The sequence below is a fragment of the Mustela putorius genome, unplaced genomic scaffold (assembly GCF_011764305.1).
Source record: "Mustela putorius furo isolate JIRA1106 unplaced genomic scaffold, ASM1176430v1.1 tig00000430_pilon_pilon_pilon, whole genome shotgun sequence".
Lineage (NCBI taxonomy): Eukaryota > Metazoa > Chordata > Mammalia > Carnivora > Mustelidae > Mustela > Mustela putorius.
Genome location: NW_025421377.1, coordinates 4,052,272 through 4,628,987, shown reverse-complemented (window position 1 = coordinate 4,628,987; position 576,716 = coordinate 4,052,272). Strand labels below are relative to the sequence as shown.

Sequence of the window (576,716 nt, the reverse complement as noted above, 5' to 3'; positions counted from 1 at the left end):
TTTTGAAAGGAAATTCAGATAAAAAATTAGTAGAATATGAAACAAAGGTGGTTACTACGAAGAACGAAATCAATAGAAATTAGTCTAACATGGAGAAGCCGCCTGTGATAAAAATTTTGGATCATACCAAAAGCAGGAATTCATCAAGAGGAAGACATACATTTCCGATAGAAGTAATAAATAGGTTTTTGGATTGTTTGATAATCTCGATAAAGAAGAGCAAAAATATATATAATTTTAAAATATTTAAATTTCTTGCTCTCTTGATGTGAAATAGTGCCATATAAAATAATAAGGGGGGGGTGCCTGGGTGGCTCAGTGGGTTAAGCCTCTACCTTCAGCTCAGGTCATGATCTCAGGGTCTTGGGATCGAGCCCCGCATGGGACTCTCTGCTCAGCAGGGAGCCTGCTTCCCCCCCCCTCTGCCTACCTCTCTGCCTACTTGTGATCTCTCTCTCTCTCTCTGTCAAATAAATAAATAAATAAAATCTTTTAAAAAAAAACTTTAAAAAATTAAATAAAATGATAACGGAAATCATAGTATATTCCTACGAGAGCCAAAATGGTTAATAATTGTTGTCCCTTCAAACCGTACTCCAGATTAGACACTGTACTGTACAAGGAAGCTAGAAAATGTCCTGAAATCTTACCACTGGTACATGAACGCTAGACTCGTCCCCAGATTTGACCACAGGCCTCAGTACCATACATGACATTACAAATGAATTGTGAGGCTGAGGAAAATTCTTCTCCCCTATTAAGACTAAACAACTCCGACGAGCCATGATCAAGGAAAAATGGGATTATCTTTCTATTCTCACTGAGAAAGTATTACAGAATCATTTTTAACGATTTTATTTATTTGACAGAGAGAGGGAGACCGAGCGCACAATCAAGGGGAAGGGCAGGTAGAGGGAGGAGGAGAAGCAGGCTCCCCGCTGAGCAGGGAGCCCAACACGGGGCTCGATCCCAGGACTCTGGGATCATGACCTGAGTCGAAGGCAGACGCTTAACCGACTGAGCCACCCAGATGCCCCCAAAATCATTTTTCATGAAGTGACCACTAATGTTTGAAACATCAGGGAAAAGAGTATTAAAGAGTGTTATTCATATTGAATAAGCTGTCTACAGGTCTCATGAAATCAGGACCTGGCCCTGGATATCAATTAAAATGTGTTTTCTTATAGGAGGACATGAGGGCATCTTTTCACAACTTTGGGGCGTGCTCAGAAGGCAACCAGTGCGGTCACGGTCACAGGACTGTAAGTCATCTGGAGATTGACCAGCAGGTGGCAGTGACGGCAAACAATGCCAATCATCACCCCCGCTGCCTTTAGGAATCGCTGCCAGATAGAAGGCTAGTTTTTGCATTCTGCCGGGTACCAGATGTTTTTACTTTGGTGCTTCGGAGTGTTGTAGAGGAAGAACGTTTTAAGAAAAATATGAAGCATAAATATCGCTTCCCTAAACAGCAATATATTTAATAGCATGCAGAATCCCCCATATTCTATTTACTTCATTTTACCGTTATGAGTACCATGCTTCAGAGTTTTACTATACTAAAACCAGTTTCTCCTAAAAGGTGTCTTTTTCCTTATTACCCTGCAGGAGAGGCCATTGTTTTTCCACTTAAGAACAGCCTCTTTTGGGGCACCTGGGTGGCTCAGTCGGTTAAGCGTCTGCCTTTGGCTTGGGTCATGATCCCCGGGTCCTGGGATCCAGCCCTGCTCAGCGGGGACTCTGCTTCTCCCTCTCCCTCTGCTCCTCCCCGCTGCTAGTGCTCTCCTTCATGCTCTGTCTGCCTTTGTCAAATTAATAAATCAAAAAAAAATTTTTTTTAAAAGAACAGCCTCTTTTCATCTGGAAGAGCAAAGATTAATTTACAGGGTCTGTTACGCGTGAAATTAAAAGAATTTCATGTTGAGCGAGAACAGCTAAAGCAACGGTAGCTGCAACATAGGCTGGTGGCAGATGGAAAACTCGTGGTCAGTGAAAAAGAACTGGGCTCTTTCAGGGCTGATGCCCAAGATCCTTGGCATAACAATTAGGAGTAGCAGCTAGAGACTTCCGTGGGTCCGGCTCCGCACCAGCATTGTTCCAAGTCACTTGGATTGTTTCATCCGTTTCAACAACGCTCGTAGCAATCCTGTCAGGTGGTGCTGTCATACTCTTGTTTTCAGATGAGGAAACTGGGCCACGGAGAAGTAAAATAATTTACCTTATGCCACACAGTAAGCGGTAGAGCTGGGTTTTGAGCCTAGGCAGCCTGGTTCACGAATGGAGGTACTAAAGCCACCTGCTACCGCCTTTGCTATAAACCCATCCTATGTTTGTCCCGTCCAAGGAGGGCCATCCCCCCAGAACAGTAATACTGCAATAGTCCCGTCTTTTAACAATGATAAAAAGGATGCTACCACTCAGTCGGATTCCCTCCTCCACGTTCAAAAAGCTGCATTGCCCAGGAATGGAGCAGAGAGAACACGGTTTCACTCGCTTTTCTTCTGCCGCGACCGCCCACGACGTCCGCCAGCTGCACCACGCACACAGCATCTCACGAAGTTTCTCCCTCCGCGGCATCCTCTCCCGAGTCTCCCCTTGCCTAGCGGTGGACCTCTGGTGCGACAGGCCGTGCGGACCTTCCGTACTGCCTCATCGCCTTCTCCGCCCTCAGTCCCCGACCCAGCTCCTGGCCCCACCAGCTCCTGGGAAGCTGAGATCACCAAGGTCATCAAGAACCTTCAGTCCCCCCAAAGCAGGACCTGTCTCTTCCCCTGGCTGATGTACCCCTTCTTCCTCCGGGCCGCCTCCTGCGGCCCAGCCCTACACTCCTTAGCTGTGGTGGCGTCTCCTCCCCTCCTCTGCTTTTTCTTCTCTTGGCTTTTCTTTTTTTTCTTTTTTCTTTTTCTTTTTTTTTTTGTTTTTTGTTTTGTTTTGTTTTTTAAAGATTTTATTTATTCGACAGACAGAGATCACAAGTAGGCAGAGAGGCAGGCAGAGAGAGAGGAGGAAGCAGGCTCCCTGCTGAGCAGAGAGCCCGATGTGGGGCTCGATGCCAGGACGCTGGGATCATGACCTGAGCCGAAGGCAGAAGCTTTAACCCACTGAGCCACCCAGGCGCCCCTTCTCTTTGCTTTTCTGACACCCGCCCCGCCCTCCAGTCCCCTGACCCTGTCCCCCTTCTCACCTCATGTTTTGTATGGACTGGAGGTTTCTTTCTTTCTTTTTTTTTTCTTTTTAAAGATTTTATTTATTTATTTGACAGAGGGAGAGAGAACACAAGTGGGCAGAGCAGTGGGCAGAGAGAGAGAGAGGGAGAAGCAGACTCCCCACTGAGCAGGGAGCCCCATGTGGGACCCAATCCCAGGATCCCGAGACCAGGACCTGAATCGAAGGCAGATGCTTAACTGACTGAGCCCCCCAGGCGCCCTCAGACTGGAAGTTGGAAACCCTTTCTGGTTCCGCAGCTCTCCTTGGCTCCTTCTGTCCATCATACATCTCTCTTTGGACATGTCCACTAGAAGGGCCCAAACGTTATCTTCTGCCCACCAGCTGCATTCCTTTTCTTACATCCCCTGTTTCAGCTCACGGCATCATCCTTTACCCAAGCTAGACATCCCAGCCACATCCTAGATCCCTTCCTCTCCCTCAGATCCGCCTGTCAAGGAGCTCTGGTGACTCCCCCACCCCCCTACCCCGTCATGCATTTTGTGTCTCATCCAGCGTGGACTCCGGTCTCCACTGCTGGAAGACCTGCTCTGGCCCCTCTTTCTCCTCATCAGTCCTGGGCAAATGTGCTTCCTCACTTTCCTGTGAGTGGCAAGTGACACTTTACCTTTATCTTCTTGGCCTCTGCCCTATTCTCCCCCAAGCTCCCACCACCTCCCTGCCCGACCCACCACCGGCCACCCAGTCCTACCCGTCTCCCTGAACAAAGACTGCCGGCATCCCTCTCCTACCTGAAGATCTCCCATGGCTTGTTACGAAGACTATGTATGTCCCTTAAGATGTCCGTTTGGGACTGCTGCCATCTGGTCCCCCTCTGGCTCTAATGGGCACCTTCCAGGTGAGTCGCACATGAGCACCCTAGTCACACAGCTGGCAAAGAAGATAAGCCTGCTGCGCAGAAAAGCCTGGGGTCTGCATCTAACTCCACCACTTCTAGTTACATGACTTTTGAAATGTAATTTAATCTCTCCGTGACTCAGTTTCTTTACCTACGAGATGGCTGTAACGATTTTTCTAACAAGGATGCTTATTCACTGAACAAATACTTACAGCGTATCTACTACGTGCCACATGTTACATTAAGAATTCTGTAAACATTAGCTCCTTCCCTAGGTAACTACTTCCTCTACACCTTTGTGGATGTGCGTTCTATGTGAGCAGGACCGCCCCGCCCAGTTCTTCAAGGAAGGTCAGTAGTTCCTTGTGACATGGACTGAGTGCCAAGCCTTAGCAGGAGGGCTGGGGGATCCCTGGGACGAGAGGTATACAGGGGGTTTTGTTGGTTTTCTGCTGGCTTCTTCCTCTAGCCCCAGAGCTCTTTTGAAAGTAGGAATGATGTCCTAGGTATCTGCATCTGTTGCATTTAAAAACACATATAAATACATGCAAAGGAAAAAAATTACAGGGTTATCTACTGTTGTCAAGACTTCATGACCCTTAGCATGAGTCTCTGGAAATTAATTATAAGCAGACTCATGTTGAAGCATCCCCAACATTTTCAGATTGCCTTTCATGTTGTGGTCAATAATTTCCTGCCTCCCTACCACAAAACCTTATTAATCTGATGTATGAAGCACTGATTGGACTGTTTGCATTTCCTAATATTTGTATTAGATGACAGTTATTGATTAGTTAGTTAGAAAATGGGCCATTGTTGATGTGTATTATTTTGAATAAATAGTTTTGAATTAGTGATGTTTACCTACACTTGTTTCTGCTAATATTGAGCACATTTCTGTTACTTGGGTTTTTTCTTGTTGTTTTTGTCTGTCTCTCCTACTAGAAGGTAAATGTTCAAAAAGGAACGTTTGTCTGCCTTGCTCACTGTTATGTCCCCAGTGCTTAGTAATATTTGTGGACTAGATGATGAGTAAGGAATGTATACGACTTTGTGATTTTTAAGAGAATATGAATTATAAAATGCAAAATATGTGCACCAACATGTTTAAGAAATTAGTTGAATCTCTTAGTTCAACTAATTTTTATAGATCTAATATTTGTAGATTTGTGGTCCAATATTCGTAGACCTCCACTCATGTGACCCTCCAGCAGTCCAAGATCTCATGTTTGTGTTGTTAACCCATATCCTATAGCCAAACCTTTACCACACTCTTCTGGAACCAATCCTACCGCCATTTCTTTCCTCTTTGAATATACTCCTGCTTCTTTCCTTATTTGTAAGTTGAGGTCATCTGCTGTGATCTGCTCCACTTCTTCCATTTCTACTTCAAAGTTAACTCAGAGTCGACTTTACTCATGGTTTCCTCTCCGTCTCCCACTGTTTCACCCCTGTACACTTCCCCATTTCCCAGAATTCTCTTTCCAAGCCCACATGCTGGAACCCTGTTCATTCTTCGCTGCTCACTGCAGAAACCTGTTTGCCCCATGAAGCCTTCTGGACCTCGCCAGCCAGAAGTAACCCCTCCCCCATCTGACTTTTCTCAGCACTTTATCTAACAATTTTTTTTTAGGGTTTCCTAGCGAAAATAAGACTGACTTTGTGCAAAGCATGGGAGGTGTTGGGAAGGTTACCAGAAGATGGTTCTAGCCCTTGAGGAATTTACTGTCTAGGAGTGTAGCCCAATGAACAACTATGAAGCATTATCCCTAGGAATGTTCTTGTTCTCTTTGTAGAATATGAACTGATCTAGAGCAGGTCTTTGGTTTTCTCATCTTCATACTCCATGAAACATCTTATATGCTGTTGTGCATTCAGTAGATGCACGTTTCTAGGTTATTTAAGAAAATTCCGGCTTTCTGCCCAAAAAGCGGGTTGCCTGCCCTTCTGACAACATTGTCCAGACCGGAGGTCCTCCACCATCACTCTCAGAATAAGGTAAGTTTTCCTATGATCAGTCAGCAGATACAGATGAGAAAGCCGTGTGCTTAAAAAAAAAAAAAAAGATTGTTCTTTTTTGTTTGTTTTTAATTATCCTGCGCTGGGGCTAATAATACATTATACATTTATTAAAAATATTTTTTTTAATTAAATTATAAAAAAAAAGAAAAGAAAAAAATAATTTAAACTAGTAATAAACAAGGAATTGTACAAACAAAAGTGTAACTCCCATTAGAATTGAAAAATAAATAAATAAATAAATAAATAAGCCTGGACGGAATGGGGACTGGAACAGAAAAGGGGAAGGAGATGAAGGATGTGATCATTAAGATAAGCTAAGAAGAGCTGAAGAGCTCTGAGCTGGCAGATCGTTATTTTCCATAAGAAAAGAGGGAGAGAGGAAAGGGGGTGGGGCACGAGAGAAAGAGAGGAAGGGCAGGCTAAGGCCAGGCAGGGCAAAGGAGAAGAGCTTCTGGGAAGAAAGCCGTGCTATACCGGTCAGAGGCTAATTGGAAGAATTTTTTCTTTTTTAAATAAGAAAGATGTGGGGGGGTTTTAAAGTGCTTTCGTAATATATGCTTTAGCATGAACGAACCTTGGAAGCATTGTATTAAGTATTAAGTGAAAGAAGCCAGTCACAAAAGGCTACATATTATCGATTCTGTGGATATGAAATGTCCAGTTTAGGCAAATCCACAAAGATAGAAAGTAGATTAGCAGCTGGGAGGAGGGGGAGGAAGTAGGGAGTAAGAGCTAATGGGTCTGGGATTTCTTTCTGGAGCGGTGGAAATGTTCTGGAATGAGTATGATTGGTTGTATCATTTTGTGACTATAGCAGGAAAAAGAAAACAGCAATGACAAAAAAAAAAAAAACCTCACTGAATTGTGCATTTTAAGAGGATGGATGTTGGGACACCTGGGTGGCTCAGGTCATGATCTCAAGGACCTGGGATCAAGCCCTGCATCAGGGAGCCTGCTTCACCCGCCCTCCCCCACCCCCCTCTGGCTACTTGTGATCTTTGTCTGTCAAATAAATAAGTAAAATCTTAAAAAAAAAAAAAAAAAAGAGGATGGATTTTATGTCATGGAAATTACTTCTCGATAAAGCTGTACTTTTTAAATAACTATCCTTGACAATAAGAAATTTAACATCCAGGCAAAGAGATCTCTCCACCCTGCTAAGGTCTTCACCACCCTCCCCTTTACCAAAGCCCTAAGCAGCAGGAATTATTTAGCCAATCGTAATGGTAATAATTCAATCTAAAATTAGGGAGACTTCCTTCCTCCTGGAGAAACCATTCTTTATTTTTTTAATAAATTAATTTATTTATTTTCAGAAAAACAATATTCATTATTTTTTCACCACACCCAGTGCTCCATGCAACCATTCTTAAAAGTCTGTAGAGATTCATTCATGTGTCTGTTTTTAACTGAACTACTTTGTGATCTGTTAAGTGGTCTTTAAGAATACAGAAATTTGGGGGTGCCTGGGTGGCTCAGTGGGTTAAAGTCTCTGCCTTCAGCTCAGGTCATGATCTCAGGGTCCTGGGATGGAGCCCCACATCGGGCTCTCTGCTCGCCAGGGAGCCTGCTTCCCCACCCCTCACCGCCCCCCACCTCAGTCTGCCTCTGCCTGCTTGTAATCTCTGCCTGTCAAATAAATAAAATCATTTTTAAAAAAATACAAAAATTTGTATAGGTACAACTTCTTTTCTCACTTTTACACTCTAGTCAGATAATGAAGAGCTCCTTTATATTTATTTATATATTTTATTTTTAGTGGTGAGTTGTACAAGAGCCAACCAGCAGAGGTTAGCAAAAGAACTTCTATGAATAAGGAGGCTATTTCGACAACATCCAAAATATTGGGTACAAGTCAAAAGTTTAACATTAAGAAATGATTAAATTATTATATACCACCCAAAGGAAAAAATATTTTTGAGGGGCTATAGAGTAATATGGGAAAATGCTCATGAAGTTATCATAAATATCAAAGAAGATACAGTGTACAGCCTATAACCCCAACTTCACCAAATACGTGCATGCGTAAGTAAAGACTAGAGGGAAATGCTCAAAATAGTATCAGAAGTAGAATTACAGGCTTTGCGAACTTTTGAATAGAGCCTGCAGTTCTTTAATTTTTAATATGTGCTACTTCAAACAAAATACAAGCATATCATAATGAATGCAAAAGATAACAAAAGGATAGTGTATAGAATGGTGTGTGTAGTGTGGTAGAATGGTAGTGTGTAGAATCATCCTACTGGACATCTGAAATGAATATAACATTGTATGTTCATTAGACTTCTATAAAAAATTTTTTTTGAAGATGCAAAAGGGTATACAATGAAGGGTAAATCTCTTTCCCTTGCCTGTCCTTCATTGCCCTGCCCCAGAGGAAACCACGGTGATGTCTGGGCTTCTTGCGTGGGCTTGGAGAGAGAGCTGGTGTGTACACAGGCAAGCATGATGTCCAGCTGTAGCTTGGATGGAACGGTCCCCCGGGTGAGCAGCTACCCCTGGAGAAAAGAGACTAAGGACAATTCCTTCCAGCTACTTCCCCTCCCTACAAATTCTCTCTAAAAGGATCATAACATTTGCTTCTCCACAGCAATAAACCTAGCCTGATATTTTGGGATTCCTCTGGCCCCACAAGTTTTCCCCATGCTGCTCCCTGATGTCTAACATCCCTTTAACTGGAATAGAGCTTCTAGCACCCTTCCCATCTCTTACTCTTCCAGTCCTCCCTTAGTACCATGCCCTGCTACCACCAGCTGTCTCCATCCATCAAAATAATACACAGCTTCAGGGCTCAGCTCAAAAGCTTTCTCATCCATGAAGCCATCCCATGTCCTTCTGAAATAGTCACTTCCTCCTCTTCTTTCCCATGGCCTTTGGCCATCTACAGGGTGTTAAAGTGTATCATAGTTACTTTCAAGCTTGACTTCACTCCCTTACAGAATGTGAATATTCCTGGCAGCCATCTTGCCTGGTTGAGCGTCCCCGCTCCTCCCCGACATCTAGTCCAATCCCCGACATCCATCGTTTAATACTCTTTCTTGGACTCAACCTAACATGCAAACTGTCCCCTAGCGATACCCCTACCTATTCCACAATATCTCGAGTTTAAAAATGCAAAATAGCCCTAGGACCTATACTGGTTGAGTTGTCATTTGTCCAGAGATATCTGTATTAAAAGGTTTCCCAAAACTTTGTACCTGCTTGGCACGCCGCTCCATTGTGTTCCTTTGGCTTGTATTTCGGGGTCTGGCCAGAATGCTTCAAAGGACAAGGAAAAGAAACTGGGGGGGGGGGATTGAAAGATCCATAAATCTTACCTGTGCCAACAAGTTGCAACTAACACTCCATGTAAAAGGTGCCAAGAGGGAGAGTCCCTTGTGAGTCAGCCTTGGTGCCCATGAAAACAAGGGAAAAACATTTCCAGATGCTTGGCCTTCGGGAAACAGCACTGTCATTCCCTCTTAATTTCTCATAGAGTTGGAAAGGCCGTAAAGTGCTTTGCAAATTTATTTCTTGGGCTTTCAGCCATGTTAAAATTTTGTGCTTTCTATTTCCCTTCTCGGTTAAAAACTATAAAACTCAGCTCTAATTAGGCCTTAAGAAAGTGGCATGACGTTAATTCAGAACTTCCTAAATGTGCACCTGCCTCACAGAGGGAGAAGAGATCCAAAAATCCATAGGAAGAAAGATATAAGCAAAACCACCATCGCTTCTGAAGGCATTGAACATTTGAAGTCTGAATCTTTGAATCTCCAGGTAGGACACCACAGAGTTCCATTTCCCCTTACAATTCTGTTGCTTCAATTTCTAGTGCCGCCTTCAATCCCAGTAGCTTCCAAGGTCTGCTCGCTCCTTGGAAGAACCTGTGCTGTGCATATCCAAGAAACATTTTCTTACCCCTTAGCACAGCTAAGACAGGACAGGATTTTCAAGAGGACTTTACAAAATGCCAAAGGGGCAAACAAGGGAAGTTAAGTACAAAAAAACATAAAGAGTCTAGCTCAGTGGTTCTCAAACAGGCTTCCCCAGGGGACACTTGGCAATGTCTGGAGACATTTTTTTGTTGTCACATCTGGGGAGATGCTATTGACAACCAGTGAGTAGAGCATTCAATTTCTCCCTGCTTTCAGTAACTACAGTATGATATTGCTAACTCTCCCACAATGCCCATAATATCCCCCTACAACAAAGAATTATCCAGTCCCAAAAGCCAATAGTGATGAAACTGAGAATCCCCATCACAGGTTAAGAACCAAGAGAAAGAAGAGGTCCCAGCTCTTTGAGGGAGCCAGAGGATAGCTATCTCAGATGGCAGATAGAATCAGAGGGGTAGGACTCAGAACGTGGCCACATGGAGGATATTGTGTAGATATCATTCTCGTAGTCTCTCCTTAATCATCTTGACATCTCAGAGGGCACGACCGAGAGGAAGAAAGATCCCCATTCTGCTACTCCCCTACAATTCTCCCACCCAATTCTGGGATCTAGGCCTCTTGCCCCGTGGACCACACAATGAATTATCTTACCCTTCAGATATGACCTCACTCCTTAGTACATGAGAGTGTCTTAAACCTTATGACAATAGCATAAACATACATTATGAAAAACAATTATCACTGCATTGACATAACACTAGTGCTCCATGGACGGTCTTCAAGCAAATCATTTGGGCACAGGTGACATCCACATCGACAGCTCTAGCTGCTGAGGAACAGTATCCCAACTATTACCACGGGTTGAAAGTCATTCAACAAGTCTTGGTGCCCAGCCCTGTGCTAGGTGCCAGATAAAGCCCACTGAGCAAGATAGGTATGGATGATAAAAATAAATCAAGAAGTTGGTGATTCTCATTAACTGTGTGCCAGGCACAGTGTTGTCTGCTTTATATACATAATTTCAACTAATTATGACAATAATCCCATATGTTGGGTCTTCAAAGTTGAGAAAATAGGATCAGAGAGGTTGGAGAACTTTCCTGATAGTCATGCTTTTTTTAAGGCACAGAGGCAAGATTCAAACCCAAATCTGTGTGAGGCCATACCCTAAACTCATCACGCCCAGTGGGATGGGGACATCAAGAGGCATTTTTAGAGCACCAGCCTCCTGTCTGGGGAGCACAAATGTTACATCTCTTCCATGGCAACAACAGGAGGGGAGATGAAAGGGGGTGAGGGCTGATGACTCATGCTTCTCCTTGCTCCTCTGGAACATACAATGGTTCATTTGCACTAAGCACCTGTTTTCTGCCCCTGAGGTTGTATCCAAAGGGAGTGATCAAGGCCTTCTCCCACCTGTACCTACATCAGCTGGCCTGCTACTAGCAAGAGCTAGAAGCTTCTGGAAGAGCCAGAAGATAAATGAAAATGTCTCCAAGTGGTGACCAGGGTCAGGCAAGAAAAGGTGCTAATATATCAGACAGGAGGAGCAGAAGAAAGAATAGAGAAATAAAGCACTAGGAAATAACTATGTTAAATGTAATCCAAAAGGGGAATGCAAAACTCCTTCTTCACAAATGGAATGGGAAGAGTCCGACATGATCATCTGTGACATGGAGCATGGAATCCTCAGGTCTGTACCCTACTTTAAATGCCAGCGCTGTGGCCAGGAATGGCTGGTCCAGAATAATCTAGATAACACAAGAGGGTACAATTGCTCCTGCTAATTGAGTAAATGCTTTTTCAACCCTGGAAAAGACTGGAATGGAAAAGAGATGAAGAAGCAAGGCAAATCCAGAGACAACAACTTTCTAGTCCCTTTGGGAATCAGCTTTGTAATCCCTGGGACCATCTCTAAGTGTTCTGGAAAGGGGTAGAAAATATGGTGGATGAGAAAATCCAACAGATTAGATTTGTGACTTCTGGGTGAAAGTTGTAATTTTAAGTTGAAAAGCAAAAGGAATCTTGAAGAAATGTTTAGCCAGTTCTGAAATATTTAAGAGAACAAAAAGGTAACTACATTTACAAATTTATTGAATCTACAAGACTTATCTAAGGCTCAGAAAAGTTTTGTTTGTGAGGTCATAAATTTGTCTTGTCAGACATTTGAAAAGCACTTAAGAAAATTAAATATATTATACATACATATAGGCTTTGAAAAGTTTAAGGGAATTTAAGTTTGTAAACGAGACGGATGTTTGGGGGAAATTAATCTGTTCAAATTGATTTATTCTAATGTTACCTTGATCTTGTTTTATTAGGTTTATAAAAAGTCTAACAAGATTTCTAAATTTAGGGGCACCTGGGTGGCTCAGTAGGTTGGGCGACTGCCTTCGGCTCAGGTCATGATCCTGGAGTCCTGGGATCGAGTCCCACATCAAACTCCCTGCTTGGCAGGGAGTCTGTTTCTCCCACTGATCTCTCTCCTCTCATGCTTGCTCTCTCTCTCTCTCTCTCTCTCAAATAAATAAATAAAATCACTAAAAAAATTTTTTTTTTCTAAATTTAACATAAAGGCTTAAAAAATGAAATTTTAATATTTATGACTTTAAAATAGTTGGAATTTTGAATACAAAAAAAAAAAAAAAAAAGTAAATAGTCCTCTCCAGACAAAAAGACCACTCCTTGAGTGTGAAGAGGAGGAATGCTTCCCAAACTTTTTCAAGAACCCCAGAAGGATGGGTGGCAGTAGACGAGACCACTTCTACTTCCACCATCTTTAAGGTTTTTTTTAATCCAAGAAGTAGATTTTGCATCCCATTCTGTCATATAATTTTTTCCATATGAACATTATTTCCCCCTAAAAACCCTCCAACAAAATTGACATTCCACTAAAAGGCCCCATGCTTAACATGCAGGTTCATGCACTTTCTGGCATTCTTCTGTGTCCCTCTGGGGAACAAGCACTCTTGGTGGAGAAGCAGGAGCTTAGCCCATCCACTCAGCTCTGCTGGAGAACATCCTTCACAAGGACACATGAACAGGTAGTCTCTCACCCCAGCAACCATGCCTCTACCACCATTCCAAGGTTTCTCTTGCAAGAGAAGTCTGTCCTTTTCAGATGACCTTGGTTCAGAGATCTCTGCTGAGGACAAAATGCGAGTTGATAATAAGCCAGCCATCTCGCGTCTGCATGCCCAGCTACGATCTTCAAGTCCTTCAAATGACCTTGGGCTTCCCTGGCCTACAGTGGAAACCACCTGTGCTGGTTATTAAGACCTGGCTTCTCCGATCCAACCCCACCTTTTCCAAAGCAGAGACGAGGTGACTGGACTCAACAAACAAGATTTTTCTTTTGCCTGTTTGCTTGCCTATTAGGTTCTACCACTAGAGAGACCATAGTGCTACCAGTGGCCTTTCGCCCGAGCTGGAATGTTCCAGGCTCCCGCTTTTTCCAACATGCCCAGAACCAGACTCATTGTACCCCCTTAGTGGTGCCAGAACCACGGAGACAGAGCTTCTTTCTCAATTATCTACATCTCAGCTCCAAGAGGCCCATTCTCTTAAGGTCTGGTTTCTGAACCTCCCAACTTCTTTGTTTTGTCCCAGCAGCCCTGGGGGGTGGTGCTACTTCCCGGAGTGGTTGTCTGTTTGAGTCAGTGTGCCTTTTCTGCTCCGTCAGCCCTCCCGCATCTATCTCTATATTAAATTCTCTCTGTTGGAATAGACAATATAGCTTCTGTTTTCCTGGCTTAATCCCACCTGGTACATTAACTCCATTCCCTGTTGCCCAGACCCCCCTTCAGAGGCCCTTGAACTACTAGCTGTGCGAGAAGCGATAAAGAGCAGTCCCAGGCTGGGAGCTCGTGGGAATCAGAGTCGCATGGTCTGTTGGCACTTGGCAGGCAAGCCCCTGTGGGTAGCTTGGTGCTTCAGAATGTGCTTCAGTCTCAGGGGAAGTGTCCTCTATATAACTTTGAGGCATGAAAAAAAATTTTTTTTTCATTCAAAACGCTATATACTCGATTTAGGAAAATTCCTATGAAGAATCTTGTAAGTCCTGAAGCTCATATTGTTATAGTGTTTCTTGGGTTTATACCCAACTTGGAGTCCTCAAAAATCCCATGAGGGGGCGCCTGGATGGGTCAGTTGGTTAGGCATCTGCCTTTGGCTCAGGTCATGATTGCGGAGTCTTGGGATCAAGCCCCGCATCAGCCTCCCCACTCTTCAGGGAGTCTACTTCTCCCTCTGCCCTTCACTCACTCATTCATATGCTCTCTCTCTCTCTCTCCCTCTCAAATAATATATATAATCTTTAAAAAAAAAAAAAATCCCATGAGGGAGGGAGAGTGGAGCATACCTTCTCCATTTTACCAGGAAGAACCTTAGGGGAGCTTCCCTCTCTTGCCATGCTCTCACCTAGCCCAACCAGGGGCAGAACCCTGTCTCTTTAACCTTTTTCTGTTCTGTCTCCAGGACGTGCTTAATGCCACAGCTTTGCTTTACTTTTCTATTACTGCACAACAAATACCATAAGTTCAGTAGCTTAAAACAACGCCCATTTGTGAGCTCATTGTTCTGTAAGTCACATGCCCAGCAAGACCTGGCTGGGCTCTCTGCTCTGGGCATCATGAGACTGTAATCAAGGTGTCAGGCAGCCTGACACAAGGGAAATTTGTTTCCAAGTTCATTCTTGTCATTGGTGGAAGTCAGGCCCTTGCCACTGTGGGACTGAGGTCCTTTTTCACTGCTGTCAGCTGGGGTCGCTCTCAGCTGCTGGACGCAGTCCATGTTCTCTGCCACTCTTTTATCCTCAAGCAGCCCCTCCCCTTCTATCTCTCTCCTGCTTCTAATCTCTGACTTCCTCTTCTGCCACCACCCTGAGAAAACTCTCCACTTTTAAAGGGTTGTGTCATTAGGTCCACACACCCACCAGATAAACGACTGTGTGGTATGATCTAGTCTAATCACAGGAGTAAAATCCCAGTAATCCTGGGATCCTGCAGGATGTGTGTACCAAGGACAGGACATCTTGGCAACTTCTCAGAATTCTCCTGTCACAGTGTTATCTGTGGACTCCTGCGTCAGAATAACCTAAGATACTTGTTATTGTTAACAATGGAGATTCTCATCACAACGCAGACCCCTGAACCAACCTCTGGGGGCATGGGGTCTAGGACGCTGCCCTTTACTTCTCAGATGATTCTGATGCTCACTCAAATTTGAGAATCTAGGGGTGCCTGCCCGGCTAAATTGGAGGAGTATGCGACTCTTGATCTCGGGGTTGTAAGTTTGAGCCCCATGTTCGGTATAAAGATTACTTAAAAATAAAATCTTCAAAAAAAAGTTTTGAGAATCTAAAATCAGAGTTTAGCATTTCGTCAGCTTGGGATAAAATGCAACATGTTAGCCACTTTGATGGAAGTAAGGGTTAGGGGAACCCTAATGGATGCTGTGATGTACCATCCATATGCTTGAGTTGCGATCTAGGCACTCACTTCTCAGACACTGAGAGCGCCGGGTCCGGACAACCCCCACTTGAGTCCCTCTCCAGGAATTGCCCTCCTGTTAAGGTAGTGGCAATGCCCAAGATTATGTACCCCCCCCTCCAGAGGCAGCCCCCTTCCAGTGATGAGTCCACCAGGGAAAGAAAGACCTACCCCTTCCTTGCTTCAACTGGGGACATATCCCAAGAGCCATTGCAGCTTCAGATCTCCCTCTGCGATTGTCTGAGGCCATTGTTTTAAGTGTGGATCCACATCTCTGTCTGCCCCACCCTGTGCTCCTCACTTTTTCAATGGCATTCGAGAATGTTCCTCAAAAAACTCCTGCTTTCAAATCTCCATCTCAGAGTCTGTTTCTAGAGTCTAACCTAGATAGCCTGACATCATCTGTCCGAGATCTACCGCTCTACTTCACATTAGATCCCAAATCTGCCTATTTCTCTCCATCTCCACTGCTGTTGTTCTCATTCAAGCCACCACCTCTCTGTCTTGGTCATCTCTGTCTGCTATCTTGGCCACTACCCTTCCCTCCTCCCTTCCCCATCACATTCCACCCTCCACATGGCAACCCCAGACAATTATAACAGCCCTTGTTACTTTGTCTCTTTACGGTCTAATTCCTCCATTGCAATGCAAGCTGGTAGAGGGCAGGGACTTTTTTGTGGTTGAACTTCTTCACACTGTATCCCTGGCATAGAGTAAATGTCAATGAAAGCTTGTTGAATCAATTAACAGATTAAAGCACCAACATCCCACTGATAACCAGAAGACACCATCAGATATTCAAGTACAACAAATTAAGATTAGAAAACACCCTTCGAGCTTTGTTCCCCGGAATTAGTGATATGAAGTCCACAAAGTTGTTTTCATACCAGGATTTTCTTCTGGACACTTCCCTTTAATATCTAGGATTTGTGGTTACCCTTGGAGAATGTCAGAGAAAGGAAGACACCTGAGCCTCTACGTCACGTTGCGTTCTAGTATCTGATTGTCATATCTTTTCTTTTTTATAATAGTTACATTCCAATAAAATATGTTATAATAGTAACATCGGAAAAGGAAATCTTATTCTCTCAATGACTAGCAAGACCAGTGGTATTTCTTGGGTGGGATGGGAAAAACCATTCATGGATAGAGCCAATAGAAGACTCTTCAGGAAGATGTGTGAGCCTTCTCTTGCAAATTCTAGAAATTTAAACCTAGCTACAGTGGGTTTATTTAAAATGGACTATCACCGGGTTATGTCTGGGTGACTTGGTCATTTAAGAGTCTGAAGACTCTTGATCTCAGCTCAGGTCTTGATCTCAGGGTGGTGGGTTTGGGCCCCGTGTTAGGTTCCACACTGGGCATGGAATCTGCTACACAAACAAACAAACAAATAAAATGGAGCATATCTGTATAATGTAACTTGCCAAGTGAACTTGAGAAATGAAAAAGTTAACTCATTTTTACTGATAACTTCCTTTTTAGAAACATTCTAATATTAACTTCTATGATTAGTCAGGAATGGGGCACCCAGTCACTGAAATCGTCATCCCTGAATCAGGATTTAGAAAAGGACAGCTTTGTGATACAAGTGCAATTTTGGAATGACTATTATTAAGGGGAAAAAAAAAATGTTCTCTGGGTAGTCAGAATGATTCAGACTCCAAACGTATCACATGATTTATAACAGTAATTTGCCAGCCTTGGCTTTCTCAGGAGGAAAACAATCCTTGAGAATAAATAAATTTTAAAAATATATAGGTGTATATATATTTTTTCTATGCTATATATATATATGTGTTATATATGGCAATTATATATAGTATGTAATATATATTATAATATATAGTATTATATATAATACGTAAAAGCTAAAGCCAAAAAGTGCATGATACCACCATTAATTTAAAAGCCAAAAATAAAATAAAGAGAAATAAAAGTAAAAATTTGAGAACAAGAAAAGAACAACAACCACAAGATTGACCACAGCAATCTTGTGAGACACATAGAGAATGAAATCCTAGTCTGTGTTTTGGAGCCACCCCTGGCGCACAGAGCATCTTCAGCAGCTGCTATGGCGAGTTACAAAGTAACAGATAATAGAACCACACATCCTGGTGTCCCATGAACCTAGTTATTCCTGCCTAGGTGTCAACAGCAGACAAAAATCCATTGAAACTGGTTCGACCCAATACCCAAGGAAGAAATTGGAAACATTGTCAGAGAATTGGCTTTAAAAATGGACTTTAACACCAAGCAGTCATACTGCCCATATTCCCGTACTTTCAAAGAACAAGTCATTTCTGTGCAATGCAAGTTGCTCCAACATATAAAATAGAACTACCTAATGTATTCTAGAAAATAACTGGTAGCAAACCCTGACATGACTAGCCTCCAAAATGAAAAGTAGGAACACAGCATTTCTTCCGGAGAGGCCTTTTGGTTTTTATTAGCCAAATGAAGTATGTGTGTGCCCTCTGACTCAGAAGTTAACTGCTGAGCATATATCCTGGGGCAATTCCCACCCAGGTCCATGGAAAGACGTGGCAGGTCCTGTGTCATGGTAGTGGAAGGAGCTAAAGGCTTGGGCGTGCATCAATGGGAGGGTGAATGGTAAAACATGTAAGCCTACCAGATTATTTTGCAGCAAGGAGAAGCAATGAGTTGGACATACTTATAAAAGCATGGATTGAATTTTTTTTAAGATTTTGTTTATTTATTTGAGAGAGAATGAGAGAGAAAGAGAGCATCAGAGGGTGGAGGGCCAGAGGGAGAAGAAGACTCCCTACCAAGCAGGGAGCCGGATGTGGGACTCAATCCCAGGACTCCAGGATCATGACCTGAGCCGAAGGCAGTCGCTTAACCAATGGAGCCACCGAGGTTCCCAGCATAGACTGATCTTAAAACCATGGTGCTTAGTGAAAAATTCCAGAAACAGAATAATACAACACCACTTCAATGAAAAATATATTGTGCAAAAAATAATGCACATTTTCAAAAACACAAAATAGAAATAAATATACACATTAAAAGCGTTGCTTACTGGGGACAATAGGACAGAGACAGACATATGATAAAGGGCGTGCATACATGCAGGACTACATTCTGACTTCCACAGTCCCTGGGTCCTTCTGCATTTGTCTGCCAAAAAAAAAAAAAAAATTAAAAATCGTACTTTTACTAATGAGCCCTAAAACAGCATGCTTGCTATGCCTGATGATAAATTGGGTCCAGATAAATGAATGAATGAATGAATGAATGAGAGAGGGTCCTTGCAGGACCCAGGAATAATTATGTATTATAAAATGAGGAGTAGGCTTCCTTCTGTCCTCTGCCCCTGTGGTCCAAAAGCCCTTCCCTAGTGTCGGGGCAGAAACTGGAATTAGAGTCCTGCCGCACTATCCTAAGACTGCCCTGTAGAGTCCTAAAACTCAGGGGGCCTGTGGGGAAAATTCTGTATCAAATTCACCACAGAGTCATTAAAAAAAAAAAAAAAATTTAGAGTTGAATAACTGTGGCTGGATGGGCTTACCGCAGGGGACACACTGTAAACCTTGAACTTCTGATTATAAAGTCTAAGGTTCAGTGGTACTTTCCCTGGATTAATGAGTGAACAATCTGTTACAAGTCATCCGAGGGGAGACTGGAGGGAAAGGTATCAGTAAAATCTACATTCCTTTCAAAGGTTAAGGACTAGTATTGAGTGGGAATGCACCAAACCTAATAGTACTGCTACACATTTGCCTAAATGCGGGAAGAGGGGGAAATGGGTGAAGTCCAAGCTCAATTAAGTAATTAATTAATCAATTAATTAAAATAAACTTCCAAAGAAGTAGTTCCTTAGGTGAGAACATGATGCTCTGGGTTATCACTGAGGAAGAAGGAGGAGGAGGAGGGGGAGGAAGAGGAGGAAGGGGAGGAGGGAGAAGAAGAAAAAGAAGCAGTAGTTTCCCCAAAAAAGTGCTCCACCTGGGCAATGCCGAGTTAAACAGTGTCGAGCAGATTTTCTTATCCTACATCTGTCATAAGCGTGACTCTACACTATAATATAAATTGTGACTCTCCAGAGGAGTGGGCACAGAAATAGGGTGTACCATTTCCCAATGCACTTTGACAATGGAACCCTCCTGCTGGGATGGTGGAGGCCTTGAGAGCTGGAACTCCCCAGGAAAATGTGGTCCAGGCCAGTACCTGGTCCTGGTCCAGGCAGGTGAATTCACCCGCGAGAGCCTGAGCCCAGAGCCTCGGCTGCCAGGGGAGCTGGGTTCCCACTTGCAGGTAGTGGGGACGGCGTGACTCCTTCAGCCTCCAACTTGCGAGGACGATCCCTGCGGAGTGCTGTGACCACGTCGGACACCAGGGCGAAGTGGTAACATGGCTGGATTTATGCTTTGCGAATAGTTAGAGATACGGTATACATGCTTTCATTTATACTAATGCATGAGCCCCTCAAATATTCGGGCCAGTGCTGGCCTGATGGTTCCCCTAAGCAGGATGGTCCTCCAGTACCACACCAAAACTGTCCTTGCATAACCCAAATCACAGCCATTCAGGCCCCCAAGATCCCTCTCCCAGGTGCCAGTTAGCCCTGAGTTGCCCAAGGAAGGCCAGCTTTGGGTATCCACACCTCAGGGGCTCAGAAGCACCACAGTGTGTGAGTTCTGGGTCTTCCATCTCAGAAGTGCCTCTTTTCTGTGGGGCCCAAGCCCCTGATTTCAGGGAAACACACACACATCGCCATACACTTACAGACACACAGACACACACAATACCTCCAGAGACATGCATACACACAGACATACACACACATACACACACAGACATACACACACGGATACACACAGAGATACACATGCGCGTGCACACACACACACACACACACACACACACACACAGAGCCAGGCTACAGTTATGAAATCCTATCTTCAAGAAAAATCCTTGGGCGCCTGGGTGGCTCAGTGGGTGAAAGCCTCCGCCTTCAGTTCAGGTCATGATACCAGGGTCCTGGGATCCAGCCCCGAATTGGGCTCGCTGCTCAGCAGGGAGCCTGCTTCCCTTCCTCTCTCTCGGCCTACCTCTCTGCCTACTTGTGATCTCTGTCTGTCAAATAAATAAAATCTTAAAAAAAGAAAAAGAAAGAAAGAAAAAGAAAAGAAAACCCAAGGTCTTGATGGAGTGATAATATTCTAGAGTTCCCAATGGGGATCAGAATCTCCCTAAACACTCTCACCTCAAGCATTGGGCTGATTCCTCTCCATAAATCCATTTACCCCCCCCCCCGCCATCAAATCCATCCACTGCCCTTTTCTGCCACGTTCGGACCCCCAAGGACCTCCCCACTGACCTCACTTGTCCATCCAGGCCTTCAGCTTTCGAGAGGAATGTGCAAAGGGGTAGGGGGGCGGGAAGAAGACACTCAGATACCAGCCGGGCAGCGCAGGAATCCCGAAGTGAGGCTTTCACTCCGGGCAGCGCAGGAATCCCGAAGTGAGGCTTTCACGGTGAAGGCACATTTATGTCTACACTCTGCAAAGTGCTACATGGAGAAACGTTTCTTTGCGTCACAAGACAACTTCAGGGCAGGCTAGCCCTCTAGCCCTACCCATTTACAACCCCTTGATGAACTGAGATGGAATTATCCGGACTGAGCTTGGAACTAACAACTCAACCTGGATTGGGTTTTTGATAGCTCACGCACGTGTTTTTGCATTTGAATAACCTTGCTTTGGGGAAATGTGCTAATATCGAGCCATGATGTGATTATCTTAGCGAGGCCATAGGGCTCGACCATTTTCTCCCATACAGTTGCCCCAGTAAGAAATGAGCATCTCCGACTCTTAATCATCCATGCAATAGAATAATTGTCTGCAGTACGGGGGCCAAAGACAGAAGTGAGGAAGAAACTCCCCTTTCTCTCTAGGGATGGGAGACGGTTGGCACAAACCCTACGGAATTTAGAACCTTCAGTACAGAGTGAGCTGCCCCAGCCTAGGGAAGGGATGCTGGGGACCAGGCAGGGAGCTGGAGTATTATTAGAGAAACTGAGTCCTTCTGGTCTTTCTCTGTCCTGTTGTACATCCCTTTCGTTATCATTAAATCTTCAGGAAACTACCCTTAAACCAGAGGCTGAGAGAGTGAAGATATGGGAATGTGAGTAGTGCCTGCCTTACCAACTCACTGGTGAAAATACCACCCGTTCTCAGGAGAAGACCACCTTGGCCAACAGAAAAGACTCCGTGAGGGTCAGCCACACACACAAGGTCATGGCAAGAGGAACCGGTGAGAAAACAGTTGAAGTGCAGCCCAGGGAGGCTCAGAAATCACTCGGGGCAGCCTGTAAAGGACTGATTCCCAGGTAATAATAATTCGAGTTACAAGTAGGACAGATCAGTTCGGATAACTGAAAAAGAGAGCCACACTGCTCATACCTGATCTTGAGATACTCATTCAGTTTGGGGATTAAACTTCAAAAACATCACCCTAAATCCTACATGATGGTTTTTCATCCAGAGCTCGCCTAGGATCATTCCTAAATAGGTGGGTGGGTGTTTAAAAATTCTTTTCCCGTATTTGAAAAATGGGACAACTTTCCACTCCCAAAAGCCAACTCGCCTCAGAGCTATAAAAAGAAGCAACCCTTTCAAAAGCTGGCTACCTAAATCTCTCGTGCTCCCGAGACATTAAAATAATCAAATGAGATTGCACAGTACCTGATCAATGACCTTGCTTGGAAGACTCCTTCCAAAGTGCATTCGGGCTTGCGGCTAATAACAGCCATGAATCACACGAGCCACACAGAAGACTGGGCAAGGGGTAATTATATCAGGTAATAAAAGTGAGAAATAGCCAGCCATTAAAACCGGGAAGCTATTTTTGTACAAAATACAGGATCAGGGTGACATATTTAGGATAGAGTCATCTGTGTATGAGCAGCAAAAAGAGGAAGGTCTGATCCCAGAGTAAATGATTCTACCACATAGAACCAAGGAGGATTTAATGCTTGAAGCCAGCCCTGGTGTGGGACAGGGTCCAGGGACAACCACACCACCCACAGCAACTGACTGGGGTGTCCTTCGTAAGTCACTTAGCCTCTCTGGCCTTCAGCTTCAGCTGCAAAAAATGAACTTGGAATAAATATTCTCTTGGTTCCTTACCAACTCCAAATTTCTCTTTATAGTTGATACAGAATTTATTCAATACTTGGGAGGCAAAAAAAAGAAAAAAACCAAAAAAACAAAAAACAATGAACCCTGAAATTGCTCATGATCAGCAGTTCTTTTCTTCTTCTTTTTTTTTTTTTTAAATTTAAAATAATCTCTGCCTCCAACGTGGGGCTTAAACTCACAACCCCAAGATCAAGAGTCGCAGAAAACTTGCTTTATGCCAACGTTGACTCTGTGTGATTTCATTTCACCTTCGTGACAGTTTTTGGTTTGGGAAGAAAGGCTGTCATTCCTTAGGAAGAGAAACCAACCCCAGTAGAAAGTAAGGCAATAAAGAATCCCGGATGATCCCCATAAATGAATTTCCCTTATGGATTCTTACCCAGTTAAATAAATGATTGAGCTAATTTCATGCATTCTTTGTACACTTTCTTCTTTTGAAGTAGGCTGATAGATAAAAGGAGCAATAAATTTCATACATTCAACATAGTCGCATAAGTATAGCATACTTGCTTTGGAAGTAAGCTAATTGAAACAGCAAAAAAAAAAAAAAATCAACAAGATTTAAGATCTTCCTTGGGTAAGTTAAACTTGTCAAGTCATAATTGAAGTGTATATTTCATCTCGTGTATGCCAACCAACTGGAGCTCCAAAGATACTCTCAGCTGCAACAGAAAATGAAGATCTCTTATACTCCATGCCTGATGCGTAAACTCTCCATTTAATGATGTTTGGGTTTCTCCCTTTGGATATGCCAACTGCAAGGGAAGACTAATAAAAAGTTTTAAACTCCAGGTTGCTAGGATACATTATCCATTGATTTTGAAGTACAAATCTCCATTCTTGCTCAGGCTGGGATAAATTATCATTACTAAGAAATCTTTAGAAATACAGTTAGTTCTCAAAGTACTTTCCCCAGAATATTTATTCAAATAGCACTGTTCTAAAAAGGCTCTGTGTTCTTTATTCTTAGGAACTTGGAGGGTGTACAGACAGACCTATGAGTTACTATTGGGTAAGTCATTTGCACACTAGTGGTAGTTTACCCACTGGAGAAGAGAAATGTAGAGATATTTTGAAACTTCAGAGCGAAAAGGGAATTTGGACTTTGAAAGGGTGGGGTGAAGTGAAGGGAATTTTTTCCAATATTTATTTTTAGTGTCCTTTCAGATCTAAAGTCATTCCATCCGGGAACATGAAGATTGAGTTATGACTGGTTAGTATATTTACCAAATTATCATGTGTGTCTTATATTTTAATGTGTAATTTATTAGATATTTTCAAATGTATTACTTGGGGGTTCTTCTCAACATTCCAAATGGTTCCTACAGGTGGAGCTATATATTCCCAAATTGAAAGAAATCCAGCACCTTTAGGTTTTGTTAAAAGCAAACCAAAATCCACAGAGAAGAGAGAAAAGAAGCATTTTATATTTTTTAAAGAAATATATTTATTTCCTTATTTATTTATTTATTTATTTATTTAAATGATTTTATTTATTTATTTGACAGAGAGACAGAGAGAGAGGGAACACAAGCAGGGGGATGGGGAGAGAAAGGGGCAGGCTTCCCGCTGACCAGGGAGCCTGATTCGGGGCTCAATCCCAGGACTCTGGGATCATGACCTGCGCTGAAACCAGACACTTAACCAACTGAGCTACCCAGGCACCCCGGAAAGAAGCATTTTAGAGCATTTACTGGATGCAGGTGCTACACGTAGGTGATCTCATAGATTATCTCATAGAATCCTTGAGAGGTAGGGTTGCTGGCCCATTTTCTAGGGGAGGAAGGTGGGGCTTAGAGCAGTCTAGCAGGTTACACAGCCAGCAAGTGGTAGAAGTGGGTTGGAACTCAGTCTACTGGACTCCACAGACTGCTTCTTCTCTCCCATCGCCCAATGACTATGGGGGCCCATTAGTCACCGGGGGGCCTTCAGAGAGAGTCTGTTTGTCCACCACCTTCCCACATCCTCTGAGGGTGATTAATCTTTCTGCCTCCACTGTCACAGTGGCACCCGTTAATAAACCTGTGGGCGGCAAGAAAAGAAACACATTCTGAAGTTCACCCTTGACTGCATTCACCCTGTAGAAGGTGAAATCACGGATGCCGCCAATTTTAAAGACCTTTGAGGGTTAAGAATCAAAGTGAATGGAAAAGCTGGAGGTCTTGGTGGAGGGGTTGTGTATGTTGAAAGGAGCAAAAGCAAGATGACCATAACTTCTGACGTGACTTCTTCCCAATAGTACTTGAAGTTTTTCACCAAGAAAGATTTGGAGAACAGTCTGCATGCTTGGTTGCACATAGCTGGTAACAGGAAAGAGAGTCACCAGTTGCATGACTGCTAGATTAGCAAGGATGAAGAAGAGTAGGAAGACAAGATCAAAACTCGTTTATCTGGAATGGTTTTGCAGGAGTTCTTGAATAAAAACTTGGGAACCAAACCGAACAAACCAGAAGTGCCTCTAACCGCTCACTATGTATCAGTGAGCTCCCACCATGGGATTCTGCTTCTGTGAGTCTCTACTACAAAGGGCCTATTCGTGCAGGACAGATGTCCCACATGAAGAGGGTCAGCTTCTTAGCTGGACAGCTCAGCCTGGGGTCTCCAGGGTAGCCCTGCTCAGGCAGGGAGGAAAGCTGTCACAAGACCAGCTCCTGCTAGCCGCTGGGGGCTGGCTGCTGCATTCAAGAAATATGAGCCCTAGAAAAAGCATAGTAACATGGATCCAGGAAAGTGATCCTAATTTCCCACTCCCCTGTTTGAAAATGTCACTTCACTCCTGATGTCGGGATTGGGCCTATGACACACAACTGGCCAATCATAATCCTGTTTCCCTAGACACAATGGGTGATCCAGGAGTGGGCAATGACCCAAGCAGAGCCAGAGATTGTTTTTCTGAGTCTGATACGTGGATAATGGGAAAAAGAATTTCCCCGTGGGGAGCCTGTGACATTTCAGCTGCCTGAAACCATCTTCCCTACCAGGCCCCTGGGGGAGAAAGCATCTCTGCAAAAGGAAATGAGAGATGAGAAATAGAGTGAGGGAGAAGGAAAGTTCTGGTGGTGCCCAGTCCTGAGAACAGGGACTGGTACATGAAAGCTCCTCGTCGAGTCCTAGGAACTAACCCAGAAATCAGCTCCGTCATGTGAACCAATAAGCCCTCTTCCGCTTTTAAACAAACTTGGGTGGTTTTCTGTGCCCTGAACGTGACAGAGCTTTGATTCCTGCACTTGGTTACCTTCCCAGGAACTGAAATTCCCTTGATTTTCCTGATGTCTCTTGCATCTCCTTGGCCTGGGTTAGCTTACATCACCCAAGTGAGCCCCTTGAACGTGAGCCATAGGGCCACACTTACATCGAGCTCTCGAATCATGCAGAAATAAATCACCCTGAAGAAACAAGGGCACTGTATTCCCGTTAAAATATTTGGGGATGTGCAAGATATGCTATGGGGCACGCGATGCCACATAGAGTAATGGTTTATCACCTGTCTGCAGAGGTGGCGGAATCCCAGATAAGGGATGACAGATGAGGGGCCTCTGTGGTGCCAGATGCTTCTACTTCAGTTTGGAATCTGTCCTGATGGCATTCCAGACTTATTATCTGGTTTCACTTTTGGGATGGTGCATTTCGTATGTGCCTCTACAGAACATGTGCTGATTACCTACTTTCCATGTGGGGTTCCACTAGGGTTTCTCACCAGTGGCACTACTGACATTTTGGACCAGATAGAAGACTCTTTGTTTTGGGAACTGTCCTGTTCATTGTAAGACGGTTCACTGGCCTCTACCCACTGGGTGCCAGAAGCGCCTTCTTCCATTTGTCACAATCAAAAAATGTGTTTGGGCATTGCCAAGTATGCCCTGAGGAACAAAACTGCCTCTAGTTGAGAACTTCTGGTTTAGAAAAATCACCAAGTTTGGACATTTGGTCTTTGGAAGATACTTTTTTCTTCCATCATTGTCCTCAAAAAAATACATGCAAGTTCACCATCTATATATCTTTTTTTTTTTTTTTTTTTTAAGAGAGAGAGGGGGTGGAGCAGAGGGAGAAGGAGAAAGAGATGTGGGGCTCGAACTTACAACCCTGAGATCATGACCTGAGCTGAAATCAAGAGTCAGATGCTTAACCGACTGAGCCCCCGAGGTTCCCCACCACCACCTGTCTATCTTTAAACTCCCAAATAATTGAGAATGTTTCTCCGGCAACTGCTAGGCTTAGACGATTATTTCAGGTAAGTTTCTATAACTATTGCTTCTGACCTGTTTGCCTCCCTCTTATGAGGGCTCTTGTGATTACATGGGGCCCACCTGGGTAACCCAAGATAATCGCCCCATCCCAAGAGCTCTAACTTAATCACACCAGCAAAGAGCCCTTTGCCACATGAAGTGACATATTCACAGGCTCTGGATATATTTGGGGACAATCACAGTCCTTGAGAGATTTCAGTCAGCAGAGCCCCACCTGCCAACCAGCCCTAGACATGTAGTATGAGCAAACGATAAATATTTACGGCATCCACTCACTAAGATTTAAGGGATCATCTGTTATGGGTGCACAATTTAGCCCACATTTACACCGAATTTCGTTTCTGTCTCCGTTTATATGTTGCTAGTTTAAAAATAACAGTATTAAATATGGCCATTTTCTACATAAAGCACGCTTTTAAGTAGTATACCCATAAATAATCAATCTATGCACAAACCAAGGAGATTTTTGTTGTTGTTCCTGAACAAAAGTAACGTTGATCTGCAAACTAGACCTAAAAATAAATATTGCACATATTCAAGACCCTAACAAAAGTCTTTTCTGAATCTGAAAAATCTTCACAGATTCCCTTTGGCCCCAAAAAACTAACCAGTTAGCAATGTGGATTTATTTAGATGTTGAATCGGATGAAAGTGAGGGAGAAAACAACTCACTGGAAGATGATTGAACTTAGTTTTTTGTTTCCTTGAAGTTGGGGGAAAGGGACCTGACCATTGAAATGAGAACTCTGAGTTTCCAAATGCAATCCTTTTCTTAATTTCTATAATTATGTCGGAGGTCATGAAAAGTAGAGTAACTAATATCTGACAATGCTGAAATGCAGAGTCCGAGGTGGACCACCCCCCCCACATCTTCTTCACAAGTTGAATGGAATGGAATACAATGCAGCCATCAAAAGAAATGAAATCTTGCCATTTGCGACAACATGGATGGAACTAGAACGTATCATGCTTAGCGAAATAAGTCAAGCAGAGAAAGACAACTATCATATGATCTCCCTGATATGAGGAAGTGGTGATGCAACATGGGGGGTTAAGGGGGCAGGAGAAGAATAAATGAAACAAGATGGGATTGGGAGGGAGACAAACCATAAGTGACACTTAATCTCACAAAACAAACTGAGGGATGCTGGGGGGAGGGGGGTTGGGAAAGGGGGGTGGGGTTATGGACACTGGGGAGGGTATGTGCTTTGGTGAGTGCTGTGAAGTGTGTAAACCTGGTGATTCACAGACCTGTACCCTGGGGCTAATAATACATTATATGTTTATAAAAAATAAAATAATAAAAATAAAACAATAATAAAAAAAAATAAGTCGGGTGGACATGTGGATATGTCAGTCTCTGTCCGAAGCAGTGTTTTGCCCCTCTAATCGGTAAGAAGTCTTCAGCGCATACCTCTAACAGTGTACTCACCGAAGTGCAATGAGCATTACAATACCTACAGACACAAAGAGAACATACAGTGAAATAAATAACACTTCTAAATGCCCTGCTAATCATGATGGTATCCTACTACACTCATTAATATTTTAGGACACAATATGCCTTAAGGAAGAGCTCTTTGTTGGGGCGCCTGGGTGGTTCAGTCGGTTAAATGTCTGCCTTCAGCTCAGGTCATGATCCCAGGGTCCTGGGATCCACATTGGGTTCCCTGCTAAGTGGGGAGTCTGCTTCTTCCTCTTCCTCTGCCCCCCTCCCTGCTTGTGCTCTCTCACGCTCTCTCTCAAATAAATAAATAAACCCTTTAAAAAATAGAAGACAATTTTTTAAAATTTAAAGAAAAGAGAAGAGGCTCCTCGTAAATGATAGCAGGTGTGAATACAATTGTAAACTTGGTGATTTTGAGTATTTTTGCCGAGCTTTTTGGTCAGATCAAATTTGGCTCATGTTATTTTTACCTTTTAATGTGGGTAGCCAAGACTTTGTTTTAGGAGTGAAAGTGTCTGTTTTGTCATTTTTGTTGTTTGTTTGCATTTGTGTTACTGTTTTCACTTCGATCCATGGTTTCCTTGCAGGAACTCTTTTCCGTCATTTGTCTATTTTATGAGAGTTATTTTAATTAAAACCAGTGACTATTATTGAAAAATGTTGTGCTCATAGAACTGGGCAGGCATAAACTGTAATACATCACACTGTACTGCACACTGTACTGAAAGCAAATGCAAGAGTGAGGAAACCAACTTCAACCCTCCTGTGTTCTGGAACTCCCAGAGTCTCCTCAGAATGGCTCCACATGATACAACCAGGACACAAGAGCATCCAACGTTTGGATCAAGTGAAGTTGCCCATGTCAATCCAAGTTCTTAGTATTCTAGCACTTTTGGAATGCACGTGCCATACTCTGTAGAACTCTAATACAATCCCCTCTTACTGATGGGGATATGTCCCAAGACCCCAGTGGATGCCTGAAGCCATAGGTTGGACTGAACCCCATATTTACTATGTCTTTTTCCTATACATACAGTCAAGCTTAACTTATAAATTAGGTGCAATAAGAGGCTAACAATAACTAATAATAAAATAGAACAAATGTTAGCAATATACCATCATCAAAAGTTACGTGAACATGTTCTCTCTTGATCAAAATATCTTGTGTGGTACTTACCCTTCTTCTTGAGGTGAGATGATAAAATGCCTCTGTGATGAGAAGTGAGGCGAATGACGGAGGCATTGGGACATGGCGTTTCGCGGCTACTGACCTTCTGACCATGCGTCAGAAGGAGGCTCGTCGGCTTCCGGTCTGCAGTTGACTGTGGGTAACTGAAACCACAAAAAGCAAAAGCCACAGATAAGGGGGGCATACTGTATAAATAACCGAAATGCAAGTTTTTAAAAAGGTTTTTGCAAGAGCAATGAATTCAGGTCCGTGACAGAAGATCTATAATCTATTCAATTAGCATTGTTCTCATAAAACACATGACAAAAACCTGAAGCCCAGAGAGGCTGGCTGACTTTGCCTTGATCCTACAGATGGTTCTTGGCAATGAGGACCAGACACCAAATCCTATGCGCCTCAGGCCAACATGATTCCCATTATACCACAAGGTTATGAATGAGTACATTTAGCCATTTGGTGACTTGAATTGAATCCTGCTGGTCTCCCTTCAGCATAGGGCTATATGATGAGGTAGAAACACTCAACGCCAAAGCAAGGAGAAGAAGCCAGAAGGTCCAGCTCTGGAGATGGGAGAAGATTTTTAGCTCTTTGCAAGATATGAACGGGGATAGTTTGTCTTTCCACAGTGTCTCTCATCCCCAGTAACTGTTTGTCTCAGTGACACGGTCTTTAGTTTGATTGATTGATTGACTGATTAAGATCCTCCTGAAGGGGCGCCTGGGTGGCTCAGTGGGTTAAAGCCTCTGCCTTCGGCTCAGGTCATGATCTTAGCGTCCTGGGATAGAGCCCCGCATCAGGCTCTCTGCTCAGTGGGGAGCCTGCTTTCCTTCCTCTCTCTCTCTACCTGCCTCTCTGCCTACTGGTGATCTTTGTCAAATAAATAAAATCTTAAAAAAAAAAAAAATCCTCCTGAAAAGAGCTCTTTTGTATCTCCCCTTCCAGATAGCCAAGGATATTATATTCAATGTTACATTGATTATATTGACTATATTGACATATATTGATTATATTCAAGGACAGCCATCCAGAAAAGTGTCTGGTTTAGCAATATATGAGGAATGATGATGTATCAGTAAATTTCAACCAGGGAAGCAAGACTACTAGGAGTTTTGTAGGATAGATTAGTATTATGGTGTTAGACCTTACACAGTTTGGGGAGAAGCTGAGGAAGAAAAGTTTCCAAAAGTACCAGAGGAAAATCCTACCCACCCTTGGTGGACAAGTCAGAGCTTGCTGATGTTGGGTGAAACCAATGGCTGGAGAGGAACTACAAAGAGGCTGGTGTAGAAGCATCTGGAAGGTTGTCGGCTCTTTGTGGCTTCCACTTCTGTGAGTTCACAGCAGAGCACCTCACGGTAGGTCTGGAGTCACCGCTGGTCAGTAGGACGAGGAGTTGGGAAGAAGAGCTGGATTCAGAGTGGGAAAAGCATGAACAAAATGGAACCCACTGGGACCTCTGCGGCCATTCCCGGCTGCTTCTACTGACTTCCAAAATGGCTGCTGCTTCGTTTCCGCCTCTCAAATATCCTACATATGTCTCTTGTGGCAACCATAACTCTGAAGCATCCAGGATATTCCTTTACCCGGGTATCTGGACAGGGCAGTTCCAATATAGCTAAGTCAACACTGTACAAAGCCACCATAACTCCTCTCAGGGACAAACACCGTGTGGCTGAAAGCGACACTTAGATAAGCTGCTTGGAATAGAGGTCAAGACACCCAAGGCTCTGGCCCCAGTTACGATCCATGATAAATATGCTGCCTTCTGAGGATGTGAGGCTATCTGCATGGCTTTGTGTGTGGAATATTCCAGTTTGGAGCCAGACTTGAATCATGGAGAGGAGGAAGCAAGGTGCCCCCTATGGCACTTTTTTGCTGTCTTTGCCTGTGGCAGGGTTCAGCTTCCCTAGGACGAAACCTGGAACTATTTATAGAATATAGGTTTGGAGAGAAACTACAATCACTATTAAAAATTTACATGTAGGGGCGCCTGGGTGGTTCAGTGGGTTAAAGCCTCTGATTTCAGCTCGGGTCATGGTCCTAGGGTCCTGGGATCGAGCCCCGCATCGGGCTCTCTGCTTGGCAGGGAGCCTGCTTCCCTTCCTCTCTCTCTGCCTGTCTCACTGTCTACTTGTGATCTCTGTCTGTCAAATAAATAAATAAATAAAGATTTAAAAAATTTTTGTTTACATGTAAATGCTCTTGCTCTTTGGGCCAGTAATCCCCCTGCTGAGAATTATGCTCTCACCACTTACGAACCATGTGAACTTGTACATACTTACAGATGTGCAAAATTCTGTTACCGGTGAATTCCTTGCAGTCTAAGCAAAAATGAGAAACAACCCTAGCATTTCTCTAGGGGGGCCTAGTTAAATAAAATGTGGCACATCCACAGGACAGAATTCTATGAAGCTAGGAAAAAAAAGAATAAGAAAATTTTCTATGATAGGGGTGCCTGGGTGGCTCAGTCGGTTAAGTGCCTGACTTCAGCTCAAGTGATGATCTCATGGTCCTGGGATGGAGCCCTGGTCAGGCTCTCTGCTCAGTGGGGAATCTGCTTGTCCCTCTGCTCTCTATCCCCTCCCTGGCTCATGCTCTCTCTCTCTCTCTCAAATAAATAAACAAAATGTTAAAAAGAGAGAGAGAGAGAGTGTGTGTGTGTGTGTGTGTGTTTTCTTTGCTAATGTAGAAATACCTCTAGGATAGGTAGGAAAAAAAAATGAAGAAGAGAAAAAAAGAGATAGCTGCCGACTTTTGTGTAAGACAAAAAGGAAAATAACTCTACACATTTGGATTTGCTCCTATGTTCAAGTCATGGAAAGGATCCAAGAAACTAACAAAAGTGGTTGCCTATGGGGTGGGGGTGGGGAAGGGGTGGCAGGAGCATGGTAGACGAGGACAGGGACAGCAACCAGAGTTCTCCGTGTACATCTTTGTCTATAGTTTTGATTTCTAAGCCATCTTAGTGATTCACATATTGAAAAAATAAATTAATGAAAAAATTATATTCAAGTTGCCTTCAAAGAAAGAGGAAAAAAAAGAATTTGAGGAAGCATCAAATGACTGGCCTGCCTGGAAAAGCCAATATCTAGGTCAGACCCTGTCTCCGCTTCGCCCAGCCACTTGTCTCAATGTGGGGGACAAACTCTGTCACATGGGTCACAGTCCAGAACCTCCTGCGGGGCAGCCCATACCAGCTGAAGCCACGCTGTTGCACAGTTCCTTCATTCTCTCTCTTCTGCTTTCCTCTCCTCCTCTTTTCAAATTTATGAACCCCATTTTGCTGATGGGGAAACTGAGGCACAGAGAGGTGAAGGACTTTCCCAAAAGTCACACAGCTTGCAAGGGATGTACCCTTGACTCCAGGCTGTTTGATTCCAAACATTGGGCCACTACATTGCATTTCTGTACTGATTTATTTATTTACATTATTTACTTAACTATTTGGGTTATTGTGTACCTCCTCCCACTGAAATACAAGCTCCTTGAGAAAATGGATTTTTGTTCTCTTCAGTCCACAGCTGTATCCCCCAGGATCTACAGAAGTCCGGGGCTATACTAGGTCCTCAAATATTTATTAAATTATATAGCTCCTGTGACTTCAAGCCCTTCTTTCTGGATCTAAGGTGAAAACAAGAATTTTTTAAGGTTTTATTTATTTATTTGAGACAGAGGGAGTGAGAGAGAGAGAGAACACAAGCCATGAGAAGAGGCAGAGGGAGAAGCATACTCCCCAGGTGAGCAGGGAGCCTGACTTCGGGCTCGACCCCAGGACGCTGAGATCATGACCTGCACCAAAAGCAAGAGTTGGACGTCTAACAGACTGAGCCACCCTGGCACCCCCGGGAAAACAAATTGTAATAAGGGTAGATTGGTTAAGCAGCTTTCACCCAGCAAATAAGAACCTCTTCCTTCCCATCTTGACTGGGAGTGAGAGAGAGAGAAACACAAGCCATGAGAAGAGGCAGAGGGAGAAGCATACTCCCCAGGTGAGCAGGGAGCCTGACTTCGGGCTCGACCCCAGGACCCTGAGATTATGACCTGCACTGAAAGCAAGAGTTGGACGTCTAACAGACTGAGCCACCCTGGCACCCCCGGGAAATAAGAACCTCTTCCTTCCCATCTTGACTCTGTTCTGCAGTAAGCGGGAGGCAATATATTTAAGGCACACGGTGATTGTTTTCAATATTTGGCTTCCGATTTAGAATCGAGAGTGTCACACAGCTGTGTAATTGCTCACTAAGATAATAATCTGGCATTCTGGATGCCGGAATTTGCAGTGATGCTGTCAGGGCCTTCCCAGAGACAATCAAGGCTGGATAGACCTATATGAATCTAGGTGGAAAGTGCATGGCAGTTCATGGCCAGCATCATATGTTATTACAATCTAGTACTGCTTGTTGTGACTTCAGGGGGCCCCCAAAATAGCACCTCTAATCTCTGAAGTGCTTGAGGGGAAATAGATAACAACAACAAAAAAAAACAGAAGGAAACCAAAACATCATGTTTACGGCTAAGAAAGCTGACATTGCAGAACGTGTGGCTTGGATTTAAGAGAGAAATGTTTTCTTAATACTAAACTCCAGAACTAGGCAAACTCACCCATGGATGACTACAGACCTCCCCAGGCAGGACCTTGGCTTTAAACTTATGCCGTGAAGGGGCATATGGGTGGCTCAGTCGGTTAAGCATCTGCCCCGGGATCGAGTCCCACATCAGGTTCCCCATTCAGTTGGGAGTCAGCTTCTCCCACTGTCCCTCCATGACCCGCCCCTCCCCCAAATCAGGAGCTCTCTCTCTCTCTCTGAAACAAATAAAATCTTTAAAAACAAAACAAAACAAAACCTATAGGGTGAAAGAACAGAGCAGGATACACATTCTGTGTAGGTCCACCAGCTCCAAAGAGGACTACAGAGGGAAGGGTTGGCTACTCTATCCAGATGTGGGTACTCTAAACCTAATGTGGGAAACAAAGGCAAATGAAAAATGAAATTTACTTACTACTTACAGCCTACTGACAAGTCCTTGAAACAGGCAGAGTGACATTCCTCTAGGAACTCAGCTGCCTCGATGTTAATAATTTGTTAAGAGTGAAAAGCAATCTTAGCCCAACCCCCCAAGACCCTGAGTCTACTTCTGCATAAAAATTCCCTTGGAAACTTCCTTTATCTCTACCCCTCCCCCACCAAGATATATGTTGGCAATCTTCCCCCAAGCACATGACCCACCAAGATATATCTGAAGGGTCTCATGACCAAGGTTGTACTAGACAGTAATAAACGACCTTTCCCCAACAATAGCTAGCCCCCTCAAGGTACTGGAAACCTTGCTTCCAATATTCCCTAGAGATTTTTGCTATCCTTAACCCCCTCCCAACCTGAGAGTATATAACGGGCCACTCCTCATGACCCAGTGCATCTCCTTCTGCCCATGGGTCCTGTCTTGGTGCTTTCATAAAGCCACCTTTTTGCACCAAAGCTGTCTCAAGAATTTTTTCGTGGTTGTTGGCTCCAAACCCCAACATCTTTCCTACATCAAACCCACTAGCAACCCAAGTCACTGCATCTCCCTAAGGAAGGAGTATGAGTGCAGAGATGGGAAGGTATCACATGGTGGATACCCCCTTCAATGGAAGGAAGCGTTAAGAGTGGGGATGACATTTAACTTCAACAGCAATGTCCCAGGGGCCAGTGGACTGCTCTCAAAAGAACCTCAATTACATTTCCGCCTTATGAATTTGGTGTTACAGAATACGCAGTAATCTCCTACAGCTACCACGTTGTCTTGTAGTTATCACAGCTAAAACTGGATTGAAATCCTAGAATTTTCCAGTCCAAATCGAAACTTCAAAGTTAAGCCAGTCTACTGCTCTCCTTTCTGTAGATCATGAAACTGAGGCTCAGAGACATGGTGGGATATGTTGTCCTATCACAGAAATGCAGGTCACCCAGACCCAGAACTGGAAGCCTTGTTCTTTTTTTTTTTTTAAATCTCAAGCCAGAGCCTTTATCTATCCAATGGCCTATTTTTCTGCTTGTCATCAAATTGTCCCTCATGTCAAAAAAGAGAAGGAAAGGAAAACCTCCCCCAATAATGAGAAACAAAAATATAATATACATGTCTAAGTCACGGCCAAGACTATGCAGTGGGGCTATGAAATGTTCCTGGAGAAGACAGAAGTGGTTTTTCTAAATGATGGAAGATGAGGGCCTCGTCAACTCTCACTGTGCCTTTTGTGATTTGAAACTCCTCACTGAAATCTTTTATCTATCCAAGTCTGTGGTACTATAGTTAGCTAAGTCTCTCTGTTCAGGGAGACTTAGCTTTCTACTGCCATAAAATTCAAGAGAACTAGGCAGATTTTTATGGGAACATAAGCTCAGTATCCTAATGACGTCTGTTTTAAATTATTTATGCACAGCTCAAACCTCCTAGGCATTGTTTTAAAAAAAAATCCTACATTATTATGAATCATATGAGCTCATTCTCAATGAATGGTAAAAGAAATGAGTGTTATCTTCAGAAACCTGAAGGAGAGGGACATCTTATTTCAAGATTCTTTCACTTCCTACAGTGCAATGTATACGTAGGGATGGCTAGAAATAGGGCCCAATATAAAGATCATAAATCATCATATTTGAAAATAGAAATAAAGACTATATTCGACATTATAATAGTATAGTACAATAATAGCAATGATTTTTTTATTCTGTATATCCATAATTACTGCAGAAGTCATCCAGTTTATTTGTTTATTCCCATGCTTACTATAAAAAGCTAATGGTATATTTTAAATTATAGAAAGTTTAGGTGGGTACAGAAACTTTCTATGGGGCTCCTGGGTGGCTCAGTTGGTTACCCTCCAACCCCTGATTTTGGTTCAGGTGATGATCTCAGGCTCATGAGATGAAGCCTGCGTGGAGGCTCTGAACTCAGTGGGAAGTCTGCTGGGAGTCTTCCTCTCCCTCTGCCCCATCCCCTGGACTCACATTCTATCTCTCTCTCAAATAAATAAGTCTTAAAAATAAAATAAAGGGGCGCCTGGGTGGCTCAGTGGGTTAAAGCCTCTGCCTTTGGCTCAGGTAATGATCCCAGGGTCCTGGGATCGAGCCCTGCATCAGGCTCTCTGCTCAGCAGGGAGCCTGCTTCCCTTTCTCTCTCTCTGCCTGCCTCTCTGCCTACTTGTGATCTCTGTCAAACAAACAAATAAAATCTTTTAAAAAAATAAAATAAAAATAAATAACATTCCTGATCAAAAAGGACTTGCCCATGTTACAGCCCAAGCAGCAGCCTTGAACCATGGCTGGTGGGACGGATGTGCATGGGGCTGTGATGTTTGGGGACCCACAATGCTTCTGTGTGCTTGCTTCGGGCTCCTCAAGTAGGTCAGCTCATTACGGGGATGGTTATACACTGCAGCACGAGGGCAATGTGGTTGCTAAGGGAGTGAAACCCTTACCTGACAAAGTACAGGCTCTCCCAGCAAATCCAGGTCACTGTATTGTGGAAATGCACTGTGATGTCTTTTTTTATTGGACTGTATGGCAATTGTCGCAATCAGATATCTGTAACAGAGAGAACTAGTCCACTGGCCTGGCAATCCTGAATTGTAAAGCTATTGCTCATTGCCTAGAAAGAGAAAAAAATGCTTTTAGACCTCGCCAATGTCCAGTGGGATCGGTTGGGATATTTCTCAGTGTAGGGTAAGGAGGACCTCAAGAGAGGGGTCCCCAGGAATATGAATCTCCCATGGCGACTAACAACATATCAGAAAACCCTAGAAGCTGCACTGGTTTATGCAACCCAGCATCTTCTAGGGTCATTCTCCTCAATAACAATAACAATAATAATAGTTATTTATTTAGCAATTACTTTGTGCCAGGGACTGTTTTAATGGGCTTATATATATCTAACTCATTTAACTTCACAATTTACTCTATGCAGTAAGTTTACTAATATCAAATCTAATTTACAATTGGGGAAACGGAGACATAATGAGAAGTGCCTTGGCCAAGATCACAGTCATTAAATGGCAAAACATGCTCCAGATTCCTTGTACTTTCCCTTCCCAGGTAGAGAAACTGTTTTAATGTGTTACCTCTTATTGGTACACACGTATACAGGCCCATATGAACTGACCCCTTATCCGAGTACTTCAGCAAAGCAGACCTTCAAGTTAATTGGTCAAGTAATAAAGATCTAATGTGAAATCTTCCACATCAGTTCAATTCTTCCAGATTTCATCCTTTTACACTCATATTACTATTTTTTTTTAAATTTTCTTTTATAAACATATAATATATTTTTATCCCCAGGGGTACAGGTCTGTGAATCACCAGGTTTACACACTTCACAGCACCCTCTAGTTCCATCCACGTTGTTGCAAATGGCAAGATTTCATTTCTTTTGATGGCTGCATTACACTCATATTACTGTTTTTTAAAGATTGATTTGTTTTTCTGAGAGGAGGAAGTGGGGGAGGGGCAGAGGAAAAGAGAAACTAAGAAACCTATCTAACACAGGGCTCCATCTCCTGACCCTGAGATCGTGACCTGAGCCAAAACTAAAAGTCGGACACTTAACAGAGGGCACCATCCAGGCATCCACACTCATATTTTTTATGTTGATGTATTTTACTTGAAAAAAAAAAGGGTTTTTTTAAAGGAATTTACTTTAAATTGCAGATATCATGATGTTTCACCCCTAAATACTTCAGTATGCAACTCAAAGAAATGAGCACATCCTACAAAACCAAAAGAAATACTCATCATGCTTAACATACCACAATACTAATCATCTTAATGAGTTTTAATATCATTTATGACCCAGGCCATATCCCAATTTCCATAACTGTTGCCCCAATAAATTTCATCATGGTTCATCATGGTTCAAAACTGTTCACATTGGGCTCTAATCCAGGACCACATGTCCCCTTGGCGCTTGGGTCCCTCAATTTCTTTTCCTCTGTAACAACCTCTGTCTTTGTGATTGACAATTTGCTGAGAGTTTAGGATGGTGGACCCATAGAATGTTTCACCTTTGAGATTTGCCTGAAGGCTCTGTCATAGTGTTTAGTTTGTTCCTACTTTTTCCATTTACTATCTGCATGTTAGATACTCTTCTGATACTTAGAAGGGCAAAAAAATTTATCAAGTCCGCAGACATAACAGCCTAGAAAGAAGTTTCTGAAGACTGAGGAGGGGAATGAGCAGAAACAAATGCTAAAGAAACATTTGGGGTTTCTTTCTAGACTTGGTTCATTTGGGTGATACGTGGATAAATGACCACAAGTAATTGAGAGTAGAAAAAAGAACAGCCTCAACAACTTTCGTTCAGAGAAAGGACGAGACACTGTGGGCACAAGGCAACTTTGTGACGTGGACGCCAACAGGCCAAGTAGGATTTGGGGTTTTTGCCTAACAGGCTTTATCATGTTAGGTGGGGTTTGGTGATACAAGTTCTGATTGGGGACTCCAATCTTTCCAGAGTCAAAGTGCCAAAGAGCCAGGCTGAGTTGCTTAGGCAACCGATAATGTGAGACGTGATGAGTCATAAATTCAGCTTGTTGTTAACTTGCAGTCATGAAAGTCTTTTGAAGCTTTGTTCCAAGACAACTCATTTGAATGCACTTTAAATGCTCAGGAAATGGCCCTGAAAAACATTTATTCAAGGCAGGTAAACAAAAGCTGTTTCTATGGTATTATTAAAATAGACTGGACACATTTCCAGATCCTTCCCGCCTCCATCTACTCACCAAATAGTCTATCCGCCCGCTTTTTCCAGGACCATGGACATGTCGCAGGGGTTCACCGGGGTTCAGAAACAAGCCAGGATTCTTTGTGTCTCAGATAAAGTTATATTTGTTCTGAGCCCCCATTCACTCAGGAAATTCAAGTTTGTGAATTGTAGGAAAGTGGGGAGGAGGTAACTCTTCTCCCTAGGGTCAGGAGAAAGACCGTCCCTGCCTTCAGGGATCTTTATATCTTATAATAGAGGCAAAGAAAGAGGTTATTAAAATACAGCAACAGGACGGAGCCCTGCACTAGAAGCCAGGAAGGGTTTTTCTGAAGGAAGTGGTTCTGAACGCTGAAATGACACTTCCTACCTATGTACCAGACACAGTTCCAAGCAAGTATTTTGTAGCTATCGATATGCAGTGAGGCTAAGCTCGGAGCCCAGGCAGTCTGGCTCCAAAATCCACACCCTAAATCCTTAGACTCTACAGAGAGACCTGCAGGGTCTGTGTGGGCTTGCCACAGCAAAGTGTAGGTGCCTGGGGGTGGGGTAAGGTGTGCAGGCACCCTGGGAGGCATCAGGAACAGGCAAGCTAGAGCTCCGCTCCCCGACACGACCCAGCTGAGGCTCCAGCAGCTCTCGAGGGTACTGACCAGGGAAGGGGACTCCCAGGATACTGACCCTTGTTTCCCTAATGCTGTGGAAAGTGATCAGGCGAGGGCGGCTGACTCTGGTAATGAAAGGATTCTAGAAAATTCCTCGCAAAAGTAAATCTTTGCTGACAACGCCAGATGTTGGCAAAGTATAAGACAACAGGAACTCTCATTCATTGCTGGTGGGAATGCAAAATGGTACAGTCACTCTGCACACAGTTTGGACAAAGCTAAACATACTCTTTAAAAAAAAAAAGTGGGGGGGGGGCACCTGGGTAGCTCCGTGGGTTAAAGCCTCTGCCTTTGGCTCAGGTCATGATCTCAGGGTCCTGGGATTGATCCCCGAGCGGGGAGCCTGCCCCCACCCCCCAGCCTACCTCTCTGCCTACTTGTGATCTCTGTCAAATAAATAAATAATTTTTTTTTAATAATTTTTTTTTAAAGATTTTATTTATGGGGCACCTGGGTGGTTCAGGTCATGATCCCAGGGTCCTGGGACCGAGCCCCACCTAGGGCTCTCTGCTCAGCAGAGAGACTTCTCCTTCTGCCTCTGCCCCACTCCACTGCTCATGCACGCTCTCTCTCTCTCAAATAAATAAATGAAATCTTTAATAGATATACCTTCTTAAAAAAGATTTTATTTATTTATTTGAGAGCCAGGATGAGAGAGAGCACAAACAGGGAGCAAAGGCAGAGGGAGAAGGAGAAGCAAGCAGGGAGCCCTTCGCGGGTCTCAATCCCAGACCTCTGGGATCATGACCTGAGCCAAGGAAGACACTTAACCGACTGAGCCACCCAGGTGCCCCAGAGCTAACCATACTCTCACCACATGACCCATCAGTCATGCTCCATGGTATTTCCCCAAAGGAGCTGAAAACTTCATGTGTACACAAAACCTGCCCATAGATGTTTCTAGCAGCTTTATTCCTACTTGCCAAACCTTGGAAGCAACCCAGAGGTCCTTCAGTAGGTGAGTGGTTAAATAAACTGGGGCACGAGCAGACCATGGAATATTATACGGGGCTAAAAAGGGAATGAGTGATCAAGTCATGAAAAAGCAGAGAGGAAACAAACGTGTCTTACTGAGTGAAAGAAACCAATCTGCAAAGGCCACATGCTGAATGGTTTCAGCTGTTGACATTCTAGAAGCAGTAAAAAGGTCCGTGGTGGCCAGGGGTCAGGGGGAGAGAGGGCCGCGTGGGCAGCCCACAGGGGAGTTTTAGGATAGCAAAACTACTCTGAATTATATTGTAATGGTGGAGACATGTCATTATATATTTCTCCAAACCCATGGAGTGTACAACCCAGGGATGAACTGTAAAGTGAACTATGGACTCTGGGTGATCACGACCCACAGTCATTAGTTATAAAAAATGCACCATTCTGATGAGGGATGTTGATAATGGGGAAAGGTGTGCGTGAGTCGGGGGCAAAGGAGATGCGGAAACATCTCTACCTTCTACTCAACTTTGCTATGAATCTAAAACTGCTCGAAAAAAGAAAGCCTTTTTTTTTTAAGATTTTATTTATTTATTTGACAGACAGAGATCATACGCAGGCAGAGAGGCAGCAGAGAGAGAGGAGGAAGCAGGCTTCCCGCTGAGCAGAGAGTCTGATGTGGGGCTGGATCCCAGGACCCTGAGATCATGACCTGAGCCGAAGGCAGCAGCTTAACCCACTGAGCCACCCAGGCGCCCCCTATTTTTTTTTTTTAAATAAGTCTTACCCAACCTTCTGTCAATTAGATTTTGATGCCCACACCTCTCTTCTAGAACAGCGTGATGCCCTGCCAAGAGATAATCCCTGCTCGGATTTGTTGTACCTTCCACGGTAAAATCTGATTGCTTTTCTCCTCCCCTGACTCCAGAGAGGCGGGAGGCCGCCCTAGGGAGAGGCTTGGGGCAGAGCAGGACACAAAGATGACAATGCGCTGTTGGAATGAGATCAGAATCTCCGCTGTAAGGTACCACTGGCCTCCCTTTGACCACATATTCTCTCCGCTCTACTGGGAGCATCCTGGGTTTTTGCACTCAAAGGGCTTTGTGCGTCATGGGCTATGGAAAGCAGTTCTGGAATATCAAAACGCTACACTGACTTCCAAGATGTCAATTACCGGCCTTCTGTGAGTGAAGCTAAGGCTGTCTCAAGGCAGACCGGGGACACCCAGCCAAATCAACATGCTCTCATCTTCATATTCATCTTCAGATTCATCAGATGTTCTCTGTTTGGGCCGAATTACGATCTTTGGGGACTGCTTTTTCTCTTGCTGAGTCTGGCAGTCTCAGCCTCAAATCCAGAGGAAGCTAAAGCCGCCAGGGCTCTGGGTCGATGGCCCAAAGTCTCCAGCCGAGAGCCTGGCACTAAGCCTTGCCCGACAGTAGCGTCCGCTCGTAAAGGAGAGCAGAGCCCGCGGTCAATCCTCGTGTGACACCTCCTTTCAACCCGACTGCTCTGCTTTTGTGTGACTTGACGTTATTTATTCCTCAGAGAGGGAATGAATGACTCACAAGATCTTGTGATTCACAGAGCCTCTCGCAGAACTAGGCAGATGGCAAGTGGAGAGCCGGGACAAGAGAAAGATGACAGGAGGGTGAGGGCCGCTCTGGTCCCTCTGAAGTCATCAGAGATGTCTCCCCCGCCCCCCCCCCCAGAAACCAGGCCACCAGGAAACCAGCCAGACCCCCTTCTATCCAGCAGGGAAGAGGCGGTTGGGAGGGATACTGGAGCTCCCTGTGGTGAGGATCTAGAGTTCATCTCCCTCCGCCCCGTCCGGCCCCCCCCCCCGCCCATTTCCATTTCCCCCCCACACTACCCCTGCCCACCGAAAGCCTGCTTTCCAGTCAACGGCATGGAACTATGTACAATGCTTTCCCCTTCCCCCCCTACTCTGCTTGCCTGTGTCCCTCACCCTCCCTTCTGTGAGCTTCACTCACAGAATCTCTTTCTGTACCTTCATCTTGTCCTGTTCCCTGTTCATGTGTCTCTTCTGCCCAGTGAGGCTATTGATGACATATGTAATGCAGAGGTTAAGGGCATGAGTCTGGGGCCAAGCCACTAAGGTCTGAGTCCTGGCTGTGCCAATTCTCAGCTATGACCTTGGCCACATTGGTTACCTTCTCTGGACACATACATGCATGATACGTACATATGCTCACACACATATGCAAGTACCCATTGCAGAGCACACTGAGAGCCCAGCAAGTGGGAAAGTAACCTTGAATCTGGAAGGGCTGCCAGGAGGAGGTGACCCCCAGGTTCAGTCTTTAGGAACAAGTGAGAAAGGGGAAGCAGAGAAAGGCTGAAATGCTGGCACAGGCAAAAGCAAAAGCATGAGAAGAGAGAACATCGGTCATTCCGTAGGGCCCCAGGGGAGTGTGGGTGTGGCCCAGATAGATGTGTTAGAGACTTAGACAGGAGCTGAATCATACAGGCCCTGCTAATGAATGTGGATATTGCCTAAGGCCAGTGCAGGGAAATGGAAAGAGTTCAAGTTGGAGCCTGCTGTGAACATTTTGGCACTTTCTAGAACACCACATTTTTCATAGCATTAGCCAGCGATAATCTCTGTGGTCATAAGCCTGAAGCCCCATAGGGTGCTGAAGAAAAGCCTGGAAAAGGACTCTGTTTAGTGTCACAGTCTTCTAGGGCCAAAAATATTTTATTGTACTCTAATTCTTTGGGAAATGATAAATTCTTTCTGGGAAGGATCTATGTCTTTTTTTTTTTTTTTAATCGCTAAAAACATCTAGAACAACATGTAGGTATACCAGATTTGTCCAACAAATAATGAAGGGAAATTCATACAATCCCTACACATTATATATTGGTAATCTTGGTTATTTGAGGCAATTAACTGACCATTCTGTTGGAAAGTACAATCGAGGATTGGGACATGGACTTGATTTTAACGAGATGTTAAAGGAAAAATGTCCCCCTAGGGTATTTGTGGGACAGTAGACTTCTGCGTAATGGGGACGCTGTTCATGTTTTTCAATAAAACCAGTTAGAAAGCTTTTCCTTTGGTACCACAAAATGGCAGAGGTTAAACTTCTGACTTGTGGTAACACAAGGTAAAACTAGCAATAGAATGATATCCCCTTTCACTTGGAAAAGGAAAAGGGGGTGAAAAGAAACTGGCAAATTGCAAAAGGTAATGCAGTCTGGGGGATCTACTAGGGAACACTGAGCCTCCAAAACCACAGTATCTTGACACACAGCCTTTGGATCCAGGTTCATTCATCCATCCATTCATTCCACTACTATTTCGGAGCCCCTCCCTTATCTGGCATGCTAGGTATACAACAACGAACAAAACAGGTATCATCTCCTTCTGTAGCTCAAGAACATTACACGGAGGCAGAGCAAACAGGCTTTGAAAAAAATAAGCTCAAAAATAAGTATATAAGAACAACCCATGATACACTGCGTGGAAGAAAATAGGGACTCCTGCTATGGACGAGAAGGGGAACCTACTTTCGGCTGGATGGGGGTCAAGGCAGGCTTCCTGAGGAAGGGTCAGAGAGGGATGAGTAGGAAAAAGCCAGGACAGGACTGATGGGGAGACGACTTCAGGCCGGGGGAGGTTCCATGCTAGACCTTAGGGGGACAGAGCTGAGAGAACTTGAGGAACAGAAGGGAAGAATAGAAAGGAGGCAGGAGTGGGTGGTGGAGGGGCCGGCGAGAGGGTGAGCACCGTGGAGGGGCTGAAGCCAGAGCATAGAGACCAGTTGCGATAGTAGGAAATGGTGAGAAATGCCAGAGACTTCTACTTGGTTTACAACCTGTCTTCCAACTCAACATACTCCCTAAACCCCGGTGCCCTGATCCCAGGGGAGAATCTCAACTAAAGTCAGGGTGAGCGATACAGATGACAAAGGCATCCAGCAGCTTTCCTTGTCAGACGTTGGGAGTGGCAGGAAGCACAAGCACGTGGACAGAGAACAACAGCAAGAGAAGGCTTGGGAACCAAGCCGACCTGGCTTTTACTCCAGGCTCCCGTTGTGGCCTTGCACCACTCGATCTATAAAATGAGGGTAACGGTCCTCATCCTAAAGGTCGTAAAAGGGATTGCATGGGGATGGGTGAAATGGTTGAAAGTGGGCAAATAGTACAGACTTCAGTTATAAAATAAATCACAGGCACTTAGTGTACAGCAATGGTGATGATAGTTAATAATATTGCATTGCACATTTGAAAGTTGCTGAGCGAGGGAAGCCTAAGAAACATGCAACTCTTGATCTCGGGGTGGTGACTTCAAGCCCTACCTTGGGTGTAGAGATCACTTAATTAAATAAGTAAGTAAGTAAATAAATAAATAAATAAAAGCTCTTTAAAAAGTTGCTAGATCTTAAAAGTCTTCATCTTCAGGGGAAAAATTTGGGGGGAGGGTATTACTGTATAGTGAGGGATGTTACCTAGAGTTATTGTGGTGATCGTTTCACAATGTATACAAATATCTCAGCATTGTGTTATACATCTAAAATTAATACAATGATATACATCAATTATACCTCCATAAAAAAACAAACAAGAAAGGCTTGCCTATAAGTGGAAGTAAACACTTGACCAAGGGGCAGCGTTCGGTAGATGGTTGTTGCCCGGTTCTTTCGGATGAAAGGAGATAACGTGAACCCCACCGAGAAGGCAGAACCTACTAGGTGTCGGGACTCCGAGTGAGGCGGGAGTCCCCGAGAGCCGGATCTCAGCCTGAGCAGCTGCGGGGGGGGGGGGCGCTGATGTCACCCCCAGAGAAAGGAACCGCAGCGGGGGTGGGGTGCGCTCGCAGAGGGGCGGAGCCAGAGGAGGAAGACGCGGCCCGGGCAGCTGCGCAGGAGGCGAGGACCGGGCGGCGGGGAGAGAGGAGCGGGGAGCCGGCGGCCGCGGGGCGCGGGAGGCGGGAGCAGTCCGGCTGCGGCGGCGGTCGCGGGAGCAGGCGGGCTCCGCGGGGCTCGGCGGGCGCCCGGGCGCGGCTGGCTCCGGATCCCTACCTGCGCAGGTGAGCCCGCCCCGGGTGACAGCTGGAGGCACGGCGAGGAGCTGGGGGCGGCGGGGGGGTTTAGAGGGGACAGCTGCTCTGCCGCTTTCCTGCGGGGGTCCTCAGGGGCGGGGGGCATCCAGAATCGTCCCTGTCAATCCCTTCTGGCCTGGCTCGAGCTCTGGCCCAGGTCCGGCAAACGTGGGGGGGGGGGGGCTCCAGGTCGTGCAGGCGGCCTGAGGCTGGAGATGAGGCGACGCCTGAGGACTGATGGCCGGCTTCCCTCCCCCGCCACCGGGAAGGGCCGCGCGACCCCCTCCGCTGTCCCTCTGAGCACGCGCCGGTCCTCGCGTCCTGCCGCAGGCCTCCCACCCCCTGCCCTGGTGTCGGCGTTCCTGCCGCCCCAACCACTGAAATAGTGGAGGGACCCCAAACCCGACCAGGGCATGGTGGAGGGAGCTGCACCCGGATGGCAAGACCCTCCCAGGAGGCTTGCTCAGATGTGGACCGGGAATTCGGTGGGTGCGAGGGGGCCTGACCACCAGAGCTGAGACCTGGTACCTTTGCTCCCTGGTTTGAGGCAGCCGCCTAATGCCAAGATGATCTAATTTGGCTTTAGGTCAGCAAAAACTTCCTGAAGCTCGTCAAGAAATAGGGTCGATCTAGTAAAGTTGCCCTTTACTGCTCATCGTGGCCATTGTTGGTAGAGGTGGGGTTGGGAGGGTTCATGATCCACCTGGAAACATGCCCGATATTGCTAAATCACTTTTCTGAGCCATGTGGTACCAATAATTCGTTCTCTCCTTTGGGAACCCGCCCCACGCCTTATCAACTATTCCTTCTCAGTCATTTCCTTAGCCTGTTTTGTTTCCTTTTTTCTTCTCTTGTTGGTATTCCCTTAGCCTCGTCGTTCACATTTTCCAAGACTCTTTATAGACAACTTTATTCGTTTCTTGCTTTACCTCTCATCTTTATGGCAGCTGCTCCCAAATTCCTGTGCCCTGCGTATCCCTATTCTGTAACTCCAGAACCAAATTATCAAATATTCTCATTCCTACTGGCTAATCCCAGTGTATGCCCCCACAAGCACCAAATCCCACATTTCCAAACTCAAATTCAAGACCTTCCTCAAGGTCTTGGTTCGGGTCCCCTCAGTTCTTCGGCTGGACCTTCCAAACTGGTTTTCCTGACTCCGAGTCCATCCATCCCTTGAAAACTCAACAGTCTTAGTCTTTGGTGTCTTCAGAACTAACCCGAGAGAATAGAACTTTCTTCCTCTCCTTTCTTAGTACCCTGTATACCCGTAAAGGAGCCCTTTGCATGTTGGAGAGCTGCTGACTTGTCTGTCTTCCCCTTTAGACCAGGAGCTCCTTCAACACCAATTTTTGTCTTCCCCTAGCCTGGCACATAGTAGACACTCAATAAATATTTCTTATAGTTAGTGACCTTGTAATGAATTGAAACCTTTTGTAGTAAAACTTTTAAGTAGTAAAACTGTGCGTGGTGTGTCATTTCACTCCAACCTAAATCCTAATTGTCCCCCTAGTGAGTTAATTTGTGTGTGTGTTGGTGGGGAAGGAGCATTACAACATGAGTCTGCAGGTGGTTGGAGACTAAGAGTAATGACAAAATGAAAGTAAGTTTTCCAAATTGCTGAGCTGATGCTAAGGGTGTTTTTAAGGTTGATCTCAAATTCAGCCGTAGTGACTGGATGGTGACCTTCTTTCCTTAGACATCGAGTCAACGAGTAAGCTGAGCACATTCAACTAGAAGAGAATCAAAGAGAGAGTCATCATGGCTTCAGTGTCTACTCACGGAAACCAAGATAAAGGCCACCATTTGCCACCACCAAGCAAGCAGGTATATTTTTAATTCAGAAGTCTGCCAACTGAAGAGGACCATCACCTAGGACTTTCCTTAAACCTCATCCTTGAGCAGTCGGTCTTACTGTGTTCAATCTGGCACTTTGCTGGATGGGTTCAGAGACAATGGGATGGGACAGGAAAGTTTTGTTTTGTTTTGTTTTGTTTTTTTAGCTTTCTTGAAAAGGAGCCTTTTAAAATTTTATTTATAAAATCCTTTCTTTTCTCTTTCCTGTTGAGAATCCAGCCTACCTAACTCTTATGCAGGCTGTCAGTGACTGAAGAATTTGCCTTTGGCAGAGCAGCTCTCTTAATTGAATCTAACAGAATGATACATCATGCTTGTTTTTACATTTTGTTGCCCAGGCTAGCCATAGGAAGTATATATGCTGCTGACAGGTGTTCCTTAACTACTCAAGTAGCATTCAGCTTGAGAACCGTGGCTTTAACAGGGGCACAGTCTTGCAAAGGGTGAAGAATGCATATTGTATGTTTCGGGGACACATACATGAAGCAAAAAGAAAGTATTTTGGTGGGTAAATGGAGTTCATGTTCTCTAGCATCAACTTTTCCAGCTAAAAATGGTTTCATGAAGGAGGGGATGTTTAAGGAGCGAAGTTTAGGAGAGGCAAACAGACAAATGGTATCAAGTCACAAGGAAAATGTAGACACCCAAGTTGCCTCTGTGAAATAGAGAGCCATGAAACATGTATGACTATACAAGAAAGGATCACCAGAGCTCCTCTGGGGAGACAGTGCAGAAGCATCAGTCTTGACAGCAGAACTCATAGCGGCTGTAGTGGTCAGGGTTCCTGACCCCAGATGTGGAGATATATGGTGTGTTTGAGGCAGACGAGGAAGGGAAGTGTTCCCTACCTTTGCCGCAGCCACTGGCAGAACCAAGAAGAGATATTGACACAGGGATAAGGAGTGCTTGCTGAGCAACTAAGGTAAGTGGAGAGGGGGAACAGCTCCTCTCACCGCCATGACTCACCCTGACCGCTATCATCTGGCCGCTGTGCTGTGGGGAGTTGTAAAGAAAGAAAATGGAGGTCTACCTACTTGAGCTATTTGTAGAACTCTGAAGGCACAGATGCCACAGGGTCCTTCACCTTATCATCATGCATATAAAGTGCTTGGCACAGTGCATGGCCCATGGGAAAGTGCTCAAGAAATGGTGACCATCATCCTCATTGACATCTACTACAAAGAGTCCAAAAAGGAACATTGGCAAAATCAGCAAGGGAAGACTCAGAAGCCAAAGAGCTGCACTTCAAGAAAAACACTGAATATCCAAGCAGTAAATGGCAGAGGTCCTACATAAATAATTCACAAACAAGGAAATACAAGTGTGACTTGTACAGCAAGGGAAAAATTAAATAGAATTTGTTTAAAAAATGAATGAACCACCCAGAGATGGATAAAATTATTTTCAAATCACATATCTGATAAAGGTCTAGTATTCACAATATACAAAGAGCTCTGACAACTCAACAACAAAAAGACAGCCCAATTTTTTTAAAAAAATGGACAAAGGACTTAAATCAGTATTTCTCCAAGGAAAATATGTGAATGGCCAACAAGCAAATGAATAGATGATCAATGTCATTGGTCATTAGGGAAATGCAAATCAAAACCACAATGAAATACCATTTCACAATCACTAGCATGACCATAATTCAAAACAGAAACAATTTTGTTTATTTACCTTAAATTAACTAAATAAGTTATATTTTAAAAAATTTAATGTGCTAATTTGGAAAGGAACAGAAACAAAAGAGAAAACGAGAAGTGTTGACAAGAATGTGGAAAGACTAGATCTCTCATACTCTGTTGGTGGGATTGTACAACGGTGCAGCTGCTGTGGAAAACAATCTGGCAGTTCCTCAACAAATTAATCATAGAATTACCGTACGGCCCAGCAGAATTGAGAACAGATGTTCAAACAAAACTCACACATCCACGTTCAGAGCAGCTCTACTCACAACAGCCAAAAGATAGAAATGACCCAAATACCCATCAGTAGGTGGCTGGATAAACAAAATGTGGTATATCCATACAATGGAATATTCTAGAGCCACAAAAAGGAAATGAATTACTGACACGTGCTCCAGCATGGATGAACCATGAAAACATCATGCAAAGGGAGAGAAGACAGCCATGAAAGGAAACATAGTGTATGATGGCACTTACGTATCCATAGAGACTAAAAACAAATTCATGATTGCCAGGCACCTAAGGGTTGGGGGGAAGCAGGGAATGAGGAGAGGCTCTTTAATGAGTATACAGTTTCCTTTTGGGATGACAAGAAACTTATGGAACTAGACTGGGGTCGTGGCTGTACAGCATTGTGGGTGTCCTTAGTGCGTGGATTGTGTACTTTAAAATGACAAATACTAGGTTTTGTGTCTTTTACCACAATGAAAAAGTATGGAGCCTCTGTATAACCCAAGATGACAACCGAGGTTTGCTGAGGGATTGCTTCAACATGCGAGGAGAAGGGCATTGGGGCTGAAAAATATGTAGATTCTCAAACACATTAGTTATCAGAGAAATGCAGGTAAGAATAAAATAACTGTGTTGTACTTAGACTATCAACATTTAGAAAAGTGGAGAATGCCAGATGTTCCAAAGTCTGTTCTTTACTCTAACCTGCTTCGAATCCAGCTTAACTAGCTCTCAGGTAAGCTCTGCAGACACAGAGGAACATTCAGGAATTGTTGGTATGAGTCGATACTGATGCAGTCATCGGGGAGAGAACTCCAGTAAGACTCTGCAATTGGGAATACACGTGTCCTCTATTTTTACTTCTAGGTATCTCTCTACAGATGTTCTCACAGGAGACTGTAAGGAGACATGCTGGAGAATTCGTCAGCAGTTAGAACAGTAACAGCGACGAGAACAGTTAGAACAGTGACCTAACAGCAGTTAGATCTTAAGCGCATCGAGCTGAGTTGAAAACATTTTTTGAGTAATATTAAATATATAAAACAATGCCATTGGCATGAAAGAGATGTCCGTACCCGCAACAATGACCATTGTACAACAATGCATATCAACAAATGAGCCCCATTAAACCCCAGAATGGCAGTGATGGGCAGGGGAGAAAAGGAACGGAGAAGGTAGGCAAGCACGAGTGAATAATACATGAGCGCAAAAGGGGGAGGGTCTTAAATGGTGGGAGTTAGTCCAGATTGTAGCGTATTGATAGGATAAAAAGAATACTATGGATCTAGTAAAAAATGATCATGTCAACCACGTCAGTATTTCCACCAGAAATTATGTGCAGACCACTCACAAACGTGTAAAAGAACCTGTTAAGACAGAAAGTAGAGGGGCACCTGGGTGGCTCAGTGGGTTAAGCCTCTGCCTTCAGCTCAGGTCATGATCTCAGGGTCCTGGGATCAAGCCCTGCATTGGGCTCTCTGCTCAGCATGAAGCCTGCTTCATCCTCTCTCTCTCTCTCTGCCTGCCTCTCCGCCTACTTGTGATCTGTCTGTCAAATAAATAAATAAAATCTTAAAAAAAAAAAAAAAAAGACAGAAAATAGATTAGTCAGGGCACCTGGGTGGTCAGTCCTTAAGCGTCTGCCTTCTGTTCCTGGGATGGAGCCCCTCATGGCATCGGGCTCCCTGCTCTGTGGGAAGCCTGCTTTTCCCTCTCCCACTCCCCCTGCTTGTGCTCCCTCTCTTGCTGTGTCTCTCTCTGTCAAATAAATAAATAAAATCTTTAAAAAAGAAAGAAAGAGTAGACAAATAAAAAGCAGTCTGTTGAGGAGTTCATGGCCTTAAAATGCCAACAGAAGTAGAAATAGGTGAATCGGAATGCCCGATCTATAAATAACTATGCAGTCCCCTGCTCTTAGAGGGATCCCGGATACATAAACATCGTGCCCGAGGGGACATCTCTTCTTCACCCAGGAGGCAATACTGAGTTGGGTCCTAAGGATGCCGGGCAGGCAAGGGGGGCGAGAAGCCTTGCAGGGAGAGTGAGCCGCGTGAACAGAGAACTGGAGGTTGGAAAGAAACTCGGGTCTCGGCGGTCATTCATTCTGACCAGATATCCATTCCGTGCTTGAGTCAGTGAATCACTCTGCTTCTCCCGCTAGGATTCTTTCCTTGCCTAAACCCGTCCAGCGTTCAGGGTTGGAAGGTACTGGCTGAGACCGGTCATGACTGCTGGCAGCCACACAGCACACACTCTGGGTGACCCGAGTCCAGAGTCCTCCCTGCGCTCCTCTAGGGAAAACTGCACAGGCTTTGCTCATGATTCCGGTCAACTCACCACACAACTTTCCTTACAGAGTCTGTTGTTTTGTCCGAAATCAAAACTGCACATCCACAGGGGAGAGATTTCGAAGATTATCCGAGAATGTCAAGAAGAAAGCTTCTGGAAGAGAGGTAATTGCTCCCCTCTTAATCTTCGTTAACATGGTATTTGCCACAATAAACGAACCTCGGTGTCCCATTAGAACCATGGTAATGACTCACTTTTGAGCAGGGACTTTGTAGGTCCTCCTGCCAGGCCTGCCTTATGTAAGACGAGGGTGTGAATTCACACTGTGTATTCAAGTCTCTTCCAATTTAAAAAATTCATGATTTGCCATTTGAAAATGTCATGATGGAGCCTATAGATCTAGTCCCAGTGTTTTACAGCATTGGGATAATGTATACTTTAAAATATGCATCTTGATTTCTAAGATCAGCCAAGTTCAGTGTCAAAGGATCGGAAAGAAACACTTTAGAACTTGATATTCATAATACATTGTTATGATTATTGACTGTGCTCCTAGAAATGCATGGGGTGGGTGTGTGTGTGGGTGGGTGTGTGTGTGTGTTTTATAGCCAATGAATCAGTAACTTAAGGGAGCACTAGAAGATTAACATTTCAGTATGACCCATTCATCTACCATCAGGTAGATAGGAATGGAGAAATCGGTAGCTCTTCGATTTTTCTGTATTGCTAGGAAGAGCTAGATGTTTATCTGCGCTCTCTGCTCTTAGAAGTGTTGCATTTTGATAGAACTAGAAACTGCCTTTGCCAGACTAACTTGCCTGTCTCAAAAATCATAGCTCAACATCACCCATGTTTAACACGGTACGATCATCTTGTCATCTTCAGAAAATAGACCTCCCCAAATTGTGCAGCAAAGTATCACTCAAGACAAAAAGCTAGGAAGGGTCCTAGGTGGGGTATGACGGAGTTTATAGGGTTTTTTGAATTTTACATGGGATTAAAAATTTCCAAAGCCACAGCTTAAAGCAAACTCCCCAGTTCAACAGCTAAGCAGGCACACACGCTGGGATGCCTTTGTTCTAGGTCATGCTCCGAATCTGGTGCAGGGGGTGGGGGGGGGGGTGCTCTAAAAGCAGATGGGCAGGGAGGGAGTAGCATGGGGTTAGGTTTTATCCCCTTCTTGCTGGGCTTCAGGTTGAAGGACTGGGGCAGATCTCAAGAAAATTCTGCCTGCGGCATTTAATAAATATTTGTTGAAGAAGTGAAATAACAAATGACTGAAAACTCGCTGCCCAGCGTATTACATGGAACACTGGGTGTGGTACATAAACAATGCATTCTGGTACACTGAAAAGAAATTTAAAAACAAAAACAAAAAGAACTCGTTGCCCAGGTAGATAAGAGAAAAAAAAATCCCAGACTAATTTCCTATGACTTCTGGATCGGGTGCCAAGCTTGGAAATAGCGATAACGAAAGACATTTTGCTTTTACAGCTTTGCCTTTCTCTCTTGTGAGCATGCTTGCCACCCAAGGACTAGTCCACCAAGGTAAGATTCTAGATCTATTGAACAACTAAACTTAAGAAAGCCCAGTTTTCACTGGCCCTTCTGGCAGCTTCTTGGCACTTGGCCTTTGTTTTTTGGTGAGGGATTTATTTAGGCCGGTCTTTGCTAATTTTCAGACTAAGTCCCCCCGTCTCCAGGCTGAGTGTCTATAGTAGGTTACATGGCAAAGGGAAATTAAGGTTGCAAGTGGACTGAAAGGGTGTTCATCAGCTGACCTTAAAATAGAGAGATCATTCTGGATTATCTGGATGGGCCCGGTGTAATCAAGAGGCTCATGAAAAATGCAGGAGTGGATTAGAAGGCAGAGCAGAGGGGTGGCAGCGGGAGAAGGGCTTGGTTCAGCAGCGCTGGCTGTGAAGACAGAGGCGGGGCCCGTGAGCCGGCGGACGTGGCTGCCTCTAGAAGCTGGAAAGGCAAGAAACCCTGGAGCCTCGGAGAAGAAGGCAGCTCTGCCGATACCTTGATGTTAGCCCAAGACCATGGTCTGAATTCACATGGTGAACTCTTTAACACCCCATGCAGTGGTATTGGGGGATGGGGTCTTTAGCAGGGAGATAGAGCCCTCAGGAAGGGGCTTAGTGGCCTTGGAAAAGAGATCCCACAGAGCTCCTAGCTCCTGCCATCCCCTGATGACACAGCAAGAAGTCTGCAACCCCAAAAGTGGACCCTCACCCAACCATGCTGGCACCTGACCTTGGACTTCAGCTTGCAGAACTGAGAAATGAGTTTCCGTTGTTTATAACCCCTCCTCCCAGGGAGGGGAGGCAACAAGAAGACACTCCTGCCATATTTTGGTATGGCCACCCCCATGGACCGAGTCACCTAGGGAGACTCGTTTTGAGCTTCTGACCTCCAGTACTGTAAAGGAACAAATTTGTGTTGCTTTAAACCACTAAGTTTGTGGTAACGTGTCAGAGCCCAGGAAACCAATGCTGTGCCTTTCTGTGCGCGGGAGTCCCTGTGTTTCGCTCAGGCTCTGCTACGGTTAGACAGAGTATCTCCTTCAGCAGCGGGTTCCAGAAAAGGAGATATGTGGCACAGAACTCCACCAGCGTGCTGGCACCCTGTCCAATCTGAACAACAGACCCAGAAACTAGGAGCGCCCAGCATCTCCCCAGAGAGCCTCTCCCTGACTCTTAGAGTTTTCCACATTTCCCATCTAACGCTCTTCTTTCTTCTTATTTCCATCTAACGAGAGCACCTTTAGGCCCTGCTTGGGCCCCAGACAACAAGAAGGCACTTGACTTTGTTGAAGCTGTACTGAACACTATACTGAACACTGCTGATCACCAGGACTTTAAAAAGAGTATTGTACCCAGCAAACAACGTGAGAGAAAATGTTCTGGTTCTTTCTGGGGTCTCAAAGACCATATAGGTCATACGTCTAGGAGAATCCCATCTCACTCAGTGTTACTCTTGTCTTTGAAGTTGATTTATTAAATATGATTTCATTTTTTAAAGATTTATTATTTATTTTAGAGAAAGAGATCACAAGTGGGGAGATAGGGAGAGGGAGAGACATCCTCAAGCAGACTCCCCACTGAGCATTGAGCCTGACATGGAGCTGGATTCCAGGACCTTAAGATCATGATCTGAGCCAAAACCAAGAGTTGGCCACCCAACTGACCAAGCCATCCAGGCACCCCTGATTTCACTTTTATAACTTGAAGATAGCCTTTTTATAGAAATGTGTTCATCAATCGGTAGCATGCATTTGTCAGACCATTTCTTTTCTTTTTTTTTAAGATTTTATTTATTTATTTATTTATTTATTTATTTGAGAGAGAGAGAGAGAGAGAGGGAGAGTAGGCAGAGAGGCAGGCAGAGAGAGAGGGGGAAGCAGGCTCCCTGCTGAGCAGATATCCTGATGTGGGGCTCAATCCCAGGACCCTGCGATCATGACCTGAGCAGAAGGCAGAGGCTTAAACCACTGAGCCACCCAGTCAGCCACCCTGTCAGACCATTTCTAACAACAAAAAAATATGGCCACCATATCTATAGGGATTATGTTTTATTGACACTAAATTGCTTAAAATCTACAGTCTCCCACATGTGTGCAAATATACTTTTCCAGGTTTGGGTATTAGTTTTCTGTGGCTGCTGTAATAAATTACCACAAGCATAGTGGCCTAAAGCAATACAAATTTTTTAATCTCAAGTTTCGGAGGTTGGAAATCTAAAACAAGTCTCGGTGGGCAGAAATCAAAGTGCCAGCAATGCTAGCTTCCTTGGGATTCGGGGGAGGTTGGTCTGGGCCTTCCGTTCCCTTTCCAGCTTCTGGAGACCACCCACAATCCCTGGCTCATGGCCCCTTCCTCTGTCTGCAAAGCCAGCAACACTGAGGCAAATTCTTGTCATTCTGCCGTCTCTCTGGTTTGTCTCTGAATCCCTCTTCCACATTCAGGATGATTATATCTTGATTACATCGGGTCCACCCAAATGATCCAGGATAATCTTCCTATTTTAAAGTTATCTGGGGACACCTGGGTGGCTCAGTCAGTTGGGCGTCTGCCTTCAGCTTGGGTCATGATCCCAGAGTCCTGGGATCAAGTCCTGATCAGCGGGGAGCCTGCTTCTCCCTCTGCCTGCTGCTCCTTCTGCTTGTGCTCTCTCTCTCTCTGACAAATAAATAAAATATTAAAAAAAATAAATAAAAATGAAATGATCTAATTAGCAGCCTTAACTCCATTTTCTTCATAGTTTTCAGGGATTGGGATGTGGACATGTTTAGGAGACCATAACTCTGCCTACCACAGATTTTAATGTTTTCATGTAAAAATTATGATCGACAGGCTATGAATCTCTAAACTGAAACTTTGTGTTCAGTTACTTAAAAGGAGGAGGAGGCGATGCCTAATTGCTTGGAACTATGTTGTTAGTTCTGCCTTTGTCTGGATAGCTTTTTTTTTTTTTTTTTAAAGATTTTATTTTTTAGGAATTTCCACACCCCGCATGGGGCTCAAACTTAAAACCCCGGGATCAAGAGTTGCATGCTCCACGGACTGTGCCAACCTGGAGCCATGCCTTGATATCTCTATTTATTTATTAAAATTTTACTTATTTAGAGAGAGACCACGTGACTGTGAGAGAGCACGAGTGGGGGAGGGGCAGTGGGTGATGGAGAGAATCCCAAGCTGACTCTGCTGACCAGGGGGCCTGACATGGGCCTTGATCTCACGACCCTGAGCTCATGACCTGAACAGAAACCAAAAGGTGGACTGCAGCCAGCCGAGCCACCCAGATGCCCCCCTGCTCGCCCCCTCACCTTGGTATCTTTAAATCACTCTTGAATTTTCTGTTTCATATTCTTTTTCTACACATTTTGGCAATCTGCCAAAAAAGGTGGTTTGAGAGTTAAGTTCCATCAAGGACTGACTTTTAACTCTTTAAAAACCTTCTCTTTAGATTGAGAATCTACGCATATTTTAAACATTGAAGTTTTCTTTATACTTTATAAATCTGAGTAAGTTATAAAATGAAATAATAATGTATTTCTGTATTGTTCCTTAGGTTATTTAGCATCTAACCCAAAATTTGGATCATTGCCCAAAGTTGCACGTAAGTTATAGAAGTTAAAAAAAAACAAATTCTTTTTTTTTTTTTTAAGGATGTTTATAGCAACTGGATATATGGATTTTCAGGCCAATGAAATTGCGTGTGTTGACACTCTGAAAAATCGGTCTCCATGTTTTTGTCTCTTTGCATTTCTTAGTTCCTGCAGCACTTTCTGGTATAAGGCTGGGCAGTAGGGACCCCACCTTCGACAGGCCTCTTTAAAGCCTGGACCAAAGAGAGACCAACAACAGAGCCTCTGAATGATAGAGCCATTAAGGTTTTGAATTTTCTTCTTTTGGCCAGCTTTTTCAAAATATCTTGTATGATGGACCTAGCCAATGAATACTTTTCAAAAAGCAGGGACTTTCTAATACTACATTAACCACAAACGTGGGGGCTTGTCTTATTCCACTCATTATACATAGACCTGTTAGGTAAAAAGAGGATGCAGTCCAGTGTGTGGGCTGAAACCCCATTCCCAGCAAGAAGAGCAGGTTGAGGGTTTCTCCTAGGGAGGTTCCCTCTGCCTTGTGACCGCTCCTCCTGGCTGGCAAGATGGGTCATGGCTCCCCCTTCTCTAACCCATTGAGAGAGTTAAGGGGATTTCCTGCCAAGGAGTTTGGAAGCTACCTATAGCCACAACCCAAACCCCTCCCCTTCCTTCTGTGGTGGCCTCAGACATTCATTCGCCCACTGGGCCTCCCTCTGGCTGCCAGTCTCTGAGACAGCACCTTCTCTCCCTCTATCCCGGCCCTTCTACGACCAGCTCAAAACTGAGGAGATCAGAAAGTCTCCATTTCCCAATCCTGCTCTTTAATGGGAGATTCACTGGCAGAGATTTTGTTTGTTGATTTATCGTGGTACTTTTCACGTAAAAATTACTACGGTTCACGTAGAAAGTTCTAGAAGATCATTAATGGAGGAGATTCTGAACTTTTCAATGATCTGTCCTAACCTGCTTTTACAGTTGCAGGTGTCTTGGGATTTGCCCTTGGAAAGGCGTCATACATACGAGTATGCCAGAGTAAATTCCATTCCTTTGAAGACCAGCTACGTGGGGCTGGTTTTGGTCCAGGGCATAACAGGTTTGTAACTTTTTAAAAAAATGTTATTCAGTTCTTATTTTTAATCCCAGTACAGTTAACATACAGTGTTCTGTTAGTTCTGGGTGTGCAATCTAGTGATGGTCGGTGCTCATCATGACAAGCGTCCTCTTCCTCCCCATCCCCTGTTTCGCCCATCCCCCACCGCCTCCCCTCTGGTGACCATCTGTTTGTTCTCTAGAGCTGAGAGTGTTTCTTGGTTTGTCTCTCTCTCTCTCTCTCTTTTTCCTTTTGTTCATTTGTTTTGTTTCTTAAATTCCACATATGGGTGAAACCCTATGGCCTTTTCTCTGACTGACTTGCTTTGCTCAGCATAATACGCTCTCACTCCATCCATGTTGTTGCAACAGGTTTGTGATCTTTTTGATTGAGGGATTGTAAAGAAAGGACTTACAACAAGTTCAACGAAGGCCTTTTCACCACTTATAATAGTAAACAATTATCTAAGTATCCATATATTGGGGAAAAAAAACCTCTTTAACTCTCCAGTTTTGAGTTGTTGCTATTCAATTTCAATAATAATTATTTATTACTCAACTTACTCAAATAATTACCTATTTCATTTGCTCAACATTTCATGAGCACCTACTGCATTCAAGGCGATGTGTAGTGGAAAGAATGCCATCATCAGCAGACATGGCATCTACCATCACAGGGCCACACACAACGGGAACAGGTTACTCTGCTGCAGGACTTCTCAGAACCCTTTTAGGTTAATGTGTATCATGATTCCTATTCAGAGGTGTGAGCTCCATTAAGGACACATAAGGTGTCCTTAAGTCCAGAGCCCTGGACTTAACGACATTCCCTCTGCATTTCGAGTACCTGTTCGAAACCAGTTCTACCACTTACAAAGCTGGCTAACCTTGGACGAGTTTCTCACACTTTCTCATCTGCACTTTTCTCCTCTATAGAAAATGGTGATCAGAACTGTTTTCATGACATATTGTAAGGAATAGAAATGATTATTTAGGACAGTAAGTGCTCAGTGTATAATAGCTATTTAGAAATACCTATATATTTAGAGCTATATATATATAGCTATATATAGAGAGAATATTTATAGGACTAGTGGTGGGGACACATTTCTCCAAAGACCCTCACTTGTTACAGTGGATTCTATTCTAGAGGCAACATGAAAACAATGGGCATGAAGATCATTATAGGCCCTTTCGGGGGGATGAAATTCTGGGAGTCTCTCACCAAGAAACAGCTCCTGTTTTTCATTTAAAAAAATAAGACTTGTGAACTTTAATGTAGATGATGTCTCTTAGGGGATATCTGGGTGGCTCAGTTGGTTAAGCATCGGACTCTCGATTTCGGCTCAGATCATGATCTCAGGATCGTGGGATCAAGTCCCGCACTGGGCTCATGCACTGCATGGAGTCTGCTTGAGATTCTTTCCCTCCCTCTCCCTCTGCCCTTTCCCCACTGCTCGAGCTCTCTCTGTCTCAAAAGAAAAGAAAGACAAAAAGAAAAGTCTCTCGGCAATGTTGTCTTAAGACTAGACCTTGCAGTGTCAAACCACAAACTTCTGTTTTTGCCTCCATTCTAGGCACTGCCTGCTCACCTGTGAGGAATGCAAAATTAAGCATGGATTACATGAGAAGGGAAGTTCGCAGCCTTCCGCTTCCTAAACTTCTATCTATGGCTTTTGATGTTTCTCAAACCTCTGAATTTGTACACATTTAAAATTTCCAGTGTACTTTAAAATAATATACGTAGAGTGGAACAGAAACATTGTGATTTCTCGCACTCTTTTGAAATGCTTTCTGGGGAAGATTCCCAGTTGACTCGAGCAGTATGTGTTTGTCTGTTTAAGAACATGTCCCGAGCACTCACACACGGAACAAGGAATTATGTGGCATTCCGTAACTTACAGCTAAGTTAAAAGATCTGAGAGTCTTCTCTCATCCATTCCTTCACTCCGCATTTGTTCAGGGTTTTAAGATCTCTGATAGAGGATGAGAATGAGTGTTGAGGAACTTGGGAAGTCATGCCCCACCCAAAACCAATGTCTACAGAGGTAGAAACAAAGGGCATGGAGGAGTGTGTCTTGCAGACTTGGGAAGTGCTTTCTAAAATAGAGGGACCAAAATTTTTAATTTAGTAAAAAAATATCTCCCTTGAAAGAGTCATAATCTGAATCTGCTGTCCTTTCCGTGATCCAGGTCACTTCAGGCCTGGTCAGTGGTGAAGTTTCGGAAAAGCTTTACGTTACTTTACGTTACGTTACGTTATGTTACTTACTTTACGTTACGAAAAATCTTTAGGTCACTTGTTTAGCTAATGGGGTCATGCTCACGGTCAACACTGGAGAACTATGTTCTGTATACTGCTCGTGGCTTGTATATAAATACATACGACTTTCCAACCTGCCTCTCCTCTCCCAAGGAACAGTTTGTTTATGGCAATAATCACTGGAAGAATTAATTCATGGAATGGTAAACTTCAGAGCTTAGAAGCAGCCAGTCCAACCCCAGGAGGTGGATTCCTATCCTCCTACCAGATTTTTTGCATGAAAAAAACGACCAACCACCCAACCTCTTCCAATGGGGACCTTGTGTTTTATGGCAAGTTGTCTGAGCCCTACATAAAAATTTCCCTCGCGTCTTTGCATTTTCTCTGGGAAATGCTTTATGTATGTGATCATTTATATATTGGGCGTGTGTGTGTGTGTGTACATGTTTGTATTTTACTTAATACATCTTAAAACCCATACCGTGGAGGGAAAAAGGGAAATCTCATCAGAAGCTAAGAATTGATATAAAATATTTTATTTTAAATATCAAAAATATTTGTGAGTTCTTATTTTTACATGAACTTAAGGGTCTGAAATGGAGTGATTTTGACTTCGTCTCCTGGCTATTACATAGCATGGTCTTTCAGTAGAGAAAGTGCTGTTTCTGTCCATCCGAGCACAGAGCCAACATCCTGGCTTCAAGGATGCACTTAAACTCCTGGTTTCCGACAACTAGCAATTTGACTCTTTGTTCTCTCAGTGACTGGCAACAATTCAGAATGAGACACATTTATTTCCTGCGTGCCAGAAACTGATTTCCCAGGGATCAGAACATCTTCACATCACTAAGCACAGCGAGTCGATGTTGAAATCAGTCTTGGGGTACTGGGGAAAAAACAAAAACAACGAATTATTGGTGAAAAGGCCCATTGTTTTCACAGCTGACATCTTCATCACTCTTCTGAATCCATTTGGATTTATGATTTGGGCTCTCTGCTTTTCGCAGGCAGGTAACTTACTCACTGAGACAGTTTATCACAGTGATCTTTCCTTTCACAGTGTGAAAGGAAATCAATAGAGAAAAAACTGGAAGGTCACTGAAGAAATCTCCAAATTTTTGCTGCATTCTCTATCGCTTATGTTAGGAAGCGCGTGTCTGAGGCAGAATGTCTGTTTCTTGTAGGAGGATGTGTCCAAGGAGTGGCATTTGTCTTTCAGCATTTAGAAGTTATCAGCACTCCTCAGCACCCTGGTCATTAGCTTGTGAAAGCAGCACTTTCATGATTTAAAAAAAAAAAAAAAAAAATATATATATATATATATATATTTACACACACACACATACACACTGTATATAATACTTATATATTTTTTAAAATTCTCACTTAGCAAAGACATTCTCAGGGTCAACTGTGGGTGGCTCAGTCGGTTAGACATCTGCCTTCGGCTAAGGTCATGGTCTCAGTGTCCTGGGATCCAGCCCCACGTTGGACTCCCTGCTCAGCAGGGAGTCTGCTTCTCCCTCTCCCTCTGCCCCTCTGCCTGCTTCTCTGTCAAATAAGTAACATCTTTTTAAAAATTATATTCTCGAAAAAAATTATGTTCTCTTCCCTTGCTGTCAGAATAGATGACTTATCTATTTTCTGCTAATATTATGAAAGTAATAAGATTTATCTTGAGTGACTTGATTAATGAAAATGTCAGGTAGACAATTTTCTTGATATTCAAATAATGCAATCTGTTAACTGACAAAATTTCTCCACTTTATTTTTTAAGATTTTATTTGTTTGTCAGAGAGAGAGAGAGCACAAGCAGGGGGAGTGGCAGGCAGAGGGAGAAGCAGGCTCCCTGTTGAGCAAGGAACCCGGTAGGCAGGACTCGATCCCAGGACCCTGGTTGGGATCTGAACTGAACCTGAGCTGAACGCAGATGCTTAACCGACTGAGCCACCCAGGCATCCCAGATATTTTCCACCTTAGAACTCAACTGCAGAATTCGATTTCATTGACATTGAAAGTTTGCAGAGATTTCAGTGATTAACCCAGAGGCAGTAAAGCCCAGTCCCAGACAGAGAACAGAACTGGGTGAATCTGGGCGGGGGTGGGGGGCAATGCCAAACACTGGTATAGCATTCACTTCCCACACACACAAATATGTGGGCCCACTGTTGCCAAATCTTCCAGCTTTTGAGAACAAATAAGCACAGGTTTTTATGTGAGACATCCTAGTTTTTGTGTGTTCATCCTTTCATATATTCAATGACTGTGCTCCCAGTCTGCGCCTACACACTCTCCTAGATCCTGGAAATGGAGGAGTGAACACCACCAACAAAGCTGTTCTTATCACGAGTTTGTGGCTTGAAATCCAGTCCAACCTCCAGCCAACAGCAGGAATCCCTTCTGTGGTCTGGGCAGGTGAGATTCTAGGAGCCATGTACCTACCTTCCCTGGGGAGCAGACGTGCCTCTTCCTCTTCCTCCTCCTTCCTTCTTTTTTCTGGTCCCACCCAGCCCTACAAAATAGGATTCTTCTTCTTTCACACAGAAGCCTTTAAATATTGGGGCCCATGTGCCTCTGAGTTCTCCAGCCATTGGAGTGGGTTTCCAGCCCTGTCTCATCTGGCCTGGGACACCTTTTGGTTTTGCTATCCTCTCGAAACCAAGACTGCAAACATGGATTGACCAGTTCAGGAGAGACCCAGATTATGGGGCTTTCCATTTCCGGCACTTGACCTGCTAGCAAGGGGCCATGCGTCACGCCCCACGCTCCTCTCGAGGCTCCACGGCATACTGACACTGGGTCAGCTACACATCTGCTCTGTGCCTCCATTTTCTCATCTGTAAAATGGAAACATTTTAGGCTCTCCTGACAGGTTGTCCATGAGGATTAAATGAGCTAATCCTTACAAAATGCTTACAACAGGGCATGGCTTGAGTAATCACTCAAGGGATGTTAGCTATTACTACCACTACTACTGCTGTCAATGGAGTCCAAAGATAGGTGATTGTGCCACACGCTTGGCCTGTGCTAAGCTTTCACGACCCCCCTTGAGGTGAAGTCATCCCATTTTATGCTACACGGCCGGTCGTTCTGAACTTGTGTAACTCATTACACTCTTAGCTCTTTTTAAATTTCACGATGATCTGTCCCTTTCAATTTAAAATTTGTGATTTAACAGGTGAGTCGTGTCCATTAATCCCTTTGGTTTCTTAATGTACAGCGTTCATAGTAAGTGCCCGAAGAATCTTTATCCACTGAACGTTTGAAGGATTTGTTGTAAAATACAAACCTGGAAGAGTGGTTATGTTTATTAGAGCAATTCTCTCATCTCTAGATGCGGGTGGGGCAGGACCGAGGGTAGGAATGGGAAGGCGACCAGAGAAGGGAGGGAGAAGTTCATGATGGTGGAAAGAAATACCAAAAAGGCACTTCACTGAGTACCTCCCGAATTTTGAAAATTGGGGCTGCCACCCTAGGACTTTTGATTTGAAAGCCCAGAAATGGCTTCACTCATTAACTCGACAATTTTCAGGATCTACTATATGCAAGGTAATGAGCTAGGAGAAATAGGGGTATATTCGTACATAAGACAGTCCCTGCCGTCAAAGGAGAGAAGACAAGATCTGTAAATCAACAGCTCTACTACAATGTGATGTCTGGTCTGGGTGAGGTAGATACAAACTAAAGGCCACTAGAATTCGGATCGTAAGTGGTTACTTTGCTGCCCTTACAGATCATTTTCCTGGCCCAATTCATACTCTTTATATCCACACCTCTTGACATGCAATTTTACATTTCCTTCCCTCTGTGAGCCGGGCAAATTACCTATCTTGACCTGGTTAGTCCACATGACTTGCCTTAGGCAAGCTGTGATGCAGAAATGATGGTGTGCAGGTTCCAAACCCAAGCCTAATGAATCTTGTGTTTCCGCTTGTGTCTCTACTGTGACCATGACACAGGCCCGACCCCTAGATGTGGAGCCAATAGCCTGCACACTGCCTGCACATACCAGCTCCACCACAGCCTGGGATCTAATCCCTGTAAGAAACCCCTTACTCTCTACCATTCAGTACAGCAAGGTCCTGAAACCTAATGGAGGGAGAGAACCCCTGGCTAGACCCCACTGGCTCTGGTTCCCTGATGTCAGCTACATCCAGCACCTGAATGACCGAAGAGACACACAGCCAAATCACTCAGCTGACTCCTTCCTTCCTCAGGACCCAGAGAAAACAGATAATAAACACCCGCTGTCTTAAGTCACTGGGTCTTGGGATTTACAACAGTTAACTGGAACGCTGTTTCTAGTAGAACTGCAATGAGTAAGTGGAATTTAGATGAGACCAGTGTCATTTTCCATTCACCTGAACCAAAAACAAACATTAGGTCGATAATGAGAAAAGTATACCAAATTTTTATTCTTGGGGAATCTGCCGATTTTTCAAATATGACCACTGCTTAAAGGTGCTGAGCTATTTACTGTGTTTATTTATACACGTCACACTCATTATACTATTAAATATTCAGAAACAGATAACTTCATTTCCTGTCCCTATCAACACTGCTTACTTATAATTATACTTAAAAATAAATAGATTACAAACAATAAAACCATGAAACCAACAAAGATGCATGTTCCTTTATGTTTTATTCACCATAAACATTAATAAGTGAATACAGCAAACACTGGAGAAAGGCTTTTTAATAATTTCTGGATGTAAAGCTTAACACTGGAGAAAGGCTTTTTAATAATTTCTGGATGTAAAGCTTAACACTTAAAATTATGCTTGCTCCCCCCACCCACCCCAATTCAACATGCAGGTATGTATTTTCATATATGCTGATCCCAGAGCAGACAATCTCTTTACAGTTTCTTAAGAGAGTATCCTTACCCTGTAACTTAAACAATTTCACAAACTGTATGTGATTCTAGTATAATACCATCATTCAAACAGTTCTTCAAGAATACAGCCACACAACATTCACATTAAAATCTGTGTTTTTAAACATCATTTTAATAAGCCAAACCACAAGAACCCAGGTTCTAGTTTTAAATGTGTTTATGAAGACTGCTGCTGGGCTCAAGGCATGCAGATTTTCATGACCACCTAGATGAAGCTGGATATTGAAACGCCTTCAGTAGGTCCAATGATGCAATTTTTCACTCATCCCAAGTATCTCCATATTTGTTTACTTTGACTAGGAAAAAAGCACAAATAATCGATGATTCCAAATATTAACAAGTGAAAGATACTATTTCAAGGCTGCTACTATGATGCAAATTACGTTTCGGTCTCACTTTCAATAAATGCGCATGAGAGAAAGGGGCTAGGTACACTTTTGTGAACTGAAGGTTGGACATAAATAATGATGCACTCTACCAAGAACTTTACATCAATATTTGATCCTCATAATAACCATCCCCATTCGAAGGGGGAGAAAACAGATTAGTAACTTGCCCAAGGTACAAACCTAATAAAGCAAACAGAGCCAAAATCTGCACAAAGGTCTACTTAGGTCCAAAGCGTGGACACCTTCACAACTTTACCATACTAAGTGTGGTATATACTACAGCACATACAAAAAAATTACCACGAAATAAAAAATAATAACAAACACTTGAATTTTGTTTTCCACAAAAAAACAGAGTAACAAATGATCACGTCTTCACGCTGTGGTTAATTCATTCCTCTCCCCCATGAACTGCAATACTATATACAAGAAGGAAATGGTTTCCAATATTCCTGTATTTTACATGAAACTACATTTTGTAATAAGCTCCTTTGTCTTCTCTACTCTTTTGCTCTCAGCCTCCCTTCTACATAGCCTTCCTCTGTGGACGACGACGCTTCAAAGACTCGAGTATTCATAACCACGTAAAGCAGCCATTCTCAAAGTAGGGACGAGGGACCCCTCCCCCCAAGATTCTTTCAGTCAAACTACTGCGTTATTATTCTCAGATTACATACCTTTTCCCTATTTTGCCCCTTCCCCTGGCCTTCATTCCATCATGAGCACAAGGCAGGCTTCTAGAATTTATGATATATGGTGCTGTCACTGCTTGATGGCTAATTGATAATATGCTTGCCTTTTTGAAATTTCTGTCTTCGTTTCTAATTTAGGTAAATGTCAACAAACATAATCTACACAAACTAAGGTGAAAACTTTAAGTGATACTTTCTGACCAAGGGAAGCTACACTGTACTAACGTCAAATTTCCTGTCTAGATTCTAAAAAAGAACATTCTAAAAAAATCACCCAAACTATTTTGTAACTGTTTTTTTCTTGAAATTATATAGAGCACATGCCAAAAAATCCATTTTCTTCTTACAAAGAAAAGAATTATTCCACATTACTGTGTCATGTAACAGAGCTTCAGGGTTGTTCAGTCAAAACCACAAATGTCAAAATCCAGCAAATCCCAAAGATCTACCTTATTTCCTTTTGTAAACCTTTATTATTGAGGCCCGACCGAAACACTTCATATGCACTGATACATCAGTGCGTCCTATACTGTGCAGACATACAATAGAAAAGATTACAAAAATGAGAGAAATGCTACTGCCTGCCCTCATGGAGCTTACAGTCTAAATCCTCAAATTCAGAAAAAAGTACCAGTAAGTCTTTACATATTACAAAATAATGGCCACTGAATGCAAAATGATTATGCTACAAGTTTTTTTCTAATGATAAACATTAACAGGTATTTTTTATTATAAATCTATTTTAAAGCTGGATTTTTTACAATAATATGACAGCAGTATTAACCATGATTATGAAAACAGAATTCTAAATGAAGCAACCACTAAACAGAAATAAAATTGGTTCTAAAAGAACAATCATAATAAAAAATACTCAGAATTTTACTGTATTTTTGCATTCTTTGTGGCATAGGGCTCTCAAGAAGCTATCAAGGATCTCTTCTTTCCTTCTTTTTTTTTTAAAGTAATAAATAGAAAACCTTAATGACACTCTAAAATTCTTCAAAAATGTCATAAAATTCTACACTGATAAAGGTACAAATCCCTGTTCAAAATGTCTTCTTCCATTAGGAGTAAACTTATTTCAGAAAATTTATTTTGGCTAATGTACAGCTGCTCCAGAAGGAATGAAAACAAGCTATGATTTTTAAATTTAAAATTAATTATAGAGCAAAAGTACTACTGAAAAAAAAGGTCAAACTCTTTCAAAAGTGCCCTAAAAGGTGGTTTATGATGCATATAACTTCTATTTCAATTTCACAAAACATGTAAGAAAATCAATTTCATTATTCGATCATGATTCTGTCATTCTGCTTGAAGTGGCATTACAGCCTGTTATAAATTTCAGGCAACCAGATCTGGTTTTATGCATTCGATGCATCATTTAAAAAACACTTATTAAGGGGCGCCTGGGTGGCTCAGTGGGTTAAAGCCTCTGCCTTCGGCTCAGGTCATGATCCCAGGGTACTGGGATTGAGCCCCACGTCGGGCTCTCTGCTCAGCGGGGAGCCTGCTTCCCCCTCTCTCTCTGCCTGCCTCTCTGCCTACTTGTGATTTCTGTCAAAAAAATAAATAAAATCTTTAAAAAAAAAAAAAAACCACTTATTAAGTCCCAAGGTGATTTCTGATAAGAGAAAACATTCATAAGGATTTAGAATTTCTACAGCATATTAAAACTAGTCTTACTGTCTTAATTCATACCACTATTTGGACCTTATTATTTTTTAACACAAAATGGTCTTTGGAACAACTTAGAAAAGGAAGACTAATAACTGTGACAGAACTATACTTTTTAAAAAAAAAAGTTATTTTTGTTAATTGCGTGCGGAATTAAATCACGTATTAGTATCATTAATATTTTTAACTAATGCTGCAGTTCCCAAGCCTAAAGAGTAAAGTGATTCAGACTAAACTATCATACCTTCTTTTTTTGGCATTCTTTCCTGTATAGGCCTGACTGAGGGGTCAGTCTTATGTGTTAAAGTTACTTCATATGACTCTCTGTTCTTAGTCCTTAATTCCTCATATGTAATATTTTTTTTCTTAGGACTTTCTTCAGGGTAGGGATCAGGTCCTAAAACAACAAACAGTTAATAAATGGTGATAAAAGGATTTGAATAAACCCAAAGCAACTAAATTTTCTAAATGCTTCTTACCTACAATAAAAACAGAATAAAGTAAAATAGTCAAATTATTACCACCATTCCAAAGGTACTATGTTTTCCGCAAGATAATTACAAAACAAAAACCTTCTTACACTTTTAAGCTTTTATTTCTAAAGTTTAAAATCCACATAAAAAAATTAAAAAGTAACCATGGCCAGAAGAATGGATATCATAATATATACCAGTTCAATTTATTCTCACTAAAATACTACTGTTTTAAACTGGAAAATTATTTGCACTGTTTGTACAATTAAAATTATACAAAAAATTTATCCTACTAGTGACAATTAAAATTTGACAATGCATATAATTTACTTAGTAATATTTTACATAGTTGAACATTCCTATAACCATAATCTATACATGAACAGCTATTTTTTTAAAAATGCTATCTTTATATTTAAACAAAAACACTTGGAAATAGCTCTTGAAAAGTATAAAACATAGTCTTTGATCACAATATGTGTCATTTTTACTCAGGTCTAATGAAGCAATACTGTGGCAGAAAAAAGTGGCAATGATCATTTTGGCCAGGGAAACAGCATCTATTCTTTCTCTCTCCCAAAAAAAGTCAAGGTGGCAACGTATATATATCATCAAAGAGTTAAATACTGATGTAAAAATAGGGGAGTGGTTACTCTTACTATTAGATGACAGGAGCAAATATTAAACATAGTTTACAGAATGTATAACCAGCAAAAAAAATCATATAAACATTTTAAAAGAAATGAACTAATGCTAACATAACATCAAGTCAACAGCTAATTAACTTACAAAGTCTTACACACCACTCCAGAAGTAATTTTCAAAAAGGTTCTCACATACAAATTGGACATATCATTTTATTAATATAATCATTAATTAAAATAATTTTTTAAAAAGCAGTTTCTTGTAAGTGGTATTTTGGAACTCTGCAGTAAGGTCCCAGTGAATAATCAGAATTTTCAAATCAACATAACTACACTTTAAATGTTTTCAAGCATAACCTTTTATTTTGCTACAAGTATACTGCACTGATACAAAGCAAAAGGCTTTAAATATTAATCTAGATATTATACCATTCTTGAAAACTAAATTTTTGCTAAAAAAGAATATAAAGAAAAATATTATAACCTTATACTGGGTTTAAAAAGCACCTGTATTTCACCATTAATGAGTAATTATTAAACTCCTTGCCCTTTACCATAATGATATTTTTAAGATTCTGAAGGAGACAGTGTGCACTAGATTACTAGTTAGGAACTACAAGTTCTTATTCTCACATTGCCAGCAATCAGTGAATGTCCTTGGGCAAATCACTAAACTTCTTTGAATCTTGGTTTTCTCAGTTGTGAAATACAGATATTTAACTAGATGATCTATCTCTTAAGTTCCTTCCAGGTCTAAAAGTTTTTCTCACTGAAAAGAAAATACTTGTTTGTTCTAAAATTCTGTGACAAATAATGGAAACATAGATCAGAAGATTAAGGAGAATTTCTTCCACTTACAAAGCCCAATGAAAATATTCTGCCATTGTACAGGGAACATGATTTACTACTTTGGGAAGGTTATGAAGAGCTGGAAGGAATAAAATATAAAACAGCAATGATCTGAATCTGACCGTAATAAACTATCTATGATAAGTCTAACAGCAACGAAAGAGTGCTTTCTACTTTGAAAGATTAGTAACTCTATCAACTCCTAGTACAAGCAAGCAGAATCAAATAGGGCAAAGAGGACTTTAACAAGAGGGGAGAACGTCCTGGCAAGGGAAGACAGCAGCGGGGGCAAAGCAGAGGCGGCTACAACTGGCCCATGTGGAGAGTGGTCAGAGTGGCAAACTCGATTTAGAGAAGGGACTGAGAAAGCAGAGCAATGGATGGATAGACAGCTACTCTCAAGGACATAAAATATATTAAAATATGGGCCTTGCTGCAGTCTGTGGGCAGATACCAAAAGGTTTTTATGTCTGTCTGCTTTTATTTGGAAAAGGAATTGTACAACACAGTATGGAATTTTCTAGTGCCAATGGAAGGAAAGATGGAAGTCATTACAAGGGAAGAAGTGATACATGGCTAGAACACGAGTAGAATGGATTTGAACTTGAGAGACTAGGAAAATGAGAGCTGCAATGAGAAGTAACAGCTGCCTGTGAAGATAAATCCTCACCATTCTCTCCTAACTTGCCCACCTCCTTCTCTCTGACTAAGAGGTCTTTGTTTTCAAGCCCTGGCGGGGGAGAATCAAGGCTCCTCAATACCTTTCATCCACTTAAGAATGTCTTTAATTACTTTAACTTCCATTCTCTCCTGTTTCTTCTCTTCCAAAATGTTAATACTTACTGTCCCCACCCCAACCTGCTCTTAAGCAACGCTGTCCAATACCACTTTCTGTAATGATGAAAATGTTCTGTAGCTACCCATTCCAAGGGAGCAGCCACTAGCACACGTGGCTACTGAACAACTAAAATGCTACAAAGCAACTGAGGAATTGAATTTTCAATCTGATTTAATTTTAATTAAGTTAAATGGCCACATATATTTAGTGGCTACTTTATGTTCTAACCTACCTGGAAGCCCTTCTACAACTTCTGCAACATTACTTGACCTATACTCAACTTCTCCCTTCCCACCGTTTCCCCTCCCTCCCTTTAGCCTACGCAGAGATCCAAATTTCTATCCCAAGCAGCGAAAGTGTTCCTTTAATCTTCTTTGTTCCTCATAGTTACTGGCTTACGGTATTTGCATTAAAGCAAATGTTTTCAAAGAATAATCTATCCGTAATCCCTTATCTAAAACTTGGTAGTCAGAAATGTTTCAGAATTCAGTTTCTCAGATTTTAGAAAGATATCATAGTATATAGCTTGTTAATGTGTCACTTAACCATAGAGTCAGATGTTTGAAAGCAGCAACGCATAATCCCAAACATTAATATTTTATACAACAAAATTCAAGACACATCATATTAAGATAAAGATGATATGGTCAGGGTTTGAAATGACTTAAGTTAGATTTCATCACCAGTTTAATTATAAAAAAAGCTTTGTAGGGGTGGCTGACTGGCTCAGTCGGAAGAGCATGTGACGCTTGATCTTGGGGTCATGAGGTCTAGCCACATATCAGGAAAATAAATAATAAAAAAAATTAAAAATAAAGCTTTGTGGTTTTCAAAGTTTTCTGGATTTTAGGATTTTTAGATAAGGAACTGCAAAACCTGTACTTCCTGATTCTTCACTTTTCACCGCAAATTAGATTGAAACAAAACAAAAGGAAGTGAACATCTGTTAAGAGCCTATGACGTGGCAGTCTCATTTCATCTCATTCCCGAAGTTCTTTAAGAGGGATTATCGCTCCATTCCAGAGATCAAGGAACTGAAGGGATCACAAAGTTACTTGCCTAAAGTCCCACTAGCAAATTTCAATCATTCAAATCCAGGCCTTAATCCAAATTTGATGTTGTTTCACTTACATTCTGCGATCTTCAAAGCTAGCATTTACACAAACTTCACAAAGCATTTTCACATGGATTTTCTCACTTAACAAGAGTTCTGTAAGGCAGGTAATTATTGTTTTTCTCACATTACAGACAAAGAAGATGAAAGCCTTTAAGACCAGCCTAACAACTGTAACCTCTCCGAAGCCTCCCTGTGGCCCAATTTACCACTTCTTTGCAATAATCACTAAACTTTGTTAGTATTTTTGATTAGTGGGACATACTGGTAATTTTTCCTTATATTTCTATATCTTCTAACAGTCTGAGAGTTTCTCAAGAACAAGAACCAGGTCTTACTCATCTATACTTCTTTCATGCCTAGTTGAGTGCCTGATACCTACTGGATATCAAAAAATGTTGAATGAATGAACAATCAGAAGAACAAACATGATGAGTTTAGGCTGATGGTGGAACATACAGGTGATATCCAGCAGAAAAGGTCATCAAATAAAGTTTATACATACGTTGGACCATATAATGCTGAAACTCATTTCAAGAGAAGTTTCTACCTTGGGCAACATGATCAGTAATACCAGTGGGAGTAGATTCATTCATAGAAGCACTGAATGGAATTGGCTCATAATGAGGAAGCATCTCTTTTTCTATGTTGTCTGCTGCTGGAGACGTCACAAAGGATGAATGACCACTCAAATTTGAGTCATATTTTGACTTCTGAGAATAGTGCCTGTAAATCATATTGTATAAGAAATACAAATTATTGCCTATATCCTAAAAAAAAAAAATGTGTTTAAGTATAAAGCTACTTATCTTACTTTCTAAGAAATTATGTAATTTTTACACGGTTATCTATAACAGTAAAATGAAGTCTGTTTCTCTCTGCCACAAAAACCTTACAAATAAGTTTTGACCCATTTATACAATATACAACTTAAAAACACCACTCTTAATACAGAAGAGAAATGTATATCCAATTTTCTAATTCCCAAGCTTCAGAGACCATTCTTAAAAAAAAATATTTGAGAGAGAAAGAATGTGCGTGAGCGGGTGGAAGGAGGGGCAGAGGGCCGAAGAAAATCTCAAGCAGACTCCCCACTAAGATGGGCTCTAACGTAGGGCTCAATTTCATGACCCTAGATCATGACTTGAGCTGAAATCAAGAATCAGGTGCTTATCCAACTCTGTCACCCAGGCACCCCACTTTAGAGATCATTTTAATGTGTTTAAAGTCCTTGGAGGGGTGCCTAAGTGGCTCGTTCAGTTAACCACCTGACTCAGGTCACCATCTCAGTCAAGGTCATGGAATTGAGCCCCATGCTTGAGACTTTTTCCCCCTCCCTCTCCTTCTCCTCTGTACCTAGGCCCGCTCACTGGCACATGCTGCTCGCTCTCTCTCCAAAATAATAAATAAATCTTAAAAAAAAAAAAAGTCCTTGGAAAGAAAAAAGTATTTAAATTTAGAAAATATATCCAGTTCCACATTAAGGGAAGTTACTTCCACAGCTAGCAGGCCATAAACACTATTTTGTTACAGCAGATATATAAGTAATACTAGCTTTCATAGGGTTTACCATTTATAACAATTTAGGTATTACATCTACTTAATTACATTATCCAGATGGACAGATTCATTCATTTATACTTATGTAATTGAAACAAAACTTTGGAGAACATACTTAAAATAATTTCCCTAATTTAAACAGAAGGATTAAGAAGTTGAAAGTTTAAGGGAGCACCTGAGTGGCTCAGTGGGTTAAAACCTCTGCCTTCGGCTCAGGTCATGATCCCAGGGTCCTGGGATTGAGCCCCGCCATCCGGCTCTCTGCTCAGCAGGGAGCCTGCTTCTCCCTCTCTCTCTGCCTGCCTCTCTGCCTACCTGTGATCTATCTCTCTCTGTGTCAAATAAATAAATAAATAAATCTTAAAAAAAAAAAAAAAAAAGAAGTTGAAATTTAAGAAATGGGATGATAAAATCTGGGAAATCAAAAGAAAAGTCCAAAATTTAGTAAACAAAGGTATTTGCCAAATTAAAATCCTTTACTTCGTATAAGCACTCCTAACGGGCTGCAGCTCTATATTTAAAACAAAGACTGGGGGGGGGTGCCTGGATGGCTCAGTCAGTTAAGCATCTGTCTTCAGTTCAGGTCATGATCCCAGGGTCTTGGGATCAAGCCCCATGTCAGGCTCCCTGTTCAGCTGGGAGCCTACTTCTACCTCTCTCCATAGCCAGCCCATGCTCTCTCTCTCTCAAGTAAATAAATAAAATCTTAAAAATGAATACATAAATAAAAATAAAACAAAGGTAAGGGTGTCTGGCTTGCTCAGCTGGATAGAACATGGTGGCTCTTGATCTTGGGATCCTGAGTTCAAGCCCCAAGTTATGTGAAGAATTTATTCAAATAAGTAACTACAAATAAATAAAAATGAAACAAAGGTAGACATGTTTTACTACCCTTTTTAAAACAAAATAGCTTTAGCTTGCTGCAAACAGCAAGTTCCCAATAGTCCTTCAGCTTACAAACTGTTTCATGCCCTGAATTATGGCAGTAACCAGTTACAATTTTTTTAGCTAAAATTAAAAACCTTCAATAAAAATTAGAATTTGGCCTACCCAGATGGTGAAGATCGCCGTGCCTGTCCTGAGCGTAAAGCTTCTCCAAGAGGGGAATTCTCAAGATTTCTGAACTTCTCTTGGCAAGTTTTCACGTAAGAAAGCTTTCCAGCAAAGTATCCCATGATACAAGCAACTTATTTGTAAAAACAAACAAAAAAATGTAACTCAATTTGCCCATTTAAATAAAAATCTTTCCTAAAAAAACACTTTTTAAAGAAATGTGATCTTAAATAGGTCTTGACATGGGAAAACTGAGATCACATTAGATCAGATTCAGAGTACACAGAAAGATTCTGTAGACATAGATCACTTTCACAAAAGGAATAATCCAAAATAAAACTGCTCCAAGATATATAAATTCCACTTTACTCATTATTAATATAATCAGCAAAGATGTGATATAGGAATTAAGAGTTCTAGTCTACTCATAAGGATTTCAGGCCATTTCTTTTCCTGTAAGATGGGAATCATACTATTTGTCCAGCTAATTTTGTAAGACTGTTTTTAAAACTAGGTGCAACAAATTCCTTAAAGTAATAAATTATGAAGTGTACCTAAATGTTACTGTTGCCTTGTGTGTTTATTTACAATATGTAAGTGAGGCTAATCTGGAAAGATTCATAAAAGGTCTCAGGTGCTCTTTTTTAAAGCAATTTAGCTTCTTTCCTATAATCATACTATAACATTAGATAAATTATGCTTATTTACATCTTAAAATGTAAAGAGATTTTTAAAAGTTAGACTTAATTTTAAAAGACAATCTATTTCCGCACAGCTGGACAATTTTCTTTCCTCCAAAGAATTTATTTTAAAATACTATATAGTTTTACAAATTATTTAAAAGTAGCAATTTTATTACATTATAAAAGAAAAAAAATTCTCTTTCAAATAACTTGTAATTCTTAATGCTAACAGTAAAATGCCCAAGTAGTTGACTAGTCCATTTAATGAAAAGCTTAAATAAGCTGGTCAAAACAAATATCAAAACAAATAACCAAATAACAGTTATGAATTAGACAAAATAAAACATTTGGTAAAAACTAATTTTACTCAGGCAAGAAAGCTAAGAAAATGAGTGTTGCCCATACTTACATATAAGTTTAGGGATGGAACCATATTTGGGATGACTTGAAAGGATTCCTAAAGATAAAAGAACAGATATTTCTGAGTCATATTAACTGTTAGAGATAGACACATTTAGATAAGATAATTAAGATGTCTTATCTTTTATTAAAATAAAATAGGCATATATGCCAAGTTTATGCTAAAAGTATGTAAGAAAATGACAGAAATTATGATTTAAAAAATGCAAGAAAACTATTTTCTCTGAGCCATACTCTAATCTCTTCTAATGTGAGCAAGTAGTAAAAAGTTTAGCAATATAAAGATGCATCTATTACTCAGCAGCCTTGGGCAACCCACAAAGATAAAAGGAAAAATCAGGGCAGACTATCTTTAAGTATTATTACCTGACTATATTAGCTCTTTCCATCACCTCAGAGAAGTCTAAAAGCTACAGCTATTTAAAAAAGAGAACCAGGGGCACCTCGGTGGCTCAGTGGGTTAAAGCCTCTGCCTTTTGGCTCAGGTCATGATCCCAGGGTCCTGGGATCGAGCCCCACATCGGTCTCTCTGCTCAGCAGGAGCCTGCATCCCTCCCCCTCTCTGCCTGCCTGTCTGCCTACTTATGATCTCTGTCAAATAAATAAAATCTTTAAAAATAAATAAATAAAAATAAAAAAGAGAACCAAGTAAATTCAACATCAACAGAAATATGAAGACATCAAAGATCCAGGAGCAATCTAATGAATAATGTGAAGGATTTGTGCACTGGAAAGTACGAAACTCACGGAGAGAAATGAAAGCTAAGTAGAGAAATAATACATTCGTGTCCATAAAGGGAAGACTGCAAATACTGCCAGTATGACGACTGTCCATAAAGTCATCTATAAATTCAATCCAGTCCCAATTAAAAATCAAAGTGTTCCTAAAAGTTGAAAAACTTATTCTGAAAATCATGTGGAAATACAAAGAGCTGAGAACCAAGGCAATACTGAAAAACAACAGAAGTGAAAAACTGAGTACCAAATACAGAGATCTACAATAAAGTTACAGTAGCTACGACTGTTGTAAGTGCCAGAACAGATAAACCCATCAAAAACCAGAAGAGTCAAGAAACAGATCCATACATGGTCACTTATGACAAAGGCAACAGTGCAGGCAGTGAACAAAGACAGTTCTTTCAAAATATAGTGAGCAGTCACCTCCATATCCCTAAGGAGGAAAAATGTACCTTTACCCTACACCTCACACAATATAAGTGTACCTCAGAAATACTGCAGGTTCGGTTCAAGAGCACCACAATAAAGGGAGAATCACAATAAAATAAGTTCAATGCATTTTTTTGTTTCCCAGTGCATACAGAAGTTTATGCTGTCCTGTATTAAACATGCAATAATACTGTCTAAAAAAATGTATATAAATATTTTACTGCTAAGAAATTCTGAGCTGTTGTAATCACTGATCACCATTACAAATATATAAGGGGAACATCTCCTGTGAGAATTGCCAAAATGTGACAGAGACACAAAATGAACAAATGCTGTTGAAAAAATGGCACCAATGAGACTTCTTCAAAGCAGAGTCGCCATAAACCTTAGATTTGTAAAAACCACAGTATCTGCGAAGCTCAATAAAACAAAGCACAGTAAAACAAAATGTGCCTATATTCAAAAACAATTCCTGGGGCACCTGGGTGGCTCAGTTATCGTCTGCCTTCAGCTCGGGTCACCATCCCAGTGTTCTGGGATAGAGACCCATAATGGGCTCCATGCTCAGTGCAGAGCCTACTTCTACCTCTCCAGCTCCCCCGAGCTTGTGTTCCCTATCTCTCTCTGACATAAATAAATAAAATCTTCAGAAAACAAAAAAACAAAATGATTCCAAATGACTTGAAAATTTAAGTATGAAAGAAAAAATAAAGCTCATAGAAAAAAGCGTTAGAGATTCCTCATGTCTGTTATTAGGCAAAGGTGTTGAGCGCATAAAGCCTTCATCATAAAAAACATGGTAAATTATTTTACATACTAAGAACTACAGTTAATCAGGGGAAAAAATAATCACAAGACATACATCTGACAAAAAATTCACTTCTAGAATATACAGAAAACCTCACAAAATCAACAGAAAAAGACAATCCAATGAAAAATGAACAGACCTGAACAGACACTTCGCTAAAAAAGAACATATTCAAGTGAGCTATAAACAAAAGAAAAGGTCCCCAACTTCATTAGTCATTAGGAAGATACAACTTAAAACCATAATCAGTCTTAACTATTCACTCACCACAATGGCTAAAATTCAAAGGACACGAAAAGAGGAAGTGACAGCGATAATGTGACACAAACAGAACTCTACTAATAAATTGGTGTGAGTGTACAATGGTCCAAACAATTTAGAAAGTCCGGCAGTATCCACCACAGCTGAAAATATACCTAATCTATGACCCAACAAAACGACTACCAAAAGGTACCGTATTCATAGCAGAACCATTTGTAATAGTCAAAACTGGAAATTACCGGGGCGCCTGGGTGGCTCAGTGGGTTAAGCCGCTGCCTTCGGCTCAGGTCATGATCTCAGCGTCCTGGGATCAAGTCCTGCATGGGGCTCTCTGCTCAGCAGGGAGCCTGCTTGCCTCTCTCTCTCTCTCTGCCTGCCTCTCTGTCTACTTGTAATCTCTGTCAAATAAATAAATAAAATCTTAAAAAAAAAAAAACTGGAAATTACCCAATTGCCAATGTACAACAGAATGGATACACTGCTGTGGTGTATTTACACAGCAGAAAACTATACGGCAACCAGAATATATAATCTACAATTACATGCAACAATGTGGATGAATCTAGTATGTGTTAGAAAAACCAGCTCTCCAAATAAAAAGCTGATTTGGAATGTCGGTTGATTTCCATGGAGAAAATACTTGCACCATGACCAATTTCAAGCTATCAATGATTTCAACACTGGCTTGCCAAGCTGTTGAAAATTTAACAATCAGCTTTCTGGAAGTGGTACAAGCCAGCTCTAGTATACCACTGGATGAATCCAATAACTCTGAAGGAAGATATACAGAGGAATTCTTAATTGTAGGATTTCATGTGTATGAAATACGAACTAAGTTATGCTATTAGCTTCAGGTACACAACCGACATGAGAAAAAGGAAGATAGTATCGATACCTACCTTCATTCAAAACTGTTCCTTCATTCTGTCTCCAAATAGTTAGAGACCACTTACAACACACAGACATTACCTACTAGAAAGTAGGAATAGAACAGTAAACAAGATGTTCTCTCTTGCTCTCAGAGTTTTTACAGTTTTGCCCTCTGATCAGTGCCAGAGATAGCCTGTTTCCTAAGAGGAAGTAGCAAGAATAGAGGCAAATAGACTTGTTGACGGCTAATTCAATACCCTTGGCAACAGATGGCTGCATTAATTATGCTGGCGGGGCAGATGGAGGTAGACAGTTTATGGAGATATTTAAGAGCTGGACTAGAATGAACACTCATTGGGCAAGGCAAATAAGAGGCAGAGGTTAAGGATAACGCCTTAGTTTCCTAGATGAAGAGTCCACCATTCAGACATGGGGACAATAGAGAAACTGGTTTGGAGGCAAATGAACTCAGTTTGGGATTAAATAAGTCACTGTGAAGAGTCTGTAAGAAGGGCCATTCATGTGAACATATGCAAAATACGGTTCTGGAGCAGAGATGTAGGTGAGGGAGAATCACGGGGATTTAGAGCAATAGAGGGTCCTAAAGCCCACATTAGCATTCCTGTAATAGTTTACACAGACTGAAGACTGAAAGGCAAAGCAGAACTCTGAAGAACACAAGTGGAGGATGAAAACCCACATTAAAATATTAAGTACTGGCAGTTCTTGAATTTTTGTCTGTTGGTATTATCTGCCAAAAACAGTGTATAGTTAGTACATATTAGACACTCAGAACACATGAAAACATAGAGGAGTTTCCAGTGGCAGAAGAAAAACCAGAATGTGCTTTCACAGAAGTCAGGTGAAAAGAACCATTCCAGAGATTGGTTAAAGTCGTATAATCATCAGGAACAAAAACTGCCCATCGAATTTAGGCAACAAGGAAGCTGTCCTCGTAATATTCTGAAGTGTTGGTAAATGTCAGAACATATGCATAATCTTTTCACACAGATTGTAATGGGTTAAAAGAAGTAAAAATTGGGGGCACCTAGGTGGCTCAGTTGTTAACTGTCTGCCTTCGGCTTAGGTTATGATCGCAGGGTCCTGGGATGGAGCCCGAGCCCCACATCGGGCTCCCTGCTCAGCAGGAAGCCTGCTTCTCCTACTCTCGATCCCCTGCTTATGTTCCCTCTCTCACTATCTTTCTCTCTGTCAAATAAATCAATAAAATCTTAAAAAAAAAAAAAAAAAAGAAGAAGAAGAAAAAAGTGAAGTGCTCATTTGTGAAGTTTGACTTCAAATGCAAGACAGCTGGGAACAGTTGGAAAGGGATATGAGGGAAGATCTTTCTTTTTTATGTTCTCAAGTTACAACAGACCTGGGCATGTTTAAATGTTCTGGGGGAAAAAAAATTGACAGAGAACAAGTAGTGATAGAGCAGCTAAGACTATGCTGAGTATGACATAACACACTGTGGATGAAAGCACATACAAAATGCTAGGCATTCTGATTAAAGGCAAAATGTCTTGGTGGATTCTGAATTCCTTTTCTAAAGTCTTCCCAATTTCTTTTTTTTTTTTTTTTTTGGAGACTGACTTTATTAGGACACTGCATCCAAAACAAATCCTCAATACAACTTAACAATAACAAAATCCCTTAATCCTGGAAAATAGTTATATGAATAGCACATCAATGTATTTTTTATATTTTTATTCCAAATTATCAAAACCCTAGAAGTAACAACTCTGACAAAGTTATTGTATTATACAATAAACATTAATCCATAAATTAGGTTAATCATTTTCAGCAATTCTTTCCAAAAAATGGAGGGGCACCTGGGTGGCTCAGTTAGTTAAGTGTCCGACTCTTGGTTTCCATTCAGGTCATGATCTCAGGGTCATGAGATCAAAACCCACGTGGAGCTCAATGCTGGGTGTGGAACCTGCTTAAGATTCTCTCTTCCTCCCTCCCTCTGTCCCTCCTCTCCACTCACAGCATGCACAAACTCTCTCTAAAATAAATAAATAAAATCTTTTAAAAATAAAATAAAAATTAAAAATGGATTATTGAATTCTACTGTAAAGGCTCCAGGCTCAGACCTTACAGACAATTACAATCCTCTGGAAAAATGTCGTTGATCATGGTATGACTTTTGCAAATGAAATCACAGAGGCATAAAGTGCCACTGATGACAAGTCAAATCATCACCAAATGGTGACTAAAAATCCAGGAAGATTTTAGCTGTAAGAAAAATCTGCCTCCTCAGTTAGAAGTTCTAACATTTTCAGTGGGATTCACCCTATCCAAGAACAGCTCTATCACGATATATCTGCAACTTATAAAAGAAATTTCTGCTTCAGTTGTGTGTGTAATTAGTTACGTAGGAGGAAGGCACTGTAATATTCACACCAAAAGAATCAGGGACAGAAAGTGGCCCCAACCCCCTTTCTATAAGATAAAACTCTGGTTTTAAAGAGCTAGAGAGCCACTAATCTTTAAACCAGTGCATTAAGAATTACCTGGAGCTTGTTAGAACAGATTCCTAGGCCCTACCTCAGAGATTCTGATTAAGGAGTTTTGGAACAGGGCCCATGAACTTGCATTTCTAATAAGATCCTAGGTAATAGTGATGGTGGCCTTCTTAGACCAGGTTTTTTCCTCTACCTCCCTGCAAACAGTCTGCAGGTTTTTAGTTACTTTCTTGCTCTTGTAGATTGTGAATGTTGCTACAGTGTCAGAGGACATCAAATTCTTAAGTCTATTTATGAGTCAGGGGTCCATGGAGACACAACTCTCCTAATGTTGGAGAAACATACCAATGATCATGTTTAATATGACATTATTATACTTTATCTAAAAATCAGGAAAACATAAAAACATAATGATATCCAAAATGCCAAATAAATCTGAAGTTTAAATATTTACCTTTACTAATTAATCCTTGAGTAATCAACATACTTGTTGCAGCCAAAGGCACAGCTAAAGGAAGAAAAAGAGCTTGTCAACATCAACAAAAAGAAAAGACTTAGATTATCTGAGATCACTAGGATAAATATGCATCAGTACATCTAGGAACATCTTTACAAGAGATTTTTCCAGGGCACAAAAATCTGGCTCAGCTGATTAAGCGTTTGCCTTCAGCTCAGGTCATGATCTCAGGGTCCTGGGATCAAGCCCCACATAGGGATCCTTGCTCAGTGGGAGTCTGCTTCTTCTTCTGTCCCTCCTCGCTGCTCAGGCGTTTTCTCTCTCTCAAATAAATAAAATCTTAAAAAAAAAAAAATAAGATTTTTCCATTTTTAAAAGCTGTATTTTAGGGGCACCTGGGTGGCTCAGATGGTTAATCATCTGCCTTTGGCTCAGGTCATGATCCCAGAGTCCTGGGGCTCCTGGGATAGAGCCCCATGTTGGGCTCCTGGCTCAGCAGGGAGTCTGTTTCTCCTTCTCCCTTGGCCTCAGCCTCTTCCCCTCCCCCTACTCATGCTCTCCCTCTCTCTCTGTATCTCTCGGTCTCAAATGAATAAATAAAATCTTTTAAAAAATAAAATAAAATAAGAGCTGTACTATATACAATCAGAAGAAATAATAAACTAAGAGCTGTATTATATACAATCCATAGAAATATAAGAAAAAATTTAAATTTAAGAAAATATTATAAATATTAAACAATGTAACTCAAGAACCATCTAGATTTGGCTTTAAAAGGGCCATTCATTAATATCACCAATAAAGACAACATTCTAAATAGGGACCAAAAGTCATTTCTGAATTAGAGTAAGAGGGAATTAATAAGAGGCAAGAAGTAGTATTACAATAAGAGCCACTACTGAATAAGTACTAAATTCCATGGCCCCTGCTAAATGCCTTATATACGTTTTCTCATTTACTTTTAACGTATCTCTAGAGTTATTTTTTTTTAATTACTGCCCTTTTAAAGGTAAGAAAATTGAAACTCAGAGATGTTAAGGTTAAGTAATTTGCTCAAAGCCATACAGCTACTTCAATGGCAATTCCAGATTCTAACTGTCTGATATCGTTATCTCAAGCTTTTAAGTTCTGTAGTACACTGTATGAACCAAAACACAAGAAATACTTGTCGACAATTACACGGTGACGGGGGCAAGAATACACAAGAATACATTTTAAATACTATAGTTTTTTCTTCTAAACCAGTGTATTCCTCAAAACTAAGTGAAAATATTACATAATGCAACACTGTGTCAACTACATTTAATTTTTAAAAATCTACATATGTACGCATATTAACCCAGACTGAAAAATCCAAAGCTCTCCATCATAATCTCCAAAAAGCTCATAATTAAATATCACTGTTTTTTCCACCAGCACTGTCCAAAAGAATTTTCTGTGATGATGGCAGTAGTCTGTATCCGTGTTTTCCCATTAGGTAGTAGGCAGAAAAGATTTAAAATAGGAACCCTGAGACTGCCATCCTTAAAAAGACCTCCTTACAATGTCCTTGCCTGATGTGGGAACGTGGCTAGTAAATAGTTCTGTACAAGTGATAAAAAACTTGACCTGAGTAAGTGGCTCACTGTGCCTAAACTGCTTATACAAATATAGCTTATGCTGAACACCTGCTTTCCTTCTGAGAATCTGGAATTTTGGTACTTGCTAGGTTGAGCTCATGGGACCAGCCCTCTGTTATTGTAAAAACCCCGGGCACTGAGTCTTTTTTACTGAGCGTCCTTGGTGGGTAACACTTCACTCACATTATCACAACTCAGCTGGAGAAAATTATCACGCCCACTGGTGTGTGACTCTACTAGCAGAGTCCTAGAAGTCTTGCTTGGTCTACCTGGTCTTCTTTGGACTTGAACCCACACTCCTTTCCTTTTGCTGATTTTACTTCGTATCTTTTCTGCTATAAAGTATTTCAAATTTAACTAGCCACATGTGGCTGCCACACTAGAGAGCATAGTTTCAGACCAGGGGTTGGGAAATGTTCTATAAAGACCCAGATGGTAAATATTATAGGTTTCACAGGCCACAGGTCTGTCTCATCTACTCAACTGCCAATTATAACCAAATGCATTGAGCAATAATAAACAAATGAACATATGGATGCAAAAATATAAATGTAATGTGATTTTCACATGTAACAAGATATTGTAACTCTTGATTTTTGTCAACCATCTAAAAATAAAAATGTAGAAACTATTCTTACCTCATGGCCATACAATAACAGATTTGGCCCTTAGGCTATAGTTTGCTCAACTTTGGTCTATACCCCATGAGCACTCAAAAACTAAGGTAATTTAAGACCTCTGAACTATTAGAGATCTCATGATTGAAATCCATTAATTTTGGACTAGGGCATTAGCTCTGTCCAAACACAATCTGCAGAAATCCTAAGGTTTAAATCCTTTGTCTACTACTTACGAATGGATTTTACTTTTGCTAGAAAAATACGTTCTTTAAGGTTGGTTGGTTAAGATACTTAATGAATTATCGTTTAATGGCTTTTTGGCGGACAGGTCTCTTTCCATTACAGCGTCAGTAAAATTTGTTATCATTTTCCCCCTTCAGCTTGACTCAAGGATGGCAACATGAAGCACTGAAGAATCACACAAGGATAAAACGTACTGAGTCAGCTGGCCATCTCACTTTGTCCTTAGGCCAAGATGGTATAATACAGAGAGTAACAGTTTGGTTAAAATTCTAGTACTAGTTCTGCCATTCACTACTACCTCTTTATATAAATTTCTTAACTTCTTTTCGTGCTATAATGGATAACGGATTAGAACTAACATCTGGTCTCATGTATTTTGTCACCGTAAAAGAGAATGGTAAAACCAAAACAGACTTCAGAGATTATCCAATCTTTATCTTAACCAGAGTAAACTGATAATTGGAAAAAGTAAGTCATGTGCTCAAAAGCAACAAAGACAGGGGCACCTGGGTGGCTCCGCCGGCTAAGTGACTGCCTTTGACTGCTTTGGCTCATGACCCCAGGTGCTGGCATGGAATCCCATGTCAGGCTCCCTGCTCAGCGGGGAGTCTGCTTCTTCCTCTCCCTCTTCCCACAACTTCTGCTCACTCTCTTTTGCTCTGCTCGCTCTCAAATAAAATCTTTTAAAAAAGGAAAAAAGCAACACAGGTGGATAGTTTATGGTAGAGCTGGGTCTAAAACCCAGGTTTCCTGACCGCCAGGTCCACAGCCTTTTCCACTGCAGTATGACTCCTATCTCAAAGTCTGTTTTAAAATGTTTCTTTATGCAAACCAGTACTACTGCTGACCAGAAGCTTTTTTGCACTATGACCCCTGACCCCAGTCCTGACCGTATCCAATATGAGGACCCTAAAATTCCTAAACTCTTCTCCTCTTACAGTAACAAAATGCTAATCTAAATTTGTAACTGTGTTCAACTGAAACATTTATTTTGTAAAATCACGGTAGCACAAATAGCCAAATACAGACAGTTTAACACTTACAAAATAAATTGAGTCAATCCTCATAATAATCCTATGAAATCAGTTATTATCCCCATGTAGATTAGGAAACTGAGGTATACAGGCATCAGGTGCTTGTCCAAAATATGAAAGCTAAATGATGGATGGAGCTGGGATCTGGATCCAGACAGGCACCAAAGTCTACACTCCTCAATCAGTATACTATCTCATTAGGAAACCGACAGTACAGCACGGCACCTGGCTTTCTCAGTTAGTGGAGTATGCAACTCCTGATCTTGAGGTTGTGGGTTTGAGCCTCACACTGGGTGTAGAAATTACTTAAAAATAAAATTTAAAAAAAAAAAAGAGAGAGAGAGAGAGGGAGAAGAAAAGAAAGAGAACCAATAGTACACATGTGTATTATCCACAAAATCTATAAATGATGCATAAAACCGGTATAATTCATATACTTTTTCACTAATTCCCGAAGTTGAGAACTGTTATATGTAATACACATTAAACTACCCTTTATGTAATAGATTCCTTCATTACCTCTACGTATGGGCACAGATATAACCAGTTTGTGGTTAGTGCATAAGACGACAATTTTAAGGGCCCTGGAAATAAGATCCCCTCATAGTTGTATTTTAAAATTAAGTAGATTAAAGTAGAAATAAACAAGTTACCATAAAGAGAATGAACCTAGATCAAACCTAATTTTAAACCAAGAGGACTATATTTAACAGATCTTAAAAAATGTGTAAAAATTACCCTAGGAAGTACTTTTTCTACTCATTCCTACTTCCACCACGCCTTTTTTAAAAATCAATGGACATAAAATGATACTCTCCAAAGTAACATGGATTCCATAAATTCATTGATATAAAGTTAACATCACATACTGCATATTTAACATATATAAACATGCATATCCTTATACAAAGACACAAATATTAATGTATAAAATTTCCTAATACATGACTAATAGTTCTCCTGATAACCTTATGTTGAACTGTCTATTGTCCATGGTTACAGCCAAGGTTCTGTGTTTTCCATGCTTGATGTTACTGCAACATGCAACACCTAGCCTATCTGCTTTAAAAAGTAACCATTACATACTCATGTCGTAGTATAAGCTATTCAGTAATTTCCCCATAATCGATATGGTATGTAACTAACAAGCTGAAATACAACTAATGAGGTATGCTTCCCAACTTGTGATTAATCTGGTTTGTTAAAACATTTTATTTTTAAGTAATCTCTACATACAACGTCAAGCTCGAACTCACAACCCCAAGATCAACAGTCACATGCTCTACCAGATGAACCAGCCAGGCCCCCACGATTCATCTGTTTGATACACAGAATTACTGAGGTTCCCACTGTTCATATACTTCACGTCCTACTTTTAATAGGCATACACGAGTACTCTACCTACTGATCGCTACTCTTCCACACTTCTAGCGTAATGCTGTTACAGCTATTTAGAAAGTTAAACCTATAAAGCAAGTAGCTTAAATTTACCAGCCAGCAATTAATCCGGACACCACAGTATCTACATGGCCATGAGCCCAACATTACAATGATCCCAAATCCCTATCCACCAGACTTGTTTTCTTAATTGTGTCAAAAGTAGACTTGAAAATAGACCATTGTATCTATCTACTCTAGGCAACCCACAAAGACAAAATATCTGTTGCCAGAGTACAACTGACTTCCCTGAGAAATTATTGCCTATGGGCCATGAAAACATTTTACAGGTCCCTGATCCACGACGACTGCGGATCTAAAAGAATTGTTCTCACCCGCAGATGTGATCCTCATCTAATTCTTACTCGGGTTCTTTCTAGCTTGAAAGCTCTGAAAGTCTCTGAATATCTGAACTGAAGATAAAATGCACAAGCTTATATGAAACTCCTATTTTCTTTTCAGTCTCTGTTGATTATTTTACCACCACCTGTTGCCTTACACAGGGGTGCTACCCAAACTTCTGCCTACCATTCCTACATATTAACCACATGAGAGATATTGTGCTTTTATTCCTACACTTACTAATCATTACTTTATAATTTAATGATTACTCATTATTTATTAATTATTCCTACACTTAACTCCTTGAATTCACCAATACAACTATATCTCCAACCCTAATTTCTCACATACACCTTTGCTCTCTAGGTGCTTACAAATCTTCTATAATCATATGCTGCACCAGGAAAGACTGTCCAAACGAGATTCCTCCTTCAAACAGTAACTCCTACGGACTAAATATCTTTTAATCTGTAATGTCATTGTTAGTCTCCTAAGATGGGTATCTTGAAGTTAATACCGTTATAGTCAGTTTATTTTAAAATCCTGTTATCTATCCTTTAAAAGAGATGCCATCCCATCTTCTGTAGTCCAAATGACACTACACTCCATGACACCTCAATGACTGCATGCCTGAGGTACTGCCAAAAGCTCGTAAGACTTCATAAAGTGTTACCTCTTATCCTTCTAAGCCATCCTGCACACTGCTACCTCATCTCCCTTTTAAAAATCTGCAAACCAATCCCTTGGGCACAGAACCGAAAATATGTAATGAATCAAATCTTCAACTTTTTGGTATTGCGTTCATTTACCACCCCCAACAAAAGACCCCATTCCAATCAATTCAGCCTCAAGGCTCCAGTTCAGATGAAGTTACCATAGATTCTGCCTTTGCTCACTTTTCCTTTATCTAAATGTTCTTCTACCCCCATTCTACTTTATTTAATTCAAGTCCTATTAGTTGTTGAGTCTCATTTGTTTGATAAGGACTTTTTTAGTTAAATCAACTCCAATTAATTTATCCCTTTTAAAAATTCCTACTGCCATTATGTATTTAATCTTTCTCCATGTGTTTCATGTGTTAGCTTTGTCTCAATTACAACAAAAAATCTACTTCAGGACAGACTAGGTCTCATAAAACTTATCTACCAAGCACTGAAACCGTAAACACCAGGCCAACTGATAAAAATGTAAATCATTCTTTAATTATTTAAGTCGCCCCTTCCCTTTCTAAAATTCCACTGTTTTTTTATAGAATCACTTTATCTGAGGGGCACCTGGGTGGCTCAGTTGGTTAAGCATCTGCTTCAGCTCAGGTCATGATCCCAGAGTCCTGGGATCAAGCCCCACAGCACCCTACCTCAGGTTCCCCATTCTGGAGTCAATCTGCTTTTCCCTTTCCCTCTCCCCCTGCTCGTTCACACATTCTCTCTCTCTCTCTCTCTCTCAAAAATAAATAAAATCTTAAAAATATATATATAATATGAAAGGACTGCAGTGATCAGATGAAGCAACTTCAGGACTCTGTTCAAAAATAAGATTCTAGGGGCGCCTGGGTGGCTCAGTGGGTTAAGCCGCTGCCTTCGGCTCAGGTCATGATCTCGGGGTCCTGGGATCGAGTCCCGCATCAGGCTCTCTGCCTAGCAGGGAGCCTGCTTCCTCCTCTCTCTCTCTCTGCCTGCCTCTCTGCCTACTTGTAATCTCTCTCTGTCAAATAAATAAAATCTTTAAAAAAAAAAAAAAGATTCTATTTTATGCTGCTTTCAACAATGTCTGTATTTAAAAAATAAAATCTTCATGTATGAAGTCTCTAGTTGTAAATGAGGACCCAGGAGCATAACAGTATTTCACAATATAAAGTGGACACTAACTAGGTTTTATAATAGTCAGAAATCTAAGAGTTAAAATCACACACTTCTGTCTCAGACAGACTTGGCTTCAAGTCCAGACATTATGACTCATAGCTCATTTAACATCTCTAAATTTCAATTTCTTCATTTTTAAGGTGAGAGTAGTAGTTATCAATCTAATTGGGTGGTTTTTATATAATCCACATACACTCAGTAAATGCTAGTTGTTACTGTTACCAACAAAATTAACTCATGGTCTTGAATAAAGTTCTACAAATTATTACTTTAAATATGTACAATTTGTTTCCCTTAATCGATCTTTTTTAGCAGTAACCATACTACACCAAAAGTGTGCCAATTTTTTCTATACGAAGTCACAATAATTTTGGATACTAAAGGTGAAATTTTGTTGATTAGAAAACTTACATCTGAACCAGAAGCTTTCATCGTTGCACTCTGCGAAGACTCTTCTTTCTTCCTCTGTTGGAATGTAATCAGCCCCTATGTCTTTTTACCAAGGAAAATTGGCAAACATTAAAATGCCCATGGAAAAGCTAAGCCTAAAAATTTAATTCAATCTCAACATTAACAAAACACATCCAATTTTTTTAAATGAAACAAATGCCTCATAAACTTTTTTTAAAATTTAAATTCAACTTATTTAGTTTCAGGGGTAGAATTTAGTGATTCATCAGCTGCATGTAACACCCAGTGCTCATTCCATTAAGTGTCCTCCTTAATGTCCATCACCCACATACCCCATCTCTCCACCCACCTCCCCTCCAGCAACCCTCAGATTGCTCCCTACAGTTAAGAGTCTCTAAACAGGGACGCCTGGGTGGTTCAGTTGGTTAAGCAGCTGCCTTCGGCTCAGGTCATGATCCCAGTGTCCTGGGATCGAGTCCCACATCAGGCTCCTTGCTCAGCAGGGAGCCTGCTTCTCCCTCTGCCTCTGCCTGCCATTCTGTCTGCCTGTGCTTGCTCTTTCTCCCTCTCTCTCTCTGACAAATAAAATCTTAAAAAAAAAAAAAAAAAAGAGTCTCTAAACAACGGGCTTATAAACTTGAAGCAAACTGACTTCAAAGAGAAGTCAGTGCTACTATTAGTCAGGACTGACTACATAATGTGCTGGTCCAGTGCAAAATGAAAATTTGGAACCATTTACTCAAATTATTAAGAATTTCAAGATGGGGGTGCCTGCGTGGCAAAGCCAATTAAGTGTCCTGACTCTTGGTTTTGGCTCAGGTCATGAAGTCAGGATCCTGGGATCTAGCCCCATGTCAAGCTCCACACTCAACAGGAAGTCGGCTTGGGCTTCTCACTCCCTTTTCCCCTCCCACCATGCACACCCGCATGCGTGCTCTCTCTCTCTCTCTCTAAAATAAATCCTAAAAAAAAAAAAAAAAGAATTCCAAGATGGCAACAGATCATTAGAGTGAATCCCTGTCCCATTGCACAGGTCACACACCCCCTAAACCAGGCCAGTTGCTGCTACTCAAGGCAGTGAGTTTTTATACATAAAAAGGGCTTCTAATTATAAATATTTAATTGATAGTTACGGGGAATTGGTCTTGGAACTTCTGCATTCGACTCTTGAAAATCAGCTCTCCCATTCATTTTTCCTGCATCAAAAACATTTCAGCATTAGAAATCATTCAACAGACCAAACTCAAGTAAGACACAGCATAGTAAAATCACCAGTCTACAGGCCAAACAAGCAACAAATACTTACTAGACACTACTACATCTGAAGTACCTGACATAATAAAAAGTGACCTAAATAAAAATGTAACCGACCTATTAACTTACTTGGATCTGATTACCCATCTTAGGTCCCTTAACTGAAAAAGAATAGGTCCTTTTTAATTATCAACAGATTATGTCAAATTAAGATATAAAATGGTACCAAAGAAATACACATCTCTCTCCTCCTGAAGCTTGGTGATGTCACACTACCTATCTTGTTGTCCTTTCACAAATATATGCACAAAGATTACGATGATTTCCCAAATTAGAAGAAGAAACACCTCAAAATTCATTTCTGGGCTTCCATCTTTTTTTAAAAAATGAAATAATCATCAGGAAACCCACAACCTCCTCCACAAAGCACTACTCCACAGAAACTGAATAACAAAGACGTCATATTCTTCTCCCTGTCGTTAAAGCTAACAGCAAATTCTGCATCCTCCAAACTTTCCTCGCTCTCTAGAGACTCAGAATGTATGATTTCAAAATGCAAAATTTCAAGAACATACGTTATTTACTTATTTTTTTTTAACCCCGTAACTCAGGATTTAAGAGACCAACAGACTGGATAACTGCGTATTTTACAGAATGTTCACACAGGACCATGATAATTCCCATCTTAAAAGCCATTTACACAAAAACGAGAAATGGCATACACGGTGGGAATAGCAACCGAGGCTATTTCACTCAATAAAGCATCACTGAGGGCCCACTGTAGGCCAATCCCTTGCACAGGAAAAAGAAACAGAAAGGGTAAAATGAACTCCTGGACGGATGGAGCTTGCTAAACAGACTACCTATGAAACGTTATTTTCCGCAACAGCATCCTACTTAGAAACCCTAGCGACAGGGCTGACAACGCCCCTTCAACAACACAATTTTAACCTCTTAATGCTACAAAAAAAAAAGGCTGAATCCCGCACTGCACAGCCACAACCCCCGCGTCTCCCACCTGCAACACCCCGGGACACACATCAGTCACCACGAAATCACCCCCTCGCCTCCCCCAGGCACCCGCACTCGGGAGCCCGAGAGCCAGCGGGCGACCTGCCCACTCTCGCAGGCGGGAAAATGGCGGAAGGTGCAGGGTAGCGGCTGGCCGCTCGGAGGCGGTGAGTGGCCAGGTGGGGGGCGGAATGGAGGCTCATTGCGTCACCTCACCCACCTCCGGACCACAGCGGCGATCGCGCGGCGAGCCGAGGCGATCGGGGGCAGAAGGCCTCGAGGGGACCCGAGAGGGCTCAAGGAGGAAGAAGAGCCCGCGGAAACCCTCAGGCGCGCGGCACCGCAGCAGAGTTGGGGGTGGGGAGCAGCCAGCCACTCTGCCTCCAAGAAGTCACCCAAATACGGGCTCAAAATGACCGCGACCCGGAAGCAATGGCCACCTGTGGGCGGAAATGGCGTCAAGACCTCCCTGCGGAACCCAAACGCTCTCAGCCTCGGACTGGAAGGCAGCGCCCGCGTCTGTCGGCCCCGCCCTCCTCTGCCCGCCCCTCCTCCCTTTTCCCCCGGGCCGCGGCGCTCGCGAGCTGCACTGCGGCTGCGCGTGCCCCTCTGCGGGTGCGGACCCCGCCCCGCCCCCTCCTTGAGGTCCAGGGGTGGCTTGATTTCAGGCTCTAGTGTTGTACCTTTGTGGCCTTCCAGTGACAGGTTGACAGGAAAGTTCAGGAACCCCTTTTTAAACCCGTTATTAAGAGTAGCCGGTTTTCCTTGATTTCTTTGGTTTGGGGCTTTACACGATCTGTTTCATTCTTGGAGCCTCTAAGTTTAAGTAATGGAAAGTGATTATTAAGCCTGCGAACTTGGCTGTGTCATGGTGTCTTGAGTCCAGCTGCGGACTCGTTCTAGAACCTCAGGCATGGCACGTTCTCTCTCTGAGCCTCAAGTTTTTCTCATCCGAAAAAATGGAAATTACACTTGCCTCATAGGGTTATTAGGATTAAAGCAACACGCTGAATAGAGGCCAGCACTCAGTGGTTCTCTATTAATGGAAGTCTATTGGAATGCGGGCCTCGTGACTTGTGTTCATCAGACATCTGCTGCCACAGCCGGCCACCATTGATTCATTTATTCATTTTTTTCAAGTATTTATTGAGTGCCTACTATGTGCCGGATACTCAAAAGTAAATGGTGAGTCAACAGTGAACAATTAGCTCTACTTGGTGGTTTTTGTTTCATCAACTCCTAAAAACCTCTTTGGTTTCTTCCCTTTTTTCTGAGCAGCTCTGCCACTGGCCTCATTTCACCTTTCTCACTGCCTGTAGAGCTGCCCTATATTTATTCTCCCACAGGCATATTTAAGAGAGACAGCCTACTGCGATCCATCGAAAACACAAATCCGGCCCTGTGGTTTCCTTTTGATAGCTCCCATCATGCACAGACTATTAAGGCCCTGCATGGCTCAGCCTCTGTCCTCTTGAGCCTCACTTTCTTCTATTGTACGGTTCAATGAGAAACACAGCCTGCAGCCTTTTGCACTCACAGCCCCTGTATGCTCTTCCCCCCAGCTTAACCCTCTTCCCAGCCTGGTTCACTCTGTTGGTATTTCAAAATCCTACTTTCACATTACTTTCTTTGTCAAGCCTTCGTGGAAATCCAGCCCAGAGAATTTCACTCCTCCCTCTTAGCACATCTTTTCTTTGTGCATACTTCTGTCATTTCAGTGTAGTTCTGCATTATATTGTGATCTTTTTGCTTATGTCTCTCTGTTATGGAACTCTTTTAGGACAAAGAACTTGGCTGATAAATATTTATACTCCCAAAATAATAATACTCATTTTGTTTCTGGGACATGCTAAGCTGAGCCTGGAACCAGGGCCTTTGCACTTGCTGTTCTCTCTTCTAGAATACTGTTCTTCGAGGTGTTCACTTGCCTTCTTGTCTCAGGTTACAGCTGATGTCACCCCATCAAAGGGGCCTTCCTTGATATCCAATTAAAATTAGAACCTCAGGCACTCTCCATGTTACCATGTTTATTTTTTTTAAGATTTTATTAATTTATTTGACGGAGAGAGAGATCACAAGTAGGCAGAGGCAGGCTCCCCGCTGAGCAGAGAAATGAATGTGGGGCTCCATCCCAATACCCTGAGATCATGACCTGAGCTGAAGGCAGAGGCTTAACCCACGGAGCCACCCAGCGCCCCACCATGTTTAGTTTCATAGCACTTATGATCTAGAACAATTACTTGGTTTTTTATTGCTTTTCTCTCTCCACTCACTAAAATAAAAGATCTGTAAGAGTAGAAGTCTGTCTGGCATCAAAATGATTGGCACGTAGTATGAAATCAATACATATTCTTAAATGAATAAAATAAAAGAATGAATTCATTCTTTTTTATGAGAAAAGAAACATAATTAAAAGACATATTCTGTGAGCTTTATGGTAGAGCAAAATCTGATCTTTGCTTTCTAATTAGATAGTAAGATTCTGGAATCCAGTTCTGTCGTATTCTTTACTGAACCAGGCCTAACACATGGCACATGGTATTTTGATGAGTATATTTTCTGTTGCCCATGTATTTCTCAGCAATCAAGTCAATAAGTGAAAGGATGTGGTGCTCTTTCTGTGGGAACAAATAAGATTCTAAACACTCAATCGTGGGCAAGGAGCTCTTTGGGCTGCCAGAGATAATTTATGTTCTCAATACCCAGAGAGCATGGCAGGCGTTCTAAGGTGCAGCTAGCAGGGTGGAAACCCAAGGAGACAGGACAGGGGGTTCTGGTGGGTGTAGTTTCAGGGAGTAGCCCCAGAGAGCAGCCCCAAATCTCAGTCTTCAAATTAATTCAACATATCTGGCCTTTTGTAGTTGATGCATCCTTTTTGTGATGTCCAGGTCAGTTGCCGGTGGACTGCTTAAACAATGCAAATTAGAGCTCATCATTATTTTTGTATACTTAAAATCTAAAAGTTCATTTGGATTCAAAATGCACTGGAATCATCGCAAGACATTTCTGTGTCACATTTGTTAGTGAAAGATAAGAAAATGTAAGAGTCTTTAAATAAAATTTAAGTGGTAAACGTTGAAAGGTTATTATATTCAAAATTTCTCATTAATAACTATTAAGCATTCATTAGTTAAAAATAAATAAGTAAATAGAGGTATCTGGGTGGCTCAGTCAGTTAAGAATCTGCCTTCAGCTCAGGTCATGATCTCTCAGGGTCCTGGGATCCAGCCCTGCATCGGGACCCCTGCTCAGTGGGGAGTCTGCTTCTGCTACTGCCCCTTCCCTCCTTGTGCTCACTTGCTTGCTCTCTCTCTCTCTCCCTCTCTCAAGTAAATAAATAAATAATCTTAAAAATTAAATAAGTAAATAAATAAGATTTAAGGGCGGGGGAGCACCTGGCTGGCTCAGTGGGAAGAGCATGGGACTCTTGATCTCAGGGTCATAAGTTCGAGTCCCATGGTGGTGTAGCTGTCACTTAAAAATAAGTACATAAACTTAAAAAAAAAAAAAAAAACTTGTGTGGCCATTTCAAATTTAAACCTACAATTAAAAGTTACATTTAGAGAAGCAAGTTCAAATTTATAAAATATATTTGGGAGTTTTATACAATTTAATATTTATTCAAATAGAGGCAGTGTTTTGTTTTATTCTCTTCCCTTGTGTTTTGGATTTTATTTTTATCACACTTATGCCATAAATAAACATGTGCCTAAACATATAAATAGATGTGTGTGTGTGTGTGTGTGTGTGTGTCTGTGTGTATTCTATACATATAGAATCCCAGTATAGATGCCTCAATCCCCTCCAGTTTATTTTAGTGACTAGCACAAATACCATCATTTTTCTGTGTTTGCCATGGTGTAAGAAAAAGTTGGGACATGTATAGAACTTCTGAGAAAAGAGAGAGAGGACAGTGAATCAAGAACCATCTTGATCTGTACTGGGATTCTGTAGAATCCCAGAGGAGTATAGAGGACTAAGCATACAGGTCATGTAGCCTAGACTCTGAATTGCTGGTTAACAACCTCAAATACTTTGTCCAGCCTTCTAATTAAAATTTAAAACAAACATTTTATTATCTAGGGAAATATAGGGCTTCCAATGATGAAATATTTCAGTTCTAATCTATGCTGTTTGAGGGCTTATAAATCCCAATAATATTATTTCTTTGTTCTTTCATTAATCTCAATTCTATCTTCAGTATCCTGAGTTTTGCACTCAAACGTATATTTGTCCACTTTGTTATAACAATACAGAGTCAACTCTTTGTCAAAAGTTAGAGGAGGAGAATTTTTTCCACATCTAAGTGACTCCCTTTTGCTGAGAATCTTTTCACTACAATGCATATTTGAAGAGAAAGGCTTTTTTACTTAAATCCCCTGCTTCTCTTTCTTGTATGAAAGTTCCATTTGTAGGCAGAAGCAGGAAGAGGGAGGGGGAAATCCTTCACAGGAGATGACCCTTGCTGGCGGTGCCCCTCATGCTGTCAATCAACCAGAGAACCATCTGTCCCACTTTAGATTTCAGGAGCCATCTTGCACATCTGCTGTGCCTTTTCTAATGTCACTTATAGAACCCACTAAAAGCTGTTAGATGAATTAGAGGAACCAGAATGCAGCTGCACATAGCTGATTTTGAATTTTTGCAGCTGGGTCCTACATGGTACTCTCAGTTTTGAAGTCATTTTTTTATGAGATTGGAAAAACAAAGAAAGTAATTCATTTTATAATAATAACTCCGAGGGTCTTAAAATTTTGTTCTCTGAAAGTTTAACATATATTTTTAAAACTCCCACCAAATGTTTAAAATTTAAGCCAACTGTAAATATTTAAATAATTATTCAAGAGCTCTTCTTAAGAAAAAGTACCACATGGGGAAAAAATATTTTTAAAACTGATTCAGGAGTTTCTGCACTCACGCTTGGGCAGTAGGAGCAGATGTACTCTGGACATGCAGAACAATTCCAATGAGTTGGTAGACCTGTATGTGCTGCCAAGATGCTCCCTCGGTAAGGGCATTAGCTGCACCAAAGACCATATGTCCATCCGGATGAACATGGCCAAGGTCGACAAGGTGACATGCAGGTTCAACAGTCAATTTAAAACCAATGCTATCTGTGGGGCCATTCGCAGGATGATGAGTCAAATGACTCCAAGGCCAACAGCATCGTTTCAAAGAATTTCTGATTGGAGAGGATAATGGAGGTGGAATATTTCTTTAAAAGAAGAAAAAAAGCAAGTACCCAAAGAAAGAGAGAGAAAGATTGATTCAAGAGCCAAGTACTCTCTGAGATGGAAGCAGTTTGGTATCTAGATGCCAGAAGTTTGCATGACTTGAAAGTCATCTGTCCAGTTTATTAAGCTAAAATATTTGGAGGCATCCATAATTCTTCTAGAAATCTGAAGTATTATCACCTTCAGGACAGTTTCCCTATATCAACTTCAAAAGGACCGAAAGACACAGTATTTACTTAATTGTCTACACAGGAAAGAATTTTCACATACTTACAATGTTATATCATAGAACTTAAAAAGCTTGCTGACCCAGAATATTAAACCATAGGAAATTAGTCCTAGCTGCATGCTATATACTCTGAACATTCTGTTCAGAGTTTTTCTCAGTATTAGCTCCTGCAGTATTTTCATATGCTTTTTTGATAACACTACATCAAAATTACTTACCCACTTCACCCACAATATTGTTCCTTGCAAGAAAAGGGGACACTTCCATTTTCAAATCAACAGTGCCATGCATTCTAGGCTCTTTTAAGAAAGCATATTTAACAAAGTGACTTACAGGGGCACCTGTGTGGCTCAGTTGGTTGAACATCTGCCTTCAGCTTTGGTAGTGATCCCAGAGACCTGGGATCGAGTCCCGCATCGGGCTTCCTGCTCAGTGGGGAACCTGCTTCTCCCTCTCCTCCCCCTCGTGCTCTCTCTCGCCATTCTCTGTCTCTTTCAAATAAAATCATTCTTAAAAAGCGATTTATATATGTAATAGAAAAGTGCTCTAATATTTCTTGAAAAGGCCTTTAATACAATTAAAAACCACAAACTCATCACAACATCTACCTGCTTACCTGCATTGGTGCCCATATATTATGTCTTTCCTCCTATTACTACTAGGATCTTCTGCCTGGGCTCCCATCCAAGACCAGCTCTATCCTTGTTTGTTGTTAAGTAGATCCTATCCTCTCTTATTTGCTCAAGGATGTCTCCTTAGCAGTTCTACCCACTCTTTCTTCATTTATTGACTCATTTATGGCAACTGCCCCCCCCGAAAGAACTCTATATTTCTGTCTCCAATTCCTGTTCTCCTAGCCTCTCTCAGACCTGCCTCAAGCATGCTTTTACCATTACCTAACCATGGTAAATGGCCTTATAAACACCCTATGATCTCCGTGTTACTAAACTGATTTTTCATTTCTCAATCCTTGTATTAGTTCACCTAAAGGAATCGACACCGCTGATCACATCTTATTTATTTTCTTCACCTGGTTTCAAAATATCTTTTACATTTTTTTTTTCTATCTTCAAGAACTCTCTTTGTCAGTCTCTTTTGCTGATTCCTCCTCATCTCTGTATCTTCTAAGTTTTGGGATGCCCTTGGATTCAGATCTTGGACATCTCAATGGTCACTTCCTAATCTCATTCAGTTTCAAGGTTTTAAATACCATCCGTACTCAGATAATTTCCAATTTTAGATTTCTAGTACAGACCTCTTCTTCTGGAACTCTAGACTCATTTATCTGTGTACATATATCTACTTGGCATCTCAAAATTGACATCCTCAAACCAAATCCTGGTCTCCAACTCTACAACAGAAAAAAGAACCTCTCATTTTCAGTCTTCTCCATCTCACTTGAAAGTCATCTCTCGGGGCGCCTGGGTAGCTCAGAGGGTTAAGCCTCTGCCTTTGGCTCAGGTCATGATCCCAGGGTGCTGGGATCGAGCCCTGCATCTGGCTCTCTGCTTAGCAGGGAGCCTGCTTTCTCCTCTCTCTCTGCCTGCCTCTCTGCCTACTTGTGATCTTTCTGTCCAATAAATAAATAAAATCTTTAAAAAAAAAAAGGGAAAGTCATCTCTCCAGTTTATTAAGCTAAAGTATTTGGAGGCATCCATAATTCTTCTTTGTTTCACACACTATATACAATCTCTTGCTAAATCCTATTGGTTATATCTTCAAGTCATTTCTATAATCTGATCCCTTCTCCCTAGACCCACCACCACCACCCTTGTCCATGTCACCATCATCTCTTGCCTAAATTCTTGCACGAGTCTTCTAATTGCTCTCCCGACCTTGCTTCATTTTAATCTCAACATCTCAGCCATATTGATCTTCTTAAAGCCCAATGCAGATATTTACTCCTTGGGACCCTCCAATGGCTTCTCATTGCTCTCCAAAAAAACACAAAGTCCTTACAATGGCAAACAAGACCTTGTGGCCTTTTTCAACCTTCCTTACAGAAGTCATATCCTCCTACTCTTTCTCTTACTTATTACACATCAGCAACATGGCTATTGCATTTTCTCAAACATCTTAAGCAGGAGCCCATCTTACGGTCTGTGTAATTGTTCCCTGCTTTGGGCGAGACATCTGAGTTCCCTTGCATATCTACCTAATTCAGTCTCTCATCTACTTCAGATCTTTGCTGAAAGGTCATCCTCTCCATAAGCCTTTCTTTATTATCCTGTTTAAAAATTGCAACCCCTCTGTGCCTTTTTTCTTACCCTCAACACCTGCCTATCAGTAGCATTTCCTATTCCCCCCAACCCCTTGCCCATTTCCCCCCGCCCTTCTATGTCGTTACTACTTACCAATGGTTTTACTTAATCCTTTTTTTTTTTTCCTCTAGGAAAACACTACGAGGGCAAGATTTTAATTTTTCACTGATATATCTCTAGTGCCTAGAAGTACCTGACAGGTGCTCAACTAAAATATGTTAAAAGACCTAATGAGTAAAAGAACTACAGTCATCAATGAGTACCATATGCCAGAGACTGGATAAAGAAGGCAGAGGTTTAACAACAAAACACAAATACAAACGCAGCCTCCATTGCTAAAAAGCTAAGTTCATCAGCAGAGATAGTAATCCTACCTAATGTTTGCCAAGCACTTAACTTTGTGCCAGGCATTGTTCTAAGAATTTTACATTTCATAGCATTTAATCCTCAAAGCAAAATAAGAGGCGAACCTTACTAAAATAATCTTTTCACAAAGAGGAGACCCAAGCATGGAAATTAAGTAGCACACTCAATGTCATGAAGCCAGTAACCATTGATACCAGCATCCAGATCAGTCTGACTCTGGAACCCATATGCTTAACTAAGTAAGTATGCAATTTATAATGCAAGAAAATCACTACCATAATTAAGGGAAACCTAGGACATTATAGGAAAACATAACAAGGCAGGGCTTCTAAGAGAAGTGATTTTGAAAAACAAATGAATTAGTGGAAGGAAATACAAGGGAATCAGTGCATAAGGCAGAAAGTGCAGCCTATTGCACCAACATTTGGAAAGTGGGGTGCTTTGGGCATCCAAAAAATAATATTAGTTATACCTAGAGAGGAGAGTAGTAGACAGAAATGGGTAAATGGGGTATACAGAGGTCATACCATGAAGAGTTTGTATGTCATGGTAACGATTTTGCATTTTTATCTTGAAGGCAGTAGGGAAGGCATAGCTGGATTTTAAACAAAGAAATGGAAATAAGATGAGATTTGAATTTCAGGAAAAAACACTATCAGCTGTCTAGGTAATATTAAATTATAGGCAGGAAGAGCACCTACATTAATTGAAGCTCTTTTGATATTTTAAGGAAGAAAAGATGAAGGCCTGAACTGGGATGGCTGAACTAGGATGGCTGAACTAGGGTGGCTGAATCACTATGATGGTGACAAAGACAGAAAAAAAGATTGTGGAAATCATAAAAATGTATTTTTTATTTCTTTCATTAGTTAGTTATTATTATTTTTATTTATTTTTCTTTTTTCTTCACTTTTTTTTAGTAATTTCTACACCCAGTGTGGGGCATGAGCGCACAACCCAAAGATCAAGAGTTGCATGCTCTACAGAAATACATGATATGCAAACAAACAGCAAACAAACAAAAATCAGAACAGATCAATGAAACTAAGAGGTAGCTCTTCAAAAGGATTGATAAAAGTGATAAAAACCCTAGCCAGACTTTTCAAAAAGAGAAACAACCCAAAAAAAAAAAAAATCATGTCTGAAAGAGGAGAGATCATAACCAACACCACAGAAATACAAATAATTATAAGAGAATACTCTAAAACATTCTATGCCAACAAAGTACAGGACCAGATGGCTTCCCAGGGGAACTCTACCAGGTATTTATTTATTTTAAAGATTTTATTTATTTGAGAGAATGAGAGAAGGGGAGAGAGAGAGAGAGCATGGAGCGGGGAGGGTCAGAGAGAGAAGCAAACTCCATGCTAAGCAGGGAGCCCGACTGGGGACTGGATCCTGGGACTCCAGGATCAGGACCTGAGCTGAAGGCAGTCACTTAACCAACTGAGCCACCCAGGTGCCCCTCTACCAGACATTTAAAGAAGAGTTAATACCTATTCTTCTCAAACTGTTCCAAAAAAATAGAAATGGAAGGAAAACTTCCAAACTTATTCTACAAGGCCAGCATTACCTTGATTCCAAAATCAGACAAAGACACAACTACTGAGGAAAATTACAGGCCAATATCCCTGATGAACATGGATGCAAAAATTCTCAGCAAGATATTAGCAAGTTGAATTCAACAGTAAAAGAATTATTCATCACGATCAAGTGGGATTTATTCCTGGGCTATAGGGTGGTTCAATATTTGCAAATTGTTAACATGATACACCAGATTAATAAAAGGGATAAGAACAATACAATCCTCTCAATAGATGCAGAAAAAGCATTTGACAAATACATTGTCCATTCTTGATAAAAAAAAAAATACCCTAACAAAGTAGAAATAGATAGAACATACCACAACATCATAAAGGCTTTATACAAAAGACCCATAGCTGATATCAGCCTCAATGGGGAAAAACTGAGAGCCTTTCCCTTAAAACAAGGATGTCCACTCTCATCATTACGATTTAACATAGTACTGGAAGCCTTAGCCTCAGCAATCAGATAATAGAAAGAAATTTTAAAAAAAGAATTAATAGGTATCCAAATCAGCAAGGAAGAAGTAAAAATTCCACTATTTGCAGATGACATTATACTCTGTAAAAAACCTGAAAGACTCCACTAAAAAATTGCTAGAATACTTGAATTCAGCAAAGTTGCAGGATATAAAATCAATGTTCAGAAATCTGTTGCATTTCTATATACCAAAAACCAAGCAACAGAAAAAGAAATTAAGGAATCTATCCCGCTTGCAATTGCACCAAAAACAGTAAGATACTTAGGAATAAGCTTAACCAGAGAGGTAAAAGATCTGTGCTCTGAAAATTATAGAATATTTATGAAAAAAACTGAGGAGGACACAAAGAAATTAACAAGCATTCTATGCTCATGGATTGGAAGAATAAACATTATTAAAATGTCTATACTACTTGACTTATTTCACTCAGCATAATCTCTTCCAGTCCCGTCCATGTTGCTGCAAAAGTTGGGTATTCGTCCTTTCTGATGGAGGCATAATACTCCATAGTGTATATGCACCACATCTTCCTTATCCATTCGTCCGCTGAAGGGCATCTGGAGAGAGTCAATTATCATATGGTTTCACTTATTTGTGGAGCATAACAAATAGCATGGAGGATATGGGGAGATAGAGAGGAGAAGGGAGTTTGGGGAAATTGGAAGGGGAGGTGAATCATGAGAGACCATGGACTCTGAAAAACAATCTGAGGGGTTTGAAGGGGCAGGGGGTGGGAGGTCGGGGTACTAGGTGGTGGGTATTATATAGGGCACGGATTGCATGGAGCACGGGGTGTGGTGCAAAAATAATGAATGCTGTTATGCTGAAAATAAATAAAAAATAAATTTAAAAAAATCTATACTACCAAAAGTAATCTATATATTGAACGGAATCCCTATCAAAACTACCAATAGCATTTTTCACAGAGAACAAAAAATCAATTTGTATGGAACCACAAAAGATCCTGAATAGTCAAAGAAATTCTGAAAAAGAAAAAACCTGGAGGCATCATGATTCCCGATTTCAAGCTCTATTACAAAGCTGTAGTCATCAAGATAGTATAGTACTGGTGCAAAAACAGACACATAGACCAATGGAACAGAATAGAAAACCTAGAAATGGACCCACAAGCATATGGTGACCTAAGCTTTGGCAAAGCAGAAAAGAGGGACGCCTGGGTGGCTCAGTTGGTTAAGCGGCTGCCTTCAGCTCAGGTCATGATCCCAGCGTCCTGGGATCGAGTCCCACATCGGGCTCCTTGCTCGGCAGGGAGCCTGCTTCTCCCTCTGCCTCTGCCTGCCATTCTGTCTGCCTGTGCTCGCTCGCTCTCTCTCCCTCTATCACTGACAAATAAATAAATAATCTTAAAAAAAAAAAAAAGCAGAAAAGAATATCCAATGGAAAAAAAGACAGTTTCTTCAACAAATGCTGTTGGGAAACCAGACAACAACATGCAGAAGAATGAAAGTGGACCACTCTCTTACACCATACACAAAAATAAAAATTCAAAATGGATGAAAAACCTAAATGTGAAACAGGAAACCATTAAAATTCTAGAGGAGAACATAGCAGCAACCTCTTTGACCTTGGCCATAAGGACTTCTTACTAGACATGTTGCCAGAGGCAAGGAAAACAAAAACTTAAAGTGAGCAAGATGAAAAGTTTCTGCACAGTGAAGCAAACAATCAACAAAACTAAAAGTCAGCCTACAGAATGGGAGGAGTTATTTGCAAAAAACGTATCTAATAAAGGGTTAGTATCTAAAATCTATAAAGAACGTATTAAACTCAAAACCCAAAAAACGAATAATCCAGCTAAGAAATGGGCAGAAGACATGAATAGACACTTCTCCAAAGAAGACATCCAGATAGCTAACAGACACATGAAAAAATGCTCAACATTACTCATCATCAGGGAAATACAAATCAAAACTATGATGTGATACCACCTCCACCTGTTAGAATGGATAAAATTAACAACATAAGAAACAACAGGTGTTGATGAGCATGCACCGAAAAGGAAACCCTTTTCAACTGTTGGTGGGAATGCAAACTGGTGCAGTCACTCTGTATTTGGAGGTTTCTCAAAAAGTTAAAAATAGAACTACCCTACTATCCAGCAATAGCACCATTATGTATTTACCCAAAGGATACAAAAATACAGATTCATAAGAATACATGCACCCCAATGTTTATAGCAGCATTGTCAACAATAGTCAAACTATGGAGAGAGCCCAAATGTCCATCAACTGATGAATGGACAAAGAAGATGTGGTACACATATACAATACATGATGGAATATTACTCAGCCATCAAAAAAGAATGAAATCTTTTCATTTGCAATGACTCAGATGGAGCTAGAGTGTATTATGCCAAAGGAAATAAGTCAGAAATAGACCAATACCACGTTATTTTACTTATATATTGAATTTAAGAAACAAAATGGATGAACATTAAGAAGGAGGGGGAAAAAGAGAGAGAAACAAACAATAGAGAACAAACTGAGGGTTGATGGAGAGAGGTGGGGAATGGGTTGGTTGGGTGATGGGTATTAAGGAGGGGACATGTTGCAATGAGCACTAGTTATCATATGTAAGTGATGAATCTCTGATTTCTACTCCTGAAGCCAATACTGCACTATATGTCAACTAATTTGAATTTAAATAAAAATTTTAAAAAGTAAAAAATTTTAAAATAATATGAAGCAAAAAAAGAAAAAGAAAAAGTTGCATGCTCTACCTACTGAGCCAGCAAGGCATCCCCTACTTAGATATTATTAACTAAGTAGGAAGGTTCAAGGGCACAAGAGTGACTCCCAGCTTTCCAGGCTTGGTAGCAGTATTAGATAGTGGAAACACTGAGTGACAGAGAAAATAGTGGAGGGGGAGAAATTTGATGAAGGGCTGAGTTTTGGACATGGGGATTTTGCAATGTCCATAGGATACCCAAGGTGGGGGTTTGTAGTGAGCAGTTGGATATATATTGGTGTGGAGCTCAGCAAAAAATCTGGCCTAGAGTCATCAGGCCATTGATGGAATTTGTGTCATAGAATGTGCACATTTAAATGCACCAGTATTTAAAGCAGTGATTCCCAATCCAAAGATTTTGAGCAATAGATAGCCTCAGGATCTAAAAGTTTAAAATCTTTTTAGAATTTAGATTTAAAAATATAGATTCTGTGGAACCCCTCTCTAAATCTACTGAATCAGAATCTCCAGAAGTGAGACTGAGCGAGCCATACATTTTTTAAATTTTCCAGTTGCTTGTGCTGCGGCTAGCCTGCAACATGCTAAAAAGGGAAATTAGAACCATTGATCAAAATGATGGATAGAGAAGTCCAAGAAGTATTACTTAAAAGAAAAGGTAATTAATAATAACTAACATTTGCTGTGTACTTACTGGGAGGCAGGCACTCTTCTAAATATCTTGAGGCAATATCATAGGAAATCCTCTCAACTCTGTTGATGGTAGGCACTATTATTATCCCCACCTTACTATCCTATTATTATTCTTCTCCATTTATTATTCCAAATGAGGAATTGAGCCACAAAGAAGCTGAATGAATTACTCAAGGTCACAATGGTAATTAGTGCTAGAGCCAAGATTTGAATCTAACCCATGCTCTAAATCAATGCCTCTCAAACTTTAAAGTGCTTTGAAACAAATCACTTGTGGATTTGTTTTAAAAAGTATATTTCTGAATGAGTGGGTCTGAGAATCTGCATATGTAACAAACTCCCAGGTAAGGCTAATGCCGCCATTCTTAGGATCACAGTTTGGAGAGCAGCGGTCCACCATTGGTTCTCAACTTGGTTACATATTAGAATCACTTCAATAGATTTTTTTTAAAGTAATGAGGCCCCTACCACAAACTAATTCAAGCAGAATCTTTGGGTGTGGGGTCCTGGCTGGGGAAGAAAATGGGGGTGGGGATGGAGCATTAAAAGTGACGGAAGTTAATTTTTTTTTTTTAAGATTTTATTTATTTATTTGACAGAGCTCACAAGTAGGCAGAGAGGCAGGCAGAGAGAGAAGGAGAGGAGGAAGCAGGCTCTCTGCTGAGCAGAGAGCCCGATGTGGGACTCGATTCCTGGACCCTGAGATCATGACCTGAGCTGAAGGCAGAGGCTTAACCCACTGAGCCACCCAGGTGCCCCTGAAGTTAATTTTTTTAAAAGGGGCAGAGGGATAGTGATCATCCTCGGTCATCAACCAAAGTGCGATTAATCAAATCAATCTAAACTCTGTGGTCTATGTCTGTGGTCTAATTTTTTAAAAGCCACAATTTCAAACAATTTTTTAAATGTATTTCTAAAGAAAAAAGTCTTCCTGAGCAAAGATAAATAAAAGTAATTTAGAAAGGATGAAAACCAGCCAAGTATAAAGTCCAAAGTTGACAATATTCTAATGAAAGCAATAAACATTGATTATTTTCTTTCAAATACTTGCTCCAACTTTAAATGATAAATGCTAAGGCCAAACAATAAACTGTGAATGAATAAAATATGGGTGGTTCTAATTTTAGAAGACAGGTATATTGTCTTTTCTGGAGACCATTAATCCATAAAACCCATATAAAATGTACATACCCACATACCCACATCATAAAAAACTTAAATTGCTCACCACTTAAGTTTAAATGTTGCCATTTTCTTCTAAATAACTGCAAACTAAACAGATATGAATATACAGACAAACCTGGTTAAAAGACACAAGGGAGATTTCTGATAAATCTTTTAATAAATGTTGCTTGTCAGATCTACCCCAAATAAGTCATACTGTTAGCCAGACAAGGATTCGAATTATTGATTGTGCCTATCTGTTGCTATCCAGGCTGAGAAGATAGTGTTTCCTAGTTTTATGCTGTGGAGTGTTTTATGTTGTACAGTGGGTTCTCAACCCTGGCCATACGTAGCAATACTGCACACTTCCTTGAACACCCACTCTTGGACTTCTGTGGAAATTTTTTGGAACTTAAGTACCCAGCAGGAGAATGGGCCTACCTATTCTTTATTGAACTGATCTCTGGCAGATTGCTCTCCAGAATGGCTGTCCCAGTTGTGCTTCCAACACAACGCATGGGGTTTCCTGTATATATCACCCCATCCCCACCAACTCTTGGCATTCCCCAGCTTTCTAATTTTTGTCAATCTTTTAGATACAAAGTCGTTTTTATTCCATTTCATTGACATTTTGAGGTAGAGTGCTCCAGGAAAGGGAAGTATGATAGGTTAATTTCCTAAGGATGCCTTAGGAATCTGGGCTTAAAACCAGAAATTTATTGTCTCTCAGTTCTGGAGGCTAGAAGTCTGAGGTCAAGTTTGGCAGCAATCCTAGGTGTTTCTTGTCGGTGCATCACTCCACTCACACAGCTGTCTTCTTCCTGTGTTTCCACCTTGTCTCCCTCTGTGTGTCTGTCTCTGTGTCCAAATTTCTCCTTTCTATAAGGACACCAGTCCTACTGGATCAGGGTTCACCCTTATGATCCCATTTTATCTTGATTACCACTATAAAGACCCTATTTCAAAAAAAGGGGGGGCCTGGGTGGCTCAGTGGGTAAAAGCCTCTGCCTTCAGCTCAGGTCATGATCCCAGGGTCCTGGATTGAGGCCCACATCGGGCTCTCTGCTCAGCAGGGAGCCTGCTTCCCCCTCTCTCTCTGCCTGCCTCTCTGCCTACTTGTGATCTCTGTCTGTCAAATTAATAAATAAAATCTTTAAAAAAAAAAAAAAAGCCACATTCTGAGGTACTGGGGCCTGGGACTTGTATGTATTTTGGAGGTATGCAAATCAGGTCATAACACACACTGTGTTTATTTCCATGTGAAGCACTCCAAATTACTGAGAAGGTGGTGATACATTATATGCCAAATATGAAACCTGTTGAGTACTAGAGGTACTTAAAACTTAAAAATCAGACAATCTAGGTATAAAGTATATTAGTTTAGACTATTCGATAAGAAATGCTCAATAGTTTAAACTGCTCAATAGAGTAGTTTAAACCAATCATGATCCAATCACCACATTAAAGAATAAGCGATGGCACATTGTGAAACATCTGCTTGTGCCATAGTACACATTTACCATTGCAGCTGCTGGCCTCCCTTATTCCTTCTTTTGAAAATAGGCAGTGCCCTGATTTTCCTTTGTGAAACCAAGTGCTGCTCACTTTCAGTTAGTATGGTGAGGCAGAGGTCGGTACCCCTCAGTTTTAGCCATGGGCCCACAACACAAGCTAGGCTTGGTCTACTCTGGGATTGTGGCTGGAAGTATTGGGGAAGAGGCACATGCCCTTTGCCGGGGTTGTTAAGCTGCTGGTGTCTCCTGGAGAAGAAGCCACCACAGAGGAAGGCAGAAACCAGAGTGGAAGAAAGAAGGATGTTGATACTATCTTTAGACTGCTTGAATCCAGCTGCACAGGAGTAGAGCTCTACCTCTGGACTTTGCAATTTACGTGAGCCAAAAGGAAATCCCCCTTTAATCTAATTTGGTTTGAACTGGTATCTTATTCTTGCCACAGAAAGAGTCCTGATGAACCCTTGGACTGGCAGGGACATGTGCCCATGAGATACTACAAAGACAAAACAAAAACAAACAAACAAACAACAACAACAAAAAAAAAAACCCCTGAAAACCAAGATGCAATTCACATATAGGAATATTCCATTTTTGGATAAAAAATAAATAAGAAAAACAATTCTGAAAAAAAAGAAAAGAAAAACAATCCTGGAAGAATAGAAAAATAGATACAAAACTGTTAGAAGTGATTATCTCAAAAAAAAAAAAAAAAAGAGGGGTGGAGTTTCTCTTTGACGAATGCACACAGGGGATTTTACCTTCTATATGTTTCCTTATTTAACAAAATTTTGGATAATTAGCATATATTTATTTTTAAAAAGAAATATGATAGTGAAAAACTGGGAATAGCGTATCCCACAATAGGAGGTGGGGGATAATTAAATAGATAATGACTCATCCAAACAAAAATGATAATTAAAAAAACATGTTTTTTAAATTCAATTATTTAACATATAGTGTATTATTAGTTTCAGAGTAGAGTTTAATGATTCATGAATTGCGTGTAACAGCCAGGACTCATCGCGTCATGTGCCCTCCTTAATGTCCATCCCCCAGTTACCAGATCCGCCCACCCCTCTCCCCTCCAGCAACCCTCAGTATGTTTCTGAGAGTTGAGTCTCTTATGGTTTGTCTCCGTCTCTTTGTCTTAAAAAATCATGTTTTTAATGAATATGTGGTAATATGGTATGATGGTCCTATTTTACAGTAAATAAAAAAGGTGGCATGGAATTGGAACATGAGGATCCCAGTACTGCAGATAGAATAATGGAGCGCTTCACCGTAAGTTATATGACCTTTGGCAAGATTATCTCTCTGAACTGATTTTTCATCTGGAAAATGTAGAAGATGTTCAAAGGACCTACCTCACAAGGTTGTTCTGAAGAATAAATTAGATAATTAATGTAAAGCATCTGCCCCATAGCAAATACCTCATAAAGGTTAGATGTATGTGTTAGAAAAACACAAGAAAAATACACCGAAATTTTAATAGTTGCTTTTTTTTGGATATGAGCTTACTGATAAATTTTATTTTCTTCTATATACTTTCTGTGTTTTAAAAATTACAATAATGGGGGGGGGGCACCTGGGTGGCTCAGTGGGTTAAGCCTCTGCCTTGGGCTCAGGTCATGATCTCAGGGTCCTGGGATCGAGCCCCGCGTTGGTCTCCCTCCTCGGCCGGGGAGCCTGCTTCCCCTTCTCTCTCTACCTGCCTCCCTGCCTACTTGTGATCTCTGTCTGTCAAATGGATAAATAAAATCTTTTTAAAAATTTTTTAAAAATTACAATAATGGGGACACCTGGGTGGCTCAGTTGGTTAAGCTGCTGCCTTCAGCTCAGGTCATGATCACAGGGTCCTGGGATTGAGTCCCAAATCGGGCTCCTTGCTCAGCGGGAAGCCTGCTTCTCTGCTCTGCCTGCTTGTGTTCTTCCTCTCTCTCTCTCTTACAAATAAATAAATAAAATCTTTTTAAAAAAGTACAGTAATGAGGAACACCTGGGTGGCTCAATCGGCTAAGCTTCTGACTCTTAATTTCAGCTCAGGTCTTGATCTCAGGGTTGTGAGTTTGAGCCCTGTGTTGGGCTCCACAATGGTCATGGAACCTACTTAAAAAATAAAAAAATATAATAATGAAAAAATGTAGGGCACCGGGGTGGCTCAGCCAATTAAGTCTCCGACTCTTGATCTCTCCTTGGGTCTCCATCTCAGGGTCGTGAGTTCAAGTCCCAAGTTGGGCCCCATACTGGGCATGGAGTATACTAAAAAAGAAAAGAAAAATATTATTTGGTTTTCTATAAAATGCAATAATGATAGAAGAAATTATCAGCAACAACATTCAGTGTCTCAGGAAGATTTAGTGCAGTTTCCTGTTCAGAGGGTAGGTCTATACACTATCAGATTTGTCTCTAGATAATAATGGTGGGAAAAGGGAAATCCTGGGTAAGTTCTCAGTCAAAAAGAGAAATTTGAAGGAAGTAATATCTTTATTTGTGTAGCACTTTTTACTTTACAAAGTGTGTTTACAAATGCTATTGAATCATCAATAAAGGTCATATAGATACTGTTATTTCCATTTTATAAACAAGAAGGTGATGTTCAAAAAACTTAAATGACAAGAATAACCAATCTTGCAAATAATCAAGGTGGGGCTTGAGTTTAGGTCTTCTAGGTTAAAAAAGAAAGAAAGAAAGAAGAAAAAAGAGCATAGCATTAGTTTTGTTTCAGAACCTTTTCCTAGAAGTCGCCCATAATAATAACATTAGATATTTTTTCCTGTGATTCATTCCGAATAATGTGTTCACTCCTTGGGGAAATTCCACAATATTATTTTAATCATTTATGAGCATTTTGTTTTTGATGTTGTTTGGTTTTTGCTAGACAAAAATTTTCAGTGCAGATGATTATTTATATAGTTCATGCAAAAATAATCAAATTTCAAGAGAAATTTGAATAAGGTAAATAGCACTAGAGATTTTTAGTGTGTATGTGTTTGTGTTGGGGTGGGGGTTAAGGGGAAGGTAGAGATAAAATGAGGAACTCTTATTAACAAAACTGAATTGAATGTTTATAATTGGAACATTAATGAATATTAAAAAGCTGAGAAGTTGAAAGGTACTCAAGCTACATAGGGAAATGGAATGTGGATTTGTAAAACACACACACACACACACACACACACGGTAGGAGCCTTAAATAATCTGGACAGGAATAATGTGTTTGTCCTAAAGTCAGGGGAAGAAGAAGTCTGCCGCTCACACAAAGACTAGCACATGCCATTAAAGGGTATTTTAGAAAGGGAGTGACATTGTCAGAAGGACAACAAAGGAAGTTGAATTTGGCAGCAGCTTTGGGAAAGGACTTGAGGAGGAAAAAGTCTGAAGAGGAGGCATTTCTCAAAGGGAGTAATGACTGTACAATGGACATAGGGGGAATGGTAAAAACAGAAGTGTCTAAGCATACAAGAGTCATCTGTTTTAAATTTTTATGGAACCTTTCTAACTTCAAGTCCTTTTAATCCATCTTATTTTTCACCTGTCTCTCCACTATAAATTTACATTTAGCTTTCATTCATTTCCTCGCAATCACTGTAACAACAGTGCATTTAAAAGTTGACTGTCTGCTTTGACCACCTGCGTTAACCTTAGTTTGTGTCCCAACAAGACTCAGGCATGTTTAATCAGTGGCTGAGCCCAACCATCTGGGCATTCCAAACTCCAGTAGTAAGATTAACACCTTGGACTTGAAATTTTAGAACAAAACACCCATTGTTTCAAACATCATTCTGTGTCATGAATTTGTGTTAAGAGGTGTTGGGGGGTGGGGGTGAAAAGCTGTTACTCAGGCTCTTTTAATAGCTTTTAGCTTGTTGGAACCCGAATTTCAATTCTTTGAACTCTTGTCTACCTCCTATTTATCCAGAACAGTTCATTGTTGGATAAACACCTAGCTGCCTCAAGGTTTCTCTTGGTTGTTTTTTTTTTTTTTTTTTTCGAAACTGTTGCTAATTTATTTTGCACTAAGCTGCTTTGTATTTTTAAATTATATCCAGACTAATGGTAACGGTAAATAGGTGGTTGAAGTATACAAAGTAAGATAGCAACTGTCAAAGAGAAAATAATATAATTTATACAGTTATTATTTTCATATATACTATTTTTTATCATGAAATTTAAGGAATTTAACCAACATTCATGATAGGATTTTTTTTTTTTTTTTTTTTTTAGCGATTTAAGTGCTTCGGGATAGAGCTGTTCCATCACATCAGTTTTCACTGGTGTAACGAAGGAAAGGCCAGTGCCATTCCTAGAGCTGCTCTTTCTTCTCAATACTGGAGATCTACAAGGTAAACAGACTACAGTAGAACTAATTAAGCTGTTAACGAATGTGCCTGGGAACCATTGCGTGTACTTTTGGACACCAAAGGAAGGAATTTTCCAAGACAATGTTTTCTTGATGGCTTAATGGAATTATCTGTGGAAAGGCCCAGAGGATTTAGGCATAGCCATGAGAACTCATTGGTCTTGGTAAAATCAGCCCTTTCCCAACTGTCAGACCACCTTCAGTAGGACCAAAGGAAGGACCACAAAGCTGCCACTTCTTAGTGATCATGATACCACCTGCCTCTCTCCTGCAAAGTGTTATAAGAGGGGTGCCCATGGGGCTTAGTTGGTTGAGCATCTGACTCCTGATTTTGGCTCAGGTCATGATCTCAGGGTGGTGGGATCAGCCCCGCATCAGAGCTCCATGCTCAATAGGGAGTCTGCTTGAGATTCTCTCTCCTTCTGCCCCTTGTCACCCCCCTCCAACTTGCACTCTCTCTCTCTCGAATAAATAAATAAAACTTTAAAAAACAAACAACAACCAGTTAGGAAGAAATCAGGCACAAAGCAGAGGTTACAATGAAGACTGATACCCACCTTCTCTTAAGCCACCATCAGAATTAATCATATTATGCCAAATGCCTTACATACATTTCCATACAAATAACCCAAGCCGCTGGGCCATTTATTACCATTCATAGAGGTTAATACAACCACTGATCTGAATCTCCCACTCCTCACTGACCAGCCAAACCCTTCCACTCGGTGCTTTGGAATGCATGGTTCCTCTCTCCTTCACTGAAGCTTGTCTAGCCTTTGAAGACACTTCTTCCTCCTCCTGGGCTGTCACATGGCAGTGGTGTTTTCTCTCACACCCCACTCACAAGGATCGAGCGGTGAGGTCTATGTTTCTCATTGCTGCTTTTAGGTACTTTTATCATTCTTCCTCCCAGAACAACAATAACAACTACTACCGTCACAACCAACAACAATAACAACTACCACCACCACAACCGCCTACTCAGTGACTTTGAAGCACATGCTGTCAGACCACCAACCCTCTATGTTGAGTCATCTACTCGCCTCTTGCTGACTTCTTTAGTCAACGAAGACTTTGTCATTCTGGTCTTCTTTCTCTCCACCACTAGTCTGTACTATGTCTGTACTATGCTCCTTTGCTGGGTGACCATCCACAAAATTATCCATGAACCCCTATACATACCCATGTATTCCCTAGCCTCTGTGTTCCTTAATCTTTCCACCTTCAATATTATTATCCTCCACTACATTTCAGCAACACACTGTTGTAATCATATGCCTCAAAGAACTTTCTACCACATCACTTTATCATTTTCAAAAATTCTTGAGTTTTGGTATTCCCTACTCTTCTGATCAATTATCTCTTAACCTTTCTAGCTGTACCATTACCGCCACCAAAATCAACCTCTTTGGAGCAGCCCATCTATTGGTCTATTGCTTCGTCACTGTCCATTTTTCCACTAGTGTCTTTTCTTCTTGCACAGCTCACTGTAAATCAGGTCTATTGCATAGACCCACAATTGCCTTGCCCCTCTCACTCTCTGTCTTATTGGAAAAACCCAACGCTGCCTTAAACATAACTCCTTACTTCCCGTCAACATTGATATTCTGACTATCGCTATAGAATGATATACAACCATGTGAATGGCTCTTCCGACATTCTTCGAGTCAGTCTTACCCTGTGCCATAGTCTTGTTACATTTCTCTGGGTTTTCCCCCCTGTCCTGGATAGTTACTTCAGTGTCTCCGCCATCTTTCAGTCACAAATATCCCCACCCCCACTTCTTGTTCTTAGATAATGACCACTCTTCTAGTTTGACTGAGAAAATAGAAGCAGTTGGAAGAAAATTGCCTCAATTTTTTCTTTATTTAATCTATCCATCTACCAGCATCTGTAGCTATGCACTTCACCTTCCCTTCTATTACCAGACATAACCCTCCGTGTTCCCATCTGAAGACAACACGCGTATCAGATCCTGCCCTTTTGGCCCACCAATGTTTTCAATCAAGTAATATCCTCTCTCCCCTCTGCACTCACCATTTTTCCTTCTCTTCTTAATCATTGCCATCAGCATACAAACAGGATATAAATTCTCTCTAGTGTTCTTGTCCCCTTCAATGAATGTCACATTTTCCTATCTTTTTTTTTTTTTTATTGCAGTAGCCCATTAAAATGGTTGATTATTGCTGTCTCCACTTTGTCACCTTGCATTTTCAATTCCAATCATTCCATTTCTGGCATTTGCACTGACTATTCCTCCAAGAAGGCTCTTGTCAAAAACAAGTAATAGCCTCTATCTTGCCAAATCCAAGTCATATCTCAGTTCTCACCGTGCATGGCTTCTTAATAGCATTTCATTTGCTGATCATTCCTTCCTTAAACATTTCTTCACTGAGCTTCCAGATCACATCTCTTTTCTGCTTCTCCTACTTCACTGGCCAGTCCTTCTTCCAAGACTGTTAATGGTTGGCATATGAGCGCTCAGTCATTGGCCGTTAAAAAAAAATCATCTCTGTTCTTTGTGCTCATTTCTTAGATGCTCTTACTTAATCCCATGGCTTTGAATACCATCTATGCACTGAAGCTTCCCAGTTTATCCTTCCGGCCCTAACAACTCCTCTGACCTCCAGATTTACAGTCCAGCTATAACTTGATAACTCACCTTATATGTCAACTTGGTATCTCCAACTTCAGCTCTTCTTTCCCCAAATCTGCTCCTTTCCACGCATTTCCCTTCTCAATAATCAGCATTTACCTTTCACTTCACCAGCCTGCGAATCATCCTGAACTCCTTTCTTTTCATTGTACTCTGTCCATCATCAAGTCCTATCAGCTGTATCATCATAAAAAATCCAGGATCTAATGAAATCTCACCACCTCCATTGTTATCACTCAAGTCCAGAATAGCATAATCTCTCCTCCAGTCTTTTGCAAGAGTCTTCTAGCAGGTCTCTCTGCTTCAATTCTTACCCTTACGCAATTCATTCATTACACAGAATCCAGAATGATCTCTTTTAATTGGTAAATCAGATCATGTCATTCATCAGAGTCAAGGCCTATATGGTTTTGCATTGCATTTAAGAATACAAACTCAGTCTTTATCCGTGTTTACAAGGTCCTAATGACCTGGCCCACCTCTCTGACCTCATCACTGTACTCTCCCTCTCCTTTACTCTGATTTGGCAACTTGGACTTCCTGCTCTTCTTTGAGCATGCCAAACATGTTCCTGTCACAGGGGGGGAAATAGGGCTTGTAGAGAATCTGAATTTGCTTCTAGGATAGACAAAAACTTAGCAGTGTTGTGGCTGATTAAGCATGCTTTTTGGTCTCAGAGCTAGATCTATCAAGATCTATCAATTGAATCAAATTCCATTTGCAATTTTTACATATTTGTTGATTGATTGTTGATGAGGTAGTGAACTCCATGGACATGTCTGAAAGCTCATAATCATATCATATAATTCCTCAGCTGCTGCGGATGGTAGTTGATCTTCAGCCAAGACTGCCTTGGTTTGGATTATTTGTGTCACAATGTACTTCTCTTTTCCAGTGGAATATGACACAGAAGATGCTGCCCTCATGATTAATATATTAATAAACACTCATGAAATCTGGGTTATTTTTTAATCAACACAGGACCCTTCTTCTTCTCTATTCCCTTCTTCTTCATCTCTCCTGTGGGAAAAGGCCCACAGGTTTCTTTTCCAGTTACTACTTTTTCCCTTCATTCTCATTCTCCTTTCAAAATCTGTTAGCAGACATTTTTTTTAAAAGATTTTATTTTATTTATTTGACAGAGAGAGATTACAAGTAGGCAGAGAGGCAGACAGAGAGAAGGGGAAGCAGGCTCCCTGCTGAGCAGAAAGCCCCATGCGGGACTCGATCCCAGGACCCTGAGATCATGACCTGAGCCGAAGGCAGTGGCTTAACCCACTGAGCCACCCAGGCGCCCCAACAGACATTTTTTTAAAAAGATTTTATTTATTTATTTCACAGACAGAGATCACAAGTAGGCAGAGAGTCAGGCAGAAAGAGAGGGGAGGAAGCAGGCTCCCCACTGAGCAGAGAGCCTAATACGGGGCTCAATCCCAGGACCCTGAGATCATGACCTGAGGCCATGCTTCTGTTGTTCACTGCATTCACAGTACCTAGTACATTGCCTGGCACACAATTGGCATTAATAGTAATTGTGTAAAATGCACAGATGGAAGGGAAACAAAAATTCCCCAGTTTGTAAACAGAAACTTAACAACTTGTTGTTGTTTTTGTTATTGTTAAGGTAATGGAGAAAGAGATTCAATCTTTGTAGAAATCAAAATGTTTCATTCGGTAAGAGGACTGTCAGGACAGAAAGGCCAGCAACTGTCCTTGAAGACACTTCCCAGGAGTGTGCATTACCCAATTGGTGGAATTTCCAATCGTCACAGCCGTCATTGTCAAGGAACTCGGTCCTAGGCTTAATAGGCTCTGAAGTCCCATTTTATCGACATACAAAGAGCAAATCCATTTCTTAAGACTGGACTGACCTTACCCAAATTTATAATAATGACATATGAGCCAGAAAGCCAACTTATTAGTTTATCATGAGAACTATAATCATCATGAGAATTAGAAAATATGCAGTCTGTATAATCACTACATGCCTGTAGTTGTCCTTCATAAGAAGATGTATTAAATAAAATGGTTGCTTGATGAATAAGAATAAGAGATGCATTACAACATAGTGATTAAGACTCAGACAGACTTGACTTCAAATCCCGAGACTGCCACGCACTAGCTCTGTGACCGTGGGCAGGTTGCGTAAGCTCAAATGCCTTAATTTTCTCACCTGTAAATCGGGGATAATCGGGACGCCTGGGTGGCTCAGTCGGTTAAGTATTGGCCTTTATCTCAGGTCATGATGCCAGAGTCCCTCTGTCTGCCGCTCCCCCTGCTTGTGCTCTCTGTCTCTGACAAATAAATAAAAATAAAATCTTTAAGACAAGTGGGGACAATAATGGTCCATACTTGTAGAAGATACTTTTGGGAATGTCTTTTTTTTTTTTTTTAAAGGTTTTTATTCATTGATTTGCGAGAGAGACAGGGAGAGCACAGAAGGAGAGTGAGAAGGAGAAGCAGACTCCCTGCCAAGCCAGGAGCCTAGCCACATGGGATGTAGGATCATGACCCCTACCGAAGGCAGACGCTCACCCACGGAGCCACCCAGGTGTCCCTGGAATGTCTTCACAGGTCACTTCCTTTAAGAATAAGCATTTTTGGGCACCTGGGTGGCTCAGTGTGTTGGGCCTCTGCCTTCGGCTCGGGTCCTGATCCTAGGGTCCCGGGATCGAGTTCCGCATCAGGCTCTCTGCTCAGTGGGGAGTCTGCTTCCTCCTCTCTCTCTCTCTGCCTGCCTCTCTGCCTACTTGTGATCTCTCTCTGTCAAACAAATAAATAAAATCTTTAAAAAAAAAAAAAAAGAGAACAGGCATTTTTCCTTTACCCCTTCCTTCCTTCTTCCAGAAATGTGGGCCTTTACTATCCACATTATGTTGTAACCTGGAACCACTGGGCACAGGAAAATGGGTGGGGGTGGATTCCTTATTTAGGTGGGACTCATCAGTTTCTCTCACCCAGACATTTGCAATTAGACTCCGAGATCCCGTCCGGTCTGATCTGTTTGCTTGAATGAAGTGATACAAACTTTGGATTGGAGGTTGTAACTATAGAGCAAGGACGCCTGTCCATGTGCTGCCAGGACCAGCTTAGGCTGGTCTACGGGGAGAGGGAAAGGGAAATGAAGCAGACTTGCCCAGAGAAGCAGAAATCAGAACCACAGGCACCAGAGAGAAGCTGGAGCAGTGCTACTGGCTCCCTATTCTGGTCCTTCCGAGGCTCAGCATCCTTACCCTTTCTGGAGACATCCCTGTGTTCTCTCAAAAAGCTCCTCTTCTATCTTAAGCTTCTTAGGGTTGGTGTTTGTCATTTTCAACACAGAACCTTGAACAATATAGCACTACATGGTATTTTTTGAAAACTTAAATACTATTAATTAACATATGATGTATTATTGGTTTCAGATAGAGTTCAGTGATTCATCAGTCTTATATAACCCCCAGTGCTGATTATATCATGTGCACTCCTTAATGCCCATCACCCAGTCACCCCCTTCCTCCAACCCCCTTCGCTCCAGCAACCCTCAGTTTGTTTCCTGTGATTAAGAGTCTCATGATTTGTCTCCCTCTCTGATTTTGGTCTGGTTTTACTTTTTTCCTCTCTCCCCCTATGATCCTCTGTTTGTTTCTTAAATTCCATATATGAGTGAGATTGTATAATAATTGTCTTTCTCTGATTGACTTATTTTGCTTAGCATAATACCCACTAGTTCTATGCATGTCAATGTAAATGGCAAGATATTTTTTTTTTTTTAAGATTTCTATTTATTTATTTGACAGAAAGAAACACAGTGAGAGAGGGAACACAAGCAGGGGGTAGTGGAAGAGGGAGAAGCAGGCCTCCTGCCGAGCGGGGAGCCCCAAGTGGGGCTGGATCCCAGCACCATGGGACCATGACCCTAGCCGAAGGCAGATGGCCAGTGACTGAGCAATTCAGGCGTCCCAAGATATCTTCTTCTTTTTTTTTTTTTTTTGATGGCTGAACAGTATTGAACAAAATGGTCCAGTTTCACTCTTTTGCATGTGGCTGTCTAATTTTCCCAACATCATTTGTTGAAGAAACTGTCCTTTTTTCATTGGCTATTCTTTCCTGCTTTGTTGAAGATTAGTTGAACATAGAATTAAGGGTCCATTTCTGGGTTCTCTTTTCTGTTCCGTTGATCTGTGCCTGTTTTTGTGCTAATACTATACTGTCTTGATGATTACAGCTTCATAATAGAGCTTGAAGTCTAGAATTGTGATGCCGCCAACTTTGGTTTTCTTTTTCAACATTCCTTTGGCTACTCAGGGTCTTTTCTGATTCCATATAAATTTTAGGATTATTTGTTCCAGCTCTTTGAAAAAAGTTGATGATATTTTGATAGGAATTGCATCGAATGATAGATTGCTCTAGCTAGCATAGATAGTTTAACAATATTTGTTCTTCCAGTCCGTGAACATGGAATGTTTTCCATGTCTTTGTGTCTTCCTCAATTTCTTTCAAGAGTACTCTATAGTTTTCCGAGTACAGATTCTTTGCCTCTTTGGTTAGGCTTATTCCTAGGTATCTTAAGATTTTGGGTGCAATTGTAAATGAGATTGACTCTTTAATTTCTCTTTCTTCTGTCTCATTGTTAGTGTATAGAAATGCAACTGATTTCTGTGCATTGATTTTATGTCCTGCCATTTTGCTGAATTCCTGTATGAGTTCTAGCAATTTTGGGGTGAGGTCTTTGGATTTTCCTCATGGCGTATCATGTCATCTGCAAAGAGTGAGTTTGACTTCTTTGCTGATTTGGATGCCTTTTATTTATTTTTGTTGTCTGATTGCTGAGGCTAGGTCTTCTAGTACTGTGTTGAATAGCAGTGGTGGCAGTGGACATCCTTGCCATGTTCCTGACCTTAGGGGAAAAGCTCTCAGCTTTTCCCCACTGAGAATGATATTCGCTGTGGGTTTTTTGTTTATGGCTTCTATGATATTAAGATATGTTCCCTCTCTCCCTACACTTTGGGGAGTTTTAATCAAGAAAGAATGCTGCACTTTGTCAAATGCTTTTTCTGCATCTATTGAGAGGATAATATGGTTCTTGTCCATTTTCAAATTCATGTGCATTACATAATATTTTTAAGAAGTCAGTAGTAGGTTAGGGAGCACCTGGGTGGCTCAGTTGGTTAATTAAGCATCTGACTTTGTCCTAGGTCATGATCTCAGGGTCCTGGGATCTAGCCCCAGGGTGGGCCCATGTTGGGCCTCCCTGGGAGGCCTACTTACCCCTCTCTGTCTGCCCCTCCCCCTGTTCATGCTCTCTCTCAAATAAATAAATAAATAAATAAATAAATAAAATCCTTAGAAAAAGTCAGTAAGTTAGCTCATGTAGAACATGGGTATTTCTGCCACCGGGGTTGACAAACTGACTTCTTCACTCATAGTGTTCTCTCTCCATAAGGGCTTGATGAAGGTTGTCAGCAGTTTTCTGGGACTCTTCTACTCCCCAGCCTCAGTGGCAAACCATCCTCATTCTGTTGAACTCTTGTCTTATTGGATATGATGGCACATTTTATCCATTTCAGACAAGTCTTACAGTGTTAGGTGACTTTGGATTTCTCCTCTGTGATTCATTTTGTGCTTGTTGTACAATGAACTCCAAGATGACCTTTAGACACTTCTCATTTCCAGATTCCTTAAAGACACTTCCATGCAGTCTCCAAACGATGAAGGTAATTTATGTTTCACTTGGCTTGTCGGTTCATGGGTATAGAAGAAGCAGCACAGTCTTAATGATTCTGTTGTCTATCTAATTCTCACCCTCTTCAGATTCATTTATAGATTTCTTAGGGCAGTTTATAGGGTCTTAAGCCCGACTTCTGTGTCTCAGCTGCTTTAATGCCACTATGATTAAGGACTACTCTCTTCACTGCTCCTTTAACCTTGGACCCTACTTTTCTGAGAAATTTTTTCAGTGCTATAGGCAAGGGCTATAAAGGAACCTGGAGAACAGCGTATAGACCAATTTGGTCCAAATATTAGGGAACAGTGGAAGTTGGAGCTAGGAGAATGGGTTGGGGTCTGTAATGGCATTGCCATTAAAAATAACACCAACTCAGATCCCCTGAGGTGGGCAGAATCTCCATGTGGGGGGAGATTAACTGGAAGCATAGATGCTTTTTTCCTTCCCCTCACTCAACAATGACAGCTGCCTCCATCATGCGCGGCAGGAAGAGCCACTGCCCTCCCATTAGCAACGCCACTTTAAGACATGCATTGCCACCATTTTTACTGCTTTTGCTGGAAGCTTTTCAGTCACAAGTTCTCCACTGTGAAGGACACTTTTGATGTCAGTACCATTTTGGAGGCTGGAACAAATTGTTTTCTTACTTGCATGAAAATTACCAGGCTGACATCGTACAGGCTAAAAATGTTCACATAGCAGGACTTCTATAAATAGACCTAAAATACTAAATTGTGTTGAGTGGGATTTCACAACAGCAATCAGATATCTACATATGGTTTGTAAAACTTTTTTTTTTATGGAAAAAGTGACCTGCTAAAATACCAAGATGTGGAAGTTCGAGGATTTTCTTGAGGGGTGGGGGACCCTCACAGATAAGGGTTTACACTGTTTTCCTGACCAAGTGAAAGAGCCTAATTCTCTAAAGGTAAGCTATCTCTTTAAAAGATAATTTAACATAGAGTTCAGTTGTTGTGACTTTTTTTCTTTTTCTTTTTTTTTGTGACTTTTTTCTATGTTAAAGAATAGTTTACTGAAAGATGATTTTCTTTTTCAGTTGGTTGATAAAAATATTTACTATGTTGGTATTTTTATTATATGTAGAAGATAATTTATGAGGTGATAACATTCCCCCCAAAAAAGAGAAGTCAATTGCATTTTGTTCTGCTCCTTGAACTTGAGCTTGTGCTTCTCTGTGATTATATGAACTGGCATAGCTACCAGATTACTAATCTGCTTGTCATTTACATAATTAATATATGTGACATACATATATACATATATATTTTTTCAGTTTCTCAATACACTGAAATTCAGGCCAAATTTACACTTGCAGAAAGGCAGGAAAACATTAAGACTTTTGTTTCTACAGTTCAAACAAACAAACAAACAAACAAACTAATCAATAGACAGCTAAATATCAAGAGAATTGTAGCAAAGCTATTTTTAAATGTACCTGTATGATTGACTAAGTACTTCATATCATTTTGCTGTAGATGACCTCATAGGAACATGCACTCATAAATCTTCATTATTATTCTAGTTGGCTGGTGGGATCTCTGTACATACTGAGTGTCTGTACATGGTTTTGCAGTATCTCAGGGCGACCTGGAAAATAGGCAAGTAAAGGCAAAGTTAGAAGACAATCCTTGGAGGGGCACCTGGGTGGCTCAATAGGTTAAAGCCTCTGCTTTCAGCTCAGGTTATGATCTCAGGGTCCTGGGATCGACCTCCGCATTGGACTCTTGGCTCAGCGGAGAGCCTGCTTCCTCCTCTCTCTCTACCTGCCTCTCTGCCTTCTTGTGATCTCTATCTGTCAAATAAATAAATAAAATCTTAAAAAAAAAAAAAAGAAGACAATCCTTGGAAAAGATAATGGGATGGGATGTGAGCCAAGATAATGATTCCACAGAGCCCATTTTTTTTTCATATCTTTTAGCCTCCTGAGGAGTTCATATGATAGCATATTTTATTCTTTTTTTTTCCCTAAAAAGAGCAGGCTGTGTTTCCAGCTATAGCAAATGGTGATGTGTTTCCCCAAACATTCTTTCTTTACCTTGAGAAAAGTAACTGGTTTTAATTTTGAATCAGATTTCAAAGCAGAGAAAAAAGAAGGGTTTATCTGGAATCTGTAATGGCATCCAAAGTTGCTGATTCTTTTTTTCTGAACTTCTGATGTATATTGTCACAGGGCAAAAAGCAGTGAAACTTCTCCCAAGGAAAAGGATCATATAACTAGTAAAAAGAGACCCCATTGGATACAACCAAAAGAGATATCCTTTTTCCTGCATGCCGGCACAAATTATTGCAACAACTTAAGAAAAAGCGATTATTGTCTCATTCGCTAGCATCAGAATTCTTCTTAGGGAGAATTGCAGTCTGTCTCTGTTTTGAAAGAGTATCTCAACAAGTGGCTGAGATCCTGAGGTCTTGGAAATTAGCTGGTGACAGAGCATTAGAAAAGGAATCCAACCTGCTTAGTTTGGGAATTTGCTCTATAGGAGGAGAGAAATTCTTGGCTCCTGCGAGAAAGTTGAGAAGATAGAGGAGGGGAAAAGGCATGTCAAGAGGGTGAGCAGGACCCGGGGCTCATGGCCAAGGGCCATGAGAAAGCATTGGTGCTGGGTGGCAGAAAGGACTCTGAGCAACATCTGAAGATGTGGTGTATATATATACAATGGAATATTATGCATATTGTATTATATGCATGTATGTATATACATATATGCATGTATGTATTATATGTATATTATATATATAAATATATGTAAATATATTTATATAAATATAAATTTATATTTATAAATATAAATTATTATATTTATATTATAATAATAAATATTATTATTTATATAATAAAACACGGCTCGGAGCTGTTTGCAAGGCTGTGTCTGATGGGGCGGCTCCATTCAACTCCACTCCCCCGTGAATTCTTTTGCCCTCATAGTGTTTCCATAGGTTTGCTGGCTTTTGTGATATTGAAAGAGCTCAGAAGACAGTCTTCAGTGAGAAAGAATGAACCAGGAAGCAAAGGTGGAATCAGAACCCCCAATTCCATACCCTTGCCTGGGTAATTCACAAAAATCCTTGGGAAAGCCTCTTGGAGTTTTATAAAGTATTCAGGCTCGTTTTTTTCTGTTTTTGTTTTTGTTGTTGTGTTTTGTTTTTTAAGACTTTGTTGATTTGACAGAGAGAATGAGCGCGAGCTGGGGAAGAGGAAGAGGGAGAAGGACAAGTAGACCCCCTGCTGAGCACGGAGTCTGACGTGGGGTTCCAACCCAGGACCCCAAGATCACCATCAGAGCTGAAGTCAGACACTTAAGCAACTGAGCCACCCAGGCGCTCCATCAGGCTCATTTGCTAAATCTGAAGGTTCCAGGTGTCTCCAGCTGATGCCTAGGTTTTATAGGAGGGAATGTTTTGGTTTCCAGAGCGTAGGTTTGCCAGATAAAACACAGGACGCCCAGTTAGATTTGAGTTTGAGATTAAACAGGCGGGGCCTTTTTAGTGTAAGTATGTCCCAAACATTACACGGAGTACTTTTCTGTAGAGAAAGAATGAATTATTATTTAAGATTTTATTTACTACACTTTTATCTTTGGGGTAAATAGCCAAACTATGGAAAGAGCCTAGATGTCCATCAACAGATGAATGGATAAAGAAGATGTGGTGTATATATATATACAATGGAATATTATGCAGCCATCAAAGAATGAAATCTTGCCATTTGCAATGATGTGGATGGAACTAGAGGGTATTATACTGAGCGAAATAAATCAATCAGAGAAAGACAAGTATCATATGATCTCGCTGATATGTGGAATTTAAGAAACAAAGCAGAGGATCATAGAGGAAATGAGGAAAAAAATGAAGCAAGATGAAACCAGAGAGGGAGAGAAACCATAAAGTCTCTTCATCTCAGGAAGCAAACTGAGGTTTGCTGGAGAGGAGGGGGATGGGAGGGGTGGAATGTCTGGGTGATGGACATGGGGAAGATACGTGCTATGGTGAGTGCTGTGAATTGTATAAGACTGGTGAATCACAGACCTGAACCCCTGAAACAAATAATACTTTATATGTTAAAAAAATAAAATAAGATTTTATTTATTTGAGATAGAGAGAGAGTGAGAGAGAGAGAGAGAGAGAGAGAGAGCATAAGCAGGGGGAGTGTCAGGCAAAGGAGAAAAGTAGGCTCCCCACTGAGCAGGGAGCCCGACTTGGAGCCAGGACCCTGGGATCATGACCTGAGCCGAAGTCAGACACTTAACCAATTGAGCCACTCAGGTACCCCAAGAATGAGTAGTCTTCATGAGGGCTTCCCATAGATACCCAAGGCAGCCACCTCCTTGAAGTAGAGCCTCATCCCCAGTAAACAATCTAATTTCTTGGAAAAGAGACTTGGGTCTGAGCCATGGCTATGGTCCCATAGAACACACCTTCATTTCTTTCTGCCTCTTTTTCCTCACTTTTCTCCTGCAATTACTTCCCCTAATTCTACAAAGTAGAGACAACTGAGGGCATGATAAGGGAAGAATCAAGATGTAGTCTCTCTTCCCTAACAAGAAGTGGTAGTGCCTTCTTATGAGATTGTTGTGAAATTTCCGTGAGTTCATACATGTGAAGTATTAGGAAAAGTGCCTGGCATAGGTGAAATAGTAGTATTTAGCTCTGGGGCATAGAGTCTAGGGCCAAAAAGCCTGTAACTGCCTGTAGTCACTGTCCCCCTCTGCTAATCTATTCTCCATCCTAGAGCCAGCCATCTTTTAAAAATGCGAATCAGGGGGCACCTGGGTGGCCCAGTTGGTTAAGCGACTGCCTTTGGCTCAGGTCATGATCCTGGAGTTTCGCAATCGAGTCCCGCATCAGGATGCCTGCTTGGCTGGGAGTCTGCTTCTCCCAGACTCTGGGAGTCTAGGCGTCTCTCTTCTTATGCTCTCTCTCTCTCAAATAAATAAATAAAATATTTTTTTTAAAAAATGCGAATCAGACCAGGCTATGACTTTCTGTGACTCCGAATAAAAACCTACCATGCCCTGAACGCTTTTGCTTTTACTTTTTTCTCCAATTTAACTGCTTGTCCCATTTCCCTTCACTTTGCATTTCAGGGACAGAGGCCTTTTGTGGCACGGGCTGTGCTTTCTACCCAAAAGATTTTTCTCCTCCTCACCTGTCAGTTCCCCATGTCAATTCATACTCATTTATCAGTCCTTGTCAAAGCCTGCTTTTTTTTTTTTTTTTAAGATTTTGTGTATTTATTTGACAGAGAGATCACAAGTAGGCAGAGAGGCAGGCAGAGAGAGAAAGGGGGAAGCAGGATCCCTGCTGAGCAGAGAGCCCGATGCGGGGCTCGATCCCCGGACCCTGGGATCATGACCTAACCCGAAAGCAGAGGCCCAACCACTGAGCCATGCAGGCAGCCCTAAAGACTGCTTTTTTAGGGAAACCTTCCCTGACCTCCTCATCTGGATTATAAGTCATGATTTAGAGCTCTGGACTCTTCCTTCATTGATATGAATTACACTCTCTAATTATATATTTGTGTGCTCCCTCCATGAGGACAGGGACCGTGTCTATCTTGCCACTTGTCAGCCATTATGGTCCTTAGGCCTAGCCTAGTACCTGTCACTTACTAGGCACCAAACCAAAAAAAAAAAAAAAAAAAAAAAAAAAAAGAATTATGTTAACCAGGAGTCAGTGGTAGAGCTCTTAGAACAAATCTGACCACTACCTCTCAGGCCTGAAGGCTAGGAATGGTTTTTAAATTTTTAAATGATTGAAAAAAAAAAAAAAACAAAAGAAGAGTAATAAATCTTGACACATGAAAATTAAAGTTCCATTTCCATGCCCATGAATAAAGTTTTATTGGAATACAGCCTTGTGTGTTCACTTATATATTTTCCATGGCTACTTTTGTGCTCTGGTGACAGAGTAGTTGTGACGGAGAGCAGATGGCCCGCAAAGCCAAAAATACTCACTATCTGGCCCTTCATAGAAAAAATTGGCTGACCCTAGTGTGAAACAATAGTAATTTTGGTCTCTGGGGTAGCTTGTGTTCAAAAACACCTGCAGGTGGCTTTTCTCAATTGTTAACAGTTTGCTTCTGTTGCTGAAACAAGTGATCTATTTATTTTGCTTGGCTGGGAGGATTAATTAAAGAGACTTTCCTTTGTCCTTTGTTTTTCTGTTTCTCTATCAGCAGACAGAAGTCCCCGAAGGAGATTAGTCATATGGTGTACCCCTTTGCTAGTGGTATGATCATGTAACTGTCCCCCACATCAGGCTTCCCAGTTCTTTGGATAATTCATGAGTTTCTTTCCCAACTGAGATCACGAGTTTGATAGGTGGTAGCAATGCGTTTAAATAGAGTACCTACATTTTCCCACCCCCTTTCCACAAACTGGAAATGGACTAAAACTTGTTTTGCCTTCTTTTAAAGGGACTATATCCCTTTCCAGTTACAAATTCATACTCAACCAGAGCAACACTTTAAAATCTAACAAGGTTTTAAGATAAGTTCAAAGTGATTTCATCAGAGTACTAGATAAACATTTCAACAGACAGATGATGTGTTCATGCCTTTAAATAATTTGATTTAGGGACGCCTGGGTGGCTCAGTTGGTTGGACAACTGCTTTCGGCTTAGGTCATGATCCCAGAGTCCCAGGATTGAGTCCCGCATCAGGCTCCCAGCTCCACGGGGAGTCTGCTTCTCCCTCTGACCTTGTCCTCGCTCATGCTCTCTCTCACTGTCTCTCTCTCAAATAAATAAATAAAATCTTTAAAAAAAAATAATTTGATTTAAAAATCGGATCTGAAAAGTTACCACTATATAGGCTTTGGGCTGCTTAATTCAAAGATATTTGTACTAAGAAACAGACAAGGGGGATTGTACCGAAAATAGGTGTCTTTCTTTAAGTCATGCCTTTTATTTCTGAAAAGGAGTTTGTTGCATGAAAATAGATCTAGTTGAATAGTATTCTAAAAATTCCCTCAGAATAATCCACTTATAAAGTCAGGATTCAATCCTTGATTTATCTCTTCTTTAAATTCACATTTTCACACAATGGCTCTGTTTGGAATGGAAGCTCCTTTGTAATGGAGAAAAAGAAGAAAAATGGCAGAATCCAAACAGACCACCTGTAAGATATTTTGGACAAAGTTAGGATTTTATTGGTAAAGGTTTAATAAAATAATATTAAGATATAAAGCTTCTAAATGATCAAAAATATGTATGGAAAATGAAGTAAGACAAAATAAACATAATATTTTATTAGTGAAAGATAATTTCACATACATTAATCATGTATTCCACTGAATAAGAAATCAATTATTTTTAAAAAAGGAAATCGATTATTTGACCCCATTTAGAAGGTGATATTTCTAGACCTTAATCATAGCACCAGAAGATTTCTTCTATAGGATGCTTAACCATTATGAGCTATCCCATCATAAAGAATTTATGTCTGATTAGGTTGCACTATTTAAAAGAGCACTTTTATATATAATTATGTATACTTGAGTGTATACATATATATATTTGCATTGGTATAACACAAAAATTTCTTCATGTGTTTTAATATGGTTTAAATTATCATTATTACAATTGACACATGATAGACTTCAAGGTATCAGGCACTTACCCTAAATTTTTGGAAGTTCAGAAAATATATGTGCTCTATGGGTAAAAATAATTTTTAAAGCACACAAGTTTTTATTGTTTGATTCATTGAAGAGCAATGGGGGAACTTTCTAAGGATTAAACAATAGTTTTTAAAAAGTGTTAAGCTTTGGGAGCTGGGATGGCTCAGTTGGTTAAGTATCAGCCTTCAGCTCAGGTCATGATGTTAGGGTCCCAGGATGGAGCCCTGCAGGGCAGACTGCCTCTTCAGCAGGAAGGCCGCTTCTCCCTCTGCCCTTGACCCTGCTCTCTCTCTCAAATAAATAAAAATAAAATAAAAAATAAAACTGTTAAAAAATAAATAAAAAATAAAAATAAAAAGTGGTAGTTTAAAAAAAAAAGTGGCAAGTTTCCCAAAAGAAAAGGGACTTCTATATATCATGGTAGATAAAGAAAAGAATTCAAGTAGCATTTTGCAAGCACTTTCATAAATAAGAACTTGTCTACAAATATTCTGGCAGGAAGCTAGCAAGGCAATTAGTGTGATGCTATGACATTTATTCGTGGGTAGAGGGAAAATTAACAAAAAATCAAATAGTTTTTCCCCTGTATGGACACCATAGGGGAAAAGAAAACCTTAGGAATATTTTCATTTCTAAACCATTGTTTAAAAATACATGAAGAGAAGCATCAGATCAAGTAATTTGAAGTGTAAAGAATATTTTAGTCTCAACTGGAGGTTTGTGCAAGTGCTTTATACTGTCAAAGGTATTCAAAAGTCTTTTGTTCTGAAGTTATAACCTTCCCAATTTTTGGTGGGTGTTTGTTTGTTTGTTTTTAAGTAGGCTCCGGGATGGGCACGAGCCCAATATGGGTCCTGAACTCATGACCCTGAGATCAAGACCTAAGCCGAGATTGAGTCAGGTGCCTAACAGAGTGAGCCACCCAGGTGCCCCCAAGTTTTGAATTGTTTTGTTTTGTTTTAAAGATTTTATCTATCTATTTATTTATTTAGAGTGAACAGAGAAAGGGGCAGAGAGAGAGGGAGAGAGAGAATTCCAAGCAGACTCCAAGCGTGGAGCCCTATGTGGGGCTAGATACCGGGACCCGAGACCATGACCCAAACCAAAATCAAGATTTGGATGCCCAACCTACTGAGCCACTCAGCCACCCCTCAAGTATTGGTTTCAAAATATTTTTATTTTATGAAATAATGGGAAGAATAGATATTTATTTATATTTGCTTTTATGCCTTTGCTTTGCAAAATAAAAAGTTATCAAGACGGTGCCAGTTACCAAAAATTCCTTGCAAATTTTACCAGTTCCTGAAACAAAGTCTGGAAATCAGTGATCTAGACTCATTTCCAATCTTTAGACAGATTTACAATAAAATATTAAGAAATTAAAATATTCCTAGAGTAATATTCTGGTTAATTAGATTTTCACGTTGTAAGTTAACCTTTTCATTTCAGCCTTGCTCATTCAACCCAATTTGAAATGCATTTATCGAAAGCATCAGTTATGCCAATGCTGATACAAAGTGCATTAAGTATGGCCCTTGATCTTGGAAAACAATTCAGACTGGTGCAAGAAACAGAAAAAGAAACATTTAAGGCTTGTCTTCAATTTGATACCTAATCAAGTCAGGAAAGGGGGTGCATTCTGAAGTCTTCACAAAGAAGGTAATGCTTCTTTTGGGTTTTGATGGACAGATATATGAGACTCCTCCAGGTAAGCGTGGAGGGAAGGCTATTCTACACAAGGGAACCACGTGACCAAAGGCACTGAGCCTTGAATGAACAGCATCATTGACATAGAGCAGCCATTTTAAGTGTCAACTGAGGGATTGGCCAGAGGAGAAACCAGAGAGGCAGCCTGGAGTCAGATTATAAAGGGAGATATATGTTTTGCTGAGTTGCTTGGACCGCATTCAGTGTGTGCCTTGAGAATCTGAAGGATTTTGAGCAGGAGAGAATTGGAAATCTTTCTGAAAATGTATTAGTATCTCCTTTCTGCCTCAGTAGATAGAATATACAGAACAAAAATGAATCTTTTACTGATGATTAAAGGTCATTCAGTGATATTCTCAATGAGTATCGGTTCTCGTTTTACAAAGGAACACACTGGAAGGTGTGAGGACATGGATCTCCTCTGTAGAGACCCAGGAAATATTTCTTTGAGATTAAAAAAAAATCAAATTACTATGAACTTATTTTCTCTTAATTTGTCTCATTCTTGTTACTATTAATAAAGGGCCGGGGGAAGGAATTTTTGCAGATAACTTCTAGGAATTGGATTTTTCTTATCTTTACTGTAGAAAATCACTAGTTAATAGATACTATTCACTTAAGGGCTAAGTGAGGGGTAAAGTTGTGCCATTTTTGGATGGAATTTGGAGATTCTGTCTCTGAAGAATGGAGACATATTCATTCCCCCCACCTTCTTTACTTAACACATAATAGTTGCTATATAAGTGTACAGTGAACTGAGCAGAATTTGCAATATAAATGGTAACAATTTTTCTAAAGAAAATTACTGGCTTCACTGGTAGTTCTTTGAGGTGGTTTACCTTTATGTATAAATAGGGAGAATAAATGATTATAACATATTTCACACTTTAAAAGGTTTTAAAAAGATATGTATGCAAGGATGTTAAAAAGCTTTAGTCAGGCTGGCACATTGGTAGAAGATTTCTTTTTATTTTTGATTTGTTTAAAATAATCGCTACATCCAAGGCGGGGCTTGAACTCACAACCCCCAAGATCAAGAGTTGTATGCTCTGCTGACTGAGTGAGCCAGCTAGGCACCTCTGGATATTTCTTTTTAAAGAGTGGGGACCTAGCTTAGAGTTGAGAAATAAATGTATGGGATAATATCCCTCTAAGGGGAAAATATAAATTGTATATTTCTGCAGGGACTGGTTCAGTAACATTGAACATGGTTTTGTTTTTTTGTTTTGTTTTGTTTTAAGTTTTTTACATTAAAAAAAATTATATATTTGCCAGAGATCACAAGTAGGCAGAGAAGCAGGCAGAGAGAGAGGAGGAAGCAGGCTCCCTGCTGAGCAGAGAGCCAGATGTGGGGCTCTATTCCAGGACCCTGGGATCATGACCTGAGCCGAAGGCAGAGCCTTTAACCCACTGAGTCAACCAGGCAGCCCAAGTCTTTTACATTAAAAAAAAAAAAAAAAGATTTTGAGGGAGAGAGAGAGTATGAGTAGGGAGAGGAGAAATGAGAGAGAAAGTTGAATCTGAACTGAACACAGAGCCAGCCTCCAGGCTTGATGCTACAACTCTTGAGGTCATGACCAGAACTGAAATCAAAAGTCAGATGCTCAACCGACTGAGCCACCTGGGTGCTCAAATACTGAACATTCTTAAGAATGATTTGCTAATTGGAAGCTCTGGGTTTGCAGATTTTCTAAAATTTTCTTCTATGTAAATACTAATAGTAGTAGTAGGAGGAGGCTGGGTGTATGAGCTAAAAAGTGATAAACAATCCTGTTATGGGCAAGTGTGAAATAGAGAAAAAATAATATAAATTGTGTTTGTGAGGTGGTAATCTCAGCATGATTGGTTAAATGTAGGGAAGAGAACTTAGAGATTACTGAAGACTGCCTTCTGGAGTTGCTGAGCCCAATGTGCTAGTGTAACAGAACAATATGGACATCACAGAACAGGTGCTTTACAAAGAACCTGAAAACATCACCTAGACCTTGAACAAAACCTGTAGCTGTATACACATCTGAAATAGTAGATGTCTTTATTTCCAGCAGATCATACTAGATGTTAGATATTAGAATACAGAATATTCTTATTCTATTTATAGTATAATTTAGAATGTCAGAACCCAGAAGCAGCCTCAAAGCTTGACAGCTGTATATCAGAAGAAAGCCAGTATTACTTTACCTTGACTATAGTTTAAAAAAAAAAAAAAGGGGCTAACAACCAAAAACCAAAATGGAATAGGCTGAAAATGGGGGTTTAGTTACAGACACTTAAGAGATTTATATTAGCATCTCTGAAGGCTATCCAAATATAACCTAGGTATTTCTTTGTCTCTTGCCCCCTGTAGAAACACCTGAATGACCTACAGCCTTTCCCTGTGCTCACCCTTCTTATGGATATGTCCATAAGATTTTTGAGCTGAACTCGCGGAAAAGTCATTTGAGCTACCGATGTTTATTTCCCCCATTCTGCCACTAAACTCCCTTCTAGGGTACCGCTGAGAGCTGTCACTTTCTGGGCACCACTGGGGTCCACTGCGAATGCACTAAGTATCCTGAGGTCCGAAGGCTCTCAAAGCTCATCGGCAAACAGGGCCGGGACACTTATCCTTCCCTGGTGGGAAACCCACCAGGCTGTCGAAGAATTTTTCTTCTCCTAGGGGAGGTTTTGCTGCAAGGTCAAGCTTCCGATGCCAGACTCCCCCCGGCTCCATGACCGACGTCTTCTACTTCTACTTTGAGCTAGTCACGAGAGACATCACCTATTTAGTAATTTCAGAAGAGTAACTTAGCTTTCGTGGGGAACGCCGAGATAACACAAAAGACGTGAATTAAGCGGAACTTTTTAAGGGAAATGGTTTAAATGGTTTTTTTCAATGAACGTTTGCGAGATGACCCCTCCAGGTTTGCAGATGCTTTTACCAAAGCCTTCGGCGCAGCGAGATGCCAGTGGAATCCACGGTGAGGGTAGAGTGGGCAGTGAGTGAAAACTTGAGCGAGTCTCAAGGGGAGTTAGGACCCGAATTTAGGTCTTCTAGCTCACTCTCACCCGTCCATTCACTAGACAGCGTGCTGGGGCTCCGCAGAATCCCAGTTCGCGACGTATTACCCAACTGGAGAAGATTTGGAATTTCTCTCCCCTCCCTTTCCCGCTTTCCCCAATACAGGCTGTGAGTTTGTCCACGACCCCTACCACCATTTAAAGGGACAGGCGCTTAGATGAAGGTAAAGCAGGGAGGACTTTGCAGCTGTATTTCTCAAACCCGTAAAGGCAGAGCGATAATGGGTAAGGGGCGTGCAGACTAACTCCTTTCTTGCCCAATCAGGTACACAGGAAGATGTCCTTTTACCAATAAAAATAAAGTTCGCTTTCCGGAGGCGGGAGGGTGAGCCTTGACTGCCAGGTCTCCAAAGCAACGGTGGAGTAGAGGACAGAGAGTGATTAGAGGGAGGACCAACCCGGGGAAGGGGGCGGGGTGGGAGGGTGGGGCCGCGGTGAGCGGCGGCCGGTTGGACCAGTGGAGTGCGGGGATTGCTGTTCCTGTTGTAGTGCTTGTCGCCAATCAGGAAGGCGAGGGGGTAGGCGGGGCGGGGAAGGGGTGGGAAGAGCTAGCAGCACCGCCGGGCGTCCGTCGGGCTCAGGGGGAGAGAGAGAAATCCGGTTAAAATCAGAGTCGGAGGTTTAACCACACATCGGTTCCGATCGGATTATTCCTTAAAGGGGACGCGCCATTGTCAAGAGAACGGAGCCCGGGGCCCGAGGGCGGGGACCGGCGGCGCCCGAGGAGCGAGGCAGCTGCACTTGGACTGGGGACGGGTAGGTGTTGCCGGGGGAAGGACGCTTCATTTCACTTTCTCTTCCAGCCCCGGGGCAGGCGCCGGGATGCCCGCCGACCGGCGGCCACAGCCCTGGCAGGAGACGAGGTCGCCGGCCCTCGCCCGGCTGCCCTTCCTGATGGGAGCCGAGGGGGAGGCGGGCCAGGATGGCTGGCAGGCTGCGCCGCCAGGGCAAAGACTCCTAACGGACGGTAGACGGCGGCGCAGCCCCCGCCTCAACCGAAAACCCGCCGGAGCGGCCGCGGGTCCTCGGGGAGCGCCGCGCGCCCCGCTCCCCCGCGCGCCGGGCTCCTCTCGCGCGCGCCGCTGGCCCGCGCGCCCCCTGCCCCTCGCGCGCCTCCCCTCGCGCGCCCCCTGCCCCTCGCGCGCCCGGCGCCCCTTCGCGCGCGCGGCTCCCCTCGCGCGCGCCGCCTCCTCGCCGGCTCGCGGGAGCCGCCCCGCGGGGAGGAAGGCGGCTGCGGCCGGGCGGAGGGAGGCCGGCGGCCACGGCTTCGCCGGCCCGGATCGTGAAGGGAGGGCTGAGGAGCAAACTTGGCGCGGCCGCGGGAGGCCCCGGGCGGGAAGAGGCGCCGGGGGGACCCTTGGAACGCGCGGAGTCGCCGGCCGGGCCCAGCATTGTCCCTCTTTTCCTCCGCGCTCGTTTCTCCGCCCACTCTCCGCGGTCGCACCCCCAGACCCGGAGCCTGCGGGAGCCGGAGTCGGCCCCACGGACGCCGCAGCCCGGGCTCGCCGGGCGCCCGGGCCTGATGAGTGTCTTCGCCGACCGCCGTCTCCGCTCCCGCGCGGGCTGCCTGGGCGCTGAGCTCTTCTTGCAACTTTTCTTTGCGGGTTGATGGAAGTTGTGGCGTCCGGGCAGCAGGTTCTTTGGGCCGAGACTCTTCCTCCTTTCCGGAGAGGGTGATTTCTAGGGCGAACTGGTTCTTGATTGCTGTCGATCGTTCTTCCATCCCAGTTTCATTCCTCGGCACCTACAATCGCTTCCCCCATGGATTTGCAATTATACCGGAGCTTTAGCCTCTCTCAGGCCAAGATAATAGGAGAAGAGAGAGAGGGAGAGAGAGAGAGAGGGAGAGAATAGGGAGCTATGTTGACGAGGAGCAGAAACTCTCTACGTAGAGCTGAATTTGCCTTAACCTTTGAACTGCAAAGTTACCTCGACTTTCTGGCGGAGCTTCTTTTGGAATGAAAACAGCAACAACAAAACCAGTCTACTAGGTTGCTAGGGTCTGTAGGATTAGGAAAAAAAAGTATTTTTTTGGGCGGGGATAAACTTAGTTTTTTGTAAAGTGCTGTTCTGCCTAGCAGGTATCCACCACAGAGTTAATTTCTGGTACTGAGCTCATGGGCATCATAATTAGTAACAACAGCTTTTACTATTGATAAAACAAGAGATTTTTTTCTCATCCTGAGCATTATCGCTCTGCTATACCTGCCAATACTTGCTAAAGAAATCATTTAGGAACAGCACAGCCCTTGTTAGAGACCTTATTTAGAAAAGGAATGTTTTCATAAGCATTCATTTTTGACAGTTTCTTCTTGAGCAATGCTTTGTAGAGTACTTGCATGTGCAAGTTACAAGCCTATAAACAAAGTAACAGTGGGTGTGTTACTCTGTAGTCTTTTTTGTTGTTGCTTTTGCTACTCATTATCAAAAATAGCACTCCATCCTGTCTTCCCTTCTGAGTTATTTTGTAAAATTATTTCTTTGGAAGAGTGAATTTTGTTGGAATGCCTGGCCCAGTGGTTTGGTTTTTTTTTTCTTTTTTCTTTTTTCTTTTTTTTTTCTTTTAAAGCAATACTAACAACTTCCAGAAGGGTTCCTTGATTAACTCACTGGTAACTTTCTGAGTGGTGTGGAACCCTATCAGTTCACAGGCTCAGCAATAACAAGAAAGGAGAAACTGGGCAGACTGAAAGCCAATTCTGGATAATAATATTTGAGAAGTACTCTGTTCTTCCCACAGAATTTAGGAAGTGTAGGCAAACATGTTCTTTTGTAGTAATCTTGATGGTATCTGGCATTGTTACACCTATATTCCACTCCTCCCTCCCCTTTGATCGTCTTCTGTGATAAGGATGTCAGGCCAGTTTGCTGGCATAATCTCCCTTTCCATCTCATAATACAGTTGAGTAGAAAATTAAAACAAGTTTCCAAATTTCGATCTTTGTTTACTTCTACAAACAATAGAGGAGAGAATTTCTGAACTTTAAAAAGAGCACATTCAGAAAGAATTATCTTTGAAACAGCTAGGCTATGCTTCCTGGAAAACATTTTTCCTTTGTGCTTTTCATATTGTTTTAAACACATTGTCTTATGTATACACATTGCCAAGACATTTCTTGAGTTTTGAACTGTCCCTTGAGATCCTTGGGAACTAGCACTGTCCTTCATTTCTCTGCAAACCTACCGTGTCACAATAAATGTGTTGTCTTAGGACTTTGTGACAAAGAAAGATAATGTTCTATAAAGGCTGCTTGAGAGATTTAACTTTTCTTTTTTTTTTTTTTTTTAAGATTTTATGTATTTATTTGACAGAGATCACAAGTAGGCAGAGAGGCAGGCAGAGAGAGAGGAGGAGGAAGCAGGCTCCCTGCTGAGCAGAGAGCCTGATGTAGGGCTTGGTTCCAGGACCCTGAGATCATGACCTGAGCCTAAGGCAGAGGCTTTAACCTACTGAGCCACCCAGGTGCCCCAAACTTTTTTTTTTTTTTTTTTTTTTTTATAACAAGCACCCTTTCTGAACAAGTCACACTAAAGCAGAGCAACTAGTTTAGTGTCTATGGGTAGATATTACTAGTCTAGATGCTTTTTGTTCTCTTTGCAAAAATGTGTTTTAATTATTTATAGTATCTGTTCCCAGACACCTTTTGTGTTAGTGATATCTTATTGTCACAGGTATTAGAACTAGGTTTAGCCTGTCAACCGTATCTGTTGAGTATGTATTTATTTAAGAAGTATTACGGAAAGATAAGATAGAAATGGATTACAGTTATTGCTTTCAAAGGTATAACAGTTTAATGGGAAGACACAATATTATCAGCCATAGGAAGAAGAGTGCATATCTCAGCACAGTAACAAGTGCAAAGTGACAGTTACGCAGGATTCATGCCCAAATGGTAAAAGAATAGTGGAATAATAGAAGAAATCTAGGTGAGGTGGGAAAGTTCTCATTGCTTTATATAGCAGGTTTTACATCTTAAAAGAAATTTTGAAAGATAAAGTATGTTTGGGGGTTGGCTTAGTGTATGTTCTCTACTTGAACTATTTTTATTTATAAAATATTTTTTTGGGGCAGAGCATGTGTTCTGAATTTCAACTGTTGTTACCTCACTAGAGAGATCATCCATCTAACCCAGCTCAAATGTCACCTTGCCTGCAAGCTTCTCTTCATCTAACCATAAGTGATTGGTCTTTCTTCTTGCTCTTGTAAAACCCTTTTACAGCACAGACCATGTTCTGACTTACAATATGGTTATGTTTTTGTTTTCTGCATTAGAATGTAGACTTTGCTAAACCATTATCAAAAGTTGGAGGTACTCCCGTATTTATTTATTTGTTTGTTTATTTTTTACTGTTGCCTAAAGTGCTTGAGCACTTTTGTTATCCCACCAGTATTCTAGAAAACCATAAGCTGTAAAGAAGTTCAAATTGTTTTACTTGGGGAAAGTGTGTGTGTGTGTGTGTGTATGTGTGTGTGTGAGTGTGTGTGTGTTTAGTGGTAAACCATTTTTTTCCCTTATCACCAGAGCTTTGCATGCTCTTGAGTACAAGGCTACCACTGTATGTGTTCAAAACATTTCAAAAACTGGTCAAAACCTGTGTCCCTGAACAGTTTTACCTGCCTTTACCCTGACATACTTTTGGAGTACATACTCCTAAGCTTAATCTCTTCTCATTTCTTGATTCTTTTAATCTCTAGAGAGCATTAAAAATTGTTTGGAGCCTGCCAACAGGCACTTCTCATAGTAGCCCAAGGAGGAATGTGGGAAGACATTTCTTCATGATCAAATCACATATGGAGGTTTTTACTCAAACCTCCTGTTGCTCCTGTGAAAAGGGAGCTACAATTTGGGCAGATGATTTAGGTGATAAGATTCTATTGTTCTAGGTGCTTCTGTAAACTAGCCTGGGGGAAAAAGATTTTCTAAAGGTTCCTAAATAGGAATCCCAGCTGTAAGCAGCCAATTGGCTTAATCAGCTGAGAAATCTCCACTCATTTGGCAAATTTTCATTGAGAACTGCACCTACTTTGTGTACCTTGCCTAGTATTGAAGGTCAGATTAAGTCTGCCTCTGCCACAAGTTGTGAGCTTAGACTGGTACATGTGGATTAAAAATAATGTAAAAAGTGCACACCTAGGTGAATTTATTATTCACTTTTGTTTATTGTTCTGCATAGCTTCTTCCAAAGTACACTAGCAAACAAACATGTCTTCCATTTGACGTGGGTAGGAGTTCATGCACACTGTTAAATAAGTCTGTGAGTTCTGGAATTTTTTTTTTTTTTTTTACTTAAAGCCTGTTCTTGTGGGGCAGAATATTTCTGAAATTCTGCAAACATAAATGTGTCTTTCTCACACCCTACAAGCGTTATCTGTTTCAAAGACCAGCATTAAGACTACAGTACCTATATGCTAGCAGATAATTGGTAGATGCCTTTTTCAGGTTTTTTTTTTTTTTTAATATATTATGAAAATAACCATTTTGAAAAGCCACTTACATAAAAATACTGTGTGAATTATTTTTAACTTTTATAAAATATACTGCCCTCCACCTCTCCCCGTGTGTCTGCTGCTTGCTGTTTGTATCTGTGGGGAAGGAACTGGATTGTTAATAAAGGGACTGTGTAGGACTGTCAGTGATGAGGTCGGCCAGGTCAGGAAGAATATCTGACAGAGGGCTGTATCCTGTGGAGTTTGACCATAACGCAGTAATTAGGATTTGTCAGCTTTTGCAAAGAGTTAAAATTTTAAAATAACAGGGTCACCTGGCTGGCTCACTTGGTGGGGCATGTGAGTCTTGATCTCAGGGTTGTGAGTTTGAGCCTTGAATTGGGTGTGGAGCTTGCTTAAAAATGAAATATTAATGGGTTCCTGGGTGGCTCAGACCATAAAGTGTCTGCCGTCTGCTCAGGTCATGATGCCGGAGTCCTGGGATGAGTTCTCCATCAGGCTGCTTGCTGGCATGGCGGGGGGGGGGGGGGTGTCTGCTTCTCCCTCTCCTTTTGCTCCCCTGCTCATGTGCACGTGTGCTCTCTCTCTCAGATAAATCTTAAAAAAAAAAAATAGAAAAAAAGTTTTTTTAATTTTTAATTTTTTTTTTTTTTTTTTTTTTAAGAAGGAAAAATAAGGGAGAGACAGCCAGAGAGGGAACATAAGCTGGGGGAGTAGGAAGGGGAGAAGCAGGCTTCCTGCAGAGCAAGGAGCCTGATCCCAGGACGCTGGGATCATGACCTGAGCTAAAGGCAGATGCTTAATGACTGAGCCACCCATAAGCCCCTTAAAAAAAAAAAATCTTTAAGAAGTTAAAAAAAAAAATGAAGGGCTCTATGGAGATGTAGTAATTTACATATCATACAGTTCACCTGTTTAAAGTATACAATTCAAGGGCACCTGGGTGGCTCAGTCCCTTACATGGCTTGCTCTTGATTTCAGCTCTCATGACACCAGGATTGTGATCTAGACCCATATCTAACCCATATTGAGCTCCTGCTCAGTGGAGTCTGCTTTTTTTTCTCTCCCTCCCTTTCTGCCCCTTTTCCTGCTCCCATACCCACGCACTTCCTCACATAAATAAATCACTATAAATTAATTAAATCTTTAAAAAAGAAGTAAAGTGTTCAGGTCAGAGGTTTTTAGTGTATTCCAGAGTTATAACCACCACTACAAAGAGTTTTTACAACTTTTGCATTCACCTTCCCCATCTCCCTCACCAGCCCCAGCGAACCATTGATTTCCCTTCCATCTCCATGTGTTTGTCCATTCTGGACACTGAATATAAGTGAAAGATAGCATTTTAATAAATGTGCATTTCCATATAAACTGGTCCCTTTCGATGTGTGTAAGTCCTAGGAGGGGAGAGATTCTTTCAATTGTATGTGCAGCTCCCAAGTTTAGAAGGATTTGAAGAGGTGGTTTATCTACAATCCTTATTCTACCGAAGCCTGCAGAGTGATGGGCAAAGAGATTTTTTTTCCCCTATGAAAATCACAACATTCGGGCGCCTGGGTGGCTCAGTGGGTTAAGCCGCTGCCTTCAGCTCAGGTCATGATCTCAGGGTCCTGGGATCGAGTCCCCCATCGGGCTCTCTGCTCAGCAGGGAGCCTGCTTCCCTCTCTCTCTCTCTGCCTGCCTGTCTACTGTGATCTCTCTCTGTCAAATGAATAAATAAAATCTTAAAAAAAAAAAAAAAAGAAAATCACAACATTCATTTTTTTTTTTAAACATTTTATTTATTTATTTGACAGACAGAGATCACAAGCAGGCAGAGAGGCAGGTAGAGAGAGAGGAGGAAGCAGGCTCCCTGCTGAGCAGAGAGCCCGATGCGGGGCTTGATCCCAGAACCCTGGGATCATGACCTGAGCCGAAGGCAGAGGCTTTAACCCACTGAGCCACCCAGGCGCCCCACAACATTCATTTTGGTGACAGTTTTTTATATTCATTTAATCATGTGGTGGCTCTCAACAAGTAAATAATTTATGTCTCAAATTTCTGCCTGCTGGACCTACAGAAAGGATAGTACTTTTTAAAAAAAAGTTGAGCGGTGCCTGGTCGGCTCAGTCAGTTAAGCGGCCAACTCTTGATTTCATCTCAGGTCATGATCTTGGGGTCCTGGGTCGTAGCGCTGTATAAGGCTCCCTGCTTAACAGGGAGCCTGCTTGGATTCTCTCTCTCCCTATTCCTTTAGAGCTCATGCTCTAAAATAAATAAATGAATCTTTAAAAAAAAAAAAGTTGAAAATACTTAGCAAGTTCTTTTTTTTTTTTTTTTTAAGATTTTATTTTTAAGTAATCTCTGTACCTAACGTGGGGCTTGAACTCACAACCCTGAGACTGAGGTACGTGCCCTGCAGATTAAGCCAGACCAGACGCCGCTTTAGTAAGTTCTGATCATTGCTGGTGTAATGTGATGCTTTACCTTATTGGTCCAAAATGTTTTGCTCCTGCTGTGGCACTTACCATTTATTTGATCAAAACTAGTGCTGTGTGGGTTCATGGCAGTGAACTTTTATTGCTCCCGTGTGGCGCTGGTGACCCAACTTGAAAGCACTTAATAAATGCTTAATGATTGCCTGATCACTATGATTATAGATATTTTCATTAGCTCTACTAGTCCTTATTTGTCATTTTGAAATCATAATGTTAGCTAATTTATAATAATTTATAAATAAATAACAATTCATAAATAATAAAATAATAAATATAATTAAATATATAGGTATATAATCTAAATAAAATAAATAATTTCTAAATAATAGCTAAATTGAGTGCTTACCAAGTATTGTGATAAGTACTCAAATGTACTATTTTTTTTAAAAGATTTTATGTATTTATTTGACAGAAAGAGATCACAAGTAGGCAGAGAGGCAGGCAGAGAGAGAGAAGGAAGCAGGCTCTCTGCTTAGCAAGGAGCCTGATGCAGGGCTCGATCCCAGGACCCTGAGACCATGACCTGAGCCAAAGGCAGATGCTTAACCCACTGAGCCACCCAGGTGCCCCTTCAATGTATTGTTTTTTAAGGTTAAAAGGATGCAATTTATTTTTGAGAATTTCCTGAAATTTACTCCACGGATTATAGTTTTACAGGTTTCTGATCATTTCTTTGTCTTTTTAACATTTTTGAATGAGGGGCGTCTGGGTGGTTCAGTCGGTTAAGCATCTGTGTTCAGCTCAGGTCTGATTCCAGGATTCTGGGATCGAGCCCTGCCTAGGCTCCCTGCTCAGTGGGGAGTCTGCTTTCCCCTCTCTCTCTGCCTGCTGCTCCCCCTGCTCATGCTCTCTGTCAAATAAATAAATAAAATCTTAAAAAATGAAAGATTTTTTTGAATGACTGTTTTTGGTTAGACCTAAGACACTTTGATGCTGCTGCTTTCTTGATTTTTCCAGTAGATAAGATTTTCACCGGCTGCTTCCCGCTGTTAGGTGACAGCAATGGTAAGATCTATCTCTAGTTCAGAGCATCTATACCTCAGAGGGGTTGAAGTGTTGTGTTATGTTTTGTTTAGTTTATTCAAGGGCATCTGGGAATTGATGAGGAAAGGATAGTAGTTACACTCACTGCAATGCAGCCTCATGTTTTAATTCATAAAATATTCACATGTGTGCTTTGTTGCCCGAGTAAATTGCAGCATAATAGTTCAACTTCTCAGGATTCCATGTTTTGTTTTGTTCTGTTTGGTGTTTTGGTGTGTCTTTGTTTCATGGTAAAATTCAGATGTGACGGAATTTAGTTCAGTACTAAAGAATGCTGGGAAGATCATTTAATACAATTTTTAGTTTTGTGTGTCTGTTTAAAAATAGAAGATAGATTATGCTGTTTATAATCCTGGTTAAAGAATATCACTGTGGTGGTTCCTTTTGTGTGTCTTGGGCAGCGGTGAACACACGATGATTTATTTGCAGAAAAGCACTGGCCATTAGCTTCCTCAGTTATCAGTCTACAGACCACCACTGGTGGTCAGACCGTGGCTTGTTCACTTGTCGGCGAAACTCTTCCTTTCTAAAGCATGTTGGTTTGGGGATCGGTTTGCGTATTACTTTACTGTTAGCTCTATCTCTCTGCTCTCATTATGCCTGCTTACTGTACCTACCATGCCTTTCTAATAATTTGATAGTTTGGTGTGCCATGAGTAGAGCTCATAAACACACTTGTGGAACGGTGGATAAAAATACTAGAAAGTTCTGAAGAACGAGCCAAAGAAGCATAGGGCTTTAATACTAAGACCTTGTTATATTGATTTTCACTGCTTGGAGGACTCTTGGCTTCTTTCCTGGTTTTGGACTCTGTTTCAGGTAGGCGATGTCTCTGGATAGCAGGTGGTGTAGTAGGGTGGTACATAATTACCTTGTAGATGTTTAGCTTCCACTGAATAATAGACCTTTTAAAATTCTGTCCTACTCAGTCTAACTCAAGTGGATGGCGAATAAATAAGTGGATGGGAAAAAGGAAAAGTTCTTTCTTGGATGTCTTGATATTCTTTTGTTTTAAGATTTTATTTATGTATTTCGGAGAGAGCATGAAGTAGGGGAAGGGTAGAGGGGGAGGGAGAGGCCGACTCCCCACTGAGCAGGGAGCCTGACATGGGGCTCCATCCCAGGACCCTGAGATCATGACCTGAGCTGAAGGCAGAGGCTTGACTGACTGAGCCACCCAGGTGTCCTGGATATCTTGATATTTTACATCTTGAGAGAACTGTCGTGATCCCCAAGCTTGTACACCAGGATATTTGAATGCACTGGTGCCTGCTTGCAATACAGAGCCTCATACAGTTCCATGAGCAGAAGTAGAGGCCTTCAATGACATAGAGGCTGCATGCAAAATAGCCACCTTTGCCTAGTATCTGGATATTTCTATTTCAACTGGATCTTCTGGCAGTCTGTTTTCTTTGAGGCAAAATTGTCTGTGTAGGTGCTGTTTTCTATGTCTGTGTTAATGATAACTTGGACTATGTGTTATATTTAATATTCCTGGCAATCATGAAACTTCGGTATACTTTCAATAAATACTGGTTAGAGTTTAGTCATGCATTTCTTGTAGGTTGCTGCACTTTTCCCTGTTGTAGAACTCACGGAGTTACAGTGTTTTCAGAGCTGGAATGTCTTGGGAATGATCTGATAGAATTCTTACGTCTTGTGGATGACAATGAGATTGTGACTTGTTTAAACGGTGGGTAGAATAGAGTTCTTTTTGATTCTCAGTCCAGTGTCTGTCCTGTTTTTGTGTATGCTTTCCTAAGTAAAACTCTGAAGGGATAGATAGAATCTCGACTTTTGTAGCTTCTGTAACAGAAGTCTGCACGTTTGTTTTGGTCATACTCCAGCAGTATAAAGAACTGTGTCTGCATTCTCCATATGTATGTTTGTTGTAAACTATATATTACCTATAGTGTACATAGTAAGACGTTCGTAAGAAACGAGATAAAGATGAAAAAACATCATAGAACACTTGAAAATGTATTATTTTCATGTTTTTGATTCCACTTAAAATATTAGTAATTTTAAAAATAAGTATGACTGAATGTCATCACTCAAAGAAACTTTATTTTGGGGCACCTGGGTGGCTCAGTGGGTTAAAGCCTCTGCCTTCTGCTCAGGTCGTGATCTCAGGGTCCTGGGATCGAGCCCTGCATCGGGCTCTCTGCTCAGCAGGGAGCCTGCTTCCTCCCACCCCCCTCTCTGCCTGCCTCTCTGCCTACTTGTGATCTTTGTTTGTCATATAAATAAATAAAATCTTAAAAAAAACCCCTTTATTTAAAAATAACTATAGACTCATAGGAAATTGTGAAAACAGTGCAGGGAGTGTGTGTAACTTTCGTTCAGCTTCCCCAGTGTAATATCTTACATAACATTAACAATCATGTTTAATCAGGAAACTGGCATTGGAATAATACTGTTAAGTAGCCATATTCAGTTTTCATGGTTTTTAGTGCACTCATTCGTGTGTGTGTGTATGTGTAGTTTTGTGCAGTTAATAACATTTCATGTCTAGATTCGTTTCACTACCACCACAATCAAGATACAGCACTGTTCCATCACTGCCAAGAAACTCCCCCATGCAGCTCAAGGTCCCCTCCACTCCCCCCGTCCCTGTTTACTGGCAGCCACTCTTTGTTCTATCTCTATAATTGTGTCATTTTGAGAATGTTACATAAATGGAATCCAACTGTATCTTTTCGAGATTGACTTTTTTCCACTCAGCACAATGCCCTAGAGAACCTTGCAAGCTAACTAGTGTAGCGGTAGTTCATTTCTTTGGATTGCTGAATAGTATTCATTGTATGGCTGTTCTGCGGTACGCAGTCTGACTACTCACCTGTCGAAGAACACACAAGTTGTTTCCAGTTTTTGGCTGTTATGAATAAAGCTGCTGTGAACATTCATGTATAGGTTTTTAGGTGAACATAAGTTTTCATTTCCCTGGGGTAAATGCCCAAGAGTGCAGTTGTTGGGTCATATTGTAAGTGAATGATTAATTTTATAAGAAACTGCCAGACTGTTTTCCAGAGTGTCTGTATGTTCTCACTAGCTATGTGTGAAAGATTTGGTTTCTCCATACACTTGTCAGAATTTGGTATTTTCACTTTTTTTTTTTTTTTTTTTTTTTACATTAGTGATTCTAAGTAGTTGTGTAGTGGTAGCTCACTGTGGTTTTAATTTGCCTTTCCCTAATAGGCAAATTGTTTCCCTAATGAGCAAATTGTATTGTTTATCACTGTTGAGCTTTGAGAGTTCTTTCTAGCATCTAGATATAAACCCTTTGTCAGATGCATGATTGGCAAAATTTTCTTCCCATCCAAGCTTGTCTTTCCAGCCTCTTAACTGGGTATCTTAGAGAGCAAAAAAGTTTAAAATTTTCATATACTGCATCTAAACATTTTTTTTTTCATTTATGAATTGTGCTTTTCATGTCATGTCTGTGGATTCTTCATCCAGTCCTAGGTCTTAAAGATTTTTTTCCCCTATGTTTTCTTCTAAAAGTTATATAGTTCACAAGATAATCATTCTTTTACCTTACAGTTTTGGTAGAGCACTGTTATTGGTAATAGGCATTTGGCAGTTCCTTCATTTTCTTGTTGTGTGCTTGTATTTTGCTTTATTTATTTATTTTTTGAAAATATTTTATTTATTTATTTGACAGAGATCACAAGTAGGCACAGAGGCTGGCCGGTGGGGTTGGGGGGGGAAGCAGGCTCCCTGCTGAGAGCCTGATTTGGGGCTGGATTCCAGGATCCTGAGATCATGACCTGAGCTGGAGACAGAGGCTCTAACTCACTGAGCTACCCAGGCGCCTCATGTATTTTGCTTTATTATGTTTAATCTGCCTTTCTTTGCAAAAAACCCTTTCTTATTTATTATAGGGATAGCTAAATATCCAATTCTGACAGTTTATATTTATTTCTTTAAATTTTAAACATTTTAATTCCAGTGTGGTAGATATCCAGTGTTAATATTCATTTCAGGTGTGCAATATATGATTCAACGCTTCCATATATTTTTCAGTGTTCATCAAGAGAAGTGTATTCTTTAATCCCCATCACCTGGTTCACCCCCCGCCCACCATCCTCCCCTTTCTCGCCCCCCCCGCCCCAGCAAGCACCAGTTTGTTCTCAGTAACTAAGAGTATGCTTTTTGGTTTGTCCCTCTCTCTTTGCCTTTGTTCATTTACAAAAAATATTTTAAAACCCATTCGTGGGTGACATGATAATTCTACCGAGATCTGCAGATGTGCTTACTTGGGCCCAAGGAAGCTGCAGGATGTTGGAGTTTGCTAAAAGTGAGCCCACAGGTGAGGGCATCACAAACAGCCCCTCCTGGGTGCAGAGGGGCTGGCTTTCCTTTAGGGGACATTTACCTACTGGAATACTGAGTGTGTGTTCAGGGCCACAAACAAAAGAAGAGATTTCATCCGGAGATGAGGTACTTAGAGTTGTGAGAAGGGCCTAACAGTTGCTCTGGGATGGTGACACACAGGGAACCCATAAGGGGAGCTCAGAGGGCATCCCTGCCCCTGAACTGGGACCCAGAGCTTGGGCTCCCTCAACAGCTGCTGCTCCAGACACCCTGAAAACTGCCCGACACGTCAGAGCTGCAAGTCAGGACTAGGAGGGCAGAGCGAGAAACCGCTGGTGGCCCGCCACACTGCTGCTCACCATCCAGGAGGCCAGAGAACGGACCCTGAAATGATGCTATGGTGAGGTGTTGTATGTCCATGACTCTGCTTGCCCCCACACTGCCAAAAATGGTGCCTTTCTGGTCGCCTCTAGGTAGACGGGAGGTCAAGTGCACCAAAATGTGGGACGGGCATTCTTTTCCAACGCGCCCGGCCACAAGGCTGATACCGCCTGCGCAGGACCAGAGAGGGTGCTGGTGTCGGTTTCACACACTGAATATGAAAGCACAGTTTCCAGTTGAAGATAGCACGCGTATGTTCAGTCTTAGAGTATTTTCTTTTCACGCCAGCAGCATGATCACCTTGCCTCTGTGGGCACATGTACCCCACTTTGAACTTTAATACCTTCTGCATTTCCAAGTAGTAGGAACAGAGTAGGTCTGGTATGCTTTTTTTTTTTTTTTTTCCTCAAATACTTGAACTTATCTGAATATTTCCCAGTTTCTAAAACCATATCTATCCTAGGGGCATCTGGCTGGCTTAGTCAGTAGAACATGAGACTCTTGATCTCAGGGTGGTGAGTTCAAGCCCTACACTGGGCATAGAGCTTACTTTGAAACAAACAGAAAACACCCACGTCTTTCCATTTTATAAATATATAAAAGTATAAAATGTTACTGTTTTGGGAAACCCTCATTAAATCAGTCAACATAATTTTTCCTTACTGTTGGGACCCGAGCCTTCTCTCTAACACCCATGTCTTCCCAGCTGTCCTTGGAGAATAATGTACAAGAGTTGGGTTTTTTCTTAGAACTGTGCTTTGGTTCCAGAGGCCCTACAGCCAACTGTCATCATTACTTTGGTATCTATTTGTCAAAAATAATTAAAGTTTGGTTTGTTTTATTGCATACTTCAGATTTTTATTCCTGGGCGTAGCAAATTTTGGCACCAACTCAAAAGTGAGACATACAGATATCCTTGCGAAGACTAGTTTGCTATGGTCTGTGATGGCAACAGATTTAAAATGCAATAAAATAAGTTGTATGAAAAATTTTGAGTATGTGTTCATGTGCCTTTTTCTAGTGAGAGGTCCATAGGTTTATCAGATTTCAAAAGCAGAGCCCATGATCCTGAGAAGACTAAGAATGGCTGCCCTAGAGGTGAAAGTTCAATCAAGACATTTGCCAACAATTGAACACCGAATCTTTTGCTGTCAGTCGCAGACTGTTTCCCTGATCTCTGTCCTGAGTCTGTAGCCTTTTTTAAGGACATATAAAGAAAATTATTGCTACTCAAGTGTTTAGGGGAGAGCGAAGGACTACCACACGAGTTCATTATTAAATGAGGGTGGCTAGCTGGGGCTCAGTTATATTGTCCCAGTAATCATTTTTGTCAAAAAGAATCCATTCCTGTATGGTTGATGAGATCCCGAAAAATGATGGGTTTTATGTGTCAAGATATCTTAAAACATTGATAATCTCTAATCCAATATGTTTTGCCTTAGGGAATCTATCTGAATTTTTGAAATAGTTATAAAAATAATTTATAACTTCACATCTGGAGCCTAAAATTATATAATTTAGAGGGGAATCGACAAATCACATAATTTTAGCCTTGCTTCTTAACATTCTATCATACGAGCTCTTCTCATAGACCAAAGCCTAGATGGAACCGAGGTGGCATGGCAGAGATTTAAGCACTTTTTAAACAAAATCATGCACAGAGATTTCTGATGATGAAAGGAGAGATGGTTTTGGTTAAAGTAGGGGGCAAGAAAAGCCTTTTCCCCTTTATCCCAAACCAACACACACACACACACACACACACACACACACACACGCAGTGAGAGGGTAGTGAGGGCTTTAGAAACGGGCCAGTGGAGGCTGTGTCATCTGAGTCCTGGTTCCACTGCTTCAGCTCCACAAACATTATTAAAATAGTATCTCTCTTTCTCTCTCTTTTTTTAATATTTTATTTATTTGACAGAGAGAGAGATCACAAGTAGGCAGAGAAGGAGAGAGAGAGAGAGACAGACAGACAGAAGAGGAAGCAGGCTCCCTGCCCAGCAGAGAGCCCGATGTGGGACTCCATCCCAGGACCCTGAGATCATGACCTGAGCTGAAGGCAGAGGCTTAACCCACTGAGCCACCCAGGCAGCCCCTAAAATAGTATCTCTTATAAGCCTGCCTGTTTGTGTTGTTATTTAAAGTCTCTCAAAGTGTTATGGGTAGTCTCAGATTCCTCATGTATCAAATGAGTAAAACATGATTTCCCTCATAGAGTGGTTGTGGGGACTAAATTAAAAGATACAAATGAAGCAGGGCGCCTGGGTGGCTCAGTTGGTTAAGCCACTGCCTTCGGCTCAGGTCATGATCCCAGAGTCCTGGGATCGAGTCCTGCATCGGGCTCTCGGCTCTGCAGGGAGTCTGCTGCTCCCTCTGACCTTCTCCCCTCTCATGCTCTCTTTCTCTCTCAAGCAAGTAAATAAATAAAATCTTAAAAAAAAAAAAAAAGATACAAATGAAGTACATAGCCGAGTGCCTGTGGCAGGCCGAGTAATGCTGTCCCTCCACGTCTTCGTCCCTGGAACCTGTGAGAGTTATATTACAGAGCTGAGGGGAATTGAGGTTTCAGGTGGAATTAAGGTTGCTGATCAGCTCATTTTAATAGAATATCCTGGGTTATTACATTAGGGTGGGCCTAATGTAATCTTTAAAAGAAGCAGGAGGCAGGAAAGTCAGGACCAGAGAGACGGCATCATGAGAAGGAGCCCAATGTCTGTTGGTGGCTCAGAAGATAAAAGGGGGTCAGAGCCCCGTGAGGTGGGTGGCCTCCATAAACCAGGAAAGGCAAGAAAATGGAATCTCCTTAGAGCTTCCAGAAAGGAACCCAGCTCTGCCGACGCTTTGGTTGTAGCCCAGTGAGACCTGGGTTATTTTGGACTTCTGACTGCCGGAACTGTAAGATAATGAATTTGTGTTATTTTAAGCCACTAGGTTTGTGATAATTTGTCACTGCGGCAATTAATTGCACTGCAGGAAAACGATATAGTGCTTTCTTAATAAATATTAGGAGCTAAATAAACCTCTTTCTCTCTTAAAACCACCTGCTGATGGGGCGCCTGGGTGGCTCAGTCGGTAAAGCAGCTGCCTTTGGCTCAGCTGCTTTGGCTCTTGATCCTAGAGTCCTGGGATCGAACCCCACATCACGCTCCCTGCTCAGCGGAGAGCTGCTTCTCCCTCTCCCTCTGCTTGCTGCTCTGCCACTTGGGCTCTCTCTCTATCTCTCTGTTAAATAAATCTTAAAAACAAAAACAAAACTGCTGAATTTAACCCTTGTCCACTTCAACATAACCCTGTACCTTGTTTTCCCTTTTTAGAAAGAAATAATGTCCTTTATCTTCTTTTGACTTGAGCCTCATTCCTTCCTCCCATTTTCTGTCCCCTCCTGTATCTTCGGTATCTTCATTTTTTTCTTGTCTCTTTGCCTGTTACCTTGAAATACACACAGAGCTATTTCGTCTTGGAGAAGCCCCTGCTCGGCATTGCTTTCCCTTTTAGTTACCACCCTGCAATCCCCCTCCAAGACCCACAAGACCTTAAAAGGTCTTCAATTTTTATGAGATAATTTCCTGTTTAATTTTAATTCTGTATAGGTTTATAACTATTATATGCGATATAAACTCATACAAGAATTTGAGTGCTTCCCTTTTCATAAGCTTTATACCATGTTGGTTGTGATGAGGTTAGGAAAGAAAGAGAAGGCGTCAGTCCTCTGAGGAATTCTGTTGCAGACAGTAAGTAAATTAGCAAACAGCTCACAAGCAGTAAATACCAAGCGTCAGGTATCAGTGAGTGGTAAGGACAGTAGTAGGTACCGTTAGAGGGCAAAGTAGGGAGAGGCTGTTTTAGAATGCAACAGACTCTGAAGGGTTTTTTTGGTTTGTTTGTTTTTGTTTTTAAGATTATTTATTTGACACAGAGAATGAGAGCTAGAGAGAGAGAGAGAGATTATAAGCAGGCAGAGAGGCAGCAGAGAGAGAGGAGGAAGCAGGCTCCCTGCTGAGCAGAGAGCCTGATGCGGGGCTCGATCCCAGGACCCCAGGATCATGACCCTAGCGGAAGGCAGAGGTCTAACCCACTGAGCCACCCAGGTGTCCCCAGACTCTGAAGATTTTATAAGATTTTATTTATCCACTTGACGGAGAGTGCAAGCACAAGCAGTAGGGAGCGGCAGGTGGAGGCAGAGGGAGAAGGAGGCTCCCCATGGAGCAGGGAGCCCGACCCGGGGTTCAGTCCCAGGACGCTGGGATCATGACCTGAGCCGAAGGCAGCCGCTTAACTGGCTGAGCCACCCAGCTGCCTCAGAAGGCTTTATAGAAGAGATTCTTGAGTGAGGAATTTACTCTTCAAGGAATTGGGGAAATTGGTTTCAATGAAATAATCTATATTATTAAAAACAGAAAACAAAAATTTGCTCATTTATTTTTTTGTGAACATATGTGGAAAATATTTTTTTCCCTATTGAATTTTTATGGTTGAGGAGAGACTCCTATTTTAAAGATCTATAGCCCTAAATTATAGGAAATTGGCAACACATTTGTCTTGATGCTCTCAAGTAGAACACCTGAGAACTTTATTTTCTCCATTGCCATAAGTGATATATATTGCTTTTTTCATTGTATTTGTATTTGCTGTGGTGATGTAACCCTCAAAATATGATTTGAAACATAGTATGACCCAGTCTGGGTTCATTGTGTTTTATGCACTAAAAACGTTGCAACTACATTTTTTTTAAAAGATTTTATTTATTTGACAGGTAGAGATCACAAGTAGGCAGAGCAGAAGGCAGATTGAGAGGAGGAAGCAGGCTCCCCGCTGAGCAGAGAGCCCGATGTGGGGCTGGATCCCAGGACCCTGGGATCATGACCCGAGCTGAAGGCAGAGGCTTTAACCCACTGAGCCACCCAGGCGCCCGTGCAATTACATTTTTAAAGGAAAGTATTACGTGGGCTCACTAGAGACAGTATGATAGACTAACCTTACGTTTTAGGTAGGGTTATTAGGTTGTGGGTCAGGAGAATGCAGAGGATAACAGTATAAATGAATTTCTGCCAAGCATTCAGTAACATTTCTCTCTTTTGACAAGTGGGAGACTGGGGGCTGGCTGACCACAAGATTAGGTAGACATGTGATTGCTTGAGTAGCAGCTCTGAAGATTAGTGAATGGTGAGTTGATGACAACTGGAGAAAAATTTCTCTTGCTGAAGGTTACTGTTCATGTGTTTATAATGTGAATAAGAATACTGGTACTGGGGCGCCTGAGTAGCTCAGTCGGTTAAACAGTTGTCTTACGCTCAGGTCATGATCCTAGGGTTCTGGGATCGAGTCCTGTGTTGGGCTCCCTGCTCAGCACGGAGTCTGCTCTTCCCCTCCCCCTGCTTGTGCTCTCCTCTCTTGGTGGCTCTCTCTAAAATAAAAAAAACCTTAAAAAAAAAAAAAGCTGACACCATGCTTTTGAAATTTTAGCATGGAATGAATTTTTTAGGGTTAACTTTTGGAAGAATCTTCCTGACTGAAATGGTGGGCCAAGGCTAACATGGTAACTTAATGGGGCTTGATACAAAGTCCTCTATATGGGTTGAGAAGAAAGCTGCATAAGCATAGGGGCGACAGACGTGACAGAACACAAATAAGTATGTTGATGACTGTAGTGAACTCAATACGGATATAAAATGTGATGTGACTATGAGGAAGACTGCAGAGACCAGTAGTCTGGACTCCCAGGAGAAGGAGGTTCCCCAAGAGGAAAGGTGGTAGTCTTACTCTGTTCTGTACTGTCCAGACAACATCTGGAGTGTCGTGTTGAGTTCTGGATGTCAACTTTGAAAACGAATGAGAAAACAGAAAATCACCCTTGTTGGTGAGGAGCTGGAGAAATTGTTACCCTTGTATGTTGCTGGTAGAAATGAAGAAGGGTACAGCTGCTGTGGAAGACAGTTTGGTGGTTATTCAAACAGTTGAATCTAGAATTAGGATATGAACCAGATATCCCACTCCTACGTATGTACCCAAAAGAGTTGAAAACAGGTATTCAAACAGTTGTACATGAATATTTATAGTAGTTCTGTACTTACCTAGCAGTTCACATTAACTAAAAGGTAGAAACAACCCAAATGTACATCAACTAATGAGGGGGTCACCAAACTGTGGCATATCCCAAGAATGGAATATTATTCAGCCCTAACAAGGAGGTACTGATAAGTGCTGCAGAGGGCACGAACCTTGCAAACATTATGCTAAGTGGAAGAAGCTGGAAACAATATCCTACATTATGATTTCACTGATATGAAATATCCCACACAGTTAAATGCACACAGATGCAAAACATTCCTGGTTGCCAGGGTCATAGGGGATGAGGAGTGACTGCTGCTTGGATGTGGGTTTCTTCTTGGGGTGGTAAAATGTTTTGGAACTAGATAGAAGTGTTAGTTGTAAAACGTTGTGAATGTCCTAAGTGGTATTGAGCTGTCCACTTTAAAATGGTTATACTGTCTGGATTTCACCTTAGAGTGTCAGTATGTAGAAATTAACTGGATAGGCTTGAGAATCCAGAAATAAACTCTATGATCAATAGATTTTTTTTTTAAAAACAAGTGTGCCAAGAAAATTCAATAGGGAAAGAATAGTCTTTTCAGCAGATTGTGCTGAGACACCCGGAGATTTGAGATTTATATGCAAAAGGAGGAATTTGAACTGCTTCCTCCTCCCATCATACACACAATTTAACTAAAAATGGATCATAGACCTAAATGTACAGCAGAAATGATAAAATTCTTAGAAGAAAATGTGAATAAATCTTAATGACCTTGGCTAGGCAAAGCCTTCTTGGGGCACTGAAAGCACAAACAACAGAGAATAAAATCGGTAAGCTGGACTTGATCAAAATTAAAAACTTCTGTGCCTCAAAGGATACCATTAAGAAAGTGAAAAGACAACCCACAAAATCGGAGAAAAATATTTGCGATTTCTATCAAATACGGGACTTGTATCTAAGGTCTGTAAAGAACTCTGGCAACTCAGTAATGAAAAGACAATCTAACTAAAAATGATGAATAAACTGGTATATTTTATGGTATGTGAATTATAGCTCAACAAAAATGGTTAAAAAATGAGTCAAGTGGAATATGTTTAGTGATTTCTAGTCTTAAGGGATTCAAAATCAAAACCCTGGCTTTTTCCACTGATTCTCCTTTCTGCTTTTGCCTTCCTGCACTCTGGCTTCCAACTTCTGTCAGCTGTGCCTTTTAAACTGACAAGTTCAAGAACATTTACATTCTGTTCTGTAACCTTAATGAAGTCTTTGGTGCTTCGTTTTTATGTTGGTCTGGTGTATTTTAATTATTGTGCAAATACTCATGGCAGAGCAGAGAAGTTGTGGTGACATTTCCTTCTCATGATACTGTATAGAAGGCCGCTGTTCCTAGCTTCAAAGGCCAATAGACTCTCTTCCTGTAATCCCATCGGCTGCTCAAAATCATGTCACATTTTTCCACACTTGAACCATGACTGCCTTTTTAAAATGATTTTTAATTTTTCTTACGTAATCTCTATACCCAACGTAGGGCTCAAACTCATGACCCTGAGATTAGGAGTTGTATGCTCTAACAACTGAGGCACCTAGGTGCCCCAGCACCATGACTTTCTTGTATAGGTTTGTTTATGTTTTTTTTGTTTTTTCCTGGTGTATCACTTTGGTTCTTTTGGCAACATTTTGCAGAATATCTCACTACAGAGGACTTAGGGGATTGTCTTGATCTTTCTTTTACTGGTGGTGGTTCCTATTGCTCCCAGCATCTTTTTCTCACTTACTAGATGGTGGGAAGAAGGGGATAGGATGGCCACTGATTCATCATGATCTCCCCACCCTTAAAAAAAAAAAAAAAGAACTAGTTTTGAAAAGTTTAAACACTTAGAAAATTGTGAGAATAGTAATGTGAACTCTTACCTAATTTTTACCTCGATTTATCAGTTCTAAGCATTTTGCTGTATTTGCTTTCTCCTTTGTCTATATATCTGTAGTTTTTTGGGGAATCTTTTAAGAGGAAACTGCAGAGATCATGACTTTGCTTTTTTTTTTTAGTAAGGATTTTATTTATTTATTTGACAGAGAGATAGAGAATGAGCACAAGTAGGCAGAGCGGCAGGCAGAGGGAGAAGGAGAAGTAGGCTCTCTGTTGAGCAGGGAGCCTGATTTGGGGCTTGATCCCAGGACTCTGGGATCATGACCTGAGCTGAAGGCAGTCACTTGACCCACTGACACTGAGCCATGCAGGCGCCCCATGACTTTCTTCTTCTTTTTTTTTTTTTTAAAGATTTTATTTATTTATTTGACAGACAGAGATCACAAGTAGGCAGAGAGGCAGGCAGAGAGAGAGAGAGAGAGAGAGGAGAAAGCAGGCTCCCTGCTGAGCAGAGAGCCCGATGTGGAGCTCGATCCCAGGACGCTGGGATCATGACCTGAGCCTAAGGCAGAGGCTTTAACCCACTGAGCCACCCAGGCGCCCCCCATGACTTTATTCTTAAGCGCTTTACTACACATCACTATGAAAAGGATTTTCTGGTGAGATCATGGAACAAGGATTAAATTCAGGAAATTGAACATTTGAGTTCACTGGGAAGCAGATGCCGAGGCCAGGAGTAGGACTCCTAAAAGCAGAAGCAGGAGTGGGTAAGTGGAGCTGTCAGATTGTGATGATGGTCTGTCTGCCCACCAGAGAAGCTGATCTGGAGTCAGGATTGTCCATTAGAAGAGTTCTGTGTTGGCTAGAAATTGCTTGGCTTGTACCTTGCCTTTCTCAGTTATATAGGCTTTAGCTATTCGGAGATGATCGAGACCTCCTCTAGAGAGCTGAAGCCAACTCTGATGAAGCTAATAGCTTAATCATACTCCTCACATCTGGTGGTGAGTCTTTGGCTGTGGGTGGTACATTTCTATGTCTACCATGATACAATACTATTATGTAATATACAGGCTATGTTCAAATTCATCAGTTGCCCAGTAACACCCTTTATAGCAAATTTCCTCCCTATCAGATCTCTTTTCATCTTGGAAGATCTTTCAAGAAGCTCCCCAGGTGATTTTTCCTATATGTCTCGTTGGCCTGAAATGAATCACTTCTCCACAGTGGGACAGGAGAGATTGCTCAGACCAATTGCCTGCAAAGGAGAATGCGATTTTTCCGCTTAGTTTAGACCTGTTGTGATTTCATCCCATGGGTCTGGGGGAGAGGCTGCCTTTTCTAATCTTGTGCTTCTCACCTGATAACTTGAAAAAGAGAAAGGGAAAAAATGTAGGTTTCTTCAGCAAGAAGGAAGGGAGGAAAACTGGGTAGACATTTAGCATTCTGTGGGAATTTTCTGTTGCAGAATTTTTTTTTCTATTGAGAAGGGAAACACATGCATTCCTGTCATTAAACCAGATTCTTAGTTATTCCGCCTTTTGAATGGACTTTACTCCTCTCTTCCTTTCATGGAGTTCACTAATTTTCTGTTTTAATAGGATGAATTATTGTCTAGTCCTGCCGCACAGCTGCCATCCTGGGACGTCTTTTTCATTTCACTCTTGGATCATTTCCACTGTTTCTTGTGTTCTCATATCTACTTTATTGGTTTTCATCCTTGTTGCTAGAGAGTAACCCCAAGTAATGTCCTTACATGTTTGGAAGTGTCTTTATTCTGCTTTCTTACTTGATGGATCATTTGGATATAAAACTCTGGCTCAAAATTATTTTGCTTTTGAAATTTCCGAGGCATTGTTCTGTCTTCCGCAACTGAGAGTTCCTGATTTCAGTCCGATTCTTCCTTTTAATCCTTTTTCCTCACATCCTTTAGAATCTTTTCTTGGTGGCTGTGTAATTTCACAAGGTTTGCCTGGGTGTGTTTTCATGGACCAGAAGGTAGGTCAGTTCCTCTCATTTGTCACCTGGCTCTCTGTCTTATTTTGTTAAGTGTCCTTTATTACTAATCTTTCCTGGGGGGTGATTTCACCACAGATGTGGATGGTTCATCTGCTATTTTGGACAGACACTGTACTTACTGGTCTCTTTCCTCGCTAATGAAAGCCCAGTTTTGTTTGGGTGTTTAGTGCTTGTGTGTTTCCTGGGCTTCCCCCGCCCCCATCCCAAAGGGGACAGTTTGTGAATGTGGCTCAGCCTAAAGCCAACTGTGTTAGTTCCATTCTCCTTGCCCATGATTGGTTTCGGGCTTATGACACGTCCGAAAGTCTGTGGGGAATCTGGTGTCCTTTAACAGACAAAGGGATAGCCCTTCTTTTGGATGTTGTTATGTGGGCTCATGATACTTGGAGCTACTGGAGCCATCTTGGATTGAAGAGAGTGAGTTGGGAATGACCCTCACCTCAAAATGATCTACAGTTGAGCTCCCAGTCTCCAGTCCTTCCTTCATCCAATTTCCCCCCTCCATCTTTTCAGTTGCTAAGGCCAAAAATGTTGGTGTTATCCCTAACTTACCCTTTCACATCCCAGATTTTATTTATTGGAAGATCCTAGGAGTTCCTCCTTCAAATTATATTTATAATGTTACTGCTTTTTCATATTTGCCCCACAGCCATCCTGGTCCATGCTACTGCTGTTTCTTGCCTGGGTTACTACAGTAGAGCAGTGCCTACTCAGGGAATTTTATTAGGGTTTAACCAGACATGTGGCAATCCATATTTGACATCCCATTCACTTAGGATACAGGAGAGGAGGGACAGGAAAACCAGCTTACCAGCAGAGAAGGACAAATGTTCTTTGGGGAGAGGGGAATGTCCTTGTAGCAGTGCAGGAAGAGAACAGCCAGGGGTACCTGGCTGGCTCAGCTGATAGAGCATGCAGCTCTTGATCTCAGGGTTGTGAGTTCAAGTTCTACGTGGGGCCTGAAACTTACTTAAAAAAATTTAAAAAGATAAAGAAAAAAGAGGAACAGCCGGAACTATTCTGTGCTTCTGCTTCAAGGTGAAGCTTGGGTGTGAGTAATGAAGCTCACATAAGTGACTATGTAGCTAACCTGGCTGAAGAGCCCCAAGTTCCACAAAGGCCATGACCTTGGAAAACCGCCCATGCGCATAGCTTCTAGAATTCCAACAGGATACACGCCCTATTGGAGGAGTCCCCACACTAAGAGCAGGCCAAAGTTACAGCCACTCTCCAGGTATTTATAGTCCCTCTCAGTCCCAAGCAGTTTACCAATGGGTCATTTTTACCATAAGCCATGTTGCCTAGTAACACAGCTGACATTCGGTGGTTTCTGACATTCATGGTTTCCTGGGGAACAGAGCTCGAAAGTTAACTGAATCCAAGAGCCATCTCTCCTGCTGAAAGACAAGGGTTTTTGTAACACTTCAGTGCAAATCGCCTGCCACTGAGAGGTCCCCCACATCTGGGCTTCTCCCCCTGCGCTCTTTCTCGGCACATTGGCCACCGCATTCCTTTTCAAACACAAGATGATCATGTCTTTTCCGGCAGACTCTGTGGTGACTCCCCAGCTCACAGCACATTGGTCTGTCGGCCTTCCTGGAGTTAGTCTCTTACTATCTTTCTGATCCTTTTTTTCCTGCTACCTCTAACCCTTGCCCATCTGCAGTCATTGCCTTTGTTCTGGCTCTGATGTGCCAGGCTCATTTCCGCCTTGGGACTTTGGCGTGGCTCTTTCCTGTGGCTGGGACGTGCTCACTCCACTCCCCACCTGGCTGACTCTTCAGTTCTTTGTTCACCTGTCACCTTTACAATATGCCGTATTCCATTTAAAAATTGCAGCTCCTGCCATACAGAGCGCTTGACATTCCATGATCCTTTTTTTTTTTTTTTAAAAATAGCTTCTTTCACCTTTTCATTCTCCATAATGATATGTGTTGTTTATCGTCTCCTGCTGTTAATGTGTAAGTTACAAGAGGGCAGCATTCGTCATCGACCTAGTCCTCATTGACTTACCTGGCTGCTTAGGACAGTGCCTAACTGAGTTGATGGTTATTAATTTTATTTTTCATATATATTATTTCTTTTTTAAAATAAGATTTTATTTATTTATTTGACAGAGAGAGACACAGTGAGAGAGGGAACACAAGCAGGGGGAGTGGGAGAGAGAGAAGCAGGCTTCCCGCCGAGCAGGGAGCCTGATGCGGGGCTCGAGCCTGATGTGGGGCTCAATCCCAGGACTCTGGGATCATGACCTGAGCTGAAGGCAGACACTTAATGACTGAGCCACCCAGGTGTCCCTATATTTTTTTCTTAACAGTTCTATTTATTTGTTATATATATAGAGAGAAAACACACAAGCAGGGGGAGCGTCAGGCAGAGGGAGAAGCAGACCCCCAGCTGAGCAGGGAGAGCCGACATGGGGCAGGATCCCAGGACCCTGAGATCATGAACTGAGCCATAGTCAGACTTCCAACTGACTAAGGCACCGAGGCGCCCCAGTGTGCAGGTTTTTGTGTGGACATGTTTTCAAGTCCTGTAAATACCAAGGAGCACAATTTCTGGGTCATATGGTAAGAGTATCTTCCATTTTCTAAGAAACCTCCACACTGTCTTCTGAAGCAGTAGTTCCATTTTGCATTCCCACCTGCAATGAGGGAGAGCCCTTGTCACTTCTCATCCCCTCCAGCATTTATTGTCATTGTTGCAGATTTTGGCCATTCTAATAGAAGTCTGGCAACATCTCATTTTAATTTAGCATTTCCCCATTGACATATGATTTGGATCTTCTTTTTATAAGCTTATTTGCAGTATGCATATTTTTGGCTAGGTATCTTTTAAGGTCTTTGGCCTATTTATTTATAAGAGTGAGAAAGAGTACACACGTGTGTGTGTGCCTGTGCAGAGGGGGTGAGGAAAGAGAGGGAGAGAAAGAGAAAATCTCTGTGTGGGGCTGGCTTTCTTGACCCTGGTATCATGACCTAAGCCAAAACCAAGAGTCTGGTGCTTAATGGACTAAGCCAACCAGGTGCCCCTTTGGCCCATTTTTAAATCAGATTGTTTTCTTCTTCAGTTTTAAGATTTCTTTGTGTATTTTAGGTAACAACCCTTTATTAGGGGTGTGTGTGTGTGTGTGTTTTGTAAATATTTTTTTCCCAGTCTGTGGCTTGTCTCCTCATTGACTTGACATTGTCTTTTGCACAGTAGATTTTTTCATTTTAATTGTTAGTTATCAATTATTTCTTTCATGGATTGTGCCTTTGGTATTTAAAAAGTCATTGCCATTCCCCATGTCATCTAGGTTTTCTCTTTTGTTATTTTCTACTTTTAGGTTTTGCATTTCGCATTCAAGACCATGATCCATTTTCAATTAATTTTTGCGAAGGGTGAAAGGTCTGTGTCTGGATTTTTTTTTTTTTAAGGTGGATGTCCAGTTGTTTCAGTCAATTTGTGGAAAAGACCATCTTTGCTCCATTGTATTGCTTTTGTTCCTGGGTCAAAGATCAGTTCGGCTGTGGGTCTTTTTCTAGGTTCACCATTCTGCTCCACTGATCTTCCCCAGTATTACACTGTCTTGATTATCCTAGGTTTATTTTAGGTCTTGAAGTTGGATAATGTCAGTCTTCCAACTTTGTTCTTTTCCTTCCGTATTATGTGGGCTATTCTAAGTCTTTTGCCTCTCTGTATAAACTTTACAGTCAGTTTGTTGATATCTACAAAATAACATACTGGGATTTTGATTGGGATTACGTTGAATCTGTAGATTAAATTGGGAGGAACTGACATCTTGATGATATTAAGTCTTCTTGTCCACAAACATGGAATATCCCTCCATTAATTTAGTTCTGTGATTTTATTTACCAAAATTCTGTAGTTTTCCTCATATAGGTCTTGTACACATTATGTTAAATTTATACCTATACCTAAGTATTTCATTTTGGGGGGATGCTAATGTAAATGGTATTGTGTTTTTAATTTCAAATTCTATTTGTTCATTTCTGGTATATAGGAACACAATTGGCTTTTCTATATTAACCTTGTATCCTCTATCCTTGCTATAATTGCTTATTAGTTCCAGGTGTGTGTATGTGTGTGTGTGTGTGTATTCTTTTGGGTTTTCTGTTTGGTGATCAATCATGTTATCTGCAAAGACAGTTTTATTTTTTCCTTCCCAAGCTGCATATAATTTATTTCCTCATTGCACAGCTAGGACTTCCAGTACAATGTTGAAAAGGGGTGGTGAGAATGGACATCTTGCTTTGTTCCTGATCTTACTGGAGAAACTTAACAGTTTTTCACACTTAAGTATGATATTAGCTGTAGTTTTTTTGAAGATAATCTTTATCAAGTTGAAGAAGTTGCCCTCTATTCCAATATAATGAGAGTTTTTATCATGAATGGGTGTTGGTTTTGTCAGATACCTTTCCTGCATCCATTGATACAGTCATGTCATTTTTCTTTTATAGTCTGTTAATATAATAGATTACATTAACTGATTTCAAATGTCTTTTGGTACTTCTGGCTGCATAGAATGAGTTAGTTAGGAAGTATTCCCTCAGCTTCTAATCTCTGAAAGTTATTGTAGAGAATTATTATAGTTCTAACAAATGTTTGGGAGAAATCACCAGTGAACACATCTGGGCCTAGTGTTTTCAGTTTCAGAATAATACTTCAATTAACGATTGATTGAATTTTGAAAGGCCCATTCAGATTATATTGTCAAAGAATTGGTCCATTTCATCTAGATTATTAAATTAGTGGGCATATACTTGTTCATACTATTTCTTTATTTATTTAATATTCATGGAATCTGTAGTGATGTTTCTGCTTTCATTTTTGGTATTAGTAATTTGTGTCCTCTCTCTTGTTTTTTTGTAGCCAGCTTTTGGCTTCATGATTTTTCTCTCTTGATTTTATGTTTTCAGTTTCATTGATTTCTGTTCTAATTCTCATTATTTCTTTCCTTCTGATTACTTTGAATTTAATTTGCTCTTCTTTTTCTGGTTTCCTTAAGTGGAAACTTAGATTGCTGATTTTAGATCTTCTTTTCTAATATACGCATTTACTACTATAAATTTCTATCTAAGCACTGCTTTTGCTGAATCCCACAAATTTTAAGTATTTTCATTTTCATTTAGTTCAAAATATTTAAAATTTTTTTTGAGATTTCTTCTCTGACCATGTATTATTTAGAAGTGTGTTCTTTAATCTCCCAAGTATTTTGTGATTTTCCAGTTAGCCTTTCTCCCCCCACCCCCACCCCAAGACTTTATTTATTTGAGAGAGAGTATGAGCAGGGACAGAGGCAGAGGAAGAAGCAGTCTCTCTGCTGAGCTAGGAATCGTAAGTGGGGCTGGATTCCAGGACCCTGGGATCATTGACCTGAGCTGAAGGCAGCCGCTAACCTACTGAGCCACCCAGGCTCCCCTCCAGTTATCTTTCTGTCATTGATTTCTGGTTGAATTCCACTGTGAACTGAGAGTAGGCATTACAGGATTTCTGTTCTTTTAAGTTCATTAAGTTGTATTTTGTGGGCCAGAATGTGGTCTGTTTTGGTGAATGTTCCAAGTAAGCTTGGGAAGAATGTGTATTCTGCTCTTGCTGAATGAAGTAGTCTAGGGATGTCAATTATATTTAACTGATTGATGGTGTTGTAGAGTTCAGCTATGTCCTTATTGATTTTCTGACTGCTGAATCTGTTCATTCCTGAAAGAGGAGTGTTGAACTATAACAGTAGATTCATTTATTTCTCCTTGCAGTTTTACCAGTTTTTGCCTCATGTATTTTGATGTTCTATTGTTAGGCATATACACATTGAGGATTGTTAGGTCTTGGAGAATTGTCCCTCTTGAGATTATGTAATGATCCTCTTTATCCTTGACAATTTTCCTTGCTTTTAAATCTGCTCTGTATCAAAGTAATATAGCTGTTCCATTTTTATTTTGATTAGTGTTAGCATAGTATGTCTTTCTCCATGAGGTTGCTTTTTTTTTTTTTTTTTTTTTTTTTAAAGTCTCCAAGACCAATGTGGGGCTTGAACTCATGAGCATGAGATCTGGAGTCCAGTGCTCTACTGACTGAGCTAGCCAGGAGCCCCTCCATGCAGCTACCTTTAATCCAAATCTATCTTTACATTTAAAGTGGGTTTCTTATAGACAACCTGCCTTGCTTTTTGATCTACTGTGACAGTGTCTTTCTTTTAATTGGTGCATTTAGACAATTGATGTTCAAATTGATTATTGTTATAGTTAAATTAGTAACTATCATATTTATTGCTGTTGCCTAATTGTGGCCTTGTTTTTTGTTCTCTTTTTTGGATTCTGATCTTCTTCTGCCTTTTATGGTTTTAATTTAAACATTTTATATGATTCTGTTTTTCTCCTTTCTTAGCGTATTGTACTTCAAAAAATTGTTTTAGTCCTTGCCCTAGAGTTTGCAATATGCATTTACAATGAATCCAAATCCACTTCCAAGTAAGAGTATCCTAAATGGGTAGTGCAATTACTTTATAATAAAATAATCCTGATTCCTCTCCCCCCTCCCTTTTCTTGTATCATTGCTGTTTTTCATTCCATTTCATTTATATAAGTGTATATAATCGAATACATTGTTGCTAGTACTTTGAACAAACTGTTGTTGTTAGCTCAATTAAGAATAAGAAAAGGTTTTAATTTTACCTTTCCTTACTCCTTTTTGATGCTCCTTCTTTCTTTATGTACATTAGGAGGTCTGTTGGCAACAAATTACCTTGGTTTTGTTTGAGGAAGTCTATATCTTCTTCATTTCTAAAGGACACTTTAGCAGGGTACAGAATTCTGGATTTTTTTTTCCCTGTCAACATGTTAAATATTTTACTTCACTCTCTTCCTGCTTGCATGGTTTCTGAGATGTAAAATGTAATTCTTATCTTTGCTTCTCCATAGGTGGGATGTTTTCTTCCCCTCTGGCTACTTTCAGGACTTTTTATTTTTGATTTTCTGCATTTTGAGTATGTTATGCCTGGTTAAAGTGGTTTTTCTTGGCATTTATTCTGCTTGGGGGTCTCTGAGTTTCCTAGATCTGTAGTTTGGTGTCTGTCATTAATTTGGAAAAATTCTCAGCCATTATTGTTTCAAATGTTTCTTCTGTTCTTTCTTCTAGTATTCCTGTTATGTATATGTGACCTATTTTGTAGTGTCCTACATTTCTTGGATATTCAATTTTTTCCCAGGCTTTTTTATTTTCAGTTTTCTTTTCTTTTCAGATTTATTTATTTGAGAGTGTGGGAGAGAGTGTGCAAGCACAGGTGCAGGAGGAGGGGCAAAGGGAGAGGGTCCTAAACAGACTTTTTGGGGTGCCTACCTGGCTCAGTTGGTAGAGCACGCAACTCTTGATCTCAGGGCTGTAAGTTCGAGCTTCATGTAGGATGTAGAGATTACTTAAAAAAAAAAAACAAACTTAAAATTTCAAGTTTTCTCATCCTGGCACTGATCTCCATGGAAGTTTCTGTTCCATTAAGTTGTGATTCTCTGTATTTGTCTATCTGCTTCTTCATTTCTGTGAATAGTGATTTTCCCTATGATCTCACTTTTTTAATGCATCTAAGAAGTGTTTTGCTTTTCCTGTTCATCTTTTCACTTTTTGTTAGGATGAAGTGGTAACTTCTGGAAATATTATTTGCTGAGGTGCAATGCTGGAGTTGGTGAATATTTAGGGGAATGTATTAAGAGCTAAATTTGAAGTCCTGGTTGGTGTCCAAATAGGTAGTTAAGTTTTTGAGGTTCATGCTCAGGAGAAAGAATGGGGCTAGAGATACCATCTACATCTCGTCTGATCTCGGAAGCTAAGCAGGGTCGGGCCTGGTTAGTACTTGGATGGGAGATACCATCTACATGCCCACCAGATTTGAATGTAAGGCCTTCAGCCTGAGTAAGTGAGGTCACTCTGTGCTCTTCAGGGTTCTGAGGTGGGAAAGAGGCAGAGGAATTGCAGCTCATAAGGAAGAAGAAGAAAACCAGCAGTGTGGCATTTTGCAATCCAAGTGAAGGTCTTTCAGACAGGAGAGAGAGAAATGTTGCTGTAGAGTCAAGTCAGATGAGGCCTGATATTGACCTTTAGATTTCATGAGGTGTGGAAGTCATTAGTGACATTGACAAGAGGTCCTAGGGAGTGGATAGAAGAGAAAATGGGACAAACACGGGAAGCAAGTGAAGTACTGCATAGAGGCAACTATATGGGAGACTTTTATTATGAAAGGGAGCAGAGAGCTGCTGTAGTCACCTACAGGGGATTTGTGGTCTAGGGAGGTAAGTGATCTGGTCGCCAGTTCCAGTATGTGTGTATATGGGGTTTTCCCACACCACCAAGCAATTCTTAGATACCTCCTGGGAGTCCTACAGTTCATCTCAATTCTGAAACTACCTAGAGATATCATCAGATCCTATAATTTAAGGGCTGAGTCCTATAAGATCATCTCCTTCGTCCGCTATCCCCAACTCCCACAGAAACACTTCAGATACCAGTCCAGGTTGTCAACTTGTGCCCCTGGACCTATAGGCTATAGACTAGGGGTTCAAGCAAATTCCTCCTCAGGTTCAATTCATTTGCTGGAGTGGCTCACAGAACTCAAAAGAAACATTTTACTTACTACGTTACCAGTTTATTATAAAACTCAGGAACAGCCAGATGGAAGAGATGAACAGTGCAAGGTATGGGGGGAAGGGTGCAAAGCTTTCAGGCCCTGAACATGCCACTTCCCCCACATCTGCGCTTACGCAACACAGAAGCTCTCCAGACAGACCCCATCCTTTTGTGTTTTTATGGAGGTTTCTTTACACTAGCATGATGATTATATCTTTGGCCATTGGCGATTGATTGAACCTCCAGCCTCCCCACTGACACCACGTGAGGGGGCTGGTGACAGTGAAAGTTCCAGCCTTCTAATCACAGGGTTGGTTCTCCTGGCAGCTAGTTCTGATCCTTGGGTGTGGTCCAAAAGTCACCTCGTGAACAACAAAAGACACCTTTAAGGCTGTCATCACTTAGGAAATTGTAAGAGTTTTAGGAGTTCTGTGCCAGAAATGGGACAAAGACCAAATATATATTTCTTATTTTAAATCACAGTGTCATCGGATGGCTCTTTTTTTCCTTCCCTTGGGGCAGGGATCATTATAGCATGTGTGCTGATGGGAATGGTCCTTGGTAAGGGAGGAAAGAGATGGGGATTTTTGTCAGCTTGAAACCACTGTTTTAAAAATGGCTTGGATTGGGCGCCTGGGTGGCTCAGTGGGTTAAAACCTCTGCTTTCAGCTCAGGTGGCTTAAGTCATGATCCCAGGGTCCTGGGATCAAGCCCCGAATCATAATCATCACGAGAGCCCGCTTCCCTTCCTCTCTCTCTGCCTGCCTCTGTGCCTGCTTGTTATCTCTGTCTGTCATGTAAATAAATAAAATCTTTTTTTTAAAAATGGCTTGGAGATGGTTGGTGTTGGCTTGAGTTTTCTCTACCCCACCCTCATTACGGAGCCTTTATAATTTTATTTTTCTCTTTTTGGCTTGCTTAATCTTATTGTGTATCTCCGATAGATTTTTATCTTTCACATTTCTGGTAAATAGTGATTATTAGGAAGTTGAACCAATTGTGTGTAAAAAAAAAATGTAAAAGACATTTAGTGGGGAATGTGTTTCCTAAGACCCATTGTTTACCACAAAAAGGAAACCACTGACTTTGTATTGCATCAGTGAAGATAAAATTATTTTGTGAACACAGTACTTCTTTTATGAGTAACATTTTTCATACTGTGCTCAAAAGGAATTATTTTATGAAAACAATAAGTTAATGGGAATTGTAGCTTTGTTACAAGTAGGAATTTATTTAGAGAAAGGCCTTAACAATCAGATTTTGCTTCATAATGTTTTAAATGTGGAGTTATTTGCCGTAATTTAAATCATGGAAAAATAGTTTAAGCAGTTTAAACGTTAGATATTTCTTAATTTCTTGAAGTGTGATAAAAGTTTTAACTAATTTGAGGGAGAAAATAGAGCAATACACGATAGTGGGAAATAGATACTTTGATTCTGAAGCACAAGGAAATCAAATTACTATAAATACAGCTAATATTCTAGTGAGAATATATTTAAGCTATAAGTAGACCATACATCATAACCTTGTATGTCCCTGTGTATCGTAAACCCATGCTTGGTAGAAAAATTCTCCGTGAAGTTTGATAGAAACAATCAAATTTATAGAATATAGGGATGTTATACTAGATTTGGGGTCATTGAAGAGAAGTCTCCTTGGACTTTCCAGTTGGGATTTTATCTTCCACTCCTACCCTCCCCTGCCTTCCATTTCCCATTCCTGCTGGCTGGAAATATCTCTCAATATATCTTTGGCAGTAATAAAGTCTCCCAAATTCTGAGTATCTAAGAAATGTACCTATGGAGAAGCATCTCAGAAAAGCCAGAGATTGTAAGATGTTTAGATGTTGTATAATAGATAAAACTTTTTTATGTAACTATGACCCTTGCACTCATGGTGTAATGATTTCCAACTTTCTTTGGTCTACATATAATTTGCACATAAGGAGATAAGTGTACATGTGGATAAATGTCAGATAGTGGTAACTTCTATGATAAAAACAAAGTGGAAATAGGAAAGTAACATAGGAGGCCTACCTTATACTACGTAATCCCTTGAACTTTCTTTTTCTTTTACCAATTGGGAATAATAATAACCACCCTACCTCCTCAGGGTCATGTAGATTTAACTGTCTGCGAAATGCACCTAGCAGAATGCCTGTATACCAGATGACCCGTTACGTGTCATTTGCTTTTCCCTTTCTTTTTGTAGTTCAAGTCCTCTAAATCTCCAGGGTACAGAGTATGTGTAAACCGTGCATTTAAACTAGAATGTGTTTAAACCATGTCCTTTGTGTGGTTTTAAAGTTCTTGTTGAAAAGGTAAATGATAAGATGAATGAACCTTGAGGATATCCTGCTTAGTGAAATAAGCCTGTCACAAAGGACAAATCCTGTGGGATCCCACTTGAGTGAGGTCCCCAGAGTAGTCAGACTCCCAGACAGAGAAAGTAGAATGCTTTTTCCCAGGGGTTGGGAGAGGGCAAGTGGTAATGGGGAGTTGGTGTTTAATGGTCACAGAGTTTCAGTTTTGCAAGATGGAAAGAGTTCTGGACATGGATGAATGGTGATGATGTTTGTGTAACAGTCTGAATGTACTTAATGTTACTGAACTGTACACTTAAAAATGGTTAAGATGGTGAATTATATGTTATGTGTATTTTACCACAGTTTTTTAAAAAAAACGTAAATGGTGAAACTATTGTTTTTGGTAAGCTTGTTTTTGGTGGATATTACTGAATCAAGTTGTGTCCCTCCCCACATTTTATTGAGATATAATTGACATACAGTGCTATATAAGTTTAAGGCATAATGACTTGACATATATTGTGAGATGATTACAAATCAAGTTGCTCTTGACTAAATAATGAAATAGTGGGTTACTATTCTTACGTCACGAGTCTGTTTGAGATTCCCATGCACTGAAAACTGTTGATTATCAGAAATTTTCATCATCTTAACTTTTAGAGTTATCAAACCTTAAATTGTTCCTTTTAGGGCAGAGAGTGTAGTATGGCTAGAAAATAGAATTTTTTTTTTTTTTTTTTGGTATGTCAACTTAAAAAATATTTATAGCATACTTACACTCTTGGATGAATAGCAGTAACTGCATTTGTTGAATGATATATGCTGTTTCTTAGTTTATATTTAATAATTATAATACTTGTAGCACTTGATGATCTTTATAAAGTAGTCCTTGAAGATATGACAGTTGAGAAATCCAACACTCGGGTTGGATAAGTGAGTTTCTACTTTAAAAATGATTTTAGAGGAATTGCGGTGCATAGAAACAAAGAGTGGACATTCCATGTGGCGTTTGGGTGGCTCAGTGGGTTAAGCCTCTGCCTTCGGCTCAGGTCGTGATCTCAGGGTCCTGGAATCGAGCCCCGCATCGGGCTCTCTGCTTGGCAGGGAGGCTGCTAACCCCTCTCTCTCTGCCTGCCTCTCTGCCTAAAGAGTGGACATTCCAGATGGAAAGAAAGATGTGAGTATAGGAATGGAATACGTTTGCACAGTCAAGTTCAGACAGTATTAGGGAGATGTGCTAGCAGTTTACTTTCTGACATTAGGATTTTGACATTGAGGCTTATGAATTTCTGAACTCTATTCTGTAGGAGTTAGGAGTACCACTGTATATTACCAAGCCAGAGAATTTTTTGATCACAGTTGTGCACTTGGCAGCCGTGTCTGAAGTGCATTGGAGTAGTGAGAGGGGGGAGGTCAGATACAAGTCAGAACGGGCACTTAGAACTCTTCCGACGTCATTAGGAAGAGTATTTTAGTATTTAGTATTGGCGTCAGAGTGCAAGTGACTGGGAATGAGGGTAAGTTGATAGGTGAGAACGGAGAGGCAGAGATGCATGCTAAGAGGAAATCAGGAGGAGAGTGTATGGTGCATGAATGTAAGTGAGAATTTTTTTTTTTCTTTATGGTCATCTGACTGTACAGGTCAGATGTTAAGTATAACTTTGAAAAGGGATGATCTGGAGACCTTTAGAGAATGGGAAGAGAGATTTCAGCACCCTTGAAGAGTTTACTTTGGGTATTTTCTTTCAGTTTAAGAGACAAGTCATCTGTAGAGTTCAGAGTATGGTGGGGCCTGGGAGTGTAAAGCGTAGACAAGTCTCAGTGTCTCTAAGAACTCAGTAGGCTCAACCATCACTCTTGAGAACATGAGCTAGAATGGTGGAAATCATGGTATACTTTGTCACTCCTTTATATCAACTACTTCTATAGAGTAGATTTCTGTCTCATACAATGGGAGTATGTATAATCAACCAGTATTGGGTTGGTTACATGGAAAATTTGTTTTAAGTGAGGAGTCTCAGAAAGATATAGAGCTTCCGTATTTCATGACTGGAAATTTAACATGCTTATACCTCATCAATCATTGGTATAGCCCAGGTCTTCTCTTTAGGATGTTTTTCAAGGGACTTGGCTTTTACAAATTGTTTCAGGGACAAAGCATTTTTTTTCACTCATATTTTTGATGTAATATTTAACTAAATGACATAATTATTGCAAATACAATTGACATAAATGGAGTTTGGGACAAATATAGTTTACTCTGGTAAGCATGCAGCTCAGTTATTAGGGAAAAAATAAGATGGTGTAACAACAGAGGACTCCCTGCTTCCCCCGAGAGGAAGTTGAAACTTGAAAGTTCTGGTTCATTTACGGTTTAGAATGAGCAAGAGTGCTGTTTTATCTTGAATCCAATGCCTTCCCTATTGTATAGTGTGGCAAGGTGATAAGGAATAATATGGAAAATATTGGTTAGTGGTGAAGAAGTTACAGACCATATAAATATATATATAGCAGCTTGATTAAGATATAATTCACATACCATGCAAATCACCGACGTGTACGGTATTCACAAAATTGTGCAGCCGTCACCACAATTGATTTTAGAACATTTTCATCATCCCCAAAAGAAACACAGTACCCATTAGCAGTCACTCCTCATCTCCCCCCACCCCCGCCCTAGTCAACCACCCATCTATATTCTTTGTACGTAGATTTGTCTATTTCTAGGCACTTCGTATAAATAGACTCATGTAACATGTGGCCTCTGTGGCCTTTTGTGATTAGCTTCTTTCACTTAGCATAACATTTTTAAGATTCATCTATTTCATAGTGTGTATCAGTACTTTATTCCTTTTTGTGGCAGAAATACTCCATTGGATGGGATATACCACATTTATTTGTCCATTCATTAGTTGATGACACTTGTGTTGTTTCTACCTTTTGGTTATTACAAATAACCTTACTGTGAACATTTATATCCATAATTTTGCATGGATGTATTTTATCATTTCTCTTGGTATATCCTACCCAGGAGTGGAATTGCCAGGTCATGTGGAACTTGGGTTGTTTTCAGTATTTCACTTTTACAGATAATCCCACAGCAGTCCTGCCGTACACTTGATTTTGTGAGTGTACAAGTATATCTATAGGAGAATGTCCCAGAAAGAGGATTGTTGGGTCAAAGGATACATTCTTAAGTTTGTAGATACTGACATTACCACTGGCAACAGAAAGTGCTTATTTCTTAGGATACTTGGGGGTGCACTTTTTAAAAAAATTATTTAAATTATTTATTTATTTTTATTTATTTGACAGAGAGAGAGAGAGTGAGTGAGCCCAACAGACAGAGTAGCAGGCAGAGGGAGAGGGAAAAAGCCCAACATGGGGCTCGATTCCAGGACCCTGGGATCATGACCTCAGTGAAAGGCAGACGCTTACCCAACTGAGCCACCCAGGTGCCCCAAGGGGTGTACCTTTTGAAATAAAGGCAGTTCTAGGGTCATTACCCCAGTCCTGTAAAGTATATGTCCTCAGGTACTAGGGAAGTACTCTTATGATGATTGGTCTTATGTCATTAAGAAACAGTTCGTTATGTTTAGATGGTAAGGAAATTTATAATACATTTGAGAAAGATATTATGGGTGGCAAAAAAATCTTTAATTTAGAACCTTACAAAGACAAATTCTCATTTTGTTTTCTCTCTCTTCTTTCCCTTTGTAGTTGAGGTTTTTATATAAGAAAGTTCTTCTTGTATAGATTCTCAGTTATAAAAACTAATTTCAATAATGGTACTTGTTCTATGAAAACCGTTCTATGAAAACAACTCCTGTTTTAAACATGGGTGTTACTAATAACCAACCATATTCTTTCTTTTCTCTCATTTTTTTGTCTTCCAGCTTTAACATTCCATATTCTGCTTTGTACATGGTGAATCACTACTGCTTCGCACCAGTGTGCCCACTTGTGTGCCTGTAAAGTACAAGCTCCAGATTGAAAAAGCTTCTAGATGGATCCTTTCCAAAATTGGTGTCTTTTCTACAAACTCTGTGCCTCAACAACCTGTTCTAAGTGGTAAGGATATGTACTTTTCATTTTTTCTGTTTATTCGGTTATTTAAAAAAATATTTTAAAAGATTTTATTTATTTATTTGACAGAGAGATCACAGTAGGCAGAAAGGCAGGCAGAGAGAGAAGGGGAAGCAGGCTCGCTGCTGAGCAGAGAGCCTGACGCAGAGCTCGATCCCAGGACCCTGGAATCATGACCTGAGCTGAAGGCAGAGGCTTAACCCACTGAGCCACCCAGGCACCCCTATTCGGTTATTATTATTTTTTTAAAGATTTATTTATTTGAGAGAGAGACAGAGAGCCCGAGGGGAAAGGAAGGGCAGACACCCTCCGGACCCCCCACCCCCACCCCGCCGAGCACAGAGCCTGTCTTCATCCCCAGAACCTGAGATCATGACCTAAGCTGAAACTAAGAGCCAGACACTCAACAGACTGAGCCCCCCGGGCACCCAAGGATATGTACTTCTTAACAGAATAGTAGAAATTTATAAAAACAATTTTTTTTTGGATTGCCTTCCCCTTTATTATGCCTTCTCTCCTTATAGATGAGTAATACCTGCCTTTTTTTTTTCTTGCTAATTTTTAAAAATCACTTCTAAAAATAGTGGTAACATCAGGTTTTTCGAGGCTGCAAAACGTTCTTTCCATATGAGATTCTAGGTCCAGTATAATATCAGATATTTATAAAGAGTAAATATAAAAATATGTAAACCACTGTGTGTGTACATTATGTACTCTGTAAGTACTCTATTAATCTGTTATTGGAAGGTTGAAGTAGTTCATCCTGTTACTGTATTTTCCTATCTATTCGGGTATGTTGGGTCCATTGGGTCAAGAACATTGTCTTACTTCCCATTGATGTATGTTTTGTAGTTACATATTTATGGAGATGATAAGAGAGGTGTGTGATGCCAACTCTTCTTTTTTTAGCCTGGCACTATGTGTGCCTTTTCATATTCTAACAGTTTTTGGAAGCATAGATGCTGGTTAGTTAACATGTTTTTTGAACATCCCTGAGATTTACTCAATACATTTTTGGCCGGGGTGGGGGTGGGGTGGGGTGGGGCAGAGGCAATAAAGTTGAGCAGAACCAGTTGCTTCTATAGGAGACGTTTAAGAGAAAATTACTGAAGTAGGTTCACTTTGAGTGTTAGTCAACAAATATTTACCCAAATGGAAATACATGACGATACTTAGCATTGTAGAGAAGTAAGTCATTCAGTGGAACCATGGTGTTAGATTAGGACACAAGGTCTGGAGGTTGAGTGAAGAATGGGGTGCATTTTAGCCCTAGTCCTAATCATTAATTGCATAGTGTGTTCTTGAGTGCGAGTTCATTAGCCTCAGTGGACCTCAGTTTTCTCATCGATGAAATGAGTGAGTTAAACTAAGTGATTTATAAGCTGTTTTGGTGCTGTCATACATCTAACACTTTTAGGATTGTAATGAAAATATTGGCAGATTGCTCGTTTTTTGAGGATACCTTTCTTCTGTAACCCCTTTGATAGAGACATTTTTAGACTGCATTCTGTGAATTATGGAGTTACAATAAGGCTTCCACTAACAGAACATTTTTCAATTAATCCTTTTGTTTTGAAGTTGATGTCTTATTTCTCTCCATGTTTTTGAAAAATTTTTTTAAATTAATTCATTTATTTATTTGACAGACCGAGAGGACTAGTAGGCAGAGAGGCAGGCAGAGAGGGGGAAGCAGGCTCCCTGCTGAGCAGAGAGCCTGATGTGGGACTTGATTCCAGGACCTAGGGATCATGACCTGAGCCGAAGGCAGCGGATTAACCCACTGAGCCACCCAGGCTCCCATCTCTCCACGGTTTTTATTCTTCTCTTGGCCTCTAGAATTTTCCATTATTTGATGCCGATTTTCCCTTTCTGTCTCTTGTGTCATGTTGGTGGCTCTCATCATGCTGCTTTGATCTGCCTAGCCTCCATCATTCTCACCTGACTGATTTTCCAAGATCTCTACATCTTAGACCAGAGCTTCCAGTCCCGGGCCCCTTACTCATACAGATACCTTTTGAAATATGCTTGGGAGAAGGGTATGATTCTTTGGCAGGTAGCTGAAACCAATTAGTTAACCAGCATTAGTTCACTGGGACTAGAGCCCCAAAGTTCTGCGTACCGCTTACACCCCACCCCTTCTTACCTTAGGCCTCCCCATCACCTGGAACATTTCTATTTCTGAGTTTTTGGAAAGTTTTCTGTCATGATCATTACCCTCTGTCACATCCCACTTCTCAAATCTGTTCTTAATCTTCATTATGACTTGCAGTTTCTTGGCATTTTTTTTTGTTTTTCTAACCAAGTGAGCTATTTCCTAGCCTCATTAGCTTTCCTCTTAGCCAAACTCCATGATCATTCTTGCATCATATATTCTCTTGCCTTTTTAAAATTCTGAGCAACTGCTTTACCAAACCTCAAACCCAAGTTCCTTTGCCATATATATCCTTTCCCCCCTAGTTCTGGATGCTTGATATAGTTGGGAAAGGACATACGACTAAGTTTAGTTGGGAAAGGACATACGACTAAGTTTGGATCTACTCAGGAGTCATTGACGTGATCTCTGAACTGATTCTTTTCAAAGTCGGTTTCTTATCGTTCCTTTGAAAGATTCATATCTTGTCACAGTCCGGTTGCCTTTTTGGAGTGATCTAGCATACTTCCCTGACCTGTTCTTCTTTTTTACTTCCGGTTTTTTTCTGTGTCTAAATAAGAAATGTTTTCTTTATTTGTAACTTTTATTAAGGAAAATTTAAATTTATATAAAAGTAAATGGACTAGTATAATGAACCCTCTTGTATTCATCACTCAGGTTTGATAATTATCAGGTCATGGCCAAATTGTTTGTCTGTCTCCCACCGACTTCTCTGCCACTCCTGTATCATTTTAAAGCAATGCTAGACATCATATAATTTATTTGTATTTCAGTATGTATTCTTAAAGTAGCAGACCTTCTTTTAAAAAAATACAACCACAATACCATTACCACCTTTAAAAAAAAAAAAACAAACACAGCAACAATCCCAGTGTAATAAAATATCCAGTTGGTGGTAATTTTGATTCTCTCATACATTTTTAAAGGAGGTGACTTGATTGACTCAGCATCTAGATAAGCCCTCCCTTCAGTACAGTTTGTTAATTTTTCTCCTAAGGTTCCCCCTCCCCGCTTGTCCTTAAAATTTATTTGTTGAACAAATTGGGTCTTTGTCCTGTACATGTGACTGATCTTGATTACATTCCTGTTAAGTGACTCAACATATTCCTCTGTCCTTTGTATTTCTTGTTAATTGGTAGTTGGATCTAGAGACTTGCTCAGATTCGGGTTCACTTTCTTTTGGCAAGTCTGTGTGTTTGACAAGTGTCTGGTGCACAGAGCTTTTAGTTCTCCCTCTTTTAATGTTGATTAGTTGCCCTTTGTACTCAATGCTTTAGATCAGGGGATGGCAAACTTTCCCTGTAAGGGGCCCGACAGCGTGTATTTTAGGCAAAGTGGGCCATCTGGTTTCCTCTGATGCAGCTACTAACTTTGCCCTTGAAATGGGAAAGCAGCCATAGACAAAACATAAAGGAATGGGTGTAGCTGTGTTCTAATAAAACTTTATTTACAAAAACGGGTGATGGGCTCCCTGCTTTAGGTCTATTAAATAATTAGGGTTTGCAAGACAGTGATGTGTTAATACTATAGCTTTATTGTTCATTTATCAAGTGAAATCTTCTATAAAGAGAAACTGTTCCTCATGTACTATTTGTTACCTAGTTGTATAGTTCGTATAGGAAAGGTTGGAGAAAAGCTTGATAGTTTCCCCTGGCTTACCAATTTCAAAACAGTGAGTTGGTTATATTAACCTCTAACAGTGATCAGTTAGGGTTGCCCCTTCTCCCCTAGACTCGTTATGGACTCTTAGATTTGAACATAATGGATTATTTTTATTAATGCTTAAATTATTTAAACCTTGGTCAGTGGGAGCCTTTTAAAGTTGCTTACTGAATTATTTTGACGTGACTCTAGTAGTTTTTGATAGCTTCTTGATTATCTGGTATGAAAGGAGTTCCAGGCACATCATGTACATTTCCTCCCTACACCTGGTATTTAGGGACCCCTGACTGCTTTAGTGGGGAATGGGATTTAAAGACTATAATCTCGGTTCTACAGGTTCGCATTTCTAATAGATTGATCATTGTTTCTAGGTATTTTCAGTAGTCAAAATTAGGGGAAATTTTTTTTTAAGATAGAGAACCTCATGAATTCATATGGATACTTCCAGTTCTGTTTCAGCTCTATAAGATTTTTGCTCAGTCTCTTTTTTTTCTTAATAAGATTTTATTTATTTATTTGACAGAGAGATCACAAGTAGGCAGAGAGGCAGGCAGAGAGAGAGAGAGGGAAGCAGGCTCTCCGCTGAGCAGAGAACCCGATGCGGGGCTCGATCCCAGAACCCTGGGATCATGACCTGAGCCGAAGGCAGAGGCTTTAATCCACTGAGCCACACAGGCGCCCCTTGCTCAGTCTTTTTAAAAAATTTTACATCCATCTTTTTCTCTGCTGAAAATCCTGGTTCTCAGTGACACCAGGAATAATACAATTAGAACATTCCATAATTCCTCATTTTGAGTACCCCTGTGTGTTATACACACAGCAGTCTTAGACCAGCAGTACAAGTGTTAAAGCTTTGTGTCTACCTTCCTTTTTTTTTTTTTTTTTTTTTTTTGGACAGAGAGAGATCACAAGTAGACAGAGAGGCAGGCAGAGAGAGAGAGAGGGAAGCAGGCTCCCCGCTGAGCAGAGAGCCCGATGCGGGCCTCAATCCCAGGACCCTGAGATCATGACCTGAGCCGAAGGCGGCGGCTTAACCCACTGAGCCACCCAGGCGCCCTGTGTCTACCTTCTTTTGCCCAACATTTATCTGTGAGATTTACCCATGTTGTGTGAAATTGGTTTTTTTCATAGCTGTGTAGTATTCCATTGTGGGAACTGCCGCAATCTATCTATCCAGTTGATGGCTATTTTAGTTGCTTCTAGTTTGGGATAATTATGAATATGGTTGCCGGGAACATTCTTGTATGGGTCTTTTGGTGGATATAAGTGCTTTTTTCCTGGGTAGGTACCCAGCAATGGAATTTGTAATTCTTTTTTGATAAGGGGCATATTTCCTTAGGAATGTTTAGTCAAAGTACTGTGTGCGTTATCTATTGCTGTGTAACGAATCACCCCAGAACTTAGTGGCTGAACGCAGTGAGCCATATCTCAGTTGCTGTGGTCATTTTCTGTAGGGCGCAGCATAATTGGGAGCCTCTCACTCAGGGTTTCTCATAAAGCTACAATCTCGGTGTCAGCAAGGACTGCATTCATCCCAAGACTCAGCTGGAGGGGAAACAAAGGAGTCCCTGGGTGTGCTTTCAAGCACAGTGTGGTGATTATTGGCAGGTCTCAAATTCTTTCTAGCTATTGGTCAGAAACTAGTTCCCTGGGCTTCTCCCCAGGGCACTTAACAACATGGTAGCTGATTATAAGGTTGGAGCAAGGGAAAAACCCAAAATGGAAGCCATGACCTTTTCAAAACCTGTTCTTGGAGTGACAACCTGTCACATATGCTGCATTCTTCTAAAAAAATTTATTGTGTTAAAAATATACTTAATATGTAAAATATATAACATGAAATATACCATGTTACTCATTTTTGAGTGTATAGTTCATTTGCATTAAGTACATCACACAACCATTCATCTCCAGAACTTTCTCTGTCTTTCCAAACCAAAACTGTAGACCCCTTAAATATTACTAACGCCCCATTTCCCTCTTGCCTCAACCCCTGACAGCCACTCTTTTGCTTTCTTTCTCTGAATCTGACGACTCTGGGTCCCTCATGAACGAAATCATAATGGTATTCGTCCTTTTGTGACTTATTTCAGCTTAGCAGAAGGTCTTCAAGATTTCATCCGTGTGCATGTGTCAGAATTTCATTCCTTCTTTTAGGCTGAATAGCATTCCATTGTACATATACACCGTGTTTTACTTACCCATGCGTTTGTTGGTGGACATTTGTTTCCTCCTTTTGGCTAACGTGAAAAAATGCTGCTAGGAACATGGATGTTCTGCTGCATTCTGTTCTTAGAAACAAGTCTCTAAATACAGTCCTCACTAAAGAGGAGGTAAGTACCTGAGGGTGTGAATACCAGGAAGTGTGGGGATCGTGGGGCCCCTCCCAGAGGCTGCCTACCCTACTGTTGAAGGCAGTCTTCATAATTGTTCTCTGTTCAACTATGCCACCAACTGGATAGACATTTAAACTTACCTATTTTAATTTTGATACTTAGTAATTGTTCTAAAATGTAATTTTGTTTTATAATCATGTATAACGGTTTCACGGTTCCAAAGTCAAATCTGCAAAACAAGATTTATACAGAGGAGTCTAATTTCCATCTCTGGTTTCTCTACTTTCCCTTCCAAGTAATTGCATTCTAAAAATTTGTTCTTCCATTCTGTTTGTTTGTTTGTTTTAATAGAATCAAAATATATATTCATAGTCTTCCTTTCTTATATAGAATACTGTATGCCTTACTTTTTTCACTTAATATATCCTGGGGATCCCTTCTTGGTAGTAAATTACTCATTCTGTTTTACAGCTACATTGAGTGAATAGACTGTGGTTCATTTAGCCGGTTCCTAATTGGTGGCCATTTGAATTGTTTCCAATTTCTTGTTCATAGTACTGCTATGAATAGCCTTGTGCATATACATGTCTTTTTATATTTTGCCATTGTGTATTTGGGACAGATTCCTAAATAGGAATTGCAGGGTCAAGGGGTAAATGAGTATGCAGTCTTACTAGATATTGCCAGATTTATCCTCTTGTCTCTCTCTCTCTGTATTCACATCAATAATGTGTGAGAGTGCCTATTTGTCTATACATAACCTCAGCAACAGAATATGTTGTCAGATTTTTTGGTTTTTTTTGCCGAATGGAGTATCCTTGTTGTTAATTTCCATCTCATTATGAATGAAATCAAATATCTTTCCTTTTTAAAAGATATTATTTATTTATTTGACAGAGATCACAAGAAGGGGGAGCAGTAGGCAGGGGGAGATTTGAGCAGAGGGGAGGGGGGCTCAATCCCAGGACCCTGGGATCATGTCCTGAACTGAAGGCAGACACTTAACCAACTGAGCCACCCAGGAGCCCCTGAATATTTTTTAAAGTTTTAAAAATTTCTTTATCTGTAGACATTTTATTTTATTTTATTTTAAGATTTTATTTATTTATTTGACAGGCAGAGATCACAAGTAGGCAGAGAGGCAGGCAGAGAGAGAGGAAGAAGCAGTCTCCCTGCTGAGCAGAGAGCCCGATGCGGGGCTCGATCCCAGGACCCTGTGATCATGACCTGAGCCGAAGGCAGCGGCTTTAACCTACTGAGCCACCCAGGCGCCCCTGTAGACATTTTAGAATCATTTAAATCAACAATGAATCTTTAAAGATACTATTACACCAAATTTACATTGAGGTATACATTGAGCTGAATATATTTTTATATGGTTAGGATGTAAGTGCATTCCTTTTTCTGTTAACTATCCATTTTTTTTAAGCCCCATTTTCTCTAGGTTTGTTGATATTTTCTACTTTTTAACCCTTTTGCATATTAGGAATATCAGTCTCTTTGTCTGGTTTCTTCTTCTTGGCAGTTATATGGAAGTTTTTCTGATCTCCTTGCTTTATTTTGCTTCTCCTTTTCCAAAAATGTTACATTTACTCTTATGTTACATTTACTCTTTCCCCTTTGGTATTCCACATAATACAGCTCAGACCTAATCCTCAACTTCTTCAACTTAACATTCCCCAGATGGAATTACACTTTATCCCCAAACTTGATGTTCCTGTATTCCCTTTATTAGGTAATGGTGCTATCGGTAATTTTTCCCAGTAGAGCACCTGAAGTGGTCTTTCCTGATCTGTTTATCATTCAGCAAGCGTTTGTTAAGCCCCTGCCAGCTACTGGTGCAGATGCCAGGGAATCAATGGTCATAGTCCTACCACTCAGGGAATAATCTAGTGTGTTTGGGGAGTGTGTGGGGGGGCTGATGATCTGATATATACACAAACCCATGTCTAAATTTGTGGTACGTATTTCAAGCGAGAATTTAAAGATTGGGACATATGACTAGGTTAGAGAGGTTAGGAGTCTCGCCTCTTTGAGAGTCGTTTAAACTGAGGTTTGAAGGCTATTTAGGGTTCACCTGGTGGAAAACACCGGTGCCAGTTTCCGGACATAGGAAACAGCGCATGAAGGATCCTGAGGCAGGGAGAAGTTGGGCTTCTAGGAAATGAAAAGGCCCGCCTGACTGGCACGTAGGGAGGTGGGGTGGATAGCCTTGAGAAGCAGTGTGGTTTACTTTATTAAAAAATCAGTCTGGTTGGGCTGGGGGGCATGCGTGGGAGGGGGAACATGCCAGTTGGTTAGGCGACTGTAGTAAGCATTTGTGGAAAGTGCTGGTCTCCCATTCGCTCGGCTGTGAAATTCTTGGAGTTCTACTTCAGTTCTTTGTGCCTCCCAGAGCCTTCGTTCCAGGAAGTTCTCTCTTGACTGTCCCAGTGGGTTTTTACAAACTGGTTCTGCTCTTTCAGTCTTTCCTTCTATCTGCTTCGCAAGGTAATGTTTAGAAATCCCAGGTCTGTTCCTATCACTTCCTTTCTCAAAAACTCATGGCAGCTCCCTGTGTTGGTTAATTTTGTGTGTCAACTTGACTGGTCTAAAGGATGTCCAGAGAGCTGGTAACCATGATTTCTGGGTGTGTCTGTGAGGGTGTTTCCACAAGAGATTAGCACTGAAGTCAGTAGACTCAGTAAAGAAGATCTACCCTCACTGGGGATGGGTGGGTATCCCCAGTTCTCCCAGGATCCAAATAGAACAAAAAGGCAGAGAGAAGGTGAATTTGTTTGTGTTCCTTGTGCTGGGACCTCCATCTTCTGCTGTCCTCAGACATTTAAGTTTTAGGTTCTTGGGCCTTTAGAGTCTAGGACTTACACACAGAGCAACCCCTGCTCCCACCCTTGGCCTCAGACGAGAATTACGAGAGTTACGCCATTGACCCCCTCTGGGTCTCAGTTCCCTGTGGGACTACTGCTGAATTATACCACTGGCTTTCATGGTTCTCCACTTTGCAGATGGTACATCATGGGACTTCTCCATAATCACATGAGCTAATTCCACAGTAAACTTTTTAAATATCTTTCTCTCTTTTGGTTTTGTTTCTCTGTAGTCTCTGAGCCCTGACCAGTACACTCCCTCATTGTGGGAAGATGAATGCCCACCTGAAATTGAAGGCTCTGTCATTTTCTTTAAGCCTTAAGGTGTGCTACTCTGACACTGCTTTCCTTTAGACAACCACACCGATATGTTCCTACCTTTTTTCTTTAGCTCTTGTTCATCTTCTGTCACTACATCTCTGCTTCTAGAATGCCGTCTTCTCTCTCTCTCTTTTCCCTAAAGGTTCTCCTTAGATCCTAACTATCCCCCAGTCCTTCTTAAATCTCCTCAGTCAGGTTGACTTTTAACCCACATGCATACCCTATTTTCCTTTTTGATATGTCAATTCTAAAATTTGTCATACTGTCTGTTGTATTAGAATATTCACATTATTTATTTGGAGTGCAAAGAAGTTTTTCATTTTTGCCACTGATAACTCAATAAATATTTTAATTGATAGTGATATGAAATTCGGGGGCATTCAATGTGGTAGATCACATTTCAAAATCTTTTGTAAAAGAGACAAGTCTCAAATACAATTAAAAAAAAATATATCCTATTAAACCTTCAGGGATAGGAAAATTTTCCCTTTTGGACCGGTCTTCACAATTCAGTGAACACCAAGTAATACTTAAACTGTCTATACTAGTTTGACAAAAATATGTTTATATGACGATATCAGAGCACTCTTAACGACTTCTGGGGAGAGGGGAGGTGGGAAAATGGCTTATTTAGAGAATTTAGTATTTGATTTCTACAGTGGTAGAGAATGGCCAATAAAATCATGACTATGTAGCATATCTGAATCTCTTCTTTTACCTGAGGTGTCTTGGGGACTAATCTACTTGGCTAATTTTTTTAATTAGGTGTCTTGCTGGTTGAATGCACTCATCTGCATGTTGACAAATCATACTATACTTGCTTCTTATGTGTGATTTATTTTGTACATCAGGGCCGGCCTGCGGGTTTCTTTTGTGAATAGTACTAGCATTTACTGCTTGCAAAAACAATTTTATGTTCTCCATCTTTCTTTTTAATTCTTACAGGTCTTCTTACTTTTTTCTCCTTTTCCTCTCTCTCTCTCTCCCTCTCCTCCTATAAATGAGGTTAAGTCACTTTGTTAATATTGCTTAATATTGTATAACTCTACTGTATACATTGTGCTGCCTTCTCATCTGAGGTCATTTCTCTGTAATTATAATGGAGATGGGTTTCAATAGATTGGTTTTACATGGGACTATTTAGATACTAATGTAAGCTTTAGTCTGTTTGGATCACCTCTTGAAATAAATGACTATTTTTTGTTTTCTTACATATTGAAGCAATAAAATGGTTGGGCGATTTTAATAATTTTAATAATTCCATCCTGAAATGGGATTTGTTTTTGTCTTTGGAAATGCAGTGGGGACTAAACCTTTTAAACCTATTTTAAAAGTTAATTTCCTAAAGTCACGTTTCACGTTTGTGGTGTTTCAGCAGTAATAACTAAAGAGAAGTGTTTGGTTATATTATTTTAAGGTAAAAATACCTTCATGGAAATTCTTAGTGAGCTTGCTTATGATGAAATTAGGACATTAAATGTTAGTTTCTGCAATATGATTTTTTTTTTAAATGGGTTTGAAACCTTACCCAGGAAAGGTGGTTATAGGTAAGAATCAAATCATCACTTGATAGTGTGATCTTCAATCATATTGCATTTGGTTTGGAGTGGTGAAAGTTTTTATTTTTAAAACTGAGAATCTATAAAACAAAGAATGTTTCCTGTAGCTCATGGTTTGATAGGTTCATGAAAGACTTAAGTGATAAAATTGTCCCAAGTGAAATACTGCATTCCACATAGGATTTATGTAACCAGTAGCCAGGTGAAAAACCTGGTGAGGTGGGAGAATGACTCACTTCCTTGCTTTGCACCCTCCACTACTATTTTCTCTCTCCTTTCCAATCCTCTGTGAGAATTCCGGTTTCCAGTTCAATCGCAGCCTTAATCCACAAGCCCAATCTATTAAAAGATAAGCATTTGCTATTTTGTAATGGGTTCCATTTGTACCATTTTGGAACTTTCTAAACACTCTCCTTGTAGGACAGTTGAGGAGGGATGGTCCTACAGCTGGATGGATCTCAGATTCCAGAAGGTCATAGATCTGTCTTATTCACTCGTAGTGTCCTTCACGGCCTAGCTTGATAAACCATCAGACTCAGCAAAGGTAGTAGAATTATGTCTGTTCTTACTTATTACACTCTACCTGGTTTTATATTTCTGGAAAGCTTGAACTTTTTTTCTTCCCTTTTTGCTTTATTCTAATAGAACATCTAGTTAGTATTTATATCTACCCTTAGTATGATTTCAGTATATATCAAGATTCTTAAGAAGAAGCGTATAATATCTAAGTTGGGAAGTTGGTGCAGAGACAGCATTCCAAGGGTATTCTGATGACCCTGAACTGTCCACTAAACTGAGCCAAGGACCAACTATTATCCCAACATAAAGGAGGAATAAAGGAAAATGGGCCTCTCCGGCACGAGGAGAAAAAGGATGATTTAAGTGTAGCGCGGAAAAGTTTCATTTTAAATCACAGATGTGGCAGTTGATACTTGTATAGTCCATCGGTTTTCCCTATAAATGTAGCGACTGCTAACTGAGTTTTGCAGCTGATTGAATTATCACCGGTGTTGAAACTGAGCATCCGTCTTTGGGAAACATTTTAGGTAAAAGATAATTTTAAGAACTCTGGCTACAACAGAGGAATTTCACTCTCTTTTGTAAAGTTGTTCTAGGACTTTTAAATTAATAATATGACATTAGCAGAAGATTGAATTTAGTCTTAAAATAAGCAACAAAGCTCTGTGATTTGTTGGCCATGATATAATTTCTCCTTTCTCCCTCTTTTTTAGACTTTAAAAAAAAAATCGATTTGTAGCTTCATATCACTGTGGCTAGAAAAGATGCTTGATATGATTTTAGTCTTCTTAACTTTAGTCATACTTGTTTTGTGGCTTACCATGTGAGCTGGTCTAGAGGATGTTCCCGGTGCACTTGAGAATGTACTGTTGCTTTTGGATGGGATGTTCTGTCTATATATCTGTTAGGTCTGTCTTGTCTAACATGTCATTTAAGGTTGATGTTTTCTTATCATCTGTCTGGATAATCTATCCCTTGACGTAAGTAGGGTATTCAGGCTGTTATAGTACGGCTGTTTCTCCATTCGTATCTGTTAATGTTGGTTTTATATTCAGATGCTCCTATATTAAGTTCATAAGCATTTGCAAATGTTACATTCTCCTGTGGGTTTGACCCTTTATCCTTATATAACGCCCTTTGGCTCGTCCCCTCTTCTTACAGTCTTTGTTTTGAAGTCCGCTTTTGTTTCTGAAATAAGCACAAGTACACCAGCTTTCTTTTAGTTTCCATTTATATGGAGTATCTTTCTTTTTTTAGAGAGTGTGTGCTTGCAGTGGGGGGTGGGGTGAGGTGGGGATAGAGCGGGAGCGGTGCAGAGAGGGAGGGAGAGAAAGAATCTTAAGCAGGCTCCGTGCCCAGCTTGGAACCCCACGCAGGGCTTGGTCCCAGGACTCTGAGATCATGACCTGAACCAAAATCAATAGTTGGATGCTTAACCAACTGGGTCCACCCTGGTGTTCACAGAATATAATTTTCTATCCCTTCACTTTCAGTCTGTATATGTTCTTACAACTAAGGGAGTCTCTATTGGGCAGAATTTAGGTTTTGACTTTTCTTTTCTTTTTTTTTTTGTTTTTTGGTTTTTTAAAGATTTTATTTATTTATTTGACACAGAGAGAGAGGGAGATCACAAGTAGGTAGAGAGTCAGGCAGAGAGAGAGAGCTGAGAGAGAGAGCTGAGCAGAGAGCCCGACTTGGGGCCCAATCCCAGGACCCCAGGATCATGACTTGAGCCAAAGGCAGAGGCTTAACCCACTGAGCCACCCAGGCGCCCCATAAGGTTTTGTTTTTTAATCCATTTACCCACTCTGTCTTTTGATTGTAGTATTTAGTCCATTTATATTTAAAGTATAGTTATTGATAGGTATGTACTTATTGCCATTTTGTTGATTGTTTTTTGGCTGTTTTTGTAGTTCCTCTCTCTTTTCTTGCTCTCTTTGAGGTGTTATGACATTCTTTAGTGGTGTATATTTACTGTAGGTTTTGTTTTGTAGTTAAGGTTAGCCTTTACTATAACAACTTATATCTGCTTATATCTATTAACAGGCTGTTTTAAGTTGATAAAATAGTTGCCAATTTAAGTTTGATCTGCATTTGCTCCACATTTTTATTCCTCCTCCGCATGTTTTGATGTCACATTTTACACCCCCCTCCCTTTCTCTTTTAATCCTTTCCCTTCTCCAACTCTCAAAAAAGTACCCAGAGATTAAATTCAGGGAAACTCAAAGAGCCAAGGTGAGCCAGCCCAGCATTAGCAGGCTCCCTCCCACAGGGGCCAAAGTCTGGGCACAGGGGGTCTCCCTTCAGAGCCTGGTAGTAAAAGCTGGTGCAGAATAAGGTGGTTCCAGAGGCTTGCCATAAATGGGGCACCCCCAGCAGGGCTATGCTGTGTAAGAAATGGTGTCTGTTGGCCTTGTCAAAGAGCTCCTTCCCTTGGAAGGAGCCCCATAGGAGGCCAAGCCTAAGGCCCCGGCTCTGGACCAGGCACCAAAGCAGTGGAAAGCAGCCCATGGCGGTGCGTGGTCTCGTGCTCAGAGAACTTACATCTTTTTATCTTGCGTATCTCTTAACTAATTATCGTACTCATAATAACTACTTTTGTCTTTTTAAGGTAATAGGTGATGAATACATTATTTTTATTATCTTTCCAGTGAGATTTACTATTTGATAGGTGTTCCTTGACTGATCAGTGCTCTTTCTTTTCAGCTTAAAGAGGTCATTTGAATGTTTCTTGTAAGGCTGATTTAGTGATGATAAACTCCTTTGTGTTTTGCTCATCTGGAAATCTCTCTCCAATTCTGAATGACAACTTTGCTTGATTAGAAGTTTTCTTCTTTTCAGCATTTTGAATTTATTATGTCACTCCTTTTTGGGCTGGAAAATGTGTTGATAGTCTTACAGGGGTTCCCTTTTACAAAACAAGTTATTTTTCTCTTGCTGCTTTTAGGGTCTCTTTGGGTTTTTCCGATTTGGAACTCTGGGCCTCCTGGATCTGGATGTCTATTTGCACCTCCAGGTTAGGAATGTTTTCAGCTGTTCTTTTTTTCAAATGAGATTTCTGTCCCGTTTTTTCTTTCCTTCTGGGAGGAAGAATGTTAGTAAGGAGAATGTTAGTCAATTTGATGTTGTCCCATAAGTCCCTTAAGCTATCTTCACTTTTTATTTTTTTTTTTCCTACTTGCTGCTCTGATTGGGGGAGTTCTCCTGCCTTTTCCTTGAGTTCACTTATCCTTTCTTCGGCTTCATCTAGTCTGCTGGTGAACCCCTCTCTTGTCTTTTTCCATTGAGTTATCCTGTTCATCAGCTCTGGGACTTCTGTTTAGTACTTCCAGAAGATTTCCATCTCTTTGTTGGTTTTCTGTGTTCATCCATTCTTCTCCTCAGTTTGGTGAGCATTTTATGTCTATTACTGGGAACGCTTTATCAGGTAAATTATTTATCTCTGTTGTCATTAAGGGTCTTTTTTTTCCGAGGTTTTTATTAGAGCCAGATCTTGGCTCTGTTCCATCTGGCGAAAGTCCTTCAGGATCCCCATCATTTCTGCAAAGCTGTTGGCCTTGGACAGAGAGACACAGTTACCCTCTTCAGACGAGCCGCAGGGGGCCCTGTGTTGCGGTTTGCAACATTCGGGGCTGGCAGATCAAAGCAGTGGGACTGGTGGAAGCTCAGGGACCTGTACCTTGGTCTCCTTGGGGATGTCAAGGGAAGTTGTACAGTGGGTGGAGGATCCTAAAAGGGAGAAGAGACATTTAAACTTCCTGGAGATAAGACATCTGTTGTTAATGAACCCAAAGCTGAATCAGCTGCCAGTATCTTAGCAATCTGGCTGTGCAGGTGGCTTAGCTCATCTTGCACTTCTGTGGTGTGGCTTAGGGCACTGGCAAGGCTGGTTTCTTCAAGGTCAGGAACTTCTCTTCCGACCCCTGCAGGCTGGGTACCGGGTATTGTGGTGCATAACAATCTGAGGGTTTGGCTGCCAGGTATGTCTCAGGAGCTATGTGTCACCCCTGACCCGGGCACATGGTTCCTCTTGATCTGCATTTGTCGAGGTGATGTCACCCTGAATGGGGACGCAGGTTGAACATGTTGGGCAGGGTCTTGAAGGGTGTCCAGGGACCTGGCATCCGGGACAGGTTGGTCCCAGTTCTTTTCACTAAACTGCGTGTAGCCCCATGAGGTTTGTCTTGCCACATTGGATGGTCACGTTGGCTACCGTTCCTGAGATTTCAAATGGTTCCTGTACTTGAAGGACAAAAGCAGCCAGAGAGCAGCTCTTGGGGCACGGGTTGGCTGGAAGCATGACTCCTTTCTATCAGGCCATCTCAAGGAACACCAGATTTCTCTTCCTAATGGCCCCTCCTACCACAGCAGGCTCCCCCCCCCATCTTTTTTTTTTTTTTAACTTTCAATACAGGAAGTTTGTTCTTTTTTCATTAAATAATTAATACATAACTATGCTTAAATCTTTAACTCTGAGGTTCAGAGTCAATATAAAAACACTGAAATCATAATTACATTTTATTATTATTATTATTATTATTATTATTATTTTTAAAGATTTTATTTATTTATTTGACAGACAGAGATCACAAGTAGGCAGAGAGGCGGGCAGAGAGAGAGAGGAGGAAGCAGGCTCTCTGCTCAGCAGAGAGCCCGATGCGGGACTTGATCCCAGGACCCTGAGATCATGACCTGAGCCGAAGGCAGCGGCTTAACCCACTGAGCCACCCAGGCGCCCCCATAATTACATTTTAGATTAAGAACTTTATTGCGTAGAACTTTATATATAACAGCTTATTTTAAAAAAAATATTTTATTTATTTATTTGACAGACAGAGATCACAAGTAGGCTGAGAGGCAGGCAGAGAGAGAGGGGGAAGCAGGCTTCCTGCCGAGCAGAGAGCCCGATGTGGGTCTCAATCCGAGGACCCTGAGATCATGACCTGAGCTGAAGATAAAGGCTTTAACCTACTGAGCCATCCAGGTGCCCCAACAGCTTATTCTTTTAAAGGATAAAAGAATCCAGATGAATGGTATTCTTAATTCATTTAGGAGCTTTGTCAGTTTCCGTAGCTGCAAAGTTGAACATTTACAGAAGTTATGGGTTTGTTCCAATAATTAGTGGTTGTTTTTTTCATTCTTATTGGCTACTTAATTAATTTGCATTTTTAGGGCACCATTTCTTTGGATACAGTGAACCAGTTCTGAATTCTACCCTCTTATATTTGTAATTTGTTTAAACTGACTTAACCGCTGTGAAGAATAAAGCCTATTGGTGGAGTAGGGTGGGGTTTTTGGACTTTTGTGTGCAGTCCTTTTAGAGTTACTGCGTGAGCTGGAATGTGAAGGCTGAAGCTGTGTGGCATGTTCTATATGGTCATCCATAGTGACCAAACTCATTTGGAATGTTGTTTTGTTACTGACTCTGAAACGTGTTATTTTCCATACAGAGGATTTTGATCTGAAGAAATTGCTTCTCATCTTCTATAAATTTCTAGAGCGAGAGGACCTGTCAATCAGTGTAAACCTCACCCTACACAATACTTCCTTTCATAAACATGGGGAGGAGGCGTCCCCAAGATCACCATTTCTGGGATAAAGCCAGGCACCGTTGCGTAACAAGGATGGTATGGGATAGCACCCAACTTCAGAGCTTGTCACATGGGGAAGCTGTGGCTCACAGGCCTACAATCATGTTTTTTTGAGCTTTAATAGGTTACTTAAATGATTGGCTTTTAAAAAAAATTTTATTTTTAATTTATCTTATTTATTTAAAAAAAATTTTTTTTAAGATTTTATTTATTTGTCATAGAGAGCAGGCAAGCATAAGCAGCGGGGAGCAGCAGGCAGAGGGGCAAGCAGGCTTGCTGCTGAGCAAGGAGCCCTATGTGGGACTTGATCCGAGGACCCTGGGATCGTGACCTGAGCTAAAGGCAGACACCTTAACTGATTGAACCACCCAGGCGTCCCAGTTTTTTGTTTTTTTAATCAACAGCTAGCTGTCTCCTCCAAGAGAGGCAAAAAGTTGTCTGTAGAGTCCCAGATTGTCGATGCAGTGAGTCTTCTGACTGCAGAGATGGTGAGCCCCGCTTACTTGGAGAGGTCTTTCCTGTCCCCTCTTCCACTTACACTGAAGATTGTTTCCCTTGTCTGTATCTGATTGTTGCTTGCACATATTTGGGTAACTTTTGCCAAAGCACCTGAAACTGTCATCACACATTGTCTCTTCTGGCTGGTCTGTAAGTTTCTGGGTGGTGGTGGTTGTGTCTCTGTAGGTACCACTTAGTGCACATCCTGGGAACTCAGGCTTGACCATGAGTTAAGTGCATATCTCCCTGGGGCTTGTGGAGACTCCTCATTAACTGGTCCAGTAATATCGTTGGATGTTATTGCTAACAAATCTTTAATGAAAGAGCTCAAGAGAAACTAATCCTATCCTGTATCCTCTACCACTCCCATCATACCCATTCTTATTTCTTTCTCTTATGCCAGTGCAAATTCTCTGTTTCCTTTATTTCTTTCAAGGAGCATTTCAAGTCCTTCTCCATGAAGCTTTTTCAAGGTATGTTTAATTTTGATTTTTAGTAGTTAAAATCTAGAAATCTGGGAAAAGGTGGGAAATGTTAACTAGAACTGGAAATTTGGAATTTCTCATTAAAATACATTATTCTTGGGGGTGCCTGGGTGGCTCAGTGGGTTAAAGCCTCTGCCTTCGGCTCAAGTCATGACCCCCAGGGTCCTGGGATCGAGCCCTGCATCAGACTCTCTGCTCAGCAGGGAGCCTGCTTCCCCCGCCCCTCTCTCTGCCTGCCTCTCGGCCTACTTGTGATTGCTGTCTGTCAAATAAATTAAAGTAAATAAATAAAATAAAATACATTATTCTTTTAGCGGTGCATGGGTGATGCAGTTGGTTGGTGTCTAACTTGGGTTTGGCTCAGGTCATGATCTCAGGGTCACGAGGTCAGTCTCTGTGCTTAGCACATTCTCTCTCTCTCTGCCCCTCTGGCTCGTGCTCTCTCTCCCCCCAACATAAATAAATCTTAAAAAAAATATCCTTTTAGTAATGAAAACGTTTGTAAACATTTTCCTCAGAAATTATGTTAATTATGTTAAATTTTCAAATTTTTTTCCAAGTAATTCGAAACCTCAAACTAATAGGAATTTTAGGTAGACCTTATGGAAAGAAGGTGAAAGTTGTGTTGTAGTTTTCAGGTTATTTTGAGAAAGGGGTCTTCTGATGCATCACTTGGCATTTTATAGCTTATAAAAGGTATAGGGATTGGCTTTATTGTCCTTATTTATAAAAGGTTTTTTTTTTTTTTTTTAAGATCATTTATTTTAGGGTGCCTGGGTAGCTCAGCGGGTTAAGCCACTGCCTTCAGCTCAGGTCATGATCTCAGGGTCCTGGGATCAAGTCCCGCATTGGGCTCTCTGCTTAGCAGGGAGCCTGCTTCCTCCTCTCTCTCTCTGCCTGCCTCTCTGCCTACTTGTGATCTCTGTCTGTCAAATAAATAAATAAAATCTTTTAAAAAAAAAAAGATTATTCATTTTAGAGAGAGAGAGCGCGAGAGAGCAGGGGTAGAGTAAAGGGAGAGCAAGAGAGAGAATCCCAGCCAGACTCTGCACTGAGCATGGAGCCATACGGATTTTGATCCCAGAATCCTAAGATCATGACCTGAGCCCAAATCAAGAGTTGGCCACCTAACCACCTGGACTACCCAGGAACCCCTATCAAAAGTCTTATTGGGATTTAAAATTGAAAGTCCTTTATGTAGGCTCTTCTTTCCTCCCCACCACTGCCCTGCTTCAATTAAACTGTAATAATTTACTGAAAGTTAATATATATAGGCAAAACTTTGATGTCATTGAGATTTTTTTTTTTGGAGAAAACTGTTCCTTCTAAGACAAAACCAGAGGAGATCATTTGAACCAAGAACTGGTGAACTTCGGAGTACTATAAATCATGGTTGAATTATGAAAGTTTTATATTGCCCAGTTGTTTGCTGTTATTTTTTGTTTGTACAGGGCCTAGTTTTGCTGATTTCTTTACTAATTAATAATATCATTAAGCAGGTAGGGGGGAAAAAGTATGATTGAAACTAAAAGTTAGTGTATAATTTGATTCTGAGTTTTAGAATAATTTTACAGTGAGTTGTTTTATCCCTTTATGGACAATGTAATTAAAATGGTATTTGCTTTGCCACATAGATATTATATATACAGATACATATGTAGATATACACATAATATATTTTATATTTTTATGCTTGTGAGATTTCAAATAATACACAATAGCATTGATTTTTTTTTACATTTAATAGTGTGTAGACAGCGTAGGTTTGATGAAACCTTTACATTTATATGTAAATATATAAAATTATAATAACTAATATATAAAAATATGCTTAGTTTGTATATTAATAGTCAAATTTAATTTTTATTTAGTGCTTTATTATTTTTATGAAAGCCATTTTGCTAGGCACTGTGGGAGATGCAACGATGAATTTTTTACCCTTTTGGGACTCATACTGTCAGAGCCAGTTCTTAGAACCACAGAATTTTAGAACAGGAATAAATAAATGTAAGAGATTATCTTCTCTTGGATGGGTGTGTGTGTGTGTGTGTGTGTGTGTAAGCAGCAGTCTTTTGATTCCAACCCACTTCATTGTTTTCTGTCCCCCACCTCCCCATCCTCCCAGATAAGTAATAATGTCATTTTCTGTGCCGGGGAGAGAGTTCTAGCAGGCGGATGATTGGCTGGAGTGAAATGTGTAGCTTTTCAAGTATCTCTTCCATCTCCTTTGTTAGTAAGCAGGAGGAATTGTGGGCCATTTTTTTTTAAGTCTAGGGATTTAAAACTATGAACTCAAGAAATTGTTTTAGTGGGTAGTGACTAGAATGTAACACTTTTTAAAAATAGATTGGAGACTTACCAAAATGTATTGCGGATTATTATTTCAAGCGTATCATGTGGGTGTGTGTATGTATACATAACACACACACATATATATATTCTGGGTTGTTATATAAAATGTATTATAAGTACATTTATATACAGTGTTTTTTTTTAATTTTTTTTTTTTTTATGGCAGAGGAGAGTTTGGAAACATCTCTCTAATCTGTCTATTTCACCTTTATTTTAAACCTGGGGAGCAGCCATTGATACTTATCCCTAGATATATGACTTCTTCTTTTTGCAATGCTCTCTTGCTGTCGTGACCTGACATCAGGGTAAACTTTTCTACACAGGTAGAAATATACACAGGTGATTTTTTACCACAGTTCATCTGAATAAAAGTCATGCAGTGAGGTTTTTGTTTGTTTGTTTGTTTGTTGTTTTTTTCATTGCACTGCCTCTGGGTACAAAAAACATGTCGGTGGAGCTAACTGTTAATCTGTAAGTGTTGTTTACAATGTGCCTAACTTGGTACCAAGATGTGATTTAAGCACCAAGAGAATTTGGATTATTTAATACTAGTACATAATAAAACTACTTATCAGATATTCATGTGGGCACATACAGAGGCATAATTGTATTCTTGTAATGCACAATATAAATACTAATATTGTTTTGGAGAATCAGCATGGTATGCTGAAGCCATGGTTTGGAAAAAGGCATTGTAGTATGTTTTTATCTGTGGGAATTACTGGCAAGTATAATTGAGAGATTCTAAATACTGTGGTTGTTTACTTCGCTTTCGAATTTGGCTTAAATATGTTTGGTCTTGCTTTTTTTTTTATGATCATTGAATTAATCTGTAAGAATTATGGTACAAGCTAAAACTTACCATTGTTTTATAGATTTTAATAATTATATTTTTTAAAGATTTAAAAACAATGTCTCCCACCAAAGGTAATTAAAAAATGTAATTTTTTTACATGTGACCATCCCCAGCTTCAACATTTATCAACTTTTTGTTACCTTTACCCACTCCCTTTCTCCAGTTCCCAGGTACCTTGATGCTGTCTCCTGGCCATGAAACATCATCCATAAATATTTCAGGATGTGTTGCCAAGAGACCAGGACTTCATTTCTAGACCTATAAAGCTAGAATCTTCACCTTTTGGGGAAGGTACTGAAGTTCTGAGTACTCAGATTGTGTTGGGGATATTAGAGCGATACAAAGGAAATGTGAGATCCTTTAAATGGGCTAAATGAAAAAAAGTGAAATACTTGGTAAGCATTTGTGTCAAAAAACAATAGAAAAGTTACAGTGAGAAAGCAAATGATTATCTTCTAAGTGCCCCTGGAGAAAAAGGAGAAGTCAGCATTTTTGAACACCTAGTGTGTGTCTGCATTCCATACAGGTCAGCAGGGGAAAGAAGCCAAGTGCCTTTCACATGGCTTGAGATAGAAATTTTGGTCCTAGATTCTTTCTTGAGGGAATTTAAATGATGTATACAGGGCGCCTGGGTGGCTCAGTGGGTTAAAGCCTCTTCCTTCAGCTCAGGTCGTGATCCTAGGGTCCGGGCATCTAGCCCTGCATTGGGCTCTCTGCTCGGCAGGGAGCCTGCTTCCTCCTCTCTGTCTGCTTCTTGCCTACTTGTGATCTTTGTCTGTCAAATAAATAAATAAAAATCTTAAAAAAAAATGTATACAAAGACTGCCAATTAAGATATTTACTGCAATATTATTTATAACAGTGAAGAGTTGAACCTCACTCAATAATAATGAAATGATTAAATGCACATAATGTATTTATAAAATGTTTTGTAATTGCTAGAAATGATACAGTGTGACACCAGTTTTATAAAACATCTAGTCCATATCGAAAGACCTGAAAGAAATGAACCCAGATATTAACATGAATTAGTAAGCGGCTTTCTCTAGGTGTTAGAATTATGACTGATTTTTATTTCTTCATTACAGTTTTTTGGAAGTGTTACACATCAGGTTGTCAGAATATGTGATACAAATTAATAAATAATAAACATTTATTCAGTACTTACTGTGTGTCAGTCACTAAACATTTTTCATCTTTTATACTTAATTCTCCTAATAGCTGTGAGAGGTTTTATTATTCTTATTTTGTAGGTGAGGCAATAGGGACACAGAGATTCAGCGCCTTGACAGTTTGATTCTATCTTTCTATGTTTATATTGTTTGCTTTTTTTTTTCCAGTTTAGTTTTTTTTTTTTTTTGATGTTGCTTTTTTTTTTTTTTTTTTTTTTTTTTTTTTTGATCCAGTTTAGTTTTTGTAGTAATCTCTACACCCACCATGGGGCTTTAACTCATGACCCTGCGGTTAAGAGTCTCACAGCCTTCCTACTGAGCCAACCAGGCTTCCCTATTCTTTGCTTCCAAATGTAGTTTTAACTCCCAAACATTTGGAAAAATACTCTAAATACTGTTCGGTTACTCTCTTTTTACCTTAAGATATATGGTGACTATTGTGGTATAGTAGTAAAAAGTCTTATTTAATTGACAGATAACACTTTATTTCCTGAATATTCCGTGGTGTATGTTTCTGTGCCTCTTCTATAGCTTTCTGCTCATAGGAATAATGGTACAGTGAACATCTTTGCGAATAAATCTGTATGTGTACTTCTGATTATCTTCCTAGAAAAAAGGTCTGAGAAGTAGAATTATTGGGTCAAAGAATATAAAAACATCTTAAAAGCTTTTGATACAAATCTTGAGATTGAAGATGACAAATGATCATTCCTCCTTTGACTTAAGTTGTTTGGGGGCTATAAATTTGGGAGAAAGAGATCATCTAAACATCAAGGGGAATTTGTGCTTTCATAGTTGCTCTTATAAAAAGTCAGGCTTCTCTAAGCCTGCTGGAGACCGTCAACAGGAAGAGAGAAGAGACCAACTTTGGGAGTTTCTGTGGTGCTCATTTACTTCTATGGCCCTGCGACCATTTGCTTTTTCATTTTTCTGAAAAACTGAAAACTTGAATTAGCCCAGCAACCTTTTTATTGGAAATTGTCTTATAAAAATGTACAAAATATTCATACCATATTTGCATGCAGTTTCTTTGATGTTTTACCTGATAGGACCTCAGGGTGTGACTTCCATTGTATAACTTTAAAAATTATACATATAAAACAGACAGCACCTTGATTAGAGACTGTAGTGACCCCAGAAAATATTTTAGGGGTTGCATTTTTAAAGAAAAAAGACCTTTCCCCATTTTTTATTATTTTCTAAGGAGGCACTGTTCTTGTGACAAGCAAAAACAGAAAATTTTTGGTTAATTAGTTGATAGTTTCTGTTAAATGATTTAAGGTTTTATTGTGGTTTCTCTTGAGCATATTTCTTCCAGAGATTCTGTAGGTGACCTTGCTTCAAAGACTAACAGGAGATTTGGGTAGTGGGAAGGGGATTTTAACTCAAGGGGGTCCAGAGAATAATTAATGAAATCAGAAAATTTCCTTGTGAAGCTACCAGAGACATTAGGATTGAGTTTTTTAGAAAGACCAATATTGATAAAAGGTAATCTGACAGCCTAGAAATTTGTAAGAGGTACGATTGGAATAAATAGAAAACATTACATTGAAATTTGAAGGCTATAAGTATTTTAATGGAGAAAAAGTTATTTTATTTATTTTTTTTTTTACTATGAACAGTAAAATTATGAAACTGCTATAAACGGCAGAACTAGAAAATAAACACAAGGAGGATTTTTATCAGGGTTTCTTAACCCATGATTAATGATTGGATTAGAAGGGTTCATACACTGCAAAATTAGGTATATATGTGCATTTTGGAAGGAGAGACCTTCAGCAGTTTTTTTCAGATTTTTAAATGAAAGACTCCCCAAAACACAAGCTTCTGTTGGAGGGTGCGCCTCATGAGGTCAGGGATTTTTGTCTGTTTTATTCACTTCTCTATCTGTTCCTGGCATGTAGGTCTGCTTAATAAGTCTTTGTTGAATGTATGATTTCTGTACATTTATATATGGCATGGATAGTGATAGATTTATAGAAGTTAGAGATTGGAATACATTCCAGATTTAGTGAGGTTGATGTCTTAATGATCTGCTTTTACATTTATTTTAAATTTTTCTCTTGGTTATGCCTGGGTGGCTCAGTTGGTTAAGAGTCTGCCTTTGGGTCAGGTCATGATTCCAGGGTCCTGGGATCGAGCCCCGTGTCGGCTCTCCCTGCTTTGCGGGGAACTCACTTCTCTCTCCCTCCGCCTGCTGCTCCCGGTGCTTGTACTCCTTCTATGTCAAATAAATAGATAAAATCTTTTTAAAAAATACGAAAAATAAAATTTTTCTCTTGGTGTTTAAATCTAGATGAGTAGGCAGAACATTGGTATGATACTTTTGGGATTGAATTCCTCTTCTTTTTCCATGCCAGTATGGAAATGTAATAGGAAAATTATTCTAAACCATACATATTCATCAGTATATTAGAAAATGTAGTGCTAGTGCTCTGGTGCTGTTTTCGTTTGATTCAATGAATGAAACCTTTGTACAAAACTTCCCCTTAAATTTTTGAATGGAAAATTTTGCCACTTGTTTTCATTAGATCAAGTAGTATGATAACAACTGCTATTCTGGGTAAAAATGTAAAATCAACAAAATGTTGATAAATTTACCTACAGAGAACGTTGCTTTATCAGCAAGAAATTTAGATTTTCTTTTCTTTTTCTTTTTCTTTTTTTTTTGCAGTGAAACCCTATTTTAGCTCAGTACCATTATACAGCATTTTTAGCAGGTAATATAGCATAATCTGTGATTACCTTAGTGTAATAAATTTTGTACTCCTTAAAATTGAAATTTGGGAGAAGGTTAAAAAGAATAACAGAAGGGTAAAGGTGCAAGCCCAGTTTAAAAATTGTAAAAACGATAGCATTTCTAAAATTAGAGAAAAAGTGAATTTCTAAAAATTGAACTGTGATGGAAGCTGTAGATTTTGTGAATCATCAGTTTTCTTTGTTAATTAAAGGGATGATGGTACTTTTTTTATGTTAATGATTTTTACCAGTCAGACATAAAAGATATTTGAATAATTGTTTGCTGCCTGCACTTGATTTTATGTGAATAGATTTCTCATACTTTATAAAATTTTTGGCAGATTATAAAAATTACTGGATTTTATATTTTTCCAAATTATTTTGCTACTGTGAATAGGAGCTGTGATTATTCTAAATTTATTTGAAAACGATCACATCCTTATTCTAAAAGGCTGTCAGAACATTTGAATCATTTTGGTCTTTTGCATCATTTTAACAGGCCTTGTGAGATTCCCAGAATAATTTTAATAGAAGGGCAGGAATTTGCCCTCCTAGATTACATATCTTGCAATCTGGTTTCTTTCTTTAGTTGAAATATAATGAATTTCTAGTCCCTACATATTTTAGTATTCAAGCACAGTTGACCCTTGAACATCACGGGTTTGCAAGTGTGCCAGTCTACGTAGACATGGATTTTTGTGAATAAATGCAGTATGTCTTTTTTCTTATGATTTTCTGAACATTTTTCTCCTTATTGTAAGAATATAGTATATAGCACATACAACCTACAAAATATGTGTTAAGCAAGTGTTTGTTATTGGTAAGGCTTCCTGTCAATGGTTGACAGGAAGTTTAGCAGTTTAATTTTTGGGGAGTCAAAGTCTAAGCAGATTTTTGACTGTGCGTAAGTCAGCACTCTTAACCCCATGTTGTTCAAGGTCAACCGTGTAAGTATCAAATACATCCAGAAGTCAAATTTAGAGTTTTGAGTTGGAATCCTTGAAGTTAATTATTTCACCTAGTGGGATAACCATTTCTATGGCATTTTCTAACAGCTTTTTCCTTAAAAACACAGTAAGCAGAGATTTCCATTTCTTTATGAAGCAGCCTTCTCATCAGTTATGTAATAATTAAGTTTTTCTTTTCTTTTCTTTCTACTTTGTGCTAGACGTCATAACTGCCTTGTTCTCCTTTTGGAATTATGAAGTATATAGACAAGCATTAAGAATATTATAATGAACATCCCTGAGATTCATTTACTCTTAATTTTTGCTCTGTTTGCCTGAGATTATTTTCTGTATCATTGTAAATTATAGACCTATACTTCAAGTGTCTTCCTACAATTAAGATACATTAAATTTATAGATTTCTGTTCTTTATAATTCTAGTAATCCTGTTCAGAAAGGAAATGAGGTTAATGTGCTATCTGAACACCCATTCAACTTTCTCTTTTACTTTTGGGCTGAAGTGAAACAAGGCTGTCCTTGGAGGACTTCATTTGACCTGAGATCCTCCCGAGCACCAGAGCTGGGCCACTGTTCTCTTTATTTATTGCACATGGACGCTTCTAGACCATTTTTCTTGCTGCATGTTTAAAGCCTTACTCCTCAAAGCTTGTGTTGGTTGACTATTTACAGTTTCTTCAGTGTTGCCCAATACCAACTGACCTCTGCAGGTCACTCTTGTTTATATGACTTTTTTCTTAAAATAAGAAACTATAGCATTGATTACATGTACACCAGGACCTCAGTTACAACCTGTTTGACCTTAACCATGTCAAAAGTAGTATTATCAAAGTAGTAATAGAAATGACTCTTTTTGTAGATAAAATATTCTCCAAATTAATCAAGTGAAAGGAGAGTTAAAATGAGTCCCATGTTAAGTGAATATATATGGACACAAGATGGAGAGGACAATTGACATGCAGAAAGAAACCCCAAACCAAAAGGAAAACAATAAAACCCAACCCTGCTAAAAATGACTATAACCCATAATGAAGGCCAGAGAGGTGTAAACCAACCATTTCCCAAGGTAACCAAAGGCCTATGTTTATTTGATCAAAAGTGGAAGTTGGAAATAGGAAGGTTTTGTATCGTTAAGTAGTCATTGAAAATTCTAGACAGATTGGGAAGTCTTGAAATGACACAGTGCTCTGACAATATGGTTACAAGAAGAGAAAACACATTTTTATAAAAAGCATGGCATTAGCTTTTGCTGTGTCTGAACAAGAAATTCAAAACAGAAGCACAATGAGAGACCTGGGCATCCTGGTACAAATCGGTCCTCTTTGAAGTTATAGTATTCCTAAAACTGCTTTGTACTCTAGGAGTAATTGGTTTTGTGATTTGTCCTAGAAGAGGAAGTGAAAGTTTAAATTTCATTAAATACAGACTATTCTGTGACTGTACTACCCAATATAGACAGGAAAGATGGGCTGTTTGTCATATAAGCTTTATTTGCTTTGAGGGAGAAATGATTCCATGACCTAAGATGATAAAACAGTATCAAGAATTATGGTAGAATTGCGGATATCGTTTTGTTTACAGATTCAGAAATAACTTGGTGGGGCAGTCAAAATATTCATATTTATAAGTTCTTTGGCTTCGAAGGTTTGGTTTTAATCATGATTTAATCAGTTATGCCTGTCAGCAAATAGAATATCATATTTTTCTAACTTGGCTAAGGGAATTTTAAATTAAGGTTAAGTTCAAAATTAATATTTCAGAGAGTAGTTAGTCCTTTCTCTTGGGTTGGAGATTAAATTCATTAAACAGAAAAAAAGTAGTAAAAAACCGGTTATGATTTCAAATGAAGTTAATTTGAATATTCAATGCCAGTTTTAAAATGTGGCCTATTTAGCTATTGAAAAATGCCAAGACTTTCAGTGGTATTAAAAACATGGAATATGTACAATTACCTGAGTTCTTATGTATAGTAAAAAGATAACTCTCTGTGTTCATTGGTTTTATTCTTAGTAACTATCCAGTTGTTTTATTTATTTATTAAAGATTTTATTTATTTATTTGACAGACAGAGATCACAAGTAGGCAGAGAGGCAGGGAGAGAGAGAGGGGGAAGCAGGCTCCCCGCCCAGCAGAGAGCCTGATGCGGGGCTCGATTCCAGGACCCTGGGATCATGACCTGAGCCGAAGGCAGAGGCTTTAATCCCCTGAGCCACCCAGGCGCCCCCATCCAGTTGTTTTAGATGTGGTATAATAACTTATAACCCATAACTCCATCAGTTAATATAATAGGACTTCAAAAAATATGTATCCCATAACTTTTCTGTAAATGAAGTAAATACTAGGCCTCATGGGTATATCAACTACTTTGCAAATTTGTTTATTCTATTGTATAATGAAGGTATTGACATGTTAGTTCAAGCATTGGCTAGTAAAAGCATTACTTGTCCCTGTGAAGAAAAGAAAGGAAGAGGGGAAACTGTAGATTAAAACGGATTTAAGAGACCCAGTAACAATTGCCTATATGGATTTTGTTTAGATCTGGATTAGAACGAACTTAAAAAAAATACTCTGATACAGTTGGGGAAATTTGAGCACTGATTGGTATTTGATGTTATAAATTATAATTAGTTAATTGTAGATATTATCATAATTGGCTTATGTTTAAAAAGTAAATTTGTACCTTAAAGAGATAAAGAATTATCTACAGATGCAGTGGTACCATGTCAGGAATTTGCTTCAGGATAATCCAGATTGGTGGGCTAAGGGGTTGAGGGGTGGGTGGAGGTATCAGTGAAATATAGTTTGCTAGGAGTTCATAACGGTGGGGGTCATTATACTATTCTCAATAATTTTGAATTGGTTTGAGTTTTTTCGTAATAACAGATTTAGAAAAAATACAGTGCAGCAGTATTAAAGATGACTGACAGCACTCAGTGACTCTCCCTTATCATCTGTTCAGAAGGAAAGACGGCTATAAGCACCACAAACGTACTTAGAAATGTATCTTATGTGTAAATCTTATATTTTGTTTCCCTTTAGAACTGAAGCCATTTATATGAATCTTGGATGATTAACACCTAAATGCTTAACTCTCAGAACTACTGCTCAAGAGTCCCACCACAGTCAGGATTAGATGATTCAAGTTACCACCGAGAAATTACTGTCTTGAGTTCTCCGGTAAGATGATAATAAATATTCTAAAGACTGAATAATGACTGTGCAGTCTAAAAAGATTTTTAAATGCTGGATGTGAGTGACTGACTTCTAGTATAATTTTTTAATCCTGACTCCTGTACCAGGAGTTGGAAGCTGTGATCATCAACCCAAGATCTTAGAAATATCAACAAGCAACGAGACTTCATGGCCTTTCCTCATAGATTTAGCTAGTGATGGGCACAGTCTTGTCACTGGAGTGTCCCTGAAATGCTGTGCTTTCCCCATACTGTATGTCTCAGGGTGGGTCCTTCCAAAGCTGATGTTGAAAAAGTCTGGCTTCCAGGATGTTCGTTAGGGATCAACACCTGCCAAGAGGGGAGGTTAGGAAGCAGATTAGGCAGAGGAAATCAAACCACAATGCTGGTTTAACAAAGCCTTGGCCAAGCCCACAGGAAGAACTGTAGTTGTGAGAGTTTCTTTCCCTTCCTAAATAAATCGTAAGCTCCTTGGGAGCAGAGACATATTTTCAGTGCCCTTGTACATTGCACAGGCCATTGTAGAAGGCGCTCAGCAAACATCTGTGGAAAGAGAAATCTGAGAAAAATCTTGTGACTTCTTCTGTAACACCTAATCCTTGCCTTTTCCTTCGCCAGTTGAAAGTGCAGTTGAGAAAGTGGGGTTCATAGAGACACAGGCGGTTATCTTGTATATCATGAACAAAGAAAGGAACTTGCCCTCCATTATCAGCCTGTGTTATAAACCACTGTTTCTGGGCTCCATAAGATAAGGGAGACCTATAACGGGACCTCAAGAGAACCACAAACCGAAGTTGGAAAGAATATGTGATCCTATCTACTGAGAAGTAGAGGGAAAGACCCCAGAAGACACAGCAGTAGCTTCTCAGCTCTTCAGACGTACCGATTACGGTTCTAACCAGTTGTTTTTTTCTGTGTGTGGGGAATAGGCTGTACAGATAGGAGTTTTTATCCTTTCATGCTCGGGGGTTAAGAGAACATCCATTTCTTAGGAGTATTTTTTGAAAGTCAACATTGTTTTCTAGTAAGTACGGTCCTGCTTTAGGGTAAGAAATTTAAGTCTTTCATTTGATTTCCTTGTTTTTCCTTCATTTTTACTATAGGATTCCCGGACACAGGATACGTATTAATAAATCCTCTTAATTTTCCCTGAACCTTAATAATATATTGCTGCTTTACATGTAGAGGACCTTCAATTAATATCTTTTAAATGAATGAAATAAAAAATAGTTGACTTCACAATGTGGTAGAATAATGATTAAACACTCAGCAATTTAGAACCAAAAGTTCTGAATTTTTCTTTTTTTTAAAGATTTTTGTTTCTTTTTAGATTTTTCTTTTTTATTTATTTTTAAAATATTTTTATCTATTTATTTGACAGACAGAGATCACAAGTAGGCAGAGAGGCAGGCAGAGAGAGGAGGAAGCAGGCTCCCTGCCGAGCAGAGAGCCCGATGTGGGACTCGATCCCAGGACCCCGGGACCACGACCTGAGCCGAAGGCAGAGGCTTTAACCCACTGAGCTCCCCAGGTGCCCCTCTTTTTAGATTTTTTAAAGATTTTTCTTTTAAGATTTTATTTATTTGCGATAGAACGAGAGAGAGCGAAAGAGCATACAAGCAGGGGAAGTGGCAGAGGGGGAGGGAGAAGCAAGCTCTCTGCTGGGCAGGGGGCCCCATCTGGGGTTCGATCCTAGGGCCCAGAGATCATAGACAGACGCTTAACCGACTGAGCCAGCCAGGCACCCCTTTATATTGCAATATTTCCTGATAGCTATATAAACTTTTATGCTTCATCTTTTAAAATAATGTAAATTATTTTCTTTGTTTGAGTATTAGAATGAGATTGTGCTCACTCACTGAGTGAATCAGATTTTTAAAAATTATTATTAAAATGTATATCCTTCAAAGTTATAAATTTGGTTACATAGGGAGTTTCTATCTTACGTGATCCTTCTATTTATTTACTTCTTGCTCACTTTGTACCCCCACCAGAGGGCAGGCAAAGAAAAGGAGAAAAGGAGGTACTAATTTCAGTTCTTAAAGTCTCATGTAGGCACACTTCACTGACATATTTTGTCCGGCTTCTGGACTACAGTAAGGCAGTAGGATCAGCTGCTTTTGTTATTTCAAAATATTTAGTAGAATGCTCAGTTATTTGGAATTAAATTATGTAAGGTTGATTACTGGATTTATAGAACTAAATATTTATACTTTAAATTCTTCAATTTTGCATTCTTTAGGCCATATATTTTTAAATTATCAATCTTTTTTGATAATTCACGCCAAAGTTTTCATTGGTACGATCGATAATCACCATTGACTGCAATGAGTTCTTTTTGTGTTTAAAAGTACCTTGGAAGGTTCGTAATACAGTATAAAGTTTTAAATTACTGCTTTTAATCTCCCATAAAACTTGATGTTTCTGAGGTCTCAGTTAGTTTTCAGAATGATAAGAATTATCTTTTGAATACAAGTTACTGTTTTGCACTTCAGTTGTAAGTTTCTTTAAAAGTAAAGACATGGAAAAAAAAAAAGTAAGACACGCCCCAAAGTAAAGTAAATTTGTCTTAACATTATCCCAGCTTAGATTTTCAAAGTCTAAATGTTAAACCAAGCAGATGCTAGGCATTTTATAGTCTCCATATTGCTGTTAACACCCATTGTACCCGTACGTGTATGGCTGTGTATGAACGAAGTGCGGTTTCATGGGCTAGAGCTGTCTGGTTTGTTATCAGTGCGAACAGCAAATGTCTTAAAAATCAGCTTTGGAACAGCTGGTGGTTGACCTGCTGGCATTCGGCACCACCTAAGTTCACGTGACGTTTCTTTGCTCTTTGACACAAATAGTGTAACTGACCTTCTCATCAGGAAGTTGGTGCAAACATCTTTCCATGTGCTTGTGGGTCTAGTAATACAGAAGAACCTTAAAATGGATTTTTTAAAGAGAGTCGTTCCTCCCATTCTTCCGGGAGATGTGGTTTTGGATACTAGAGATAGTTTTCCGGAAAGCTCTCCAAGATTACTTAAGATGAGACGTCTTAGTTGGCTTTCATCAGAGAAGATCATAGATGAGAAAGATGGAATCCATTTCTGCCACAGTAATTATGACAGACACCCACATCAGCAACTGGGTAAAGTAAAGATGCATTCTTTTCAATTCTTTAAAATATTTTAGGAAAGTAAAATTATTTTTACAAGGATGAAGTCTAGTGAGCGTATATCTTTATTTTGAAAATCAAGTATAAATAGTAAAAATGTTTAATATAGTAGAGGTGTATTTGATCTAAATTTTTTTTAGTATCAAAATTGTTGTTTTGAGTTTAGATGGAGAAATATTGATGCCATAAATCAAGATTAAAGCCATTAATAAAAGAAAAAGTTTGATGATCTTTGGAAAATATTTTGATGAACGAGTGTTATACTTACTGAAAAAATGTTATTGGTACAACCTATGAGATATATAAATGAAAATTAAGATACGAGTTTTTTTTATTTTTTTTTTAAAGATTTTATTTATTTATCAGAGAGAGAGGGGGAGAGAGCAAGCACAGGCAGACAGAATGGCAGGCAGAGGCAGAGGGAGAAGCAGGCTCCCTGCCGAGCAAGGAGCCTGATGTGGGACTCGATCCCAGGACGGTGGGGTCATGACCCGAGCCGAAGGCAGCTGCTCAACCAACTGAGCCACCCAGGCGTCCCAAGATACAAGTTTTATCTATCATTATAGAATCCACTTAAATTTTGTTTTAAAAATATATCCCATCCCATTCTTTTGTTCTGAAGATAAATAATTGGGGTAAAATATCAATAAAGTCACATCTTTGAATATAATTCTTATTTTGTTTCATTGTGCCTTTGTTTCCTATAGTCTTGCAAAATTGAATATAACACCTTTTAAAGTCTGAGAGGATGACAGTTATTATGTATTAGGAGAAAAATCAGTTTTGCGTATAGTAACTAGAAAATATTAAAAGACAGGAAAATCATTTAGGAAGAAGATGGAAAAATGCTTTAAGTTTTTACATTTTTGACTTAAACATTTCAAAATGTTAAAATGTTCTGCATAAGTATGAGCTTTGTAATCTTAGGGAATAAATATGGGCCCATATAAATTAATGTAATATTTAGTAGAAAGAGGAGAGTTCCTGTAAACCCTCTGCAAGTGTGATACATATTTTTATAGTTGTTTTCTGTGCATATTTTAATATGTGCATACACATTTTTACTTATAGAATTTAATAATGAGATTTACTCTCCCAACTATTCTTATACTTGCTTTTTCATTTAATACGGCATAAATATGTCTCACTTAAAATGCTCTCCATTGTGTGGTTATAATAATATATTCAATCAGTGTCTTATTGATGAACATTTAGGATGATTTTAATTTTTAGTTATTAAAAAAAGTTATGTAGTAAATGTCCCTTGGTGTATCACTTTATACTTTTGTGTGATTACTTCTCAGTAGAAATTTCTATCTGCATTTTTTAAAGATTTTATTTATTTATTTATTTATTTATTTGACAGAGAGAGAGAGAGAGAGATTTCTCAAGTAGGCAGAGAGGCAGGCAGAGAGAGAGGAGGAAGCAGGCTTATCTCCCGAAGAGAGAGCCCAGTGCGGGGCTCGATCCCATGACCCTGTGATCATGATCTGAGCTGAAAGCAGAGTCTTAACCCACTGAGCCACCCAGACACCCCTCTATCTGTATTTTAAGTTTTTACAGACAATGCCAAGTAAGCTTTCAAAAATTTCTTCATGTAAGCTCCCCAGGGCAGGGCGTTTCTCTGTTTCTTTTTTATATTCGCCCTAACACTATCTCTTGTCAGTTTAAAACATAGGGTGATATTTCCGAGAATCCATATATTTTGTTTTAAAAATATCCAATTTTAAAAGAAAGGAGGAGGAGCTTTTAAGGTTTAAGAAGAAATATATGTTGGCATTTACAGTGTACTGGTAAGAAGTCATTTTTCATGCTCTTGACTTAATTGGGTGGATGAAGTGAAGGCAAGGCCACTGATGGGTTAGTGTGTCTTAATTAAAATTAAAAAATCTGTGAGTTGTTCAGCCCCTAGTTCTGTGTTCAGTAGTGTATGCGTATGTGAAACATACTAATATATTTATATGTGTAGTTATTTAAGTTATTAGAAATTTACCTTTCCTTTAAGTTTTCCTCTTGAACCATTTGATTTTCTTTACTGTGCCATGAACAGTATGGTTAGACCTGATGCTGAAATGGAATGTGCCATGCCCATTAGTTTAATATGACTCTTTTTTTAGTTTAATGACTGTCTTACACATTTTTGAACAAAGCATGCAAATTATGAAGTGTGATCATTAGAGGCGACTAGGCAGCTCAGTCGGTTAAACGTCTGAGTCTTGATGTCGGCTCGGGTCATGATCTCAGTGACCAGAGATCAGGCCCTACATCGGGCTCTGTGCTGAGCATGGAGCCTGCTTGAGATTCTCTTTCCCTCTCCCTCGGCCCCTCCCCACCACTTGTGCGTGATGCTCTCACTCTCAAAAAAAAAAAAAAAAAAGTGTTACAGATGTGTAATTTATGTGAATTTGAAAATAAACACTCAAATTAATGATTAAGAATTTTCTGTAGTATCTTTTTTTTTTTTTTTAAAGATTTTATTTATTTATTTGACAGACAGAGATCACAAGTAGGCAGAGAGGCAGCCAGAGAGAGAGGGGGAAGCAGGCTCCCCGCTGAGCAGAGAGCCCGATGTGGGGTTCGATCCTAGGACCCTGAGATCATGACCTGAGCCGAAGGCAGAGGCTTAACCCACTGAGCCACCCAGGTGCCCCTCTGTAGTATCTTTTTACTAATCACGGTCAAAGCAAAGCAGAATCATAGAGTACTGAAGAATCTATTGTTTGAAAATTCAGAGGCTGCAAGTTCTTTGCAGAACTCTTGCTTGGTTTTTGTCTTCAAGAATAAAATTTAGCTTCATGGAGTGAGTTGAAATTAATTGACAGGACTTCTTTGGCAATTTCTGCACAGGGACTCGGTCTTAAAATGTTTGGTTCTTGAATTTAAATTTACTGATCAGTTCCTTTTCTTGCATCTCAAGATTTGATAATAAATTTATATCGTACATAAGAATAAGACACACATGCTGGCGATTTGCAGACCTGTACCCCTGGGGCTAATGATACATTATATGTTAATAAAAAAATAAAAATAAAAGAATAAGACACACATGATTCACAGCAGTGTGCAAATAGGTTGCTTGGAACTCAGCTTGAGTGAATTTTATTTCCTGTTTACTGGTGGTTCTGGGATAGAGATAATACAGTAGTTTAGCCAGAAGTCATGCAAATATGACTGTTCTGCAAATATGACTGGGTACATAGTTCTTCTAAAGGGTGTTACAGTTTTGTTCATGCAGTGAAAGGAGAAATCAAGACTATGAAAAGATTTCATATCACTAATGCCAAGAACAAACTATGCTTTTACAGAGAAACTAGTGTGACATCTCATAGCTTTGTACTTGGATCAGTTGCCAAATTGTTTACTTGCTAATTCAAAGTGGAAGGTGTGATTTCTAAGGAATGTTAGACAAGGTTGTAATATGGATAGATAACACTATACTTTGTGAGAGAATCAATTGAGAATAAGCTAGTCTGCAATATACAGAAATTTACTTGCTACTTGTAACTCCAGAAGTGTTCATAGATGCATAGGGTTTCCTTAACAAAAATATGTGTAGAATTTTGAGGTATTTCCAGGATTGACATTTTGAACATTTTTCTTTGCTTTTGATCAACTTTTTCATTTTCCCTCCTAAATATTAAGTTAATCTAATATTTTAAGAATTTTGTAGAAATTCTCAAACAACTCACTGGATTTGCTGGAAATCCTTTGTTTCTCTGTAAAACATCTAAACAGATGCCTGTGGTACACTGCACACTGTCCAAAGCCTTTCCCACCATTTTTGCACCCAACAGGTTAAGTTGTGTGGGCTTACCAAGATTTGGCTGTGTTTTAAGCTAAACCTGCTTATGCCAATTATGCTTGTAATTGTGATCCTGTAACTTAATTAGGTATTACGTAATTCAGTGAAGTATGAGACTGAAAAGAAGGGGTTGTTTTGGTATAAACAAGGTAGACTGGTTGGGTGAGACTCCATGAACATTAATTCCTGAAAAAAATAAATTGCGTTTCAATTACAGGTTGGTCAGAGAAGTGTATAAGATTGGAAGCGTTTTTTCCTCAGATACTTTCAACTTCCCTTTCCACTTTGAAGAAATTGAAATTGGAAATCTTAGGCAATGTATATGGGTTGGACTTTAGGCAAGGCAGACAGTGCTGTGATCAGCAAATTCATCTTAAGGACCTGGCACTATATCAAATGCTGGAGAATAAATTATGGATTTTATATTTCAAGTTAAAATAAAACTTTTATTGGACCTATTGATCTTTGTTTCCCCTGAATCCAGCTTTAATGGAGCTTTTTGATTAGATGATTAGCTAACAGTTATAATTTATAGTAAAGGAACTGTGCTGTATATAGTTCTGTAAAGTTGCGATTTTGTTAAAGAAGTAAATCGTTTCTGTCCCAACTCTTTGATGAAAAAGGAATCAAGTAGTTCATGGTATGTAATCTTACTCATAACATGCTTAACTAGCCATATATTTTTGATGTAGAGTCCTAACCATGTGATCAAAGACTGATTTCGCTGATAAATATTGGTAGAATTGGCATAAATGATATCTATCTTCAGGCATAAAAGTTGGTGGGGAGAAGATGCCCTTCACTGATTCAGAATATACCACAGTGTTGTCCAACCACTGAAGAACAGTGACTATTAGGCATGGTCATGAGTCAGATCCTAAGAATAAGGCAGTGTGTTTCCCCCGGCTTCTGTTGTGACACATGCAAAGCTCTTCCATCTCCAGGAGTGGGTTATTTTTATTCTGATGGAATCAACCTTTATTTTGTTGTTGTTCATTCTGTTTGGAGGCAAGAATAAGTGAGTGTAAATACGTTGTAAGATTGATTTTATAATTCACCAGGAACAGAGATGATTGAACGGAACTGAGTATATATCACTGTTAAGGATGGAAGAAACTTTTGAGCACCTTCTGTATTCTGGGCACTGTTTTCTTGTTTTGTTTTGCCAATAGCTTAATTTTGTCTACCTATTCACTATATACCGCAAGTAGAAAGGAAGTTGAACATAAACTCTACCTACTGATGTGCTCCAGGATATGGCACATAATAGTTGCTCAATAAATGACTGGTTGAATGAGAAAATGTTCTCTTAAGTCCTCCTGCAAACCTTGTGAGATAGGTAGTTATACAAAGTTTTAAAACTTCAGAGAGGCTTAAGCGAATTATTTGAGGATTCCTAAGTTGTAGCCCTTGCTTTTTTTTTCCCCCCTTAAAGATTTATTTATTTATTTATTTGACAGACAGAGATTACAAGTAGGCAGAGAGGCAGGCAGAGAGAGGAGGAAGCAGGCTCCCCGCTGAGCAGAGAGCCCGATGCGGGGCTCAGTGTCAGGACCCTGGGATCCTGACCTGAGCTGAAGGCAGAGGCTTAACCCACTGAGCCACCCAGGTGCCTCAGCCCTTGCTTTAAAGTTAAGCATTTGTTCCTTGTACTCCATCTCGCTGCAGTGTTTGAGGTTTTCAAATCTTTATTTATAAAGTATTATTTTTTATTTAGTTATTTTTTAAAGATTTTATTTATTTGACAGACAGAGATCACAAGTAGGCAGAGGAGGCAGGCAGAGAGAGGGGGGAGCAGGCTTCCTGCTGAGCAGAGAGCCAAAGGTGGGGCTCAATCCCAAGGACCCTGGGATCATGACCTGAGCTGAACGCAGGCGCTTTAACCCACTGAGCCACCCAGGCGCCCTTAAACTATTTTTTTTTAAAGAGGGAGGGCATCTGTCAAGTTTAATTTTGCCAGTAAAGTGCCTATCTTTTTTTCCCAGTGATTTCATTTTAATTAAGAGCTATATTTCAATAGGAAAACACTTTAATTTCAATATAAAGCATTACTGTTTGAGGCCCCATGTTTCACTTTAATGAGCAGTTGATAATTATTTTTATAACACTCTGGTTACATAAGCTGATGAAGTGAAGAGCCGTTTCACGTGACATTTACAAAAGCAGTTAAGAGGCATGCATTGGGATGCCATTCCATTTCATTACAAAGCATTAATGACTCCATGGGATGGAAAATAAACTTTTAAATGGTACACTGGTATACCTCTCTTGAAGTACTCAGCACGGCTCACTAGCAGGGACAAAGCAGAATGTAGCATTTAGTATAAAATTCCAAATGCCTTTTGTTTGAGTTTTATTTATTTATCTTTTTTTTTTTTTTAAGATTTTATTTATTTGTCGGAGAGAGCACAAGCCAAGGTGAGGGGTGGGGAGCAGCAGGCAGAGGGAGAAGCAGGCCCCCCGATGAGCAGGGAGCCTAATGCAGGGCTCGGTCCCAGGATCCTGGGATCATGACCTGAGCCGAAAGCAGATGCTTCATGAACTGAGTCACCAGGCACCCTTCTTGGCTGACTTTTGAAGGCTGCTATCTATATATGGCTAGTAAAGAAAAGGGGGTGCTGTTATTAACTGGATTTCCTTAATAAGGGATCTTTCCAGTTTTGTTTTTACAGAACTGATCTCAGTGGTCAGGTATCTCCAGAACAGCTCAGTTTTGTCTGATACAACCTATATTGGCTAGAGGACTAGCGTGGCAGGTCAATCTCTTGTTAGAAGGGAATGAGATGGGTAAAGAGCCATTGAAGTCTTCCTCAGAGACTGGACCATTAGTGGAGAGTTTAGAGGAGATCCTGGGGAACACGGAGATGAGGTTTTCTTCTGGCACTTCTGCCTGTAGACAGAACAGACTTAAGGAGATGGAGACTCGTTTGGAATTCAAATGTGATGAAAAGGATGGTGGGCAAGGCAATGTCTGGGAGGAATCTGAGCTCCAAATGCTAATCCGTCTGCTCCAGGATTTCTGGCCTGACCCACATGATAACTTGCTGTAAATATGTGAAGGAGCTCAGGAGTTTTTCTTGCTTATACAAGTAGGATTTGAAAGCATGGGGGCTTTCATAGTGTCATGAAATCAAGCAGCATCCCTGACTTCAGAAGAGTCAGGGAGCACTTCCCAGGCTGTAATTATTGGAGGACATAGAAGCCTTATTGGGTGTTCTGTTTGCGCCTTTTCCATCTCTTCGAGAATTCCCGTGGCGGAGCTATTGGGAAGACCCCCAGCAGCGATAGCAAAGGGGCAGTGGGGTACCATGAAAGGAGCAGAGTGGGCTTTGATCCAGATGGAGCTGAGCTGGCGCGGTGACTGGCTGCGTGTCCTTGAACAAGTTACTTCATTTCTCTTGGCCAGTTAACCTCCCCTCTCAGTCTGAATGATAGCTTCTTTTGTAGCTTTGTTTTTGAGCTGATAAAAAATGGCAGCAGAATCGACACATGGTTGAATACATGGTGGCTTTCGTTACTTACGAAAAGTTTTGGAGTTTTGACCTGGAAGTAGATGAATCGTGTCTAACTAGCATTTACGCCTGGATCACTGCGTACTGGGAAACACTCTAGGAATTTGGATCCAAGTCTTTTACTGTGCCTAATTCCAAAGCTTTAGCCTGTGATTTACGGCGACACGACAGTTCACAGGAGCTGGAACTGCTGCACTTTTTCTTGTGCTCCCTTTGTCCACAGCGTGTGCTCCGCTAGATAACCACCGCCAAGTGATTGCACGATGCAGATACAGAGGTTTTTGGAAGTCAGCGCAGCAGTGTGGCCTTGTACTTCCTTGTGGTTGGGTGGCATTTCTTAAAAAAATTATTTATTTATTTTTAAAGATTTTATTTATTTATTTGTCAGAGAGAGAGAGAGAGAGCACGCACAAGCAGGGGGAATAGCAGAGGGAGAGGGAGAAGCAGGCTCCCTGCTGAGCAGGTAGTCCAACGAGGGCCTTGGTCCCGTCCTGAGATCAGGACCTGAGCCGAGGGCAGATGCTTAACTGACTGAGCCACCCAGGTGCCCCTCTCTGGGTTGTGTTTGTTTGTTTGTTTGTTTGTTTGTTTGTTTTTTAAAGATTTTATTTATTTGTCAGAGGAAGAGAGAGAAAGAGAGCTCAAGCAGAGGGAGCAGCAGAGGGAGAGGGAGAAGTCCCATGTGGGACTCAGTGAGCTGAAGGCAGACGCTTAACTGACTGAGCCATCCAGGTGCCCCTCTCTTGGTTGTTGTTAAAGTGAGCCTAACACTTCATAAGAAAGATCATTTTAGACCGTCTCCTCAAGTGACTTGGATGTTTATTTTTTTTTAAGTTGGCATAGTTAGGTATGGCTTCGGTTAGGGTCAGAGTTTTACTTCCTTGGCCTTTAGAAAGGACTTGCAAGAGACTTAACTGAAGTAAAGATGCATCTGTCTCACTTTTTTTTTTTTCTTTTAAGATTTTATTTGTTTATTTGACAGAGAGAGAGATCACAAGTATGCAGAGAGACAGACAGAGGTCCTGATCTCAGGACGGGACTGAGGCCCACATTGGACTCCCCCCCCCCCACCCCACCCCACACCCCCATCTCTGGCTGAGCAGAGAGCCCGATGTGGGACTCAATCCCAGGACCCTGGGATCCTGACCTGAGCTGAAGGCAGAGGCTTGACCCACTGAGCCACCCAGGTACCCCTCTGTCTCACTTTTTAAGGGGCCTGGAATAGCCTCCCCTCTCTCCCCATTTACTGGGCTGTTTCCTAATCACAGAATTGATACGGACCTTGTATGTACTGGTACAATGATAGAAATATCAAATATTGTTAAAATATTACAATTCCTCCTCTCAGTTGAAGGTATTATATCTGGGATAAAATAGTTGAAACAGAGTAGAGAAGAAAAATATATAACTGGAGCACCTGGGTGGCTCAGTGGACTAAGCCTCTGTCTTCGGCTCAGGTCATGATTTCAGGTCCTGGGATCGAGCCCTGCATCAGGGCTCCCTGCTCAGCGGGGAGCCTGCTTCCCCCTCTCTCTCTGCCTACTTGTGATTTCTCTCTCTGTCAAATGTGTAAATAAAATCTATAAAAGAAAAATATAAACTAAATAGGGTCGCCTGAGTGGCTCAATCGGTTGGGCTCAGTCGGTTGACCTGCCTTTAGCTCAGGTCAGGATCTCAGGGTTCTGGGATTGAGTCCTGTATAGGGCTCTCTGCTCAGCAGGAAGCCTGCTTCTCCCTCTCCTGCTCCCCCTGCGTGTGCTTTCTGTCAAATAGATAAAATCTTTAAAAAATAGAAAGAAATATATAACTAAATAAATACTAGAGGAAATTTGCTGAAATAATAAAGGCATAGAAAGGTGAATGAGATGATACATAATAATCTCTATCAGAAGACATTAAGGAAACAGTGAAGGTGAGGTTAAAAACAAAGGCAGTAAAAGTAGGTACAGATTACTAAAGCTGAATGTAAGTTTAAAATGTAACTAAACGAATATACCGGAAAAGTTAAACAAAAAATAGTGTGCTGTAAAAGGAGTTCAGGAAACAGCAAACAGGCCAAGGGTTAACTCCACCCACATACAAGCAGGAGCCTTTGGATTGAGACAGCCTCGGGCTCAGCTTCCAGTCCTGGCCACCCCCCCCCCCCCTGGAGCTGCAGCTCTGCAGGCGGGAGGGGGCGGGGTGGACATGGGACGGGGTCGGGGGTGGTGGCGAGACACACCGAGGTCTCTGCGTCTGCGTCCTTTTCCTTGGTTTCCAATCTTTTCCTCACCCTCAGCCTCAGTTAATTTTTCTTCGTGACAGGACTAACTCCTAGTCCATGAGCTTCTGTTACTCCATTTAATGTAAAAGTATTGTTTCTTTTCACCCGATGGTGAGTTTTTTGTGATCAGAGTTGATCTTACTTCTGTGGGGAGCCCCAGCACTTAGCCTGATGTCAGGTGCTTAGGAAACAGTAAACGTTGGCTGGGTTTTTGAGGCCTTTCTCCTTTGGTTCTTGTCCTCTGTGTCCCAGAGCAAGTTTTTACTTGTTCCTGAGAGCTGCTGTCAATTGCCATAATTAGGCCCCTGGCTTTTTCTTCAAAGTCGTCTAGTACATTGCTCAGTAGGCCTTGGTTGCTGAGGCAGAACTAACCTTCCATTCGCTTCACAACGAAAACAAACAAACCAAAGACCCCAAACAAAATCCTCAAAGCGTGCAGACAGTGATCTAGAACATAGGTCAGCAAACCTTCTTGACTTCCTGGAGTGAAGGGGCCAGATGATATGCAGACAATGGGCGGGGTTGTGTTCCAGTAAAACTCTGTACAACCACGGCCCATGAAGCAGATCTGGCCTATGGGCTGAAGTGTTCAAAGCCCTAAACTAGATACCGAAAGGAGTCTTGCTGAGGTCAGAGGGCTCCCTGCGGGTAACTTACTTGGGAAGCAGAGAACACAAGGGATCCTTCGGAAGAAGGCATCTAGCATTATACTTACTTGTATTTTCTACAGCCCCTGAATAGTGCTTTATCCTTAGCAGGTGTTCAGTAAATATTTGTTGATTGAGTTTGGGATCCTGCTCTGTTGCTTGTGTTCCCTGGCCTTTGGTTGTCTTGTCTAAAACTTAATGGATTATGTTATGTGATCTTTAAAGTCTCTCCAGTTAGGAAAAAAAAAATCTGTGACTCACCGACTGTTTGTGGAAGGCCAGATGGTTTATTCTTTAAAGACAATAATTGTTGGCTTTATTACATTTCCTGTATGCCCTAAGTGCCCTCCTGAGTTCTGGAATGGTCGCTTTTATCAGTTGGTTTATAGTCTTTCCACATTGGAACTCCCCGTCCATGAAACTCTTCTCTCTCACTCCATCCAACCACATATATGAACAGAATACACACACTGTCTGTTTTAATCATCAAATTTATTAAACCTACTCATTTTTCTTTGTTATTTAAAAGAATAAAGTAGCTATAAAGGTAAGTAGATAATCTCAGGTGATTCTTTGTAGAAAGACGGCAATTAAGATGAGGATCAGTCTTGTGGCTTAGAATTATATTTTTCTAAATTTTGTATCAGCAAAGTGAACATTGCATCATTTGATTTATTCCTTAAAATTGTTAAAGAGGAACAATCCAAAATTAACTTACTTATTACAGATATAAATTATAGTCACCTTAACTAAATTCTAACTTCTTTTTCTTAGATTTTTTAAAGAAGATTTTGTTTACTTATTTATTTTTTTGTCAGAGAAAGGGAGAGAGAGAGAGCACACAAGCAGGCAGAGAGGCAGGCAGAGGCAGAGAGAAGCAGGCTCCCTGCTGAGCAAGGAGCCCCAGGCAGGACTCGATCCTTAGACCCTGGGATCATGACCTGAGCCAAAGGCAGAGGCTCAACTGACTGAGCCACGCAGGCGTCACTTTTTCTTAGATTTTTGATAGCTTTTTCTGTTTTTAAAGGATAATTTATGACTAGGTAAGCTGTGTGATGATCTCTTACACTATTCTCAAGAAGTGTAAGCCAGGGGGTGCCTGGGTGGCTCAGTGGGTTAAGCCTCTGCCTTCGGCTCAGGTCATGGTCTCAGGGATCTGGGATTGAGCCCCCCATCGGGCTCTCTGCTCAGCAGGGAACCTGCTTCCCCACATCTCTCTGCCTGCCTCTCTGCCTACTTGTGATCTCTCTCTTTCTCTGTCAAATAAATAAATAAAATCTTAAAAAAAATGTGTAAGCCAGTATATACTTCTAGTCTACTTGATAAAGAAACTTAAAAAACAAAACAAAACAAAAACCTCTGAAAAGTTCTTTGTAAGGAATACAGAAAATTTATTTTTTTAGGCCTCTTAATTTTTCTAATCTCTATTCCCCCCCCCCTTTTTTTTTAAGGTAGGCTCTGCACCCACCACGGAACCTAATGCGGGGCTTGAACTCACAACCCCGAGATCCAAGATCTGAGCTTAGATCAAAAGTCGGATGCTTTTTTCTTTATACCTTTTTTTTTTAAGGTTTTTATTTATTAATTTGACAGAGAGAGACACAGCGAGAGAGGGAACACAAGCAGGGGCAGGAGGAAAGGGAGAAGCAGGCTTCCCTCTGAGTAGGCACCCAATGCAGGGCTCGAACCCAGGACCCTGAGATTATGACCCTACCTGAAGGCAGGTGTTTAGCAGCTGAGCCACCCAGGTACCCTAAGAGTCCAATACTTAACCGACTGAGCCACCCAGGTGCCCCTTCCAATCTCTGTTTTTTAAAATGAGTATAGTTGTGTGATAAAAATGGCTTAAACAAAATAATAGTATATTTCAAAATAAAAATAATAGTATATTTTAAAGTAGCTCTTCTTAAACTTTAATGTGCTTGAGAATGACCTAGGGAACTTATAAAAATGTGGGTTCTGCTTTACTGGGTTTAGAGTCAGGCTTTAAAGAATATTTAGATTATGAAAGCAGGTTTTTCCAAATTCCTTTTCATGCAGTTTATGGTAAGGTGACCTGTGCATAAATATTTTTCTGTGTCATTATTAATGATGGGCCTACTTTTGTGCTCAAAAAAGTCTGGCTTTGGTCATTTTGTGTTCACCCTGTTCATAGCTTATAGGATTTTATCCTTTACCAATAGGATTGGCCAATTATAATGCATATAATAATACCCTTTTCTTTCCAATACATCTGAATAATATATACTGATGATAGTGACAGTATTTTAGTACTAACAATTCTGTTTTTTGGGGGGGGTAGTGAATATATGTTACATGTATTATAATAAAAGTACAAGTCTGATAACGAGTAGCCTTTTGAATGGAAATTTAAATTTAAATTTTTTATTTTTTTTTTAAAGATCTTATTTATTTATTTGACAGAGAGAGATCACAAGGCAGGCAGAGAGAGGGGGGAAGCAGGCTCCCTGCTGAGCCAGAGAGCCCAATGTGGGACTCGATCCCAGGACCCTGAGATCATGACCTGAGCTGAAGGCAGCGGCTTAACCCACTGAGCCACCCAGGCACCCTATTTTTATATTTTAAATTATTTTTTAAAGTTTTATTTATTTCAGGCAATCTCCATACCCAACACAGGGCTCAGACTCAAGACCTGGAGATCAAGAGTCGCACACTCTTCCAAGTGAGCCAGATAGGCATCCCTAGGAAATTTTAAATTTGGGTTTTTATTAACAGTGTCTTCAAAAAATTTTCAGGCAGTTTTAAACAATTTCTGATGTCCAGGTAAAGATCTCAAGAATTAATTTTAAATCTATTCATAAACATTTTTTTCATTCAAGAAATAATAATATCTTAGCACTGAGCCAAATAATAGCAAGGTTAGGTATGGTTTGTGAGGGCAAGGAAGAAAGTATGATTACAGGGTCTGGGCGGATTCATTTTAAGCAGAGGAAGCAATTTTTAAAAATATGTGAAATATATAAAAATAACTTAAACCAAAAGCTAGGAACAAGTTGGTCTATTAATAAATGCCCCGTGTTGGGAAGGTAACAGTAATTGTACCTTATCGCATACACAAAGTAATATAATTGCTGCATAGGTAACCACTCCCAAAATTATAGAGTGTGGTTACAGATTTTATGCTGCTAATTTGTGAATATATTGGTGCCTTGGCCCAATCTGTGACATTTGCGTAAAACTTATCTTTATTAGAAATCCTTTTATAGCTATAATTATTAATTCAGAAACTCGATTTACATATCTAGAATAAGCAGTTAATGTGGATGTAACCTGAAACCTTACTACCCAGAAACAGATGGAATTCTGGTCCATTGCAGGAGCAGTTACCTTCACTCCTGACTTTTATTTTGTCTGTTCATTCATAGTGCTGTATTTGAATTATTGTCTCTCTCTCGCTCGCTCTTTTTTGTTTCTTGGTTTCGTTTGATTTGGTTTTATTTCTTTTGAGCGGAATCCATTAATTTCTGGTTATTGTTGGCTAGGGAGTACTTGAAAATAATGAATTCATTTTTTTCCCCTCATCAGCAGAGAAGACAGGCAAGAGAGCTTGTGGGGTCTGTCTACTTATCTTCTGTCTCTGTGGCCTCCTTCTTACCTATAGTCCTGACATCTCCTCTGTACTTTTGATCAATGTAGCCCATACTCTTGCTGTGACCTACATCTGGCTTTTCCATGTTCCGTGCACAGTCCACGGACTCACCTAAACCTAGGGTTCACTCTTGACTATTTGAGCTTTATTTTTTTTTCTCCTGTCTTGTTGGTCACCAAATATATCAAGAAGTATCTAGTAGGAAAAACTGGAATCTCTCTTATTCCCATCTCTCTTGCTTTTTTCCTATTTTTTTAAAGATTTTATTTATTCAACAGAGAGAGATCACAAGTAGGCAGAGAGGCAGGCAGAGAGAGCCGGGGAAGCAGGCTGCTTGCTGAGCAGAGAGCCTGATGTGGGGCTCGATCCTAGGACCCTGGGATCATGACCTGAGCCGAAGGCAGAGGCTTTAACCCACTGAGCCACCCAGGCGCCCTATTGCTTTTTTCCTAATTACTGCAAGTATACTATGTATTTGTTTAGTCCTTTTCTTTCCCCTCAGCAACTTATGCTCAGGAGACTTCAGGAGAAACCTCCATTGTGTTCTCCTGAAGCCCATTCCCCACCCAATCATCAATGGGTCTGTCTCTCCTTGTTCCTGCTCAGAACTCTTCAGTATCCAGCCAATGATTTCAGTTTTTCGTGGAGCCCTCCAGATATTTCAGGGGGTCTTTTGAGATTTTCTCAGGTAAGTGAAAGGAAAAAAGTGGCCATGACGCCTACCCTAATCCTTGGTTAGCCAGAGTTACTTTGATTTTTTTTTTTTAAAAGATTTTCTCTATTTATTTGAGAGAGAGAGAGGGAGAATAAGAGAGAATGAGTGAGAGCATAAGAAGAGGGAGGGCCCAAGGGAGAAGCAGACTCTCCCTGCAAGCAGAGAGCCCAATGTGGGGCTCGATCCCAGGACCCTGGGATCACGACCTGGGCAGAAGGCAGAGGCTTTTAATGCACCGAGCCACCCAGGTACCCCGGACTTACTTTGATTTTAATCTGTTTTTCTTTTTGGGTTTAAGCATAAAGATTCCTTCTTTAGGAGGTACATGCCAAACAGATTTGAGAGTTGCTATTGTCCCCTCAGAGTGGCTGTCCCCCATCACACTAACTCAGTAGGGCCTCATCTGGTTTTCTATGTCCGGAGACCCACTTTATTACCTTCATAGCCCTTAGTCACAATTTGTAATTTTATACTTCCATGTTTGTATGTGGGGACTTTCTCCCCTACCCCCAAACTCCTAATCTGTACCATTGTATCCTAGCCTTCCCAAGGGCACACTGATCTGTTTAATTCACTAAATTATCATTTAGCACTTGGCAGGGTGTTTCCAGTGTTTAGACAACTTCTATCTAATATAATGGGTGACGTGGTTGGGCTTAAATGTGTCTTGTTCTTATTTTCTATTTGTCCCATCTGTTTTGTTTTTACCCCTTCTTTTGTTGCCTTCTTTTGGACTAATTGTATATTTTTTAGTTGTAATTCTACTATTGGCTTTTTTAAAAATTCTTTTTTTTTTTTTTTTTTTAAGCTAGTTGCTCCAGAGTTTACAGAATGAATTTTGGCTTATCACAGTCTACTTTCAAATAATAATAACATTTAATGTATAATATAAGATCCTAAAGTCTTCTATTTCTCTCCACTATTCTTCGCACTGTTGTAATCAGATTTTTTATTTTTACTATAACCCTAGCAGTATGTTAACCATTTCTGCTTTAAGCCGTCAGTTAACTTAAAGAAATTTAAAATGAGAGTTAAAGGGTCTCTTTACCTGCAAATGTACCATTTCTGGCATTCTTCCTCAATTGTGTGAATTCAAGTGTTCATTTCATATGCTCCTGTTTCTGCCTGAAGAACTTTCTTTACCATTTTTTGTATGCAGGTCTGTTTGAGACAGATTCTTTCAGCTTTTTTCTGTGTCAGGAAAGTTTTGCTTATATCTTTGCAAGCTATTTTCACTGGATATAGAATTATAGGTCATCCGTTTTAAGCTGTAAGCTTTTCAACGATATCATTATGGGTGAAATGTTACCAACCAGAGAAACACATTAGAGACTCAGTGCCTAGGACAGAGCCTTGTTAGTTTCAGACGAAACATCTGTGTTGGTTTTTATCTTTTTCCTCTGTGTGTAAATTATTTTCTTTGACTTTTTTAGATTTTGTCTTTGTCATTGGTTATTGGCAGTTTGTGGTGTGCCTCGGCATCGGTTTTTGTTGTTGTTTGTTTGTTTTTGTCTTTGTATATGTGTTCTTGCTTGAGGTTTGATGACAGTTTGGAATTTGTAGGTTTGTAGGCTTCCTCAATTTTTGAAAGTTTTTATTTATTTATATTTATTTTATATTATATATATTATATATTATATATAGTATTTATTTATATTTATTTATTGAAAGTTTTATTTATTGCTTCTGAGAGTATTTTCTGTTCATTCCTCTCAGATTCCAATTATACATACATTGGACTGTTGGATGTTGCTCCAAAGGTCACTGAGGCATTGAGCTTTCTTTTTTTTTTAAATTTTTTTTAATTGTTTTGACATTTGTACTTCAGTTTAGAGCTACTGTTTCCATTTCTCCAAGTTTCCATTTCCCCCAAATCTGATCTTTTGTTGGTCCCATCTAGTGAATTTATTGTTAAGGGCAGCATGTATTTTTTTTTTTATCTTTCAAAGTTCTATTGGAGTCTGCCTCTTATATCTTCTGTTTTCTCTTTTTGAGTTCATCAGTCTCATATTTTCTCTTCATTGTGTTTATTTTTTCCTTTAAGTCCTTGAGCCTATTTATGATAGCTTCTTAAAGAGCACATATGCTGATTCCATCATTTCAGTCATTTCTAGGTTTCTGTTGACTGATTTTATGGGTCATATTCTCTTAACATCTTGACAGATAATTTAAGAGTGGTTTTGAAGATTTTAAATTATAATTTTTTCTTGGCTGCTGGACATTGTAAGCATGACATTGTTGAGAGCTAGATTTTGTTATATTCTTTTAAAGAGTCATTTGTTCTAGAAGGCTTGCAGATAGCTGAATTCTTTGAGGCCTCTTGGATCCTTTGAAGCCATGTTAAGGAGGGCTTAAAGTAGTCTTTAGCCCATTACATTTCTGAAGTATCTATAGAAAGCCCTGGCTATTCAACTATTATAGTTTCTTAGGCTTTTCTTATTTTTAATTGCCTTGATAATGCTGAGGAGTATTGGTTTGGCAATTTGTACACTCTTCAGTTTAGGTCTGTGTGATTTTTTTTTTTCATAGTTAGACGGAGGTGATGGCTTTTTAGTAGGAAGAACACAGAGGTAAAATGCCATTTTCATCATAATCATATCAAGAGCATGTACTCTTATCACAGATGATGTTAACCTTGATCTCCTGGCTGAGATAGGTTTCTCTAACAATAAAATTACTCTTTTCTCCCTGCTGTCTATATTGTACCTTTGGAAGGAAGCCACTAAGTATATAGCTCATGCTTTTAAGGGTTGAGAGTAAGGCTCCTTTTTCTTGAGAGTGAATTATCTACATAAATAATTTGGAATTCTTCTAAATATGTCTCAGAGGTCCATGAGGCCATTCTCAGAGTTAAGGATCTACTCGAAGGACTCACAGGACACAGCATGTAGTTGTACTCACAGCTATGATTTATTATAACATAAGGGTACTACACAAAATTAGCAAGTAAAAAGGCATGTGGGGCAGAATCCAGGGGAAACCAGGTGCCTGCTTCCAGAATTTCTTCCAGTAGCATTAGAGAGGAGGGAGTTGATTTCCCAGCAGTGAGCTGTGACATCCAGGTGACATGTTACCAATCATTCATTAGAGACTCAGTGCCCAGGATTATTATTGGAGCTGGTCACATAGGCATCCCCTGCATGGCACATCCCCAAGTTTTAGACTCTGAGTGACAGCAGATGTCTAGCATAAACCATATTGTTCGTACCAACAGTTTAGGCTTAGTGAGCCATGCTTTTTAGTTCTGTGAATGGTGGGGCCCTCTGAAAATCGAAGTTCTTAGATGATAGCTACTAGCCAATCTTGTAAGCAGACATTTCAAAGGATAACAGAACTGCGAGGTTAACTCTTTTCTGTATAATGTGAGATTTGTCTCTTCTCTCTTAGTTATTTACTTATTTATTTAATCATTTATTTATATCTGTGTAGACTCTTGGATATTTATTTGGGATTCTATTCCAAAACTACATTGTTTATTTTGTTCAAATTGCTACAGCTTTGGCTCTTGGCCGCTGTCTCAGTGGGCTCCCATATCCTCTCGATATACCCACATTATTTTGTGTTTTGAGCCCTTTCCTACTTTCTGACCCTACGAAAGATGTTCTAGGCTTATCATGTGCGTGCTCTGGCTTTAGGAATCTGCCGTTTACCCAGGGAGCCCTGCTCCCTTTTTGTAGTGAAGTTTTAAAATGTTAAATTCATTGTGGAAAGTTTGGAAAATATATAAGAAGTAAGTAGAAAAGTATGTGCACTAAGAAGCAAATGTTAATTACGGACATCATTATAGATAATTACTGTTAACATATTTTGTTGCATTACTTAATAAGAGTCCAGAGAAAACTCTGAAGAAATTTTATAACCATTTTTCTTTTTCTTTTTTTTTTACAAATTTTATTTATTTTTATTTTAAATTGGAGTATAGTTCAGTGTTACAATATTAGTTTCAGGTGTGCAATAGAGTGGTTGAGCACTTCCATACAACACCTGGTGCTCATCACAAGTGCCCTCCCTAATCCCTACCTATTTCCTCCATCCCCCACCCTGTTTTCTTCTTTGTATTTCATGTATAGTATTAATTACCTAGCAGACCGGAGAGACTCTTTCCTTCTATACCTAAAGCCTTTCAATCTCTTTTTTTAAACTCCAGAAAAGATAAGGACTTTTCAAAGAGGCTGTAGAAGGCTCTAGGAGTGATAGGGTAATTGACATTTTATATAGAAAAACTTGCCAAGTTTCTGGGTTTTTTTTTTTTTTTTAAGATTTTATTTATTTATTTGACAGAGAGAGATCACAAGCAGAGGGAGAGGCAGGCAGAGAGGGAGATAGAGGGAAGCAGGCTCCCTGCTGAGCAGAGAGCCTGATGTGGGACTCGATCCCAGGACCCCGAGATCATGACCTGAGCCGAAGGCAGCGGCTTAACCCACTGAGCCACCCAGGCGCCCCCACGTTTCTGGGTTTTATCATATTATGATTGTTTTGGATTATCAGTTTAATAATTTCTGAGGCAGTTTCAAAAGTGTCAATATAGGGACGCCTGGGTGGCTCAGTTTGTTTGGCGACTGCCTTGGGCTTGGGTTGTGATCCCAGGGTCCTGGGATCGAGTCCTGCATCAGGGTCCTTGCTCGACCGGGCGCCCGCTTCTCTCTCTCTCTCTGTCTGCTGCTCCCCCTGCTTGTGTTCTCTCTCTCTGTCAAATAAATAAATAAAATCTTAAAAAAAAGTCAATATAAGGGATAATGCTTATATTTTGTACCTTTTTAAAGGATGTTAATAATTGAAGACTTTTATTTCCTTATAGATAAATTTCAGTGAATTGTATGACAGTTTCTATTAAATCCAAACTCCATTATATATTGGGGAACATTTTGTTCAGATCCTATATTTAAATGGAGTATTTCTGAAGGATTTATTGATATTTTTTCCTGGTACGCATTCTTTTAGTGTATTAGAGTGTACCTCTGTCTTCCTTCTACTTAGACATGTTAAGCAAGTAACTAATTCCGTGAATCCTTAAAATGCCAGTGGAAAATGCACAGAATTAAATGAAAATTGATTGAAAGGAAGAGGGAAACCTACTTTCTAACTCCTTGAGGGCAAGAGAACTGCCATGGTCATCTTTTGTACATAATGCTTTATCTTATCTGGTCCAGGCCAAGAGGCTGGTAATATTGAAATTGTGAAATTCTTAAAAATATTCTAAATCTTATTTTTATTTTTAAAGTCTCATCTTTTAGAAGCATTCCTTAATATATTATAACCTAAGTGGTGGAAAGGAATAGAGTTAAAAGGAAGTGATCCAAAACAGACTTTTCTGTTTTGCCAAGGATATGCTATTGAGAAGTGATATCTACCACTATCTTCCCGTGGTGAGGATACTGAAAAATATATATGTATGATACATCTTGGAGAATTCTAAAGTTATAGAAAGAGTAAAATTGAGGACTGATATTTAGACTGGTCTTTGGCAAACCTGCATTAAGCCCTAGGGTATGTGTTTTTGTGATTAATCTATAGATTAAAAATAGAGAACTCACTTAAAGAAAGGTGGGAGTATTATTATCTGTGTAATATGAAAATATGACTAGTAATTGAGGGATTGAGAAAGCATTCAGAATACTGTAGGTCTCTGCTACCCTAGTCTTCTAAAAGGGTTGTTGGGCCTATATGTAATTGTGGGTGGATATGTAGTTCTTCTGATGAATACTTGAGTGATTTGGGTGATAACATTTTGGGAAGGGTTAGAAAGGAAATACTTATTCCGTTAAACGTTGTTTAATTTATCATTAATATTTGGAGTAGTAATATGACTTATTATTTGCATTTCAGGATAAAATTCAGAGCCCAGGCTCTGCCCATACGAGTGGGCTTATCAAATTATTTCCCATATAAATGGGAAGTGCCATTTTCACTCCCCTCTGTCTATAAGGAAATCCTGATGTCAAGTAGAGCTTCCAAAATAAGCCCAGAAATTGATTTTATACATCTGTGTCCCAGAGAAGCTGTAGATTTGCCTCGGCTATATTTACAGAGTAACAGGCTGATTAGATATAATAGAAACTGATATATTCTTTTAGATCCATGTAGACAAAAGTTAGGCAGAAGAAAATGCTTTTTTTCAAGGTTGTGAGAGACTCGCCCATTATTTAACCTCTACCCCCCACTCTCAAAAAAGTTCTCATACTCTCATGTTCTATAGCATGTTCATTTTGCTAGTTATAGTTCATATTATAATTATAGTTATAGTTTTATACAGTTCATTTAGCTAGTTACAGTTTTTAAAGGTTTACTAGAAATGAACTTTAACTACTTTCGTGGGCCATTCTAGCAAATAGTGTTGAGTAGCTTTTAAGATTGATGAGGCTAGCAGGCTTAGCTCAATAGGGGTAGAAAAAATATGGCAAAATAATCTGGGTACACTCCCCCTAACTTGTCTGCTTGCTGACATGGTTCAGTTCTGAGTCTTGGCATTTTTTTTTTTTTTAATTTAAAGATTTTTATTTATTTATTTATTTGACAGAGAGAAATCACAAGTAGTCGGAGAGGCAGGCAGAGAGAGAGAGGGAAGCAGGCTCCCTGCTGAGCAGAGAGCCTGATGCGGGACTCGATCCCAGGACCCTGAGATCATGACCCGAGCCGAAGGCAGCGGCTCAACCCACTGAGCCACCCAGGCGCCCCGAGTCTTGGCATTTAATAGCATAGTTTGCTTGGGTCTAGATCTGCTTATTCCCTGAATCTGATAATAGTTGTTCAATGAAAAGAGGATTGTATTGTCAAATCACTTTAGGGAATACTTTAATTAAAGAGAAAAACTGGGGGCGCCTGGGTGGCTCAGTGGGTTAAAGCCTCTGCTTTCGGCTCAGGTCATGATCCCAGGGTCCTGGGATCGAGCCCCACATCGGGCTCTCTGCTCAGCGGGGAGCCTGCTTCCCTCTTTCTCTCTGCCTGCCTCTCTGCCTACTTGTGATCTCTGTCTGTCAAATAAATAAATAAAATCTTTTTTAAAAAAAAAAAAGCTTAAAGAGAAAAACTGGTTTTGTATACCACTCAGAGCCCTTTGTTTTTTAATATGCATTGTTAATATGCATTGTTAATGTATAAGAATGGAATGTAGGAGGTCGTGCTTTTGGACTGTGGAATGCCCTTTATTCATGCGACACTGAGTCATTTGTGTTTCATTTGACCAGGGGGAACCCTGCTCTTTACTGAGGTCTCTGATCAAGAGGATGTACCCAGAAAATGTGTTTTGGTCCTGGGGGTCTGTTTGGTTAGCCTTTGCAGCCCTGGTTTGAATTTAGGTTTGGGGCTTGTTCAGGAGTAGGAATGGCCCAGACTTACTCTGTATTTCTTGAACTCCTCTGAAGAAGTACTAGCTTTAAATGAAATTCCCAACATTCCTGTTACCTCCGACTATGTCTTAATGGATAGGATTATCTTTTTCCCTTAGTATATAGAAGGATGTTCTTTCAGCTTGAATAGAGTGCCTAGCCATTTGGCTATGAATAAATTTATTCAGTTATGCTTTGATCATTGAATTTACTTATTCCTTGTGGTATTTAAAGGATACGGTAGCATAAATGGGTCAATTCAAATGTATTGCCACATAAGGAAAACCACATGCTCTCTTGACCTTCAGCATCATAGTGAGCTAATTATGGGGTCCAGACTTTTTCTTCTGACAGTAACAAAGAATTTGTTGGGTTTGATTAGGGAGTTTTCCTATTCTTTTGAAGAGCAGATAGGCTTCGAACAGTGTCAGTTTCCAGTTTCAAAACGATTCCTATGGAATACAGTTTTGAAAATGTGCATTTTATTTGACCAGAAGATCTCTCGCTATTCATTGATATTCCGACTGTGAGATTTCCTAGGGGAATTATGTGCTCTATTAAGAATAGAAGGCCCTATGTTTTGAAATAATCCCATTATTATAATAGAGTTCCCTCTTCTGAATAAGTTGCATGCAGCAGAGGAAACTTTGTCCTGAGCTGAGCAGTTTAGAAGGCTGATGGGGGCTCAGCCACAGCGTTCATTACATCATCTTTTCATCCCATTAGCCTGCGTTCTCTCTGGTGGGTTAAGTGAGGCAGTGGACTCTGTACCATTAGCCTGCTGAGAAAGTCACCGCTTGCTGCTTGGGGGTGGAGAGAATGTACTCCCAAAATCACCTAGAGAAAACTGATGTTGGAGTGGGATAAATACCACCGATCCTTTTTTTTTTTTTCCCTTCTTCTTCTTCCTTTTGGTCGGCTGTTCTAGGAAGTGATTTAAAGACCTCTGCTAGACCCGAATTTGTTTTGATCCCAAAGGCCCTTAGTGAGAAAAGTTGGCCTCCCTTGTCTGTTTACTAGCAGTCAGTAGTGAGTGACTCCACTGGAGGCAGCCAGAGACACAGTTCCTCAGAACGGCAAACAGGAACAGAAGCAGAGAAGATCATTGGGGCCACGTGTATGGCCACCTCAAGAAAGGTGACGCTGTCCTTCAGGCCACTTGTAATAAACTCATAAGCTTTTATTCAACGGGCGAGTTCATCTGCATTCAGCAGCCTTTCCACTATAGTCGTGCGTCACTGCGAGACTGCATGGTAATGAAGCCAAAGCACTGTGGGCCAAAACTCTGCTGCCTCCGAGAGGAGAAGGGACAGCGGCTTGGGGAGAGAGATCAGCACATCCGCGGCTGCTGCTGCTGCTGCTGCTGCTGCTGGGGCCGTTCCTGCTGCTGTAGCCCAGTTGAGACACAATGTTGAGCCTACAGGATTCTGTGTTTTTTGAAATTAGCATAAAGTCCTTGTTAAAGTCCTGGAGCAGCAGCTGTAAGTATAAATATTCCTAAATGGGAGAAATGCTGATATATGATCATGGCCCTTCCTTGCATGCTAATTCTTTAGACCAGTCCAAACGCAAGAAAAGCTGTTGAAAATAACACGAGGAGTATTTTCTTGGATGGCAATCAGGGAGACGGATCGAAAATCTGGACGTGTACACGCTGGGCAGTTGTAATACCAGCAGTTAAAGAGTCTGAGACTGAAATTTACCAGCGTTGTTTTTCTTAGTAATCTGTATCATTCTGGCAAAGTTTCTCTCAATTGGTCCAGCACAGGGGGGGAAATGACAGATAGCCTCTGATCTCTGCAGGGTCATCGGATCCCAGTACTGTTCCATAGTTCTGTTAGGACAGGATGTTTGCTTGAAACCACATCAGCTATCCGAAAGCATCAGACGATTTAATATAATGATCATAAGTTTCCCCTGTTCCTATAATTGAAGTTACAGTGAGTAATTTTTGTGTATATAGTGGGTTTTCTGCTAAAGAACGTTCAAAGTTTAGGTAGCTCAGTAAAACTAATGTCACTGAGTTACTATTTTGTCTGTAATTCCCTCCCTAATACATAGGTTTGGCAGAAATGCTAATTTTGTTCAGTATTTCTAGTTTTTTCCAGTGGTCCTTTTCTCTGAAGACCTGAGAGCACGTATAGCAATGATTTATTACCATAGCCTGTTTTTTTTCCTTTTTGGTCAAAATTACCTTGATAATATGATACCCAACTAATGAAGTAATCAAACAAAGATTCTGTTGTAATGTCTGTTTCACCCAAAGAAAACTGAAATGTAGAAAAAAAATATGACTCTTCCAAGGTCATACAGTGGCAGAGAACTGGAATTAGAACCCAGTTGTTCTTGCTCCCAACTGTGCTTCTGGTGCCTGAGCAAACTGATGAATAAAAGATGAAAGACTATATTTAATTTTTTCTGGTTAACTCCTTACCAAAATATTTATTTAGTGTAGTTTTGTTTTGTAAGCAAATAATACAGATGGCCAAATGTTGACATAGGGGGAGAAAACCTCTTAAGGTAAAGCCTGATGGAGTATAATTTGAGGAGATTTGTGTTTTGCCAAATAGACTGCATTTACAATCTCCATATTTCTTTTATTTTTGATCTGTAAGGAATTCTTCCATATGGAGATATTGTTGTGCCAGATGGCAGAAAGTTATCTTAGTTCTAGGAAAGTTTCTAAGTGAATTAAAATATTGGGAGAATTATAACTGAATTATAATTACTAATTTAAATTAAATACTTTTACTACTGCAAAGGGGAATACAAGAATGCCTTTTTACTAAAACAGACTATAGTTTCTAATCTTCCCCCCCTTCCCCCATCCTTACCATGTACTTTTTTAAAAATAGTAAGACAGTTTTATAGTGAGAAGGAAGCTATAATTAATGGGTTCTTCTATAGGAACAGTGCCTTAGATGATATCACAGCAGCTTGTCTGATAAAAACTTAGTTCGCTTAGATATTTTTGAATTATGTGGTTATTTTGTTTTGTGACCATTTAAACATTTCTTCATGTCATTGCCTGAACCGTGTAACCAGCCACCACCAAATCTCATGTAATCACATCCCCTGAATCCAAAAGTGAACCCAAAACAGATGTTTGTAAAACCTTTGCTGTTAGCTGTTTTAATGATTCAGGTTGTGGGCATCCCTTTGCCCTTGGCCGTTCATGGTACCGCCTGGTCCTGAAGGTGTTCTTAACAGTTGTAAAGCGATAGGTTAATATTGAGAAGACAACACAAAGTCTTACTGTTCACTGAGGCCCCCACTAGGTCTGTTCTAGCCCTGGAAAGTGGGAGAATGTTTTTCCTTTTACCATCTATCTGCAGACGGTCTTTTAAAAATCTCCCCTTAGCCCTATTGTATTTAAAAACAAGAGAGAGAAGATTAAAATATGTTTAAGACCCTAGAAAAGGACAGCAGTTACCTGTCTCTGCCAAGGACTGTATTAAGAATCCAGCACTTGCATCGGCCAATATTGACTGAGCATATACTATACTGTAACAGATGGACGTGATCTTTGCTCAAAAGGAGCTTCTAGCTTAGTCGGAGTGCTAACATGCACAGGACGTTAACAGTAAGGAAGTTCAGTGAGCGCACTTACATACGTATCATGTCTTACCACGTGACTGTTACACATGAAAAGAATGGGGGGTACGAGACCGAAGGAATCCTATTGGACCACAGGGGACAGCCCCTCGTGGTAGACAGCACTGCCACCCACGGTTTCCCCGAGCCAGAAAGCAGGTTTGGGTCCACAGCCCTCACACCCACCCATACACCACCTACCCTCCGTGCCTTTCATCCACTTATCAGTATGTGTCTTGCACAATTTCCTTAGACTCTCCTGCCTTCTCTTGCCAGAGCCACTTAACTTAGTCCAGGCCTCTCTTCCTTATCATCTGGAATACTGTCATAGCTTCCTTTTTGTCCTCATAGTCCCTTCCACGGTGCTGCCAAGGGCTTCTTCTAAAAGCCCACTATAACTTAAAGTCTCTCCCCTCCTTCACAGTCTTTTTTATCCCCCGGGGGATGAGCCCCTGCTCATTCTCTGTCTCCTGTTGCTGGGCTTGCCCAGTTCCTGCTGTATTTGTGCCTTGTATCTGATGCTTCCTTTGCCTGGAGTGCGCCCCCTTGTCCCCTCCGCCCTTAGGCCTGCTTCAAAGTGAATTCTCCATCTTTGAAGACCCGTCCTTTTCTTCACCTGAACATCATGGAATCATGCTTCTTAATCACTTCATTCATGGCTTTCTCTACCACTTCAATGTAAGCTCCCAGAGGGCAGATTGTCTTTTTTGTTCTTTGCAAAGTTAATACTTCTTTGTATACTTAATGCTTAGTTAAGTTTTCATAACTGTGTAGGCAACTAAGAGCAAGCTTGGGGATGCAGTCATTTTTGTTGGGTTGGATTAATAACAGGAAAAAGGAGGATAAATATAAGGTCCTTCTTCTACTATGTGTTTATTATTATACTAGTGAGGTCTCTAAGGGGAATAGTTCCTGAAGCAGGAATTTATAGTGAATTTAAAAAAAAAAAAATTCAGCATTTTACTCAATTCCGTTTAGTGAATTTCCCAGGAAAAATAGAGAAAAACCCAATTTATAATAGCTTTTGTGTTTAAAAAAAAAAAGGAAGTGGCAAGTAATTTTTCCATTAAGTAAACTGTATATTTCAAATGTTGTCCTTACTCTCCTCAAAAAAGAAAAATTAAATTTTTGTCATTGAACATAACTTAATAGCAGTGCATGTTATAGTTCTTGATCATTAAATGATGGTGTTTCACTTTTATAAGATGCATTTCCCAGGATTTGTATTATTGTTAAATGCTACATTTTATATTAATCGCGAGAGGCCCTCTGGTTCCAAGGCCTGCTTAGCTGGCAGAATGTTGATTCAGTGCTGCTGAAGTTTGATTATAGTCGAGCTTATTTCTTTCAGTAACAACAATGAAGTGACATTCATATGGCCTAAATTCAGGATTTTGCCTTTGTGCCAACAGTTTTAGGCATTACTTCTTTTAAAAACTGAATCAGGAACATTCTGTTAAACCAGCTGTGTAGTGAGGATGTTATCATTAAAAGATTGGCTTAGTTCCCTAAAATTGATAAGACAATGCAAGATTCAGTCCTGAGATCTATTCAGTTACACATCTGCAGTGTTAATTATGCTCACACACACATTATCAATATAATACCTCTTGTAAACATATTTGTAAGATTTATTTTGCATTCATAATTTTACAACAGCTAGTATTTCCAAAAGTTCAGTTATCACAGACATAGAGGAGATACGGACTTATTTTTAACCACAATTTTTATAAATTAATATGAATAAGGTATGGTATGTTAAACAATCTGCATAAATTACTTGGGTTTTTGCACAATGAGCAAAGTTTACAGAGTTTTTAACACTCAGAGATGTTTTTCCTGGATTGCAAAAATAGTAAATGTCAGCCCCAGAGGCACAATTATGCATTTATCTAAACCAGTTAAAATTTGTATGTCTTTTGATTGAAATATTACTACTTACCATGTATTGAAATAATTGTGAGTCTGGTATTGTAAGTACATATATTGTGTGTGTGCATGTATGTGCATATACAGTCAAATTATGTGCACATATTTATTCTATCTCATGTAAGCATCTTGAAAATTTGATGGAGCAAACTATTATTGCCATTTAAAAAATACTGGGTTTATGATATGTAAGATATCTATAATTCACATACTATAATGTCATCCTTTAAAAGTCTGTCCTCCAGTAGTTTTTAATGTGTTAACTAAGTTGTACAACCATCACCACTCTCTAGTTGTAGTACATTTGTGATCCTTAAAAGAAATTTCATACTCATTAATTTACTGTCTGTCTCTATGGATTTGGCTCTTTTGGACATTTTATGTAAGTGAAATCCTAATAGGTGTCATTTTGTGACTGTCTTCTTTCACTTTCCATATTTCCAAGGCTCATCTATTTGTAGCATGCATCAATTTATTTCATTACTTTTTCTGACTGAATGATATCCCATTGTATGGATGTACCACATTTTGTTGAAACATTTGTTGGTAGATAAATTGCTTTATTTTAAAATAGAAGAGTAAATTGGTGTTCATATAAGTTTAAGAGCAGTAAGAACACCCCCCAAATACCCAAACTCCCCCCACCCAAGTTTTATTGAGATGTAATTGACAAATAACATTGTCTAAGTTTAAGGCATATAACATAATGATTTAATATATATGTACATTGCAAAATAGTTACCACAATGAGATTAACCTCCATTACTTCACATGGTAGAATTTTTTTCCTTGTGATGAAAACTTTTAAGACCTACTCTTCTAGTAACTTTAAAAAATACAACACAATATTGTTAATTTAATATTTTCAATAGAGTATAGTTACCATTGTACATTACACACCAAATTCTCTAGCTAACATCCTTTAATTCTTCATGTTTCAATGGAAAGTCATCCCCGATCTCTAGTGATACTTCAGAATTTAACAGTTTGGGGGAAGGGTGGGTGGGCAGAAAGGGTATGACGTGGTGGGCAGTAGAGGACACATGACCTATCTGGCTGGAGCAGAGAAGCATGGGAATGAGCTGGAAAGGTAGACCTGGGCCAGAGCGTGTCTTGAAGACTTAACTATGGATTTGGAGAACCATGACAGTGGTTGCGATGATCTCATCAGGCTCATGTTTTCATGGAATGGCAGTGGGGGTAGGGAGAGAGAGGGAGGTACTGTGTATGGGAAAGGGTTAGGATGTGACTGCTGCAGATCAGATGTGAAAGGAAGGTTGAACAAATGAAGAAATGTCATTTCTTTCTTTATTTTTTTTCAAGCAAACATGTGTATAATGCCTACTACATGATTAGGTACTTTTCTGAGTGCTTCACAAAATAAGAACTCATTTAATCATGGCTATGAGAAATATTTAAGAGCTGGGAACAATAGATATGGGAGGTGACGGAGATTTTCAACTAAGTTTCTACACATGAATTCAGAAGGGTAATTTATGTTATCAGTGACATTAATTTCAGAGATGGAGCCATTGAGAGTTAAAATTGATCACAGTGTAAGAGAATCACTTATTGCTTATTGCCAGAATACTCTTTCATCCCTCAGAGAAATCTGTCTGCTTTGGGAAATGAAGCCTAGACAAAGTAGCCAACTCATTGTGCTAAGTGAATAGTGTGAATTCTGTGATGGTCCCTGAATTTAGAGTTCCTGGCTGCAGACATCATTGAATTTAGGAATCGTGGGTCTGCTTTATCCATTTAGGAAATACACAGATTCTAACTCCTTAAAGCTAGTTTTACCTCATTTGGCACAGATACTTTATTTTCTTCTTCTTCTTCTTCTTCTTCTTCTTCTTCTTCTTTTTTTTTTTAAGATTTTATTTATTTGTCAGAGAGAGTGAGAGTGCGTGATGGAGTGCACAGCAGGGGAAGCAGCAGGCAGTGGGAGAAGCAGACTCCCCGCCGAGCAAGGAGTCCGATGTGGGACTCGATCCCAGGACCTGGGATCATGACCTGAGCCGAAGCCAGGGACTTAACTGACTGAGCCACCCAGGCATCTTGATACTTAATTTGTGAGAAGTGTAACTGATTCTATAACTCATTAAATATTTAGTTTCATGGTTTCTTTGAAAATATTGTATTGGTAAGTATTAGAATAAGGCATATAATTTACTCATGAGAAAATTCAAGATGGAAAAATCTAAGATGAATGGTCATAATATTTATAGGTGTCTAAGATTATTCAAAAAGGACAGTGTAGGGGCACCTGGATGGCCCAGCTGGTTAAGTGTCTACCTTTGTTTGGCTCAGGTCATGATCCCAGGGTCCTGGGATTGAGTCCCACATTGGGCTCCTTGCTCAGTGGGAGCCTGCTTCTCTCTCCCCCTGCTCTTGCGTGCTCTCACTCTCTCTCTCCCCCACTCAAATAAATAAATAAAATCTTAAAAAAAAAAAGAATAAAAAGGACAGTGTAACATCTGTGGCAAGTTTCAAATCTGCTGTTTCATAAACCTGGGTGTCATAACCTTCCCCTCTTTTTTCTAAACTTCTTGGGGTGCTTGGGTGAGTCGGTTAAGCATCCAACTCATGATTTTAGCTCAGGTCATGATCCCAGGATCATGAGATCAAGCCCCGCTTAGGCTCCACTCTCAGCATGGAGTCTGCTTGAGTCTCTCTCTCCATCTCCCTCTGCCCCTCCTCCATACTGCATACTTGCTCTCTCAGGTAAATCTTTTAAAAAAGAACATAAAGCCTCTGTCTTATTATCAGGCCCTTGGTCCTGTCCTATGCTATGATGGTGAGTTTTGGAGAGCCCTAGCTTTCTTGTCCGGACAACTCAGCATTGGTCCAGCCTCACTACAAGCTTTGGCCTGACTTTGTTCTTCATTTCTAGTGTCTGGGCTGCTACTCCTTCTTGTGTCAAAGAATGGAGGTCAAAGCCCCCACCTCTACTTCTTGGTACTTCTTCCTTCCAGAGCCTTGCATTGTCAAACAAACTCTTTCCTTTAAATATGGGGTTCTGCTTTGCTCCCCAAGAGAATGAAGTTCTCATCCAAAAACAACTATTAGGACCTGAAGAGAATCAAGTTCTGCTGATGTACCTTTTTAATGATGAGATATATCTCCCTTATCACAGGTCCGTGTACTTCCTGTTCTTAGACTTTGTGGAACATATCTGTTGGCTAACATGTAACTGTTGTTCTTTCATGGGTCTCCATGGTGCTTTTTACCTGTTATCAGACTCGATACCATGTTCGGCCTCCATTACTAGATTTCTCACTACCTCCAGCATCCCTGCTGTACTGGTATTTGTAGTCAGAATCAGTTCCAACTGTCCCTCTATACCAATTGCTAAATATTTGAAGTGTGACAATTGACAGGTACCTGGCCTACATTAGTGGTTAAGCGCCAAATCATTGAGTTCTGGCTTGTTCCAATGTTCCAAGACTGGCCATATTCTTTTAGGTTTCTTTTCTAGAAGGAACCATGTTTATAGTTTCATCACATTGATGAGACAGAGTTTGCTAGCCGTTTGCAGGATGGAATGGGCTTTGTTCTCTTAATTATTCCTCCTCCTGATCTTTAATGCATGATGTCACAGGATACAGCCTAAGTGGAATTTCTTATAATTTTATTTTGCGTCTTCTAGTTGATGGAAGCATGGTGTTCCCCAATTTTAAAAAACTTGCTAAAATGAGTAAAGTTTTAAGGGTTTTTTGAAAAAGAGAATTCAAGAGAAATCTGTTTGGGGGAAGATTGTGGAAGCCAAATTCCAAACTGTCAGACCCATTTCTATTAGAAGATAATGAATTGGAAATGTGATGGCAGTTCATAGTAGAAAATCATATGGATGGTTTAGAAATAATGCATGTATTTATTGACACCTGTGGAACAGAAAGTGAAAATAGCCATAAAAATGAAGGATAAACTAATATCTATTAATATATTAATAGTGTAACAACTTATAAATTGCATATTGATAAATGCAGATTTACATTAGATGCATTAAATGAATATTTTTTGTTTAAAATAATCTTCACTTAGTTTAGAGCGGCTTTCGTCATATTTGCCAAAACTTGGAAGCAACAGAGCTGTCCTTCAGTAGGTGAGTGGGTAGATAAACTGTGGCCCATCCAGACAATGGGATATTAAGTGCTAACTTGAAATGAGCTGTCAAGCCATGAAGAAATTTGTAGGAAACTTAAATGCATTATTACTAAGTGAAAGAAGGCAGTCTGAAAAGCCTACATACTGTAGGCTTCCAACTATAGGATATTCTAGAAAAGATAAAACTATGGAGACAGTAAGAAAAGTAGTTGCCAGAGGTTAAGGGGGAGGTCAGATAAATAGGTAGAGCTCAGAGGATTTTTAGGGCAGTGAAACTACTCTGTAGTATACTATGTTGATGGATGCCTTTGTTCAAACCCATAGAATGTAAAACACCAAGAATGAACTCTGTGGTAATCAATGGCCTTTGGGTGATAATGACGTGTCTGTGTAGGTTCATCAGCTCTAACAAATGAACCATCCCGTTAGGAGATGTTGGTAATGGGGGAGGCTGTGCATGCGTGGGAACAGAGGCCTATGGGAAATCTCCATTCCTTCTTGGTTTGCTGTGAACCTAAAACTGCTCTTAATTTTTTTTTTTAAAGATTTTATTTATTTATTTGACAGACAGAGACCACAAGTAGGCAGAGAGGCAGGCAGAGAGAGAGAGAAAGGGAAGCAGGCTCCCTGTGGAGCAGAGAGCCCGATGCGGGGCTCGATCCCAGGACGCTGAGATCATGACCTGAGCCGAAGGCAGCGACTTAACCCACTGAGCCACCCAGGCGCCCCTAAAACTGCTCTTAAAAAAGAAGTGAACTATTAAAAAAAAATTGAAAAACTAAGAGCTTCACATAAAATGTTGGAGCAATATATGAATGAGTCATTCTTATTGTAGGGAGACCGTGGAAGAAAAGAAAATGATGATTCCAATAAAATGGCCTTGGGGCGCCTGGGTGGCTCAGTGGGTTAAAGCCTCTGCCTTCAGCTCAGGTCATGATCCCAGGGTCCTGGGATCGAGCCCTGCATCGGGCTCTCTGCTCTGCGGGGAGTCAGCTTCCTCCTCTCTCTCTCTTCCTACCTCTCTGCCTACTTGTGATCTCTGTCTGTCAAATAAATAAATAAAATCTTAAAAAAAAAAAAATGGCCTTAGTAACACCCTTGAAGGTAAGGCTAGTGGTGCATTTTTATGCAGAATACAGAGGCGTGCATTCCACGATTTGATGGGCCCGGCCTCACTTGGTTGAAATCAGCATCACTTTGGCTGCTTTCTGACATTGTTAGCTCATCCGCTAAGAAGCACAGATAACTGTGAAGGAAGTTTTTTTAGGAGTCCACGCGAATATTCTTACTGCATTCAGAGCTTAAGCATGCAGGAAAAAGAAAGCATTCCTTTCAGTCCGCTGGGGTTTGGTGACTAGACTGGCTAGAAGATACAAGGCATGGGGAGGGATTGATGCGATGGTTCTCGAGTTCTCGTCCCTGAAACCTCACCCTTTGAAATCACCGATAAGGAGGCAGGGGGTTCATAGGGCACCAGGATACGTGGTTCGGGGCGTGGTTGGGAGAGCAAGGGGAAGGGGCTGAAACCACGAGAGAAAAAGCAGTTCGTCGAGGTTTCTAGTTTGAACTGGGAGAACGACGTATGACTTTTTAAAAATTAGGTTTTTGAATTGTTTTATTGATCCTTCACTCTGCTTCAAGAGCGTTTCCCCAGTGACATGCTTTTATTTAACAGCTCTCCGAATTGCTTGATGGATGTTATTTGTGGTTATTCTGTACCCAGGTTTCCTTATTTCTGGTGTTTTTGAAACTTTCTATTGATCAGAATTAGTTTTAAGTGAAATCACTGTAGAGAACCAACTGTTCCCCCAAAGATAGATAGTGTAAGGCAATGATTCTCAACCTTGGCTGCGCCTTAGAATCGGGATGGGGCCTGTCAAAGTCTTAACAGATGCCTGGGCCTCCCTCCAAAGATTTTGATTGTGATTTAAGGAATTACCAGAGAAGGCCAGCAAAGACCAGGATCGGGTCAGAAAACTTGACTTTGCCTTAATGCTGAGAGTGGATATGAAATCTGTTTCAGGAGGTGGAATTGTAATAAACAGTCTGACAGAGACAAGTTTTTAGGTTTGCCAATTTACTAATTTACAATGAGAAATGTGCCAAGTGGGTGTTAATGCTAGGGCTGGCCGGCACTCCTTCCCTCTCCTCGTGGGGTAGGTCATAGGAAGCTAAATTCTAATCAGAAAGTTGCATGGAAAGCCTGCAGATCAAAGAAATTAATATCTGTGAAGCTTCCTTTAGGGGCCAGAATTACTCATCTTTTTGCTCAACCTACTGGACTGTACTTGGGTGGATCTTACATTTCCGTCAGCAGTAGGTAAAGTGTTCCATTTCTCTGTACCTTGCCAACAATAGAGCTGATTTTCACTTTAGTATTTGCCAGTCTGATGTGTAGACAATGAAAGCTTATTGCTTCTTTTGATTTGCATTTTCTGGGTATACAAAGTTTGAATATCTTTTTCATATATTGTCTTTTCAAATTTGTTCTTATGTGAATTGCCTAATTACATTTTTTTTTGCCAATTTTGTCTATTGTGTTGTCTTTTTCCTGTTAATTTCTAAGAGCTCTCTGAATACTTTATATTAGCTGTTATGTTACCTACATTATATTTTTTTTCCAAATTTGCCCTGCCTTGTTTATAGTATTGTTTGCTGTATGAATATTTAAAATTTTTATTTGGTTGAATGCATTAATCTTTTTAAAATAATTTTGGGTTTTCTGTCTGGGCCAACAGTCTCCTCTTCCCTGAATTCTTTATGTTGAGTCCTAAGTTTTTTCTTTAAAACATTTTAAAAACTTAAAAAAACTAATTTTCAACATCCTGTCAATCTAGACTTCACTTTTTGAATATAGTGTACTTTTTCAGATGAATAGTCAGGTGATATTCCAACATTATTACTAAATCATCTTCTTCCTTCCGATTTTGCCCCTGTTGAATTCTTATTCTGGGATTTTTAGGAGGTTGTTTGATGTTTTACATTAATCTGATTTATCTGTACTTAGGTTTACTGAATTGATTACTGTTATATTATGTTCCGAAATAGCTTTATATTTTGATGTAATGTTTCAAATATAATGTGTTCTGATTACAGTTATGTTGTCTTCTGATTTAGAAAATATTTATATATATATGTATATATATACACACACATACACATATATTTAAATTTTATTTATTTTTTTGACAGACAGTGAGAGAGCACAAGTAGGCAGAGCAGTAAGCAGAGGGAGAAACAGGCTCCCCACTGAGCAGAGTCCCATGTGGGCCTCTGTCCCATGACCTTGGGATCATGACCTGAGTCAAAGGCAGACGTTTAACCAACTAAGTCATCCAGGCACCCCTCTATATATTTTTTTAAATAATTTTTTAAAGTTTTTCTGGGGGTATTTAATCCTCATTATGTATACCCTAAGATGGTTTTTATCCAGTACAACTTAAAAAAATAGTATTGAAATCTTTAATTGGAATTGTCATGATTGGTACATTAATTTTGTGAGACTTGACCCTTACAATAAAAAGTATTCTTACCCCACAAATAAGTCTTTTCATTTGTTCAGATATTCTTCTGTGTCCTGTAAGAGGTTCTCATAGGGCGCCTGGCTGGCTTAGTCAAGAGAGCATGAGACTCTTGATCTTGAGGTCATGAGTTCAAGCCCCATGTTGGGTGTAGAGATTACTTAAACAAACAAAAAAAGAGGTTCTTATAGTTTCCCCTATAAAAGTCCTATGTTTTCCCCCTTTTTTTTTTTTTAAGATTTTATTTATTTACTTAAGAGAGAGACAGTGAGAGAGAGCATGAACGAGGAGAAGGTCAGAGAGAGAAGCAGACTCCCCATGGAGCTGGGAGTCCGATGCGGGACTCGATCCCGGGACTCCAGGATCATGACCTGAGCTGAAGGCAGTCGTCCAACCAACTGAGCCACCCAGGCGTCCCCTTATGTTTTCCTTTTTAAATTTATTTGACTATTTTTATATTTGTGAAGAGAAGATTTTTAACCCACTGAGCCACTCAGGCGCCCTGTGAAGAGAAGATTTTTATTCACTTTCTTTTCTAGGTAATTATTGCTTTAATAAAGAAAGCTTTGTTTCTTTTTCAATATTTATAACAATGATTTAATATTTTTGTGCTGTTGCATTTACTTGTCCCTTAACCTCCTGATGTTAAGTAATAAGGCAAGAGCCTGCATTTTTGGTTAGTTTCTGTTTTTAATTGAAATAGATTTGGTGTGTTGAAACCTAGAATGATGTTTGCTTCTCATGTTTGGTAAATAATTTTGTTTTCTTTGTCTCTGACCCCTCGATTTTCTGTAGAGGGGTCTCTCTGCCTGCTTCTGAAGGATGGGCCATACAGTTACAGTGCTTTCAAGAGTAATCCCAAGAGTGATAGAAGGAAATCTAAGGCAGTCTCAGCCCTTGTGAGCCCCTCTTATTTGGCTCCCAGTTAAGCTATTAGAAGGAAACCCCTCTGGTTCTTGTCTTCTCCCACTGTCTCAACCTCATGGGAATGGAGGATTTAGCCCCCTTATTAGACTGCGCTCAGCTTCTTGGAAGGCAGAGAAGATGGCTATACATACATATGTAGTTGGTGACTTCCCTCAGGCCCCGAGTCTACGTATATTTGCGGGACGAGGTCCTGCAGGGTCCTGGTGTTCCCATATTCCCTTCAGGGCTGTCCTGTCCTGATCCCCAGATTCTTGTCCCACTAGAAGAGGAAAGTCTGCCACAATAGCTTTTTTCACTGGCAACAAATGTTTTTATGGGAGGAGAAGAGGAGAACAAAGACGAAAACAGCTTTCTTGTGACTACTGATACGTACCCATGGTTGAGATAGAATTCAACCCATTCATTTTCTTGAGGGAAAACAAAAGCTTAGAAAGGTTAAATAATATGACCAAGATTATAATGATACCAAGTAGCCAAGTCAAGTTTGGGCCCTGGTCTTCTGACTCCTGGGTTCATGCACATTTTAAAAATACCACATTATTTCTAGATTTTTAGAATAGTTCCTTAGCTGAGTTTCTGACGGTTCAAAGAGTACAAGGAAATAATAACCTCAGGGAGATTCTAGCTGAGTGAATAATGGATTATTTACAGATAGGTCATTTTTCTTGAGCTTTATAATAAGCGATATTTCTGTAGTAGACTTCAAGTAAAAAACACTGGAAATGTGCCAAGGATGTCATGGGACTTCTATGTTTAGAAACTGTTTTCAGTAGGAATAGTTTAGAGTAGGATAAATAAACATTTTAGGAACAGATGTCCAAAGAACAAGCAAAAGTCTTAATTTTTCTATCCATTGAAATTCCACCAGAAGAAAAAAATGTTGGACTGAATGGTAAGAAAAATGATGGCATTCACACAATAGAAATTCAAAGTATTTATGATTAGAATTAGTAAGAACTACATACTCTGATTTTAAATATTAATAGCTTGAAGAGTGAATAAAAATTCAAATCCAAAACAAGAATTCTATAGATCTCTTATGAAAGAAAGTATACTTTGGGGAGGGCAGGTTGGGTACACAAAGGTAGATAAATTAATGACGATATGCTAGGTTCCAGACAAGAAGTCTTAATTAAGATGTCAGTTTTTTCTTAATTACTTTATGAAGATATGCATAAGCCTGGAAGTATAAGTGAAAAACAGTAGCTGAGAAAATACTGAAAACGGTGAGTGAACAGCAGTATTTGTGCCAACAGATAATAAAGCCTATGGTAAAGGTACAGTAAGTAAAAGGAGGGCCTGATAACAAAAGCAGATTTTAAAAATTTGATGATGCTTATGTTTTATTATCTCACCATGATCTTTCTACATTTGTTATTATGAGACTGTAGTTTCACTGTGTCATTAATTTGGTAAATTTGTGATCAAGAAAGGGACCGCAGCCTATCACTCCTCAAAAAGTCAGGTATCCAGGTATGAGATTTAAAGGAACAGTCCAGTGCAAATAGGCCTAAGAGGTATTCGCAGCCTACGTTCTAGGCCTAATTCACCTCCAGTCCTTTTCCTCTTTAAAAGAATCTCTTCACAGGGCACCTGGTGGCTCAGTTGGTTGAGCATCAGACTTTTGGGCTCAGTTCAGGTCATAATCTCAGGGTCAGGGATTGAGCCCTGTGTGGGACTCTGTGCTCAGCAGGGAGTCTGCTTGAGATTCTCCCCTCCCCCACTCCCTGCTTGCCCACGCTCATAAATAAATAAATAAATAAATAAATAAATATCAGTCTTTTAAAAGAAATTTCTTCTCTCAGCTTCCCCTCTATGTATATAACCAGGCAGGGCAAAGCATGCAAAACCAGAATCTTTTTGTTGTTGTTGTTTTGTTTTGTTTAGGATTTATTTATTTCGCTCTGTTTACTTATTTATCACTCCAAATAAACTCCAGTTGGATGACAGATTTAAATGGGAGGAGTAAAACTAAGTAAATAAAAAGGAGTTAAAAGAAAATATAGGCAAATATCTATCAAAGTGGGAAAGCTTTTTCTTTATAGCCCACTTTATGTAAATGAACTTGAAGATGGAACCAACATATTTGATTTGAGAAGTAGTTGTTCTAAGCGAATAGAATGTTAACAATTTAGACCTTTAAAGAATTAAAAAAAAAAAAAGGTTGCATCAAAATCTGGTGATTTTCGAGAAGGTAAAGCCACTGATCTTAGGTCCTCATAGAAATTGAGGACCTGACTTCTGTATTTCATGCCCATGTGGCAAGCGACTTAATTAGAAGTCAGCTTCCTCATCCTGATTGGACAGTCATTTGAAGAGGTATATTCTGGATCTAGTCCCTGCTAGGAATTTTACCAGCTTGGTGTTAAACCCGTGGTGGCTTGAAATCAGCCATGATGACTACATTTACACAATGGAAATGGGCAAATGCTATAAATCAGAACCTTTTTTTAAAGAGACATTTACCAGCATATCACTTGAAATAGGAGTAAGTTTGTTAGAACCACAGAGAACAAACTGATCGTTACCAGAGGGGAGCTGGGCGGGGGAAGATCAATGTGATGGAGATCAAGGAGGGCGCCTGTGGTGATGAGCACTGAGTAACGTGGAGCACTGTTCAGTCACTGAATTGTACACCTGAAACGAAGATAACACTGTATGTTAACTATACTGGAATTAAAATAAAAAATATTAAAAAAGGTTTATTAGGGTAACATGTGATAATGTGCAAAATACCTTGATAACATATTAATAACGTTTCATTTCTGTCAGAAATAAAATGTCTGGTGTGAGTTTCCTGCATTTCTTTCTTCCTTTCTTTCTTTTTTTTTTTTTTTAAGATTTTGTTTATTTATTTGACAGACAGAGATCACAAGTAGGCAGAGAGGCAGGCAGAGAGAGAGGAGGAAGCAGGCTCCCAGCTGAGCAGAGAGCCCAATTCGAGGCTCCATCCCAGGACCCTGAGATCATGACCTGAATCGAAGGCAGAGGCTTTAACCCACTGAGCCACCCAGGTGCCCCAGTTTCTTGCATTTCTGAAGAAATTTTGAGATTACAGCAAACTGTGTATGTGTACTGAAGTCATCAAATGATGCTTTCATATTATACCTCTCAACACCCACAGCATACCTATTATTTATCTTTATTTCCTCTTCTGATACAGTTGCTTCCAAATGTGCCCTTTTTCTCTGGATAGTTTGTTGAGAGCTTACAACAACCTAATTGGCCTCACCACCAAAAGTTGAAATTCGCTATTATTCCCTGATACTGATTTTGCTAACTTTGTTTCTCCTTTTAGTCTACCATGTAACCTGATTTGTGTTTTTGACATTTTTATTTTTAATTGACTTATAATCTGTTTCCTTTCTCTCAGCTTGATCCAAGTACATTATTGTTTTAAGCTTTAGCTTGAGCTGTTGTTTATTTTGACTCTTCCCAGGCGTCTTTGGTTCTGGCTGACAGGGATAGAATGGGCTTTTCTTTTGGAGTTTTTTGTTTTTTGTTTTTTTAAGATTTTATTTATTTATCTGAGAGAGAGAGAGAGAGCGCGCGCGCACGCACAAGTGGGGAGGACCAAGAGAAGCAGGCTCTCTGCTGAGCTGGGAGCCCCATGCGGGACTCATTCCCAGGACCCTGAGATCGTGACCCGAGCCGAAGGCAGATCTTTAACTGACTGAGCCACCCAGGTGCCCCTTCTTTTTGAGTTAAAAAAAACAAAAACAAAAACAAAAAACAGACTTTGTTTTTTAGCGCAGTTTAAAATTTACAGAAAATTTGAGCAGAAAGTACAAGCAGCTCCCATGTACCCCCTTATCCTGCCCCCATTTCTCCTATTATTAACATTTTATATTAATGTGATATAGTTGTTATCATTTATGAACCTACTTGACACATCATAATCATAGTTTACAAAGTCTATAGTTTACATTAAGGTTCACTCTTTGTGTTGTCTATTCTATGGGTTTTGACAAATATAATGATATGTTCCCATCATTACAGTATCATACAGAATAGTTTCGGAGTCCTCAGAATCACCTGTGACCCCGTATTCATCCATCTCTCCCTCCAACCGCTGGCAATCATGCTGCTTTTTACTGCCGTCGAACTTTTGCTTTTCTCTTAATGGCATACGGCGGGAATCATGTAGTTTTTCGGATTGGCTACTCTCGCTCAATAATACACATGTAGGTTTCCTCTAAGTCTTTTCTTGGCTTAATCATTCATTTTGTTTTAGCATGGAACAATATTCCATTATCTGGATGTGCCAACGTTTATTTTTCCATTCACCTACCAAAGGACATCTTGGGTGCTTCCAGGTTTTGGCAGTTATGAATAAAGCTGCTATAATTATCATCCATATTAAGGTTTTTATGTGGACATATTTTTAAGTCCTTTGGGTAAATACGAAGGAGCGTGGCTGCGGGGGTCATATGGTAAAAGGATGCCTAGTTTTGTAGGAAACATCTAAACCATCTTCCAGAGTGCCCGCACCATTTTATATTTGCACAAGTGATGAATGACAGTTCTTGTTGCTCCATACCGGCCACCGACATTTCATGTTTTCAGTGTTCTGGATTTTTGGCCGTTCCAGTAGGTGTGTGGTGGTCGTATGTCATTGTCCTTTTAATTTGCAGTTCCCTGAAGACCTGATGTGGAGCACCATTTCATATACTTAATTGTCATCTCTGTGCCTTCACTGTTGAGGGATCTGTTCAGATATTTGCCCCCCCCCTTTTTTTAAAATTGGGTTATTTACTTGTTGACTTTATATATTTTTGGATAGCGGTCCTTTATCAGTTATATATTCTTCAAAGATTTTTTTTCCCAATTTGTGCCTTGTCTTTTCATTCTTTCTTTTTAAAAAATATTATTTATTTATTTGAGAGAGACAGATAGAGGGAGAATGAGAGAGAGCACAAGAGCAGAGGGAGAGGGAGAAACAGACTCCCTGCTGAGCAGGGAGCCTGATGTGGGGCTTGATCCCAGGACCCTGAGATCATGACCCGAGGTGAAGCCGGACACTTTAACTGACTGAGTCACCCAGGCGCCCCCTCTTTTCATTCTCTTTACAGTGTCATTTGTAGAACTGAAGTTACTAATTTTACTAAAGCTCAACTTATCGATTTTTCTTTCAAAGGCTTCCATTTGGGTGTTATATCTAAAAAGTCACTGCCAAACCCAAAAATACCTAGCTTTTCGTCTGCCTTATATTCTGGGAATTTTGTAGCTTTTTATTTTACATTTAAATCTGTGATCCATTTAGAGTAAATTTTGGTGAAAGTTGTCTGCTCTGTGTCTGGGTTGATGATTTCTCTTCCGCCTCTGCCTGTGGATGTCCAGTTATTCCAGCATCATCTGTGGAAAAGTCTTCTTTTCCCATTGATTGCCTTGCCTTTGTCAGAGAGCAGTTGACTCTGTGTGGATCTATGCCTGGACTCTCTGTTCTCTTCCACCAATCTATTTGTTTTTTCACCAATACTACACTGTCTCTTTACTGGAACTTTGGGTTTTTTTTTTTTTTAATAATTTTATTTATTTGTCAGATAGAGAAAGAGCACAAGCAGGGGGAGCAGCAGGCAGAGGGAGAAGCAGGCTCTCCGCTGAGCAAGGAGCATGATGCAGGGCTCTATCCCAGGGCCCTGGGATCATGACCCAAGCTAAAGGCAGACGCTTAACCCACTGAACCACCCAGGTGCCCCTTTCCTGGGACTTTAAAGTGAGCCTTGAAATTGGGTAGTGTAGGTCCTCCAGTTTTTTTCTTATCTTTCAGTGTTGTGTGGGCTGTTCTGGGTCATTTGCTTCTCCATATAAACTTTAGAATCAGCTTGTTGATATCCACAATAGAACTTTCTGGGATATAGGCTTCCTTTTTCAAACTAAGAATTTTGGTTTTGCTTTTTTAATTCAGAAACATTTTTTACATTTGTTCTTGTTCCAAGGCCATTTACCTCATACTTTTTTTTTCTTGGGTGGTCATCAAAATTTTTATTGTTAGCTTGTGTAAGTAGTAATAATAATAATTTTTCAAAAAAAGATTTTTTTATTTGAGAGAGAGGAAGTTGGGGGAGGGGCAGAGGGAGAGAATCAAGGTGAGGCTTGATCTCATAACCCATGAGATCATGATCTGAGCCAAAAGCAAGATTCACTCCCTTAACAGACAGAGCCACCCAGGTGCCCCACCGTGAAAGTAATAATTATGATAGTAAGCAATTGTATGGAACTTTGTTATTCTTCTGCATTTTTATACATAAACATATGTGTGTGATATGCCCATACATATAGAAAATTGTGATGATAAAGTAGGAATTTTTACCCCTAAAGACCTGTTCTCAGAGGTAGGCCAACTGTAGGCATTTTTCACAGACTCCGCTGGGATCTTTTTGAACCACAGCTACCTGCCCCCACCCATTCCTATCTGAGATATCCCAATTGTTGAGAATGGCTCTGTATTTTGAGAGATGTTACTGTTTAGAATGCTGTGTGTAGGAACATAGTGGAAGCAAAAAAAAAAAAAAAAAGCTGAGAATCGTTGCTATAAAGTAATAAAATGGACACCTGGGTGGCTCAGTTGGTTAAGTGTCTGCCTTTGGTTCATGTCGTGATCCCAGGGTTCTAGGATCAAGTCGCACATTGGGCTCCTTGCTTAGTGGGGAGCCTGCTTCTCCCTCTGTCCACCCTTCCCCCTGCTTATGTTCTCTCTGACAAATAAATAGATAAAATCTTAAAGAAAAAAAAAGTAGTAAGACCAAACACATCTCATTTTAGGAGTTACGTCTTCTCATTTGTCTGCTCTCTTTGACTAAATTTAAATTTATCAGGGTCTAGATGTCTTAAGAGCATGAAAAAGATAATTATTTTAGTAAATATGCGAGGTACAGTGCTATATAAATAAGCTGTCCAAAAATACCATATTTATTTTTTATTTGCACTTTATCTAAAAAGAATACACATGCGAGCCTATATTCCCATGTTTTAGTTATTCAGGTCTTGCATTATTTTTGTCAGCAGTTAGAGTTTAGTGAATTGTAGTCCAAGGATGCTTGATATGACATTGGGCTCCTAAAATTTGTAATTTAATACCTGAACTGCGTTCTTAAGAATTATGCTCTAGGAGCGCCTGGGTGACTCAGTCGGTTGGGTGTCTGCCTTCGGCTTGGGTCGTGATTCCAGGGTCCTGGGATTAAGCCCTGCATTGGGCTCCCTGCTCGGAGGAGAGCCTGCTTCTCTCTCTCTCCCCCTCTGTCTGCTACTCTGCTTACTTATGTTCTGTATCTCTCTGTCAAAAAATGAATAAAATGTTAAAAAAAAAAAAAAAGAATTATGCTCTAACAGGTATGTCTTCGTTTTCTCATAAGCTTACATAAAGTTTTCAAAATTTTATGATAACATATAGGGAAGTCTTACTGTTTTACATTATAAAACATTTAACTCAAACAGATGATGTCAGGTTAATCTAGTTATGTGGAAACTAGTCTTTTCACCTTGTGTAGAGAGACCACCCTTGTTCTTTAACTATTAGCTGAATATAAGAAATAGTCACACAGCTTTACCAAAGCTGAACATTACAGTGAAATACAAAACTGGGAGTTTTCAGTTTGGGGGCGAGGGTTTTTTCTAACCGACTTCATTAAAGCTCTGTGGATGGGGGTAAATTGATTAGCTCTGTGTTTGTTCTATGTTGCAGATAGTCTTCTTGCCTTTTAATTTTTTATTGTTAAAGATTTTTTTTTATTTATTTATTTGACACAGAGAGAGAGATCACAAGTAGGCAGAGAGGCAGGTGGGGATGGGGTGGAAGCAGGCTCCCCACTGAACAGAGAGCCAGATGTGGGGCTCGATCCCAGGACCCTGAGATCGTGACCTGAGCTGAAGGTAGAGGCTTTAACCCACTGAGCCACCCAGGCGTCCCTTATTTTGGTTTTATGTACTTACTCTCTTATGACCTTTTCACACCTAACTCCATACATTGAATATTTTTCCGTGCCATTCAGTATTTTTTAACGATGTCATTTCAGCCATCTACAGAGCATTCTGTTTATTAGATTATAAAGATAATTTACTTTGCCAGTCCTTAACATCAACGTTAGATTGTTTTACGGCCAGAAATCTCATTAAGTATGTATGTTCTGTATTACTTTTTGGTATTAATGGAGTCAACAAGCATTCATGAAATACTAAGAAATACAATTGAAATAAATAAATTTGATTTAAAAACATTCGTTTTTCATAAAAATTGGATTTTCTCAAGCTTGAGATATTTTTATTTTAGAAGGTAGTGCAGATATTTGGAAGAGAAATCTTTAGAAGATAAGTGCAGGTTCTGAAACTTTTGGCTTTATTGGCAAATTTCTTTTTTTTTTTTTTTCAAATATTTTATTTATTTATTTGACAGAGGGAGATCACAAGTAGGCAGAGAGGCAGGCAGAGAGAGCGAGAGGGAAGCAGGTCCCCTGCTGAGCAGAAGAACCAGATCCGAGCTTAATCCCAGGACCCTGAGATCATGACCTGAGCCAGAGGCAGAGGCTTTAACCCACTGAGCCACCCAGGCACCCAGCAAATTTCTTAAAATATGCTATTTTGATGCCTAGAAATATTTGTTTATGCTTAATTTATACTTTCTAGGAAGTGTAAGACGGTAAAGGCAAATTATTTGAGAGGTCATTTTAGCTAGTTTTTTTCTTTTTTGGAGAAACTGTTAAAAAAAAAACGTCATTTAAAAAAGGTTATACCTCAAGGCACCTGAATGGCTTAGTGGGTTAAGCCTCTGCCCTTGGCTGAGGTCATGATCTCAGGGTCCTGGAATCAAGCCCTGCATCAGGCTCTCTGCTCAGCAGGGAGCCTGCTCCCCGCCCCGCCTCCCCGCCTGCCTCTCTGCCTACTTGTGATCTCTCTCTCTCTGTCAAATAAATAAATAAAATCTAAAAAAAAAAAATAATAAAAAGGCTATACCTCATTAAAGTCTAGAATTTAAATACCAGATCTATTACAAAGCTTCTTTGGGTACATTTATTGTAAAGTTAAAGCCAAAGACACTTTGTAACTGCTATGATCTTATGAATCTTATTTCAAGGTTTACAAATCTTCATTAAAAGAAAAGATATATTTTGTTAACTCTGACCTTAAGTCAAAGTCTCGAAAATGTTTTATCCTCGTTTTTATGTCTAAAATATAAATTAACCTTCTGGAAACTGTCTGAGTAGTTTTTGTTGTCATTGTTGTTTACTATTTTATGATTTCCTATGGTTATCCAACATAATATGGGTATAAAATATAGAGTTTGCTTAATGATCCAAAATAATTTCTTTTAAGATCTCTATTTTTCACAGTAATAGTTGTGAACAGATTCTCTCTTTTATAATACACAATGTTGGATTATGGAACAGAGTAAACAAACAGGTCATTGTTTTAAAATAAATAGTGTGTACTGTGTTCAAAGGACTGTGAATTTTTGTTTTGAATTGTGCTTATTATATAATTTTAGTACTAGAATACAATACATCATATATTTTGATTTGGAAGTGTTGCAAAGATGTTTAGTTTTAGATGCAATATTCACAATTTGTAATATTCTTTAGATTATTTTTCAATATATAAGCATCATGCATGACTAATTTTTAATTTTGGTTTTGGAGGGAAAATACTCTTGTTTTGTGGAAAAATAAATAAATAAAGATTATGACTAGGACATGAAGGGAGGCCAAATATTTGAAAATTCTTTCAACAATTTTTTTTTCTTAATTTGCAGTTATTTTTTCTGAAGTAAAATATTTGTATTTTGCATTACTTTCTAGAATTTTCTTTTGGCGTTATCATGCGTCACCTTTATTTATTTTGGCACACTATGGCATAGTAGGGCTGGGTTTGTTTGCTTTTTGACAGAACAGATTATTGGTTTGGAGAGTATATATTTAGAATAAATTTGCCCCATAGTTATGTACACACATACAGAAATTCAGCATGTTTCATGTTTTCATGGAGGGGTTCGCTTTGGGGACACCTTATGCAAGGGCATTACCTGGAGATCAGGTTGGGGTAGAGAAGTACAAATTTGCAGGTTTTCAGTGAATATCTAGGCCACAGTGACGTGAGCTAAGTTTGGGAAGGGAACGGTCTGTGTTACACAGCCGACTGAAAGGCCGAGGTGACTGGATAAAGTGAAGATAGGAGGCCCAGCAGTCAAGAGGACAAAACCTGTGACAATAAAGAGACTGTAGCAGTTGACGTGTGCTCTTTTTGTACCCCAGCTGGGGCAGGCGCTGGGACGTCCCTAGATGAGGACATGGCACCACTGTCCTTTGAAAGATTGCAATAAAAATCCTACAAGTCAGGGTGCCTGGGTGGCTCAGTGGGTTAAAGCCTCTGCCTTCGGCTCAGGTCATGATCCCAGGGTCCGGGGATCGAGCCCCACATCAGGCTCTCTGCTCAGCAGGGAGCCTGCTTCCCCTCTCTCTCTGCCTGCCTCTCTGCCTACTTGTGATCTCTGTCAAATAAATAAATAAAATCTTTAAAAAAAAAATCCTACAAGTCATTGCCAGTTCCTTTCCCTCACCTTGATGCCAGATTCACTAACACATAACAAATGTCAAGTCCTTTCCTCCTCTCCTGTGCATTCCATCCTCTTACCCTGAGCTAGTATTGTCCTACCTGAGCCTGTGTAGTAGCATCCCTGAGTATCCATGCTGCCGTCTAGTCCATTCTCTGGAGGAGCTGGAGAGATCTTTGAAGAGAAGCAAGATCCTATCCCTCTTCAAGTTAATACTTTCCACTGAATTTTAATTTCACTTAGAATAAAATCTGATTTCCCTACAAAGTTCTAAATCCCTGACTCATGATTTTGACCTCGTCTGAAATTGCCCGTCACCCCAGCTTCTTCCCTTAAGCTCCAGCCACACTGGTCTCCTTTCTGTTTATCAAATATGCGCACTCAGTTTAGCGCTTTCTGTTCCTGGTGCTTTGCCTTGCTGCCTCTTTTTTGCTATCCAGATGAGTTTAAATGTAGCTTCTTCAGTGAGGCCTTTTCCTAATCATGCTTTCCCAAATAGTATCTTTCAGTGCCCTAACCAATCGTGTTTCCCTTATTCCCATCTGTTTTATTCCCTTCATTACACATCACTTCGTTTAGAATTGATAAATTAGTATGTATTTATTATATACCCAGTATATGCTAAGCATTGTTCTAGGCACTTGGGATTTATTGAGTGAACAAAAAAGACAAAAGAGAATCCCTGTTTTTAGGAATTTCACATTAGTAGGGTCAAAAGAAGAAGAGTACATAAAAAACAACACATAACTAAATTACAGTTGGGCAGTTTGTAAGAATGTAGCAAGTATAGTAAAGAAAAATAGAGTATGATCATACAGATTGGGAGACCTGGACAGGGTTTAGGGACAGGAAGCATATTAAATAGGGTGGTCACGGTGGGTCTCATCCTTGTGTTGATCATTAGAGTTCTTTTGTTTCTTCTATTTTTAGCTTCAGCACCAGTCAGCAAAGTGAATAAGTACTGTGCTTCCTCCAACTTTCATTCCACTTTGGGAAAAAAGAATATCATCATGTCAAGCATTACGATTGACCCAGATATCAAGCCTGGTGAATATGTCATCAAGAGCCTCTTCGCAGAATTTGCTGTTCAGGCTGAAAAGAAAATTGAAGTTGTAATGGCTGAACCCTTGGTGAGTAGAGCTGACCTATAAATCTGAAATATTTTCTTAACTTTTGCACGAACCATTATAATACAAAGTTTCCAAAGGAAATAATGTGCTTGAAAAAGAATTAAAAGAAGCGAATCTGAAAAGACTGCATACTGTAGAGTCCCAACTCTGTGACATTCTTAAAAAGGCCAAACTATGAAGATGGTAAAATGAGCACTGGGGAGAGGAGCTGGGGGTGGAGCGATGAAGAGGCAGAAGGAGGAGGATTTTTAGGGCAGCGAAAATAGTCTGTGTGATACTGCAGTGGAGGACACACGTCATCATACGTTTGCCCGTACCCACGGAACATACAACGCCAACAGTGGACTGTAATGCCAGTTACAGAACTTGTATGATTAGGAAGTTGTCATTGTAGTTTCATCTGTAATAACAAATGTACCACCCTGGTGGGGAGGCTAGGCCAGTGTGGGATAGGATATGTGGGAAATCTGTACCTTGCGCTCAGTTTTGCTGTGAACCTAAAACTGCTCTAAAAAAATAAAGTCTAAAAATTAAGAGATAGATTAGTAAAGTGACGATCTAGAAAGCTGTGATGACTTCAGACTGCGCCTTGTTAAGTCACCGCAGGTCACTAGAGAACAAAAATGGATTTTACCAACAGGAATTGTTGAGACCAGATAAAACATAAGAGAAAATAAAGGAAAATCTAGAATATTCTGCAAGTTGATGATATGGCAGTCGCCAAACTTATAATAAAACTGTAAACTTATTTTTAGACGTAGAGTGCATGCATGAGGCAAACTTAAGCGTTCTGAGAAGCTCCATATGATTAGAGCTTATGGTAAAGGGGAAGGAAGAGAAAGAATGAAAACAAACATTTGAGTCAGATTCTGAGGGGCTGTGAAGGCTATTGTGATAGATAATACAGTGCTTAGACACTCATAGGGAGGGGAGATTAAAAGCAGAGGGTAGAGGGGCCCCTGGCTGGCTCAGTGGGTACAGCATATGACTCTTAATCTCTGGGTAGTGAGTTTGAGCCCCATGTTGGGTGTTGAGATTACTTAAAAAATACAGTCTTTAAAGGCAGAGACTACTGTTTAGCTGTTGTATATAATACAGGCTGGAATGAACAGAGTCTTCAATTAGGGCATTAACAGTGGAGTGGGTGAGGAAGAGAGTAGGATAACAGAATTAGTAGAACTCAACAAACAGGAGTAGGTGTTTCGAGGGAAAGTGAAGGTTAAGAGTTCTTTGACATGTTAGAAGAGATGATATTAGATTAAAGAACACGAGAATGTTACTGGGGTAGGAAAGGAGAATAAGATAATTTTTCTTGTGTGAATGGTAAGCTTGAGATACTGGTAATGTAAAACACGTGGAATTACTTTATTGGTAGCTGGGAATTCTTTGTCAGTGACCAGAAATGATGACCGGAAATAGAGATTTTGGCATCATCTATGAGAGAGAGTAGTAAAGCCAAGAGAGCAGATGATGATCAAGAGAGAGTGTAGAATGGCATTATTATTGTCAAATGATATGGAGGGGAAGAGTACAATGAACACTGAGAGAAGTTACTGGACTTGGGAATTAAACAGCCTGAGAAGAGTTTTAGGAGGGTGATACAACTTTAGGAAATACCTTTTGGAATTTAAAGGGGTTGAATCTGTGACGTATCAAAACCACAGGGTCAGTTAAAATTAGGATGGTCACAATGAAGGTGGAGGTGGGGTATGACACCGCTGGAATTTACTTACTCCTTACGCAACTGGGTTAGGGATAGGTTTTCACCAGCGATCTGAGACCCCAGGGGTTTGCTCCTTGCCTGAAGCTCAAAGCCACGGAATGGCAGAATGAGAAGTTAGGCGCAGTAATGGCTTCAGAGCCTGTATACTTACTCACTTTGCTGTACTCCCTGCCTAGGAAGGAAGTGGGGAAAGGAACAGGAGAGAACAGGGATAATCTAAGAAGGGTGGGAAGGTGAAGGAGGGAATATTCTGCTTTCTTAAGTCCTACTTCACTAAGAAAAGTAACATGGCTAAGATTGCAAAGGGATGTGAATGGGTCTGCGCATGCCTGCGAGCGAGTTTCTTGCTGTCTTTAAGTAGAGAAGAAACTACTGTGAAGAAAGCAACTCCGCAAAAAGTGTTTGGGGTCCGGTAAATAATAATATAGAAGAGAGCATTAGCCACAATGTATGTTTTAAAACGGCAGCTCACTGTATTCCATTTAAATCATTCCACAGTTGCTTTCTGTGTAGCACATTAATGATTTTGTTTTGATCGGTGCGTATACATTTACAGCAGGTATATAAAGTTCCCCCTTAGAAACAGGGTTTATAAGGACTCGTAGATATGAATTAATGGTTATGAGGTTTGATTATTGATGTGCTTAATCTATAAAGTGTTATTTTCTTCATCGGTGGTCTGTGAATTACTCTGTAGTATGCTACAGTAGCTTGTTTAACTGACATACAGTAAGAAAGGGAGCCACTTTAAAAAAAATGAAACATTAAAAAAGTTTTTGGAATATAGTCACTTGTTGATAATACTGTATTATAAACTTGAAATTTGCAGAGAGTAGACCTTAAATGTTCTCACCCCCCCCAAAAGGTAAATATGTAAAGTGATTGACATGTTAATTAACTCAATGTGTACATATACCAAATCATCATACTGTACACTTCAAACACATTATAGTTACATTTGTCAGTTCTATCTCAGTAAACCTGAAAAAAAGAAAAATGTTTAAGAAAAATTTCAAGTTATATATAAAAGTATAGCTTATAGTGTGATGAACCCTCTAAAACCCATTGCCTGGCTTCAACAGCTTTTTTTCTTTCCTTGTTTTTTAGGATTTTTTTTGTTTTTTTTTTTTTAGATTTTATTTATTTATTTATTTTAGAGTTTATTTATTTATTTGGCAGAGAGGCAGGCAGAGAGTGAGAGGGAAGCAGGCTCTCCACTGAGCAGAGAGCCCGATATGGGGCTCGATCCCAGGACCCTGAGATCATGACCTGAGCTGGAGGCAGATGCTTACCCCACTGAGCCACCCAGGTGCCCCCTACTTATTTATTTTTAAAAATTTTATTTCTTTATATAAATAAAAGAGAGCGAGCGAGCACAAGCGGTGGGAGGGACAGAGGGAGAGGGAGAAGCAGACCCCTGCTGAGCAGGGAGCACCTTAAGGGGCTCAATTCCAGGACCTCAAGATCATGGCCTGAGCTGAAGGAAGATGCTTAACTGATTGAGCCATCCAGGTGCCCCTAAGGATTTTGTTTTTTAAGTCATCTCTTTTCCCAACATGGGGCTCAAACTCACAACCCTGATATCAAGAGTTATACCTTCCACCGACTGAGCCAGCCAGGCGCCCCCAGCTTCAGCAACTTTCAACTTGCACAGCACTTTTAAAAAACATGTCACCTATTTTATAAAATACTTATTTATTTATTATTTTGTAAAATATTTAATAAATAGCAACATGTGGTATGGTCCTGTCAGCTCTCAAATATTATATATTAAAGGAAGTTTAATTTTGACATATAAAGTTCTTGAGAGTAAGTGTTACAAGAAAATGGGTGAAATTACCTAATTTGAGTTTATAAAATGGTGATTTTATATCTTCCTCCTTTCTTTTTCTTCCAATGCCGTGGTCACTATCCTAGCTCAGGGTCAGCTTCGCTCATAGTAGGTCATTGCAATAACCAGAAAGTAAGTGGTTTGTCACCTTTCCATTTGTCTTGCTCTCACCAGACTTTGCTTCATCTAAAACAAATATTATTACCTTTTTCTTTTAAAAATCTTGCTGACTTTTTGTTGCCGGGGGATGAATTCAAGTTCTTGGTGGGTCGTTCTGGCCTCTTCACAGTCTTATTGCAATTTGTATCATGTCTCATGACTCTCTTACCCTCATGTCTCCTATGACCCTTAACGTGTCCTCTACATATTCTTTTGTCCTGGTGTGTTCTTCCTTTTCTCTTGATCCAAAATACTCTTAACTCTTCTCTATTTTAAGCCTCTACTCATCCTTCCAGACTTCCCACATGTTCCCTCTCTCGTAGTGATTCTCTTCAACCTGTAGGAATCTTTGTTTTATCATCAAAATTTTTCATACTCCTAGATTCTGACATTGTCCTGTTAACTGCTTACATGTTTATCTCCTCTGATGTGAGCTGCTTGATACCAGGACCCAGGTCTCCTTTGCCTTTTTATAGTCCTGCCTGTGGTGGTAGATGCCTAGTAGAAGGTGAGGGGTAAAAAGTTGTATTTTAACTTGACGTTAGCCTTACAGAACATCACTGTGTCGTGTAGCCTTTGTTCTCTAAAGAAATATAATATCCTCATTCTAGCCATAGCTTTTAATAGTTCTTTTATAACAGTCTGAGGCTGACTATATTTTATTCTGTAATTTAGTAGCTAATTAAAGAGACATCTGCTATGTAGTCGGAGATTATAAAATTTGGTGAACAGTGGTGAGGTTTCCATCAGAAAATTGATGTTTTTACCCCATCATTGTACTTAGAAGAAACACTCCTTGCTTACTCTTCCTGACATACCAGGAAACCCCCAGTGTAATGGACTATAGCAACCAAGGACAAAGTCTGTTAAGCATCCGACTCATGGTTTCGGCTCAGGTCATGATCTCAGGGTCCTGGGAACGAGCCCCACATTGGGCTCTGGGCACAGGGTGGAGTCTGCTTTGTCCCTCTCCTGCTGCTCCTCCCCTGCCCACCACCCCCACACCCCCCAGAATAAATTAAAAAAAAATTCTTCCCCCCAATTTTAATCTAATCTTTAAAAAAGATTAGACAATGATACATTTAATCTAATACTGTGACAGTGTTGATATTACAGCTTCAAATTTGTTTATCGTGATTTCGTTTATTGTGAAATTTTTTCAGTATTTTTATTTTAGTAAAAACAACCATCTAAGATGAGTCTCTCGAGTTCTTGAATGAAACTCTTGCAGGCTCACTTCAAAGAAACTAGCATCCATGCATTGTTACATAAAAGGATACTAACATGTCTCATCATCAGTCAGACAGTAAGTTACATAAAAACGTAGCAGCACAGATGTGAAGGGATTTTGCTAAAAGAGTTAATCTACCACTAAAATGAGAGAACTGGCCTTCTCATTCTCATATTGGAAGCCATAATAAAATTAGTGGACCTTGATTTTTAGCCACAACTTCATTTTCATTTTAGGGGGAAGATTGGGGAAGGAAGGCCATCACTGATTGAAATTGCAGCTTGCAAGCCACAATCCAGTACCTTAGGTCTCTTCCCCCCTGAAAGGAGGTGGATCAATCCTTGATTAGTGATCCAGGCACACTCTAGCTTATCTGTTAATCTTTTAGATTGCCAGTGACTAGAAAAGAAGATAAGAAAAAAGGCTTTAACCAATCACCTGCTCATTTAGACTTCATTTGGTTTAGGCCCAGCATTTTTACAGCTCCGAAATAGCCAGTATTTTTTTTTTTTTTGACAATATTAAGTACATTTATTTAATTAAAAAAATTTTTTTCTCCTCATATGATCTGTTTCTTCTAAAAGTTTTGCCTTCTCCTTACATGTATGCCTGTTGTAATTTGTTCTATTTCACAAGCACGGCATGAAACAGACTGGAAACCTGGATGGGTAGGCCTTTTTGACTGCAGTCTTCAGTGTGTAGTCATCTGAATGAATCATCAATGTCAGGTCTATTTCTGGAGTCTGTCAGGGTCCCTAGGGAAGGTTCTTCCAGTACCCCAAATGGGAGGCTTTAGCTGATGACCTAGGGGTCTCGAGGCTGAAGATAACTGGGTTTGTTGGTATTTGGCACGTAGATGTTTACTTGAGCTCCCTGTCTTCAGTGTGTTATCTCGTCTTCCACTATAGCATCCACCAGTCAGCATTTCTGTTTCACCCTGTCCTGAGAAGGACAGCTGTTCCATGGGGAAGGTGGAAGACAGAGCTGGTGAAGGGAAGGAAAGAGAGGGTCTCGGTTTTCCTTAATCCTTCAACCAGCCCTCTTGTCTTTGACTCCACCTTTACCTACACTTTCAGAGCACTGAAGTTCTCCAAATCCACAAGAATTGCAAAGCATTGACGGGATTATCTTTCCTCCACCCTGTGTGGCAAGCTCACCCACTTTCCACCTGTTGAGACTCAAATGTCATCTCCTCTATGGTCCTTCTGTCTAAAATCTCACCCTGCATTCCAGCCTCCTGTCCTGAAGTCTGTCTAAGAGAATAGACATTTTAGTTGGTTCTCTCATTAGACTTTTAGCTTCATGAAGACAGGGATTGTTTTCCATTTTGCTCGTGGTTGTGTCTCTACAGCCTAGAACTGTGCCTGGCATACAGTACACTCAGTAAATAATTCAGGTGAATGAGTGAGTGACTGTGGAGAATAGACGCCCAACTTTCCCCCTGCCTACTTAGGACTCACTCTTGTTGGCTGAAATGTCTTGGTTGGGCTTTACTATCTCTCGCATTCTCTCTACCCTTTGGTTTTAATTTTTAAGTCTTCTAAAAATTCTTTTACTGTTGTCTTGGTCAGGTTTTAGGAGAGAGTGGAGTCTCTGTGTGTGTTAAGCCTGCTCTCTTTAATTGCAAATTACTGAGGTATTTCCACATCATTGTTAATACTACCAGAATCCTTTCAGTAAATGCTCTTGCTTTCCCTGCAGGCTACATGCTGCTCTTGGTACATATGTGCTACTTAAGGAATCAAATTAGAACATAAAGATTGGGAACCTTAGAATATTCGATCTTTAGATTTTTTTTCTTTTTTACTTTTTTTTTTTAAGATTTATTTATTGATTTATTTATTTGGGCGGGGGCATAGAGAGAGGGAGAGAGAATCCCAAGCAGACTCCCCGCTGAGTGTGGAGCCCACTGAAGGGCTCTGTTGTGCAACCCCGAGGTGCATGACCTGGGCTGAACTCAAGAGTTGGAGGCGCAACCAACTGAACCACCCAGGCGCCCCTCATTGTTCGTTTTTTATATTATTATGAAATAATGACATTATAAAAAGTGGAAATAGTTCTAAATTTCATATAACAAGAGTAAGGACTCTTACTTGCATTCTGTATCAAGATAAACACTGTCCACAGTTTGTAGTCCATCATTTTCCATGTCTGTTAGCCATCTCTGTAGCATCTGCCACCTTTTTTAAAAATTTTTTTAATTTTTAACCTTTTTTGCCACCTTTTTTTAAAAGCACAAATGGGAGGTTTTATATGTGTGTGTTTGTGTGTGTCTATTTCTGTGTTTACATATTTTGAACAAAGTAAATTGGAGATTATTCTGCATTAGCCTGTATAAATTTGCCTCGTTTTTTTTAATAGTTCAGTATTGTTTTATTAATTTTTTAAAAAGATTTTATTTATTTATTTGACAGAGCGAGAGAGACCACAAGTAGGCAAGAGAGAGAGGGAGAAGCAGGTTCCCTGCAGAGCAGAGAGCCCGATGTGGGGCTCGATACCAGGACCCTGAGATCATGACCTGAACCAAAGGCAGAGGATTAAGCCACTGAGCCACCCAGGCATCCCTGTTCAATATTATTTTGATAAAAGAATGTAACGTAATTTTTTTTACTAGTCTCTATTGATAGTCAGTTTGGGAATTACCTTAATTTAGGGCTACTTTAAAAAAACATGGTAAAAATATGGTAAACATTCTTGCACAAAAGGCTTTGCATACGTGCATGAAGATAGAAAATAATTTCTATTCTTTTTTGTTGTCATAATGGGTTGCTTATGCTATAAAGATTTTTCAAGGATGTATCTTTTTAAAATGTCTTATTGGAAGACACCCCAACTGCTTCCGCAATGATGAGTGTGTCCTCAATCACCCTATGCTTAAATTGAGAGGTTAGTACAGAGTTCTTGGCTACTAATTTCTATTTAGTACAGTACACTTGTTTTATGTTTTTGTACTTATGGTAACTTAAGTGTCCTTTTGCATTCAAAAATCATTTCTGAGTTCTTCTTATGTGAAAAATAGTCTACTTCCATTTCTTGGTTTAGGGAAAGCTCAGGGAAGATGTCAAATCTTTGAGGAAGCATGAGCTTGTTGAGAAATAAAATATGTTAATATGAAACAACATTTTGTTTCTGAAAAGCTCTCCACTGTGCTTGGCCATTACTCTAGTGTATAAACATGTTATTTGAGTAATAAACCACTTAGGTCAGCAGTCCTCAAGATATCACTGAAGACCTTTAGACAGAGTGTTAAAGGGGATTAAATGAGTGCGAAGAAGCCACTTACTGTCTCCCCCAACCTCTCCTCTTAAATAGTTCATATGAGGATAGTAGAGGCCCTTTAGCTCACTATTTTTCAAACTTCTAGATACTTTTAGAAATGGTGTTCTATGGAACTGCGGTAGGACTTTGTGTTTTACTGAAATTTTAGAGCTAATTGGTATCATCTATATGGTTGTGCAGAATCATCGTGTTGGAGATAAATGATGTATAGATTGGTTTTTGAAATACAGAACTTGTTCTGCAAGATAATCACCCAAGTGCGCTTAGCCTGTGAAGGCCCAAGTACCAAGGACACGCCAAAAACCTATCCTTATTAAGAAGGTAAAGTGCCCCAGAATTCAGGCACTTTACTGATTTCATTTAAATTAGTTAGAAACAGGTTGTACTGATAGCCAGACTGGGAGTTTTTACAATTTCACTGGCAAATATACTTGCGGATGTGTTTCCATCAAGATTAGCTCCGAATGCCAGAAAGTGATAGGACTCTACCAGATAAAGAAACTTCAAAATATACATATTCTAAATTCTCATTTCTTTCAAAGAAGGATGTTTGTTTTTCTTTGATACATGTTTTATGTATTTAAAATTCAATAAAAAAGCCTAACATAGAGAAGTTTAGATATTCATCCTAAAAATCTCAATAAAACAGCCATCGTGTATTTGAATATAATCCTCGCTGTCTCCTGTATTCAGTAAGGAAGTTAGGTAAGGATATGTGGGGTTTCCAGCAAGGCAAGTAGGTAGGAAGACGCACAGAAGGGAGCACACTGTCTATGCTATCTTAATTTAAACTCATTATGTTATAGATTTTGTTTGAATTAAACAGAACAAAAAGAAACAAACTAGAATGATTTAACTTCTGAATTTCAGGTAACATTTTCTTTTATAGAAAGAACAGTTCTTGAGAGATCTTTAAAGCTGGGGCACCTGGGTGGCTCAGTTGGTTAAGCGTGTGCCTTCGGCTCAGGTCATGATCCTGGGGTCCTGGGATCGAGTCCCGCATTGGGCTCCCTGTTCGTTGGGAGCCTGCTTCTCCTTCTCCCTCTGCCGCTGTCCCTGCTCATGCTCGCTATCTCTCTGTAAAATAAATAAATAAAATCTTTAAAAAAAATCTTTGAAGCTAAATGTAAAGAAATAAACAGATGTGTACATGGAGGTTTAGTGACAACTAGATTTGAAAATGAGGAAATTAAATCACTTCATAATTCATGATTTTGTTTAGTTACATTGTTTTTTTCTCATATTTTAAAACACGTCTGTTCTGTAACCATAACTTTCATGGCTCTACCCTACATTGTTCTAAAATTAAATGAATTTGCTGGATTGCCACCAAGCATGGGAAACTCAAGAACAACCCTCAAGTTTAAGAATGAGAGGAAGTAATTTACGTTCTTTGTACAAAATACAGAAAATAAATGTAAACTAATTGTTCAACCACAAAACAACCTGTTATTATGTTTTTATTACTAAGGCGTGCTAAATATGTTTCTAAAGCTTTAAATGTATTTATATGTGTAATACCATCATATATGCATTTTATCCTTTTATAAGATAATTAAATCTGTTATTCTCTAATTTAATTAATACATTGAGAACATTTTCCCAATCTACCAATTTAGTTCTACCTGTCACTACTCTAATGTGTAGCTATATCAAGATTTTTTGACTCCAATTCCCCATTGTTGTACTTTGATGTTGTTTCTTATTTTTAACTGCTTAGTTAATGTTCCTTTATGTGCTTTTTATAAATGTAGAACACATTCCCCCCCCGCTCACCCTGGGACATATTCCGTCTTTGGATCAAAGAAGAAATTAAACCAGAAATGATGTTTTTATTAGGATTCTCCAGAGAAACAGAACCAATAGGGTGCGCATGTGTGTGTGTGTGTGTGTGTGTGTGTGTGTGTGTATAAAAAGATACTTATTGGAAGGCATTGGCTCACATGATCCTAGAGGCTGAGAAGTCCCCAGGTCTGCAGTGGGCAGGTGGGGAACCCAGGAGAGCAGGTGGTGTGAGCTCCAGCCTGAAAGCTGGTCCAAGAAGAGCTCCTGTTTCAGTTCGATATGGGAAAAGTGGTAGGGCTGGGCTAGCCTGATGCTCCAGCTCAGTGTAGTCAGGCAGGAGGAGTCCATCTTACTCCAGGAAGGGTCGCAATTTTGGCTCAACCCGGGCTTTCAGCCTGTTGGCTGAAGTCCACCCACATAAGGGAGTCTCAGTCTACTTGCTTGACTCAGTTCTCCAATTCAAATGTTAATCTCATCCCAAAACATCCTCACAGGCAAACCCAGAAAATGCTATCACAGGGTGCCCTGTAACATAAAATTAACCATCACAGTATCCAGTGTCCGTCAAAATTTCTGTCTAGGATTTACTTTGTTCCCTCTTCCTCTCAATCCATTGCAACATAGTATCACAGCCCATTCCTTCACTCCTTTGTTTTCTACTGGGTGGAGGCCCCTTTATGTCCCAATGTCATCCATCCATCCTTCCTTCCTTCCTTCCTTCCTTCTTTCCTTCCTTCCTTCCTTCCTTCCTTCCTTCTATCCATCCTTCCATCCTTCCGGGGGGCGGGGAGAAAATCTTGACGTGAGGCTGGAGCTCATGACCCTGAGATCATGACCTGAGCCAAAATCAAGAGTGGGATGCATAACTGACTGAGCCACCCAGGTGCCCGCCGTGACACTCTGTCTGTACTAACTTTAGACACTGATCTGGACTGACCTCTTTTGAGTCATTTCTTCATACAAGCAAAGAAGAGTGCGCATGCAGATGAGAGGGTAGAGTTCACTATCAGTTACGTCCCCCAGGCCCACTGTTGAAAGGTAAAGGGTCTAAGCTTTCCACAGTGAGTCCTCTGAGCCCTCTTTGGGTCACAGATGTTGCTTGCTCATAGTAGGAGCACAGTATGTGTTTTTTCAGCGAATAAATGAACAGAACAAATGGAAAGTTAAAAAAAAAAAATTCCAGTACTGTTGTGTGCTGAAGGAAGACACAACACTAAATTGGAAGATTAAATTAATAGGAAGCAACCATACTGAAAGGTCACCTCATGAAAGTATCATGTTTCACTGTCAGTACTTCGCTCTTTATGTAGTTCTCTTTTCCCTTGGCTTCTGTGATACGCAATTTCAAATGGTACAAAATTCTGTGTAGTAACAACTTTCCATCCCGAGTCCCCAACCCTCCCGTTATTCTAACTGTCCAATTTCTTTCCCCATGTGCAAACACATATTTCTTTCTTTTTTTTTTAAAGGTAGTCTGTGTATTTAGTAGAGCACGCGCGCGCGTGTGTGTGAGAGAGAGAGAGAAAGAAAGAGAGAGGGAGTCTTACCTTCGTTTAAAATAAATCTAATTACAAATGAAAACAAAAACAAAACCAACTCAGGAATCTGCTTTTCATATATAAGATTTCTAATATTTTGTATTCATACTTTTTTTTTTTTTAAACCATAGGAGAAGCCATTGTCTAGATCTCTTCAAAGAGGTGAAGATCTTCAGTTTGACCAGGTATGCCAATTTTGGAGGGATATTTTTTCTCCAAAGGAAAATGTTTATTCTAACAGTCTGGTCCAAATAAATCCAATATTAAGAAATTGCTTTATTTTGTATAGTGAACCTTTATATCATTACACATTAGATTCAGTCTGAGATTGGTAGTTTGTTTTTTAACAAATGGAAGGAGTTATGAACTATGACCTTTATAGCTCATGGAATGATCTGTGAACTTGATTGGTTTCTGTCATTTATTTATTTACTATTTTAAGATTTTATTTATTTATTTGATACAGAGAGAGAGAGATAGAGAGGGAGTGTGTAAGCAGGGGGAGTAGGAGAGGGAGAGGGAGAAGGAAGTCCCCTACTGAACAGGCAGGCTGGTGTAGGATTTGATCCCAGAACCCTGGGATTATGACCTGAGCTGAAGGCAGATGCTTAATTGACTGAGCCACCCAGGCACCACAGTTTCTGTCATTTAGCATCTGAAAACTTTTTACTTTTCATTGGTAATCTCTTTACTGTGTCCTTTGAAATCTTCTTAAAATGTTTCCAGTTACATACCTCAATCTTGTGTACCAATTCATAAAATTTTTACATAATAATATTTTATCTTTTTTTTTTAAGAGAGGGAGAGAAAAGGGTGGGTAAGGGGCAGAGGGAGAGAGAGAGAATCTTTTCTTTTTTTTTTAAAGATTTTATTTATTTTATTAGACAGAGATTACAAGTAGGCAGAGAGGCAGGCAGAGAGAGAGAGAGGAGGAAGCAGGCTCTCTGCTGAGCAGAGAGCCCGATGCGGGACTTGATCCCAGGACCCTGAGATCATGACCTGAGCCGAAGGCAGCGGCTTAACTCACTGAGCCACCCAGGTGCCCGAGAGAGAGAATCTTAAGCAGGCTCCATGCCCAGTGTGGAGCCCGATATGGAGCTCTGTGTCACAGCCCTGAGATCATGACCTGAGCCAAAATCAAGAGTCAGACACTTAACCTACTGAGCCACCCAGGCACCCCATAATATTTTACCTTTTAATGTTTTGGTTTTGTCTCTTTGGGGCTATCAGAACCTTAAAATAGAACATTAATATTTAAAATTGAATGCAGTATTCCTAGGATGTTAATTCTTTCTTCTTGCTGAGATTAAATGTTTGATCAAGTGTTATTTTTGTCATAATTATATTCATTCAGGAATTATTTTATTATATATTGTTTGCAAAAACCAATAGCCCAGATTAGCTGTTTGTTTCTAGTATTCCTGTACTACTTTTCTCATAATTATGTATCTAGGAAACAGAAATTTATGTTCATGTTCATCTCATCGACTAGATAAAGATGACTGGCTATAATTACCTGGTAGAGACTTAACAGCATATTGTGTTTCTGGACTCTAGCCCGGTTCAGAACAGAGTTACCAAGAGCAGGGCTCCAGCACCTGTATTTTACAATAGATCCCTGGGGGATTCTGAATGATACGCCACTTAGTGACCTAAGAAGAAATCATAGAGAGGAAGCCTAGTTTCTGTTAAAGTAACATTATGATCACTTTATGTTATGCTCACCAAATCTCAGTGTTACTACAAAAGGTTCTAATTATTACAATAATTAATTTTATTTATCTGTTACTAATATACTATTTTAAAGATATTTAGATTATTTAGATCTTAAATTCACTAATGAATAAATGTATAGTCAGAATTTGAAATTCTATTAAAGTATTTTAAGGACTATTTCCATTTTTTAATGTAAACTATTAATAAAACTTTAAATGGTTATGCCCCATAGTTCAGTTTTTTCCTCCCCAACAATAAAAAGCCAAGTGTGGGAGAAACTGTTTTAATATATACTTAAAATAGTAGATGGTATTTTATTGTTCCTTCTTTAGATATTCAAAGGATTTGCTTTGAGTTATCTTTATTGTTTATAAAATACAAATACGAAAAATTAGTTAAATTAAATTAGAATCTTGTTTTTACTTTAATTTTCTATATTAGAAACCATTACCTGTCAAATTATGGTTAATTATAAATAAAAGTATGACTAGAGGAAGGCAGAGATAATGAAAAGAGAAGAAGAGCTTATACAATCAAATAAACTGTTTTATTCTTTTCTATTTCCTTGGATGAAGTACATTTTGAAGTTAGATGAATTAGGAAAATTAAAGGTTTAATTCCTGGAGGTACCTATCTATCTTCTTTAACTGACACTTTCTGTAATCCTGGACCTGAACAAGACTTGAATATTCCTGCAGCCCATCATTTTTTTTAGTTAAGAAAAACAAAATAAAGAATGTTTGACTGTATACTTTGAAGTATTAATTTTATGGGCAATGAGTTGCATCAGATATGGAAATTCCTATGCAGAGCGATTTTTTGCTTGAGATCCTTCAGATGAAAAGTGACCTTAAGGACTGCTTGCTAATGATAGCTGGTGTGCTTCTTACTGCCACTGCAGGGACGCTGGGTTCATTCGTAAAATGAATCTGGCATTCACCTAGAATTCGGATGGTTTCCGGGATGCCTCAAATTGAACATTTGTTCATCCCAACTACGTTTATCTTTATGCTATCCTCTTACATATCCTAAGCTTTAAAAGCTTGTTATAGCGCATTTCCAATACGTTCATGTGTGGGTGTCACAAATTAATAATGCAGTTATAATTCTCCATTCTGTGGTAGAGTGACACAAAGTTTACTCTCATACACTTCTCACATAACACAGTCTTCTCCGTTCCTCATCTCTTCATTCATTCTAGCGGCACTATTTCCAACCTTTTGTTCGCATGAGCATGGAGGAGGAACTGGCCTGGGGAAGGAGGCAGGTGTGGTTTTCTCATGTTACACGTACTACTTCCCTCACAGGTATCCTTCTGTATATCCAGAGATGTTACTAAGGGTTACTAAGGGTCATGTGAGTACTATATAGAGGCAGGAAAAAGGTGGACAGCTTAGCCCACTTTGTTACTTGGATAAACCCCTAATTCTTATTTTAAAACACATTTATTGGAGCGCCTGGGTGGCTCGGTGGGTTAAAGCCTTTGCCTTCTGCTCAGGTCATGATCTCAGAATCCTGGGATCGAGCCCCGCATCAGGCTCTCTGCTCAGCAAGGACCCTGCTTCCCCCCCACCCTCTTTCTGCTGCCCTCTCTGCCTTACTTGTGATCTCTGTCAAACAAATAAACAAAATCTTTAAAAATTTTTTTAATTACTCTGTTCATCTTAGAAATATCGGTCATTTCCAAATGATGGCTAATAGAGTTAGGAGTATGACACCTTGATGTGCTTTAACTTCTGATGACATCTTGTGTTTTCAGTTGATAAGCTCTATGAGCTCAGTAGCAGAGCACTGTCTCCCTTCCTTACTCCGCACCTTGTTTGACTGGTACAGACGCCAGAATGGAACTGAAGACGAATCCTATGAGTACAGGCCTCGATCCAGCACAAAGTCTAAGGGGTAAGGGGCTCATTTTCCACTCTTCTACCTAGAATTGAAACGCTTTCAATGAAGGGGGCGTTAGTGTTCTCAACCAAAGACTGATTGTTTGATTTCTGAACAAAAACATGGACTACTTTCGTTATGAACATGATAGTGAAAGCAAAGCATAGTCCATACTTAAGTGTAAATCAGGGCAAGGTACCAGTTAAGGTCGATGGAACTCCATGGTACCGATCACTGGGATAGTCAAATGAATTTCAGGAGCGCCATTTCAGTAGTTCAGTGAGGACCTTTAATGGTTCTAGAAGAAGTTATAATATTCAGAAAAGGTCCAGTTCATATGGCTTGTGATGGGAAGCAATTGTTGTGATTCAGGAGGACTGCCACACCCTGTATTATGATACCGCGAGACTCCCTGTTGCTCAAGTCCCCGAATTTCTCTTCCCTCCTTCAAATTTGCCAGGGAGGTGTTGGCTTTGCATAAAACATCCATCTGGGTTCAAGAGATGATCCATAGTTTGGAATTGGGTTTTAGTTGATGCCACCTGTGATTTTTCACATTAGATGCGCAGAAAGTTTCCCGGTACTGTATTTTCATCAGAAAAGTTACTATTTTTGTTTCAGTTCTTAATTAAAAAAAAATACTAATCAAATATGGAGTAATGTTAGATTTTCTAAATAAAATTTGAAGTATTTTCCTTAACTGATTCCTTTAGAATGGGTTTAATTTCTGACAGATGCAGTAGCGACGTGTTTATCAATACTGTACAAAATACCCAACACGAGAAAGAAAACGAGAGCGTACAGACGTTGGGTAATTTAAAAACTACTTGAACTGTCAGTTGCTGTAGGACACCGTACATACGCGGAGCTCAGTAAATAACCAAACTGTTAACCAATAGCTATTTTAAAATGTATGGTCTTAAATGCAATCCTAATTTGGGATTCTTGTTGCAGGGATGAACAGCAACGTGAAAGAGACTATCTTCTTGAAAGGAGAGACTTAGCAGTAGATTTCATTTTTTGTTTAGTTTTAGTTGAAGTTCTAAAGCAGGTAAGAAGCTTTCTTTCTGCAGAGTTTGTGTTCCTTATTCTTATTTTGCCTTCACGTTTCCTTTACCTTAACTAGGGTGTTACGTCTAAAATTCTGGCCCACGTTAAGTAGATTTCTACAATATAATTAGACATCTTTCCATTGCCTGGGGCTTTTGTGGCCTATACCTATCACTTCCTATTCTTTTTACCTTTGCAAAATGCCATTTAAGATAGGAGATCTTGTTACCAAAATTGAGATGAATAGAAATTGGGTTACATACAGGCTTTTAGCTGAGAATACAGTCTACCTGTCATCCATCAACTTCAGTCTAGTTTCAAAGAATTTCTCTTCCAAAGTGATCAAGCCTGTGTTCCAATGTGTAATCATTGTACAGTTACAGTTAAGGGATAGGGACGTGTTGACCTGGGGAACACCGAATTGTCATGTGCAAGTGCTTTTTGGACAAGTGAAAACCCCTCAGGATAATAAATGTTTCATGTCTATTCAGTGTCTGTTAGGATGCTAATATTGTGTTCACGCTGTGCTTGTGAATGTGACATCTGATGTCCAGTACCTGTGTATTTGTACTACTCAAAGTTAGTACAGGTATACCTTTAAATACATCTAAGTCCTTGTACTGATTTTGAAAGGTTTTTTTTTTTTTTTTTGGTCAGTTTTTGTTTTTTTATTTACTAAAATCAACTACTTTGTTCAAATGTGTGAAAGTATTTTTTGTTCGTTTGTAGTCTTTAAAAAGCTCTATATCACTCAAAGTCAAGCCATATATTTCCAGCCATGTACCTTGTAATGTTTGAAAAGGTTAGGAAACCTAAAAGAAAACAAAAATCACATTTTGCATATGACCTATTTGGACAAGGATTTTGTTGTTGTTATACAAAATGAAATAGAATATATAAAATATGAAAGCAAACAGTAAATGTTAGATATAGAAGTTAATTGACAGCCAATTTTTTTTGACAGAAGCAATATAAAATTATTTTGAGTTACTTTTTTTTTACACTTTGCCTTTGTTTTTATAATGTATGTGAAAAATCATTGAAATCTGAATAACTGAAATTCACAAATAAAAATTTGAAATATGAAAAGCAGATAAGTACATTAATCAGGGGTGAAAACCATTTTAATTAATTTGTATGTTTCTTAAAGTTCTTTCTGTAGGTGCAGGAAAGAAATTTGCTGTGGGAGTTGTGCTAATAAACCAGGTTTGCTTTCTGTGATCTCAGTTTTGCTGGGATCCTAAGAGCCTGAGGCCAGCGTAATTTGGGGTAGAAGAGCTTAGGACCAGAGCGGCCATTGACCATGACTGGACTTTGCCTAGGACTCATTGTGGTTGACCTCTAGCATCTCCTGTGTGCTGATGTAGGTCATGTGAGTGATTGGGTAACCAACATTTTGCATTGCCTAGTTAAATAATCCAGGGTTTCTTCTTTGAGCAGGAGAAATTGTAAATTCCCCTAGACATTCAGGCCCGTCTCTGATCTGGCTCCATGGTACCTTTTCTCCTTTGTTTCCCGAGGCATTCATTCGCTTGCCAATCAGTGTCTCCTCTGAAAGTTGCCCTTCATAGCAGGTTCAGAGCTTCTATGCACAGATAACCCTATGTAAGTTTTCTCTCTCCTGTTCTCCCTGCCTCTCACCCGCCCTCTCCCCTTCCCCATTCTCTTGGTCTTCATCCTCCTTCCTTCCTCCTCCTCTTAAAAAATAATGCAGATAGGGGCACCTGGATGGCTCAGTGGGTTGGGCCGCTGCCTTTGGCTCAGGTCATGATCTCAGGGTCCTGGGATCGAGTCCCACATCGGGCTCTCTGCTCAGCAGGGAGCCTGCTTCCTCCTCTCTCTCTGCCTGCCTCTCTGCCTACTTGTGATCTCTCTCTGTCAAATAAATAAATAAAATCTTTAAAAAAAAAATACTCTTAAAAAAAAAGATTAAAAAAAAAATAATGCAGATAGCTCTTCTGGTGGAGAAGACCATAGGATTCATAAACTTTCATTGGGCCCATTTTTTAAAGTCCATTCCACAAAGTCCCTTCAGATCCGTGGTGTGCATGGACTCAAAGTGTGGGGAAAAAAGAAATAGCTCCTTTTTTTTTTTTTTTAAAGATTTTATTTATTTATTTGTCAGAGATTTCGAGAGAGAGCAAACACAAGCAGGGATGTAGCAGGCAAACAAGAGAATAGGCTCCCTGCTGAGCAGGGAGCCCAATGTGGGACTGGATCCCCAGTACCCTGGGATCATGACCTGAGTCAAAGGCAGCCACCCAGGTGTTCCTACAACAGCTTTAATAGCTAATCTCTGTTTTTTGGTTCTGCCACCATATTGTTCCAATCTATAGCAGCCTTTCTACTGTTTTCTCTCTTTTACCATTATCCTCATACTTTCACTCAGATGCACCCATGAAAGAATAAAATCTGTCACAAAGAACAGTGAGATACTTTATTTATTAAAAATCATGCATAGGTTTTTTTTTCTTTTCCCCAGTAAAAGGGAAGTCTTTTTAAGCTTCTTCAAAACTAATAAAACCAGAGAAAATGAAGTAAAAATCAATAGAACTTTCTGAAGTATCATGATGAACTAACCCAATTTTCTACCGTGTCAAAGTGATGTAGGGTTTAATAGATCTGGAGACTAATCAGTGTCATATATCTTTAATAGGACTTTTACTTTTGCCCCCCATAAGAGACACATATTAAAACGTGACTCAGTTTTATTTTGATGAGACAGAGGGTCGCAGGAGACTGAAGTATTGATACTTGGTTGGGCCAGTCATAAAGAGGAGTAAATATTCTTTACGGGTTAGTCCTTGACATCCTATATTATACATTTTTTGTTTCTTGAATAATCTGTTGTGTCTTCATGCGTGTTTAGAACTCTTCATGATGCGTAAAGGCTCTATATCCTTTGTATCAGCTGGTCATTGTAATAAAACTAGGAAACAGCCAGGACAAGTGTTTTCATTCCAGCTGTCATTTTTTTGCTGCGTAACTTGGATGAGTTATTATTCACTGCCTTTTTCCCTCTCTGTAAAAGAGGGATGATAATATCATTTTTGTAGAAGCGTGAACATTAAAAACAGTAATGCCTGGGACATGGAAAGGGCTCTGTCAGTATATCTGTTATCTTCATTTTGCAGATGAAGAAACATCTTGTTCTTAATTTAGTGACTTGCTGATGATTATAAAGTTAGTTCACTTTTTTATTCCAAGTTTTCTGCCATTAATAATAAGAATATTGGTAAAATCAGTGATACAAAATTAGGTGAAATAGGCAGCATCTAGGAAAATTAAAGTTTTAATCATAAATTAGAGAAAGAATTGAGTTAGTGTAAATATGATGAAATGAGTATGATTCACTATGGGAACAAAATTAATTCAAGATGATAGAGGACCTAATTTTATTTTTTCAAGAAAGTCAAACATAATCTTGGGCTCATGGCCAACTACAAATTTTAACATGTCAATACCAAAGGCTTTCAAATTCATAGTAAAAGCATGTCTAAACGGCAACATCAACATTTAGAAAGTTTGAAGCAATTTTCTTTCCATATGAAATTTTAGTCAGACATTTACTCATTGAAATAAACAAGATTGGGAAACTTGGTTTGTAAACCATCTCCAGCTCTCGGCTTAGTTTTATTCGTGCTGTTGCAAAGTATTAGAAGGTAGAATACATCCTTACTATGTTCAGATTTCACATGTGCATTTTTGATGTGGATGAGTTCCCTGAAGGCTGTGCGGTTATTTGTGATTTTTCTGAGGTTAAATGCATTCCTTCCCCTTGGCACTGAAAGCTGGTCATTTAGGGAATGAATGAGCCTCATTGACTCTGCAGTGTCCCTATCATAACCTGATTTTGTTGTTTTTCACTTTCATGATGTGATAAAAGCATTAAGGTTTGGGAGGTGGTGCTGGGAAGGGCCTTGGAATAAAACTCGGGTAATCTTTTTTTTTTTTTTTTTAAGTTTTTTAAAGTTTTGTAACCAATCTTTGTATGCAACGTGGGGGCTGGAATGCATGACCCTGAGGTCCAGAGTCCCATGCTTCCTCTGATGAGCCAGCCAGGCGCCCCTGGGTGTTAAGATTCTGCCAGATATATATCCTAATGGAATGTTGAAGAAGAATTAGTGCTGCTTCTGAAATCACAAATGACAAGGCCTAAAGAAGTCTTGACAGTATAGGTGGGAGTATTACTCCATGCAAGTAGACTTCTTCCTCTGTAAGCGGAAAAGAGGTTCTGCCTCCTGCGCCCCACTGCTGTTGCCTTTTTTTTTTTTTTTGAAATTCAATTTGAGGGGCGCCTGCATGGCTCAGTGGGTTAAGCCGCTGCCTTCGGCTCAGGTCATGATCTCAGGGTCCTGGGATCGAGTCCCGCATCAGGCTCTCTGCTCAGCAGGGAGCCTGCTTCCCTATCTCTCTCTCTCTCTGGCTGCCTCTCCATCTACTTGTGATTTCTCTCTGTCAAATTAATAAATAAAATCTTAAAAAAAAAACAATTTGAGAATGTTTTTATTATTATTACTGTTATTATTATTCTTGAAAATAAGGGAAGAAATAGGGATTTTGAGAATGTCTATGCTTCCTGATCTTGTTCGTTCTTAAAATTAGGTAAAACCTATTTCTTCTTTCACTTCTATTTCTGGCTACAATATGATAAAATTGAAAGCTTTGATCTCTTTTGCCTTTATCAAATGCATTTTTATATGGCAGAAACTGGGCGTGCAGTATTTTCTAGAGAAGTACACATCAGCTTCTGAACTTTAGTTCCCTTATCTGTAAAATAGGGAACCAGTATCTACCTTGTAAGACTAAGTGTTACAAGTAATATTTATAAAAATGCCTATCTAATGCCTGACACACAGACACACACCAGGTGTTGATGGTGGCCACAGGAGGGAAATAACTTAGAGTGTACAGCATGACTCAGCAGTGTCCCTAGCTGTCATTGTTAGACATCAGACATCACTGGACCAAATAAGACAGTTTAGGAGAAATTGCAGGTTTAAGTTAACCTGTATTTCATATCTCTGGCCTCGAGCACACTGAACATCCCTGTGAGGAAATCCATATGGTAAAACCACAGCACAGAGCAGTACATGGAGTATAAAAATTAAGTCACATAAAATGCAGTGTTGCATTATTGCAAGGTTAATGAGATGTCTGGGGCCCAGCCTGTATGATTAGCGCCATGAATTGTGGAATAGGTTCTAGAAGTCAAAATGCTTGATCCAGGTACAGCCTCTTCCTGACTGGTTTTGTTATCCACTGGTGGTAGGTGTCTGCTCCGTTTTAACCGTCAGTGGGTAGCCCCAGGGCTGACCCAGTGCTCGGGACAGCAGCCTGGGTGATAGTAAGTAACTGTTTCTGTTACCTTAGGGCCTATTTATGGGCCCAGTTGAGGGGAGATCAGGCTGGGAGACGACATCTGCCTTCTTGCTTCTTGAATGGGCCCTGCTTTCCTTTTCCCTACCAGGCTTTCCCTTCAGTATCTCCATCCTTATATTCTAGCCCCGTTGTGTGGCCTGCGTTCTCAGGAGGTAAGAGTTTTTGCCTAGTCCCTTTTAGAAAAAGAAAAAGGGGAGAGGACAAGAATCAATGTCCAATTGTATTATGCTCGATTTTTCATTCTCTCAGGACCAGTGATTATAGGGTTCCAGTCTGTTGTCTATGTTTTATAGGTGGGAAAGTGGAAACTTGCTCAAGGTTATATAACTAGTCAAAAGTCAAAAGAGAAGCTGTGGCTTGATTAAACTAAGCCAAAATCCATAGCCTTTCTATACTTTTATCATGGTAGTAAAGAAAATGTTTTTATTTATTATATAAACATTTGATTATAGTTTATTTACAATAAATTTATCAGCTTGGTGTGTATAAAAGGAACACTTGGGGAATACTGTTTTGGGTTTCTTCTTAATATAAGAGAATAGTATCATCCTAAAAAGAGGTATTCGGGGTACCGAGTAAAAGATTGTAATGCATCTACTTGATTGATCAGATACTATTCTGAAATTCCTATATCAACAAACATGATTGTTACAATTCTATAAGGAAGTGTCTGCCTATGAAAGATTGAAAAGCTTTTTAAAAATTTTTTTTTAAGATTTTATTTATTTGTCAGAAAGAGAGAGAGCACACAAGCAGGGAGAGAGGCAGGCAGAGGGAGAAGCAGGTTCTCCAAAGAGCAGGGAGCCCAGTGTGGGACTTGATCCCAGAACCCTGGGGTCATGACCTGAGCTGAAAGCAGACACTTAACCGACTGAGCCAACCGGGTGTCCCTGGAAAAGTTGTTTTCTTGTTGTTGTTGTTGTTTGTTTGCTTTATGATTTTGCTTATTTATTTAAGAGAGAGAGAGAAGGAGCCAGGGGGAGAGGGAGAAGCAGACTCCGTGCTGAGCAGGGAGCCTGACGCGGGGCTCGATCCTGGGACCCTGGGATCATGACCTCAGCCAGAAGCAGATGCTTAACTGACTGAGCCACCCAGGTGTACCTGAAACATTTCTTATGATTTATATAGTCAATCATAAAATTCCTAGTTAAGTATTTCTAATTGCTAAAGAAATTCTGGCTTTAAAATTTCATCTTCCAGGGGGCGCCTGGGTGGCTCAGTGGGTTAAGCTGCTGCCTTCGGCTCAGGTTATGATCTCAGGGTCTTGGGATCGAGTCCCGCATCGGGCTCCCTGCTCAGCGGGGAGCTTGCTTCCCTTCCTCCCTCTCTGCCTGCCTCTCTGTCTACTTGTGATCTCTCTCTGTCAAATAAATAAATAAACTCTTAAAAAAAAAAATAAAATTTCATCTTCCAGTGTGGGACGAAGGTTAAGATTATTCTTGTAGAGTCTGAATTCTGTAGAATAAATTCAGTTTCTGTGCAATTTATTAACATGGGATTTTCAAATCTCAGCTTCTACAAACAGATGCATAAACATGTTTGCTCTGTCATCAGGCTACTACTTTTAAAGGTTCATTGAGAGCTAAGACAGGTAGAGTTTGGATTTCAGCTGCTTCCTCACTGAACCCTATTTGATTTTGCGATGGAGCACATTTTCTTCGAACTGGATTCCAGGTACAGGCCTTTAGGATGGTCCCAGTTTCTAGGAAATCTGAGACATATGCTCTCTCTGATTCTCTTCGGTCAACAACAAATTATCAATCTGCTTAGCCAAGATAAAGCTATAGCCTTCCGTCCTGGAGTTAAAAGTTCACCATGAGCCTTTCCAGCCTTTCATAGCTGCATGCCTCCCTCCGCTTGGACAGCACTTTAAAAATAGTGCCAGTATTCTCACTGAGCTAAATAAATGGCAATGAATAGTTACTGACTGGATTTCTTGTATCTCTTGTCCCTCATTACAGTGTAATCATGGTTACTGTTTCTAATGCCTCTCTCCTATTTACTAGGTTGGAACTAGCTCCCAGTCATTATTCAGGACTAAATTCAGCTCCCTCCTGATAGACTCCTGATTTACCTTTGTAAAAAATAAGTTATCCTGGAGTGACTGGGTGGCTTAGTGGGTTAAAGTCTCTGCCTTCAGCTCAGGTCATGATCTCAGGATCCTGGGATCGAGCCCCTCATCTGGCTCTCTGCTCAGCAGGGAGCCTGCTTCCTCCTCTCTCTCTGCCTGTCTCTCTGCCTACTTGTGATCTCTGTCAAATAAATAAATAAAATCTTTTAAAAAAATTATCTTTACTTGAAATTAAAATTCTCCTTTATCAAACCCTCATGAAACATTGTCTGACCATCTCTGAATAATTAGTGTTCCCTGCTGTTCTTTACCTCAGGCTAGTTTGTGGCTTTCTTGATAAATTAAAATCTCTATTATGATTTTATCCTGTTGATGAATTTTTCTCTAATATATATAGTTAAATTTTTTTAAGCAAGTGTGGAATTCCTGTGTGTTTTGTTTTGTTTTGCTTTAATTGGACTTCAGGGCCACAGAATGGGAGAAATCCTGATCTTGGTTCAAGATATGCTGTTATCATTGGTCTCTGTGTGGCTGCCTCTATATTTGTTTACAATATAATGGTTACCTGTGGGCCCCAAATACCTATAGCTTAAGCCTAATAATATGAATCTCTTCTAGTTCAATCCCTGGCTACCCTTTATGTTAATTATTCTCTTTTAAAGATTTTTCATATATGTTTGAAGAGTAAGTTTTCTTTGTCTTCTGATTTTCTTGAAGAACGTATCATACTATATGTTGTCCTCTGGGACTTACTTTTTCACTCAACATTATGTTGCTAGGATTAATCTGTGAAGTGTGCAGCTATACATACTTTCTTAGGTTTTCTTAGGCCTATAATTGCTAATTGTAGTGGAGCTCCACCCTCTTAAGTTCATTCCTGGAGCCGTGCAAATTAAATTGACAACCATCACATGAATAGGAGGAAAGGTGTATTACCAACGCATATTGAGGGCTTCATGGGAAAGAAGTTAAAGACATAAAGAACGGTTAGACCATAAAATTTAACAAAGAGCAACACATTGTGAGTGACAAAACAAAGGAAAAGTGTCTGGGCTTCTAGGGGTGGTAAATTGGGGGAAGGAAGATATGTGGGGGATCTCATGGAAGGTAAGGGCTGTTTAGTAAGTTTGTGCAGTCCTATCTCATGTTTCTGATGATAATGGTTGTTTTTTTGTTATGGGAAAGAGGAGGGGAGACTGCTTTTAGGCAGAAAGGAGGAGGCTGGAGAGCTTTTCCTGCACCTGGAAAGTGCAGTTGGCTTCAGCTCAAAATAATTCTCTTGCCAAAGTGCCGTGTTTTGTGGTGGCATACTTTGATCAGCTTCACTAGATTGTGGGCTGTATAAAATATTTATTTGAACTTAACACCAGCAATGTCTGTGAAACCTCATTTATTTATGTTATCTCTACTGTTTGGTATTGTCAGACTTTTCCCCACTGAGTGGGTGTAAAATGATACCTTGTGTATGTTCATTCTCCTTATTACTAATTAAATCAAGCATCTCTTCATACTTATTAGGAAAAAGCCCACCCAAGGACAAAAACAGAAAATTATAAAGCCTTGCTAAAAATTTTTAAAGAAGTGAAGAGACATTCCATGTGAATGTAGAAGAATACAGTTAGCCCCAAATTGATCTGTGGATTGACTGCAACTCCAATAAAAATCCCGACAGTTTTTCTGTAACTTTGAAGGGTTACTCTAAGTTGAATATGGAGGAACAGTGGGCCAAAAAGGGCTAAGCTTTCTCTGAAGAAAAATAAGGGGGACTTTCAGTACCAGACATCAGAACTTATTCATAAAGTCTAATAATGAAGACTCTATGATTTTAGTACCAACATATAAAAACTGATAGAACAGTGAGTTCAAAAACAGACCCACACATGTATAGAACTTGAATATATATCAGTGGTGACTTGTGTAATCTTTGATCTATCTGTTCCTCCTTTTGGGCTCTTTCCCATGGAATTACACAAGCATTTAACATTAAATGTACAGGATGTTTATTTTATAACATTATGTATATTGATTATTGAAAATCAGAATGAAAGGTTCAGCAATAGAAAGCTCATTAAATGAATTACAGTACACTGAGTAGTATATAGCCATTGAGAAGAAAGGAGGAACTCTAAGTACTGACGTGGAAAGATGCATCATTTTGTTAAGAAACCTAAGGTTTGTCTGTATGGGTGTGTGTAGGAAAGAAACTGAAAGGATATACACCAGGCTATTAGTAGAGATGATAAAAGGGGGATGAGGCTGGGATTTTACTTCCTGGTTTAAATATTTTGGTTATGTCTTAGGAAGTAGCATATAACTTTTAAAGAACCAAGCAAAACAAAGATATTTAAATGACAAATTTCTAATACGACTAAGGCCATACATAGTTTTCAGTTGTTGAGAAAGTTGATGTTGTTGTGGCTGCTGTTTATGATAGAAAATCAGACTAATGGAATGTGTGGCTGGCTCAGCTAGAGGTCGCTTTTCTGTACGTGTTGCAAAGAGGTACATGTGGGTGTCTTCGTAATTTCTGGGCAGTGATAATTACAGTCACATCAGCAATCATGTCTCCTTGTTCCCCTTTATGGGCTGTAGTTCAAGGAATTTTGATTATGAAGCTAACATTCTTAAACTTAGAGCTTATTAAATTAGATGGGTAACTGAATTCTCAGGGAAAATAATAACATCCTTAGAAAAGGGGAAGATTGACTAATTAGTAATAGATCCTATCGTGGAAATGAAAACTGGTTATTGATTTAATTAGTTGAAATGTAGAGAACACTCAGAAAAGATTTGTAACCCACTTAGCTCTTGCCGACTTGACAATTTGTTTTGTTCCAGATTCCTGTTCATCCTGTACCCGATCCCTTAGTTCACGAAGTTCTAAACTTAGCTTTCAAGCACTTTAAACATAAGGAAGGGTAAGTAAAATGCTAGCTTGGGATCGATGCTTTTCTCTGCAGGCCACGTTTGGACCATTTAAGTATAATTCAAACTCTCATTGATCATTTGTTTTTAGAGTTCAAAGCATTTTCCTTCCCTTCCTTCCTTCCCTCCTTCTTTTTTGAATCCACACCAAATGCTTACAAGAAAGGTGTTTTGTTTTGTTTTTAGGCTGCGTCCCCATAGGAAAGATTTTATTTAAAAAATTCTTAAAACTATTGATTGGATTTATAAGAATTAGAAGGTTAAATTTCATGACAAAGTAAAATCCAGATAGAAGAAAATTCATGTGGTTTTTATTATCCTTTCGATGAATGTTTAGAGGGGGGAGGGGGAAACTATATAACACCCTGACGAGAGATTTTCAAATTTATTAGGGAGAGTTTATAGAAAACTTTGATAATACATTTGTTCTCTTGTTGTTGTAGATATTCAGGAACCAACACTGGGAATGTGCATATTATCGCCGATTTATATGCAGAGGTGACAGGGGTTCTTGCCCAATCAAAGTAAGTGTTATAAATCACTGATTTCAGTTTGTGTTTTAGAATGCTTCCTTGCTTGGGGCGCCTGGGTGGCTCAGTCGGTTAAGCATTTGCCTTCAGCTCAGGTCATGATCCTGGAGTCCAGGGATGGAGTCCGCAACCAGCTCCCAGCTCTGCAGGGAGTCTGCTTCTCCCCCTGACCTTCTCCCCTCTCGTGTTCTCGCTCTCTCTTTCTCTCAAATAAATAAATAAAATCTTTTTTTTAAAAAAAGGAATGCTTCCTTACTAGTATAATAGATACAGTTTTAGATTTTTTTTTTGTAGTTATTTTGTAAAGATGTTTATTTATTTATTTGACAGACAGAGATCACAAGCAGGCAGAGAGGCAGGCAGAGAGAGGGGGGAAGCAGGCTCTCCGCTGAGCAGAGAGCCCGATGCGGGGCTCGATCCCAGGACCCTGAGATCATGACCTGAGCTGAAGGCAGCGACTTTAACCCACTGAGCCACCCAGGTGCCCCCATAGTTATTTTGAACTCCATCTTATATTACTTTGCTGCTCTAGTCCTTAGAGGATTTCAAAGTTACATTCATACATTAATTTCACAACTTGTTTTCATTTATTTGGGGTTTCCCATAAATTCTGAATTAAGGAAATTGGAAATTACCAGGAATAATCAGGACATTACCTTATTGCCTATTTTTAACTATTCTATGAGAAGTTTTTGTTTTGTTTTGTTTTAATTTTATTTATGTATTTGACAGAGAGAGACACAGAGAGTGAGGGAACACAAGCAGTGGGAGTGAGAGAGGAAGAAGCAGGCTTCCCGTTGAGCAGGGAGCCCAATGTGGGGCTCGATCCCAGGACCCTGAAATCATGCCCTGAGCCAAAGGCAGATGCTTAACGACTGAGCCACTCAGGTGCCCCTAGAAGTGTTTTGTTTTGTTTTTTTTAGAACTCTACAGAGCTAGTAATGACTTTTTTAAAAAAGATTTTATTTATTTACTCATGAAAGAGAGAGAGAGGGAGGCAGAGGAAGAAGCAAGCTCCCCAGTGAGCAGGGAGCCCTATGTGGGACTTGAACTTAGGACATTGGGATCATGACTTGAGCCGAAGACAGGTGCTTAATCATCTGAGCCACCCAGGCACCCAATAATGACTTTTAATACTTTCTAGTTGAGCACTTCCATTTCTGACTGCAGTGTCTTCCTCCGAATTATCTTATTTGTTTTAGCACCAAATAGTGTTTTGGATAGATAGAAGAGATACCAAGAAAGAAAAAGGAGATAATAGATTACTCCATAACGGTGTTCATTAGGAGTTATACTCGTTGAACTGCCTTGAACCATCATTATAATAAACAGTAAAAAAGTTTGTCTTTAGTATCTCGTGGTTGCTCTGAAGACTATGGAATTTGAATTTCCTTTGTTGCTACTGGGAAATTTGTGAGGTAAAAAGTTATCAATGAAGATTTTCTTGGATGTCCTTTAAATAAATGAGTCTTTGGTCCTGAAATCATCAGATGAAAACCATTCTAAATTCTAAGAAGCCAAGTCCACTTCTTGTTAATGTTTGGTTCCTGTGATTTTAGTGACTAATAATTATTATGAGAAATTTAATAAAAAAGAAAAACCCTTGGATTCTAGTGTTATTACAATGGGAAGGGTTTTATCTACTTTATATTTTCTTTATGAGATGCAAAAGAATACGTTCATGAAAAATGATATTGTTTTTTGTTAAGACTCAAATGGAGGTGGATAAGTTGTATTTTCCATCGTGTATCCATATTTCATTAGTATGCACTATTTTTTCCCCTATGTAGTCAGTGATGATTGGAAAATATGCCTCATTTGTTATTTTTACTTTCAGGAACTGGTTTCCCCAAGTAACATTAGTAGTAAAATCTTTAGCTCTTTCATATTCTATAGAGGGGGGAAATTAAGTATTACTGGTTATTAAATTGTTAGGTATTTCTTTGTAGTGTAAGCAGAGAAAATAGTTTTGGTCATTTGAATCCAGGATGGTGCTTATATTTTAAAGCATTTCGGTTCTTTCCCTTATTCACTTTGTAGGAGACCATGTCCACCCAGTCCTCTCCTTCAGTTTTTCTGCAATGTAAGGAGAAATTAATTTTAAGTGATGGTGGTCTAAAATTCTTTGGTTCATGTCTTTGAACAAATTTGTGTAGTCCCTACTCTGTTCTCCATATACCTCAAATTACAGACTTTATAAAAAGGAGCCTTAAACATTAAAGATGCTGTCTGATTGATAGGGGGACGTTTTATGGGTGAATTATTTGATTTTGTTTTTATTATGATTATTATCAAACGGTAATGGAGCTGTACGGATGCTATGATAGGAATAAAAAATCTTAACTTTTTTTTAAGATTTTATTTTTTTATTTGACAGGCAGAGATCACAAGTAGGCAGAGAGGCAGGCACAGAGAGAGAGAGAGGAGGAGGAAGCAGGCTCCCTGCTGAGCAGAGAGCCCAATGCGGGGCTCCATCCCAGGACCCTGGGATCATGACCTGAGCCGAAGGCAGAGGCTTTAACCCACTGAGCCACTCGGTTGCCCCAAAATCTTATTTTATCTACTTACAGAACATTTAATTTTGCAATAAATGAACAGTAGATTTGGAATGACAAATAACTATGTTTTTCTCTATGCTTCTCTGATAATTTTGAGGAAGGCCAAGAAAAGAGATGATGTCTAGGTATAATATCTTTAGATTCCCATGTTGAAAATCGTGTGGGACTCTAGTGTTTTAAGTTCATATCCTATTGTATATTCATATATATTGCAGGTTTCAGGCTGTGAGGAAGAAGTTTGTGACAGAGTTGAAAGAGCTACGGCAAAAGGAGCAGAGTCCACACGTGGTACAAAGCATCATCAGCTTAATAATGGGAATGAAATTTTTTCGAGTAAAAATGTATCCTGTAGAAGATTTTGAAGCATCCTTTCAGTTCATGCAGGTGATAAGTCTTCTCCATTGCAGGGATCAGAATTAGCCTCATAGTGGTTATTCTTGCTCTTTAGGACTTTTTAAAAGAAACAAAATGTATAGAAATTAATGACATCACTATTAATTCCTAACCACAAGTGTTAAACTGGTCACGAGTTCGAATTAACTTCTTTAATTTGAGCGTGTCTTGACCTTAACTTTTCGGTAAAATGACAGTACTTGGAAAATTATCATGATCCTAAAAATTCTTAAGTCTTCCTCTTTTGTGAACCTAATATATACCTCTTTTCCCCTCAAGGAATGTGCTCAGTATTTCTTAGAAGTAAAAGATAAAGATATAAAACATGCACTTGCTGGTTTATTTGTGGAGATTCTTATCCCTGTAGCTGCTGTAAGTATGTTTTAATTTTTATATTATATGTTAAAAAGTACCTTTTCACTGAAGAAGTTGCCACATGAAATATTCTTCTGGTAATTTTGTAGACTAATAAGTGGAAACTTGGAATGTAATGTGGATACGGGAAAAGTGGTTACTTGCCAAATGTCAGTAGAGCACTGATTCGTCTTTTAATTAAAAAATGGGCCCAGGCCCTTAGGATTCAGAGACTGTTAGGAGGGCAGAGTATCTGCAACGTAGCCTCTAGGTTATGCCTCTCTGTCATGGCTGCCCGAAGTTGCTCAATGCATTTACTCATGGTTTTGCTTCTAAAATGTGGTGGCCATTTTAGTAGCCTCTGAAGATACTCCATGTTCAAAGTACTGTAACGTGTACCTTGGAATTTGCAGGACTTTCTCGATTGTAAACATTCTGTTCTGTAGTTGCTGTTGACATTCATCATACTTGTTGAACTATATATGCTAAATTACTTAGAAGATAGGATTATTATAAATATGATTGCATTAACATCTAGGAAGCAGATTTATAAAAGCCTTTCTTGGTGTAAAAGGAGTGTGTTTTTTGAAAATAATTTTTGCAATGACTAGTAACAGCATGCTATAAGTAGAATTAAGGGATTTTATAATACTTAGATGCCAGGATTTTTATTTCCCATGGGTTTCTTTTTTTCTCTAACCCAAATTAGTTGTTCTGTATATGTTATATGCTACTCACTTTCAGTATACTGCACATGCTGTGTACATATTCTTTTCATGTATGTCATTATTTCATTTTTAAACATGAGGTCAAATTGATATACAATAACTATGCATACTTAGAGTATATGGCTTGACATCTGGATGCACCACTGAAACCATCACCACAATCAAGATAATGTACATATTTGGAGCTCCTCGGTAGCTCAGTTGGTAAAGGCTCTCACCCTTGATTTCGACTCAGGTCATGATCTCCGCATTCTGAGATCGAGCCCCATGTCAGGCCCTGTACTGGGTATGGAGCCTGCTTAAGACTCTCTCTCTCCCTCTGCAATACCCCCCCAAAGATAATGTACATATCTATCACACCCTAAAAGTTTCCGTTTTTGTTTTTTTTTAATTAACCCTCCCACTCACCCCACCTTGGTGAGTGCAACTTTGGATGTTCTATCCCTCTACATTGGTTTTCTAAGAATTTTATATCAATGGAGTTTTACAGAACAAAGCTTTTTACTCTGAGTAATTTGAGTTCCAGCTGTGTTGTGGAATATATCAGTGGGTTTTCCTTTTTTGAGTAGGTTATGTGTTCACCTGTTTTTAAACATTGGGTTGTTTCCGGTGTTTGGCTGTTACAGATAAAGCTGCTGTCAATATTTATGCACAACTCTGTGTATGAGGAAAACAAATTTTTTAAAATTTATTTTGGGGGAAATGTCTAGGAGTGGAATTGGTGGATCGAATGATAGGTGTATGTTTGGTTATTAAAGAAATCGTCAAACCATGTTCCGAAATTGTTACACATTTTGCATTCCAAGGAGCTGTGAGAGAGTTCTAGTTCCTTCACATCCTCACCACCCCTTGTTTTAGTCAGTTGTTTTAGTTTTAGCCATTGTAGTGACGCACGAGCAGAAAGCCCAAATCAGGGCTCCATCCCACAACTCGCGAGATCATGACCTGACCTGAAACCAAGAGTTGGAGGCTTTTTTTTTTTTAATTTATTTATTTGACAGAGAGTGAGAGATCACAAGTAGGCAGAGAGGCAGGCAGAGAGAGATGGGGAAGCAGGCTCCTCGCTGAGCAGGGAGCCCAGTGTGGGGCTTGATCCCAGGACCCTGAGATCATGACCTGAGCCGAAGGCAGAGGCTTAACCCACTGAGCCACCCAGGTGCTCCCAAGAGTTGGAGGTTTAACCAGCTGTGCCACCCAGGCATCCTAATACATTTTTAAAACGTGTTTTAGGTGAAAATATTTTATCAGATATATGCTCTGTGAATATTTTCTCCTAGACCGTAATTTGTCTTTTCATTATCTTAACTGTCTTTGGAAGGGAAGTTTTGATGAAGTCTGATCTATCATTTTGTTCTTTCATTAATTGTGCTTTTTGTATCATAGCTAGGGAGTCTTTGCCTAACCCAAGGTTGCAAAGGTTTTCTCCTGTATTTCAGTTTTAGGGCTTAATTTTAGGTCAGGATTCATTTTGAGTTAATTTTGTGTATGATTGAGGTATGACCAGGTTTTGTTTTAAGTTTTTGTTTTTTTATGTATGCTATCCATTTGTTCCATCACCATCTGACCTTTTGTTGACAAGACAATTCTTTCTAAGTAGCTTAGTTTTTTGTTCAAAAAATCAGTTGGCTGAGGGGCACCTAGGTGGTGGCTCAGTCGGCTAAGCATCTGCCTTTGGCTCAGGTCGTGATCTCAGGATCCTGGGATCGAGCCCCACTTCAGGCTCCCTCGGGAGGACGTCTTCTTCTTCTTTGTCTCTCTCTCCCTCTGCCTCTCCCCACTGCTCAATCTCTCTCTCAAATAAATAAAATCTTAACAAAAAATCAATTGGCTGTATATATGTGGGTCTATATATCTGAGTCTGTCATGTTCCGTAATGGTTCTCTAAATGATAGGTTTATTTTATAAAAAACAGAACTGACTAACTGGAGTGGGAGGCTATCTGACCCAAACTACCTGCAAAGCAATAATTCTTGACTTTTGTTCATACCCATTAACAAAAATCTTCAAATATTTAATTATAAGGAAATAGTTTCTGTAAGTAAGAATTTCAAGAAAGGTATGAAAAATCAGGCCTATCACTGTCATAAATATTTGAAATTCTTCACTTTCCATACAATTCCCTGCCCACCTTTTCTAAGCATGCTTTAGATAGGACCTGAATGCCACAAATCAATTCATATGAATATATAGATCACAAGCCATTTAATTCAATATTATAAAATCAAAGTCTAAACTACAGTTTGAGTCTCAAGATGAAAATAAATTTCTCCACTTCTTAAATTTTCAACTAAAGCCTGAATAAATGGAAAGTTACTAACTTCCATTTCTAGCCAAGATGATATAATTTATAAAATCCTTTCTAAAACGATCAGTTTTAGTCTATTATCCTTAGTACATGTGCTCAGTTTGTTTTTCTAGAAGTAGTTTGAATTACTGCCTGTCCAATCCCAGATTATCATTGGTTTTGCCAGTTACCTGAGATTAGGTTTTTTTTCCCAGCTAATTAAAAGGAGCAGGTTGTAGGAAGAAGGACCCTTGACTGTGGTCCATTAATATTGTGTTGCCTGATTCTTCTTTCTTTTTTTTTTTTTTAATTTTTTATTTTTTTATTTGACAGAGAGAGAGCACAAGTAGGTAGAGAGGCAGGCAGAGAGAGAGGGAAGCAGGCTCCCCGCTGAGCAGGGAGCCCGATGTGGGGCTCGATCCCAGGACCCTGAGATCATGACCTGAGCCAAAGGCAGCGGCTTAACCCACTGAGCCACCCAGGCACCCCTGATTCTTCTTTTTTTGCCATGTTTGCTTTGTTTGCTAAGGCAGCCCTAACAAAATACCCCAAACTAGATCCTTAAACAACAATTATTGACTCCACAGTTACGGTGGCCGTGTGTCCGAGACCAACGTGTTGGCAGGTTAATCCCCTCTGACGGCTGAGAAGGAATCTCTTCCAAGCCTCTCACCTAGTTTCTGTTGTCTTTGACCTTCCCTGGCTTACACAACCGTCACCTGTGCTCTGCCTTCATTTTTACATGGCGTTCTCCTGTGTTCGTCTTTGTCCAAATTTTCTTTTTTTTTTTTTTTTTTTTTTTAAGGACAGCTGTCATGTTGGATTATCATACCCCAACCCCAATAAGACTTCATCCTAACTTAACTAATTACATCTGCAATTTCCAAATAATGTCACACATTATGAGGTCCACAGAGTTAGGACTTCAGTATCCGAATTTGGATTGTGGGAGAGGTGACCATTCAATCCATAGCGCCCGCTCTGCACATAGAGCTCCTTCTGTCTGGAACCTTCTTGCCTCTTTAATAACTTTCCTACCTCCTTTGCCTGGTTGGACCCCACTTATTCATTACGTGTATGGAGTGCTTTCTTCAGATCAGAGCCTCTTCTGTGCAAAGGGAATGCAGGAATGATCAAGGGAAAAAAGACTCCCTGCTCTTAGCTACTTTTAGTGCAGACAACAGATAGTCATCTAGTAGGTACAACATATAGTATGTAGATGGTGATCAGTACTATGGAGAAATGTAAAATAGGGCTGGGGGGTGAGAATTGCTGAAGGAGTAAGGAAGTTGAAATTTTAGATAAAGTGATTAGGTGAGACCTCCACCTGGAAAGAGGTGATTGTGTGGTAACTGCTAGAAGACCTTCTTGGGCATTAGAAACCAGTGCACACGCCCAGAAGCAAGACCATGCGTGGTATGTTCTAGGAACAGCAAGAAGCTGGCTGATGTGGCCACATCCCAGGGCAGGAGGGCGGGGTAGTGGAGGACAAGGCCAGAGGTTACGGCAGGGAACTATTGCACTCTTTGCAGACAAGAGGAGCTAGATTCAGCTGAGGTGTTCTTTCCTTGCAGAGGTTTTCTCTAGGGGCCTCTATGCGAGGCAGAGCACCGAGGATTTCTTTCTTGCAACCATCTGATTGCTTTAGTGAATGCGCACTTGTCTGCTCTCCTTCCCAGTTCTCAGGGCAGGGACTGGGCTTATCTTCTTTCCCGAACAGTGGTCATTAGGCAGTTCACAGGACTTCAGTGAGATAGTCGTGAATTACTTTTTTTTTTTTTTAAGATTTTCTTTATTTATTTGACAGACAGATCACAAGTAGGCAGAGAGGCAGGCAGAAAGAGGAGGAAGCAGGCTCCTTGCTTAAATCTCTGCAGGGAGCCTGACTTGGGGCCCGATCCCAGGATCATGACCTGAGATCATGGGATACCAGGATCCCGAGGATCCCGAGATCATGACCTGAGCCCAAGGCAGAGGCCCCAACCCACTGATCCACCCAGGCGCCCCGATAGTCGTGAATTATTCACCGATTTCGAACCTTACAGAAGTTTCTTGTAATTCTTGGATCATTTAACTTAATGTTTGTAACCATTTTCTTTCTTTTTCTATTATCTCTTGACCTAGGCTGTTAAAAATGAAGTGAATGTTCCCTGTTTGAAAAATTTCGTGGAGATGCTCTATCAGACTACTTTTGAACTGAGCTCCAGAAAGAAGCATTCATTGGTATTGAAAAGCACTTCAACCCTTTACATATTTCATTAGGAGTTAGAGTAATTGATTTATGAATTCAGGAGAGATTTAAGAGAATTATAAAAGCTGAAATTATAAAATATCCAAAATACAGCATAAGGGCAAGTTTTGTATATTTTTCCTGCTCTTTTTAAGATTTTCTAGTCCTAATTGGACTAGCTCTACATTTGATAGGTGATTCAGACTTCATTCTAGGTGTTGGCCTGTCTTGACAGCTGCTTTAAATTATGTATTATACTATGTGGAAGGTTGACTATACTATCGAACCATAAATTCCCTTGTTTTACATTATAATAAGTTGCACTCCAGAAGTATTAGATTATTTAGGAACCGTTGCCTGTCTAATGACATCATTTTTATTCAGAGATTTAAGGTTTATCCCCCCCCCCACCGCCCCGCTTAACCACCCATTTCATATAATGTTAAAGGATTTTCTGTAAATTTTTATGCAACTTGGAGAAAGTGTGGAGACTTAGACAAATACTTAACCACTTACGATAGAGATCTAATAATGAATAAATAGTAATTGTGCCAGGCATTGAACAAAGTGCCTTGCATTCTTTGTTTTACTTTAAGCCTCACAACACTGTAGGAGACACGTAATTATTATTCTGAGCTCCGAAAGCGAGCCTTGGGGCACATCATGTGTCTGCCCTGAAGTCACGTACCTGGATAGCTCAAATTTTAGTGCCAGTTTGTCCTTGATCCTAGGGGATCACTAACCCCTGTACTGCTTGAAGGAGCGATGGGTCTGTGGAAAAATAAAAGCAGGTGAAGGAGTTGTTCTAATAGAAAATTTGCTCTTTATCATGTTTTTTGTTAGATTCCTCTGTGAGATCGTACCTCTTATGACACATGGGAATCCTGCCTAAAAAAATGTACTTCTCTTTGTATGAGAATAAATATAATGAACAGATCCAGTGCTTTTCCCTGAAAAATGTTAATCCCCCTTTCCCTGTCTCCTACAGGCTCTATATCCACTAATTACCTGCCTTTTATGTGTCAGTCAGAAACAGTTTTTTTTAAATAACTGGCATATTTTCCTACAGAACTGTTTGTCACATTTAAAGGTAAGACGTAAGTCACATTTCTGACCTGTAAATATTCTTGACTATACTATATTCACTTATGTGTGTATATATATATATATATATATATATATATATATATATATAACTATATGTATTAAGATGTTCCTTGTTACTGGTACATTTGAATAGTAATACTTTACCATATTGCTTTTCTTATAATCATTCTTTCTGTGGGGAATCATGTATCGACATGAATAAACTTGTGATTGAAAATTTAGTTTGACTTACACAAAACTGTACATTTTTAACAGCTGTTGTTTATATTATCTTAGATCTAGCAGTATTTGTTAATAAGTACATTCCTTTAGAATTGCAGAGTATTAATCTTACAGAACCTTCCAGATACTTATTTTGTGTTGCATTTTGAAAAAATTAAGTAATGTTGTCCCCAGTCTGAAAAGGAAACAAGCCTGGATATTAAATGTTACTAAAAAACACATTTAATGTAAGTATGCCTGGTGGAATCGAAAAGCCTGGTATTGGATCCACATGGGTACGGAAAGCTCCTTAAATGATTCTGCCTTGAACCAAGAAATGGTTGTTACTAACGCTATTTGGCATATCCATGTCCAGTCTCTCACTGTTGTCAACAAAACTGTGCGATAGTAGGATCTTTATCTTCCCAGGGTACTCTGCTAGCAGGGTGCTCTGCTAATGGGATTTTCCTTTCTTCTGTGGATAGGAGCTCAGTTTGTGTCTGCATAAAACATGGCACTGTCCCTCACCTGAATGTCATGGAAATGCTTGATATGAACACTGTTTTTGATGCATGGATAGATATGTTTGAGTATTTGCTTACAAGTTATAGAAACATGATAGACATGACATTTCATTTCCTGTTACTTCTCTAAGTTAGGGATAACATCAAAAACTTTTATACTTTGAAGACAATGAAAGCAGGCACAGATAGATTAAATGACTTTTCTCTGACCCTATACGTCATTGGGGTATTTGAGAAATAGATCTGGCTCTTCTTTCCCACTTTGAGTATGGTCCACGGAACCACATTATCCTATATATACTTTCCATGACATTGTATATCATTTTCCAAAGTGCCTTGATCACTTAAAGAGGTATACAGAAAAATATCAGTCTTTGAAAAACAGTTTTGGTTATTTTTCTCTTAGCTACACATCAGTATTACTCTACTTGGATGAGAATTGATAAGCTCTCTTTGCTTCCTATATGAAGATTCTCAGGACCGATCAAGCTTGTTAAACTTTTTATGTCATGCAACCAGAAAATAGGTTTTACTTAATTAATTGCATTAAACTGTTTCTGTCCTCATTTTGAAAAATTCGTATAGATATAGATACTGAAAGGGAATTGATCATTTTCTGGGTGGTATGATTTTTCCATACTTGTAATAAAATATTGTAAGACATGCATTTAAATGTTTGCTGAAAGGTTGCTTTGTTTCATGACAACTCATACTTTTCTGTTGCTTGTTGGAATTTTTTTATATATATATACGTTTCCACCTAACATATTTGCAATTCTTTCGCAGTACCTTAACTTTTATTTTTTGTCTTAAGGCTTTCATTTAAAATGCTGTTTTCTTTGAACCCTTACCTCCTGTTAAATATTTCTGGCATATTGTCCATTTTCGTTAATGGCAATGTCCATCCGCCAGGCTAAAGGAGATAAGAGCCACCTTAGCATGAATATTTGGAATATAGTTGTCTTGGCCATTAACCCTTAACTTACATTAAGGCTCTATTCAGCAGAAATTTTCTGAATCGGCTCCTGTTTATTAGGTTTTAGAGACTGTGGCTACACTGCAGTTGAGGTAAGACATTGAGTATGCAGGGAAAAAACCTACACTAGGTAACTGGTACGGCAGATAAGATTTATTTGTTCTATATATAGGAAAAACTGGTTCAAGATAAAGGCCTACAGTGATTTTGTTATGAGATTCAAGTAACCTCCTGATTTAAAAAAAAAAAATCTATAGCAGTTTTTAATTTATTAGACTTATGACTTCTTAAAGCTTGTTTTTATTAATATTTACCATATGCTAGATGCTCTAAATATAGTATCTCTTAATTCTTACTGTAGCTGAGGCTATAAGAAGATAAGTAACCCATGCCAAAAAGTGGTAGAGATAGGATCTGCATTTAGATCCATTCAGTTCCATAAATTTTGCCTTTTTGAGGTCCACCTTTTAATGGTCTCTAAGGAATTTTGCTATACTGAATATTTTCAGAAAATATTTGGCTACAATGCTAGGATAGTAAAAAGCATTATTCTCTAGAGCCATAAGAATAAATAGGAGACATTTTCAAAACACTTCACTATTGTCCACTTTTTTTTTTGAATGACCCTACTAGTTTTTGAAGTTGGCGGCCATGAAAAATGGGCGTTAGTCCTGTTGGCCCATAACTGCCATGAGAAAGCATCCATTGATATTCACAGAAAATGATAAATCTGTTATTTGTGTCCTAAACAGATTTAGTAGCTTCCTATTTCCCCATCTTTATATTCATTATGGTCACTGTGTGGAAAATGATGGCCAAGTTTCTGAAGAATAATCTGAGAGGGATTGGGGGAAGGGACTAATAAGAGTAGATTTCCTATAGAAATAATTGAAGATTTTTTTTTCTACAGTGCATGCTTATTTTCCTTTAAAAATTTACCCTTGCTCAGACTCAAAAGCAGTGGTCTGAGGAACATTTAAGAAAGTTAACAATTTAACTATTTTCTCTTAGTTCGAGTACTGTAGATGTATCCCATGATCCCCGAATTGTAGGATTTTTTTTTCCCCCTTAGTGTTTCTGGCCACTGTCTTGGAACTTTCAGATTTCTTCTAAATAGAGACCTTGGTGAAGAGCTGTCTTGTTTTGTGCTTATTTTCATCTAACATGCATGTGCCGCATCTCATGTTTACGTTTGCTGTCTCACATTGCTTTATTTAGATGCCATCTAACAACAGTATCAGAAAACAAATAGAAACACTCCAGGTGAGTTGTGTTGACGGTACAAAGTAAACTACTGCTTTATCTCCTTTAAGTGTGGCTTTTTCCCCCCCTTGACCCATTGTTGCATTGCATGTCTGATGTATTTATTCCAACCTGCTTCTCTTCCTGTCAAAGACTAGCTCCCAGCAGGGACACTCTCCAGGGTTCATATTAACGTGGCCCCAAGAAGATGAGCTTACAGGCTGGAAGGGATATGAATGTGGATTCTTAACCCACATCCTTGATTTTAAAATAGTCTGTTTAATTTATTGTCTAACATTAATTACATTGTTATAAATGAAACTTTAAGAATTTAAGTGAAATTAAGATGATAGTGGCTTAGATTGTGACTGTGATTTTTGATGCATGACTTTTTAAAACTTTCATCCTATTGGTTTGGGTTTTAAACAAAATATTTTGGTTTTATTTCCCAGTAGAAAAAAAGGGAAACATTAAAAATGATTGCTACCAAACATATTGGACATATCAGAACTTTATTGGATTTTAATTTACGTAACAACCTGATTATTCATTTTATACCAAAAATTGTGACTAGGGAATTCTATATATACATCTATCTTTGTTTAAGGCTCAGATCAATTTAGGATGTTTTAATTATTCAGACGTGTAGAGCAGCGTTTTAGTGACTGAATAAGTATCATTGCTTGATCATTTTTCATGTGGTTTTGGCTTTGTTCAGTATAGAGTAACTCTGCTTTGTAAACATAGTAGTCCATCTTAGAAAGTTTGAAAGTCAAGTGGTTTCATTCTGGATACCTCAACTTTTTAACATGAGATAACCCAAATATTTTATTAGCCATTCATATAAGAACATTTTTTTAATGAAATTGGACTTAAATATTTTTAATACATTTTGAAAATAGAATGTAATAATGTAAAAATAGTACTTGGAGTATACATATGATATTTTGATATCTTAGATTTAAATGATAGATAAGAAAGTACTACAAAAAACTTGGTTGTAACTAGTAACAATGGATATATTCCTTGATACTTCATATGTTACTTTAGTTACATTAGTAACAAATTAGTAACTACTAGGGAGTGTATTTGAAATTTGGACTCATTATGGATTTAGCAGTGGCAGGAGATTGATGTTAAGACACTGACCAGAATAATCAATACTCCATTCTTTTTTTTTTTTTTTCCCCTTTCAGCGGTGGAAAGGGGCAGAGGGAGAGAGAGAATCCTTAGCAGGCTCCACATCCAGAGTGAAGCCCTACCTGGGGCCTGATCTCAGGACCCCAAGGTCATGACCTGAGCTGAAATAAAAAATCAGTCCCTTGACCGACTAAGCCACCCAGGCATCCCAGTATTCCATTCTTAATTATATCAATTCTTCATACAGATGTGTAAAATCATATTTTCTAGTGGCTGTTTTTCCTCTTAATCCTGAGTTGTTATTGTTTTGCATTGCTTTTCATAAGTAGTTGTCCATTTTTCTGCATATTAAGAAAATGTAAAATAGAATGGCTAAGTTACTTAGTATTTTAAAACTACCTTTTATTCCTTGCTGTGTATAAAATAATTAACAATAAGAAGTTCCCAAACCTGGGGTATCCACGTGGCTCACTCAGTCAAACTTCTGCCTTCAGCTCAGGTCATGATCCCAGGGTCCTGGGATTGAGCCCCTCATCAGGCTCACTGCTCAGTGAGGAGCCTGCTTCTCCCTCTGCCCCTCCCCCTGCTTGTGCTTTCTCTCTCTCTCTCTGAAATAAATAAATAAAAATTAAGAAAAAAAAATCTCCCAAACCAAACTAAATGAATGCTAATTTATAGCAATCAGTGCATCCTTGAACCAATCAACATGCATAAAGAAATGCTTCTGGGGCACCTGGGTGGCTCATTCGGTTAAGCATCCGACTCTTGATTTTGGCTTGGGTCATGATCTCGGGGTCATGTGATCAAGCCCAGTGTCCGGCTCTGCGCCAGGCATGGAGCCTGCTTAGAGATTCTCTCTCTCCCTCTACCTCTGCCCACCACCCTCCCCCCAGAATGCTCCTAATGAAAGTGACCAATTAGGTACATTTTGAAAATTCACAATTAAATCTCATTACATGACTCTGGTCATTTGAGAACTTAACTTTCTAGAAGAAGTAGCATGAAGAAGAAGTTTACAGATCAAATTGTGATTGAAATGCAATAATTTTCTCATTCTAAATGATAACTTAAGTCATTTCTCATTCTAAACAAAATGTAAAGGTACAACAACTAACATGTATTGAGTATTTAACATGTGCCAGGCAGTGTTCCAAGTGCTTCTCACATATAATAACTTCCTTAATATTTGAGGTAGGTACTATTTTGTCTCCATTTGAGAGATGACAAAATCGCTTGTGGCACCAAGTGATCAAATAGTGCCCCAGGATGGACTCTGGCCGGTATCATTCCTGATTTCAGAGTCCATGCTTTTCGCCCTCTATTCTGTTTTCCCTTATAAGGATAATCACCTTATAATAAAAAATAAAAGGATAATAGTTCTCATTTTTTCATAAATGCAAGTATCTATAATAACTTTTGGTGTTCTGAATTTTAACTATGTATGGGCTGCAGTGAATTACTCCAAAGATGAGTAATCCTTCCACATGATGTCAGTACTGTGTGAACCATTTATTATCAAGTAAGTTGATGGGTGTATAATTTAGAAGTTCTTTCAAGTGTTAATGTAATATTAATATAATACTAATATTTTACCATTTTGTTTGAGCATTTAAGGAATGGCTCAGGATTTCCTTATTTATGGTTACCTTTCAATTTTCTGTACTTACCATATGCCGGATGTATATTTACATATCTAAGCCTGCTGTAGATTGAAAGACAGAAAGAAGTAGGGCAATGGCTTTTAGTTCTTGATAGATTGTATTAGGTTGGAAATGATTACAAGTGGTTTTTAATAAGTTTATTTCTTTTCTCTTTTGTTTTTAAACAGAATAAAGATCCTAAAATGTCTCGCGTTGCACTGGAATCTTTGTATAGATTGTTGTGGGTTTATGTAATTAGAATAAAATGTGAAAGCAACACTGTAACTCAAAGGTAAGTGCCTTTGTATTAAAGTATATATTTAGGGGTGCTTGGGTGGCTCAGTCGTAAAAAGACTGGCTTCGGCTCAGGTCGTGATCCCAGGGTCCTGGGATCAAGCCCTGCATCAGGCTCCCTGCTCAGGGCGGAGCCTGCTTCTCCTTCTCCCACTCCCCCTGCTTGAGTTCCTCTCTTGCTGTTTCTCTCTGTCAAACAAATAAATAAAATTAAAAAAAAAAAAAAGTATATGTTTTTAAATATCTTGGTTAAAAAACATCACACTGATTGGACTTTAGTGAGCCTTGCAAAGACCTTAAGAAGGAATATGAATTCTCTTGACATCTTCGAAGAGTAGGAAGATTGTTGTCAGTGCCATTATCTCTTTATGACTCAGTCTCTCTTTTTTTTTTTTCCTGTAGTCGTCTTATGAGCATAGTGTCAGCACTTTTTCCAAAAGGCTCACGTAGTGTGGTTCCTCGTGATACACCTCTCAATATATTTGTGAAGATTATTCAGTTCATTGCTCAGGTGAGTGCTGTATCCAATAATACACATATACCTGCAACTTACACATAATTTATTATAGTAATTTGGAGTTTTAAAATTTGTTGCCCATCTAAAAGCATGATAACAAAACACTTATTAATAGTGAAAAATGAGCGTATGCTAATAATTTTTTTGTGACAAAGTTAGTTTACATCCTTCATCTGCACCCCTTGCAGAAGGCAGTGAGACCCACAGGCAGAAGAAGCACGTAATTTAGGAAGGGTCCAGGAGGTCTCTCCCAAGATTTTTGGAAAATTGTTCTCTCGTGCATTAATCTAGTTTCTTAGGGACAAATACAAAATCCACTGCAGCTAGCGGAGCCCAGAAGGATCTTTGAAGCAATCTGGATGGTTCACAGAGTCACTAGTAGGACAAGTCTGGATGACTAAGAGGAAATTGCAGAATTGGGCTATCAGGGTAGCTGCTGCCATGGTCCTCATCAGTAGAAGATTCCTTCTGTCCCCTCTTCCTCTTCCTCAAGTATGCCGGTTCCCATGGACTCACATGGGTATATGCCCCTTGGCAGGGTCTAAATGACATCCCGAAGCCCACTATAGTGAGGAGCCCTGGGAAATAAAATTTGAGCTCTGAGTCTCTGCAGTAAAGGAGGGTTTATTACAAAGTGTTAGAGGCTGAGTGAGCAAATCCCAGGTTTCAATCCCCTTCCCTTTGGGGACATCAGCCTTGGAGAAGCATAGGTAGGGTTACCTCGCCAACTAAGGAAAATGCTTTGATTTCAGAATATTCGTTGTGTTCTCTCTGAACTAAAACCATGACAGTTTCGACAGTTTAGATCATCTATAATGTAATAATTTTGAACAGTGAAGAAATGAGGAATATTTAAATATAGTGAATGCATTACTGTATACTGGAGCACAGAACTAATGATGATTAAATGAGTATAAATGTTTCCTTAAGGTGAATGAAAGCAAACTGCTTTAGCCCTTGTGTTCAGAAAACTTTTGCCATTGGTGCACATCTGTGTTTTTTTTTTCTTTCCCCTCGGATCTTACCTACTCCCTTGGATTAATCACCACACACCAGTGAGAACTGTGTGACTGCTCTCAAACCTCAGTTAATCTTACTAATCTTTCATGTCCTTGGAGGTTTCCCTGGAGACCTATTCTGCCTGTCTTACTATGAACTCACCACTCTCTGGGGCTGCTGCATGACTGCTGCTTTGGGACTCCCTCTTGTCATCATTTTGCGAATTCCTTCACTTAGATATTCGGGTGTGATTTTGGTAAATGAGTGTTTAAAATGTTTATCCTTTTTGTTGGAATACTAAATCATTTGATAATTAAGTAATATATTTATAGTCACATTTTTTTCCCCCTGAATTTGTAGGTATTTTTCTTTTGTCCAGCTAGGTTTATGACGTTCTTATGGGCACAGACCTGTGTTGTTGCTATTATATGTTTAATTCTTAACATGATACCCAACACATAGTAGAAGGTTATAAGGAGTCCTTGATATTTTTTTCTAGGAACGTTTGGATTTTGCAATGAAAGAAATAATATTTGATCTTCTCAGTGTTGGAAAATCTACTAAAACTTTCACCATTAATCCAGAGGTAAAAAAAAAATTATAATATGGTAATACCCTATCCTATATAATCTTTTAATTTTTTTTAAGAGCAGCTTCTGGAATCAGAATGCTTAGACTCAAACCACTAGTTAGAAGCTTTGCTTTTAATTACCAGTGTGATCTGGGACCAGTTATTTCACCTTTCTGATGGCCAACTCAATGGTTTCATAGCATGGTAAAAAATAATCAAGAGAGAAAGTTTTCCAGATCAATCAGCTCAGCGGACTTCTGCAGATTGTGATATGAGCTCAGGTTCCTTTTATCAATATCAGTATCAGATTTTTATTTATTTCTTTTTTAAGATTTTTTTTTTAAATTTATCTGACAGAGAGACCACAAGTAAGTAGAGCAGCAGGTGGCAGGGGGGCGGGGAAGCAGGCTCCCCACTTAGTGGAAAGCCCGACACGGGGCTCAATTCCAGGACCCCGAGATCATGACTGGAGCCGAAGGCAGAGACTTAACCCCCTGAGCCACCCACACACCCCAGCATCCGACTTTTAAATAAATAGTATTTATTTAACAGTTAGTTTAGTTAAAGCCAGAAAAAAATTACACACTTAATCAAATATTGGCAAATTGCAATACATGGGAAGAATGAATAAGTGGGGGTCCTTCTGTGAACCCCAGTATATTATGGACCTTTCCCACTTCCTTCATGATGTTTTCTATGACTGTGTGACATGACCATGTGATATTTAGACTAAGGGAGGACACCCATGCTATGTCGTATATAAAGATGAATAAAGCTTAAAACTTTAATCTTATTTAAATTCAAAAATACGTATAAATACAAGATTTTATTTTCTTCTGGTATTCCAGTGAGCTTGGGTCTTGCACACCCATCAGGATGCACATGGCCACTTTAGAGACCACTGGCATAGGGCAGAGACAATGGCGGCGTGGGTGGAGAACAGTGGTGGTACAGACGGAGAGAAGGTGGTTGACCATGGAAGGAAACCTCGAGAAGGGATCGAGGTTGAGGGGAAAGTGCATTTGGCTTGAATGAGTCGAACATGAGGCATTTTGACATCCAAGTAGAGCTGTCATGTGGGTCTGAGGGTCTGAGTTCAGAGAAGTGAGGCTTCAAATTGGAGGGCATTGTGGTATGGGTAATAATGGAAGCCATGTAGACTGAAGTTGCCCTGGGAGAGAAAACCTAGTGATAGAGGAGAATGCTGTCTCGGACCTCGTCCTGAAGCAGTCTCGCATTGACTCTGTGGCGAAAGGAGGCCAGAGCTACAAGGCTGACAGAAATGACTCAGCCAGCCATGGCACAGATGAGTCAGAGGAAGGGAGTGTTGCAGAAAATAAGACGAGTTGACAGAGTCCTGTGCTGCTTGAAAAGTCACTGCTGAAGCCGTTGCTTCAAGGAAGTATTACAGAGAGGACTTACTCCATTAAGATAATTGAACGTAGTTAATGAAAGTTAACAGAATATATCCAGTTGAAAGGGAAACGCTGGAGATGCAAGCACGAGAAAGGGTAATGGGTGGTGTGCCATTGCCGGGAAAGCAAGAACAGATGGGATCCCAACACCAGGGAAGCCCAGCGCCCCCTTGACGTCAGCAGAGCAAAGGAGAGAGAGAAGAGAGTCTCTTACCTCATAAGAGACTGAGGATAGTTGATGGTTTTTTCTGTTGTGAAGTAGGAGACACATCATTCCTTAAAGGAGGGGATGGTGGAAAGGTAGGATTGCTGAGGAAGGAGCAAAGAGGATGGAAATAAAGTTTCTAGAGAACAGGAGAGCCAGCTGGCCTCGGAAGTGAGGGGGTAGCATTCTGGAATTTGGTATTAAACCGTAATGCCCAAACTACGTAAAAAACACTAGACAGAAAAGTTAGTTTTCCTCGTGTCCTTGTGCCCCCCATCCTCCCCAGCGTTAACAGACAAGATATTTTCAATGTGAAAAAAGGGTATCTTCTGATGCTCTGATCTCATTCTGAAACTTTTTTTTTTTTCCTGAAGAGAATGAACATAGGCCTCAGAGTCTTCCTTGTAATAGCAGACAGCTTGCAGCAGAAGGATGGGGAGCCACCGATGCCCACCACGGGGGTTATTCTTCCCTCAGGAAACACTCTTCGTGTCAAGAAAATTTTCCTCAACAAAACCTTGACAGATGAAGAAGCAAAAGTCATAGGTTAGTGTTAACTGGGCCAAATAAACTGCTTTGTGATAGAGTTTAATTTTCTTTTTAAAAAGTTTATGAACAACTAAATCTAAAATTAATATATTGGTCTAATGTGGTTATTCCAGTATAGAGTGATACAGAAAGTGAATACAATTTTGATAATACCTCCAAGGTTTTGTATTAAGAGTCTTCCAATTCAGTCATTATTTTCTTACATGGTACTATCCACTGCATTTTGTACTTCTTTCCAAGTAATTTTAGTTCTGTGCATGAGTTGTACACATTTTCTTCAATATACTGAAGCTGATCATTAGGGAGAAGAGCGTAGCACAATGAACATTCCTTCCTTGGTGCCAACAATAGCTGATGTCCTTGAAAGATAGGCTCTTTTTTTTTATGGAAAGTAACTACGGCTGTTCTTTATGTAATTTCTGACATTTTATAACCACGAGGCTGTTTTCCCTAGGAATGTCAGTGTACTATCCTCAAGTACGAAAAGCATTAGATAGCATTCTCAGACATTTGGACAAAGAAGTTGGGAGACCGATGTGTATGACCAGTGTACAGATGTCCAATAAGGAGCCCGAAGACATGATCACGTATGTAGTTCACTATATCTCTTCATTGCTATTTCAGTTTTCTTAAAAAGGTAGCTATGGTTCATTCTTGCTTCCTTTCTTTCTCCTCTGGAGTTGCCCCATATTGCCATCTGCTGCACTTCTTAATAAAGTGATTCCTTCCACCTGCTCAGTTTTATTCTTTAAAATGCTGTCAGGGGGCACCTGGGTGGCTCAGTCATTAAGCATCTGCCTTCGGTTCAGGTCATGATCCCAGGGTCCTGGGATCGAGCCACACGTCGGGGTCTCTGCTCGGCGGGAAGACTGCTTCTCCTTCTCCCACTCCCTCTGCTTCTGTTCCCTCTCTCACTCTCTCTCTCTGTTTCAAATAAATAAATAAAATCTTTTTAAAAAATCAAATAAATAAAGTGAGGGGCACCTGAGTGGCTCAGTGGGTTAAAGCCTCTGCCTTTGGCTCAGGTCATGATCCCAGGATCCTGGGATCGAGCCCCGCATCGGGCTCTCTGCGCAGTGGGGAGCCTGCTTCCCCCCTCTCTCTGCCTACTTGTGATCTCCGTCTGTCAAATAAATAAATAAAGTATCTTATAAATAAATAAATAAATAAATAAATAAAGTGCTATCAAAGGAGTTGAGAGAACAAAAGTCCTCCTGGATCTCAATGTCATTGTCAGTGACAAGGCCCTATACTTGTTCCATGACCGATAGATAAATCCTGGTTACCCTTGACATGTGTGGATGTGGATGGTTTAGTAAGTCAAACACATACTCTTGTTTCCAGAATCCCAACAAAAAAGAAAACCTAAAAATCTCCCAGTAACAAGAGGTACAAGAGAGGAATAATATGAGTCGTTTTCTTGAAACTCTACGTCAGCCCCCTGCCACCCCCCACCCCCGTGGCTTGTTGCTGCTTATCATCCCAGCATCTTTTTTTGTTATTGCTATACGACAATAACTTGTATTTGCTAGTAAGTATCTATGTATCCTGTAATAAGAGATTTTTTTTTTTAGATATTAATATCTGCATTATAGGTTTTAGAGCACCAAACTGGATATTTGATCTATCAATTTAGTTAATGTAGAGTTATTATATACTGGCATGTGCTAACATCTCTGAGAACTTATCCGGTGTTGACGTTTGTCCCCTCTGCATTCCTTTCCCTGGAAAGTCTCTGTCCTCTTCATCACAGCCACCTTCCTCACCGTGTGACCAAGTTGGCCCTCACTAGCTTCCTCTGGCTATACACGTGGGGTCTGCAAACACAGCAGCCTGCACACTCCCTGCCAGCTGTCCCCTCTGTAATGCCATTCATGTTTGGTTCCAATTTCACCTCTAGTGAAACCACTTTTCCTTTCTCTGCTGCGCTTGCGTCCTTGTTGGCCAGTTTCCTCTTCTGATGATCCATGCTTGTAAAACGTCACCTGTGTTATCCCTGGAGACAAGGAAGCAGCATAGTTACCTGCTTTGCTGTCTGTGTGAAGGAGTAACAAGTGTGCAGTGACCAGTCACAACAGACTTGGACATGTCTGGGTCCCCTGGCTGGCTCCATCGGAAGAGCATGCGACTGTTGTTCTCCAGGTCATGAGTTCAAGACCTGTGTTGGATATAGAGATTACTTAAATAAATAAAACTTAAAAGTAACACGATTCATCAGGGATTACGATGCACATCTGTTACTTACATAGTGCTTTGTGGGCTGTAGAGCTAGCAGGGAAACAGGTAGTACTCAACTGAATTGTTGTAACTGGAATTCATGCATATTGGAACCATTTAAAGAGAAGGTGGACTATATAAAATGTTTAAAAGTAGGCTAGCAAGGCTTTTGCCACAGTAACGAATACTCACCCAAAATGCTGAGAACATCCAAATTCTTTTCTACCTGAGAGGATTTTAGGCCACTTCAAGAACAATTTGGATAAAATAAACTAAAATCCTCACCTTGAAATACAGACCAAAATAAAAACAAAAACCAGTGCATTAAGAAGATATTTAAAATAAAATTTTAGAAATCATTGAATAACCAGAAGAAAATATAGTAGAAATAAATTGTATTGAGCCTCTGAAGGAACCAGGGTTTTCAGAACTGACATTTAATTAGATAAAAATGTAAGTATCTATATTTGTGTGTATTTGTGTATATTCTAAAGTAAAATAAAAAGAGAATAGACAGTACCAACAGTGGAATGTGAGAATGTCTTTAAGACCCTGTTAATTATACATATACTATATGTATGTATATGTGTGTATATATATACATAATTATACATAACTATACATACATACTAATTATACATATTAATTATAATATTAAATATTATACATTAAATATTAAATTTTGTTAGTTTTATATGTTCCTAAAATACCCAGTGTTTTGTTATTTAATAATATCAATTGTATTTCCTATGATTTAATAATTAAATATACTTTATTAAAGGTTAGATATTGATTAAATTATATTTTATTTTTAATTTAAAGTAATTGTATTCTAAATAATTAAATACTATTTATTGTTTAAACATAATAGTTCCTGCGGCTTTCTAATTACTGAAAATCTTTTTTGCTTGCTAGTGTTTTCTTTCCTGAATTATCTCTTTATTCTTTTGTCGGCTTGTAAACTGATGACTGTTTACTGGATTTGCATGAGTTCTTTTTATATTAAATACATTAAACTTCTTTAGGGGGAGGAGACTCCTCTATTTTCTCTAATTATTTTTCCAGCTTTGCTTTCGTTGTCTAGCACATGTAGTAAACTTACTAAATCCTGTTATATATTTTTCAGAGGGGAAAGAAAACCCAAAATTGATTTGTTCAGGACTTGCATTGCTGCTATTCCAAGGCTGATTCCTGATGGTATGAGCAGAACTGACCTCATTGAACTCTTAGCAAGGTAAACGAGAATGACTCTTTGCTCTGTTACTTTTTACCTCTTTCAATCCCTTTAAATGTCGAATACACCCCGTTATTGTTCTCATAAACAGAGTACTAAAGACATGTTCAATTCTTTAATTGATATACATTCTTTTTTTTAAATTTCTTTTTGGTGTTCCAGAATTCATTGTTTAAATGTGATATACTTTCTAAACTTCCATGTTGTCTTTCATGTTTTGTTAAACACATTCTCCCCACTCATTTTTAACTTTTTAAAGTTCTTTTGGATTCCTCTACAAATCCTGTTTTTCTGTTTTCCACCTTTTCCATCTAGTATATTTCTTGGAATTTAGATAACATGTTATTCCTTAACAGATACGAGGTGTTGCTCAGCAGGCAGTTAACTATTGGGCTAACACTGGATCCCCTCCTCTGACACCCAGGGTGGTGTCCCGATCTCATGGTCACTTATTTCTCCCATCACGGAGCCCGTAGGGTTTATGCTGCTCTTTCCTCTGTTGGGCTTCTCATAGCTTTATAAAATAAGAAATAACATGACAACCGAATTTGAATACTTGCTCCCAAAACTAACTCCAAGCTGAGGTGAAGGTTTGTTGAAAGCTGCTTCTTTGTTGATGAACTTAGGGATTCCGTAGATAAGGGGTTGGCAAACATTTTTCTGTGAAGGATGAAATGGGAAATATTTTAGGATTGCAGGTCATACTCATCTCTGCCAGTGGCTCAGGAGCAGCCTTGGGCAGCCCGTAAAGGAGAGGGCGTGTCCGTGTTCCCATGGTGCCCTTGGCCCTTGAACTATAATTTGCTGGCCTCTGCTCTAAATGAAAAAAGCCAAGTATCATGGCCGTCACAGAGCAGGAGTGCTTGACTGTTTTGAAAGCTGTTTACTGGTTGCCAAGCACTTATCGCTAAGCCTTAAGTTAAACTCACTGTGAACAGCTAAGACTTCTTCAGAAACCCTTTTTACGTCCTCCTCAAAAACACCTAGCGTTTCACACGCCCGTCACTAACCTGTCCTCAACCCGTGCAGGTTGCCATCAAGCTACAGAACAGCATTTGTCTTCTCCTCCGTTCAGGGTTATGAGGGGAGAAAGGAGTCGCTCGGAAACTTTGCACCATGAGCTAAATTCCTCCCGTTCCACTCTCTTAATTTTTGCTGTGAATTGGATTGAAGAGTTACAAAGTTCATGTCAGTGTTAGGGCAGGAAAGGAGGTTTAATGATTTGTAATGTTATTGCTTGGAAAAAACAGAAAACATCTCTTACACGATCGTACCCTTGGTAACTCGTCTACACCTTTGTGGATAAGGATCCCAAAAGGGATCCTTCCTCACCAAAAGGAACCTGCGTCTCTAAGGGGCAGGGACTGGGGGGGCCCAGTGAAGGGAACAAACATCTGAACAGTCAGTGAGTGACAGCTTTGCCACTTGCTTTGCTTCCTTCCCCTGTGAGATTCATTTGCAAGTTAATTTACTTTACCAGAAAGGAACATTCTAGGGTCTCTTCTATTTTGTGCCTCATTCTTACCATTTGGAGTTGTGATCTCTAAATCTTGGGGTTTTTTTTTTTTTGTTTTGTTTTGTTTTGAATGAAAGCAAGTAAACAAAACAAAGATGCAGACTTGTATGCTATGTCTAAGGAAAGTTAATTCCTCTGTCTTAAATTAGCCCAGCTGCATTGTTGTTCTCTACGCAGTGGGTGGTTAGCTCCTGTGTGTAAATTCTGAGTTACACAGATGGGTGTAAGGTGGACATGTGTACATTTGGGGATTTGAGGGCGGTTGAAATCATCTTTAAAATGAGCATCATGAGGGCGCCTGGGTGGCTCAGTGGGTTAAGCCGCTGCCTTCGGCTCGGGTCATGATCTCAGGGTCTTGGGATCGAGCCCCACATCCTCCTCTCTCTCTGCCTGCCTCTCTGCCTACTTGTGATCTCTGTCTGTCGAATAAATAAATTAAAATCTTTTAAAAAAATAAAAATAAATAAATAAAAATATAAAAAAACTAAATAAAATAAAATGAGCATCATGGAGACAGCCATTCTTCTTCGACAGAATCTCCCTTGGTGCTACTCTCAGAGACAGGACACTGGGCTACAGAGCCTGACCCTGGCCCCAGATGATACTTCTGCTGCTCCGGGTTCATGGCTTACTTTCAAGTCTGTCGAGCTGTAATAGATGTTCTCTTCCATCTCCCTGTCAGGTGAAGGTTGGCTTAGTGAAGACCAGAACTGAGTTCAGCAGGGCGAAGACGTGACATCTCCTTCCACTTAAAGCACGCAGCTTCCCTCCTCTGTCAGTGAGGATAATGCCACCGCCTGTCGGTGTGGCGTAGTCTAATATGACCTACTTAGCTGCTTCCCTCAGGCTCTTCCTAACTCTGACGACTGGTGTCCTGATGGTCAGTCACTAAAGGAGTCCTCTTCAGCCCCAAATCAGAAACTCTTGCTCATGGAGGATTATATATTGGTAGCTTCACTACTGCAACCATCTTTTATGGTTTTCTTATCATTCTCTGCTTTATGTTCTGGTAAAATCCTTTAGCTACTACTACTTTCATGTCCTCTTATTGCTTGGATATCTTTAAAGGGTGATTTTGTATAGCCTCTCCTCAGTCTCTTTAGGGACTTGTGTGTTAGATCAGCACTTTTTTTTTTTCCACCATTTTTTCCCCTACATATACCCCATTTATGATGTTACTCTAAAATTTACTCTCCCGCTTCAGAATGATTTCTGTTGAATTGCTTTCATCTTGGTTTACTGTATTTTCTTGTTTACAATCAGCCATCCTGTATTTAACTGTAACTGCAGCAGCACGAAAAAAATGACCGATAAATCATGTTCTTTCCAGTGATAATAAGGGACTGAACATCCGAGAGATAGGGCTAAGGTATTATATGACTGGATATAATTTTTGACTGATAACAAGATAACCTACAGCATTTCAAGGACTAAAGCGTCTTTAAAATATAATTCTGGGGGCGCCTGGGAGGCTCAGTAGGTTGAAACCTCTGCCTTCGGCTCAGGTCATGGTCTCAGGGTCCTGGGATCGAGCTCTGCATTGGGCTCTCTGCTCAGCAGGGAACCTACTTCCTCCTCTCTCTCTGCCTGCCTCTCTGCCTACTTGTAATCTCTATCAAATAAATAAATTTTTATAAGTCTTTAATAAAAAGTTAAAAAATGTAATTCTGATATGTCAAGCTCTATTTTTTAAAAGTACAGCATTTTAATTATGATCAAACATATCTGAGTTACAACAAAAGTACCAACTACTATTAATAGATTTATATGGGAATTTAAGTAAGAGAATATAGAATAACATGGGGTGACTATATTCGACAGGGGAACACTGGTTCCCATCTTCAGACTTAGAAATCAACAAAGAGGACAAATTCTTTAGGTTCCTAGTTTTCAGTTTTACATGATAAAACTGGGAAGGTTTTGAGGTTTGCTAATAGACTTCTGTTCTTGATAGGCTCACCATTCATATGGATGAAGAACTTCGTGCTCTGGCTTTCAATACCCTGCAGGCACTAATGCTTGACTTCCCAGATTGGCGGGAGGATGTTCTTTCAGGATTTGTTTATTTTATTGTCCGGGAAGTGACTGATGTCCATCCCACGCTCCTTGATAATGCTGTAAAGATGTTGGTACAATTAATAAACCAGTGGAAACAAGCAACCCAAGTGCATAACAAAAACCAGGACTCCCAGGTACCGAATACTTTTGTCTGGTCCCTTTGTACGTGGTCAGTGGGAAATGCCCAGCAATGGCATTAATATATGTTGCGTTGTCAAAAACCGAACATTGGCTTAGTGTTGTTGACTTTGGAAGTATTCATAGTCCCTTAAACTGAACCTTCCTGCAGTTCAGATATTAAATACAGTGTTTGTGTGTCCAGCCTTTCCAACCTTCTTCCTTTGGTAACAGTTTTGAATGAACACAGAGAGTGGAGGCCATCCTAGCTTACCTTTAGGCTATTTCCAATATATTTAAAGCTGATAGAATAATAATTTTTGGTAGTATTCCATTTGAGTTATTTGATTGTTTTACCCATGGCACTAATCCCTGCTTCACATATGCAGTGTGTCTGTTTGTTTAAATGAAAGGTTCTCAGATTATTGATTTATGTAATATATTGTCTTAGAACCTTGTAATTTTGGAGTTGGATCATCCAAATCCGCCCAGCTTCTCAACCTTCATTGAGCATAGAAATCACCATGGGTTTGGGCACCTCAGGGGCCTAGTTGGTTAAGCGTCTGCGTTTGGCTCAGGTCATGATCTTGGAGTCCTAGGATCGAGCTCTGCATGGGGCTCCCTACTCAGGGGGGAGTCTCCTTGTCCCTCTGCCTCTCTCTTGCTTTGTATCTCAAATAAATAAATAAAATCTAAAAGAAAAAAAAAAGGAAATAAAGAAATCACCAGGGGCCTAAGAATCTCTGTTTTCTACAAGCTTCTAGGTGATGCCATGCTGCTGGTCTACACTTTGACTTCAAATGGTCCAATTCAATCCCCTTATTTTCCACAAATAAATGTTAGACCACGAGTCATTAACAGTGTCAGCTCCAAGATTACAAAGTAGCCAGAGAACTTTAGCAGTTCAGTACAGAATTCAGAGGCTGCCAGTTAAATGCTTCTTTTCCTCTGTGTATACTGTTAAATTTTGATAACTTAAGTATTATTTAAATTGCCTGAGCTGAGGCAGACCTGTTGCTGTAATTGAGATAATTTGCTTTCCTCTTTATCAGTGGTTGCACCAGAACGTCTACACATATTTTGTTGTTTTATTGTTAATTTCTGTTTATTTTTCAAGCATGGTGTGGCTAATGGAGCTTCACATCCCCCTCCTCTGGAAAGGAGCCCGTATTCCAATGTATTCCACGTGGTCGAAGGGTTTGCACTCGTCATTCTCTGTAGCAGTCGACCTGCCACTAGAAGGTTAGCCGTCAGTGTCCTTAGAGAAATAAGGGCTCTGTTTGCACTTTTGGAAATACCTAAGGTAAGATTTAGGTATATTGCTTAATTATCTAGTGAAAGTACTTAAGAACCCTCCTGTTGTTCATTCTTATGCCTTTTGCCTTGCTGCTGTGTGGTTATAACTTACCTTCATAACAAACGAACAAAGTCTTTTTGACAGGGTTTAAACTAGCCCACCTGCCCTCAATTCCATTAGTACAATTCCATTTTTACAAGTAGCGCTAACGTGAATGTTGTTATGTTTTCTTAGATTTGGTTACTTTTCTTAATCATTCCTAAATCTTTTTAGACATATGATACTTTTTTCTAGGGTGATGATGAACTAGCCATCGATGTGATGGACAGGTTGAGCCCATCCATTCTCGAGAGCTTCATACATCTCACTGGGGCTGATCAGGTAACTAGAATGATTTCATTCTATTCAGTCTTGAATGCTGTTCAATCTTGGAACTTCAGATAGACATCTCTGATTTCCCTTTACCACTTTAATGCATTGGAAAGTATTTTATGTCCAAGTCATAAGTAATTTGACTAAGAATGGGTTGATTTTTTTCTTTAAAAGGTCATACATCAAGATTTCAAGATTGGATGTAAACATACCTTTCCAACTTGATTACCTGAAGTTTTTTTCTTCCCCTTTGAAATACAGGGACAAAGTTTCTGTTCTCTGTCTGTGACACTTGGCTCTTATAACTCACAACTTAATATATAACCGAGGGAGATAATAAAAAAAATTATAAACCTAAGTGATGATTATAAATCTGTACAATTTAAAGAATTCTGCTTTAGAATATTAACTATGATTTATGCCAACAAAAAGAATAATGAAGCACTCTCTTCTAGTGCCTGAAGTCTTGCCTTCCTGCCTCAGAGCGGGTGTCTCGTAAATATCTATTGACTTGATATAGAGTATGAATTGAGTTTCTGTTCAGTTTCAGACCCCATTTATTTTTGTTGTTGTTCGAATGACACATAATTTGCTGTGAAAGTCAGTCTTTATCTCTTCAGTATAAGAGCTTAGAATATTGTTGAACAAATATGTAAGAATAGGTACCTCTGTGAAGTCCCATTTTCCAGTCTGTTCCACAAATGCCTATTTCAGGCATGTCAGCAGGAAGTTAATGGTCCCTTTTTCAGTTCCCGGCAGCGTTAGTATGCCCACGGAAGTTGCCTATTCCTATATGAATTACGTAAGTTGTAGTTCTTCACCCTTTTTGGTCTATAGAGCCTTCTGAGACTAATGAAAGCTGTGAAATGTCTCTCCAGAAAAGCACATGTACACACCTACACACAAAAATGGTGTGTGCAATTTCAGGAATTCACTACTCCCTTAAACCCACTTCGGACCTCATCATTACCTCTGTTTTAGAACCTCTGTTCCAGAAACTACCAGTAGGCCACGTATAGTTTAATACAATTCATATGGCAGAATTTTGAAAATGACCGAAACGTGTGATAACCCATTGTTTTTTTTTTTTTCTCTCCGTAGACTACTTTGCTGTACTGCCCTAGCTCGATAGATTTACAGACGTTAGCAGAGTGGAACTCTTCTCCCATCAGCCACCAGTTCGATGTGATCAGTCCTTCCCACATATGGATATTTGCACACGTGACCCAAGGCCAAGACCCGTGGATTATAAGCCTCTCCAGTTTTTTAAAGCAGGAAAACCTCCCCAAACATTGCTGTACAGCTGTGAGCTATGCTTGGATGTTTGCATACACAAGACTTCAGTTGTTGTCCCCACAAGTTGATATAAAGTAAGTAATTTCCTGGTTGATCTAAAGTACATTTTTAGGGGCACCCCGGGTGGCTCAGTGGGTTAAAGCCTCTGCCTTCGGCTCAGGTCATGATCCCAGGGTCCTGGGATGGAGCCCTGCATTGGGCTCTCTGCTCCGCAGGGAGCCTGCTTTCTCCTCTCTCTCTCTGCTTGCCTCTCTGCCTACTTGGGATCTCTGTCAAATAAATAAATAAAATCTTTAAAAAAAAAAGTACATTTTTAAATATGTAGACTGTCCGTTTTTATAAATATGTATTTGAAAAGTCACACAAGTTGGAAATTTCACAAATGAATGACGTGCCATAATTGGACTGATGTATTAAAGAGGGAGATGAAAGATGTGAAGGCTGTAGTCTTATAATCCCTTGTGCTTTTCATGTCATTCAGTCTCACCAGATTGTTAGTTCACTTACTAGGACAGTGCTTGGTACATGGTGTGTGTCTGATGGATCCGTGTGGAAGGAAAGAACACGGAGGGAAGGGTCGGAAGAGGAGGATCGATGTGGATATAGGGAAGTTTGTAGATGAATGGTGTGAAGTGAAGTCTCAGGGACCTGACTTCTCCTGATGACATCAAGAGGAAGGCCATCTGCTGATAGGCAGTGACAATGGCATTGAACTTCCATTTGGAGGCTAAGGGTAAAAATTTGGAGTAACTGATGGTGTGATAAAGTGTGGAGGTAACTGCTTCATCAGTTAATTTCTTCTTGCTCTTAAATAGAACAGAGAATTTTTGAACCTGAATTTGAGTTCCTGGTTTCATTTGATCCAGTACACCATTCATCAGATGGCATAGAAGGAGTCCTCTCATCATAGACGTTGCCATGTAAACCCAACACCCAAACTCAACACCTTAGGCTCACATGAAAGGCTCTCCGAACTTGGTTCCAGTCTATACATTTTTCCTTACTTTCGGTCATGGCTACCTATGTGCTCTTATGTTAGAACAAAAAAAAAAAACTTCTCAGCGTTCACTGCGTGGGTCTACAGTTCTAGTCTCTTGAGTTTTTATTCACATGAACCTAGAATGCTTTTTGTCTTCTCTGTGTTCTATGTGTTGATATCTGATGTAGCTCAAATTACACCTTATTTTTAAAGCTTTCTTCTACATCTCCGACCCAGAGTAGTCATTCCTTCTTTTGGACCTGAATATAGATATTTTTGCTATTTCAATATGTGTATACACTTACTATTTATATCTGTGTATGTTCTCAGGAATTGTGTATTAGATTTTTTTTTTTTTTTTTTTTTTTTTTTTTTTTTTTAGTGAAAATTGGCACCTGCCACCTTGCGTAAATAACCTTTATGACTTTATCTCATTGGGTCTCCCCTAATTGCCATATTTTAAATTGGAAGCCCCTCTCCTACTACCATTCTCTGTCTCTTTTGTTGTTCATTATCACACTGGGCACCATCTGACATTGTTTTATTTATTCTGTATTGTGTATCTTCCCCGACACACATGATGGTAGAGATTTTTTTTACAGAGTTTGTTTTGTTTTACTGCCATCATAATATTTTCTAAAATAGTAAAACACTGTTGGTGAGTTAACAAAGTGGTATATTGCTTTGCTTATCTTAATTTATGAATGTCTTGAAGCCAAGGACAATGTATTAGTATCTTTCTGCTTTTTTTGCTCTGAGTCCTTAATCCCACCAGCATTTTGGTAATTAGAAAAATTTATAGAATTGTGCCAATATATTTTATTGGTCTGATGTTTGAAGACAGAAATTTGACAGAAGCCTTAAAAGTGTAGCTGTCCTTTTGATGTCACAATTTCAATTTCAAGAGTTTACCCAAGAAAAAACTTTTATTGCAATTAAGCATATATTCAAATGTATAGTGCTGTGTATTATAGGGGAAAATTGCTGTTAGCTAAAATGTCCGATAATGAAAATTTGGACAATAAATCCTGATAATTTTTATAATAATATAGCATACAGCCATCAAAAATGATGTCAGAGAAGTATATTCATTTAATGGGAGATGTTTAAAGCACACACTAAATAAATGTGAAAACCAACTGTACTATTCAGCTTTTATAAGTTAAGGGAGATATATTCATTTATTTATATATATGTATGTATTTGAATTGAAGATGTATGAAAGAATATACAGTGCTTATATTGACGTGGAACTAAAGGTGATTTTCATTTTGTTTTCCCAGTTTTTTTTTTTAACACTGAGCGTGTGTAATAAGTTATAAAATGTGGCCTGATAAAAATAATAACTTTGATCACAAGAACAGTAGATTATGTTAAAATGATCCTATGATGTATTTAAATTTTCAGTCAGATAGTCATATCTTATACCATCCCACAGAGACTTAGTGGTTAGTAATAAAACTTTATTAACCATCTTTCCTAAATTGATAGAATTTAGCTTTAGTTTAAAAAAAAAAAAATCTTCAAAACACGTTGAATTATTTACAGCTCCCTGTTTCTCTTCTTCTTCTTCCCCCAGTAGCCCCATCAATGCCAAGAAGGTCAACACCACCACCAGCAGCGACTCCTACATCGGCCTGTGGAGGAACTACCTGCTGCTTTGCTGCAGTGCGGCATCGTCCACGTCCTCTTCCGCATCCACGGGGTCTGTGAGGTGTTCCCCGCCCGAGACGCTGGCATCCACCCCTGACAGCGGCTACAGCATTGATTCCAAAGTAAGCTTTCCCCATCCGCCACTGAATCTGAAGGGCCCCACAAAGTAATGTTTTCAGATTTCTTTTCCAGGACAGTAAAGTAATGTGGTTGAAAAGTGTATTACTTGTCCGAATGATGAAAATAGCTCAAGGAGTCCCATTACTATGGATTCCTGGTTGGAATCCGTTTTATATGTATGTGTGTGTATGTTCATGTGTATTTGTGTGTGTGTGTGTGTATAATTGATTCCAACCAGGAATATATGTAATAAAAAACTGTATAAAACTATATATATGTATATCGTTTCTCTTTGGTGAAAAGATGATCATGCTCATTAAATTCATCATAATATTTTTAAAGCAATTTTCACCCCCACTGTTGCTCACTTGGTTTCCTGTAGTTCTCACAATATAAAAGAAATCATTTAAATAATTAAATACCTTTGTTGACTTTCCCTAAATTGTGCAGTGATATGTGATACTTGGTAAGAACAGTTCTGTAGTCTTCATGATGTGACACAAAATATTGTGAGATGGTTGAAGAAAATTTAGAAACCTGAGTAAGATCTGAGTGTCTTACTTTAACACCAATGACTTGGAAATAATTTTGTTTAATTCACTTTCACGGATCAAAAGACATAGAATATCAGAATATCCTCCTACAGAGGAAGTGAGCCTATTATGTAATGGTAAGTATCTGTAAGAAATTAAGAAACCCACAGAGCCCAAATTCTTTCCGTGAACTTAGAGTGAACCTTTGGACAAATCATTTAATGTTCTTAGATTATGTACACCACAGGTGAATTTTGCAGTTCCACTCACAGTAAAATTTCATCTCTCCGTTGCCCTTGATGAAGTATTAATGAAATGCCAAGTTATTTAGTTGGATGTACTGTCATTAATGGCTGCTATAAATACATTTTTTTTTTCCAGATTATTGGCATCCCATCTCCTTCATCCCTGTTTAAGCATGTAGTTCCAATGATGCGCTCTGAGAGCATGGAAATCACAGAATCCCTTGTTCTAGGTCTTGGCAGGACCAACCCAGGAGCTTTTAGGTAATTACCTTCATATGTTTTCTCTATACACTAAAATAGTCAATGTGCTACTGGAGAGGTGAGATAGAGTCCTTACAATCAGGACGGTTCATATCAGTCCTGATGTTTACCAGTTAACTAACCATGTAACATTAAACGAGTCATTTAATTTCTTAGATCCTTTTTTCCTTCATTTTGACTGAGCAAATGAGATTTCCCCAGTGTTCTTTACAGGATTACTATGAAATCTCATGTATACTGTATATAAATGTGTTCTAAAAATGATAAAATGCCACGTAAATTTTTAATATTTCCCTACCTATTGACACGTCTATTTTATAGTTTTGGTCTACTGGTTGAAACTATAGTTTTTCCTTTTCTTGTTCAAAAGAATTAGATTTTTTTCACTTTTTTAAAATTAACATATAATGTATCATTAGCCCCAGGGGGTACAGGTCTGTGAATCATCAGGCTTACACATTTCACAGCACTCACCATAGCACATACCCTCCCCAGTGCCCATAACCCAACCACCCTCTCCCTACCCCCCCTTCCCCCAGGAACCCTCAGTTTGTGTTTTTTTGTTTTTAGATATTTTATTTATTCATTTGGGAGAGAGAGAGAGCACATGCAGGGGAAGAGGCAGAGGGAGAGGGAGAGGCAGACTCTTCCCTGAGCAAGGGAACCCAATGCGAGACTTGATCCCAGGACTCTGGGATCATGACCTGAGCCGAAGGCAGATACTTAACTGTCTGAGCCACCCAGGCGTCCCCCTCAGTTTGTTTTGTGAGATTAAGAGTCTCTTATGGTCTTTCTCCCTTCCGATCCCATCTTGTTTCATTTTTTCCTTCCCTACCCCCAAAGCCACCCACTTTACCTTTCAGATTCCTTATATCAAGGAGATCATATGATAATTGTCTTTCTCTGATTGACTTATTTCATGCAGCAAGAATTGGATTATTTTTAAAAGAAATATTTTTTATATCATCTTTGATGTTCTTTATCTTGACAAAGTAAATCCTTCCTTTTTGCATGAGTTTCTGCTTTATTGTTGCCTGCTGGGCCTTGTATTTATTCTTTTGAGATTATCCTCTATTGATCTAAGGTGATGTTTGTTTGATATTTTATCTCTGAGATATCATGTACAACAGAGGTAATAGGTCTATATTTGTGGGATGGCATTCATCATAAATGAGGTTTTGAAAGATTATTTTATGACAAAAAAGTACAGTATTTTGCTAAGAGCAAAAAAAAAAATGGGTTGGAAAAATGATCTCAGCTTCTTAAAAAAACAAATTCTCATAAACAGAAACAATCCAGAGGCAAATACATTAAAGTCTGCAGTAGTTTTATAGACGATAAAATAGTGGATGCGTTTTATTTTTTTCTTTTTCCCATCATCTACGATCTACATCTATAATGAGCACATATTCAATTTAAAATCAGATTATAAGCAAAGATGAGATTATCATTTTCATGAAGTTCATGCCCTTTGACTCATCAACTGCATTTGTAAGAATTAATCCTAAGGAGATCATCAGAAATGAAAACAAAGATGTTCACTGAGGCAGTATTTATAATAATAAAAATTAGAAAAAATTGGAGCACCCGGCTGGCTGAGTCAGTAGAGCATTTGACTCTCGATCTTGAGATTGTGAGTTTGAGTCCCAAGTTAGGTACAGCGATTACTTAAAAATAAAATCTTTTTAAAAATTTAGGTGAAATTTAATGAACCAGTAATAAATGAAAATGTTTAGAAAAACTATGGTGTCCCATAGTGTTGGGATAATGTGTTCTCCCATATGGTATCCCATGTGGTAGGATATTGTGAGTTAACTAAGGGCACGTGGATGTCATTATGCTGGTGTTGGAGGAAGAAAGGATGTCTTCTCATACCTGCTAGGGCTTCGACTATGTAAAGTACCCCTGGGCTGCAAAATGATGGAACACCAGTGTTGACGTTATTTACCTCCGCAAGTTAGAATAGGTGGCCTGTACCATCTTTTCTGCTTTCCCAGTGGTCTACAGTGTGCACGTGTTCTTCTGTAACCAAAACAGTGAGGACTGTGTTAAAGCAGTAGAACTGGGATTAACACTTTACTGCGTGTCATTAGATGAGTATTTACATATTTGTGCATCAGATTATATCTGTTCAGCCATTATTTAACAATGTGTATAATTTTTCTTCTAGGGAACTAATAGAGGAATTACATCCCATAATTAAAGAAGCACTCGAAAGAAGGCCAGAGGTAAATGTAGTTTTCCTCATTAAATATATATTTGGCAGATACTTGTTTGTCTTCTGTGTTCCCTACATTATACCAAAAGTTAGCCATTGAGAAGTAGATACATAAAAGATGGTCTGATGCAGTCTTCAACCCTTTCTTTCTTTCTTTCTTTCTTTTTTTTTTTAAGAGAACCTGCAGGGGTGGGGAGGGGCTATGGGGGAGGGGTAGAGAGAAGCTTGAGCAGGCTCCACGCCCATGGTGGGGCTTGATCTCATGACCCTGAGATCATAACCTGAGCTGAAATCAAGAGTCAGCACTAAACTGACTGAGACACCCAAGCATGGTGCTCCTGAACATTTTTTAAATATACAGAATTCTTCCCTACCCCCTCACAGAAGATCTTACGCAGAAACTCATTCTAGAAAACATATTAAATTGCTCTAACTCAAGTGGGCCCAGTCAGAGTCTAGATTGGGGTCAGCAAAGCTTTTCTCTAAATGGCCAGATAGTAAATATTTTCACCTCTTCGGGCCCTGCTGTCTCTGTTGCAATTACTCAGTCTGCTCTAGACAATGAAACAAAGGGGCATGGCTATATCCCCCCCACCACCAATTTTTTTTTTTAATTTTATTTTTTAATTTATTTTTTATTTTTTTTTAAGATTTTATTTATTTATTTAACAGACAGAGATCACAAGTAGGCAGAGAAGCAGGCAGAGAGAAAGAGAGAGAGAGGAGGAAGCAGGCTCCCTGCTGAGCAGAGATTCCCGATGGGGGGCTCAATCCCAAGACTCTGAGATCATGACCTGGGCTGAAGGCAGAGGCTTTAACCCACTGAGCCACCCAGGCGTCCCCACCCCCCCAATTTTTTTTTTTAGGCAACAGTGGGCTAGGGTTGGCTGAGGGTTGTAGTCTGCCAATCCCAGGTCTATGTCCCTAAATCTAAAAATCTGCAACTTTTAGAAACCACAGGTCTGGTAGGGACAGGTAGATACATGAACCATAATTATGACAGCATATTAAATAACACACTGGAATGAAATCACAGATAAGAGGTTGCTCAAACCGCAGAGAAGAAAGCCTCTGGCTCTACCTTTCGAGGAAAAGTAGGTCTGAAGCACCAATATTTGAGGAGAAGTTTGAAGCATGTTCCCCAGTGGACGAGCATGAGAAAGACATTCTAGGCAGGGAGATGGCATTTGCAAACTTTATAAAAAGAATGTGGACGTTGCAGATTCTTTTGATGGAGAAAGTGATTGATGATTGATTTAGGCTGCAAAGCAAGACAAGAACTATCTCATCAGGGACTCCTGGTCTCAGTTTTATCCTGCATTATCCTGCAGACCACTGAGCACCATATGGCTAGAGCATTAGAACTGCCTGGAGGAGTTCCTCCACATTATAGATTCCTGGGCCTATTGAGTGAGATTCCCTGGAACAGAGCTCAGAAATCTTTTAAAAAGCACCGTAGATGAACCTGGTGTAGGAGACTGAGAGCCACTGCTAGTGATGTCCCAGAGGAATTAAAGCAGGAGAAGGACATGGTGACAAGAACCGCCCTTTTAGAAACTTTAAGATGGCATCTGTAAGCCTTCAGTTCCTTTCTTTAATTCAGCCCTGTGGAGTAGTGATATTAATTGATTGGGCTTTTGTTTCAGAATGATCATGTTGGTTACAGTGTAGGATGATTCATTAGAGGGACTTGGAATTGGCAACAAAATTAAGTAGCAATGTTTATACTTCAGAATTTCAGGGGGAAGAAGTCCTCCTAGCAAGTGAGTGGGTTAGCTCAGTGTTGTACCTGGAATGTAAGATTGATTTTGAATGCTTCAGACTCACGATCTTTCTGTAATGACAGAGTGTAAACAAGTCAACTAAAACTTCGCAGAGATCGTCAAAGACTGCTTAGAAACTATCCTGTGCAGTACAAATGGCTGTAAACTTTATAAAGAGCGATAAGAAATAGGAAATGTAACGAGCTGGTCATCAGCAAATTGGTCTGCTCTAAAAGGCAGGAAACTGCATTGTTGCTCTGTATTGTGAAAATCACCTCCCAGTGATGTAATGAACAGTAGAAGGAAGTGGTAGAGCAAATCTGTCTCTTCCAACTACACGGGTTCCCACAGAATACGGGGGAGATGTGACAGCTAAATGTGCTAACCATTAGTCCTTCGGTGCTAGTAAGACCGATTTATTCAGACCGTAATGATCAGGGAAATTTTTTTCTTCTGCATTTAGTTTCTGTGTCAGAATTAACTTTTGAGTGGAGAACTTCGGCGTGAGCAAAATCTGTGGGGTTTCTTCATTCCCCTTTGTGTTCTTTTCCCTGTCCTATTGTTATATTTTGGGGAATATCTTAGGGATTCTTGACCATGCAGTGGGAACAGTTTACTGACTGCTTCAGTGCTTCTAAGTTACCAGATTAGCAAATCACCTGAAAGTAACTGAGATCTATAGGATTTTATTTTCTCCCCACAAAAGGAGTGTTGCCGCATAAAATATCATGTGATTTAATTTGGCTCATTAATTTCAAACTACTCAAATGTATCTCTGATTCAGTAGCCAGTAGAGTGATCGAAGTGTGCATTACACATTATTCTTCCCAAGTTATACAGAAAAGTTTTCTAGCAACTTCTCTGAAGGATGTTTACTGAATGTCTTTCTGTCTTTGGAATAGAATATGAAACGGCGCAGGCGTCGAGATATTTTACGAGTACAACTGGTACGAATATTTGAACTGTTGGCAGATGCTGGTGTCATTAGTCACAGGTCAGTATTGGATTTTGACTTTTTTAAAACTTTGGAATGATTAGGGAACATATTTTTTTCTCTTATGAAATATATAAAAACAAAAACAGCTTTGCAGCAACAACAAAAAACTTCTACCCTGTGAACATTATTTACAGAAGATGCAGCCAATACATTAACTAGTGGCTAAAAACTGTATTGAAAAAAATCCACCACTAGTACCAGATTGCTTTGGGCAAAAATCAGCTATAATGTTCCTAGGATTTTTGATATTTGCAGGAATCTAGTAAGTCAGGCAAGTGGACAGTGGCCTTTTTTGGTGACTAACTTAACGATTTCTTATCTTATTTTAAAAATCTATTTCTTTTGGATTGTAAAATCATATATATAAAGGCTAAATGCTCGCTATAAGGTTTATAAATTTATTCCAGTCAACTCTTAATCTCTCCAAAACCCATGAGCATAAATCGTAATTCATAACTTACCACGCTTCACCAATGAAAACATAAAACCTAGAGTTATTGCTAGAATAAAGGCATGTATGCGGACACTAAGACCAGGAAAATTCCATTGACTTTGGAAGGGTAACCGTGTTGCCTGACAAGTGAAGAAGGAAAAAAAAAAAAGAGAGATCTGATCATCTCCCAAAAAAGGTAACTGAAAACTGAACAGAGATCTTGAGGGAAAAAGAATTTTCATAAGCTAGTGCCGTATTGTGACTTTGGCATTTGTCCTGATTATTTCTTAGTGTACCTCATACCTTCCATAGTTAGCATCAAATGCTTTTGATGAGTGCTTTCAATATTGAGCTTTAATTAAAGAGAATTTAGATCACTGACTTACCTTTTCTTTTATAATAAATGAAAAGAAAGAAAAAAAGAAACAGCATTCTTTTTTTTTTTTTTCTTTTTGTCCTCCACAAAAATAAAACAGTGGAAGTTAGGAAAAGAGAATTTGAAACATACTGGACTTAATGCAAAAAAAATCAACAATCTAATGTGTCTCTGTATCTTTTTTTTTCTTTCTGTTTTGTTGCTTTCAATGTAGTGTTAGTGAATGAAGAATCTTTGGCACTATTTGGGGAAACTGCTGGATATTGGTATATTTAAAATTTACAAAAGCTGTAGTCACTATTGAGCAGTAATGGTTTTGAACACGGTTACATGTTTTGTTTTTGGTTTTGTTTTTTTTTAAGAGAAAGTAATCCTGTAAGGCTGTTAGTACTATGGACTTTTTATTTCCTTGATTAAGGAAAAAAAAATGAATTCTAGAGGCCAAGAAGGCAGGGATCTTGGCTTTGTTCACCCAGCCGATCTGATATGCCTCATGCGTAGGAGGGATTCAATGAATAGTTGTTAAATGAATGAATGTTTTTTTTCTGAGTCAGGTTGCAATCTGTTAAATTGGTTTCCCATCCAGTAGTAAATCACAACTCAGAAATTAAAAACATTCCTTTAAGGAATGAAGAATAACATTTCATTTTGAATTTACTCAACATATTTTTGTTGTAGACTGGTATTTTTAATACATTGTAGTACCATTGTGACTCCTTACTTTTCTTTTCATGGCCACAACTCCTAAAAAATTATTTTTACCCTTTTTTTAACTTTTTATTTTTTAAAGATTTTATTTATTTGTCAGAGAGAGAGAGAGGGGGCATGCACAAGCAGGGAGAGCTACAGGCGGAGGGAGAAGCAGGCTCCCTGCAAGGAACCCAGGGAGGGACTCGATCCCAGGCCCCTGGAATCATTAACCGACTGAGCCACCCAGGCATTCCTATTTTTACTTTTAAAACCACATTATTTTAGAAGTACTTTTCAAATATAGCAATGAAAAACCGATGAAAATAAATGTAAATGTAATAGCCAATCATTTATATAGCATTTATAGTTTACTTATCCTTTATTATATAGTAACTAATTTATATTCTCACTAAAATGCTCTGAAGTAGCTGCTGGTCAAATCCTTAATAAGTGTGGGAACAAGACTGGAATCTAAAACTTCTTACTAACCCAATGACCCCCTTTCAATCTGTGGTTTCCAGGCTCAGGACTCTTACCTCAGAAAATTACTACAGAGAGTTTTGAGGCAACTCCTTAGGTGTTAGATAGAAGACTTGAAAATCAGCACTCTTTCTTGAATTCTCTTAAATTTTTGTATCCTCGGTACTCCCTATGCTAGAATCTTGCTGAGAATAGGTACCTAATGGATATTTGATTGCTTGTACTAAAGGCATAATATGAATTTGCATGGCAGCTCTGAGAATATATAGACCTAGTCTTTCTTCTTTCTACCCCCACCCCTTTTTTTAAAGTAAGTTCCGCCCCCAGTGTGGAGCCCACTATGGGGCTTGAACTCACAACCCTGAAATCAAGACCTGAGCTGAGATCAAGAGTTGGCCACTTAACCAGCTGAGCCACCCAGCCACCCCTCCTCTTTCCACCCTTCTAAATTGATCCTCCCTTTCCCATATGCCTCCTTATTTCCTTATTTTGAAAAGCTATATATTTTGCCAGAGGGAATAACATTCAGCACTCAGAAGAGTTGATTAAAGGTAGATATGGTATTGAATAATATAACTTGAAGTAGCAGTTTCTTGATTGAGAAGCACCATCTATTTTGTATTTGGAAGCCAAATCATGTTCATTTAATTTTTATATATTAAGTTGCACACTACCATGATCTTGCCAAGTTTGATATACAGTTCACCTTTGAACGTGGATTTGAGCTGCATAGGTCCACTTGTATGAGGGTTGTAACAGCACAATACTATAAATGTATTTCCTCTTGTGATTTTTCTCAATACTTTCTTTTCTCTAGCTTGCTTCATTCCAAGAATATAGTATATATTACATATGACATATAAAATATATGGTAATCGACAAGTTTCTGCTATCGGTAAAGTTTCCAGCCAACAGTGGGCTATTAATAGCTGTTTTGCAGAGTCAAAAGTTACATGAAGATTTTTGCCTGGGGTGGTGGGGGTAGGTCTCCCTAACCCTGACATTGTTCAAGGGTCAACTGTATATTATTTTGATTTTGATTACTAGCAATTTATTTTGATTTGTATTATAATTAAAATCAATTTTCTTTTTTTTTTCCCCCAATATTTTCAGTGCAAGTGGTGGCCTTGATAATGAAACACATTTCCTCAACAACACTTTATTGGAATATGTAGATTTAACTAGACAACTCCTGGAAGCAGAAAATGAAAAAGACTCAGACACACTGAAGGATATACGATGCCATTTTAGTGCCTTAGTGGCGAATATCATCCAGAATGTTCCAGGTACTCTTTCTAGTTTCTTAAAACACTATCGACTATTAAGGAACCATCGTGTGCTCTCTTCCCCTGAGGGTTTGCAGGCTAAGGTGATAAAGCAGCTTGGGAACATAGTGGGAAATATGTCAGCGTAACATGGGTGGTCAAGAGTTTAACTTTCAGTTAGTGTTGCGAGTAGAAATCAAAAAGCAACACCACATCGATTTTTAATGATAATAAAGACACTAACAAAAAATTTAAGAAATCAATAGAAGAAGCTTCTTTAGGCAAACTTGTTTGAGGTGCAGTGAGCAAAAAGCCATTATATCCCAAATGGTAATTGAGCAGAGAATTAACAAGGTACTGCTGAATGATGGAAGAAGGGCATAGCCACAGTTACAAAGTCTGCTAAGGATACCGTGTTACTGGTTGATTCCTTTAAGGTATATGTTCCTGTTACTCCAGTACCTATTATAAGCCACGTCCTGGTTTAGGCCCTAGGAACATTGATACATGCACTTACATTTTAAAAAGCCATAAATTGTGTACAAGCATGAAACATAAAATGTGACTGTAGCCTTTGGTAGACAATGTCATTGCAAATGTTTCTTTTTCTTTCTGAAAAGGAATTACTTTACCTTTAAGAGAACATGCAAACAGTTGACTCTCTAAGTGAGAGCATGGGTTATATTTTATAAAAGAGGCCTGTAAACATTTCTTTAGGTCCATTAATTTCAAGCGCAGGAGGCCTATTTTGAATTTCAGAGGGAAATGATTTCTTCATCTGAAGCTCAGTTAGCATAAAGATATAATTTTGTCCATTACCAGACATTTGTCTACAACCTCCAGATTGGTTCATTAAGGTACTGCTGAGTTTCTTCAACAAGGATTGATGCAGAGAACTTGTAGATAAAATTCTGAAGTGGAAAGAATTCTTGGAGATCATCTCGATCAGTGGTTTTCAAACAATGTTGTTTCTCTTCTGCCCAAGAGGCAGACCAAGAGGCAGCAGAATGGGTTTAGACTCTGGGTCTCCCGCCTTACTTCAAGTAGATCAGCCCCTCCTTTGTCTGTTCTGTATATCAAGATTCCATGTAAGGATTCTTTGAAAAAGACAGCTGTGCAGCTGAAAACATACAAAGCTCAGAAGCAGCTTACCTATTCCAAAGCTTTGTCTTGGCAATGAACCAAGATCCAGACTTGCGTTCCTGTTGATGTCTCGGCCAAGCTTACCATGTAGCCAGCAGCAGCTGGGGAGAAGCAGGGGCCCGACTCCCGGCTCTGTGCCTGCCTCTGGGCAGTCCTGCGCCTGCCTTGAAATCCTGCTTGCAGAGATCCTGTATCTCTCACCGTGCTGAGCTACATGCTGTCAGAGACCATGGCCCTCTTTGCTGGTCCTGCACGTGCATCAATGATTGCCATCACCGAGGAGGTGTTTGGTAAGCTCAGAGGAAAACCTTTGCTGGCTTTCTTGCAGTGTTACGTACTCAGTACCAAATAACTTGACATGCATGTTAAAATAAAAAGGAATGGAAATAAATATTTTCTCATCTGTTTTTTTTTTTTGTTTTGTTTTGTTTTGTTTTTAATGCACAGTGCACCAGAGAAGAAGTATCTTCCCTCAACAGAGCCTTCGTCACAGTCTGTTTATGCTGTTCAGTCACTGGGCAGGTCCCTTTAGCATCATGTTTACACCCTTGGACAGATACAGTGATAGAAATATGCAAATTAACAGACATCAGTACTGTGCACTAAAGGTATTGCTTAGAAATCTAATTTCTTTTTTCTCCCGTGAAGAGTGCAGTTAAATATTTTGGTCTCTCAGTGTCTAGTAATATAAAAAGGATGGATTTCTTCTACCCTTAGAATATTTGCCTGCCGTATTCGAATATTTATACTGTACACTTCTTTAAATACATAAAAGACGATGCAGAAAAGTTACAGAATCTACCCAAAACTTAAATGCCATTTTCTTAAAGAACTGAGAATTGCCTCTTTTTTCCTACTTAAGTACTTTTTCTTGGTCTTTCCTTCCTCTTCTCTTCCAGTACTGTCCAAGCTCATGCCTTATTTCGTGTCATGTATTTACTTACTACCCATCATAAATTATTTAGTTTCGAAAACCGCTATTACACTCTTCTTTGTAAAGGAAAGAATTAAAGATACTGTGGCTACATAAGCATGAATAAAAATATTCTGCCTCTTCGCATTAAGCAACCAACATAAAGCCTCTTAAATGTTTTAAATGTAATTCTAATATTATTGTTTGAAGGCTATGTCTGCTGTACTATGTTGTGGCCCTGTTGCAGATAATGTAGGACTTTCATCAGATGGCTATTTGTACAAATGGTTGGATAACATTTTGGACTCTCTGGACAAAAAGGTGATTATGACGATTCCTTTAAGATTTCATAATAATCCGCACTGCTTTATTTGGAATTATAGTATGACCCATTAAAAATAAGTCTTTTTTTAAAATTAGGTTAGAATTGTATGCAGAAGGCGTGTTTTGTAAAATTAAATAGGATGCAATAATTTAAGAAATGTCTAATTCTCATTTATTACTTGTTTAAATAATGTTAATTTCCCTTTTGTATTATATGATTAATGTGGTTGTCTCGCGAGAGAGTTCTAGATCTGTAAATAAAATATTAATATACAATACGTTGAGCTCCACAGAAGAAATGTGTTATTTGTTATGTTTAATATCATCTTTTTGACCACTCTCCAATTAATCTTTCTTGCCTTCCCTTTTCCTCACTCCCCTCCTGTGCATGCCCAGACTTCACAATTTAAAATAAGACTTATTTTTTTTCCCCTCCAAATAATTTTTCTATTGGGTTATCAAAAACAAGAATAAAGCTTGATAAAAATAACTGGAGAGGTTAATAACTCACTTTTCTGAAAGCACTTAATCACTGTTCATACTCATCAGCCGCCTTCAGGGCTCTGCTGGAGGAGAGAATTGTACTACTTAGAGTCTTGTATAAAAAGCAAAAGACCAAGTATAATTTATCCATGTCATTTTTTTTTCTTTTGGCTGAATAAAATGAGAAGGACTTGAACAAAAGGAGACTGAGTTTTGTGCTTAAATATAGTAAATATATATACTATATTACGGGTATAGTATATATACTATATATACAATATATAGTATATATACTATATATACACACTATAAATACAAAAATGCATATATACGATATTGCTAAATATATGAACTATACTATGTATACTATTATCTATATATATAGTATATATACTGTATATATTGTATATATAAATTTTTTTGTCCTGGGCATTGTTGTGACCTTGACGTAGGTTCACCAGTTGGGCTGTGAGGCAGTTACATTACTGCTGGAACTGAACCCGGACCAGAGCAACCTGATGTACTGGGCTGTGGATCGATGTTACACTGGTTCCAAGAGAGTGGCAGCCGGCTGCTTTAAAGCCATAGCTAACGTATTCCAGAACAGGTACCCTACATACTGTCTTCCATATTTTAGTTAGCTTTTGTTTGTTTGTTTCCTTCTTTCTTTCTTTTTGTTTTTAAATGTTTCCTTTTGAAGTCAGAAATACTAAGAAACCAGTGTTTTCTTTCCTTGAGCTTTAATGAAATTTAACCAGAATAACAATAATGACCACCGTGCATCTGTTGCGTACCTTTTGCCTTTTAAAAAAAAACAAAAACAAAAAAGCAAAAAAACAAAGCAAAACAAAAAAACCCCACCTAGCCATAGGCTCAACACTTGATGTCTGCAGCCTTGCCCTTTGTATATCGTATTTATGAATGATGTGAAAGCCTCTAAAATTTCTCTAACATGTAAAATTTATCCCTAGGGATTATCAGTGTGACACAGTGATGCTCCTAAATCTGATACTGTTTAAAGCAGCTGATTCTTCTCGAAGTATCTATGAAGTTGCTATGCAACTTTTACAGGTTTGTAAGCAAATGTTAGTTAAAATATAAGTTATTGATGATTTAATGAAGCATATAAATATTTAGACTTTTCTTTTTTTAAGATTTATTTATTAGATAGAGAGAGCGTGGGGCAGGGAGGGGCAAAGGGGGAGGGAGAGAGAAACTCTCGCAGACTTTGTGCTCCGTGCAAAGCCCAACACAGGGCATAATCTCATGACCCTGAGATCACAAGCTGAGCTGAAACCAAGAGTTGGTCGCTTAACAGACTGTGCCAGCCAGGCGCCCCTGGGCTTTATTTTTAATAGGGAGGCATGGCACCAATTCCTGTTATCATTAAAAATAGAGGACAAAGAGGGTGTCTGGGTGGCTCAGTGGGTTAAAGTCTCTGCCTTCGGTTCAAGTCATGATCTCAGGATTCCGGGGTCGAGTCCCACATTGGGCTCTCTGCTCAGCAGGGAGCCTGCTTCCCTTCCTCTCTCTCCGCCTCTCTACCTACTTGTGATCTCTCTTTGTCAAATAAATAAATAAATCGTAAAAAAAAAAAAAAAAAAAAATAGAGGACAAAGGGAAGAGATGCCTGGGTGGCTAGGTCAGTTAAGCATCTACCTCGGGCTCAGGTCATGATCCCAGGGTCATGGGATTGAGCCCCATATCTGACTCCCCGCTCTGTGGGGAGTCTGCCTCTTCCTCCATCTCTGCCTACTGCTCCCCTTACTTGTGTTCTCTCTCTGTCTCTGTCAAATAAATCAATAAATAAATCTTAAAAAAAAAAAAAGGCTACCAAGATAATATGGGTCACTTAAGTCTGGAAATAATACAAACTATTCACAAATGAAACAAAATGGGATCAGGAGGGAGACAAACCATAAGACTCTTAACCTCACAAAACAAACTGAGGGTTGCCGGGGGGGGGCAGTGGGGTAGGGAGAGGGTGGTGGGATTATGGACATTGGGGAAGGTATGTGCTATGGTGAGTGCTGTGAAGTGTGTAAACCTGGCGATGCACAGACCTGTACCCCTGGGGCTAATAATACATTATATGTTTATAAAAAAAATTAAAAATTATTTAAAAAAAACACAAAAATACAGACTATTCAGAAGTGTATTCAAAGGGCTTATGGATCTCCTCCGACATACACACACGTATGCGCCTGTGTGTTCATTTCAAATGAAAATGGAGTGGTTAGGACTTCCATGTGCCTAGAACTATCTCTGTCCAGCAGAGAAGAATATTGTGAGCCAAAGGTTTTTTTTGAGAATCAAGTAAAAAGTAATCAGCCCTTTTATGATATGCTTGTGTAATTTTTTTTATTAGACCTAGAAAAATAACCTAGAAAGTTAACTTACCAAGCATGGAGATTTTACAGTTATTATTATACAGTTGCTATACATTATTGTGTAATAGACATTATTATACAGTTATTATTATATAGTATCTAACTAATTGATAATAGGATGAGGTTCTTCCCTCTTAACCAAGTTAAGAATGAGATTCAAGTAGATGCTGATTTTTCCAGAGGGTTTGACTAGTGGTACTGATGCTAGTAGCCCCCATCTTGGGAATTATACCCTCATGGATTTATTAATTATGAAGAAAGTTCAGTGCTGTATATTTACTTGGTATAACGTTAAAATAATTTTTAGCTCATAGTCCATATTTAATCTTTATTTAACCAAGACCTGTTTGAGGATTTTTTTTCACATATACATGTTTTATATAATCCTGTTTTTGAAATGTAAAGTGGCAAATCTTCTTCAAGTAATTGCAAGTTGCTAAAGTCATTTTCAGACAATGCTCCTAACCCAAACCAGTGGCATTAAGCACAAGGAGTGTAAAGCCTCCCGAACAGTTAAAGATCTTTTGCAAACATTCCTGGGAATTAGAAATTAACCTCTGAAATACTCTACAGTATGCATAACCATGTAACTTTTGAGCTGGAATAATTCTTAGAAGATTTTATTTTACAGTTATGGCTGAAATTCAGAGGACTCATAAAATCTCGCATCTACATTCCTGCAGATCCTGGAACCGAAGATGTTTCGCTATGCCCACAAATTGGAAGTTCAGAGAACAGATGGAGTCCTCAGCCAGCTGTCTCCTCTGCCGCACCTGTACTCTGTTTCATATTATCAGTTGTCCGAGGAGTTAGCAAGGGCTTATCCTGAACTAACTCTCGCCATATTCTCAGGTATGACTGTTGAACTTGTCCGTGGGTTTTCTTTAGCAGTCATTTCTAAAAAACTACTTGTAGGAAATTTAAATATAAGAAATTTGAGGTTGATTCAAAACAGAACATGTCTTTATGTAAGAAAATAATTTTTTTCCTTTAGTAAGAACATGTAATACTAATCTTTCGTGGTAGATTTCTTATTAATGTAGTCTTTCCAAGGCTTCGTACTTTACCTTCCCTTCTCTACCCCGAGTGGGGGAGGGCTTCACATACAACTTAAAAATGTTTCTTTGATAGACACAGAACTTTCTAAATCTTCTAGTACGTACTTCATCTTGTGTATCGGTCTTCTTTAATAATGGAAATGGGCAGCGATAAGGCAGCGATAAAGATACAGGTCTCTTTCCATAAGTAACACCTCTCATCATAGGGAAAGATCCTGCACTGCTTAGAGCAAAACTATTGCTAAGGGGGCACCTGGGTGGCTCAATGGGTTAAGCCTCTGCCTTTGGCTCAGGTCATGATCTTGGGGTCCTGGGATTGAGCCCCAGATCGGGCTCTCTGCTCAGTAGGGAGCCTGCTTCCCCCTCTCTCTCTGCCTGCTTCTCTGCCAACTTGTGATCGCTCTCTCTGTGTCAAATAAATAAATAAAATCTTAAAAACAAAAACCTATTACTAGGATTCCACATTGCTTTCTGTTCCCATTTCCTTTCCTTGGACAAATGACAGTTCCTTCCAGGGGCTTCCAGAACAGCAGCACTATGTGCCAGGCAAGATACCCTCTTTATCTGCATCTCCCAGGACTCAGATTTAAGACAGTTTTTTGTTTAAAATCTAGTTTAACCGTCCACTCGATGAACGTACTATTGTAAGTGTTCCTAGAGTGCTTTATCCTTCTACTGAAGATTTAATTTTAACACAGCACACCTCAGTAGTTTTTCTGCTTTCACTTGCCGCGAGATCTTATCTTAACCTGAGAATTGAACATGCACCGAAATGGCCATCCAGGAGATGACAAGATTCTGCTGTGGTTCTTTCTTTCATTTGATCTCAAGATTTAATGACCTTAGTTAGCCTTCTTGGAGCATCTTTCCACGGCGCCCATTTCAGCAGTAGAAATAGTTTCCCATCTCTCACTATCCTGAACAGGGAAAAGCCTATGTCAATCCTTCTAACAGTTCTTAAAGCAGTTTACCTGTCTGGTTTGCACTGGTAGATGGCAGTGATCATGCCTCTTCCCTTTTCATAATGCCCAGAGTCCTGTTAGCCCTTTCGGGATCAGTGGTGGATGGTCATCGGTGCAAAGCAGTGGCTGCCAGGATCCCTGATTCTGCTCCTGGGCTGCTTCTCAGGGCTCCCACACAGAAAGCAGAAGAGTCCAGCTGAGTCTCAGAGCCCAAGAAATTGGTGGGAATGGGGGATGTCAGCCGGGACTTGTGGAGAGCACGCCCACAGCTCAGTCGCCTCGTCCTTCACTTCAGTTAGTCTTGCCGTTAGGACCTGCTAATTATAACTCCTTTGCTGAAAATGGTCTGTTCTAAACCAAAATACAGCCTGTAAACCTCCTCAGTGCAGTTTTCACTTTTACTGCTTCCAGGGTAAGATGAGCAGAGTGTTTGTTAGGGATTGTGTGGGGAAGGCTATTAGTAGAAACGTTGCCCACTTTGAAATTTGCGGGTCCTGCTCCTTCCTTTCTCTGGGACCAATTGTGGTGATCTTTAAATGTTTTTCAGCTCCCTGGCTCTTCTCATTGTTTTCTTCCTGTACACCCACTTCTGACCCGTCCCCCAGCCCCTTTACCCGCCTTGAGTGTCCACATTCACTTTGTCCCTTACGCATCTTCACAAATGACCTTCACACTCCATCAGTGTGAGTTTCTTCTCCGTAAAGTTACTGAAGACTCCTCACTGCTAACCCTAATCAGCAGCTTTTGGTCTTCAATCTGTTGGCTACTTTGCCAAGCAATTGATGTTAGTCACCTTACATTTCTTTAAATCCTGAGCTCTCATGATTTCTAGAAATTTAATGTTTCCTGGTTTTCCTTCTGCTGTGAGATGTTCCTTTTCTGTCACTTTTGATGGATTCTTTTCTTCTATCTTAAATATTCGTGTTCCCAGGCCACCTCCTCAAGAGACCCTGTCTCCGTGAGGGAGGTCACTGCCATCGCTGGGGGGCCCCCCCCGCTCCCACACATACCACCGCTGCCTCCCCCAGTTAGGATCTCTTCATTCAGCTACTTTCGGAGCTCCAGGTCTTTCATTTCATACCAGAGGTAATTACAAATCAAAGGAAACAGAAATGATGCCGGTTGTTCCCTCTTTCGGCTTGTTTTTAATTGCAGAGATAAGCCAGAGAATTCAGACCGCTCACCCTGCCGGGAGGCAAGTCATGCTGCACTATCTCTTACCCTGGATGAACAACATTGAGTTGGTTGATCTGAAACCTCTGCCCACAGCAAGGCGACATGATGAAGATGAGGAAGACGACTCCTTAAAAGACCGAGAGCTCATGGTGACCAGCAGGCGCTGGTTGCGAGGAGAAGGCTGGGGCTCTCCACAAGCCACTGCGATGGTTTTGAACAATCTAATGTACATGACAGCGAAGGTAAAGTGGGGTTGGTGTTCACAGTTGCTGTGCAGAACTATTTTTTTTTGGTTTGTCCATTTTTTAAATATTTTTTTTGTATTAACATATAATGTGTTCTTTGCCCCAGGGGTACAGGTCTGTGAATCATCAGGCTTACACATTTCATAGCACTCATCATAGCACATACCTTCCCCAATGTCCATAACCCAGCCACCCTATTCCTCTCCCCGCCAGCCCCCAGCAACCCCCAGTTTGTTTCATGAGATTAAGAGTCTCTTATGGTTTGTCCCCCTCCCTCCTGATCCAATCTTATTTCATTATTTCCTCCCTGCCCCCCACAACCCCACTCCCTGCCTTTGAAATTCCTCATATCAGAGGGATCCTATGATAATTGTCTTTCTCTGATTGACTTACTTCGCTTAGCATAATACACTCTAGTTCCATCCATGTCATTGCAAATGGCAAGATTTCAGGGGCGGGGGTTGATGGCTGCATAGTATTCCATTGTATATATATACTGCATCTTCTTTATCCATTCATCTGTTGATGGACATCTAGGCTCTTCCCATAGTTTGGCTATTGTGGACACTGCTGCTATAAACATTGGGGTGCAGGTGCCCCTTCGGATCACTACATTTGTATCTTTAGGGTAAATACCCAGTATGCTGCACAGAACTATTAAGAGGAATCATAAAGGGTAGAAATAGGTGAAGAGATCAGATCATCCTGTGATAACCAAACAGATAATGGTCTGAAAAGAACCAAATTCCTTCCCTTAAAACACTTCTCATTGGATACAGGATATGGTCTTGAAGGGAGGAGAGAGAATCATATATGATTAATGTTTATGTTTAGATTTAAAGAAATGTTTATTCCTCTAGAGGATGGAAAAGATTAAAGCTGTCTCTAAAAACACAATTTTCTAATATTTCACGGTGTGACAAAGTTGGGTACTGAATACGCACTCATCACTGAAATGTGTGGTGTGTGTCCTACATCTAGTATGGGGACGAGCTGGCCTGGTCGGAGGTGGAGAATGTGTGGACCACGCTTGCAGACGGCTGGCCGAAAAACCTGAAAATCATTTTGCACTTTCTGATCAGTATTTGTGGAGTGAATAGTGAACCAAGCCTCTTGCCTTACGTATGTATTCAGGTTCATTTAATTATTATTATTATTATTATTATTATTATTATTATTATTTTGTGTGTGTGGCTTAGATTCTTTTTTCTTTTTTCTTTTTTTTTTTTTTTTTTTTTTTGTAACTTTGACAGAGATCACAAGTAGGCAGAGGGGCAGGCAGGCAGAGGTAGGGGGGGGAAGCAGGCTCCCACCAAGCAGAGAGTCTGATGTGGGCCTCGATCCCAGGATGCTGGGATCATGACCTGAGCCAAAGGCAGAAGCTTTAACCCATTGAGCCACCCAGGTACCCCTATTACCATTTTTTTAAAGTAATACATACCTGGTTTCTTGTAGTACCAGAATGTGGGCAGCAGGAGAGCAGCAGAAGCAAAGGCCCAGAGTAGGCCCCACCTGGGAATCAGCACATGCCTTTGTCTGTTGCTTCATTCAACCGCTGTCGTCTGGCCTTGACTACAGGCCAGTTGCTCTTCTAGATTCTGAGCATTTCAGTCCAATGGCTGATGGAGATTTTATTCTTTGAACCTCCGCCTAGTGTATTTAATGAGTAAACCAGTAAGTTAATACAGTGCAGTCTTGATCAGGGCTACAGAGGAAAATTGCAGGGTACTGAGCATGAATAACCGAGAAACCGTAGCTCTCTGGGATGAGTAGAGATGATCCCCGAGGGGAAGTCATCTAGAAGTGAGACCAAAAAAATTGAGAATGTTCATGCTTTCTGCTAGGCAGGAGCTAGATAGGAGATCAGTATGGTGAGTGAGAGCTCAGTGCCTGTGGAATGGTGCCGATGGCTTCCAGAAGCCGGGGGGAGCATAGGAAGAGGTATGCCATGAAGACTGTCACAGTCTTTACCCTCTAGAGGGGTAGCGTTGCTTACATCTGCTCAGGTGGAGAGTTACACGAGAATGTGAAACATGAAGGTTCGACTGGAGGCACACAGGCGGACCAGCGCACACTTGTGTGTGCATACACTGATGTCAGGCAGGACCCTAAAATCATGACCTGAGCCCAGATCAAGAGTTGGGTACTTAACTGACTGAGCCACCCAGGCGCCCCATCCCTGGGCAGATCTTAAAATATGCTTTATTATATCATACCAGAAATCTTACAATGATTACCCATTGATAACCGACCTCCACACAGCTCTGTATCTACTGCTGTCTTCCCAGAGCCTGGACTAGTGCCTGGCATATAGAAGGGACCTGTAATTGGATGGAAGGATGTGTGAGTTGGGCTGAAAGAAGAAACAGGCTGAAGTAATAATGCCAAGAAGCCAAGATGAAATTCAGGGAATAACCATTTGCCAGGAACTTAAAAAAGGAGCTATTTTTAATGACCATCATAATTTCTCAATTTTCATTCTTATTCGCTTATTCTAGGCCAGGCATGGCATAAGCACCTCATCTACATTGTTCCATTGGATTCTTAGATCCATGAGTGTGAAGATTACGGCAGTTCTATGGATGAATAAAACAGGGCAGAGAGAAGAGTAACTTCTTCAACGTTGGGCAGCTCTTAGCTCCCCGTCACTTAGTAGAGTGAATTCCCACTTTGTGGAGAAGACTGGCTGCTTTCTCACAGTCAGACGGATTAAAGGCACAGAGGCAGGAATGCATCTAGCAGGGTCAGGAGGTGACTGAGTCTGAGAACAGAGACTTAGCAAAGAGTTAAAGCAGTTTGGATAGAGACAGAGGTGTGTGTAGGTCGGTTATCAATGGGTAATCTTTATAAGATTGCTGGTATGATATGATAAAGCATATTCTAAGGGTGGGGTGGGACACCTGGGTGGCTCAGTGGGCTAAGCCTCTGCCTTCAGCTCAGGTCATGATCCCAGGGTCCTGGGATCGAGCCCAGCATCGGGCTCTCTGCTCAACAGGGAGCCTTCTTCCCCCTCTCTCTGCCTGCCTTTCTGCCTACTTGTGATCTCTCTGTCAATTAATAAATAAAAATCCTTAAAAAAAAAAAAAAAAGTTTGCCCAGGGAGGGGCGCCTAGGTGGCTCATTTGGTTAAGCACCCAAGTCTTGATTTGGGCTCAGGTCATGATCTTGGGGTCCTGGGATGGGCCCCGAGTTGGGCTCCACATTCAGGGGGAGTCTCCTTGAGCTGCTTTTTCTCCTCTCCCTCTGTCCCTCCCCACTCTCTCTAAAAATCAATCAATCAGTCCTAAAAAAAATAAATAAGATTTAACCTGGGGTCACGTAAAGCAGAGTTGCCCAGTTGTCTGTGGGTTGGTGAATCACCAGGGTATCTGGTTCTGGCTGCGGGGGGTGAGGGTGGGGCCCAAGATCCTGTATTTCTAGCAGCTCCCTCTCCCCCCCAACCCCCATGATGATGCCTGTGCTGGCAAGACCACATTTTTTAAGCTGCAAGGATTGAAGTACAAAGAAAAAAAGAGGCTGATTAATTAGTATTGTAACATATTCATTAATACTTATTACTAAGACAGAATGCATACTGCTGAAATTTTTTTTTCCCACTTATTTAACTCATACTATGTACTAGGCATGTTTAAAGTGCATTCTTAAATTTACTTAATCCTAACAACTCTACGAAGTAGGTGTCGTTGTCCCCATTCTGCAGAAGAGAAAACCGAGAGTAACTGTGCAGTCGCATAGCTACCAAGTGTCTACACCCCAGTCCGCGCTGTGTGGTCTGGGTTCTAGTTCAGCTCCAGTTCTGTTTGTAATCACTGCTCTGCACCTGCTGGGTTAAATACGGAGTCTTAGTAGGGGAAGCAGAATAAAAAATCCTGTGTTTGAAGTCTAAGGGGAACGTTGGGATGCTATTATTAATTGAAATCTCTCCATTAAAAAGACACTGATTTATAGGAAAGCAGTTATCTTTTGCTTTTCTTAAAAAAAAAAAAAGCAGAATAGTAAGGAAGTAGATAATGTGGAGACCGTTAAGCAGTCAAGTCATCCCGATTAAATCTAACACTGAGGGCCAGGGAACACCGTCTTTATAAAGCCCACTAACGTCTTACTGCCAATCGATGTTCAGATTTAAGTTGGGCTTATTTAAATACCATTTCGAATAGATCTTACCTGATAAAATCTGCTTCGAGAGCCAATTTATGAAAGAAAAATTGTCCTTTTTCTCTTCTGAACCGTTTTCTCTTGTGACAGGTGAAGAAAGTTATTGTCTATTTAGGTAGAGACAAAACCATGCAGTTGCTGGAAGAGCTGGTGAGTGAGCTCCAGCTGACCGACCCCGTCAGCTCAGGCGTCACTCACATGGATAACCCCCCCTACTACCGCATCACTTCCAGCTGCAAAATCCCTTCCGTCACCTCAGGTAAGAAGTCCCTTAAAACCGACCCCTTGGTCTCCGAAGGGAAGCTTTATTTAACTGTTCAGCTCAGCGGGCCTTTGCTTTCAACAGCGTCAGGAAACAAAAGCCATCGTGAGTCCCGTGTGGGGACCAACTTGACAGGACTTCGTAAACCTCACATAAGTGAAGTTGGACCGCGAAAGGGTTCTTAGTATTATAGAGGGAAACAGACTTACACATACGTGTGTGGAACTGGAATATAGATTTATATACCCTCATACTGCAAGCATTTTTAAAATAAGTATAATTAGTATCTTAAATATAGAAAAGGCTTACTTATTGACCTACTCTGTAATTTCGTATTATAATTATTTGGGCATATATGATACCTAATGTCCAGTCATGTGACTGTTATATGTATATACAGATATAATCACAGTAATATTTTCAGTTGCAGAAACTACATCCCTGAGGGAAGAATTACCTCTGAAAATCAGTGTAATATCAGGACTATTTTAGATTATGTTTCTGTGAAGTTCTTTGTCACTCAGTTTCTATGAAATGTTTCTGGCATGTTAATAACATCTGTGTAATTAGAAATATTTCATAATTTATTTCTTGTCATCTATTTTCATCTCTTAGCTCCTTTTGCTCTGCTTTCTAAGGGATTTCTGATAACACTTCCTTGAGTTTTTCATATCTGTCAGAATGTTAATTCCATAGAGTTTATTTTTTAATGAATTTTTTTTAGGAGCACCTTATTCATGTTTCATGGTTGGACTGTCATCTATAATTAATTTTCTTCTCCCTGCAGAAGAGCCTGTTTTCTCTATATTGCTCTGTTTTGATTTGTCTTGGTAAAAGCTTTCCTCAAAAGCCTACCGATTCGAGATCTGTACTTTTTGATAAAGAGTAGAATATTAAAAAGTTGATTGGATATTTTGTAGGTATATATGGAGCTTGTTGACTTTGTCATTTGTTGTGTGATGATTTCACTGATGAAAGTGTCTGTAGGTCTCTTCTCTTGGACTAATCCAGTTACCCAGACAAAACTCTACTAGTCATCTACCCAAAGTAGAGTGTGGAGGGCTGTGTGTACGTACATATACATAGAATCCATAGATAGACATGCATGTACACACAACGTTGTCTTCATGCCTTCTGGTAGCCCAGGGGGGTGAGAAGCTTTCAAAGGGATACCATCTCAAGTTTTCGCGTGTGTATTTTCCCTCAATCCCCCTATTCTCAATGAAGTTCTTCCTCTTTCCGCTGTAAATAATGTGCTTTAGTCCAGAAATCTTTGATTTACTGTTATCAGAAAAGAATCCTGGGGGCATCTGGCTGGCTCAGTTGGAAGAACATGCAACTCTTGATCTCAGGGTCTTAAATTCGAGGCCCATGTTGGGTGTAGAAATTACTTAAATAAGTAAAGTTGAAAAAAAAAAAGACTTCTGGAGGTGGAGGGGCATAGATCTTGGGGACCAACTACTTCTGAAATAGATTTTCAACCAAGCCCGCTATTTTAGTAACATTTCTAACCTCTACACCCAGAGATACTCAGTGCTGCTAATGCCTGAGTCTTTGGGAGGTTCAGCAATAAAGATATGAATGCTTCTTGGTTTCCCCCACTACCAGCTTAGGATTCAGCCTTCTCAAAGCTGACTTGCTTCTTGTCCCTTTGTTTTCAAGCTTCTAAACTTTGGTTGCTGTTGTCTCCTTTCCCTCTTGGTCATTATGAGTACATTTCTTTTGAAAAATCACCTTGCTCTCATTTTAGTGGAGTTTTAACATCTGTAATTTTGAAATCTTTTGTTCTTATTAAGTTATCCCAGGCTTTAAGCTCCCAGATAATGTTTCATTTCTGATTGCAGGAACTACTTCCAGTAGCAATACAATGGTAGCTCCCATAGATGGCAATCCTGATAATAAGCCCATAAAAGAGAGTATTGAAGAGAGGTAAGTACCTTTGTGTTCTTCAGTAGCCTTTCAGGTTGACAGATACTGTGAGCACCAGAATAAATGATCATTTCTGCATTGCAATGTATGTTTCATTGAATGTATATTTCAAAATTCTAGTGAAGAAATATATTTCCGTTGTGGAAATTTTCCACCATGACTGTTTCATCATCAGAATGCTGATGTGCTAGATTCTTTTATGTGCTCTAATGGATGAGTAGATCATGTCCAGTCTTTTTGTGTTGTCTGCATTTTTAGAGCTTTCTAAATGGCTGTATACTCTGTCTGTTTTTAATAAACTGGGTTTCACCAGAGCATTATTACCACGACAGTTTAAGAAAAGTCTTCAGGTAGAAATAATTGACTTAAAAGCTTAAGCTTGGGGCACCTGGATGGCTCAGTCAGTTAAGCGTCTGCCTTCCGCTTAGGTCTTGATCCTGGAGTCCTGGGATCGAGCCCCACGTTGGGCTCCCTGCTCAACAGGGAGCCTGCTTCTCCCTCTCCTTCTGCCTGCAGCTCTGCTACTTGTGCTCTCTCTCTCTCTCTCTCTTTTGCTGGCAAATAAACAAAATATTAAAAAAAAAAAAAAAAGCTTAAGCTTTTGAACTATATGGTGGAAATTAGGATATATCCTAGGAAGCTTTTGTCAGTATTTTATGTACTGTGTTCTATTTTAAACATAGAAAGTGAAAGTACAAATACCATTTTACCATGAACTGTGACTAACTGTGACCATCAATCCCATAGCTATGTGCACCTTGACATCTACAGTGGACTAAGCAGTCACTTAAATCGTCAGCATCACAGACTAGAATCTCGATACAGTAGCAGCTCGGGAGGATCTTATGAAGAAGAAAAAAGTAATAAATTCCACATGTTTTTTTAATGACTATAATGGCGAGGTGTATTATTATGTTGATGCCAGTGAATATATTTTTCTGATAAATTGTTTTTAAGAGGAGTATTTAAGTGCCACTGATGGTGTTCCAACATAATCCTAAATGTCCTGATTTTAAGCAGCAGCACGAATGGGGGAGATTTGTTTTCAAAGCACAGGTTCCCTTATAGATAAATCAAAAGGAACATAAGAATTGGTTCTCGAGAAGCACCGTAGACACTGGCTACAGCCTGCTTTTTCTACCAGGTTTGCTCTTTCTCTGTGGATTCACATTTTACTGGAAAATTCGCCCTTGCAGTCACAAAGTGCATGTCCACCCAAGTCTCCCTCTTAACCCTGGGGGAGAGTGGAATAGAGGCACCAGCCTTCAGACCGGGAAGGGATCCTGAAGATGATCTGGTCCAATCTCCTCACTTTGCACATGATGGAACTGAGGTCCAGAGAGGTTAAGTGACTTACCCATGTCACACAGAATTCACATTTCCTGATGTCATTTTTTCACTGCACCCTACAGCCCCGTTGCGGTAAAGCAGATTTCCTTTTACATCGGTTTGTGTTGGCCCGATCTCGGGAAATTTAGAACGGAGTAACTTACCAGAAGGCCCTTGCTATAAGGCAGCTTCACCTCTGATGGGGTTCATGGCTTGGACATCGCTTATGGAGTCTAACGGAGTGCGAATGTAGTTTTGCTTTGCTGTAAACGATGGAACCTAAACGGATAGTTCTTTCTGTCCCTGATTTGCTTAACTTGACAATAGTTGTGCTCAGGTCTTCCTAGCAAATCCTATGTCAAAAAAGAGTGGGAAGTTATTTTCTTATCACTTTCCAATGCTATAAATAGATGGTGTCTTACTAGAGTTTGCTTATGTTGGCAGAAAATAGATGGTGTAGAAAATGAGATCATTTTATTTTGATAGGTGATTCAATGCCACTTTATTCTAATTGGCGACTGAAAGTGATGGAGCATAATCAAGGAGAGCCACTACCCTTCCCACCAGCTGGAGGCTGCTGGTCACCACTGGTGGATTACTTGCCTGAAACGTCATCACCTGGATTACCTCTTCACAGGTGGACCACAGCGTCATTCCTATTTCATATGAGCCAAATCGCTGCTTAACACTTTCAGCTTTCTTTTTGCTATCTGACAACACGGCATAAGAGCCATTTCTTTCTTTTGATACTGCAACAGATGAGATCCATGTGTTTAGAGTTCAAGAAATCTACAGACTCAGAATTCTGTTTACAATTAATACTATTAAATCTACTTCTGCCGCTGCTTTTCTGGGTGTCTGGCATAGTTACTTGACCTTTCTGGGACCCAGTTACTACATCTGAAAAATATTCTATGGCACTAGGCACTATTATTTTGAATTGTGTTAAAACTGAATTCTACTTAGCGAAATCACAATAGAACAGTTACCGCATTCTCTCAAAATTTATTAATGTATCAGACACGTACTGAACACCTACTATGTGGCAAGCAGTGTGCTAGGTGTCAGGGTTGAAGATGAAGAAATTATGGCCCTTGACTTTGGGGAGCCCTTAGCAGGTAATGTTTTATTCTAAAACTATCACTTAATGGTTTCTTCAGCTATATTTCCTTTCATCTTTTTTTCTTGAGAAGTTGTATTTTTCCATAAAATACATTATTAAAAAAGTCTTCAAGTAACTGGCGTAAGATTTTCTCCAAGTTGACTCGGATAGAACATTAATAGCACTCTCATTTGTCACAGGTGTAACATAGCCGTGATCCTTTTGACTGATCTGATCATTGATCACAGTGTGAAGGTGGAATGGGGAAGCTACCTCCATCTTCTTCTTCATGCAATTTTTATAGGTAATAAATACTGCTTCTAACTCAATGTCACATTATATTTCTACAATAATTTAAAGACAGTCTGGTTTTTTGGTGTTCGTGCTGTCGTTCTGTTGTATATCATTTCCATGATGCCTTTTATAGTGATTCTCATGGCCCAGTAGGGACTGAGTCCTCACCTCTCTCTTAACCACAAATAGGTCTTCTGTCCTCATTCCCACTCCTGTCCTGCGGCCCCTCTCCTGCTCACAAACAATCCCTCTAGCAGGAAAAATTCGGGAGCTATACCAAGAGTAAAGTTAATTTACCTCTGGAACCGGAAACTTCCAGTGTAAATGGAAAATTAAAATGGGTTCTAAGTGTTTCCCAAAAGAATGGGATTTTGGGCAGCCTGATTATTGAAACTCCACTGGGCCCTCAGTCACAGACACATGGGGGCCATCCCGTCTGCGGTCCTTCTCATGCTCCTAGAATTGACTTCCGGAAGCAGGTCAAGGTAGCCATCTTCTCCACAGTTTTCCTGATATGCACACTTATATATGTATTCATTTCTTGGATAATCAAACATGTACTGATTTTCCGTTATACTAGACACAAAAATCTTTGCCTTTATGAAATTCATTTACATACAGTGTTATGTAACAGTAATTTTTTCATTTTAAGAGAAGAACAGAAGGGGGGTTGGAGAAGGGCAAAGGGAGAGGGAGGAAGAGAGAATCCCAGTCAGGCTCCACGCCCAGCGTAGAGCCTCATGTGGGACTCGATCTCACAACCCTAAGACCATGACCTGAGCCGAAATTAAAAGTTGGACATTCAGCCAAATGAGCTACCCAGGCACCCTCAGAGCAATAATAATCCCTAATAGATTGCTAAATTTTAGTCAGAAATGCATTGAAAACTTGTCTTGATTCTCTCTGCTGCTCTAAGACAATAATAAAAATTCCAGACCAATAACTATTTTTGTGTCTTCTACATCGTCTTCTGCAAAACATGTTCTGTAATGTCCGCTTTTCTTTAAAATATGTGTTTGGAAGCAAGAGTAGTCATTATTTCTCTTTATTGATGATTATTTTCTCCTGTCCTTTCTAGGGTTTGACCACTGCCACCCTGAGGTGTATGAGCATTGTAAACGCCTGCTTCTGCACTTACTAATAGTAATGGGATCCAACAGTAACATCCGCACTGTTGCTTCTGTCCTTCTCAGGAACAAGGAATTTAATGAGCCCAGGGTGCTTACAGTCAAACAGATCGCACACTCCGATTACACTTTCACAGGTATTTGCTCCGAATGCCCAGTTTGACTGACAGTGGAAGCGTGCTTCATTAATTTGAAGTCTGCGGTGGAGAAAGTCAATGAAATCAAAGTTGAAGTACATTTTTTTAAGTGTAGTTTTATTAGTTTAAGGACCTTTTACATTATTTATTCACTCGTAAAAGAAATAAGCATGGAGTGTTTGAATATTTTGCCTTTTAAAGGTCTTTGTCGTACAAATTTTAAGTTCTCAGCATACAAGTTGAAGATCAGTGAAAGAGCTTAGCTGATTGAGCACAGTTATGGAGAAGACATTGAACCTGTATTAGATTCCTTGTACTCTCAAGATCTGAAAAATGGACAGAGGAAGACATATAATGTTTTTTATTAACTTGATTATATTTACTATACGTATGTATGTATTTTTTAAAAGATTTATTTATTTGAGAGTGAGAGAGCACATGTGAGTGGGGGCAGAGGGAAGGGGAAAGAGAATCTCAAGCAGACTCCCTGGTGAGCACGGAGCCCAGTTGCGGGGCTCAATCTCATGACCCTGAGATCATGAGTTGAGCTGAAGCCAAGAGTCAAGGACACTTAACTGACTGAGCCACCCAGGTGCCCCTATATTTACTGTATTTAAAATGTTATGCGTTTTTAAGTCAAGTAAATTCCAAGTTATACATTTTGAATAATGAGGTCCAAATTATTGACTTTCATATAAAAGTTATTTCATTGCTGGTATGAATTTCTTTACTTTGCAATTTATATTTTCTTCTCTCCTGATAGCCCTAACTTACTACATTTGTCTGTATCATCAAGTTAATAATAGATGATCTAGAAAGTGTTTTTAAAAAGTGAAATAAAAATACCTTTTTTCACTAGTCCTATAATGTCAGATACAGGGTTAAAGTACTTTGTTAAAACCCTATTATTTACTTAAAACTGTGTAGTTAGTAAGGAAACAATTAGGAAGTATTTCACCTTTTAAAATGTGATTAGAAGATCAATAGAATAAAGCTTACACGTAACTCTTTTATGTTGAAGCATCTTTATTGAAAATTCCATAGTTGGTTTTTGTTTTTTGTTTTTAAGACTCCTTTTGCCATCTTGTGAAAATCAGCATTAGTAATGGCCTGTAAAAGAATTTAATAATTGACATAATATAAATATTACAAAGTTTTGAAAATTATATTTCTTCAAGTAAAATGAAGCGGGAAGTGTCAAGTCCTTTCCCTAAGAAAAATCAGTTCACTAAGAAACGCTGCGCTCAACGCATGTTGAGATGTGCCAGAACATTAGGAAAGTGCCGCTTTCAGCTTCCCCCAGCAGATGGCAGTAGAGGACTTCACAGTAAATTCAGATAGTTAAGTTTTGGTTTTGTTTTTTAAGATTTTATTTATTTATTTGACACACACAGAGAGAGAGAGAGAGAGAGAGAGAGAGAGAGATCACAAGTAGGCAGAGAGGCAGGCAGAGAGAGAGGAAGAAGCAAGCTCCCGCCAAGCAGACAGTCCGATGAGGGGATCGATCCCAGGACCCCGGGATCATGATCTGATTCAAAGGCAGAGGCTTTAACCCACAGAGCCACCCAGGCACCCCAGTCCAGATAGTTAAGTTTTAATAGGAGGCTATGGAAAACAATGTTGGCTCCCAGACTCATGCGCTAGAATTTAGTGCTGATGAGGTTCGCACGGGAGGAGTGTTGATTTGCACCAACAGGTGCCAAGATTCCCACGTGGGTCTCGTATAACCTGTGAGGAAGGAGGATTTAACTGTAGATAGTGTGTGAGATCCTTTCCTGTCTGGTATTCACGCCATCTTTTCTCTTGCAGCGGGCGTTAGTGACTTTATACCTGATTACCAGCCCTCCCCCATGACTGACTCAGGGCTTAGCTCAAGTTCTACCTCTTCTAGTATCAGCCTAGGAAATAACAGCGCTGCCATTTCCCATCTGCACACCACTATCCTCAATGAGGTTGACATCTCAGTAGAGCAGGATGGAAAAGTCAAAACCCTCATGGAATTCATTACCTCAAGGTAACGTCACAGCTCTCGCCATTCCAGCAACTGGGCTGCGTTAAGTCGTTCTTGAAATTTGTCAGCTATGGGGAGCCCTGTTTTTCACTGCTGGCGGGCCACTGGTTTGGAATACACAGGTCTATACTGTGTGACACTTGGAAAAGTTGATGCCTCCAAAGACGTCTTTTGTGTTCACATAGTTCCCCCTGAGGAGGGCCTTAATCGAGTCTGGGTACCAAGTGGCCAAAGAGGAGGCCGTATTATCAGAATACATATTCCACTTCCATTAGCTACATTGGCAGTCATCAGATTTTTACTTACGGCCTACTCTTTACAAGACACCATAAGTAGGGAAGACACCGAGATGGGGACAAGGGGGTTGGTGTTCCACAGCAAGAGAAAAATCACCAGGAGCATGAGAAATAAAATGTGTTTGGAAATGGTGAGTAAGCCAGTCTGACTGTAATGCTGAGGGAGATGTTTGTAGACGAGAAAACTCTGTAGGCACTGGAGAATTCAGACTGGAGCGCCATGAGGCCTAGGCCACAGGCTACAGATCTCTCATCTTTCCAGAAAACGGAAATTATTGAAAATCCTTGAGCTGGATGGGAAGGGGGTGGGAAGCACAATTAAATACGTTGAGAACACTCCGTCTCAAGGCAATGAACAGGATAAATTAAAGGTTTTGGAAACTAGTGGCTAGTGACCTCCTAAGGTTTTCAGGGCCCTCTGGGCCTGAGGTAATGAGGAGTTTAACCCTTACTAATCAAGGCGCAGCCTTGAGAATGCAGATATTTTAAAGAATCAACAGGAAATCGTTCCATCGTAAACATTCCCTATATTTTTAGCTAGTAAATTATTTTCTTTGCATTACAATCTAAATACACTGTAGCCTCTCCAAATTATGTTGTGACCTGTAACACAGAAACAGTAACCAGTACTCTTCTCCCTTGGCAGAATTCGTCATCTTTTCCTACCCTCTCCGGGAGAATTTAACTATAATGACAGAGGCTGAAATTTCTTGTAACCCGGATCTTCCTCTACTTGAGAGAGCCATTACACATTCAAGTACATAAATAATAGTGGACTGTGTGCATGCTATTTGATTTATTCCGCTGGTGTCCTTTCTCGTGGCAAAGGCACACTTTAGGTGACTAGGAGTGACACTGTTAATGCCAGTTTAAAACCAAGGGAATTATGTCTGTTTTCTGTTTTCAGAAAAAGAGGGCCCCTTTGGAACCATGAGGATGTTTCTGCCAAGAATCCTAGCATAAAGAGTGCTGAGCAGTTAACTACATTTTTGAAACATGTGGTTTCTGTTTTTAAGCAGTCAAGTTCAGGTATCTTCTATTAAATATTTCAGATGATGCTGACTTTCAATGAGATATTTTAATGTGATATGAAAATTTCTGATACTGCTTAGCAAAGAGTTGACAGTGGACATGTCTGCATTAAAAAGTTTTAGATGGGTTTTTCTTTCTTCTTCTTCCTCTTTTTTTTTTCTTAAGATTTCATTTATTTGAGAGAGAGGGAGCATGGGCAGAGGGAAGGCAGAGGCAGGGGTGGGGCTGGTGCCCGAGACTCGATCCCAGGACCCTGGGATCATGACCAGAGCAGAAGGCAGATGCTTAACCGACTGAGCCACCCAGGCGCCCCTAGACATCTTTTTGAACTCTTTTTTTTTTTTTTAACTCATTTGTGATAACAGATTTGTTTTGGTTTGAGAAAAACTTAATCACTCCTTAAAAAATAAGAAAGTCACTTGTGACATTCTGGGGTGGTTCTTTTCATATGTAATGACAAAGTTACAGTGCGGTGACATATTAGGAAACAGTTACGTGACGGGAGCATAGGCGGAGGTGACAAACTCAAATTCTGTTTTAATCTGTAACAGTCTTCTATGATCTAAACTTGACATTTGAAAATCAGAGTAAAAATGTATCTGTTTAAAGCACTGGTTCTCAACTAGGAGTGATTGTTGACCCTCGGACATCTGGCAATGTCCGGAGCCATTTTTGTCACAATGGGGGGGGGGACGAGGGACCACCGGTCACTCTTGATGTCCAGCTGGGCAGAGGCTAAACCACTGCCACACAAGTATGCCGCACAACCAAGGCTTGTGCAGTCAAAACGGCAGCAGCGCTGAGGTTGAGAAACCCTGTTCTCCAAGAACACTGCCCTGGAGATGGGAGCGGAGAGTCCTCTAAAATGCACATGAGTGTAGTACAAAGACAAGGCACTGACTTCTAAAGTCTGAGTGCCTGCCCAGTTTGCCAGGCGGTGTGCTGGGCGCTGGGTTTAGAATGGTCCACGTCTGGTGATAACCCTGCCTTCCAAGCAGCGGGAAGCACTCACTGGTACCCTTTGTCTCCGCAGAAGGAATGCACTTGGAACATCACCTTAGTGAAGTTGCTCTGCAAACAGCACTTTCTTGTTCTTCTCGACACTATGCCGGGAGATCCTTCCAGATTTTCAGGGCCCTAAAGCAGCCTCTTTCTGCAACTACACTTTCTGATGTTCTCTCCAGACTCGTAGAAACTGTAGGGGACCCAGGAGAAGATGCACAGGTATTGCTTTAAATTCTTTCCACGCCATTGAGCTACTCACTGTCAAGGTCTCAGTTGCCGAGTACAGAGCATAGCAGGTCTGACGGTTATGGAGAATTTGTGTCAGATGCTCACAAGCAGGCAAAGAATTATGAAACAGAGTTTTGTAAATGATATTTAGTAACATACTAACTGAATCAAATATCTAGTGCCTGTTAGAGAAAGCTTTACATTTACACACGCACACACGCACATTTGGATATTATTTTGGGATGACCACAAGGTAAAAGAGATGGGAAATTAAATTTAAATGGAGCGTGCTGAGTTTTTAAGATAAATTAAGTGAAATAATGCAATTGAGAACTTACGCCTACATAGAGTAGAGATTTTATTTACACTGTTCTAGATACTGGGGATACAGTAGTGAACAAGGGAAAGTTCCTGGCATTCTAGAGCTCACATTCTACTGGGAAAATAAGCCTCTAATCCACCAAGAATATGTAACACGATTTCATTTAGTAATTAATGCTTTGAAAACAATAAGGTAGAGTAACAGGTTAAAGAGTGGCAGGGAAGAGGGAGTTGTTTGTATATATGATCATCTGAGAAGGTGAGTTTTAAACACATATGTAAAAAGTGAAGCCTGAGAAATAGGACTAACAAGTGCAAAGGCCCTGAGGCAGAAGCAGTAGGCCTTTCTTTGAAGAACATGAAGCAAACCAGTATGGCTAGCATATTGGATGGGGTAGTCTAGTGTCAGGAGTTGACATGGGCAGGTCCAGACTGTGTGAGGTCTAGTAGACTCTGGTGTGAGGTGGGCTTTTAGTTTGAGTTGATGACAAACAATGCTTCTAGGCTTTGAGAGGAAAGTCATGGATATAATTTGCTATTTAGAAAACTTCAGAGACCAGGTAGAGAGTTCTTAGGAGGGCAGTAGGACTCAGCTAAGGTGCTTACTGTAAAAGTCCACACTGAAGGGGGCGGGCAGTTTAGATTAAGGGAAGCTATGGAGGTGTAGAGAGGGGTTTGGATTTCGGATATATTTTATAAGTAATATTTTCATGACTTGCTGATAGGTTCAATTTAGATGTGAGACAAAGAAACAAAAGTGACTCCGATTTTTGGCCTGAGAAATTTTGGGTGAATTGTGCCATTATAACCATTAGTTTGATGAGTTTTCATCAGTTAGCAAGATCATGTTGCTCAAGAGTTTAATCTTTTTGTAATATTGGTGTTGAGTTCGTTCTAATTTTAAATCTCATCGGGAAGTCCGTTAGGATATTTTTTTCTTCCAGAGCATAATTAATGAAAATCTGCCCCTTTTTTTGCCCCCTAGGGATTTGTGATTGAGCTGCTTCTTACATTGGAATCTGCAATTGATACTTTGGCTGAAACCATGAAGCATTATGATCTTCTTTCTGCCCTTTCTCAGTAAGAATTTAAGCCAGACAAACTGTAGATTTGTAGTTAGAACTCCAATAGCTAAATAAGTGCATAACTATGACATTATATTATTATTATATTGGTGGTGAGAATAATACCAAACAACTCAGATATATTACCAGTGGGAATGAGAGCCTCCGACAGGGAGGCTGTGTGCAAAGTCTTACAGAGCTGTAAGTGGCAGGGTGTTCTTCTGAGGCCCTGGTCAGAGATCTTTCTGCTGCACGACGGGACATCAGCATCACCGCCCAGCTCTGTTCCTGCCACACCCAGCGTCCCACTGCCCACTGCATCCCACTGCGTCGCACACAGCGGGCCAGCCCCCTCCCGGCTCACAGCAGCCGCAGAATGTTCCTCTCCCACTTTCTCTTCCTCGCAAATCCAAATTGGCTTATCATTCAAGACCCATCTCACCACCTAGCCAAGCATTTCGGACTCCCCGAGGGTGGTGTGAATTATTCCATTTTGGGGGTTCCCGTGGGGTTTTCTTCAGAGTTTGATAACAGTAATTAACAAGCTATAAATGTTTACATCTCCCCGTCTCCCAACAGACTTCAGTATCCCTAGCGCTTTGCATGCTGCTGGCACCTATAAGCAGCATTCTCTCATTATTTTTATGAAATCAATGATAATTGGACGTGAGGGAAAAGGAAAGATCAAAAATAAATTTTTGAGCTTGATTTTTGGGGGGAAAGAGTGCGCATAGACAGAAATGAGGACATGGGAACCATCCGGTCTGGGGATAAGACAAAGGAGGTCTGCTTTGGACTAAATCCTAGAGCGGAAAGTTGCCAGTGATTATTGTGGCAGAATTTTTACTTCAAATCAAATGTCATCCAGCTCACGGGACACAGTTAGCCACAGCAGGAAAGATACTGTTGTACATTTCGCTTTCATATGGAGGAAAGAACCGAAATTTGAATAAGCCAAGTCAGATACACTCTAACATAATTTTTCCTGATTAACAGTCCTTTTTCAGTGTTTTCAAGAGTAAAATTGAGCTAGCACAACAAGTGATGGTACATGGCATTTATCTTTTCTTTCTTTTTATTTTTTGGTCCAGAACCTCATACCATGACCCTATACTGGGAAACAAGTATGCAGCTAACAGGAAAAGCACTGGACAGCTCAATCTAAGCACAAGCCCCATTAATAGTAGCAGTTACTTGGGATACAACAGCAATGCAAGAAGTAACTCTCTGAGACTAAGTTTCATCGGTGACCGAAGAGGTGACCGACGGCGGAGTAACACACTGGATATAATGGATGGACGAATAAACCATAGCAATAGTTTAGCAAGGACTAGAAGCCTCTCCTCTCTGAGAGAGAAGGGAATGTATGACGTGCAGTCCACTACTGAGCCTACCAACTTGATGGCCACCATATTTTGGATAGCAGCATCATTACTAGAATCTGATTATGAGTACGAGTACCTCCTAGCACTCAGGCTTCTGAACAAACTGCTTATCCACTTGCCTTTGGATAAATCGGAGAGTCGAGAGAAGATCGAAAATGTACAAAGCAAATTGAAATGGAATAACTTTCCAGGCCTTCAGCAGCTCTTCCTTAAGGGTTTTACCTCAGTCTCTACACAAGAGATGACCGTGAACCTCCTCAGTAAACTCATCGCTGTCTCCAAACTCACGCTGGTGGATCCTTCCCAGCTGTCAGGTGATGTTAATAGAATTGCACCAGCTCTCTGCTTTTGAATGGAGTGAAGTGTAGACTAATGTGTTTTGAAGTCTACTAATTTCCACTTTTCCACACAGAGTCACGGGTTGATTTGTTTGCTTGTTTGTTTGAGTACATGAGATAGCTTCAGTTCCTTGGTAAAAGCAAAAAAAAAAAAAAAAAAAAAAAAGATTGTAGAAGGTCAGGTGTTTCAAGAAATAAAAAGAAAAAAAGAAAATGGTTTCCGTGAACCATGAAGAAAATACCTTTGGTTTTTAAAGTGATGTGCAATAAAATTGGTTATTGTTTGCTTTTTTTTTTTTTGATAGGCTTTCCTCTTAACATCCTTTGCTTATTGCCTCACTTAATCCAGCATTTTGACAGCCCAACTCAGTTTTGCAAAGAAACAGCTAGTCGAATAGCAAAGGTAAGCAAATGTTATGCTGACAGATAACGCTAAAGGGAAATTTTTCTGGAGTTTATCTTAAAGGGGGGAATCTCTTAAGTCTTTCTACTGTCACTTCCTCTGTGAATTTCACGTCTAAATTTTTATTCTTTTCATGCATCTCAAGGCTTTTACAGTACTGATGTAAGCTACCACTCTTCAAATCACAGTGAATAAAATTATTTGTTTAGCGTATTGCTCCTCTGAGTCGAGTCTTTATCCGCTCCATTTCCCTACTTTATCTTCTACCTCTCTGTCAGTCTCCAGTTCATTCATTTGTTTTACCAGATACTTGCTGAGCACTGGGTTGGGTGCCAGAAATGCAGTGATAATCAAAGGAGACAGAATACTTGCCCCTGTGGGTCTTAGAGTAGGGGTGCAAGCAAGTAAGTAGACAGTCCCCTAGAGTCTGATAAGTGTGCAATGAAAGGACAGGTCTCCAGGGGCACAGAGAGCAAAAGTCTGCCTAGACAATGAAGGCTGAATAGGATAAATCAAAATAAGATCCCTGGATGAGAAACAAGGAGCAGGGTGATGTTAGGTTTCTAGGCAGGAGAAATTGCATGTGCAAAGGCCCTGAGAAGAAGAGGGAATAATACACTCTGTGACTCCAAAAGTTCTCTCTCCCCTTACTTTTGCCCTTTTCCTTTTAACATTCTCTTCACCTCTCTTTGTTGGCTTCATTCTGTTCCTTATTTTCTTTCCTTCGAAGGTTTCTGAAACAGGAACGTACCGATTTTTAAATCATCCGTTACCATTTGTTTGAAAGTGTTAGAGCTCTTAATCATAATTTTAAAGAAGAGTAGGACTTTTATGAACTTTTTAATAATTTCAAGAACAATAAAGAACCTTGCCGTCTGCTTAAACTTAATTCTTAATTTTCTTTCTTCTTCCTTTTTTTTTTCTGTCAATTATTGAGTCTTGGAAGAAGGGCTTTACAGACTGAAAATATAAACAGTCATGAGAAGGCATTCTCTAAATTTACAAGCTTGTATGTACAATAGGAAATCAGCTGAGGTGGGGGAGATAAGTGAATAAAAGCAGAAAGAAGATAACCTAGCTTAAGCCGGGGGAGAAAAATCAGAGAAATTTGCAACAAAAGGGAATAAGCAAGTGAAATTCTCTGAACGAGCTTTTTTATATAAGCAAATCTTTAAATAGTAGCACAACAGTAGATGGAAAAGGCAAGCATGCAGAAAGCCAAAGAGAGCACCCGGCCTCTCCAGGGCCCAGATCCTAGCACGGGCAAGTGCAAAGTCATTTCTGAGCTGCCCTGGCCCCATGAATCCCGTTAACAGCCACACACACAGAATCCTTTTTGTTAATTTGAGAGATACTCGTTAATAAATGACAAGGTAATATTTAATAAAGTATGCTGTTGAATCCCTCTCTGATTAAATTGCTAAATTAATAAATTAGATATGGAGAGATCTTTAACATAACTGTTTGAAAAGCATGCATTTAAAAAGAAGAGCCATTGGGGTGCCTGGGTGGCTCAGTGGGTTCAAGCCTCTGTCTTTGGCTCAGGTCATGATACCAGGGTCCTGGGATCTAGCCCCACACCTGGCTCTCTGCTCAGCAGGGAGCCTGCTTCCCCCACCCCCCTCTCTCTGCCTGCTTGTGATCTCTGTTAAATAAATAAATAAATAAAGATCCTTTTGATAAATAAATAAATAAGTAGAAGAGCCATTACTGTAGTTAGTGGAAACGTATCTTAATTTTGAAAATGATTGCCTAATAAAGCCCAACAACATGTATTTGCATTAATGAGGTCTGAAAGTGATACAAAATAATTAAAATATTGTTTACTTTAATATTCTAATGACCTGTCATTAAAAGAATGTCGTAAACAAGTTCTTTTTTTTTTTTTTTTTTTTTGGTGAGAGATAAGAAAGATTTGGGATTTCAAAACATAAAAAGCACCAGTCCTTTAATGAGGGAAGTAGGAGCATTTAGAATGGCAGGGGATGCTGTTGGAGACCCTCCTTCCGAATGCTGGCCCAAGCCAGCAGCCCAGTCTGGGCTGACCCAAAGGCTGTGGAAGCACGGGAAACTCCCAGATACCTTTCTGTTTTTAAGAAACCAAACACAGCTTTCTATGAGTCATAAATTGTTTTTAAGTCTGTTTTCTTCCTGTTGAGTGGGACACAAAGAGCCCCTCTGTCTGCTTTCAGCAACCTGCAGGATATGAATTAAATTGATTCCTTAATTATCCTCTCACTTAAAACTGTTGAAAATCATTTTCTGCCATTATGTGCTTCCTCATTATGCAAATATCCCTGGTTCTGTTTGTGCCCGTGGAGAGCACAGAACTTCAAAGTGAGGCAACACTTAGGACAAATATTGTCCTTTTAAGCTATTCATTATAGTAAAAATAGTATGCTAAAAATGTTTGCTTATAAGACATACTCTTTTGGGGTCATACTTTAACCCAGTCATTCAAAAATTCCAAAATTAAATCTAAGCCGTTGTCTTTACAATTACACAGCATCTATTCCTAACAATTTCTTCCTCTTCAACAACAGGGTTTTTTAAAAAATCATGCTTTAAAAAAAATATTTTTTAAGGACAGAAGAGTTCTTTAAGAATGATTTATTTTTCAGAAAAGAGTGCTTTAATATTTTAAAGAACTTACTTTAAAATAGTAAGATGATTCTTTAAAAGATAATAAGTTGTAAAATTTTAAAATTATGTGATTTTTAAAAATAGTATGATTATTGGATTTTGAAATACAAATTTTTTTTTTCTGCCTACCCCGTCTGTCTTATGGGTAAAAGGGTAATGCATGAAACTAGCTTCTTTTAACAATCTTATAAAATAACTTCTAAGATACTGCTAGGAGTCCACAGTCTCTCATGCCTTCCTGTTTCAGGCCTATCCAGTGATAACATCCACATGATGAGTCTGAGTAATAGTTACGTTCATCTGAAAGTTGAAAAGTACATATATTTTAAAAGGTAATATTCTGCAGTTGACCTTGAACAACACAGTGGTTGGGGCACCAACCCCCTGCACTGCTGAAAATTGCAAAAGACTTTTTACTCTCCCCAAAAGTAATTGCTAATGTCCTGTTGACTGTAAACCCTACTGATAATGTAAACAGGTCATTTAACACTTATTTTGTATACTACCTGTATCATATACTATATTCTTACAATAAAGTAAACTAGAGCACAGCAAATGTTACTACAAAATTCATAAGAGAAAATACCTGTACAGTCCTATCCTGTATTTATCAAAAAGAATCTGCATATAAGTGGACCCGCACCCCCTCTGCCCCGCCATTGTTCAGGGGTCAAGGGTACTTGATTGAGGTTCTGTAATACTGGATCAGACAAACTCTAGGAAGTCCGCACATTTTGAAATGGCCTTAACTTACTGGCCAAAGACCTTAAGAGTTTGTGGAGGTTTCCAGAAGAGCGAATCTGGACTCCGTCCTGCAGGTTCTCATGCACGGGATCCTGCAGGATGGCCTGGAGAGGCAGAACTCAGGGTTTTATCAGAGCCCCAGGAAGTCCTTTGAATAGGTCACGCATGTGAGTGCCTCTGCAGTTGACTGTCCTACTCAGAGAAGCAGGAGAGCTTGACACAAAAGCGTTCCTGCTCTGGCTCAGTGTCTCTGAACCCCGTGGAGCCTGCCTGTTGCGTTAATGTACGCTGAACCAACCACGTAAGGATTTTACAAAACAAAACTCTTTACAAGACAGCTGCTAATGATATGTACCATTTCCAAAACCATGTATGGGTTTTGCCAGAGGCTGCTTTACAAAGCATCAGACTGACGAAAACAGAAGTCCTACTATTTAACCCCCATGGGAGTTTCTCGACATCATAATCATCTTTCCATATTACCCATTAAGTTACTCTCTCAAGAATGCCTCTTGCTATTTTTCTCTCTTTTCTACTGTATTAAAATAAAATGTACTAAAGCTTCAACATCTACCTCTAAATTATTGAATAAACACGTTTAGTATAAAATAAAGTTTGAACTTTGAATTGGCTTTCTTTTAAGTGAGTGAAATTTTTTCCTTTGTTTTTTTAGGTGTGTGCAGAAGAAAAATGCCCAGCGCTTGTCAACCTCGCTCACATGATGAGCTTGTACAGTGCGCACACCTATTCTAGGGACTGTTCCAACTGGATCAATGTCGTATGTAGATATCTGCATGACTCCTTCTCAGATACTACGTTCAATCTTGTGACTTACCTTGCAGAGGTAAATTTACCAAAAGGAAAAAAAAAGTCCTTTTTAACTCTTCTGTGGGAAAATTTTCAAGTAGACTTAGTTCTAGAAGCAGTACTGATACTAACGAATCTTGAAATTGTCTTTGAAAGTGAATATAGATAACAACCTTTTTAAAAGGAAAATACTGGTAGTTCCTTTTCAAGTAGAAAGAAAGTATAAAGTGTACTGCCAAGTATAAGGGTTTTGTTTTTTTTTTTTTTCATTTTCAGTGTGTATTTTCTCACTCACTGTCCTTAGGTGACATAAAACTCAAAAAAATGTACATTTCACCTTTATTTCAAATTAAAAATGGGTTTTCAGTGGTCTTGATCCCAGAGAATGGTTATAATTTTTGCTTCTAAAAAAATTAGTTCTTGACTTTGAAATCCCATTCTAGAATAATACAGCATGCAAAGGCTTTTTCTCCTGGCTAAGTTCTTATTTTAATGATACTTTTGCTTTCTGTTCTAAAATATGATTTGGGTGGCTAAAGATGGAATTATAAAAACACTAGCCCTACAACAACATAGAAAGTAAATATTTATTTGTTGAGGAACTAACTTCATACCTAAAAAAGTAAATTATTGTTAGATATCCACAAAGAATCTCAAAGAGTCCTAGTTACTAAAAATGCTTGCCCACTTATAATAAAGTGATACCTTCCTTTTTAAAACTTGATCTCTAGGGTGCCTGGGTGGCTCAGTGGGTTAAGCCTCTGCCTTCAGCTCAGGTCATGATCTCAGGGTCCTGGGATCGAGTCCCAAATCAGGCTCTCTGCTCAGCGGGGAGCCTGCTTCCCCCTCTCTCTCTGCCTGCCTCTCTGCCTACTTGTGATCTCTGTCAAATAAACAAATAAAATCTTTAAAAAAAACAAAACAAAACAAAAAAACTTGACCTCTAAAAATTAAATGTAAAACACTGTATCAGCTTAAAAGAAATTATTCCTAACTCAGTAAACATTTTAAATATTTGCTCATAATACCGTTAAGCCTAGCTGTGTCACGGATGTTGACTTTAATAGCATGCCGTAGGACTGGTGTGCATTTTAAAGGTGTTGCTTTTGATAGGTTTGCTACCATCAACCTTAGATTTAGGAGAGATTACGATGGGGCAGGGGCACCGGGCTGGCTCAGTCAAGGAAGCATGCAACTCCTGATCTCAGGGCTGTGAGTTCAAGCCCCGCATTGGGGGGTGTAGAGAGTACTTTTTAAAAAGAAAAATTCTTAAACAACAAAACAGAGAGCTGACAATGGGAACTATCTGTGTAGCAGCTTCTTAACCTGAATAAATGCAAGTCTCTAGCTAGGTTTATCTTATACCTACGCCTTTAGGACAAGAGCCAACATAAAACCAAGGCTAACTTCTACAGCCTGTTCCTTCATTGGCTTTGAAGTCAAGCTCCTTAGATCAGCTTCACATTGGTATCGCCATCAAGCTCACCACTAAGGTAGCCCTAGTTCTCCCATCCTGGGGTCATGGAGTCTGGAACTGGGACAGGACAGCCTGTGTGTACCACATTTGTAACTGGTTTTCACTCTGTAGAGAGAATGCTTTGCCCCAGATGTTACCCTCAGTAATGTAAGTTATCCTTGTTTTATTATCATTATTAATTTGGAAATTATTACTGACAACAGTACTGAAACCAGTTACGTAAACAATATGAAGTTTAGATAGTATGACTGCTATTTCTTCTTTTTTAAGATTTTATTTATTTGAGAGAGAGCATGAGCGGGGGTGAGTGGTGAAGGGCAGAGGTAGAAGGAGAAGCTGACTCCCCAGCAGAGCAGGGAGCCCAACATGGGGCTTGATCCCAAGACCCTGAATTCATGACCTGAGCCGAAGGCAGACACTTAACCACCTGAGCCACCCAGGAATCACATGATTATTATTTTTTTAAAAGTCTTATGGACATTGAGGAAGGTGTGTGCTATGGTGAGTGCTGTGAAGTGTGTAAACCTGGTGATTCACATACCTGTACCCCTGGGGCTAATAATATATGTTAATTTAAAAATTAATAATTAAAAAAAATCATGGTTAATCAGAGGTTAAGAAACTTGTCCAAGATCACATAGCTGATAGGTGCCTGGTATGAATGGTTTGGGGGTAGGTATTCTTTGGTGATTGTGGTATAATGATTTTTTTCTTAACCTAGAATAAATGGTGGTCAACTTAAATTAGTTAAGGAAATGAAAAAAAAACTGAGGTTAAAATGAAAAGGAATTATTGATCCTTTCTCAACCAAGGACAAGTATTTCTCATCTAACCATAAAATCATGGATTAAATCTATTATGTTTTCAACATCATAAATATAAATATTGAATTTCCTTAACCTAATGAAAGTATCCTTTTTAATACTATTTTAGCTGTTAGAAAAAGGACTGTCCAGCATGCAGCAGTCGTTACTACAGATCATCTATAGTCTTTTGAGTCACATTGACCTCTCTGCTGCCCCAGTCAAGCAGTTTAATCTGGAAATCATAAAGATTATTGGCAAATACGTACAGGTGAGTGAACACAACATTTATGTATAGAATCATTCATTGCAAAACCATTTATAATCATAAAAAAACCCTTTAAAGGTCCCAGAGTAGAGAAGTAGGTTAGTCCGGAAGTCATGTTTCCAGGAATATTTACAACATGGAAAAGATGTTCTTAATGTAAGTGACAACAAGCAAAATCTGAATGGTAGGGTTGGCATGACTCCTAATTTTGCTGAGTCATTGTATCTGTGGATGTACATTTCAGTAATGACTGGAAAGAATGTACACAGGTGGCAGCTCTCGTCACCTCTGGACAGGACACATGTGACTCTTTTGGGCTTTCCTGCTACTCACGAGGTTCTACATAGTTAACAAATGCTACTTTCAGAAACAGAAGAGCTCTTCATAGAGTCTGTGTTTTAGACTTGCTTTGTGTGTCTGATACAGGGAGCCCAGATATATAGAATGTGGAAAATCAAACTTGGTTTCATGTAAATGATGACAAGTCAATCTGGTCTGTGCTGAATTTCACCTTTGAATTACCTGTTAAGAAGGGCCTTGCTGAGCAGATAAGTATTGTGGATACAACTTATCAAAGAGAAAAACTCTCTTAAGAGTCTAAAAAAATTAATATTTTGTTTCTACTCCAGTTATATTGCATTCACTAAAGTAAAACTTAAAAATGGAAATAACTTGGCTAGCAATGAGTTTTGTTGTAGCCCATATCTGAAAGTAATAAAACTGTGTTGGTTTCCATTATTCTATTAGGTAATCCAAATTCTTTTTATATTCCCCTGACGGTCAGTGAATGCAAATATTCAAAAAGCATAAGATTTCTTTGTGACCCTGTTTATCTTCTCTATCTTCTTTCTCAGTGAATAATGTTTCACCAAATAACAACCGAATAACAATTACATGTTTTTTTCTAAAGAACATTTCTCTTTTCTTCTTAAGGTGTCGAGAAGTTAACTCATCAGATATTTGCTGGGTCTCCCACAGAGACACATACCACATTGAACTACTAATTTATAAAGTGTAGATGCATTTTTTTTATGTTCAGAACCACAGGTTCACTTGTCCACTGGGCAAGCGAGAGATCATAAGAGGGCATAGATTTCTGACTAAGTGAATGGCATATTACCCATCCAAAAGGAACAGCACAACTTAGCTTTCCCTAATGGCTGCCATGTTGGAGGACAGATCCAGTGTGGCGAGAACACATAACTTTTGTAGAGAAGCTGGAAATGTGGGTTTTTCTCTAAAATCTCCTAATTTCGAAATGTTGACCCAAATTTCTTAAATTTTATGTGAACCCAAGTCATATTTAGCTGATGGGCCATCACAGTTAGTGACTTCTGCTTTATTCAAACATAAAATATTTCACAGAATGGAACTCCTCCTGATAATCTTTTTATATTTGAAGCACAACTGCCAGGATAATTTATAGAAACACCCCTGACGAAGTTTTAACTTTTTACAGTATCCAGAGCTTCTAGTTATTTCTGTCAGAAAAAAATGTCATAACTTTGTTAAATATAAACTACATGTTTGTTTGTTTTTACAGTGACATACGTGCTTAAAATGTCACAATATCTATGTGGACATTTTTATAATTATTAAATATTTTGTGCTTTAGGCGTTCTCATAGTAAGATGTTATTAGAGAAATTGGATGACTCAGTTCTGCCAAAGACGTTTCACTTGCTGTTGATTATTGTTTTAGTGACATTTTCACCTCAGAATGGTCAACTGTGACAGTATGTGGAGCACAGGTTGAGGTGTAATTTTGTGACCATAAGTCAGAAAAAAAAAAAGCAGTTTTTTAATGTGTATGCTTTTCAGTAGATGGCAAAAAAAAAAAATACTATAAATTCTTTATCAGAAATTGATTCTTCTTTGGGCGCCTGAGTGGCTCAGTTGGTAAAGCGTCCAAATCTGAGAGCAAGCCCCGTGTGGGACTCTGCTGGGTGTGGAGCCTGCTCAAGAGTCTCTCTTCTCTCTCTCTCTCTCTGGGTGTGGGGGAGAGGGGTCCCCACCCCCACTTGCACATGCACAGTCTTGCTGGGGAGAAAAAAAAAAGAGAGAGAAAAAGAAAAAGAAATTGTTTCTTCTTCTTCTCTACAAGTATCTGTTATGGTCATGTAAATCATTTTTAAATTATGTTGGTAGAAAGACTATACTTTCAGGGATCATTTCTATAGTTTGTTAAATTATGTTGGTAGAAATACACAAAACTAAAAGCAGAAAAATAACTCAAAGACCTTAATAACTCCAATAACTGGGCCTTTTTATCTCCCTAGTGGCCAATCAGAAGACGACACAGCCACAAATGTAGGGGAAAAACTCACCCTATACAACTCAGTAACCCCTGAGAACATCACTTTAGCTGTAACGACCAATCAAAATTAGAAATCATATCGATCCTACCATTCAGATTTGGGCTTGGGCCGTCAAGAAAAATCTAAATTTTTTTAGTTTTATTAAAATATTTTTATGCCTGAAAAAGAAAATATGCATTAAAAGTGTCTCCAAGACCTTAAATATTTTAAGTTTGGAGTCTTAAAGCCATAACTTAATGCATCTCGAAAATTCATATATATACAACCCCTTTGTTTACCACTATGGTGAGATTACTACATAGACTTTCTAAATTAATATTTACAAGTGCAAGGTATTCTGAGTTGGTAGCATTATGTATATGATGTCTCATGAATCCGACAATAGAAAATAATTTCCTTACCTGTTGTAACTCAGATCCTCTGTTAAAGGACCTTAAAGTGAAAATGAATGATTTATAAAAAGTTTTTGTAAAAACAGTATTCTCATTGCTTACAGTGTCCACTTAATTTTTGTTCATAGTTAAATATGTATTTGTAACTTTTATATGCCTATTATTTTTTTAAACCAGAGTCCTTACTGGAAGGAAGCCCTTAACATATTAAAACTGGTGGTGTCTCGCTCTGCAAGTCTTGTTGTACCCAATGATATACCCAAGACCTATGGAGGAGATCTAGGTTCTCCTGAAATTTCCTTCACCAAGATTTTTAATAATGTCTCTAAGGAGTTGCCTGGGAAAACCTTAGATTTTCATTTTGATATCTCTGAGGTAAGGTGCTCTATTAGAAATGTTCGTTGGTTCATTTATTCACCCATGCAATAGTAGGAAACAACAGTGCTGTGGAAATGGGGTGGTAGTGGGGAAAAGCCCTGTCATTAGGGGCGGCCTACAAACTCTTGGGGAAATGGGTGAGTAAACATTGTGAGAAGTGCTTTGGTTGGAAGTCAGAAGTACTGTAGGAAGATACAGCATGTACCTCTAACCTGATCTGCGTGTTGAAGCACGAAGTAAGCCTTGACAGGCATATAGGGGAGTTTGGGGAGGGAAGGTTAATGCAAGAAAGAGCAGCATGTATGAATAAAGCCTTGTACGTGTGAGAAAGCATGGTGTTCTGGAAATTTCGGAGCAGACTGTAGAGAACGGAGGTGTAGAGTAGGATGGACGGTGAAGCCGAAAGCACAGGAAGGGGCGAGATCATAAGGACCTTGCAAGCATCATAACAAGATGGTTTTATCTTGAAGCAGTGGAAGCTGTTAAAAAAATTTGTAACTGGAGTGGAAATAGTGGGATTTGCATTTTGGGAAATTCACTCTGGCAACAGAATGGAAAAATAGACGAGAGGGGAGGAGAGGGAAGTCAATCAGGAATCTGTTAGAGTAATTAAAAAATAATGTTGGAATGTCTCTAGGCAATTGCCAAGGAAATGAAGAGGGTCGGGATGGGTTTCAGAAAGCCTAAGGAAGTCCTACATGGGGTTTCCTGGGAAGGAGAGAGGAGGTGTACTAAGTAAGGAAGAGGCATCCAGGACAGTCGCTTTGCCAGCAAGGTGAGTGTTGGTGCCATTCAGAGAGAGTGAGAAGGCAGAGAACAGATCTTGCCGGAATGGGAGGAGGGTGATGAGGTCAGTCTTGGCTAAACCAACTCTGACACTAAGACACATAAGCTGCCTAGTAGGCAATTAGATTTTAAGATCTGAAGTTTTGGAAGAAAACTTGGATGGAAGTAATCATGTAGGATCTTCAGTGACCGTTAAAACTGTGAAAGGAAAAACAGAACTAAAATAAACTACGACCCAAGAAGCCCAATACTTTAAAGAGTGACGCAGGGCCCAGTGCAGAAGGGAACCTGGGCCCTTTATTATGTCACATATTTAACACAAATCTCACATAAAAAATTTTGACCCTGGTTGGGAACCCCTAATTTTTTTTCCCAGCACCAGAACCCATTCTTATTGGCTTTGGAGCCATGAAAATCATCTTTTAGAAGCCAAAGAAGGAACTTTCAAGAAGGACGTTACTGAACAAGCATTGTAAGGAAGTTGAGAGTGATTAAAAAAAAGAAAGAAAGAAAGATCCAGGGGCACCTGGGTGGCTCAGTTTTTAAGTGTCTGCCTTCCACTTGGTTCATGGTCCCTGGGTCCTGGGATCAAGCCCTGCATTGGGCTCCCTGTTCTGCGGGAGCCTGTTTCTTCCTCTCCCACTCCCTCTTCTTGTGTTCCCTCTTTTGCTGTGTCTCTGTGTCTCTCTCTGTCAAATGGATAAATAAAATCTTAAAAAAAAAAAAAAAGGAAGATCTGATTGGTTTTATATCAGTCAGGATCACATAGATTAAAAAAATTATTTTGCTATTTAGCCTTGGTATTAGAATTTATCCCAGGCTTATGGATTATGTTTTTTTAGATAGAAAGAAACTATGTTTGTTGCTAATTTTTTAGTTAATATCAGAATTCTAGCATAGGGCATGATAGAGAAACCGGGCTTTCCTGTTCCTAATTATCTTGTCTAAAGCAGTGGTAAGAATTCTCAAAACACTTGATATGCCTCATTTCAATTTGTTTCCTCGAGAATTCCCAAGTACCTGCTCTGCGTAGGCAGAGGGGATATAGTGGGGGAGCAGAGATGAATCACTCAAGGTCTACAGGGCTCACACGTAAGACAGCAGTGGAAACAAGGCCCCAACAGCAAGGAGATGTCCACATGTAATTACCCGGATGTGTGGTATCAGGGAAGGCCTCCTTGGAAGTCTGGCGTCCCCATTAAAAGATGATCACGGGTTTGGTTGGTTGGTGAATATTGCATACAAAGGGTGCAGCATGTGCCAAAATGGAGGTCCATGAGAATGTGGTGTGTTTGGAAAACAGCAGCAAGTTAGTTGTGCTGGAGTGTGAGCTTCAGGCGGGTGTGGTAGCAGTTGACGTCCGGGAGATAAGCAGGAACCACATCATAAAGGGACTTGGTTGATACACAGATGAGCTTGAATGTTATTTTCAAATATAAATTCAAGACACTTCACAAAGCCAGAATAAATATAAATGAGTTTTGGATAATCACAGAATTTTTACTGATACAAATTTGGAAATGTTATATATCAGATTTGGAGTAAGAAGCTACATAGATATCTTCCTCTTTGGAGTTGTTACTTAACTTGAATATTGACAGAAGTACATTACTGAAGCACATACAGCAATATGAACGGAAAAAACACCAAAATGTTAATAGACGTTAAATCTAAGTGATAAGATTACGGGTGTTTTTTTTTTTTTAATCATCTTAATATTTTCTGAGGTTTCAAAGAGGATGTATTTTATAACCCTGAGGAGACATGAGGAGGTGGTGGTTTTTTTAAAAAGCAGATCTCTATTTAAAATAGGAATAAGCTCTCTGTAGTCTTCTCAGAGAGTCATTTTCAATAAAGCGCTGTCTCCAGATTTAAAAAAAAAAAAAAAGAAGAAGACATCATGGGCAGCCCCTGGTTGGCTCTTTCAGACAAGCGTGCAACTCCTGATCTTGGGGCTGTGTTTGAGCCCCACGTTGGCTATAGAGATGACTTAAATAAACTTTTAAAAATAAATTAAAAAAAAGACATCACTACCTTTGATTTTTGTAACATCTACTTCATGCTAAGTAATCTTTCACCTTTTGTTGTTTTGGGTTGTTTGTAAAAAAATAAATAAATAAATGTCCTTATAGATACAGTATTAATCCTTTCATGTTAGAATATCTGAGTCAGACACCACCATTTTTGTTTCTGTGCAGACACCAATCATTGGAAATAAATATGGCGACCAACATAGCGCAGCTGGGAGAAACGGGAAACCGAAGGTCATTGCTGTTACTAGGAGTACTTCCTCCACTTCTTCTGGTTCTAATTCTAATGCCTTGGTTCCTGTTAGTTGGAAAAGGCCACAGTTATCACAGGTACATTAAAAAAAAAAAAAACCATCAAAAGCAAAAATTTATAGAAGAATCAATTTTGTTATATGTATGAAAGCTCGAGAATTTGCCTTGATCCGTAATCCTAACATTCTGAATTTTTTTTCCCCTTAGCGAAGAACAAGAGAAAAGCTAATGAATGTGCTTTCTCTCTGTGGTCCGGAATCTGGCCTTCCAAAGAATCCATCAGTGAGTAACCATGACTGCACACGTAAGAGTTTTAAAAATCCTGTTGTTCCGTGAAGAAATGGAAATGCCTCCATCTCCTTGCTTGCCTCTTCTTGCTTCCCTTACTTTATGGTATTAACTAAGAATGAACGAGAGATTACTGGTCTCTGTGGCACTGGGCAGTTATGGTCATTAAGTATTCAGTCAGTTAAACGTTAACATGAAAACCAGATTACAGCTCGGAGTTCATTGACAGAGGAGACCTGTGGTGGCTTCTCAGGCACCAGTCCTCAGACACAGAGTGACGAAGCTGACAGGTGGCTTTTGTTTTTGTTTTTGTTTTTGGCCGGGGCTCAGGTTGTATTTTCTTCTAATGAGGATTTGGAAGTCGGTGACCAGCAGACCAGCCTAATTTCTACAACAGAAGACATGATCCAGGAGGAAGAGGTAGCCGCGGAAGATAACAGCAGTGAACAGCAGTTTGGCGTTTTTAAGGATTTTGACTTTTTAGATGTTGAATTGGAAGATGCAGAGGTAAGGATGTGGGCTCTCCATTATCATATTTATAGTTTACAGTTGCAAGTTTATGAGAATTGAGGATTTGACCATAGGATCTTTACTAGTTAAGGTAAAGAAGGTACAAATCCAGTTAAATGGGTGACGGGTGTTAACGGCACTTGCGATGAGTACCAGCCGTTGTAGGCAAGTGACGAATCACTAAGTTCTACTCCTGAAACTAATATTACACTATATGTTAACTAACTGGAATTTAAATAAAACTTGAAACTATATACACATATATATATGTCCATAAATTTTTTTTAAAAAAAGAAGAAGGTAAAAATCTAAATTGGGAACAAACATGATTAGTTTGATTAGTCAGTAACAGTAGTCTGAAACAACAGAGGAAAGAGGAAATCTAATTTTTAATTTTTTCCCCAGAAAATAAAAAGTGAAAAATGGGTTTCTTCCAAATTAGGTCTTTAATTTAGGGCATGCTTAGACTTAAATGTTCCACGTGAGCCAAACAAGTTAAGATGCAGCAAAATGATTTTTAAAAAAAAGTATTAAAATTTATCAAACACCGTTTTGAAGTATAAGTACAGACGTTTACACTAAGTTAAGTTAAATTAAATGAACTTACGTGAGTACAAAGGCTTCGGCTTTCTAGAACTTTCTCCTGTGGCATATGACCAGCATTCTACCTGTGAAATCCTCACCATTTTCTGCTTCACGATGTAGCCAGCTCCCCCAAATGACCCATTTCGTTTAGCACCGGAGGGCTTCTTTCTCCTCTACACTGAGTCAGTCTAGAGTAAGTTGACAGTTGTGTGTCAGTGTAGGTGATTTCGAAATGGAAACTAAGTCAGAAGGTGGATTTATTAGCTTACAGAACTGAGAGAGGCCAGAGGTAGAGTTTATTCGGATACAGCTCAGTGAGGTCTCTGGTTATGTCTCTGCCGCCAGCGAGGCTCTGCCCCTCTCTGAAAGTCTCTGCCAGATGCTTATGTCCACAACGCAGCAGGGTTCAAAGCAAGTGAGGGTCACTTCAGAGATGCTCTTGTGCTGAAGAAGTGGAAGTGGAGAAGTTGCTCTCCTAAAGTTTTTAGCACATTTCCCATCGTATGATTGGGCCACGCTGGGACATTAGCTAATTTCTGGAAAGTCATTGTGGTGAAGAGAATAGGATTGTCTCAACTGTGTTGGTCTATATAGGGACCTATTTCTGTAGCTCAGTCCCCTAAACTTCCAGCTCCTAAACCTGAAATGTCTATGGCACATGGGTTTAAATCATGTGCACTCTAAAATTTTTATAAATATCTCTATTCCAGAAGCCTTAATGGCTTGTCATCTAGTAGCCACACCATTGTCAGTTGAGATGTCTTTCCCCAAGGAATTGAAAGTCACTCACATAATCGTACGCATTCATTAACCCTCTTGGAGGGATGTTTTCCTTTGGCTCTGATAGGTGAGGGGGAGTGAAACCTAATGGCCCGTGCCATGCCACAGCATTAGCTGCTGAGAGGAGACCGTGTAGGGAGGGCCTGGTCCATGCTTCAGCTTTCCCTGCTCCGTGGAGGATATGCGCACGGTGGCCCTGGGTCCAACCAAATGCCTTTACACTAGCTTGGCAGTGGACAGGCTTCCATAATGGCTCACCACTGACATGTTCCCGCAGACCCGGGGTTACCAGAGTCTCAAAACAAGTATTATTCAACACCACGTAGGGCAGTGGCTTTAAAGGGCTTTTAAAGGGCTTTTAAAGTTGTTCTTTTTTTTTTTTTTTTTAACCATAATCCATAGTTAATACATTTTATATCATGTCCAAGTATCTAAATACACATACCTTTAAAATTCAAGTTTCAGGGCGCCTGGGTGGCTCAGTCGGTGAAGCCTCTGACTCTTGGTTTGGGCTCAGGTCATGATTGCGTGGGGCCTGGGATGGAGCCCTGCGTGGGGCTCCCCATTTAGCACAGGGTTTGCTTGCAGACTCTCTCCCTCTGCCATTCCTCCTGCTCAAGTGTGCACTCTCTCTCTGTCTCTAAAATAAAATAAATATAATCTTTAAAAATGTTTAAATTAAATTAAAGTTTTAAGAATATGCAGCCTTGGGCATCTGGCTGGCTCAGTCAGTGCAGTATGACTCTTGACCTTGGGGTCATGAGTTCGGGCCCCACATGAGGCGTAGAGATTACTAAAAAAAAAGAATATGCAGCCTTACTCTTTTATGCACACTGACATTTCCTATTCTCTTCCTTTTTTTTTCCCCCAAAATGGCAGGCCATCACCCTCTAAAATTGATTTCACATCCCCAATTTGAAAAATATGTTGTAGGAAATAGGGCTGGCTTGAATAATCAGGTAAGAAAGTGTGACGGACCGAAGAGGCCTGCAGCCCTATCTCAAGGGCATCATGAGCAGCTTCTAAATCTTTTGTAGTTATTTGCTTTTTTCATTTGAGAGTTTAAAATTTCTAAGGCAGACAGGCTCCTGACATGTTTGTAATGGTAAGGTTATTTATTTTGTTTGCCTCTTTTTTTTTTAAGAACTCTATAAATGCTTCCAAGTTGATCCCATAACCTAACGTGTCAGTAGTAACAAATATGGCTTTTTTTTTCTTTTTTTTTTTCTTTAGCAGGAGGGAGGGAGAGTGGGGGCGGTGAGAAAAGAGAGAGCAAGAGAGAGAGAGAATCCTAAGCAGGCTCCACACCCAGCATGGAGCCCAACGCAGGGCTTAATCTTAAAATCCTAAGACCATAGCTTGAGCCGAAATCAAAAGTCTGATCCTTAACTAAATGAGCTGCGCAGGTGCCCACCCCCACCCCTGCCAAAATACAGTATTTGAATAGAACCTTAGTCAAATTAGATTAAAGATATTTAATGTAGTTTTTTCTTCAAGTCGGTGATTTGGGGAGGGTGGTGTTAATTTATGCCTTATAAATTAGGCAAATCAAAAAAGATTTTTAAAAACCTAAATATAGTCTTGCTTAAAACAGGGTAATAGGAAACACTTTGCTACAAATCAAATGGGACTGTTCATTAAACTTCTAAATCACCCCCAACCTGGAAAGCTACTCATGTGTATTCATTAATTCACCAAATAAAGATTGAGGGCTGTATGCCACTACATAATGATATTTGAAATATCTTGTAGGAAGATAGCTTTTCAAACTTTGACCTTTAGGGCCTCTGATAGCCTGAGAAACAGAGAAAGATTCTAGGGCCAAATGGGCAGAGCTCCTGGCTACCTGTTTTCAACCAGAGCAGTTTGGGTTTTGTACATCAGTTTTGCATGGTTGACTTCCATTTTAAATCTCATTTGAAATAAGTATTCCTGGGGTGCCTGGGTGGCTCAGTTGTTAAGTGGCTGCCTTTGGTTTGGGTCATGATCCCAGGGTCCTAGGATCAAGCCCCAAGTTGGTCTCTCTGCTCAGAGAGAGAGAGAGAGAGAGAGAGAACAGTTCTCTAATAAATAAATAAATAGATAGATAAATAGATAAATTTTATTTAATAATAAATAAATAATAAAGTTTATAATAAATAAAATATTTTCTCAAATAAATAAATAAAATGTTTATTTTATAATAAATATAAATAAATTTTTATTTATGAATGAATAAATAAATTTTTTTTAAGAATTATTCTTTTGCTTTATTAAAATTTTTGAAAACCTCTACTCTGGACCATCCCTCTTAAGTAAAAAGGAAGACAAATCCAATTTTCTGGCCAAATCGTGGTAATTTTTCACATCAGGGCTTACGAGAGAATATAAGAATTACATCCTTACAGAAGGAGAGTCGGTTTAGAGTAACCAACACGTAACTTACATAAACCCATAAGTGGCATGGAATTGAAATCTGTCCTATTTCCTCTTGAACTTTTGACGTTATCCAGGGTTATCTTCTGATAGCTTTGATCTTGATCTTAAACTGTTTTATAGCAGAAAATGGGTTTAGCCAGAACCATCCTGCAGACTAAAATAATTGTGACCCTATATGTTGTCAACTGAATGTGGGTATTTTAAGTCAGTTTTGCATTGTATCAAGTATTAAAATCCATGTAAATTTCGAAGATTTTCCTAAAGTTCGTGTTGCCAGAGTGTATCATAGAAATGTTGTTTTAAGTGTCTGTCTCTGACTTCTTCATAATATATCTTGCATAAAAAAGGAATTTGAATCACCTGTTGGCTTCCTACTCAGAGCTTAATCCAGAGCTTGAATCAGTCTTTGGGTTTGAGAAATCACAAAGAGTTTTTCCCCAAAGTGTAGTGTATATTTAAATGTTTGTCTTCGTTCTTTCTAATTCTGTGTGTTTTCCTTTCTGCTAACCAGGAACTGCAGGTAAGTTGCAGCCTGGTGTTGTGGACCGTTTATGTGTTGTCATTTGTGACGTATGTGTCTTTCTCACAGTCTCATCTGTGTTTGTGTGTTAGAATAGAAATGGCCTAGATGGTAGGTTTAGTTGGTCCCCGGTCACACATGATAGAAAGTCCAGAAAACTATTTAGTTAAAACAGGATCAACCAAATCTTTTGATCTCTTTAAGTATAAATATTTAAGGAAGTTTTAAAAAGTTTCGAGACATTGAAGGGCTGATTGAAACTCTGCTTATGATGATGCATTAAGTGCTTTTCATCCGGGTACATGTTTTCCTGGTGTAGCATGTTTGCCACCTGCACACGTACCTGCGTCTTAGAAACCACGTCTTGCTTTTCCAGGGTGAAAGTATGGACAATTTCAACTGGGGAGTCCGCAGGCGCTCGCTGGACAGTATTGACAAGGGGGACACTCCGTCCCTGCAGGAGTACCAGTGCTCCAGCAGCACCCCCAGCCTGAACCTGACCAACCAGGAGGATACAGACGAGTCGTCCGAGGAAGAAGCGGCGCTCACCGCAAGCCAGATCCTCTCCCGCACGCAGATGGTAAACGGTCACCTTCCCAGACGGCGACAGTCGCTCTCGCTTTCCCTCTTAACTTCCAACCTCGTCATTGCTCTGTCCTGGTTTTTCTGATTTTCATTTCACCGTGGGTACAATGCACATGCTGAAATGAAAATTAGAAATTGCACTGCTAATGCAGCATTCCGTGCACGACAGGACTAAGCATTTACGTGGAGGCTGAGCACCCCTTAGCGGCTGAGAACGTCGCCTCTTCTCTCAGAGTGATGGCTGAGTCTGCCTCTGAAACTAGTAGTTCAGCATATGTGAATTCAAACAATAAATTTTTAAAAATTACATATAGGACCAAAAAATAATGACTCTCAGGTCAAGATAGACATGGTTACGCGGGGCTTTTCCACGTTTGTAGTTTTTGCCTAGTGAGACCTACCTCGTGTGAGCCGAGGCTGCACCGATTCCATCGGAGACAAAAGTGGGGGCAGAGGTCATTGTAGGAGGTCAAAGAAGCTCTTCCTAACAAAGCTCCCCACCTACCTGATGACAGACAGTCTGTTCCTTGTGGCCTTTGTGACCATCCTCGACCCGTGAGCGAACTCCTCACTCTGCTGTCTCTCCCTTCAGTTGAACAGTGATGGCGCCGCGGATGAAACAAGGCCGGACCCTCACGATCTACTCCTTCAGTCTCAAGATTCCACGGGCAGCGTCTCTACAGAAGAAGTGCTTCAAATCAGAGATGAGACCCCAAGTTTGGAGGCTTCTCTAGATAATGCTAACAGCCAGCTGCCTGAGGTGGGGAGAAAGGCGGGCTGGTGCTTGGCCAATCTGGGCTCGTTTTAGCAGCCTGTTACCTTCCTCGCTTGTCTTTTGAAAGTTTTCATCTGATAACTTGATTTGTGGCCAGTATTTCTAACCTGTTGGGTTATTTTATTTGAAATGAAATAGACAAATCTGATAATTTAAAAAAAAAAAAAAAAAAAAAAGGAAAAGCTGCTGGATTAAGGAAATGACCTGCAGGTTAAAAATAATCTTGAGTGTTTGAATGAGCCTTTCGTGTTGCCGAGTATGATTTTAGGTCAATGGACAGACGCTTCCTGGGGGTGGCGAGCATCTTCTTTGGGGCTGGATCTTGGAAGGGCCGCTTTTTTGTTTTTTCTTCTCTTTTTGCTTTGTGTTGGGGTTTATGTGATTGGTGCTCTGATTGGGATTAAAACCTCAGGCCAGCTGCGTTAGCGGTTGGTTAAAGGAAACCTTTTTAAAAGACGTTGGAACTACTAGTATTATGACTTTTGGAAAGGCCTGTGAGAAGTAAGCCAGATTCCAAGCTAATGACTGACCAAAAATAAGTAAGTATTAGTTTTCTTGATGGTTTTTTTCCCTTAAGATTATTATAGATACTTTCTTTTCTTTTCTTTTCTTTTTTAAACTGTAATTGCTATAGATTTGTCATATGTGCTTTAATGCTTTGGTAACTATTAAGAAAATACTGTATTTTTTCACAGGTAACCAAACTAATGTTACTAGATCTTACTATTTTAGTTAGTTGAATTCTCATATTCTTATTAGGCTGACAGTGTAAAAGATTTTTAACAGTAACCAGAGTTTGAGGTGAAGGCATTTTGGCATTTTTTTCAATGTATGACTAGTATGGCTTAAGTTTGGATAACTCAACAAATACTGAGATTTTCCTGCATGCCTGGCATTGAGTTAGGTGTTTGAATAAGGCTTGGTGACCCCTACTCTGAGGAAGTGCATTGTCTATTAAGGAAGACAGAGAAGGTTGGGGAGAAAGGCATTACATTTCCGTAGGAGAAACTTAGTAACAGCCATGTCCCGGGCTTTGTGAAAACTCAGGAGAGGCTGATCAGCTGTGCAGTGGGGTCATGGTGGTGAAGGACAGGTTTCGTGGCATCTGGGACATTGCAGGCAAAGGGACATGTGGAAAGACAAGGCAGCGAGGAAATAATGTGGTATATTTGGGTAACGGCAGGAAACTGAGTATTTCTAGAGAATGAATTGGATGGAGAGGGAAAGGAGAGACGGATGGGGGCCGGGATGAGAAGGGTCCTGCGTGCCACACTGACGACTTGGACTTGACCTCAGGGTGATCACAAGTCATGAATTTTCACTGTTTCAAGAGACACCTGTTCCGTGACAAGCACCGTACCAGAACCCTAGGCGAGAGTACAGGCCGTGCAAGTATTCAGTGATTTAACCAATGTTTCTTGAGCCCCTACTGCCTGCTGGTTGCTTGCTATTCTGGGCACTGGGCATATGGCACTATGTGGAAAAAGGCTCCTGGTTTTCTGGAGCTTAATTGTAGTAAAAGGATGATAAGCAGGTTAGACAAATAAAATATAAATAACATGTCAGAAAGTGATCTTCCTCTTAGTCACACTGAGAACATCTAACAGGAACGTGGAATTGGTGAGGAAGAAAGGTGGAGCAGCATTTGAGGTGAGACCTAAGTGACATGAAGATGTGGGGGGGCAGTGTCCCAGACTGGGGAGGCAGCAGGTACAAAGGCCCTGGGGTAGCCGAAAAACAGGCCATCCCTGAGGCTTGAGCCTGGGGAGCAGGAGGGCTAGACGGAGGAGGAGTCAGAGAGGGGCCGGTCTGAGAGCCACACAGCAGATAACCATCAGAGGGTTTTAGGCAGAAGAGGGACAAGATCTGATTTTGCTCTTTAAAATCTCTCTTTCTGTATGTTGAAAAGGAAAGGAGGTTCTAGTACCCGTCACATGAGTTCACAGACCAGGCGCCTGTCATCAGGGGAAGGCACCGTCTGGTTTGTGTTCTAGCAAAGTCTCTCTGTCAGAGGTGTGGACAGGAGGAGGCTGAGATGGGGAGATAAACCAGAGCAGTATTAGCAAGAGATAATGGGGCCCGAAGGAAGTCATGAAACGAGAAACGTTTCCAGGAGAGGACCGACCAGTTTAGAGATGCACTTTAAGTAGACTGTATTCCCTTCAGTTGTTGGGAGGCTTGTTGTGTGAGTGTTAATTCCTAGCTCATAATCTGTCAGCTGTATCCGGTTTGGATCACAGCATGTAAAAAGGCCTCATTAGAAACAAGGGAACAGAGACTCATACTAGAAATACCCTCTTAACAAAAGCAGTAAGGTTAATGGTTGGGTGTTGTCATTTTGTTTACTTGACAAATGGGAAATCTTTTATTTTGGGTTATTAAAAGCTATAATCACAGTAAACTTCTGATAGAAATCACTCATTTATTGGAAACAAATTGGAAATTCACATATATTTCTGTATATATTGGAAACTTATTTCAGATGGGACAGCCATTCATCCAACAGGACTGTATTTGATGGCTTCTTTCTAAGACACTATAAAGTTCCTGGTGACATTTTTTTTTTCCCTAAAGGAAAAACACCTCACTTTACTAGGTTTATTTCCTTTATCAGTCGTGGGTTTCATTTTCGCCATAAGCTTTGTGACACAGGTGAATGAGGATAAAGGAGATATTCATAAACATAGTATTTCATTAGTAACAGTTCTGTTGACTTTAAAATTATCACCAAAAGAATGGCTGTCCGCGGGAGAACATTAGGTATTTTAGCCTAATGTGCTTTCCCCTGTCATGCCCAATAGTGACAGACGACCTCAAATTGCCCTTTTTTAAAAAAAAGTGTGAAAGCACCAAAGTAATGAAACAAAACCATAATTCTGTTTTTTAAAGCAGTTTCTTAAGAAGAGGAATTAATTTTAATAGGTGAAATACTTTATGAATTAAAAGGAACATTGTTCCTAGAACTGTTTGAGAGCGGTTTTTTTGTCCCTTAAATTATGTTGCTATCGGGAGATGAAACAGAATAGGCTACAGCATTTCATGTCATGACAAGCTTTAGAGCCATTTGCTGCTTTCTTCTCTGTAATATGTACACATCACACTTTGAGCTGTTAAGAGATTAAGTCCGTTCTTCATTTGCATTTATTAGAGAAACCTTCACAGATGAATTTCTTCTAGTATTTATAATAGCTTAGATACCAATTCATGGATGGCAGAAATTATTCCTTATAGGAAATGAATCTTCGAGTGTAATTGGATTGGGGGGGTGTTTGCACATATATGCATCACTGTGTAGTAAGATAAAGTTCAAGAAAATTTGATTCTCATAAGGCACATACAACAGTGGAATCCATTCCATGAGCCCAAAAGCCTCTCTTCATAAAATCTAGGTGTTCCCAGGAAATTTCAGCATGTAGTATATGTTAATAATTACAGATAAAACATCTATTTTCTAATTATTATTCAATAATAAATGTCAACCAGATACAAGTATAAACTAATGAAAAGTGAGGACATTAAACTGAGAAGTTTGGTGGGTTATTGCAACCTGGTATATTCAAATTGGTATAGATGGAAAGATGCAGGCTAATAAAATCTCTAGGTGTAGAAATATCTCTAGCACTATCACAGAAACTCTTTCCAGATAACTAATGCTTACCGCTTTAATGGCCAAATCTTTTTTTAAAAAATTTCAGATACAAACAGTGTATTGAATTTTTTTTAGAATGATTGAAGTTTGTGGAATGGTTCAGGAATGATGGGTCCCATATTATTTAAAAATGCTATTCTATGCAGAGTCAGAATTTCTCCTTTCCCTGCCTCACTAACCTCAGGCCAGTGTTCCCGTGATATCCTTCGTGTCTTCCTGCCACACTTCTGTGCCATTCCTGTCTTCTAAGTCCTCTTCCCTGAAATGCTGTCTTGGTCTGCTTGGGCTGCTTTTACAAAATATGAGAAACTGGGTAGCTTAACAATAATGGAGATTTACTTCTCACAGTTCTAGAGGCCAAGGAGTCCAAGATCAAGGTGCCAGTGGATTCATTGTGTGTGGCGGCGGGGGGTGGCGGGGGAGGGCTTTCTTCCTGGTAGCTCTTCTTGCTGTATTCTCCCTAGCTGGCTCTCTGGCCTCTTCTTGTAAGGGCACTCATTGCATTCCTGAAAACCTAATCACAGTTCAAAGGTCCCATCTCCTGGTACACCACACTGGGGGTGAGAGTTTCAACGTAGGCATTTTGAGGAGATAAAAACGTTCAGCCCATGTCAGTATCACTAACCCATCTTTGTCATACCCCATCACATGGTATTTCCTCCAAGGAGACTAGCCTCCATGCCTTAACCAGATGTGACCTCTCCCTTTTTTGAGTACCAGTAGTCCTCTGTATATTGTTTGTAATATTTACCTAACACTTAATGTACTCCAGATGACTACTATTTGCATATTAGACTAACCCCATTATTAGGTTGTAAGCTGATCGGAGATAGTTACTGATTTATCCCAGAGCACCCAGCCCAGAATCTGGTGAAAATCCTTCATTCATTTTATGATATAGATGAATTTTACACATGTATAAACTGTGGCCCAGACTGGTCTAAGGTCAGGGGATGGCTCCCTTACTTTTCATGTTTTGGGAGAAAAATTACACTTTGAACCAAGAAGAAAAGAAACAACTGCACAACTAATTAGTAACTTAGGACTAAGCACCTTTGAAAAGGAGCTGATCTTTACTCCTAAAACTGAGACCACAGTGCTTATTTTCAAACCGATTAAACTAATATCTGTGCACATTAAAATTAGTGTTGACCCCGGAGTGGGAGAAGACATTTGCAAATGATCAATCTGATAAAGGGTTAATACCCAAAATCTATAAAAGAACTTACAACTCAACACCCAAAAAATAAGTAATCCAGTTAAGAAATGGACAGAAAACATGAATAGACATTTTTCCAAAGACAACACACAAATGGCTAACAGACACATGAAAAGATGCTCAACGTCACTCATCATCAGGGAAATACAGACCAAAACCACACCTGTCAGAATGGCTAGAACTAACAACCCAGGAAACAACAGATGTTGGTGAGGATGAGGAGAAAGGGGAACCCTCTTGCCCTGTTGATGGGAATGCAAGCTGGTGCAGCCACTCTGGAGAACAGTATGGTGGTACCTCAAAAAGTAGAACTTACCCTGTGGCCCTGCTATTGCACTACTGGGTATTTACCCAAAAGTTACAAAAATATAGACTCACAGGGGTACATGTACCCCAATGTGTATAGCAGCATTATCAACAATAGCCAAACTGTGGAGAGAGCCCAAATGCCCACTGAGTGATGAATGGATAAAGAAGATGTGGCATCTGTATACAATGGAATGCCAGTCCGCATCTAAAAGAATGAACTTTTGCCATTTGCTAGGATGTGGATGGAGCAGGAGTGTATTTTGCTAAGCGAAATAAGTCAGAAAGATAAATACATGATTTCACTCATATGTGGAATTTAAGAAACAAAACAGAGGAACTTAGGGGAAGGGGGAGAAGAGGGAAGCAAATTATAAGAGACCCAACTACAGAGAACAAACTGAGGTGTGATGGAGGGAGGTGAGCAGGATGTTGGGCTAAATGAGTGACGGGGATGAAGGCGGGTACTTGGGATGATGAGCACTGGGTGTTGTATGTAAGTGGTGAGAGCACCACATTCTATACCTGAAGCCCATTTTACCATATATGTTAACTAAGCAGAATTTAAACCAAAACTTGAAATAAAAAAATAAATTAAAAATGTTTTCTTATGTTTTTAAGCTTGATAAAAATGTGATTGTTTTACAGGATACAAGTTCAGCATTAAAGGAGGAACAGGGGATCACGACGTTTGAAGATGAAGGTTCATACATAATTCAAGAACAGCAGGATTCTCTTGTGTGTCGGGGGATTCTGGACTTGGAAGACGCTGACATGCCAGAGCCCCTCGCTCCGGAAAGCTACCCTGAGTCCATCTGTGAGGAAGATGTCACCTTGGCTTTGAAGGAACTGGATGACCGATGTGAAGAGGAAGAAGCTGATCTCTCTGGACTGTCTAGGTGAGACTGCGGTGTCACAAACACTAGAATGCGGGGGGTTGTCCTCTCTGAGCCCCTCCCAAGTATGGTTCTCTCTTCCAGTTCACTTAACTTTTGTTTCTTTGTTTTAGCCTGTAATCATACCATCTTCACTGTAAAGGATAAAATGACTGCGATGGATTTATTTTCTGTAACTAACCTTTAATTTGCTTAAAAGAGAAGCAAAGCACAGCGAGCAACAGTCGACACCAAATTCCTCTTTTGGCAAAATGCCAAATGGCCAGTTGTTAAGATCAATACTGCATCGTGGCCAGAGTCAGGTGTCAAAATCATGGGACGAACTTGGTGATACCAAAATAAATCTGAAATATATCCAAAAAATTATTTTACAGTTTCCTCATCAGTGGTCATGGTTGTAAAGTTTGACCTTTAGAATGGGCAGAAGTAATCGTTTCTTGGTACTGTCAGATGTTAGATGACTTCTTTTAAAATGTTCATGTTCTATACATCCAAAATATATTATCAAAAGTACCAAGAATTCCCAAAAAGAGCATTTTCTTCACTCATGGGCTAACAAAACTGAATAATCATTATTGCGTATAATTCTTAGAAGAAATCTTGGCTGTTATGAAGTGTGTAAACCAAACTGTTCTATAATAATCTAGAATTATGACATTAGTCATAATAGTAGATATAGTCATATTAATAACATAATATATAATATAATAATAGTCATAATAAATAGATATTATTTATTTTTCTTTTAAGTTTTATAAATATTTGTTGCTCAAAATCATGTTCTTTATAAAGTTGTCTAGCTTAATGCACTGTCTGTGTATCTACTTCCCCATTCATTAATTTCAAGATCTTTGATAGTTATTTTTAATCAAATATTAATATTTAGTAGTCATCAAATATTTCATAGTTTCACTCTTACAATAAAAACCATTCATTTGTATTTCAAGTGATAATAGAGGGGTGTGTGTGTGTGTGTATTAAACTAAGCACTCTACCCAGTGGGGGGCTTGAACTCACAACCCTGAGATCAAGAGTTGTGTGCTCCTCCAGCTTAGCTGGCCAGGCACCCCTTCCAGTAATAATAGAGTTTTAACATACACAGCACAGAAGGAGGTTTTCACTCTTCAATATACCTAGAATATTCTCCTGTATTTGAAAGTCTACATTCAGATATTAACTGCCACAGTGATACACCATTTTCACGTTACCGATTTGGACGGCAGTAACCTGCAGTCACTCATTTCATTCATCGTACACAAAGGCAGGGATGCTAGAAGTGATGTGGAGGTAGATATTCAACTATTGGGCTTTCTAAAAGGTTGAAGCCAAATGATGGACTTTGGCCAAATACCAAAGATGAAATCGAGTAGTGTACCCCTACTAATACAGAGGGATAGCCATTCGGGTTTACAAGAAATACATTTTGCTAAGATCAATCACTACAGTGACATTGTAAAAATATACTTTCTTGAGGTATGGCTTAAAGTTTTCACTTCAGATGTCTGCTTTATTTTTATTTTTTCCTCCGTCTTTACTCAAATCCCTCCCTTCCTTATGAATTGCTCCATAATTTCTATAAAGCCTTATAGAGATACTTTGTCGTGTGAAACTCGCAATTTTAAGACCTTGGATAAAACATTTCTTTATGGAGTTTCTGATTCAAACACCTCTTCAGCCTTAAGACCCAGGGTCACACATTTCGTTATAGAAGATCCAACCCAAACACACCTTCATCTCTTTTCATTGTTTCATTGTTGTCTGTATTATCTGACTGTTGGGATTATAAATTCCTCCAAAGGGATGGCCTGGTCTAATTTTTCTTTGAATCCACAATCTGTTACACACCATAAGGCATATAATATATACTCATGAAGTAGCTGAGCTACCAGTACGTGTCGAGGCTTATAACCTTGGGTTTGGACCCATAGTCCTGGGTTGAAATTCTGACTGTGTCATTTCCCACCCAATAACCTAAGCATAATACCGAATTTCACTGAACTTTTTGTTTCATCATGGTAAAACTGAGGGCTCAGTCGTTAAGTGTCCATTTTCGGCTCAGGTCATGATCCCAGGGTCCTGGGACGGAGCCCCCATCGGACTCCAAGCTTGTCAGGAAGCCTGCTTCTCCCTCACCCACTCCCCTTGCTTGTGTTCCCTCTCTCACTGGGTCTCTGTCAAATACATAAATAAAATCTTAAAAAAACAACAACTGAGGTAATAAGAGCCCAACCTTCAGAGTTGCTGTGAAGATAGACTCACACAATCCTTATAGAGCAGCTAAGCTAGCCCCTGACCCAAAGCCAACAGCCAGAACGCTTTATATGTCGTCATCACCAGTCGGACCTGTTCAATTAAAGGCTCCAAGATTGATCATTAAAAATGAAAGCATTCTACACGGCGTTATTCACAGAAGTTGCTGGAAATTACTGCAGAGCACTGGCATATTATAGAGCTTGGCTTGTTTTAAACCGGTTGCTTGAAAGTAAATTTCTAATTCCAAAGATGCTTAGGAGAAGGAACACAGAAACCTGCTTCCTTGTACTTTCTTACAAAGTTTAAGTTCTGTACTTTCTTTTTTTTTTTTTTTTAAGATTTTATTTATTTATTTATTTATTCATTTATTTATTTATTTGACAGAGACAGAGATCACAAATAGAGCAGCAGGCAGAGAGAGAGGAGGAAGCAGGCTCCCTACCTAGCGGAGAGCCCAATGCGGGGCTCGATCCCAGGACCCTGGGATCATGACCTGAGCCAAAGGCAGAGGCCCTAACCCACTAAGCCACCCAGGTGCCCCTGTTGTGCACTTTCTAAATCAATGTGTAAATTTGAATAAAAGCAATCTAAGTTGGATGACTCAAACTATTTTAGGATAGTATTATGATTACTGTGATATTTGTATTCACAGTCAAGATGAAGACGAGCAAGATGGCTTCCCGGAAGTCCAGACGTCGCGTCTACCATCACCGTTTCTTTCTGCCATAATCGCTGCTTTTCAGCCGGTGGTGTGTGATGACGAGGAAGAAGCCTGGCGCTGCCATGTCAACCAGATGCTGTCTGACACCGACGGGTCCTGTGCCGTGTTCACTTTTCACGTGTTCTCCAGGCTGTTTCAGGTCCGGCAGGTTTAAAGTTTTCTGAATTTATATTAACAGTTACCCGATAAAGTTATGGGGTTTGTTGTTGTTTTTTTTTTAATCTAAAATCAGTACCTCAAATTCTATTTTCTTTCATTTTTTAATTCAAATTCTGTTCTATTTTTATTTTTCTTAATGTCTCAAATTTTCACCTTCCCACTGCTGGTTTTTTTTTTTTAAGATTTTATTTATTTATTTGACAGGCAGAGATCACAAGTAGGTGAGAAGCAGAGAGAGAGAGAGAGAGGAAGAAGCAGGCTCCCCACTGAGCAGAGAGCCCGATACAGGGCTCGATCCCAGGACCCTGAGATCATGACCTGAGCTGAAGGCAGAGCCACCCGGGTGCCCTCCCACTCCTATTCATTAAAAAAAAAAATTCCCCCCACGGAGCTCCTGGGTGGTATAGTGTGTTGAGCGACCAGCTCTTGCTTTCAGCTCAGGTTGTGATCCCAGGGTCGTGAGAACAAGCCCGGCACTGGACTCCACGCTCAGAGCTGGGTCTGCTTGGGTTTCTATCTCCCTCCCTCTCCTTTACCCCTCCCACCAAAAAATCAATATTTAGAAAAAAAAGTTTCCCCAAAGATAGTGATATTATTTAAATTTATATTATGACACTGTAGTACTGCCGATTATTGATACAATAACTAGTACAGATATCTCCCCTCAGGCAACTAAAATAAAACTTGAACAGGATAAAAACTGATAAATTTTCTGCAGTAAGGTGGGCACCATCCAGGATGCCATAAAAAATAAGAAGCATAGTCCCTGCGTTCAAGGGGTTTGCAGTCACTAGCATAAAACAGCTTATAATTAAGTACTCAGTTAATTGGCTGTGTCTCCGCACACCTTAAACATTTTAGCTAAGATTGCTTCCAAGTGTAGGAATAATAACATAAGCGCACCTGTATCAAGCTCTCACTGCACACCTGGCATTGCGCTTAAGCGATTTACATTATTTAATCCCTAGACCAGACCTACCTATGAGATGTAGACATATTTCTCGCGCTCTGTAGCCAGGGAAACTAAGGCATAGAGAAATGCCAGCTTAGTCATTATGCTCCTGCTTTTCCCTTTGACCCCAGCGAATGCTGCCCGTCTTGGAAGACTGAGCTAAGTACATACTCTCAGTGGAGCTTTTCCAGCCACTCCTGCCTCCAGTCTCTCCCTCCTGGGGGTTATTTAGTGCTCATGAAATTACTCTGTCCTTTTGCACTACTACTTGGTTTCCTATTTATGTGTATTTTTTCTTCCCAATGATACTCTGTTTCCTGATGCCTGAGATTGTAGCTTCTGACTTTATTATTATTAAAGCAGATTGATACCTGTGGATACACATTGACTATTCATATAATTTCACCAGTGAAAATGTAGTCTGAGTCACTGAGCGCTCATTATGGGTAAGGCACGACCTATTTTATGTTAATGAGTATTCTTAAGTTCTGAGAAGATCGTACCTTCAGTGCATCTTTAAGACTTTTAATTAAATCAGATGGATCCCATAGCCAGGCACAGTAAACTGCATTTACTAAAGGTTTCTTTCAACTAAAACTTTAGAAGAGCTAATTCTTCAGACATGTAAGGACTTTATTTCCAGTGAAGGGCAGCCTGTATTCCTTCTCTCTCTCCTAATGAAAAACATCTCAGAAATGGGGAGACGAATGGCATGGATCATTGCTTTCTTTTTTCAGTAGTCATGATTTCGTAAATTCTGATCATTTTGTGAAATTAACATTTCCTAACGAGCCTAAACAAATGAATTTACAGACCAGTTATTAGAATTCTATGTATCACTACAATAATAATTTTAAAATAAAATTTGCCCTAACTATAAATTACACTTCTTAAAGATGAAAAAAAAAAAGGCCTTCTTAGGAAACACTAAAAATATTTTAATGCTTTTCTCCATAGTCAATTCAAAGAAAGTTTGGAGATATAACTAATGAGGCAGTCAGCTTTCTTGGTGAGAGCCTGCAGCGCATCGGTGCCAAGTTTAAAAGTTCGCTGGAAGTGATGATGATGTGTTCAGAATGCCCGACGGTCTTCGTGGATGCTGAAACAGTAAGTTTTTATATAAAGACTTATTATAAAGGCTAAATGGGAATGGCACCAATCAGTAAATGGTCTTTTTTTTTTAAAAGACAGTTGAGAATTTTGAAGTTTAAAGGCTTATATTTTCAGTTTGACTAAAAATATCTAGCAAAATTTGACTAAAAATATCTAGCATATTCTAGGCAGTGACTTGCGACTCTTTCTGATTCTGAGCCCTCACTGTCCTCACCCTTCACAGAGTCCCAGATGGGGAAGCGGGAGGGCCCTACTCTGGACATGGCTACTTCTTTTCCAATTCTTGAGTAAAAGTGGGTAGGAGAGGGCTAGACCTACCCCTGTGAAGAGCCCAGAGCTCAGTCCTCCCATTTTGTTTGCAAACATACTCAGAGATCCTGTATCAAGATATTGAGAGAGGGGAACCGGGGTGGCTCAGTCGGTTAAGTGTCAGACTCTTGTTTTCTGCTCAGGTCATGATCTCTCGGGGTGGTGAGATCAAACCCCACATTGGGCTCCACGTTGGACATGGAGCCTGCTTAAGATTCTCCCTCTCTCTTTAAAAAAAAAAAGAAAGAAAAGAAAAAGATGTTTAGAGAATTAAGGTTTAAGAAGCTTCAAGAGTGTTACCTTTAAGATCTATACTACTCTGGCATGCCATTTCTCACCTGAGGCAGTTCTGGAAAGCATTTGAAGCCACGCTTGTCCTTGCTGGCATCCCTGAAGTCCCAGTGCGTTCATACTGTGTTTCAGTGAACGGTCAGCCCTTCACTGTATGGGACCGAATGCAGTAAAGGGACATTGGCACTAAGTTGGGCCGAAAACCAACTAACAGAAATTCCATGGCCCAAAAGTTACCAGTCTCATGACCGTGATCAGAAATGATGACCTGGGGGCACCTGGGTGGCTCAGTCGGTTGGGCATCTGTCTGCCTTTGGCTCCAGGTCATGATCCCAGGGTCCTGGGGTCGAGCCCCGCATCGGGCTCCCTGCTCGGCGGGGAGTCTGCGTCTCCCTCTCCTCCCTGCTTGTGCTCTCTCCCTCGCTCTCTGCCTCTCTCAAATAATAAATAAAATCTTAAAAAAAGAAAAGAAATGATAACCTGGCTCAATGTTTCTGATTTGACAGCTGATGTCATGCGGTTTGCTGGAAACACTCAAGTTCAGTGTTTTGGAGTTGCAGGAACACCTGGATACATACAATGCTAAGAGAGAAGCAGCTGAGCAGGTCAGTCTCGCTTCACCACAGGAAAAAAGTAGCTCGCTTTTGACAAGAGAAATGTTAACTTGGCAGCTGAACAACCAAGCTAGAAAAGGGGACCTCTTAGCACTTGCCTCAGGGTTTTACCGAGAAACGTGGGGCCTCCCTCTGAACTCTCTGTCCGGTGAATCCCCATCGTTGGCTTTTAGAAATCAGCCCTCTAAGAGCTTAAGAACACCCTGGAAAACTATCCACAGGGCAAGGGGAGAGATAAAAGCATTAGTTCTCTGAGAAGGCACTGTGCTGTTGTAATCCAGAAAACGTGTCACCTGTGACAAAGCTGGCATCTTTTTCTTGCAACCTGTATGCGGGCAAGCAGTGGGAGAAAGAGATGTGTAGTAGATTATAGACAGCACTCGCCAAGAAGTGTGTCTTCCGCTCCCGTCAGGCACTGCAAAACAACACTAGTCCTGTTCCCAGAGAGGAAAGGTTTTATAGTTAGCAGGGGCAAGAAAACTGAAAAGTGTTTATTTTCTCCTTTTCACACAAACGATATGTAGGAGACATTTTTTTCCTAGAATAGATAGATCTTTCATTAATTAGTATTAAGTATCTGTGCCGCGGAGTGCTCACTTCGACAGCTCTTATACTAAAATTGGAACAGTCCCAAGATAAGCTTAGTCCCTGTGCAAGGATGACATGCAGATTCGTCAGGTGGTCCATATTTTGGGGGGGGGGGGGAATATTACTCAGCCATAAAAAAAGAATGAAATCCTATCATTGCAACAACATGGGTGGACCCAGAGGGTTTTATGCTGGGGGAGACCAGTCAGTCAGAGAAAGACAGTTACCACAGGATCTCACCCATAAGTGGAATTGAAGAAACAAAACAAATGAGCATAGGGGGAAAGAGAGAGGGGGCAAACCAAGACCTAGACTCTTCCTGATAGAGAACAAACTGAGGGCTGCTGGGCGGGGGGCGGGGGCGGGGGGATGGGGTAAACGGGGGATGGGGATTGAGGAGGGCACTCGTCGGGATGCGCGCTGGGAGTCGGAAGTGACGAATCACTGAATTCTACACCTGAAACTAGTTCTTAAAAGAAATTTTAATTAAAAATTTGTATCTATCACATAAAGGCCAATGAAAAGTATAAAACCTGGCTCTTGTTCCCTTAACATACTAGGTGAGACTATAAAGCACAAACACTATAGATGAATAATTAGTAACAGAAGTGAAGGGTCGAGGCATAAACACAAGTACTGGCAGTGAGAGAGACTCCACAGCACTGCACAGGCCTAACAGACCTGATGCTATACACTGTGATTTCCAAAGCAAGGTCACTTTGGGCCATTAGGAAAGCTTCATGGAATAGAGACCAGACCTTAGGCCTGGACAGACGGTAATTTTAGATGGTGAGATTCTTTCAGGGAAAGAATACGGTATGAGAACATACTAATATTAAGGCTTTCTCCCCTTATAAGGGAGGAGGGAATCTTACATCTGGACTGACAGAGTAATGATGGATGGGTAAGGAGGGAAGAGTTTTCGACGTTGGGAAACTATCGGGCAAGATCTGGTCATCTTACAAACACAGTAGTCCCCCTTGTCCGTGGGGGGTACATTCCAAGAGCCCCAGTGGATGCCTGTAACCATAGAAAGTCCCAGAACCCTATGTATATACTGTGTTTTTCCTGTACATGATGAACTTTTTAAGTAGGCTCAGTGAAAGATTAACAACAGTAATAATGGACTGGAAGAGAGGCTGTGGAAGGTGGTCTCTTTTTCTTTCAAAATACATTAATTATATGGGACTCTCCCCTTCCCGTGATGACGGGAGATGATGCAGTGCCTTCAGGGTGAGATGGAGAGGTGAATGATGGAGGCTCTGTGACGTAGCGTGAGGTGACCATTGACCTTCCAGCGATAGGTCGGAGGAGGATCACTGCTTCCGGGCTGCCGTGGACTTTGGGGGACTGAAACCACCCCGCCATGTACATGCTTGTGCTTATCTTTTGTGTACTTGGGATCGTATATCTGTTGAGTATTTGCAGAGAATTGCTGGGTCATGGGGTAGAACATTTGTTCCCCTTTATTAGATTCTGCCATGCGCTTTCCTAAAAGATGCTCCGTCAGTTTATAATCCCTGCAGAAGTGTGGACAAGAGCTACTTTGCTTCATATCTTCACCACCATTGGTATTTCCAGCTTTTAAAATTTTAGTCATGCCGGTGGGTGTGCAGTATCTTACGGTATTATTGTGCATTTCCCCTGAGCACCTACTCAAATAGGTATTTTCATTTAGGCATTTTTTGAACTGTGCCTTCAAGTATCTTGTCCATTTTTGGAAATAGATTATTTATGGATTTCTTACTGATTTCTAGGAGTTTATTCTAAACACAAGCCTTTTACTGGATGTATTATAAATTTTTTCCCTTCTCTGTGGCTAGCATTTTTACTATTAATAGCATCCTTTGATGAACACAGGTGTTCAGTTTTAATTAAGTCCAAGTTACCCGTCTCCTTTCCGTTATGGTTAGTGCCTTCTGTGTCTTCAGATAGATTTGCCTACCATAGAAGCTGTGATAGATTGCTACTATTAGTGACCTTGATAAGTCATGCCTGTGTCCACAGCCTTTTACAACTTGGCTAGATGGAGGCTAGTTTGCCGCCTCGGAAGTCTGAGACATCCTTGCCTTTTCCTGACCAGTCCCCCAGGCGCCCCAACCCCATCTGTTCTGACCAGCCCCCCAGGCGCCCCTCCCCCATCTGTTCTTCGTTACCTTTTTTCCTCCTTTCTTGTCTTGGAACCAAGTTTTTCTTGTTGCTCGGGTTTTTTCCCCCTCTACTCGTTTTTGCTATTACAGTATTATAATTAAGACGGTCTTCCATTACACCTTGAGTCTCCTGAGGGTCATGAGTGAAAGCCTGGGGTGTGCATCAGGACCCCCGCCATCCTGGCCGCTAATGACCAGTTCTTCTTTTCAACACGAGGAGACCAGAAATCTCTGCTTCCATTTTTAGCCTCCCAGATGCTGCTGCTTGGTTTTCTAGCCTTGCCACCCGCACATGTTAGACGTTAGAGCAGCAGCGTCCCGAGGGAAGCTGCACACAGTGGGGCGCCTTCTCTGCAGGCCCCTTTCCTCCAGCATCCTGGCCCTCAAAACTTCCCTACCTTTGATGACCCTGTTTTCCCAGCTCAGTGAGACCGTGGGCCACACACCCACGCTATCTGTTCAGCCCCTCTGCCTGAGGAATAAGCAAAGCTTCGAGTAAGCAGATCCCCTGCAGTAAACACTGGAATCTCCACCGGGCTCCCTTTCAGGGCTTTGGTCTAACTCCCTCAATCCTGGCAGACGGTATTCTGCTTCTGTGGTTGTCCTCGGAGGACTGGCCTTATACAAGCTACTCATCACGCCCAGCAGCCGAACCTCTCCGTTGTCTTAACCTTCACTGGAGCCTTGAGTAAAGAAACAGTAATGGCAGGGAGACTGACTGGATATGAACTGAAGACATTGTGTACACAGACTCCTGTGTCTGGTCCACACTGGCTGGAATCGCATGGGCCTGTGCTGTCCAGGCCAGTGTGCAGCCATGGGACTGTAGCCTCGGGACGTGTCTTTTAATGTAGTGGAAAAAAAGAAATTAAAGCTCCCAAAATGCTAGATCACTGGTCATACAATAGAAAAAATCACATTTTCTAAGAATGGGACTTTAAATAATCAATTACTGTTTTTTCTAATTTATTAGTCAACTTGAACAAATTGGACTAGATTAGTGAGGATGATTAGGTATGGATGCATTTTAACATTCTGTATGAATAAATACTGACACATTCTACAATAGATTTCAGCCGAATGTTCTTCACATTAAGAAGTCTGCTGGATCGCTTCTGACAGTGGCTTCCGGCTGCCTATCTCACTAGGAAAGCTTAACATGTTTCCTCAGAGATGCTGTCAAGCCAAAGCCTAAGGGCCTGTGCAGTCTGAGGGACTAGAATAAAAGCAACATAAGGTCAAAGAACTGTTTTGATATAACTGAGAGGTCTAATTTTCATTCTCTGCGTGTAGAACAATCAGCTACAGCTGAGCATTTTAAATGCCTGGTAGTACTGAGACATTTCAGAGTGTATCCTAACGTAGCGAGTAGTTTTTCTCAAAGTCTTAATTTCTTATATACATATTAGTTTTATGCTTAATCGAGCACACACGTAAAGAACCAGGAAGTAAAAAGAACAGACATTAAGAATATCGAACTGTTGGGGTGCCTAGGTGGCTCAGTGGGTTAAAGCCTCTGCCTTCAGCTCAGGTCATGATCCCAGAGTCTTGGGATCAAGCCCCGCATCGGGCTCACTGCTCAGCAGGGAGCCTGCTTCCCCGTCTCTCTCTCTCTCTGCCTGCCTCTCTGCCTACTTGTGATCTCTGTCTGTCAAATAAATAAATAAAACATTTAAAAAAAAAATCGAACTGTCTAAACCCAGAGCTTCCCTTGGAGGCTCTCAGCTTTTACTTCAGCTCGGACATTCTACGAGCCCCACACTTTCCCCACTAAACTACAATACTGTTATTTTTATTTGACCAAGGAAAGGATACCTTAAATAAATACCCAACTTTAGGAATAGCCCGTGGATAAGGGGGAGAAAACCACATGTGGCTTCTGTATCCAGTATGCTTCGGAGATAACATGTTTGTCATTCATTAATGTCCAAAAGGAAGAAAAGGGAAAAAATAAAAACAAGATTTAAAATGGATTTGGGTTTCTGTTTCACTAATTAAAACGGACACCAGTCTTCTGAGAATTACACTTCTGAGAATTACAAACCGACCTGCTTAATTTGAAGTTGCTTTTATTAAATTGTGCCTCTGGAGGGAAGCACGTCTTTTATTGCCTCATCTTTCGTTAGACACAGGTCAGGTATAGGTTGAGAAGATTTCCAATAAAATCTGCAAAATGAAGGCTGCTGTTGACTGAAAAGGAGCGCCAGGCGTCCCTGGAAGAGAAGACGCTTTATTGCATTTCTGTGAGCGAAGCCCGAGTGTGTGCGTCTGCTTGTACTTAACAGCGCTGTTCTGCTCTGGGCTGCTGCGTATAATTAGGCTCAAGTGGAGACTGAAGGACCTGTCTATAACCAGTCCCAGAACTTCAAGTTCACTTGTAAAGTGATTTTTATACACACAGGCTGTTTTATTACCAGTTTCATGGTGCACTGTACAATCACTATGTTAAAATTTACTTATTTCTTTAGTGGTTAGACAACTGTAAGCGGACATTTGGTGCCAAAGAAGACCTATACAGGATAAACACAGAAGCCCAGGTAAGTCTTCTCTGCTTAGTTTTGCTAAGGTAGAATTTCTAGATCAGGTAAAATGAAGTGTGTGTGTGCGCGAAGGTCCCTGCTTGATAATCCTAGAATTAAAATTTATAACACTTTCCATTTTTGTTATCAGAACCATCTTGGTCAAAGTTGGGTTCAATGAGATATTGGCTTAGTAATGAAAAATGCACTTTAATAAAAATGAACAGCCAGCTTGGGACTGCAGCTTAATAACATTCAGCAGATAAGCTTGATGGGTATCTGGGCAGTCCAGGTTAGACCGCACTTGCTGCATCTGCCTCTTCAAAAAATGTTTGTTCTGCATTAGTATTCTGCAGATAAATTGGTCGGGAAAGCAAACCTGAGAGTAATGTTATATACATTCATGGTGGCCTTTCTGAAGGTGAAATTCTGAGACTGGATAAATTAAAATTTTTGTATAGCATGAAAGTAAAAGTAAAATATGTTCTTCAAGTACATATATATAACACATTGCATTAAATGAGGATAAATTAGGCCCTACAAATTATTCTAATAGGAATATAGCATCCTATGGGGAAAACACAGTCATCAGTTAAAATTAACAACGTCTGCATTGACATCAGAATTCCAGGCTTTTTCAACATTGGTTACGCTGTTACGCATTTCTTGTCACTGTAAAAGCCCCTATTGTACTATTTAACATGAAGTTTTTTTAAAAAACTGAAATGTTGAGAAAATAACAGTATGCATTTCACATTCAGTATCTCTGTCCTTACAACTGTGTCTCAGAGATGCTATTATTATCCCCATTTTGCAGATGAGGAAGCTGAGGCTCAGAGAAGTCAATGTATCTAAAATCAGTAAGAAAAGAGTTACAGGGGAGCCTGGGTGGCTCAGTGGGTTAAAACCTCTGCCTTCGGATCAGGTCATGATCCCAGTGTTCTGGGATCGAGCCCCTCATCATGCTCTCTGCTCAGCAGGGAGCCTGCTTCCACCTCTCTCTCTCTCTCTCTCTGCCTGCCTCTCTGCCTACTTTTGATTTCTGCCTGTCAAATAAATAAATAAAATCTTTAAAAAAAAGAGAGAGAGAATTACGATTTAATCTAGGCGGGCTGACTCCTAATCCTGCGCTGTGTTACAAGGAAATGGTCAGATGACCTGTGTAAAGAAAGAAACATGGGAAAATGAGGAATTAACTCTAAACTAGAATTGGAGCCTTTGGTTTTATCTTCACCACTGTTTAACTGCATGGCTTGAGTATGTAACATAAACTCCTTTTTTCCTACATAAGTTAGGTGATTAGATGAAGTGATTTCATACATTTCTCTGCCTTGAAGAAAATGAGTTCCATCTACAAGAGTCTAAGTCAGTTAATATAGCTCGAGGCTTTCGACTAAGTGAAAACAGAAAACTGTACATTTTAGAATTTCATTTATATCTTCTCGCTCCTTTTACATTCAGCTCCTTGAGATTGAGGACACCTGTTACACATTACTAGTATCTGTCGCTGTGTATGAAAATTATTTTGCATAATAAATACTTAAAAATGAAAAAAATATACCTGCCAACTTCAGTACACTGAATATCAAGAATTTCAAATCTGGAAGGTTGGCATATTTAAAGTGACTTCTGGTAATTCAGAGCTACACGATTTACTACATTTGTGTCATCTCCTACAGTTGTGACCAGAGATTGATTTGAGAGAGGGAGAGAGCAAGCAGTGGAGGGGCAGAGGGAGAGGGAGAGAGTCTCAGCTCTCAGGCAGACTCCCTCCGGAGCCCGACATGGGGCTCAATCTCATGACCCACGATGTGCTTTCCTCAGATCATGACCTGAGCTGAGAAACAAGAGTCGGGTGCTTAACTGACTGAGCCACCCGCGTACCCCATCATGGTTTCTTTCCCATTACATCCCAAAGTGGATGCTATGAGTGTGTGCATCTGGAGCCAGTTCCATTTTTTCGGCGAATAGAAGTGAGGAAAAGTATTTGAAACTCAAGTGGTTGTTAGTTTCCATATAAAACCGTATAAAGCAGAACCTCAAATTTAGATATGCTAGTATGTTTGGCATTGGATTATGCTCAACTAATAATTCACGGAATGACTATCCACGTAATACATAAGGAAGCAGAATGGAACCGAAGTTCACCTTTGCTTAGAAAATCCTTTCTAAATGGATAGGAACGTTATATAAACAGTCCTTCAGAGGACACTGTTTTGAAAAGCAGACTTCAAAGGAACTTTTAGAAGCAATATTTACATTGTAACAATTGCCATTTGAATTAAAAATCATTCTTCTCTAGAATGGACCAGAAACTAGGTCCAAGTGGCTATAGATATTTTAATAGAATATTTTTAAATAGTCCTTAAACTAGATGTTTTACTCTATATTTTACGTACATCATCTGTTTTGACTCAAACGTAGTTGGGCTGAACTTCTGAAGTTCACTAAATTGCACTCTGGAATGCATTTTTTTTTTAAGATTTTTTATTTTTTATTTGACAGACAAAGATCACAAGTAGGCAGAGAGGCAGGCAGAGAGAGAGGGAAGCAGGCTCCCCGCTGAGCGGAGAGCCCGATGCGGGGCCTGAGCCAAAGACAGAGGCTTCAACCCACTGAGCCACCCAGGTGCCCCTGGAATGCATTTTAAAACACACCTCTGCATTTGACATTCTGTGTTCTGACTCCACCAGTTAATGGCAACGTGGGACCTAATTAGTAAGGGTAGGAAGCCTGGACCCACACCAGAGATAATGTTCTCGTGGGTATTTATAAGATCATAAGCAAGTTCGTTTCTAAAAACAGTAATTCATGTCTCACTGTCCAGTCAGAAATTTTCCACTTTACTGATGGAAATTTTATGACATTTGCTTTTTCTTTTAGATCACTTATACTAGCCAAGTTTCCCTATATCACATTAGTTCACTTTTGTCCTGTGTAGCTTTCACACAAGAAACAAATTATAGCCTAAAGGTAATTTAGTTATTTGTCAAAGAGTTTAAAGTACGCTGGATTGTTACAGTAAGTATATAAAAAGTTTTATCCTGGAAATAGCAAATTTTTCTTTTGGATGCAATTAAATGTTCTTCAGTTTGCCTGGGACATCTGTGACCCTACTTAAAATGATGTCTTACACTAATTCTTGGTCTTTTTCTTCCTTTGTATTTTTTGTGAACCGATCACCTTCTTGCTTAGCAAATGGAAATTCTAGCAGTAAGTGACCTGTCTTAATTTATAGATTATCCATGTCAGACAAACTGATTTTCATTTGCCATTTGTGATCTAGCAATGTTTTGTCATGGACTACTTTAAGAGTATGCTTCAGTTCCGCATAGCCCTAATCCATGAAATGTTGGTCCTCTAAAGAGATTTGCTGATATGCGCAAACTAGCAGCCACCTTTTTTGTACATCTATAAACTAACAATTTAAACTTAATTTTAAAAATCAAAAGTGCCTATGTTAATTTCATGGTCTCATTTCCATGAGATTTCAAGGTTTGGTTTTGTTTTTGTTTTGTTTTGTTTTAGAAAAATGAATTCATTTTTAGGTAGGAGATAAGCCAGTGTGATTTTGCTTCATCACACATTTGTTGATAAATGCTGTGAGATATACATCTCAATGGGCAAAAGTATATGCATTTGTCCTTCTTTTTCATTACGAATTTCAAGTTAAAGTGAATCCTTTTTAAAGCATTTGATGTTGCCTGCTGAAAAATTCTGATGTGAAAATGTGCTTCTCGCTAAATGAATTATGTAACCAAGTCTTTATATTTGTATTTTAATCCCAGTCTTCAAAGCATTTTTCCTCAGTTTCACACTATATTAACTTGCTTACTGCAGAGAAATAAATGTCAAGATAATTTTTAACATAATTACTTATAAATTTTTACTGGAAATGTACTGTCTACTCAAACGTCACAGACAGTGGCACCTGAACTTAACGCAGTGTTATTTACTTACTTCTAGGAACTGGAGCTCTGCCGAAGGTTATACAAACTGCATTTTCAGTTGCTGCTTCTGTTCCAAGCCTACTGCAAACTGATCAGCCAAGTAAATACAATAAAAAATGAGCCAGAGGTAAATATTCAGTTCTAGCAGGAATTACTGATCCTAGAATATTAAATTATAACACACATATTCCTTGTAGGAGATCTTACGTCAAAAGTCACTTAACAGTGAGTCCTTTTTTTCAGAATTGTCATTTTAGAAATGATGTGCTGTTTCGGAACCTGTCAGTAAATAAAACAGCAGATAGCCAGCAGTCTTGAAAGGTTCAAGACCTTCAAGGTCACAGCAGTACCAACAGAGCATCTGTAACCACAAGTCAAGGAAAGCACATCAGCTAAATAAAGACACAGTTAAATTATGAAACTCCCCTAACGTCTTGTCCATATATTTTTGTAGTTTTAGTGACACACATGCAGCCTGTCAAAAACACTTTGAATGTTGGAAATCCATGTAGTGAATAGGTTCAAAGACAGTGACTTTAGTCTTTTTACCCCCTTGTCAAAGCTGGTACTGAAACAGGAAATGCCTTCACTTTCATTAATTGGTTAAATCAATTTAAAAAATACATACCGGTTTATATAAAATGCACTGGGTAAATAATCTTTTAAAATATAAAGACTTTCCTTTGCCGACAAAAGAATTCATGACCCCCCCCCCATAACAGTGAATGATTTTTACCATCCAAGATGTAATATCACATATTAAAACCGATATAAACATTGGTTATATCTAGTTTTATTACATTTTAACATCTATTGTAACCTTTTTTTTTTCTTTCCTTAAATAACCTCTATGCCCAATGTGGAGCTCGAACTCACAACCCCAAGATCAAGAGTCACATGCTCCACCAGCTGAGCCAGCCAGTCCCCCATCGCTTGTTCCTTATCAAGAGTATTTAAAGATGAGGGTTTGGAAGTCTACTGAATGGAGAACTTGAAATATTAACTGCCTTTAACTACCAAACTTAACGTTTGCCAGTCTTGAAGAGAAGCTACTCCTATCATCGGACACAGCTTTACAGCCAATTAGATGTCCCATGAGTTCTTTAATATACAGATAGATCCTTTTAAGGTATATTTATTTGTTTCAGGTCATCAACATGTCTGAGGAACTTGCCCAACTGGAAAATATCCTCAAAGAAGCAGAGTCTGCTTCAGAAAATGAAGAAATCGACATTTCCAAAGCTGCGCAGACTACTATAGAAACTGCCATTCATTCTTTAATCGAAACCTTGAAAAATAAGGAATTTGTATCAGCTGTGGCACAAGTGAAAGCTTTCAGGTGAAATGGATTTCATACCTCTCCAGACGGACAGGGATTTTACACTGACTGGGTTTGGGCTTTTGATTTGTTGTTTCAATATCATGTCTTTATGAAAGCGTGACTTTGGTATTTTCTACAGTTATCACTGAAATGACACCAGTTTTAGACTTTGTTCACTCTGCTACTTTGGGGGATACATTTGCTCAGATGTCTGGGTGGCTCAGTTGGTTAAGCAGCTGCCTTCGGCTCGGGTCATGGTCCCGGTGTCCTGGGATCGAGTCCCGCACCGGGCTCCTTGCTCGGCGAGGAGCTTCTCCCTCTGCCTGCCATTCTGTCTGCCTGTGCTCACTCTCTCTCTCTGACAAATAAATAAATCTTAAAAAACAAAAAAACAAAAACAAAAAAACAGATCCTCTGATTCACAAGGGAATTTTGTTAGAGGTATTCATTTAAAATGTCGCTGACTTTAATAACTGCTTGAGTCTCAGGACTTAAAATTGTTATGTATTTCAGGGGCGCCAGGGTGGCTCAGTGGGTTAAGCATCTGCCTTCAGCTCGGGTCATGATGCCAGGGTCCTGGGATCGAGCCCTGCCCTGGGCTCCCTGCTCAGCGGGGAGCCTGCTTCTCCCTGTCCTCCTGTTTGTGTTCCCTCTCTCGCTGTTTCTGTCAAAATCTTTAAGAATATACATATATTGTGTATTTCAGAGCTCTCTGGCCCAATGACATCTTCGGCAGCTGTGAAGACGACCCCGTGCAGACGCTGTTACACATCTATTTCCATCATCAGACGCTGGGCCAGACGGGAAGCTTCGCAGTGACTGGCTCTGACCTGGACATGTCCGAAGCCAACTACAAACTGATGGAACTTAATCTAGAGATAAGAGAGTCTCTGCGCATGGTGCAGTCGCACCAGCTTTTAGCACAGGCCAAACCGATGGGAAATCTGGTGAGCACCGGATTCTGAGGAACTTCAGGCATTTCGGGCAGAAACCAAACGGAAGCTGATGAAGAATATGAACAGGCGCCTCTCGTGAGCCCTTGCAGTTCCCGGATGACTCTTCCTGGCAGCATCCACAAGGCGAGCGTCACTAGTGTCCAACTCTTACCAAGATTAAGAAGGTCGGACGGAATCAAAGATCTGAAGAAAAGAAATCTTAGCGGCTGCCAGTACCTCCCACGAGCAACTGTATGAAGAAGGCATTTTTCTTTTTTTTTTAATTACTTAACCTGTGTGAAAAGAAAAGGGCTATAAGGGATGCGTGCGCACGCGCTGCTTTCTGGAGAAAGGAGAGAATCCCGGACTGTTGCAGTAATGGCCTCTAGTACTGAGACATTGGAAAGCAGGTGACATGAGGCTAAAATCCAGGCTCGTTCATTTTAGCTGAAGACCTGCGCGGCTGCGTGGTTCCCAGCAGCCGGGAGCATCCTCTGGAGTTGACGCTCAGTCGTCTACATGAAGAACCTTCAGTCGGACAGATACAGACAGACTTATTTGCAAAAACCATTGATTTTTTTCAACACATGGGATGAGGGCGTGGGTGTTCTGTTTTTTAGTCTGTATAAGGGGTTATGTGTGCGTGAGCAGGGATGTGTGCGTATGTGACAGTCCTATTTTCCAGGTATGGATGTTTGGTGATACCGTGTCAGCATGCCTCAAAGAGGACGGCAAGATTATTTTTGAAGAAATTTTATTTTATTAGATCTAACTCTTCATAGTGTGTAAATGTTAGAACATTTTAATAATATTTTAAAGCTGGGCTTTCCCGGTATTTTGAAAAGAAATAATATATCTGTTAATGTTATTGGAATGCTGCTCAGTTCTCTGATCAGTGCTTACGTTACGATTGTTGATAACTAACCAAAGTAGATGCCTGCAGAGACTTTAAAAATGTAAAATAAAGATGTATGCTGCCCGTCAGCTATTCTCATTAGAAAAGTTAACTTATTTTACTCCATAATTATTATAGAAACTGTAAAGATTAAAACCAGTATTGTACATTGGTGCAATGCAGTGTTAGACAAGAACAGGTATACAAAGCTAAAGAAAAGATTGTGGTCACTGATGGTAGCGTACATGACCTGCGGGCCCCGAAGTCTGCAGAGAATTCAAGAAGAGAGATGCAAACCTGTTTTTCTCTGGTCGTGTTCAGGACTCACGTGTTTCACCCAAAAGGAGCCTGGGGCTATGGGGGAAAATGAAAGGAAGCCGGAAGACTGACTACCAAAACATGCAATATACTTACTCCTGTCGAAGCCTGTAGCATAACACGAACTGGATTCTGTCCTTTTCTAAATAGCATTTTGTAAAAGAAATGAATGTAGTCCCACAATTCCTCTGATTTGAAAGGAACACCTTGTATTTTTATAGGCATCTCTTATCCACTGTGACTTTCTTTTAAACTGGGCTCTGGGATTCCAGAGTTTAGAATGTAGAAATGAAATGCTTATAGCTTTGCCTTTTCTTGGGGGTGTGGACCCTGCCAGAAATGTAATTATGCTCAAGTGCATTAATTGAAGGCACTGTGCAGGCCGTTGGACTGATGACTTGAGTTCTGTCACCTGTAAAATCCAGAACTGGTCACGGCACATTCATGATCACTGTATTTTTTGACCCTGATAAACACACACACACACACACACACACACACACACAGTTATTTTAATGGTGTTCTGGTACTGTAAATGGTGTCCTTTAAATTATTTAATAACTTTGGGTGTGAGGCAGGAAGAGAGGGGTGGTGTCCAGAGACACCCCACACTTTACATCCTGTCCTGCCATCCCCTATTTTCTCACCCTCCTTATATCCTTTTTGTTAAAATAAAAAGCATTGTAGCTGCTGGTTGGTGTTGTATTTTAAGGATGAATGATTATCGTGTGCAGCCTGCAGAAACTTGTCAAATATGATCCTCATCCGTAAACATACTTCCCCTAAGAGGGGGAGAACGAAGTTGAGAACGAATCGGGGTGACTAATTAATTACCCAAACCAAACCTTTAAACCGTTGAAATTTCCTTTTCATCTTCTGTAGCTCAGTTGATTAATAAGTAAGGTGAATACACCTACAGAAGGCAGAAAGCAAATACAAAATAGGCTTGTCCTTTGGCAATCGAGTTTTCCTAAAACCTATACTAGTTTGCCCCTCTGAATCCAGAGATTGCATTTAGCAAAATCTACCAGATGCTTAATTTATTAAATACCATATGTGGTTCCAGACAGAGCTGTTTGTGCTCATACGACCTTTCTCTTTTGCCCACCAAGTTGATCTTTAGTAAGCCTGTGCAGGAACACCAAGAGAAAAGCTCTGGCTGTCTTTTCATTCTGCTTCTAAAATAGGAAGCCCAAAGGTTTTTTGTTTTTAAACACAATTTTTAAAAATATTTTCTTCTTTTAGTGATATAACACAGGGGGTGTAGTACAACCCACACAATCTACCATAAATTTAGAAAATGTATGGTTCCATTCTCTTGGAACAAACTCACCAGAGCCAGAGTAAGTTTTCCTTATTTAGGTCCCGGAGCGCCGCTCACACACCATGCCGGCATATTCTAAATGAAAAGAAAGAAGTTGTCAGAATCAATGTAATTATAATTATACTTTGAGGCATTTAAAATATTTTTCAAAGTAATGCACGCTTGCCTTAGAGTCACTGGACACCCAGAGATCATGTATCCTGGGGATTTCCCTCTAGTCATAATGTCTGCCTTGCTACACACACACACACACACACACACACAAATTCCCTTTGTAGAGTGTGACAGTGCTAATTCCCAAAATGTTGTCACAACTTTTAGAATATTTTTGTGCCACTTTGTGCAATACCCACTAGGTAAAACCTACTTTGGTCCTTGCTTTCAACTGTAAAACGTTAGCTGCTCCATTAAGAAAAGTAATGGCAGGCTCTTTAGTTTGAAGAATGATTTAACTACCCATATTAATAGACTTGGGACTCTTTAGCAGGTATAGTTCTATGGTTCCCTCATTAAATAAGTGTCTACTTGTTAACATGTTTGCATGCCACAAGTCAAGTTAAGTTTCCTTTCCCTGTCCCTCCCTTCAACCAAATCTGTAGGAACAGGTGTTTGATCACCTTCCCCTACACCTAGAGCGGTCATTCAGCTCTTTGGTCCTACCACCATTTTATCTGATCTTTGCAAGTCTCCTTACTGGTTTACAGGCAGCCACTGTGATTATTTCTTTTTGAAGATAAATCTGTGTCCTACCACAGCTTTAACACCTTTTAGTGAATTCAAATGGCCAAGACCAGTCAGTCCTCGGGGAAAGTCTAAAAAGTCCTCCGAATCTATATCTACCAGTGTCACTTGCCATCATGCCCATCCCTGTCCCCCAGAATATTTGACTCCTTTGGTTTCCTTCTGGTTTGGTCTACCACTGGGCCTTTGCACAGGTGACCTTGGTCTGAAAACTTTCTCCTTCCCCTCTTCACCTAAGCTCTCCCAAACTTCAGGCCAGCCCAAGTGTCATTCTTCAGGCAAGCCTTCTCTGACCTCCCTAAATCTGACCTCCCATTATAGGTCCCCGAGTAGCTCTTCTGTGACAGACTCCATGTTACCTGTTTTTAATGTAGAAAATAATGGCCGTCTACTCACTCCTCTGGAAGCTCCAGAAGGGCAGAGCCACACCTGTTTTCCTGAAGTATAAGGCTAACTCAAGCAGTAGTTCCCATACTTTCATGTAGAAGCAACATCCAGGATGCTTGCTAAAATGCTTCAGCCCCGGACAGCGATTCGGGAGGGACGGGGCCTTGGAATCTGTTTTTACAAACACCTTCCCCGGTTCATGTGGATGCAGAGGGGACTTCCCATTGCTTGAAGGGTTCTAGAGACCTCAGATTCTTTTTTTTTTTTTTAAGATTTTATTTATTTGACAGAGATTACAAGTAGGCAGAGAGAGGGGAGGAAGCAGGTTCCCCACTGAGCAGAGTCTGATGTGGGGCTTGATCCCAGGACCTTGAGATCATGACCTGAGCCAAAGGCAGAGGCTTAACCCACTGAGCCACCCAGGTGCCCCTGTAAGTTCTTTATGCCTTCCATTTCTCTTCACCCACTCATCCAAGAGATTAACAGACATTTCTGCATACTTCCCTCTGAAGTCGTAAGGGTTAACTTTAATGGGAGGATTAGGAAATTGGGAGGCATAATTAGCACCTGGTTCCAGTGAATGTGGTTTCTGTGAATGTGGTTTCTATTAAACCAGTAACCCTCAACTCTGATACCATTAAAATCCTGAGGCTCTAGACAACATGCCATCCCCAGCCAGGAGAGCTCTGGGAGCAGGGCCGTCATACTCTCTTGGCCATCATGTAGGAAGCCAGCAGGCACGGACAGGGGAGAACTCCTGGTTAGTCTGCAGTTACAGAAGTGCAAGACAAAAAGCCAGCCTACAGCAGTCTGTTAACTTGAAATCTTTACATTTAGAAGGCCCATTTAAGTTACCACCTGAAGTCCAGATGATGACGTTAACAGCTTAAAGAAGCTGCCCTTCGCCACCCTGTTCTAGTCCCCACCTGTAGCCTCTCTGTGAAATGGTCCGTGTAGTGTATAGTTCCCAGCCTCCGCCTCCACAGCCACCAGCTGCTTGGGAGCAACCCAGAGGCAGCACCCTCACTCTCGGGCGCCTGGGTGGCTTGTCATTAAGCATCTGCCTTTTGCTCAGGTCATGATCCCAGCATCCTGGGATTGAGCCCCACCTTGGGCTCCCTGCTTGGTTGGAAACCTGCTTCTCACTCTCCCACTCCCCCTGCTTGTGTTCCCTCTCTTGCTGTCTCTCAGTCTGTCAAATAAAATCTTCAAAACAAAACAAACCCTCACTCTCTTCATACATCAAGGCTGAACTCTGCCTCCACCTCACTGGGAAGAATGTTACTTTAATGGTTAGGTGGCTTTTCGCTCAATCACCCTCTTGCTAGAAGCTTCGGCCCTATAGCCACACGTAAGCAGTAAACCTCACAGTGACAGATGCAGACAGAAGAAAAGCTCTCCTAAACTTAAAAAAAACCTTATGCAATTTATCGTTTTTGCAGTACTTTTATTTGAAGGCTTTATCAAAAATACAGCCTTTCATGAAGTATTTTTGAGAAGGAAGAGGCAGAAAGGAGCATAGAGAAAAGCTAACGTGTCTGCTCCGTTAGCTCATGTTCAAGTAGGACCTTTTTTTTTTTTTTTTTGCATTCATTTAAATGATGTACTTGAAGCTGAAAGTGCTGTCACAGGACAAGCGTTTGCCTTTGCATCTCCCACACAAATCTTGACGATGGGGCCTTTTAGGGTCAACGTGGCGAACTTTTACAGTGCAGGAGCATCTAGTCTGTTTACAACTCTGCAAAACCAAAGTGAGAAGGACAGGAGATAAGCCTGTGGCGACGTCCTCAAACTTCCAAGTTATTTTTCTAGTTCATTCGAATACTTACGGAATGCACTCTACACAAGGCCCTGGGCTAATTTTGCTCTGTCTGCGCCCCTCCAGCAAGGATAGGATAGGATTAAAGTGTGCTTAACCAGGTGCTCGTGCTCTCATGTTGTGTAGATTCAGTGTCGTCTTGTGAAGGTGCTTTTGAAACACCATTAGAGGGAAATCTTTCTGCCCTTGAAGGGTGGAGAAGAATCCGTCGGGGCAGGGGAGTCGGACAAGGAAAGCTAGGAGGGGAGACTAGCTACTAGGCCAAGCTGGGAATCCAGCCTGGCGTTCATGGACGTGAACCTGCCGCCCACACACACACCTGCTGCAAATGACCTTAAGCGGACACCAAAAGCAAAGCAGCACCCCCCGGAGCTGGGAGCAGGGTGGTCAAGGCATCCTAATTTAGAACCTGACCCTACTCTGCCTTCATCTAAGGAAGTCTAAACTGTTTTCTCCATACTTGGGTTTTCTCTTCCTACCCTAGCCAGTAAGGCCGCCAATGTCCAACTTGAGGAAAGTGCGTGGATTAGGCTTGTTAGCTAACACATCAGGCTCCACTACTGAGGGCTAACACGTCATCATCTCAGAGTCCCAGGATCGAGCCCCACATCGGGCTCCTCTGCTGCCACCCCCCCCCTCCACCGGCTCATGCTCGCTCTTTTTCTCAAATAAAATCTTTAATAAAATAAGACCTACAGACCATTTATCTCTTAAAGAAAAAGAAAAGTTTAGTCCCTTTTTTCCTTAGATTATCTAATCCTCTTCCCACAGTGCAGTGCTTAGTTTGCTTAGTTAAAAAATGAACCAGCCGAGGGCCTGGGTGGCTCAGTCCTTAAGCATCTGCCTTCAGCTCAGGTCATGATCCCAGTGTCCTAGGATCAAGCCCCGTGTCGGGTTCCCCGTTCTGCAGGGAAACCTGCTTCTCCTTCTCCCACTCCCCATGACTTGTGTTCCCTCTCTCTCTTGTACTGTCAAATAAATAAAATCTTAAAAAAAAAAAAAAAAAAAAGTAAACCGGCAATGTTACTCATTAGCCCCATAAAGGTGGGCAGCTTAAATTCACCCTGGAACAAACAAATCAGCCTCCTTTTGCAAGCACTGGGCAAGACTGAAACTTTCGAACCCCAGGCTTATCACTAAGTATCCTGACTGCAGGGTGGGCTTCAGATAAAGCATTTGGGCAAAACAGGCAGCCTCATGGCAGTAGAAGGCATTCTAGGTTTTTGACCTATTTTCTCCCATCAGAGAACCAGGTAAGGCCAACCTTCTTCCATGTTGCAGGAGGGGGCCAGCATCTCAGGAGGTTAACATAACCAAGACTTGCGAGGACAGAAAAATACAAGACACCCCCACCACCACCACCCAAAAGCCGGGTTTCCCAGTTGAGTACTCTTTCCCCGTCCCCACTGAAAAGCTGTCAAAACCCAGGTAACTAGGAACCTCGCTTCAGGATACATTCAAGAAACTCCACCAAAGCCCTCTCCCAGTTACCCAGTTCAGACACAGAAGGGGAGTATTTACTTGACAGGTGATATCCTCCACTCGGTAGGGGTTGTAAGACTTCTGACAAGTTCTGCAAAACTGCTTGAAGTAAACCTGTGCGGAGAGAGGAAGAGAAGCAGAGTGAAGTGAAGCAGAGCCCTCTGGACACCTGGGTCAAAAGAGGCGGGTTCCGCAGCGTTTCTTACCTTGCTGGTGCCCTGCACACACCACACGTAAGCACTCTCCCATCGGATGTTGCAGTCCTTGCAGTGGTAGTAGCCGTACTTCTGCTCCAAGAACTGAACAGAGAGACGCCAGGGTTTAACTCATGGGAAATGGGACTTAGCCTTCATTTCACAAACTGGGAAGGAACCGATTTGCTACTTAAAACGGGCAGCCTCCTTCCAGATCACGGAGGAAAGTGGGCTCAAGGTTTTGCCCATTAGTCTCTACAAGGTAGTGGTCAGGTGACCTGATGGCTTAATCAAGCGCATAAGCAAGCAGGAGCCTAAAAAAAGCTCATGTTCCAGATTGGTTTGGTTCTTCACTTTCCAACAGTGCTAGGAGTCTCAACTGGGGAAAAATCGGAATTCATATTTAACTTGAACTGGAGTACACGGTCTTATTCTTAAGCTTCTCCTCTCCCCTCCCCGTGAGAAACAGGTGTTTGGAGAGCACTTGAAGGCCTAACTCCAAAGTTCCTGCCAGTTCTAGAGCAGTTTTATGGGTGAGCAAACCTAGGGCCAGGGAAGTTAGGAGGCAAGCGCACACATGGTTCAAATTACACGCAGCTTCTGTCGTCGAACTTGACTCTCTCCCTCTTTCCTCCCTTGCCCCCGAGAGCCCTGGGCCGGCAGTGGGAAAGACCCCAGGGGAGGCCTCCCGCGCTCTCACCACCTCTGCCCTTCACTTCCTGACTCACCACTGCCCCGCGCACCGCGAGGGAGAGCGGACCCACCGCGCCTGCTGCGCTCGGGCGCAAACCCAAGGGCCCCGGGGCGTTAGCAATGCTGTTTCCGAAGAAGGGTACTTTCTAGAAGCTAGAAGAGATCTCCCTCGTCAAGAGCTCTAGCTTCCAGGAGCAGCTTGGGGGATTCGGCCAAGAAGCAGGGGAGAGCCGACCAGGACCCCAGTCACTGTTAGGGCTTCTGCCCGCACTGAACTCGGACCGGAGAGGGGGACCCGCGGGAAAACGACTCTCCTGCCAGCACGTTCCCCTTAGGGTGTTCTGCTGCGTATCCCTCCTAGATCGTCCAAATGGGGACTGAACGCCCGACTACACGTCCACGGTCAGGGTTTTGTTGTTGTTTTTAACAGTAAATACGCTCGAAATGCGAGTGTTACCAGGGCCCCCGTGTTACGATCGCCGCCAACAACCACCCGGCGGCACTCGCCGAACTCTGCTGCGGGGGAAGGACGATCCCCGGCAGCTCTGCGCGGCCGCGAAAAGGCGCCCGGACGCCGCCCGCCTCCGGGGCGCCTCCGCGTGTCGCGCGCAGCCGGGGGCGAGGGCCGGGGACGGCCACACGCCCGGGGCTCCCCCGCGCCCGTCAGCTCCCGCGGCCGCCCGGGCCTCACCTGGAAGCGCGGCCGCTCCTTGGCCTGCTCGGGGCTCCGCGGCGACGGCGTCTCGTCCGCGGCGTCCTGGGCGCGCTCCAGCGGCGGGGGCGGCTCGGGACCCCTGGGCGCGCGCCGCCGGGCCGCCTCGCCCGTCCCGCTCTCCCGCGGCGGCAGCCCGGGCCCGGCGGCCGGCTGCTCCCAGCTGGTCCGCTCGGCGGCCTGGGCCCCGGCTTCGTCCCCCTCCTGTTCGGGCCGCGGCTGTCGGGGCGCCTTCCTCGCCGACGCCTCTCCCTCCTCCGGGCCTCGGGGCCTCGCAGGCGGCGGCCTTCGCTCTCCCTCCGGCGCCGCGGGCCTCTGCTCCCCGGCCGTGCCGTCGGCGCCTTCCGGGAAGGTGGTGACGCGGCGCGAGGCCACGGGCGAGTACACGGCGACGGTGCGCTGGAAGCGTACGGGCCGCGGGGCGCCGCTCGGGGGGCTGCGCTGCTCCGAACCCCGGCGCGCCGGCTGCGGGGACGCCGAGCCGCCGCCCGCCGCCGCCGCACCCTCGAGGCCGGGGCCGGCCGGCGCCGCGGGGTCGCGGGTCCTGCGCAGCAGCGTGCGCCGCCCCAGCGAGCACTGCACGGAGGCGTCGCGGCGCGGGTTCACCTGCACCGCCACGTCCCGGCTGCCCGCCCTGCGGGGCCGCGCGCCCAGACCCGGGCCCACCTGCGACAGCAGGGCCATGAGCTGCGCCCGCTGGTAGCTGTCGAAGTACTCGGCGGCCGTCAGCTGCCCGCAGCCGGGGAAAGACGACGCGGTCGCCCCGGCGGAAGACGACGACGAGGAGGAGGACGCGGGAGCGCAGCCCCCGCCCCGGTGCCGCCAGCCACCCGCGCTGACCGCGCCCTTGCCCTTGGCGGCCGGCGGGTAGGGGTACGGGTACGAGTAGGGGACGCACGCCGGGTACATGTAACCGTCCAGCACCTCATCCCCCAGGGCAGCCATAAGCGCAGCCCGGGCCGCTCCCGCCGCCGCCGCCCTGCCCTAAATAGGCCGCCGTGCGGAGGCAGCCAGCCGCCCACCCCGCCGCCGCTCCCCGCGCTGCGCGGCCCCCCGCACCCTGCCCGCGACCCGCTCGAGTCCCGGAGTCCCCGCCTGGGTGGCCTGGCCCAGACCTTCTCTGCGTGGAGCTTTTCCACACCCGGGGGTCCGCACAGATACCCTTAGGGGATCGGGAAAGACTGCTTCCTTTGTGATGCAAGAACTGATTTGCAAGTGAGCTCGCCCGAGGTGAAGCGGGTCCCAACAAAAGGGTGCAATCACCGGGATTAGCGGGGCCAGGTGGTCCCCATGCCTGGGTGATTCCAGGTGTCTGCGCTGCTGGGGAAGCGGAGGCGAAGCTGGGGGCCTCTGTCAGGCTAGTGAGCAGAAAGGCAAAGGTTTGGGGTAACGGCTTTGGGTGTGTTACCTATGATCTCAGATTCTGGCCTAATTATCTCAGAACTGCTCTGAAAGTCCACACCTTGCACCCTTTCGGGAACTCCCGAAGGAAAGCACTCTAAGGCACCCACATCTAGCCTAATTGTTTTCTCTCCTGGAGCTCCCTTTCCCCCCCACCCCCAGCTCCCACCTCAAGTGGGTACCGCGAGGTACTGATGTCTATTGGGGTGGATAGTACTACAAATTTTCCTAACCAAATTATCCCTCCAAAAGAGCATTGATTTGCGATGTGTGCATGAATGCCCAAACCAAATCAGTACCAACTGAGAAGAAATGCCTTGTTCCCTGGAAAAATGTTAGCTGTCCATTACTAATCGATATCAGATACACATTAATGTATGTTTTGTGTTGATTTGACACAGGTTTGACAATAAAATACTGTATTTCATTGTTCAGTTGACCTGTTTTGGGATTTTTTTTAATCAGGTCAAAATTCAACACTCAGATATTCATAAATTGAGCAAGCACTTTTTTTTTTTTACAATTACATTAAACTCAATTATGCTTTACAAATTGCTTTACAAATTATGCTTTACAAAAAAAAATAGCTTGTTTTTACTCATATAAGATAATGCACCAAAATTCTACCATTTCCAAGACCCTGTTTTCTAAGAGCTTACATATTCGAAAGAGTCATAGAAATTGGTATTGATAAAAACTAAAGAGCACGTTGAACATGTTCAGGCTTTACTTTAGCAGTCCCAGGTGCAAGTTATATTATGACATTGATTTGTAATTTGTGAAAACGTGTGGTTAATACGCCAATGCAACCTTACAATGGGAAGATCCTAATTGTGACACGTATGATAATGGGAACCATTTGTTATCCTTTATGTAAACCATATTCACTACCACAGACCATAACTATGAAGTAATATTTCAGTAAGATAGAAGCTCCTCTGGATCTCCACGTTCAGAGAGAAGTCTGAGTGGTTTCCATCATAATTAAATTATCAGCTTTCACTGTGCCATAGGAAGTGTCTGCCATTTCCTCTTCTTTCAGTTTCTTGTAAGAAATATCTGTATCTTCATCTTCATCTAGAGGATCCCGCTTGTGCAATATTTCACTTCCATACATTTTATATATTAAAACCAAAATCCCTGCTTCTGCAGACTGGAAAAGGGCATAAAGCAAGGGAAACATGTACATACTTCCTATGAATCGTGGTGGGAAGGCCAGTTTCAGAATAGCAGTGCAGAGCTGCACATTCTGACTCCCCGTTTCCAGGCATACAGTCCTCCTGCAGTTGGGTGGAAGGTGGAAGAGAGTAGCTAAGCCATAACCTGAGGCATAGCCTGCCAAAGGCATAAAAATTGCTATCATGTAAACACTTGCGGGGATACTCGCCAGCAGTTCAGGTCCTAACATAGTGCCAGTCATTATGAAAAGGACCACAAGCGTCACTAGCAGAGACCACAGGGAAACCTAGTAACAGAAAAGGAACAGACAAACCATCAAAAATAGGATAGCTGAAAAGGAATTCAGGCAAGCGAATCCTAGGCTCTTGGAAGAAGAGACACATGGAGTCTCATCTCCCGCACCATGGAGATCCTTGCCATCAGCAGTCTTGGACAAAGTACTTCTGAGGATAGGTCACCTCTTCAGGATGAGTCTGTGTCCTTCTTGGACAGTTCTAATGGCCTGCAGTCCTGTCCTTAGGAAGAGCGACAATCTGCCTTCCCTAACAACTAGACTTTATCTTGGATAGATGCTCAGGAGCAGCACAGACCAGACTCCTGTTTAAAAAACAGGAGGACAGGAGCTCCTGGGTGGCTCAGTGGGTTAAGCCTCTGCCTTTGGCTCAGGTCATGATCCCAGGGTCCTGGGATCAAGTCCCATGTCCTGGGCTCCTTGCTCAGCAGGGATTCAGCTTCTCCCTCTGCCCCTCCCCCCTGCTCATCACTCCCTCTCTTGCTCTCTCACAAATAAATAAAATCTCTAAAAAATAAATAAACAGGAGGGGAGGAGTGCCTAGTCAGTTGAGCATCAATTTTAGATTTCAGCTCAGATCCCTATCTCAGGGATCCAGCCCAGCAATGAGCTCGTCGCTGAGAATGGCCCCTGCTTGGGACTCTTCCTCTCTCTCCACTCACCCCCCTCTTCTTCTCTTTCTCTCTTTCTCTAAAAAACAAAACCAAAAACAAAACAGGAGAAGTCTACTCTTCTTCAGGCACATTGCCTCCAGACTTTCATATAACTCTGTAGCGGGAGTCTGGACTGTTCTGAATGTGTGTTTCATTTGTGAGTGTACCTCTGAAAGCCAGGACTCAGAACTGAGCCCAACCCAGCAGGTGGGGTGTGATGAACAGAGTGGTCAGATGAACATGACCTTCGCTGAACAGGACCCCATGTTTTCCACAAGAAATTAGCTCTAGTTTTACACGGGAGATAAAAAATTTATGAAACTTACATGTGATATTTTCAAACTTTAAAATACTTCATGTTTCAGAGAATTGACGGCGATATTGAAACAATGACCAACTCTTAGATTACGCAAGTGAAAAATGTAAACAGAAGATGTGAGGAATTCCTTGTGATTCTGAACACCCCTGTTTTCATCTGTTCATGAGAAATCTCCCACCTGTAAATCTCTAATGATGCCTAAAAATGCTTACATATAATAGATGGATTTTAGGGGTGCCTGGGTGGCTCAGTGAGCCTCTGCCTTCAGCTCAGGTCGTGATCCCAGGGTCCTCAGATGGAGCCCCACATTGGGCTCTCTGCTCGGCAGGGAGCCTGCTTCCCCCTCTCTGCCTGCCTCTCTGCCTAATTGTGATCACTCTCTCTGTCAAATAAATAAATAAACAATCTTTCCCAAAAAAAAAGAAGATGGATTTTAGATGAAGCACAACTGACTGTATAAGACATGGCATCGTCTTGACGTCCGACTGGTACATCTCACTCATTTAAGTAAGACAAACTGTGAAAACAGTAAGGGGGAAACCTAAAAATTCCTCTACTACTCTCCTTGATTAGTAGTTAGCTAGTTCTTGTTTTGTTTTGTTTTTGTTTTTTAATGGGGGTGAGGGTTGGGAGGGGTCTGTGCAGGAAAGCAGAGATCCAGATGAACAGCTGAAGTGTTGATTCTGGTTTGTTGGATATCTGGGGGGAACCCCCTTGGAGTCTGTGGAATTGGCATATAATTTATACTCCTTTAAAAATTATTTAAAATTTATTTGAGCTGGACAAAAAGGCTATGCTAGCTGGTACTGAAATAATTATATAAATACTCATGCTCCAAAGGTGCAATGGGCAGAAACCAAACTGTTATAAATCAAACTTTTATTAAGTGCTCTATACCCAATGTGAGGCTCAAACTCATGACCCAGAAATTAAGAGTTGCATGCTCTACGGCTGAGCCGGCCAGGCACCCCTGAATCCTTTTTGATATTAAGATGTGTGTCCACATCAAAAGCTTTGATAGGAAATCTTGTAAAAATCTTGTAAAAATATTGGCTCCAAAGTTTCTTTCGAACTATTTTAAATCATTTGGATGACAGTGTTTGCAAAAGTGTAAAAGTGTTATAAAGCATACTTTATGAGTGTTCTGGTTAAGGAGTAGGAATTGGTTTAGCTTAAATTCAAAGTGAGCCACATCTTACCAAATTGTCTATTACTTAAATATATGTATCTATTTTCAGTATGGGAATAGCTTATTTGACTGACTTTCTCTTAGAATTCCTAAGGTTTGGGCACGCCTGGGTGGCCCAGTGGGTTAAGCCTCTGCCTTTAGCTCAGGTCATGATTTCAGGGTTCTGGGATGGAGCCCCACATAGCATTGGGCTCTCTGCTCAGCAGGGAGCCCACTTCCTCCTCTTTCTGCCTGCCTCTCTGCCTACTTGTGATCTCTCTCTCTCTCTCTGTCAAATAAATAAATAAAATCTAAAAAAAAAAATTCCCAAGTTTTTATGGTATTAGCTTAATGATTAAGCTTAATAAGTTCTTAATGCATTTCAAGGTTATTTGTAGGTATATTAGATATGCAATATATACAATATATGTATATTTACATGTATACATAAATTTATTACATTCAAAATATATATGTTTATTATTAAATACAATTTTTTTACTCAAGACTGGATATATGAGTACAAAAGAACCCTTTATTTTTATGCCAATAACAGCTTCTCTGAATAGTCAGATTTTAGATACATCTATTCTTTATTTAAAATTAACTTACTTAATTACTATAAGTAAAACACAAAAGATTATGTCTTCTTAAGTCTACATAATGGAAACACTGGAGAAATTCCTTTCACTTGTCTATATGAATTTGCCTGCGCATGAACAGTAATTAGTTACGCATTTTTGAGTAGCTTCCTAAAATGTGAGTCGAGTCCTATTCATGGTTTACTCTGACTTACTATTTTTGAGCTTTCAGACAAAGCTTGATTGACAAATATTTAATTTTTTTCTCTGGTCAACTGTTACAAAAATCTCTACCTTTCAAAAAGCACCTTTTTTTTTTTTTCCCTTAAATAAAGCCATACTGGAAATAGGGCACAAAAATGATAGGAAACCCATCCTTTCACTTGCTTTAGAAACCATATGCAATACTGCGATGCGGAAGGAAAAACACTCAGATTTACTAATGGTGACACACTCTGCTTTATTTATCCAGGACGCAATCTTATTTTGTGCTTTAAAGCCAATATTTTGCATATCCTATGGCTGCAATGAGATTTTTAAGTTACTTTTGGTCTTATGAGTGTCTCTTTTTAGAAAATGAATAAAACATTTTAATTTTTAATTTTTTCTAAGATTTTATTTATTTATTTGACAGACAGATCACAAGTAGGCAGAGAGGCAGGCTGAGAGAGAGAGAAGGAAGCAGGCTCCCCACTGAGCAGAGAGCCTGATGTGGGGCTCGATCCCAGGACCCTGGGATCATGACCTGAGCCGAAGGCAGCGGCTTAACCCACTGAGCCACCCAGGCGCCCCTGAATAAAACATTTTAAAGGAAACTTCTCCAGAGTTTCTCAGAATTAAAGTTCCACTTTTGAAAAATATAGTAATGCATTTCTAAAATACTGGACAAATTCAACTCATATAATTGTATTTTCCCTGCTTTGATTCTTAATAATGCACGATTTGCTAGTGGAAAATATGTTGCCGGTGAATGGCACTGGTATCTCTTTCTTTCCCCTGTGATGTATTTCCTCCTGTGAATACTAATAGCTTTCTTTTGCTGTTTTTAACTAATCCTTGTCTTAGTTAAAGCTGTGAGTTTTTGAAATGCCAAAGATAGAAGTTACTTTGTGGCACAAACTTTTTTTTTTTTTTTTTTTTTTTTTAAGTTATCCATGCAAGGGTTGCCAAGTTTTCTTCCGTATCCCTCTTTCCCAAACTTCTTAACATTTCAGCCAGGGGTCAGAGACCATGAACTCTCTGAATACATAAAGGACATAAAAGGAAGAGTGACTTTACCTTCACAATGTAGTCCGCCACCCGGTTGTATTTGTACCGAATGAACACCCCTAGGCCAATAGGGATGAGGGTGCCGCAGAGAGTTAGGGTCACTGCCCCCAGCGGTAGTAACTGCACCAGGGGGGTGTTGATCCAAGCCCGGCTATAGATCCACAGGCACAGGGGCATCAAGACCAGGGCCAGAAGCGTGGAGGAGATGGTCATGATGATGCTGCAGAAAAGGCAATGGACAGAATTCAGAATGGGCTCTGCGCCAAGAGTCTCTCTTGCACATTGGGGAACCACTCTCTCTTGCACACAGGGTAGAGGAGAAAGAAAGAGACTTCAAGTCTGGAGCTTGAAGTGTGGGGAGAACCCACTTCATCCGAGGGGAGGGCCCAGAGAACGGCACCTCTAAACCCAACTGAAACAGGAACGGGGCGGGGTGGGGGGCGGAATCGGAGGACGGAGCCCCAGGATTGGGGGGTAAGATCTGAGGACGGTTGCCCTGGCTTTATAAAGCCTATTGAGCTGGCCAGAGTCTGGAAGATTCCGAGGGCAAAGAATAAACATCTTCCTTTCTTTTTAAATTTTCCAAAACACCCTGTTAGACATGGTCAAGCTGCTGAGCACGACCTGTTGGACTGAACTCAATCATATATGAGATCTATATGAGATCACCTTCGTCACTGGGGCCAGGAGCCCTATTTCGCTTTTGCATTTCCGGCGAGACCTGGCTTCAGGCTTCTCAGTTCCCTTTGTCTTCCCGAGGCCGAAGACCTCCCCTGACAGCCCAGCCCTCAGGGAGGAGGGTCGCAGCGCCGTCAGAGCCGCTCTGTCCCCATCCAGATCTTTCCCCCTCCAGCACCACCTTCCTCACATCCACCTTGACTTCTCAAGCCCGGGCTCTCTAAAGTCAGCCTCTCCCCGCACGGCCTTCCTCCCTCTCCCACGCCCCTCCTTCCTCTCGGCTCGGTCTCGAACCCACGGCCGAGCGCGGCTGCTGGGGATGCGAGACCGGCGCGGGGACCAGACAGCTCCGTACCTGAGGTTCATGTCGCCGTCCACCAGCAGGGACATGAGGTTGGAGAGATTCCCGCCGGGGCAGCAGCCGCACAGGAGCACGGCCACGGCGGCCACCTCGTTCAGCGAGAAGGCCAGGGCCAGCAGGAAGGCCAGCAGCGGCAGCAAGCCGAACTGGCAGAGCGCGGCCAGCAGCGCGCCCACGGGCCGGCGGACGTGCTCCCCGAAGTGGTTCACGTCCACCGTGCAGCCCAGGCCCAGCATGGTGATGCACAGGGCGGCGCCCACGAACACGTTCAGCCCGTGGTTCAGCGGCGTGTCCCAGAACGGGGTCTGGGGGTGCGCCCAGGGGTGGGGGAACAGGGACGGGCCCAGGCTGGCCGCGCCGCCCGCCGAGCCGCCGGCCGTCGGCTCCGGGGTGGGCGCTGGGCCGGGGCTGAAACCGACGCCCGGACTGGGCGCGAGACTGAGCCCCGGGCTGGGGCCGGCGCTGGAGGTGGGGGCGACGGGCAGGTCCGAGCCGGGGCGCAGGCTGCTGGCATCGGGCGACAGCGTGTAGTTGTCCGGCTGCAGCGAGGACCGGCCGAAGAGCAGCGTCGCGTTGTCGGGGCCGTCCATGGCGCTGCGGCGGGAGGCTGCGGGCCTGCGGTTCCCGGGCCCCGCACGCCTCTCCCCGTCGCGCGGTCGCCGCCGCCGTCCGCCCGCCCGCCTGTCCGTCGGTCCGCGGCAGCAGGCGAAGCTCGGTCCCCTGCCGGGGCTGCGCGGCGCTGACGTCTCCGCGGCGTCGGGTGCGGCGCGGGGGCCGCGGGGGGCGGGGGGCGGGGGGCGGAGGTGGGGGCGCTCCTCCGCGGGCTGCACTTAGAGCGCAGCCCCCCAGGGTGAGCCCAATCGCTGCGCCCCCGCGCCGGGCAGGCCCCGCCCCGCCGCCGAGTCCCTCCTTTTAATCACCAGTAAGTGGTTCTGTTAGAGTGTAGCCAGGGGCGGAACAAAGACCTGACAAAGGACAAGAAGAAGAAAAACCGTGCCTGGCTGCCGATCAAGTTCTCTGATGGGCTCTGCCTCTTTCATAATGAAATCTGGAAGCCCAGACACAGAGGGGGAGAGAGCGCGCGAGCGAGAGAGCTTATCTAAGACGCACGTAAAGTACACGCACTGCTCAAACAGCGTGCAACCCTGAGCCCCGAGAGGGCTCCCGGACTTAATATGAGCGGTTCTCTGGGAGCAAGACACACTGTCTGGCTTTAATCTGCTAGGGGATTTTTAAATTCTTTTATTATTTTTTAAGTAAAATAAATAACTGGCTAACAGTTTTTAAATAAGATGAGTTCGGACTTAAAGTAGAAAGTAATAATGCCGGTGGGTTCGGAGGGGCGTGTGCGTTATTTCATCTGATCCTCACAGCGGAGCCTTGAGAGGTGCTGTTAACTCGGTTCTTCCACAGGAGGAGCCTGAGGCCCCGGCGAGATGTCCGCCTCATCAAGCAGCTCCTGGAGAAATGTGCACGGTGACACGTCGTTAGAGGGGGCAGAGAAGAGCTCTGCTAAGAAAAGACTCCATGAACAATGTGTTTTGGAAATTACTGGCAGACGGGGAGAGGGTGTCTCTCGGTGGCCATAAATTTTTAAAGTGTTGTGTGAGTACAGCCCCGGCATTAGGATTAAAAGGATTGAAGAGAAATAAAGTGCTGGGATCCCCTGCTTTGGACAGGTTTATCCCCAAGTAAATCAAACTCAGAGCTCAGGGCACTGTTGACTCAACGACTTTCAGTCAGTCACCAGAGGCAGCTACAGAGGAGAGGGGCCTCTGCCTACCAAGGATGTGGAGCCATTCGAGAAGCTTCTATCTGTCACCAAGCCACAGCCGGTGAGTTGGGAAAGCCAACAGGAGGACTTTCCAGGCAGAAGTCTTCGTTCAGGGTTAGTTTGAGTGGAGCTAAGACCCTAGAGTGAGTTCTTTTTCCCACTGGTGGACTGAGCTCCTGTGTTTCTCTCTTCTCCCCACCAAATCTCATGAAAATGACAGAGAATACGAAAAGTAAGATTAAATTCACAACCTTATGCATTCGAGATCACAAATAATTTCTTTTTTCTCCATTAGACCATAAATTCCACCGGGGGCAGAGCTGCTGCGAGCGTTTAGGAAACTAATGTGCCTTCATATTCCCCAAAGCGGGAAACCCAGGAAAACCATGCCGTGACATCTGTTTAGATTTGGAGAAAGCGGAGTGGGATAATCTACGTTTTCGTTTAGGCTTATGTAAGCAAAACAAAGACACTCAGACTATGAAACATGCTACCCAAATACTTTCATTAGGTGGTCATATCCCAGGGAGATGGGGAGAAACAGACAAGACAAGGAGTCCCTGCTGAGTCTTTACATTCTTCAAACCTCTGGATGAGATAAGCCAAGAACATGAATGGCAGGCAGTCCCTGTTTGCCTCCTCCTCGTGTTAATGATATTAAAATCCACAACCAAATTCAATAAGCAGTAATTAGAGGCAGACCCACTCATCCAACTAGCTCCTCTCTTGGCTTGGGGAGGGATTGGGAAGGCGATTTATACAATGGGCCAAGAGCAAAAAGCAAAAAGGGATGGACCTGTTCTGTAAATCAGCAGGCTCACGGTAAACCTGCTGCTTGGGGGGCTTTTGGGGTCCTGCAGACCTGTCGTCTTCCTGCTGATGTAGTCACTGTCAGTGTAAAGAAAGCAGATGTTCCTGTCTCCCGTCTTCTTTTTAATCGCCTTCACTATTTAGGAGAAAACCCCAGCAGTAGAAAACAGAGTTTATAATCCAGATGTAGCGCTGGCATGGGTCTCTTAGCCTCCTCAATTATCCTCCTTTTACTCTTGCTGCCACCCAGGAGGAGGAGGGTGTGACCCACCCAGGGAGAATACATCGAAGGGATAGACGACAACACAGCACTTGGAAAATATGTTATGGATGGTGGAGGTGGGAGGTGAGAATAAATTTAGAATGTAGTTGCACATCATATACCAAAAATAATTCCACATAGATTAAAGGATTAACTATAGGGCGCCTGGGTGGCTCAGTCAGTTAGGTGTCTGCCTTCAGCTCAGGTCATGATCTCAGGGTCTGGGATCGAGTCCCACATTGGGATCCTTACTCAATGGGGCACCTGCTTCTCCTCCTACCCCCCGCCTTGTGCTCTCTCTCTCTCAAATGAATAAATAAAATCTTAAAGTAAGAGGGGCACCTGGGTGGCTCAGTGGGTTAAGTCTCTGCCTTTGGCTCAGGTCATGATCTCAGGGTCCTGGGATCTAGTCCCGCATCCGGCTCTCTGCTCAGCGGGGAGCCTGCTTCCCCCACCCCTGCTTGCCTCTCTGCCTACTTGCGATCTCTGTCAAATAAATAAATAAAATATTTTAAAAAAATAAAAGTAAAGTTAGAACATTTTTTAAAAGATTTTATTTAACGGAGAAAGAGTACAAGCAGGGGGAGTGGCAGGCAAAGGGAGAGGGAGGAACAGACTCCCTGCTAAGCAAGGAGCTCCATGTGGGACTCCATCCCAGGACCCCCAGATCATGCGTGAAGCCAAAAGCAGATGCTTAACAGACAGAACCACCCAGTCACCCCTTAAATAAATAAATCTTTTTTAAAAAGTGATTTTTAATTTTTTTCTTATTTTAAATTTTTACTGTTTCTGAATTTCTGCCTTAAAAATGTTATTTTTTTTTAAAAAGTATCAAATCCAGAGGAAAAATAAATTCCACAAGTGTCAAAGCGTAAATCATTTTAATCAGCCCATAGGTTGGTAGAGAAAAACAGGCAAAAGACAGAGACAAATTACAATAGAAAAAGTATATGCTATTTATTAAGTAGAAAATGTTTTATTTCACTAGTAGTTAAACACAAAACTTGAAATCAAGTAGACAAAGAGTCTCAATGTAACAACATTCAATGCTGAATGAAATGCAATGGAAGAAACTCTTAAACCCCCCGATGGCGGTAAAGGATGTGATAGAGTTTTGGGGGAAAGCCATTTGATAATACAATTCTGTTTCTGGACATTTTTTTAATCCGAATTATTTCAAAGGCAGTGCCAGAAACCCTAACTCACATTGGTTTAAGGCCAAAAAGGGAATTTATTGACTCATGAAAATGAAAAATCTCCAGGTGTGGCTGGATCCCAAGTCAAAATGAGGACTTGGTGACTCTCCATTTCTCAGCTCTGCTTCCCTCTACTGTTATCGTCATTGTCACATATACTTTACTTCACTGTCACGTATACTCCATAGGGAGGCTAGGCGATTTCACACACCGGTTGCCCCTGATATCTGAAAGCGGAACATTCCTTTGAAACCTTTCATAAGCTGGAACGCCATCAAAGGAAGAAGCCATTACTATTCACCGATGCAGAAAAATTTTTGAGCATTCCTAGACCTGCAAAGTAGCCTTGGGACTCCTGGGTGGCTCAGTCAGTTAAGCATCTGTCTTAGACTCAGGTCATGATCTGGGGGCCCTGGGATCGAGTCCCGCATGGAGCTCCCTGCTCAGCAGGGAGTCTGCTTCTCTCTCTCTCTCCCTCTCCCCAGGCCCCACGCCTACGCTCCTGCTCTCTCTTCCTATTTCTCTCTCTCAAATAAACAAACAAAATATTAAAAAAAAAAAAAAAAACAAAATATATCTCAGGCTTTTCTGATACCTTGGGGCACATCTTGCTGATGGTAGCACGTTATAAATGGAGATAAAACAGAGATGCTCACAGACACAGTTCAAATCTACAGAGGCTTGCTTGCTGAGATGCTAAGCCTAGTTCTCTGGGAAGGGTTGCTCTCATTGCTGTGGGAGAATGGCTTCTATCACATCTATCAAACTCATTGCAAAACAAACTCTGAATGCTATTTTCCCCTTTTATCGTCAAGGTGAAAATCCTCTTCAGATTTCTTTTGAAACAGGTGCGAATGTAGGTCTTTCATAAAAGGGAAGTGGCTGAAGGCAAACTTTTGAAAAGTGAGGGGTACCTGTATATCCTACTACTTGCAACCACCTATGGAAAGACGATGTCCACTGCCCAATAATTCCCAGAACAGTCTTAGGACGAATTTGGCCCGTGACCTTCTGCAGTTATCCTGTTTTTTTTTTTTTTTCTGATAACATGCCAGAGTTCCATCCTCTTTGTAAAAGTACCATCTCATTGCTCTCAAATCACGTGATTCAACTGTACACTTCCTAGTCGCTACCAAAAAGCCATCAGGAGGGATTTGACTTAATCCAGATTCTCCTTTTTGCTTTATCTCAAAGTCTGTACCAGAGAAGCCTCGGATTTCCACACATTCCTTCAATGGTTGAACAAAAATTTGCTTTACACAGAAAGATTTATTTTCTTCCTTTTCTTCTGCTCATGATCTGTTCTTTAACCAGTTCTGTTCTTGTTTTTATGTCTTTTTTTTTCTTTAAAGATCTTTTAAAATTTATCTTATTATTTATTTGACAGACAGAGATCACAAGTAGACAGAGAGAAAGAGGAGGAAGCAGCCTGATATGGGGCTCCATCCCAGGACCCTGAGATCATGACCTGAGCTGAAGGCAGAAGCTTTAACCCACTAAGCCACCCAGGCACCCCTGTTTTTATATCTTCTTTAACTTTCCTATCACTGCCAGCTAACCTGAAAGGTAAGAGGTCTGTTGCTTTCTTGAGGTTGTAACATCTCAACATGTTTTGGATGCACAGACATCACATAGCGATCTTCGTAGGGCACTACTGGGCTTGCATCAGGAGGCGTTTGTCATCTGATAAACTGAAAAGGAAAAAACAATATCTACAATGCTTTAACAGGATATTAAACTGAGAATTTATTTGATCTAAACACACACAAAAAACCTCCAGATGCTTTTCAAGTCTCCCAACTGAAAAATCACCTCTTGTTAAGTTGCCGAACAGTACAATAAGAAAAAAAAAGATTGTTTACAAGAAAATATTTTTTTAAAAAAATGAAGATTTGGGGGCACCTGGGTGGCTCAGGTAGTTAAACATCTGCCTTTGGCTGGGGTCATGATCTCAGGGTCCTGGGATCGAGCCCCTGAAAGGGCTCCCTGCTCAGTGGGGAGCCTGCTTCTCCCTCTGCCTGCCCTTCCCCCTGCTTGTGTTCCCTCTCTCTCTCAAATAAATAAATCTTTTTTAGAAAAAGAAGTTTTATTAAAATTAGGCTCCACTAATTGGTTTGGATTTTTTTTTTCAAGATTTTATTTATTTATTTGTCAGAGAGAAAGAGAGCACAACAGGGGGAGCAGCAGGCAGAGGGAGAAGCAGGCTCCCCGCTGAGCAAGGAGCCAGATGTGGGACCCGATACTAGGACCCTGGGATCATGACCTGAGCCGAAGGCAGATGCTTAACCAACTGAGCCACCCAGGCATCCCTGGTTTTTGTATTTTTTTTCTTTTTAAAATTTCCATCATCCCATACAAAGTAGTTGCATTAACATTTTTTTTTTAAGATTTTATTTATTTATTTGACAGACAGAGGTCACAAGTAGGCAGAGAGGCAGGCAGAGAGAGAGGAGGAAGCAGGCTTCCCGCTAAGCAGAGAGCCCGATGCAAGGCTCGATCCCAGGACCCTGGGATCATGACCTGAGCCGAAGGCACAGGCTTTAACCCACTGAGCCACCCAGGAACCTCAAGCATTAATATTTTTAATTCAAGAAATGTTATCTTGAAACATTCTTTAAAGGTAGATTTCTCTTGGAACAACTTAAAACTTCCTACCTGTTGAAGGGAAGGAAAAATATAATAAAAACAGAGAGGGAGCCAAACCATAAGAAACTCTTAGCTATAGAAAACAAACTGAGGGCTGCTGGAGAGGAGGTGGGTGGGGGGTGGGGTAACTGGGTGACGGGCATTAAGGAGGGCACGTGATGCTATGAGCACTGGCTGATATATGCAGCTGATGAATCACTAAATTCTATCTCTGAAACTAAAAATACACGATGTTAACTAAATTGAATTTAAATTTTAAAAAAGTCTTGCCCATTACACAAGAAGCAAAGAATAAAAACCACCACTTGCTTACTCATTTAATCTGTCAGTAATATGTGTTGGAGAATAGTAATGAATTCTAGTTTCTGACAATCCTGAGGAAGACTGTCATTTGTTAGTAATTTTATATTTCATATATTTTATATTTCATTCTTTTCTTACTTTCAATATTGAATTGGTCTTGCCATTCAGTAGAGCTGAGAATGATGACCTGTGGCTTCCGCTCACTGGTATCTGTCATGGCCATCCATGGCCCTGCTTTGTCTAGAACACTGATTGGGAGAGAGTGGATAAGGCCACTACTTTCTCCGCATCACTTCTGCAAAATCACTCTGAAAGGACTCCAGTGGGGCTGGAGATGGGGGAACTGAAAGTTGGTACCAGTGTTTTTCAAGTGCTTAGACTTTCTTCTAAGTCCAGATGCTTTTCTCAAAAACCTGGTATTTCAGAATATATATGACACATATATGTATATATACATGAAGTGAAAAAATATATATATATATTTTTTCTTCTATTTCTCTACACCTTTCAGAGTTGTCTGTATTAGTAGACTTGGATCCCTAGAAATTTCGGAGTTCTTTTTGTAATATTGTGTTATAACAACTCAGTTCAAGTTCTGTGTGTTAAACTCCCAGTGTTTTGCTGGAAGGATAGAGATGATGTAAGATATGTTTCCTGTTCTCATGGATCTTGGTGTCCACCAAAGTGTACAGCTAAGTGGACAAATGCAAGGCATATTGTGCTGAACTTTGTATCTTAGTTCACATGAGAGGAAGAGATGAATGCTGGCTGTGGAGTTCAAGCCTAATTAAACAGTGAGTCCTAGACCTTCAACATGTGAAGGAAGACAAAGGATGTTCTAGGGAAGGGGAACAGCTGAACAAAGTCATGGGAGCATATGTCTTCCCGCGGGAGCACAGGGGGAACAGAGCGTGTGTCCGCAGTGACAAGGATGGGAAACAAGAATGGGCAAGGCAGAGAGTGAAGGCAGATTTTTCAGGGTCTTTGCTGCCACGTGAAGAACTTGAACTTGATTCTGTGGCAGCAGAAAGTTAGCTAAGTTTTCCACCCGGGGAAGTAGCATACCCAGATTCAAGTCTCAGGAAGATGATTCCAGAAGCTCTGGGTAAATGGGTAGGAGGGGCATAAAGAGCAGGGAGAGTCCAGGAGGAGGCTGACTCTAGCAGGGGAAACTAATGGCAGCCGACAGTACGGAATAAGCACGGCAATGGAGAGGAGAAAATGCATTGGTGTGAAGGAGAGAGATGACTCAAAGCAAATTTAGGCTCTCATTTGGAAGACTGGGTGGATGGGAATGGTATTAACTGAGACATAGTACCTCGGCAAAATCGAAATTTCAGGTCATGATCTGCTGGAGACTTAAGCAGTGAGGTTTCAGATGTGTTGGGTATTGGATCTTTGGAATGTCTAGTTGGAGTCTAAAACCCAATGAACTTCAGTTCTGAAGCATGGCCGAGATCTGGGGAGCAGACATAAACAGTCAGGCTTATGGCTACCGTTACCCACCACCTGCTGGCAATATGTCTGATGCAGTAAACTGGAAATCCCGAAAATACCCAGATGTGCTGCACAGAGTATAACATCTTTTTCAAGACACCGACAAACCCACAATAGAGGCAATGGAGAGAGCCCTCATGCATGTCACATGGGCATACCAGAAGGAAAGAATGTACAGGAAACAATATCTTTTTTTTTTTTTTAAAGATTTTACTTATTTACTCGACAGACAGAGATCACAAGTAGGCAGAGAGGCAGGAAGAGAGAGAGGGGGAAGCAGGCTCCCTGCTGAGCAGAGAGCCCGATGTGGGGCTCGATCCCAGGTCCCTGGGATCATGACCTGAGCCGAAGACAGAGGCTTTAAACCACTGAGCCACCCAGATGCCCCAAGAAACAATATCTTTAAATGTAATAGTAAAGAATTTTCTAGACTTGAAGAAAGACACGAATCCAGATGCAGACAGTGTGAGGAGTCGTAAGAAGGGTAAAGAGAAATTAAAGAGAAATAAATCTAAACCTAGACGAAGAACAGGTTTTAGCTTTGCTTCTCATTTCTGAGACAGACTGGGTAATTGGAATGAATGTCAGGTAGTAGGAAGATGGTTTCCATGAAACAGCGCCTACTGTCTACCACATACTGCTATCTTGTGCTCCTTCTATACTCTTCAGACTCCTCTACGTTCCTGTATTTCCGTCATAACATTAAACGTTGCTGTTCCTAGGATTTAGTCACAGGCTCTTTTTTCTTCTCACTTTGCACATTCTTTTTTTTTTTTTTTTAAGATTTTATTTATTTATCTGACAGCAGACAGATCTCAAGTAGGCAGAGAGGCAGGCAGGGGGTGGGGGGCAGGAAGCAGTCTCCCGGCCGAACAGGGAGCCTGATGCAGGGCTCGATCTCAGGACCCTGAGATCATGACCTGAGCCAAAGGCAGAGGCTTAACCCACTGAGACACCCAGGCGCCCCTAACTTTGCACATTCTTAGGTGATTTCATGAACTCTCCTGGCTTTAGCTATGAACTACAGACGCGGACTCATGAATTTCTTTCTTTCCTTTTTTTTTTTTTTTTAAAGATTTTATATTTATTTGAGAGAGAGCATGAATGAGAGAGAGCGCGGGCACATGAACAGGGTCAGAAGGAGAGGGAGAAGCAGACTCTGCTACTGAGCAGGGAGCCCAACAGGACACACGACATGGGGCTCTATCCCAGGACCCCAGGATCATGACCGGAGCCCAAGCAGACACTTAGCCAAGCCATCCAAGAGCCCCTGACTCATGAATTTCCACTTCTAGCCACAAATCTCGTCCGAGCTCTACATCTACCACAGGTACCACGTACATGACCTAAAGCAAAATCCGTTCTATCCAACCCCATTCTACACACCCCCCACCCCACCCCCACCCCCACCCCCGATCTTCTTTACCTTAGTTAATGGCACGGTCTCTGCAGTCTCTCGCCTTTATATACGTGTTTTTTTTTTTTTTTTTGGCTGGCCCTACATCCATCCCACTTTCCTTCCTCTGGAAATATCCAGTCCATCCCTTCAAATTGACTTCGAATATCACTTTCCCTGCCAGCCCCTTTAACTTGTCTTTCGTTTCCCTGTTTAGAGAAGGTGCTGAGAGAGAGAGAGAGAGAGAGAGAGAGAGAGAAGGTGTTGTCTTCTTTGGTTTCCCAGATCAGCATTCTGGACCTTACCCATATGTAAGTATTTTTTTGGTTTTTTCGAGGTCTCCTTCTCCAGTAGACTCTGGATCTGGTACTAGCAGGAGCCGGTACTAGGGCTGTTTGTTGTCCTATGCCTTTCTTTCCATCCTTTTTTTTTTTTTTTTTAAGGTTTTATTTATTTATTTGACAGATATCACAAGTAGGCAGAGAGGCAGGCCGAGCGGGGGGTGGCGGGAAGCAGGCTCCCCACTGAACAGAGAGCTTGATGCAGGGCTCGATCCCAGGATCCTGAGATCATGACCCCTGCGGAAGGCAGAGGCTTGACCCACTGAGCCACCCAGGCGCTCCCCCCCTTCCTATCCTTAAGAATAAACCCGCTTTGCATATAGTCGAATGAATGGGCAGATGGGTTAATGAGTGGGCGTGGTCTTATCCAACCAGCTCCAAGGGAATCTAGCGTGCAGCTTTGGTGTCATAGTGTCATCTTCATAGTGTCATCTGGTAACAACATTCGCTTCTATTAAATCGGCTCTGACGGGTAGTCGGGTAATGGAAGCGGAAATATTGCACAGAGCACAGCAGCTGGCTTCCTGCGGTCTGTTTTCCAACAGCAGGGTGTCGCCAATCATCGTCACAAAGGCATCTCAACAGCCCTGCTCCAAATGACCTGATGGGAAAGTGTCTGGGCTGTGGGTTGGAATATTAAGTGACATTGTGTTTCTGCAGTGAGCTGAGCTGCTTGAGTCACGGCCACGGTGAAAACATTTTAACGAAATTAAAATTTCGGTGGAGGAGGGAAGGCAGAGAATAAACAAGCTTGGACCAAGGCGGGGATGGGAGAAATGGCGAGACAGAGACATTGGTTTGGCTGAGAGCCTCCATTCTGCAGGGCCAGGAGAGCAGAGATTAAGACGGAGAGGTCCCCACATGGGATTGAAAATGTTTCAAATTTGTTCTCCACTGAGCTGGCGGAAATAGATAAATAAATAAGAACCTTCTAGAAAATACATACAGTAAATTGAAAGGGGCCGTGGGGCAAATGCATAAAAGCTCTCTCCCATGAGAGCAAATTGAAATAGATCAAGTGCCTCTTGTCACTTCCTATTTCCAAACGAATGAATTACTTTTTAAAAAGCCCTTTGCAACTGCTGGGTTTGGCACCAGAAAGGACATTCCTGATGTGTATCTCACGCAAATGGAAAATGATCTGGGTGATAAGGCACTGCCGCTTCTTCAGGGAATCGACATAAATAATTCTTGTAAATCTAGGAAAACTAGAACTTGAAAACCCTTTCTGGAAGGTTAGAGCTCTGAGGAGCACACTGTATTTTACTTTCCCTCAAAGGAGTATTTCCAGTGTCACCTTGAGCAAGGGGAAGGGACCTAAAAACTCTGAAATGGAAGATAGCTTTCTTGGGTTGGCTTCATCAAGAAAGGAAAGATGAACTTGTCTCACTGCCTTCCAGATCTTGTGGGTCCAGAGGGAGTAAGAGGAGATCTCTGCATCTCACAGACAAATGTAGAAGGACCAGATAGGGCTCAGCATTAGTGTCAAAGAGCCCAAAGGCAGGAAGAACAGCTAGACCCCAGGAGGGATTAGAGGCAGGCCCTGATGGTCAAGAATCTGCTTTTTTCTCCATTTCTTTTCCTGCATCCATGGCAGAGGAACAGGACCCGTGTAGACACAGAATTGTGGAAGGTCTGCTCTGTTTAGGTATAAGGGGGGACTGAGGTCTGGGCATCATGGAGGAGTTGAGGGAGGAATGACAAAGCTGGGGTGCCTGGCTGGTTCCGTCGGTAGAACACATGACTTTGACCTCAAGGTCATGCCAGGGTTGTGAGTTTGAACTCCATGTTGGGTGTAGCGATTACTTAAAAAATAAAAACAAAAATTTTAGAAAAAGGGACAACAAGAGGTGAGAGAGATAAAGAGGGGTTAGCAGATGGATCTTAATTCTATAGGTTGTGGAGGGATGAGCTCATAAGCAAAGAGGGTGATATTTTTAAGGAAATTCTCTCTGGCAACAACATGGAAGCCAACCCAAATCCACGACTCTTGGCCTTTTCCCACCATGACATCCACGTTCGTGTCTTCCCATTTCCCATGTGGAACTAATACAGGAGTTTCCAGCCTCAAGAAAGCAGAATGAAAAGCAAGTAAGAGCATGACTTGAATCCATTCCAAGTTATTTTAAACTACATTTATCACAAACTTTGGTATTTCAGTTATTACTAAATTATATGCAACGCACCTTAGAATTGATCATGAAAGAGTCATGATGCCATGCTTGAGAACTACTAGAGCGAAGATGATTATCTGTGCTCCACAGACACCTGGGAGTTCATAGGAGACATCTTGGGGACCAGGGAGAAGCTAAGAGGACAGAACTCTGACACCCCCCAAAACCCACATTTCAACCAGAGAAATCATGTTATTATCTTATTGTTGTAAGCCTTTCACCAAAGTTTTGTTCCAATAAGATACTCCACTACTGGGTCGCAGGGTGGCTCACTGAGTTAAGCATCTGCCTTTAGCTCAGGTCATGATCCCAGCATCCTGGGATCAAGTATCAAGTACTGCACCCAGCTCCCTGCTCAGTGGGGAGTCTGCGTCTCCTTCTCCCTCTGCCTGCCGCTCCGCCTGCTGTGCTCATGCTTTCTCTCTCTCTCTCTCTGACAAATAAATACATAAAATCTTTAAAAAAAAAAAGTTCTGCTACTTGAGAAGGATGACTTGCCATGGATAAAAGATGGGAGAGATTGGAGGCAGATAAATCAAATAGGAGATAATTGTAATAGTCTGGGTGAGAAATAATAAAATTCATTCAGCTAAATTTAGTCAAATGGATAAACTAAAGCTCATAACTCAACATGAATCACAATGCTCAAGATATAAGGAATTTCTGTAATATATATAATGGAAACCCATACTGCTAATTTATTTTGGCATGTGAAAGGGTACAAATAAATAGATAAAATATAACATAACAGTGCTTCTTGGACTTTAATGTATACAGACATCACTTGGGGATCTTGTTAAGAGGTAGGGTCTGATTTACAAGGTCTGAGGCAGGGCCTGAGGTCCTACATTTCGAACAAGTTCACAGGAGATGTGTGCTCCAAGGACTACACTTTGGGTAGGAGGGTATCATAGAATCCTACAAAGAATTTTAAGCTTTCAAAATATATCCCTAACTCAGGAAGGAGCAGGGGCTTTGAAGTCAGAGAACCTTATATTTAAGTCCAAGATTTACCACTTACACATCAGGGCTCATGTCTCAGTCTGTCTCCTCATCTCATGATAGTACCAGACAAACTGAGGATCTGTTGTGGGGATTAAGAAATAGTACAATGGGGATGCCTGGGTGGCTCAGTTGGTTGGACAACTGCCTTCGGCTCAGGTCATGATCCCAGAGTCCCGCATCGGGCTCCCAGCTCCACGGGGAGTCTGCTTCTCTCTCTGACCTTCTCCTAGCTCATGTTCTCTCTCATTGTCTCTCTCTCTCAAATAATTAAATAAAATCTTTAAAAAAAAAAGAAAAAAAAAGAAATAGTACAACGTTGGGGCTCTTGGGTGGCTCAGTTGGTTAAACATCTGCCTTTGGCTCAGGTCATGATCCTGGGGTCCTGGGATAGAGTGCTGTATCAGGCTCCCTGCTCAGTGGGGAGTCTCCTTCTCCCTCTCCCTCTGCCCCTCCTCATGTTCTCTCTCTTTCTCTCACTCTCTCTCAAATAAATAAAATCTTAAAAAAAGAAAGAAACAATACAATGCAAAGAATTAGCACAATGCCTAGCTCACAGCAGAAACTTAGTAAATATCAGCTTATTGTTATTTTCTAACAGCCCATCTTATAAGAGTGATCCACAAATCGATTACCTTTACCAGAACCACTGTGGTGCTGGTTTAGAATGCAGACACCTGGAGCCTGCACTGACTCTGTTCATCCAGAAGGTCTGAGGGAGGATGGGCATTCTTAACCATCCCGTCTGTACCCTATAGCGGTAGGACCGCTGCTGGAAGCTACAAGCACGGGTGGCGAGCATGGTCAGACCATCTCTGAAGAAGATCTGTTTAGCATGCAGGGCCCCAAACCTGGGCTCACACCATGACCTGGCTTCCTGCAGCAGGTGGAAGGAGGAAGACAGTGTGGTCCTTGGGCTCTAGAGACAATAACATTTTTAGAATTGAAGGAGACATCCATGTCCTGCTTCACCGTATTCTTTACCCGGTAAGAAGCTCCTGTCCCCAGACAAAAAAAATGCCATCTTGAAAAGTTCATTTGATCAAAAATGGATATGCAGGTTTTCTTGCCAGGGTAAGAGGAACTGCATCTTTGCAGCTCAATTCTGGGCAAAGCGGACCTTGGACTGAATATCAAAGTTGCTCCAAGTTATTTATTTCTGAGTTTTCCTACTTTGCTTCCCACCACCCCTTTCCTTCCCCCACCCCCCACCTCCTACTTTTTAGGCCTGCCTTCTCTTCTCACCCTCTGGTGCCCTGTGCCACCTAGCTCTTCCAAATACCAACTGCAGTGTCTTCTCTCCCATCTATAAACTCATTCTTCCTTCCTATCTAGCAAACTACTTTGGTGGAAGTATAGGGATAAGCAGGGGGAAGGTGGGCATCTTCTAGAAGAAAATGGTGGACTGAACCAAATTTCCATTTGGACCAAAGCTAGCACTACCTACAGACAAAGCTAGGACTTTATTTAGGAAGCAAGGTTCTGCTTGCTCTAAATACATGCTCTAATACATGATTACATGACCATCGGGGTCCCCTGAATTACAGAAAATAATTTTAGCCCTAGAAAAAGACAGATGTGACTAGTTGTATGCCATAGACAAAGCCTAAAAATGGTCCACAGGAATATCCATTTTTGATCAAATGAACTTTTCAGTGAACCTGTAAGGGCCATTTACTCATTTTCTAAAATCTTGTACACCTGTACCTAGGAGGCAGCCAGTCAACAAATTACCTGTTGGATATCTATCACATGGCAGCTTACTTTAGTTTCTGGGGCTGCTACCTCATAGATTGCATTTCTTTGTTTATTTTCTAAACACATGAGTTAATTTTAGGTGACGATAGACTCATATGCTGTAATACATACTATGAAGAAGAGAAAACAGAATAATGTGGCATGTGGGTGGGGTGGTTAGGGGAGCCTTCTCCCTGGAAGTACCATTCAGGTTGAGATCTACATGAGGGGAACATGGTAGTCAGGGAGGCATCCAGGGGAACAGCAGTCTAAGAAGGACAGTAACACAAAGACCTTGGGATAAGATAATCTGGCATGTGTTCAGAGACAGAATGAAGGCACCAATACATGTTCACATTATATACGTGGACGTCAGTGAGGTGCATGGGTAGCCCAGTCAGTTGAGCATCCAGCTCTTGGTTTAGGCTCAGGTCATGATCTCAAGGTCGTGAGATTGAGCCCCAGGTTGGGCTCCACATTCCACATGGAGTCTGCTTGTCCTTCCTGCTCCCCTTCCTCTGCCCTTCCCCCTGATTGCAATCACATGTGTTCTCTCTCTCTCTCTCAAATAAATTAATAAGTAAAATCTTTTTTTAAAAGTAAAGTCATCTTTAAATAAATAGAATAAATCAATGGACATCGAACATCTAACAGACATGATTGGGAGCCTTAGCAGAATTTGAACTATAGCATTAGCACATTATCAATTACTTTTTTTCCCCCAAAGATTTATTTTTTTTAGTTTAGAGAGAAAGAGCTTGTGAGCCAGGGGAGGGGCAGAGGAAGAGGGATAGAAGCAGGGAGCAGGGAGCCTGACATGGAGCTGGATCACACAAACCTGAGATCATGACCTGAGCCAAAACCAAAAGTCAGACCCTCAACAGACTGAGCCACCCAGGTGCCCTTCAATTACTTTTCTTTCTTTCTTTCCTTCTTTCTTTCCTTCTTTCTTTCTTTCTTTCTTTCTTTCTTTCTTTCAGATTTATTTATTTTACAGAGAGAGAGAGAGAGAACACATGCGCAGTGGGGGTGGGGTGCAGAGGGAGAGAAAGAATCTCAAGCAGACTCCCCACTGAGTGTGGAGCCCAATGCAGGGCTCCATCTCACAACCCTGGATCGTGACCTGAGTTGAAATCAAGAGTTGGATGCTTAACCCACTGAGCCACCGGCGCATCTCTCAATTACTTTTCTTTTTAATCTATTAAGTATTAAATGTCTTCCCCCCCACCCCCCAACCCCCACCCCCACCTCCAGCTGGCAGGCTTTCTACTAGATGCAGAAGATAAAAGATGCATCTGAAAGTGTTTGTCCCAGGTAGCTCAGAACTGGTGGCGGAGACAGATAGGCAAGTACCCAGTTAAAGCCACCTTTTGAATGAGTTACAGCCCTGGAGCAGGAGCACCGTGAGGGGCTGGGGAGGCTTAGAGGAAGAAGGTCTCATTCCTCCAGAAGTATGGAAGGCTTTTACATAAGAGGCGACCTTGGAGTTGAGCCCTTCAAGATGACTAGGATTTAACAAGACGAATAGTTCCCAGCAATACTGCGGACAAGGTATTCTGAAAAACCCCCCAGTTACAAAACACTGAACTGCAGAATTAAATACAATAAATATCCTTTGGAAGCCAGGAATGTATAATGGGGAACTAGTGCCAAAGCCCCATGTTGTCTTGAGGGCATTTGTCAGTACCAGGAGCCCAGAGTCCTGGGGGAGGGTGGACTGGGGGCATGTGGGGGACAGGACATAAGAGGCAGAGACTCCGACACCAGTAGATAGCTGGGACACTGGCAATGAGACACCCCAGATAAAGTCAGGAATCCTGAAGACCCACCCCCTTTTCAGAAAGGCAGGAGAGAAAGCTATCTGCCCCTTAGCCAGGGCAGAGCCTGTCAAGATTAGCTTGTCCCTTTCAGTCTAGGTGCCGGGGACAGAAAGAAAGGATAGGACTCCTGAGGGAATGAATTACCACGGCTGACCCTTCTCTCACTCAAGTTGGGGTCTGATTACACTGCCGTCTCCACTTCCACCATAGAATCCCCCAAGGCTCAAGAATGGGTGTCCCGTGTACTTCAGGAAGATGGTATTAAGGATGGGCTAAAATGAGAATTATTTAAGGAGCGGTTAGGGCCACCATGAAAGTCTATACATTTCTCAGTATGTAAATTATATTTCAATACAGATTTTTTCCCCCCAAAGGAGAAGAGGAGGAGTGGGATGAAGAGGAGGAGGAGGAAGAGTTAAATGTCCAGATCTACTCCCTAGTTTATGTGTCTAGATCTCCTCCCCTGGACTACAGTCTGGAGAGGGTAAAGGTTTCTCTGTACTAGGGAACATCAGATATAGTTAAGGGTACACATGCAATAAGCAAAAATAATGGATGAATAACACGAGATACTGTGACTGGTTACTCTAGCCTTCTTCCCCCTACTTGGTTCCCAGAACTTGGCAGCTAGCGTAAAAAAAGAATACCAGGGTCTCCCCAATAAAATGGCTGACCCCAGATCACCATAAAGGGTTTTCAGAGCTTCCAGTCAGCAGTTCAGTCCCCCTCTCTTAAGAATGAACACACAGGGGCACCTGAGTGGCTCAGTGGGTTAAAGCCTCTGCCTTCAGCTCAGGTCATGATCCCAGGGTCCTGGGATCCAGCCCTGCATCAGGCTCTCTGCTCAACGGGGAGCTGCTTCTCCCTCTCTCTCTGCCTGCCTCTCTGCCTACTTGTGATCCTTCTGTCAAATAATTAAATAAAACCTTTGGGAAAAAAATGAATGAATACACAACTGGGAGTGCCTGGGTGGCTCAGTCAGTTGAGTGTCCAACTCCTGATCTCAGCTTAGGTTTTGATCTTAGGGTGGTGGGCTTGAGCCCCACATTGGGCCCCTTACTGGGTGTAGAGCCTACTTAAAAAATAATAATGAACACACAACCAAAGATTATTAGACACCCATGGAAAGCTTCCCCTGTAGAAGATAAAGACCCATACAAACCAAAAAGCAAACAAGCAAGCAGCCTACACAAATAAAGACCAAGCATGGGAAATAAAACTTTTTAAAGTTAAAAAAGACCCTTTCAGACCTAGGGACTGCAATTGCAAAATAAGAACACGAGGCCACAAAAAAGAACATATAGAAAACAACAAAAATAAGAGGTCTTAAACATTTTAAATATGAAAACAGAAATGAAATACTCAGTCATGGAGTTGGAACATAAAGTTACCATTTTCTACAGAGGAAAGCAAAATGACAGAGGCAGAACATAGGAAAGATTACAGAAACTAAAGTGTATCTTAATTAGTTTAGGAACTATAAAGAAAGTACCATAGACAGGCTGGCTTTTGAACAACAGAAATGTGTCTCTCATAGTTTCGGAGGCTGGGAGTCTGAGATGATGGTACCAACATGGCCAGTTTTGAAGAGCTCGCTTCGGGGCTGCAGACTTAGAGTTATATCCTCACATGGCACAGAGAGAGCAAGCTAGTTCTCTGGCCTCTTCTTCTAAGGGCACTAATCTCATTCATGAAGGCCCCACTCTCATGAACGGATTATCTTCCAAGGGCCCCAGCTTCCTAACACCATTGCATTAGATTAAATTGGGTTTTAGCCTGTGAATTTTGGGGGGACAAAAACATTCAGTCCATAACAGAGGGCCAGTCCCCAAGGTACAATATGTTAATGCTCCTTCCTAGAAGGACAAAGAAAACTGAGCAAAGTAAATCTTCAGTGCAGGTTTTCAAGGTCATTCTTAGAATCTAGGGATAGGATGTGCAGACTGGAGAGATACACTGATGAAGCCCAGCACAATGGATGAAACAGGTCCACATTGAAGTACATCATTATGACATTTCACTAAACTAGCATCAATGTTTATTTGCTTCAGAGAAAGAGAAAGTAACAACAACCACCACCACCCTGGTTTTATATAAAAGATCAGGCATCTGAATGGCTTAGAACTTAACAGTAATCCTAAAAGCAAGACCTGAACAAAGCCCTGCAGTTTCCATTAAAGGCAGGATAGGAAACTTAGCAATCCCCCTGCTGGAAACAATGGAAAACACTGGGTAAGATATATTTTTTGAAGATAAAAGTACCTCACAAGCATTAAGGATTTAGACAGTTGGGAAACTCTCAGGACTAGAGCTTACAAGAGAGGCAGGCAGAACATCAGAACAATAATGCCAAACCAGAGCTCGACTTGCTCTCCTTCTCCTGCAGTATAGGGAACTGTGGAGGACCACCTTGATGCTGCCTTGGGGAGCAGGTAGGGAAAGGAAGGGAAAGAAGTTGACCTGGGGAGGTCATGCCCAAGGGCAGTCCTAACAGGAAACTGTGTTCAGAGTGTACATAACCTGGGTGGGCCAGGAATTCTCAAAGCTGGATGTACTTCTTCCTGATAGGACACTTAGCACCTGGAAGAAACAAATGGAAAGTTCTGCAGGAAGGCACATCCAGCCTAGACCTTGGAGAAGGACCACAATCCTTTTTCTAAGGTAACATTTAGCCGTCAGCAGAAGCACACCAGAAAATAAAACCTGAATCTGAATGACAACAGGTACTGCAATGATCAGTCATGAACTTTAAAGAACTAGGCCTACCAAGTTTAAAGAACTAAAGAGTTTCACTTAAAGCTATCTTTAGGAAACGAGGAATTTGGAGAATGGCAGAGCAGTTATGAAAAAGAACTAAAGATCATTTCCAGAAATGAAAAAAACGCGAAAGGGCGCCTGGGTGGCTCAGTGGGTTAAAGCCTCTGCCTTTGGCTCAGGTCATGATCCCAGGACCATCGGATCGAGCCCCGCATCAGGCTCTCTGCTCAGCAGGGAGCCTGCTTCTCCTTCTCTCTCTCTGCCTGCCTCTCTGCCTACTTGTGATCTCTGTTAAATAAAATCTTAAAAAAAAAAAAAAAGAAAAACACACAAAATTTAGAAAAAGTACAGAAATGCCTTCACATTTCAGAAGGAAAATGATTGCTGATCTGAAATTCTATACCCTGCATATATACTATATTGATACATTACCAGGTTAGGATAAAGAGACTTTATTTTTTAAAAGACTTTATTTATTTATTTGACAGACAGAGATCACGAGTAGGCAGAGAGGCAGGCAGAGAGAGGGGGGGAAGCAGGCTCTCGGTTGAGCAGAGAGCCCGATGCGGGGCTCAATCCCAGGACCCTGGGATCATGACATGAGCTGAAGGCAGAGGCTCGACTCACTGAGCCACCCAGGTACCCCTCAACTCGACTTTCCTTAAGTGTTGTTACAAAAATTCCTCTTTTCCCTTCCAGGTCCTCTTATTTGGATCATCTAAGAAGGTCATTTATTCCAAGATATTTTAACATACTCCTAAGAGCTGAAGTTAGGTCATATGATTTTAAAGATTTTATTTATTTATTTATTTATTTGAGAGAGAGAGAGAGAGCAAGCACGGGTAGGAGGAGGGGCAGAAGGAGAGGAAGAAGCAAGCTCCTCACTGAGCAGAGAGCCTGATGTGGGGCTCGATCCCAGGACCCTGGGATCATGACCTGAGCCAAAGGCAGACCCTTAACTGACCGAGCCACCCAGGTGCCCAGGTCATATGATTTTAGAAGCAAAAAATAGAGAACTTTCAACTCCCTTTGATACTATTTTTGATGACAATCTGTATGTTCTCTCCCAGCAGCCCTGCCAGATGTTCCAGCTGTGGTCAGCCAGCCATCTGTTTTCCAGAACTCATTCTTGTCCTACAAGTTCCCAGAACTCAATCAGTTTTCCAACATCAAACTTAGTAAAACACCTACACACAGAAAGGATGAATACCCAACTTTTGTAGCAACATGGACGGGACTGGAAGAGATTAGGCTGAGTGAAATAAGTCAAGCAGAGAGAGTCAATTATCATATGGTTTCGCTTGTTTGTGGAGCATAACAAATAGCATGGAGGACATGGGGAGATAGAGAGGAGAAGGGAGTTGGGGGAAATTGGAAGGGGAGGTGAACCATGAGAGACTACGGACTCTGAAAAACAATCTGAGGGGTTTGAAGCGGCGGGGGGTGGGAGGTCGGGGTACCAGATGGTGGGTATTAGAGAGGGCACGGATTGCATGGAGCACTGGGTGTGGTGCAAAAATAATGATACTGTTATGCTGAAAATAAATAAATTGAAAAAATTAAAAAAAAACCCACCTACACACTTACACAGAAGTAACAAACCCCCACATTGGGATGTAAAATGATTAAAACACCACTTCCAGGGTACTTAGGCTGTCCCAAGCAGTTGACCTGTGAGATCCAGCACCACCGAAGCCGGCAGGATGGTGCCCCTTTCAAACTATCCCCTTGTCATTCTGCCATTCCCTTATCAGTTTTGGAAGTGATTTGAGACTTTACCTGTGTATCACTTTGTTTATAATGTCAGATTTGTGGACATAAATAAAAAATTTTTCTCATAAAATTCAGCTGGAAAATGTATTAAGAGGCTGCACTGTGTGAAGTTGGGAGATTAAAGCCAATGGGTCTTCTTTTTTTTTTTTTTTTTTTAAAGATTTTATTTATTTATTTGACAGAGAGAGATCACAAGTAGGTAGAAAGGCAGGCAGAGAGAGAGAGGAGGAGGAAACAGGCTCCCTGCCGAGCAGAGAGCCCGATGTGGGACTCGATCCCAGGACCCTGAGATCATGACCTGAGCCAAAGGCAGCGGCTTAACCCACTGAGCCACCCAGGCGCCCGCCAATGGGTCTTCTAACAAGGAGATGCCAGAAACGTTCTGCTAGTTGCCCCATAGCCTGGAAATCTTTCTTCCAGGGACGTCACCCCTGAGCTGAATGCCAGGTGAGCCCGCTGTCAGCTTTGGTCCTGGGACTTTCCACCATACAAACTGAAGGGGAGGAGATAGATGCCCATAAAAAATTTCAGGATATTCATCAGTGGTTGAAAAAACATACCCCATAGGGATGGTTTCCCCCTCTTGTCTGATTGGTCACTTAGAATTTGATGATTCAAGTAGTTCCAGGAAATAAGACTCATGACGTCAGTCTCTGCTAACATTTGTCTCAATCATTCCATTCTCTCCTGGTAACTGATTGTGCTTAGCAGTGTGACAAAGCCAGGTGGAGTCAATTACAGGGTGAATTTCGCTAGATGCTTCTTTAGAGCCCACACCATCAGAAGACATTCTGCCAAGAAATTTTACTGCAGTCTTAAATGAATTAATATGACCCTGACACACGCAAATTACTCACCATTATTGTGTTTCAGGTTGGGAGTGTGCCAAGAAAACAATCCTCGGTGTATCTGTTTGTTATCTATACTTTGCAAGGGCTAAAGTGATTTTACAACTGAATTGAGTCATTATTTGCTAATTGATACCCAGCTATTTTAAAGGATGGAAATGATTGGGCTAGTATTTCAGAGTTTTTAATTTGAAACAAAGCAAAATGTCTCTTACTGATGTTTTCCTGAAAGTCATCTATTAAAATTATGAAACATTCACTTTCCTATTTAATAAAAACCCATGATAATGGTTTTTGTAAGAAGGAAGACGTCTTTCCTTAAAGCAAGATCAACAACTATAGGGTCATGATACTGATCAACAATTCTGAGGTCGTGGGGGGAGTTCCCCCACCACTGAGCAATTCTCCAACTCCAACGGGGTGTTCCACAATTCCATTCAGTCCTGACGCTATCTACCTACAAATAGCGTCAAATTCCCCAGATTAAGGGCTCAGTCCTATGAGCCTGCCCTCGTATTCCCCGCTCAGGGACCAATCTTAAGTCCCAGCTGTCACTTGGTTTCTCACCCACTGTGTATAGATGGGAGGGTCCAACGACCCCCTATTCGGGTTTGATTACTTTGCTAGAGCAGCTCACAGAACTAAAAATACCATTTTACTTACTAACTAGACGACCAGCTTACTAGAAGTGGGTATAACCCAGAAGTCAGATGGAAGAGGGGCATGAGGGAAGGTGTGGGGAAAGGCTGCAGAGTGTTCATGCCCTCTTCACTCTCCCTGGATCTCCATGCGTTCACCAACCCAGAAGCGCTCTAACCCCCTCCCCTCGTGTTCTTATGGAGGCTTCATTACATAGGCACCATTGATTAAATCATCGGCTGCTGGTGATGTAATTCAACCTGAGGCCCCTCTTCCCACCTCAAAGGTAGGAGGTGGGACTCAAAGTCCCAACCCTCTGATCACGCAGTTGGTTCTCGGCAACCAGCCCTCAACCTTAGGTGAACGTGAGCCATCCAAAAGCCATCTCATTAACATAACAAAAGACACCTATCACTCAGTCACGTAGGAAATTCCAACAGTTTTAAGAGCTCTTTGCTAGGAACAGGAGAGACCCACTATATATTTCTTGTAATATTACATAAGGTATATAACTTAAATGATTACATCCTTGGTTAGAGTTTGAGTTGAAGGAAGACATACAATTGATAAAGAAGAGATATTTCGGAGTGTAGTTGCAGTTTCTCTAAAGGCAGTATGTAAGTTAGGAGAGGCTAGCTGCTTTAACGAACAGTCCCCAGATTCTCAACGTTTTGATTAGTAGAAGTTTACCGCTCACTCCTGTAAAGTCCCAGGGGAGATGTTCCTGAGCACTAAAGGAATTGCTCAAGAACTGATGCTCCTTCCGTCCTACAGCTTCGTCATCTTCCTCAGAAGGCCACCAAGTTGGGAGAGAGGGAGAGATTTCAAGTGGGAACAGCCTTGGGCACATAATTCCTTGCCTCTTAAGTGACATGTCGCTTCTCTCACCTATCTCAAATAAATATAATGCCTGCTCTATGACATAGCTACTAGTAAAAAAAAAAAAAACTATATAAGAAGCCAGGCCACCCCACCCATGAAGTGCTCCTTTTGGAAAGCGCTGGGTAACCTAGATGACTAACTAGTTGAGTGATGTTGCTCTTCCCTTCCTGTACCCTTCCTACTCTTGGGTTTAAGTTCACCAGTGAAGGGGACACCTGTCTGGCTCTGTGGGCAGAGCCGGTGACTCTTGCTCTCAGGGTTCTGGGTTTGAGCCCCAGGTTGGGTGTAGATACTACTTAAAAATAAAATCTTTAAAATAAATAAATTCACCAGTTAGAACTGAGTCTTCACCATCTCACCCTCAGACCCCAGTAAAAGCTGCACCTCAAGTCCATGCTTTCTTGTCATCTCTCTACCCTCAACCTTGCTGTGTGGCCTCTAGAACTCGTGAGTGATAAGTCTTGTTCTTCAAAGTTCTCCAACGGTTTTTCACTTAGGTGCATCTTCTGATCATGATAACCGCGAGAGCCCGTCCAACCACAGCAATGGCTGCAACCAGGGGAATGTCTATGGGGTCTGTGAGCCCTACAGGTCCAGGCAAGGGCCTTGGGCATTCCTAGCCAAGAGCATCACCATCAACAGGCTGAGACCAACAGAACACCCACCTCTGTGAATGTTAATCTCATGCAAAGAATCTCATAGAAACTTCTAGAATAATGTTTGACACATGCCTGGGCACTGTGGCCTAATGAAGTTGACACATAAAATTTGCCATCACAATGAGGAAAGAATAAGATATTTTCAAAAATTCAAGACCTCCAAAAGTTAACCTCCTATGGACCCTTTCCTATGAGCATCTGAGAAAGCTTCAGCAGAACAAGGGAGTAGACAAAGAAAGAGAAGCTGTGGTTCTAGAGGTCTCCTACACAGGCCAGTCTAAGGACAGCTCTGCAGCAGGTGGAGGAAAGCGCCTGGGCCTGTGGGAGCAGCAGGATGGCACTCTTTAGGGAAAGCAAAAGAAGATGTTTCCTTGGGTTTTTTCTCTGGGCATCTCTAAGGATGGTCATCAAGGGCACTGATGTTGGAGCCATACTTTCTGGGTTTTAATCCTGGTTTACTCCTCAGTATCTGGGTGATATGCATCTCCCAGGGCTTCCGTTTTTTCCCATGTAAAATGGGGGAAATTAGAGTATGTTTTGCTTAGAGAAACGGTGGATGGTCAGGGCAAGCGACACTATGTTGCTCAAAACCCCCAATATCTCAGTGGCTTAAAAGCAGAAAGATACTTTTCTTTCTTATGTTGTATGTCCCCAACTGTTGGCTGGGGCGGTCCACAATGTCCTCACTTAAGTGTGCAAACTGTGGGAGGCTCCATCACCAGGAATGACAGTGTTTTCTGTGGAGGGAGGAAGAAAATGTGGAGTTATATACCGGTTTTTACAGGTGGGTATGTTCCACGGGCTGAGGCAAGGGAATCGTAATTCTACCTTGTGCCCACGTGGAGGACGGAAATGTCAATGGACACCTTCACACCTACCACAGATCCCTGCGCCTCCCCATGACAGGGAAGGAATCCATCATGGCTCTAGATGAGGAGTGGGGCCACCTGACGGGAGGAGCTAGGAGGGAATAAAATGCCCAGAGAAGGGAAGGGAGCCATGAGCCCAAGGACTGTGGTTTGAATTTAGAGAGAGAGAAGAGAAATGAGAGAGCTCTTGTAAGGAGTAGAATCTTCGAGAGCGTGAGAGAGGTCTCAGGAACTCCTGGGAAGTGGTGTGCTACATAAAAACACATATCAGAGAAGAGTTCTCTGATACCTCCTCCAGAAAGTTTAGCAGATTTTTGTCACATTTCTTGGAGATAGTACACCAGGCTAAGAGGGGCTCAAGGGAGCCCATACATGGGAGTCAGCAAGAGAACTCAAGGGATTTCTCAGACATTTAGGTACTTGAGGTAGGCTTCACTGTACTTGTCCTAGGAGCCTCTCCTCCTTCATCTTGGCTGAGGGAGGGCTTGGTGGGAGTTTGCAAAGCTCTGATAACAATTTTTTTTTTTTTATATTTCAGTATTTTAAATCTATTCAATCTTATTTAATTATATCTTGGTATACTTAAAGCTCATTTAGCAAATTTTTCTTTTTAATATTCAGGTTATCTTTCAAATACATTGTTTTGAGAGAAGGGAAATTATGTTCTGGGCTCACTTTTTAAATGAATTTTTTAAATAAAAAATCATTTTATTTTTATTTTGGCAGCTTAGACTTCTAGAAAACTTGCGAAGCTAGTACGGGGAGTTCCTTCATACCCTCTGCCCAGTTTCCCATCTTGTTAACATCTTACATAAGTATGCTATATTTGTCACAATTGACAAAGCAATATTTTTTTAAAAAAATATTTTATTTATTTAAAAGAGGGAGAATGAGAGAGGGAACACGAGGTGGTTAGGGTCAGAAGGAGAAGCAGACTTCCTGCTCAGCAAGGAGGCCCCCATGGGGCTTGATCCTGGGACTCCAGGATCATGACCTGAGCGGAAGGTGGTCGCTTAACCAACTGGGCCACCCAGGTGCCCCTTGATAAAGCAACCCTGATATATTATTATTAACTAATATCCACGCTGTAGTCAGATTTCCTTAGTTTTTGCTTGATGGCCTTCTTCCACCCTAGCATCCCACCCAAGACACCACATTACGTTTAGTCATCATTCTCATTTTATTTTGATAAATATGAAAATCTCACACTGATTGACTCATACTGAAACAAAAGTAAGTGAATTTACAGCGAGCGAGGGAGACTTGGGCTTTAAAGACACTCCAAGAGAAAACAAGATTGCCCCCTGGTGTTCAGAATAGAAAATAGCATCTTGACTTTCCAAGGTGGGGCTGACGCGGAAGGACTCCCCTCCCTCAACAAGTTTCTTGTGGAAAAGCTAATAAAAACCACAGTTTAAATATCATCAAAAGAAAGGGAAGGTGCTATCAATAACAAACAAAGCAAACAACCTCAACAATGAAATGTTCTTGAAGACAGAGCCTCTGCCACAGCAGGTGGTAATGTCAAAAGACTGAAAGGTTGGCGTGTGGCTGTGGGATGGATCTTAAAGGTAAGGCATTCAGTGCGTGTGCATAATATGACCTTTAAAAGCTGCCTCTCCATTTCACTGATCTTGCGAGCTCTGTATTCAGCAGCACTTTCCCCCACTCCCTCCTGTCCCCTCCTTAATTAGAGGATATTCAACCGTTTGAACATAGTGAAAAGTCAAGAAGCATGCCCAAAGAGGCTGAGAAAGAGCTATCCCAAAGACAGAGAGAAAGTAGGCATCCATATAGAAATAGACACAGTTAAGAACCTAAAACTTGGGTGGCTCAGTGGGTTAAAGCCTCTGCCTTTGCTCAGGTCATGATCCCAGTGTCCTGGGATCGAGTCCCACATTGGGTTCTCTGCTCAGTGGGGAGCCTGCCTCCTCCCTCTCTGTCTGCCTGCCTCTCTGCCTACTTGTGATCTGTCAAATAAACAAAATCTTAAAAACACAAATAATCTAATTTAGATGTATTGCACACTTATATATATGTTCCTGAAAAGCAAGTTTTCTGCTACTTGAAGCCCAATTTATTATATACTGACCAATTAATATTCTTCCAAATATTGTTTTCAGCATTAATAATTAAAATAATAATAATAATTATTATTATTATTAATTAAATATAATTAAAATAATTAATGTTTACTGAAGCCCAGGCAGTATGTGAAGTTCTTTATATGCTTTGATTCTTTTAATCTGCACAGCAAGTTTTTGGTGTCAATCTTATGATCAAGCACCTTTTGTGAGGGGAGAAGGGATATTTTGAAATTTAATGAAGTGGCCGCCTAAGGGTCACACAGCTGCTAAGTGGTGGAGCAACGACTCAACTCAGGCCTGATCCCAGATGCTCTTATCCACTCTGCCACAATCTTAACATCTGTTTCCACAACTGAGAATGTTTGGAAAAAACTGAATAACTTAGGCTGTGACCTTAATAATTGTAAGAGCTCCTTACTCTATGAATACTGGGCATAATGTAGACCCTGGTGCATTGACGTTGAATAATTTGTTGAATGAATAAGTATGTCTCTTATAATTCTTTCCTGACTCTGAGATTTATAGATTTCAAATTTTTTTTCTTTCTCTCAAATGTTAGTAACTTTTATCTTCTCATGGATACTCATAGATCTTTTTCTGAAGTTTTGTGGGAAAGAAACCTACAACTTGATGAAAATATGTTGTTGTGTGTCAGATTATGGTGGAAATATCTTGGTTTGAGAAGAGGAAGTTTGAACATCCATTTACAATAAAAACTCTGAACAAAGTCGGTATGGAGGGAACATACCTCAATACAATAAAGGTGAAAAGCTGTCAGTCCACAAACGAGACAAGGAGGCCCACTTACTTTTATTCAACATAGAAGTGGAAGTCCTAGCCACAGCAATTAGGCAAGTTCATCAGCGGATGGACCATCCAGAAAATCAACAAGAAATAGTGGCTTTGAATGACACATTAGACCAGATAGACCTAACAGATATATTCAGAATATTTTATCCAAAACAGTGGAATACACATACTTCTCTCTTTAAAAAAAAAAAAGTTTTATTTATTTACTTGAGAAAGAGAGTGAGACTGCAAGTGGGGGAGGAGCAGAAGGAAAGGGAGAAGCAGACTCTGTGCCAAGTGGGACTCAATCCCAGGACTCCAGGATCACAACCCAAGTCAAAGGCAGATGCCCAATCAACTGAGCCACTCAGGGGCCCCTACACATTCTTTTCAAGAGCACATGGATCTTTCTCCAGAATAGGTCACATGTTAGGCCACAAAACAAGTCTCAACAAATTCAAAAGGACTGAAATAATATTCTCCATCTTTTTCAAACATAATGGTATAAGATTAGAAATCAATTGCAAGAAAATAATCTGGAAAGAACTCAAATATATGTACACTAAACAACAAGCTACTAAACAATGAATGCTTGAACCACAAAATCAAAGAGGAAATAAAAGTAGTACATGGAGACAAACAAAAATGAAAACACAATCATCCCAACTCTTTGGGCTACAGTAATAGCTGTTCTAAGCTGTGCTGAGACTATTATAACAATACAAGTTTACCTTATGAAGCAAGAAAAAGCTCAAGCAAACAACTTAATCTTATTCCTAGGGGAGCTGGAGAAAGAAGAACAAAGCTAAAAGCCATTAGAAAAAGGGAAATACTAAAGATTAGAGCAAAATAAATGAAATAGAGACTATAAAAATCAATAGAACAGATCAATGAAACCAGGAACTGGTTCTTTGAAAAGATCAAGAAAATTGATAAACTTCTAGCCAGACTCAATAAAAAAAGAAAGAAAGAAAGAAAGAGGACTCAAATAAATAAATAAAATCAGAAATGAAGGAGAAATAACAACTAATGCCACGGAAATACAAAGGATTATAAGAGAATATTATTAAAAATTATATGCCAACAAATTGGACAACCTATAAGAAATGGATAAATGCCTGGAAGCATATAACCTTCCAAAAATGATTCAGGAAGAAATAAAAAAATTTTGAATAGACTGATGACTAGCAATGAAATTGAATCAGTAATAAAAAATTCCCAACAAATAAAAGTCTAGGACCAGATGGCTTCACAGGTGAATTCTACCAAAAATGTAAGGAAGAATTAATACCCATTCTCCTCCAGCTCTTTCCAAAAATACAAAAGGAAGAAAAACCTCCAAATTCATTTTATGAATCCATCATTACCCTAATACCAAAACCAGATAAAGACGCTACTAAAAAAGAAAACTGCAGGCCAATATTTCCGATGAATATAGATGCAAAAATCCTCAACAAGATATTAGCAAACAAAGTCCAATATATTAAAGAAAAATTATTCACCATGATCAAGTGAAATTTATTCCAGGGATACAAGTGTGGTTCAATATTCACAAATCATTGTGGTACATCACATCAACAAGACAAAGAATAAAAATGATATGATCATATTCAAAGATACAGAAAAAACATTTGACAAAGTACAATATCCATTCATGATAAACTCTCAACAAAACATGTTTACAGGAAACATAGCTCAACATAATAAAGGCCATATATGAAAAATCCATAGCTAACATAGTACTCAATGGTGAAAAAATTGAGAACCTTTTCTCTAATATTAGAAACAAGACAAGAATGTCTAATCTCACCACTTTCATTCAATGGAGTACCGGAAATCCTAGCCACAGTAATCAGACAAGAAAAAGAAATAAAATCATCCATAGGTGTGCCTGTGTGGCTCAGTCAATTAAGCATCTGACTCTTGATTTTTGCTCAGGTCATGCTCTCAGGGTCCTGGGATTGAGCCCAGTGTCAGGCTTTGCACTCAGTGGGAAATCTGCTTGGGGATTCTCTCCCTCTCCCTCTGTCCCTCACCCCTCTCACACAGACACACACTCTCTCTAAAATAAATAAATAAATCTTTTTAAAAAGGCATCCACATTGGTAAGGAAGAAGTAAAATTTTCACTATTTGTAGAAGACAGGAACTAAATATGGAAACCCTGAAGTCTCCACCAAAAAGCTATTAGAACTGATAAGTGAATTCAATAAAGTCATGGGATGCAAAATTAATATACCAAAATCCATTGCATTTCTATGCACTAATAATGAAGTAGCACAACAAGAGAAATAAAGAAAATAATCCCATTTATAAATACACCAAAAATAATAAAATACATAGGAATAAACTTAATCAAGGAGGAGAAAGATCTGTACTCCAAAGACTATAAAACACTGATGAAAGAAATTAAATATGACCAAGCAAATGGAAAGATAGTCTGTGTTCATGAACTAGAAGAATTAATATTGTTTAAATGTCCAATCTACCCAAAGCAATGTAAACATTTAATGGAATCCCCATCAAAATACCATTAACCTTTTTCACAGAGCTGGAAAGAATAATCCTAAAGTCCATCAACCAATGAATGGATAACGAAGATGTGTTATATATAAACTATGGAATATTACTTGGCCATAAACAAGAATAAAAGTTTGCTATGTGCAACAATGTGGATGGACCTAAAGGGGGATAATGTTAAGTGAAATAAGCCAGAGAAAGATAAATGTCAGATGATTTCACTTATGCAGAATATAACAAAAGAACGAAGAATGAAAGAAAAAAAGGGACAAAAAGAGACTTAAATACAGAGAACAAACTGGTGGTTGCCAGAAGAGAGGTGGGGGGGGGATTGGTGAAAGAAAGAGAATTAAGGGTACACTTACCATGATGGGCACTGAAAAATGTAGAGAATTGTTGAATCATATTGTGCACATGAAACTAATATAACACTGTATGTGAATTATACCTGAATAAATAATAAAACAAAGGTTTGAAGAACTGAAAAAAAATTCCACTAAATAATAGTGTAATAAATGTCCTTATATTCACATGTACACTAGCAAATGTGCAGATATATCTGTAAGATAAATTCTTAGAAGTGGGATAATTGAATCTAAAGGTACATTTTAAATTTTGTTAAGTGTTAAAAATTGCTTTCTAAGGACTCTCACTAGCAACGTTTTCATTCAATATTTGAACACCTACAATGTGTCAGGTACTGTTCTAGGCACTTATGACATAGTGATAAATAAATCAAAAATCTTTTTCCTGTGAAGCTTATTGTGTGTGTGTGTGTGTGTGTGTGAGAGAGAGAGAGAGAGAGAGAGACAGAGAGAGAGAGAGAGAGAGATAGGGTTTGGAGAGCAAGGGAGAGTCATCAAGAAAGATTCCTAAGTTTGTTTTCAGCCTGTGGCATCAGCCAAGAAAGATGAAGAGTTTTGCAAGATTGGTTTTGCGCATGCATACCCTGAGATATCCACAGATATCCAAGATGTTAAATCAGCAGCTGCATATGTAAATCTAGAGTTCAGGAAATGGGTCTGAATTCCAGACATATAATAGATGAATTCTAAGCCATGAACCATTGAGTGAGTGTAGACAGAGAAGTAGGCCAAGGACGGGACCCTGGGATGCATCAAACTAATAGCTGCAAGGATAAAATTGAAAAATTCCTGGTGAAACTGATTAAAACTCATTAAAAAGATAAAAATCACAAAAAACTACTAAAAACTACATCTACTTATTATCCAGGATACATACAGAACTACAAATCTGTAAGAGGAGGAGATAAGTTATTTGAACAGCTTTCAACAAGAGAATATTCATTTGTCAAAAAGATATGAAAATGTACTCAACCATCACAAGTTATCAAAGAAATGAAAATTAAACCCACAAAGATTACCACAACATACTCAAATGACCAAAATAGGAAGAGCTGTCAATACCAAACACTGGCAAGGACGGAGAGCAATGGGAATATTCATGCACTGCAGTAGGAATGTAAACTGGTACAACCACTTCGGAAAACGGTTTAGAAAAGATCTGCAGCTGTTGAGCATACACGCATCATTTTACCCATTAATTTCAGTTTTCCATGAAAACCCAGCAGAGATCTATGCCCTTATACCAGAAAGTTCAGAGTAGCATTACTGTGACCTCACTCACAGTTGTTTTGTTTTCAGGATTGCATGGATTTCTACTCTTTATTCTTTCCTTCTCTTTCCTTTTTCTAGTTTCTTAAGGCAGAAGCTTAGAACATTGATTTAAACACTTTCGTTTCTTAGTTTCTTACTGCTGCTGTAACAAATGGCTACTAATTTAGTGGCTTACAGCAACACAAACACATTATCTCACCATTCTGTAGGCCAGAAGTCTGAAATTTTCTCATGAGGCTACAACCAAGGCATTAGCAGGGCTTTATTTCTTCCAGAGCCTTCATGGAGAATCCATGTCCTTGCCTTTCCCAGCTCTGGAGAGGGCCTGCATCCCATGGTTCAGGGCCAACTTTCCTCCAGCAATATTAGATTGAGTCCTTCTCATGCTGCCATCTCTCTGTTTCTCCCTCTTTTGCCTCCCTCCTCCAGATTAAGGACCCTTGCGTTTTCATTGGCTACACTTGGACAACCTATCTCCAAGTCAGCAGATTAGCAAACTGAATTCCTTCTGCAGCTTTAAATCTGTTTGCCATGGAACTAAACATACTTCCAGGTTCCAGGGATTAGGATGTGGACATCTTTGGAGGGATTCTGTTCTGCCAACCACATTTTTTTCTAATATAAGCACTTAATATTATAAATCTCCTTCTAGTTACTTTAGCTTTCCCCCCAAATTTCAATGTTTTTAACCTTCATTTTCATTCAACTAAAAATATTTTCTAATTTCTAATGAAAGTTTTAAAATTTCCAAATTGTTGTTTTCCAGATATCTATCTTATTGTAATTGATTTCTGCTTTAACTTTCATTCAGTGAATAAAATTTGTTAATAGAAAACTTGTTCTTGTTTCATGACCCAGCATATAATGTTTTGGTGAATATTCCATGTGTAATTTAAAAGAATGTGCTGGGTTTTTTTTTTTTTTAATATTTTTATTTATTTGACAGAGAGAGATCACAAGTAGAGAGGCAGGCAGAGAGAGAGTGGGGGGAAGCAGGCTCCCTGCTGAGCAGAGAGCCCGATGTGGGGCTCGATCCCAGGAACCCAAGATCATGACCTGAGCAGAGGCTTAACCCACTGAAGCCGCCCAGGTGCCCCCAAAGAATGTGTTTTATACTGTTACTGAATTGAGTTTTCTTTAAATGTCAGTTTAGTCAAGTTGATTTATAGTGCTGTTCAAGTCTTCTGTACCCTAATTTTGACTACTTGTTCTATCAATTACAATTCTGGATTTGTCATTCTCCTTTCAGCTCTAACAGTTTTTGCCTCATGAATTCAAAGATCTGTTATTAGGAGCATACATTTTTTTCAGATGGTTACATTTTCTTGGTGAATTAACCTTTTATCATTATGTAATTTCCCTTTTTATTCCTAGTAATATTCCTCATTCATAAGTCTTTGATAATATTGTCATTGGTTTTTTTTTTTTTTTTAAGATTATTTATTTGAGAGAGACAAACAGACAGACAGTGGGGGAGGAGACAAAGAGAAAAGCAGACTCCCTGCTGAGTGTGGAAACCAACACAGGGCTCCATCTCATGACCTTGACATCATGACCTGAGCCAAAAACTGAGTCCAATGCTTAACCAACTCAGCCACCCAGGTGCTCCAATCACTAGTTTTCTTTTGATTGATGTCTGCATTGTATGCTTTTTCATCCTCTTACTTTTAACCTATGTCTTCATATTTATGTATAGCATAGTTACAACAGCATATAGTTGGATATACTCTTTTTTTAATGTAATCTATCTCTTTTAATTTGGCCTTTACCAAATGTTTAGTCCATTTTTTACATTTCATGAAATTATTGGTATGGTTGGATTTAGTCTACCATTTTTTAAAAAGACTATTTATTTGACAGAGAAAGTGAGCAAGCACAAGCAAGGGAGCAGCTGGCAGAGGGAGAGGGCTGAGCAGGGAGCCCGATGCAGGGCTCAATCTCAAGAGTCCGGGATCATGACTGAGCCCAGGGCAGCTGCTCAACAACTGAGCCTCCCAGGTGCCCCTAGTCTACCATTTTAATATTTACTTTCTGTTTGTCCTCTGTTTTTGTTCTTCTTTTTCACCTTTCCTGCCTTTTATAGTATTTCAACAGATTTATAACTTAATCTATTCTTTTTTTCCAATTATAGTTTCAATATACACACATATATAATATATATACCTAATCCTTCAATCTCTTTAGTGTTAATATTTTTGCCATTGCAAGCAAAATAAAGAAGGCTCATAACTATACACACACACATGTATATATATCCCTTTATTCTTCTTATAGTCCTATGTATTATTCCTAAATGCACTGAAAACTTCTCTTGACAATTAGTTTTTGATTTCAACAGTCATATTTTAAAGAACTTAGAAAAACTGTCTTTTCTCTTTACCCATATATTTAACATTTGCTATCTTTCCTTCATTCTTACAGTTCTCAGTTTCCTTCTAGCATCATTTCCTTTAAACAAGTCTGTAGCTACAAATTCTTATTTTCCTTCACCTGAAAAATGTCTTTATTTTGCCTTGATTCTTGAAGAAAATTTTCAGTAGATAGAAAATTGAGTTGGTATTTCCCTTTTTTTCCAGCAGTTTAAAAATACTGTTCACTATCTTCTTGCCTCCAGTTTCTGACCAGAAATCTGATCAATTCAATTGTTGTTCCACTATATATAATGTTTTTATCTTGATGCTTTCAATATTTAATTGCTCAGTTTTAGCAGTTTGATTAGCTTCTTTCTGGGTATGTGTTTGAGTTTATTCTGTTTTGAGTTAAGCAGGGTTTTTTTTTTTTAAGTTTTATTATTTATTTGAGAGAGAGATGATGAGCAAGGGAGAGGGATAGATGGAGAAGCAGACTTCCTGCTGAGCAGGGAGCCTAATGCAGGACTCTTATTCTAAGACTCTGGGATCATGACCAGAGCAGAAGGCAAATGCTTAACTGACTGAGCCACCCAGGTGCCCAAGAAGTTTATTTTTTATTTTCAAGTAAGCTCTACACCAAACACAGGGCTCAAACTTACAATCCCAAGATTGTGCGCTTTATTTTTATCTATTTATTTTTAAAGATTTCATTTATCTACTTGACACAGAGAGAGAGAGAGCACAAGCAGGGGGAGTGGCAGGCAGAGGGAGAGGGAGAAGCAGGCTCACCTTTAAGCAGAGACCCCAATGTGCGACTCAGTCCCAGGACCCTGGGATCATGACCTGAGCCAAAGGCTGACGATTAGCCCACTGAGCCACCCAGGTGCCCCAAAAGTTTATTTTTTATTTTAAAGTAAGCTCTACACCAAACACGGGGCTCGAACTTACAATCCCAAGATCAAGAGTCACATGCTCCACCAGCTGACTCAGCCAGGCACCCCTGAGTTGTGAACAGTTCAATTATGATGAGTCTGGGTGTGGTTTTGAGTTTATCTGGCTATCAATATAGACAGACTCGTGTCATTGGCATTCTTGAATCTGTAAATGTATGCCTATCAAACTTGGGAATATTTTTTAAATTTAAAAAAAAAATTTTTTTTAAAATTTATTTGAGAGAGAGAGTGAGAGAGCATGAGAGGAGAGGTCAGAGGGAGAAGCAGACTCCCCATGGAGCTGGGAGCCCGATGTGGGACTCGATTCCGGGACTCTGGGATCATGACCTGAGCTGAAGGCAGTCGCTTAACCAGCTGAGCCACCCAGGTGCCCGGGAATATTTTTTAAAAAGATTTTATTTATTTGACAGAGAACACAATTAGGCAGAGAGGCAAGCAGAGAGAGAGGAAGGGAAGCAGGCTCTCCACTGAGCAGAGAGCCCGATGCGGGGCTGGATCCTAGGATCCTGGGATCGTGACCTGAGCCAAAGGCAGAGGCTTTAACCCACTGAGCCACCCAGGCGCCCCAAATTTGGGAATTTTAACCATCATTTTTTCAAATAATTTTTCTGTGCTACTTCTTTCTCTTCTTTCTCTGGGACCAACACAGGTGTGCTGAAGCCAGCTTGTTGATTGTGCATGTCTCTTCCCAACTCCATGTTCAGTGACATCATGTTGATGCCTTGAAAACAGCCACACCGGGAATACTTACACCTGGACATAGGAAAACATTACAAAAAAAGACTTCTTCTTTTTTTTTTTTGAGAGCCAGTTTACTGCTGGACTCAATGACACAAATATTAGAACAATTTTGGTATTGGTTTTCAGGTTCCTAAGTCTCTGCTCATTTATTTATTTATTTTTGGTCTTTTGTTACTCTGTTCTCAATTGGACAAATTCTGATTTCTCTTCAAAATCATTGATTCTTCTATCATCATCAGTCAGCTATTGAGCCCATCTAGCAAATTATTGAAATTTCAGCTATCTTTTCAGTTCTGAACTTTCCATTTGGTTCTTAAAAAAAAAATACTACTCTCACACACTGTTTTTTAAGATTTATTTTTAAAAGAGAGAGAGCGTGAGCACACATGTGCAGGCAGGAACGGGAATAAAACAGGGAGAGAATCTCAAGCAGACTCCCCACTGAGCCTAGAGCCCCATGCAGAGCTCTAGCTCATGACCTGAGCTGAAATCAAGAATCAGATGCCTAAACAAGTGCGCCACCCAGGTGCTCCCCTCTTGAGAATTTCTACAGTTCATTCATCTCATGTTTTCCTTTCTCCTAACAGCTGCCTTAGAATTTGATCGTTCTCTGTACCCCTGAAGCAGATAATACATTGTGTGTTAATAAAAAAATTAAAAAATGATAGTTCTAATATCTGTATCATCTTGATATTGACATTTGTTGCCCTCCTTGAGAATTGATCAGTTTCCTAGTTCTTTATATGTTGAATGACTTTATTCATTGAACATTTTTAATATTATAGATTCTAGGTCCTGTTAAAATATTCTGAGCAATGTTGATTTTTGTTTAATAACCAACCCAGATAGGATCAGATGCAAGTTCTGTTTTATATTCTGCAGGCTGTGGTTCTAACATCAGTTTGGTTTACAAAGGCTTGTTATGCTGTATTGGATCAATCTCACACATGCCCTGATACTCAGTAGCTGGCCCATGTCATATTCAGTGCTCTCAACTGTAGTTCAGTTCTCGAAGACCTTGCTGTGCTGTTTTGGGTCTGAGTATGCACAGCTCAAGGTTAAGTTTAGAGGTTGTGCTAATTACAACAAAATAAGAGGAGTCCCTGCTCTAGCTCTCTTCTCTTTGGTATCCCCCTTTGCTGCCCAGGGCCCCTTTGCCCCGTCTCTTGGCCAGATACATGGGGGTCCTCCTGGACTGTTAGCTCTACCACCATTACTGTGCAGCCCTCACAGCACACCCATCTTCAGGACAAGGAGAGTATAAACAGAAAAAAAAAAAAATGAAGATCATTTCAATTCTTCAGACTGCCGAGTGTTCTCTTCCCATTTCTTCTGTCCAGAAAGTTTCCATCAATTTTAACTGTTGGCACTGCTTGTTATTGGGGCTTACCTGGGGGCTCACCAGTGACATGTCATGGGAGAAAAGAGAGAAAAGAAAACTCCTCAACATGTTCTTTCACCTCAGAATTTCCTCTGGTTTAACCTATCGGAGGGACGAACCACTACGGTAGCTCTACTGGAGGCCCTCTCCTGACGTGGGGCCAAGAGAGAAGGCGGAGGGGGTGGGGGATGAAAACACCCTTGTCTGGATCCTTGTCTGGATCTCTGCTCCAGGTTTGACTCTACTCCCATTCCATCTGCTTTTGTGTATTTTTTGGTGTCCTCAGGTAGTTGCCTTTTGCATTTTTCGTTTTAAGTGGGAGAGGATTTTGAGCGTGTACTCCATCTTGACTGTGCCTGAAGTCCAAAGCTGCATTATTTTTAAGAGGCCAAACTGGAAACAGCCCCACTGTCCTTCGACATTAGAATGGACAAATTGTGATATATTTATACAATGGCATATAGCATGGCAATGAGAGAAAACTACGGTGACATCAGCAACATGGGTGAATACAGTTTTGTTGAATACTTTTGTTGTTTAGTGGCTGAGTCTGAGAGAAACCCCATTTCCCCTCTTTAATCAAAATAAGATAGAAAAAAAATTACAGTATATGGTTCCACTTATATAAAGCTCACAAATAGGTAAAACTAAATTATAATGTTGTAAGTCAGGATAGCTGCTATCCTGAAGAGAAGGACGCAGTGACTGGAAGGTGGCACCAGCAGAGCTTTTGGGGTGCTAACAGTCTATTTCTTGCCCACGTGGTTACACATGTAATCACTTAGTAACTCAGAGAGCTCAACATTCATTTTGTACTCTTCTGGACATATTTTGTATATCAACTTCAAAAATCACTTGAAAAATTAACTCTTTCTTCTCTGAGGAATGAACAGAATCTTAGCTTAAACTGACCTAGGTACCAAGGGGAATTTATAGTGACTGAGGTACTTCATGGAATTCAAGTACAGGAATGATGCTGGGACTCAAGGACAACTGAGCCAAGGGTTAAAAGTCGTTAGAGTCGTCTTTCTCCGCTTGACTTATTTCGTTAAGCATGATACGCTCTAGTTCTATCCACGTCGTCGCAAATGGCAAGATTTCATTTCTTTTGATGGCTGCATAGTATTCCATTGTGTATATATCATATGATCTCCCTGATATGAGGAAGTGGTGATACAACATGGGGGCTTAAGTGGGTAGGGGAAGAATCAATGAAACAAGATGGGATTGGGAGGGAGACAAACCATAAGTGACTCTTAATCTCACAAAACAAACTGAGGGTTGCTGGGGGGAGGGGGGTTGGGGGGGGTGGGGTTATGGACATTGGGGAGGGTATGTGCTTTGGTGAGTGCTGTGAAGTGTGTAAACCTGGCGATTCACAGACCTGTACCCCTGGGGATAAAAATATATGTTTATAAAAAATAAAAAATTAAAAAAAAATACTGTTAGAGCCTTCTCTCACTGCAGATGTTACCTCTAAGAACATATGACCACTGACACGAAACAGTCATTTCACAGGATATGTACGAAGACATTGGTGGTGCAAGCACCATGTTCAGGGAAAATGGTCTTTCCTCATTCCATCCACGTTTTCATAGGGGCTGCGTGGCTTTTAATTAACCCCGATCATCTGACCACAGTCAACTTAGTCCAGAAATGAGCACCTGACTATGTAGAGGAATCCTACTCCTAGAAGTTTTGTTCTCAGAATCAGAGCTCTATTTTTGAACAGGCATGCTTGGGGTGGGGTGCAGAAATCTGTTTTAACAGCCAATCAAGTGATCCTGACGATTGATAACTCTAATCTAGACCATCTCAATTCTTTATTTGGTTGTGCCTATTATTTCTTAAGAGGTATTTTGTTTTAAAACGGGAACTGTATTCAACCCATACTGTCAGTTCAGTCTGCTAGACTGTTGTGGCGGGGGAGGGGGCGGTGTGTGTGGCAAGTGTCAATAACATATATATGAATAACTGTGATAATACTGGTTTGGTGAAGTTTTGGAATTGTTATCTGTAGACTCCTTCTCAAACTCCTCCCCCAGCAAAATCCATCTAAATGATGGCAGTGACCTTGGAGTCAAGATAAAGTTATGGTGTCAACCATGAATATGATCCCAATTTCATAAGAAGAAAAAACAAATTGACAACCTCCTTAAATTTAAGTGGTAGATTACCTATGGAATTAAGTGCTTTGTCTTCTTTTATAATGTCATTGTATTTCTCTAGTTTTATACAGTAAACATAATCTTTCACAAGAAAACCAACCATTATAAAGATATAAACAATACATATGACAGATTTTTTAAAATAACATTTAGGAATATCTGCACTCAGGAATAGAGATATGTGGGTCAAGCTTTCAACATCAGTTAATGTACACCTCTGTTCAAAAGCAAACTCATGTGAAATATTTTTCTCATCCTGAACAGAAGACTTTCTGCCCTTTCACTTAGCATTATGTTACACCAGCACTTAAATACTTATTTCTGGATGGTGGGATTGCAGGATCCCAAGGTGAAATGTGGGGTCATTTATATTAATAGTCTCTACTAGTTTCAAAATCAAAGGCTTTTTTTTTTAAAGAGAAAACATTATGTTTAGCCCAGTTTAAAGAATTGGCTTGAAATTGGCATGCAGTTAACATGGTTTTAATAAGGTCCATGACTGAAATGTTCCATTTTCAGACTAGGAACTAGAGGACCACTTAGTCCACTCAGACTTATATTAAGGATCATTAAAAATATATTAGGGGTTCCTAACTTTGGCTTCATGCTCATGTGAACACTCTGTTCACTACCTGTCTCGAAGTTGGTTTCTCTACTATTTATTCTGCTTTTGTAACTCAAAGCTAAACTTTGATATAGCAAATATCTCACAAGAACCTCCATATATGGGTTTTCCAATGTACTGGGTATATAAGAAATTTAAGAAAACTTTTCATTCACTGATTTACAAATACTCAGATAATTTTAAATAGTTCTTAGAAGTTTTTGGGTTGGTTTGAGGGAAAATTCAAACATGGTATCCTTTCTCTATGCTGCATTAAATGAGACTAATTGTAACATAAGAGACAGTAAAAACTTTCAAAAGGAATGTGGGGAACTAATTAAACAGAGTATAATTCTGGATTTTCCCCATTTATCTCTGAGAGAAAAATGCACAATTAACTAAGTAAATGTATTTGGTTTGAAAATGTATTAATTTTCCCTTCTGGAAACTCATAAATAATGGCTTTTTGCTTGTTTTACATATGCTGGCTTTTTAAAAGTAGGTATCAATTCATAGCCAGTGACAAAGTTCCAAGAACATACCAGTTTTGAATAAACTATAAGTATACTCCAAATAATTCAAATATGAAATAACTACGACAAGGAGAATATAACATGATATATTCCAACTCATGAAGATCAAGTTTGAAAGGGCAATACATTGACTTGGGTCTGTGTGTTTAAAAAAAAAAAAAAATCAACTGAGAAATTTACTGAAACCAACCGTAGGCAACTTGGGGTGGGGAATCTTACCATATCCAGAAATTCATAAAACACTTGAAAAAACCAATATAAATTTAATAATAAACATTATGGTCAGGCTGTTTTATTAAGGAGGCAACCACACATACAAGTTCAGCTATAGAAATGTTTGCAAATCAAACTTCATGTGATCTGAAAAAGGACCATGCGTAATGTCAAAAATGGATGTCTGTACATTCAATAAAAATTTAAACATACATAGTCTAGACCATTCTAGAGTCATACAAATATCTGGGGACACATGTTTCTAATTTCCTTTCAAAAAAACTCTTATAAAAGTGATGTACTGAGATAATTTTAAAAAGTATCTGACAATTATGAATGGTCCCCAGTTTTACAAAATGTGATTTCCAGGGCATGAAAACTGAAAAAAGTTAACTCTTCAGAGAGTGTTTCATATTATACAAACAAGTTCTGTAGAAAAATGATCCAGCAAATGCTCGAGTTAAGAATATTTATATTTTTTTTCCAATTTTTTACACTTTTATTAACACACTTACAAAAAAATAACATTCAAACACTGAAAAAATTAAATAACTTTGGAAGCAGAGCTCAGAGCTCTCTGCTTACATATAAGTGACAATTCTGGGCTGTTGGCACAGAAAAATAATCAACATTCATAAAACCCTTACTACTATATATCAAACATAAGTTAAAATCATAGGCACTAGTTTATCAAATCCACATTTCTTCTGTAAGACTAACCACAGCGAATCCTTAGATATTCCCAAACAGAAAAATTGGCAATACACAAAGTCCTTCTAGTAAAAAGGCAATTTTTCTCTTTAGGAACCTAAAAGCCAATAGTCTGTGGTAGTACAACAGCAGGTAAAATAATGTTTTACCCAACTCAGATCCAAATACGTTTTTAATAAGTGATGAAGTATTTTAATAAAAAAAAAATAGACATTTTTTTTTCTGATGCAGCCATTTAAAAACAAAGTTAAATAACCTGAATACTCCTTTTGAAACAGATAATCTAACTTAATGTAATGGGTGTTTCAAATAGAGTTAAAATTCCTTGTAATTATTAGATTGCAGCATATTTTTCTTTTGCAATGTTGCACTGAAACTGAGACCTATTTTGTATACATATGGTTTTAAAAAGAGACAGTGGCAAGTTCTTTCTTTTACTTAGATTTTTACATGAGATACCCCCCACCCAAAGCAGATGCTTTCTTTATCTTCCTCTGAAAAGCAACATTTTTTAGTTCATCATCATGTGGAATTCTGGCGCCGCCCTTCCCTGACCCACACCCATCACCCTCCAATTCAAGGACAGAACTTCTTCCTTGCATCATACACCGAATACATTAGCACTGGCAGTTTGAATCTCCAGCTGCGTGTGCTAACTGAATGACTCCCTAACGGTCAAGCTAATAAAAAATCCCATGGTGTCATGGCAGAATGGGGGTCTTGGTTTTAAACATTTTATCATTCTCTCAACCTATCAACCTTAATGCTATCCCGAATATCAAGTCTCTCTTTTGTCTCTCAATTTCTGCCAACTTACAGAATGTCTTTTACTAACAAGAAATGAACTTATGTTCACATCTCTAAAATCCCTTCGGTAACCTGATTGCCAGTATTTCAGAGCCATTCAAATTAAGTATTTTAAAACAGACCTCACCATGAAAAAGGAGAAGCCTGCTGAAGAAAGTTTGTCTCGTAATTGTCTAATAAAACCGAAATAAGTGATTTCCAGAATACACAAGGGGCCACTAGAGAGCAAGTATTTAACAGGTTAGAGTCATACGGAGTGGTTTCATTTGTTACCAAAAATGTAAAAATTAACGTAAGGCAGAATCCAAGTCAAAAGGGACAGTATTCTCCAAGGAGGTTGTATACAGTTACCTAGTTTGAAGTGGATCAAGTGAAGTGGATCCAGCCGGCTGTATCTTCCTACCACGTAACAGACCGTTGTGTCAGTGAACAGTAACAATACAACGGTCATTACCAGAGATTTTGTAAGTGAAGTGCATAGATTTCCCCCTTCTCTCTCATGGTATGGTTTTGTTCGAGGCTGTGAGCACGGAGGCGGTGTTAGTTAGATCAAGGATGAAGACACACACTACTTGCTCTTTCGTATCATGGAGACCTGCTAATGAAAACACGATCTCTTAGTTCTATAACAGATATGACAGCATGTGAAGACGTTGGCTTCAACAGCAAAGGCTATCTTTCCTGAGCCAGGAGCTATAAAGTTTAGAAAGATTGTACAACTGTTATTAAGCCCTTTTGGCAATCAAAACAAACAGGCAGAAGTCCGATGTGTCAATGCAACACGGCGGATGCACGGTGGAACGTTCTCTGGTGCTGGTGGTACGGGAGCTACATCCAAAACTTAAGACCAAACAAAATGACAATTTTTTCTGGTGAATCTGCAAAAATAATTTATAGAATTCTCACAAATTTAGGTATCATGTTTGAAATCTCTAGCCTAGATTTCTTCCCACCCCCATCTTCCCTTCCATCTCAATTTAGTTTCTTGGAGTACTAGTGAAACACTAGTGAAACATTTTAGATAATTAGTCAGAATATTAGTTCTCATTAACACAAATATTTATTGATGCTATTTATACAGTAAATTAGGTTGAATGCGAAGTTTTGGAGAGCTTGAATTCACCATTTTCTTGTGCACAAAGGTATTCTCTCATTTACAAATGGGCATTTCTCTTTGGCATCCGTTAGTTTTTTGCCCAGATATTGGCCTCTGTCAAATATTAAAAAATCAACTTAGTTTCTATTAAACAAAACTAAATGTGATTCCATGGAGAGTGATTGTATGATTACCAAACACATCTGATGTTAAATGTCATTAAAGTGCTGCTTGATCATCTCCGTCAGTTTGTGCTAATTAAGACAGAGAGGGCTGGGATTTATAAACCCCATGAGTCTTATCTGAACAGTCTGCATATAAAAGTTGTCTTTTAGCCTGGTGAAGGGGTATCCATGAAGCTGTGGACCTCTGCATTCTCATCTTTGCTGGTCAGTAACAGCCATCTTTCCAACTGTCATCTTTCATGCTACCATAGGTTTTAGGAGCTGGCAAGGATCTGAAATAAAGCAATTTAATAAAGTGATTTGTAAGGCTTTATGAAACGTTACCATACTATCTCCCACAGATATTTTTTTGCAGGTGGCATCCCGATCCAATGAAGGCTGCTTCAGGGGACTACTGAGATCAAAGCTCTAAACAGCCTATCAACACAACGGTCCCACACTTGGCATTTCCAACTTCCCAGATGACGTCTCTAACTGGGCCTCTGGTGACTTCACTAACATCTTTTTGTTAACACAGCCATTAGAGTTAACATAGCCACTAACAGAAAGGAAAAGACTGTCTCATCTCTTCCAACAGCATGGATCACCAACATTTTAATTAACTACTTAGTTGGAGGGGGGCAGAGTGATGAATGTGACAACAGACTCAGTGTCACCATCACTAGAGAGGTAAAATGATGTAAGTGCTTAAATGGACTTTTAAGTCAGACATATTTAGAACTGAAAGCCTTTAGTTGTATAATCTTGGTCAAATTACTTAATGTCATTAAATTTCAATATTCTTCTCTGAAACAGGGAAGTAATAACAGGGGTAATAACAGTTTAATATTTATGTTATTGTCATACCTAATGTTACTGTAAAAATTCAGTAAGGTACAAGTTATTTAGCACAGTGCACAGCAAAAAGCTGTTGTACTCTACTGCTGAATTCGGAAATGTAATAAATCTATCTTAGAATAAAAGATATAGGTAATTCAGTTTAAATTCTTACAAGATGAAAGCCATTTTTTCCCATGAAAATAAGTATTTCAAGTTTAATTATAGTTGGACTCCTAAGTGTACTGATGGTGGTAATCGCATTCCTGAAAGGCACATACTACGATTACACAGATGCATGGTTCCCAGCCTGGCTGGCCTCAGAATCACCTGAAGATGCAACAGACAAAAAAAATTACCCACAGATTTCGGCCCTCATACCAGATCTACTCTCTGGGCATAAAACTTGGGTCTCTGCATTTATAACTCCACAGAAGATTCTGATTTGCAACAAAGTTGGAAAACCACCCTCTTGGGTTATACTCAGATTTGCTAGCTAGAAGTTTTATCTTAAATCTCATGCTAGGTTCTAACAAGTCTTTATCTTTACTGAATAACATACTCAAAATGAATAAATATCACAACCAAACTGAGTGATTCTAATAGTTTTTTCTAGGAGTTCTCGTAGATGCCTAATCACATTAGGCATCTGGGTGAATTTTAGCTGACCAAAGTGGAGTGATTCTCTAGTATCTTAAGTGACAATTTCTTTAAAACAGCAAAGTAATATTTTATTCCAAGTCTACTAGGACTCTCTAGGTTTTCTATCACATGCACTGATGAGCATAATTCTAAACTACCCACTCTGCTGTCTGTCACTTACCTGCGAACAGGCTGTGCAAGTTTGCTGCGAGGCACTGGTATACCCCCAGCAGAAGGGGCACTGGGTCTGGGTAAGCCACTTCTCATCGCGGTTGTCCCTGCAGGTCTGGTTAGAGTAGTGCTGTTGATATTGTTGGGAGGATTTGCTGGGACTGTGTTCGGAACCATGGGAGGCCCAGGTGAGGAGGTGGTCTGTGTGAGCTGTGTTGTTTCTTGGCTCCCAGGAGAACCAGAGCCAGGGTTACTAAATGCTTTTACTGGTTGCCGGAGAGCCAAAGGAGATGGTGCTGCAGGGGAGCGGAATTTGCCTGGAGAAGGTACTGCAGAATGGCAAAGAAAAATCAATGTTTTTAGTAGAAACTAAGTGTAAGTGAACCAGTGCTTTACATTATACTTGGTGACTAGGCCACAGTACATCTGTATTCACAAAAACTCGCTCTACAGAAATGCAAGAAATAAAGAACATTTCTGGGCTGACAAAACAAAACAAGAGAACTGGTAAATCCTAATTAACCGAATCCTTATTCAGAGGACTGCAACTCTACTTCATGACAGTATTTTAACTCTGCCCTGCTAGGAATCCACAATACCAGAAGAGAAAAGGCACTGCAGGGTTCTATTTCACTGCAGCAGCTAACCTGAGCCATATTCTAGAAATGAAAAAATGGCTATGACATATTGACTAGAATTTGAAACATACTCTCCCTTCAAAAAGATCATTCATGTAAACATGTTATCAAATATCTGGTGGCTATATTTCAAAGTCCTATGTCACCTTTAGTGTAACTTAAAACTTAGAAATAAAACATTAAAAACAAAACAGAAAAGCTTCTACTATTGTGCTTCACCAAGCAGAGAAGTTATAATTCTAAGGGCATATCAAGATGTGTTTGAAGACACAGGATAAAGATGGTACATTCTTCAAGAATGTCAATTCTAGAAGTTAACACAATTTTAAGTTAAAACAAATACTGATACATGAAAGAATAAAACATAAAATTTGCATTAATTTTTAAGCCAAAATAAAAAATAATTTATATTTATAAAAAATATAAATAAGTTTTATTATCGTGGTTGTACCTTAATGTTTTAAGTTCAGATCTCCTAGGGGACACATTCATCGTTCCCTGTTTATTTGGTTTAGCTAAGTCACCTCTAAAAGGGCATCAATTTTAGTTTCTTCAAATGTCCACGAATGGCTACACACCATATAAATAAAATTTTACCTTGACTTGCTTATCTAACAAAGAATTTGGGAGGTGAAAAGGATGGAGATGGGGAAGGGGAGAGTTGGATAAAAGGCAGAATCAGGTCACCCTATTCTCACTCAACACCCATTAGTTTGGGGATGTTATGACTAAAGGGAAAACCTTAGTCTTAAGACTCCAGAAGTAGGATTATACCACACAACTCCATCTTCCTCACTTCTACTCATCTGTCTAAATGGTATAGGTAACAGTAAGGTCTACCACAGTAGCAGGTAGGAAAGGAAAAAATGGATGAGTCTGGTCACTATTTTCTACCGCTGAGAGAAAGTAGAGAGGATACACTTTAGCTTCAAAAGTCCCAAATGGGAAATTCCTCTCTTACCTTCCTTACAGTAAGATTTTTTTTTAATACATAGCCTCCTTCCTTCCCAACTGATCTTTCCTGCCAAATTTCAGCATCTCTGTACTTAAAATATATTAGGCCCCCAGTAGTTGACAGACTCAAATGATCTCTTCTTGGCTCCAAAAACCCTAGAGCCATGATTCCCAAACTTGACTGTGCATCAGAATCCCGAGGCACTTTTAAAAAAAGAACACAGAAACCCAGGCACCACCTCCAGAAAATCCGATCTAGAATGAAACTCAGATATTTATTATTAAAACCACCAAAAGAGTTTCAAGCCATGATGGCAAAACTGGGAAGAGGGGTTACCTTCCTACTTGTAAACACCTATACAACTGGACAGAATATACAGAACAGTTTTCAAATATTGGACAACAGGCAGCACAGAACTGTAATTCCCAAGAAAAGGAAAGTAAATGTGATGAGCTCTGTGAGCACACCGGCTTTTCTGAGGGGAGGGACATGCTTTTTGGAATGTAGAGCAATAAGGATCCTGAGCAGATGAAAGTTATCTTGCTGAGCTGAGAAGACAAAAGTTGGAATTTTGAGGAGCAGAATACCTCTGCTGCGGGAGCTGCTCCAGAAGACCTCCAAAACTCAGCTGAGGAGTCTGCTTGAATCTTTGGATAAATATTGTGCTGCACATATACCAAGTGAAGTTCCAGGAGACTGAGCAAAGGAAGACTGAAACACTGTAAACTAAACAAAGCCTATTACTTGAAAATAAACATATAGTAAGTTAAATTGGCAAAAAAAAAAAAAAAAGTAGATGAAAAATAAGCCAACAATAAAAATAAAATGTAATGTTAAAAGGTACTTAGTTATTCCAGAATAAAAGAGGAGGGAGAAAAAACAACAACAAAAAACAAAGATCTGAAGGGACAGAGAGAAAACAAACTGAACTTGCAAACCAACCATATTGATAACAGCATTGAGTATGAACAGCAATCACTCCAATGAAAAGGTAATGACTGTTGGTACCCACAAGAGAAAGAGCAACATGCTATCTAAAAGAAACACATTCTAGAGAATACTTTCCAAGATGGCAGAGGAGTAGGAGACCTTAGTTTTGTCTGGTCCCAGTAATTCAGCTAGATAAGTTACCAAAGCATTCCGAACCCCCGAGAACTCAACCGGAGATGTAAGAAAAGAATTGCTGCAATTCTACAAACAGAAAAGTGGCCACTTTCTGCAAGAATGACAAGATGGAAAAACTCCCTGAAAAATGAGAAGAAGAGGCAGTACTAACTGCCAGGGGCCTAATCAGTATGGGCATAAATAAGATGTCAGAACAATAATTATAAAGATACTAGCTGGGCTTGAAAAAAGCATAGAAGACACTAAAGAATCCCTTTTTGGAGAAATAAAAGAACTAAAATCTAATCAAGTCAAAATAAAAAAGGCTATTAATGAGATATGATTAAAAATGGAGGCCCTAACTACTAGGATAAATAGGCAGAAGAAAAAATTAGTGATAGAGAAGAAAATATGATGGAAAAAAGAAGCTGAGAAAAAGAGAGATAAACAACTACTGGATCATGAGGGGAGAATTCAAGAGATAAGCGATATCATAAAGCAAAACATTATTAGAATAATTGGGATCCCAGAAAAAGAGGAAAGAGAGAGAGGGGAGCAGAAGGTATACTGAAGCAAATTATACAGAGAACTTTCCTAATCTGGGGAAGGAAACGGGCATCCAAATCCAGGAGGGACAGACAACCCCTCAAAATCAGTTAAAACAGGACAACAAAACAACATTTAATAGTGAAACTTGCAAATCTCAGAGACAAAGAGAAATACTCAAAGCAGCCTTGGACAAGAGGTCCATAACCACCTACAAAGATAGAAACATGAGACTGACAGCAGACCTATCCACAGAGACCTGGAGGCCAGAAGGACTGGCATGATATATTTAGTGTGCTAAAAAATAAAAATATGCAGCCAAGAATACTTTATCCAGCAAGGATGTTGTTCGAAATAGGAGTGATAAGCTTCCAGGACAAACAGAAAATAAAAGAATTTGTGATCACCAAACCAGCCCTACAAGAAATATTAAGAGGGGTCCTTTAAGCAAAGAGAGAGCCCAAAAGTAACACAGACCAGAAAGGAATGGAGACAATATAAAGAAACAGTCACTTTACAGGTAATACAATGGCACTAAATTCACATCTTTTAATAGTTACTCTGAAGGTAAATGGGCTAAATGCCCCAATCAAAAGACACAGGGTATCAGACTGGATAAAAATGCTCATCAATATGCTGTCTGTAAGGGTGCCTGGGTGGCTCAGTGAGTTAAGCCGCTGCCTTTGGCTCAGGTCATGATCTCAGGGTCCTGGGATTGAGTCCCGCATCGGGCTCTCTGCTCAGCGGGGAGCCTGCTTCCTCCTCTCTCTCTCTGCCTGCCTCTCTGCCTACTTGTAATCTCTGTCAAATAAATAAATAAATCTTTAAAAAAAAAATATGCTGTCTGTAAGAGACTCATTTTAGACCAAAAGACACCTCCAGATTGAAAGTAAGGGTGTGGTAAGACATCATTATGCTAATAAACATCAAAAGAAAGCGTGGGTAGCAATCTTTATTTCTGACAAATTAGATTTTAAACCAAAGACTGTAGGTAAGAGATGAGGAAGGACACTATATTATACTTAAAGGGTCTATCCACAAGAAGATCTAACAATTATAAATATTTATTCCTCTACCATGCGTCAGCCAATTATATAAACCAATTAATAGCAAAATTTAAGAAACACATCAATAATAATATAGTAATAGTAGGGGACTTTAACACCCCACTCACTGCAATGGATAGATCATGTAAGCAGATCAGCAAGGAAACAAGGGCTTTGAATAACAACACTGACCAGATGGGCTTCACAAATACATTCAGACCATTCCATCTTAAAGAACAGAATACACATTCTTCTAGAGTGCATGTGGAATATTCTCCAGAACTGATCACACATTTGGTCACAAATCAGGTCTCAACTGGCAACAGAAAAGTGGGATCATTCCCTGCATATTTTCCGAAAACAATGCTTTGAAAATGTAACTCAATCACAAGAAGATATTTGGAAAGAACTCAAAAACATGGAGGCTAAAAGCATCCCACTAAAGAATAAGTGGGTCAACCAGGAAACTGATGAATTAAAAAAATTGTTGGAAACAAATGAAAATAAAACTGTTTAAAACTTTTGGGGGACGCCTGGGTGGCTCAGTTGGTTAAGCAGCTGCCTTCGGCTCAGGTCATGATCCCAGCGTCCTGGGATCGAGTCCCACATCGGGCTCCTTGCTCCGCAGGGAGCCTGCTTCTCCCTCTGACTCTGCCTTCCACTCTGCCTGTGCTCGCTCTCGCTCGCTCTCTCTGACAAATAAATAAAATCTTAAAAAAAAAAAAAAAAAAAACAAAACTTTTGGGATGCAGCAAAGGCGGTCCAAAGAGGGAAGTATATATAGCATTACAAGCCTTTCTCAAGAAACAAGAAAGGTCTCAGATACACAACCTAACCATTCACCTTAAGGAGCTAGATAAAGAACAGCAAATAAAGCATAAACCTGACAGAAGAAGAGAATTAATAAAGATCAGAGCAGAAATCAATGAAACAGAAACCAAAAGAACAGTAGAACAGATGAATGAAACTAGGAGCTGGTTCTCTGAAAGAATGAGATTGATAAGCCTCTGGCCAGACTTATCAAAAAGAAAAATGACCCAAATAAATAAAATCATGAATGAGGAACGATCACAATCAACACCAAAGAAATACAATTTTAAGAACATGTTATGAACAACTATATGCCAACAAATTAGCGAATCTGGAAAAATGGATTCATTCTTAGAGATGTACAAACTACCAAAACTGAAAAAGGAAGAAACAGAAAGCCTGAACAGACCCATAACCAGCAAGGAATCTGAAGCCAACAAACAGGAGTCTGGGGCCAGATGGCTTCCCAGGAGAATTCTACCAAACATTTAATAAAGAATTAATACCCATTTTTCTGAAGCTACTTCAAAAAGCAAAATGGAAGGAAAACTTCCAAATTCTTTCCATGAGTTGGTCCCAACATTATGTTAGTCCCAAAACCAGACAAAGACCCCACCAAAAGGAAGAATTACAGACCAATATCCCTGATGGACATGGATGCAAAAATTGTCACCAAGACCCTGGCCAATAGGGGGATGCTTGTGGGGCTAAGTTCGTTAAGTGGCTGCTTTCTGTTTGGGTCATGGTCCTGAGATTGAGTCCTACACTGGGCTCCCTGCTCAGTGGGGAGTCTGCTTCTCCCACTCCACCTCACCCCTGCCCCCTTGTCCACTCATGTGCATGAGTGCACACTTTCTCAGGTAAATAAATAAAATCTTTAAAAAAAGTACTAGCCAGGGCGCCTGGGTGGCTCAGTGGGTTAAAGCCTCTGCCTTCACTCAGGTCATGATCCCGGGGTCCTGGGACGGAGCTCCGCGTTGGACTCTCTGCTCGGCGGGGAGCCCGTTTCCCCCTCTCTGTCTCTGCCTGCCTCTCTGCCTACTTATGATCTCTGTCAAATAAATAAATAAAATCTTAAAAAATTAAAAAAAAATACTAGCCAACAGGATCCAACAGTACATTAAAAAGATTATTCACCATGGCTAAGTGAGATTTATTCCTGGGCTGCAGGGGTGGTTCAACATTGGCAAATCAATGTGATACACTACATTAATACTACACTACATTAATAAAAGAAAGGGCAGGATGCCTGGGTGGCTCAGTTGGTTAAGCATCTGCTTTCGGCTCAGGTCATGATCCTGGGATGCTGGGATTAAGCCCAGAGTTGGGTCCCCTACTCAGTGGGGAGTTTGCTTCTCCCTCTCCCTCTGCCCCTCCCCTGCTTGTGCTTGCTCCCTTGCTCTGTCTCTAATAAATAAAGCTTTAAAAAAATAAAAATAAAATATAAGAGAAAGAATCATATGATCCTCTCAAGAGATGCAGAAAACACATCTGACAAAGCACAGCATCCTTTCTTGATTAAAAGTCTTCATAGTGTAGGAACAGAAGGAACATACCTCAGCATCATAAAAGCCATATACAAAAAGCCCACAGTGAATATCATTCCCAATGGGGAAAACCGAGAGCTTTTCCTCTAAGGTCAGGAACATGGCAAGGATATCCACTATCACCACTGCTGTTCAACATAATACTAGAAGTCCTAGCCTCAGCAATCAGATCAATCAATCAATCAATCAATAGATAGATAGATAGGTAGGTAAATAAATAAATAAATAAATAAATAAATAAATAAATGACATCCGAATCCACACTCTTTGCAGATGACATGATACTCTGTGTGGAAAACCCGAAAGGCTCCATCTCAAAATTGCCAGACCTCATACAGCAATTCAGCAAAGTACAGGATATAAAATCAAGCACAGGTATCAGTTGCATTTCTATACACTAACAATGAGACAGAAGAGAAATTAAGGAGTGGACCCCATTTACAACTGCACCAAAACCATAAGATATCTAAGAATAAAACTAACCACAGAGTCAAAGTATCTATATTTAGAAAACTACAGAACACTCATGAAAGAAATGGAAGGAGACAGAAAGAAATGGAAAAACATTCCATGCTTATGGATTGGAAGAACAAGTCTTATTAAAATGTTTGCTACTTAGAGCAATCTATACATTCAATGCAATCCCTATCAAAATACCATCAACTTTTTTCTCAGAGTTGGATATGGATGGAATTAGAGGGTATGATGCGAAGTGAAATAAATCAATCAGAGAAAGACAATTATCACCATATCTCACTGATATGTGGAATTTAAGAAACAAAACAGAGTATTATAGGGGAAGGAAGGAAAAAAGGAAACAAGATGAAACAGGAGAAGGAAACAAACCATAAGCCACTTCTTCTTTTTTCTTTTTTAAAGATTTTATTTATTTATTTGACAGAGATCACAAGTAGGCAGAGAGGCAGACAGAGAGAGAAGAAAGGAAGCAGGCTGCCTGATGAGCAGAGAGCCCGATGCGGGGCTGGGATCATGACCTGAGCCAAAGGCAGAGGCTTTAACCCACTGAGCCACCCAGGCGCCCCTCATAAGCCACTCTTAACAACAGGAAACAATCTGAAGATTGCTGGAGGGGAAGGTGGTGGGGGGATGGGATAACTGGATGATGGACACTAAGGAGGGCACGTGATGTAACAGAGCACTGGATATATGACTGATGAATCACTGACCTCTACCTTTGAAACTGATAATACACTATATGTTAATAAATTGAATTTAAATAAAAATACGGAAGGAAGGAATAGGTTTTAGACATAAAAACATAGGTCTTAGACATTTTAGACATAAAAACATAGGTTAAAAGTAAAAGAACAGAAAAAGCTACACAAGACCAATTATGAAAAAGCTGGAATGTCTAAAATAACAAGAGAAAAAAAAGATTACCATGAGAAATAGAGTTCAATGTTAAAGGGGTTGATTCAGAAGAGAACATAACATATACCCAAAAACAGATGTATGAAACACGTGAAACAAACTGACGTAACTGAAAGCTGGGGGAAAGTCTATAATTAGATATTTCAATACTACTCCACTCTCAGTAACTGATAAAACAAGTAGGTAGAAAATCAGAAAGGACATAGAAGACAAATACCACCACCAATCAAATTAGCCTGACATTTAAAGAACACTCTACTCAACTGATCATAGTTCAAACTTTCATTAGTGGGTGAATGACCAAAACTGTGATGTATCCATACAATAAAATATTACTCAGCAATAAAAAGGGAGTAAACTGCTGATATAATAAGGATGACTCTAAAAATAATGCTGAGTTAATTAAGTGCCAGAAACAAAACAGCACATATTGAAGGACTCCATTTATATAAAGTTCCAGAAAAGGCAAATCTAATTTATGGAAACAAAGCAGATCAGATATTTGCTTGAAGTTGGAAGAACTGACAGGGAAGATGCGGGGCTGGGGATGATGGAAATGTTCTATGACTTTACTATATTGGTGGTTATATGAACGTGTGTGTGTGTGTGTGTTTAAAGATTTATTTATCTGAGAGAGAGAGAGAGAGAGTGAGCACATGGGTGCACAGTGGGGAAGGAGAGGTAGAGAGAAACTCCCAAGCCAGCTCCGGAGCATGGAGCCTGAGGGAATGCGGGATCTCAAGACTGAGATCACAACCTGAGCTGAAACTAAGAGTTAGTTGCCCAACTGACTGTGCCACCCAGGCATCCCACGAATGTGAAGTTTTGCTGAAATTCAAAATGTGTTTTTAAAATTCCACCTGAATACAGCTGACTTTAAGAAAACTTCATAAGGGATTCTACAGTAGAGCCAAGGCTGAGAATAATGACTCGCGAATAATTCATGTCCTGGTTCCCCAACAACTGTTGCAGTCTCCTCTGTAGAAAACTGAAGATGTCCACAGGGTCTGAGTACTCCTGAATTGCAAATTCCATGATTTTCATGAAGATTTTTTTTTTAACTCTTACATAATCCATATTGCCCTTTCTACAGGTGACTATAAATATATTTTCTCAACTCCATTCTCCAAACTTAGCCTTATCTCCCTTGCCAGATCAGTCTCTACCCAAGCTGTTCCAGTGGTTTCCTGGAGGCTTACTGGGTAACTAAGGCTCCCAGGCTCTAATTTATCTAGCCACTACTTGAGGGTGTGGCCTGGACCTCATCCTTCTAGTACCAACTCCAAAAAGGCCATCGTCAGTCCTAGCTTTTCCAATGGTTGGTAGTCTTTCAGCTAGGATTTGGTTTTTGCAGGAATGCAGGTTTCTGATAGGAGCAAGAACAGTACAGTTCAGAGGATCATAAGCTTCAAAGAGTATTCTGGAAAAGTCTGGGGAGTTGAGGAAAGATGGCAATGAGGTGAGATTAAGAGATGCACTAAAACACTGTGACTGACAATCTGCTAGATGAGGGATGACCAGAGTCCTAGGACTCCTTCTTATGGTGACTGATGTAAAGCCCATGGTGAAATTAGGCACTTACACTAATGAGACTAAGAGTGCTTCATTTCTACATGACAACCTTACACATATGGGAATATGTCTATAATGCTCTGAATGTCTTACACAAACCTTACCTTGAAAACAAGCTTTGTGCAAAGCATCTTTTCCTCTGGAATAACTTTGGACAGTTTTTTGAACTGATACTACTAATACCAGGGAAATTATTGTCTCTCAAAATTTTTATTTTATTTTTTAAAAAAGATTTTCCTATTTATTCATTTGATAGAGACACAGCAAGAAAGGGAATACAAGCAGAGGGAGTGGGAGAGGGAGAACTTCCCACCGAGCAGGGAGCCGCATCCGGGGCTCGATCCCAGGACCCTGGGATCACGACCTCAGCTGAAGGCAGATGCTTAACAACTGAGCCACCCAGGCGCCCTCTCTCAAAATTTTTAAAAAATGTGAATCTCAGACTTTCACTTGGGAAAATGGGATAGATGCATTTTTCTCTATTTCTTTCACTTAAGTATAATTTAAAACCCTAAGCATGATATTTAAAATAGACATAAAATTCTGATGTGGAGTGGAAAAAGAAGACTGCCTAGGGACCTTGAGACCTAAGGGATGACATAATCATGAATTACTAGGGTTTTCTTCTTGCTACATACACCCCAAATTGGAGCAGAAGAAACTGGCAACCTGGAAAAGCCATTAGGTGTGACAGAGGAAAAAGTCTGCTCTCTCTAGCCAAAGGGCTAGGAAAGAGAGCTTTTAGATATCACTATTCTACTCCAGCCAAACACTACAGAGAAACTGTAGCCTTACTCTCACCCATCAGCAAGGGCTGGTGGGGTGTCCAGACTACTATTCTTGTGAGGTTTAACAAGGTGCCCCATATATTCTCCAGGAAGGGGTCAGAGAACAAGATAATCAGATGTTCTTTCCTCTCCTCATGGGTTAGTGTCAGAGGAGGTCCAGTATAGAGTCAGGACCTTGAGGATTGCTCAGTGGTAACACGCCCACCTCCACCACAGTGTGAATGGAGACCAAGTGCGGAGCCAGAACGACTACCTCCACCCACCTGTCCCCTCCGCCTTGGGTGCCAGCAAAGACTGAGTAGAAAACCCAGGTTTCTATTTCCACCTAGTAGTAATAAAATACCACCAAGCCTCAGCCATCAAATGTCTGAGTGGTGTCAGAGAAAGACACAATAAGCCAGAAAAAACAAAACCAGAAACAAAGTATCAAAAAAGAAAATCACAGACTGATCTCTCTCAGGAATGTAGATGTATAATTCCTTAATAAATTATTAGCATACAGAACTCAATTTTATATATATATATAAAATCTCATATACCATGATCAAGTGGGGTTTATTCCAGGATGCAAAGTTGGTTCAAAATTTGAAAATCAGGGGCGCCTGGGTGGCTCAGTGGGTTAAGCCGCTGCCTTCGGCTCAGGTCATGATCTCGGGGTCCTGGGATCAAGTCCCGCATCGGGCTCTCTGCTCAGCAGGGAACCTGTTTCCCTCTCTCTCTCTCTCTGCCTGCCTCTCCATCTACTTGTGATTTCTGTCAAAATAAATACATAAAAATCTTTAAAAAAAAAAAAAAGAAAGAAAATCACAGACTGATCTCTCTTAGGAATGTAGATGTATAATTCCTTAATAAATTATTAGCATACAGAACTCAATTTTATATATATATATATATATAAAATCTCATATACCATGATCAAGTGGGGTTTATTCCAGGATGCAAAGTTGGTTCAAAATTTGAAAATCAGGGGCGCCTGGGTGGCTCAGTGGGTTAAGCCTCTGCCTTTGGCTCAGGTCATGATCTCAGGGTCCTGAGATCGAGCCCCACATCAGGCTCTCTGCTCAGCAAGGAGCCTGCTCCCCCCCTCCCACCTGCCTCTCTGTCTACCTGTGATCTCTGTCTGTGAAATAAATAAATAAAATCTTTTAAAAAAACCCTGAAAATCAATCAATGTCATCCACCATAAAACAGGCTAAAGGAAAGTCACATGATCACATCTACTGCAGCAAAAAGCATCTAACAAAATTTAACACATATTCATGATAAAAATTCTGAGAAAAACAGGAATGGGAGAACCTGAACTTGTTAAAGAACATTCATAAAAAATATACATATAACATTATACTTAATGGTGAAAGACTACTTCCCCTCTAAGGAACAAAACAAAAATATATGCTCTTACCACTCTTATTCATAGTGCTGGAAGTTCTAGCTAGTGCAATAAGCAAGAAATTAAAAGGCATATAAACTCAAAAGAAACGGTCTTCAGATTGTTACCTCAAAAATCCCAAGGAATCCACACAAAAAATAACTTCTAGAAATACTGAGTTCAGTAAAGTCACAGGATAGAAGATTAACATATAACAATCTACTGTATTTCTATATAGCAGTAATGAATGTACAGAAATCAAAATAAAAAATATAACACTACTTACATTGCTCCCCAAAAAGAGAAATAGAAATATTTAGATGTAAATCTCATATAAACAAAACTCAGCAAGTTTCAGCAAATAGCACAGGTTAGCTGTGAAAATCAAATGAGTATTATTTGTATAAACAGTTGGCAAATGTGTAATATTACACAAACTGTAAGGCATACTACATCTGCGCCTTCCTTATCTAGGGAATATTGGAGCCTTTCAGCCTGTTGCAGCTGAGTTCTCTGGAAAGATATTCAACAATGCCACTCAAGACAATCATCTCCCAGGCCATCCTTATAAACACAGGGATAAGTTAGGCTTTACTGTCCAAATTAATTATGACAGTAGGTTATAATTTCTCTTTACTCACTTTGGATACTGAGAATTGCACTTAAATCGAGGCATAAAATGAAGCTGTTATCTACTCTGAACAAGAATTAGAACTCTATTTAGAACTCTATTTATAAAACTGACATATGACTAAAAATACTGACCTCAGTGTCTCAGTTAAGCCACCTCTGAAATGAAATGGTGGGTAGTATGAGGATTCCTATTTTCAAATATTCATTGTTTTTGTCTTTTAGTAAGCATTTAATAAAAATGGTAAGTTTTCTAATTGAGGCTTAGAAAACACAATAGGCACTTTAGAATGGGAAAAACTGAGTAAATTATATATTGTTTTTTAGCTTGATAAATATTCAGAGTGTTTTATAAATAATGTATCTCAAATGTAAATAGCAACATGAAAAAAACATAGATACTCCAAATGGTTCTCTTTACAGTGATGTGTCCAAACTAAAAATTCCATTAATTGTATAATTGCTAAAAATATGTAAATATCAAATATATAGTTTACAATAAAAATATACACATTCTGAAACACTGGCCACTATGACTAATGGGGGGAGAGAAACATTTATTAAAATAGATATGCCATTCAATTAATTAACCAAAATTAAAAACAAAAATACTTGTTAACTCTCCCTTACTATAGTAAGTTACATCATCCCAGTTACACACCATCAAGGATTGTAAGAGGTTACTGACATAATAAAGACTTAAAAAAAAATAAGTTCTGGTTATTAAAGACTTCAGAGATGATGTAAATATGATTCTTTCGTTATAGTCAAAAAATCCTTGCTACAAGAGTCACTAGTGATTATCTGTTCCCACCTTTTCACTGTGTAGAAAAGAAAACTTGCCACAACCACAGAGATCAACTGAGCAATAAAAAAGAAAGAAGCTGAACCCACAACTCCTCAAATCCCAGATTGGTATTCTTCACTGGGAATTAAGAGAGAAACACCTCCGGAAGTAGAAATTAAAATGTTATTTTCACCATTTTTATTTTTAACTAGACTCAGGACATATTTGTGGGGCTACTATCCTAGACAGGTTTCATAAGACATGATACCAAGGCCTATTAAATTTGTGAAGGCTGACAAATAATCACACACACACAAAATTAACAACGCATAGAAGTCTTTGATTTCTTCTTCCATTACTATACATGAGTCACCATTATTTTTGTAAGCACACAGTTATCATGAGAAGATTTATTAGATGTAAGAGGCAGGAGACACCCCTGGGAATGGGCTTCACTATAGGTTTTCTTCCTTACATACAAAAAGATTAATAGATACGAATAAATAAGCTACTGACAAATACTTGCAGCATTAGGATTTTCAAAAGAGGCAAAAAGTATAAACTCAGAAGTTCACAACTGAGAAATGGATAAATGAAATTTGGTATATCCATACCAAATTGGATATACATCACAATACAAAGGAACAAAATACTAACATATGCTGTACTATGATGAACTTCGGAAACCTCATGCTAAGCCAGTCACAAAGATCACATATTGTATTTACAAGAAATAGCAGAGGCATAGGTAAAAGCAGAGACAGAAAGATTAGTGGTTGCCAGGGGCTGGAAGCAGTGGGAAATGGGTATGATATTTCTTATGTGGGTAATGAAGATCTCTAAGGTCAAAATAATTGCTCAGCTCTATAAATATAGTAAGAAACACTGACTTAAACACTTTAAAAGGATGAGTTTTATTTATTTAAAAGATTTTATTTATTCATTTGAAAGAGACAGTGAGCAAGTGAGCAAGTGAGGGAGCACAAGCAGTGGAGGGAGAGGGAGAGGGAGAAGCAGGTTCCCTGTTGAGCAGAGAGCCCAATGTGGGGCTCAATCCCAGGACCCTGAGATCATGACCTGAGCTGCTTAACTGACTGAGCCACCCAGGTGCCCCAAAAGGATGAATTTTATAACTAGGGAAGAAGAGCAAGGGTAAGAAATCTCAGAAAATAAGTAGCAGTATTTTTTTTTAACAGTTTTGCAATCTCCATAGACATTAAATTAGAAAATCTTAAATCAAAGTCCCTCTCTAAATGTTTAGAAAAAAAAGTTCCAAAGAAAAATGGGCAAGAGACAAGCACTGAGGTCAAATCCCATGTGAAGTTACTATTAAAAAAAGAAAAGAGCAGAATAACATTTTTTAAAAAAGATTTTATTTATTTATTTGACAGACAGAGATTACAAGTAGGAAGAGAGGTAGGCAGAGAGAGAGAGGAGGAAGCAGGCTCCCTGCTCAGCAGAGAGCCCGATGAGGGGCTCGATCCCAGGACCCTGAGATCATGACCCGAGCCGAAGGAAGAGGCTTTAACCCACTGAGCTACCCAGGCGCCCCCAGAATAACATTTCTACTAACAGTACACCTTGCCAGAAATCGTGTCCACCATGCACACATACACAAAAGATGAAAATTATAACCTAATATCTCAAATTCTAAAAACATTTAAGAAAATGATAAAAGATATGAAAGAACATCATAAAACAGAATGGGAAACATTAAAAAATGGGTGATAGAGAACACAGAAAAGAACTGGACATAAATCATCTTAAAATGAAGTCTATGGAAGAAAGAACACAAGAGTTACCACACATGACAGATAATGCTTTAAGAGAAATAGACAATGAAAAGAAACTTTTATAGAAAAAAAATGAAGATGGAAATGGATTCAAGGGAAGGCAACAGACACAGAAGATAGGTGAAGAATATCAACACATGTACAACAGGCACCCCCACGAAAAGAAGAAAGCCAAAGCAAGAGAAAAGAATACTAAAAACCATAATTTAAAAGACTGTCTGAAATTTTAAAATATGTGCAATTCCATACTGAAAGAACACACCACCTATCTGGGGAAATAAAATCAAAATGACCAACACTAAGATATATTCTCATAAATTATTGAACTTGAGCGCCTCAATGGCTCAGTTGGTTAAGTGGCTGATCCTTGATTCTTGGCTCAGGCCACGATATTGGGGTCCTGGGATCATGCCCCATGTCAGGCTGCACACTTAGTGGGAAGTCTGCTTCAGGATTCTCTCTCCCTTTGCCCTCCCTTCACTGGCTCACTCTCTCTCTAAAATAAAAAAGTAAATCTTAAAAAAAAAAAATGATTAAACTTTAAAGGAAAAGAAAACATCCTTTGGACATCCAGATAAAGAACCAAAGCAATGTAAGAGAAATAACTTTTTATTCCTGAGAAAAATGGAGTAATATATATTTAAGAAAATATGAACCAAAGATTTCATATCTAGTTAATGAATTTCAAATATAAAAAGGATGGACGAACTGTCATCAACACACAAATCTGGAGGGAATGGATACTGCTTCTTTAACTCCCTTTTAAGGAACCTACTAGAGAATGAAACAAGAAAGTTCAAACAAGAAAAATGATTGGTGAGACAACAATGTACAGACAACAATGTACAGACTGGTGGTAAGCGCTAAAATATTATTTAAGTGTAGAACTAAGACTAAATAAAAGTACAAATGACTCTTCAATCTGATAATGGATATGCAGTGTAACTGCAAAAAAAAAAAAGGAGCAAGCATATGTGAAAGGTTATATTAAGTATTTTCAGTAATCACATTGTATGATATTATGATAATGGTTTCCCCAGGTTTTGTGTATAATATGGGATAAAACAAATTGTTAAATGATATTTTAATTCTATCTGCTGGTGAGAGACAGAATTCTTAGAGCAAGATAAGGGAGATACAGGTGTAAGTTAAGAGATTAACTATCCTTAAGCCTTGAATTTGAATAGAAGTATCAGCATGAACTCATTAAGGCATTCAATCTTAAAATACACACAGTCAGGAATCTATGCATATATTTACTAGCTCCGGTAACTAAAAAAAACCTAGAAATAATGACCAACCCAGTAACAATTAATATAACTAAGAACTCAGATTTTGGTTTTGAAATTCCATTTCCTATCAAAGGAAATTATGACTTTTTTGAGAAATGATTAATCTGTGGCAGGAAATGTACAAGATGTGCCTATCCTATCATACCAGTTAGCAATAATTTATCAGACTACTAGGGTTATATCAAAAAGATTTGAGGGCCGGGGCGCCTGGGTGGCTCAGTGGGTTAAGGCCTCTGCCTTCAGCTCGGGTCGTGATCCCAGTGTCCTGGGATGGAGCCCCACATCAGGTTCTCTGCTCAGCAGGGAGCCTGCTTCCTCCTCTCTCTCTCTGCCTACTTCTCTGCCTACTTGTGATCTCTGTCTGTTAAATAAATAAATAAAATCTTCAAAAAAAAAAAAAAAAAAGACTTGAGGGCCAACTTGAAGAAACTTCCACCAAAGCTGGGAAAATGTCCAGAATGAATCAAAACACATAAAAAAAAATGTTTGAATCTATAAGAGCATAATGATACATATCTAAGAAAAATATGGGTCACCTTTGGAGGACGGTAGAGTGCCAATTTATTTTGTAACTGGTAAATAATGAGAAAGAATTAATTTATTCAGAATTTCCTAATGTAAGTATATTGCTGGGTGAGCAAAGAATAAAGGAAAGTTTCTCTCTATATAAATATTTTGACCAAAAAGAAAAAAAGGGAGTATCAGAATGGAAATAAACCAATTCTGCAATACCCAATAAAGTAAGGATATAGGTATTAGGCATCAGTGACTGATAATATCACACCAAAAAAGAGGTAGTCTTGCTTTGTGCACTTGTGGCTAAAGCAGCACACCCTCTATGAAGTAGTCTTCCCCCAAACAGCAAAACTGAATCCAGTTAAGCATCTAGATCCGATTACCACTTCATGGAAATACAGAGAAATGTACTAAACGACACCATGGAAAAGACATCAGCAAGATCTGGCCTGTGGATCTACATCCACAGCTATGGGGCCAATGATCTGGTGGTTTCTTTAAACAAACTTAACAACAGTGAGTACAGAGTTAGAAGAAAACTATAAATTAAGAGAAACGTAAAAAAACATAAAGAGGCAGAACTACAGTTTCATTTCTTGGATGATCAAAATGTCCAAAGAAGTAAGGAAGTGACTGCTATAAAAATTCAGAAGAAAGGCTACTCTGGGGAAGTGGGTCAAGGGAGGATTGTGTCTGGAAGCAGACAGGTAGTTTCTCAAGTAGCAAGTTACAGTCTCCTGATATGAATGGTGGTCACTAAAGGTTGTAATTCATTAAACTATGTATTATACGGTTTTCTGAATTCGTGTTATATTTTAAAATAACAAAATTTAACAAACAGATTTATAAATTCGAGAAGTTCTACAATCTCAGAATGTGGAGAGAAGTATTTTAACAAGGTTAACGTATAGCCTAAGGGAAAACTAGAAAGTAAAGAAGTGCACTAAGCTACAGTTTCACTATTATAAAAAGTGTTTCCTATAATGGTAGCAGCATTTTTGTCTTATCTATAAACTTGGGGGCTAGGAAGGAAAAAGAATAAACTGAGGTTAATTGAAATTAGGTATTTTTGAAGGCTTCCTAGCTCTAACTTTAATTTCCTAAAAGTCAGTCAGCTTTTAATCAGAAAAATAAAGGCACCAATTTCAGAGAGGAGAAAGTTTTGATTTAGGACTTCCTCTACAAAAGAAATTGACAGATGTAATGAAGATGTAACTAAAGAAGAAAAAAAGATCTTGGAAAATCAAAAAAGACTTACCAACTCTAAATGTAAGCAGAATCTATTCAACTATCATTCCAAAAATAGTGTGAAATGGCTAACAAGGATTTGTATGTTTGTAGAGAGCCCTATGCTCACTCCTTTCCCATTCTCTCAATTTTCTATAATAAAATCATGGGAAAGGGAACAACTCTTATGATTTTAACTGGATCTAAAAACTCCGTATGACAGAGCTGGCTTTGACCACAACTATAATAGAAGTAAAGAGGGACTAGACATGGGGGGGGGGTGGGGAAGGGAAGGATATAATGAGTATATCTTGTTTATGATACAGAGTCAATAAATACTTGTTAGTGAAAAGCGAATATAAGAAATTTTAAATTTTGGATCCAAGGTAACAGCAAAATTCCTAGCTTCTCCATTTTCAGATAGTCTGATATCAAACAGCATTTTAAACTCCTATCAATATGGCTTCTTATAAACATTTATCTCACCTTCTATAAATATTCAAAATACAGTGAATTCAAGCAGTATGGGACAAAAACCATCGCTAACTCATACTACATTTCCGCCTCTTTCTACTTAAAGAAACATACTTAAGGTATGTTTCTACATTTTAATTTGTCCTGATCTATGCATCAGTTTTTCTAAGTAGTCGTATTTTTCCCTCTGACTTGGTGAGGACTTTACTTTGTTTACCTCCACTTCACTGAGTTCCCAATAAATAGGAATGAAGATCTCTTTGTCAGAGCAGTTTAAGCAGTCATGCCCAGGAAGCCTTAACTATACACAATGGATTTTTTTTTCCTTAAAGAGATGGATGGGCTGAAGAAACAAAAAAACCCTTGCAAGAAGAAAATGCAAAGAGGAATTAGTCCAGCCTTGAGTTAGTGGCATGACTGTGCTCATTCAACAGATGTTTATGGTGTGGCCCTTTGTGCCAGGCAACACAGTTCTTACTTCTCTTCCCATCTTCAAACTCCAAATACCACTAAATGCAATTAAAATCAAAGTGACCAGGGTTCCTGAGTGGTTCTTAATTTTGGCTTAGGTCACAATCTCAGGGTCATGATATCAAGCCCTACTTTGGGCTCTGTGCTGAGCATGGAGACTGTGTAAGATTCTCTCTCTCCCTATTCCCACTCATGCGTGTGTGTTCTCTAAAAAAATAATTAAATTCATAGTGATATTTCCAATTGTTAAGGGAACTACCTTCTCCCTCTTTCCATGATCCTTTGAGTCCTGAAAATAAGTATGCCAAATTTCTAGAAGATGTGACAGCTTCATCCCCAGGATGGGACAACTGATTTATGTGACAATTTACTGACCAGTCCCATGTTTCTCTAGTCCAGGTTTAAAGTGCCAAAGGTACCTAAGAACACATGGTGTCTGAATCTTATCTGCCTCAATTCCCTAACAAGAATAGAGAATCCCCCAGTCCAGTGCAGACCCTCTTTTTCAAAGTTGAGATATGAGGGAAAATTAGAAAATCCATTTGGCCTTGGACCCAAGAGATCCCAGTCTCTGATTGAGCTTTACCCGGTAATTAACCTAAGTTTATTTTTTAAAGTAGGCTTGATGCCAAACATAGGGCTAGAACTCAAGACCCCATGATTAGGGCACCTGGGTGGCTCAGTTGGTTGAGCGACTGCCTTCAGCTCAGGTCGTGATCTTGGGAGTCCTGGGATCAGAGTCCTGCATTGGGCTCCCTGCTTAGCAGGGGGGTCTGCTCCTGTCTCTGACCTTCCCTCTCTCATGCTTGCTCACTCTCATTCTCTCTCTCTCTCATATAAAATAAATAAATAAATAAGTAAATAAATAGACTCCAAGATTAAGAATCAAGTGCTCTACTGACTGAGCTGGTCAGGCACACCTAACCTGAATTATTTTAAATCCTATTGTATATCTGTGTCCATTTTTCAATTGGTTCAGATTTTTTTTTTTTTTTTTTTTTGGTTCAGAACTTCTAGTAGTATAAAATGATCACCCCAAACCACAATACCAATAAAAAAAATTATGAGTCTGGATTAAATTAAGAGATTAAACAAAAAGAAACAAAACAACAATAAAACCCAACACACAAACATGCAATCTTCTTTCCCTTTACTAAGACAACTAGAGGTACCAGGAATTATAAAATTGGGTTTTCCTGCCATCGTATCATGGAGGGTGGGAGTTTGGTGGCTTAGTCACAAAAATATGCAACTTTCATAGGTCGAAAAAACCCAGTAGTAACCCCAAAACATAAAACCAACCACCCAAAAGTTATGACCTTCTTAATCTAATAAATAGCAAAAAATCCTTGAGTAAAAATTTAAAATTATTTAAACCTACCTGATTCCCCTAAAAATTATGAAGCAGTTTAGAGAGGCATACAACAAAATTTATATAAACATAAAATCCTATGTTTTATTATGATACAGTAATCTCCTGTCCTGTTTTAGACACCACAATCTTTTCGTTTCATGTTCCAGGAACATTTCATGTTCCTGTTTTCACTACCTCTCACCAAGTACTCAAAAATATCTAGAAGTCTCAAAAGAAAAAAAAAAAAGCCTTTGGTCCTCAAATAATTTCTGTAAGGACCCTTTTCTATTACAATTCCTAATAAGTCACCTTCTTCTCTATCTAAAGAACATATACTATCCAGTCTTTTTTTTTTTTTTTTTTAAGATTTTTTGGATTTATTTGTGTCAGTGGGGGAGATGGAAGAAGTGGACTCCCCACTGAGTGGGGAGCCGGACACAGGGCTCGATCCCAGGACCCTGAGAACATGACCAGAGCCAAAGGCAGACACTTAACCAGCTGAGCCACCCAGGCTCATTCTTATTTCTGACAGTAGCACTGAAAGACACTTGTATTGGAGGGCTATGATCGACTTTCGGTATTCAAAACACAAATATTTACACATGCAAAATTTCCATTTGATTATTCTCTTCCCTTCAGATTCTATTATCTAAAACTATTTCCTTAAATCATACTTAATTTACCAAATCATTGCTAAAACATTTACATATAAGTGAACTTGCCAAAATATGTATTTCAGTGTTTTTGTACCCGTATTAACCAAATCTTTTTCTTCAACTAACAAATCTCAAATCTCCTCTTTCCACATAATGTCCTTTAATACTTTATCCTCCTCATATATCTTTGTTATTTACTGAGATCTGAAACTGTCGAGAAGTCTACATGTCCTGGATAGGGTTAATATTTTTCCTCACTGCTTATATTTGTTATGTCCCATTTCCTCTGAGGCTTCTATTCATTCTTACTACTGCTGGTCCTACCCCATTCCATGGTATTTTCCGCAATTCTACTTCTCTCTAGCTGCTCATACATCCAATCTGTTCAAACCAAAATGATAGCTTTGGTGTCCAACCTTCACATACTTCAACTTTCAGTTCTTAAAAAAGCTACCACTCCTGTAAATAAGTCCAAACATTACCAATTAACCACAACATCTTGTTTTAATGTTTATCAACTTCTAAAAGGAAAGCATTCCCATTTCATCCTACAGATAAGTAAATCCAAAACTCAAAAGTCAGAAGAAAAAAATTTACGTACAAAATGTCTGGCATTTGGTTCATTTTAAAGCACTTATTAGTTCATCTACATTAAGCTAAAACAATGACCTTCAGTTTTAGGTTGGTAAGAAAAATGATAAATTCTCTAATAGAAAATGCTACATATCACTTATTTCTTTCAGAAGAGCAATCCAATACGTACCTCTGCAGAAAATAAGTTTCTTCTGGACTTATCCAAGAGAGAATGAATCCACATTACTTTATTAAAAAAAAAAAAAAGAAAAAAGAAAACGTGCCCTACAGACATCAATGACTCAGTATACCAAAAGGTATAAGATTTAACTACTAGATCATTTGCTGAAATTTAAAACTTAGTAAGAGGCTGTAGTTACCTCTTTTTGTAGATGAAGTTTGAAGCAACTGTTTGGCTTTGAGGGAAGTACGAGGCAAATTTTTCAGCCTTTGCGAAGCTGTTGAAAAATAAGGAACTGTAATATTTGCCTGGAAGGACAAGATAAAGGCTATAGCTTCTGTAAACTTGAATATTTTAATACATACTTGAAAATTTGTCAAGGAACAGAAACCATAAGTTGAAAATATGTTAGAAACCTAGAAGCAGAAGAATCTGAAAGTGATGCTTAGTGCATTAAGTCAGAAAGGAAAAGGGATGGAAATCTTAGTGCAAAGTGCATACTTAAAGAAATAGTTTCTTATGGATGAGAAAATCTACAATATGTAAACCAATCAAAATATCAAAGAGAAAGCAAACCACCGGCAAACATGCTACAGGATGCAAAGAATATAAAGCTAATTAAGTAAAAGTGATGAACACAAGCACACAGTATAGAATAAAATAAAAGTAGTACTTGTTCAATGCAAAAAAGCAGACTTTGGCAAAGCAGTTATTGTTAGATGAACTGCCCTAACATAAAACAGTAATCCCCGTACTCAAAAAGGAGAAGAAAACTCAGAACGAGGCAGGTCCTCAAGGGAGCAAAAATCCGGGGGCTTTAATATATTCAACATCATCTTGCTGTAGAATAAAACTAATTTGTACTTTAGACTTTGTGTAGCAACATATCTGGGCTATGCTCATATTAAATGGCATGGATAGAGGTGTGTGTGGGGGGCATGGTGCACAGTGTGTGCTGGGGTTGACGGGTTTGGAGGAGTCAGAGCATCTGCTTCTTAAAGTGATCAATGAGGAGTTCTAAGCTTTCTCTAAAACTCCTAATCTATTAACTGCAACAAACCTCTAAAACCTGGCATGTAAATGGCAGCTCAGAGCCATCTAGAGTTAAAGCTCACTATAGTTTCATTGAACTGAAAAGACCCACATCTACCACTACAGTTACCTATTTAAGTGGTTCTAAAATGTTACTCTACTGATTTTTAAGTTGGACTTTTAGGATTTATATGCAGGGAGAAAGAGATCCCACAACCATAAATCTGGCCAGCACTTAAACAATCATCAGGTTGGCAAAGGAATACTTGATAATATCCTCAAAGAGAATTAAGGAGAATTTCTCTTTTGCTCTATTGCTGGACTCTATTAATGCTTTTAAAAAACTTTAAATGCTTAGTGCATTAAGTCGGAAAGGAAAAGGGAGGGAAATCTTAGTGCAAAGTGCAAACTTAAAGAAATAGTTTCTTATGGATGAGAAAATCTACAATATGTAAACCAATCAAAATATCAAATTTGTTTGTCACTAATAGTAAATATTTTTAATAAACATATTTGATTTCAAATTTTACAGTATTCCACATATTACTTAGCTAAATAATATACCAATTCAGCCTAAATATTGCCAGGAAGACTACTAAAAACTTCAAACCTTAAAAAAAAATCAATTTTAAAATTACCTCATATCTATCCCACAGAAATACAGGATTCTATCATCATTGAATATTCTCCACTTGCATAATTATTCATACTTCCAACCATTCATAGTATCATTCATTTACTCATTCACTGCTGCTGCTGCTTTTTTTCATTCTTTCAAATAGTTAATTATCTACTTTATTTCAGGTACTGTTTTAGGTACACTGGATTTCTTCAACAGCCAACTAGATAGATAAAATTCTTACTTTCATGGAACTAACATTCTGAAAAGAAAGGGGAAAGAAAAGAGTCAGACAGTGAGAGCTGCTAAGGAGAAAACCAAGTAGGGAAGGGAGACATGAAATGGGAGATTTAAATTGCAATTATAAATGGGGTGATCAAGAAAGATTTCCCTGAGATGACATTTGTGCAAAGATCTGAAGGAAGAGAGGAAGTAGGCCATACAGCTATCTGCGAAGAACACTGTAGGCAGATGGAAAGCAATGGTAGAGGACCTGAGGTAAGTGTGTGCCCAGTGGATCTGAAGGACGGGAAGTGCGCCGCTATCACTGGAATAGAGAAAATGAGGGCAAAAGGTAACTACTGGTATGTATACTGGCAAACCACAATACCTATTACCATTAAAAATTTTTTTAGTGAGGGCTTAATATCAAATATCATCTGTAATCTGTTTTGGAAAAGTCCTACTGAAATTAATAGCTATGATAACTCCAATGGACTTTATCTCTCAAGTTTCATGGGTAACAACAGCATCCAAAACAAGTAAAAACGATGCAATGGTTACCTGAAGAATCAGACTGCAAACAGAATCAAGCAGTATACTCTAAACTTGTCTAATACAACAAATCTAATAAATCTGACAAAGAAATGAGTGATTTTCATAAGATACTGCATAGTGGTGTATTACTCAAATAAGAACACTAAGTTATTATTTGAATTATCACTCTTAATTTGATCAGCCTTCTAAAGACAAAATCATTTTTTAAATGATAAAGTATAGTAAACAGAAAGTCTCCAAATCTTTCCATAATAACAGAATTCAGCATGTTAGCTGTTTAAAAATACTTGTTTCCCTGGTTTCTCTCTTAATATTTATTTAATTCCAAATTAGCAAGACCCACCATGGAAAGCAAAGAATGATACAATAAAAATATTATTCTCTCATTCAACGTTAGTTAGGTTAATGTCTTCCTCCACATACCAATTCCGAAAGTCTCTGTATTTTTGTTAAACATACACCACCATTTTCCAAGTCATTCTAGCTCAAAGTTTTCTTTAATTCCATTTAGTCATCCCTATAGTTCTGTTTACATCCCCCTATTGTCTCCTAAATACCTAACTCAGACCTTCATCATCCTATATTTGGATTAGGACAGTATCTTTTTTTGGTTTCCCTACATCCAATCCTTCCACTTTATTCATGTGCATCAAGGCAGCAGTAGTGGAACTGCTGAACCAGCCCCCCCCCCCCCGCCGCCACACACACTCCAGTGCAGTGTGGGCAGTGAGTGAATGATCTATAAGGAATTCAGAGCAAAAATAAAACCAGCTTGGTCTTTTTTTTTTTTTTTTAAATCATCATCATGTCCTGGATTAATAATCAATGTTGGTGATAAAATGCTCCTCCCTAAAGAAAACAATTTGTCAGCCTAAGTTAGAAATAATTGCTGCAGGTACCATTACCTTTTAACAGCAAATATTAAAGATTTAAATGAACATACTTATCTTTTAATGTACATTGCATTTCACATGAAAAATAACCAGAACTCCCAGTTATATGGTCTCCCCTATCATAGGTAGATTCAACTACACGTTTCTTTCCAGAGTTAAGGTCACAGAGATGTGAAATCAAGCTCAGTTAGCACACTACTATGTGCTTCTAACCCCTTTCAAACAATATTGTTTTTCCTACATTTACACGGCTTAGAAATAAGCCATGGTGGTACAGTGATAATTAAGTCAATGAAACAGAATTTGAGTTACTTCAATTGTAATTATATGTGACTGAGTATTACTTGAATTTTTTCAGCTGTGAAGACACTTAAAAAATCATTAGATTGGGGGGCACCTGGGTGGCTCAGTGGATTGAGCCTCGGCCTTCGGCTCAGGTTGTGATTTCAGGGTCTTGAGATTGAGCCCCGCATTGGGCTTTCTGCTCAGCAGGGAGCCTGCTTCCCACCCCCCACCTTTCTGCCTGCCTCTCTGCCTGCTTCTGATCTCTCTCTCTGTCAAATAAATAAATAAAAATCTTTAAAAAAAAATCTTTAGATTTGATCCCCAAAGGAACTAAGATATGGACAAGATGGCAATTTCTGAAATGTATTGTAAAATGGAAATTTATGAATTTCTGTCAAACTTATCATTATGTTGACTATTTCCTTACTTGTGCAACAGGTGCATTGTGGGGAAGAAGAAAAACTTTTCAGATTTAAAAACTGAAGACTATTCTTCAGTCAGTATGACTGAAGAGAAACTGATAAATCTGGCTATACTGTATCTTGAGCTTCAGTATACAAAGATCAATTCTGAAGAAGTTATTGGCAAATTTCCAGAAACTTAAACTATAGTATTCACTACTGTGACAGACCAATATGTAAAAACATTTTCCTTTTTTATAAAAAATGATTTAAAAATACATTTTTTGTAATGTTGATATAATTTTTTTACTGATAGTTATAAAATAACACTCAATAAAAAAGTATTTCTCATTGTCTGCATTTTCTCCAGCCATTATTATTATAACCCATTCTATTTCATTATTATTGAACATAATTTTGTCATATGGAGAGATGTTAAAAATAATTCCAGGTCCCAAATACTAAGTAAGCATAAGCCACTACAAAAGAATGTTAATCACTGCCAGGTAAAATGTTCAGTGTTCCCCCTAACTCGGCAATGACATTTTGTTTTGAAACTTTCATTGCTTATAAATTCTCATTCAGAGTCACCTTTCAATCCTCTCTCCCTCTCCACCTCCCATCTTCTCAGTGTTACCAAGTCACATATCCGCTTTCATTTTTAAAAATTCATCCAGATCTCATCACCTCCCGTACCAATGCCTTTGTTCAGATATTCATTTCTTGCCATGATTGTACAATAGCCTTCCAAATGGTTTCTAGTCTCTCAACTTTAATCCATTCTTCCTATTATTACTAGAATGGATTTTCTAAGAAGCAACATTGATCAAAAGTCTACCATGGCTCTTCCTCTCTCTCTGCCTGCCTCTCTCCTTACCTGTGATCTCTGTCAAAAAAAAAAAAAAAAAAAAAAAAAGTCTACCATGGCTTTCCACACTTACAGGATGAAATCCAAATTCCTTAATATATTAAAAAAACTCCCAGTCTGTGCCTTACATATTTCTCTCAGCCTTCATCAATGGAAGCACTAACCATCCTGCTGCACCCTACACTCTAGTCATACAAAACCACTATAAACAGGGTGCTACTTTAAAGACTTCAATACCAATCACACTATTAGGTAAATCTGTCTTTCCTTTCTTCATGTGGTCTCATGAGCTCCTCCTGAGTTAGCAGAAAGATAACTTCAATAACATTCCTGAAAGCCTCTTCACACACAAAAGAGTTTAATGCCTTTCTTCTGTTCCCACAGAAGTTCCTGCTAATCACTCCGTGCTACTGAAGGGCACATGCTCTCATTTATATCTATAATCCCACTGCCTATAACATAACATATACCCAATATCTGTTGAATAATTAAGGACACATGAGTGATTGATCACTAGATAAAATCTGAACAGAGATCTGAACTAAGCATTCAAGATCCTCTGTAGCAGAGATCTATTCAAGTGGTTCTCAAACCTGAATATACTGCAGGATCAGTGAGACACTTAAAAATATACATGTTGGGTTACCATCCCAGATGTATTCAATCAAAATATATAGGAGTGTCAGAAAAACATTTATAAAATCTTTTTGTAATTAGATAATTGACCATCATTGTGCTGCTTACTCTTAAAAAGAAATTCTAGAAGTATCCCATTCATTCTTACATCAGCCCATTACACAGATTTATCATAACTTATTTGATTTTATAATTCACAATTATGTAAAATTCAAGTGTAATCTTTTAAGGTTTGGTTCCAAGCGAAATCTGGATGAAAATTCCTTCCCCATGGGCCTCAGGGCAGTCTGGTTACATGTAAGCTGACCACTGTCTTGGACACTCCCTCTTCAGTGAGAAGTCTGGAGTAGAATACTGACCATGTAACTTTTCGCTGGGGTAACACTCTGTATCTTATGCAAAAATATTCTTCCATTTGATTAAATGTAAGTAAGTGGATAAATATTACACTGGATTATTTTACTCAGCTGTGGTAATTCACTGAGAAAATGACATATATCCACAAAGTATAGTTCAATAATGCTCCAATAGTCACTCAGGAATATTTTCCAAGATGCCTACTCATTTGCAGTTACGTCAGCATGATGTAATCAAAAAATTATTGGGAGGATATCAGGGGACTCAAAGAGTGGTTGGGAGGAGGGAGTAATTTGGTTTGGTTTTGCACTTTTCTAGTTATATGCTACTGCATGTGTAATACGTATGGACATCTGCTTTCTCTCTATGAAAAGAAACAGGTGGTTGTGAGATTCAAATGAGATAATTCATGTGAAAATAAATATTTAAAACTACTAACCAGAGTTTTAAGTATTAAATTTTTTTAAACCAGCAGATCTTCTAGGGTTTTTCTCCCTTTTCTTATTTCTGAACTGATAATTCCTGTATCTTTCTGAAAACTAAATTTCCTACTGAACCTCTACTCTAGTAGTCTTAGCAAGGCAATAGTCTTTTGAAAAAACTCTGTTCCTGACAAACATTCCTTCCTTTAACTGGAGAAACTGAGAAAATGACATATATCCATGACCTCTGCAATGCTCTGGTTTTCTTTAACTTTTTAAGTTACTCACATTTCAAATACAGAAGCTGGAAATTGGTAATAGCTATAAAAATGAAAATATATTAGAACTCTCATAATATTCGTATTTGAATGCCAGCATCCACAATAATGCAGCCATAGCAAATAAGCATATAAAACAGTGATCGGCATAGTACAAGGCAAAAGAAGTGGTCCCATAAGTGGAAATAACAGCAACCTCGCAAAGTTAGGTTCATGCAGACCAGCAAGTAAGAACCAAAGCTTTACCACTTAAAGGCTGGAAAAATAAAGACTTAAAGGAAAAGAAAATGCAACATCTATTATACTAACCAACTGACACAAAAAATAAAAAATACTAATTCATGTATAAAACCTATAAGACTTGCTATTACATTTATAAATAATTCTATATCAAAATAAAAAGGCTATTATGAAAGCAGTATACACACACACTAATTAAAAGAACACATACATACATTTCTATCAAAGATATATGTAAAATTTTAAGAAAAATAAGTACATTACAAAATATAACATTAATTTTAAACAAAAGGCTTTACAATATTTTTATAAAATAAACAAGTTTTAAACTTGGTAAAATTCTGGATTTACCTTTTTCCAAAAATATTTTTGGACTGTGATTTTACATTAAAATAAGTATTTGTGGCATTTTAATTGTAAATAAGCTTCATTACAGTTTCAAATATAAAAATAAACAAGCATATGAAATTGACAAAAAAAAAAGGATGGTACCTTGTTTTCTCTTTTGCTTATATACTGTTCAAATGTTGAAATACACCACTATGAAACTGCATACATATTTTTTACTTAAAAGTAAACTGGTGATTAGAATCTCATTATTTTTTCCCTACATATTTTCTTTAATTATCAATTTCTGGGGAAAAAGAAAAAATAATTCACCTATAGAAAAAAATTCTAGGAAATCAGTAGGTAAAGAAGGCAAGTAATTATCACAAAGTTTAAGATATGGTCAATATATTTTTTCTATTAACATTTTTATCCTAGGTTCTCAACTTTTTATATTTTCTTCTATTTCTGCGAGGATTTTTATTTCCATACAGCTTTGAGGGGCTAGAGTAGTTCAAATAAAGAACATACATGAGGGCATGAGAGAACAACCCTGAGTAAAGAACTGGTACTGAGAATTTACTGAATATAGTAAAGAGAATATAGATATAGCTAGTTTTAACAAAGAGCCATGAAGCTGTCTCTGGAGATATAAAGTTTTGAGAAATTGAGAACTTAACATTCAAAGTAAGCACAAAAGGACAAATATAAATAATGTTTTGGATTATCTGTGCATAGGCTATAGAAGTGCAGCTTGTAATATGCATGATTTTTATTGCTTAATCTTAATGATACAAAATTTTCTTTCCTGTTGTATTAACATTGTGCACTGTTTTTTGTTTCAGGCAAATATACCAAGGAGGAAATAACCAGACACACAATGTCCTCAAGGGTCAAACTGACTTAATTTGTAGACTTAAAGGCACAAAAGTTATCATTCACCATTTTGATAGAATTTAGAGTTTGAATTGCTACTTTATTTTTATTTTTAATGTTTTGTGATTCCCCATTTTTCATACTAATTATGAGTATACCATTTGAGTATCATAATGGCACTCTTGCATAGTCTGTAAGACTTGGAATACTAAGTTTAAATTTCAACTTGGTTCAAAAACATGTTGCACACATCCAGCTGAGTAAATGAAGTATATAAATCTCTGTGTAATAATTTTCTACAGTGCCTTAAATTTTAGGGCTCATCTTACAAAAAAACAGACAATAATTCTGGACTATTTTTAAATCTTAGTTGTAAACCATAAATGTGACAAATCTCGCTAGGTGGACTTGGATTCTTGAGCACGTGGGTGCAAATCCTAACATGCCGCCTATAAGCCATATGATCAAAGATAAGTTATTCAACCATTCAAAGGTCCTATTTCCTAATCTGCAAAATGTTAATAACTGTACCTACTTCACAGAATTGTTGTGAGGATTAAACAGGAATATATACATATGGTACAGCACAACATGAGTTTCTGTAATGTAAGTAATATATACAACTAGAAAATAAGGAAAATGTATCGATGTTATCACATAAATCATTTGTGATAAAAATACATAAATGTATTTTATTATTTTAATGTATTTATTAATTTATTGTCATTATTATTTATGTATTTTAAAACATAAATGTATTTTTTCCTGGCTTGTTTTTTTTTTGAGTCACCAAGTAACAGCAGCTTAACACAAAATATACAAAGTCAGCTAAACACAACAGAGCCAAGAAAGAGTGTAAAGGAATTAAAAAAATAATCAAATGCTTTCAAAGTAGTATTATTCAATAAACAATTTACATAAATGAACAATCAATAACCTCATGTTTGTGCTACTTCTTCACAGCTCTGACGAAATGAAGGAGCACATCACAGCTACCACTTCAACCGGTGACATAATGTGCCACAAAGGAACGGGGTCTATCAGACTACAAGACTGATGTGAGCTGTGGGATACAGAGGGTGCACATTGAGCATTTCTAAAATTATAGAACTGTGATAGTTTGTTTAAACCTGATTGGATTATCTATTGTAGTTAACAAGTAACACTCTTTGGAAAGTGTTCAATTCATTTTTCATCACCTTGTACACCAAAGTACACAGTATCCATCTATCCATCTATTCCCTTATCACTTCTTGGCTCAGTCTGGCTCCTTTGTCTTAGGAGTTCTTTCTGCATGATTCTTTCTGATCTTAGTTTATGTTGCGTATGTCTTCTTCATTCAACGCTCTCAGCTCTTCCTTTTCATCAAGTTACCTTCAATTTTTTGTTTTTATGAAGTTTTATATTTGCTGGAGTATTTATTTTAGTCACTGAAAATTTAACATGCTTCTGATTATGCTAGTATTTTTTGCAGGATTACTGCTTTTTATTAATGTTCTAGTAAGAAAGCTGCTTGGGTTTTAAGTTGTCTGTTCCAGGACTATTTCCCACAAAAACTTGTCATTTTCTAATGTGTAGGTTTCTAAGAAATACACACACACACACATACGCTTATTTTAAAATTCTGGAAAGACCAAAGTTTCATTCAGATACAAGTACTGATACAAGTGGGTACTGTACTTTACTGCAGATATGGTTTAATACAGCTATTCAGTACAAAATTACTACCTATTATTTTCACTTTCCTTTAAATAACTGGTACAATAAAGGTACTTACTGGCTGAAGCCTGAGGTTGCATGCGAGGTATTCCTCCATTTGGCACTTGAAAATTTGAGTCACTTCTGCTGCTTTTCACTGAGTCAACTTGTGTACTAGATGGTCGGGACAGGTTTGGAAGACTGCGTCTTAGTTTTTCTGTAACAAGAGAATTTAATGAAAAAAAAAATCAAACCATTCTTTAAGATGAAGAAAGAGTTAAAATATTAATTGGCAATCAAAAACTGAATTCTTTATTTAAGCATTCAGCATATTTTAGAAGAGTTAATAGGAAGTACATGTCTTATAACAACTCAACCCAGGTTCTATAAATTGGTAGAACAAAACCTTTAAAAAGAGCCAGAAATCAATTAAATAAAAATCTACATACAGACCACTTCATGAGTAGGACAAAGCAATACTAACATAATCAAGTAAAATTCACTTTCTTCTTTATTTGTGATTCACTAGTGATAAAACAGTAAACTGAATGAACTTTTGATCTACTTGTCTGAAATACAAAACCCTGGTAAAAATCTGTTACATACCGAAATATGAAGGAAAATTGTTTCTCCAGAAACATTCTAATTACCTTCATTTTTAACACTGCTTGTCTGCAGATCTGTGGGATGACCCTGAAGTGAAAGGCGAGGTTGCTGTAAGCGGCTAATCATAGGCTGTGGGGACACTCTACTATATTCTATTCCCCGAGCAGGAGATCGTGAACGAGGTGAATTTCTGGGTGACTGCTTAGGTGATGGTCGAGGTGAATTGCGTGGTGATGGTGAAAACCTGTTAACAGCAGGGTATACTGCATGATGCATATTGTCATCTTCATCATCTAAACTTTGCGCATCAAGTTCCTGATCACTAAAAGTACCCCGCCTTGTAGAATTGCAAGATGAACCAGAACTGCGCCGAGATGTGGTGGCTGCATACTCTTGACGGAGACCTGACAATAATGAATGTGTTATTTCATTTCTTTAGGTATATTTTTAAACATTTAAATATATTTGAAGTTTAAAAACAAAAGAATACCATTGAGAAATTCAAACAGGCTATAAAGTGTAAAGAAAAACTCCCTTTCCACTTGAATCATCTTACACATTCTCCCATATGCCTAAAACATTCAAAAAGATTATTTTTAAATTGAATGGAATTCTATAAACTTTTGCCCAATCCAAAATTTTCTTCTTAAATCTGAAATCTATAGTAGAGACAGAATGATAAACTTGAAAATATTCCTACTCCTAAAGACAATAATCGAAATTTGAGATCAACATTTAAGAAATATTAAGGGAAAATAATTACTGTGCCACCAATGAAAAGAATACACCAGTGGATAAATAAACTCCCTGGATACTAAATTCTTTGAATTGATGTTATTGATGAAGCAAACTTCTATCCCACCCTCAGGAATTCAATATTTGGGCATAAATGAATTTCAATTGCTTCACAACCCAAGACTTCAGTAAAACAAGCTTAAATCCTAAGCCATCAAGTACAAATTTTCAAAGGGCTCCCCTATGTATCCTGACATCTCCAGAAACACCCAAGGAACATTAGGCCCTTCAAATAGTATAAAAACTTCTGGAACAAAAACAAATGTTGATATATATTCAATGAAGAAAAAAATTACTATTCAAGAAAGTACAGAATTTAGCTAATATTTTGAGCAAGTCCTGCTATAACCATGGACAACCTAATTTAACAATCTCTACTATTATACAGAAGTATTCAAACTTTTAAGATGGGTACTCATACACAGATAGTTCTATCGATATGGTACCCAAAGAAGTGGGTGAGAATCACACCAGGGTATCTGTAAAACTACAAATTCCTGGGGCCTATCTGGTCCTTCAGTCAAGCCACAAGTTTCACTAGTAACCAACAAGTTACTCAGTGTCTCATAACAGCAAACACAGCATTAAAGACACCTAACAAAAGACAGCAGACCAGCGAAGAACACTGTTTTACAAAGAAAAACACAGATCCCAAAGCAGGCCCTCCAGTACTAGGGGATCCTAAGGAAGCAACAATCTCTATGGGATTGTGTTTTTCTCATATTAAAAATAAGGAGGTTTAATCAGCCAACAGCCAAAATCTGTAATTCTACATTTCTGTTCATACCACTTCATGAGTAGGACAAAGCAATATTAACATAATCAAGTAAAATTCACTTTCTTCTTTATTTGTGTACCGATTCACTAGTAATAAAACAGTAAACTGACTGAACTTTTGATCTACTTGTCTGAAATACAAAACCCTGGTAAAAATCTGTTACATACTGAAATATGAAGGAAAATTGTTTCTCCAGAAACATTCTAATTACCTTCATTTTTAACACTGCTTGTCTGCAGATCTGTGGGATGACCCTGAAGTGAAAGGGTCACACACAAAACACACACAAAAAAACAGGGCGCCTGGGTGGCTCAGTTTGGTTAAGCCACTGCCTTCGGTTTGGGTCATTTTCCCAGAGTCCTGGGATTGAGTCCTGCATCAGGCTCCCAACTCCCTGGGAAGTCTGCTTTTCTCTCTGACCTTCTCCCCTCTCATGCTCTCTCCTTCTCTCTCTCAAATAAATAAAATCTTAAAAAAAAAAACCAAAAACCCACACACACCTCACGCGCGCGCGCACGCACACACACACACACACACCCCAAAACAAAACAAAAAAACCCTGAAGAAATGATACTTTAAAACATTTGCTTAAAAAAAAAAATCATTTGCTTAAAAAACAAAACAAAACAAAACAGGCATTTGAAGGCAGTATAGGGCACATTTTTAGCATCTTTTTTTTTATTCACCAGAAAAAGAAATATTTGTGCATGGGGATGCCTTACAAAGAATGATTAAAGTAAGGCTAAAATTTCTTTTACTTGTTACCAAAACACAGTAAGAAAGTGACAGCAAATAGCTGGTTGAGTAGCTAACAAAATCCTAGGGTCTAAAAAGTCAGAGTTCAGAGAGGAAATGAGACAATTAACTCTAAGTTATAGTGAGGAAGCATTCTTTATTCTTTCACATCCCTGACAAAAACTAGCCTCTCACTAGCTGACAATACCAGTCTCAGTGAGGAGTTATATATAATTACAGAAGAAAAAAGAGTACCATATTATTAGTTTCTAGAGCTTAAGATAAATAAAGCAAGCACCAAATCTTTCTGGTTTTCTGAGAAGTAGCGTAAAAATGGGAAATGAATCAGTAGGATAACATTCTGCAGCTTCTTAATAAATGTTATAGTTTAATAAAACTACCTATTTATATAAAGGGGCCTAATGTAGAAAGCATTTCATTAAATTATAGCAATGCTCCATATTACCCTTAGTCAGCTGTCAAGACTCTGAAATGTGTACTTCAAGAATCTTTTCATTGTAAAGAGGAAAGGGGTCACTTGAGAGAGACTGCTTGCTTTAGAGTTAAGCCTGTGGTATTTCATTATAAAATGTATAGTCAAACCATAATACTTTACTAAAAACATAAAACTATCCCATCCTCCCTAAAAGCCTTTTAAAAATGTGTACCATTATCAGTACAATTAGGTGAGGATATTTCACATGTTCAAGTTTTCCTGTTTCTTCAGGTTGAGAATCCTTTTATGATCTCCTGAGAATGACACTGTGATTTTCTTAGTCTCATTATTTTCACTTACTCTTTTCATTCCTCTTCTTTATTTACTCAGGTTTTGTGTACTGAAATATTTTTTTAAATCTCTTATACACAAATATGAAAAGTGCAGCTATATAAATAAGAATGAATTGCCATTTCTATTAAAAAGAAATGTAGAGGCAATACTCTCACCACCATCTTAAAATGAAAGCCAGGGCATCCATAAACCCTTAATATAGTATGAAAAATTCTGTGCACATGTGCATTTTGGGATGGCAAGGGATATAATTTTTATTCGATTCTCAAAGGTATCTGTGACCTGAGAAATTGTAAGGACCACTCTGCAGCAAAGCAAGATCATATGCTTCATTTAATGTCATAACTCCAATTTTCTCATAAAGGTCTCTTTTTTTGTAGTCTCTATCATATATTCTGAGATTATGTCCCCAAGGGGGAATAATCGATTCTTGGGGTATGAAAAAAATCTTAGTTACCATAATAATTTATGGTCCTCATAGTACATAAAGATATGCAGGGTGGATCTGTGGTATAAATATCATGATGGGAGGTGGTAGGCAAAAAGGAAAAAAAAATGTCTGAAAAGGCACTCTTGAGGGGCTAATAACGGAAAACGGTTGAGAAACACTGATCTAGAATAAGAAAATACGAAGTCATAGAGTAGTAACTACTCTAGAGAGTTCCTGCACAAAGTAACATGCAGGGTATGGTTACCAGTCATTGAAGCAGAGTATAACCTGCCTTTCTTTGCTCCACATACACGATGTTTTATGTAAAATGAACTCTGAAAACACGTTAATGAACAAGCAAGTCTATATGTTGAATAAACCACTGAAATTTCGACATTTGTTACTATTCTTCCACATCTTAAGACCTATTTAATAACCCCCACAAAATTATACCTCAACTAGACTTCAACTTTAACAATTAAAATACTTACTTTCTTCCTGCATCCGAGCTAGAATCTGTACATCGGTTACATCATTTAGCTTATAATTGGATCCAATTGAATCTTCATCTAATTCTGAAGCACTTAACTCACTGTCTATAGAGGATTGAGGGCTGAGTGGAGGATTTCTGTCTGATGAACTTTTCAAATTACCTTAAAAAAAAAAAAGATTTGAGATTTGGTTAAACAAAAACTGAATAAACATCTGTTCTAATTAATTTTATATTAAATCTTTGATCCAGTTCACCATTATTCTGTTTTGTTTAAAAAATACCCAAATACTGAAATTAAAAATTGACCTCAATAAGAATAAAGAAGATGGAGCACCTGGCTGGCTCAGCAGTGGAGTGTGTGACTTTTATCTCCGAGTTGTAAATTTGAACTCCAAGTTGGGTGAAGAGATTACTTAAAAAAACAAAAGATAAAATCTTAAAAAAAAAAAAAAAAGAATAAAGAGGACTATAGGGTCTCCTTCATACATTATGGCATAAAAACAAAACATTTTAACTATAAATTATCTGTCCTCTTATGAAACAATTAAGCTTTTACCACAGTGCTTGGCAAGTAGGTAGTGTCCAATACATGTTAGAGGATTCCAACTTTTTTAAGACAGCCAGTGGAACTGCTTATAAACAGATGCATTTATGATGTGTCTTCTCCTCTCAAAGTTACTCGTTAGCAAATACCATTATTTTTTTCCCTGAATAAAAGCATCTACTTTTCCTAAACAAGAAAACTGTAATTTGAGGAAAATCAAGATTCCTTAGAGACTTAGGAGCAAACCAAAAAAGAACACTATGCTCATTTTTCCTGCATTATGCCATGTTTACAAAATTCCTTTGTCCAACTAGTAATGGGGATACACAGAGCCCTCTGAAGTGCAGCAGTGAAGCCCAAAGATGGAATAAAGAAAATAAATAAATTTTAAAAAGCATTCTGGAGTGCCTGGGTGGCTCAGTGGGTTAAGCCTCTGCCTTCAGCTCAGGTCATGATCCCAGGGTCCTGGGATCGAGCCCCGCATCGGGCTCTGTGCTCAGCAGGGAGCCTGCCTCCACTTCTCTCTCTGCCTGCCTCTCTGCCTACCTGTGATCTCTGTCTGTCAAATAAATAAATTAAATCTTTAAAAAAAAAAAAAAAAGCATTTAATCACTCAAAACAAAAAGGGATAGAAGACAGGTCAGAGGAATAACGGATACACTTATTAACTTATAAAATAATAATAATTTAAATGGTTTAAATACTTTTTTAGTTATTTTAAATATTTATTTAGTTATAAATAATAACTTATTTCTAAGGAAATGCTTTCATCAGATCATCAACTTCTGGTGAAGCATAAAGTCCCAACACTGTCACTAATATTTCTAATACAGGTTGATTTGAAATCAATCAATCAATTCCCAGAACTCTTTACCATAAAAGTCAGCTTTCACAGAGTGTTGTATGTAATTGATGAATCCCTAAATTCTACACCCAAAACCAACTTTACCATATATGTTAACTAGAATTTAAATAAAAACTTGAAAAGAAAGAAAAAAGTCAGCTCCAACATGAAAAGACTATAAGTAAGAGTTAATGTGTACATTATGAAGAAGAACACAGTACATATGACAGGAAAAGTACTACAAGGTCAAGCTCAAATAGTGCCCAAATAAAATTATATTAAACAAATATTTTTAGGATGCAGTCATGGGTGACATGAATAGCAGCAAGTAACAACTTACGTACAAAATAAACAGCAGGATCAAAAGAGTCAACAGACTAGGGAATACACAGGTCAAAAATTTGGGGTGGTTAACAATAACCTTAATTTTTAAGGAAGCTGCAATAATTAGCCATAACAGCAGCAGCAATAAGAGTTAACCAGGGCCTGAATTCCGAAGAACAGTAAGTTAGAGAGAACATGTCTGTCACAGAACCACAATAAACATTCTTTCCCTGAGTTACAGCAGTCTATCCCTCCCCTATCATTTAGGGCTCCACTCTGTCGGCACATTTCACATATGGCCTTCTACTTCTCGTTAAGTGCAATATCTAAGCTTATTAAATAAAGCTTGAATTGTTTAACAAAATAAGTGAAAATAAGAGCTCTTATTTTTAGTGATGCTGGGTGACTCAGTTGATTAAGTGGCTGCCTTTTGCTCAGGTCATGATCCCAAGTCCTGCATCCAGCTCCATGTTCACTGGAGTCTGCCTCTCCCTCTGCCTGCCACTCCCCCTGCTTGTGTGCTCTCTCTATCTCTCTGACAAAGAAATCTTAAAAAAGAAAAAAAAACAAACAAACCGGAAAATGCTATTTAAACAAAAAGAGCTCTTATTTATAGCTTTTACAGCTCAATCAAGCTATTTGGCAAGCATCTATTGGTTAAGAGAATCAAAAGCTTGTTAATCTAATCAAGCAAGATCTACAAACTTAGTACATGGTAAAAAAAACTTCATGAATGTAACCTGGTTTATCTGTATCCCTGGGACCTAGAATAGTACCTGGTGCTCCTCACTGATATTTTCTCTAAGCTCTTAAAAGTTTCATAAATAAAAGAATTTTAACAACTGATGATTATGTTATTTTTGAGGTAGCGCAATAAAATCCTTAATTATTCATTTCATTTTCTCCTTACCTGAATTTCCAGGAAGTATTAGCTGTTTGACTATAGGAGGTCGCACTGGGGTTGAGGATGGAGAATTGAAACCACTGCTGTATGGGCTACTTGCATTCGGACTGTAAGGACTTGTGTAACTCATGGAGTTGAAAGGATTATTATATAAATTCTGCCTCTTGAGAGCTGTGTTAATGAGAAGGGGAGAAATCAAATTTAATAACAGAAAAGTTAACATTTTACTTAAAATTTTTTTTATTAGAAAATTCATTTAAGTCATTATCTCAATTTAAATACAGAAACATTCTTATAGTAGAGGAGGAAATACATCAAATTAGGAATTCCAACAACATATTTCCATTACCTTCAATTGTGCTATGCAAATAAAACAGCAGCTACACCAAACAACAAAAATAGTATCACAGGAAGAATATCTTTTCAACAAATTATTAGCCATTAAATTAATTTACTCCTATCTTGTCAGAAAGTTTGTTCCAACTGTATCAACCCTGAATAGCCTTAAAAAATAAGATGAATGAATAAGTATATTTGTGTCTTCTCATTTTTCTATAACAAGCATGTACTGCGAAGAAAAAGAAAAAAAAATCCTATGAAATGAGATTTAAAAACAGTCTTTCCAGAGGTGCCTGGGTGGTTCAGGAAGTTAAATGTCTGCCTTCAGCTCAGGTCATGATCCTAGGGTCCTGGAATCATCAGGCTCTTTGCTCAGCGGGAAGCCTGCTTCTCCCTCTCCCTCTGCCTGCTGCACCCCGGCTTGTGCTCTTCCGCCCTGACAAATCAATAAACAAAACTTAAAAAAAAAAAAATAAGGGACTCCTGGGTGTCTCAATCAGTTAAGCCTCTGCCTTCAGCTCAGGTCATGATCCCAGGGTCCTGAGATAGAGTCTAGCATTGGGCTCCTTGCTCAGTGGGGAGCCTGCTTCCCCCTCTGCCTGTCACTCCCCCTGCTTGTGTGCTCTCTCTTTCTCACTCTAACAAATAAATAAATAAATAATCTTAAAAAAAAAAAAAAACAACTCTTTCCAAGGTTTGGATTTTTGAAAAATTAATAAAGGAATATTGACTACTTAGACCAGGTTAAGGTCAAACGTGAAATTTTTTTTTTCTTTTAAGATTTTATTTAATATTTGACACAGAAAGAGATATCACAAGTAGGCAGAGAGGCAGCAGAGAGAAGGCGGGGGGGGGGGGGGAAGGAGGCTCCCTGCTGAGCAGAGAGCTGACTTGGGGCTTGATCCCAGGACCTTGAGATCATGACCTGAGCCAAAGGCAGAGGCTTAACCCACTGAGCCACCCAGGTGCCCTGAGAATTCTCTTTTTAAAAGGAAAAAAGCCTCCCCCAGCCTCAGTTTTCTGACCCAAGAATATTTCTGCCAAAAGAGGGAAAAAAATTTATGCTGTGCATATAAAATTGTAGAAACAGTACCAAAGTAGAAATAAGATACTGAGTGCAATTATATACAAGAAATACACTTAAAATAATACTTATTTCCTCTATTCTAGAATCTATAGCTTATTCAATATTTCTAACCACGGCAAAACAGTATGTAGAACATACAGACAAATGTGACATGGCACTACTTTTTAAGAGGTTTACAACCAAGTAGTGCAGGCAGAAAAAAATCCAATGATTTCAGGACAAAATGAAACAAGTACTATCATGAAGGTGTAAGGGGCTGTGGAACTTTTGAAGTAAGAGTAATTCATTACAACCGAGAGAAACCAGGTAAGCCTTTTTGGAATGAAGCCCTGGGGGTAGTCTTGAAGAGGATGAGCAGCAATGTGATAGACACTGAAAATGAGCAAAGGTTGTGCTTTCATCTGTGTTTATAATAGGAACAAAAGCAGTTCCTTGAAAACACATAACATGGTCAGGGAGAAAGAGTGAGTAATATAGCAAGGTAAAGCACATAGCTAAGGGACAAAACAGGAAAATCTGGCTGGGCCAGGTCACAAAGTCCTGGAAACTATGCTTAGGAGAATGATGTTTATATTCATATCAGTGACTTTTGAGCAAGAGTAATATGATCCAATCACTTTAGGAAGAAAACTGATGGACATTTTTATGTTGAATAGATTGGACTGAACCAGGCAGTAGAAGTGACAAATATAAAAAAGAAAAAAAAAGAATAAGTATTAAAAACTAGAAGGATCACTAAAGGAAACAAAGTAAGTCTTTAAAGTGTCTTTAAAGTTTCTGATTTATCTACTGGGAAGAGTGGTGCTTTGGAGAGAAGGAATATGTTTTCTGTTTAGATTTTGTTTAGTTGGATGACATAGAAGAAGCTGGATAATGCGATTTTGTCCATATTCACCATGAGATAACATGCCACACTTTAAACATACTTAGGATGTAGTATGTGCCATGATCTCAAAAATACACATCTGAGCAGAAACTAAGGTGCTAATTTCTCCCCTTTTACTCTTTGATCTCCTTTTAAGCTTATTCTCTTCTATTTGGTTATTTGTTTAATCGTCAGCATGTCAAGTCCTCAGCCCTTTTGTCTTCTCACTCTATATTCCTTCTCCTAAGAAATCTCATTCATACCCATGACATCAGTTATTATCTGTATTCCCCAAACTCGCCATTATTTGTATCTCCAGTCCTAAGCTTTCCTGGTCTTCAGTCCTGTATGTGCTGCCCATTTAATGTCTCCTCTATGGGTCTGGCGAATGCACTTCAGAGCCAACATTTCCAAATTCAAATTCATGATTTTCCCACTAACACTGAATTCTCTTTCTGGGTGGATTATCTCAGAATGATTAATAACATTCATGCTGTCACACAAGCTGGAAACCTAGATCATTGTTGATACTTCTCCCAAATGTCCTCAAATCTGGTTCATTCATTTTTCCTACCACATCTTTTCATCTCCACTACCATCAACACACATTGCCCAGCTGTCACTATCAACTCCCCTTAAAAGCACCCTATATTCATTCACTTTTGGCCCTTTCCAATGTACTCTCCATACTACAGCTAGCAACCTTAGCCAAACTGCAAACCTGATCATGTCTTCCTGCCCATACACACCATACCCTTGAATGAAACTCTCCAATATCTTTCTATTGCTTTTAGAAAACATAATCTATAAGGCCTTAAAAAGTCTGGCTCCTACGTATCTTTCTGGCCATCCCTCAGATCTCTCCCTTCCTTAGTCTTCTCCAGCCACATGCTGCCTTGCTCCAGGTCATTAAATGTTGGCCATACTCCCCACAACATGCTCCCAGACCTCCCACAGAGCTTTTTTTTTGCAGATGCTGTTTTCTCTACTTGGAATGTTTCTCCCTCTTTCGCCTTCCCCCTTAAATCATTCATATCTTTCTGAATCTTTAGGATTCAGGTCAAACATTGCTCCCTGAGGAAAAATTCCTATTTCTCAAAGCTCAAAGCACTAGGCACCATTCTTTCATTACAAATCACCAGTTATAAAAATTATTTGTATTAGTACGTTTCCCCTAGTAGAAGACAAACTCCATGAATTTAGGTACAGTGTTAGTTTTTCCTCATTATGTATCCTCTATCCTTTCCTCAAAGTCTGATACACACCAGGCTCTCAGTAAATATTAACTGGATATATACATGATGAATAAGATTAGTCTTTTTTTTAATAAGATTAATCTTAACAGAGGATCTGGACACCTTATGAATGGATGAAATAATAAAACAGAGGGAATCCAGGCAAAAGAGACACGGGTCACCATAAACTTAAAAGGCAGGCAGACAGGGGACAGGGAACTAGGAAACTGAATGGATACAGAATTTTCATGTGGGATGGTGAGAAAGTTCTGGAGATGCACAGCGCGGATGGATGCACAGCAACGTGCATATACTTAATGCCACTGAACTATATATTTAAAAAAAGACTGAAGTGGGAAATTTTATGTTATATAAATGTTACCATAATGAAGAAAGTTGGACAAAGAAGGAAGACCCTCTCCAAAGAAGACTTCAAAGAAAACAGCAGGGAGGATACGAAAGGGCAAAAAACACAATGCACTATCATAAAAGAATAAAAGAAGAACATCTTAGGGACGTGAAGCAGCACAGTGCAGAGAAGCTGAGAGTGACAGAGCAGAATCCATTCTCTTAGAATACAGTAGTTATATTTCTAGGGAGCTCTGCTTTATCAAAGAAACACACCTGAAAAATAATCTCCTACTAACTTGGAAAAAGGGGGGGGGGAATTTAGGACAAAGGTTCAAATTTGCAATAACCAAGTTATTCTTCTTTTCAATATATATTACAGGGGTGCCTGGGTGGCTCAGTGGGTTGAGCCTCTGCTTTCGGCTCAGGTCATGGTCTCAGGGTCCTGGGATCGAGCCTCGAATCAGGCTCTCTGCTCAGCGGGGAGCCTGCTTCCCGGCCCCCTTTCCACCTGCCTCCCTGCCTACTTGTCATCTCTGTCAAATAAATTTAAAATAAATAAATAATAAATAAATAAGTAGACATTATATTTGTAGCTGCAGCTGCTGCTCTGTTTGTAACCATAAACTCTAACCACTGTTAAATCCAGGACATGATTACACCTAGTTTAAGAGTTAACAGTTTCTCTTACATACTCCTACTATTTTTAATACCTTGTGATATAATAAAGCAACAAACTACTCCCTCAAATTGCTATTTTTGAGGTGCTATTTTGTTTTTCTCCTTCTAAGTGCAACTTAACTATTTTCCAATTCTTAATAGTTCCTACTTTTTAGGATGTTTTAAGCCAAGGTTTAGTAAACTATAGCCTGTGAGCCAAATCTAACCCATCACCTCTTTTGGTAAATAAAGTTTTACTGGAACACACCCACCCCAATTCACAGTCCACAAAGCCTAAGATGCTTCCTATCTGGCTGTTTACAAAAAAAGCCTGCCAACTCTTGTTCATAGGTTTATTTAACTATTATCTGCCACACCCATTAGAGTACAAGCTCTGGTCTGTTTTATTCATTGCAATACCCTAAGAGCTGAGAACAATACGTAGCACATAATAGGTTACGAACATATAGTACTGAATGAAGAAAATTCCTAACTATAAAATATACTTACATTATTTCTAAGGTGAGACAGAGTATTAGTTGTTAGTAAAGATTTTTTATTAATTATTTTTATTAACAGATAATGTATTATTTGCTCCAGGGGTATAGTTCTGTGAATCGTCAGGCTTACACACTTCACAGCACTCACCATAGCACATACCCTCCCCATGTCCATAAGGCAACCACCCTCTCCACACCCCCCCTTCCCCCAGCAACTCTCAGTTTGTTCTGTGAGATTAAGAGTCTCTTATGGTTTGTCTCCCTCCCAATCCCATCTTGTTTCATTTTTTCTTTCTTTACCCCTCACGGCCCCTTGCCCTGCCTCTCAAATTCCTCATATCAAGGAGATCATATGATAACTGTCTTTCTCTGACATATTTTGCTCAGCATAATACGCTCTAGTTCCATCCATGTCGTTGCAAATGGCAAGATTTCATTTCGTTTGATGGCTGCCTAGTAGTCCATAGTAGTCCTCAATTTATTTCATATATATATATATACACACACACACACACACACACCACATCTTCTTTATCCATTCATCTGTTGATGGATGTCTAGGTTCTTTCCATAGTTTGGCTATTGCGGACATAGCTGCTATAAACATTCAGGCACAAGTGCTCCTTCGGCTCACTACATTTGTATCTTTAGGGTAAATACCCAGTAGTGCAATTGCTGGGTTATAGAGTAGCTCTATTTTCAACTTTTTGAGGAACCTCCATACTGCTTTCTAGAGTGGTTGCACCAGCTTGCATCCCCACCAACAGCGTAGGAGGGTTCTCCTTTCTCCACATCCTCGCCAGCATCTGTCATTTCCTGACTTGCTAATTTTAGCCATTCTGACTGGTGTGAGGTGGATCTCATTGTGGTTTTGATTTGTATTTCCCTGATGCTGAGTGATATGGAACACTTTTTCATGTGTCTGCTGGCCATCTGGATGTCTTCTTTGCAGAAATGTCTGTTCATGTCCTCTGCCCATTTCTTGATTGGATTATTTGTTCTTTGGGTGTTGAGTTTGGTAAGTTCTTTATAGATTTTTGGTATGTCATTTGCAAACATCTTTTCCCATTCTGTCAGTTGTCTTCTGGTTTTGTTGACTGTTTCTTTTGCTGCGCAAAAGCTTTTAATCTTGAAGAAGTCCCAATGGCTTATTTTCGCCCTTGATTCCTTTGCCTTTGGCGATGTTTCTAGGAAGAAGTTACTGTGGCTGAGGGCAAAGAGGTCGTTGCCTGTTTTCTCAAGGATTTTGATGGATTTCTTTCTCACCTTGAGGTCTTTCATCCATTTTGTGTCTATTTTTGTGTGTGGTGTAAGGAAATGGTCCAGTTTCATTTTTATGCATATGGCTGTCCAATTCTCCCAACATCATTTGTTGAAGAGACTGTCTTTTTTCCTTTGGACATTCTTTCCTGCTTTGTCAAAGAATAGAGCTGAGGGTCTATTTCTGGGCTCTTGATTCTGTTCCATTGATCTATGTGTCTGTTTTTCTTCCATTTCTTTGAAAAAGACTGATGGTATTTTGATAGGGATTGCATTATCCATGTAGATTGCTTTAGGTAGCATAAACACTTTCACAATATTTGTTCTTCCAATCCATGAGCATGGAACATTTCTCCATTTCTTTGTGTCTTCCTCAATTTCTTTCATGAGTACTTTATAGTTTTCTGAGTACAGATTCTTTGCCTCTTTGGTTAGGTTTATTCCTAGGTATCTCATGGTTTTGGGTGCAACTGTAAATGGGATTGACTCCTTAATTTTTCTTTCTTCTGTCTTGTTGTTGGTGTATAGAAATGCAACTGATTTCTGTGCATTGATTTTATATCCTAACACTTTACTGAATTCCTGTAGAAGTTCTAGCAGTTTTGGAGTGGAGTCTTTTGGGTTTTCTAGGTTAAGTATCATACATCTGCAAAGAGTGATAGTTTGACTTCTTTGCCGATCTGGATGCTTTTAATTTCTTTTTGTTTTCTGACTGCTGAGGCTAGGACTTCTAGTACTATGTTGAATAGCAGTGGTGATAATGGACATCCCTGCCATGTTCCTGACCTTAGCAGAAAAGCTCTCGGTTTTTCTCCACCGAGAATGATATTCGCTGTGGGGTTTTCATAGATGGCTTTGATGATATTGAGGTATGTACCCTCTATCCCTACAATTTGAAGAGTTTTGATCAAGAATGGATGTTATACTTTGTCAAATGCTTTCTCAGCATCTATTTAGAGTATTACATGGTTCTTGTTCTTTCTTTTATTAATGTATTATATCACACTAACTGATTTGCAGATGTTGAACCAACCTTGCAGCCCTGGAATAAATCCCACTTGGTCGTGGTGAATAATCCTTTTAATGTACTGTTGGCTCCTACTGGCTAGTATTTTGCTGAGAATTTTCGCATCTGTGTTCATCAAGGATATTGGTCTGTAATTCTCTTTTCTGATGGGGTCTTTGTCTGGTTTGGGGATCAAGGTAATGCTGTCCTCATAAAATGAGTTTGGAAGTTCTCCTTCCATTTCTTTCTTTTTTTTTTTAAACAGTTTCATGAGAATAGGTATTAATTCTTCTTTAAATGTTTGGAAGAATTCTCCTGGAAAACCATCTGGCCCTGGGCTCTTGCTTGCTTGGAGATTTTTGAAGACTGCTTCAATCTCCTTACTGGTTATGGGTCTGTTCAGGTTTTCTACTTCTTCCTGGTTCAGTTTTGGTACTTTATACATCTCTAGGAAAGCATCCATTTCTTCCAGATTGTCAAATTTGCTGGTGTATAGTTGCTTATAATATGTTCCTATAATTGTTTGTATTTCTTTAGTGTTGGTTGTGATCTCTCCTCTTTCATTCATGATTTTATTTATTTGGGTCTTTCCTTTTCTTTTTGATAAGTCTGGCCAGGGGTTTATCAATCTTATTAATTCTTTCAAAGAACCAGCTCTTAGTTTCGTTGATTTGTTCTACCATTTTTTTTGTTTTCTATTTCACCGATTTCTGCTCTGATCTTTATGACTGCTCTTCTTCTGCTGGGTTTAGGCTTTCTTTGCTGTTCTTTTTCCAGTTCTTTAGGTGTAGGGTTAGGTAGTGTACTTGAGACCTTTCGTGTTTCTTGAGAAAAGGCTTGTATCGCTATATACTTCCCTTGCAGGACTGCCTTTGCTGTGTCTCAGAGTTTTTGAACAGTTATGTTTTCATTTTCATTTGTTTCCATTAATTTGTTCAATTCTTTAATTTCCTGGCTGACCGGTTTATTCTTTAGTAGGAAGCTCTTTAGGCTCCAAGTATTTGAGTTCTTTCCAACTTTCCTCTTGTGATTGAGTTCTAGCTTCAGAGCACGGTGGTCTGAAAATACACAGGGAATGATTCAGATCTCTTGGTATCAGTTGAGACCTGATTTGTGACCCAGCATATGATCTATTCTGGAGAATATTCCATGTGCAGAAGAATGTGTATTCTGTTGCTTTGGGATGGATGTTCTGAATGTATCTGTGATGTCTATCTGGTCCAGTGTGTCATTTAAGGCCTTTATATCCTTGTTGATCTCTGGCTTGATCTGTCCATTTCAGTGTGGGGGGGTCTTAAAGTTCCCTACTATTATTGTATTATTGTCGATATATTTCTTTGATTTTGTTATTAATTGGTTTTATAGTTGGCTGCTCCCATGTCAGGGGCATAGATATTTACAATTGTTAGATATTCTTGGTGGACAGACCCTTTGAGTATGATATGGAGTCCTTCCTCATCTCCTATTATAGTCTTTGGCTTAAAATCTAATTTATCTGATATAAGGATTGCCACCCCAGCTTTCTTTTGATATCCATTAGCATGGTAAATTGTTTTCCACCCCCTCACTTTAAATATGGAGGTGTCTTTGGGTCTGAAATGTGTTTCTTGTAGACAGCATATTGATGGGTTTTGGTTTTTATCCATTCTGATACCCTGTGTCTTTTGACTGGAGCATTTAGCCCATTTACATTCAGAGTAACTATTGAAAGATATGAATTTAGTGCCATTGTATTACCTGTAAGGTGACTGTTACTGTATATTGTCTCTGTTTCTTTCCGGTCTACTACTTTAAGGCTCTCTCTTTGCTTAGAGTACCCCTTTCAATATTTCCTGTAGGGCTGGTTTGATGTTTAAAATTCTTTCAGTTTTTGTTTATCCTGGAAGCTTTTTATCTCTCCTTCTATTTTCAGTGATAGCCTAGATGGATATAGTATTTTTGGCTGCATGTTTTTCTCATTTAATACTCTGAATATATCATGCCAGTTCTTTCTTGCCTGCCAGGTCTCTGTGGATAAGTCTGCTGCCAATCTAATATTTTTACCATTGTATGTTACAGACTTCCTGTCCTGAGCTGCCTTGAAGGATTTTCTCTTTGTCACTAAGACTTGTAAGTTTTATTATTAGATGATGGGGTGTGGACCTATTTTTATTGATTTTGAGGGGGGTTCTCTGTGCCTCCTGGATTTTGATGCTTGTTCCCTTTGCCGTATTAGGGAAATTCTCTACTGTAATTTGCTCCAATATACCTTTTAGCCCCCTCTCTTTCTTCTTCTAGAATCCCAATTATTCTAATGTTGTTTCATCTTATGGTATCACATATCTCTCAAATTCTTCCCTTGTGGTCCAGTAGTTGTTTCTCTTTTGCTCAGCTTCTTTCTTGGTCTTCTATATCACTAGTTCTCTCTTCTGCCTCTATTATATTAGCAGTAAGAGTCTCCATTTTTTATTGCACCTCATGAATACTTTTTTGGTTAAAGCTTGGTTAGATTTTAGTTCTTTTATTTCTCCAGAAAGGGCTTTTATTTCTCTAGACAGGGTTTCTCTAATATCTTCCATGCCTTTTTTGAGCCCAGCTAGCACCCTGAGAATCATCATTCTGAACTCTAGATCTGACATATTACCAATGTCGTATTGATTAGGTCCCTAGCCTTCAGTACTGCCCCTTGGTTTTTGCTTTGTTTTTGTGGTGAGTTTTTCCACCTTGTCATTTTATCCAGATAAGAATATATGAATCCAAGAATAAAATACTAAAAGGGTAGCAAAGACCCCAAGAAAATGTACTCTAATCAAATCAGAAGAGACCCCAAATTGGGGGAAGAAAAATGAGTGGGTCAAAAGAAATTTTTAAAAAATTTAAAATATATATATATATATATTAGACAGGTGAATAGAACAGAGCCACCCACTTGATTTTAGGTGTATTTTGGTCTCTTAGAAGAAACTACCTCTCAAAATTTTAAAGAATGAAAAACTTACATATATACAAAAATAAGGGTAAACACAATAAAGGGATGAAATATGACTGTAAAGATGAAAATTTTTAAAAAATTCTAGAAAAAGAATTGATAAGTTGGTTGGAAAAAGAAAGAAAAAAAAAGTGGAGAGAATTTGCTCAGGCTGGAGACTAGAGCACAGCCCTGTGCTAGATCTGGGGTATATTTTGATCTAGTAGAAGAAATTGTATCCCAAATTTTTTTAGGAAAAAAAAAACCTTGTTTGTATACAAAAAATAAAGTTAGATACAATGAAGTTCATGATAAAATATGACTACAATAATGAAGGTTTAAAAAGATTTTTTAAGAAAGGTATTGTTAAGATAAACTAGTTAAAAAAATGTTAAAAGAGGAAAGAGGAAAAGTTTAAAAAATTAGAATAAGAAAAAAAATAAAATTAAAAAAATTTAATTAACTTTGTAAGACTAAAGGATCATGGGGAAAAAGCCACGAATTCCATGCATTACTTTTCCCTAGCTCTGAAGTTCCGCTGTTCTCTTTGATTGGTGAGCTTGGTCTTGGCTGGATGTTCTTGCTGATCTTCTGGGGGAGGGGCTGTTGTAGTGATTCTCAAAGGAGTTTGCCTGAGGCGGAACTGCAATGACCTTGCCAGGGGCCAAGGCTAAATAATCTGCTTGGGTTCGTTCTTGGGGCTTTTGTTCCCTGAACACTTTCCACAGAGCCTTGGAGGATGGGAATGAAAATGGCAGCCTCCAAATCTCTGGCCTGGAGGAGCTGAGAGCTTGGGGCCCCACTCCTCAGTGCACCCTTGGAGAAAAGTGGTCAATCTCTCCTGTCTCCCTGGTCTCCGGCCGTGCTCCAAGCTCACCCAGTATGTGACTGAGCATTTCTGTTTCTGGTGCATGGCCCCATTTGGAGTCTCCATACCCAGCAGGAATGCTCTTCCGGCAGAGGAAGGTGGGGTCCCTGCTCAAAGAGCAGCAGCCTGACTACTGGATCATGGTTTATGGTAACCCCAAGTTGAAAGCTCACTCCTTGGCTCAGTGTCTGTAGTCAGCTTCCCTGCTCTGATACCTGTGAGCTCTGCCACACTCAGATACCCCTGATCCTTCTGTGACCCTGCGGGACCTGACACCACACAGTCACCTCGAGGGCTCCACCCTCACTTAGCCTCTGGAGCAATGTCCCTCAGTGGAACAGACTCCTAAAAGTTTGGATTTTGTGCTCTGTTGTTCACTGCTTACCAGTTCCCAGCCCCTCCCCCTGCAGTCTACCTTCCTTTCACTTTGGATTCACTTCTCTGCATGTCCTACCTTTCAGAAAGTGGTTGATTTTCTGTTCCTAGAATTGCTGCTCTTCTCTTCGATCTCCTATTGGGTTTGTAGGTATTCAGAATGGTTTGATAACTATCTAGCTAAACTCCTACAACCTGATGTTATCTCAGTCTGCTATGCCTCCACCATCTTGACTCTTCTCCCCACATTTGACCAATTTTTTAAGATTTTATTTATTTATTTGACAGACAGATCACAAGTAAGCAGAGAGGCAGGCAGAGAGAGAGGGGGAAGTAGGCTCCCTCCTGAGCAGAGAGCCCAATGTGGGGCTCGATCCCAGGACCCTCAGATCATGACCTGAGCCGAAGGCAGAGGTTTAACCCACTGTGCCACCCAGACGCCCCGACCAAGATGTTTTTAATAAACATCTAAAATAGGGGCGTCTGGGTGGCTCAGTTAAGCATCTGCCTTCAGCTCAGGTCATGATCACGGGGTCCTGGGATCAAACCCCACATTGGTCCCCCTGCTGAGTGGGAAGCCTGCTTCTCCCTCTCCCACTCCCCCTGCTTGTGTTCCTTCTCTTGCTGTGCCCCTCTGTCAAATAAATAGATAAATAAATAAATAAATAAAATCTTTAAAAAACAAAAATTAAAAAAAATCTAAATAACATCACCTAGGGGCACCTGGGTGGCTCAGTGGGTAAATGTCTGACTCTTGATTTCAGCTCAAGTCTTGATCACAGGACCATGAGATCAAGCAGTGCACTGGGCTCTGTGCTTAGTGAGGAGTCTGAGATTCTCTCCCTCTCCCTTGGCTTACACATGTGCGTAAACGCACATGTGCTCTCTCAATAAATAAATCTTTAAATAATATCACCTAACTGGAATGAGTTAGACATTTTCCAGTTATTACAAATTGTCTACTACCTTGCTTATGTATTTCTAATAATCTTATGAATACAATTTAAATCAAGCCCCAGGATATAATTCTAAAAACACTTAATATTCAGAAAAAACATTTTTGGTCTATGACCACACAACCCTGAACACACCAATCTTGTCTGGTCTTGGAAGCTAAGCAGAGTCAGGCCTGGTTAGTACTTAGGGAGGAGAAACAACATTTTTAAAAATCACATAAAAGCATTTCCTTTTTAAAAAAGGATCCCCTACATGAGGAAAAAGTAACAATTTGGTGTCAAAACAGATTCAGAAGCTCTATAATCACATCTTATGTTATTTCCATATAATAACCACAACTTCTAGCCAACCAAGCTATGCTTTATTGTATGCCAGTTTAACTGTTTGGTCTCCCCTTTGTCTTCCCCGAACATTTTCAGCTTACACTCTAATAAAAGAGCATGATTTTAACAGTTAAGCAAAATAAGCAATTTTAAGTACATGGCTATCAAGTAAACACAAGGCAAAACAAAAAACAAAACAGAAAACCTATTTAGGATGAGTAATCACATATCAGATCCTCATTACATAAGTATTCCAAAAAAACAGTAACATTCTTAAGGGATTGAAATTCCAAGAAAGAGTCAATAATATTTTTCCTACATTTCTACCCACACTGGCTGCTATATTAAATGCCATAAGTAGTGACAGACACATTTTGTCAGCTTTGTGAGTGCTATTAAACAAAAGAGCATAAAAGCAATGTGAACTAAAATGCCAAGTTAGAAACAAAAAACAAGGGAAGGAAAATGAATTCATTTATTAAGTACCTACTATGAGCCAGAGAAACATGTTATGTTCTTGCATAAACATTATCATCTAATCCTTAAAATAACCATACAAAGTTCATCATTCTTATGAGAAAACTGAGTTCACAGAAGTTAAATAATGCTCAGAGTCACTTAGTAACTAAGTGCTAGAGTGAGAACGATGTCTCTTAGGTTCTCAGCCTGTACCTTTCCACCACATCAGAATTTTCCCCAAGGGTAGTGAGATGATTTTAGATGATACTGAATCTTTTTTTTTTTTTTTTTAAGATTTTACTTATTTATGAGAGAGAGAGAGAGCATGAGAGGAGAGAGGTCAGCAGGAGAAGCAGACTCCCCGTCAAGCAGGGAGCCGGATGTGGAACTTGATCCCGGAACTCCAGGATCATGACCTGAAGCCAAAGGCAGGCGCTTAACCAACTGAGCCACTCAGGCGCCCCCTATTTTTTTTTTTTTTTAAACTGTTATTTGTTTTAACTTGCATTGGAAGGAAAAAAAAAAAAACCCTGCTGTAAAAAAACCTATTGTTTCATGGAAATTTTAAAAAAGATTTTTAAAAATTTATTCATTTGAGAGAGAAAGAGAGAGTGGGTGAGTTCATGAGCAGGAGAGAGCGTCAGAGGGAGAAGCAGACTCCCAGATGAGCAAGGAGCTTGATGTGGGGCTCCATCCCAGGACTCCAGGACCATGACCTGAGCCAATGACAAACGCTTAACCAACTGAGTCACCCGGGTGCTCCCATGGATATTATTTTTTAGGATGAAATGAAATAAAAATGAAAAGATTGGGGGACAAAAGCTATTAAGTAATAGTACAAGGTTATGTGCTTATGGCAAAAACTCATGACGGCATGCACAACGAGATTCAAAAAACACTATAAAAGAAAGAACAGCCTTCCTAAAAATATACCCACTCAACCTTTATCTGTTTTTTTTTTTATTAAAGAAAGAGATGAATTTAAAAGTAAAATTATAGACATACCTGACATAGTTTGATCAAGTTTGTGGATAAGAGATTTTTTAGCACATTCAACATCAGGACTTGGGTAATCCAAAACTTGCCTGCACCAAACTAATGGGCTAACTGATTTCTGCATTGGTGTAAGTTTTTTCTTTGGTGATGAATACAGCCTAGAAGAAAACAAAAACATAAGGGTGGCATTCATTATTAAGCACAAGGTCATAGATAGAGATCCTTTTGGACAGATTTAAATTGGGAGGGGGCACTGTACATGTCACAGATTATCTACAAAATCATCCACATTTTACTTCATGCATAAAAAGAAAATGACACTAAAACAAGCCAAATTTCAAATTTCAAATAAACCCAAATGAAGCCAACTGTCCAATCCTAAAATGTCTAACTTTTCTTATAGTCTCATTACAAAAACTGTGAGTAAACATCTATCTTTACAACAGTTAATTCTGTTTTCACTAGTATTTAGCCAACTCCTTAATATAACCATATCATTAAGTATTGTCTAGGAGACAGAATAAGGAGATAAATACCTATTTTCCACCTCCCAGTCCCCTTCCTACCACAAACCACACAGAAAATCTCCTATTAGTGATTCATTCCTTTTAGTTCAGCAGTACACACTCTATAGCCCTATAAATCCTTAATAACTTAGTATGAATCCATTTATGAAGTTTACTTCAGTCTCGGGAAAGAAGAATAGGATAGTATTTTATAAGCTCCTGTGGAAAGGATCAAAAAAGAAAAGGTAAGCATAAGACAAGGGAAAGAAACACTTAGTTTTTCTACTTCATAGTTTTTTCCTCAGATTGGTCTAGATTATGTCAATTGATACTGATTTATTTCAAATATGACGCCATATGAAAAATGTGAAGTTACCTGAATTCTAACCAGAGTGGTTCCCAAATTAAGATACTTTAAGTGGAATTAATGAAGTAAAAAAAGCATAATTATATTTATCCACATAGTTAAATGTTTCAATAAGGCCAGGAGTTAGTAATTTCACATTTTACACTGACCAATTTAGGGCAATAAAATGAAGTGTGTTCTGGCACAAGTACTTCAATATATCTCTATCGTACTAGAATTGACGAACTACTTGCTAGTGACACCATATATATTTTCCATCTCTTTTCTCATCTCTTCTACTTATAACGTAGCTGTGTCACATCAACTATTTAACTCTTCTCAAAATAATCAAGGCTAACAGGGTAATTTCTCTAGTCAACAATCCATGTTTATTTGGATAAAAATGGAATGAAATCTCAATTTATTAAATAACTTATTAACAGTTCAAAACAAAAAGAAACCAAGGGGGGGGGGCTCATTCTCTTTCCAAGTTAAACACTACAAATGTTTCATAATCAAGCTCTGTCACAGCATTCCCACTGTAATTGTGATTACTATCATATACAGATATTCTAGGTTAGCAAATACTTAATGAACAAAACCTCTTAGGTGACCAAGCATTAATGAAATAACTTTCTAATAGTATCATCACTCTTTCAACATACAACTTTTCCCTACACTGACTGGTGTCACACAGTTTACCCATATGATTCATGTGTAGTTAGTTTCACAGCTAATAGTAGAGGAATATACTAATTGTAAAAAGTGCAAGGAGAGTGAGCCTCAAAAACATGCTCAAAGAAGCCAGACCAAAAACATACGTAGTATGATTCCATTTATATGAAATGTCTAGAAAAGAACACAGAGCAGAAATTAGATTACAACGCCTAGGACTGGAACAAGGAAGGGGGAAGAGATTTCTTTTAAGGTGACAGAAATGTTCTAATATGTTGGTGGTGATGGTTGTGGTAACAATGTCATGACTGTAAATATACTATATTCTTGAATTATATGATGAGTTTTCTTGTACATGAATTACACAGGTATGGGTAAATTTTATAGTATGTAAATTATATCCCAATAAAGCTTTCATAAAAAATTGTAAGGTGCTTTTAGAATCTTTAAAAAGACAGAATCTACTATAAACTACTTGAATAAAAGAATAATTCAACATCAATTACACTATAGCATCATTATCTCTCCTATATTGCATGCATGGAAGCTTTCCTATTTTTGTTAATGGCACCATAACTCTTTCACAAAGAGTGGCTCACTCTTAAAGCGGCTACCTTCGACTCAGGTCATGATTCCTGGATCCTGGGATCAAGCCCAGCAGGATCCTGCTTCTCCCTTGCCCTCTGCCTGCTACTTCCCCTACCTGTGCTCTCTCTGTCAAATAAATAAATAAAATCTTAAGAAAGAAAGAGAAAGACACAAACCAGTCTTTATTTGCAGACAACATGATCCTGTATATAGAAATGACTTTGTAGGAATCCACCAAAACCAAAAATATCCAACTAGAATAAATGTGTTTAGTAAGATTTGGGCCCCACCCAAATCTTAATAGGCAAAAAATCAATTGTATTTCTAAACATTATCAATGAATAATTAAAATAGGATATGACAAATGAAGTACAATGGTACACTGAAAACAAACAATGTTGAGATAAATTAAAAAGACAAATGTTCATAGACCTGAAGACTCAATATTGTTAAGATATCAATTTTTCTAGACTGATCTACACAACTGACACAATCCCTAAAAAAAATCTCAATAGGCATGCCTATATATATATAGATAGACAGGCTAATTCTAAAAGTTATAGGAAAATGTAAAGAGCAAAGAATGGTCAAAATAATTTTGAAAAAGGAAAAAGTCCTTAAAAACCAAACCAAACCAAACAACAAGAAAAACAAACCCTGAAAATCCCTGGTCTTACTTCCTCCTGATCCATTCTATACAATGAAGCCTAATTGTTTTCTAAAATATGTATCTGAGTATGTTAATATTCCTGTGCTAAAAATTCTGTGCCACTTTCCTTTTTGCCCTTATGATAGAACCCTTTCCAAAAAATGGCCCCCACAGCCCTTGAGGCATGAGCAGTGATCTGTTGCAATACTCTTTTTTTTTTTTTTAAAGCTACATTTCTCATCCTCCTCCCCCACCCAAATCTTAATAACAGCCATATGGTACTAATTTCTATTCCTGGAAAGCCCAACACTTTCGCTTCTAGGTCACATGTGCATGTTCTTCCCTCTGCCTGAAACAAGGCAATCCTACTCCTTGCTTATCTCACCCTCCCTTGCCCAACCTCAGCCAGCCTATTCCTACTTTTTACTGCATCCTGGCATAAACTGCACTTCACCAGGGAAACCTTTCTTCAACACCTCTCATAAGACTAGTACTATATAGTGAAGCAAGGTGTTTGTAACAAAGCATCTTTGCAGCCACTTAAACATGTCCCATCAAAAAGGAAATTCCTCTAACATTCATTCTAGTTACAAAAGACCTACTTTATAATTTGTTCATTTTTGTCCTTTTGAAGTTTTTAAGTTAGTATTTATAAGCTGAAAAGAGACATTTAAAAAACATACTAGAGACAATAAAAATGCTAAAATATGGGTAAACCTCAAAAATATATTAAGTAAAAGAAGCCAGCCACAAAAGAGTGCATCCTATACGTTTATATATTCATTCAGCCACAAGAGAGCACATCCTATATTGTTTATAACAGAATGTCTAGGATAGGCCAATCTATGAGAAAAAAAAGTTGATTAGTGGCTGCCTAGGGATGGGAGAGGGATAAGGGGAAGAGAAATGGGAAGTGACTGTTAATGGGTACATGGCTTCTTTGGGGATGTTGAAAATACTCTGAAACAAGACTACGGTGATGGTTGTACTATTCTGTAAATAGACTGGAAACCACTGAATACTAAAAACCCTAGTACACTTTAAATAGACAATTTTGTAGTATGTAAATTATCTCAATAAAGCTGTTTTAAAAATCTGTTAGAAATAAACTGGCCCTCTCAGACACATGAAAAAAGGCTCAACATCACTCGGCATCAGGGAAATACAAATCAAAACCACAATGAGATACCACCTCATACCAGTCAGAATGGCTAAAATTAACATTAGGAAATGACAGATGTTGGTAAGGATGCTGAGAAAGGGGAACCCTCCTACACTGTTGGTGGGAATGCAAGCTGCTGTAGCCACTCTGGGAAACAATATGGAAGCTCTTCAAAAACTTGAGAATAGGGGCGCCTGGATGGCTCAGCATCTAAGCGTCTGCCTTCGGCTCAAGTCATGATCCCAGAGTCCTGGGATCAAGCCCTGCGTTTGGGCTCCCTGCTCAGTGGAAGCCTGCTTCTTCCTCTCCCTCTGCCTTCAGGTCCCCCTGCTTGTGCATGCTCACTCTGTCAAATAAATAAAATCTCCAAAAAAAAAAGTTGAAAAAAATTGAAAATAGAGCTACAACCCAGCAACTGCACTATTGTGTATTTACCCCAAAGACACCAATGTAGTGATCTGAAGGGGCACCTGCACCCACATGTTTATAGCAGCGATGTCCACAATAGCCAAACTATGGAAAGAGCCCAGATGTCTATCAACAGATGAATGGATAAAGATGTGAGATATATTATATATATATATATATATGTACTTGTATGTATTTATATATATTTAATTATATAATAAGATCTATAATGGAGTATTATGCAGCTATCAAAAATGAAACCTTACCATTTGTAACAACATGGCTGGAACTAGAGGGCACTATGCTAAGTGAAATAAGTCAATCAGAGAAAGACAATTATATGATCTCACTCATATGTGGAATTTAAGAAACAAAACAGAGGAGCATAGAGGAAGTGAGGGGAAAATAAAACAAGATCAAACCAGAGGGGGAGACAAACCATGAGACTCTTAATCATAGAAAACAAACTGAGGGCTGCTGGGGGGGAGGAGGATGAAGGGATGGGGTATCTGGGTGATGGACATTAAGGAGGGCATGTGATGGGACGCCTGGGTGGCTGAGTTGGTTAAGTGGCTGCCTTCGGCTCAGGTCATGATCCCAGCGTCCTGGGATCAAGTCCCACATCGGGCTCCTTGCTCATCAGGGAGCCTGCCTCTCCCTCTGCCTGCCATTCTGTCTGCCTGTGCTCGCTCTCTCCCCCTCTCTCTCTCTGATAAATAAATAAAATCTTAAAAAAAAAAAAAAAGGAGGGCATGTGATGTAATGAGCACTGGAATCTATATAAGACTGATGAATCACTGAACTCTACCTCTGAAACTAATAATATATTATATTGCTCTGCGGGAAGCCTGCTTCTCCCTCTCCTCTTCTCTGCTGCTCCCCTTATTTGTGCTCTCTCTCTCCCTCTGTCAAATAGATAGAAAGAATCTAAAATAAAATAAAATAAAGTTATGGGGGGTGGTGCTTGGGTGGCTCAGTCAGCTAAGCATCTGCCTTTGGTTCAGATCATGATCCCAGGGTCCTGGGATTGAGCCCCATGTTGGGCTCCCTGTTCGCTGGGAGCCTGCTTCTCCCTCTATTCCCAGCTCGTGCTCTCTCGCTTTTAAATAAATAAAATCTTAAAAAAAAAAAAGCAACAGATGGCTATTTGCTTAGACCTAGCTTAAATGTTGAAAAACAATAAGAAAATTGTTATTGGAGTGAAATTTAGATTAGTGTATAAACTTTCAGAGGTCCAGGAAAACAATCAGTTTTTAATACCTCAAAATCATCCTTCCCTATTGAGTAAGGCATAAGTGAGGCTAAAAAAGAGCTTGTCTTCACCAAATTCAATGCATAATCCCTGGCACAGTGATTGACATTTAGAGATGATCAAATATTTGCATGTGAATGAAGAATGAATAAAACAACCATGATTATAATATTTAAAAATGCACATGAAAAAAGGTAAAGGAAACATAGCAAAGTAAATAAGATCAAAGTGACTAGAGACTTTTGTTCCTATTTTTATAATTTTATGATTTTTAAAACTTTCATTAACAGAAGTATCTTTGGTTTTACCCACAACTAAATATAATTTAATGATTTTAAATTCTTAGGATACATTGCTTTATAACGATTTACCAAGCTTTCTTAGTCAATGTGGCAATAGGAAGTGCTATTATTTCATATTTTATCAAATGCTTATTACATGCCAGGCATGGTTTCAATATTTTAAAAATACTTTCAATTTTTTTCTTTAAAGATTTTTAATTTATTTTTGTGAGAGAGAGAGAGAGAGAGCACACTCTCCAGAGAGGTTGGGGAGGGGGCACGACACAGAGGAAGAAAAAGAAGCCAACTCCCCATAAGGAGGGAGCCTGATGCAGGGCTCGATCCCAGGATCCCAGGTTCCCAGGATCATGACATGACCCACTGCAAACACTTAACTGACTGAGCAGTCCAGGCACCTTAACTCTTCCTTTCAATCTTCACAACAAACTCATGAATAGGTGCTAACTAGGTTTACTCCAGAACCTGTGCTCTTAACTATTGTATTTTATCGCCTAATAAGGCTCTTGGCTGGCTCAGTCAGTGGACCATGGGACTCTTGATCTCAGGATTGTGAATTCAAGCCTGGTGATAGGGGTAGAATTTACTTAAAAACAAAACACTCCAATGTATTCATCATTCTAATGGTTCCTGTGGTTCTCTGTTCTCTTTTCCTAAGCCCTACCAACCATAAGGGTGTAACTGATCCCCCATCACAATAAAAAAATCAAAACTCGATTAAAAAGAATATCTTCAGTTCATATATATATAGCAAGAGTCTTTCTGAAATTTTAGATTGATCATGCCATTAACTATGATCAATCTAAACTATGCTAATTTGGCCCATTAGCAAACTTAAAGCATTATGTACTACATTTATATGAAGAAATATAAAATACCCTTCTAGTTTTTAGAGAACTATCATTGGTATTACTAGTAATAATGGTAATTATTAGCAAAGCAAATTCATTAAGAAATTCTTAAACAGTTTACAAGCACTGGGATGCCTGGGTGGCTCAGTTGGTTAAGCATCTGCCTTTGTCTTTCTGACAAATAATAAAATCTTGGGGGGAAAAAAAACAGTTTACAAGCACTGAAGTGACATTAACTACAGGGTGGGCAGTATACACATATAAACAGAAAGTATTGCAGCAGAATACAACACAGTGAACCAAAAAAAAAGGGCAGAGCAAGCAAGCAAGCTGAAAAGACTAAAGAAAAGCTTTAAAACCGTGAATTCCAAAGTTTCAGTCAGTGACATTCTATGCTTCCATTTTCATTTCATGACTCTCTTGATTCTCATTCCAGTAAGAAAAGGGTGTTTTTTTTAAAATCAAAAGTTTTTATATTCTCTGGGATTCCACAAAAGGGAAGTTGGAAATTACTTCTTCAAAAAGACAGTCTTCTAATGTTTGAGGCATAGCCATGTACTGCTGGGAAATAGTTACAGTGAGACCAACCTAAAATGCAGCAATCAGAAACTGAGGGGCTTTGTTTGTTTGTTTGTTTTAGTGTTTTGTATTGTTGAGAAAAGACATCAGGAAGGCTAGGAGTCTCAAACTATACCAGACTCTGCAAAATTTTGACAATAGCTACAGAGTATGACAGTCCTTATGTATATGACTAAACACATACTTTCAGCCACAACCACGTACACAGATAACAATTACTGATAGCAGAATTTATTCCACAGAGAACATAATGTGTGTGTATGTGTGTGTGTATACACATATACACATCCCGATACATAGGTTACATGTATATGAAGTGTGTGTATAATCCACACTAATTCTTTTAGGGTCCTTTGCTTGTTAATCACTAACTTTTTATTGGTAAAATGCCTTGAACGGGATTTTATCTGTAGAAGCCACGGTACTCAGGGCTAACAAGTCATAACTCAGTAAATGACATGTCCTTCCAATCCCAGGTGATAATGCATACTATAATGACTTTTAACAATTTGTCAACTAAGGTTAGGTTTTAAAAATTAATATATTTTTCTTATTGTTGAGAAAGTTTCTGCACAAATATCTGAGAAAAGATACGAGAGTATAAAGTTAGAAAACACAAAGCACTGCTAACAAAGATTTGTTAATACAATAAAGAGTAAACAACTCTTTTATCAGAGAATTTTCTATTTGCAGTATTCCCATAGGTTCTAATGTTAGTTTCTTGAATTACAAAATTAAATATTTTATCCACTTTGTGAAAATACAAACAAAATAATGGGAGGAATCTAAATACATGTATTTGCTACATATATATGTTTACATATTTGTATTTAAGTATATGTATTTATCCCCAACAACAGGCTGGCCGAAAACATCAAGTAACTGAAGTGGTAAAGAAAATCTGGCAATGTTTTAATGCTACATGCCAGAGTAGAAGCAAGAATGGTACTCTGCACTCCGTTTATAGAATTAAGACTAGCTCAAACATTCTCTTCTCTTTTTCTTTTGAGTTATATAAAAAGATAAGAGTGAGTATGTGAGGAATCCTGATATATACCATAAACTGAAATGGTTAGAATGCATAAAATACTTTTGAGAGGCGAGAGGGACAATATTTTTAGAACTGGCATTGTCCTAGAAAGAACCTGATCTTGTCCTCCATTATTAGAATTTGTAGTTGTGTTTGTATATATACAATTTATATATAATCATATAACTGTCTTTCATAGGGAACTCCAAGCATCTCAAGGGCAAGAATAGTATTTCCCCATCATCTCTTATGCTCTACCTTCAACCCCAAAGAAACCTGTCCTGCATGTAGTAGAAAAGATTGCAGAATGAACAAAAGAAATAACTACAAAGAATCCATAACAGGACACTGCACTTTTTCTTGAAAAAATATACAAAAATTCTACAGTTATTCTCGATTGTACCACTTAGTAACTCTAGTTGCAAGATGAGAACTAAATTTTTTTCTATTTTAATTCGTATTCATTCCACCTAATTTGTTCCTTTCAAAATACTCCTGACAACTAACCAGGATCTCTCTCAAGTGACAGTAATCAAATTATGCCAGGATCTTTAAGAGACTAAATTTAACCTATTCTCCAGTCTATTAAATTTCTTCCTTTCCCATCAGTTTTTGCCCATATCACTTATTAAAGTTTAATTACTAAAACTAGAAGTGATGACATGAGGGTCTGAAAATATGTAAGTGTAAAAATCGAGCTTTTTTACTTCTTCACACATTTTCTGTATCACACTATTTTTGTTATTCTATCAACTGCTGTATCACAAGATATAAATTTGTTCCTACTATTTTATTCTGTATTTATCAGAAACTTTTAATTTGATGAAGTCTTTTTTTGTTTTATCATAACCAACTATCATTCTTTGGACATAAATGATTTTCAAATAGTCCCAGTCCTAATTTTTCTCCTGGGTGTCACAGAGCTCCAATGGTTTACTACAGACATTCCCCCAAAATCAAACACCTCCAAACAAACATAAAATGGCACTACTATTTTTTTCCAGTCAACAAATGAAAAGTTTTATGTTAACCTTGACTATTTTCTCTTGCTACATATTCAATGTGCTCAATCAACACATCCTATCAATTCATAATGCCCCTAAAATCCATCCCTTCCTTTTCATTTCCACTAACTTCACTCAAGCCTAGACCTTCATCTCACCCAACATAAGCAATTATAATAATATCTAGTGGTTTCCCTGAACCTACCAGACTTGAACTCCTCTAATCTATCCTCTACCCACTACCATTTAGCTAAAATACAGATCAGTATAACATTGCTTCACTGCTCAAAAACTTCCCCAAATTTAGCCTGCAGCTTAATTTTTAAGGTTCTGTTATCCACAATTACACGCTTTGATCTTCTCTCCCATGTACTCCAGTAAAAAAAAACCCCTCTTGTCCAGCCAAATGTATGTTTATCTCATGTACCCTGGATAGTTAAACCATAGATGTCTTTGTTTGTAATCCTTTTTACTATGGGGGAGGGGGCCAAATTTCCTTTCCATTTTCCTGATCTAAACCAAGCCTCATTTCAAGATCAATTCAAGACTTGCTTTTTTCACAAGGCTTTCCAACCGCCATAGTTCTCACACCTACTTTTTTTGTTGTTTTTTATTAACATATAATGTATTAGTAGTCCCAGGGGCACAGATCTGTGAATCGCCAGGTTTACACACTTCACAGCACTCAACATAGCACATACCCTCCCCAATGTCCATAACCCCACCACCCTCTCCCTAGCCCCCTCCTCCTGGCAACCCTCAGTTTGTTTTGTGAGATTAAGAGTCTCTTATGGTTTGTCTTCCTCCCGATCCCATCTTGTTTCATTTATTCTTTTCCTACCCCCCAAACTCCCCACGTTGTATCTCCACTTCCTCATATCAAGAAGATCATATAATAGTTGTCTTTTTCTGATAGACTTACTTCGCTAAGCATAATACCCTCTAGTTCCATCCACGTCACTGCAAATGGCAAGATTTCATTTCTTTTGATGGCTGCATAGTATTCCATCGTATATACATACCACATCTTCTTTATCCATCCATCTGTTGATGGATATTTAGGTTCCTTCCACAGTTTGGATATTGTGGACATTGCTGCTATAAACATTCGGGTGCACGTGCCCCTTCAGATCACTACATTTGTATCTTTAGGGTAAATACTCAGTAGTGCAATTGCTGGGTTATAGGGTAGCTCTATTTTCAACTTTTTGAGGAACCTCCATACTGTTTTACAGAGTGGTTGCACCAGTCTGCATCTCCACCAACAGTGTAGGAGGGCTCCCCTTTCTCAGCATCCTCGCCAGCATCTGGCATTTCCTGACTTGCTAATTTTAGTCATTTTGACTGGTGTGAGGTGGTACCTCACTGTGGTTTTGATTTGTATTTCCCTGGTGCCGAGTGATGTGGAGCACTTTTTCATGTGTCTGTTGGCCATCTGGATGTCTTCTTTGCAGAAATGTCTGTTCATGTCCTCTGCCCATTTCTTGATTGGATTATTTGTTCTTTGGGTGTTGATTTGATAAGTTCTTTATAGAGTTTGGATACTAGCCCTTTATCTGATACGTTGTTTACAAGTATCTTCTCCCATTCTGTCAGTTGTCTTCTGGTTTTGTTGACTGTTTCCTTTGCTGTGCAAAAGCTTTTGATCTTGATGAAGTCTCAATAGTTCATTTTTGCCCTTGCTTCGGCGATGCTCCTAGGAAGAAGTTGCTGCGGCTGAGGTTGAAGAGTTTGCTGCCTGTGTTCTCCTAAGGATTTTGATGGATTCCTTTCTCACACTGAGGTCCTTATCCATTTTGAGTCTATTTTCATGTGTGGTGTAAGGAAATGGTCCAGTTTCATTTTTCTGCATGTGGCTGTCCAATTTTCCCAATACCATTTGTTAAAGAGACTGTCTTTATTTCATTGGACATTCTTTCCTGCTCTGTCAAAGATTAGTTGACCATAGAGTTGAGGGTCTATTTCTGGCCTCTCTATTCTGTTCCACTGATCTATGTGCCTGTTTTTGTGCCAGTACTATACTGTCTTGATGATGACAGCTTTGTAATAGAGCTTGAAGTCTGGAGCTGTGATGCCACCAACTTTGGCTTTCTTCTTCAATATTCCTCTTGCTATTCGAGGTCTTTTCTGGTTCCATATAAACTTTTGGGATTATTTGTTCCATTTCTTTGAAAAAAATGGATGGTATTTTAATAGGGATTGCATTAACCATGTAGATTGTTTTAGGTAACAGACATTTTCACAATATTTGTTCTTCCAATCCAGGAGCATGGAACATTTCTCCATTTCTTTGTGTCTTCCTCAATTTCTTTCATGAGTACTTTATAGTTTTCTGAGTATAGATTCTTTGCCTCTTTGGTTAGGGTTGTTCCTAGGTATCTTATGGTTTTAGGTGCAATTGTAAATGGGATTGACTCCTTAATTTCTCTTTCTTCTGTCTTGCTGTTGGTGTAAAGAAATGGAACTTATTTCTGTGCATCGATTTTATATCCTGACACTTTATTGAATTCCTGTACAAGTTCTAGCAGATCTGGAGTGGGGTCTTTTGGGCTTCCTAGGTTAAGTATCATATCATCTGCAAAGAGTGAGAGTTTGACTACTACTTTGCCGATTTGGATGCCTTTAATTTCTTTTTGTTTTCTGACTGCTCAGGCTAGGACTTCTAGTACTATGTTGAATAGCAGTGGTGATAATGGACATCCCTACCATATTCCTGACCTTATCACGCCTACTTCTTATCACCTTAACATATTACTCTACTCATAGTTAAGTACCAAATGTATGTGAGATGATTAACTCCGAGGATGCCCATTATCCCATTTGTCAGAGAAGTCCTAATTTAAGCCTGTTGTTTTCGCACCCCAGCACTCCCTTGACTCTCAAATAGTGCCCACATTTGTACAATAAATTAGTTTTTCTTAATTTTCATAACATTACTATTTTATGACTTAGAAATGTAAAGGGAACAATTACTAGAATGCAATCCTTATTCCTGCAATTTAGCACTAAATATTTCTGGTTGAGGCTGTGTTGTAAGTATGCTGTAAGGCAATACTGAGGTGATTTTGCACCCAGGGGACATCTGACAATGTCTAGAGGCATTTTTGTCTGCTAAACATCCTACAATACACAGGACAGCCTCCACAACAAAGAATTATCTGGCCCAAAATGTCAAGATCCTCATATAAGAAAGCTAGTAAGACCAAACTGCTATTTTTGAAAAATATAAGTATCTTGTAAGAGGAACTATTCTGATCTTTAATCATTTACTTTAGTATGATTTTTATGTAAACAATTATGAATAGTTGGGATGAAATGGAAAGAACATCACTCAATATTCTGGCTTGAATTCCAGTTCTGCCGTGTGCTTCTGGGTACAAGAGGTAGATAAAATTTAGAAGCTCAGTTTTCTAGCCTTTTAGCATAGCTGTGCCTTCTGTTCCCACCTACATACAATTGCCATACTTATCTTTCCAAAACACCATTTTGCTAAGAATATCCCAACACTCAAAAATCTCTCTCTAGATTTCAGAGGCCATCCACAATATGGTCCCCAAACCAATGATTCAACTTTCTCACTGTTCCCCAACCTACTTCACTTAAGTATCTTCACAGGCTTTTTCTTTACCCTGCTCAAATATAGCACTCACCCTTCTTGATTCTGACAGAACAACAAGAAATACCCTTCCACCTGTACAAAAATCCTTTGTCACATTCAAGTCCATATAAGCCTTTATTCAAATTCCAAGTTCATTCTGTCTCCAAATTAAATTGTAAGTACCTTGAGACCTTAGTATCAAGTTCTACTTGGTCATTTAAAGAAATATTAACATAGCAAGTACCATTAGCCAGGCATGGTGCTAGACAGGAATTTAAAGATGAATTAGGACAAAACTAGATTATATATAATGTTACATGTTAGCCTCTCCCATTCACTTGCTGTACTACCATCGTGACCCTTCTTGTCAAGTTCCAAGCCTCTAGAATCAGGTTTCTAGGATTGATCAGTTTTTAAAATTTCATTTTTTTAATCCTCTCCAGAACAGCCTTAGCTAATAACCAATGGCAAACAAAAATTTTACTATGACAAGTGGACACAAGTCAATTCCCCTTCTCGAAAGGGTATTAGTAAGCCCACTCAAAAAATATTGTAAGATTACTAAATTATCCCTTCTGAATCTAATATTAATAAAGATAAACATCTAATTGCATTATACCTATAAAATACAATACCAATCAGGCACTAAATACGTACTTCTAAAACCTCCTAACTCAATAGCATCTATTAAGTTCCAATCCTCAACATTATCAGCTTACAGGCTGCTTACAAACTTAGCCTTGCTCCCCTCATCATTCCTTTCAAACAAAACCCTTCAACAGTCACATGCAATTGGTAGTTTTTTACTCTCTCACAGAGAAATGAGCAAAAGCTCCTGAATGGAGGGCTGTATGTGGGAAGAGCTTCCTTCTAGTAAACTGGAGAAGTGGGAGATGGTTTGATTCATCCTCATGGATTCTAAATCTCTAATTTTCAAACACTATCTCCCTCTTCTTATCATTCCAAATACCTTCACAAATTTCATATCATATATTATTGTACTGCATTATTTGGTTTTCATTTTTCACTTTTTCTTTTCCTCCCTATAGACCTTTAACACCTTTAAGAAATTTCACTTTTATTCCAGCATTTGAGCCTTTTCAAAGTCAAAGCAAACTGTAGGTTTTTCATTTTTTGGAGCCACACCTAGTTTAAAGACCTAATTTTAAAAAGCCTTCCTCTTAAATAAGCTAGTTTGTTCCTAAAGGTGCCTATTTCCTCCATAATTTGGATTCCCAAGTGAAAGACACCAGGGAATGTGATTTTGAGTAAATGGAACAGGGAAAATAAAAACTTATATTACCTAAAGTCTTAAAACCTACATACTTTTACATGTTCATTTTTACTTCTGAACTAGCACAAGAGACAACATATAGTGTGCTTGGCTAGTATCAGTCCTTACTATAACGAACAGTACCTTACTGTAACTCAAACCATTTACATTAAGATACTTAATTCTGCTACTTGCCACTCAAATTGTTTCCTACTTAAAAATGTCATGGGGTGCCTGGGTGGCTCAGTTGGTCAAGCATCTGCCTTCAGCTCAGGTCATGATCTCAGGGTCCTGGGACTGAGCCTGGTGACCAACAGGCTCCCTGCTCATCAGGGAGTCTGCTTCTCCCTCTCCCTCTGACCATCCTCCCTGCTTGTGCTGTCTCACATAAATAAATAAATAAAATATTTAAAAAGTGAGTAAATAAAAAATAAAAAACATGGGCACCTGGGTGGCTCAGTCAGTTAAGCAGCTGCCTTTAGCTGAGGTCATGATCCCCGGGTTGTGGGATCAAGCCCCGTATTCATCTCCTTGCTCGGGAGGGTGCCTGCTTCTCCCTCTGTCTCTGCCTGCTGCTCCCCCACTTGTGCTGTCAAACAAACAAACAAACAAACAAAAACTTACCTTAAAAAAAAAGTCAAAATTAAACTAATTTACAAACACAGTTTTAGATATATATTCCTAGCAGACAAGCAAGGAGGCAGGGGGCTCGGTAAGTGGGGGAAGAAGGGAAAAAGCCTTTCTGGTTTACAAGGGCATTCATTAGCACTTTGCCCAGAAGGCTCATGAGATGTGAGCTACACACAGCTTTGGGATTCCTTATATGATATCTCTGGAAAATAAAAAAGTTTCAGGATTTTCCACACCTACAAAAACATACTACATATTTTAGGCAAATCTGATATTAATATACTTGAGGGGGTCCCTGGGTGGCTCAGTTGGTTAAGCATCTGCCTTTAGCTCAGATCATGATCCCAGGGACCTGGGATAAACCAGGTCAGGCTCCCTGCTCAATGGGAAGCCTGTTTCTTCCTCTCCCTCTGCCCCTCCACCTGCCCATTCCCACTTGTTTCTCTTATTCTGCTCTCTCTCAAATAAATAATATCTTAAAAAATTAAAAAGAAAATTTACACTTGGGTATTTCATTTTTAATTTTTTTTCAATTTTTTTTTATTTTTTAAGATTTTTAAGATTTGTCAGAGAGGAGAGCGCGTGCATGCACATACACAAACAGAGGCAGTGGCAGGCAGAGGGAGAAGCAGGCTCCGCAGGACTAAATCCCAGACCCTGGAATCATGACCTGAGCCGAAGACAGATGCTTACCCTATTGAGCCACCCAGGTGTCCCTGGGTAATTTCATTTATAAAATGCAAAGTTAAAAACAAGAATAATAGATAAAATCATATATATCAGCTAACTTGGGCTCCAGTTCTATTAAAAATGCATGTCTAAACTTACTGGAACCCAATTTTTTTCAACTGTGATATATAATCTCACTATCACTAAGTAATAAGGAAAACATCAACTGTTTCTTAATGTATAGTATTATGATTCCTACCTATGTGACCACAAAGTAATGAAATTACTTAAATCTTATAAATAGGATTTAAAAAGACTTATTTACTTATTGGGTGGGGGCAGCATGCGCACATGAGTGGGAGGGGCAGAGGGAGAGAGAATCTCAAGCCAACTCCTCACGCAGGAATCAATCTTATAACCAAGGTGAAATCAAGAGTAGGATGCTTAACTAACTGTGCCACCCAGGCATCCTATAGATAGGATTTTTTAAGTTATAAAAGCAATTTGTGTTCATAACAGGAAATTTAGAAATCACAAGAATTACAAACAAGCTTAAAACAGGGTACATCTGCTACCTTACCAAAGATATATCACTGTTTCAATTAACTTTAAAACTATTTTTTTTAACATCAGACACTATCTAGATAGAATTTCTTTAATTCATCACGGGAGAGTATAGATTCAATACTGCTAGTATTCAGAATGTGTGAGAAACTCATCTCAACTAGCATAAGGGTCATCAAGTCAGGTCAGAATCTGATCTCATTATTTTCCAGCTTCACCTCATTTCAACCTAACATCACTGACAATCAGATTGAGTCAATGTAATTTAATGTAACTGAACTCTTACTAAACACAAGATACTGAGAGCCTGTTCAGACACATGAAGATGAATATGATACTCTCCCTCTGCTTAAACTGCTCACAATCTAGACTCCAGAGATCAAAGTACAAGGTTGTCTTGTTACATATACTCTAAAAAGTGTGTAAAATTGATTGGTTTACTTCCTTTTCAGTGTTACCTAACAGGATATTTAGAATTTCAAAAAGAAAAAAGGTGCTCTGTTGCAGAGTGAACATCAGAACATGCCACCAGGCAGGAATGTCCCTGAAGTTTGCTGGCAACAGTAAGTAAAGGCAGGAAAAAGGAGAACTGGAATTGGACTGCTCAGGACTTTAAATACCTTGCTAACCCATTTTTATTAGCTAGCATAATAATGATTTTTAATAGTTTTCAAAACTCATACCTACTCTCATAAGGTAAGGAATCTTCCATTACTGAGGATATTCAGAAAAATGTGCTATAGATTTAGAGGAAAAAAAAAATCTAGGTGCCCCTAGGTAGCACAGTTGGTTGGTTATCTAACTAACTCCTGTGTTCAGCTCAGGTTGTGATCTCAGGATGGTGAGGTAGAGCCCAGCATTGGGCTCTGAGTTGAGCGAGGAGTCTGCTAAAATTTCTCTCCCTATCCCTCTGCCCCTTGCTTGTTCGCTCTCGTTAAATGAATAAATCTTTAAAAAGAAAAAAACAATCTATGTTCCTATTGCTAAAGATCTTTCCCACATTTAACCTTAGCACTTTGTCTTGAAAGTATCTTATGCTTCCAAATACATCACAGTATTTTAATCAGAGTTAAAAGGACACTAAGAAGTAACCGATTTCAACTAATTTTTACCTCTTTGTAACATCCTTTGTCACAGGACTATTCAACAGTCCTCACTGCTGAATATCACTTACTTTTTTTTTTTTAAGATTTTATTTTTTTAATGTAATCTACTCCAATGTGGGGCTTAAAATCACAACCCCAAAGTCAAGAGTTGTATGCTCTACTAACTGAGCCTGCCAAGTGCCCTAAAATTTATTTAAACTTTTTAAAGACAGTCTATACCAGGAGCATCTGGGTGGCTCAGTGGATTGAGTGTCTGCCTTCAGCTCAGGTCATGATCCCAGGACCCTGGGATCAGGACCCACATCAGGCTCTCTCCTCAGTGGGTAGCCTGCTTCTCTTCCCTCTGCCCCCCCACCCCCGCATTGTGCTCATGCTCTCTCTCAAATAAATGAAATCCTTCTAAAAAAAAAAGTTAAAAAAAAAATAGTCCATACCATCTAGAAACAGCTGTACTAGAAAATTCTATCTTATATTAAATAAAAAATTGCCTGCCTCTAATTTATACCTATTATTCTAGTAATGATCTTCAGTTATACAGAGTAAGTTGAATAATCCTTATTATACTCCTTCAAATATTTAAAAAATATTCTTTTCTGAAAGCTAAATATCCATAGATTAAATAAACCAAGACCAAATGTTTTTCATTAGACAGGATTTTCACACTTAGCATGAATCTCAATCCACTATCTTAGCTATGTGACTTTGAGATTAATTTCATTACCTGAAAAAAAGGGATAACATGACACGTTACAACACAGATGAACTCTGAAGACACAATACTTAATGAAATAAGCCAGAGAGAGAAGGTCAACTACTTGGTAATTTCACTTACATGAGGTACACAGAGTAGTCAAATTTATTGACACAGAAAGTAGAATGGTAGTTGCCAAGGGCTTGGGGCAAGAGGACAGGGGAATTGGGGAGTTACTGCTGAGTTTCGATGGGGAAGGATAAAAACTTCTAGAGGCAGATGGTGGTGATGCTTGCATAATAATCAGTGTAAATGCCATTGAATTATACACTTAAAATGGTTAAAATGGTAATTTTTTGTTTTGTATATGTTACTACAGTAAATAATGGAGATAATAATAACTTAAAATTGTGCAGATTAAATGGTCTGCCATGAATAAAATGCCTTACACAGTACTTTGTATAAGGAACATAATTAAACAAAAGGGATTGTAATATATTTTACCAATCATGTGGCCCTTCTTGGCCAAATTCTATTTTTTAAGAAAGCAAGAACCTGCATGATCACATCTCTCAGCATCCCCAACATTGTGCTGTTCACACATAGGAGTTCTAAGTATTCTATTAATAAAAAAAATTTAAGTCACATTAGAATCACTGGAAAACTAAGGAAATAAAATGCTCATCTAGATGTGTGACTTCTTAATTCATTTAAAACACAACACACACATGAACCATGTTACTTTAAAGTAACATCTCCTTGGCAGAGAAGAGTCTAGAAAACAAACTTCAAGAAGTTAATCAGCAAATAACTGCCAAATTATTCAGATAAGTAGTGATAAGTATACAAGTCAAAATGCTTTATTTATCTAGACTTAGCAAATAAAATTACAGGTGAGTTCTAGCAATGGTCTCCCATGAGAAGCATACATAAAGCAAAGAGGCCATGTAATATAGATCATTCTTAGATATGAAGGACCATGAGTGAAAAACACAGCAAGTAAAAACCACATACTATCTATCTCTAAGTTAGGGAAGTTTATCAATAAAATTTATTGTTAAGAAGTCAGTCTGAGTTTAATACGGCTTCATAAACTCAAGGGAAAATTGATTTAAAGTAAAATGGGGGCAACTGGGTGGCTCAGTTGGTTAAGAGGCTGCCTTTGGCTCGGTCATGATTCCAGGGTCCTGGGATCGAGCCCTGCATTGGGCTCCCTGCTCAGCAGAGAGCCTGCTTCTCTCTCTCCCTCTCTCCCTGCCGCTCTGCTTACTTGTGCTCTCTCTCTAGCTCTCTGTCAAATAAACAAATAAAATATATTTTTAAAAATGGATGTAACAGGATATGAAAGACTTACCTGATTTCTAATATCAAATTTTTGAGGGGGGGGTGTGGAGGGGCAGACGGAGAGAAACAATTTTAAGCAGGCTCCCCAGTCCGTGTAGAACCCCACACAAGGCTTGATCTCACAACCCTGAGAACATGACCTGAGCCAAAATCAAGAGTCAAACGCTTAACTGACTGAGCGATCCACGGGCCCCTCAAACCTTTTTAAGATGATGTAACCATTTGTCCTCACCAGTCTGAATATTAAACAGCTTAAAAACAAGAGAAATGACCATCCAATCTCAAAGTCCATTTCTAATTTCATTTTCTATGATTTTATGTTCTTTCTGCCGAAGTTCCTAGGAGCCCTGCAAAGAGCTTTCCTAACATCTCTATTTTCAATCTGTTGTCTCCACTACAGACACAGGGATCTATGTCAACAAGAAAAAGGGGAAAAATGACAAACTTCTAGATACTAACAACTAATGTTAACTAACAAATACTGATTAGGTAATGCAATCACTATGCAATATTAAACTCTCATCTAAAAAAGTGCGGCACAGTAGATGAATAAACAATCTAAAACTCATTTAGAAAGTATTTCATACACACTCCCCTTTTGCCCACATGTAAATTCCTTTTCAATTAGCCACAGTTCACAGTAAGGATGGAGAAAACAATCTTAAGAGACTTGAAGAGATGGACAAGTCAGTTCCTAACTCTCCTCCTCAATGATAAATTTTTTAAATAGCAAAGATTTTTCTGTGTTATATGTACTTGTTCATTCTTTTATATGAAGCCCTTAAAAATTTCAAATAAAAACCATTTGTAAAATCTCCTTTCTTTGAAACCCAAGACTGCTTCTTTCCTCAGTAAGGTACAAGGTTCTAAGTAAATTTAATGAAGAAAATGTGGATTTATGGAACATTAGATTGAAATTACTGTTTTACAAAATGTGGGAGAGTACAAGGACATGGAATCAAAGCACAAAAACTCTAAAACCCAAATTGACTAGAAATGTTAAGTAACTATACATGTAAAAAGAGGGATGATATTATGGAAGTTGATTACAGGTCAACAAGCCAAGGGATATCAATACTACTTAATACAAATTTCAATTCTAGTACAAAGAAAAGATGTAACAGTGATACGGAACCTCCTCAGGTATTTACATAACTGCTGAAAATTTGACCCTGCACAAAGCAGAAAACCTAAGAAATTTGTGATTTGTCTCAACAATTTAATTTCTCAAAATCTTTAAAAAAAAAAAAAGAATAAAATCACATTGAAGGATGTCCACTTTCACCACTTGTACCCAACGTTATAGTGGATGTTCTAGCCAGGGCAATTAAGCAAGAAGATAATAAAAGAGGCACTCAGACTGGAAACGTAATAATTACCTTTATTAGCAGATGACATGATCTTACATATTTAAAAATCTGAAGAAATACACACACAGAAACAACTAAAGCAGCTAATAAGTGACTTCAGCAAGGCTGCAGAATATAATGACATCAATAAACAAAAATCAACTATATTTCTACATGGTAGCAATGAACAACCAAAAAATGAAATTAAGAAAAATAATTCCGGGCACCTGGGTGGCTCCACTGGTTAAGCGACTGCCTTCAGCTCAGGTCATGATCCTGGAGTCCCAGGATTGAATCCCACATCAGGCTCCCTGCTTGGCAGGGAGTCTGTGTCTCCCTCTGACCTGTCCCCTCTCATGCTCTCTTTCTTTCTCTCTCATTCTCTCTCTCTTTCTCAAGTAAATAATCTTCTTTTTAAAAAAGGTAAAAGAAAAGAAAAAACAATTTCATTTACAATGACATCAAGAAAAATAATTAGGAATAAAATAATAAGATAAATGTAAAACTTATAACCTAAAAATTAATAAACATAGTTGAAAGAAACTAAAGCCTTAAGTGAATGGAAAGACATCCAATGTCCACAGATTCAAAGAATCCTTACTGTTAAGCTCTCAATATAGCCTGATGTAAAATTTTCCTGACTCAATACAATCTGTCAAAATTCCAGCTGCTTTTGCTGCAATTTACCAGTTGATCCTGAAGTTCATACAGAAATACAAGAGACCCTGAATACCCAAAACAATCTCAAGAAGGAACAAAACTGGAAGATTCACACTTTCCAACTTCAAAACTTACTAAAAACTTATAGCTATGACTGTTTACTACTGGCATAAGGGCAGTCAAAGATTAGTAAAATAGAACTGAAAGTTCAGGAATAAATCCATACATTCATGGACAACTGGTTTCAACAAGAGTACCAAGACAATTTAACGGGGAAAATCTTCGAAAGGTACAGTTACAAGATCTATTCATGCAGAAAGAATGAAGTTGGACCCCTACCTCACACTATACAAAAACTCAAAATGGATCAAAGCAAATGTTGGCAAGGACATGGAAAAACTAGAATCCTTTTCTAATGCTTGTTGGAATGTAAAATGGTGCAGCTGCTAAGGAAAACAATATGGTGGCTCCTCAAAAAGTTAAACACAGAATTACCATTTGATCCAGCAATTCCACTTCTGGGTATACACCCAAAAGAAGAGAAAGCACTTGAGGAGAAAGGACTTGAGGAGGTATTTGTACACTCATGTACACAGCAACATTATTCATAACAGCCAAGAGGTAGAGATAATCCAAATGTCCACAGACAGGTGAATGGATAAAGAAAATGTGAGATATATATTATATATATATACATATATATTATATATATATACATATATATTATATATATATACATATATATATGAAATTCAGTCCTAAAAAAGGAAACCGCATCATATGCTACATCAATGAAACTTGAGGACGTTATGTTAAGTGAAATAAACTAGTAACAGAAAGACAAATACTACATGATTCCACTTATGAAACATCTAATCTCATAGAAACAAAGTAAAACGGTGGCTGCCAGGAGCTGGGAGAAAGGGAGGCCAGGAGTTGCCGTTCTGTGGGTGTAGAGTTTCAGTCATGCAGGATGGAAGAATTCTGGGGTTCTGGGGATCTGTTGCACAACAATGTAAATGTGACTGACAGTAATGAACTAGATGCTTGGAAATTATTTGAAGGCTGACTTTTCTGTTTTTTTTTGTTGTTGTTGTTGTTGTTTACCATAAAATACAGAATATACATGTACATTCCATATTTAAATGTGAAAATCATATGCACCACACAGCTCAGGTTTGGGATAAAAAGATTTAAGTGTTGCTTTCTTCTGCCAATTGAGGATTATAAGATTTAATAAAGCTTTAGAGGGGTATCTAGGTGGTTCAGTCGTAAAGCATCTCCCTTCAGCTCAGGTCATGATCCAGGGTCATGGGATCAAGTCGCACATAGGGCTCCCTGCTCAGCAGGAGCCTGCTTCTCCCTCTCCCACTCCTCCTGCTTGTGCTCCCTCTCTCGCTGTCAAATAAATAAAATCTTTAATAAATAAATAAATAAAGTTTTAGAGACAACCACCCCCCAACCCAAAAGAAGGAAATTCTGAGATATTCTACAACATGAGTGAATCTTGAAGACATTGTGTTAAGTAAAATAAAACAGTTACAAAAGCACAAATATTGAATGAGTCCACATATATGAGTTACTTAGAATAGTCACATTCACTGAGAAAGAATGGCTGTCAGGGGCTAGGGAGAGAAGGAGGGTTATTGTTTATCAGTATGGAATTCCAGTTTGGGAAAATGAAAAAGTTCTGAAGCTGGTTGGTGTTGATGGCTGCACAATAATATAAGATGTACTTTAATGCCATTGAACTATACATTTAAAAATGGCTTAATGTGGCAAATTTGATACTATGTATATTTTACCACAATTTAAAAAATGCATCAAAGGGGTGCCTGGGTGGCTCAGTTGGTTAAGCATCTGCCTTTGGCTTGAGTTATGATCCCAAGGTCCTGGGACTGAGCCTGGCAATGGGCTCCCCACTGGACAGAAAGCCTGCTTCTCCCTCTCCCTCTGCCTCTACCTGCCATTCCCTCTGCTTGTGCACACTCACTGTCAAACAAAAATAAATAAATAAAATAAAAAATTAAAAAATTAAATGAAATAAAAGTGGCTCAAAGACCTAAATATAAGAGCTAAAATTATAAACCTCTTAGAAGATAGGAATAAATCTTGTGATCTTGGATCAGGCACAGGTTTCTTAGACAGGACATCAAAAGCACAAGCAACAAAAGAATAAATACAACTTCATAATATTAAAAACTCTGTGCTTCAAAGGACTCCAGCAAGAAAAGTGAAAAAACAGGGACACCTGGGAAGCTCAATCGGTTAAGTGTCTGCCTTTGGCTCAGGTCATGAACCCAGGGGCCTGGGATCTACTTCTGGGTCAGACTCCTTCCTCATCAGGGAGCTGAGCTCTGCCTACCACTCCCCCTGCTGTGCACGCACGCGCTCGCTCGTGCGTGCTCTCTCTCTGACAAATAAAATCTTTTTTAAAAAGGGGGAAAAGTGGAAAAAAAAAAACTGAATGAGAGAAAATATTCACAAATCATGCATTTCATAAGGGATTTGTATCCAGCATTTATAAAGAACTCTTACAACTTATTATAAAGACAAGTAACACATGGAAAATTGGTAAAATGGTTTGAGTAGATATTTCTACAATAGACAGACAAATGGCCAATAAAATAGCTGAAAAGATGCTCAACACCATTAGTCATCAGGGAAATGCAAATCAGAACCACAATGAGATACAAATAGAATGGCTATATAACAAAAAAGAAGACTATAAGAAATGCTGGAGAGAATGTGGCAAAACTGGAACCCCTGTGTATTGCTGATGGGAAACGGAAAACAGTCTGAAAGTTTCTCAAAAAGTTAAACATGGAGTTAACATATGACCTAGGAATTCCACTCCAAGGTACTCAAAAGATGAAAACATGTCCATATAAAAACTTGTAAATAAATGGTCACAACAGCATTTTTCATAAAAACCAAAAGGTGGAATGAACCCAAATTCTCATCAACCAATGAATGGATAAACAAAATATGATAATATTATTTAGACATAAAAAGGAATGAAAAGGGGCACCTGGGACGCTCAGTTAGTTAAGTGTCTGCCTTTGGCTCAGGTCATGATCTTTGGGTCCTGGGATTGAGTCCTGGTCATCAGGAGTCTGCTTCTCCCTCTCCCTCTGTCCCTCCCCCACATTGTGCTATCTCAAATAATCTTTAAAAACCAAAAAACAAATGAAAAAAGGAAATCTTCTGACACATGCTACAACATGAACCTTGAAAACATGCTAATTGAAAGAACCCAGACACACAATGCCACATATTACATAATTTCATTTATATAAAGTGACCAGAATAGGCAGTTCCATACACACAGAAAGTATATAAGTGGAGCTGGGGTGAGGGGGAAATGGGAAGTGACTGATAATGGGTCTGGTATTTTTTGTTTTGTTTTGTTTTAGCAGGGGGGCAGGGAGGCTACTAATCAAAATGTTCTGGAATCAGTGGTGACAGCTGCACCAGTGTGTAAATATACTAAAAAAAGCCACTAAATTACACACTCATAAGGGCAAGTTTTATTGCATGTCAATTACAATCAACAAATATTTATGAATAAAAAAGTATACTGAGGAACATTAGTATCAAAAGAGGGACAGGCCATATTATGGGAGCAAAATATGCAGTAAGACTAAATGACAAAGAGTGGGCAGAAATATTCTTTAGCTTCTGTATTTCTGTCAATACTTTGTTCAAATGGACAGCCCACATAAACATTCTTCAAAGGAAACTGAATTTCAAATAGGGCAAGATGATAGTTAAGTCAGAACGTAAGACAGAATAAAGCTTGAAATATGTTTAGGCCTACCGCCTCAAATAAGTAAAAGATTCAAAATTTTGTCACTGAATTATTGTCGACTCGAAATACGTCAACCTATAATACCATGTCAGGTTGAAGACACACTTTGCCAAAGAAGACATCCAGAAGGCTAACAGATAGGTGAAAAGAAGCTCAACATCACTCATCATCAGGAAAATACAAATCAAAACCACAAGCAGATACCACCTCATACCTGTCAGAACGGCTAGAATTAACGACATAGGAAACAGCAGATGTTGAGTATGTGGAGAAAGGAGAACCCTCTTACACTGTTGGTGGGGATGCAAACTGGTGCTGCCACTCTGGCAAACAATGCGGAGGTTCCTCAAAAAGTTAAAAATAGAACTACTGTACCACCAGCAACTGCATTACCAGGTATTTTCCCAAAGGATACAAAAATACAGATTTGGGGTAAATGCACCTTGATGTTTATTTAGCAGCAATGTCCACAATAGCTAATTTTGCATGTGTATATATACAATAGCTTATATTGCATATGTGTATATACACACACACACAATGGAATATTACTCAGCCATCAAAAAATGAAATCTTGCCATTTGCAATGATGTGGATGGAGCTAGAGTGTATTATGCTAAGTGAAATAAGTCAGAGAAAGACAAATACCATATAATTTCACTCATGGAATTTAAGAAACAAGACAGATGGATATAATGGGGAGAGGAAAACAAACCATGTAAGTCTCTTAACAGAAAACAGTTGGTGGAGGGAGGAAGGTGAGGGATAGACTAGATGGGTGATGGGTGTTAAGGAGGCCACTTGTTATGATAAGCAGTGGGTATTTTATGTAAGTGATGCATCACTGAATTCTATTACTGAAACCAATATTGCACTGAATATTAACTAAAATTTAAATAAAAATTTAAAAATATAATAAGATAAAATAATACATCAGGGTCAAAAGTGTAGGTAAGAGGAAATATGATAATTTCTAAAGAGAAAAATAAGTAGGTCTAGAATTTCCAGACCAAACTTATTCCTTGCAAAATTCAAAACTGAATTAAACAAAATGTCTGTGAAGTTAAAAAAGGAAAAAGACAGGATTCACCATGAGAAAGTCAAACCAAATAAAATGCAGTTTCAATTTTGACAGTTACTTCATCGCAGGTAAGACCCTGTAAGCAGAGTGTAACTTAATTATAGCAAGCAATTTGGCAAAATCTTTCATAATATCCACGCTCTGTTGTTTAATCGTCTGCCTTCGGCTCAGGTCGTGATCCCAGGATTCTGAGATAGAGTCCCACATGGGTTTCTTGCTCAGTGGGGAGCCTGCTTCTCCCTCTGCCTGCTGTTCCTCTTGTCTCTGTGCACGTACATACTCACGCTCTGACAAATAAATCTTTATAAAAAATGGCATATGGACTTGATAATAAGTGGAACTAAGTTACTGAACAACCACAATGTGTGTTGATTAATAGATTGATGTTAATCTGGAGGGATTCTAATGGAGCTGCACATTTCAGAGCCCTCTGTCATTTTAACATTTTTATCAACAACCGGAATGAAGACCCAGCAGGTATGCCTACCAAATATGAAAATGACAAAAATATTAAATGCCTAAGTCAAGCCTATGAAATTAAATATAAAACCTAATTTAAATATAAATACATACACACACACACAAAAGCCTAAAGAATTCATTACACAAAAACAGGGTCAGGGAGACTTAGTTTAACTTATCTATAAAAGATACTGAGTGTAACTGACACTACTGGATCATATTAAACATAAGCAACAGAAACCAAAACTGTTAATGAAATATTTGGTTTCAAAATAACAGCATTTAGCTCAAGCAAGGTGTATCCACCACACCTGTCTAGTCAAACCAGCACATGGCTGGCTCAGCCATACCGTTCTATTCATTCCGTATAGAACTCTTGATTCATTCATTCATTCATTCATTCATTCATTCATTCCGTATAGAACTCTTGATCTAGGGGTTCTGAATTCAAGCCCCAGGATAGGTGTAGGGATTAAAATCTTACAAAAAAAAAAATGCTGAGTACAGTTCTGAGTACCATGTTTAATGACAATGAGCAACTAGAATTCACTGCAAAAAGTGATCATGGTTAAAGGATCAGAAAATTATATAATCTAGGAATGACGAAATTAACTGGCACTGTTTTAGTCTGCAGAAGAGAACAGAATGCTGTGTGTCTGTGTGTGTGTATGCGCGTGTGTGCAGTGGATAGAAGACGTCAACAGGATCACACAGCAGTCTTGAAATATCTTAAGAGGCCATTCATATGGAAAAGGGATTATACCTGGAAAAAGCAAAATACAGGGAGAACAGTATGGGCTTTGACGTCGCAAGTCCTGGATTCAAATCCTAAAGCCATCATTTATCGTGTGTTATTTGAAGCTTAGAAAGATTATGTGTCCTTACCTAAAAAAGAATACTTAATTCACAAGTAGATGAAAATTAAATGTAAATGTTTATAAGCTACCAGGGACAGCCTAATACACTGTGATGTACAATGATGTTAATTGCTTTCTCTGACTCTTCCGAATTGTTCTAGAACAGTGCTTTCCAAACTGATACACAACCCATTAATGGGTCACAAAATCGGCTTAGTGGGTTGTAACCAGCCTTTTTTTCTAAAGAAACAGAACAGAAAATATTAGAGCTTACCACATATACTACAAGCAACTACAGTTTTGTGATACATTTAATTCAATTATTCATATACATGCATAATAGGCTATGATGTAAACTGTATTTGTTTATCATGAAGGTGAGTCCAAAAAAAGCCACAAAAAGGCTATGAAAGCCATTGCTCTGAAGCACTGTTAGTTCTAAGTGTGTTCCATAAGAATTAGTTCCTTGGGAGCTAAAAAAGAGTTTACCACTTAGATATTTACTATATTCACTCAGACATTTACAATTAGCATATCAAACAAGTCCAGGATTAAATTAAATGTTTATTTTTGTTAAACCTTATTTTTCCCCACATACATGTAACCTCAGGCCCACCGTTCTTTTTTCACACAGTATCTATTAACATCTTCAGAACTAGCATTTTATACTACACACTTGGGGAAAAACATTACTCTAGATGAAAAAGAAGGTACAACGGGTGTAAGTCACAGAAAGTAGATTTTTAGTGCGCTAAGAAAAAAATCTTGATTCTTTGAAATCCCCTCTAACACCCACCCATTCCCATTTGTACTCCAAAAACATACTCTAAAGCACTTTAAATGATTTATAAAACTTTCAATTCACACAATTCTTTTCAGAAAAAGGATCGGATCAAGATACATAGCCAGGATCAAAGCAATAAGCAGGGGGCGCCTGGGTGGCTCAGTGGGTTAAGCCTCTGCCTTCAGCTCAGGTCATGATCCCAGGGGCCTGGGATCGAGTCCCGCATTGGGCTCTCTGCTCAGCAGGGAGCCTGCTTCTCCTCATCTCTCTCTCTGTCTGTCTCTCTGCCTATTTGTGATCTCTCTCTCTGTCAAATAAATAAATAAAATCTTAAAAAAAAAAAAAAAGCAATAAGCAGGAACCACCCAGTGAAAAGAAAACTCTGGCATAGGATTCAAGAGTTGCTTTACCTGAATGAACTCTGCTCAAATGCCAAAGCAGCAAAATAGGTATTCAGCTTCCCCAAGTGGAGTCAATGTGTTCTAATAATACATAATCTAAAATGGGCTCATGAGTGCAGCTAATCCTCATTATTAAGAGCATCATTATCATCATCACTTGGAAGAGGCACGTGATGATACTGAAATGATTCTGGCTTCTTATAAAGTGTACACACACCCAGGATTCTTTTGGGAAGACGTGATCTCACACTAATATGAAAAACTGTCACTACCACAGGCAGTTCTAATAATATTTCGTATTACTTGGAAATAAAATAACAGCTTGATATCATACATTCGAGTACCTCTGTAATTCAAACCTTCCTAATTGGCAGTTACAAACATCTGACTCTGCTCTAGCAGTTGTCAGAGCATAAAAGGCCTCCCCACTCTTTCCCCACCTCCAGGCTCTAAAGTCGCCTCTCCTAAAAGTTTGCCTCAGCTACTTTGAACCATTTTCTCTCCAAATTCTGAGAGCTCTCAGTACTTTTGTTCCCTCACTTTTTTTTTTTTTTTTTGCAATTCACTGTGTATCTCCTAGCATATTTAATTGCAAAGAACTTGGCTCCCAAGACTGTAACTGCCTTAATGAACAGGGATCAAAATGTTATGAATCTTTAGACTTTCCCACAAGATCTCGTAAGAGCTTACTGAAAATTTCATGATTTAAGTAACTAGGCTGAAGAGTAATTGCAGTTTGTTTTGGAGAGTTTACTATGTGCCAGACCCAGTGCTAAAAGCATACGTGCATTATCTCACGTAATCTTCATAACTCCACAGAGATAAGAACTATTATTTTCCCCATCAAACAGGGGAAGAAAGTGAAGCTCAGAGTAACTTGCCCAAGGTCATACAGATAGTGTGGCAGAGCCAGGGCCTGAAAGCTCTTAACTATCTCAGTAACTGTAAAGTTGCACCTCTGAAATATTAGAGTCCATGAAGAATTTCCACTTCACTGGCTTAAAAGTTTCAATTTCAACAAAGAGTTGACACATGTTTAGCTACCAATCAAAACTTTAAAAAGGATAAATTAAGACAGTTTCTCCTAGACATCTTTATGGGGTTGCAATAAAATGAGGGAGAATGCCTCCCATGACCTTTCTATTTATGTAAGTGATATTACGGTATAGGTCAAAGCTCTATCAAGAAGTATAGCTTATGACAATACAGCTTTGATATGTATTTTTAAGTAGGGCTCCTTTTCTCTGCCCCTAGGGTGACACGGAAATTAAGGGTGGATGGGGTAACTGTCACTTCACAGCTCCATAAAATGACAGACCCGATTCTTGTTTAAAAAATAAGAGCCAGGCTCTTGTTCCACCCTGACTTTTCACACAAAGCAGTACCATCCTCTGTCCTCTTCACACAAAGCAAGCTTTACCCCACTACCCAAAGGGGAGTGCTGATTCACACAGTCTCCCCACCGCGGCCAGAATGTACCCATCGCCCCCTGGTCCAAACCACGGACCACCGCACCAGACCACTCTGTTCTGCTCCCCGCACCCGGCGATCCCTCATCACGCAGACCCCTCCCCAACACCCAAAATGCACAGGGCACCTTCCTCCAGTATTTCACACAAAGCAAGATCCTTCCCTTACAAAGCACTTTCCCATCGCCGACTCCTCCCCCAGCGAGCAGCCCTTGCTTCCCAGGCTGTGCCAAACCACAGACCCCAACGGGGTCTAAAACCCAGAGGGTCCACAACAACCGAGAGGAAAACTAGCGACAAACCCCGTTCGTTGCTCTAGCACGCCTCGAACCCCCAACTCCAGTTGACCTTTCCGCAGCCAAAGCAAAAACAAACAAACAAACAAACCCCACCAGCGCCCGTCAAGAGAGCGGGTCTGGCTACACAAAGCGAGGTGTCTTCCCAGGGGTACCCTCGGAAGACGCTCTCCGCCCCCCGCCCGGTCCCCGCCCAGCCCCGGCTCGGCCCGGCCCGGCGGCCCGCGCTCACCAGCTCTCCTCCTCCTCCTCCCAGCCTGACAGGCGCTCCAGCTCCTCGGGCCGCAGCGGCTCCACCTCGTCCAGCAAGCCGCCCTCGCCCGCGGCCAGCAAGGAGGTGGCGTCCCGCAGCTCCTCGCTACTCGTCCGCCTCGGGCCCGACCCGACCCCGCTCCCGGACTTGGCGTTGAGGCCCAAGGGGAAGCCCCGCGGGGACGCCGCGCCGGACGAGGGAGTGGACGAGCCAGCCCGAACCGGACTGCCGGGCCCCAGGGAGCCGACGCCCTGCACGGCCCCCGAGCGGCTCCTCAGCTGTTCGTTCTGCTTCTCCAGCTTCTTCACCAGCTCCTGCAGCTTCCGCACCTCCTGGTCCGCGTTCACGTTGGAGTTAACGTCCTCCATCCCGGCCCCGCCGCCGGTGCCGCCTGCCACCCGCTCGGACTCACAGCGACAGGGAGAGGGCCAGGGGAAAGAGGCGTCGCCGCCGCTGCCGCCGCCGCTCACTCTAGCCGAGGCGCCGGCATACAGCAGGGCCAGGCCCCACCGCCAGGGTCCCCCCAGCTCGGGTTCCGAAGCGCCGCTGGCCCCAGCCGAGCCGCCTCATCTGCGCCGGCTCCAGGATTGGGGGAGGCGGCGCCAATATCCGGCCTCGGCCGCCATCTTCCCTCCGTCCCTCCGCCCCCCGCAGCCCGGCCCCGTCGGTGACCTCAGAGCGTCGTGGGTGGACGCGGCCGGCGGCGGGCGCTGAGAGGACCGAGCACTGAGCTCGCGGAGGGGCGGGGCCGCGGGCGAAGGCGATGGGCGGGCCCTCGGCCGGAAGGGGCGTGTCCGGAGCGCCGCGGAGGTGGGAGCCTACCCCGCCCGCTGGGAAGAGCAATTCCGGCTGCAGGCGGGGCGCCGCGGGGCAGATAGGCTCGCCGGGGCCGGAGAGGAGTTAGGGCTTGGCTGCGGGTGGGACTAAGATCGCAAACTATTGGTCTTGGAGAGTGGGGGCGTGTGATGTGTTCTCCACCTCCAAACACCAGCGTGTCGGATCAGCGCCCTATCCCGTCCCCTAGCCCGGCTGGTTCTCTGGTGGGCGCTTAGCCGGACCCCCTGGAGAGAGAGTTTATTTTGTCCGTTCAGCAAATATCTTTCGACGCCTGCTTGAAATAGGATATTGTCAGGGCTGGCAGGAGCCTAAGGGACTGTCAGTGACCTGTTTCCTCCTTTGGAAATGAGAAAACAGGATCCCAAATGGTTGAGAGGTCTAAGGTCAAAATAATAACCAGAAGTTGTTGAGTGCGTACTATGGGCCAGACGCTAGGCTAAGTATTTTTTTAAAGTAGGGTCCACACCCAGAGTGGAGCCCAAAGCCCAGGGGAACTCACCAGAGATCAAGACCTGAGCCCAGATGTAGCGTTGGCCGCTTAACGGATTGAGCCCCCCAGGAGCCGCTGTGCTAAACATTTTAAAAGCATCTCGTCATTAAAACAGTTTTTTCCGACTTAAAAGTTTACTGCACACTGGCTTGGAAGCGGGGGATAGAAAACCGCTCCTCAACTTTGTTAACTGATGTATAATCTGCTCTTTGGATCGTTTCCTTGGTAAAAACTTTTCCATGGTGTGTTTTGACTTTTTAAAAAGTGTATTAAGAGATCTTAATAAATAAACATCAAAAGAAAATAAACTTAATAAACAAAAACACTGATGAATCCTAAGGGATGTATGAATGTAAAAATCTTGAGTTCAGTTGCACCTGTTTATAATGTGTACCACCAACAGCAAAACAAACCAAAACCACTTAAATTTTTCTTTAAATCACACTATTTTTCAGATGTCAGCTGTGAACTGCTTGCCTTATGTTTACAGCTTTCCTCTAATTGCCTCCTCCACCCTTAGCTAATAATAATCCAGTCCTGTTACACCTGGGTGCGGACGAATATGCCTGAGCTTACTTCTACCTTTTAGCCTCTCTGTGCTGTATTTTCCTTATCTAGAATATTCTACCTGCCAAATCTGGTTCCTTTTCTTAAAACCCATGCTCACATATCTAGGAAAACTTTTCCTGACAATTCCACACAATTTAGCTGTTCCGTTTATTCTAGCATTACCTGATCAATAGTTTTAATTTTTTTTTTTGCTTCTTTTTTGTTTTTGCCTGTTTACTTGGTGAAAGGAACCATTTATTTATTTATTTATTTATTTATTTCATGTCTAGTGTGTGACACTAAAGATTTTATTTATTTGACAGAGTATTTTCTTTTCTTTTCTTTTTTAAGATTTTATTTATTTATTTGACAGAGAGAGACCAGCAGTGGACAGAGAGGCAGGCAGGGGGAGAGAGAGAGTGAAGCAGGCTCCTGGGAGCAGAGAGCCAGATATGGGGCTTGATCCCAGGACCCCGAGATCATGACCTGAGCTGAAGGCAGAGGCCTTAACCCACTGAGCCACCCAGGCGCCCCAAGCATTGAGAATTTTCAAAGTTTGCTGACTACTTATAAATAAGTGCTTCCTTAGGTATGTATACCTAATCAAAAGATGTCTTTGGTAACACAGTAATTGTGAATTAATATGTCTTATCTATATAGTGCACGTCTGAATATCACTCTATGATACATTTGAACTAGTTGCCAAAGGGTTCAATATCATGACTGCTTCAATGTAGCACTTTCCACTTGCATTTAACAGTTTGTGAAATAGTTTCCAACTAGCCAGGTTCTGTAATGAGAACATTTCAAATATATTCCTTGAAAAGACTAGTTCGTATGGCATTATGAAGTTAAACACTAAATTATGAATATTATCAATATTATCGATATGAATATGGCAATATGAAATTAAACGCAAGAAGAGGTTGCTGTGACAAGGAGCAATGAATGGAGAATCAGAAGACCCGGTGGCAGATTCTAGCTATTACACCAATGTGGTGTTTGACCTTGATCTCTGATCCTTAAGCAAGTCACATTGGCTGTATATTCAAAATACATCTGAATACTTCCTGGCACCTCCATGGGTACAGCTGTCATTCCAGTTCCCGTCTTTTCTTGTCTTGCTTACCATGGTACTCTCCTAATGGGCTGTTCTGCTTTGCTGCTTACAATCTGTGAGGCATAGACTAACCAGATGATCCTGTGTTTGTTCGCATCAGGTCACTCCCCTGCTAGGAACCTGAACTTGCTTCTCAACATACTTAAACTACCAAGTCCTATTCTTGGCTATAAGACTGGAGATTTGGCAGCTTGTGCAAGTGTCTCATGGACTACCGATCCCTCTTCCCTGCCATCACCCCACTCCAGCCATACTGGCCTTTTTGATGTTTTTACTCTAGGAACTCTGTACTTGCTAAACCTTCTATCTAGGATCCATTCTTCCTTCACATTGTCACATTACTGACTCTCCATTCAGGTGTCAGCTCCTGTCTCACCAACTAAGTTCACTATCCCCATTGTTATGACCCTCAGAGCAACGCTGTCATTCCCCCGGAGCTCTTAGCTTGTTTCATTTTTCCTCTGACACCTCGTCTATCTCTTCCTTTGTTTGTTGCCAATCTCTCCCCACTAGAATATGAACTATGGGAAAGCAGGGTTCACTGCAGTATTCCTGGTGCCCTTATATATTGCAGATGTTCAAGAAATGTTGAATAAATGATGCCTATAGGTTAGGCGGAGCCTCCTAACAGATAATTTCAGATAAATGTGTTTGTTATGTCTCAAATCATTAAAGTGGAAATTTCTAATAATGTTGAATGGTTAGTTTTTAAAAATTATGTGTTTCCCTTCCAAAGAGCAACATGTCACACTCTATATGTCACCCTCTAAACTAGGTCATTCCCCACTTCCTGAGTGCCAACAGCCCTTAAGAATTGCTGAGGAGAGAAAGTCTCAGGTTCTCACTTAAAAGTATGAGGACAAGAATATTTCCATTCTGTCCTAAATGTTGCCCGCATCCTTCTCTTTCAGGTTAGCTACAATACTGTCTTCTCTAATGACTTAGAAGTGTTAGAGCATGTTTTTAAAAAGTTACTGTAAAAGTGGCTCTTACAGAAATATGAGAAGGTAAGCTGGTAGCTGTCTGCGGTGTGCATCACAGGTGTCTCAACCAGATTTTTCAGGTGTTGTCTTTTACGATAGATAAGCTTGTTTTGTTCCTGGATGAAGGGGTTGCTTCGCTTCTCAGCAGGTGTGGCCCTTTCCATAACTTGCTCCTACTTGCGTATTAGCTCCTGCCAAAGCTCTTGCCCAAGTGGAAAATATTACAAACCACTGAAAGTATTTAGAAGGTAAAATTATTACTCAGTGGCTTAAAGGTATTCAGCGGTTCTAAAATCCTAAATCAAGATGTGTGTGTGTGTGTGTAACTGAGCACATGCCCAAAAGTTGTTTAGAAAACATAAGGCGGGGGGGGGGGGAAGGTATTAAAAAAAAGGGCACCTGGGTGGTTCAGTTTGTTGAGCATCTCCCTTCAGCTCACGTTATGATCCTGGGGTCCTAGGATCAAGACCCATATCAGGCTCCCTGCTCAGCGGGGAGTCTGCTTCTCCCTCTCCCTTTGCCCCTCACCCTGCTCATGCTCTCTCTCAAATCAATAAAATCTTTTTGTTTTAAGATTTTATTTATTTATTTGTCAGAGAGACACAGAGAGGAAACACAAGCAGGGGGACTGGGAGAAGGAGAAGTAGGCCTCCCGCAGAGCAGGGAGCCCAGTGTGGGGCTCGATCCCAGGACTTTGGGATCATGACCGGAGCCCAAGGCAGATGCTTAACAACTGAGCTACCCAGGAGCCCCTCAAATCAATAAAATCTTAAAAAAAAAGAGGGTGCCCGGGTGGCTCAGTTGCTTGAGTGACTGCCTTCGGCTCAGGTCCTGGAGTCCCGTAATCGAGTCCCACATTGGGCTCTCAGCTCCATGGGGAGTCTGCTTCTCCCTTTGACCTCCTCCCTTCTCATACTCTCTCTCTTTCTCTTTCAAATAAATGGATAAAACCTTTTTAAAAAAAAGATATTATAAACTGCAAGGTGCTTACAGAAGTATTTGCATTTGTTTACAACATGCTCAATTTTGTTGAAGAAATCTTTATTATCCGACACATCTATTTTCTCATCACACGCACCCACCGGGCTGGTCATTTCCCCTGTGTCCTTGCTCACCTGTTCTTCACCAGCATCCTTCTCCCAGGTGTACCTCCTCAGGTCTGTCAAGGGCTCTCTTCTTCACTGTCTTGCCACATGCAATTTTAAGAAGGAATCTCAGGAACTTCAAAGGCTGGGTTTGTATGAGATTCTGAATTGAAACCCTGCAGGCAAAAAGAAGAGGGACCCAAGTTTTGGACCTTAGAATTTTTCTAGTCAGCACTGATCAGATCTTACCATTACGGGATGCCTCAAAGGTGGCCATATGGCAGGCATCACTTCCTTCTGGAAGGTCTTCTGGCCAAAGGGTGGCCCCCTAGCACACTGTTGGGTCATGTTTTATATTGATATAGGGGTGAGGATGTTCCTGAGTAGGGCAGATGTGAACATATTCTTAAACTCTTAAGAGGATGCTATCTTAGCCCTGAAGGAAACAATACCCTATCTCGCACTTTTTTGTGTGTGGTAGCAAGTGAGGCGATAAGATTGCTAAATAACGTAATTTCCTGTTAAGTAGTGTATCAGCAGCAGTGAACAGTTGGAAAAGTGGGATTTGAACTACTTCTGAGTATCCATGATCTAAAAAACCTACCATTTAAGGAAAGGAGAAAATTTATTAAGAATCATCCAAATCCCCAAGTTGACAATACAAGTCCCAGTAATCTGATCTGAGATCTAAAATATATATTCTGAGCATTGACTTGGAGATGGCATAGAGATAGTAGACTATGAATAGAGGTTTGCATTAGACTAAAGTAAATGAGCTGTGACTGAGATATTTATATGCTCTTCTATCTCAGAAGTTGTGCACAATTCCATTCCTGAGTCTTTGATATACTCCTGGACTATTACAGACTGAAAGACATCATCAACTATTCAATTTGTCCAAGCATGTCTGGAAAGGTTACTTTCTTATTTATCATCATCTTTTTTTTTTTTTTTAAGATTTTACTTATTTATTTGACAGACAGAGATCACAAGTAGACAGAGAGACAGACAGGGAAGCAAGCTCCTTGCTGAGCAGAGAGCCCGATGCGGGGCTTGATCCCAGGACCCCGAGATCACGACCTGAGCCGAAGGCAGAGGCTCAACCCACTGAGCCACCCAGGCGCCCCTATCATCATCCTTATGTAAACAAAGTTATATGTACCCTAGAATATTCTGTAAATATCCAGGTGTTTCTGAATTGGCCCAATAATAGTAGCTAGCAATTACTGACCACTTTTAAGATATGTAATAATTCATTTGAAGCTCACAATGGTCCTTTGAGGTCCCTGCTAATAACACTGCCATCTCCATTTTATGAATGAGGAAACTGAGACAGAGAGGTAAGATACTTTCATAGGGTCCATGGTCAGGAGGTAGTAGAGCTGAATTTGAACTCAGGTGGTCTGACTTCAGAATCTGCACTCAAAATCCCTAAGAGTCCATGGCCAAATGAGTTCTCCATGTTTCCCTTATAGTCTTATGGATGTCTCAGTCACCTACCACCTGGGATGAAGACTGGGGGCAAGGGGTGTTGCCTTTATGATACCAAATGACTCAATCTTCTTGCTTAAGAGCAGGTTTGCCAGTTTTGAAGTCTCAGCATAACACATTCAAACAATCTGTTCCTTAGAGAGGGAGGCAATTTCTCTACGTCTTGCTCAAAAGACTTCCTAGTAGGCCATTGAGTGGTGGATACAGGAGTCCTCGAGAACCCCGTGTCAGCAGTTTTCTAAGATGAAGCTTCAACATCTGAGCTTCTCATTGGAAAAGCTAGTAGATTAGTCCATCATGGAAGGGTTTTATGGGGAAGAAGTTAGTAGGGAGAATCTCTTACCCAAGGTAATCATATACCTAAATCAACAAAGCATAAAGATTTGAGGGAATTTACTGGCAAGAGTCCTAGGCCTATAAATGAGAGAAGGAAAATTTCAACCACCCTGAAATAAGAAAGACTAGAAGCAGTTATCAAAAGATCACATATAGACCAGGGAAACAGCAGAGCAAGGGGCAGTGGTCTCAACAGTAGATGAGAAGGTGACCCGTGGCAAATGCTAAAACTAAGTGGTTGTAGGCAGTTGCCTTTCTATGGCCTTTGTAGCAAGATATGTGGGAGAAACAGTTGCATTTAAAGGGACAGCACTGCTGTTGCCTGGTAGGATTGTGAGCTTCTAGCCTTGGAACCAGTTGGTAACCCGATATGTTGGACTAGGGCCCAACCTGCAAAACTCTCCTCAGCACACGAGTCCACCATTGTGTTGCTCTGTAAACAGATTCCTTCTCCCCAAAGTTCTCGGAAACCAGATAGCCCTCATCTCACATCTGCGCTCTAGTCTAGAGAAATGAGGTTAGGCTCTTGGGGCGGGCAGGGAAGAGACGAGTAGTAGGGCATGGCACAGGTGGTTTCCCTGTTATCAGTGGGTATGGTTTACTTCAGATAGGGCTCCTGGACATGATGTGGTAACTCACGGTTCAAACAGAGCTGCTCTCTATTTTGGCACGTTTGTCTAGTTTTGCATCATTGGAAGACCTGGTTCTTCTTTTCTACCAACACCATTCTCCCACATTGTTTGAGCTTTCACTTTGGCCTGTTTTTCTAGCGTGGGTCACCTGATTGTGTTTAGGCACCCAAATGCAACTACCAACAGTTCTCCTTAAGCATCATCTGAGTCCTGGACTCAAATTAGGATGTGATATCATATATAGGCGGTTCTTGAGAAAACCACCAACATTTTGCTGTACACTAGCAGTGGGACAGATCATGGGGTTTCCCAGGACCATCCTGGCAGGGTTTGTAGATAATGGGAGAGCCTGGAAATTGGTCTTGTTCTCAAAGATGGGATTGCAGGCTGCATGGAAGGCCATGAATTTCTCCAACCTCTCCAATATCCAGAATAAAGAGATACCTTAGGGGCTCCTGGGTGGCTCAGCTGGTTGGGCATCTGCCTTTGGCTCAGATCATGGTCCTGGGGTCCTGGGATTGAGACCTGCATCTGGCTCTCTGTTCAGCGGGGAGTGTGTTTTGTCTTCTCACTCTCCCTCTGTGTTCTCCCTCCCCCGCCCTCTCTCTCTCAAGTAAATAAATAAAATCTTTTAAAAAAAAAAAGATGCTTTTGTACTTCTTCACCTCAGATGCCTTCACAGCTACATCATAAGTTTGCACAAGGTCCCCTCAAGAGTGGGCATGGCCTGTTAGAATACAGGCAGAAAAAACAACTCCTCCCACACTTAGTCAGCAGACTAACCACGGCCACCACCTTCACACTGAAGCTTATGTGCTCACTAGACACAATTACACAGTTGTCAGATCTTCTACATGACTGTGGCAATGGGCTTGATTCTGGAGCCTTAGGTTTGGCCAAGAACATTCAATCATCCCTTAAAGGGCCAGCCTCGCAGTGGCACCAGCCAGGATTAGTACCAGGAACAGAGAATATGGGCAGGAGAAAAAAGGGCAGGTAAAAAAAAGAAAATGCGTCCAAAAGGATGTGCGAGAGGGCTTCAGGCTTACTTTTATTGGGTCCGTCTAGTCGAAATGAGTAAATTTCAGACAGTCCTTTTTCTGACCTGTAAGCAAAGGGTATAAATATCACTTCTTTTTTTCTTATAGTTCCTTACAGTTCGTACATTCAACTCTTTTACTTGATCTGAGATTTATTCTGGTGTGTTCTGTGAAGCATAACTCTGAGAGGACATGTTCATATAAGGGACTACCACGTGCTGTGTTAAAATTTGTTCATTTGAAAAAAAAAATTTGTTCATTTGGTCATTGTTCCTAGTTCAAGGTACACTGTTTGCGGTCAGAGATGATAAAAAATCACAAGGAATGTGCTCCTTGTTCTACAGCAGCTTATTATCCGTTTGAGGAGATGAGATGTACATAGGTAACTGTACATACAAACAGCACGTGAAAAGTCATGTGAGCCATATAGAAGACAGAATACAAGGGCTTTCTCGTGTGTTTTTTTTTTCCCTCTGATTTTTTTCTCCTATGATTTAAAAAACAAAAAAGAGTATTAGGGGAATGGAAATTTACTCCTTCTGCCTAGGATAATAAAATTTTCCCCAAAAGGAGTGTGATTTGAGATGGGCCTTCAGGGATAGGTAGTTATCTTAATCTTGATTTGTTGGTCGCGAAGAACAGAAAACTGCTTGAATCATCTCAATAAAAATGATGATAATTGGAAGAAAGGCAGGCAGGGGCAAGCCCACCTCCCCACCAACCCCAAGAGGAAATCACCCTTAAAGGATGGGTGACAGATAATAAACACATAAGTACGATGTATAGTGGGTTATATGATAGCAGTGCTATGGAGAAAAATGAATTAGGGAAAGAGGATTAAGGCTGTGGGTGAGGACAGGATTGCAGTTTTAAACAGAGTAGTCAGGGAAAGTGTCACTGAGAAGATGACGCTTGAGCAAAGGTCTGAAGGAGGTGAGAGAACAAGACATGCAGGTAACTGGGGGAGAACATGAAATAGAACAGAATGGCAAGTGCAAAGGCCCTGAGGCCATAATGTTCTGGCTTCGAGGAAAAACAAGATCTGTGTGGCTAAACTGGAATGAATGAGGGGGAGAATCATAGGAGATGAAGTCAGGGGGATGGAGTAAAGATTCCATAGAGCATCGCAGGTCATTGTAAAGACTTTGACTTTTACTCTAAAATGAGAAGAAAAGGGAGGGGCACCTGGGTGGCTCAGTCCTTAAGCTTTAAGTGTCTGCCTTCAGCTCAGGTCCTGATCCCAGGGTCCTGGGAGCCTCTGCTCACTGGGAAGCCTACTTCTCCCTCTCCCACCCCCCCTGCTTGTATTCCCTCTCTCGATGTCTCTCTCTCTGTGTCAAATAAATAAAACCTTTATTTTTAAAAAGAAAAAAAGAAGAAAAGGGAAGATTTTGAGCCAAAAAGTGATACGACCTGATTTATATTTTAGTAAGATCCCTCTCTTTTCTGCTTCTTGCACCTTTGCCAGTTTCTCATTCCCCTTATTCCCTTCACAGAATTTCTGCTTACTCATGGCTTCTGTTTCCTTCATAACATCAGTTAACATGTGGTTTGGTGTTGTAACAACTGTTGACATGTCAGCTCATACACCCAACTGTGACCTAATCACTCAGTCTCTCAGTGTTCCAATTCCAGATTCTTGGGTGACATAATGTTAGACTCACATATTATTTAGGCTAACTAATATCAGTCCCCTGTGGTAGAAGAAGCTGAGGCTAGATCTCAGAAGTGACCAGGATCTTAGAACATTTCCAAGAAGGGACTATAGACCGAGGGGTAATGGCTAGCATGTCAACTTCATATGAGAATCCAATATTTTGTGTTCTCAGTATACACCTAACAGTCAATACATGTAGATTATTTAGTAAGGAGATCTATAATCACATCATATGATGTAGAGCTCAGGGACCACTTATTGGTAGTAGTAATAATAGATGGCTTTATAGTGCTCTATACTGAAATAGCTTCTGAATCGATTTGCATAAGGACCAGTTTTCTTATTTTTACTTCCAAATTGTAAGAGAATGGTACTTTTGTAAAATAAAGGAAAAATGAATTCTTAGAACAACTAAATGTAAGAAGATATACAAAATTAAAACCCAATTTTTTTTTTATTAGATTGGACACACAATTACTCTGCCAACTGCTAAAAAAAAAAGTCTCTCCATGCTTGGTCTCCATTTCTGTACTTAACCATGCTCTAGTCACAAGCAGTCCCACGCTTTAAATAGCATACTCCTTTATCCAAATAGTAGCTACGTTTTGCCATCCTGGCAGTAGGTGAATGGCATTTAATGTTCTGAATGAGTACATTAAAGAAAGGAGGTTCTGTTGTTGTTGTCTGTACTTTCCTCACTCTTCTCAGTAAATAAGCTTAGTGTCCTGCATGTAGTTTCTAACAAACCCTTAGTTGACTGAGATATTTCCCCAGTGTAAGGACACATTTTGTCACACGAACAATGTGTAATCTGTCCCAATTAGATTTGCTACTACAGATTAGCTCTCCTGCTAAGTATACCTGGAGTAGGTTTGATTTTTCTCTTGGGTTAGAAATGGGAGAAATCAGGGGGCAAAGGAATTATCTTTCTGAAATTTCAGAGACAAACAAAGAAAAAGTGTTCACACTGAGTTAGAGGGAAGGCTGTTTCTAAATGCTCTTTCACAAAGATTTTGAATCCTGATTTAAGGACCATTTTCTGTCTTTCTTCTTTCCTTTATTTTAAGGACCATCTTCTAAATTTAACAAGTATGTATGTTTGTATTTTTTTTAAGATTTTATTTATTTTTTTTTTGACAGAGAGAGACAGAGAGTGAGAGAGGAAACACAAGCAGGGAGAGTGGGAGAGGGAGAAGCAGGCTTCCCACTGAGCAGGGAGGCCAATGTGGGGCTCGATCCCAGGACCTTGGGATCATGACCTGAGCCAAAGGCAGATGCTTAACGACTGAGCCACCCAGGCGCCCCTTAACAAGTATTTAAGTTCAGTTGCTATGTTAAGTTCTCTATGCAGAGAATTAAAGTGATTTAAGCCCAATATTTTATGGTTTCATGATCTAAGACAAATGTAACAACCAGTATAAGAGAAGAAATAATAAATAAATCACAATTATTTACAAACTACCACTTACATTCATGGATCTGAGAGAAATCATAAAATAAGATCACTCTAGTAGCAGCAAGCCTTGACTACTGGTTTATTTACCAAGACTATATAATTTTCTTTATCCACTGAATTCTGGGTAGCCAGAATTTTAAATTCATACGCAAATGTAATTTAAAAATATCTGAAATGGTTATAGGGAATTAGAGGAGAGCATTGAATTCCCTTAGTACTGCCTTGGATTTCTTTTAAAGATAGTTTATAAATGTTCCAAGTTTTGATTTTATTCACCCAGTATCAAAATAGTTCACATTCCCTTAAGCAGGAAAAACAAAACAATACCCACCTTGACCTAATCTGCTCTTTAAATAACAGAAACAGAAAATTAAAAAAATAGAGAGAGAGAGAGAAACTATTTTTAAAGAACTATTTCAAATGCGTCATTGCCAGGAATTTAAATTGTCCTCCATACCAATTGTTATGAAACTACAATATTGTTTTCAAAATATTCTTTACCTTTTAGAAAGAGATATCAATCTATTTCTTGCTTTTTTGTTGTTGTTGTTTTTCTTTTGATTTCAATGTTTCTCTTAAGAAAAACAAGTCTAATGTAGAGGTTTTATTATTATTTTATTATTATGTACTAATTATGCAGATTTGTAAATTTCCCTAAAATCACTCATAAAAAGTTCTGTGCTTATTCCATGAACCATCCTGAAAGTTACCGAAACGTCTATATGGAGGATGTCCATTGTTTTTTCTGCTTAGCACATCCTTTTCCTGCTCCCCCCACCAACCTGATTGGTGGGAGACATTTCTCCCTGGATCTCTTGCATTTCTGCCTATTTTGTGAGTGAGGCCCTGGCAGCCCTTGTTCTGGATTATCTTTCCAAGAATGTTTACACAGTAAACAGCCTTGGAATGTAGAGATGATGTGTCTCTCTGGAACAAAGAGCTGATTTGTTTACTATCCGGTATGATAAAGATAATGTGTCTTCCCAAAACCAAGGTCAGGTATGCTTATTACCCATTACCAAAAAATGTGGCTCCCCTAACTCAGGCTTTCTTGCCTGTACCACAACCCACTGGCATGTAAGCATCACTTGGCTTTCTTCACGTCCCTCCCTGTGGGAATCAGAGCTTGGAACCAGCACAGATGCTGGTACTCTGGCTACTACTCTTGGTATGAATGACATATTGTTCTTTCTCTCTAATGCAGGAATCCTGTGTCTCCTGCCACAATCTGTGAAACAGTGGCAGGCTAACTTGTTAATTTGCTAGTAGAGCAAAATCTAGAGGTTTCTGACATCACCCCAGTTTCTGCTTTGAGTTCTTTCCTAAGACACGTCTGTACCTTTGCCCTTCAGCTTCCTGAGAGAACCCTGTGTGTGCATAATAAATCTCCCTTTTATTTCATCTTCAATGGGCTCCCATTCCTTATAATCCAAATAGTCTGAGCCAGCCAAGAAAATCTGTTTCTTTCTGAAAATTGAACAAAAGGAGGAAATATTCAAATGGTTTTCCAAGTGGTTCCATGCAACAAATCTTTGTTGAGCCACTACAACATTCCATGTATTATGCTGGATGCCAGGGCTACAATAGTAAATAGCATATGGTTCACAGAGTTTCAACTCTCATAAGAGGAGAAACCCACAATATAAGTAAACCAACACATAATAATTGCAAATAGTGAAAAGTGCTATGAAGAAAACAGAACCAGGAAAAAAGCAGAGCAGAAAAGGAGGTTACCTTACAGAGTGATTAGAGAAGGTGACTTTGAGAGAGGCAGATTTAAGTTGAAAAGCGGCAGAGATTGTAAGGACCTATTTTATATTTTTATTTTAGCCAGAGGCTTCCATTGAGGTTAAGCAATAACTTTGTTGTTTAACCCTTCAACTGTCCCTGCTCCCCTTCCCCCAGGGGACTTACTTAAAAACAAGTCCTGGAAACCAGCTCCAGGTAACAAAGCTCAGATACAAGGGTGGGTCAGGCCAGGTGGAGACATGGATCAGTGGGGGGTTGCATACTGTCTCCCCAACTACCAAGGAATATGGGCCCCAGCCCTTGGGAAGCCTTTTTGGCGCCAATCCTAATCAAGGTGTAAGAGGCTGGTTCTAATGTCTACTAGGGTAAATTGTAACTCACTTGGTCACCTAGCATCACTGTGGAGTTTCCTGTGTGTGTTACAATCTCATTGGCCACCTGTGCATGGCCAGGCCCGACCCAATGGCCTTTGCCCTTAAAAGCTAGTCTGTGAAACAGAGAAGGGTCGCCCTCTCTTGTAAGAGGTACGTCGCCGAATGTTTAGTTAGATTCTTGATGCTTGGTGCAAAATAAAGCTTTGCTTGACCTTCGCTTTATATCAGTCTCGCTCCTTTAATCACGGACCCATTATTGGGGCATAACAGAGATGAAGGCAGATCAGTACAAACTGAAGGAACAGTAAGTGCCTTGAAACGGGAAAAGCTTAGGAAACGTGAAAATTGAGAAAAGAACAAAAGTAAGTAGGTGTAGTGAGTAAGGGGAAAGAGTCCAGAGGGGATTTAGGCAAGGACCAGATTATTCAGGGCCTTACCAAATCCAGCAAAAGGGGCCTGGATTTATTCTGTGTACAATGAGAAGCTATTGAAGAGTTTTAAGCCCTTGAGTGACAGGACCCAAGTTAACAAAAAAAAAAAAGAAAAAGAAAAAGAAAAGATTTTTGTGGGTTTCCTGGCTGGCTCAGACAGGACTGATGATTCTTGATCTTCAGGTCGTGGGTTTGAGCCCCATGGTAGGTATAGAGATTACTAAAAAAATAAATAAATACACTTAAAAAAAAAAGATTTTTGCTGTTGTGTGCAGGATAGTTGGAGAAAAGCAGAAGTGGAAATGGAATGAGGTAGTTGCTTTGTTCAGGAGAGAAATGATGATGGTCGAGAACAGAGATAAAGAAAGTGGATTCCGTGTCCTGACGAGATGTCAACAGTGGATGCGGGTGGAGTGGCAACCCAGGAGAGTGGGGGTTGAGGAGGTGTGGGTCTATAGAAATAAAAATTTCCATTTGGGGCTATGTTTAGTTTGATATTTCTGTACAGTGCCCAAGGGTAGCTATCAAGTCGGCCCCTGAAGATGGGAGCCTTGAGTTAGACACAAGATCCAAGTTAGGCATATATATTTGGGGAACCTCAATAGGTACATGGTATTTGCTCCCAAGATCCTGATCTTTAAATCTTCTTTCAGTTTATTCTTTTTCAGGCCTTGGTGCCCATCTGCTCCAATTCAGAATATGCAGGAACTTCTGAATCCCTGGCGAACAACCCATAGAACATGGAGAATCAGGAATAGCACCTCTAGATTTCTCTCTACCTAATGGTGCCACCATTACTATGGTTTCTACTATAGGTGTTTCACGTTGGTAAAGGCCCTCCTAAAAGGTGGCTTCTTTCCAGAGTCCCTGACGGAGGCTTTCAGCCTCCACCTCAATCTACCTGGAAGGTTTCAACAGACATCGTTTAATGGGCTAGGATTCTGGGTCCTTTTTCAGACTTATATTCTACCAATTCATGTCCATAAACTGAAATAACATCCCCTTCCTCCTCCCTCAAGCCTAATGACTTCTATAATGACTGCTTTTGTTTCCATTGTTATTTTGTTTTTGTTTTTAAGAGAGAGATAGAAGGGGCAGAGGGAGGAGACAGAGAGATCAAGGCTGGGCTTGATCTCACAACCCTGAGATGATGACCTAAGCTGAAATCAAGAGTCAGACACTTAACTGACTGAGCCACCAGGAGTCTCTAAATGACTGTTTTTTGTTTGTTTGTTTGTTTGTTTTTAAAGATCTTATTTATTTATTTGACAGACTGAGATCACAAGTAGGTAGAGAGGCAGGCAGAGAGAGAGAGAGAGAGAAAAGGAAGCAGGCTCCCCTCTGAGCAGGGAGCCTGATGTGGGGCTTGATCCCAGGACCCTGAGATCATGACCTGAGCTGAAGGCAGAGGCTTAACCCAATGAGCCACCCAGGCACCCCTAAATGACTGTTTTTTAAAACAGCTTTTGTTTGTATGTTTATTTTTAATGATTTTTATTTATTTATTTGACAGAGAGAGAGAAAGAGAGCAGGCAGAGGGAGAGGGGGAAACATGCTCCCCACTGAGCAAAGAACCCTGACAATGATGACAACAAGGGGCTCAATCCCTGTGATTGCATCCTAAGCCAAAGGCAGATGCTTAACTGACTGAGCCACCCAGGTGCCCCTAAAACAGCTTTTTGACATGTAAGTTGCATACCATAACATTCATCCACTGGGACGCACAATTCATGAGTTTTAGTAAATGCCCAAAGTTGTGCAACCATCACCACAATTGAATTGTAGAACGTTTCCATCATCCCCTAAACAACCTTTTGTGCTCATTTGCAGTCATTCCTTGTTCCTCCCCTGAGGGCCTAGGTAACTATTAATCTATTTGGGGAACTTTTTTGGCCTTTTCTAGACATTTCCTATGAATGAAATCATACAATATGTGGTTTTTGGGGTCTGGCTCCTTTTGTTGAACATAATGTTTTTGAATTTCATCCAAGTTGTATCATATGTTAGCATTTCATTCCTTTTTTTATTGCTGAATTTCCTTCCATTATATGGATATATGACGTTTTGTTTATCTGTCCACCCAACGATGGTCATCCGGGTTGATTTTGGCTATTATGAACAGCTGCAGAAATAACACTTGTAATTCACCAAACTCACCCAGAGGTTGAAGGGATTACTTAATTTTTTAAATTGAGGGTTAAGATGGTGTAATTTGGGGATGATTCTCCCTCTACTTTCCAAATTTTCAGAAATTGGTTACATTGGGTGCAGTTTTAAAAGTAGATTTCACTCATTTGACTTAAGATATATCATGAGGGCGCCTGGGTGGCTCAGTGGGTTAAAGCTTCTGCCTTCGGCTCAGGTCATGATCACAGGGTCCTGGGATAGAGCCCCCATCAGACTCTATGATCGGCGGGAGCCTGCTTCCTCTCTCTCTCTCTCTGTCAAATAAATGAATAAAATCTTAAAAAAAAAAAAAAGATGTATCATGAAATAGTTCAACCATATACAAAGGCATAAGCAGTATAAAAAGCACTCATGTACCTGTCAGAGCTCAAGAAATATCTCTCTGTCCAAGAGTTAACTGCCATCATGAATTTGTATTTACATTTTCATTCATGTATATTTACTTTACTAACATATATACATTCTCACAGAATATACAGTATTTTTGCATGATTTTAGACTCAATATACACTTCATGAAAAATAGTGGTAACATATTTTTCTTAGTACTTTAGTACTAACCATTTTCATTTTCCAATAACGATATATTCTTATACAGTTCTGCCTGTACACATATGCAAGAGTTTCTCTAGGGGTACATACCTACAGGAGGAATTTTTGGGTCATATGGTATATGTATCTTCAAATTAGATATTCCCAACTATTATCTAGAATGATTGTATCAGGGTACCTGGGTGGTTCAGTGGGTTAAGCCTCTGCCTTCGGCTCAGGTCATGATCTCAGGGTCCTGGGATCAAGTCCCACATCGGGCTCTCTGCTCAGCAGGGAGCCTGCTTCCTCCTCTCTCTCTGCCTGCCTCCCTGCCTACTTGTGATCTCTCTCTCTCTGTCAAATAAATAAATAAAATCTTTTTAAAAAGTTAAAAATAAAGATAAAATAAAAATAAAAAGTAAAATAAAATATAAATAAATAAAACAAAAATAAAAATAATAAAAAATGGTTGCATCATTTTACTTTCAAGAAGTCAGTTTGTAAAAAATGCTGGTGTCCATGTTTACAATATATGAAATAACCAAATACTACAAGAGAATAAAGTGACAAGAAATGGAAGCTAAAACCAAGTAGAAAAGTAATCCAAACCTGTCATTTATAACTTCTCTCTTTCAAGTGCCTGCAACAGAGATGAAACTGTATTTCTCTACGCACAGCTTAGCTCTCCCCCTTTCCTTCTAAGCTAAACTGAATGCTCAGCTCTTCCATGAAAAGCACGAGTGATATATTATTTACAAATATTAAAATCCCTGAATTCTTTCTACAAAGGTGAATCATGTTAAGGTGAAGCTCATATTTTTCTTTTTTCTTTTTTTTTCTTTTTTTAAGATTTCATTTATTTATTTGAGAGAGTGAGGGCTCACTCAAGCTGAGGAGGGGCAGAGGGAGAGGGAGAAGCAGACTCTCCACTGAGCTTGGAGCCTGTTGTGAGGTTGGGGGGTGCTGGATCAGGATTATTTTTTTTTTTAAAGATTTTATTTATTTATTTGACAGAAAGAGAGAAAGAGAGCACACAAGAGCAGGGGCAGAGGGAGAAGCAGGCTCCCCGCTGAGCAAGGAGCCAGGTGCTGGGTTGGATCCCAGGACCCTGGGATCATGACCTGAGCCAAAGGCAACCACTTAACCGACAAAGTCACTCAGGCATCCCCAACCCCAGGATTCTGGATCACACCCTGAGCTGAAGGCAGATGCTTAACCGACTGAGCACTAAAGTGAAGTTCCTTAGTATTTCATTGACCTTCTCTTCCTTAAGTATTACCATAGGTTTCTTCTCTACCAGCCTGAACTTTACTATTTTATATTCACTCACAGCCATGGAGTATTAAAGAGCTGAAACTGTTTCATATACAAATACAGTTATGATAAAGAGATACAGATATCAAGTAAGTTCTCTCAGTGAAGAACTATGACGAAGTTGTAAGAAAACAATAAATCTGGTATAAGAAATTTTACTCCCTGTTGTTTGATAGTTTAGATGCCTCTGAGTCAAACAAATCTAGTGCTGCAGATGCAAATTATAATTAAAAGAAATATGAGCAAACTTTGGAAAATAAGTCTTCCTTTTGAAACATTTTTTAATTTTGTCTTCTGATTCCTTTCAAAAAACTTTCCCCTGTATACGCTTAACATGGAATCAAATGTAGTTTGCTACTAAGTTGTAGGCCCTGTGTATTTTCCTCTGGAGCTTGGAGGAACATCAAGGGTGATGCCTTTTAGGTATAGAGAAGGAGGGGTTGGTGAGAGTGGAGAGTGGGAAGAGAGAGAGAACCTTCAAAACACAAGCTCATGAAAGGAAAAAAAGGAAAGAGAGTGAGAAAAAGAGACAAACCAAGAAATAGACTCTTGTTCTAGAGAACAAAGTGATGGTCACCAGAGGGGTGGTGGGCAAGGGGAATGGGAGAAGTAAGTGATGGCGATTAAGATTAAGATGGGGATGGGGCACCTGGGTGGCTCAGTGGGTTAAAGCCTCTGCCTTCGGCTCAGGTCATGATCCCAGGGTCCTGGGATCGAGCCCTGAGGGAGCCTGCTTCCTCCTCTCTCTCTCTCTGCCTGTCTCTCTGCCTACTTGTGATCTCTGTCTGTCAAACAAATAAATAAAATCTTTAAAAAAAAAAAGATTAAGATGGGGATGAAGCTTACCATAAGGATCACTGAGCAGTACACAGAAGTGTTGAATCACTATATCGTACACCTGGAACTATGATAACACTGTATGGTAAATATATTAAAACTAAAATTTAAAAACTTAATAAAAAAAATAAAAACAAAACATAAGCTCGTGAAAATTTGTAAACATTGTACATCTTTTGGTTCTTGCCAACAAACCACCTGAATGCTTTTGTCTTGCCTCCTGGCTCCTAGTTCTTTCTGAAGCTGCTTTACTTTCTCCTGTGCATTTCTTTTCCCACCAGTCCTATTGTAAGTGGACTGGATTTACAATATGCAAAGTATTCCTTTTTTTTTTGTCTTTCTTTCACTCTATGCCCCCATCCCTAAAGAAAATGCACTCTTTCATCTCACAGATGCTTCCTGCCCTTCCCTGTGGACCATTCTAGAACAGGGACCGCAAATTCCAATGCCTGTCGGAGCCAGAAGGATGTGTTGAGTGCAGAAGACAGAGATCATGGAGCACTGGAGAGAGACCCCGTTGGAGGGGGAAGCTGCTACCAATCTTCAGTTGACTCTTACCGTGGAAAATGGGATCCCAGCGTTGCATCTTTTGATTTTTCAGAACACCTGGAAACCCAGGTTTTATGTTGAAGTTCTCCCACCGGTACATGTTGGCAACTAACTGACTAAAGACAACAGCAACAGACTTTTGCAGAATTGATGATGCAGAATTGAGAAAATGAGTACAGAGGTCTGGATGCTGAGATAAAATACATAAGGACGCAAGCAGGTGAGGGGAGATGATCTGGGTAACAAAGAGCTGGGACAGAGAGAGAGAGTAAGAGGAAAAGAAGTGACGGAGTTGGACAAAGAGGTGAGTTTGGGGCTCTGGAGACACTCTAAGAGTGAGAACCCTTCTCAGGCGGGGAGTGGGTGAGGAAATGAATAGGTGTGGGTGAATATGGGTCACAAATGGGATTCCTTTTAATGTTCTTCAGAGAAATTAGATAAATATTGGAATTCTTTTTAAAGTTCCTTTTGGGGCACCTGGGTGGCTCAGTCAGTTAAGCATCCGACTGCGGCTCAGATCATGATCTCAGGGTCCTGGTATTGAGTCCTAAGTCGGGCTCTCTGCTCAGCGGGGAGCCTCCTTCTCCCTCTCCTCTCCACTCTGTCACTATCTCTCTCTCAAATAAATAAAAAAATAAAATTAAAAAAAGTAAAGTTCTTTTTGGATGCAGCATTTGCCTTTTAAAACGCGGCTCCACATGGAGACTAGATCACTTCCAGCCCTGGAGAGGAGTAGGAATAAGATTCTTGCAGACGATAGAAAACAAGTCTGAATAAGCAAACAGAATGATCGGAAAGACACTGGGTACATTAAAGAATTGGTAGGAAAACTGGCATAGTGGGCTCAGAAAGTGAGCAGAAACCAAAGGGACGAGATAGTCTGGAAAACAGCTGGATCACACTACCGGAACGGTCTGCTTATCTTGTCACTACCAGACATTCACTGTTTTACCCCTTAACTCTGCTTTCACTGTTGTCACTCCACCAGATGCTGCCACCAGCAGCAGAATTAATGCTGTAATATGCCATTCTTGCTTCTTTGTATCAAGACCCCAAGTCCTGTGTAGGGAGTTCCCCGATGGTTGACGTTAGGTCACAAGTCTATTCCCTAGCTGTGAGGAATCTGGGAGAACAGGCCTTGGTTCTTTTTGTTCTCCTTGGTGGGAGGCAAAAACTGCCTCCTGCCCAAACTCATGTGATGATGGTTCCCAAATAGGCAGTCTATTTGCATCACCAAACATGGCAGCCATGCATGTACCATCGAACCTCATTAGAGGTAGTACTTGGGTGAAGGACGATGAGGAGACAGCCACTGTATCAGTCAGAGTAGGATTCGTTAGGCTGCAGCGACGAATGACTACAAAATCTCAGTGGCTTCCAGCAACAAAAGTTCATCCCTCACTCATGTCCATCGCAGATTGTCTCTACTGTCTTCACTTTTGGACCCAGCCTGATAAAGCATCTCTACCTGGCACAGGGCTGATCTCACAGCGGCAGGGGTGCGGCGTGAGGAGAGCAGAGCGAGCCACACTCTGACTCTTAAAGCTTATACTTGGAAATGACAAACATAACTTCTGCTCATGTTTCATGGGCCACAACAAATCATATGTCCAAACCTGATATGTGATATGATCCCAAGGAGGGCCAATTACTGTTTTTGGAAAAGAATAAGGTGCAACTCTGCCATTATCAGGGAGGAGGGAAAGGTGTGTTAGGTAGTGGGAATGAGCGAATTAGAGGCAAGAAATAGAATGCTGTTTGGGCAGTAAATAGCATGCTATTAATGATGTATAAGGCTCAGGGCAGGAGAAGTAAGGAGTAGTGACAGAGGGGAATAGACAACACCCTTGTCTTCAGAGCTTGATCCTTATTCTTTTTTTTTAAATTTATTTTTATTTTTTTTTAAAGATTTTATTTATTTATTTGACAGAGAGAAATCACAAGTAGATGGAGAGGCAGGCAGAGAGAGAGAGAGAGAGAGGGAAGCAGGCTCCCTGCCGAGCAGAGAGCCCGATGCGGGACTCGATCCCAGGACCCTGAGATCATGACCTGAGCCAAAGGCAGCGGCTTAACCCACTGAGCCACCCAGGTGCCCCTTGATCCTTATTCTGTAGGCCATTAAGCATCCTTGTGGGTATTTAAACCAGAGGATGACATGGTTAGATTTATCCTTTAGACTGAATGCTCTATGTCAAGGATGATATTTGAGAGCGATCTGTTAGGAGGCTATTGTATTTGTTCAGGTGAAGGGTGAGGACAGCCTGAACCAGAGAAGCTAATGGGGTGAGGACAGGAGACAGAGAAGAGGCAGAGTGGCTGGCTGTGTTGATTGATCAGATGGGAAGGGTAAGAGAAAGGAGGGAGAGAGGATGCTCTAAAGTGTCCAGCCCGGGTAGTCCAGTGTCTTTTACCTTCCTACCAAATAATAAAGCCAAGTGTCCAGCACCCCCAAAGCATCTTGCAATTTAGAATCTTCTCTTTCCCTGGATGTATACATAGGACAAGGCTAAAAGCTCCCAAGAAAATCAGAAAGGCTACATATCACCATCACATCGTAGTATAAAAAGACGGAAGCCAGATATGAATGCTCTTTCTCAAGTGACTACTTGATCTCCTTTTCCCATTGATCTTCCTTTTTCTCTTCCTATCTTCCTTCTTATCCTGTCCTTTATGGTGCAGTGTTGCTGGAATGAGACGGGTACTCACTTTCACACATGACTGATGAAAGGGTAAATTCCAGCAAGCTCCCCCCCCCCCGCAAGCTTTTTGGAAAACAATTCAATAATACATTCCAGGAACTTAACTATGTTCAGACTTTGGCCAGATAATTCTACATTTAGTAATCGAACATAAGAAAATAATTATCAATGGACAAAGATTTATGTACACGAATGTTTATTCCAGTGATATTTATGATTGTCAAAGAACTAGAAACAACCTCAATGTAAAAATTGGGATATTGTTAGGACACATTTGTGTTTTCATTAATAATATTTTCAAAGGATTTTAAATGAAATGGAAGGATACTGATATTATTATGTTAAGAAAAAAAGCTATAAAAGGAAATACTTGTAATATCAAGCTGTTTTACGCGATCGAAGAAATTACATCAGAGAGTTGAGGTTTGGTGGATGAATTTTGTTTTCTTTATTTTCTTTTCATTGTCCCCAAATTTGCGAAGTAATGATTTCTTTTATAATCAGAAGAAAGGGCACTTTCCCAACCCTACCCTACCTGCACTTCTTAGATCAGCTCTGCGCTGATAAGGCAAGGTCAGTGACAACGTGAAATAGTTAAAAGACAGGTAAATTGACTCAACTCCAGGAACAAGTTCCTAGAAAAGAGGGTGCAGCATCAAGCTGAGCAGTGCTCACCTACCCAGAGAAGCTTAGCGACTAGTTAGTAGCTGGTAAATGCTGCATTAGAGATACCTGCCAGGATTACAGAGAAGAGCTGAGCTTTCGAATTCTCCCCCTGAGAGGTTAGGATTGGAAGCTAGAAGTTACCAACCCACCGACCCCACCAGTGGGGCTCAACTAGAGATGGGGCTAATAGAGACAGTCTCCCACCTTCTGCTGCTTCCTCCATCCTTCAACCAGAACAGCTCTGCCATCTGACGGTCTCCCCTGGTCCTTGCAGGCCAGGACCAAGGCTTATCTCCTCGCATGCAGTTCCTGGCTCTGAATAATCACTGGGGAGAGAGCAAGCGTGGCCTGGGAAACACGTCGCTCTTTAACTATGGTGAATAAGGCCCTTAAAAATTGGTCACCAGCCAAAACACTTTAGAGGAAGAGGGAGAAAGAATCTACCAGCTCCCTCAATTACATCAATGATTTGCTAAGCAGTTGGTACAGTTTTCCTGATTATGCCACCCATGGAAAGAGTAGAGAGAAGGAGACAGATTCAGGAAATACTTGGGAGGAAGAACAATCAGGTCTTTGTGGTTGATCATATGGGCACGGTGAAGGGAGGGAGGAGTCACGACTGACTGGGAATTGTTTGGGGGTCAGAGGGACTAAATGGTGTCACTGTGGGGCTGGCAGGACCAGGACTGATTTGGTTTGGTGGTTTCAACCAAGGAGATGGAGGAGATGGCTCTCTTGATCTGGATATTGGTTACTTGCAGGGAAAATAAATGTATTAATGATGATGGAAGACAATTTTCTTATTATCAGAGAAGCAATACAAATATGGAAAGGGGGAACACTAGAACAAACTGTGGAAATGGATTGGCTGTATAAGAATGCTGTGCACTTGTAGTTCTTTTAATGTGAAGATAGATAAAGATGTTGGATAGGCATAGAACTTTTCCTGGCTCTTTTGGTCAGGAGGCCTGAAGCCAATGGTGCTCGTATAACAGAGAGCAACTTAGCACCCAGATCTTGATTTCTAAACACGTTACGTAAGAGAACCAGGGTTAATTGGATAAGCTGCCAATTCCACAGCTGTTCCAAGGAAAACAGAGGATGAGTCTGAAACATCTGCTTGCTCCAGAAAATAAGGAAATTCTAAAAAAAAAATTGGAACATGTTAGGGTGCCTGGGTGGCTCAGTCCGTTAAGTGTCTGCCTTTGGTTCAGGTCATGATCCCAGGGTCCTGGGATCGAGTCCTATATCTGGCTCCTTGCTCACTGGGGAGCTTGTTTCTCCCTCTGCCTGCTGCTCCCCTTGCTTGTGCGTTTGTGGGCTCTCTCTCTCCCTCTCGTCAAATAAATAAATAAAATCTTAAAAAAAAATATTGGGAGCATGTTAAATGACACAAGATCCAACCGGAAAAGGCTCCTGCTGGCCAAATATGAAACAAATTGAGCACCAAATGGTAATGGATTATAAACTATTATAAGGGATTATAAACTAATGGATTATAAACTATATGAATATAAACTATTGAATATAACTAATGGATTATAAACTATTGAATAAAATAGGAATCCATAAATCTACATGGTACAAAGAAATGAATAAATAAGCAGACAGCTCTACTTTATGGTAGAATGCCAACTAATTAATGTTGAAGAAATAATGTAATTAGAAAATCACCATGTGGTAACAACCCTAGTAGTTATTGATTCAAGCAAAAGAGTTGGTGAACGTTTGATGAGAAAAAGGGTATTTAAATAGTCCCAAAATATCTCCTTATAAAATACTTAGAAATTATTTTTAGATTAGTAGCTAATTAATTAGCTTTGCAATGAAAAAACAAAATGAGGAGCACTAACATTACCTATAACAGAAAAAAAAAATGACATTGTAGATTTCCTGATAAGATGCACATTTGTGATATTCTTGCCCTTCAAACCATAACCTGAATCTAATCATGAAGAAACAATAGACAAACCCAAATTGAAAGCCTTCAAAATGTCTGACCTTAAAAAATGTCAAGATCTTAAAAAGAAGAAAAGCCTGAGGAGAAACTGTCCAGATTGAAGAAAATTCATGACAACTAAATGCCGTGCATCCTTCTGGGTTGGGTCCCAGAACACAAAGGAAAGGGGAAAATTGAAAGTCTTTAAAAAAATTATTTGTTGACATGAAAAAATGCTCAACATCACTAGCCGTCAGGGAAATACAAATCAAAACCACAATGAAACATCACCTTATACCTGTTAGAAGGGCAAAAATTAACTAAACAGGAGACAAGAAATGTTGGCGAGGATGTGGAGAGAGGGGGAAACCTCTTACACTGTTGGTAGGAATGCAAGTTGGTGCAGCCACTTTGGAAAACAGTGTGGAGGTTCCTCAAGATGTTAAGAATGGAGCTACCCTATGACCCTGCAATTGTACTACTGGGTATTTACCCCAAAGATACAGATGTAGTGAAAAGAAGGGCCATATGTACCTCCCTGTTCATAGCAGTAATGGCCACAATTGCCAAACTGTGGAAGGAGCCGAGATGCCCTTCAACTGATGAATGGATAAAGATGTAGTCCATATGCACAATAGAATATTACTCAGCCATCAGAAATGATGAAGACCCCCCATTTGCATCAACATGGATGAGACTGGAGGGGATTATGTTAAGTGAACTGGTTCAAACAGAAAAAAACCAATTATCATTTCATTCATATGTAGAACATGAGCAATAGCACAGAGGACCATAGGGAAAGGGAGGGAAATCCAAAGAAGGAGAAATCAGAGAGGGAGATGAACCATGAGAGACTATGGACCCTGAGAAACAATCTGGGGGTTTCAGCAGGGAGGGAGGTGGGGGCAGGGGGTAACAGGGTGATGGGTATTGAGGAGGGCATGTGCTGTGTTGAGCACTGGGTGTTATACGTAAGTAATGAATCATTGAACTCTAATTACATCAAGGACTAATTATGTACTATACAGTGGCTAACTGAACATAATAAAAAAATTATTTGTTGGGGCACCTGGGTGGCTCAGTCGGTTAAGTGTCTGCCTTTGGCTCAGGTCATGATCCCAGGGTCCTGGGATGGAGTCTTGCCTTGGGTTTCTTGCTCAGTGGGGAGCCTGCTTCTCTCTCTCCCTATGCCACTCCCCTTACTTGTGCTCTTTGGCTCTCTATATCTCTCTATATCTCTCTGTCAAACAAATAAATAAATAAATAAAACATTTAAAAATTATTTGTTTTGTTTTTTGCTTATTTTGTTTTGCTTTATGCTTGCTTTCAGGGACAGTATTGGGATAATTGATGAGATATGGAGGAAGTCTGTGGATTAGATATTCCTGTATCAGTGTTAATTTCTTGACTCTGATAGGTATGGTGTAGTTGTGTAGAACAGTGCCCTTGTTTTTAAAGCCAAGGGGACATCATGTCCGCAACTTGTTCTTACATGGTTTAGAAAATTACATATGATTTTATCTTGTATGTTTATGTATGAGAGATAATGAGAAGGTAGGGATGGGAGGAAGAAAGAGAGAAAGGGAGAGGGAGAGAATGGCAAATATTTAATAGGTAGGAGAACCTGGGGAAAAGAGGATACAGGATTTCTTGGTATTCTTTCCTGTAACTTTGAAATGATCTCAAACTGAAAAAACAAAAAAAAACACACAGAGAGTGTAGCTATTCTTATTATGATCTAATTGAAAATAAAAAAGAACACATTGAAAAACAAATTCTTTAGAAAAATACGCTTGACACAGTATTAAAGATAGATATTGCTAAGGAACTGAATAGAGTAAGTGCCTTAGGGAGAGAGCAGCGTCAGCGATGTGTCCCCAGGGCCAACAGTGTGCAAAGTCAGAAAGCAGATATGGCTTAGATGGCTGCCTAGAAGTAGATTACAACGTCTTGGTGAGACTCTAGTCCTTTCCTCCAGAGAGCCACTGCAAGTAATAGAAATGAAGCAAGGTAATACAACTCAATGCAAGAAACCAATAAGCCAATAAGCACCATCTAGTGGCAAGAGGTTGATTTTTCCCTTGGGTTGAAGATTTGTCAAAATCCAAGGGCATAATAATTGACTCTCTCTGCTTGACTTACTTCACTCAGCATAAATTCATATGGTTTCACTTATTTGTGGAGCATAACAAATAACATGGATGACATGGGGAGATAGAGAGGAGAAGGGAGTTGAGGGAAATTGGAAGGGGAGGTAAACCATGAGAGACTATGGACTCTGAAAAACAACCTGAGGGTTTTGAAGGGGCGGGGGGTGGGAGATCGGGGTACCAGGTGGTGGGTATTAGAGAGGGCACGGATTGCATGGAGCACTGGGTGTGGTGCAAAAACAATGAATACTATTACGCTGAAAAGAAATTAAAAAAAAAAAAAAACCAACCAAACAAACAAAAATCCAAGGGCATAAGAAATAGCACGGAGGACATGGGGAGATGGAGAGAAGGGAACTGGGGGAAATTGGAGGTGGAGACAAACCATGAGAGACTGTGGACTCTGAAAAACAATCTGAGGGTTTTGAAGGGGCGGGGGGTGGGAGGTTGGGGGAGCCAGGTGGTGGGTATTAAGGAGGGCACGGATTGCATGGAGCACTGGGTGTGGTGTGTAAACAATGAATTCTAGTACACTGGAAAGGAATTAAAAAAATAAAAAATAAATCAAAGGGCAATTTGGCCAAATTGCTCGCTTTCTACCAGTAGGATGGGACAGTTTCCAATGTTGCACGTCTTCATCAAGCTTACTAGGATCAGACTTACTAAGTTTTATCATTTTAATGAGTATAGAATGGTATGTCCTATAAACTAAGTTAGATATAGAGGCTTGGTTTCTTTCTTTCTTTCTCTTTTAAAGATTTTATTTTTTAAGTATTCTCCACATCCAACTTGGGGCTCCATCTTATAACCTGAGATCAAGAGTCACATGCTCTACCGACTGAGCCATGCACGTGCCCCAAGAGGCGTGCTTTATTTTATTTCATTTTATTTTTTTAAAGATTTATTTATTTCTTTTCTTTTAAAAAAAAAATTAAATTCAATTTAATTAACATCTAGTGTATTATTAGTTTCAGGGGTAAAATTGAGTGAACTTTCCCCTCATGGTTTTAGGAACTGTTGGGAATCATTACTTAGATCCATTATTTCATGAAAGATTCAAAAATCTAATTTTATCATTCCTTCTGCATTTATTAACTGCAATGCTTCTAAAAAGAATTTTCCCTCATCAGTGAGTAGGTTCCTTGAAGTCCAGCCCCTATAGGAAAAGGAGTTTGATAATTTCCACACATTAATTTTTAGAATAATGAGCAGGTAACATAACAATTTGGTAACCAAAAAGTTTTTGTTTTTTTTTTTCTTAAAGAATTATTGGGATGCCTGCGTGGCTCAGTCAGTTAGGCATCTGCCTTTGGCTCAGGTCATGATCCCAGAGTCCAGGGATCGAATCCCACGTCAGGCTCCCAGCTCAGTGAGGAGACTGCTTCTCCCTCTGCCTGGCACTCCCCCTGTTCATGTACTCTTGCTCTCTCACTGACAAATAAATAAAATCTTAAAAAAAAGAATTATTAAGGGGTGTCTGGGTGGCACAGTTGGTTAAGCATAGGACTGTTACTTTCCGCTCAGGTCCTGATCTCAGGGTCCTGATCTGAGGGTCATGAAACTGAGCCCCAGATGCAGCTCTGCGCTCGGCATGGAGTCTGCTTATGTCTCTCTTTCCCTCTTTCTCTCACCCTCCCCCCTCACAAAATAAATGAATACATCTTTTTTAAAAAATAAAGAATTATTAAGAATTCTGGCAGGAGGGCCCCTGGGTGGCTCAGTGGGTTAAGCTGCTGCCTTCGGCTCAGGTCATGATCTCAGGGTCCTGGGATCAAGGCCCGCATCCGGCTCTCTGCTCAGCGGGGAGCTTGCTTCCCTCCCTCCCTCTCTGCTTGTCCCTCTGTCTATTTGTGATCTCTCTCTGTCAAATAAATAAATAAAATCTTTAAAAAAAAAAAAAGAATTCTAGCAGGATTTTTACATTTTTTTTATTTTTAGCCATTGCAATGGCTATTTCTTTAAACATACATTATCTTTAAGTATAATTTACATGCAATAAAATGCACCCATGTTAAGAGTTCCATTGAATGAATTTTGAAAAATGCATGTACCTATGTAACTACCATCATAATCAGGATATAAAACATTTCCATTATCAAAAAAGTTCCTTTGCAGGACCCCTGGGTGGCTCAGTCAGTTAAGCTGCTGCCTTTGGCTCAGGTTATGATCCCAGGGTCCTGGGATCCAGCCTGGCATCAGGCTCCTTGCTGAGCGGGGAATCTGCTTCTTTCCTGCCTGCCATTTCCCCAGCTTGTGCTTGCTGTCTGTCTGTCTGTCTCTCTCTCTGTCAAATAAATAAATAAAAGCCTTAAAAAAAAAAAAGCGTTCCTTTGCGTCCCTTTGCAGTCAGTCAGTCCTACCCCATCCCTGGCCTTAAACCACTGGTGATCTGCTTCCCGTCACTATAGATTTAACTTAATTTTTAAAGAAATTCTTAAGAATGAAATCATTTCTCTGGATCCTTTTACATGATTAGATCATACAATAAATGCCTTACTATTCTTTCTGATGTTCATATGGTTGCCAATTTCAGCCAGCAGAGCCTCCAGATCATTTTGACATAAACCCTGTAGTGTTTAGTAGCTTCTTGGTTTTCAGGCCTCAGATTCACCAGGCATATTTCCTAGTCCAGATCTGAAATTAGCTATTTCAACATAGAATTTTTGAAAGAGAAAAGTAAATAATGAGTTCATACTGATATTTTCTAATTAAACTGAAGATTAGAAATTTCACCAAATTTTTTATTTTATAATTTATCTCTGTTCTCTTAAGCTAAAAATTTTGTATTTATAACACTAACATAATTATTTACTTTCATGATGGATCAAAATACATGATTAAATATATAAGAAAAAGCAAACATATAATTGTTAGTTGCTAATGATTAATATTTATTTATATTAGAATATATGTGCAAAGGTATTTTTTAAAGTAACATTTTCAAAAGAGCAATCACAGTATTTTAATTAACACTAGAACAACTACAGGTTAAGATTTCTTTGTCATTCCTATAGTCTTTAGAATATATCCCACAAAAAATATAGTCAAAATATTGCTCTCATGGTCACCCGAAATGCTCTTTTCTGGTCGTGCCATCAACCTGATGTAGAATTAAACTCACTTGTTGCAATTTGGTTTAGATTTTTAGGGATTGCTTTGTTTTATTATTATTATTTTTTGAACTCATCTTATGTTTTTAAGTCATTTAATAACCACATTTGTAAGGGTTCAGGTCAAAACCACTGACAAATTTCATTCAGAAAGATTCATTTCCATCTCTCATGTCATAGATTTTATCTTTTGAAAGCAATTTTAGCTTTACAGAAAAATGGACAGAAAGCACAGAGTTCCAATACACTGCTTTACCTCCCCCCATTCTCCACCCTTTCCCCTTTATTAACATCTCACATTAGCATGGTACATTTGTCTATAATTGTTATAGACCCAATGTTGATACCTTTTATTATTATTATTAATTAATTGATTGATTTTCAAAGATTTTATTTATTTATTTGACAGACAGAGATCACAAGTAGGCAGAGAGGCAGGCGGGGGGGGGGGGGAAAGCAGGCTCCCCGTGGAGCAGAGAGCCCGATGCGGGGCTCGATCCCAAGACTCTGAGACCATGACCTGAGCCAAAGGCAGAGGCTGAGCCACCCAGGCATCCCCCAATGTTGATACATTATTATTAACTAAAGACCATGTTTTATACTAAGGTTCAGTCTTTGTGTTGTACATTCTATGGGGTTTGACACATATGTGATAACACGTATCCACTATTAGGATACAGAACAGTTTCATAGCCCTAAAAATCCCTTATGCTCCCCTTCTTTATCCTTCTCTTTTCCTTCCCTCCTCCCCAACACCCACCGACAACCACTCATCTTTTTACTGTCTCCATAGTTTCGCCTTTCCCAGATGCCATATAATTGCAATCATGGAGTATACAGCCTTTTCATACTTGCTTCTTTTACTTAGCAATATACGTCTTTAAAAAAGATTTATTTGTTTATTTGAGAGAGAGAGTGAGTGAGCAAGTGCGGTAGGGAGGAGCAGAAGGAGAGGGACAGACATTCTTGAGCTGACTCTGTCCTCAGCCAGAAGCCCGAGGTGAGTTCCACCTCAGGACACTGAGATTGAGACCTGAGCCCAACCTGAGCTGAAACCAAGAATCAGAGGCTTAACCGACTGAGCCACCCAGACACCCCGGCAATATGCATTTTGGATTCCTCCAACTCTTTTTGTCCCCTGATAGCTCATTTCTTTTTACTGAACTGAGTAATATTCCATTGTCTGGATGGATCACAGTTGTTTATCCATTCACCTATTGAAGGACACCTTGTTGCTTCTAAGTTTTAACCATTCTGAATAAAGCTGCTGTAAACATCCATGTGCAGGGTTTTGGGTGGATATGTTTTTAACTTATTTGGGCAAATACTGAGGGGTGCGATTTCTGGATCACATAGTAAGAGTATGTGTAGTTTTGTAAGAAACTGCCAAACTATTTTCCAAAGTGGCTATACCATTTTGCATTTCTATCAGAAATGAATGACAGTTCTTATTATACCATATCCTTGCCGACATTAGGTGCTGTCAGTTTTGGATTTTAGCCATTCTAATATGTAGGTAGTGGTATACCACTGTTGCATTAATTTGCAATTCCCTAATGACATACAATATTGAGTACCTTTTTAGATGCTTATTTGACATCTCCTGCTTCCTGTTTTTTTTTCTCCCACTATAGGTAATCATTTTATATTGGCTTTTGGCTTATCCGTCTATTGCTACTTTAAAAAAATAACACACACACAACCATTTATAGTCCCTCTTTCTTACACAGCAGGTAGCATACTGTACATATTCCATAGCATTTCATAGAGAATTTTTTTTATAGAGGCATAGTGTTTCATCACATGGGTATATCATTATTTCTTAAATCATCCTCTTATTGGTGGACGTTGGGTGGTTTACACCCTTTTGCTATGATAAAAAGAATACAATGAATAACCCTGTGCACACATCATTTCCTATTTCTGCCTGTATATCTTTGAGTAGGGTTATAGTTACATGCTATCCAAGGTGAAATACATAACGCAATTTTGCTAGATATTGTCAAATTCTCCTTGTAAAAGCAGTTATATAAATATATACCATTTCTGCACTCCCACCAACAATGTATGAAAATGCAGACTTGCCAAAAAGATTTTTTTGGGTCAAACTTAAGGATTTTGTTAACATGACAGATGAAAAACTGTAATGTTCTATATTTTAGCTGGGTGGTGGGTACATGGAATTTTGTTCTATTCTTAATTATACATTTCATGCATCTAACATATTTCATAAAATAGGCTACCATAAGGAATTTCTTTTAAAGAAAATAAGTTTTCTATTTTGGTCTTAGAAGAACTATACCACTTTTACTGATAGCCTATTGATTAAAGAATTGGAATAATCCACAACTAGAACTGGAAAGAATCTCAGAGGCAGAAATTTCTGATCCTATCATTTAGAAAATGAAAGTGCTTTGACTCAAAAAGTCAAGTAGTTGACTTTGAGTCACATGATTAATGAAAAACAAGCTTACTTTTTAAAAAATTGTATTTAAGTAAGCTACATGCCCAGTGTGGACCTCGAATTCATGACCCTGGAATTAAGAATTTCATGCTCTATAAACTGAGCCAGCAAGGTGTCCCTAATGTCACTTTTAACTAAAGCTAAAAACTCACTTTATATATTATAGTCAATACATAAAATTACAAAGAACACTATTCAAAAGTTGGGATGCACAGTACATATCTTCATAACAATTGCACTAAGTTTAAATGATACAGGAAGTAGAAAAAAATATACAGGAAGTAGAATTCATTGCATCAAAGCCAAAGCTGGACTGACTGCTACTGTTTCTTTTCTCTCGCTCTCTCTCTCTCTCTTTTTTTTTTTTTTTTTTAAGATTTTTTAATGTATTCCTTCTTGAGACAGATGGAGAGAGAAGAGCAAGTGAGAAAGCAGGAGCAGGGGGAGAAGCAGAGAGAGAAAAAACAAACAGCCTTCTTGGTGAACACTGAGCCCCATTTGGGGCTTGATTCCAGGACCCTGAGATCATAACCTGAACCCAAACCAAGAGCCTGAGGCTTAACTTCCTGAGCCAGCCAAGCGCCCCTAGTGGGTTTCTAAGTGCAGCTGTGAAACCCAATGTCATTTGGTTCTGACAGCCTTATTAATTCTCTTTCTTTTTTCAGCTTTACAGTAAAACAGATCAGCTAATAGGCTTCCTGCCAATAGTCCCCAAATCTATGATATGGAATCTGTAGACAAGGCCTATAAATATTAGAAATTCTCTGTCAATCTTGCTATGACAGACTTGTATGTAATTCTCACAATATGGTGCAGATACTTAAAGTATTTTATATTACATTTGCATTCTGAGGCTTCTTAACAAAAGCAACAAGGTGCAACCAATTATCCAACGATATTATTCAAAACAGAAGAAAAATAACTTTTTGGTCCAGGATCCAATGCAATCAGGGATTTCATAACTGCATTTAGTTGCCACGTTGCTTGATTTTTCTATCCCAAATAATTCCTCAGGCTTTCTTTGTGACTTTGATATTTTTGAAGCATGAGGCTTCTTTGTAGAGTGTTCCTCAATCTGAATTTGTCTGATGGTCCCTAGTGTTTAGACTCAGGTCATGCATTTGGAGCAGGAGTAATACAGAAGTGGGGCCCCTGGGTGAATCAGTTGGTTAAGATCAGTAACTATCAGGTGAAAGAAAACTTGAGAAACTCTTTAAATTTTATTTGTCACACATGCCTTGGGAGAGAAACAAAAGGGTCTGCCACCCAATGTAAACTTGAAAAAAGTTTATGGGCTTAACTGGAGCTTACTCTCACTTTAAGAACTAATCATAGGGATGAAATTAACTCTACTAATGAATTCAAGCCTTTCAAGACTGCTTCCATATGCCTTGCTTTCATATTTCTCCAAAGAAATTTAAGTGTTTTCCTTATTAATAACTTGAGCAAAATTATTTAATTATTAAATATTTAAAACATACAGGAAACAATATTACAGACAACCATTTACTCACCACTCTGAATTTAAATATTTACATTTAATCATCTTTGCTTAAGAATGTTATTCCTTTAGGGGTGCCTTGATGGCTCAGTTGGTGAAGTATCTGTCTTTGGCTCAGGTCATGATCCCAGGGTCCTGAGATGGAGTCCCACATTAGTCTCTCTGCTCAGTGGGGAGTCTGCTTCTCCCTCTCCCTCTGCCACTCCTCTCACTCGTGCTCTCTTGCTCTCTCTCAAATAAATAAATAAAACCTTTAAAAAAAAAGAATTTTTTTCTAAACAAAAAAATATTATAATATATATACTTTTCTAATATTGCTTTATGCATGTAAAATTATATATAAATTGTATCATGTCAAATGTATCCTATTAATATTTAATTTCATTTTTACTTAATATAATTTTTTTGGGATTTATCCACCTTGAGACATGTAGTTATGCTCTACTCATTTTAACTACTTATAGAAATCCATTGTCTGACAAACCATAAGTGACTCTTAATCTCACAAAACAAACTAAGGGTTGCTGGAGGGAAGGGGGTTGGGAGAAGGGGGGTGGGGTTATGGACACTGGGGAGGGTATGTGCTATGGTGAGTGCTGTGAAGTGTGTAAACCTGGCGATTCACAGACCTTTATCCCTGGGGATAAAAATATATTATATGTTTATAAAAAAATAAAAGAAATAAATAAAAGAAATCCATTGTCTGAATAATCACATATTGTTTACTCATTTTCCAGCTGATAGAGAACAAGACTGCTTTTATTCCTTATTTATCACCATCTCAAAAGGTGTAATAAGTATCCATGTACGTTCTTTTTGTATATGCTGGGCAAGTTTCTCTGTAGTAAAAATAAATAGCCCTGCTTCACCTGGGTGGCTCAGTGGGTTAAGCCTCTGCCTTTGGCTCAGGTCATGATCTCAGGGTCCTGGGATCGAGGCCCGCATTGAGCTCTCTGCTCAGCAGAGAACCTGCTTCCCCCTCCCTCTCTGCCTGCCTCTCTGCCTACTTGTGATCTCTGTCAAATAAATAAATAAAATCAAAAAAATAAATTAAAAAAAAATAGCCCTGAGTCATGGTGTAACCACATCTTCAGTTTTACTAGATCTTGCCAGATTGGTTTCCAAATGGTTGTACCAATTTAAACTCCTATCAACAGCTAACATCCTCTCCTATACTTGGTGCTGTAAGACTTTGTACTTCGTTTCCAACTGGAACGATATGAATGATCTTTTTATTACTTAAATTTGCATTCTCTTTTTTTTAATGAAGTATTGAAGTATAGTTGACATACAGAGTTGTATTAGTTTCAGGTCTACAACATAGTGATTTGACAATTCTATACATTACAAGATGTTCACTGTAAGTATAGTTACCATCTGTCATCATACAATGTTATTACAATATTGTTGATTTCTCTCTGTTGTGCTTTTCATCCCTGTGACTTATTAACTTTATAACTGGAAGTTTGTGCCTCTTTAATCTCCTTTACCTATTCCATTCTTCCCCTAACCCGCTCCTCTCTGGCAACCACCAATTCATTCTCTATATTTTTGATTCTCTGTTTTTTTTTATTGTTTATTTATTTTGTTTTTTAGATTTCACATATAAGTGAAATCTTATGGTATTCGTCTTTCTTTGTCTGACTTATTTCACTTAGTGTGATATCTCTGGCTCTATCCATGTTGTTGCAAATGTCAAGATCCCATTCTTTTTTATGGCTGAGTAATATTCCATCTTCTTTAGCCATCCATCAGTCAGTAGACACTTAGGTTGCTTCCATATCTTGACTACTGTAAATACTGCTACAAAAACATAGGGGTGCATATATATTTTCAAACTAGCGTTTTCATTTTCCTTGGGTGAGTACCTACTATTAGAATTACTGAATCATATGGTATTTCTATTTTAATTTAATTAATTTTTAAAATATTTTATTTATGACAGAGAGAGATAGCAAGAGAGGAAACACAAGCAAGAGGGAGCTGGAGAAGGAGAAGCAGGCTCCCCGCTGAGCAGGGAGCCCAACTTGGGGCTCGATCCCAGGACCCCGGGGTCCATGACCTGAGCTGAAGGCTGACGCTTAACTGACTGAGCCAACCAGGTACCCCTATTTTTAATTTTTTGAGGAAACTCTGTACTGTTTTCCACAGTGGTCACGCCAACTGTATTTTTAAACTAGTAGTAGCAGAGCTTCTTGTCATGTTTTTGCTACTGGGTTTTCTTTCTCTGTGATATCCCTGTTGACATCTCTGCTCATTTTTGTTTGGGTTGTCACATTCTTTGTAAGAGTTCTTTATTATGGATTTCAGTCCTTTCTTCTATGTCTTACAAACACCTTCTCCCTCCTTTAAATTGATTACTTTATTTTTAAGGCTCAAGATAAATAGAATGTATTTTGTGTACAGTGTAATGTAGCTAAAATGATTAGTCATATCATTTCAGTTGTTTTATGTCTTAAAGACTAGAGAGTTGGTATGGTACTTAGAGAATTTACTCCGATGAGACCTATTTGTCTGTGTTATACATTCCCTGGTTTTATTTTCCTAAAATGTCTCCAGAAGAAGAAGAAACTGAGAAAAATCCTTAGGGTTTGAAGATAGTGGATAATCCCCAGATTGGCTGTGATGAAGTTTTAGAATATAAGTGAGGCCCGGAGCTGGCAACCAAGAAAGAATTCTTGAGACGTCTTTGGTGCTGCCCTGCGATCCCAAGGACTGGCTGATTATATACTCAGGACTTGGGGAGGTGAGGACAAAGGGGGTGTCCAGAAGGGCTGTCATATGGTAAAGAAGATTCTCAGGATACCGGAAGCCTGGTCTTGTCAAGCCAACCTGCTTCTCCCTCTAATGAGGTACCAACATGAAGACAGCTGGGAGTTTCCTGTGGACTGTTACACTCCTACCACACGTCCTTGTCAATAAGCTTTAGAAGAAATTCAGCTTTACTCACATTTCCTTCCACTTCAGCCTCCCTCAATTTTATGGAAGGAACTGAGTTATGGGTCTCTGGAAATAAGGCTATTTATTGATAAGAAAGCTTCTTCCTTGTAAATCACTAGGACACTCGTAATCGTAAACCGAAGGAGACTCGGGTCATGCAGGTTTGTGATCTCTACAAATTAACTATTTGCTTTTCCTTTAGGGCAGCCTGAGGAATGTCATATATTTCCTGTAGGGGGGTGCTGTGGGGTGTCAGTTTCTGCTTTGGTCAGCTTGCCTTCTGTTCCGTCCTCAGCTGCACTTTGGGTAAATGTTTCTCCTGGGCTAAACCGAGGAGGTTCTCACCAACTCACAGGTTTAGTACACATTGTAACTGAACTGAGAATTTGCTCCTTGGTGAGTCACAGGTAGAGACTAAACCAGGTGCAGTGATCACACAAAGGAAACTTTATTTGCAGCAAATAAATACGTCATGCAGAATAACTTCCAAAGCCGGGACTCCCCAAGCAAGGGTGAATGGGTGACTTTTATTTAGGGTTAAGATGAATATGTAGAAAGGAGAGCCTTGTCATTGTATGTAGAGGCAGGCATAAGGTCAAGTTTGCGCCTTAAGGAAATACGCCCATAAATACATCATATGTTCCATGTAAATGAGGTTTGTGCTCCTCTTGGGGCAGGGATTTTAGTATTACGATGAGGTAAGGGTAGTGGCAGTCACTCCGTGGGTCACTCCATGTTCCATCTGCGCAGGTGAGTCAGGAGTTAAGCTCAAACTGGTCTGGGTGGTCTGGGCTGCTGGAACTCTTCATCTGGGCCGCTGTTACTGCTCCAGGGCTAAGCTCCGTATCCTTCATGAGAAGTTTGTCAGGTCTTTCTTTTTTATTTTAATATTTTTTTTAATTTTATTTTTTTTAAATTAACACATATGTTTTATTTGTTTCAGGGGTACAGGTCTATGATTCATCAGTCGTACACAATACACAACACTCAGCACATCACATCCCCTCCCCAGTGTCCATCTGCCAGCCGCTGCATCTCTCCCACCCCCCTCCACTCTAGCAACCCCCAGTCTGTTTCCTGAGATTAAGAGTCTCTTATGGTTTGTCTCCGTCTCTGGTTTTGTCTTTTTTCATTTTTGCCTCTCTTCCCCTATGATCCTCTGTCTTGTTTCTCAAATTCCTCATATCAGTGAGATCATATGATAATTGTCTTTCTCTGACTGACTTATTTTGCTTAGCATAATACCCTCTAGTTCCATCCACGTCGTTGCAAATGGCAATCTTTCTTTTTTCTTTTTCTTTCCTTTCTTTCTTTTTTTTTTTTTTTTTGATGGCTTGTTGGGGAAATAAGGTGGAAAAAAAAAGAGCTTAACGAAAAATGTGAGACAAAGGTCAGTGGGTACAAGGAGGTGAGCAGTAAAGGTCAGGTCTTGGAGGCTGGCTGGTGACAGTAGCAGTTTTTGTTTTGTTTCGGGGAGGGTAGGAGTTGAACCAGATAGATGGGCTTTTGTTGTTTAACAATTATTATCATTCACATTTTTTTCAAGATTTTATTTATTTGATAGATAGAGTGAGAGAGAGAGAGAGAGAGAGCACACAGAAGCAGGGTCAGAGGGAGAGGGAGAAGCAGGCTCCCTTGCTGAGCAGGGAGATCCCCCGAAGCAGGGGATCATGAGCAGAGCTGAAGGCAGACGCTTAACCGACTGAGTCACCCAAACACCCTGGAATATGCTACTCTTTAAAAAAAGAAAAAGTTAACCAAGAAGTATTAGGTCTTTAGTCACATTATTGCGTAGGAGTTGTCAAATATCTCTCATAACATTCTGCTTATGTAGGAAAGACGTTAGGGTTCGAAGCTGATGGCCAAGAAAGAATGTGATTTATTCATACGTGGGGACAGGACCCGTGGGCAGAAAGAGCTGCAGTGGGTCACGAGGAGTGGCCCATTACATACTTTCAAGTTGGGGGGGGGTTAGGGATAGTGAAAGTCTCTAAGGAATTATGGAAGCAAGGTTTCCATGACCTTGAGGGGGCTAGCCATTGTTGGGAAAAGGTCATTGATTACTATCTAATAAAACATTGGTCATGAGACCCTTCAGATGCATATCAGTGGGTCATACATTTGGGGGATCATTGGAGGTAGAAACAAGGGAAGTTTCCAAAGAAATTTTTATATGTTAAAGTAGACTTACGGGATCCTGGGGATTGGGCTAAGATTGCCTTTTGCCCTATTGACATTGAAGTAGCTGAGTTCCTAGAGGAATGTCACGCTGCCTGTTTCAAGGACTTGTCAGTGGGCTATAGGTAGTAAGGAAGTTTACTTTTTCTTTTGTCTTTGTTTCCCACATCACTGTTAGTTCTGTGGGTGACAGCTGGGATTTGTAACACCTGATGCCTAGTGCTATGTCATTTGTTAAGAAATTGCTTTCCTGGAAGGATTAGATGAGTCACTACATTGCATATCCATAATGAAACAGCTCATACCCTACTCTGTGTTGCTGAATGCTTGAATAGTAGGATGTATATATAAAGATGACACACTACCTATCTTACTTCCACCAGGGAGAAAAAAGGTAGCACAGCTTCCTTTTTAATGACTGTCAGAAGTAGAAAAGATACTTTCTCCCTAAGATGAGTTGGGTGAATCAAGCTAAGCTT

The 576,716-nt window shown here is 40.0% G+C and overlaps 6 protein-coding genes, 1 non-coding gene and 2 pseudogenes across 21 annotated transcripts; 4 read left to right on the top strand and 5 right to left on the bottom strand.

The window, feature by feature from the left end:
• The first annotated feature begins 45,694 nt into the window (after positions 1 to 45,694).
• Positions 45,695 to 59,920, top strand: OCIAD2 (OCIA domain containing 2). Its single transcript, XM_045079732.1, has 7 exons — positions 45,695 to 45,881; positions 47,593 to 47,720; positions 52,026 to 52,122; positions 53,453 to 53,506; positions 57,035 to 57,082; positions 58,047 to 58,164; positions 59,738 to 59,920. The coding sequence occupies exons 2-7, from the start codon at positions 47,655 to 47,657 to the stop codon at positions 59,817 to 59,819; spliced, it is 465 nt and encodes a 154-aa protein (XP_044935667.1). The 5' UTR covers positions 45,695 to 45,881; positions 47,593 to 47,654; the 3' UTR covers positions 59,820 to 59,920.
• Positions 59,921 to 65,049: 5,129 nt separating this feature from the next.
• OCIAD1 (OCIA domain containing 1) lies at positions 65,050 to 92,032 on the bottom strand. 4 transcript variants are annotated; one of them, XM_004764935.3, is made up of 9 exons: positions 91,800 to 92,032; positions 90,448 to 90,510; positions 89,315 to 89,395; positions 81,744 to 81,797; positions 75,702 to 75,749; positions 74,607 to 74,742; positions 72,547 to 72,722; positions 68,323 to 68,475; positions 65,050 to 65,619 (listed from the first exon to the last, which is right to left on the bottom strand). In XM_004764935.3, exons 2-9 carry the CDS (start codon positions 90,503 to 90,505, stop codon positions 65,582 to 65,584), a joined length of 744 nt encoding a protein of 247 aa, XP_004764992.1. In that variant the 5' UTR covers positions 90,506 to 90,510; positions 91,800 to 92,032; the 3' UTR covers positions 65,050 to 65,581. The 4 variants fall into 4 exon arrangements, with proteins under 4 accessions (XP_004764992.1, XP_004764993.1, XP_004764994.1 ...); XM_004764936.3 differs by lacking the exon at positions 91,800 to 92,032 and adding an exon at positions 91,587 to 91,747; XM_004764937.3 differs by lacking the exon at positions 68,323 to 68,475.
• A 4,497-nt stretch (positions 92,033 to 96,529) lies between these two features.
• On the top strand, positions 96,530 to 96,765 carry LOC123392052 (annotated as a pseudogene).
• A 36,694-nt stretch (positions 96,766 to 133,459) lies between these two features.
• On the top strand, positions 133,460 to 393,047 carry FRYL (FRY like transcription coactivator). 10 transcript variants are annotated; one of them, XM_045079728.1, is made up of 65 exons: positions 133,460 to 133,694; positions 171,338 to 171,512; positions 200,641 to 200,778; positions 251,378 to 251,577; positions 263,255 to 263,308; positions 266,599 to 266,738; positions 267,678 to 267,774; positions 278,065 to 278,144; positions 278,595 to 278,675; positions 281,455 to 281,623; positions 281,912 to 282,004; positions 287,123 to 287,221; positions 288,217 to 288,318; positions 291,255 to 291,299; positions 294,247 to 294,350; positions 294,755 to 294,863; positions 296,368 to 296,454; positions 298,434 to 298,605; positions 299,063 to 299,195; positions 301,952 to 302,059; positions 305,530 to 305,767; positions 306,868 to 307,053; positions 307,342 to 307,428; positions 308,521 to 308,789; positions 311,274 to 311,469; positions 312,382 to 312,506; positions 314,677 to 314,734; positions 317,390 to 317,481; positions 320,577 to 320,749; positions 322,319 to 322,479; positions 322,995 to 323,105; positions 324,044 to 324,198; positions 324,563 to 324,662; positions 326,665 to 326,833; positions 329,157 to 329,419; positions 330,404 to 330,544; positions 333,668 to 333,836; positions 335,684 to 335,768; positions 336,516 to 336,628; positions 337,584 to 337,734; positions 338,400 to 338,503; positions 339,572 to 339,757; positions 341,567 to 341,771; positions 342,972 to 343,093; positions 344,130 to 344,320; positions 345,636 to 345,730; positions 346,800 to 347,413; positions 347,743 to 347,840; positions 351,901 to 352,071; positions 354,445 to 354,585; positions 357,469 to 357,666; positions 360,654 to 360,815; positions 360,945 to 361,019; positions 361,356 to 361,532; positions 366,215 to 366,418; positions 367,016 to 367,183; positions 373,021 to 373,271; positions 376,174 to 376,381; positions 378,311 to 378,460; positions 379,573 to 379,671; positions 384,887 to 384,955; positions 388,133 to 388,150; positions 388,904 to 389,014; positions 390,036 to 390,226; positions 390,915 to 393,047. In XM_045079728.1, exons 4-65 carry the CDS (start codon positions 251,458 to 251,460, stop codon positions 391,171 to 391,173), a joined length of 9,102 nt encoding a protein of 3,033 aa, XP_044935663.1. In that variant the 5' UTR covers positions 133,460 to 133,694; positions 171,338 to 171,512; positions 200,641 to 200,778; positions 251,378 to 251,457; the 3' UTR covers positions 391,174 to 393,047. The 10 variants fall into 10 exon arrangements, with proteins under 10 accessions (XP_044935663.1, XP_044935665.1, XP_044935664.1 ...); XM_045079730.1 differs by lacking the exon at positions 200,641 to 200,778; XM_045079729.1 differs by lacking the exons at positions 133,460 to 133,694; positions 171,338 to 171,512 and adding an exon at positions 189,487 to 189,505.
• LOC101683603 lies at positions 186,394 to 187,243 on the bottom strand (annotated as a pseudogene).
• LOC123392084 lies at positions 380,270 to 380,373 on the top strand. Its single transcript, XR_006606746.1, has one exon. It is a non-coding gene; the product is annotated as a U6 spliceosomal RNA (small nuclear RNA).
• Positions 393,048 to 396,187: 3,140 nt separating the features above from the next.
• On the bottom strand, positions 396,188 to 400,653 carry ZAR1 (zygote arrest 1). Its single transcript, XM_045079933.1, has 4 exons — positions 399,688 to 400,653; positions 398,316 to 398,408; positions 398,149 to 398,223; positions 396,188 to 396,546 (listed from the first exon to the last, which is right to left on the bottom strand). Exons 1-4 carry the CDS (start codon positions 400,651 to 400,653, stop codon positions 396,403 to 396,405), a joined length of 1,278 nt encoding a protein of 425 aa, XP_044935868.1. The 3' UTR covers positions 396,188 to 396,402.
• Positions 400,654 to 401,547: 894 nt separating this feature from the next.
• SLC10A4 (solute carrier family 10 member 4) lies at positions 401,548 to 408,275 on the bottom strand. Its single transcript, XM_004764932.2, has 3 exons — positions 407,604 to 408,275; positions 406,580 to 406,790; positions 401,548 to 402,574 (listed from the first exon to the last, which is right to left on the bottom strand). The coding sequence occupies exons 1-3, from the start codon at positions 408,197 to 408,199 to the stop codon at positions 402,062 to 402,064; spliced, it is 1,320 nt and encodes a 439-aa protein (XP_004764989.1). The 5' UTR covers positions 408,200 to 408,275; the 3' UTR covers positions 401,548 to 402,061.
• A 40,758-nt stretch (positions 408,276 to 449,033) lies between these two features.
• On the bottom strand, positions 449,034 to 542,069 carry SLAIN2 (SLAIN motif family member 2). Of its 3 annotated transcripts, none has more exons than XM_045079721.1 (9): positions 542,038 to 542,069; positions 506,306 to 506,454; positions 492,078 to 492,242; positions 489,454 to 489,615; positions 485,479 to 485,838; positions 484,908 to 485,045; positions 475,319 to 475,396; positions 453,409 to 453,727; positions 449,034 to 452,041 (listed from the first exon to the last, which is right to left on the bottom strand). In XM_045079721.1, the coding sequence occupies exons 1-9, from the start codon at positions 542,052 to 542,054 to the stop codon at positions 451,975 to 451,977; spliced, it is 1,455 nt and encodes a 484-aa protein (XP_044935656.1). In that variant the 5' UTR covers positions 542,055 to 542,069; the 3' UTR covers positions 449,034 to 451,974. The 3 variants fall into 3 exon arrangements, with proteins under 3 accessions (XP_044935656.1, XP_044935655.1, XP_004764988.2); XM_045079720.1 differs by lacking the exon at positions 542,038 to 542,069 and adding an exon at positions 536,923 to 537,648; XM_004764931.3 differs by lacking the exons at positions 475,319 to 475,396; positions 542,038 to 542,069 and adding an exon at positions 536,923 to 537,648.
• Between the last annotated feature and the right edge of the window lie 34,647 nt (positions 542,070 to 576,716).

Coding starts and splice junctions, on each gene's coding strand:
- OCIAD2 (XM_045079732.1), top strand. CDS start 47,655: ATGGCTTCAGTGTCTACTCACGGAAACCAAGATAAAGGCCACCATTTG. Junction 47,721..52,025: donor TGCCACCACCAAGCAAGCAG/GTATATTTTTAA, acceptor CTTTCCTTACAG/AGTCTGTTGTTTTGTCCGAA. Junction 52,123..53,452: donor AGAAAGCTTCTGGAAGAGAG/GTAATTGCTCCC, acceptor TTGCTTTTACAG/CTTTGCCTTTCTCTCTTGTG.
- OCIAD1 (XM_004764935.3), bottom strand. CDS start 90,505: ATGAATGGGAGAGCTGATTTTCAAGAGTCGAATGCAGAAGTTCCAAGA. Junction 74,743..75,701: donor TTCCATCCCTAAACTTATAT/GTAAGTATGGGC, acceptor TTTACAAATAAG/TTGCTTGTATCATGGGATAC. Junction 65,620..68,322: donor AAGAATGCCAAAAAAAGAAG/GTATGATAGTTT, acceptor CTTTTTTCCTAG/TCAAAGTAAACAAATATGGA.
- FRYL (XM_045079722.1), top strand. CDS start 227,235: ATGTTGAGCCTACAGGATTCTGTGTTTTTTGAAATTAGCATAAAGTCC. Junction 341,772..342,971: donor ATGGAATTCATTACCTCAAG/GTAACGTCACAG, acceptor TTCTGTTTTCAG/AAAAAGAGGGCCCCTTTGGA. Junction 366,419..367,015: donor TCCTCTCCCGCACGCAGATG/GTAAACGGTCAC, acceptor CTCTCCCTTCAG/TTGAACAGTGATGGCGCCGC.
- ZAR1 (XM_045079933.1), bottom strand. CDS start 400,653: ATGGCTGCCCTGGGGGATGAGGTGCTGGACGGTTACATGTACCCGGCG. Junction 398,409..399,687: donor AGGAGCGGCCGCGCTTCCAG/GTGAGGCCCGGG, acceptor CTCTCTGTTCAG/TTCTTGGAGCAGAAGTACGG. Junction 396,547..398,148: donor TGGAGGATATCACCTGTCAA/GTAAATACTCCC, acceptor TTGGTTTTGCAG/AGTTGTAAACAGACTAGATG.
- SLC10A4 (XM_004764932.2), bottom strand. CDS start 408,199: ATGGACGGCCCCGACAACGCGACGCTGCTCTTCGGCCGGTCCTCGCTG. Junction 406,791..407,603: donor GACGGCGACATGAACCTCAG/GTACGGAGCTGT, acceptor CCTTTTCTGCAG/CATCATCATGACCATCTCCT. Junction 402,575..406,579: donor TGGCGGACTACATTGTGAAG/GTAAAGTCACTC, acceptor TTCTGTTACTAG/GTTTCCCTGTGGTCTCTGCT.
- SLAIN2 (XM_045079720.1), bottom strand. CDS start 537,311: ATGGAGGACGTTAACTCCAACGTGAACGCGGACCAGGAGGTGCGGAAG. Junction 485,046..485,478: donor AAGCAGTGTTAAAAATGAAG/GTAATTAGAATG, acceptor CTCTTGTTACAG/AAAAACTAAGACGCAGTCTT. Junction 452,042..453,408: donor CTTGCACAGCCTGTTCGCAG/GTAAGTGACAGA, acceptor GCTTTATTTCAG/ATCCTTGCCAGCTCCTAAAA.